The sequence below is a fragment of the Mauremys reevesii genome, linkage group 7, assembly GCF_016161935.1.
Source record: "Mauremys reevesii isolate NIE-2019 linkage group 7, ASM1616193v1, whole genome shotgun sequence".
In the NCBI taxonomy this organism is placed as follows: domain Eukaryota; kingdom Metazoa; phylum Chordata; order Testudines; family Geoemydidae; genus Mauremys; species Mauremys reevesii.
The window spans coordinates 34,325,802-34,902,517 of record NC_052629.1 but is presented as its reverse complement, the minus strand read 5'-3'; the positions used below and the strand labels follow the sequence as shown (position 1 = coordinate 34,902,517).

General features: G+C 42.0%; 6 protein-coding genes, 4 long non-coding RNA genes and 1 pseudogene across 44 annotated transcripts; 8 read left to right on the top strand and 3 right to left on the bottom strand.

Annotated features, from left to right (window-relative positions):
- Positions 1 to 8,901: 8,901 nt before the first annotated feature.
- LOC120369357 (small nuclear ribonucleoprotein F-like) lies at positions 8,902 to 9,201 on the top strand. Its single transcript, XM_039482555.1, has one exon. The coding sequence runs from the start codon at positions 8,944 to 8,946 to the stop codon at positions 9,199 to 9,201; it is 258 nt and encodes an 85-aa protein (XP_039338489.1). The 5' UTR covers positions 8,902 to 8,943.
- A 17,256-nt stretch (positions 9,202 to 26,457) lies between these two features.
- On the top strand, positions 26,458 to 79,049 carry A1CF (APOBEC1 complementation factor). 3 transcript variants are annotated; one of them, XM_039481017.1, is made up of 12 exons: positions 26,458 to 26,534; positions 38,718 to 38,861; positions 42,420 to 42,554; positions 44,425 to 44,555; positions 46,196 to 46,434; positions 54,603 to 54,767; positions 61,864 to 61,961; positions 63,907 to 64,180; positions 67,151 to 67,335; positions 72,355 to 72,491; positions 75,930 to 76,063; positions 78,032 to 79,049. In XM_039481017.1, the coding sequence occupies exons 2-12, from the start codon at positions 38,763 to 38,765 to the stop codon at positions 78,181 to 78,183; spliced, it is 1,749 nt and encodes a 582-aa protein (XP_039336951.1). In that variant the 5' UTR covers positions 26,458 to 26,534; positions 38,718 to 38,762; the 3' UTR covers positions 78,184 to 79,049. The 3 variants fall into 3 exon arrangements, with proteins under 3 accessions (XP_039336951.1, XP_039336950.1, XP_039336952.1); XM_039481016.1 differs by having other exon boundaries at positions 67,127 to 67,335; XM_039481018.1 differs by lacking the exons at positions 26,458 to 26,534; positions 38,718 to 38,861; positions 42,420 to 42,554 and adding an exon at positions 42,985 to 43,060 and having other exon boundaries at positions 67,127 to 67,335.
- A 24,914-nt stretch (positions 79,050 to 103,963) lies between these two features.
- ASAH2 (N-acylsphingosine amidohydrolase 2) lies at positions 103,964 to 162,843 on the bottom strand. 8 transcript variants are annotated; one of them, XM_039481228.1, is made up of 22 exons: positions 162,789 to 162,843; positions 136,676 to 136,779; positions 135,313 to 135,465; positions 131,957 to 132,030; positions 130,985 to 131,134; positions 129,776 to 129,952; positions 128,590 to 128,717; positions 127,273 to 127,350; positions 124,604 to 124,724; positions 122,266 to 122,391; positions 121,513 to 121,599; positions 117,453 to 117,557; positions 117,235 to 117,316; positions 116,529 to 116,644; positions 114,763 to 114,857; positions 114,008 to 114,047; positions 113,121 to 113,216; positions 112,833 to 112,928; positions 111,963 to 112,112; positions 110,658 to 110,717; positions 108,962 to 109,050; positions 103,964 to 104,408 (listed from the first exon to the last, which is right to left on the bottom strand). In XM_039481228.1, the coding sequence occupies exons 3-22, from the start codon at positions 135,449 to 135,451 to the stop codon at positions 104,219 to 104,221; spliced, it is 2,199 nt and encodes a 732-aa protein (XP_039337162.1). In that variant the 5' UTR covers positions 135,452 to 135,465; positions 136,676 to 136,779; positions 162,789 to 162,843; the 3' UTR covers positions 103,964 to 104,218. The 8 variants fall into 8 exon arrangements, with proteins under 8 accessions (XP_039337162.1, XP_039337163.1, XP_039337167.1 ...); XM_039481229.1 differs by lacking the exon at positions 162,789 to 162,843 and adding an exon at positions 146,788 to 146,915; XM_039481233.1 differs by lacking the exon at positions 162,789 to 162,843 and adding an exon at positions 146,646 to 146,736.
- A 3,558-nt stretch (positions 162,844 to 166,401) lies between these two features.
- LOC120369573 lies at positions 166,402 to 166,492 on the top strand (annotated as a pseudogene).
- Positions 166,493 to 172,264: 5,772 nt separating this feature from the next.
- Positions 172,265 to 368,152, bottom strand: SGMS1 (sphingomyelin synthase 1). 15 transcript variants are annotated; one of them, XM_039481248.1, is made up of 11 exons: positions 367,773 to 368,152; positions 281,133 to 281,200; positions 280,174 to 280,218; positions 263,564 to 263,642; positions 254,114 to 254,194; positions 227,934 to 227,990; positions 211,049 to 211,895; positions 188,746 to 188,863; positions 179,498 to 179,651; positions 177,708 to 177,874; positions 172,265 to 173,159 (listed from the first exon to the last, which is right to left on the bottom strand). In XM_039481248.1, the coding sequence occupies exons 7-11, from the start codon at positions 211,687 to 211,689 to the stop codon at positions 172,980 to 172,982; spliced, it is 1,260 nt and encodes a 419-aa protein (XP_039337182.1). In that variant the 5' UTR covers positions 211,690 to 211,895; positions 227,934 to 227,990; positions 254,114 to 254,194; positions 263,564 to 263,642; positions 280,174 to 280,218; positions 281,133 to 281,200; positions 367,773 to 368,152; the 3' UTR covers positions 172,265 to 172,979. The 15 variants fall into 15 exon arrangements, with proteins under 15 accessions (XP_039337182.1, XP_039337181.1, XP_039337193.1 ...); XM_039481247.1 differs by lacking the exons at positions 254,114 to 254,194; positions 367,773 to 368,152 and adding exons at positions 334,777 to 334,925; positions 351,258 to 351,349; XM_039481259.1 differs by lacking the exon at positions 227,934 to 227,990.
- LOC120368757 lies at positions 254,367 to 289,048 on the top strand. Its single transcript, XR_005582767.1, has 3 exons — positions 254,367 to 254,402; positions 257,952 to 258,100; positions 288,975 to 289,048. It is a non-coding gene; the product is annotated as an uncharacterized LOC120368757 (long non-coding RNA).
- LOC120368754 lies at positions 325,724 to 331,560 on the top strand. Of its 8 annotated transcripts, none has more exons than XR_005582758.1 (5): positions 325,724 to 325,880; positions 328,339 to 328,450; positions 329,336 to 329,610; positions 329,782 to 329,890; positions 330,305 to 331,560. It is a non-coding gene; the product is annotated as an uncharacterized LOC120368754 (long non-coding RNA). The 8 variants fall into 8 exon arrangements; XR_005582764.1 differs by lacking the exon at positions 325,724 to 325,880 and adding an exon at positions 327,326 to 327,464 and having other exon boundaries at positions 329,537 to 329,610; XR_005582761.1 differs by lacking the exon at positions 325,724 to 325,880 and adding an exon at positions 327,326 to 327,464 and having other exon boundaries at positions 329,479 to 329,610.
- LOC120368756 lies at positions 344,316 to 345,730 on the top strand. Its single transcript, XR_005582766.1, has 3 exons — positions 344,316 to 344,664; positions 344,989 to 345,132; positions 345,466 to 345,730. It is a non-coding gene; the product is annotated as an uncharacterized LOC120368756 (long non-coding RNA).
- A 53,721-nt stretch (positions 368,153 to 421,873) lies between the features above and the next one.
- LOC120368755 lies at positions 421,874 to 436,582 on the bottom strand. Its single transcript, XR_005582765.1, has 3 exons — positions 436,489 to 436,582; positions 434,262 to 434,366; positions 421,874 to 421,942 (listed from the first exon to the last, which is right to left on the bottom strand). It is a non-coding gene; the product is annotated as an uncharacterized LOC120368755 (long non-coding RNA).
- A 7,942-nt stretch (positions 436,583 to 444,524) lies between these two features.
- Positions 444,525 to 486,609, top strand: MINPP1 (multiple inositol-polyphosphate phosphatase 1). Of its 3 annotated transcripts, none has more exons than XM_039482220.1 (6): positions 444,525 to 445,260; positions 447,128 to 447,325; positions 449,795 to 449,892; positions 453,558 to 453,691; positions 479,720 to 479,800; positions 480,717 to 480,853. In XM_039482220.1, the coding sequence occupies exons 1-5, from the start codon at positions 444,675 to 444,677 to the stop codon at positions 479,790 to 479,792; spliced, it is 1,089 nt and encodes a 362-aa protein (XP_039338154.1). In that variant the 5' UTR covers positions 444,525 to 444,674; the 3' UTR covers positions 479,793 to 479,800; positions 480,717 to 480,853. The 3 variants fall into 3 exon arrangements, 2 of the variants coding, with proteins under 2 accessions (XP_039338154.1, XP_039338153.1); XR_005582997.1 differs by lacking the exon at positions 479,720 to 479,800 and adding an exon at positions 485,968 to 486,609 and having other exon boundaries at positions 444,547 to 445,260; positions 480,717 to 485,583; XM_039482219.1 differs by lacking the exon at positions 479,720 to 479,800 and having other exon boundaries at positions 444,547 to 445,260; positions 480,717 to 486,609.
- A 28,317-nt stretch (positions 486,610 to 514,926) lies between these two features.
- PAPSS2 (3'-phosphoadenosine 5'-phosphosulfate synthase 2) lies at positions 514,927 to 574,983 on the top strand. Of its 3 annotated transcripts, XM_039482015.1 has the most exons (14): positions 514,927 to 515,133; positions 546,461 to 546,575; positions 548,230 to 548,465; positions 549,854 to 549,992; positions 553,090 to 553,208; positions 553,333 to 553,446; positions 554,661 to 554,772; positions 557,736 to 557,765; positions 558,823 to 559,028; positions 565,918 to 566,053; positions 569,634 to 569,902; positions 572,518 to 572,747; positions 573,358 to 573,531; positions 574,807 to 574,843. In XM_039482015.1, exons 1-13 carry the CDS (start codon positions 515,107 to 515,109, stop codon positions 573,527 to 573,529), a joined length of 1,905 nt encoding a protein of 634 aa, XP_039337949.1. In that variant the 5' UTR covers positions 514,927 to 515,106; the 3' UTR covers positions 573,530 to 573,531; positions 574,807 to 574,843. The 3 variants fall into 3 exon arrangements, with proteins under 3 accessions (XP_039337949.1, XP_039337950.1, XP_039337951.1); XM_039482016.1 differs by lacking the exon at positions 573,358 to 573,531 and having other exon boundaries at positions 514,928 to 515,133; positions 574,807 to 574,983; XM_039482017.1 differs by lacking the exon at positions 557,736 to 557,765 and having other exon boundaries at positions 514,930 to 515,133; positions 573,358 to 574,948.
- The last annotated feature ends 1,733 nt before the right edge of the window (positions 574,984 to 576,716 follow it).

The following is a 576,716-nucleotide window of genomic DNA, read 5'->3' as shown; positions in this document are numbered from 1 at the left end:
ATTCATTGTGCCTTTTATTCCTTCAATTGCAGTAAATTGGCTGACATTTCCTCTTACCCACTTGTTCCAACTTACCACTTCCTCCTCTCACCCTTCTGTCCTGTACCTTTAACCCTTCCCTACGCCTCCCAATTCATTTTTCTTTACCATTACCCTCTCCTGCCATGCCTTCATCCTCATATCCCCTTCACCCCAATTTTCACTGGGCCCACCACACTACCAAACCAAAACCCCTAGCCCCAATCACCACCAGAAATCGGCAGAGGTTTCCACGCAACACACAGAGACAGTGCTGTTTAAAAAACAAATAGTTAGTGGCTATTAAAAACACCAGGTGAGATGTTCAGCTAATATAATTCCCTTGGAGTCTAGCAAGCCACCCTGATTTACACCAGCTGAATATCTGGCCATATATTTTTTAAATAATTTGAAACTATTGTATAGTGCACATTGGTTCACATTGGATCAATTTAATCTTATTGCTGATCTCCTAATCTTACCACCCCCGTATGAATTCTCCTATTGTTTCTTGCTCACTTGATATATCTTGTCTTTCAGCTATTCAGGGCAAGGACTATGTAACAGGCTGGAAGCATTTGCTGGCTATGTCCCATCATGTCAGCAGATATTGAACCCTACATTCATTACAGCTGTGATACTTTGTGGCCTCCATGAATTTGAACTATTTGCTTGTGAATCATGAGACCTAACGTCTCACATGCTCTGTCGTATGCTTTGCAAACCCCCTCTGAAATACGGCCACCAAGTTTTCTACCCAACTGTAATCTCTAGTTTACATGCAACAGTTAATTCATTACAGGAAATGAGGGTGAATAAATTTGTATTGTGAAATGGCTTCCAAAATTCTATGTCTGGAAATCATTCCAGCAGAAGCAATAAAGACCGAATTCCTGAAGAATAAATACTTGCAGAGGCTGAATCACTGGTGTTTATAAAAATGGTCAGTACATAAGAAACATGATTTCTCTGGTGCCACGTTTCCTGCTGGCTAGATAGTGGATGGCCTACCAAGATGAAGCCATTTGGTATTGTGACAAAGCTCTGTCCTTGTCTCCATGGGTCCCATGTTTCCTGGTGGATTTCACTAGCCTCAGAGGCTCACTGTCACCCTCCACGTAGCCCTTCTCTCTCTAGAGGCAAGGGTTACAGCTTACTGAGCCATTTTCATCACAAGCCAGCAAGGGAGGAGAGGAGAAGCAACCCTCCCTCACACAGTCTCTGTTGTCTCCCAGTCTCAGTGATTAATCAGTGAGGGGAGGGGAGAGGGGGAGCCCGGGCCCGCCCTCTACTCCAGGGTCCAGCCCAGGGACCCTAATAGTAGCAGCTATGGTAGCTGACTTTTTGGAAATAGGACATGTACAATTCCCGGGCCACTTCCCCATAGCAGCCCCTGCTCAATATCTCCTTCACCGTTACCTCAGGGCCTCCTTCCTTACGCCTGATATGGATTTGTACTGCTTAGTTTCTCCAACAGCACAGCTTCCTCCTACAGCTCCTGACATCCACACCTCACTGAGGTGACTGGGAGGCTTTTAACTAGTTCCAGCCAGCCCTTGATTGGCTTCAGGTGTCCCAGTCAACCTATCTATTTCCATTGCTTTCTAGAAGGATCTTAATTGGCCCCAGATGTCTTGATTAACCTGGAGCAACTGCCATTTGATTACCATGGTACCAGGGATTTGTTTAGCCTGGGGCTAACATACCTGTTCCTCACTACTTTACTATAGCCATCTGGCCTTGCCCCGTCACAGTATATAGTCTATTTAAAAGGGAGCAGGTGAAATCTGAGGACAAAGACAAATGGCCATGTTATTCAACTGTAAATGGACAAGTCTTCATCTTATAACCCTAAACAAATCACTGCTTTGATGTGTTTTAGAAGCAATCTTTAATACCCTGAAAGTAAAATTTTAAAAGGTCCTTATTAATAACAGCAATGATTGACATAAACCAATCGTAAACTGAATGATGCTTTCTACACATCTGCAATAGTTAGATATCACTAGTACAATAGTAAAAATATCTTGTTTAAGGAAAGACAGGAAAAAGAGGGAGAGATTTTACTGGTACCCAAAACACAGACAGAGCATTAGTTAAGAGTCAGATACTGGTCATGCTAAGCCAGTTCAATCGTCGATATCCTTATGTTCCTATTCAGGTCCTATCCTCATTGCAGCCCACAACATGGAACTTGCACAAAAATCATCATCATCCTCAATCATCATCATCCCTGGGCTGGTATACCCTCCAAGTCCACCTTCTTCTTAGCTGCCTTGTTGCCCCTAACAGCATCACAAAACAAAGGTGCACTACCTGGATCTGGGAATAGGCTAGCACCAGCTGCCGCCTCCATCCCCATCTTCTTGGCCAGCTGCCTATCCTTTTACAGGGTCATTGGGAAGTGTAAGATTTATCTGCTGCCAGGATTGGCCCCAGCAGTTGCTCCCACATGGTCTTCTCCCTACACCAGCATACAGATCTCAGAGGAACGATCAGACAGAATGTGATTTTGGGGAATGAAGCCTAAAGAACTATGCTTTGTTTTATGGCATCAAGCAAGAATTCCCAGGGAATGAAAGTAAAGTTACAGGAATGGAATGGGGACAAATTGTCTGTCTATAAAAGTAAGCCAACTTCAGTCCTCTGCCTTTTCAAAATTTTTATAACAAACCATATACCTGAACAATGACTTGGGTGGAAGAAAAAAGTCTAAATTAAAAAGCATGTTATCTTGTAACTGGATGATTTTTTTTAGCTTATGTGCATGTTGATAGAATAAGGCCATTTGGCCTCCCCATTCAGCTATACCCTACTCAGCTCCATTGGCAATAGCATATAAATAAGGATGTACATAGGAAATTGAAGTGCTTTAGGAGAACAGATATAGAAATAAGCAAATTGTAAACTGAATGATGATCTTTGCACATCTGAGATGGTTAGATAGTTACTAATACAAAAATCTCTTGTTTCAAGAAAGATGGGAAGAAATAGCAATACATATTTAGATCTAGGTCTTTGGTTTGGGCCAATCGCTAATTAGATGAAAATTGTCTCAGGTGTAGCCAAGTGAATAACGTTCCCCAGCTTAACTAGTCCACACCTACAGGCTATAAAGATGTGAAATTAAGTCCAGAAGTTCTATCATTGCTCTGTTTTCAATAATTCTGCTACAATGTGTGTTTATTTCTCTGTGAACTTACTAAAGCAATGACATGCATTCCTTATGACACTGAGGGGTAAGAAAACACTAAATTGTGAATTCATTGTAACACTTTTCGTAACAATTCTACATTGATTCCATAACATTTTAGTGATTTTAGAACCTTTTAAAAACATATTTCACAGGAAATTCTGAATTAATTACTTATGGTTTTTAAATCACATTGTAAGTTTTATTCATTCCGCTGTGCTAAGAATAAGAGTGTTACAGTTACACACAGTATGTCAGTAAGATCAAATGTGAGAGTGTGCAATATAGTTTAATACTAAAATACACTGGTACATTTTTCATGCACCTGAGAAGTCTTATTGTTTTATTATAGTATAATAATTCTTTAAATTCTCTAGCACATAGCATAAGAGGGCCACTTACTCAGCCACTGGCAAAGCTGGGAACAAAACCCAGGAATTCTGATTAATATGCATGCCTTGGAATGTGTAAGGGCTGTAACCAAACAAAAGTCATGTATGGGATTTTTTTGGAAGAGAGGAGGGAGGAATTGGGATTTCTGTGTTTGCTTTAATTTTTGTTCTCATTGAGGGAAATTAGATTGCTGGACTTCTTTGGTGCACACCCCACCTATCTAGTGCTGGTTCACTCTACAGTATGTGTTAAGACTTTAATATGAACTAGAATTAGGGCTTGTCTTCATTACTGGGGTAAGTCAACTTAAATTAAACTACTCCAGCTACATGAATAATGTAACTGGAGTCGATGTAGCTTAGATCGACTTATCCCGGTGTCTTCACTGTGCTGTGTCAGTGGGAGACACTCTCCTGTCGACTTCCCTTATTCTCCTCTAAGAGCTGGAGTACCGTGGTCAACCAGAAAGTGCTCTGCCATCGATTTAACAGGTCTTCACTAGACCCACTAAATCAATCTCTGCTTCATCGATTGCAGAAGCGGCAATCTCCCCATAGTGGAAGTTAGATTATACTAACAAACACCATAAAACGAATGTTTGGAGATGTAGGAAATTTAGGAAAACTGCTATGAATTAGTTTTCCTCTTGCCTTCTTTATTTTGTTAGGTTGAACAGATCAAAACAGACCAAGAGACAGAAATATACCAAGGACATTTTAACAGAGGAGTTAAATGAGACTTTCTTGGAGTCAAAACTACAATAATTATCTGAAGAAAATGTCTCCAAAAAAAGTCCCTTTTCCCACCTCCAAAAGGCTATGATACCAAGAAAAAGCCCCAAGTTGTATGACAAATGTGAAATTAAAGAATTAAAGTTAGCTGAAGTTTGGTTAAGGAAATGTGTGTGTTGTAAAGAAGGACCCCGACGAGCAAGTAGAAGGAAGGCCTTGAAAATAAGTTATAAGAAGGAATGAAATATGGAGGATGCCTGGTTCAAAGAATCACTAATGAAATAAGGCAAAGTTTCTAAAAAGGCAGCCTCAGACTGATAAGGGTGATTGCAGATGGTTTTAAATAAGACAAAGAATCTGTTTTACAATGAGCCAACATAGCCCTTTCCAACTCACCAGTGTTCACATACCAGTGTTAAAGCCTGTGTGAACCCAGGTACAATGGAAAAAAAACTATTGGGCAGTCAGAAGGAGGAGAGGAAAGAACCTGGGAATAAAGGAGGCTGTAAATCTTCTCTTATGTGGAGTCATGCTGGAAGTAAGGGTGAGCCCATTTGTAGGTACCTTGATCAAATGCTTAAATATTTTGTTACTGTTTGGATGTTGTAAATTGCTTATTATTTAGGCACGTTTAGAGAAATTGTATAAGTACCATTTGGCCTTCAGCTTAAAAAAAGGAATTAATGGTTAAGTTAGTGTTTGGTGGTTTCCCATATTAATAATTCCAAATATTAATAAATATATAAATCTAAACCAAGTCCTTCACATTTCGGTTAATCTTCTCCCAAGCCTGTTCCCTAGCCTCTTACACCCAGCATTCTCTACTATTTTACCCGAAAGACAAGCTACTGTCCTGCTTCATAATGCCCTTCTCCCTGCACAGCTATGCCTCTCAACTCCCTCTCTCACACAAGATCTTTTTACCCTAAATTACATATCTGCAATTCTGCTCTTTCACACTCACCATTTCCTACCCCCAGAAGGCAAAAGTTGTGCCATTAGGCTGGCCGCTCTCCAACTTCGCACACCAAATATTCCTACTGTCGGATGATCTCCTGCTCATGTATATTTATTCATTATACACTGAAATTTTGGGCTGACGTCAGTGCTGTTGCCTTCCTCAGCTCCATATTGGCTCCTGATGTCTTGGTGATTGTCCCTGGGGCCTGCAAATGTACTAACGTATAGTGTAGGCGTAGCAATGGCATAAAAGGGACAGAACAGCTGACAACTGCAGAATTTATGAGACCGATTTTCTTTTTTCTGCTCCAGAACCAGTGGATTAATCAGCCCAATGATCAGCATGAATTTCAATAAAGTACAGTACATCATTCCAGAACATATCATTGACTATTACTGAAATATAGTTTATTTGCAAAAATAAATTTGTCACCCATTCATGGCCTCAATCTCTAGCTAAGCTCCTGCCAAGATAAGGAAAAACAGAAGCTTATTTGAAATGACTTCTGATACAAGAACAGAATCAAAATATCTGATCTATATCTAGTAAATCTCTCGCATCTGCTAAATGTTATCATGAAGAGGCTGAGCCAAACATGAAAAATTCCACTATTTCAACAAGCATTGTTTCTCTCTTGCCAGTTTTCTGAAACAAGTTTGATTTTGTTGTCTAATTTCATACTATTACAAAAGGACACAACATATTTAAAAATTAGCAATAAGATTGAAAATGAGTTCGCTGGCCACCATATTTTTAAAATATGAGTAGGTCAAAAGTCACTGTCTATACAGCATATACACAATAGACTGCAATGAAAAAAGGAATAAAAAACAAATAAAGCAGTTCCTAAGTCTCTGCATTCTGTTCTTTACTGCTTCATTTTTACTCTACACATTTTATATGACTAACATCTAGAATTGGTCAAACTGTTTGTTACAAACAGACAATGTATTCCTTCTATTCTATTTAAATTTTTATGGCAATGAGGCCACTATATTCAAGTGCATTAAGTGATGCTACATGTTTGGGACGATCAAGTGCATCTTGCACATGGAATGGAACATGGGAATGTTTGAGTTGGTTCTTCGATCCTGAAGGATTTTGTTCCACAGTCAAATTATGGGATTTAGTCTTTGTTTGTAAATTGCCTACAAAGAGATCATGGTATTTATGATTTTTTTAATTATTGGCTCTTGTTTGAATACCTTTTACAAATACCTGCACCTATGTGCTGGGGTCTCCTCCCCTCCACCCCCAACTGAAATGCTCTCTCAAGTATTCAACATCTGGAGTTTGCCATTTGAAGCTGTCACATGACATGGTTTTTGTTTCCTGATTGAATGACCTAACCTTACCAACAGGAGGAGTGCCTGAAGAAATTATTGGGGCACTCTCAGGGAGGGTGACCAGCTGTCCCGATTTTATAGGGACAGTCCTGATATTTGGGGCTTATTCTTATATAGGCTCCTGTTACCCCTCACTCCATCCCAATTTTTCACCCTACTCTCAGGCCATATCTACACTACCGGCTAAATCAGCACAGCTGCGATCAATGTAGTAGTGTCGATTTAGCAGATCTGGTAAAGACACATTAAGTCGATGGGAGAGTGCTCTCCTGTCAATGTCTGTACCCCACCTCCCCGAGAGGCAGAAGCTATGTCAACGGGAGAGCGTCTCCTGTTGACATACAGCAGTGTCCACACTGAGCTAAGTCGACCTAAGTTATGTCGACTTCAGTTACGTAACTGAACTAGGGTAACTTAGATCAACTTACAGCATTAGTGTAGACCAGCCCCTAGACATGCACATTATAGACACTAAAGGAAACTTTCTGCCAGGTGGAGGCAGCAGCAACAAGGCTCTGGGTTCAATATCTAAGGGTACATCTCAACAATACAAAACAGGACTGGCTTGAGCCCCCTACCCAGTGATCTGGGAAAATTAACCACTAACCCAGGCATCTCTAAGAGGCAATATTTCCCCTCTCATAAGCACTGAGTCTATGTATAGCAAAGATGATGCAGGAAAAGGACCCCAGCATTAATTCATGAAAACACCACAAGCATGATTCAAAAGTATATGACTGTGATGTAACACCCACCCCAAAGTACATTGGGCAATGTCCTTTGCTTCAGTTTCTCACCTTGTGGCGTCAAAGTTCAACAAACAAATATTCCTTTAACATGCTCCTGCTCTCTCCCTCCATTACACCCACTTACATTCACTGTCCTTGGTCAGCGAAGACCCAGAGTTTAGAGGTGTGTTCACACGAGTGCATGTGAATGGGGAGTGCAGGAGGGGAAAATATCAATCAACACCTCAGCTGCTGCAGTAGCCTATGCAACTGTCTCACAGTTACTACTGTTCATTCTGCCTTCACTGTGAGCTGCTGCCACCACTCACTCTGCCACAGTGTCATCGTTCACTCTGCCGCCACAGGCCACTGCCACCACCCCTCTGCTGATGTTCTTTGCCACCGCTGGCTGCTGTGTCTCTACTGCAACATCATGTTCTGAGGTTCCACCACTTTCCCCTAGTGCAGGCTCCTTCATTGCAACATTGTCCCACCCCATGTCTAAGGCTCAGCACCTGGTTACCAGTGATTTCAGCTCTAGTGATCACTGAGCAAAACGAGGACTCTCTATAGAGTTTAATCAGCTCGGTCTTTCAGCTCGGAGAAAAGAGGATCAAATTGTGCCTAAGACTTAGGCAGAGCCCACGCCACCGGGTAGGAACACCTGTCCCCTCTCTCTCTCTCTCTCTCCTTCACTGGGATTTGACATCTTTCCCCCTGCTTAGCAACTGAGATTCAGTTTACGGTGACCCCCTCAGTCAAAGCAGGCTAAGTACAGTTCTGCTGCCCTTTACTCATACAGTGAGGGTAACATTTCATTACCCTTGCACTCAATACTAAATTGGTTTGTAACCCAGCACCAGCCCAAATTGGTCATTTTGGCAAAGCAGCTCCACCTGTTGAATACCTAGGCAGAATAGGTGTGTTTATGCAATTACAGTCTGTTCCTGAAGTCTTTTCCCCCCAGCTCATCACTAGATGGCACGGGAGAGCTCATTCAGATCCTGCTTATACATGAGCTCCTTCTCCGCCTCGGTGGGTTCCGCACTTCCTCTTAGCAGCGGGCTGGGGGATTCCTCTCTCCCTAGGAATTTCCCCGCACCCCTGGGTTTATTGCCCCCACATTGTCTGTGGGGGGAGGGGAGCCTCTTAGTCTCTGGTGACTCCTCCGGGTATAGTGGCAGCAGGCCAGGCACCCAGTTCAATCTCTATCCTCTGGCGGGGTCCCTTCTCCCCAAACCTCTGGGGCATGGAAGAGCTGTACACCCTGTTGAACAGAATTTCCCCTGCTCTTCACCTCTGTACCTGTGAGGTCGGTCTCTGGTGTTTGTCAGTGTCTGCACTGTCCAGCTCTCCAGTAGCACGCCTGCTCCCCACAGCTCCTATTGCGTGCACGTATCTGACTGGAGGGGAGGCTTTTAACAGGTTCTGGCAGACCCTTGATTGGCCCCAGATGACCTAATTAACCTGGAGTAACCTGCTTATCCTGGGGCTAATATACCTGCCTGGGCGCACATGCAGTCCAGCAAGTAATTTTTGTTTTTACTGTTGTCTTGTGCCAGGCTGCGTTACCATGAGCTTGCCCCTGAACCTCAACCCCTTCCTGAATGGGCTGACAGGGAAGCCGGTGATGGTGAAGCTGAAGTGGGGAATGGAGTACAAAGGCTACCTGGTGTCTGTCAATGGCTACATGAACATGCACCTTGCAAACACAGAAGAATACATAGATGGTGCATTGTCAGGACACCTTGGTGAAGTTTTGATAAGATGTAATCACGTCCTGTACATCAAAGGAATAGAAGAAGAAGAAGATGGAGAAATGAGAGAATAAGTTTGTATATTTCTGGAAAATAAAGATCAGTTTTTCACAAAAAAGAAAAATCACTCTCCTATAGCTGTCTGGCCTCACCCCATCACACATTAAACTATGCAATTCAGTGATACTTCTAGGATCACATGGCCTTCCTCTCCTGTCAGAAAGGTACTTCAGGAAATAAAAAGCATAGAATCTAAATATCATAAACCTCTACTACAGTATGTTGAATTAATGCAATATTATACATCGAATTCCAGACCCAGAAGAATCAGATGACTCCTTCTCCATGTCCCTGTTCTCACATTTATTATTTAATAATGAAAGACCTCTCTTGGTCAAATTCCTTATTAGCATAATTATGTGGCCTTCAATTTCAGCCATCAGAAAATTTTGCCCAATATTAAAACATCTCTTATCACTACATCAGAACGTCCATAGTGGGTCAGACCAATGGTCCATCTATCACAGAATCTTGTGTTCTGACCGTGGACAATGCCAGATGCTTCAGAGGGAACAAGGAGAACAGGCTATCATTAAGTGGTCCATTCCCAACTTCTGGCAATCAGAGGCTAGGGACACTCAGAGCACAGGGTTGCATCCCTGACCATCTTGGCTAATAGCCATTGATGAACCTATCCTCCAGGAACCTTTCTAGTTCTTTTTGATCCCCATTATAGTTTTGGCCTTTACAACATCCCCTGGCAATGAGTTCCACAGGTGTACTGTGCCTTGAGTAAGTAGTACTTCCTTTTGTTTGTTTTGACCCTACTGCCTATTAATTTCATTGGGTGACCCTTGGTTTTTGTCTTATGTGAAGAAGTAAAGAACACTTCCTTATTCACTTTCTCCGCCTCATTCATGATTTCATAGACTCTATTATATCCCCTCTTAGATATCTCTTTTCTGAGCAGAAAAGTCCCAATCTTTTTAAACCTCCTCATTTGGAAGCTGTTCCAAGCCCTTACTCAATTTTGTCATCCTTCTCTGTACCTTTTCCAATTCTAATACTTTTTTTTAAGATGGGGTGACCAGAATTGGATGCAGTTTTCAAGGTGTGAGCATGCCATGGATTCATACAGTGAAATGATGATCTTTTCTGTATTATCTATCTGTTTTCTAATTGTTCCTAACATTGTTAGCTTTATTGACTCCAAGACCTCTTTCTTGAGTGTAACGGCTCATTTAGTATGTATACTTGGGATTATGTTTTCCAGTTTGCATTACTTTGCATTTCTCAAAAATTGAATTTCATCTGCCATTTTGTTGTCCAGTCACCCAGTTTAGTAAAATATCTTGGGCTGTTGATTGATCACAGTTAACTAACACAATTAATTTTTTTTAGTTAATTGTGATTAATCGCAATTTTAATTGTGCCATTAAACAATAGAATACCAATTGAAATGCATTAAATATTTTTGTTTGTTTTCTAAATTTTCAAATATATTGATTTCAACTACAACACAGAGTCTACAGTGCTCACTTTATATTATTTTTATTACAAATATTTGCACTGTAAAAACAAAAAAAATAGTGCAATCTCTTTATGGTCAAAGTGAAACTTACAAATGTCGATTTTTTTTGTTTGGTTACATAACTGCACTCGAAAACAAAACAAGGTACAATTTTTGGATTTGTAGGCTCTCTCAGTCCTACTTCTTGTTCAGCCAGTTGCTAAGACAAACACATTTGTTTACATTTACGGGAGATAATGCTGCCCGCTTCTTATTTACAATGTCACCTGAAAGTGAGAACAGGTGTTGCATGGCACTTTTGTAGCCAGCATTGCAAGGTATTTACATGCCAGATGTACTAAAGATTCATATGCCCCTTCATGCTTCAGCCACCATTCCAGAGGACATGTTTCCATGCTGATGTTGCTCATTAGAAAATTAATGCATTCAGGGGTGGCTCCAGACCCCAGCACGCCAAGCACGTGCTTGGGGCGGCATGCTGCGGGGGGCGCTCTGCCGGTCGCCGGGAGGGCGGCAGGCGGCTCCGGTGGACCTCCCGCAGGCACACCTGCAGAGGGTCCGCTGGTCCCATGGCTCCGGTGGTCAACCAAAGCCGTAGGACCAATGGACCCTTCGCAGGCACGGCTGCGGGAGGTCCACCGGAGCCGCCTGCCGCCCTCCCTGCGACCGGCAGAGCGCCCCCGCAGCATGCCGCCCTGCTTGGGGCGGCGAAATTTCTAGAGCCGCCCCTGAATGCATTAATTACATTTGTTGCTGAACTCCTTGGGGGAGAATGGTATGTCTCCTACTCTGTTTTACCCACATTCTGCCATATATTTCATGTTATAGCACTCTCAGATGATGACCCAGAACATGTTCATTTTAAGAACACTTTCACTGCAGATTTGACAAAACGCAGAGAAGGTACCAATGTGAGACTTATAAAGATAGCTACAGCACTTGACCCAAGGTTTAAGAATCTGAAGTGCCATCCAAAATCCAAGAGAGATGAGGTGTGTAGCATGCTTTCAGAAGTCTTAAAAGAGAAACATTCTGATGAGGAAACTACAGAACCTAAACCACCAAAAAAGAAAATCAACCTTCTGCTGGTGGCATCTGACTTAGATGATGAAAATGAACATGCATTGGTTTGCACTGCTTTAGGTTGTTATCGAGCAGAACCCGTTATCAGCATGGACACATATCCTCTGGAATAGTGGTTGAAGCAAGAAGAGACATATGAATCTTTAGTGCATCTGGCACATAAATATCTTACGATGCCGGCTACAACAGTGCCATGCGAATGCCTATTCTCACTTTCAGGTGATATTGTAAACAAGAAGCAGGTAGCATTATCTTCTGTAAATGTAAACAAACTTGTTTTCGGAGCAATTGGCTGAACAAGAAGTAGGACTGAGTGTACTTATACGCTCTAAAGTTTTACATTGTTTTATTTTTGAATGCAGTTATTTTTTGTACATAATTCTACATTTCTAAGTTCAACTTTCATGATAAAGAGATTGCACTACAGTATTTGTATTAGGTTAATTGAAAAATATTTCTTTGGTTTTTACAGTGCAAATATTTGTAACTGGACACTTTGTATTCTGTGTTGTAAGTGAAATAAATATATTTGAAAATGTAGCAAATATCCCAAACTATTTAAATAAATGGTATTCTATTATTGTTTAACAGTGCGACTGATCACGCGATAAATCACAATTACTTTCTTTAATCCCTTGACAGCCTTAGTAAAATCTTTTTGTAGCTCTTTGCAGTCTGCTTTCGACTTAACTATTTTGCATAATTTAGTATTGTCTGCAAGTTTTTCCCTTCACTGTTTACCTCTTTTTCCAAGATCATTTATGAATATGTTGCACAGCACTGGTCCCAGTACAGATTACTGGGAGACACCACTACCTACTTGTCTCCCCATTCTGAAAAATGAGCATTTATCCTTACCCTGTCTCTTGTCTTTTCCTGTCAGTTACTCATCCATGAGAGGATCTTTTATCTTATCCCATGATTACTTATTTTGCTTACAGCTTTCTAAAAGTCCAAGTACACTATATTGACTGGATCACCCTTATCCACATGTTTGATGACTAACCCTCAAAGAATTCTAATAGATTGGTGAGGCATGATTTCCCTTTAGAAAAGCCATATTGACTCTTCCCCAACAAATTGTATTTGTCTATGTATCTGAGAATTCTGTTCTTTAATATAGTTTCAATCAGTTTGCCTGATACTAAAGTTAGACTTATGGACCTTTAATTGCTAGAGTCGCCTCATGATCCTTCTTTAAAAATCACCATCATATTAGCTTTCCTCCAGTCATCTGGTACAGAAGCAGAATTAAAATGATAGATTACACACCACAGTTAGTTCTACAGTTTCATATTTGAGTTCCTTCACAACTCTTGGTTGCATACTATCTGGTCCTGGTGACATATTACTGTTTAATTTTTGTCCCCCTATAGCTTGCATTTGCTGTTTGGTAATATTACCATTTGTTTCCCGAGAACTGTGATCAAAGAAAGTCATGAGCCATCCAACTTAATTTTGTATATTTAGTCAGAATGAAGAACTGACATTATACAATATTTTGCTCTGCTACAGAATGAGTATTTTTAGAAGTTTGTGTCAAGAAAAAATTCTAAAATCTATAAAAACATTTTCACATAAAGAGTTCTTAGGTTTTTCCTTCATATTTTCATAAGATATTTTTATATAAACATGTTGCTTTTTAACTCATTGCTTAGTCATGTATTGAAGTTTTAATGCTATTTGTAATAGGATATATAATTATTCTTTTCTAAACCAGAATTTAGTGATATTAGAAATAAAAGCATCCAGACATACAGGATTGAGGAAAGGATGGCCAGGAGGTAAACTGGGAAATTATCTGAGTAACTAGGAAGAATTAGCATATAATTAGTTTCTCAGGAACTTGGTTCTATTGTCATACTCTGGAACATGAGCTGGAAGTTCACTCCCATCAGATACAGAAGAATTCATTTTTAAAATTTCATTATGGAGGCATGGTGGCCTCTCTATAGTAAAGGTTGAAGCCGGCTTCCATCATTAAGCCATATCTTCTTTTTTCCCAATTCAGTTTTGACACGGATTTTAGAAGCGAATATTTCATGAGACATACAAAGTTACAAATTAATGCTTTATACCACTTAGCAGGTGGCATTACCCTGTTTCAGGTGGCAGAAAACATTACCTCCTACTTCAGGCTATTTTCATGACAGTGACCATTAAAATAGTACAAGAATGTAAGTGGGAGAGGGAGGAAGTAAAATGGTAATCCAAATGACATCTTTAAAATCTGTTGTCTCATGATCCATCAGTGTCACTAACAAATGTCACATAGCTCTGGAGAGCTGAAAAATCATAAGTCTCTGATCATATCCAGCATTAGGTCATAAGTATGAAGGCTCATGAAAGATAACAGACTTTATAAAACAACACATCCCTCAGCACTGAACTAGGAACTGAATATAGCAAGTCTTAGTTATTGGAAAAGTAATTGCAATGCTTGTAATTGTATATTAACCACTCATTGCACAAAATATTATATGCTGAATATTTCTGATTAACGTAGCCTTATCTTGTGTGTTTATTCAAATCTTATTTATTCTATTCCCTTTGCCAACAAACAACAACTCTGTGTTTTTCAAGGTAGTATACAGTGCTGTGCTGACAATTACCAATATCCATTACTCAAACTACAGCTGGCCAAAAAAAATCAATTTAATTACTTCCCTTTATCAAAAAAAGGTTATTTTGTCTAAACCAAAACATTTCACAGAAACAGAAAATAAGAGCGGGAATGCCAAGCGATTGGGCCCTCACCAGAGAAATAGAAAACCCAAGTTCTAGTCCTGGCCCTGCCTGATTTGGAGCAGAGATTTAGTGCCCTGGAGTCAGTCTCTCACCCCAGCCCTATGAATAAGTTATACAAAGCAGAACAGTGGCAACAAGAGACTGAAAGAGAGACATTGTGGGCAAGTTTCTGCTCTGAACCAGGCAGCGCAGAAACTTGAACATGGGTCTCTCAAATCCCAGGCAAGTGTTATTCTGGAGTGAGAGTCACTGATGATTCCCTCCCCCATAAAGCTTCTAAAGGTCACATATTGTTCTGCATTGGAATGAAACATTTCAAAATCCCCACACACAAACCAAAAAAAATTAATTTGTTAATCAGAATTTTTGTTTTCTGGTCAGCCTTACTCACCATTACTCTTCTTGTGTCCAAATTATATGTGCCACTAATCTCAGCATCCACTTCCAATGTATATGCCTTTCTAGGTCAGAAATAATCCTCTGCTCTGGCCACTTCTTGGACTTTGAAATGTGAGAACTGCTTCTGAAACCCATTGGACATTTCAGTTTTTATCTTTTGTGATTGTACAATGGAATAATATGCCTGTTTTGTGTCTTGGCATCTTTTGAGTGTGCAAATGTATAATTCATGGGAAAGACAGACAGTAAATAAATTAATAATATATAATTCTTGTTCCTTAAAACCAGGCTGCTTAGCAACACGAGTTACCAGGAACATGAAGACATTTCCCTACCTAGTCTGTACTGGCTTTCCTTTGAATATAAAGTTCAGTTCAAGGCTTCTTCATTGATGTTCAAAGCCCTTTGGGGATTGGCCACCTCTCCCTTCATGCTACAGCAAGACTGTTGAATAGTAGAGAGAGGATTGCGAGTGCAGGGACAGGTTTCACATGAACTGGAGCTAGATTATGGTAATATCACTTTCAGAAATATAGAATTAATTTCCAATATTGCTAACCCCTGAAAGCTCAGAAGTCATGAGTGAGGCCCCCCCAAAAGTTATGAGATGTTTTAAAATCATGGGATAGTTTATTTCTATTGCTTTTTCCCCCCTATTTTTATTTCCCTCTGAATTTTGGCCTAGAGGATGCCTAGAGGATACACTTGGGTTGTATCAGTGTTTTCTTCTCAGACACTCAGCTGCACCAGCAGCTCCCTGAGCCTAAGAATTACACTCAGAGCTGCTTTATCCTACCCTGGCTGTCCACTGACACCCTCAATGGTCCTGCTACCACACTGGCCATGCTCCCTCCTATCTCCCAACAGACCCTCAGCATGGACAGTTGTGGGGGTGGTAGCACAGGAATTGGCTATGCTGGCTCTATGCCCATTGAGAACTCCCCCATGCCAGAGGAATCCCAAACAAGGGAGAGCTAGCTGCTGTCTTCTCCCTTTATGCTGCAAGAGCCTTGAATAGGGAGCAGAGTGAGGCTCAGGAAAGAGCCCATTGTGTCCACCTGAGACATAAGGCTTCCAGAAATTACTGTCAGGGCAGCACCCCTCCATCCTTCTGGCCCCCTCCCCCAATCTGAACAGCAACTTAAAGTTACAGTCTACCCCTTAGCCAATAAAATAAGGCTCTGATGAAAAAAAAGTACAATCTTGTCTACAATTAATATTCCCTATTGGCTATGAGACAAAAATCTCAAATGTTCACATTGCTATTTTGAGAAGATTTTTCTTCATTAGTTAAATAGAATATATAATACACAAGCCTTGACAGACATACAAGGGTTTTCTAGGCGTTTCCCCACTACTGCTCAAAATGACACCACGTACCATTGGTGATTCATTTGCTAGATAAAAAAGCATTAAAGGAATGTCTTTGTCTGTAAGTCTCACTTACATTTCCCAGCCTCATTACTCCCAAACAGGAAGTGGTATTTCTCTTAGTGGAATATGTACTCTTGACATATTCAAGGCTTAATTCCCAAAGCAGACACTAATAGTATGTGCCAAACTTGAAATGCGATGGATTGGATTTTCCGAAGTGTTGAGCACTTACAGTTCCAGCTCACTCAATGAGAGCTATGAATGGCTCAGCACTGCTGAGCAATCAGATCTAATGTTTTAAGCCAGCCCTCCAAAAATCACTTCCTACTTTTGGAAGTGTATTCCTGCAGGCCCATGCTCCTTTAATTCACTCCCCAATATTAATAATTGTAATATGCCTTTTTCTACCCAGTTTGCACGGTTACAGTCATTTTCAAAGTGTGTGTGTGGGGAGGGGGTGACTCAAGTGTGCAATAAGGTATTTTGAGTGCTTAGTTTTTGATGCTTTGGAAATATGGGGCATTTCCAAAAAGGAGATGGACAGTTCTAAAGTTGTGAAGTTTTCAGCTCTGTCTGGGTGTCTGAGCTGCCAGAGTGCTTTGACACTAGCTGTGTCTGTAGTCTATGAGATTTTCAGTGAGGCAGCTGTCATTAACTTCTGGTACCCAGCAACTGCTGTGAACATCAAGTATCAAATATTAAAAACTATTCCTTTACTTTTCTTGGACCCTACCACCCAGAAGTAAGCCTTACTGAATGCAAGCAGTGACTCCCGGATAATCTGAAAAAACAGCAATCCCAGAAAATTTACAAAATCTTGCTGGGACAAGATACTGCAACAGCCCATCTTTCTCCTTCCCCTCATCCCGCGTAGACATAAGCACAGACTGATGAAGTGTCCCTCTCCCTGCAACATCACTGGGCTGTAGGAACAGCTAGTTTTCCGTTCCCTGTCCACTTTATGAACACACGCTAATCTCACAGGATGATTAAAACTTTTTGCTTTGCCCACAGGCACCACAATAGTCTGAAAAAAATATTAGTCACATTTTCATGGGCAACATGAATAATTTCACAACTATTCACTCCGCCTGCTGTCACTGCAAATTTTTTTAGTGATCAGCCTGCCCTAATGGTCCCGGGAATCAGCACAGCTGAATGTTACTTGTAGGACCAGCTCCCCCAGCATTTCATGGATCTTGATCCCCCTTCAGCCCAAACCTCAGCTTCCCTAGATGGTTCCATTAATTCATGTGTATCTGTCGCCTCAGACATATTAACTTAATAATGTACACATTGTAATGTGCCACCAGTCTGTTGCAGACACCTGAATCTTATTTTAGAGAAGTTATTTAGCTTTTCTATTACCATTCTGGTGGAACTGTGGACAGCTATACCTATGCTCTGGCCTTGCGAGGGCTCATCAAGAGGTACCCTCTGCAAGAAGGATAGTACTAAACAATGAATTTTCTAATCAATCACAAGTACTACTGTTTCTCCTGCAACTCTGCATGGTATATATAGTGTTTGCCATTCATTATGCTAGTGCTGATGAAAGGTGGCTCTCATAAAATCCATGTATTATCTCCAGTTGTTTATTTTATCAGTGGGTGAAATTGCATATTGTATTGTTTCACTATGGCCTTAAGGAAATCTTCCATGTACTGGGATGCAGCTGATGCCAGCAGTGTCTGCAGGGATCCTCTGGAATTATGCCAGAAGTGGTGTTGGTCATGACAGGTCCTACATGTGGCCCTCTCCAACTCATGCTTCAGTTCATCATTTAGATGTTTGATGGTCTCTAGGGTTAGTTTCTTCTGCTGGGCTCTCAGTACCTTGGTGAGGTCAAGGAAGAGCCTCCTTTGAGGAGAGCATTGGCACATCCCCAATCTGCAAGCCAGAGCAAGACTTACCTTTCTCTCTCAAGATGAACCACCCTTGCACAGTCATGTGTTGTTCTTCAGCCAGTGGCTAGTGTAGCTCCAACTCAGAATCACAAAACCTAAGATATACCATCCCCCATGCTCATCCTTCTTCCCTCATACTATCCCTAGCTGGACTCCTGCCTTTTCCCTCCCCCACTATGGCTGAGCCCTAGTAGCTAAGTCCCTTATCAATTGCTAGTTCTCTAAGTATTAAAATAGTTTCTCCCCTTCTCACCCCCTCTTTAAGTTATTTAGGAGTGGGGTTCCTGGTGTGCAGAGCAAGCAGTGAGTGGCTGGTGCTCAAATGGTTTAATGTGAATGTCCTGGCTCAGTTGTGTCAATGATATGCCTAAGGCAGGAGTGCCTAGTTGAACAAAAATTGAGCTTCTAAAATTTTGAAAATCACTTAAAATTACTAACTCCTTCACCATCCTCTGGCCCTGATGCTTGGACTACTCAGCCTCTAGACCACACAGGGGACTTGGACACAACAAGCTGATGTGAAAATTCCCTGAGCATCCAAACGTGCTAAAACCCACAAGGTGCACAGAGCAGGCCATTTGTACCAGAGCAAGCTTTTGAAACTTCTGGCAATACCATTTAGAACACAGAATGCAGTTAGTTAACAATGGCTGTGTAAACATCTATTGCTAAACATGTATTTTAATAGAAAAAGGCGTCTAGTGCTGGCAGTTAGAAATCCCAGAAAATGCAAGTAACTGGAAATAGGCCTGAGCTGGAATTATCTCTAGCCTAACATTTTTACACTCTTGTGGTTCTCGTGCTATTTTGAAGAGTGAAATCCTACTCTCCTTTTGAAAGTTTGAAGAAGGAGGCAGAGGTAAGATGCAAGATACCAGCACAGCCAGGACATGGGAGTTACTACTGACTAGCACAATCATAACCACAACCTACTGTGTACTTGGTTTTTGTTTCAGACTCATTAGCCATAACTTCCTGCTCACCCCACCTTCCTCTCTTCAGTCCTACAGAGGGTGGTCACCAAGAAGCACAGCTGTGTGGCATGCAAGGAGATGCTGAGTGCCCCCCCACCCCAGTCTCCTGTAGCCTTTTTGCTTTTCCTCTCATCCTGGTGGCTTCACCTTAGAAAGAACATGAGTTCTTTGCCTCAAGTATTGGAACTTTTATTTCTTGTAGGTCAGTAGAAGTGGTGCCACATGTATACTATACAAACAAATTGGAAAGGACTGCCTAGGAAATAGTACTGCGGAAAGGGATCTGGGAGTTATAGTGGATCATAAGCTAAATGGGTCAACAATGCAATACTATTGCAAAAAAAGCAAACATCATTCTGGGATTTATTTGCAGGAGTGTTGTAAGAAAGACACAAGAAGTAATTCTTTCATTCTACTCTGCGCTGATATGACCTCAGCTGGAGTATTGTGTCCAGTTCCAGGCACCACATTTCAGGAAAGAAATGGACAATTAGGAGAAAGTCCTTGCTCGTCTTAAAAACAAAAAAGCAGCTTACAAGAAGTGGAAGATTGGACAAATAACCAGTGAGGAGTATAAAAATATTGCTCAGGCATGCAGGTGTGAAATTAGGAAGGCCAAATCACACTTGGAGTTGCAGCTAGCCGGAGATGTTAGGAGTAACAAGAAGGGTTTATTTAGGTATGTTAGCAACAGAAAGAAAGTCAAGGAAAGTGTGGGCCCCTTGCTGAATGAGGGAGGGAACCTAGTGACGGAGGATGTGGAGAAAGCTAGTGTACTCAATGCTTTTTTTGCCTCTGTCTTCACAGACAAGGTCAGCTCCCAGACAGCTGCACTCTGCAGCACGGTATGGGGAGGAGGTGACCAGCTCTCTGTGGAGAAAGAAGTAGTTCGGGACTATTTAGGAAAGCTGGACGAGCACAAGTCCATGGGGCCGGATGCGCTGCATCCGAGGGTGCTAAAGGAGTTGGCCGATGAGATTGCAGAGACATTGGCCATTATCTTTGAAAAATCATGGCGATCGGGGGAGGTCCCGGACGACTGGAAAAAAGCTAATGTAGTATCCATCTTTAAAAAAGGGAAGAAGGAAGATCCAGGGAACTACAGGCCAGTCAGTCTCACCTCAGTCCCTGGAAAAATCATGGAACAGGTCCTCAAGGAATCAATCCTGAACCACTTAAAGGAGGGGAAAGTGATCAGGAACAGTCAGCATGGATTCACCAAGGGCAAGTCATGCCTGACTAACCTAATTGCCTTCTATGATGAGATAACTGGCTCTGTGGATGAGGGGAAAGCAGTGGATGTGCTATTTCTGGACTTTCGCAAAGCTTTTGATACAGTCTCCCACAGTATTCTTGCCAGCAAGTTAAAGAAGTATGGGCTGGATGAATGGACGGTAAGGTGGATAGAAAACTGGCTAGATGGTCGGGCTCAACGGGTAGTGATCAATGGTTCCATGTCTAGTTGGCAGCCGGTATCAAGTGGAGTGCCCCAAGGGTCGGTGCTGGGGCCGGTTTTATTCAATATCTTCATTAACGATCTGGAGGATGGTGTGGACTGCACCCTTAGCAAGTTTGCAGATGACACTAAACTGGGAGGAGTGGTTGATACACTGGAGGGTAGGGATAGGATACAGAGGGACCTAGACAAATTAGAGGATTGGGCCAAAAGAAATATGATGAGGTTCAACAAGGATAAGTGCAGAGTCCTGCACTTAGGACGGAAGAATCCCATGCCCTGGTACAGACTAGGGACCGAATGGCTGGGCAGCAGTTCTGCAGAAAAGGACCTAGGGGTTACGGTGGACGAAAAGCTGAATATGAGTCAACAGTGTGCCCTTGTTGCCAAGAAGGCTAATGGCATTTAGGGTTGTATAAGTAGGGGCATTTCCAGCAGATCGAGGGATGTGATCATTCTCCACTGGTGAGGCCTCATTTGGAGTACTGTGTCCAGTTTTGGGCCCCACACTACAAGAAGGATGTGGATAAATTGGAGAGAGTCCAGCGGAGGGCAACAAAAATGATTAGGGGGCTGGAGCACATGACTTATGAGGAGAGGCTGAGGGAACTGGGATTGTTTAGTCTGCAGAAGAGAAGAATGAGGGGGGATTTGATAGCTGCTTTCAACTACCTGAAAGGGGGTTCCAAAGAGGATGGATCTAGACTGTTCTCAGTGGTAGAAGATGACAGAACAAGGAGTAATGGTCTCAAGTTGCAGAGGGGGAGGTTTAGGTTGGACATTAGGAAAAACTTTTTCACTAGTAGGGTGGTGAAGCACTGGAATGGGTTACCTAGGGAGGTAGTGGAATCTCCTTCCTTAGAGGTTTTTAAGGTCAGGCTTGACAAAGCCCTGGCTGGGATGATTTAGTTGGGTTTGGTCCTGCTTTGAGCAGGGGGTTGGACTAGATGACCTCCTGAGGTGCCTTCCAACCCTGAGATTCTATTCTATGAAGAGCAACAAAAATGATTAAAGATCTAGAAAACATGACCTATGAGGGAAGATTGAAAAAAATGGGGTTTGTTTAGTCTGGAAAAGAAAAGAGAGAAGGGACATAAGTCCTCAAGCACATAAAAGGCTGTTATAAAGAAGAGGGTGAAAAATTGTTATCCTTAACCTCTGAAGATCGAACAAGAAGCAATGAGCTTAAATTGAAGCAAAGGCAACTCCTGATGTTTTCCCCTCCATATTGTGGAATCCTCCATGTAAGGGACTTGTAGGGTTTGCCATGGTAGCATGGACTAGTGGCAACACAAAAGCATAGGGCATCTGTGTATCTATCCCCTATTCATCCCAGCTTAAACATATGGAATTCCAGCGTTCTCTTGTCACACAATGAGAAGGAAACTCCTTGAGTGGAAACCTGCAGTTGCCTTTACCCTGTGTGGTTGATTCCCACTTAAATAGCAGTAAAAATTTCAAAGGACTCCAATTGTCTGAAAATTCAAACATTTGTGCCAGAGAAGGGTGTGAAGGGATAGCATAGGCTGCCATTGTCATTAATAGGCCAGATTCTCAACTGGTATATGTTAGTTCCATTGACTTCTCCCAATTTAAACGGACTTCACTAGAGCTACACCACCTGAACAACTGGTCCTATCTCTGTAATACTTTGCTTTTAAGATATATGCTCTCAGTTTACATAATGAGCATATTTTCCTCTAGTGATGAAGTCCCAGCTGTGCACTCCTGGACAATACTCACCTCCAGAGAGGCCCAACTGACTCCTCAGGTCATGACTTTAAACAAGCTAGTCTCCAGTGAAGTGATGTTAGAGAAAAATGCTTCCAACTTGAAGATTCTAAGACTAAGGGGGCTATTTTCAATGGGCAATCACTTCTATTAATGATCGTAACTCATCTGTAACTTGTTAGCATCAATGACAACTAATGTTCACTAAGTGAACGTTTCTAGCAACTTCTCTTTTACAGAATATTTATCCCCTCCCCCCCAGTTTTGGGCAACTTAAATTTATTAATAGAAATACATGAAGATGAATGGAGTTGAAGGCTCTGTGATAGAATCCAGCTTTGTTTTCCTACCACTGCTGTGCTGATGTTACTGTTCCCTCTCAAGAGGGCACCCTTCATTTGAACCCATGCTTAGAAAGCCATTTAGCTTTATGACTGAATTGCATTGCAGTGCTCCAAAACAAAACAGCCTGGATTCAGGACTCTCCGGTGTAAACTCTGTGTAGAATTACATGAGTTAAAAATAGGAATAACTTTTAGGGATACCACGGTGCACTGCTTTGGTAGTCAGAAAATGTGTTTTATCTTATATACAAGTTCTCCCTTCCAATGCACAGGCAATCACCTTCCATAATATGCTCCCACAGGAGTGGTTAGAGGTTGCAAAAAGAATAAAAACAGCATAAAGCATATTACAAGACTGTACGATACCTGCACATGCCTGTGCTGCTAGAAGCGAGGTAGTGTCTACTGATCAGTATGCACCAGAAGATTCAATGGTCATTAAACAAATACTACAACCACCACCTGTACTGTTCTGGTTTCTTGGTCTGTGTACCAAGGATTTTGTCCCTACATTTTACTCTGAACTCTGAATTTCCTGGCTTTTTTCCAGTTATGCTTTTTTTAAAATAATTTTTGTATTGCCAATTTGTGCAACACTATCAAATTGATAAATATAATGCAGTGTCAGTGAGATTTGTTTGGCTTATTAACATGACAGTTTAAAAAATAGATTCTGCTCACTTCGGGTAAGCCCTTCTGTTATCTAACCACATTGCAGAGATTGGCTAGTTCCTTTAAAAAGTAGCCAAACTGTGATATGGTACTTTTCCAATTCTAAAGTATCAGTAAACTGTATAAATATTTGAAATTCCTGAAAACAAACCCTAGAAATTTTAGTTTATTACTAAAAAGCAACACAGAGTCCTGTGGCACCTTATAGACTAACAAATGTATTGGAGCATAAGCTTTCGTGGGTGAATACCCACTTTGTCAGACACATTTATTACTAGTTCAGTTCAATGGCATGATAGAAAACTTCCCAAAGTCCAGAACCCTTATTAGGGCCCAAACCTGCTACCATTTTTACCAGTTGGAATGCTGCTACCCTGAATGGTCTCACTGACGCAAGACAGAATAGTGACAGCAGTAAGCATGTGCAGGACTAGCTCTTTAGCATTATATATTTAAACTTCAATGAACATAGCAACCCACATTAGAGCACACTCTGTCAAGTCATTCAAGTATATTGAATTCCTCTATTAAATTGTGCTAAAAGATTTGAAACAGAAACATTATACAGTAACGTCATTCATAATTTCAGGGACTCTAAGGGAAATTTTCCTTTACTTACTAATTCTTACTTTGAGATCTTTTATGCCAGTCCAGACGCCTGCCATCAGATGGAAACAGTACCTGGAAACTTTTCTGTTGGACTTTATGATCACATCTCTTTGCACTCGCCTCCAACTGTGGCAAATTCATTCAAAAGCAGTGTGATGATTTTCCACTCTCCCAGAAATATTTACAATCTGCTCAACTGATCCAATGTACTACCTGTTCCAGCTGTGTGAAGAACCGATAGGGATGGTTAGGTTTTGTCTATACCAGTGGTTTTCAACCTTTTTTCATTTGTGAATTTTGAATGGATGTGCAGACCCCTTTGGAAATCTTAGACATTGTCTGCTGATCCCCGGGATTCATGGACCACAGGTTAAAATACTTTGGTCTATACCATGAGCAATTTGCTATCCTTGGCTATATTATTGCTGTCACCAGATGGCACTGCTATACATAGTCTTACAGGGTTTTTTTAAGCAGGAGAGCAAGTTTTTAGAAAATTGTAGGTTTTTGCTTTTCTTACTGAGTTTCTTGGGGAAGCATAGGTGCCAAGCAGTAAAGGAAGTTGTTCTCTTCCCTTACTTTAACTAGAGTTAACTTTTAGGGTAGAGTTGCTCTTTTGGAACCAGGTGTTTGGATTTGAGCTGAGACCCCTGAAAGAGGGAATTTCCTGCATGCTGTTTGCAACCATCTCTGGTCCAGGATCTTGTAAATAGGACAAGTTGCATGAAGAATATACCCAGCCTCTGCATTACTAATTTCTCCTCCATTGGGAAGTCACCATGCAAGTCTCCAAAATATTCTATTTCTCTAAGGGGCAATGTTTTTTCTTGTTGGTTTATATATATGATGGTGTTTGCATTGTCTAACTATTCTCACTGATGCATGTAAGCTTTGGGTCATAGTGCAAAAGAATAAGTGACCACTTTCATCAAGAAGTGGTATCAACCACTTCTTGTTTTGGCTATGATTCAGTATTCCTCCCATGGGGAGGATTTCATGGAGGCATGTTGGTGGAGAGGCAAGAAGGGGAGCACTCATGGGAATTTCTAACTAGTCGTCATCTTTCTACTTTTATCAGAGGAAGTGTGGCAGACTGGGATTGAGCTACTCATTTCTAGAAATCCTTGGAGACCATTCAAGAGGAAATCTTAAAAACCACTATTTTAAAAAGCAGGCAATAAAACATTTCAAATCAAATAAAACATTATAATCCCCGAAGAGCCTGCATTCACTGTTCTCTCATCAGTACGTATATCGTCATTGTTCCCCTGGTCCTGCTCATCACTGTGGATTCCATGGAGAGTCCTTATTACCTAAGTACTTCCCATTGTGACAAGAGTAATGCAAGATCTTTTGGGATAGGATAGGCACTCATATGAGGTTATAAGAAAAAGAGGATGAATTTGCTCCTGAAAGCAAAATTTTCTGATGGCATAGCAAATTATAGTTTGGGACTGAAGTGCACCAGAGCTCAGAAGCAGCTGTGGCCAGTTTTTCCTTACATTAAAGGAGCATGTAACTGAAAATTTGTTTTAGTAGTTTAAGATTTGTGCAGGGTTTGGGTCTTTTTTTAAAACCACCAGAACACAATGCATTTCTCACCCTTAACGACCTCCTTATTTCTTGCTGGAACTATAGTTTAAAAGGGTTTAACTGTTGCTTTTTAAAGGTATTTTGGTTCATTTGCAACTGAGATTTATTCTTAGAGGAATGGGGGTGAACAGAAATAATCTGTTCACCTACCAATGAAATTTTTGTATGCAAACTGAACTGTTAGAGAGCACTACTTGGGATCTTTCAATTTTATTTCCATACATATTGGCTATATGTTCATAAGTGTTATTCTGTGAAAGACATAATTAGCCTTGAGATTTCTTTGCAATGAGCAATGTGTTTTTGTCCTACTTCTCACTGTAGCTATTATTCTGTTTATTTGGAGAACAAATAAGGTTGTGACACTCATCAATTTCTAAGTTGTAAGACCCTATTCAGTTTATGGACTGAAAGCTTGTGTTATGTAATATGGACAAAGTTCTTATTCAGATATATACTAGACTTAAATATTATATTTATCACTAAATACCTGAACAAAAGTAGTATGTAAGACAGGGTAGGTACCATACAGATTAGATAGGACACCCCTATGTTCCCTCAAGAGCTACATTAGAACCCTGTTAAGAGAACAAAGTTAAAGAATCTGATCTTTAAAGTGAGGATGAGTTAACCAGGAAATTAGATACAAAAACTAAACAGTAATCAATTTCAGAATGGTATTACATTCCCAGCTTATATACTTTTATTCAAGTAAAATTCTGACTTAGTCTTTTGAATTTTGTAAACAAATGCAGTTTATGTAGACATTGTCTGAGCTGCAGTGACCCAATTATCTGGTCAAAGGGCTGCATGGAACTGAGAGATAGGGTGAGTTAAAATTTAACCTGCAGGGACTGTAAACCAAGCTGAGGCTGCTGAACCTTTGGAGTTTGATATGATGATTAGAGAATAACCAGAGTGACACGTCGCAAATTCCCCATAATCAAGGAGAACTTTTCCGGGTGGTGATCTCTGAAATTGCTCAGGTACAGTCCATGTTGTTTGGTTTTTCCATCTTAAGTTTCTAAAAAGAGGGAATATTGTTATCTAGCTAAAAGCAGCTTTCATCGCTATCTGCTTTACTCGGATTTGTAAGGAGTGTTTTAATTACAGCTTGCTTGCTTTCTACAAAGGAGCCATTGGAAAAATTTAATGCACATGTTAGAGGCATTCACAAGTTTCACATGTTCTGCTTATTTCTTGAGTTATTTTCTCTAACTCAGAAACAAGAGGTTCGTGAGCATTGGGGGGAAGCTTACCACCACTGAACATCACAGGCTGTGCTAGATTGCTCATTGTTGTGTCAGACAGAAAAGTGCTGAAGCCGACATGGTAGTGACAACAACTAGAGACTGCACTTCTTGCTCTTGATCAGATTTCACATCAACTTACAGTCTTTATGCCCCAGGCTTTTCAGCTGGTGCCCTGCAAAGCTTTTGCAAGCCCCAGAAAGCAAGATGGGGCATTGAAAGAACTCCACCTGCCCAATGTTGCCATCATTTCTGTACGGATAGTGAAAAGGTGATCCCTTTTCCAAACAGGAGCAAAATGTGGTTGGTCACTTTCATCTATTAAGAAGTTAGACTGACAGGGACCGAAGGGGGATTTTACCCAAGACAATTCACTTTTGATTTGTTAAATCACAGCTTTCCATTGCTAATCATTAGCGACATTGGACCTTTTCACCAAGAAGCTGGGTATATCTCCCAAGATCTATTTTTACAATATTTCTTCATCCTTTTATAAATGTTACTCTCCATTTTATAGGCAAAATTTTATACTCTCCAAAATACCTGATTTCATATACACAACTTCATCAAAACAGGAAAAAAAGTATAATGTTTAATATATTAAGCTTCTCAAATAGTTTCTCCTTCCCCCCTCTCCCAAGATATATACAAGGCTTCAAAGATCACACATGTGGGTGTGAGGTTGACTTCTTTATTAAATGAAAAGCCTTAGATTTTTTTTTTATGTTTAAAACAAAAGGGGGAGTAGATTCAGTAACAAACTTTACCTTTAGAGGGAGTTTGTTTGGCATGTTTATGGTTTTCTGTAATAGCGTTGTGTTGATTGTTTCTGTCACGTTCAAAAGCCCCAAAGAATCGGTAATGAATAAATATTTAATTATGCGATCTAAGATCTTTTTAAACTATATACATAAGCTATTTTTCAAGAGTAAATAAGATATATAAATGGAATGTGCACAAGCTTTTAGTTTATATTAATATTCATCTTGTAAAGAACCTGTGGACTATAATCACTACCCACCACGTTTGTGGCTCTTTTGAATAGCCTAAATGTAGGACGGCTCTCTCCCCATTTTGCTACCCCTATTGATACTGAGTAGTAATCATTTTCATTATGACCATGTGAAGATAGATACTATATGTAAGGGTGTCAGAATTAAGCTTTGTGGTTGTACTGCTAATACAGGACCCAATTCTGCAAACACAACCAACCAAAGTGCTTAGTACCCTAAGTGTTTTCAGGACAGATATCACAGGGCCTGGGGGGAAATGAAACATTTCTGCTCTCTGGATTAATTAGAAAAAAATAGTTTAAGAAAGAATACTTTGTTAATGAAGAATCATAGCTGAGGCCTTAAAAGGGGGTGAAAGGCATCCTTGAAATTCCAGTTATGAACTGAATGGTTTCTCAAGTAAATATGCATTCTTAGTTAGAGAATTCAATAGCTGTTTTCAAAGAATGCTATTCTTCACAAGCAGTGGTAGTGCTGTGAGTATGACAGCAAAATGGCCTTCATTAGATGTGTCTTTGAATGACTCAATATGTTCAAACAAGACACTATATTGATCTACACAGGATAAACACCATTTTGTTATCTTATTCATGGAAACAGTAACTAGGTTTCTCTAAAGAGCATTGCTAACATTCAAGACCTGAATGCAAAGAGTAGTATATTGGAAATGGAAATTTCCATCTAAGTAAGAAATTATTTCAAGGTATCAGCTGCTTTGTGGTAGTCTGATCTTTGTACAATGCATAATGAAGTGTCATAAGTACATAATTTGGGCATTGAGAACTTCTCTATCCAAAGCACATTCAATATTGTGAATTTATCCTTTCTCCCTGTTCAGTGCCACAGAGAACAGTCACATGACAAACTAATTGATTGATACTGAGCAGTTGCACAGTAGTGAAGCCAGGTTTTGTAACTAAGAGGAGTTGGGGGAGGGGAGGAGGTAGGCTGAATAACTGAAAAATGTGTTTGAAAAAGTACCATGCATACACCTAAAGGGCTCGGGGTGGAGGAATGGAGACCATCCCCTTTGCCCTCCTGTTGGTTCTGCCACTGCAGCAGCTACTCCCACTGACTTGCATATGTTCAGCTCCTCTCAGGACTTGGCTCAATATAATTTAATTTTTGAAATAGCAACAGCCTGAAAGATCACAAAGTACTTTACAAACTCTGCCTTTCTCACTCTCAAGACTCATCACTTCACCTACCAAACTGCACTTATTTCTAAAAACACAAAAAGAGCTACACACCATTTTAGGAAAAGAAGTATAGAGTACTGCACCAATTGAAGTTGCAAGGGGATTTCAGTAGGCAAAACACAACTATTCATTTTGGAATTTGGGGTTAGCAATCCCAGTCTAACAAGAAGATACCTGTGAAGACCAGGAGTGATCAGAACCTCATTGTCACACTTAATCTGAAAAATAGCTCTCATATTTTATATCACCACACCTATTCCCTCCTTTAAAATAAAGCATAATGTTCAGCAGAGCTTCCCCAAACCATCAGCACACAAAAAAATTATACTCAAGGAGCAAGTGTTCCTGAATGCTTATCACCTCAGGAAAACATAGTAGATGAAAGATTCATAGTGTGTACACAGATACTATAGATGACTAGAGTGAAATGACATAAGCAAAATAGTACTATCATAAACTTGGATTTTTCTTATGTTGGGGATTTATTTTGTCTATGTTTACATTTTCTTTTCAAAAGTATTTTAACACAGTAAGGTGAAAGAAAATCATTTAGAAAAGAAAAAATATTAGAGCACTTGCCAAATGGGTGTAGGAGGTGGAATCAATCCAGTATTCCTGGTTCTGAGTCAGTGATAACTAGGCAGTATATTTTCAACAGTGTGATGTCACACATTTAACTTAACTACTTGAGTGATCCCTGTTCATTAAGATGTATTTATAAAAACATACACATTGATTTAAATGCAGTCATTAACAGCTTTTTAATGATGAGTACTGACATTGGTTTTCTCTGTTGCAATGTCCGTTTCTTAACTGATTATTGGCTTCAGCAAGAAACAAGAGGGAAAGTAATAATTATCCCCTCAACTTCTGTGGCAGCAATTCTCCTTGCTGCTGTCATGTTACCCAAGGTATACTAAGTCAGAGTAGGCCAGCAGGCAGGCTACAGTGGTAAGGCTGTATTCCGAGTAGTGTAGAATATGGTAATATTGCACTGTTGTAGCATCAGATACTAATCCTGGGTCATTGTCAATGCTTGTGGGAACATGTTTTTATTTAATTTACAAATGCGTTTAGTGGGAGTCATGGGAGTTCTAGGTTGGAAGATGTCCCTAATATACATGAAACAGCAAGAGCTAGAGCAAGGTTTAGGGGAGGATGATTCACCCCTCACATGGCAGCTTGTAGAAACACAAAGCAGAATATAGGTTGGAAGGGATGAATTAGGGTTGCCAGCTCTTCAAGATTGTCCAGCAGGCTCCAGGAATAAAAGATTAATCTTAGTTAAAGATTATATCATGTGATGAAACTTCAAGGAATATGTCCAACCAAAATTGGCAGTCCTAGGATGAATACTCCCATCCTTGCGTATGATTGGACTCCTGTGATCTTTTTCCCAGTGTTCAAAAGCTGGTATTAGTCTACCAAAAACAGAAGCCTCCATGAAGATATTGCAAATGAAAATCTGGTCCAGCCATGCCAAGGTTTCCCTTCCCTCCTCCCCTGCATTTCCCTCTAAGTAATTGTAATAATTGTGAAAGGGCCCAGATTTCATGTAGCTTAAGTCATAAAACAATCTTCAGATGCTAAAGAACTTGTTACTACTGGCCTGACAGGGCTTTGAACCAGTAACTTCAAAGGTGAAAAAGTTATATGAGGAATTGACCATCTGCTGCTCCTCTTAGTCCCTTCTACTTTCTGAATTTTTAACCCCTCGTTCAGCAGTCAAGTAATGTTTTCTGGTAGATTACAAAACTGAATTACAAATCAATTTTCAAAAAATTGTGTGTGAATTTAATTGGTTAAAAAATCCACTATCGGCATATAGCACGGATAGTTCCTACCTATTGAAAGACACTATTTTTAAAAAAAAAACTTAACAGCAGCAACAAACCAAGTCTCTAGAACAATCAGAGTTTAAGAGGCAATAGCATAACTCAGGGGTACCTACTTCCTACTTTGTTTGTCATCCATTTTGAAGGATTTTTATAGCTGTCAGTGAAAATGTTATGCTGTGTATTAAATTCAGAGATCATTATTTCTGCTTAGCCCTCAGAAAGAATTTTAGGAAATGTTTTGGAACGTGATAGGCAAGGATTTCCCCACAGGCTCCGTTAGAAAATAAATTTAAAATAGTCAACACCAGATTCCACAGTGGTTAATACTTTGTGTTATCCTGAAAGTACCTCACCGGATAGTTTGAACAGCTTGCTGAAAGTAGGTTTTTCACTGGAGTTCATGAACAGGCTACTGACATACTGTGGTCTAAACAAATTGATCCAATCCAAGGATTTAAAAAAATAAAATTAATAAAAATAAGAGTAATCATGATTTCACATATAATGAAAGCCATTTATTTCTTGCTAGTATAGCACCATGCAAAAGCTGCTGCCAGCATTGCAGATACCTCTCAAATCTGAAGCAGGCTTGAGTGTTTTGGATGGTGGTTATATGTTACAGTATATACCTATTATAACTTCTACAGTAGTCTTCAACATATCAGATCAGGATAAATATATATCCATTACATTTTAAGAACAGTCTGAAATTCACTGCTGTGCAGACTGCCAGCATAATGCCCTTGCATTGAATAAATCACCAAAACACACAATAATCTCTAAAGGAGTGTGACAATACCAAACAGTCGTAAATCCATACTATGTGCATTTTTTTTTACCAGGTAACATACAGTCAGAGTAAGGTCTTCCCACCAGACAAATGTTTCCAAAGAGAGGCTGAAATGACTGGACTTTAGTAAATCATTTACTTTCAGCTGCTATAGTCACCAAAAAGCAAGTTACAACACAAGCTGGTTTGCTTCTGCTACCTTAGGAGAAATAGTAAATTTCAGTATTGGGTATCTTTGAGATCACTTAATTTATAATGTTAATTGTAAATATAATATTTAAATTGATAAGGTATAAATTAATGTTCTCAGAGTACAGCACAAAAGATCACAGCCAAGAAGCAAATGTGATGAAAAATGTATCATCTTTTATAGGTAATAAACAAGCTACTTCCAGCTGAGAGATTCCTAGAAGTTTTGAAACTGATCATGTCACATGTATCATGTCTTACAACAATAAATATAGTAACTTGTAGAATATTTAGCAGGGTGCAAAGAAGGAAAGCATGTTTATCAGATACTAATAAATGGTTAGACAAACATGAGAATTGCATAGAGCTGTAAATTTTAAGGGATTATGATGATGATTAATCAGACCTCCTTTCTAACACAGCCCAAAGAATTTCACCCAGAAATTTCTGCCATATTTTGTGCTTGAGCGATAGCACATTTTTGTACACATCACATCTAATCTTGATTTAAAGACTTCAAGTGATGAGTAATCAACTGTATCTCTTGGTAAGTTGTTCCAATGGTTAATTGCCCTCAATGTTAAAAATAAAAGAGTCCTCTACTGTCAGAAATCTCCTCAAAGATGTCATCTCTTCATTCTTTCTTTGAAAAGCCAAATAGATAGAATTTCTTAAGTCCTTCACTGTAAGACAAATTTTCCAGACCTCAAATGATTCTCGTAGCTCTTTTCTGAAACCATTTTGCAGTTATGAGAAAATGGTGAAGAGAGTTCATATAGTAAAGTACTTATAGCATTCTGAATATTGGATTCAATGTATTATTAAATTCATGCCTGAGCAGAAGGCTAATACAGACCTGTGCAGCATTCAAATGGGCAAATGTGAATTCATTCATGGGAACCTACATGGGGTTTCGGAAATGTACAGATCAGGAGCTGGGACTACTTCATACCACATTAACTGAAAAAAAGGCTGTTACAGTAGTTCTCTATCTAGGTCACTGCAGAGGACAGAGACAGCACTAAAGTAACAACCTGAAAAATTCAGCTGCTATGGAAACATACTTGAGCAAGTGACTCATTAGAATGCAACAATTCAGCTTGCCTCACTCACAGATTCCAGTAGGCCTACCAAAGCAAGTAAGGCAAGTGGGGTTTGACCTGTGATCTTTACAGCTACATAAATATATTTCCTAATGTAGTGTATGATACACAGCATAAAAAAATGTGACTCACCCATAGCAGAGGAGCAGTTTGTGTGCACAGTAGCCTTCATTGTCCCTAATATTAATTCTGCTACATTCCATGTCAGTTCCCTGGCATTCATTACACTGGCTGCTTGCTAATGGTCTCAAAAGGACCAATGTCAGATTGGAATCAGTTGGGCATAAGAAATCCCTAGCCATATCCTTTACCCTCTGAGCAAAGAATCCATTATATAACCTCTTTGCCACTTGCTGATTGCCCTACACAATTTTTAAAAAAAATCCTTCATTAGATAGCACTTGATTTATATGCTAAACTTCACAATAGTTTAGGGCAAAAATACTGTGCTATTTACCGCAGTGGACAGTAGAGGCCTGATACTGGGAGGTGTATGAATAGCATTTGATCTTACTGCTAATGGGGTTTTGTTGTGTGATCACAACAGTTTCATACGGATGGGAATATTGCTCAACTGATTTTGGTCATACCCCACTGTGGAATTCTTGGGCTATGTGGTTTCATCTCTGTTCCTCTTCAGTTTTTATATATTCCTTAATGAAAAAATTGGGTGTAGGGCATTGCTGTTATATTAATCATAGAATCATAGAACTGGAAGGGACCTTGAGAGGTCATGTAGTCCAGTCCCCTGCACTCATGGCAGGATTAAGTGTTATCTAATGGTACCTGCCTCCAGTTCTTGAGCAGGACATTAGCTGTTATGGCACCTGCAACATAGCAATCCATGATTTGATGGCTCAATTAGCTGTGTATGAGCACCAACAAGGTCAAAATTAGCTTGGTTGGACTGGGCAAGATCTGTGATGTGAGTACTATTTCCCTGGCCTGCACTGTCTTTGAGAAATTATTTGGGTAGCCTGGGGCCTGGGCATAACTTCTGACCAGTGGCTAATGCAAGGCCATCTGATGTCAGGCATGACTAGGGCTCAGGTACATTTTTTTATACTTTGAAAATCAAACATTGTCACTAGCTAGTGGAATCTAACAAAGTCTTTTAGCTAACATTAGATTTTGTTTTGCAGCTTTGTTTTCTGTACTATGCTAGTAAAATCTGCTTATTGAAACCAGTCACTTATGAGGCACCTCAGACAGGAGCTGAAGTCAGACAAAGCTTATCAGAGGTGATTAAGAGTTTAAGATCAGGTTGAGAGAAAAAGGGAATTATGATTTCCATCGCCAAACCGCACCTGAAATGTGGTTATGGGAAGATCCCTGACTGGGGTGGGAGGTGGGCCAGAGATTGTTATGACAATGCCTAGGTAAGTTTTACTATTTCCCTGAACTGTTAGCAACTATACAATAACTTTTAATGTACACAATATATATAGGATATCCCAGTCCTGTAAGGAGGTGCATATTTTCAACAGGAGTTGAAAGTCCTCAGAGTTTCAGAAGATGAAACCTTTAGCAGCCCATAGGTGTGTGGATGTTTTCTAACAATACCACTTGTTGCCTTGTGAAAAGAAAATGCAGTAGTAAAACCAAAAGAAGTGCCAGGAGTACTCAAGAGCAGTATCTGATTTTTTAAAATTATATTCCTTTAAGTGGTCATTGATTAGCTGTTGACTTTTGAAGCAAGAGAATATTACACACAAAAGTTAGATTCTTCATTTTTAGAACAAAATCATCAGCGCATCTCATTTATTTCTCCTTCTCAACTTTATAAATCAAAAAACTTCTATTCTTGTTACAGGTCTGACCCACATATTGGTAAGTAAGGACAGGAATTCAAAGAGGCTTTGAAAGCTGGACTTCTTGCATTACAAATTATATTTCACATGTGCTATGGATAGGGTGACCAGATGTCTCAATTTTATAGGGACAGTCCCGATTTTTGGGTCTTTTTCTTATATAGGCTCTTATTACCCACACACCCCATCCTGATTTTTCATATTTGCTGTCTGGTCACCCTAGCTATGGAGATGTCCATAGAAGTAACATTTCTGATGAGTTCTAAGAGGGTTTTGCCATTGACTTCAGTAGATACAGGATCAGGGCTTAAAGCAGTATAACAAAGTTGTGAAATCAGGTCATGCATGGGTCATATTGGCAACTAATGAGTAGCCTTTGGGCCTCAGCTTTGAAATATATTACAAATTTCCTTGTCGTTTTCACAAAAATATTTCGTAGCAAGTTAATTGCAATTCAGATAACTATTTTAAAAAAATCAAAGCAATAAATATATACCAGCTTCTGTAACAATAATATGTGCCTATAAAACAAGCAATAATTAGGCGTTAGTTGATTTAAAAGAAGACATTTGCTCTGTAATTAGAGGTGGAAAAGACCTATTATATTGTCTAGTCCATCACCCACCCAGTGCACATTAGTGGTAATTAAGACATTACAAGGAATGAAAGAGAAAAATGCAGGGAACCAGAATAGATATCCCAAGTGGCCCAACCCTATGTGATAAATAGTTCAAGTGTACAGCATTACAGGGACTATCATCATTAAGTTTTATTGTAGATAATGAAATCTGTAAATAAATCTAACAACAGACCAAGAGCTACAAAACAATAAGATCTGAAAACAAAGCTAACTGTACTGAATGTCAGTGAAGATTTTAGAGCCAGGTAGTTTTTATTCTTTTTAACACCTTAAAGAAGAGGAGTCCATTTATTTACACAATGAACACATAACAAAAACTGATCATGAGTTCTTTAGACCTCAGTTCAGTACAATTATGTGAATTTCTACTCAAAAATCCTCCAGGCAAAAATCTGCCTTTCATTCAATTATTCCAATAGGAATGTTATGCATGCATTTGACAGCACAATTTGGCCACTAAACTTAAGAGACACCTCAGAGTGATACAGTCTTCTGTACATTATGCAATTTCGTTTAGCTTCACAGTTAGAGAGTTAAGTAAAACTGAACACTGCTCATTAATGTAACAATGTTCTGAGGTAGCTATCACTGCTTCCACTGTAAATCACAAGGACAATTTTAAACACATTATAATTAAAGCCCACCCTCTAAAATCTTTACAGCTCAACTCAACCTGGCAGGAAAAAGGGAGAGCAGAAATTATAAATACAAAATAGTCAAACTAAAGAGTGAGTGAAGAGAAATGCCACTTTTGGAATAAAAAAGAGTACTTTTAGTCAAATAGCTATATATACACATATAGGGAGCTATAGTGACTACATTTTGCATGGCATTAAGTTTCTCACTGAAGGACACACCCTAGCAAAGGTCGAGTTACAGGACTGAGGCCTAAATGAGTATGTAAGGTCACATGCATGCATTGGACTTTATGCACAAAGAGCTATCCCCTTGATTTCAGATCAAGCACATTCACTTGTCTTTGCATCTCCAGGCTCTCATTCTGTAATGGTGGGACCCTTAGATAGCAGGTTGTGTCCAAGTACAGATATTTGTCAAGCAGCAGCTCAAGGAAGTTCTTTAGACCTCAGTTAACTATAGTCAACTATATAGTCAACTATAACCATTCACATCTCAAGTGGCTTTAAAAAAATTGAGAACTAGCTTAGAAGAAATACAATACTTCATAGTCCTTCACTGTAATGTGTGACACATAAGGCTCGTATGATTAGAGTAACAAACTAGAGAGAACACATGCCACTGCACAGTGACTGGAACAACCTCAGTGACAAAGCACCAAGGCACTAATTCGGTCCTAGCATTACTGAATTTTTAATTCTCCCCTGCTGCTCTCTCTGAGGTCTGCTTTAGCGCCAGTCATCAGCAAGTGGCCTAGCAGCATGCTAGCCACTTCCTAGTTCAAAAATGTGGCCTTTCTCAATGAACCCCAAAACAATACACACTATAGCAAGTGCAAATCAAATAACTTTGGCCTTAGAGAGAAAATTAATGGATGAAGGTTTATTTTTATGTATATAGCACAATTTCTTCTGGTTTATTTGTTTTTAGCCCTACAAAAAGCCCTCCTTTTTCTCTACCCCACTCCCTCTGGGCTAGTTTGGTGCATAAGATGAGTGTAATAAAATGCTTCATACACAAACAGTTCAGGTGTGCTGAGGAGAAGTACAGTAGAATTTTATGGGACGCTCCAAAAATGGCGTATTTGTAGCTTTCATACAACTGTGCCTTTGACAATGTTTTGAGATTACATAAAATTAATTTACAAGGTGTTTTTTGCTTTTTGTTTTCTTCCTTCTTTCTATTGCAGGCAGTATTCTTTTCTTCTCCCTTTTTTAATGCCTGTCTTTCCCCAGCCTGAGTTCTCCTTGTCATTCCCTTCCTCCATATTCTTTCATTCTGTCCCTCCCCACCCCCTATGCTCATCGCTCACATGGCCACTCAGGTGTAATCACTGCACTCACTCACTCTCACAGGTGCCCCAATTTCTCATTCTAACACACTTAAACAGGTTACCCAGTTTCACTCCTTCTGGTGATTCCTATCAGACAAATTTACACACTTTAAAGGTCTCTGCTGCTCTTTCTGGTGTTTCTATTACACATTACATTGATGACAGCAGCAACTTGCAGCGGAATACGGGACTTCTAAGAAAGAGTAAGGGTTGGAGCAATGTGACCCCCAAATACCATACACAGTTTTTTTAAGACTAAAATTTATCTGATAAAATAATTTCCAGTATTACTTTCAATCTAAGTATGCAGGGTCGGGATATTTTACACTCCATGTGCTGTATTAGCTTTGCACTAAACAATCCTGTTAAGTTGTCTTTTTGGACTTTGGTTCTGCGTATATGTACTTAGATACTTTGTTTTCCAAAGCTGTCACAAGGACCCTGATCCTACAAACACGTCAACAAATGCTCAATTTTAAATATGTGATTTAGTGTCATTTAGTTCAATGGGATTATTCACATACATAAATCTAAGTGATTGCAGGATCAGCACCTACGTTTGTCAGAATACACAATGACGTAATAGTTTTGGGCCCTGCACTATTCAGTATTGGACAACTACATTTTTGCAAGTCCTAACACTCAGCATTTCCAGACCTTCTTTGCATGTTCAAATACTATCTATATATATAAATCCAAACTTTTGGGCACACTTAAGCTTTGTCATTAAAAATTGTTCAGCCTGGAATTGTTACCTGAAATTTGGGATGCACAAATTTATAGGTCAGTGAAGCCACTTTTAAAAGTTGGTCCTTTACCAGTATGTGACCCAATTCAAAGTGGTTAAAAACTAAGCTTTACAGATATTTCAACCAAAAAAACCCTTGCTACATTGTAAAATAATTCTTAAAATTTGAGATGGCCCAGAGCTAAAATGCTGAATCCCTGCACTCTAAGCTTGTTCAAAATCTTAACTGGGGTACAGATCTGAAGTCCTCAGATGGTCCAGATCCCATAAACTGCTCTGCATGAGCTCTGTGCAGAGGCTCATTGGCTTTGATGTGGCTTGATGGTGATGTGACGATCCACCGACCCAAAGCAACTTAGAGCGTTGGGGCCCAAAATGCTATGTTTACACTCCTCAGTGATGGGTTGTTCAAAAGCTAGAGCTGGATCTAAAGTCTTGTCCCCTCTCTGCATAAATGTAAAGGGGGAGGTCACTTTCCTTTTTGTCCTGTTGTTTTTCTGACAAAGTTATCTCAACTTACTTATTTAGGGAGAATGAGTCATGTAAATATCCTCAGTAAAATGGACTTTCTCCTCCTAGAAAAATTAATTTACTTAATTTATCTTAAATTTGATTGCAGCGAGCACCCCTAATTAACCTGATTTTTTGCTGATAATCACTCACAATGGAATCAAATCAAAAATCGGGGGACGGATTGACCGGCACACAGAAAGAAGCTGCTCTCCGTGCTTTAATTCAGCGCACAGGATATAGTTTGATCCAGGTAAGAATGTGTAATCACATGCTTGAGTGCTATTTTTTGCATAGTATCTAATTTTAGCTTTAATTAAGTAGTTGTGTCAAGGGCTTGAGTGGTAAATATTTAACAAGGAAACTTTCCTTCTTTGTTGGTTCTCTCCTCTCTGTTGTGTATATCTGAAGGATGCTTTATTTTAATAAGTAGGACTGAATTCTTCCATTGATTTTTTTGTTACACTGTAGCCAGTCACGATAAGCCAACCAAAAACCTAGAGCTGAATGTCTCTGAATCTCAGGGAAGTTTTGGATTGCAATCTGAACTTCACAGCTGCACTTTATCTTTATAAGATACCAAAGCAAACCCACTATCGCAATGCCCACGCTGTGGGGACTAAAGTGGCATAGCTGAGGTGTTGTAGCTATACTGGCTTAACCCTATAGCCTACAGCAATTGAAAAGGTTTTTCCATCATCTTAGGAACACCCTTTCTGAAGCAATTGTAGTGAGGTCAACAGAAGCAGGCTTCCATCAGCCTAGTTGCATTTACACCAGGGGTTAGCTACAGCGCTCGGAAGTGTAGATTTTTCACAACCAAGAGCCTTGTAGCTATGTCAACCTGACTCAGAAACCCTTTGTACTTTAAAAGTGTTTAGATCCAGGTCTGAATTTGACATCCTGGGACCATTTTTAGTCTCTAAAGATTAAGTATTTCATTTATCTGACATAGGAGAGAGATTATTTATCAGCCTTAATAATCAGAGGTTTGTTTAAAGTCTGTTTGAGAAGATCTCAAAATCAGAGACATCTTTGTTTATTTTTACTAAATTTATAGCAGGCAGGGGAGCCCTTCAAAAGTCAAATTATCCATCTGTTTACTGAATTTTGGACTCTTCCTCAAAACAAATGTGGTCTCAACATATTTCATTTTCAAATGGAATAGAAAATTAGCAATACTATGAAATAGTCTGGTAAATTCTAAGGGAATATGAAAATGGTAATGAGAACGAGTTTTATAGAGTTTACTAAGGCTCAGATCCTGTCAGTTGTTAGAGACAGAAGTATGGTAAGCAGCACAGCAGCCCAAAGAGGCAGTTTGGGTCTAAAAGGAACCTGGAACTACCAAAACTACAGGGCAGACAATTAAAATAACAAAAAACAGTGTGTTTATATAGCATATACAGCTGTGTGCACACGCTATAGATAAGCAAGCATTTGGGTTTGCTGCATTTTAACATTGTTATCTACTATACTTTACACAAAGTGAGATAAAAATAACATACATCTGCTGTATTTATATTCTGCGTTAGTTTCTTTATCCCATCTTCTTTTCTCTTTCTTACTGTCATCTGTATTTTTCAACATTTGATTTACCTCCATTTTCAGTTACTTCATCTCTTCTTCCTCTGACACTTTTCTCTTTGCTTCCCAGGTTCTTTGTCCCTTTGTGCCATTTTCAGAGTTTATCCTATTTCTCCTTTCACCCATTCCTTTCCTCACATTCTCTGGGGTTTTATATCAAACTCATCACCACAGTATTCACGTAACTGGTCTCTCGGCTTGCCCCTTATCCCACCCTCACTCTCCCTACTGCCCACTCACTCAACTGCAAAAAAGGGAAGGGGACTTAGGAAAACCATTCTTCCTCCTTCCACCTACTCTGTGGAGAGCTGAGAATTGGCTTGGAATACTTTTTCCCTCTTTCAACACATGAGGTGAAGACCTTGCTGATTGAAATAGGTTTTTTCCCCTCTGCTCATCCCATTGACTTACAAATACATTAACACAATGATCTAATTAAAAGAGAAGGTTTTGTTTTTCCAGTACTTTGTTTTGCAGTGGCATGGTAAGTTTTCTAAAGCCTTTCTCATCTGAATCAACTTTGGGTCAGGGTTTTTTTCAAATTCCTTTTACTTAGCCTCTCTTGAATGGATCCTGCAGAATCCATAGGCATGCACTACATAGTAATCACAATTAAGAATGTGACAAAACTGAACAGATTTATCGCACCTTGGCTATACAAAATGAATCAATAGAAGTTCATACATCACTCAGCAGAATTACACCTTCAGGGACAGGAAATGGTGTTTAACGTTGCCAGCGTCAATGTTTTAAAATCTGATACTGCAGGAATTCACTCCTGAATGAAAGTACTGTTATGACTCTCCCATTATGATGAAAATGTTTACAGTAAGAATGATAATGGATAATTTACTACTACATCTGTCCAAGTGCTAATCCATAGACAATAGGCTGGAAGAGACTTCTTGGTCCCTCATCACTTATATTCCTAATTAGTTTCCCTTCACGCTCCTAATCAGTTTCACTTTGCTGTGCTTTCTCACTATGTAAGGAGCTTGAAACAGTTTCCATCTTTATTAAATAGTTTAGGGTTGGAATGACTTCAGAGGGCAAATGACTAGAGAATTAGGGCTTGTCTACACAGCAAGCCAGGGTGTGAATCTACTCTGCACCAGCTTGTCATGCAGCAACTCGTTGTGTGGACACTGCTGTAGCTTAGTAAAAGTTCCACCCTCTCCTCTTCCAAATACCTCCTGGAAACATAATTCTTCCAAGAGCAGATATGTAAGCTTGTCTCTTTGTTCTGTACAGTAAGAAGCACGCTGTTAACTACCAAAATCCAGTATAAATGTAATAATTACTAAATGTTTCTGAGCCGTAGGCAGATTGTTGAAAACATGTACTTTTGTTGAATGTGTTACTAGGTTAGAACCAAAACTAACATATGTTCTGCTGGGTGCACCTGTCATATCAGATTTAGAAAAGCTGGTGGACATTGATTTTTTAAGCCAACTCAAACATTTGAAAAAATGTTGCCCCAAATAACTGAAGTCAAAACACTCACCTCTCCAGTACTCTAACGTATGTTGTCTGTGACCCTCAGAGAAACTCTGTACAAACTGGTCATCTCTCAAATACATCAGGAAACTGCCATTAGCCACTGTATAAGGCACATAGGAGCTGATCTTGTTCTTACTGAAGTTGATGGGAGATTTTTTTATTGACTTCACTGGAGCTGGATTATGACACCTGGTTGCTTTCTGAAGCTCATAAAACACTAGTAAATTATAAACTTTGACTCTGTAAAGGGAGATTGATGCTAGGCAGGCAATGTTTTAGCCTATGGCAGGCTGGCATCTTGTCCAATACATCATGTTATATTAAACACTATAGCATCAGAAAGGTAGTATTTGACTAGGGTCTATCCACATAGTTCAACTTTAAGTAAACAAAGATAGGTAACATTTTAGCAAATATTGAGTGACTTCATTGGGCATTGGATCACGTCTTAATGAGGGAGAGTTGCACAGAGACATTGTTTCAGATGGCAAGAGCTGAAAAGAAGGATGTTACTGAATCAGGATTTTATGAAGGGACAGAGAAGATGCCAGTGTTAGATGAGCAGAGGCCAAGTGGGATGCAGGAGGTGGAGGCGGGAGGGATAGAAAGAAAGGCACTGTTATGCAGATAAGTCCACGGAGAGTTATAGAAACAAATAAGGCAATTATGAGAGATTTCTATTGATTCCATATATTTTAAAATGTGTTTCTTTTCTTTGATATAGGAAAATGGACAAAGAAAGTATGGAGGTCCACCACCTGGCTGGGATGCCCCACCACCAGAGAGGGGCTGTGAGATTTTCATTGGGAAATTACCCCGAGATCTTTTTGAAGATGAACTTATCCCATTATGTGAAAAAGTAATGTTTTATATTGACGAGAATGTTCTCCTCTTGTACCATATACGTGTTCCTGATAAAACTGTGTTCAGAAAGAAGGCTGCATTTTCAAAGGCCTGGAACATGAAATAACAAATGGAAAATTGAAATGCATATAATTCTAATACACAAACATTAGCAACTCTTATTGCGTGTGTGTATACGTTGCTAGGTGTATAACCCATCGTACTTCTGTGTTTGGGGAGGCTACTGTATAGTTTGCTCCTGTTACCTAAATCTGTTCTGAGTCTCACTTTCTATTACAGGGCTAAGCTGTATGCTTATACTTGTCTGGAGCTACGGAAATGTGGGGGTATAGAGCAGAAGCGCTGAGCAGAGGTGCTCTGACGCATGCTATCTGCACAGGGCTGATACAAGCAGAATGCCTCCGGGAGCACTGGGCAGAGAAAGCGTGCTATAGCATTCCTTCCACCTGATTTTGGGAGGAGCAGCATGCTCCTTCAATGACTCCTTCCAGATCCTAGCAGGTGTGTAGGGCCCTTAATGTGCCCCATCCTGTCTAATGACCCCAATTGGACCATGAAACACTACAGGTTATACCCAGCCTTCACCGATATGTACATGCAGCCACTGTAATTGTATGGTGTCAAGTATCAGAGGGGTAGCCGTGTTAGTCTGGATCTGTAAAAGCAGCAAAGAATCCTGTGGCACCTTATAGACTAACAGACGTTTTGCAGCATGAGCTTTCGTGGGTAAATACCCACTTCGTCGGATGCAAGTACTTGCATCTGACGAAGTGGGTATTCACCCACGAAAGCTCATGCTGCAAAACGTCTGGTAGTCTATAAGGTGCCACAGGATTCTTTGCTGCTTGTAATTGTATGTGTAACAGTCACGCACGTATTTTTTCACACACAAGAAGGGAGCAGTTTAAAAGCATGAAAGTAATACCAGCCACACAATCATTTGATTTACCTAAGTCACCACATAATTACATTATTGTAACACTTCTGCCTCCCCACCCACCGCCCTCATTTTTTTTTATCTCTACTCTTTGCTGCATGAGTTCCAACATTAGATTGTATGCTCCCTGAAGCAGGGACAACATAGGTGAAATCCTGGCTCCAGTGAAGTCAGTGGTAAAACTTGCATTGACTTCAGTGGGGTCAGGATTTCACGCCATGTCTTATTTTTTTGTAAGGTGCTTAGTACACCTTAGGTACTTGATAATAATGGTTATACCAGGGCATGCACATACCACATTCCCAAATATGGAAGCTCCCAAAAGTTTGTCCTCATCCTCCTGCAGCACTGCTGTCTTCACTGCCATCCTTAATTCTATATGGAAAGAGAAAAATCCCACCCAATGGTGGCACAGAAGAAAGTTTGGTCAAGTGAGGTGCACATATTGACTTTGAGAACAGGCTGATGTTGTGTGACTTTGGAGCTTCCAGTCCTTTTCTTTCATAGCACAGACTGAAATTAAATATTTAAAAACAAAGAGCAAATCAGTGCAAGCAATCATTACAGTGACAACTGCACAGTAAGGTTCCTGAGGCACACATTGAAACTCTGATACTGTGCTATCAGATGGTGTGAACAGAGGTCATTTACCTTGCTAAAGAGAGCTGAAGTGCTAACTCAGCCCTAACTGTCACTTAAACATATGTTGCCTTTATTTATTCTGACTTCATTCATGGGTCAGAAAACAGTTCTCAAGTAAAATAGGTTCTGGCTGATGGTCACATTGATGGAGATGTTCAAACAACTCTGAGGTGATATGCACACAAGACACGGTCAGGGAAATAACCAGCTTTGTGTAAATAGCTTCTGTGCTGTTGGTGAAAGTTTCCTTTCAGAATGGGTTATTGATTTTTCTTTTCATTTACAGATTGGTAAAATCTATGAAATGAGAATGATGATGGACTTCAATGGAAACAATAGGGGATATGCCTTTGTAACATTCTCTAATAAACAGGAGGCTAAGAATGCAATCAAGCAACTTAATAATTATGAAATTAGGTAAGCATGAGTGGTATGTTCACATAAAGTGGAAATGGTACATTACTCTGTTTTATTATACACTGTGTGTTTTTCCTGAGACTTACAAAAGGATTGTGTAGTTATCTAAACCTTAAAATCACACCATCCATTGTTCCCTTGTACAGTCAGTCAGTTTCTCATTGATGAAAATACACTTTTAATTAGTTAGCTGGAAATTTCCTGCTGAAGTGTTCAAAAATGGTTCAGACCTATATGTCTTTAGATCATTTCAAAAAATTTTATTTTGCCCTTTTTTGGTTTTTAAAAATTATAGATATCATAGAATGTCAGGGTTGGAAGGGACCTCAGGAAGTCATCTAGTCCAACCCGCTGCTCAAAGCAGGACCAATCTGCAGATCCCTAAATGGCCTCCTCAAGGATTGAATTCACAACCTTGGGTTTAGCAGCCCAATGCTAAAACCACTGCGCTATCCTTAATTAGCTTAAATTTTAAAACTGCCATTTCAAACTAAAAAAATCAAACTTTTCATTGATAAAGTGTGAAAATGAAATGTTGTAAGAATTTCAAAACTTTTTTTTGACATTTTTAGTTGAAACAATCTGTCCAAACCAACCCTCTCCTGCAAAGTTTCCATTTTGATAAATCTGAATTTTCTAACAAAAATGTGTTTTGTCAAAAAATTCTGGATCAGCTTTACTGACAACCCTCTTTTGGCTCCTGGGAAGGCAGGAGGAGCTGCTGACTAGCCCATCCTGAGCTCTGTGGAGAGTTGTGGACTGGGCAGGGAGCCTTCTTAAATTCATAGAGTATGAGTGGGGCATCATGCTAACGCCCAAGAGGGATTGCACTTGCTGATGTATTATTTAAGGCTGGCTAGGGATGGAATTTAGAGGCTGTCTAGGAAATGAAGAGCCTTTTAAGGCTGATGGGGAAGGAAGCTGTAACTCTCCAAAAGCCCTCCAGAGGGGCTGGGGAACAAGAGGAGGTAAAATGGGAATGAATGAAGGAGTCTTCATTCCCTGGGGCTCTGCATGGAGCCCAGAGAGAAGCAGGAAGCACCCAGAGAGAACAGGGATTAGCACTCCCTATGGCCTGGATCATGCAGGCTGGAGAACAGTGAGAGGTAGAGAGATGTTGTTTCCCCAGTTGTGCTGACCCACAGGCTGACTATGATTTCCCAGTTAGCTGACACATTGGTGAACATGATTTGTCCCGATCTACAGTGCCTGTAAATCACAGTCAGCATCATATTAGCTAAACACAATTCTTTACTGTTGTGCTCATCAATGGTACAGTTCTGGGGTAAAGACAAGTCTCACTGGCTGGTTGTGGAAATAAACACCTAGGAAGTTAAAGATTAACATTTATTTCTCCCAAAGTCTCAAATTATTTCCAAGCAATATATTCTCAAAACACTGATACCTGCCTGCAGCTCCAATTTCACCTTCAAATTTGTGCTGTGTGAACATTCAAAATCAATTCTGAATATATTCCTTTTTGTCTGGCAAAATTGCTGACTGAGTGTTGGATGGAGTACACTGCTCAAATGGATTGGTCTGATATGTTTTAAACTGTGTTTTTGGGGAAGATGAGACTTGCGATTTCTCAGAGAACTGAGCCAGATTCATTACAAACTGGAACTGTTGTTTGTATGCAGGAATGGACGACTCCTAGGGGTTTGTGCCAGTGTAGACAACTGCCGTTTGTTTGTAGGAGGAATCCCAAAAAACAAGAAGAGAGAAGAAATTTTAGCAGAGATGAGGAAAGTCACAGACGGGGTCATTGATGTCATTGTGTATCCCAGTGCAGCAGACAAAACAAAAAACCGGGGATTTGCTTTTGTGGAATACGAAAGTCATCGAGCAGCAGCAATGGCAAGAAGAAAACTGCTACCAGGTTTGTCTGCAGTGGTGGTCATGCAGCTTCTTTCACCAACAGCAAACAGTGACATTTTTTCAGCTTTCCTATTGCCTGCCTGCCCAGCTGCTGGAGAGGCATAAAGCCTAGCCACTGAACTTCTTCACTTCTCCCCAGCTCCAGGGCCAGCCAGGCAGAGAGACAGGATACTTAGCCTCTACAGCCCTGGAGTGGGGGAGAGGGGCTGAGTCTCCCTGCTGGCTGATTGTTCAGTCCCGGAACTTGGGGGAACACTGGGAGGCAGAGTCAGGGAGCTCAATCTTGGTAGCCCCCCGGAAAGCTTTGTCAATTGGAAAGAGCCTTCTAAGAGGGCAGCTGGGGAGCCATCATTTTGATCATGAGATTTCAGGGCAACATTTAAATTTTCCCGTGGAAAGTTTTGATTTTGAGAGAAGGGCATTTTCAATCAGAAAAATCATTCCAACAAAAATTTCCCAGCCAGTTCTACTGTAATGAAAAGCATAATGTGATCTTTGCCACCATCACATTGTTAACACTGCTGGTGTGTTACACCATTTCCCCCGTCCTAAGTATATCCCATCTATTTATATTGAAAGCTCTTAGTGGCAGGGACTGTCTACTACTCTGTGTTTTGTACAGTGCCTAGCACAATGGGACCATATTCTTGGATGGTCCCCAGGCACTACCATAACAAACAATCATCATTACAGCAAGCACTTATACAGCAGTTATCACTTCAGGTGTTCCACTGATTGGGACTGACCTCTCCCCAGCCACTGCCATCCTCTTTTGGGGCAGCGCTGGCAGCTTCCAGGCCTCCTGAAAGAGGGGAAGGTCTGTCTGCTGGACTTACAACTGCCAAGGCCCCAACTCAGTGTCTACGCCATCTTCCAATTGCAGAGTCTCCTGGACTGAATTTGTCCCTGTAAATTATTATTACACCTGAGTACTACTACTTTGCACCATTATAGTGCCTTTTATTTGTGCATTAAGTGACTTGCCCAAGACCAGATAAGTTATTTACTGAGCCAGGAATTTAACCCTGTATTCCTGTCTTAACTCCTGTCAAATTTCAGATGCATCAATTTGATGAAATTACCTTTATATAATACAAAGACACCCAACACATACACATGCATGTACTTTATTATATACATCAAAATCAGCTGCAAAAGACAATACTTTTGCAATTAATACAGGCCAAATTAACCTCCATTACACAGCAGATTGTTTAGTGGAATTCAGTGGAATTGGCCTGGCAGGCCATTTTCTTGGTTCAAAGAGATTTGCTAGGCTCCTTTCAGGAAAAATCATTTGCTCAATCTCTGCTGAAATTAGAAATAAATCTCTGATAAATCCATTTATCATTATTTGTACTGGTGCAAGCTAATATATTTGAAATAGTATAGCTGCTACAGATTTTGCAAGGATTTAAAGTTGCATTAAAGAAGAAAAATATTTTCTTCCCAGGATGGTGGAGGAGATGGCAAGTTTGCTGAATGTGGGAATATTTATGGGCCCTAATCCGGGAGGATGGGGACTCCCATTAACTACAGTTGGACTCAGTGGTACTCAGAACCTTGCAGGATTTGGAGAATACAATCTGAGGCCCTTATTCAGGAAAGTAGTTATGAACATAGTTAGGTTTAGAAATGTGCTTAAGCATTTTCCTGAACAGGGATGCTTTCCTAACTGGAGCCTAACGAAGAAATCTCTAATGAGGAATTGCATTTATGCCTAGACTTATATTACGCAGGAAAATCTTTGAATAAGAATTTACTAGCTGCTACATTTGAAGACATGAGCAAAATTTACTAGTATTTAGCCATGCAGTGATTTCCCTACACCCCTGAATTTTCCCAACACCCCCCCCCCCCAGTTTTGTGAGCTAGTTACATACCAATTTAGTGACTGTTTGGAAATCTGAATTTAAACTGAAACATTAATACACACTTTAAAAGCTTATACAGTGTATGATAAAATATGTGTATCTGAAAAAGTATAATAGATTTGAAAAGTATGATCATAGACTAGCTTCCTTGCTTCCTTATACAGCTGTTTTTTATGATGTCAGTGCATTCATTTCGGTGATGTTGGCCAACCTAATAATTTCAAATGATGATTTGTAAGCAAAGTCTAAATGAGCTCTCCCTGACAGCTAGTGATGAGCTGGGGGCTAAGGCTTCAGGGCCAGATTATATTTACATTCACACCTAATCTACCTAGGTATCCAGCAAACAGAGCTGTGTTGTCCAAGTGATAGTTTTTGGCTGGGGTTGGGTTACAAACCACTTGAATGTGGGGGGAAGGAAGGATGAAATGTTGTTCTTTATTGTATGAGTAAAGGGCAGTAGAACTGTACTTAGCCTGTGATGATTTGAAGGCATCAAGAGAGAGGGTGGGGACCTGTCCCTCTCCACTGTTTAAAGACAGAGCTGATTAGGCTCCATAGATAGTCTTTTGTTCTGTTAAGTGACCACTGCAGCTGAAATCACTGATAATCAGGTCTGGGGACAGTGTTCCTGTGGGTACAGTGTTTTTGTGTAAGAGACAGCCCAGACTGCACTAGCAGCGAGGTTCCCGCACTGAGGGCTCATCTGAAATCACTGAGAGCTGGTGGAACCTCAAGAGACCAACTCACAGAGGTCACAGTGGTAGATGACAGCAGAAGGTGACTGTGCAGGGCCATTGGCAACAGAGCGGTGGAGTGAATGGTGGCACAATGAACAGCCATGGCCACAGCAAACTGTGCCTTTTTGTCCCCCACCTGGAAGGTGTACTCACGTGAAAGCCCTTCTGAACTCTGAGTCTCCACTGACCAAGGGCAACACCGGTGAGTGGAGTGCGGTGGAGGGAAAAGTGAGGGGCACGTTAAATAAACATTTGTTTGTTGGACTATATTTTAGTCACTTTGCTCCAGAATGCTAGATTTGTGACTGGGAATGGAAACTTATATAAATATGTTTCCCAGTAGGCCAAGATTTTTAAAATGCAGTATTTGCCAAGGTTGTTATCTCATATTGTTGCTATCTTGGGAGGTCATTATGTTGGGGAGTTTCTGTACTAAACATTTTTATTATAATTAATTTTTACATAAGAATGGTCATACTGGGTCAGACCCATGGTCCATATAGCCCAGTACCCTGTCTTACAACAGTGGTCAAGGCCAGGTGCTTCAGAGGGAATGAATAGAACAGGGAATCATCAAGTGATCCATCCCCTGTTGCCCATTCCCAGCTTCTGGCAAACAGGCTAGGGACACTCAGAGCATGGCGCTGCATCCCTCTCATCCTGGCTAATAGCCACAGATGGACCTGTTCTCCAGGAATTTATCTAGTTCTTTTTAAAATCCTGTTATAGTTTTGGTCTTCACAGCATCCCCTGGCAAAGAGTTCCCTGGGTTGACTTTATATTGTGTGAAGAAATACTTCCTTTTGTTTTTTTTAAATCTGCTGCCTATTAATTTCATTGGGTGACTGCTAGGTCTTGTGTTATGTGAAGGATTAAATAAAATTTCCTTATTCACTTTCTTCGCACCAGTCAAGATTTTGTAGACCTCTATCATATCCCCATTAGTCATCTCTTTTCTAAGCTGAAAATTCCCAGTCACTTTAATCTCTCCTCCTGTTTCATACCCCTCATCATTTAAGTTGCCCATCTCTGTACCTTTTCCAATTCCAATATATATATTTTTAGTATGGGTGACCAGATCTACACACACTATTCAAGGTGTGCATGTACCATGGATTTATATAGAGGCAATATGATATTTTCTGTCTTATTATCTATCCCTTTCTTAATGATTCCCAACATTGTTTGCTTTTGTGACTGTTGCTGCACATGGAGTGGATGTTTTCAGAGAACTATCCACAATTACTCCAAGATCTCTTCCTTGAGTGTTAACAGCTAATTCAGATGCCATCATTTTGTATGTATAGTTGAGATTGCTTTCCAATGTGCATTACTTTGCATTTATCAACATTGAATTTAATTTGCCATTTTGTTGCCCAGTCACCCAGTTTTGTGAGATCCCTTTGTAGCTCTTCGCAGTCTGCCTGGGACTTAACTATCTTGAATAGTTTTGTATCATCTGCAAATTTTACCATCTCACTGTTTACCCATTTTTCCAGATGAATATGTTGAATAGGACTGGTCCCAGTACTGACCCCTCAAGGATACCACTATTTATCTCTCTCCATTCTGAAAAATTAATAATTTATTCCTACCCTTTGTTTCCCATCTTTTAACCAGTTACTGATCCATGAGAGGATCTTCCCTCTTACCCCATGATGGCTTACTTTTCAAAAGTCAATTTAAATTAAATACATTTTTTTAAATTATATATATTTTTAGAAATCTAGATCTTTTATGTGTTTTGGTGTAACTTGCATTTTCCTTATGTTAAATTTGCATTATCCTAACAAAACATTTACTTTATTCACTTTCTTCGCATCAGTCAAGATTTTATAGACCTTTAGCATATCCCCCCTTAGTCGTCTCTTTTCTAAGCTGAAAATTCCCAGTCATTTTAATTTCTTCTCCTGTTTCATACCCCTAATCATTTTAGTTGCCCATCTCTGTACTTTTTGCATTTCCAGTATGTCTTTTTTGGGATGGGGTAACCAGATCTGCACACAGTATTCAAGGTGTACATGTGCCATGGATTTATATAGAGGCAATATGATATTTTCTGTCTTATTATCTATCCCTTTCTTTAAAAAGCAAAGGTTTCAGAGTAGCAGCCATGTTAGTCTGTATTGCAAAAAGAACATAAGCTTTCGTGGGCTACATCCGATGAAGTGGACTGTAGCCCATGAAAGCTTATGCTCAAATAAATTTATTAGTCTCTAAGGTGCCACAAGTGCTTCTGTTCTTTTTAAAAAAGCAAACAGAATGTTGGGAATCACTGACTGCCGCTGCACACTGTGAGTGGAAGTTTTCAGAGAACTATCCACAATGACTGCAAGATCTTTCTTAAGCGTTAACAGCTAATTCAGACTCCTTCATTTTGTATGTATAGTTGAGATTGTTTTCCAATGTACATTACTTTGCATTTATCAACATTAAATTTCATCTGCCATTTTTGTTGCCCCGTCACCCAGTTTTATGAGATCCCTTTGTAATTCTTCGCAGTCTGCCTGGGACTTACCTATCTTGAATAGTTTTGTATCACCTGCAAATTTTGCCACCTCACTGTTTACCCATTTTTCAAGATCATTTATGAATATGTTGAACAGCACTGGTCCCAGTACCGACCCCTCAGGGATACCACTATTTATCTCTCCATTCTGAAAACTGATCATTTATTCCTACCCTTTGTTTCCCATCTTTTAACCAGTTACTGATCCATGAGAGGACTTTCCTCCTACCCCATGATGGCTTACTTTTCAAAAGTCAATTTAAATACTTTTTTTTAAAATGTATATTTTTTTAGAAATCTAGACCTGTTATGTGTTTTGGTGTAACTTGCATTATTCTTATGTTAAATTTGCATAATCGTAACAAAACATTTACTTTATTCATATATTTTTTTATATATCTCATTGGTCCTGACACCCCCCCCCTGTAAATTCGAACACCCCCCCCCAATTTCAATTCCTGGGGAAACCACTGTAGCCATGAGATTTGATTAATTTCTAAGAAGGCTTGTACAGGTTTTACTAAGGGGGTAATATAAATAATTGGCCTACAGAACTCTAGTACTTGTGATAATGATCACGGTGAAAAGAACCCAACTTGACTGTCAGTCCCCAAGATAAGTTTACAGAACTGGCCTTTAGGAGAACAGCTTCCATAACACACATATCATGTGAAAGTCACCATGCATTATTAATAATCAATATTAGATCTTCAAATTGTGTGCAATGAAAGTCAGAAAAGAGAACAAGATCTTGGTACCATCACTATTACAACATATCTAGTGTTACAAAAGTTCCATGTTTATACGGAACTCTACATATGAGCAGAAGTGTGGAATAGTGACAAAAGCATGGAGATGAGGTGAAGAGTTCAAGATTCTCTAAACAGCTCTGACTCTCACTGTGCGACTTTGGCCAAATCCTACTCCTTCAGTTTTTCCATTTGCCAGGTAGGAATAATACTTCACAGAGGTGCTGTGAGTGTCAAATAATTGTAAAATGCTCTCGGATCTTCCTCCGAAGTATGGTGCTAGATAGCCATTTTTGTTTATTCTATATTCACCTTGGCATGTGAGCATAATTTAAGATCATATGCCGCTGGCCAAATTAATATCATTCAAAGCTTTTTAAATAAATTATACTGTGACATCACCACATGATGCAGTGAGCAAAGGCTTAAGATATGTTTTGCTTTAAGGTATATTTAAGTTCTCATTAAAAAGTAAAGCTTCCACTGTTCTGTGAATATACAGAACTCAGGGAGTTGCAGAGCAAGCTACATCATACTATGAGCCTAACCGCTGCTTGAGTGACTATTTCTAGGGTAGTTCAGGGAAAGAGGTGAAGGTGGTCAAAAACAGGAACACAATTTTTGAAAAAAAAAAAAAAAACGTTGTCTCTTCTCTTCCCTCCCTTCACCCCACCCCCCCAATGCAATTTTTTATCGAGTCCTAGTATGAGGGAAATTTGGTGTCCAAGCTTATGCCTTGAAGAGACTACTAGCAAAACCAGCCTGTTATTTCTACTGATGATTTGAATATGATCACTGAGACCTGGACCAAAGCAATACATGTTACATAGCTAGCTGATAGCCTATCAAATGACTACTTTTAGTCATTACCAGTTCAAGCCAAGTTTAGGCTAGCACTGAAAAGATATAGAGCTCAAGTTAGTCAAATTCACTTCAGATTTATTTCAAACAGAGTGAATCTTGTTTTGAAAGGAAACATTTTTGTTTTAGTAAATGTTCCAAGTTTTTCAACAAAAATAAGTTTTCAAATTCCTTCCCTCCTTATTTTCTTCCCCTTTCCTCCCTTTTCCCACTGGAACAAGAGGGAGAGTCCCTAAAATTTGTTTCCATTTTGACAAATGTAGAAAAAAAAAATCATAGAAAGACAAGATAAGGGAAGCACTGCACTGATAACCTCCATTGTTAGGCTGGATAGAAATGCATCATCTGGAGAAAACTTGTTTGCTGAACTCATTAAAATTGCCAATGAAAAAGCACTGAGTCTATCACAACATCTATGATATTATTGGGTGAATCCAGGACAAGGCTGGGCAGGAAATAAGGTCCTGAGATTTTTGTGGCTGAGCTAAGCTTCAATTACTGTTGGACGAGGAGTAATTCCCTACAAGATGTGCAGGAATGGAAGGAAAGCTGGTCGAAGCAGTTACTGTTGCCATCTGTAGGAGACAAGAGGTGCCTCTGCAAAAGGCTGTTTGCCAGTGCTCATTAGCATGATTTGCACAACCTCAAGACCAGCTCTGTGGCTGCATGCAAAGCTATGCCAACATTCGTGATGAATTTAAAAGCAGTGTATTAATTAACCAAATGTAAATTATTACTATGGACATGAGATTCATGATGCTATCATAGGACTGATTTTTATCCATCTAATTTTTTCCCTTTTTTTTCCCCTTTAGAGCTCCCCAAATCAGTTACAATTTCTCCTTGAGGGACTCATTCAATACACTAAGTCAATGAGATTTCTTTCCCCCACATAAGGCCCTTCTTGTAATCATTTATTACCTTTCATTCCCCTATCTTCGCTATTTCCATTGAAGCACTATTCTATAGGGATCAAACTACTGCACACAAATCAAATTTCTGAGAACTTAAGTCTTACTTAAACTCATTAGAATCACAGTGTTTGTCATACTGTAGTCTGTGGAGTCCCTTCCAATCAGCTGCAGAAAGAAACCGTTTGAAACTAAACAGTGGAGGGAAGGGATTTTTGGAAGAGAAGCGGGTTCATTAAGCGATCTTTCTGAGTGGTTCATAGAATGAAAATGTTTGAGGACCATACCATATTTTCTCTCCTTGTTGGATGCTGCATATCTGCAGTGTTAGAAGAATAAAACCTGGACATCTGACTATCTGTTTTTGGATACACATGGTATATGTGCCTCTGTTTGAGCATTAAATTTTAGACCTTCTGTATAATCAGTCCATTCTACTACCACAGCATAATTTTATACAAAATATCAATATGCCTAGAAACCAACTGAACAATGGTACTTTCAATTATTTATTATTTTTTGCAGGAAGAATACAGTTATGGGGACATCCTATTGCTGTAGACTGGGCAGAACCAGAAGTTGAAGTTGATGAAGATACAATGTCATCTGTTAAAATCCTCTATGTGCGAAACCTTATGCTATCAACCACAGAAGAAACAATTGAAAAAGAATTCAACAATATTAAACCAGGTAGGAAATGACATAAAGTAGGTTTTTAGCTGTTGAGGGTTTAAAGCCCATTAAATTGGTAGATATTGTTCAGTTATAGTAAACTAACAGTAGTTGCTCTGTTTCTCTAAAATATTAAATTGGTGGAACACCAACATAAAGGATAACATAGCTGTTCTTTCTCCTGTAAAACATTCAAGTGCTGAAACAATTTTCACCCAGTTTAAGTTCCTAAAACAGCCACTGCTGGAATTAGATCATACAGTAAGCTGCTTGTTTTCTAATTGACAGCACAACTGACATTTTCAGGGCGGTTTGGCAAGTCAGATAGCTCTGAGGCAGTCAAAAATGGTATATGAAAAGTCCTAAGGATTCTACGTTAGTAAAAATTACTTTTGTTGTGACATGTTTTTGTATATATGCTTTCCAGTAACTTGATTTCTACAGAAAGGTTATTTTGATTTTTTTAAACAGCAGCTTTGTTTCGGGGGGTAGGTTTTACCTCCAAGGAGAACAAGACTATGTAAGTGGGATAGACTCTTTTCACTATTCTTCTTCTTATATGGAAAAGGATAATGTTCAAAAGAGAGTGATTCAGGATGGCTGTTTCACTCCTGCCCACAATGATTGGCTGACTTTTGAAAATTCCATACTTTTTTAAGGTGGTTTTATATAATGAACATTGACATGAAACTTGCACATTGAAGAATCACAAAGCACTTGGATTTTTTAAACCATATTTAACTGACCAGGACATGCAGGTGAATGAAGACAGGCACAGGGAGGGATTTAAGTGGCAGACCACAAGGTTATTAACACTGGGGAGGGGGCTGTATGCTCCTCCTTCTCCATCTCTCAATACCAGGCATCTGAGTGGGTTCAGTGTGGGATTACAGGCTCCCACCATATATTCCATAACTCAGGATAGACTCTCCTCAGCCTACGCATAGTACTCATCTCACTCTTCTGAATCCTCTCACCTTCCCCACTCCCAGCAGAGTGGGACAGAGGGTACTAAAAGAATACCTCAGTCTGTGAATACTTCAGTCCCCTCTTGTCCCAAAGGCATAAGGTACAACAGCAAAATCCCAGTGAATTACCTATAACTGCTGGCCCTTTTGGCTTTTTAACCACACTGGATTCCAGTTGCAACATTCCTTCAAATGACTAATAATTTCTACATTCTACTGCTATTTAAACCAAAATGTGCTCCCATGATGCTTCAAGGAAGGCAAAAAACCCTGCAGGCATCTGCCAATTTTGCCCCAAAGGGAAAACTTCCTTCCTGATCCCAAAACAGGCAATTGGTCAGGCCCTCAACACACAAAAAACACTGCTTCTATATTACAACTACAAAGAGGGAGAGTGGGGCAGCTAAGCAGCAGCTTTTTTGAGCTAGATACTCCAAAAAAAACCCAGGCCATTTTTAAAATAATAAAGGTTTACAGGGGTGAGGGGCCACTCAGTTCTCATCTTGCTTTGGCTGGCCAATGGGAGACAGGGGGAAACCCGCCCCTGCATTCCCAGGCATGTATTCCCACCCCACTCCCAGCTGCCTACCACACTACAGATCCATCATGTTTCCCACCAAGTGAGATGGGTGGGTGGCTCTGGATTTAATTCACCTATGTTCTACATTCTAGAACTTGTATCGAATTCAACTCCTGAAAATGTATAAGCTTAATTCCCCATCATAGAAATGAATAACATACAGAAACTTACATAAAAATACAAACCAATATTTATCCTTATGGCTTCTATTACAGCCAACTATGAGTATGTAGGGTGGGATTTTCAAAAGTGTCTACAAGTTGAGCACAAGTTCCATTAATTTTCAATGGGAGTTTTGCTCCTAAATCATTCAGAAGCTTTTGAAAATCCAACTCTATATAATGAAGAGCGTTTTGGCACTCCAAGAAATACAATAATCTCTGCACTACTTTCTTGTGCTCAGCATCAGGAAATCATTCATGATTTAACTCACTTCTATTAACTTTCTCCTTAAAGTTTAAAGATGTATTGCAGAGCATCTTAACTCTTCTGCTTTGTCTCTGGCTCCATAAATTTCTCTTTTTCACATTAAGCTGCAGCTGAAAGATCTATTAGAAATTCCTATATGAGTCATTCCTGTCTTTTTAATCCCTCAGTATAATACTTTTAGCAAACATGAAGTTGATAGATAAATCATTTTACTTTCAGCTTCTTCCCCCTATTATTAATCTCAATTTGCTCCAGAACATTTAACCTATTAGGACTCCCTAAAAAACATGTTTATAGTTACCTCAAGTGTCTATAAAACTCCATCATTTTTCACTTAAACCAAATTTGCTCAAAGGAAATGGATTCCAAAACAGTTTATGGAAGCTTTTAAATTGCATTTGCTTTAATTTCTGCAGTTTTATCATTTTTCTCACCACAGATTTTGATCCTGTGCAGGGATGAAAACTGGAAATTTCTTTCTTTCCCTCTTTTTTATTAATAATATTTATTTTCATTATTTTAAATGGATTACAAATCTGGAACAACTCATTTTTTAGGATGTTGCAATTTTAAAAAACTGTGTATATAGTAGCTAAATATGACCTTTGGGCACAGGGCTGCCCAGAGGATTCAGGGGGCCTGGGGCAAAGCAATTTCAGGGCCCCTTCTATAAAAAAAAGTTGCAATACTATAGAATACTATATTCTTGTGGGGACCTGGGGCAAATTGCCCCACTTCCCCCCCCCCCCCCTCCGGGCAGCCCTGTTTGGGGAAATAAGCACAGCTCTAGGGTTATAATGAAATTATAATCAGAAATGTCAGCAAAAGTCTGAAATTATTTTTCCCTTCCCCTGAGCCTCTTGCACTGGACATAATGCTGTATTGCAACACCTTGTTACTGAAATGTACATTTGACCCAGTGATCCTATACCTGGAAAGCATTTTGACAGTCATACAGCATCCAGTAACAAATTGTTCAGTTTAGAGGAGTTAAAATCTAGAGCTGCCACTATGGATCAGATTCCAAAGAGTATCTCAAACCCACATTTCCCCTTAACTTTGGTGGTAATGTTGTGAACGATCCAAGGGCAAAATAAAGCATGAAGACTATTATATTTTATAAAGCTGCAGTGCCAAATTCAATGTTTGCTTTTGGGTTGTCTTGTGCCATTCGAATAGCACAAAGAGTCTAGAGCACTCTGGACAATTAGGGCAACAGCACCTAGAATGAAAGGCCCATTACTGAATTTAACTTTTCAAATTTGTGCACACAGTCCTAAGCCTGGATAAAAGATTTTTGTTCCCCAGAGTGCACTAATATCTGACATGGAAGCCAAAGAACAGTTTCTCTGTAAATGTGGGCACACAAGACAGGAATGCATATTATGTAGTAGTCCCTTCTGCCTGTCTGCTCCATTCTGGTGAAGGAATTAATGGTAATAAGCCAAAATTCTGCTCAAGAAATCCCAGGCAAGGGGTTAAATTTATGATTCTGGGGAGCAAGACGTCAATTGGCTCCCATTTCTGGCTGGCTGGCAAATGGGCAGCAAAGTGCTCGGATATATTTCCCCTTTCATTCGAAAGCTGTACATCACCTTGCAGATCCCATCAAGTTTCAAGTGATGTTAGAAAAGCTCCAGCTACATACCCAAAAGCAAGCCACTCTGCCTAACCCTTACCCTCCATACAGGTATCATTTTAGAAAAGTCAACCTGAGTGTCATTTTGAAGTAGTGCACCCAGCATTCAGCATTCGAAGCAGGAAAAACCATAAGATTAAGATCTGGTCTACTCTAGGAAATCAAGTCAGCTTAACTGCATCAGGCCGGGTTTGAAAAGTCCACACCTCTGAGCCATATAGTTAATCCAAGCTAAGTCACTGTGTAGACACTGCTAGGCTGCCAGAAGAATCCTTCCCAGGTAGTGTCTACACTGAAGTGGTACAGCAGTACAGTGCAGTGGTGCAGCTGTGCTACTGTAGCATTTTAAGTGTAGACAAGCTCTAACTTAGCATTCGCGTACCACCTTTTTTTTCCAGGATCTGTATCTATGATAGTAGATGTCTCAGTAGTAGTAGAGGATGGACATGTACTTCCACCAAGTGTGTTTTGATACAGCTAAATGCAAATTTATACATCTAGGAACAAAGAATTTAGGCCACACTTATCCACAGGGGCGGCTCTAGAAAATAGGCTGCCCCAGGCAGCGCGGTGTGCTGCGCCGCCCTTCCTCGGTCCCGCGGCGGGTCCCCTCTTCCCGCGGCTCCGGTTGAGCTCCCACGGCAGGTCCACCGGAGCCCCGGGACGAGCGGACCTGCCGCAGGCATGACTGCGGGAGCTCCACCGGAGCCGCGGGAACAGCGGACCTCCCGCGGGCACGGCTGCGGACGGTTCGCGGGTCCGGCGGCTCCGCTTGACCTGCCGCAGTCATGCCTGCGGCAGGTCCGGTCGTCCGCGGCTGAGGTGGACCTCCGGCAGGCATGACTGCGGCAGGTCCACCAGCCCAGCCTGCCGCCCCCTAGATTTGGCCGCCCTAGGCAACAGCTTGGTTTGCTGGTGCCTAGAGCCGCCCCTGCTTATCCAGTGCAGGATTCTATCCTGGGAAGCAATGACTCTGAGAAAGATTTGGGGGTCATCGGTAACATCAGCTGAATGTGAGCTCCCAATATGATGCTGTAGCCAAAAGAGCTAATGTGATCCTGGGATGCATAAACACAGGAACATTGAGTAGAAGCAAAGAGATTATTTTTACCTCTGTATTTTGCTGTAGGAATTATTATGGGGAAGTGGAATCTATGAATTTACAACAGTTGAGAATTCGGCCCAATTTTGACTACAGCACAATGCAGTCCATTCTTTATCTGCCTGACCATACCAGACAGAAAAAGAAAAGTTTATTTTAGAGAGACTTGGACAACTTGAGTTAGATATTTTGGGTGCAAAGCTTTCCAAAGAGTATGAGGAAATTGGCATATAGTCCTGATCTGTCCCATGACCATCTTTCCTTTGGCATACCCATTTTTTGTTCCCATGCCAGCAGGTGCTTATTGTGCATGTTTACTGCCAGCTCTGCTCCTCATGCTAAGTCAGAATCACAATGCAGGTTCTCTCATGGAAGTTCTAGCTCTCATTAAAGTTTTCCTCAGAGGCAGTCCAAATTGCACTTGTTTGCATAAATGTACCTTACAACAGACCCAGCAAGACCTGTTGTATTGATCAAAAAATCCTACATTTTCACTGAAAATCTATCAATGGATGCATATTCAATACACCATCAGTTATAAACTATTGGATTTAGAGTAACACTTCTCTCTCTGACCCTTGTTCCCCCCAGTCCTGCTGTCTGGCTGATGTGTGTATATTCATGTGTTCTGCAAAATTGTTTTGCAATCAGAAGGTAGAACAAATATTCAGAAATCAGGACTGCCTTGCATTCTTCAGGACAGATGACAAACCTGTTTGTTGACTTTATAATGGGTGCTGACACACACATCACCTCTCATGTAGCCAGTGGGGAAACAGGAAAAGGCTCTAATACAAAGTGAGAAAGAGGCAAATTATTGTAAAAGGAAACTAGTGCTTCTAAACTTGCTGGCTGTGCTGAGGCTGCATGGATGTAAAAGTCAGAACAAGCTGCAAGAAATAAACAAAACCAAAGTGAATTTGTATCACACTTGCCTAGAAGAAATCTGAATCCATCATGCAAGCATATGACTCCAAATGACATTTTAAGCAAACAGAATGTGAATGTTATGGAATCTGACATAATTCAAGAATATATTGCATAACCAGCTGACAGTTGCATTCAGCCATTGTAGTGAAGACTATCAGACATAAAAATTCCAGAATTGAAATGCACTTGAATATACTTTCTCACTATAATTTTTCATATATCTGGTTCTAGAATACTCAAGAGCTTCACTTAAAAGCTAAGATCATGATTCTATTGCAAGCTGTAAAGGTTGTTGCTCTATTTCCATTTACTGCACATGGTTTCCTTCTCAGCCTTGATTTTTACCAAGTCTGATCTAGCTGAATTCATACATCTGAAAATAGGCCTGCAAGGGTAGCTTTGACTTGTTAGTTAAAAAAGGGTTGCTCTTACTTTAGTGTGTTAATATCACATATATTTAGGTTTACTTTTTCTGTTAAATTAACTGTACTTTTCAGTACCCATAAATGAAAAAGTATGAGAGGGGTAGCTGTGTTAGTCTGGATCTGTAAAAAGCAACAGAGTCCTGTGGCACCTTATAGACAGGGCCGGCTCCAGACCCCAGCACGCCAAGCGCGCGCTTGGGGCGGCATTTTGCCGGCAGGGCGGCAGACGGCTCCGGCGGACCTTCCGCAGTCACGCCTGCGGAAGCTCCACCGGAGCCGCGGGACCAGCGGACCCTCCGCAGGCACGTCTGCAAGAGGTCCCCCGGAGCCGCGGGACTGGCGACCGGCAGCACGCCCCCTGCGGCATGCCGCCCTGCTTGGGGCGGCCAGATTCCTAGAGCCGCCCCTGCTTATAGACTAACAGACGTTTTGGAGCATAAGTTTTCGTGGGTGAATACCCACTTCGTCAGATGCATGTAGTGGAAATACATATGCAGGCAAGAATCAATCTAGTCTGATTCTTGCCTGCATATTTATATCTGCCTCTGGAAATTTCCACTACATGCATCTGACAGAGTGAGTATTCATGAAAGCTTGCGCTCCAAAACGTCTATTGGTCTATAAGGTGCCACAGGACTCTTTGTCGCTTTTTATAAATGAAAAACTAAATCAATGTAGTTTTTAAAAGTACTTGGCAATACCAGGTCTGTAGAATACTTAGTTAACTTAGTTTGTTCAAACTTTTAAACTCTGAGAAGTGTAACATTCTGTGTTGGGTAATCAGATCAAATTAAAACTATAGCATGACAGGTTCAGTAATTACTCATTTTGATCATGATGCTACAATCATTTATGCACAAGCTTAGCTTTACACACAAGTAATCTTACTGAGTTCAGTGAGATACTCACATGCATAAGTGTCTGCAGATCAGAACTTTGGTTTATAAAACTGAGTGCTAAAAACACAACCCAGAATGTTAATTCAAATCTGTATTCCTTTGAAAAGACAGTTGCAGAACTAATATCCCAACATTTTTGTAGGTGCAGTTGAAAGAATAAAGAAAATCAGAGACTATGCATTTGTACACTTTAATAACAGAGAGGATGCAGTTGAAGCTATGAAAGCCTTAAATGGGAAGGTAATGCTGGACTAGTAGCATCATATATTGGTGTCATACAACTGTATTTGCTTTTTTGTAATTGTTTGCAATTTATGTAATCACGTTTCAGCCTTTTGGGAGTTCACAAACTATTCATTTTGACTATTTACCTACATAATGGGAAACTGGTCACCTAAATCACATAGTCGTGTTCTGTTCTGACTCGATGCAAGAAACAGAATAATGAACAAATGACTAATACTTAATAAAAGGTCACAAAATCTCATGCTTGCACTTTGAATACCTTTTCCTTATGTGTCAACAAAAAACAAGGCAATGTGCAATGGTCAAACCAAAACAGCTGTTCAGAATTCAAACAAAGATCTGTAAAAGCTGTTTTTCCCCAGACTTCAGCCAATTTTAATGCCATATACAATTTTGAAATTATAATGCAATAACCAGGCCTTAAAAGTTATTAACTATTTTATTTTCATATGTTGCAAATATTGTGTATAATATTATATAATAGTATTACATATTTATCATGGGGTGTTATTCATCCCTCTTTTATTCCTGCTTCTACTGAGGAATCACTTCAAATGCGTCAATTCCTTTCCAAACACATAGGAATAGCCCCTGCTCTGATGAGTGTATAGTTTAAAAAAGTGTGTTAACATAACCTCAAATTACATTAATGGGAGCTACACACATATTAAAAATATATTCCTGTGCTGAGAACATGACAGCAAGAGAGGAAATTCAGGATCCATGAATTCAAAGATATGGGATATTTAATCCACACCCTCTTTAGACTCCGCATTGCCACTGAATACATGCTTGCTAAGAAAATAAATCCATTTGCCTCTGGTAAAACAAACAGTCATTGATCAGGTATAATACAGCTCAAAAACTCTCTTCAGAGAGACTATTTTTCTTGTAATTGCAGTGCTTTTCAGTCTAGAAGCTGAAAAAAGCTATATAAAGCCACCTTATGCAGTACAAATATACTCCACATGTTCTGAGGTGTGCAATCAGTATCTTGAACATCTGTCTTGGGAAAATAGGTAATGCAGTCACTTTTCCATTGAAGGGTGCTGCACTACAGTACCTCATTGAAAAATTGCACAAAGCCCATTGACACATATTTTACATCACCTGTTGGAATCAACACTGAAGATGTGGTACTTACAATTAACATCACAAAGAAAACTGACTTCCATTTTCATGTGCTCATTATTGTTTTCAGGTTAATATAAATGGTAATGTTTGGGTTAGGGAAGGGGCAAACAGACCTTGCCTAATTTTGAACCTTCTCAGAAAGTGTAGTTTTAAAATGAGCGGTTGATTGAATTTACACATTACTGTGGGCAGAAGAGGAGGGTCTCTAAGGTTATGTCTACACTTGGAGCTGGGGATGTGATTCAAATAAGCCTACTTGTGCTAGCTCTCAGAGAGCTAAAAACAGTGGTGTAGCCATGGTAGCATAGGCAGCAGTGGCACAGGCCAGCATCTTGAGTACCCACCCACGAGGTCCAGGAAGGTTTGTACCTGAGGCAGCTAGCCCGCACTGCCACTCACCACTGCCTGCGCTACCGCGGCTACCCTACTATTTTTAGTGCACTAGCTCCTTGGGAGCTAGCATGAGTATGTCACTGGGAGCTGGGAATCACACACTCTAGCTCCAAGCACAGACATAGCCCAAGTTCCTCTAACCTCACAGCAGCTGCAGGCAGAAGACGAGCAGACTGCCATGGTTCACACATTTTGCAACAGCAGCCAGGGGCCGTCGTGCCTTTCTGCCCCTGGGAACATGGCCTCACTGCAGAAGATTCTCAAACTCTTTCAGTCACCCCACCTAAGTAGCGGTGGTTAGCAAAATGCAGAACTTAGCTGGGCCTTTACAAAACAGTCATTATGATGTTGGATATTGTACTGCATTTGTGCTTCCCTTGCATTTTTCCATGCATTTCTCCTTGTTTTACAGGTGCTGGATGGTTCCCCTATCGAAGTGACATTAGCAAAACCAGTAGACAAAGACAGTTACGTTAGACACACCAGAGGCACAGGAGGACGAGGTACTGTGCTACAAGGAGAATACACTTACACATTTGGACATGTGTATGATCCCGCCACAGCCTACCTTGGAGCTCCAGTCTTCTATGCACCTCAGGCCTACGCAGCTATTCCTAACCTTCATTTCCCTGCCACCAAGGGTGACCTCAGCAGTAGGGGAATTATCCGACCTCCATCTATTAGAGGTAACTCCAGCGGCTATGGCTATGGCAATCCAGAAATCTATCTTTGAAATAGCTTCATAACTAGAGTAGGAGGTAAATTTGTGAAATCAAATATCCATGCACCACATTAAAGCTGTGCATCCATGCATCACATTAAAGCTGGTTCCACTAAAAAGTTTTTAAAAACTTGAGTCATACTTGAGCAGTTTTAACTAAATGGAGAAATTAGCATAAACCACCTTGGATTATATGAGTTGAAGCATACCCCCATCATTCAGGCATTTCAGAGTCCTTCAGAGAGGACCATAAATTGGGGCTGCTCCTGAGTCTTTAATGATCTGAGGAGTGTCCCAACGTCATTGTTCAATGGTTCCTCACTATGAAGAAACTCCAGCCCACCGTTCTTAGGAGTTCCAATTGCTAGCACTGAAACATTCAATAATCTTCCTGAAACACACAATAGTCTCCCAATGTCCTGCTTTTCTCAGCTACTTCCTTTTTACACCTACCACAATCTCCATTCACTGGGACAGACCTATGCATATAGCCCAGCATTCTATAATTCTGCATAGCCTCAGGTCATGCGTCCTTTTAAGAAAGTGACTGAAAGCCTTCATACACTGGAAAATAGCCACAGTTTTTGAAACCTCTCCTTTAAAAGGGGATGAAAACCTTCAGGCAGGCTAAGCAAACAAAAATATATATATACTCCCTCATCAGCCCAGGAGAAAGCCGAAAGTCTTTTAACAGTCTCTGAATTACTCTTGCTCCAAAATAAACAAACCAAAAATCCTCCATTTTGTCCCAGGAGGGAAAAAAACAAACAAAACAAGAGTTTTCCACTCACAACAGAACTCCTTGCCCACAGCTGGCTGTTGATTCAGTCCCAGAAGCCTAGCAGTTCATTTTCTCCTCTTTTTAATGGCTCAAGGCTGAGTTTCAGGAAAACTAACCAGTCCCAGGAGAGTCAGTGCTCTGTGTTTTGACTCTTATCTCCCCACAACCACGACATTTTCTAGTCAGGCCATTACCCTAGTCATTCTGGGGCTCTAAGCAGCAATATAGCATCGTTACAGGGAATGACAAATGAACCTCCAAAACAGAGATGAAAACAAGAAAGTGCTTCACACTGTGTTCCAAGAAGTGGCCATAAGCACTAGGAGGTTACACATTCGACATTAAGTATCTTTTCAAGTATGTCGACTACAGAGATCAAAACTGGGGGTGGTTTCATTGCACTATCTTGTTGGTTGGGTTTTAATTTTGCAACAATCAAATAGTTGGTAGTTCAGTCTGGGATCCTATTATGTCTCACCGCCACAGATTTGGATATATAGTTCCAATTTTGATCTATCACACTGTAGACAAAACATTAACTATTTAACATGATAAAAGGTCATGCTTCTTAGCAGAGTTTTTGTTTTGTTTTGTGTTTTGTTTCCTGCAACAAAACAAATAATGGATAGTATAAGGGATTGGTAAACTTAATTTTGAAATTACTAGTGCAAATGTGCGGTGACTAGAGAGGAGCCTGAAAGAAACATTAGGTCCAAAACATTTCCAAAACTAAGGTGTGAATGTAACATAGGCCCACTTACTTTATAATGGGCTTAATTAAATTTTGGGGTGTTCAAAATCCAGATCTTCTCACTCATTTCTAGTAGTGACTGACAGCAGATTGATGTCAGTAACAACTGACAGCAGATTGATGTCCTGAGTGAAATCAGATGGTGTTCTCAACACATTTCCAGGTAGAAAGATGTCCTAAAGAACACAGTTCTCAGTTTGAAGTCCTCAGTAGAGTTGATGAGGACTGAATTAACTAACCTAATCTCTAACCCCCTGGAAATGATTCCTTCAGAGAACGATCAAGACACATTGGCTCATTGGTATGGTTTGGGAAATTTGCACTGCTACTGCTCATGCTTTAGCTTTACTGTGCATATATAAATCTAAAACTCACTAAAATTACATTAGGAAAATGTGTCAAAACTCCCAAATCACTCAGTTCACTTTTCCTTAGTATGGTCTCACTTGTTAACCTCCTAAATTCCCAAACAATCCTTCTGAAAGGAACCAGTTCTAATGTGAGAAAATGGTCATTAGTTCAAAGAATGGGGGAAAATCTATGTATTCCAAGTTCATTAAAAATCTTAAATTATACCAATGGGCAGTAATCAATCTAATTTTTAACTGTCCCTTTACTCTTCAACTGTAAATCAGGTTAGAAACATGGCAAAAAATCAAAAGTAATCTGTGCATGAATTCAATGGAAAGTTAAGCCTCGTGTTGACTGAACAGAGCAGAGAAGATGGGAAAGTCAGTCAGAAGCAACTAGGACATTCCTTCTAACTAAAACATCTCAAGGCACTTTAGGAAAACAACTTAAAAGATGATGGGGTAGAGAACTGGTTTATATTGATTAAATTATTGATAATCCCATAGATAAGTGATATCATAGGAATAAGGACAATCTTAGTTATATACTGTAATCGATTAAAAGATATGGTGAACCAGGAAACTAATCTGCAATGAATTTTCTAAGGAAACTATGCTGCTCGTAGCTTGCAGCCTGAAATTACAGGCACTAAACATAAATAAACGCCCCAAGAAGTATTATAAAAGCCAGAATGATACAGTTGTGTAGACACTAGCTCTATATTCATGGTATTATTGTATTTTCCTCCAAAGGTAATAAAGAAACTTCTCCTTGTGAGTTCTACTTCATGGTGACTAGTGTGGCCTGCATTGTGCAGGAGGTCAGACTAGATGACCATAATGGTCCCTTCTGACCTTGAGTCTTGAGTCTATGCATGTGGTATGAATCTGCAGCAATTCTCAGTCAGTCAATGTTCCTACCCATCTTCTTATCAGAAATCAGTGAATGGGGCTAACTTTTCCATTACAGTAAGAATCAGGGTGATTTTCCGGTGATTTGATTCAGTTTAATGCTTCTTACATTCCTAGAAATTTACATGAATGTACCTGTAGGGGCTGCGGGAGTTAGAGGACTAGGAGGACGTGGATACTTGGCTTACACTGGCCTGGGTCGTGGATACCAGGTTAAAGGAGAAAAGAGGGGAGAAGACAAACTCTACGATCTTTTGCCTGGAATGGAACTTACCCCAATGAACCATATCGCTTTAAAACCACATGGAATTAAACTTGCTCCTCAGGTAGGTACAATAAATTAGGAAAAATTGCTCTAGTCAGACATATATTAGTCTTTTTTTTTAATGCTTTCTGAACAATACAATAGATTTAGACCGAGTTTGAATAGTTACTTATTTTGAAAATGCTGATAGGTGATCATGAGTATGTTCACACACTGATCTGCTCACCTTTGAAAGAGACATTACAGAAAATACCTACAAGTTACTATTGTTATGCCTAAAGAAGGGTTCTGCTGTTTTAGGACCTGTTCCAACTATTCTTGAAGACTACACAAGTTGGATTGAAGTTACTTTTACTATTACTTCAGCCCCAGAATATCCTTGGGAGGAGCACTAATAAAGAGAAATCTGCTCAGATATTATTACTGATATGTTTTATTTTTAAAAACCACATTTATTTTAGGAAGCAATGAAAAAGACTCGTTAAAATAGAAAAACATAAAGAATGGGGTCATATTAAAAAAAAGTTTCTGCTTTGCACAGCATAATATATTACAATATTAACACTACATAGCTAGAGTCCTCAAACTATAATAATCATTCCAATATGGTAACAGAATAAAAAATTGTGAATTTAAACATGCCCTCAGTTCTCAGCATGTCAGCTCCCATTGACTTTCATAATTTCCATGAGCGTTACATGCCAGATCCGAGGGCAGAACTTTATGCATATTGTATAATCAAACATGAAAGACTACTGCTGAGACTACTGCAGTGAAGCCTCCTTTTAAAGTTAATGTTCTGATCCAATCATTTAGTCCTTGACAAAGGCAGAACTCCTACGGAAGTCCCAAAGTTATTTATAGGTAAGACATGCAAAACTGGGCTCAACACAGATAACAAACTTGTTGAAATTAGAGAGGGGCTCAAAACAGAATCCCAGATCAGAACAAAATTCCCTGGAATTTTGAGGGTCTGGCCTTCATGATGAGCACTCTCTCTCTTTAATTGGGCAACACAAAATTCGCAATTCAGAGCATCCTGAATTTTGGGGAAGTTCTGGATTGGATATAAACTTATTGTTATTAATACTTAGCATCACAGTAGTACCTACCGCCTAAGGCTGGTCACAAATTTTCTGTCAAAACTATTTTTCAGTGGAGAATTGGATTTTTTACTAAATTTTTTTTGCAAAAAATGTCTGTTCTCCGTAGAAAACTCTGATATTTCATCAAAATATGGAAGACCTAAAAACCTAAACATTTCAATTTAAAAATAGCACCGCAGTGCCTGACAGGAGGTGTAGTTCGGGTACCTCATGCTCTCATTCTCCTTTATAGACTGGGCTCCCTGGTTGGACGATATCTTCCATGATGCACCACTGAATCTCATATGGTGGGATTTATGCTTCTAAATCACTTAGACATTTTTGAAAATGTTGCCCTTGATATTTAAAAGCGACACTGCTCATTATAAAAGAGGTCTGTTAATTAGCCCAGGAAACAAGTAGTATAATGCATATTGCCTCTAAAATACAGTTGAAAACTTCTCTCTCTCCAATCACAAGTATGACTATGTGAGTCTCCTGAGAACAGGGGCGGCTCCAGGCCCCAGCACACCAAGCGCGTGCTTGGGGCGGCATGCCACAGGGGGCGCTCTGCTGGTCGCTGGGAGGGCGGCAGGCGGCTCCGGTGGACCTCCCGCAGGCGTGCCTGCGGTGGGTCCGCTGGTCCGGTGCCTGCAGGAGGTCCACCAAAGCCGCGGGACCAGCGGAACCTCTGCAGGCACACCTGCGGGAGGTCCACCGGAGCCGCCTGCCGCCCTCCCGGCAACTGGCAGAGCGCCCCCCGCGAAATGTCTGGAGCCTCCCCTGCCTGAGAATCCTGTGTCCCTGTGCCCAGAAACTGTTCTTAGATAGTTATAGATGAATTATCTCTGAAGATTTTAAGGCTATACAAGAGACAACCTGAACTATAACTGATACTGACATTCATTTAATATGAAAATCTTCCTGATAAAGCTGTTTCCTTAGGAACATACAAAATGTTGTCACAGGGACAAATTCAGAGGTCGGATTAAGTGAATCTAAGCCTGGGACACTACTCTGGTGTAATTTATACTATCTTCAGTAGGTAAATTATACCAGTTGAGCAGCAGTCTCACTGAGAGCACACCTACGTCTAAACATAGAACTTATATTCCCTTTCACATTACTTCTGCATTTGGCCTACTGAATCTAAAAGAGTCTAGGGTATTGTAGCTGACAGGCTAAGGAGTAAAAAAATTGTTTAGAAGGAAAAACAATTAATATGCAGATATAAATTAAAGTAACACACACACACACATGCACACAATGGTAGGATAGAAGAAGGTATAAATTACAGTAGCTTAGATTCCCCTTTGAATCTGGTCAATATTATTCATTAATCTAGGTCCATTTCAGAGAGGCCCTTCCAAATTCTGTTTCCTCTCCCCAGCTAAATTTTTAAATATATGTACATCTCACATGGGATTTCAATACTGATAGGACATCTTAAAAGGGCCTAGCCAACTATTCATAAAGTAGCTTTGGACTGTGGTGGCTAAATATTTTAAAAGCAGCTTCTAAAATTTTGCCAGCAATTTTTCATATTTAAGATTCTGCATGTGCAATTTTTCATATCTAAGTTCTTGCATACACAAACATTTGCCCTTTCGCACACAAGCTGCATTTATACATGAGAATCAGGTAGCTGCCTAACTACCCAATTTATGAACAACTGCCATTTGCAAACTCAAATCTGAATATTTTATGCAAATAAGAATTTAAAAATTAAATTGAACATATGTAAAATTTTAAATGTGAAAAATCACTAATGCAGTTTTGATGAATGGATTGTGATGCCTTGAAAAACATAAGCTTGAGAGTCCAGAGCAGTACTATAAGTATGAATAGCCTGCACACATTTATAAAACAAAGTTATCACATTAGAAGAGGGATGTTCTTGTGGATAAATCAGATGATAGAATCAGGAGACCTTCCTCTATGACTTTTTGAAGGCTATTTACTGCCCTGTGCCTCGATTTCCCCATTTATAAAGAAGTAGAATTAATACTTTTCCAGCTAAGAGGAGAGCAGGGAGGTAAATTTACTAGTGTTTGTAAAGCACTTTGAGCAAATTTAAGTGCAAATAATTACAACACTGAACAAACAGTTTAGAGGAGGCAGCCTGGATGAAAATTTAACTGGAAAACTCCTGATAGTCTTTTGTGCAGTAGTGTGTTTCCATTTTAAGGTCACTGAACATGGTACATGGTAGAGCTACTTGATCAGGATACACAAGTGAATGAGGACAGACACAGCAATTGTTTTTAGGCAGCAGGTTGCAACTTTGTTAGTGCTCTTCTCCAATGTTAATCTTTCACCAACCTTGTCCTACATCTCCCAATAATTGGCATATATGTGGGTTCAGTGCAGGGTTTACATAGCTCCTATTATATAACCCATAACTCAGAGCAGACTCTCCACTGCCTACCCCAAGAATTCAGCTTGCTTTCCTGAACGTTCTCATCTTCCCCCACTTTCCCTACAAAGGGGACAGAAGGTACCAAAGAGGGTCTGCACAGACTTATGTACCACTGCCATTTTCAAACTCAAATCTAGCCTCCCTCTTGCCCATAGACCTGGGGTCCACCAGCAAAAGGCTTTTAGCTCTTCTGGTCACTGGCCCTTTGGCCTTCTGTCCACACTGGACACCGGCTTCAAGTTGCAATGAACTAATATTCATAACTTTCCTCAAATGAAATTCCTAAATCCTATACCTATTTAACCTGAATGTGCCTTCCCAATATTATGAGGAAGGCAAAAAACTCCACTAGGCCATAGCCAATTTGGCCCCAGTGGGAAAAGTTCCTTCCTGAACTTTTAAACAGGCAATTAGTCAGACCCAAAGCAACATAAAAACACAGTTCCTATATTATATAACTACCAGGAGGGAGGCTGTGTGAGTTTAGCTAAACATGGGGCAAGAGGCCTGTACTGGGGTTTAAGCAAATGATTGCAGGAAGCAAGAACCAATCACCTTGCATCTTCCTCGTTGGCCGTTGAGCAGTGGAGCACCCAAAGGGATATGGGCCTTCCCCTGTATACACTCCCCCTTTAATTCTAAAGCCAACTGGCACCTTGAGGAGCCAGTCAAGATTCCTATCCATAAAATTGGTGGATGACATTGTCTGAACAAACAACTGGCTTGGGCATCATTAATAGATAGCTATGTAGAATAGTGAGCCCCTAGTAAAGCTCTTAATTATCAGTATTAAGACTGATTTGGGACACTCTATATATTCAGTGATTTGGAAGAAGGAATATAAAGTAGGGTGATAACATCTGAGTACAATCAATTATTTTGTGGAATAATATATTGTGGAAGAAACGAACTCCACTCTCATTTAAACCCTCTCTTTCTTCCCCTGCTTCCACACAATGTAAAGGAAGAGGGCAATACCACTCAGAATTTCTATTACAGGTCAGGAGCATCAGCAAGCAAGTGGCCTCTGCAATAAACTGGGAAGAAATGTAACATAACTAGGTTTTAGGCAAATAATTTGGAGAGGGATACACCCCGCTATTCATTCACTACACACCACTAAGCAGGAGAAGAAGCAGAGAAATAGTGAAGGATAATACAGTCACAATTCTTTAACAGACGTTAAAAATGCAGAATTCTGGAGCGCATAAATGGGGTAATGAATAGAAGTCAAAAGAAATTATTCCAATGCTGCATCAAAGTAAAACAGTTAATGGACTAAACTGAAAATACATCAGATTCAGTGGTGTGACAATTATCTTCATGAATTAATTGATTGTTGAACGTTTAAGTTGCTTATATTATTCTTAGATTTTATGACCCTTTCAACCTCCAAAACTTGGAGGGTGTGGGTGGGTGTGTTTATATATATATATAAATATAAACTAATAATTTGGAGCATATAATCTACAGATGAAAACTCATGGAAAGCAATATATTTTTGCAGCAGGTAGGGCCAGAGATGGGCCAGAACCTTAAAATGTGGTTGTATCTGGTATACATTTTTCTCTTATAGGTCTTAGAAGAAATCTGCCAGAAAAATAACTGGGGACAACCTGTTTATCAGCTTCATTCTGCAATTGGCCAGGACCAAAGACAACTATTCCTATATAAAATCACTATTCCTGCCCTTGCCAGCCAGAATCCTACTATGTATGTAACTATTCCATTTCGTATGGTTTTTAATCGGTTTTTAAAATTTTCTGTTTATTTAGCATCATTGCTAGAATCAACTACATAGGCCACTATTTATTTTAATTTTAGATTTGGAGAGGAAGGATAAAGTTCTACATTGAACAAGGAGGATAAAACAAAACATTAGATAGCTACTCATTCAGTATGCACTATCCATCCTGTCTACTAAATGAGGCAAGAGTGCTGTAGAAAAAGTAGTATATGATCAGGTAATTAAAGGCTGTATCAAAGCATATGTATAAAGGAGACAAATTAAAGTTGCACAGGCAACCTTAATTCTGGAATTTCCTAACATTTAAGTAATTGACTTTGCAACCTTAATAATGTTTGTTAAATAGTTTTTGCTGGGTAATTTCTTAGGATTTTTAAAAAGCAAACTGAATAAACAGAAATTCCATCAAGTGGTATCACATTGATACCCGCATGGTTCATCAGCAGATTTGGAACCTTTAGACCCACCTCACAGACTTCTGTCACCTGAGCTAATAGCAGTAGTGGGCTGTTATCCTCTTCATGAACCAGCACTAGAGCAGGATTCATAACACACTCTGCTAGTGGGTTTCACAGATGTTTGCTGACAGCAGAGGAATAGTGACACTCAAGAATGTTGGATTCTATTCCCCGGTCTGTAGAGGCTCAAACTCTTCTGCCCATTCTCCTCAAGCTTGACTCTTTCTGCCTTGTCCCCTCCAACTTATCCCTGTCCAAGGCTCAACTCTTCCCCACCTAGCTACTCATCCCAGTCTCCTTACCTACCCAGTCCCAGTCTTCACTCCTCAGGCCTCTCATACTAGTCCCAGTCCCCTTGCCCAGCTAGCTGTAGTCTCCCCCTGTTCCAGGCTCAATCTCCCCCCGCCCTTCAGTTCCTTGTCCCCAGACATTTGTCCAGCCAGACCCAGTTCCCGCCCTCGTAGCCCCTTAGTTAATCTGCCCCCCACACTCAGCCCCTGGTCTCCAGTCACCACCCTACCCTTATATATCTTGCCTATCCCCACTGTCTCACAGACCCTGAGTTCCTCGTACAAATTCAGTGACCACCCACCACTGGCTGCTTGTCCCAGTCTGTCTAGTCAATGCCAGTGCTCCCCCTGTACCCCAGCTCCTTGTCAGATCTGACCCTCCCTCCCCACAACTCCCAGTATCCCTCTCCCCCTGCTGCCAGCTTCCAGTCCCAGTTTCCCCCACACACACTTCCTTGTGCCAATCTACTCCCTCTGCCCCCCCTGGTCCAGCCCTTGTCCCCGCTGCATTCAAAACCAGCAGTCTCTTCCTCCATGTTGCCTGGGCCCAATGGGGGAGGTGGTGGCATTGAGAATACAGAAGAGACAGGCTCCATGCTCTCAGTTCTGGTACTCAAATAAAGCTTGGCCCTGCCCTGTCCAGCCCTTATAAGAGCAGAACTGCAATTGCAGGGATAGTCATCCTCATCTTCTGACGGAGCATTCCCAATGTGCACTGAATCTTTGGTGAACTTAGCTGCAAAGCTCTAGCAAGACTCTACTGAGCATGTGTGAACTGCAGTTTTTCAAAGGCTTTTAACTTAGCCAAATTTTGGCAGATTTTTCACAGGGATGGCAAAAATCAGATGCCTGATGCAAAGGCCACCATGATCCTCTGCGAAATCTCAAGCCCCTGCTCCAAAGCATTGTGGCATTACAGCTTTTCAAGAAAAGATCTCCAGGATTTTTTAACAGTTAGCAAAAACTATATATTTTTCCATAAACTCAACTTTTGGAAATGGCTGAACCATTTTTTAATTTTCCAAATTAAAACATTAAAATCAGTCTGAGGCAGACAACTAGCTTGGAAAATTTCTGTCCAAACAGTTAACATTTAGCAAAGTATAAACAAAGTATAAGGGTCTTACAATGGGAAGTGTTGGGCAACCTTAATAAGAGGCCATGCCACTAACTCTGTCTATAATTATACCAACTAGAAATCAAATAGTGTATATTTCCACTGCTAATCTATAACAATATTTTGGATACATTTCACTGGGTCACACCACATCATGTAATCAAAAAGAATTGTTGATGAGTCATATTTAGCAAATATCCACTCCATATTTAAAAGTTACACTTCCAGTTCAAGGGAGTGTGCAAAAATAAGCAGAAATATGCAAGTTTTCAAGATACATGGCTTTTTCCCCTGCCTGAACCATGAACTTCAGGCTGCTAACATTTTGTACTAGTGCATACATTAATATTAAGTGTTTTTCTTTTATAGTAGTGTTTTTCTCAAATACATATTCTCTCAGAATATCAATAATGCACCATTTTTCTATTTGAGCAAAATACTTGACAGGAGGTATGAACTGTCAAACTGTCATCCTTAGAATAGGATGCAGTTTTGTTGGTCCCAGGATATCCAAGAGTCAAGGTGGTTGAGGTAATATCTTATATTGGACTATATTCTGTTGGTGAGATAGACAAGCTTTTGAGCTTACTCAGAGCTGTTCTGCAGGGCTGGGAATTGTACTCTGAGAGTTTGTCTACACTGCCATTAAAAACCTCTAGCTGGCCCATGCCAGCTGACTCAGGCTCACCGGGCGCAGGCTAAGGTGCCGTTTAATTGCAATGTAGATGTTCAGGCTCAGACAGGAGCCTGGGCTCTAGAGCCCTGCAAGGTGGGAGGGGCTCAGCGCTCAGACTCCAGCCTGAGCCCAAATGTCTACATCAAAACTAAACAGCCCCCCGAGCTGTGTCAGCTGGCACAGGTAAGCCACAGGTGTCTAATTGCAGTATAGACATACCTAGCGTGTCACAGCTAAATACATGGTAGAACAGACTAGCATTACTGACCCTTAACACCCCTCCAGTCATAGGGGGGAAAGAAAAGGAAAGGGAAAACAAAGACATCTGCGGGGGGAGGGGTGGTAAGGGTAAGCGGGTTATAGCTGGTTGTAATAAGCTATAAATCCAGTGTCTCTGTTCAGTCCATGATTTTTAGTCTTGTAAAGTTATGAATTTAGACTCCCAGACTCATCTTTTGGAGGTGTTGTGCAGGATAAAGACTGAGAGGTAAGATATGTAGTGATTATTTTGTGAAAAGTGTTCACGCACGGGTGATACAATGTTTTTATCTTTTATCATTTGAATTGATTTGAGAGCGTAGTGCTTGTCTGGTTTCATCCACATAGTTGTTTTGGGGGCATTTAATGCATTGGATGAGATACATCACATGTTGTGGTCGGCAGGTGTAGGGCCCATGGAACTTGAAAGGTGCATTGTGGGAGTTTTTGATCACTGTAGCAGAGGAGATATGTCTGCAGGTTTTGCATCTGTTGTTCTGGCAGGGGCTGGTGCCACTCTGAGTCGATGTGTCCTGGTCTGTGAGGAGTTTGTGTCTGATCCTTAGAATAGTAAAAACAGCTAATCTTTTATTTCTGATTCACAGACATCCCTTCACACCTCCTAAGCTTAGTGCATATGTTGAGGAAGCCAAGACATATGCTGCAGAATATACTCTTCAGACATTGGGCATTCCCACAGAGGGAGCAGAGACTCCTGCTACAGCTCCTGCTTTTCCAGGTATGTGAAGGTCTGTACTGAGATGCTCTTCTGAAGATATATTTTTGTTAGCTACTTAATTACATATAGCGGGATTGCAGGCATGTTCAGATTCAAAACTACTGAAAGAAAATATGTGCATTTCCAATCTGTTTACACATCTATGCATCCATTCCTGTCCCCTATTTGTGGAGAACATAATATAATACGCTGGGTTATAATAGTTTGCTGACATAAGAATGCATGCTTTCAAATGATGTACTATGACTTCAGTGTAGGATCAAGTGAGAGAGGATGAGAGGTTAAGTTTTGGAGATGGGTTTGAGCTAAGAAGTTTGGATCTGGATCCGCATCAGAACTTCCTCAAATTTGGGAGTGTTTGGAGCTACAGTTTTGATTTGACCCACTAGAGAAATGAGGGCAGTCACTAAATTTAGGTCCTGATCCAAACTTTCACAAAATTCAAAAGCATTAGGACTCATTGTTCCAGTCTGGTGGCCCATTTCTGATAAATAGCTTTAATAACTAGCCAAAATGGCTAGGAAAATTATGGAAAATGTCAGGCAGAAACACAAATCCAATTTATAGACACTGCATTTACACTGTTCTCCACTGTGAATGTGCTTCTGAGATCCTGGGAATGCCTTGAGCCAAACTGCACACGAAGCATGCATTAATCATACTACTGAATTGTTTGCAGTATCTTGAGGATGGATTCAATAATAATATATATATATATCCAGCTTCCTGCCACAGAAGTCCGCAAAAGCCGCAGAAAAATCAATTTGTCTGGGTTTGTGAAGGCTTCCGCAGCATGTAAGCCAAATGGACTTTTTATTGAATCCAGTCCCCACTTACTGCTTCATTATAATATCTCCCTTTCTTTCACCCACCCTTTTTATTTGTCTTGGAAGCTTGACAAATACACGTACATTAACTTTTCAGCCTGCAACACATTTGACTTTCTGTTATATTTCCATAATTTTCTGCATATTAAGTTAGTCATGTGAGGATAAATCTTGCCTTTAAATGTGCATTCCTTCAGAGGAGCTCATGCTCGTATGGGACTGGCTGGGCACAGCTCTCTGCTCCAGGCTTTTCAACCTGCCCCCTGGTGCATGGGGTTGCAACACTGCTCACATTTGGCCCAGACCTCCTAATAGTCTTGCTGCTCTTGAACTCCATCCCAGGGGCCACATGCAAGTCCTCTCCACAGCCTCCCACCCAACCCCAGGATCAGTACCTGAATCCCTCCCTGGAACCTCCTCTTCCTGGGACCACCCACTTAAGCCCATCCCACTTGAGCCACTTGAAATGTTGGGGACGTGTGCTATATAGCCATATGAAGCGTAATTTCCACATTTTCCCAAGAATACGTATTGGAAATCTCTCTCTTCTCGACATGATGTTACTTATATATACACATACACACACACACACACACACACACACATTGTGTGAGGAGACTGTGGTAGTGATTAAGCGTGACTGAATGGTGGTATACAATTCCATCATTTAAACAGATTTCTCCTCATGAAACCTGACTGGGAACATCCTTGTGTTACAATATATGTCTTGTCCTCCATATGCCAAGTGTGAAGTAGAGAATATAGGCTTATAGTGACATCCTTAGTTTAGAGATAACTAAATACTGGGGGGGGGGGGGAAATCATTCAGTGAATAGCGGGGGGGGAGGCGGAGTTGGGAAATGATATGTTCTACAGATTATATATGAAAACTCTGCTAATTAGCTATATCAAAATTGTCACTGTCCAATATGACTGCCAAGGAGAAGAAAACTATCATTTATAACAGCTGATAAACCCAGATGTCAGAACAAGTAAGTATATTTAATCTAACAAATATACTGTTACCATTGACAATGAAATCTCCACCTGTTTACATAATCGTATAGACAAAAGGCTGGTTATCAGCTATATCAGGTATATTTGCATGAAAATGCATTTTTGTGTCTGTTTTTTACTGCAGGATACACCATTGCTAATCCAGCTGCTACTGTACCAGCTACACAACTAAAACAAGCAGTGACGCTGGGACAAGATTTAGCACCTTACGCAACATATGAAGCCTACCCTGCCTTTGCAGTGGCTACTCGTAGTGATGGCTATGGAACGTTTTGAGAGACTATTTTGTTTTTTTAAAATCAATGTTTTCTTTTAATCAAGTGCAGCAAGAGGCTAGCTCAGTGTGATAATTATTGTGACCTCATGATTTTAAACTAATCTATTGGCCAGAATTAGATTTAGTGATAGTTTTATACGTCTAGATTCATAGTTTTACAATGGAACATATGCTAAAACAAATTTTAAAAATCAGTTAAAAATCAATTTTTCACACTGGAAAAAAAAATTACCTTGGCCCAGGAAAAAGTTCTTAAAGGTTCTCAGGTATATATTACTGTGTGTGTTTACAAACAATAATCCATGCCAAATACAGCAATATTCCCAATTATGTAGCGACTTTAGAGCTTGAAAAGCAGTTAGACTTCTCAGATTAGCTAGCTATGTTTTCATACCCATAATCGTGGTGCATAGCAAGACCTAAAAGCAGAAAGAGGGGCAGTTAGGCACCCAACTCCCACAATTTTTTTAAGTCTCCCCCTAATTCCTCAGGGGCACAAGTGGGCTATACACAGGGGCAAATGGGAGTTAGGGAGAACAGAATCCTCTTTCCCGATGCTGAGTGGTAGTTTTGCTCCACCCCAACCACTACTGCATGACATGAATGGTCGGTGGGATCACTGTCCTTCCCCTTGAGAAACACAGCAAATCTCTCACCCCTATCTATAAAACAATTCACTTCTTCTGCATATCAAAGCTCCCATGCTATCCCCAAACCGAGCCTGTGTGTACTGGCTACCCCCCAAGTCCAGTATCACTGCCTGGCTCTCGCTAAATTAGCTACATTATGTCTCAGTCTCTGTTTTCCTTTCTTCCTCTCAGTGGTGAGCTGGAGCAGGTTCCCACAGGTTCTCAAGAACCGGTTGCTAAAATTAGACCTCCGTGGAGAACCGGTTGTTAAAGGGCCAGGGGGTGGGCAAAGAACTCTGGTCTGTGGGCCGGACCATCCTGTTGCTCCCAGGATTCCCAGCTGGGGAGGCTGAGGGTCCCCCGGCCCTTCCCCCGCTTCCCCCCAGCTGCAGCGTGGCCAGCCGCCGGCACCAGCTGGGCAGCTCAGCTGAGCTCTGGAGTCGTCCTGCTGCCGCTTTTTGAATGGCCCAGGCCCTGCAGGGGCCTCCGGCCCCACGAGGATCTCTCCCTGGCCCCTCCCCCGCTCCTCCCCCTTAAATCAGAACTTTTTATAGGGAACCGGTTGTTAAGATTTTGGCAGCTCATCACTGGCTGTGTGTATGGATAGGAGGGGCTGTTTGTGTTCTTGGATGCCTCTTTTGTACTTGTACCTCATTCACATAAGCCAATGGGGAGTTGATTCTCTGCCTGCTCATCCAGAATAAGCGTAATGAGTTAGATGTACCCTGACCATGCCTAACTTTCATGAGCCATTGTTGGCCCATGTGCACCTCCACCCAGCTAGAAAATCCTACTATACCCTTGGTCAAGCAAACAATGTGTGAAATTTAAGGCAACCCTGGGTGCACAGAGGTCCTGCACACAGATTGGTCTTTGAAAATTATGTATGAGCCTATCTTCCATATAAACACTAGATTAGAGGCATTAAACGCTCATTTAGGTATCTAAAATGTTTTGAAAACTCTGGCCAATATATCAAAGGCCAGGTTTATACTGACTGCAAAGCTAGTTTTCACACATTTAGCAGTAAAATCTGATGTGCTTGTTTATGTGCATTTCAGAGCTGATTTGATGTTTAATGTAGAGGATAGGTTTCAGTCACTGGAGTTTTCTCTATCCCCTTGTAGTGCTTAGGTCTGTATAAAAGAAGGCAAAATCCCAACAAAATAATGTAGCACTTTCAACTCCCATCCCTTTGCCCTAGAGAGTAAATAATTTAGAAAAGCAGCCCGTAACTACTAATGGTAAAATCCAAAAAAGGGCTTGTTTTTTATGGCTGATTTTCAGTTAAACCAGGCCATGAGAATTCAGAAGTGAGATTTAATCATCATGCTTGCTAAACCTCTCTGAAGATCAGTGTGCTTCTAGCACAAGACATCTCAATGGGACAAATTCACTGCGGGTGTAAGCAAGTTCTTGGAATTACATCCTCTTACACTAGCCTATTGTCCCTGAGAGCATTGTCCTCTACCATAAAAATTATACTAAGAGAAATTTAAAGCCATATAAAATGTAAAAAAACGGAACTGTGGAGAAATCTGCCTGTGTTCATCAACAGTTTAGCACGACACTGAAGCCATGTCAAAGTTGCATTATAATTTAAACCAATAGAATATTTTAATGGCCTTTTGGCCAAAAACCAGTGAAGTATCAATTTAATAACTGAAATATCATCTCTTGCAGTCTATAGACAGCCCTTGCAATTGACTAATTAATTGAACAATATGTTTTCCCATTGTATTTATTAGTCTTGTAACAAGTATGGTAAGGGTTTGTGCAGTGCCTGGTCTTATTACAGTTTCTGAGGGTTGCAAGTTGATAGTGATCTTTTGAACCTCCCAAAAGCCATTGTACATATGCCTTTCAAGTTTCTAAAAAACAAAAAAACAAAAAACAAAAAACCCAGCTGTTGAAACGACCTGATATCTCCATTAGCCTGAGGAGCCAAAGCCCGAAGCTGTAAAATGACATTATATCATACAGGCAAGCTATGGTGATATTAAAATTCCCCTTTGATTTACAGTATGGGAGAAACATCCTTTCATTGCAATATCAGTCACCTCAGACCTACCCAGGAAAACCATCTCCTCTCCAACAAGTGAAAAGACTGAGATATAGCATACATCTTTGAATCACACCAAAATATGGAGAGCTTCCAACTGTAAGATACTGCATTCCAATTCCTGAGGGGATAGGATGGTAGACTGGTCTTTCTGAGCATCTCAGAAAGCTTGCAGTCTCCTTTCACATGATATTTCTGCAGGATGTAGAGCCTATAGTTCATACTGTAGCCACACAGACCCTCCTAGTTTGTATCCCACTGTACCCCTATGGTACCCACTTCACTTTAAGCCTAGTGAGTCAACACTAGTTATGAAATTGTGTACTCAGAAAGCTGTGACATTTTTGAGAAGATAAGCCCAAAGAAGTTTGCTGAATGTGAGACTTGATTTTTTTACCACTGTAAATACGCAAACATTATAGAAAACGTAGGGCTCTTTGGTTCCAGACGTATCACACAGAAATGTACCTGAGGCACCAGATCTGGACCCAACTTTCCCAAAATTCAAGGGTGTTCATATATGAGGTTTTGGTTTGGGCCCATTTTTAATTAATAAAACTTGAGCTAAGACTAAACTATACTAAATTACAGAAGTTGCACCTAATTAACATCAATAATTTGCAATGCTTGAAATGAAATGAAATTAAACTATCAGCAAGAAAACACACTGTAGATTGTTCATAGGGTGAGGAAGCAAGAACCAGACACAATACAGTTGTGCAGCTGCAGACAATAGCAATCACACAGTGTAACACAAACTTGCTTTTATAAACACAAAGTACTGCCTTGAAAGGTGCTCTGATGACAACTGACATCACTCTAACAGGATCCTCCTGAGACAATGCTACAGTTTGCACATATAGGAGCAGAATAAGAAAGCTTAACCTATGGTCCTGGATTTCTAGTTTTTCCTTATTTGGTGAACTGTAAATGTTACTCTATGCATATGAAATCAAGAAAAATAAGTCCTGACCAAAATCTCTCTTCCTTTAAAAAATCATATATTTTATTGCACAATTTAGAGCAGGGGTAGGCAACCTATGGCACGTGTGCCGAAGGCGGCATGCGAGCTGATTTTGAGTGAAACTCACACTGCCCGAGTCCTGGCCACCGGTCCGGGGGGCTCTGCATTTTAATTTAATTTTAAATGACGCTTCTTAAATATTTTTAAAACCTTATTTATGTTACAACAACAATAGTATAGTTATATATTATAGACTTATAGAAAGAGACCTTCTAAAAACATTAAAATGTATTACTGGCACGCAAAACCTTAAATCAGAGTGAATAAATGAAGACTCGGCACACCACTTCTGAAAGGTTGCCAACCCCTGATTTAGAGTATGAAGCAATTATAAGTTCAAAACTAGTAGAGTCCAAAATACAGAGACACAGAGAGAGCGCAATAAGTTATCATTCACAATAATTCAGTACTAGTCTCTTTTTTGTGACAAAATGTTGTGCATGTTAATAAATGGTTATTAAGGTCCCCAGAGATAATAGTTTTAGTTCAGAGAGAAAGAAAGCTTACAATAGCTCAGTCTATATCACAATATTATCCATGAACATCTTCCATTATTAACGGGGAGGATTTACAATATCAGATTTTCATATTGTAGTCACTGGTCATTTTTTTAATGCCACCGTTTCAGCTATGCATCTTCTCCATCAAAGAGCAAAACAAGTACTTTCACCCACTAACACACCGGTCACATGAGAGGCACTCAATGCTAAAAAATTACCTGATCCTGCCTGCACCCAGTGTAGTTAAGACTGTTGCCTTGATTTCAGAGAGAAATGGATCAGGCCCCAAATTTGTAAACCAGTATATGTGAAACAACGACACTGTGAAAATTATTTTGCTTTTCTAAGTAGAGTTTTATATATATAAAGCTCTTCAAAGTGCATTGGTATATGAAATAGTGTTTACTAGACTAGTAACAGTTAAGTGTTTGTATTTACCTTTTTCTCGTATTTTTGTGACTTACTTGTAGTAGTAATGGAACAAATGTATAAGCTGTATAGTCTCTAATGCTATTAGTCTACCTATTCCTACAGTGTTTTGCAACTTTGTTATAGAGAGACAGGGATCACTCTTCTAAACCCTAATCACTCTTTTCAATGTATATGCTCTATAGAATTTATATAGGAAACTTAAAGGGACACTGTCAAGATATTTGTAATCGTTTTTAAAACTCTTGGTTTTTCTTTTTAGTTCATTATTCTCTGTAATCCACTGGAGGCTTGAGAGTAAACTGTGGTTTTAGCAAGCAACAAAGAGTCCTGTGGCACCTTCAGGGGTGGCTCTAGGCATTTTGCCGCCCCAAGCATGGCGGGCAGGCTGCTTTCGGCGGCTTGCCTGTGGAGAGTCTGCTGGTCCCGCGGCTTCGGTGGACCTCCCGCAGGCGTGCCTGCAGAGGGTCCGCTGGTCCCGCGGCTTTGGACCTCCTGCCTGCGGGAGGTCCACCAAAGCCGCGGGACCAGCAGAACCTCCGCAGGCAAACCACCGAAGGCAGCCTGTCTGCCACCCTCGCCGCGACCAGCAGAGCGCCCCCAGTGGCTTGCCGCCCCAAGCACGCACTTGGCGTGCTGGGGCCTGGAGCCGCACCTGGGCACCTTAAAGACTAAAAGATGTCTTTAAGGTGCCACAGGACTCTGTTGCTTTTTACAGATCCAGACTAACATGGCTACCCCTCTGATACTATGTTTTTAACATTAGGCCTGCTACAGTGCCATTGAAATCCATTGTCCTTAACTACAATGGGAGAAGAATCAGGCCTATTTTCTCTCCACTCATCACACCCATGCCCTGGTTTGGCATCATAAGATTGCTAATCCATGCTGTTTCCAGCTTCCAGGCTGTTTGTTCATTTTAAGTTTTAAAGCATTAGCTTTGGTAAGAAAAAAACAATAGTTTTATATATCTATATATGGTCTGATTCTGATTGCATTTGATACACACCCATGAAGTTCCCCTGAATTCAATGGCATTATTCCTGATTTAGGCCAGCATGAAAGGAGAATCAAGCACATTGGCTTTGCAAAGTTGTATGAAGAAGGATGGTTGTATCACTTAGAATGAGGAACCCTGCTTTTGGCAAGTCACTTAATGCCTTTGTGCTCACTTCCTTTATCTGTAAAACTTGCCTAATAAAACTGTCCTTTCCCCTTCTTCATAGATTAAATTCATTAATGTCTGTAAAGCATATTAGTATCTTCAGATAGAGAGTGGTATCTCAGTGCAAAGTACTCAGATATAAAAGGGGACTCGTAATTTTACCCACCTTGGCAGTATCCCTTTAAAGGTTTTGGGAAAACAAAAGGGAAATTACATTGTTTGTCAATTCTTTGGTGCCCCCGAGTCTCTAGAGCATCATATTAATTTAGTTCATGTTGTATTGTCAAAAGCTTATTCATACGTCAGAGCCACTGAAATGAAATGCGCCCCAGTCCTGCTCTTCTTAGGTGAGGTAAAACTCTCATTAACTTCAATAGATGTTTTGCCTGAATAAAAAGTGCAAGATCTGGCCACATCTATGAAAGTTCAGGTCTTCTGTAACCGCTGGAGCTAATGGAGCTTATTTCTATTTATACACTTTAGACACTGTCTCATTAAGGTGATTTAAAAAAATCATGGCATACACCTCTACAATTGATACAGAACTGTTTGCTTGCAGAGAATGACCGCACTGCAGGGAAACCATTTAAGCCCAGCCATTGTACTCTGAGGTTTAAATAATTAATACTATTGTTGGTGTTTTAGCTCAATTTTCCCTTATACATATCCATTTTAAATCATTTTTAGCAATGATGCACTAGTGAAAATTGCCAAGAACTAATGTATCCATACATCTACTATTAACGAAAAAGGCTACTATCAGTAAGAAATGTTTCTCACTTTCATTTGTTAAATAACTATATACTTCTTTTTTTCCAGCTATTTATATAAGGTAAGTTATAACAGGTGCCAAAGCAAAGAAACAGGAACAGTATTAAAAAATGTGTGCATAAAGCACTTATTTTTGTACTTTTAGTACAATATTTGTATAGCGTTCTAACACTGTGAAATGTAATAAAAATCATACCATCCATTTACTGGAAAAGCAATCATCTGTTTTCAAAAAATAAAATGAAATTGCCATCTAAGAATCAGGAATTCGAGGGATATTGTAAATTGGATTAAATACTGTGAAGCAATTTTGTAATTATAGGCTCATCAAAGGGCATTAACTGGACTTTGAAATATCATTAAACTTTCTAAACTAACATCAAAGTTTCTTTGGGTTTTTTGTTTGTTTTTGGTCAGTTGGCCGTAGCTTCATCTAAGGGTCATTTTGTGTGAAGTACATAAGAAAACAGTTCAGGTTCTGTTGAGCTCAATATGGAGTGATGTAAACATAGTGATGCCACATACAATACAGATGCAAATAAAAATGTATCATTATTAAACTGCATCTTCAAATCAAAGATTAAAGGTGTTTTCAGAATTATGTCCCCTTTATAATAAATAAGTGATCACTGAAATTAAACTTTAACTGTGCCACCTAGTGGAAAAAATAAACAGTTACATTTGCTTTTTAAAATTGTTACAATAGGAATAGTTACAGTATATACGCTATTTAACAATTCTGTGTCCCAGCAGATCAGTCACACCAGACACATAAAGGAGGACTGACGATCTCTATGGGAGTGGCTCTGCAACAGTAAGCACTGAGCCCTTTGCTGACTCTCACTCAGGACTAGATATGTAATATCTTCAATTTAAAAGAGCCCCTAGGATTTCAGAAGGACATTCCATAAGGGCATAATGTATCTGAAAAGGATATATAATGAAATCAAGATCCCGAGGCCCTGTTATTTTCCTTTTATTTTAAGGAAAACATGCATCTTCTAAACTGAAAACTGGAATAGTTGGAAGTCTAAGAGGTTTGGAATCCAAGGTGGGTTCATGTGTATAAAACAGACAGAAGAGCCTAGATATTATTCTAAAAGCAAGCCAAAATATAGCCTGCAACTTGTAAAAACCTCAATATTAGTTTGAGCAACGAGGAGTCCTTCTGGTACCTTAGAGACTCACAAATTTATTTGGGCATAAGCTTATTTTAGCCCACGAAAGCTTCTGCCGAAATAAATGGACAACTAGTTGTTTTTGCAGATACAGACTAACATGGCTACCCCTCTGAAACCAATATTAATTTGGTTCCTCTCTCCTGCTTTAGGCTGAGCTAGAGCACACACAGCATAAGCAGTTCAGAGTTTACAGAGCTAACGTGTTTTCAAAGCAATCTGTGCCTTCTGTACAACTGCAGTCCATCAGGGTAGACAGTACTAAATTGTTTTGTACAGTCAAGGTCATTCCAATACTTCAGATAACAGCATTTGTTTGAAAGCTGGCCAGCCCTGAACTATTAGAAAAACAACAATTTTTCAAAAGCTCACTGCTTTTTTTCTTCTTCATGGAATGTCTCACAAGTACAAATTCCCAAGCTTCATATAAAAAAAAAAATCTGGTTTGGCACATACATGGAAGCCATTGGTGAATGTAAAAATCATATATAAAATACAAGAAAAGTATTATAAATTCCATTAAATCTAAGAATTTGTGCATGGTATACATAATATCTGAATCAGAGCTACAGAAAGGATGGGTTTGGGACTTCAGTTATATAAGCATTTAAAATTCTGGATTGTTATCTGAATCTTTTCCAACCTACCTGTACTTCTTAGGTCTGTAAAACTGGACAAGGAATCTTGCAAGAAGAAAATTTCTCATGATATTTCCAGTACTTTCAGGATACCAGAATTTTACTCTTGTTCTCAGTTAGATTACTGAACCTAGATTTAATAAAATTCCATGGAATGGATTAAGATAACTCAATCTATTACATAAGTATATTTAAAGGAACATATAGAAATACCACTAAGATATTACTCATAATGAAAGTAACCCCATAATTTATTACCAGTCTCTTGCCCTCCCTTTCACCGTACTTCAGCCAGATTGAATCATTTCTTTAATTAGATTATAAACTCCTCAATGCAAGGATCATGTATTTAATTTATTTAGCAAAGAGCCCAGCACTCTTTGGGCACTGTCTAAAGAAAAGAAGGGAGAGAGAGAAGGAATGCTCAGAAACTGAGAACAGACAGGAGAGAGAAGGGCAAAGGAAAAAAGCAAGACAGACAAGTTATAGCCAGTGTTCACAGTGATACCCTGGAAAAAAAAAACGAGAGAGAGCAATGAGATCTGTAAAAAGGCTTGTACCTGTAAGCTAAGAAACTGCTCCTTTTGTTCATGGTTCCTCCTGCTTTCAGAGAAGCAGGACTTTGTACAGTTCTTGTAAATAAACAAGAGTGCATCAAAGAAAATACCAGATTCCATCAATTTCTTCTCTCACCTGGAACATCCCAGGGCACCAAACGTTGACTAGCCTCTCAAGTAAAAACAAAACAAAACAAAAAAGTGTGGGGGGGATCAAGACAAACCTCTGAGACTGCTACTGCAAATGTCAATTGAAACTGGATTTGTGGCAATAGTTATCAGACCAAATTCCTGATGGTGTAAATGGGTGAGTCCTCACTAAAGTCAGTGGAGCTGCATTGATTTATATCAGCACACGATTTGGCCCATAGAACACAAACGTGTTCACTAACGTCTGAAAAGCTGCTGTTTATTGAAAATATATGTTTACAAAAGTTCAGGTTTTGTGTAATTTTCATTTCTCCTGCTAATGTGGTGGCTATCTTGAGTAAAATGATCCCAAATGTCAGTTACCGTGCTGACAAATGGAAACAGTGTCTAAAGATACCACCATGCTATAAATGCATTTTGATGCAGCATGCTTAACCTTGGCACAGGCTGGGTATAACAACCAACTCTCAATGTGTCTGGCTTGTGCAGTGAATTTCCCCTCAGACTCCCAAGGGAACAGGGAATTTGCTGGGTTGTCTAGTTCCCCCATGATAGACATAGGCATGACTGGTCTCAGCCCATTCACTATTAGCTTAGACCCGGCTTTTTCAGGGAATAAGGCACTGGCAAAAAGTGCTAGCAGAGAAGCAAATGGAATGATCAGCCATTGACAAGAGGCAGCCTTTTGCTGGATAAGAGACTTCTGTAGGTTATACTTGTTGAAGGAGACAAAGAAATATATTGGAATGGTGCATCACATGGATATTTTTTCCTTCTTGTTCTGCGAAGTGCAGTCAGACAGCATTGGTATCAGTACCGACAAGGACAAAAAGAAAGCAAAATGTCAGAAAAATGCCACTATATTGGACAACTGCACAGCAGCATTTTCCCATGCACTAACCTTCTATTGAAGAAACCCCCTAATTGATGTGTTATGTTCAGGTATCATGGGGTGGGAGGGATCGCTCAGTGGTTTGAGCATTGGCCTGCTAAACCCAGGGTTGTGAGTTCAATCCTTGATGGGGCCACTTAGGGATCTGGGGCAAAAATTGGTCCTGCTAGTGAAGGCAGGGGGCTGGACTCGATGACCTTTCGAGGTCCCTTCCAGTTCTAGGAGATTGGTATATCTCCAATTATAATATGGAGGTATGTACAACAAAGAGAGGCCAGTCAGGACACCTGAACAACAAGGAAGTGTAGCTCAGGGCAGATAAGGATATAAGATTATGATCTGTGTCTAAGATATGACCACAGTTTAAATCCCCATTCAACTGCAGAGCCCACAGGCTGACAAAAGGTCAGTTGAGTGTTTAACAGGGGAAATGGATTTGTCCCTGACATACATTCAAACACGGGTCCCTGAAAGGTGCAGGGCTGCATAGAGAAACATGTGAGGTGAGGTAAGAGTATTCAAAGTTACAAGTGGGCGGTCAGCCAGAAGGTGGTGGTACAGGACCTCAGGCAGATGGTGAGGAGTCAGGAGTAAAAGGCCCCATCACCAGTTAGTTTAGATGCTGGGGTATTCGTTGGGCACCACTGCCCTTCAGAAGCCCCAATTCCTTCCAAGAGGAAAAGACATGGTGAAATGAGCACTTTGGAGGAGACCATCTCATAGTTGCGTGGGAGGATATGGCCTATCTTCCTGGGCAAAATTTGACTTGGTTGACTGGAAGGGCAGGGTGAGTGGGTAGCCAATTAACTCTTGCAGTAGATAAATTCAGTTCAATCAAGTTTTCAAAACAAAATTTTGGCCAAAACCTTTAGCCATCATATCATGTCAGTGAGTTCATTTTGGGGCAGTGGAGAAGGGTATACAGAGGAGGTGACAGTCAGCAATGAGGCTATTATTGGTAACCTGCTAGAATTGCAAGCTCTGGGACTTGTGTGAGCAGAAGCGTAGTTTCCATTGAGCTTGTCTCAGAATAGAGACGTGGAAATTATTCCTTAAAATACCTGAATGTGTATATTTACATATGTTTCTGCTTTACATTAATTCTGAATTCTACCTGTTCCACTGAATTGGGTAGTAGTGTCCGGAGCTCCCAGTGCTAGCACAGGCAGCATTACAATTTGCTTTGTTCCTGCATTTTCAGTATCATTATTTATGGAAGTACTGAATCCTAATGATTAGAAAGGTTTCAACATTCTGCTGCTAACTATTTATATTACATAATGTTCACTAGGAAGGTTCCCAAAGCTAGGCAGATACTTAATCAGAAAAAAAAAAACCAGCATCCTAGGAAGAACTGAAGAATAGCCTTAAATACCCAGAAGCAATTTTGGAAGACTTTTAAGGAGGTCAGCTGTATGCTGAGCTTTACTCCATCAAGAAGAATTTGTTCTGCCAGTTCTATTATTCTACCTCATTTACTTTACTAATTTTCTGCTCTACCTCATTTAACTCCACTTATTTCCTGCTTTCATTTTGTTTTAAAATCATGGCAAACACAGAACTCAGGTTTATTTCTTCCTTCAAAAGGTTCCTTAGAGCTCTCAGAAACTGCCATTCACTTTTTCTTACCTGACTAGATGATACATCAAGCAACAGTCAGATTTTCTTTATGAATACCAGTGACTAAAATTCAAAAAAAAAGAAGGCCGGAGAAATAATACTTCCCTAAATTAAAGCAATATGCTCATGTTGGACAGTAAGATGCAGCTGAAAATCATATTAGTGCTCTGAAATAGGACAAACATGGAGAATTGAAACCTTCAGAGAGAAGATTGAAGACCTGGAAAACCTGAAGATGGCCACACATACATCAAGTTCATTGGACAGAAGGTGCCAAAGTTTGGGACTATGTTGGCACTGGCCTCACTCTCTGGCGCTGTCAGAGCTTTCCTGGGAGTATCTGTGACACCTCTGAGGTAGTGAAGCGAAAACAAACCTTGCCTGTGAGATCCCATATTTGGAGTTAGGCAGATGTTAGGAAGGGAATATAAATTTGCTATTTCACTAAGACATTGAAAATAAATCAGATAACCTACTAAAATCTCCTTTTGAAGGTGCTCTTCCTCAACTATAGAATACTATATATTTTATAAGCACTATATATTATATGAGCAGTTTCAGTGGAGTAATTGTGCCTACAAAGCTGGAAGGCAGGGACCAATTTCCTTCCCCTTTCCACGGGGCCACCAGGCCTCACCCCCAGCAGGTCCCAGCAATATAAATTCTGTTCCCCTAACTTCACATTACCAGTATTGTCAGCAAGGAAACCCAGTCAACTTGGTGGTAATTCACCAAACAGCGAAGATATTGCTCAAGGACCTGGTTAATCCCCTCTGTTTTCCCATTACTGTATGGGCGATAAACAGACAAGAGTTGGGATTATGTGCCCAGAAGATTTAGAAACTCCTGCCAGAAATGGGAGATGAAGTGCTAGCCTCTGTCTCACATTATGGCAGTTGGCACTCAGTAGTAATGGAAAATGTTCCCCAGGAAAAGACAGGCAGTCTTTGGAGTGGTAGGATTGTGGGGCATGGGTACCATTTTGGTAAAACGGTCCACCATCAATAAAAGCATTGTATGTTCCTGAGAGAGCGGCAGCTCCACAATAAAGTCCATGGATATGGTAGGCCATGGCTGAGGTGGAGTGGACAAGGGCTGGAGAAGACCAAGAGGCCTTGAGCCTGGGCATTTGGTGAAGGTCACACATTTTATACATTGCTTGACAGAGATATGCAGGCCTGGCCACAAGAAGGTCCTTGAGACCAAGTTACAAGTCTTGAAATAACTGAAGTAGCCAGCAAGAGGGGTATAATGGCAGAGCTTGAGGACCTGAAGCTAGGACTGTCTGTCTGGGACATAGATACAGTCCTTCTAATAGAACGCCATCTTGTAGCCTGAACTCAGCAACAGTACCAACGTCACCTATGGTCTGGCAGGTTCAAGTGGCAAAGGAGACGGGGTAACAGGGGATAGATGGAAGACATCGGGTTGTTTCCTATCATCTCAGAAACAAAGTTGGACAGCTTGTTCATCATGGAGGGAGTTTTCCTACCAGGCTTGTGGTATTCATCTTTTCAGGGCAGGGCATCAGCCTGTCCATTTCTGGCCCCCAGGCAATAGGTGACCACAAAAACCAAACCAGGCAAAGAAGAGGGACCAGTGGCTCTGATGTTGATTAAGATGTCTCTCTGTCCAGAGGTATTCCAGGTTTTTGTGATCTATCAGACTCTGGAAGGAGTATCTGTCAGTAAATGACACCATTCTTCAAATGCTGCTTTGATGGCTAACCGTTCTTGGACCCATATTTCATAGTTTTTCTCTTCCTGAGTTAGTTTACAGGAGTAGAAAGCTCACAGGTACAGCTGATCACAAAGGCCTACTGGTTGGGACAAAACCAGCCCTAGCACGAAGTCGGATGTGTCAGCCTCTACTGTAAATGGTTTTGTGGCATCTAGATAGATCAGGTACCATGGTGAAAGTCTCTTTTAGTTGACTGAAGGCAGCTTGTGCCCCTGGGGACCAGATTAACTGAGTTCTATTGCACAGAAGGGCAATCATAGGGGTAATTAAGCTAGAAAACGCCTTAATAAAATGCCTGTAAAAATTGGTGAACCCTAGAAATTGCTTTACCCCATGGACATCCTTAGGTGCAACCCAGTCAGAGATGGCAGCAACATGTCTATGGTCAGTCATCGGGGGGAGACAACATACCCAAGGAATTAAATAGCATCCTGGTCAAACTTGCACTTTTCTGGCTTTGCATAAAGATGGTGTTGATGGAGCCTCTCTAAAATACTGTGGACATGATGTTCATGAAGGGTCTGATTTTCAGAAAAAATGAAAATCCACTCCAATTGCTTTTTTGCACTCACACTGACTTGCATATATATATATATATATATATATATATATATATATATATTTTCATCCCTACAGTTTGAGACAACAACCTTCAGCGCCACAGCAGGGATTTCTTCCATTTCAGCTGGAGGAAAAACGGGTTCTTTCAGTGGAGGGAGGAGCTTTTAGGGGGAAAATGTGGATGTTGTCCAGATTGATGAAAATCACCACTCCCTTTATTACTGGACTTCACCTCATGGTGCTACAACCGTACTCAGCTCTCTAGATATTTCCTCCTTTTGTACACTGCACTCCAAGAGCTAAAACAGCCCCCATTGTACCAGCCCCTTCACCCATTCCCTCTCTACCACCTCTGCCCCTGGCAGGGACTGCCCTGGGAGAGAAGGCATCTAGCAGAAAGTTGTGGTGGGGGGAGCGGGACAGTTTAAGAAAACAAAAGAGGGAATGTGTTTGGTGGGGCTTCACACCGTTAGTCCCTCATGACTGCAGTAAATGCTTATCTCCACAAATAGGCATGTATACATTTAACTTGCATTAACTCAGATGTAAATTATGCATGTAAACTGCCAGACATGAAATAATAATACATAAATGAATGAGAAGCAGCCACTTGCACAGAGGATCAGAGCACATAGCAGTGGATAACAGACATATCCTTAATTAGGCAGAGCAGCAGTATAGGAATTGGTTGATTAATCACAGTTAATTTATGTGATTAACTCAAAAAAAATGTAATCGCGATTAAAAAAATTAAACGTGATTAATCGCACTGTTAAACAATAGAATACCAATGGAAATTTATTAAATATTTTTGGAAGTTTTTCTACATTTTCAAATATATTGATTTCTATTACCACACACAATACAAAGTGTACAGTGCTCACTTTATTTTATTATTTTTATTACAAATATTTGCACTGTAAAAATGATAAAAGAAATAGCATTTTTCAATTCACCTCATACAAGTACTGTAGTGCAATCTCTTTATCGTGAAAGTGCAACTTAGAAATGTAAATTTTTTTTGTTACATAACTGCACTCAGAACCAAAACAATGTAAAACTTTAGAGACTACAAGTCCACTTGGTTCTACTTCTTGTTCATCCAATCACTAAGGCCTGGTCTACACTGGGGGGGGGGGGGGGTTTCGAACTAAGGTACACAAGTTCAGCTACGCGACTAGCGTAGCTGAACTCGAACTACCTTAGTTCAAACTACTTACCCGTCCTGATGGTGCGGGATCGAAGTCCGTGGCTCCCCCGTCAACTCCGCCACCATCGTTTGCGGTGGTGGAGTTCCGGAGTCAACGGGAGCGCGTTCAGAGTTCGATATATCGTGTCTAGATGAGACGCGATATATCGAACTCCGAGAAGTCGATCACTACCCATCAACCCGGGCGGGTAGTATGGACGTACATTTACGGGAGATACTGCTGCCTGCTTCTTATTTACAATGTCATCTAACAGTGAGAACAGGCAGTCACATGGCACTTTTGTAGCTGGCATTGCAAGGTATTTATGTGCCAGATATGCTAAACATTTGTATGCCCCTTCATGGTTCAGCCACCATTCCAGAGGACATGCTTCCATGCAGATGATGCTTGTTAAAAAAATAATGCATTAATTAAATAAGTGGCTGAACTCCTTGGGGGAGAATTATGTCTCCTGCTCTGTTTTTCCCACATTTTGACATATATTTCATGTTATAGAAGTCTTGGATGATGACCCAGAACATGTTCCTTTTAGGAACACTTTCACTGCAGTTTTGACAAAACACGAAGAAGGTACCAATGCGAGATTTCTAAAAATAGCTACAGCACTGGACAGAAGGTTTAAGAATCTGAAGTGCCATCCAAAATCTGAGAGAGACGAGGTGTGGAGCATGTTTTCAGAAGTCTTAAAAGAGCAACACTCAGATATGAAAACTAAAGAATCTGAACCACCAAAAAAGAAAAATCAACCTTCTGCTGGTGGCATCTGACTCAGATGATGAAAATGAACATGTGTCGGTCTGGTCTGCTTTGGATCGTTATCGAGCAGAACCCGTCATCAGCATGGACGCATGTCCTCTGGAATGGTGGTTGAAGCATGAAGGGTCATATGAATCGTTAGTGCATCAGGCACGTAAATATCTTGCAATGCCGGCTACAACAGTGCCTGTTCTCACTTTCAGGTGACATTGTAAACAAGAAGCAGGCAGCATTCTCTCCTGCAAATTGTAACCAAACTTGACTGGCTGAATTAGGACTGAATGGACTTCTAGGCTCTAAAGCTGTACATTGTTTTATTTTTGAATGCACTATTTTTTGTACATAATTCTACATTTGTAAGTTAAACTTTCATGATGAAGAGATTGCACTACAGTATTTGAATGAGGTGAACTGAAAAACACTATTTTTTTTGGTTTTTTACAATACAAATATTTGTAATAAAAAATCAATATAAAGTGAGCACTGTACACATTGTATTCTGTGTTGCAATTGAAATCAATATATTTGAAAATGTAGAAAACACCCAAAATATTTAAATAAATGGTATTTTATTATTGTTTAACAGTGTGATTAATCCCATGATTAATCACAATTAATTTTTTTAATTGCTTGACAGCCCTAATTATTTCATGTCCTATAACAAAAAGTAGAACTCTAGATGGCTAACACAAATGTGTGTTTTTAAAGGACAGAAATTTTAGATGCAGTGTTCGAGCTGTATTGGTCCCAGGATATTAGAAAGATAAGATGAGTGAGGGAATATCTGTTTCTGGACCAATTTCTGTTGGTGAGGAAGATAAGTTTTCAAGCTTACACAGAGTTCTTCTTCAGGTCAACTTTAGGGAAAAGATAGAAGCATCTATAAACAATTCGTTCTAAATCTGAAGATCTGACCCATTAGCTAACCAGTCTCACTGAATTTTACATACATCAATTTATTTAGTGACAGCCTTGTTTTGTGTAGAACAACACTGTCACCCACTGGCTGGTGAAATTAATGACAGTTCAGTGTTTTGAATAGTTCCCATAATATATCTCAGAGCCAATATTCTATTGAAGTTCCTGTGCTAAACTGGATTTTAGAACCAAGTAAGGTTAAGGCTACACGACAATTTTTTGTTGGCATAGTTATGTCAGTCAGGGGTATAATGAGGTAAGCTTTGTAAACAACAAACCCATGCTGGCAAAAGCTCCTATCCAGATGCAGGTATACCAGTGAAACTGTTGTTTTGCTGGTATAGTTTATTTAGCTCAAGAAGGGCTGGAATAAGCTATACTACCAAAACCACTGGGAGCACTTACATGGTATAGTTATACCAGAAACTCATTTCTGGCATAGGCCAGGCCTGACAGCCCATGCTCTCTTCTCTATTAAAAAATCTTCATTCATTATTGAGACTTAGTAGGGGTTATAATTGATTCGCTATCTGCTATTCACAGAGACATAACTTTTCATGCATAAACTGTCATCCGCAATGCAGTCCTTTTGCCACATGAGAACTGAGATCATAGAATATTAGGGTTGCAAGAGACCTCAAGAGGTCATTTAGTCCAACCCCCTGCTCAAACCAGGAGCAACTCCAACTAAATCATCCCAGCCAGGGCTTTGTCAAGCTAGGCCTTAAAATCCTCTAAGGATGGAGGTTCCATCACCTCCCCAGATAACCTATTCCAGTGCTTCACCACCCTCCTAGTAGCCAACCTAGACATCCCTCGCTGCAACTTAAGACCATTGTTCCTTGTTCTGTCATCTGCCACCACTAAGAACAGCCTAGCTCCATTCTCTTTGGAACCCCCCCTTCAGGTAGTTGAAGGCTGCTATCAAATTCCCCCTCAATCTTCTCTTCTACAGACTAAATAAGCCCAGTTCCCTCAGCCTCTCCTCATAAGTCATGCGCCCCAGCCCCCTAATCATTATCGTTGCCCTCCGCTGGACTCTTTCCAATTTATTCACATCCTTTCTGTAGTGGGGGGCCCAAAACTGGATGCAATACTCCAGATGTGGCCTCACCAGTGCCCAATAGAGAGGAATAATCACTTCCCTCGATCTGCTGGCACTGCTCCTACTAATGCAGCCCAAAATGTCCTTAGCCTTCTTGGCAGCAAGGGCACACTGTTGACTCATGTCCAGCTTCTCATCCACTGTAATTCCCCAGTCCATTTCTGCAGAACTGCCACTTAGCCAGTCCCCAACCTGTAGCAGTGCATGGGATTCTTCAGTCCTAAGTGCAGGACTCTGCACTTCCCCTTGTTGAACCTCATCAGATTTCTTTTGGCCCAATCCTCCAATTTGTCTAGGTCACTCTGGACCCTATCCCTACCTTCCAGCATATCTACCTCTCCCCCAGCTTAGTGTCATCCGCAAACTTGCTGAGGGTACAATCCATCCCATCATCCAGATCATTAACGCAGATGTTGAAAAAAATCGACCCCAGGACCAACCCCCTGGGGAACTCTTCTTGATACTGGCTGCCATAATAATATACCTTGACTTTAGCAAACCTTTTGATACAGTCTCCCACAATATTTTTGCCAGCAAGTTTAAAAAGTATGGATTGGATGAATGGTGGATAGAAAGCTGGCTAGATCATCAGGCTCAATGGATAGTGATCAATGCTCAATGTCTAGTTGGCAGCCGGTATCAAGCTCTCCTAGATTCCTTTCCCCCTCAGGGGATCCTGAAGGATCTAAACAAGAGCTGAGTAAAACAACTTGTAAGCCACCAGGAAATCCCACTCCAAAACCCTCTTCATTGCTTTCAGATGAGCCACATGCAGGCTGTCTCACTTTTCTTTCAGAATGAACCTGAAGTCCACATCCTCCTACAAAAAGCAACTGAGGCAATTTACTTACCTGTAATTCCAATGGCAGCCTTTTGGTTTTGGTACAGTAGATGATCACCTACCTTGACCAGCCGGAATGCTAACTCTAAATGGCTGCCTACTATATCAGCTACTGCTCTAACTAGCTCAACACCACACGATCACTAACTTCTAAAACGCAGTATCGCCAGGCCAGCAAGAGAAGCAGGGAGAGCCTCTGCATCTTGAACACTACATAATCATGGTTGACAAGGGACAAACTAGAAAAAAACACTCAGGAGAATGTGGATAAACACTTTTTAACATGTGCTATTGTAATATATAAAATATCTTTGAAACCTGAGTGAAATTCTATGGCCTGTGTTCAGATGATCAGAAAGGACCCTTTCTGGCCCTACAGTCTATGAAATGAACACTCATGTGTTGCTTTTAGATCCCTTGTGAAAGAAGACTTGGGTTTGAAATAAGAAGGTGTCCTGGGGCTTACTTCATCTTTGAATGTATAGAATTTAAACTCTATCTTTGCTGGATTTATATTTAGCAGGGCCTTTGAGTTATCTATTCCTTGTGTGCTTTACTTGCCTGTTTTCTGGACTATGTTACACCACTTGCTTAGGGTTAAGCCCCATTAGTTTTTCCCTTTTTTTATTTCTGCAGTGTTTATATGGCAGACAACAGAGAAAAAGTGATTTGAATCCCAATATGAGAGTCATCTGCCCAAAGCATTTCAGGTAAGATTCAAATTACTTTCACTCTAAACCAATTACTACTATTACTACTATTAATTACTACTTTGCACTTATTCACAGTAGCACCTTTTGTATAAAGACCCTCAAGATGCTTTATAAAGGTGGCAATAGGCATCCCATTATTTGTAGCATGCACACACACAGTACTGGTACTCTTGATATTTAACATTTATATCAGAGCTGATCAGGAACAAGAACTTCCATTCCATAAGAAATTCCAATATTTAGGGGGAAAATATCAGTCTAAATCCAAAGGAATAGACAAAATTTGCAAAATGAAAATTTGAGAGGTTTTGTTTCAATAGTGTAATTTCAATTCATTTCATTTCAACTTTTATATGGTATTAAAATATTTAATTAAATATATGTATACAATATATTCAAATTATTTTAATATAATATAAAAGCCAAGACAAAATGAATTGAAGCGGTGCTATTGAAACAAAACATTTTAACATTTCCTTTGAAATAATTTCATTGTTTCGCTTTCAACAAAACTGCATTTTTGAAAGAAAACTGTAAACAAGCATTTTTTTGACCAGCTGTAGTTTATATAGAGTAAGAAATATTGAAAACAGAAGGGGCACAGAGACATAGGGAATGAGATTTTTTTTATTATTAAAATGGGAGTCACTAGATGGTGCTATTACACATAGTTTTCCAAGGTTCTTTGCATGAGAGCAGCATTTAGTCCTTAAAAACATGCTAAATTGTTGATGGTTTAGTGAACCAGCTGTAGGGGGAACTGTTGCAAGCAGCAGGAGACCGTGTTCTCTGTCTAACAACAATTATTGAGGCACGGTTGCTCCCTGGGAACTGAGCATTGGTATTTTGGCTCAGATTACTAAAAAGGGGGTTGCCTGTGTCACCCTTTTGTCAGTATGAATTGCAGCATCAAAGGTCAGGTTCTTTAAGCTTTGGGGACCCTTTCTAAAATAAAATATGTGTTCAAGCACCCAAAGGTGTGTTCCATTCTCAGCTGTAGGAAACTAAAATGTAAGCTCCCTGGTCACCTTTACAAAGGTTTCTTCTCCGAGTCACAAGCAGATGGGAGCCCTCTATAACATCAAACCATTAAAATCTTTTTCTTGGAGAAAACACAATCGCCACTATAAAAAACAATTAGAAAAATGCATATAGCATATTTGGGTAAAGCCCACCACAGCCTTAGCTAACTACTCCACTAATTGTGTACCAGGAATTCAATCCCCACTCACCTAAAAACCTTGCTCATGAATCCAGATAGATCTGTAGTGGTCAAGTGTGTGCTGGGAGACAACTCTCTCTATCTCTTTTGGTGTAGTGAGGCAAGCAGCACGGGGTATTGCTCCACTCCATTTTGCTGCCGCCTGTTCATCCCATAGAGTTTACTCTATGCCACTAACACAAGTCTGGTTCAATTAACCTTAAGCGTTCATGCTGACATTACTCCATCCTGCGGAAGCTGCTCCTCACAGGGTTCCAAATCTCCAGGTGGAAAATCCAGAGCACTGCACAACCCCAAACAAAGTCCTACTCCCGGTATTTGAGAAAAAATCCAACATCTCTCTGTCTCCTTGGGTTTGGGGCTGTTTCCACAGTCTCACCTTTAGCCAGGGTGACCCACTTATCACCAGCGCATACCTCCCACAATTCTCCCCTTACAGAAACACATATACATAACCATTTAATATGGTTTCCTAAACAGAACACAACCAAACTCCAAACCATGCAAAATAAAACAAACATGGGGGCAGAAATGCACTGGGTTGACATTATAATATGTCAATGAAGCCTGCCAGAGCTAACCTGTCCTCTTTTTGCCTACAAGAGGAACTAGAGTTCAATCCCTCTTTACCTGCCAACTCTGTAGATCTATAGCTTACACATGAATGCTGTTCATAGAATCATAGATATGTAGGGCTGGAAGGAACCTCAAGAGGTCACCAAATCCAGGCCCCTCTGATTAGCCTGATGTTGTAAGTCATACGTACAAAGCTCCAGTGAAGTGTACAGTGCACTAGAATCCCAAAATAAAATATTAAAAACTACCCTGTTGTGAAAGGCATTACTAGGTCATCCTATTACAGTCTGCCAAGTTCTTTTTCTTAGCAGGTGAGCAATATTTGTATTAATCTTCATTTTGGTTATATAAGATTCTGTGTTTAAAGAGCTGTGTAAGCTGCACGCACTGAAAAGATGGTATTGTCTGCATGACGGCCATGACCGCCTCTGTTCCAGAGCTGGTTATACATTTGTAAATAAATCAAGTTACACTTAGGTCTGGTCTACACTAGTGTGGGGGGTCGAACTAAGGTACGCAACTTCAGCTACGTGAATAGCGTAGCCGAAGTCGAACTACCTTAGTTCGAACTACTTACCCATCCTCACGGCGCGGGATCGATGTCCGCGGCTCCCCCGTCGACTCCGCCACCGCCATTCGCGGTGGTGGAGTTCCGGAGTCGACGGGAGCGCGTTCGGAGTTTGATATATCGCGTCTAGATGAGACGCGATATATCGAATTCCGAGAACTCGATTGCTACCCGCCGATCCGAGCGGGTAGTATGGACGTACCCTTAGAATATACCCAGACTCTGTCTCACTGATTTTCCCTCTAAGGGCAAGCAAACCTGCAAGACCAGGACATCTATCTATCTCTTGGCACTGGGGCAACAATACTCGGTGTTGAAAACAGAAATAATACTGGTGTGTGGGTTCCCTGTTCAGAAAAGCATTTTTCTTGTAATGTTTTCATTTTATAAAAGTCTGTTTGAATTTTCTTAAAGCATAGTGGCATTAGCTCTCAGATTTCTATGAGGAAACATGCAAGGTATTGTTGTTTTTCCAGCACCCTCTATTTCCTAAATCTATATTAAGATTTATTTGTACTCCTCATGTGAAGGTAGAAGTGTCTGACACCTACTTGAAGATGGATTTTAAATGAAGAATTCCTTCTCTTCCACTGATTTTTGAGAAGGGCAGGATTATTTGGAGGCTTTGTAGACTTCCACAGATTGCATATAAAATGCATATGTGTTACTATATATCGTATAAAATATTAAGAATTATTTAGATAATACTCTAAAGTGATCTCTAAATGTCCAACAGGAAAACAGAGCACAGTTAATTTAAATACACAGATGTAATCTCTAATTTGTCTTTTTTTGGTAATTCAGACACCGAAATCCAAATCAGCAAACAAGTATCAGTTTGCTACTAAATGATCTATTCATTCCTCATGCACCTGGACCTCTCAAGGGTCCGTGACACCATTGAGCACTCCCTATTTCTTGAAATACTGACAGCCATTGGCTTTCATAGCTCCAGTCCCTCATGGCTCTCTTCCTACCTCTCTGATTGTCAGGGCTGCCCAGAGGATTCAGGGGGTCTGGGGTCTGCAGCGGAGGGAGGCCCCTGCTTCGGCGGCAATTTGGTGGCGGGGGGGGGTGTCCTTCCACTCTGGGACCCGCCACTGAAGTGCCGCGAAGACCCGCGGCGGGGGCCCCCCCACCGTCAAATTGCCACCAAAGACCCGGCACTTCGGCGGCGGGTCCCACTTCAGCAGTAATTCGGAGGCAGGGGGTCCTTCCACCCCGGAGCAGAAGGACCTCCCACCGCCGAAGACCCGGAGCAGAAGAAGCTCCGGGGGCCCGGGCCCCGTGAGAGTTTTCCAGAGCCTCTGGAGCGAGTGAAGGACCACACTCCAGGGGCCCCAAAAAACTCTCATGGAGCCCCCTGCGGGGCCCGGGGCTAAGTGCCCCACGTGCCCCCCCCCCCGCCCCCGTCTGGATGGCTCTCGTCTCTCTGACATCTCCTTGTGGATGTCCTGTCAGCTGCTTAAAGCAAATGTTCCTAAAGTCCATTCAAATTGCTGTTACCAAATATCTTGTTGATTTACTCACATCTTCCCTCCTACTCTGACATTTCTCCCTTTTTGACCCCATTAAAAAAATATGGTTTTTGTGTGTTTTTTAGGTTCCTACAAAACTTAGCCCCACTCCACCTATTATATCAGTAATCTTATAGTGTCATTGACTATCAGCTTTGCTTCATCAACATTGCCAGCCTTTACTACCTATTAATCCACAAGACTTCAGGGCTTTATCCCACACTGCCCTTAATGTATGTAATAAACTCCCCAAAGAAATTTGTAAAGCTGCCACCTTTTTCAGCTCTCTCTGTAAAGCTCATTTGGGCTTTGATGCCAACAGAACCTTGCCAGTTGATGAAAGCAAGGCAGGTGGTGAGCTACATTGTGAACACGGATACTCTGTGCAAAAATACACTTGTTTTACTGTGGTCTCCCCACACAACACACACACCCGTTTATATGGTACTTATTGTAAGCCCTTTGCGGTAGGGGTGGTCATTCTACTGTGTGTTTGTACAACACCTAACAAATTAAGGCCCTGATCCCTGATGGGGGCCCACGTCTAAGAGCTGCTGCAATACTAAGGAATAGCAATAATAATCTGGTTTCCTTTGATTTCCTCAGAAAGATCATTCAAAACATCTCATTTTGAACTGCACCTTAACTGACAAGTTCAGCCTAATAGGGCAAAACTGCTATTCCTTGCCAAATGAGACCCCCAGTCACCGCAGTGGGAGCCTGGGTGCAGGTGGATGACAGTGCTGAGACTACATGGTACATTCATCTTTTGAGTAGCAACGTTTCTGGAAAATAATGTGATCTTTTAAAAAAATACAATTGTTTTATTGTATATGATAATATTTTATTTAGGTTCATTGACCCTCTTCTTCCTCCTTTAGACCATTGGCTGGCTGCTAAAATAGGATTCTGTAAAAAGCTAGTAAAAAAACCACTCTTCCAAGTTCAGTGTACTGAATATAGAAACCCTAGGTCTGAGTCGCATCTTATTTACACTGGTTTCCCCCCACATTGTAATTTCATTTATTTCAATGAAGTCACTCACGATTTACAGCTGTTTCAACTGTGAGAATTAAGGTGTCTATTTATACATAAAAAATAATCCAACTAGTTTGGTGCAGAATCATTGAGAAGAAAATCGTCGATCTCCTAGACCTCTTTGATGAGGAAGTATATAATAATGTTTCCCCCAGTTTCTCCCTTGAAATTAACTTTTCCAAGCAAAAAAAAAAAGGGGGGGGTGGAGTGCTGCCACCGAAGCAAAAAAAAAAAAATATGGCGTGCTGCCCCTTGAAAAGTGCCGCCCCCCAAAGGGCCAGAATGCCACCCTTGAAAAGTGCCGCTCCAAGCACATGCTTGGAACACTGGTGCCTAGAGCGGGCCCTGCTGGGGGTATTATGACTAGGTGGGTAAGGGGAGTGTAGCACAGTGCAGACTCACCCCTGTGGCGCCTCCTGCTGGTCGTCCTCAGGAATTAGCTCTTCGACCCAGAAGCGCCCTTTGCAGGCCGGTGATCCGCTTGCCATTGGCCCCTGTGTCCCTCCCAGGACCCCGCTGCCTTTCTCTCAGGGTTCTGCCTCCTGCAGTACCCCACAGTTTTACTGGGTTTCCCCACCCCAGGGGAACCTCCATCTCCGATCCCCACGTTGCCTCAGTCATGGCTACTGCCAGTCTCTGTTTAGCCCCCGGGGCAGACTGCAGTGTATCAGCCAATCATCACAGGCAACAAGGGGTTTGGACTGGCTGCCTTTACCCACCCTCCAGCTGCCCCTCTGAAAGCCCACTACCTAGGAGGCCTAGAACTAGGCCCTGCAGCCTGGGGAGTTGCTGGCCTAGGGCTTCCCAGCTCCTACGGCCTTTCCCCAGCCCTGCCTCCCTCTAGGCCCCCTGGGTGAATTCCCCAGCAGCCAGGCCTATCTCCCTCTCAAGTCAGAGAGAGACTGCTCCCTCTGGCTTCCCTGGCCTTCTTATAAGGCCCAGTTGCTTAGTTTGAGGCATGGCCCCAGCTGCAGCCACTTCCCCCAATCAGCCAGGGTTTTACTCCCTTGCCTAGTCCCAGCTCTCTGCAAGGCTTTTCCAACCCCTTCCGGGCTGGAGCGGGTGGTCACCCCGCTACAGGGAGGATGGGAAAACGCATACAAAAGAGAGAGAGAAACAAAAAGCAAGACAGTCAATGCTTACAGCTTGGAGGAAAGGATGTCAGCATGGCCACCCTCCAAATCTGAAAATTTAATTGTCAGTGCTGAGGCTGGGAAAGATTCTGCCCATTCTGTTCAACTGGGGGACTAACTATTGTCATAACAAGGTTTCATCCAGATCATAACAGTATTATATAGACTGAATTGTCTGAAACAGCCCCCATTAGGAAACAACTCTTTCTGAGTGCTACACATTTAATAACGAATGAAAATTCAAGTGCAATCGCTGACTGTAAAAAGAAAGTGAATCATTTATTCAAGTGAGAGTTCACTGCAACGATAACAGGGCTGGACATGAGCAACCAGAATGGAAATACATCAGATCAGCCAAGGAAGACTGAAGATCAAATAGATCAAATCATTCCAAAGAACAAGAACTACATTGAATTATTGGTACTCTAACAACAATTCCAAATTATATATTTGTATAAAATCAATAACATATACACTATTCCTATTAAGCAACGTTTTTTTTCCCCCAATGAAAAAGTGTCTACAATTTTACAACTTCAAATGCTGAAGATGTGCCATTGAATGCATAAAACTGAGCTGGCTTCAGAATTGGTTGAACTTTGTAGTGCCCAAAGTATTGTATTCTGTAGAGCCCTGGTTCAGCAGAACTTGGAATATGCCATTCTACTCTGGACTGGCTGCGACCAAGAAATCCTTTAGTCCAGTAAAATCTAATGGAAAAATAATAAACTACATGTTAAAAAATATAATCCACATTAATGTGTATTGCAATAGTCCAGCCGAGATCTCTAATTGGCTGAATTAAACACATCTGAATGCCAAATCATTATGGAACTTACTACCAGTTAAGTGACATAGATGCTAAATAATCACTCCGGCTCAATTTGTCCCAAGAGGATTTTATTTCTGTGATTTTTAATTCTTTTATTTGTGTTGCTTTGTTAATAACACAATGCACAGCAAATACACCAGGGAACACTAAATGCCAAATAAGTGGTTATTTCTGTAGATAAAAATATTTCTGTCTAGGTAATTATGTGGCCCCTGTAGCGTATTAAATGAGCACCTCACAATACCATTATCATGGTTATTAAATATTAATAAATTTACCCTCACAACTTCTCCATGAGATAAGAAAATATTGTTCCCATTTAACAGAAGAGGAACTGAGGCACAAAGAGAACACGAAAATTGTGAAAGGTCAGGCAAAATCTGTGAAAGAGCTGGAAACTGAACCTAAATAATCTGAGTCCCAGACCTGTGTCAGAATCACACGTCACCTTCCTCATATTTATTGCTAAAAATGGGCTCAGGAAACTGAATTGCCTCAGACTGATATAACTGGGTCCTTACGTTTTTTAACCATAGAGCATGTGCTGTATACCTCAGACAACAGCACAAACTTCCTCCCACTGCCCTCACCAATGTGTCTCAGCAGAGATGCATGTCCTATGGGGAACAGAGCTAGTTCAAAAAAAGCTACAATACTTGTTTCTGTCACAATGTTTTATGTATCTATTTTGACAAAAAAATTGTTGGTAAAGCTTTGTAAGATGGAATTTCTGGTGTGAGAGAGACTCCAGAATAGCCCAGTGGTGAGGGCACTCACTGGGGGTGTGGGAGACCCAGGTTTAAGGCTCTGCTCTAAATCAGGCAGGTTTCCCACATCCGAGGTGAGAGCCTTAACCACCACACTATTAGTTATTTCACACACACACACACACACACACACACACACACACCTCAATGCTTTTTCACAAATTGTATTGAAAGGTCTCATTTTTGTTCTACATCCGAATAAAAACAAATTTCAAAACCTCTAAATTTTTTTGTGAAACAGAATTGTTTTTTTCCAGCTAGCCCCAATGGGAAACACCTCTCAGGGTCATAAAATAGATTCATATTCATTCTCTTCTTGTCCTGTCTATTGAGACTGTTAACATCTGTTGTGTCTTGTTTGGTACTTAGATTGTAATCTCTTTGGGGGTGGGAACCATGTTTTTGTTCAGTTTTGTACAGAACCTAACACAATGGGATCCTGGGATCCTCAGTGCCAGGGCCACCCAGAGTGGGGGGGCAAGTGGGGCAATTTGCCCCAGGCCCTGGGCCCTGCAGGGCCCCCCACGAGAATATAGTATTCTATAGTATTGCAACTTTTTCTTATGGAAGGGGCCCCCAAAATTGCTTTGCCCCAGGCCCCCTGAATCCTCTGGGCGGCCCTGCTCAGTGCTACCAATAAAGAACAATAATAAACATCTACCCAGTGATCTGGTGTTCTAAATCCTAAATGGCGTGGCTTTCAGAGATGTGTGCTCTCTGTCAGCATGTGTGATTAAGTAGGACCATTATTCTGGAATACTGGAACTGGAAAATAGTTTACAGTGTCTTCCCTCTTTACCTATGGTGTTTATCTGTGCACTCACAAAAATAAGGCTGTGATGGTACCCAGTCTTTTCAATATTGTAACAGTGAGTATGTTATTGAAGTTTCTCTCCCAAGTTTGTAGTAATTTTCATAGAAATTTTATTAAATGTTTTAAATTTTGTTACTCAAAAAAAGGAGAAATTCCTTGTTTGTAGCATTACTTGCTTTCTGGAATTATTATTAGGCTGCTAACCATAGACATACTACTCATAATACTTACAAGTAATGAAACACAACACTACCTTTGTCTGAGCAGATTATATTAGGAGGAAAATTTACAGAAATGGGGATCCTAATATACTGTGACAACATAAGAGAGCAACACACACCCCAGCCCCCAAAATACATAGATACACTGGAAAAGGCCAGAATAACCTCTGCTAGAAAAGGGGAATGTCAGTCTGTATTCCACAAACACAGGCATGATTTCCATCTCCTAAAACTCCAAGCTTAGTGCTGTTACGTATGCTACTAAAGTGTGTCAGAAGTTGTCTAAGGAGACATTGGATTTATATCAGTGTCCTTTGGGTACCAGATCAGATTCATAAAGCAATTAGTTGCACTCAGGCAGAGAAAATTATGCACTACCAGGAAGAAGCCATCATAAATTCAGAGAAACAGAATCTACTGATGTAAGTCTGTTATACTGGGAACATTGTGTCTCTCCTTTTGAAGTGTAAGGTGTTTTTATTTAAATATCTCCAACATCACAGGATCCTGAAATGGACCTCTTTGGGATCCATTCTTTTGCCAATATTTAGGATACTGAGGTAAATAAATCATCAGATTAAGCAATAACTTATTTGAACAAGGATCTGACAAACACACTATCTTTTCTTCCTGGTACATGCATTCGCCATAAAGCTGGGAGTCCTACCACACATTTGATTTCTACTCCCCCCCCCTTTTTTTTTAAATGAAACTTCTCCACTTTAGGGACATACATCAGAGCCACTAAATACTTTTCCCAAAAATAACAGTGTTGGTGGAAACCTTTTATTTCCTCCTTTTAATATCCAACTATTATGCAATGTGGACCAGTGAATGGGGCAATGGACTAGGAATTGGGACATGTGGGTTCTAGCCCTAGTTCTGCCACTGACCTCCTAAGTAATCTTGGGCAAGTCGCTTTTCCAGCTGTAAAATGGGTATAATGATATTTACCAGCCTTTGCAAACCACTATGAGCTCTATGGATGAAAAGCTCAAAGTGAGAGCCAGATAGTACTATCTCCATGGAATTTCCAGACATTAAATACAAATTGTTTAGAAAATATAATAAAAATGTTTTAATAAAAATGGGTTTTGTCAAGTTGGTTCACACCATGATTTTCCTTAAGATGAAATAAGATTTAGTTGTACATTCTCAATGCTGTGTTGATGAGAGCTCTGCATAAGGTTTTACAAAACCACAAATTAGTTTCTAGAGGTGGATTCTTTTAAAATGCCATTTTAAATATTTATTTTCAACTCAGCGTGTGCCAAGTGTCACTGACATCATGTACAATAGATGTTGCCATACAGATCATTGTATTAAAAAAAAAAAGAAAATTCTGGCTTAAGCAGAGCTGGCTTTTGTTACATTTCCACTATGGAAATGGACAGAGTAACACCAAAATTGAGTGATCTCCACTGCCTAACTCTGAACAGGGTGTTACTATTCTGTAATGCACAGGGGCTGGAGTCAGAAACTCACAATATCAAAAGCCCTAAAGTTTTGTGTCTAGATCTCAAGATTCCTCGGGCCTAATTGTCAATCATGTTATAGCCTGCTTGCATCACTTCACTGGATACAAAAGATTGCAAAGTGTGTGGATCCCACTGCTGTGAATTCCCATGGCAAAGGATGAATCTCAATGAGTCATAAAGCTGGCATAGCAACACTCTGCAACCCCTCCATTTTGCATCACCAGGTGCAGAGGAGATTGCCAGAGGAGAGGTAATGTGGCCACAGTCTTTGTGATTCAGCTATGCTCAGCTGCTGGAACAGCATCTTCATATAGTTAAAGCAGCCCTGAGGTTGCTCTAATTTATACCATGGGCCAACTGGTATCTAGGCAGGCAGCCCCAGAATATGGGAACTACAAAATCTGCATAAAGTCACCCCTAAACCAAGTCCTGTGCAGAGACCAAAGATTTTTGATTTTCTAGTGAACCAACATCTTGCATCTCAATGACTCTGGGTTTGAGGCAACCTTTTAAGTCAATATAAGTTACTTTACAAGTGCAAAATGCAGTATTTAATTAAAATTATTAAAACAATGAATGTATTCTGCAGAAGGAGGTAGTTCTATCCATTGTTTTTACAGTAATTATTCATTTATCTTACATTCCACAATATTATTGATAGTAATTGTGGGTAATTCATCATGGTTATACAGCTTTTAAATTCTAAAATCTGCCTCCTGTTTATGTACATTAAAGGAAAGTCCCATCCAGAAGGGGAATCACAAGGCAGAATGGTTCCAGCCCTGATTCTGCCCCCCCGCATTCCAACCTAAAAAGAAAGCTGCTCCACAAACCTTCTGCTGATGTTCAAAGGCAGGTCTGGGGGCTGTGATCTGAGCATTTTACCACCACAGCCATAGCTCAAGTATCCACAGAGTGTGCAGGTTACTCTTTTCTACAAGGATAGGCATAAACTACACTGTGGTACTGTGCATGAGACACAGTGGTTAGTCAGAATGTGTGTGTGCAATTAACGCTCCTGCAGTGTTGGTATACACCTGTTTGAGGAAAATGCAAAAGAGTGCCAGAACCTGGTCCCTGGGGTTTTTATAAGCAGCTCACTGAATCCTTGAAATTTGTGAAACAGAGTCAGTCCTGGGAGAGTTACTCACCTGGTATCCCAGGAGGCATCATTATACATTACATGCCAATTTCCTGAAATGTTCTCATACTTCTCGACTGTAAGGAAGGTTTTGAGAGTCTGGAATAAAATTAATATAACTAGTCAGATACTGAATGACCAATCATGTAAGCTTTCTAGTGCTTAACTTAAAATTGAAGAACAGCGTTTTTTATTTGTTTTAACTTTTTATTAACAAAACATAACTAGCCTAAGCTGTACATATAATGTAGGGTATAATAAAGGACACATTCATTGCAAGAAGACTGCAAAATACACCTCTACCCCGATATAACGCTGTCCTCGGGAGCAAAAAAATCTTACCGCGTTATAGGTGAAGCCGCGTCATATCGAACTTGCTTTGATCCACCCGAGTGCGCAGCTCCACCCCCCACCCCCGGAGCGCTGCTTAACCACGTTATATCTGAATTTGTGTTATGTCGGGTCGCGTTATATCAGGGTAGAGGTGTATATGGTATTTAATGAATTTCCAATTAAAATAACCAATATGACATGTCTATTCTCTATTTTTAAAAATGTTTAAAAAAACGTAACAGTATGAACTTTGATTCTGAGAATGAAAGCTTGGACTTGCATTATATTGCACCAGAATGTAGAGAAAAGGTTTCTGCATTGCTCATATGTGCAATTTTGACTCACATGGTGTGAAGAGGTCATGAATTATCTAGGACTGAACTCTTTGTGCAGTTTTCCTGTTCAATGCTCAAAATCCCCTTAACAACTGGACAAACTTCCAAGCTGGAACTTTACAGTCAAAGGGCTTCTGGTAATGTAAGGCCCCAAAGAATATGCTGAAGTCAGTAACTCACGTAAGTACAAACGGGGTGAACGTGGTTTTATATGAACCAATGGGGACCGCCAATGAGCGTTTAGCTACAGGAAGTTTAGAAAATTATATTTAGAAGACTTTACGTATATCATTGGTTGTGATTTATAAACATTCTAAAATGAAGGGTTTATCTGGGATGTATTATTTTAATGTGCAGTATTCATCCTAGTGTAAATGCATAGTTATAGTATGATAGTTTTAGTATAATATGCAAGAATCATTGTTTATAAACTTATAAATTTTAAAAGTGACTCTTCCTTGCAGTTTACAACTAATTCAACTGGTCACTCAAATAAAATAAAATAAAATAAAATAAAAAGAGCTCAAATAATATTTTCTTCTCCGAGAGTTGTGTGTGTGTTTGTTTGTAAAGATATGTTTACACTTAAAACACTACAGCTGCACAGCTGTGCTACTATAGCTGCGCTGCTGTAGCACTTCAGGTAATCCACCTCCCCGAGAGGAAGATGCAAAAATTCTTCTGTCAACCTAACGCTGTCTACACAGGGTCTTAGGCTGGCTTTACGACAACAATGAAAAATGTGGATTTTCCACACCCCTGAGGGACATAGTTATGCTGACCTAATTTTCTGGTGTAGATCAGGCCTAACATCTCTGCTTCTTTTTCCTCTTTCCATGTCTGACCTATTCTATCTCCATGCCATTTGCTCTTTTTCTAATTTCCCTCAATTTCTCCTGTTTTACTCTCTCTCTCTTCTCCTTACCTTTCTTTAGAAAGGTTCATCTCAAAGTCCTCCATGTAAGCAAGCAGAACAATCATTAAACATTAGCCATTGTGAAAGAATAGAAAAATCTAACATCATTTAATTATACTTACAGTGTTCTCAGCAGAATTTCTGGGGTTCGCACCTACAAAAGTTACTTCAGCGACTTCTCCCTGAGGAAATGTTAGAATTTATTTTGAGAGTGGACTATATGTTATATAATAAAATCAATGATTTAAGCAACAAGTGGGTATTCACCCACGAAAGCTCATGCTCCAATACATCTGTTAGTCTATAAGGTGCCACAGGACTCTTTGTTGCTTTTTACAGATCCAGACTAACACGGCTACCCCTCTGATACTTGACATCAATGATTTAAGACATCTTTATTAACATTTCCGTATTATTTTAATAGTTGCTATTGGATTGTAGAGGTTTTTATCATGAATTCCACTATGTACAGTGCCTTAACACTCCACCTCTCCTGTCTGCTGGATTAATTCCATTATGTGACATTAAGTTCCTGTATTTAAAAAAAGAAAGGCAGGATGGTGGGATTTTAAGGTTAAAGTACTACGTTGTAGCTGCTTCCCACCTTATACCTGCTTTTATTGCACCCAAAAGAGTACAGATAAGTTGACACTGCCCTTGTTCTGAATATGTTATAATCTAATTTTGCCAAGTATTTAAAATAATTAATTCTTATGACATTTTTATCTCATTCCGATTCCAAAGCAAGTATATCAAAGGACAACCAAGTTTCTGCTTCAAAACATTATAACACAACAATTGTTACTTCACAATGAATCCTCATTTTATGCATAGAAATAAAAAGATTCTCCTTCATGGAGAGATGTCACAGGCTTTTTTTTTTTTTTTTTTTAATTTCCTGATTTTAACTACATTCAGTATACAAACATTGGTGGATAGGACAAATAACCTTAACATAAAAACACTGAAGTGGTTATACATTTCTCAGAAGCACCTTCTTTACTCAGTAATTCATTCATATGTGAATTTCATATTCAAGGGCCATGTTTGGTTTATTGCTATAAAGCATAAGAAAGAAAAGGAGCGTTTGGAAATTTATGTCAGCTACATAAACATCAGAAAACTATCTAGTTCTCATTTGTTTTATTATAATTTTATTTCAGTTTCACTTTTTCTTGCAATTCATGCAGAGGTAAGCTGAGTTGCTATCACAACTAACCTTCAAAAGATTACTTACTCTAGATATCATGGGTTGGATTCTGCTCTTATATATCCTGATGTAAATGTTGATTAACATCAGTGTAGTTTAAAGCAGAATTTGGCCCTATATCTCTATAGAAACCCCACACTAATTAAGAATATGGTTAAGAATCTGACAAGTATTCAGACTAGTAGTTAATAAATGCTATTTCCCCAGATAGTCTTACCACTCTGTACTGTGGTTGTACATCCTGTAACACGTCCCCAAATGTTTTACTGACTGGTGCAACATCAGCAAGAACACCAGGTAACAAAGTCATGTTGATTACGTTCATGAATGGTGGTTCTGGACCATTTGGCAAATCCTGAACTGTATTCTAGAAAAAAGAACATTTGTTTAATAAGCAGACATATTGTTTGTCAATTCTACTGTGAAACAATTGTGACAAAATATCATATACGGATGCTGTTGTATTTCACAAAATCCAATAAGCCAAATGTGCCTTTTTAATTAACTACAGTGAGTATAATTGGCTGTAATGCCAAGAATAAGAAAGTCACCAAAAAGTACAATGAGAGGGTTCTTGTTTATATGCTACTTTCAGCACCACATCATTCTTCGATCTTATCTCCATATGACTTTACACCAAGTTGCAGCTCCTCGGTTCTTGCTTTAGCTAGCATCCTGTTCAGCCCCAAGCAAAAGCTGCAACAACTTAAGGGCTGATCTAACGTACATGCAGCTGTCCACAGATCACCAGGGTTCTTTTAGCAGCCTGGAATTGTCAGAGTGCATAGACTTTTCCAGCTACACTGACATCACCCTCTTAGCAGGGCCAGTAGTTGGGACACAGAGAGCTACAATCCTGCTTCTGTATCAGCTGGAGATTCTGTTTACTGAAGGGAAATTCCCATGGAGCTGATTAGGCTGGTTTCTGGTGATTTTGCACTGCCAGAGCAATACAGGCAATTAGATCAGAACAGAGAATCAGGACCACGGCATTTAAAATAATAGGATGGAAAAATTATGTAAACCTCACTTCTAGAGTATATATAAATATGAAAGTGTGCACTGGATTCAAATGATCTTTTATTACCGTAGCAATAGCCTTGGCCAGTCCTCTGAACAACTGAATATAAGCAGAGAGAGTGTGTGGCCCATAAATGGTGGATGCTGCCTCATATCGTTGAGCCTACAAGAGAGATTAAAAGATCTCTGTATTTCTTCCACAGATTTTGTTGGGGCTGCTGTTTCATTTCTTTGTGAAAAAGAAAAATTATTCCACAGGCATCTAAACTCCCATGAATTATCACTGAAAAGTAAAAATGAATGGTAAAAATGGCCTGTAAATATCTTTGCCCTATATTAGAGCTATTTTGTTTACCTGGTATTCTTCATAAGTAGTAATGTAATGGGTATAAACATTGCACAAGCCTGCAATTACGACATTCATTCCCTGGGTCCCGTGGGATTCAAATTCCTAAGAAGGATGGGTACAAACACATAATTACTTTAATAAATATTAAATATACAATTATACAATTATATCCATCACATGTTGGTCATTAATAAGATGAATAAAAATAATACATAATATTCAGTATGATGTATGGATAATGTTATGATTGTCACAGTGTTTCTAATCATTCTCATGGTGGAGTTAATGGGTGAAATTTTGGTTCCACTGAAGTGAATTGCAAAATTCCCATTAATTTCAGTGTGGCCAGGATTTCACCCATGTTTGTTTGGGTGGCCTTATTTATTGCCATATTGGGAGGTAGGGTATGCTGATTGATAGATAGGTATCAGATACACAACTAGCTTTAAAAAAAAATACCTTCATAATATGTGAGACCAAGTGTAGTTCTACGCTAGAGCTGGAGATGTAAGCTCCAGCCACAGAAGACACACCTACACTAGTTCAGTGGGATCTAGCATGCTAAAAACAGAAAAGTAGCCACCACCTTGCTAGTGACAGGAGGGGCCAGCCACCCTGAGTACAATTTCATCTGAAACTCTAGGTATGTATTCGGGCAATTAGTCAGTCCTGCCACTCATTCTGCTGCAGCTATATTTCTACTTTTCGAACACTAGCTCAATCATAGCTTGAGAGGGTAGGTCTACTCAAGTAGGAAATTACACCTTCCAGCTACACCCCAAGGAACAATATCAGTAGGAGGCAAGAGAAAGATGACAGACTCAAGAAAATAAAGGTTCCATAAACTCTGCTGTCTAGAAAAGTTCTCTCCAAGTTTTTAGCCAGTAACTTACACTTTTAATAGCTTCCCGTAGTCTCCGTCCAGACATTGTCCTGTGAGGTATTAAGATAGTAATGTTAAACTCCAGTAATGTAGAGAAAGTGTGATATACTGAAGTGCAAGGTGAGTTGGAATTACTGATGGATGAGCAGCCACAGGAAAAGTTTGGATCACACAAGTCTCCCAAAACCTGGATGCTCAGCTGAATATCATCTGAATTATCTGAATATTTAGAGCCAATAAAAAAAACCCTCCCCTTTACAACAGTTTGGAATTTAGAAATCACCCTCACTATATGGAAAAGTGGAAAGGAGACTATATATAATTTATCCACGATATGTGCTCTCATGCAGGCCCTGGCTGAGGTCTAGCATTTTCCTAATTTTGGCCATTGAATTGAAACTGCATTTTCTGATGGAAAATGATACTGTCAAAAAAGTTGCTCAGCTATAAGAATGGGAAGCTAGTTTCAACCTCAACTATAGATCAGTAACTACTAGTCTAAAAATAGGGAAGAGGGAATCCTCATGTATTCAACTAAAGACTGCACATGCACACACACACACACACACACACACCTGCATTAGAACATTAGAATGGACATTGACATACAGTGGCTGCATATCACATTGTACCGGTGATAAGGTAGTTTCTGGCTTTATATCCCTTCCATAAAAAATATGCACACGCAAGTATTGTGAGTACGATAGTTTAGATATAAAAACTGTCTGCTTTGTTAAACAAAATAAGAGTAAAAATAGTACATACGTCAGCTCTCCTGGAAAAGCAACTATTGCAAAGGACCCAATGGTAAAAAGCTGAACATCAACTATTTCAGGGTGCCATGGATAAGGTAATGAAATCTTGGAAGGAAAAAAAAAAGAATATAGTGTTACATTTTTTTAATAGGACCAATGAGATACAATCTGGTTTTGTTCTTTCCATATTCATAAGAATAATGATGCAAACGTATTTTTGTAAGAAATTTACATTGGCTATAAAAAATTAATGCTTTGTCTCACTTTATCTTCTGTACTACCCATGCATTAAATCATTCAGCCAGAACCATATTAATTGGGAATGGAAGAAACCTATGTATTATCTAGTCTGTCTAAATTCCCATGCAACATTGTTCTTTATCCTATGTTCTTACATGCTTTGTTCTGTTCCGTTCTAAATGACTGAAGCAATGGGTTTTCATTCCCTTCTCTTGGGACAGTATTCCACAGTCTCATAGATGTCACCATTAAAATGATTTGATTCCAATTTTTCCTCTGTTTAACTTCATCTCATTATTTCAGATTTACGTACTTGACCTACTTTAAATAATTCCTCTCTCTTTCAGATACTTGTAGGCAGTGATCATATAACTCCTCAGTTGGTATTTGGCTAGTCTATACTGTAGTTAGTTCTTTTACGTTTTGCTCCATGGGTCAATACCTCCATGGGTTTAAACAGTTTGTTAATATCTTTCTAGTAATGAAGTGCCCAGAACTGTATGAAACATTCCTGGTGCAGTCTAACAACACCATAGAGAAAGGAGCAATGAGCACTCTGATGAAAACAACATGATGCCTAGGACCTGGAAGCTCAAAAAGCTATTGTTTAGAAAAAAAATCAAGCTCATGAGTAAAATTTTCAAAAGCCTCCAAGTGATTTAGGAGCCTAAATCCCATTGGCTTTCAGTGAGATGTCTAAGTCTCTTTTGAAAATGGGATTAAAGATTGTACTTCACTCAGGCACATTTGAAATTTTTCCCTCTCTTTAATGTGATTTTCATTCACAATGTTTACATTGTTTTCACTTTTTCCCCCACTCTCTAAGACTACTTCCTTGTCATTACAGTATGGATGGACTCTCTTTAGATTGAATTTTCCAGATTCCAAAATCCCATTTTGTTATTTTCTAACCATTTTTGTAACTGGAGCTACAAATGTATAAATACATTTATATAATGAAGTATTCCAGAACTTTGATATATTAGCCAAGCCACAAGGTTTGAAATTCTAATGTCATTGCTCTTTTAGTCCAAAATTTCTCAGACATTTCCACAAGTCAAAAACTCTTCTACCATGAAATTATATATTTTGGCAGGTAATCAAAGATCTAACTGACCTTCCTAACATCACAGTAGTAATCTTTATATAAGGACAAACATTCTCGGACATTTTCTGCACTGTATTTTATTGCAAAGACTTTTTTCCTTCATTATGAAGCATGCATATCTTTTCCCCCTTTTTTAAGTTCTACAATAAGAATGTATGGGAAAACACGCTTCTTTTGTAATAAGAACCTTGTATCTTTTACTGCTTTTTCAGAGTATTGATAAGCATATATTTATGTTCCTTTTCATGTCTTTTAAAGTAAGATTCCCTTTAAAATATTAGTGTCATACACCCATTCACTGCCTTTACTTCTGCATCATTCGTTTAATTATGGCTGGAATTTAAAAGGATATCCTTTCTCTTGGCAGGAAAATCCAGCATAGTTACGTGCTAGCTGTGCTCATAGTGATATACACCAACACACTCTACCTCTCCAGTATTTAAAAGGATTGGCTTAGGTTTGTGGCACTCTTTTGTTTCACTGGACGGCTCTCCAAACAGCTGGTTAAGAATAGTTTCCCAGAATGGCTGTCCTTCTAGTGAACCTGTAAATAGAAACCTCTTTTAATACAATTTCTTCAGTTTTTCCTCAGTGTATATTTGACAAAGTCTAATTCCTCAACTGCATTTCCTAAAAGTATCAACGTATCTAGGCTGGGATTTTCAGGGGAGTTTGGGGGATTTGAATTCATTCATCTTAAAATGGGATTTGGGACACCTAACTCCCACAGGTTGTTTTTAAAAATTCTAGCTCTAACCAATCAGTATTTCAAACATGGCTGTGACCATAGTATGTGGGTCGTGACTATGAATTATAGAACTAGAGGGAGCAAATAAAGGGAGATTTTAAAAATATCAAATAAAAGCTTAACGATAGGTAGAGAGGCAATTACGGATGGATTTGTAAATAAAGAATGAATAAGGAAGTAAAAAGACATGACCTTCACCATTTTCCTTATACATTGTATCCCTATCACCCATTCTTTGTCTGTATTTTTAAGACTGTAAGCTATTTGAGGCAGGGACTGTGTCTTCCTATGTTTGCACCATTCCATGAACAAGACTGAGGGCATTATTGCCACATAAACAATAAACCTCAGTGAACAAAGTCTGCAGACTCTGTTCTTCTGCTTACCTTGTGTGAAATTTAAGAATCCCACTCCATCAATAGTACCTGCTGCAAAGCTGTAGCCCAAGGCTGGTTTACATGTTTTACCCTTAATAAAAACATTTTAAAATTAGATTATACACCGTTGTAGATTATACAACTCCAGATGTAAAACCACAATTACTGAACCTGGAACATTCTGATGAAGATTCCCTATCTGCAGGCAGGAAATTCCCAGTACTTACTGTATGGGTGGCATTGAGCTGGACAGTGACATCACTCATGTTCACCCACTGGTGAGCTGAATGGAGAGGTCCTGTTACCTCCTGGAAAGCTGAAGTATACAGTTCCTAAAACACAGACACATATTATACTGATTAACACTGGGTGCAAAACCTAAAGAATATATTTTAGTGAAACAGAACCACAAACAACCTGTTAAAAACAGATGCAAGACAAATACGAACTATTCTAATACAATCTCAGCTCCCTTGGGAGCAGGTGGAAGCCATTAGTCCTTCAGGTAGAAGAAATGATGTGCCTAAATCTTTGAGAACATGTCCCTGTGGTGTGGGTCAGTTACAGAGACTAATGCTTTATTAGCCAAATCCTTCCCAAGCTATCAGACATTGCTTAGAGCAGTGATTCTCAAACTTTGGTACTGGTGACCCCTTTCACATAGCAAGTCTCTGAGTGTGACCCCCCTTAAAATTAAAAACACTTTTAAATATATTTTACACCATGATAAATGCTGGAGGCAAAGCAGGCCTTGGGGTGGGGGCTGACAGCTCACAACCCCCCATGTAGTAACCTCATGACCACCTGAGGGGTCCCAGCCCCCAGTTTGAGAACCCCTGACTTAGGGCATGAACAATGCCCCACCATCCCTATCTATCTGGAGGCCACTCTTTGCACACCCTCTCTGTTGTTAAGTTTTACCTCTCTGAGTAGTATTCGAAGGAGCCTTAAGTGGGACCTTTTTGTGTGTTCCTTTCTTTTCAGCTAAATGTTAATTTTATTCTCCTGAGATCACAGCTGTTATTTTCCAGTCTTTTTGCTCCTTTATTGTCTCTCAGCATCATCGGGCTTTCTGTGACCCATGAGCAGAGGATTCCATCAGTGTCTTTGCCTATAAGCAATAGGAAGATGGTCACTCACACCAATCTCACTTTCCTCCTCCATGAACGAGTAACTCAAGAGGGTGTCCGACAGCAACTGGTCCAAAAATAAGTTAACTAGAGCTGTAGTTGTCTAACTTTTCTGCAATGTGGCCATATCTCAATAGAGAGTGTGTCCTCAGGGACCACCTCCCCTTCTTTTTCCCAGTTGCAGAGACCATCTCCTTTCCCATTCCGGAGCACATAACATCTCTGTGGCAACTCAAGCTATTGCTTACAGGCAATAATAATATTGGGAAATTATTGAATATATTTGTATGGAAATAAGGAGAAAAAAACGCAAGTTTTCTGCGGACCTTCAGCAGTCCACCAACCCAGAACCTCTGAATTGCAGTTTCAAAATTAAATTAGGCTTTGAACATCAAATAGGGAGTAGAGAAAGATTATACAAAATGAAACAGGTTGCACAGCTCACTCAAGTACCTGGAAAAGCTCTTGTGAAGATATTCTATAAAGTTAGTAACAAAAAGGGATCACTAAACTTAAGGAACAGCAGTTGCCTCATCAAATTTTATAGTAGAAGTTTTTTTGTTTCTCTCATCTTAACACCAACCCAGTTGACCCTCGCCTTGGGGAAATGTACATGCTTGAAAACATCTTTCCCAAGTCTTCGATTCTAGTTTGATCATTAGATATTCATAATTCAAAGATATAATTTCCTTTATTTAAATTCACAATTCATGTATAATTGTTCATTAAAAGGTATCTTCCACAATGAGTGATTTTCATAATTCATAGAACTAGTACACACAAAGTATTAATAGAAGTTACACAGATTTGGTAACATTGCATGTAACCGTGTGAAGTATCATTTTACCATGGTATGTATATATTGAAATCCAATAGTGCCACCACCCACAATGGTCATATATGGCAAAAAATCATTTCTCTCTAAATTCGATACACATACAAGTCTCTAGTGTACAATTAGACTAGAATATCTGCTAACCTACAAATCACTGTCATTTTAGAGCAATTCTACTGCAAACACTCAAAGTGGCAATTAAAAAGAAAACTGCTATAATCAAGTCTGCTGTTGTCATTAATTTACTGAATCTGTTCCAGCTCCTGCAAGCTGCTGACACTGAAATCTCCAAGCGCAATGGTATTGCACTTCCTCCTCTGCTGCCCTTGAGAAACATTAAAATAGATCCTATGGATAAAGGAGGATCCGTTTCAGGTTAGCTCTTTGAGGGAAGAAAAGCATTTTTAGGCATGTCTAGCTATGAAGTGGAGAAAGCATGTGTTCTGACATATTAGAGTGCACAACATAGTTCTAGTCTACATATTCTATTGTATATTGGTTCTTATACCACTCCCACCATCTAGCATCATGGTGAGGTCTCTATCTTGACTGGGCCATTGAACATTACTGTGATGCTTCCCAGGGGCAGCCAGGGCTGTGAGGCACCTTGTTACCACCTGCCCTTAGCATGAGAAAGCTTTGTTTGTGCCAGCTAGGAGTCAGTGCCCAGACTCCACTGCCTGGAGGCAACCCAAGCACTCCCCTCTAGGCCTACACAGCCCCCACTCACTCACTACAGGTTATGAATAGGCATTCTCTAACCTCTGAGCCCTTGGAGCATCTCCCTGGAACGTCTAGCCCCTGTTCCACTGGGCACTCACAGTATTCACAGATCAGCTGCTCCCAGGAGAAAAGTATGCCCCAGCTTACCAGTTACACCTCAGATCTCTGTTCCACGTAATATACAGCACTTAGATAAGTTTATAGTGAAAACAAGTACAAGTTTATTTAACAAAGTATAGAGATTGAAGTGATAACAAGTGTTGGAAACAAATGGTTACATACAAAATAATACCGTAACATGCATTCTTGATCCTAGGCTTAATTAACAAGTTACTCTCATGTCTAATAAAGTATCGCTCACTAGCGCTTTCCAGCCAAGCAGGCTGTGATTCCTCTTTTATGAGACAAGAAATACTGTCAACTTGTCTCCTAGGTGAAGGATTCTGGGTGTCTCTTGGTACCCTTAGATATAGCAGATCAATCCACTGTCCTTATTCATAAATAAGATGTCCCCTGCTGGTTGTTTTTTCCTGTGGCTTTCTCTCCTGTCACTATTGTAATCTCCTGATTAGCCTCAGGCTCAGTATGCAAATTGGCATGCCTTGTGAGGCGAACAATCCCCGCTGCACAATTATCAGATGGAGATAAGCATGTGTTACCATCTGCCTGAAAAGAACATCCCTGCGGTCTGGTACTCTTGGTTGCCAGCCTCAAGAACATAATTTTCAGTATGGACACATACCTCCTTACATATTATGCATTCATACCTTTTGCAGTGATTGTGATGACTAGTGGGCTACTACCTCTTGCTACTCCTTAGTGAATTATTATGCAGATTTCTGACTCAGGGGATACTTGCAAAACCCTGTGCAACCCTGTGTCCTCTGCATGTTGGCATCAAGAGGTTCCTAGGTCACAGTTACCACAATGCAATCAACAAACAAACAAATAAATAAATAAATAATGCCATTCCTGTAGAAAAAGGTTTGCCTCTACTAGCTGGTGTTACAATAATAATTTATGTAAAGTGTGGGGAAAGGTGAACCTTTTGGTCCTATTCCCTAGCCTGCTGTGGCAGAAGTAAATCCCAGATACTTATGATGACATATGTGCCCAGTTATTAGATTTTGGAAGAGTTTTGCCAGGACTGATATTCCAGATAAGCTGGGGTTCTGGGGAACCCAAGACTCTGAAGGGCTACGTGAAACGGTCATGTGTACTTGTGAGTTTTGGGACCTAGATAGCTTTTTACAAACATTAGCTACTCAACTGTCACACCTTCTCTGTGGGCTAGGTAGGTATCATCCACATTTTACAGAAATGTACAGTGAGGAACACAGAAGCACTTTCAAACGTTGGTGCCTAAAATTAGGCACCTAAATAGAAGTGTGACTGCTCTGAAATTCAGACAACTTTTACTTAGGTACATAAACATGGATCTAAGTGCACAGCTTTAGGCCTACAATCTTGACCCACGTTTTGAGAATATCTCTAGCAAAAATAAATTTCAGAAACTCGCTTGTCAAAAAGAAAATGTTTACTCGCATTTCCAATAATTGCATTTGAATACACAAGTAAAAAGAGTCCAGTGTAACTTACCTTTGCCTTCAAATAGAGATTTTGTCCTATAATTTTTGTACTGTTAATCATATCACTGCCAGGACCTGCAGCCATGCACATTTTAGCCTGTTAAGGATTTTTTAAAGCAAATAATTAAACAAATGTAAATGGATAAGACATCCTTCTAGCAATATAAAGCTTTTATTGTACTGTGAATGAAGGCACAAATCATTGTCATCACTTTCATGAAAAAATCTTTGCCTTTAATACACAAATTAAACCATGCACCAGGTACTATTTTATAAACTAGGACTAAATTCTGTGGCAAGATCTGTGGTTTCTGAGCACACCAGTGCTGAATTTCATGGAAGATTGGAATTTCTGTGGCAACTTGCAGTAAGTTCAAAAATGGAGGATTTTGCCCTCTGTACAGTATCCTTTGCTATTTACTGTATTATTATATTGATTTTATGCTATACCCCAAACTTTCCAGAGATTTTGTATTATAGTCCAGCTGCATATTGAAAGTCATAATCTGCCTCCCAGTTTCCCTGAAATCAGCACTTTACCCATAGCACAGTGTACATCCCCCAGCATACTAGTAACACTGCACAGGAAGAGTAAGTGGCAGCCCTGAGGAGGCTGCCTATATTGGTAACCAGGACAGGAGAATATAGGGATACCTTACATCCTTTTACAGCTGGATGGACCACAATCTGGTCCTATATTTGCAATTCCATACTTAAAATCTACCTTAAAACTTGAAATGTAGATAAAATTATATATACCTACCCCGCCTACTGGACAGTAACTGTTGGGGTTATCGCATGATTCTCCTGTGTTTATACAGTGTGGGCCTTTGATATTGGGTGATACATCTCCCAGGTTGGATGATGCAAAGGCTGCTACAAAGGATCCCTGTCAAAAGAAAATAAAGTGTTATAGCTTTTTCTGTCTCTTGCACTGATTGCCATCAACCTGTGGACATCAGATATATACTGGTGTTTCAATAAAAAAAATCCCATCATGCAATACGAAGATATGAAATAAACATGAACTACCTATATAACAAACTGCTTGTGTAAATTCCCCCCTAGGACTGCAGACAACATGTGCAAAATCATATCATCACTGATATCATATATAGTTGGTAGTGATAGGACATTGGTGAAGTTTTCAAAAGAGACTAGTAGCTCTGGATGACTGATTTTTTGGGTGCTCAACTTGACTTAAATTAAAGGGACCTGATTCTCAGGACATGCTGAGCACCTAGCCCCCTAACTCAGTGCCTCAAGTTGGACATTCAAAATCTTCTGCACCTAAAAACCATTACTTTTGAAAATGTAGGCCCAACGTTTTTTGCAGTAAGGATTTTTTAAATATTTCAAATTTATCTCTCTCTTTTGCCTGAGCATCTCAAAGCATGTTACATTAATCTTTCACACCTCTCAACAATTTAGAGATAATTAAGTATTGATATTCCCATTTTACAGATGGGGAAACTGAGGCATAAGTGATTAAGTAACTTAGCCCAATGTCATGTAGTGAATCTGTGGCAGGGTAAGGAATAAAGACACCCCTCCCATTGCTCTTGTTTTATCTCTTTTCATTACATAAAATAAATTACATCCCTTCCATCCTCTCTCAATTCAGTAACCCTCCTTTCCCCCAGTTTCGAATTCTTATTTATAGATATCAAATTCTAGCAATCCTTGCTGTTATTTTTGCTTGACTTTCCCATTCTACCTCTTGTTTTTCACTATGATTTCTACTGACAGATTTAGCTGATGATTAGCTTAGAACATTCTCTGTTCTGATGATTTGTGAGAGCCACTGATCATAGAAATTGACAGCAGAAGTTAGCATTAAAGGTAGCAAACTGAATGAGTGATCAAGGACAGATTACACACTTACACAATGTAACACTATATCATCACATGCAGTATTCACCTCTTAGTTAGGGAAGTTGAGATGAATTAACTAAAATTGTGATGTGAACATGCATAAGTTAAAGTGCATTAAACTTCGTGTGGACGCTTTCATTCAAGGTCACTTTACTTTAGAATGAGAGCATCCACACAGTTTTTAATGTGCTTTAACTTCACAGCTTTAGTTGATTCATGTTAATTTTTCTGATAAGCCCTTACTGATAGCATATCTCACCATCCATGCTTTGGTCTAGCTAGTTTGAGTAAGAATAGCATTGAAACCTTGGCAGCAAGATTGGGGTCTTGGGTTTAATAAACATTTTTATTAAAATCTAACATCAAAAGAAATGCTTTCATGTAGGTATGAGCAAACTTTTTTTGTCCAATTTCCAACTCATTCAAACATCTTTAGTTTGAAAGTTGGGCTCTATCTAATGGGTATTAGGCTTCCTTTCCAATTGTGAGAGGGGAAAATGTAATAGAATGGAAAAATTCTAAGGGAAAGGAAGTGAACTCATATTCTATGCTGGATAGAAATAGGGCACCACTTCTGTTGGGTTTGCTTTTTAAGATTGTTCACCTACTAGAAAAAACTTTTAAAATAGTTCCAAAGGGCTCTGAACACTTGTACTTCATGAGGTTCACCCACTTCTCTTTTAAATATACATTTACATTTCAATTAAAACCTTGTCTTTTCAAAGAAATAATATGGCCCTACAGTGTTTGAATTCCAAAAATCTATGAAAACCAGAAAGTGGAACTGCACAGAAACTGATGATAAAGTGAAATTGACCGAAGCCCGAATCCTACAAACACTTACCTGTGTGCTCAGTTTTATGTATGTGAGTAGTTCCTACGGAACCAAATGTCATTAGAAAATTGTTTGTTTGTTTTTTTAATCTAGATCAAATTTTGGATCTTAACAGATCAGCAATGTCTCTTGAAATCTAAATAAATGTTGTCAATTGCTACTTTGGGAAGAAATAGTCAGCAGTTGCCTTGTAATTTCTCTTTTCTATAACTGGAAAAAGTAGATGGTAAAAATGTATGATACGTCTTTACTGTGCATCTGCAGTATTTGTCCTGCAGTCTATGCTCACTGTTTGAATGAGACTGCGTCTATCCATAAAAGACATTTCATTAGCCCTTTTTTATTTATGTTTTATCCCCCACTCCTCAGGATAGCCATAACATATTCCAACCTCTCCAGGAAGCAGTCCTTTGTTCTTCTCTTGTTCAAACAGGTAAGATGCATAGCCCACGTTGTCACTGTTTATGAGACGGTTTGTGTTGTTCATACTGACAGGATGAATTGCAAACCAGCTAATAAACAATCAGAAAACAAATATTACAGGAAATGCATTCACTAATATTAGTTATAGCTGACGTACTGGTATCTTTCCTCTGGGGGAAAAGAGCCACCGTTAGTCATTTGGAGCTAGATCAGCAAATGTGGAGTTGCTACCTCCTCTTCCCTCCTCCATCTCTCAATCTCCACTTGAATTCAGACATCTGATCAAAATCTACCTTTAGCTACAGCCAGCTGACATGCTCAAAAGCTTGGAAAAGTCCATTCTTTCCCTACTGCCAAAGAGTCCTCCAAATTCATGAGACCTTGGAGACCACTGCAGCTGGCCCAGCTTGAGGCTGCTGTGAGTTGCTTCTCAGGAACAGATCAGTGCCTGATGGCTTGAGGATCAGGGTGTTGTGTGGCCCCAGTCCTCAAGCTGCAGGCTACTGAGGATATAACCCAATAGCATTTCTTACTAGGTTTGATATACTAGTAACTAAATTAACCTGTGCTCATGTAACCCACACACCTTCTGGGTGTGGTGCTCTGTCCCCTCTAGTGGCACCAAGACCACATGGAAATTAATGAGTCTGCTACAGCCTTGGTTCAGAGCTATGTGGCTTTTAGCTCATGCAGTAGAGGCTCATGTACTAAGCTTCCGAGATCCCAGGTTTGTGGGCTACACTCACACACAGTAATACAACTGTCCTAAAACATACCAACAAGGAGGCAAAATTAAGTTTGTTGCTTCATCCTGAACTTTTGTCTTTCCTGACTTTTGTGAAATTAGAAGTACATCATTAATTTAGTAGGGTTTTTTTGCATTTGATTTCCTTCTCTTTTTTTATGGGAAAAAATAGAGGTGTAAAAAACAAAGGCTCCCTGTTCTATAACAGATGTCAGCACACCAAAGAATAGAATGGCAGGCTAAAGGTCTCATTCAAAGCCCATTGCAACCCGTGGTAGTCTTTCCATTGACCCCAATGGACTTTGGATCAGACCCTAAGTGCACAGCTAACGTGTATATTGCACTATTTTGATTGTACATGAAACAACTTCCATTGTTTTCCCATGGAAGCTTAAAGTACATCAGCTCCATGTGCCATTCATTGACACAAGCTTGTCATCCTTGTTCCCCAGAGCAAATCAGCTTCCCCTTGCTTAAAAGCTAATGCCTCCTTGTGTACTTCACTACCTGTGGTCATATGCTCACTGCATCTTTGAACGTCTGACTGCACACACTTACTTCTGCATTTTCATATATTCATAATTTTGTTAGTTTCAGTTTCCCCCCACAAAGTTAAAAGCACATTCTGGTCATCAGTAAGCTCTGTATACATGCCAACTTTTGGTCACATGGTCCATGGTCACCATGGGAAAGTGCACTTTGTCCCCATTTGTCACTTAAAAGTGGCTGAAGCAATTTTGCTCACACAAAGAATGAAAAAGCAGGGACCAAGCATGGAAATGTTCAACTCAAAAGGTGAAAGGTTTGAAAAGTTAGGAGAATTATAAAAGAGGAGTTTGTGATGCAAATCGTTTTTCAGCTTTAGGCTCGGCAATTGCCACCGGTCTCACATAGTAAAGAGGGATACATGATAAATTAGCAATGTTTATTAATGCATTTGCGGCATGATGGTTAATGCAAGGAGGTGTTTCATGTCACTTTGTGACATGTGATATGAATGCATACAAAATCTTGCAAAATAACAAGGCTTCTTCCATGTTACAAACTGCCTAAGTAACACACCTTTCCTCTCACCTATACAGTGTACAACTGTGTGCAGCAGGGTGAAAAAAGATGTACAAAAATGCACAATAAAGCATCAGGTCCCTTGTGACAGAGCTGGACCCCACTCAGCTATTCATGCCCTGAGCTAAACGGGCAAGTTCAAAAGTTGGGTAAGTATTGCAAGTTTTGTTATTTGTTTGCCTGGCCTTGACTTCTGAACTTTGTACAACCAAACACTCAGCTTCAAATCTCTTAATAGAAAGTGAGTTACCCAATATGTACCATCTTACATGATATCTCAGCGTATGAAGGCAGGCCCTAGTGAGACAACAGCATATTTTACATGACATATGGGGCATTTTATAGAACTAGATACTTGAAGAAAGAGCCTCACCCCCTGCTCCGGCCCCTTTGCATTGGGTAAAAGGGCCAGAGTATCATAAAGGGACCCTAAAAGCCCTGTGCCCAGCTAGGGGAGGAGTCCCTTGGTGCAGCTGCTATGAGGGAAGACAGCTGTAGAGCTGCTTTCCAAGGACTCCCTCGCAAGCCCTGGTGTAGGGAGTGCGCCAGAGGCAGGGCCACAGCACACGGCGCCATGGAGATCCTGGGCAGTGCTGCAGCTCATAAGGCAGCCTGGGTAACTTAAACAGGCCACAGGTAGGATGCAAAGGTGGCTTAAAGCTACCTTAGCCCCCACTGCCCTGGGCCTATGAGAGAGATTTGAATGAATGACCTCAAGGAGAAAGGTTAACGTGGCCATTTTTGATGACTACAGTAGACAGGACATGTTTGGGGGCATAGCCTATATTTTAGTGTTTGGGAGTGAATTTTACTTTCAGATTCAGTACCTGAAGAGGCCTAGCTCCTGTCCATTTACATCTACCATCTTCAGTACTACCATTTCTTTGTCTGTGTTTGATGAATACCTGGACAACAAAACAGAGAAATCACTTTAGTGCCACAGCGAACATCACGATCTGTAAATGACTCTGTTATATGCCAAACAAGAAAACGAATTGAGGTCATCAGTTTCCAACTGCTATATTTACAAGGAGTTATTGTAAAAAGCTGCTGAATTCAGTGACAAAAGTCACATTCTGTATTATATGCTGCTTCCTTGAAGAAAACTGAATTCTCATTTTGCTGTGATATAAAACTATTTACTTTCTACAAAGACTGTAGATATTGCTTTCCATTTTTGTCACTGTCTAACCAAAATTAGAATTCATAGCAGTGACATGTTTTCTAAATGAAACACTGAGGCCAGATTCTCAGTTATTGCTTTTCTGCGCTCAGGGCAGGAATGGACTGGGGAGTGACAAAAATGACTTGTAGGTCCCTTTGGGCATCCCATATTCAGTGGCAATTGTGTGTGTGTGGTGGGGGGGCAGCCCCCTGTGCAACCTTAGAATAGCCCTGAGCCTCTGTAACTTATGCTCTGCATTCTGAGGCTTCCTATGGACCATGGGTAGCAGAGAAAAAAGTGTAGTGTTGTGTGACCCCATGTCCTAGAAACACCATGGGCTATGAGTGGTGCTGGTTTAGAATCCCTTCCCCAGTCAGGAAGGCCCTCCCCTGAGGGTATTCTCAGGGGCTATTTTACCCCATTTAAGGTCTTTTTACACTGACAGGGGGCATAAAGGAGGCTTGTGTGACTGAAACTCAGGCCCAGTAAGTCTGTTTAGTTTCTCAGCTGCCAGTAATTGTGCCCAAATGGTTCTTTTAAACATAGTAGTGTTGCCAGTCGGAAGAGGGTGTATCTGACCACAATGCTAGCCTTGGAATTCTTTATTTAATTTAAAAAATCCAGCACGAGGCCAGTTAGAGTAGAAGATCCCCTGCACAGAAAGATACCGGAGATGCCAGCACGTGTACTCAGGAGCATGGTAAGAAAGTGAAGCATGAGCCATCTGGGTGGGTTGTCTACCATCAGCATAAAGTTGCAGTTTTCTGCACTTTCTTGTTGCTAAAAACTCCCAGACCCCATCATCCCCTGGTAGGGGGAAAGTTGGGATCTAGATTTCCCAGGTCAGGGCAATTTCCACATTTGATTTGCCTTTGATAACATACAGAAATGTAGTTCTTCAACAATGTGTCCCCAGAACATTTTTTGCCAACAGTTCGTGCTTGTTTTTAAGAGCTATAGCTTCCCCATTCTTCTTCACCTGTTTCTTTCAGACTCTGGATTCTGAAGATAAGAGTAAGGACTTCGGTTGATTTGGCTATTTTCTACCAAACCTTTATTGATAAAAAGTCTTCCTTGTTTCATATTGTCGTGTGCTATATCAATGCTCTGAAAAGCAGAAAGGCAAGGAAAATCAGTGCAGTAACAGTGAAGAGGTGCCACATGGAAAGCAAGTTTGAGTCTCCTGTGTCTAAGAACCTTACTAGAAGTCCAGACACGGAAAGATGAATCATTACACCTACAATAAATGATCCATGGCTATTGCTTTTTGCACTTTTTTTTTCTTTTTTTACACTTGATGTAGTGTTATCCTTTAGAAATTAAAACAGTTAATATCAGTCAAACTTAATTAACATTTTAAGTAACATTAAATCATCTCTTCATAAAGAAATAGTGCAGCATTGTGTTTGCTAACCTGACCAAGTTGGTCATGATAAATCTAAAATAGTTCAACAAATAAGATGATAATGTCATGAAACACTACAACTAATCTCCCCATGACAGTTCTCGGCTACTCCTCTACACCTCTACCCCGATATAATGCAGTCATGGGGAGCCAAAAATCCCCACCATGTTATAGGTGAAACCGTTATATCGGGGTAGTGGCGGCAGGGCTGCAGCAGTGATTTAAAGAGCCCGGGGCTCTGGCCACAGGGAGCCCCAGGCCCTTTAAATCACCGGCAGAGCCCCACTACCGCAGCCCTGGGATAGTGGCGGCAGGGCTCCAGCGGTGATTTAAAGCGCCTGGGGCTCCCCACAGCAGTCGGAGCTTGGGCCCTTTAAATCGCTGGCGAGCCCCACTGCCGCAGCCCCAGGGTAGCAGTGGCAGGGCTCCAGTGGGGATTTAAAGGGCCTTGGACTCCCCGCAGCAGCCAGAGCCCCGGACCCTTTAAAGCGTTGCCTGAGCCCCACTACTGGAGCCCCAGGGTAGCGGTGGCAGGGCTCCAGTGGTGATTTAAAGGGCCCTTGGCTCCCCTCAGAAGCCGGAGCCCCAGATCCTTTAAAGCGCCACCGAAGCCCTGCTGCTACCGCGCTATATGCGAACCCGTGCTATATGGGGTCGTGTTATAGCGGGGTAGAGGTGTACCACTAAATAAAAATATAACACAAAGGTTATCCCTGCTATACATACATTTTAGGGAGAAAATTTAACTGAAAACACCTACCTTTACAATCCCATTTACAAGGGCATTAAGGGATGGTTTGATAAGTCCCTTGCTAGTTAGCAAAAATATAGTATATTGGAAATAGCCTGCAGGTCCTGAATGGGTGTGAGTGCCACTCAGTATAACATTGTCTTGTCTGTATAGCTCCCCATATTTACTCTTCAATTGCTTGAGTACCTAAAAGGAAGGAGGCAGTAATTACAGAGTGTTTTTCTATCATGTCGGAAAGGTCAGTCCTTGCATCAAGGCAGTAACAGATATGTATAATCCTGGGTTTCTTTCTCTGTATTTTTGGGGTAATAGCATAGTCCTCCTTTCTCACATCCACCCTCCTAACCCCTACCCCCACTGAGTAATTGGAAGTGTATCTGACCACTCAGTAGAGAACCCTTGAAGTTGTTAAACCATAGCAGCCTTTTATTGGATTTGTTTATAGCCAGTCTTATTTATTACAAGACGTATGAAAATTACTTAGAGGATTCCCATGTCTTCCTACCATTTACTCTTTCTTGACACTCTCACTAGTTTGATCGCCTAAGAATTTAAATCAGAAACATTGAATTGCTGATATTCACCCCACACTATCTCACCAGCTACCAAAGAAGGCACTACAGGCAAGAAAACGATATGTGCCACTGCACTTTGGCCACTACAGACAAGAATGAGCATCATACATTATCCCTAGGACTAGTTCTGGGTGCCTGGGACATAAGAGAGATTAAAATACTTGATTTTAACTTCTGGCTAAAACTAGACTCATCATAATTAAATTACCTGAGATGGCATAATGTGCACTGAAACATCGTCTAGAAGCCACCTATTCTGTTCTCTGAACAGAAAACAATTAGATACATTTTTTATTTACAAATTTTTATTCTAAATACATTTTCAGAATTTCAGTACACCTGTTAGCACCACTAACTAGAACTGGCAAATATTACAGGGGACTGTCCGGCGTGATCCGTTGCTAAGTTTTCTACTAATACAAACATAATAAAACCCCTCTTTTGCCCATCAAAGGATTGTCAGCTCTTTGGGACAAGGAATGCCTCTTCCTACAAGTTTATACATCATCTAAAACAATGAGGCTACAACCCTGATTGGGGTAAGTGTGACAATACTTATTTTATTATTGTTAATAATAATAATAATGATAATAATAATTTTAAAAAGCTAACACAAAAAGGGCAATTGATTTTATTCACATACCTCCAGCCTAAGTCTTTGAGACACCATGCCTATGTCAGAACTAACAAACACCACTCTTTTGGAATTATCAGGCTCTGCCACAATGAAAGCTCGACTATATAGACGAGAGAGAATTCCACCAGCCAGCTGGTCTGGATTGGCATAGCCCATCTGCGGCAGAACACAGCATTAGGCCAACCCCACACTGACCAATTTATTGATACATATTTCCACTTGCATATATTTCTCCAACCAAAATTATCTCATGTCCCAAATTACAGCTTACCATTAAAAACAGAATGATATCGGTTATATATTAAGTAGGGCTGTCAAGCAATTAAAAAAATTAATTTAAATTAAATGCGCTGATAAACAATAATAGAATACCATTTATTTAAATATTTTTGGATGTTTTCTACATTTTCAAATACAATGATTTCAATTACAACAGAATACAAAGTGTACAGTGCTCACTTTATATTTATTTTTATTACAAATATTTGCTCTGTAAGAAACAAAAGATATAGTATTTTTCAATTCATCTAATACAAGTACTGTAGTGTAATCTGTTTATCATGAAAGTTGAACTTACAAATGTAGAATTATGTACCAAAAAAACCTGCACTCAAAAATAAAACAATGTAAAACCTTAGAGCCTACAAATCCAATCAATCTTACTTCTTGTTCAGCAAACATTGATTAATATTAATGTTAATACTTGGTGATTCAGTATTTAAATATCTGGGCAGCAAAAATAAAAATCAACTAAAGCAAATTTTCTGAGAAAAGTTTGTTGAAACATTCATTCTATGCAAATTCACAGACTGAAAACAAAAGGTGATCATGCCCCATGTAATGTAAAGTTCTATTTGTTCATTAAAAAAAGAAAACACCCTGTATAGCAGTGCTATACAAGCCATGGGATTTGGTACATCAAAGAATACTAAGATAATATGTTTCTAAGATACTTTATAATAAAGTTCCTACACATACCAAAGGGACTTCTGCAACTGGTCCAGTGCAGTCAGCTCGACCAACACCGATCAAGTAGTTTTTAGAAACAGCAGCTGAAGGGATTTAATATGAGTGAAAACACTAACACAATGAACATATCGGAAATGAACAGACATTTTTCTCACAAAACTGAGCAAGGAGGAACTGGATTATCAGGTAAAATTTCTGCTATTTATAACTGCTGTGTATGATGAGCAATTTATATTATGGTTGCCAAATGGCTGTGGGATTTACCATCTCTGAACCTGATATCTAAACTAGCTACCTGTGGCATATTTGGGATTTCAGATCCCTGCATTCAGCGCAGGCAACCCATGGTCCTACTTATAGGCTAAAGAAAATTCACAATCATTGTATGCCAACCTTTGAAACAAGTCCTATATATCCATCAATATTCTGTTCATGTTAGCATAGTTCACTATTACATGCACATAGAGCTTCTGCCAGCTTTTGCTGAAAAATATGTTCCATGCCTATGTATATAGTCCAGCTCACTAACCTTAATGGGATAGTTTCTTTTTCAGTGATGCTTCAATATGCTAACCTTATAGCTTTCTCCCTGACAACTTCTATGATGCAGTTCTGCATTGTCAGGGCAAAACACTTTTGAATATCAAAACTGAAAATGTGGGGAAAGTGAAAACTAAATTGAATTTAACATCAAAATAAATAACTCAGAGGTTATTCTGCTGATTACATTATTCAGTTTCATATTCATCCTCCCAAGAAGGGGATGGGAACCCAGGTAGTTTCGTAACGAACCATAGATAGGTAGTGGAACTCAGTGTTTCACACCTACTGACAGTTGTTTGAATCAGAAAAACAAATCACCAAACTCATAATAAAGAAAGATGAAAAAAACAGACCATTAAACCCTGGGCCTATTCAAAACTTAACATTTAATACTTGGAGTCAGATCCTCACCCCACTCCAGCTCCTCTACACCAGGTAAAAGGGCTGGAGCAGCATAAAGGGGCCCTACACACGCCAGAACTGTGGAGAAAGGAGTTCTTGATGCAGATACTGAGGGTAACAGCCATGAGGCCGCCCTCCAAGGCGCCCTTTGAAAGACCTGCAGAAAGGGGTGTGCTGAGGGTGTGAGGTAGGTTGTCCGGGTATGGTACTGTTTACAGTACTGCAAAGATTTCAGGCACACGGTGCCCCCCAGGGCAGCTCAAGAAGGATGCTGTAACTTATGCCCCCAGTACTATTTAAATTATGCTGGAGCCCTTTGTAGCCTCGGTAGCAATCAAGGATGAGGAGGCTGCAAAGGCTTCTTAAAACCACTGTAGAACATCTTCCCTCTAGACTCTGAGTGTGCTGCTTTGAGGTGCAGGACACAGTCTCACCCTCTGTGTTGTTATCCTTCTACATACAAGGGAGCCTCATACAAAGACGTAGTTAGAACAGGTTGGACACAACAGGGGTGTAACAGGGTGGAAGGTTCTAAGACCTTGGACAGACAGGCAGTTCCTTCTGTGGACTCATGTTACCAAGTGGGTCCTCATAGCTACAAACCAGAGTACAAAAGTGATTGGAGTGGCTCTCAGAAGTGGAAGAAACTAGAGGCCCAGGGACAAACCCTCAGAATCACCAAGGTTGGGAGAAAGTGTACATGGAGGTTTATGTTGCATTGTTAAAGGAAAGGGTTTGACTTCCACACACTTGAAATTTCAGCCAACATGAGCAACTGTGTGGATGGGTTGGAGAAAGGACTGTGAATTTGAGCATAATAAATGAAAATCCATGACAGCTGTATCATAATTCTCTTTGGTCCACTAATTGGAATAAGCATTCAGCGGAAGAGAATCAATGACATCATCATGTGTGCTACTAAGGAAATGCAGAAAATTAGGAACAGCCTGGAAGGTGGGAGCTCCACTCATGTCCCATTTTCTGGATGGGTATCCTGCTGGGGGAGGTCATCCTCACGTTACTTTTCTTCTAATATGTATTTTTACTTTCTTGAAAGAACAAATTGTCTACGAAGAAAAAATACCGATGTCTATGTACGCAGACTATACAAACAAATGTGTATGTGCATAACTGGATGACATATTCAAATAATTCAAAGATTGATCTTACCATGAAAAAAATGCAGTTGTAGGGGCCTAAGTTCCCAGTGACCTATGGGCAAGACCCTTTTCATTTTATGATTATTATGACTAGATTGTTAAGCAATATATGGCAGTCAGCATGGTCTAGGCCAGTGGTTTTCAAACTTTTTTCCTGGCGATCCAGTTGAAGAAAATTATTGATGCCCACGACCCAATGGAGCTTGAGTTTGGGGTGTGGGATGGGCTCAGGGCTGGGGCAGATGGTTGGGGTGCAGGGGTGAGGGCTGCAGGGTGGGGACGGGAATGAGGGATTCGGGGGGGGGGAAGCTCTGGGCTGGGGCAGGGGGTTGGGGTGTGGGAGGGTGGCAGGGCTTTAGGCTGGGGCCAGGGATGAGATGTTTGGGGTGCAGGAAGGGGATCTAGGTTTGGGGGGGCTCAGGGCTGGGGCATGGGCTTGCCTCAAGCAGTTCCCGGTCAGTGGTGCAGCAGGGGTGCTAAGGCAGGCTTCCTGCCAGTACTGGCACCACAGACCGTGCTGTGCCTTGGCAGCAGCAGGTCCAGATCCTAGGCGGAGGCACGCAAGCAGCTCCGTGCGGCTCTCGCCCACAAGCACCGCCCCACCTCCCACCCCAGCTTCCCGGCCAATGGGAGTGTGGAGCCGGTGCTCAAGGCGGGGGAAGAGCATGGAGTCCCTTGGCCCACCCTCGCCTAGGAGGTGACCTTCTGCTGGCCGCTTCCGGGGCACAACGCAGTGTCAGAACAGGTAGGGACTAGCCTGCATTAGCCAGGCAGCACCACCGACGGGACTTTTAACAGCCCGGTCGGCAGTGCTGACCAGAGCCGCCGTGACCTTACATTCTGCAACCCAGTACTGGGTCACAACCCACAGTTTGAAACGACTGGTCTAGTGGGGAAGGCACTGGACAGAAAGTTTTGTTTCTGCTGTGTAACTCTGGGCAAGTCACTTCACTTCTCTGTTTCCTCTTCCATGTTAGTCTATCATATCTGTTTACACGGTAATCCTGAGGGCAGGGAATCTCGCTCACTATGTGTTTGTATAGTACACTGCACAATGGGACCAAATCCTAGCTGATGCCTCTAACTAAACATCAACATAATAGAAATAAGTATAATAAATTCACATACTTCCAGTTAGTTTGTAACAAATTCATTTTCAGCCTTTGCTCATGAAGCTTCACCAAGGCCCAGTAAACCCTCTAGATCAAAACAGTTGCACGGCATCTGATAATGGTATGAAAATACCTTAAAGGAACTTACCATTTTTCTGTGTAGTCTTGGTTGTTTTAGGGGCAAAGAGAAGAACTAGAAGAATCAAAGCAATTATTGTCATCAGCGTGAAGAGGACAATGAGTACCACTTCCAGGCACGAGAAACGGGATTTGCACTTTTCACCCATTCCAGGAACAAAAACTACAAAGAAGAAGAAGAAGAAGCTATAAGAAATTCAAATGGAAGTCAGCACATTGATTCCAGTTCAGTGTATCCAAAGCAAGTTTAGGCCATGTCACAGCTAACTTCAGATCATACCAAACTCCTTCCCTTTAGGGACCTCCTTGCATCCTATCTAGGGCATATTTGGATAGGGAGAACAGCAGATGCAGGATGATCTCTTTTACCACGTCCTGAGTTTCCCACAATACGGGCTTGACTTTTAAATAAGCCCTAACTGATTGGAAGCCCTTCAGTGGATGAAACATTCTCCATTCACAGAGTATCTGAGGTTAATATAGCAGCTTATACCCTGACAGCATTTCCTCCAGTGCATGTCAGAGCACCTCTGAACACGTACAGAATTCATTATACAAAACACTTTTTTTTTTAAACCTACAAACACAAACTATTCAGGTTTCATGATTACAAATGTTATTACATTTTATGCTAAATACAGAGGTTGTTCTGTACAAAAGAAGTCTATAACCTCAGTTTATGCCACTTTTCTAATCTACAGAGATGATATATACACACTAGAAACAACTGATTGAAAGGAGATAAACTCTTTGGGAAAGGTGCCACATGTTTTTAAAAGATGTCAATTATAAATAACATATCAAAAAAGTCTGTGTGTCGCACCAATTTGCTAATTAAATAGTTTTGTTTGTTTCATCCTCCATTTGTATGATAAACCAGTCATATTTCATCCCATGATTCACAAAGGGTTTTTCTGGTTTTGCTTTTTTGCATTTACAACCTGGTTTACAAACTCAAACTTAAAATTTGGCATCCAATTCCATGGTATTACAAACCAAGCAAACTATATTGAATCAGTGCTTCACAGCCTAACTGTATTAGAGGAGGGCTAGCTCAGTGATTTGAGCATTAGCCTGCTAAAGACAGGGTTGTGAGTTCAATCCTTAAAGGGGCCACTTAGAGATCTGGGGGAAAAATCAGTACTTGGTCCTGCTAGTGAAGGCAGGGGGCTGGATTTGATGACCTTTCAAGGTCTCTTCCAGTTCTAGGAGATAGGATATCTTCTTTAATTTAATTTATTTATTAAATGGGGAGGAGGGGGTTAATCACACATTTTTCAAGGTGACTAGAAGCAAAGTGCTAAAACAAAAACAACACCAACAAAAGTATTTGCTTTATAGTAACTACTAAATCTCAAAACAGAAAATCTTACCTTACAGTATATAATGTATTAAAGATTTCAGAATTCTGGAAACTCAATAATCCCTTGGTAAAATGCACAGCTTTTGTATCCCCCTTCTCTTTGTTCATGAACTTCTACGGTCCGAAGAAAAGTCAGGTTAATTCTTATAGCAACATGAAAGCTTTCTAGATTTATTGCAATTATTATTATTACCCCTATGAGTCAGTGACAGTACAAGATAAGAAGCTCATACATCAAAATTTTAGGAGCTATAAAATATATTTACCATGAGGCAAGTTTAAGCAACATCTATCAAAATCATCATCTTAGGAAAGCTCAGTTTAGAAGTTACTCTATATTGAGCATGACATGATGGCCAAGCACAACCTCAGTACGTCCATGGTTTGTCAAAACATTGGTCTTTTAATCTTTGCACTATTATTGGGCCTAGGCTGTCAAGTTCAGTTCTAAGAGTGAATATCTCTGTACAATATAAAGAGCAATATCAAGGGCTCATTCCTCCAGGGCACTATAAAAGCTTATTTTGAAATAACACATCTTATCATGTTAACAGCTGTTATTAACAATGAACTAATAGATTCTAAAAGTACTATAAACCTTACCTTGTAATCCAACCTTAGTACTTTATTAAATGGCAACAAACTTCATAGTCAGCAAACTTAACTCTGTGGCAAATAGCTTGTGCGCTTCCAGAACATCAAGATCAGCAAAACTCAAACAGTAGAAAATTAGGCTGGTTTAAGTGTGTCAGCTAGGGAATGAAAAATCCAGCACCCCTGAGCAGTATAGTTAAAATGACCTAAATCCTCATGTAGATAGCGCTAAGTCAACAGAATAATTCTTTTGTCAACCTAGCTACTGCCTTTTGGGAAGGTGAATCATAGAATAACAGGGTTGGAAGAGACCTCAGGAGGTCATCTAGTCCAACCCCCTGCTCAAAGCAGGACCAATCCCCAACTAAATCATCCCAGCCAGGGCTTTGTCAAGCCTGACCGTGAAAACCTTTAAGGAAGGAGATTCCACCACCTCCCTAGGTAACCCATTCCAGTGCTTCACCACCCTACTAGTGAAAACGTTTTTCCTAATATCCAACCTAAACTTCCCCCATTGCAACTTGAGACCATTACTGCTTGCTCTGTCATCTGCTACCACTGAGAACAGTCTAGATCCATCCTCTTTGGAACCCCCTTTTCAGGTAATTGAAAGCAGCTATCAAATCCCCCCTCATTCTTCTCTTCTGCAGACTAAACAATCCCAGTTCCCTCAGCCTTTCCTCATTAGTCATGTTTTCCAGCCCCCTAAATCATTTTTGTTGCCCTCCTCTGGACTCTTTCCAATTTTTCCACATCCTTCTTGTAGTATGGGGCCCAAAACTGGACACAGTACTTCAGATGAGGCCTCACCAATGTCAAATAGAGGGGAGTGATCACGTCCCTCAATCTGCTGGCAATGCCTCTACTTATACAGCCCAAAATGTCATTAGCCTTCTTGGCAACAAAGGCACACTGTCAACTCATATCCAGCTTCTAGGTCCTTTTCTGCAGAACTGCTGCCTAGCCATTCGGTCCCTAGTCTGTAGCAGTGCATGGGATTCTTCTGTCTTAAGTGCAGGACTCTGCACTTGTCCTTGTTGAACCTCATCAGGTTTCTTTTGGCCCAATTTTCTAATTTGTCTAGGTCCCTCTGTAGCCTATCCCTACCCTCCAGCGTATCTACCACTCCTCCCAATTTAGTGTCATCTGCAAACTTGCTGAGGGTGCAGTCCATGCCATCCTCCAGATCATTAATGAAGATATTGAACAAAACCAGCCCCAGAACCAACCACTGGGGTAATCTGCTTGATACTGACTGCCAACTAGACATGGAGCCACTGATCACTGCCTGTTGAGCACGATGATCCAGCCAGCTTTCTATCCACCTTGTAGTCCTTTCATCCAGTCCATACTACTTTAACTTGCTGGCAGGAATACTGTGGGATACCGTATCAAAAGCTTTGCTAAAGTCAAAGAATAACACATCCACTGCTTTCCCCTCATCCACAGACCCAGTTATCTCCTCATAGAAGGCAATTAGGTTAGTCAGGCATGATTTGCCCTTGGTGAATCCATGTTGACTGTTCCTGATCACTTTCCTCTCTCACCTACACTGACAGAAGAACACTCCCATCAGCATAGGTAGAGTCTACACTGAAGCAATATAGTGGCACAGCTGTGCCACTGTAACATTTTAAACGTAGATGAGCCCATACAGTTAAGGCCAGAGCAGAGCTGGTGTTCCATAATATTTTATGAAATTAGAAGGAGAATGGAAGGAAATTGGCTCTCCACATCCATCATCAGCATAGCAGGCTCAGAGAGGTATGAATTGGCCCAGTCAATGAATACCTGCTGCAGATTAATACTGCCTGAAACAATAGCTAGGAGATGTGTGAACTGCTTTGTTCAGGTCAGTGGGTGTTCCCTTCCCCCCACCCTCCCCATCCACCATGCTGGAGAATTTCTGATACACGTCAAACGCCCACTCTTAGCTCTTCACCCCAGTGTCAGCAGTGTGTTCTTGGTGTGTACTTTGAGCATGCCAGTTCTATGCTCCTATCCCCACCCAGAGGTGCTCCCCAGATCCTGGCTCACATGGGGAGACGGAGACAGGCTCAGACCCCCTCCCCCACAGAAAAGCAAGCCCATGAGAACCGGGCTCATGTGAAGGGGGCAGGCAGGGGGTTCACACCCCTATGCATGCACTGGGTACCCGTCGATTATGGCACACATATTGGAGGGGAACATAGACTAATGTACCCTTGCCCCTATTCTCCCACAGTCCCTATCACCCAGTCCCATGTTTCCTTTCCCAGTGTCCCACCTGACTAAACTCCTCCCTTCTCACTCCCCCAGTCCTCATCCCCTCCCCATCATCTGATCCCCCAACCAGTCTCCCACATTCCCATCCACTCTTTCACCCTAATTACCCTTGGCTCCCAGTGAGCATTTGCTTGTGTAGTTTATCATCTGTTCAGAAAATAGTTTCAGTACCTCCTGAATATTCTGCTGTATTTAGATTACATTTCTTCAAAATTAAAAAAAAGACTTTTATAAAGACAGATTAGACCAATGTGACTGCCTCTTTCACGTGAGATTTCTGCCCTGGATTGGATTAGAACTCAGAGTTCTAAGCTAGTGCTTAGATCTGATGGCCACAACATACCCTCAGATCTACCCAGCTCCTGCAATGTTGAGGTAGCTTTCCAGAAAGTTAGCTTATGTGCACAGTGTAATCCATTAGGCATCTAAGTAGGCCTATGAGCCTGTATGCACCTAGCTGGACAAACAAAATCTTGCTCAAATAACATTTTAATTTGATTATCCCCAAAGGGCTAGTGAGGGCTATACTATGTGCAGGTTCCAACCTGTGTCTGAAGCCAGTTTGTTGCCCAAGCTTGTAACAAAAAAAAATAAAAATAAAAGTAGTATACAGTAGGAATTTTGCCCTTCACTTCTTGAAACACCCAAAACTCCCATTGAATACCCTGAATTCATGCTGAAATCAAGGAATGCAGGTATAAATCTCATTTTTTCTTAAATACTCAGTTTGTGTACAGTCTGAAAACCAGGAGATTCTGACAACTGCCACTTGAAATTGATACATACTTTTGTCTAACAGGATTCAAATAGTTAATATCCCAGTTGCCCCTGGGAATAACAAATCAAATTCAACATGCTAAGGTCAGATAAATAACTGTTTGACTCTGCAATTTTCAGAATAATCTTTTTCATTTGTAACATTTTCTGATATATTATCTCTTTCCAATGATACAGATAAAGAATTTATTGCATCTGCCATCAGCAAAAATTGGCCTGTTTTGACATACAAGGTTACAACTGTACAAAACAAATATATTTATAGCTATCACTGTATCAGTGACATTATATAAAGTTAATGTGTGCTAATAGCAACTTTCAAAGAAGAATACTTCTCCCTTCTTTCTCTAAACCTCAGCAAGTACTCTTTGATAGCTACTGTATGCTTTAGGTAATTAAAATCAAATCTTAGGAAATCTAATATTTTTTACTACGATCTAAAACCTACATTTAGTGCAAAACTGTTAATCTGAAAATTTATTTTTACATAAGCAAATATATACTGTGACAAAGTTCCTCCTCTACCTTGGTGGGTCCTGCGCTTATTGGCGGATTTGCTCGCCTCAGTGATCTTCCCCTCTGGTGGAACCCGCAGTCTGGGGCAACTCCTCCTGTGTCTGATCAGGAGTTGGGAGGATTGGGGGGAACCTGGGCCCACCTTCTACTCTGGGTTCCAGCCCAGGGCCCTGTGGACTGCCGCTGTCTATAGTGTTTTTTGTAACAGCTGCACGACAGCTACAACTCCCTGGGCTACTTCCCCATGGCCTTCTCCAAACACCTTCTTTATCCTCACCACAGGACCTTCCTCCTGGTGTCTGATAACGCTTGTACTCCTCAATCCTCCAGCAGTACACACACACACACATATATACACACACACATACACACACACATACACACACACATACACCCTCACCTCTTGCTCCCAGCTCCTCACACACGCATCTCACTGACTAACTGGGAGGCTTTTAACTAGTTCCAGCCAGCCCTTGATTGGCTTCAGGTGACCCAATCAATGTAGCTATCTCCACTGCCTTCTAGAAAGATCTTAATTGGCCCGAGGTGTCTTGATTAACCTGGAGCAACTGCCATTTGGTTACCATGGTACCAGAGATTTGGTTAGCCTGGGGCTAACATACCTGTTCCTCACTACTTTACTGTAGCCATCTGGCCTTGCCCCATCACAGTACGTATACAGTATAATTCCAGTTATTTGAATTCCCTTTCTCTAAAAAGCCTAATTATCTGAATCCACAGTGTTACCCCCCCCACACCCACACACACCTGTACATTAATCGCCTACTAATAACGTGCCAAATAGCAGTTAGAGCTAATCAGTAAAAAGAACAGGAGTACTTGTGGCACCTTAGAGACTAACAAATTTATTTCAGCATTATCGTTCATGGGCTACAGCCCACTTCATCAGATGCATGGAATGGAACATACATTAAGAAGATATATATACATACAGAGAAAATGAAAAGGTGGAAGTTGCCATACCAACTCTAAGAGGCTAATTAATTAAGATGAGCTATTATCAGCAGGAGAAAAAAAAACTTTTGTAGTGATAATCAAGATGGCCCATTTCAGACAGCTGACAAAAAAGGAGCAAGGATACTTAACAAGGGAAAAGAGATTCAATTTGTGTAATGACCCAGCCACTCCCAGTCTCTGTTCAAGCCAAAGTTAATGACATCTAGTTTGTATATTAATTGAAGTTCAGCAGTTTCTTGCTGGAGTCTGTTTTTGAAGCTTTTCTGTTGCAAAATTGCCACCTTTAAGTCTGTTACTGAGTGACCAGAGAGGTTGAAGTGTTCTCCTACCGGTTTTTGAATGTTATGACTCCTGATGTCAGATTTGTGTCCATTTATTCTTTTGCGTAGAGACTGTCCAGTTTGGCCAATGTACATGGCAGAGGGGCATTGCTGGCACAATCACTAATCAGTGGCTCCGTATGATGCATCCGACGAAGTGGGTATTCACCCATGAAAGCTCATGCTCCAATATGTCTGATAGTCTATAAGGTGCCACAGGACTCTTTGCTGCTTTTACAGATCCAGACTAACACTGCTACCCCTCTGATACTTGGTCCATATGAGCAGTTACCTGCAGTAACTGAGGCCCATTCTGTGCTAGAAATTTACATCCGTATAGTTATGTTTCTCAAGAGTGTGAAAACTCCACACACACACACCCCTGAGAGGATACTGACCTAACCCCTGCTGTAGACAGCACTAGATCGACGGAAGAATTCTGCCATGGGCAGTGGTGTTTGGGCAGAAAAGACAGTGGCCTCTTCTGACTAGTGCTGTGACCCAGGCTTCAAAAAGAACAAGGAGAGCCTGACTATATTAGCTTGTAGTAATGTCACAGGAGAACATGAGCTACCTCTCCTACTCATTGGGAAGTCTGCCAAGCCCTGGTGTTTTAAGCACATCAACCTTGCCCCTCCTCCCATGATTTACAGAGCCCAAAGGAGTGCATGGATGAACACTGAGCTCTTCTCTGACTCGTTGTTGATAACTTCATTCCTGCTGCATGATCCTTTCTTCGTTCAAAAGGACTATGCACCGACAGAGCTTAAGAACTGCTGATGGTCCATAGAATGTGAATTTTTGCTGGCTAACAGCCCAGCAAAAATTCAGCCAATGGACTAAGAGGTGATGGGAATACTAAAGAATGTACAGAGGCAAATTGCTCCACTATGTCCTTAATGATGAAAGCAACAAGCTAACTGTGACTTACATTATTAAGTGAATGTCCATTAAGGATGCCATCCATATGGTGGCCAAATCATGGAAGGATATCTGAACATCACCAAAAAAACATGCTGGGCTATCTATACACTGCTGAAGCTTCCCAAAAATGCCTCTGAATTGGATACCCCCAGTCAAGAGCAAGCAGCAGTCAGCAACTGCTATTCTTTTGCTGAACACTTTTCTTTTAATGTCCAAGAGGTGGAAAACTGGTTCCAGACTGAGGGAGCTGATCAGAGATACAGTGACTTGTCTGACTGTGATGTTCTGCAATCTATTTTAGAGCAGGAGCAGACCAAAGTTTGTGAAATCAGTAATGAACAAATTCAAGTGGATCCAGATGATGTGAGAATCCCAAGTGACAGTGAGGCCACTAACTACCTGGAGAAAGTTATCATCTGGCTAAGAAACTGGATGAATACAGAAACTTACAGAATCTGCTGTTGCATCAGCTATGTCAAAAGAAAGAAATCCTCCCAAATGGCAGGCAGATTTTTTAAAAAGATTAATTGAGAGTGAAACTATGTCCACTGTGATTTTAATGCAGTGTTGACGGTTCAATATAGTCAATGTTTTTTATTTTTTAATAAGGTAGAAAGTATTAAGCATTACTTCTTTCATTCCCCAAATTTCTATTTCAGTGAAACTGCAGTTCAAAATAGCACTTCCATTTATCCAAACATCCAGTTATCTGAAATTTTCAGATGTTCCCCAGGACATTTGGATAAACAGGAGTGTACTGCACACATGCAAACCCTAACCCCTCCCCCGCAACATACATGTTCATATGTAGAATGCAACAAGCTTCTAAAAACTATACATCATAACCAGGAGAGTTAATCCTCCTTTCAACTGCTTTCCAAATGATAACAAATCACAGCATAGGAGTTCACTGTGCAAAGTCTATTCATTTTAGAAGATATGGTTTTACACTAGGAGAGAAACAACAGAGAATTACAGCTTTCCTAGGCTTTAGTAAGTAGGAAGCACTGAAATATCACTTTGTTTGCAGACCACCACAGACTTTCTCAATTGGTTATTTCACCCCAAATAAGATAAAGAAGTCAATAATTTGACCGATATTTTCTACTCAACTAAAGTGGACATTGTATCCTTCATAGGTATTAAGTGGTAACAACAAAGATGATGTTAAAGAAATTATGTTAACTAACCAATTTCAACAATACACAAAAACTTAGAGCAGCTTTTGGGCAGGGAAGACTAATAATATTCCACAGCTGAAAGCTATAGAAAAAAATGGAATTCTAGTGCTGCAAGAAACCATACTGTATTATTGTATGTCATCAGATGGCACTGGTATAGTCTTACAAATTCTGCTTAATTGACTGTGTAGGCAATTAGATCTTGGAGAAATGAGTGCCACTGGTTGTGAAACAGTTGTTTAACAGAAACTAAACAGATCACAGTATCATCTCACTTTCCTGAGTCTCTTTGAGTAGAATCATTATTAGGTGCCTACGTGATACATGACATACCAGATAAAGTGTCTGAAAATGTATATGTTTCTTCACACTTCACACTTCAGAGTAGTTTCAAATACATTATACTATACATCAGTTTGTATTTATGCTGGTACTATATTAAATCTCATATTAGGACTTCCTTTCTTCTATTGCAGCATCATTAATAAGCCACATTAATATAATTAATAACACAAAATTTTACTAGGATCTAGGTCACCAAACTAGGTCATGAGGGGAGTGTTCCACTCAGTTTGTATACACAGTAGATGGCAGCAAAAACCGAGCTATTAATAAGAGAAGAACTAACTTGATTTTTCGCAGTGGAAGGATGGCATTCTGGTGGCATTAGGACAGCACTTATTTTAGCAAAAGTTAGCTGGTGTTACAAAGATTAGGGAGTGGAATTTAAATCTTAGCAAAATATTAGCTTAATTGCAAATCTGCAGGACAAAGGAAGTATTTTTAGTTGTAAAGCAATCGGACTTAGAAGGTTCTTTCAGCTCAATAGATAAGACAGATAGTGAAGCCTTCAGTTCCGAGATAAATGGACTATAGCTGAGACTATTTTTCCTGCATTGGAAATATGCAATATATTTAAAGAAGTTCGTTCTCTTAGTTCAAAGGCTTCTATCGATGCCCTCTTGATTACAGATAACAAACCTCTGAAGCTCTTTGATTCTAGCATTCCACTAAAGAAATCAACAAAGATGAGAGTAAAAGTAAATATATATATATAAAAATATACTTTATAAATATATATTTCCTTGAGCAGTAAGACTGTACTTCTAAATCATCAGGAATGTGACAATCAAATGACCTGCATATATTAGCAATCTGAAAGATTTAAAGTTCATATGCAGATGTAAGCAAATATAAGATGAGTGGAAGGAATCTTTACATCCCTCACTCTTAACTCTTCATCATGGCAGGACCATGAACATCTGGTCACATTAAATGTCCTTTGGATATTGTTTGCAAATATGAACAATCATTGCATTGTTCTCCCAGGAGAAAACAGGACACTATCCAGGCAGTTGTTACACACCAGTACCTGCTGTATCAACTGCTTCAAAATTCCTTAATCATCACTGCAAGGGTATCACTGTTGACTACTAGTAATACTTTGAACTTAAGTAGCACCAAGGATCTCAAAGTGCTTCACAAAATGACTTAAGCCTCATAATGTGAGATATTACCAGGAGCGGTGCCAGGGTTTCTGGCACCCTAGGCAGAATTCGGGGGGCGGCATTTTGTGCACTCCCCACGGGGCGCACAGAAGCTTCCGGTTCCACTCCCATTGCGCCGCCGAAGAAGGACCCTCCACCGAAATGCCACAGGCGACAGCAGCAGTCATCAAGCTGCTCAATTACCTGCAGCTGTTTCCCATGGCACGTCGGCAGAAGGTCCTTCTTCGGCGGCGCAACGGGATCGGAACCGGACCTCCCGTGTGCCCTGTGGGGAGTGCACAAAATGCCACCCCCCGAATCCTGGCACCCTAGACGACCACCTAAGGTCACCTAATGGAAGCGCCAGCCCTGGGTATTACACCCATTGCATAAACTGACAAACAGAGGGAAAGTAATTTTCCCTAGGTCACCCAGCACATCTGCGGCTGAGTTGGTTAATGACCCTGATTGCCAGCGCTATTCACTAATCATTAGAAAACACCATTTACTATGCTTCTGCTCTTCAAAGAAAACAGGTTATGTTTGAGTCTGGGTAACCAATAAGGTAAGTAACTGGTAACTAAGGAAAAAAACATTGACAACGCTATAGACAAACTGTCTTCTCAGGAAGATGATGAATGGGGAGTGTTATATTTCCATTTCCTCATTGCACATTTCATGAATTAACCTAATCAGATAAAATGCCTGTCTGTATGTTTTTAAAAAAAACCAAACAATTCACAAAGTTAAGCATTTAATCACTAGACTACATTGCCCCTTTTTTTCAATATGCAAATGTTTGCTTCCAGACTTGAGACATGCTGTTTTCCTGAATCTTAGTCTCTCTTAACTTGGGTGTTATGCAGCATTTCAGCAAACTTAATCAAGAATTAGCTAGTTTGGCAACTAGGTTCTGTCCTAATACATTCATACAATACCTGTATCTTCTCTATGCATCTCATGAAGGTGAGTTGTCCTCCTAGGTCAGCATGCAGGTTTGGTTATAGGAAAAAACCTGTATACATTCAGCGTGTAAAACAACTGCACAACATTGATTAGCTATCACATTATTTAATTTACCTGTCAAATTGATCAGTGGCTTTACCTAAATGTATCATTTTCTCTTTGTTCCAATGAAATGTAGAAGGAGAAAGAAAAAAAGGTTCCTAGCTTTAACGGAGGCAAATTTATATTGAATTCATTCTTGTTTCACCAACTGTGTCAAAGATCTTAAAGATTAACCTTGTCCAAACAATGTAATGAAGCCAATCTAACTGTTCTTTATCTTTATGCTACACCTTTTCATTTGCCTTTAGGCATTTGGTTATTGACACATTAATACTTGATTGATTTATTTTAATCAATGTGGCACTAATGAGATGAACTAGGCTAGAAGCCCTTAAGAGTGAATTCCTCTGTTAATCCACAGTATTTGGGCACTTATCTATGACAGCTAGTAAGGATATCAATTATGCAGGTATTTGCTTCTCCCTCTAGGAACTGGACTAAAACCACTGCATTTCACACTGGCCAAAGAACAATCATTGCAGGGTAATGGCTTTTGATCATTAATGATCTGAGCTGGATTCTACCTAAAAAATATTTAATTGTATTGTTTTTTGGGTGTGGAAGGAGGAGTGGGGATGCTTTTCTTCGTGCTACGTAGAATAACATTTTTCTTTTGTAAAGCAGTTGCCGTTCTGATATTTTATTACTGTACAGACACCAGTTAGAACAATAATGTGAAAGTAAAACTCTAAACATGTCTTGCCAAATAAATCGATAACCCCCAACTTACCTCTGATCTCAGCCAAAAGCATTTCAGAGTGATTAGTGTGTGGAGTAAATGTTAATGAACATTGTTCACATTTTAGCTTGTCTTTTAATAACTTGTATGGCCACAGGATGACAGGGCCTCAAGCTCCTATGCACCGCTTACACCCTCAACTGGTGTACATGTGCAACACTCAATGCATTATATGCACTGAGCGCATGATTTCAGGTGCATGCATGCTTTTGAAAGCATGGGCCTTGTTCTATAATTAATTGCCAAAGGTGTTTTGTTTTTTGCCATGTTTATTTCAATAGCTGAAGACTTCCTTATTAGTGTATTTGTAGATTCATAGGCCATGAATGATTGTAAGTTAATGAAATAATAGCCAGTTTGGGGAATTGGTATCTGCAAGAAACCAAGCTGGCACAATCTTCCATGTTCATGATGTTCTGAAGTGATCTTTCACCTACCCAGGGTATAATTGAAATTTATTTATTTTTGTTTGCTTAACACTGAATGAATGTTAATGGTATGCAGGGATTATGTGTGATGAATAATACACTGACATTTCTTTTCCTGAAGAAACACTGAATTTTTAAATCAATTTTTTTTTAAGATCGGAACATTTTGTACATTCTGCTGTGGAACTAGAACTTCTGGCTTCCTTCCCACAGCTGCTACCACCTGCTTATTAATGCTCTATGTGTTACATTCTCATTCTTTGGTTAAATGTAAGGGAGTGTTGTCCCCTTACTAAAACTCAGTGGGGGTGTTTTGGTTGACTAGCTCCCAGTACCAAAAAGAAAGGGGAAGGGTCGATGGGAAATCAGGACCCTGAGATTGACAGTCCCCAGGAACAATGGGGAGAGGCCAGTGTTCCAGGTCAACCTGATTGACAGGGTGGGCAGACTAATCGGGGAGTCAGGAGGCTGGGGGCCTATCTTCCCTGTGAGCTGGAAGTGCCTGGGTCAGACAGAGTGGGGCCGAGCTAAGGAGAAAGCAGGGGCTCAAGCTGAGCTGGGGAGCAGAGCCGTGCCAGATCCAGAGGGGCCAGAAAAGCAGCCCAGGAAGCAGATCAGTGCTGGGAGCAGATTTTCTAAAAATCAACTTCTATAAAATTGACCTAATTTCGTAGTGTAGACATACCCTGGGATGTTGCCTTGTTATATTTGCTTCTGGTGCCAGTTCTACCCTGAACAGGCAGTTAGCTGGGTTGCTTCCCCTACAGGGATGAGAGCAGCCTTCCACCCAGGAGAATCCTTTTCCTCTCACTGCTACTAGCCTGCTGCAGCTTGTCTCTCATCCCTGCTCCCTCTCTCCCTCTCTCTCATCAGCCCTTAATTGGACTCAAGTGTGCCTAGCTGACCTGAGGTTACCTGTTTTCAGCTCATGGAGAAAAGGGCCTTTACATTCTAGGGCCTTCTTCCACTCTCTTACAGCTGTCCAGTCTGACTTTGTCACACGACACAAGTCTTGTCATGACATTTCAAGACCACCAACAGCAATTCTGGGCCCCAAAGCAGAACAGTCAATGGGCCCCCAGCCCACGCAGAAACAATCTGCCTGACATTTTGGCAGTGCTGCACCTGCGCTGGCTGGTGCCCAGCGAGCCGCCGGCTGCGCTGCTGGGCTTACTCTTCCAGCATGGCCAGGGCTTCCACATGCCCACCCAGCTGCCTTCACTGCCACCGGTACCGCCCTGCACACGTCTAGGGGCCCTGCTGCCCTGCGGCCCACTTGGGCGATTTAAAAGGGCCTGGGGCTCCCAGCTACAGCAGCGATCAGACAGAAAATTGTGGAATTGGAATGATTGAATGGAGCTGTGGTTTCTAGATAGGTATTTGTTTCTCTTAGGTACTTATATATGCCACCGCCCATTACCATAGTATCTGAGCACCTCACAATTTTATTTATCCTCACAACTCCCTGATGAGAAAAAGTAGTATTATCCCATTCTGCAGATCCATAGATTCCAAGGCCAGAAGGGACCATTGCGATCATCTAGTCTGATCTTCAAATAATTCCTAGTGCATCTCTTTCAGAAAACAACCTATCTTGATTTAAAATTTGCCAGTATTGAAGAATCCACCACAACCCTGGTAAACTGGTGCAGTGGCCTATTAATCTCATTGTTAAAAATAAAAAAATAAAAAAAGGTTTATTTCTAGTTTGAATTTGTCTAGCTTCAACTTCCAGTTATTAGATCATGTTATACCTTTCTCTGCTAGATAGAAGAGCCTGTTATCAAATATTTGTTTCCTGCATAATTTTCATAAACTGCGATCAAGTCATCCCTTTAAACTTCTCTTTGTTAAGCCAAATTGAGCTCCTTGAGTCTATCATGATAAGGCAGGTTTTTTAATCCTTTAATCATTCTTGTAGCGCTTCTCTGAAACCTCTCCAGTTTATCAACGTCCTTTTTGAATTGTGGGCACCAGAACTGGACACAGTATTCAAGCAGTGATCTCACTATGCCAAAAACAGAGGTAAAATAACCTCTCTACTCATACTAGAGATTCCCCTGTTTCGGCATCCAAAGGTAGCATTAGCTCTTTTGGCCACAGCATCACACTGGGAGCCCATGTTCAGCTGATTATCCAGCACCTCTCAAATCATTTTCAGAGTTGTTGAGTCCCAGGATAGACACCCTCATTGCATAAGTATGTTATACATTCTTAGCTTCTAGATATTTACAATAACATGTAGCCATATTAAAATGCATATTGTTTGCTTGCACTCAGTTTACCAAGCAATTCAGCTCACTCCCTATCAGTGGCCTATCCTCTTCATTGTTTACCTCTCCCCAGTTTTTGTGTTGTCTGCAAATGTTATCCGTGATGATTTTATGTTTTCTTCCAAGTTATTGATAAAAATGTTAAATAGCAGGGGGCAAAGAATCCATCCCTGCAGAACCCTCAAGCAGAGCTAGCATGAATACGTCAACAGGAATTGGGAATCACACTTCCCAGCTCAAATGTATACATACCCTATGAGATGGAGCAGGGAACCATCTCCTGAGTCCCAGACTAGTGCTCTAATCATTGGACCATCCTTCCATATCCTGCCTTTTAGCAGGCAGTGAAATTCCTGCTAGAGAACATAGCTAATAGAATGCATGAAAGGACCAAGAGGTTCTGGATGGGATGGCAGGAGGGGTGAAAAAAGCAGAATTTTGATAATGTTTCTGAAGGCCAAATGTGTGAGAGAACCATTGCTAGTTCAGACAATCAGTCTGTTGGCCTATACAGAGGCATTAATGATTTAAAAGCATTTAAATCATTTAAATATTGGTAAAGTGCTCCAAGAGCATTCCATTATGAAAGCTGTTACAAAAACCAAATACTCTTCTCTACTCTGCTGTTATCAGATCTATACCAAAATGTGACTTTTATAGAAAAGTAGAGAATTTAAATTATTTGACTACATTCTGGACTGCCATATCCTGATAATTTTTACACACATTCAATATTTGATTGATCATAGCATTAAAAAGTGTCATCCCTGTGAATATACCCACTATTTTCAGGTAGAGAGTAAGCATATAAAAATCAGACAGAAGAGCTTTAGTAGTTATGGAACAAATATAGAATACACATGCAAAATATGTGGTCACTTTTTAAAAAATATATACAATTTTGTAACTAAAATACTATAGTCTAACTCTTGGCTACAATTATCAACTAAAAAATGGCATGTAATGGATAGTTTAAAGATACTGTCTCAAATAAGGTAACATCCTGTTAATAAAGAGAGATGATTATATTACTATATGCTTCTCTGGACAAAAGCTCACTGTTGTAATGATTATTGTTTTGTCTGTAATGTTTACATGGCAAGGATTTGTCAACCTGTTAATATTCCCTTAATAAATAAATAGCATAAATAAAAACAAAAAACAAAAAAGAGTATTGTGTGTTTCACAATTTTGACAGCTCACTGCTCTGCATGTCTAAACCTGGCTGAGAATGTCTGACAACCAAACTTCAGGACACACCCCCATTTTTACAAGTGTATCATTATGCATGACACCTCATCTATTTACACATGCTGATATAATGGAAATTAGGTGGTCAGGTTGTGTCAATGTGAAGAATTGGTTGCTTTGTACTGAACATTAGTGACATTAACTTAGTCACAACCAGCTTTATCATGGCAAATATTAAAACTTTGGAAGTTAAAAGTAAGATTGACTGAAATTAATAGTGTTCTGTATGCAAGACAATCTGATGGACTAAAAAAAATGCTATACAGTGTGTGTGTACATATATATCCCATCAAATATCAGATATTTAAATGAATTTTTGTATAAAAATGTGCAATGTTTATTGCTTATCAAAGAACACATTGACTAAAATGGTGTTAAAAAGAGAGAGAGAGAGAATTAGGTTAAGTGAGAAACTCCTTCTGGATATTAAAAGAAACAAAAAACAAAGTTATCACATGTCAAGGACACTGCCTGAAATCAGCCACCAGGAAGTGCTCTAGATTGGTTCTAATGCTATTTGTCTTGAATTGCATAGGGCGGCTTGTGGGTTTTGCAGATGAAATAAATATATCTCAGATAATTAACATTAGCAACTCTTCAAGCAATAAGAGTGATGGCTCAAATCTCCTACTTCTCAGAATTGAGTAGGACTGCATGAAAAGAATGAAAATGCACATACACAGTCCACTGTAGGGTCTCTCTTAAAGGTGGTGACCCTTCAGATTACTTGAAGACAGACTGCAAGCACCTATTTGCTAAAACTGAAATCCTCCTGGGATGCTTGAGTGATAGTGAAGTGTCTGGAAAGAGTACATACAGAAACTACGTTGACACTTTGCAAATGTCCCAAGTGATACCTTGCTCAAGAGGGTTGATGAAGCGGAATGAGCCCTAGTGGAATAAACTCATATTCTCAGGCCTGGTCTACACTAGGACTTTAATTCAACCGTCCACACCCAGGAGCATTTATTTCGAACTAGGGGCTCTTTGTGTGGATGCTAATCGAACTTAGCAGCTCCGGAGCTATCCACAGTGCACCACTCTGTTGGCGCTCTGGACAGCAGTCCGAGCTTGGATTCTCTGGCCAGCCACACAGGAAATGAATTTGAATTCATTTTCCTGTCTTGCAGAGCTCTCCAGCAGAGGAGTCCGGCAATCCCAGACTAGAAAGAGGTCCCCAGCATGGACTGACCGGAAGTCCAGGATCTGATCGCTGTGTGGGGCGAGGAGTCTGTGCGGCTGCGCTGAAGGTCTCTAAAGCCATGAAAGACAAAGGATACAGCCGCGTGAAAGTGAAGGACCTAAGACAAGGGTATCAAAAGTCAGCCCAGACATGCCGCTTCTACGAGGCACTGCATGCCATTCTAGGTGGGTCTGCCACCAGTGCCCCACCAGTGACAGTGGACTGGAAGATGAGGAAGGGTCTTTAGAGGACGGCGCAGGCGACATCGAACCCACTCCCCGCTTCCTGACAGCCAGGATCTCTTCATCACCCTCACAGAGATCCCCTACCAACCGTCCCGCCGTTTAACCAGGACTCGATCAAGGGGAAGGATCAGGGAAACATTTATTTTTTTAAGAAACAGGGATTTATATAAAAAATAGAAATACTATATAAACATTTTTAAATATGAAACTAAACAAACAGCAGGTCTACACAAACAGCAATGGAGCAATAGTCCTCTGGGGATATTTCAAAAAAGCTCTCAGAGAGCAGCTGGAAAAGCCTCAGCAAGAGGTTTCTTGGGAGAGGTGCTTTATTGGGTGCTCTTGAAGCACACTCTTCCGCGCCATGCCATCCTCAGGTAGAGCATGGCAGCGTAGGGTCCTGGTCTGTGCAGGGCTTCTATTAACATCCGCTCTCTCTGTGTGCGCCTGACACGCCTCAGGGTGATGTCGTTGTGGAAGTGCTGCATCTAATTAGTGGAATTAGTGTACTGTTACTATTGTGCATGGTAGACTTTTACTTTGCATAAGAATGACCCTCGCTTAACAGAGTTTTACTTTGCATAAGAATGACCCTCGCTTAACAGAGTTTTACTTTGCATAAGAATGACCCTCGCTTAACAGAGTTTTACTTTGCATAAGAATGACCCTCGCTTAACAGCCACTTGTGGCAGGCCTCAGAGGAAAAGCATACAGGGTCTTTCCCGTCACTGGGCGGGGAGATGCCATAACCTCATCTTTTCTGCTTTGCACAGTGCCTCCAGCAGGAGAGCACAGCTAAGCACTAACTGATAAGCACTCTGTACTGTAAGGCTTACCAGGACTTTGTGCAAGAGGATGCAGCTGTCTCTCCTCGCTCCAGTGCAATGGCGCCGCAAATGAGCGTATTCGAAATCTCGGACTAGTTCTGAGATCTCCTGAGACTTGGTTCTCTTTGGTCTTGTTCACTGAAACTGACTAGACTGTGTTTACTGTTGGCAAACATGTATGTGTTCAAGGAAATCACCTACTTTTTCACATCACACAGCCATGTTCCAGGAACTGATGGCCAGCTCCAGAGCGGAGGCGGCAGAGCAGAGACAGTCGAGGAGAGCCTGTGTCAGCAGCATCGCACACACCTGGAACGGGAGGATAGGTGGCGGCAGGAAGACCAGCAGGCGACTCAAATGCTGAGTCCTGTCCCCTCACCCAAAGTGACAAGACGGAGGCGGTAGGGGCGTGAGAACTGTCCCTGCACACAGCACACCGATAATTAGAGAGACAACTGTCGCTGTGTAAAAATACAAGCTCTTTCTTTACAGCATCAACCAGTCCCAACTCCAAGTTCAAACCCCCACGTGTATTACATTATTGTGTCAGAAGACTTTCTGTTGTTCTATGTCACTGCATAGCCCACAGTGCCATGCTACAGACTTGGCTGCAGGGTCAACTGCAGGGCACACACAGACTGCAGTCACTAGGCACCAGGGACAGTCTGTGTGGTGTATGCTGCCCCGGTCTTTCCTTTGAGGTATGCTTCAGGGTCCTGGTGCCTGACATTCACATGCATTTGGACCGTAGTCACGATCCTCCCGGTGCCCCGAGCCCCAAAATAGACCTCATCCAGGGCAGATACTCACCCTTCCCCACACCCACCCCTCTTCCAACGCCAAACCCACACAGCCGCATGTGTAACCCTATCCAAGGGCTTCCTGCAAACCCACCCATCAGTGCACACCTTAACCAGCACAGAATGCTTCCATGTTTCAACGAATAAACAGAAATGAAAAGTCAACGAAAGATTTATTATTAATTACTAAAACCGTCCTTAGTTTTAAAACGTCCTTGGGAAGTGGGGAAAACTTGGTTTATGATCAGGCTCTCTTAAAATCAAGTGGACAGTCACAGGTTACCCTGCTCTGCTTTCAAAGCCTCCTGATGCATATCGCTCTCGCTGGGATATTCTCTCAGCACGGGTGTCTGGCTGATCGTAAACAGCAGCCAGGCGATTTGCCTCAACCTCCCAAGCGGCCAAAAGGTCTCGCCTTTGCTCACAGAGATTGTGGAGCACACAGCAAGCAGCAATAACTACGGGATATTCTTTTCGCTGATGTCCGAGCGAGTCAGTAAGGTCCGCCATCCCACCATTCTGCACTTGCTCAGCCGGTAGTTGAAGAGTTCCTTTTCAGTGTCCAAGGCGCCTGTATAGGGCTTCATGAGCCAGGGGCATTAGCGGGTAGGCCGGGTCCCCGGATCACTGTAGGCATCTGCACATCCCCAACCGTTATTTTGTGGTCCGGGAAGAAAGTGCCTGCCTGGGCGTCTAAACAGACCAGAGTTCCTGAACACACGCTGCCATGAACCTTGCCCGCCCACCCGACGTTGATGTTGGTCCTATGGTCCACCACAGCTTGCAGCACCATTGAAAAGTAGCCCTTTCGGTTAATGTACTCTGGCCTGGTGGGCTGGTGCCAGGATAGGGATGTGAGTCCCATCTATAGCCCCACCGCAGTTTGGGAATCCCATATGGCCTGGACATTTCCGACAGTCACTACCTTTGAGAGCAGTTGCTCAACGATTGCGGCTACTTGAATGACAGCAATCCCCACGGTAGATTGCCACGCCAAAGTGGTTGTAGCTGTCTGGCGTGGCAAGTTTCCAGAGGGCTATGGCCACTGCTTCTGCACAGTCAGGGCTGCTCGCATCCTTGTGTCCTGGCGCTTCAGGGCAGGGGACAGCAAGTCACACAGTTCAAGGAAAGTGTCCCGCATCCTGAAGCTGTGTCATCCCAGACCTGCAGCACTATGCGGTCCCACCAGTCTGTGCTTGTTTCCCAGGCCCAGAATCACCATGAACTTGACCCATTGCCACCATGATCTCCACTGCCCTGCTTTGTGAGAGGTCTGCGCCACTCTCTCACCGTGCTGCGCCCTCCTCTCCCCGGTTCTCAGCATCTGACTGTGGAAGAGGTGGCCATAAGTGCAGCGATGATACTGGCTCCATGCTCGCAGTGCTGTGGCGTCCGCGCTGTAACCCCCAGAGAGAAGGCGAACAGATTTCATTTTTCCCAGCATGCATTAGAATGTGGACTCAGAATTTGTGTATTTAGTATGGATACCTCAGAGAAAGAGAAACCTTTGGTAGATTACAGCAGAGCTTGATACAGTCAGAAATCCAGTGTGGCATATTCTGGGCTGTAATCAGCTGCCCTTTAATCCTTTCAGCAAAGGCTACAAAAAGGCTAGGAGACAACCTGAAGACTGCATATTCCAGGTGAATGGATAATGCCCTCCAAATATCCAAACTACGCTGCTTCTCTTCAGCTTTTTAAGAATGTAGTTTCAGAAAGAATACCAGAAGATGAATAGTTTGACCGAAGTGGAATACAGACAGGTACAACCTTCAACATGAATTTAGGGTGCAGTCTCAGGGAGACCTTGTCTTTGTGAAACTCTGTGAAAGGAGGTCAGTTAGTAGTGCCTGGAGCTTCAGCACCTTTCTCATAGAAGTAACTGCTACCAAAATGCTGTTTTCATTGACAACAATGACAAGGAAGTTGGTGCTAACGGTTCAAAGGGAGAATCCATCAGACGGGACAAAACCAAATTCAAGTTCTATGAAGGTACTAGATAAGAGACAGGATACGTGTGAGTGAAGCTCTTTAAGAAAGCCTAGATACAAAAGACAGAAAAGTGGAGGATGTATCGTGGAGATGGATGCTAAATTGATCCTCACAGAACTCATGAAGAGGTCAGAGGATTTCATCAACAGCATGCGCCGTCTGATGTATATCTAATTTCTGTGCTACTAGGTGATAGGTGGTAAAAGTTAGCCCAGGTTGACAACCTTTTCCATTTTCTTGCATAAGGGAGCCATTCTTCTGCACACCAAAATGGCTTAGATATCTGGGGAGCAAACTCTTTCCTCACTGCTCTCTCCGAGTTGGTCCATGCCATGAGGTAAAGTGATTGTAAGCTGGAGCGCAGTAAAATGCCTTGGTTCTGAGACAGAAGGTCCTTGACCAGAGGTCCACTCCTATGGGAGGTCAAACTGAGCTGATGTAGGTCTCTGTACCAGTAGTGCCTGGGCCAGACTGGTGCTATGAGAATTATAATTGCTGAGTCTCTTTTTAGCTTCCTGATCAACCTCAGAATTAGAGGAATGGGAGGAAACACACATATCAGAAGGCTCAACCAAGGAAGCAGGAAAGCATCTGTTACAGAACCCAGGCTGCAACCTGCTCTGGAGCAGAATTTCTTGCATTTTTGGTCCAGGCTGGTCACAAAAGTGGTCTATTACTGGGTTACTCCAGTGATGAAGGTTCTGGTACAGAACATCTTTGTTTATGGATCACTCATGATGGTCTATGACGCTCCTGTTGGGACAATCTGCAATAGTATTCCTCACTCCTGGAAGGTGAAAGGCCTTTAGTGAGATTGTTCTTTATGCCAAAATTCCACAGGTGAATCACTTCTTGGTATAACTGATTGGACTTCACACACCACTGCTTGTTTAGATAAAACAAAACAGTGGTGCTGTTGATGAGTGCTTGGAACCCCCTGGTTCTTGTTGGTGGAAACGAACATCTTGCATGCTCTCTGAATGGCTGGAAACGCCAATATATTTATATGGATCAAAACTTCCAGAGATTTACAAAGTGCCTGAGCCTAACCAGAGATAGGTTGGGCTCCCCAACCTTTGGTAGATGCATCTGATACCAGGGTCACAGTTGTTTCTGGTGGCAGGAGGGGAACACCTCTGCATACTTTTGGCATATTCAGCCACCAATTCAGGGACAGAGGGTTCAAGAGGGAATAGAGTAAGACTGGAGGAGGCTAATGGGATAAGGCAAAAGCAGTGGGGGGATGGGGATGGGAAGGAGTGCGGAACATTCAGAAGTAGGAGCAGAATGTTGGCTGGTCCAGGCCCCCTGATTCAAGACGCAACTCCAGACCCCTTACCTTTCCCCTTAGCTGACTTAGGTTCTCTCATTCCTTCCTTCCAAACAAGCCCCATGCTCCCTCCCTCCCTCTCAAATTGTATCATATTCCTTCAAATACCCGGGTCCCCATTAGTTTCCCATCATCTTCCTGCTTCTTGTGCAGGGTGCAAAAAGATAGATTTCTGCCTCTCACCACACCTGTCCCACTGTTCTGGACCTCCTGAGGGGGAAATCTGTGACTTTCTCAGTGGGAAGGAATGGCTTATGGAACTCCACAAAAACAAACATGTTGGCAAACAATAATGCTTCTGGGTGCCATTATTTGGCTGAAGTATTGAACTAAAGTCAGAGGATAACTTTTTTCCTTTAATCTTTTGTGTTTGCTATAATGGCATGGCTACATCTTTTTTCATGCACTACTCAGGAAATCTAGGGGGACAGGAAGAGGAGTTAGTAATAATGGAGAAGCTCATGTTTAGTGTGTGGTTGGTTGCTGATATATCTTCATCTGAGAGACATAACAGTCTCTTTTGCCATCCCAGTACTTCCATAAAAAGCAGGATCTTAGTGAAATGAGTTGTTGCTTTGTTGGAAGATCCTGTCTAAAACTAAAGAAACTAAATTCAGAAATGACAACACTACATTCTGTTTCTGTTCAGATTGTTGCATACATAATACATCTGACATAAAGCCTCAAAAGCAAAGAAATGCAAATGCTAAATCATGTAACAATATATAACTTCTATTCCCTCCACTCAGAGAGAGACCTTCCCACTAACGCAACCATGCACCACAGAATTTCACTCGGTCGGGATGCCAGCGCTCTAGCAATCCCTTCCCAATAATCAGAGTTGTGTTTTCTCATAACTCTCAATGCCTTCCTGAGAGTTGTTCTTTTGTGTGTGCTATCCCGTCTAGTTGACGCTTTCCACAAAAAACTTCACCACCTTTCCTGAACAACTGAAACAGTTTCCACCTACAAACCTTGCTGTCTTTTCCTTGCTAGGTTTCAACTGACTTTCTGAAATATTTTGTCGTATAATTTGATTTTTATGAAGGGCCTACATCTAATTAGAATGCATTGCCATGTCTTAAAAAACATCTTCCCTTCGGAAGGATTCCAAAGTGTAACATCTCTGCCCTTATAGATTACTTCACCCTGTACTGCCATGCAGAGAGTCTGTTGTGGATGCGGAGGAATCATTCTGAATCAGAAAAGTACATCACAGCTCTATATAATTGTATTCAATATGTGATTTTAAAAAATAAAAGTTGGGTAAGATCAGATCATGGATGAAGAACAGCCAGCTGAATCTGAACCTGAGCAAAAAGAGGCAATGCAGCTAGGCAGAAGAAAGTATTCTGAATTTGCAGTCACAGTGCGGTGATTGAAGGTTCACATCCATAATTGGTCAATTCAGTCAGTAGTTTAGCAGTAGTCTTGGATTCTGCACTGACACAGAGCTTTCACATTGCAACAGAAGCAAGTAATGCTTTCTACTATCTCTGGTTAGCTAGGAAACTTTGTCCCATCCTGCTGAATGCAGACCTAGCCTCAGTCATTTATGCCTTTGTCACCTCTCAGCTGGACTACAGAAATGCAGTATACCTGGGCATGAAACCTTCAACACTTAAACTCCACTAGTACAAAATACTGCATCACATCTTGTCAGCAACACAGGCTACTGTGAGCACATCACACCTGTCCTCTGTTCTTGACACAGTTTCCCACAGAATTTTGAATAAAGTTCAAGGTCTCTGTCTTTATCTTTAAAGCACTCTATGGTTGGGGTCCAGGATACCTAAAAGACTCTTTAAAGTTCCAGGATGAAGACTGTGGTCAACAACAATAAGAGTAAAGCTTGTCTATGTGGGATGGTATGAGACAGTGCAATGAACTCCCCTAGGAACTAAGGACTTTACCAAATCTCACCACTTTCCACTTTCAATGAAAGGTCCATTTAGTTGAACTCGCCTTCTCTAGTATAAACACAAACACGTATGTAAAAAAGGTCCTGAAAAACAACCTAAGAATCAAACAAACTAACCAAAACAAGACACTGCACTTCACATGCTTCTCTCTCAAGGGGGAGGGTGAGAGAACAAACAGGTGACTGAAGTATAGTCACGTTGCACTACAAGAAGGTGCTCAGATGCCACAGTGATTAACAACCTACATCTAGCATAGAATATGTGACATCCAAGCAGGCGTGCAGGGGTGTGACAGAACTGATGAAAGTGTGTCATTCCCACAACAATATGTGGCAGCCTGAATCTGACCAAACCCATGGGAGAGTATAAACAATCACCAGTGCTATAAGAAATTAATAGGCCAATTCTGATTAACATACAGAGCCAAGACAAGCAGCCTCCTAAAAGAAAATTCCTTTATTCTGAATGCTGCCATACCAAAATACCATCAACTATGGGACCATCACAAAGACCATCCCTTCACCCACACATTGGGCTACTGATCACCAGGTGAGGCTGAGCTGCATTTGGCAAAGGACCCAATGGGTCTTTGCATTCCTCTGATCGGAGGGATGGGCAGGGAACAGTTCAGTCCCCTCTGTAAGTTAGAAAACTCAATATTAACTGATCTCTTGTTGGAGGCAAACGTAAAGTAACACAGTAACTAAAACTACGTCTACACTAGCCCTTTTGTCAGTATAACCTATGTCACTCAGGGGTGTGAAAAAAAACACCCCGAGCAACATAACTTACACCGACAGAAGCACCAGTGTGGAGAGTACTGTGTCAGTGGGAGAGCTTCTCCTGCCGAAATGGCTACCACCGCTCATTGCAGGTGGTTTACATATATTGACGGGAGAGCTCTCTCCTGTCAGCATAGAGCGGCTACTCGGGAGATCGTACAACAACACAGCTGCGCCAGTAAAGCTCTGCCACTGCAAGGTCTCTAGTGTAGACATGGCCATAGTGAAAGGCATATTAGATCAAATCAGTGGCTCGTCTAGACCAGTAACCCGTCTGACAGTAGCCGGTAACAGATGCTTCAGATAGAATGTACATGGATTCCAGCAGGGAACAAAGACAAAGGCTACGTCTACACTACAGCTTATATTGGCTTAACTTATGTTGCTGCAGGGTGTGTGTGAATAAATCACATACACCCCCCACCCCACAGTGACATAAGTAACACCAGCACGAGCACCGGTGTAGACAGTGCTGTCAATGGGAGAAACTTGCAGGGGCTGGAGTAGTTAAGAGCTCTGCCATCGACTTAGCTGCATTGGTGCAGCTATGCCACTGTAAACTCTCTAGTGTAGCTGTGCCCAAGGTGAATGTCTCTGGCTGCTCTTGGGGGAGCACTAGATCAACCATTGTTACATGCTGTATCAACAGTAACAAACTGCACCACCATGTCTCTCCCTACCCCGCCCCCGCAGTGAGTTTGAACAGGAAAGTGTGCAAGTTCCCAAAGCAGTGCCTGAGAAGAGTTTAATTTTTCTTGGAAGGCATCAGATACCATGGTAATGAAAATGATTTAAAAACTTGATCAATGTAAGAAAAACAGGTCTATGAGGTAGAGGAGAAGGGAAATAGCAACATTCTCAATTTCATGCCCCTTTTCAATATGAGACAGCTCAATTCAGGATAATGGCTGCCACTTTCTGAAGAATACAAGAAAGGAAATAGATCAATGTACTCTATTGCCTCATACAGCTTGTACATCTGCAATAGTGCAAGCTAGCATCTGGCCCTAAAGCATACACATCTATACACAACTTGCACAGATAGTTATATGGAAAGAAGAAAAACCCTGTGATCAAAAATGATGGGTCCCCTAACAATCACTAATGTTTAACTTTATACTTTTTTTAGTTATTAACTTACAGTTAGCTGCTTTTCTGATTTGTTTTTATACATCTATGGGGCTTCTAGTGAGTAATCAGAATATTCATTTAATCCTTTTCCTATAGTCTAATGCCTTTAAAAACTCATTAGATTGAAAGGATTTAATGGCTAAGAAGGATTTATATCTGATATGTATCTTTCATGTCTCACTTTCAGGCCAATCTTTTATTGAAAAACACTATGAGAAATTGGCCTCTGCCTTGCTGTAACAATCCTAGCACATCCAAGTTGTTGGCCATTTCCATACTCATATCATTATTTTCCAGACTTTTTAGGTACAGTTTCAAGAAAGCAATTACACCTTCCTTTTGCTCCTGTGGCAATTGGGGCAATAAAAGCAGATTTTATTGGCATAGTACAGAAAACATTGCAAAATAAAAGATAATTGGAAATAAATACATTAATAAAATTCAAAGCAAAGTGCTGCTAGCCAGTCACAATATGTACTTTACAAATGTATGAAAATACTAGCTGACCTCTAGACCATCCCAGCACTTTGAAGACTTTCTCAATCAAATATTCAGCTGCTCATATTTCTCAACTTTTCAACAAGCATAATTTTGATCATGTTTAGGTTCATTCTAACACGATAACAGTAAAAGGTTGTTATAAAGAGGAGGGTGATAAATTGTTTTTCTGAGCCACTGAGGACAGGACAAGAAGTAACTGGTTAAATTGCAGCAAGGGGGAGTTAGATTAGTCATTACAAAAACATCCTTATTGTAAGGATAGTTAATATCTGGAATAAATTGCTAGGGAGGTTGTGGAATCTCTATCATTGGAGGTTTTTAAGAACAGGGTACACAAACACCTGTCAGGGATGGTCTAGATAATACTTAATCCTGCCATGAGTGCAGGGGACTGGACTAGATGACCTATCAGGGTCCCTTCCAGTCCTACACTTCCATGATTCCCAGGCAGCTTCAAAATAACTAATACAGAACTTAACAGTTTTCAGCTGCTGCTCTGGAATTATTGCCTATATAATCAGCAACTTATTTTGCTTGTCTTTAAAGATTGCAGTTTATATTCCAAAACAAAATTTTAAAAGATTTTTAATTAATTTAAAAGATACTCACTGACTGGAACTTCCACTGAAGTCCGAACTCCTCAGTACTCACTCTGTCAATTACCTTTCATGTAGAGAAGCACATTTATTAGCTATCTCTGTATTTATATCAAACTAGTACAGCACACAAGGACTTTGAACCGCCCACCAACTAACTCAATCAGACGGCCTGGCCTATGACTCACTCACTTCTAACACTCAGACCTCAAAGAGACTGGTTTGGAATGTAGGTCTTGTTAAAACCCAGCTCCTATAGCAGTTACACTCCTAACCACTAGTTAGTATTTTTTTTTACTTATCCATTGCTGAACATAACCTTATAACTCCTCCCCACGTTGTATAAATTTTTAAAGAAAAAAATTGTCCTTACTGGAGCTCCTGCGTCTGCACAGTCAATTGCCTCTCAGATTGAATAGATTTCAGAGTGGTACCCAAACAACCAGGAGTCCTTGTGGCACCTTAGAGACTAACAAATTTATTTGGGCGTAAGCTTTCGTGGGCTAAAACCCATTTCACCAGATGCATGGAATGGAAAATACAGTAGCAGGTATATATACACACAGTGGCGTAGCCAGGTTCTAACATCAGGGGGAGCGAACACATAAAAAAAGGCGCCACCCGACATCAAATTACACCTCTACCTCGATATAACACGACCCGATCTAACACAAATTTGAATATAACGGGACAAAGCAGTGCTCCGGGGGGCTGCGCACGCGCCTGATGGGACAGCCCCGCTCATCTCTCCTGAGGGGGCTGCTCAGCAATCTGTGGCCCCTGGAAGCAGGCAGCACACAGGAGCGGGGGATGCAGGGCACAGTCCCCCGCATAAGAGAGACAATCGGACAGAGGTGGGGAGGGTCTGTTGGGGGTTGGCATGGGGGAGAGGGGGGGGGGGCTGCACTGGGAGACTCTCCAATGCAGTACTTAGCCACACTGGCTCTGTGCATCATGAGGCCACTCAGGAAAAGGAGGCAGCAAGAGAGAGAGACCGAGGAGGAGGTGCCCTTCCCCTCCCAGCTGGCTCTGTGAGTCCCTGATCTCACAGAGTCTCAGCGCTGCAGGCACCCAGCCCTCAGGTACTGGGCTGCAGTGCAAGCTAGACGGGCTGATACAGAGAAGTCAGGACCAGTCAGAGCACTTCCCATGTCATCATGAAAACTCACTCCTAGAAAGCTGAGTGAGGTAATATGGGGGAGGGGGGGTAATATATATCAAGGTGCGTGAGGTAATATATTTTATTGGACCAGCTTCTGTTGGGGAGAGACACAAGCTTTTGAGCTTTCACAGAACCTTACTGCATAGAGGGGTTGTACCTTGCTATGTAGAAGGGTTGCACCTCAATACGTCAGGAGTGATGTGTAATTTGTTTGTAACTGTGTATAAGAATGCACCCCTGAGTGGACGTCTTTGTTTGGTCTAGGGGGCAGTGGAAAGTCCAGCCACTGACTGAGCCACTCCGTTTCCAGGGAGCACATATGTACTAGCTAGCAGCACCTTGGATATCTAACCCAGGGAGCTAGAGACTGTGTTTCTCTTCAACAATAAACCTGGCCCAGGTGCCTTCGTACCTTACAAGAGTCTGTGGTCATTGCGGGTTCTCTCAGGGTCTGCTGTGTCAGCTCTCTGTGCAGAGCCGCGGCAGCACACAGAGGGAACACACACACGCAGCTGACTGATATCAACATTGAATAGAGCACAGCACCACACTGGTAAGGGAGTTGCCTTACCAAGTAGGGGGGCAGTGCTAACGAGACAATTCAATTAAGGTGGAAGTCAGATATTCTCAACAGTAGAACACCAAGGGAGGAAAAATCACTTTTGTAATGGTAATGAGGGTGGCCCATTTCAAACAGTTGACATGAAGGTATAATACTACTCAGATTGACTAGTATTATGTTTGTATTTACAATTTACTATTACTATTTCCAGCTGGTTTTGCATCTAGAGATTGACTATAAGTCATGCTCTTTGAAGACACCCAGTTAATTTCCATTAATAATATATTTGAATTTGTATGTAATGTTTATTTCTGCAGATTGATCTTTTATCCTAATTAAATACATTGTGTCTTTCAGAGACATTTTGCAATACCCATAGCGTTATTAACATTCTCTCAGACCATTGAGGAGCATTCATTGAGTTTCAACTTTTAATTAACTGAATGTGTATTTTTTAATTTCTCAATTAATTCTATCCACTGGAATTTTTCTTTCTTTACGGCCTAAGTTAAGATTATTTAGTACTCAAGTATTCTCTCTAGAACAAAAACAATGTTTTTCAGTTTATTCAAAAAGAAGTGTTTCATAAACGCTCAGGCTATGAGCCCAGTCCTAAAAACACTTCTGGTAGCAAGCAATATGATTTGCTGTAAGAGCTTGGACTGGTTCTTGTTTCTCTCACCTTATTCACATTGTGTAGTGACTTCCTCTGTGAGTAGTCCAGTCAATGCCAATAGCAGCACCTGTGAACCACAGATACTATGCAACGTAAGGGAGATAGAACTGAGCCCTAGAATTTAATCACAGTTTAACTACTCAAAAGGATCTTGATTTGGTGTCTAGTATTTGCAGGACAGAGGTTCTATGAGAGTTCAAAGATCTTTCAGATTGTGAACAGGTATTGCACATTCTGTATGTATTTTAATAATACTTTAACCCTATTTATGTGTTTTGAAAGCATTTATATCCCAGCCCAGGGCCAGATTTTCAAAAATGCTCAGCTTCCAATTTTTTGCCTAAATGAAGTTACTGGATTTGAAAACTCTCAAGCACCTAAGCAGCCCCCACTGTTCTAAATTTTTCTTTTTAGATACCATGCACACAGGATTTCTACTTGCCTACACAGGGCTCTGAGATAGGAGGACAATGTCCCAGGGGATTTGGCCTCAAAGTGTTACGGCTTATATAGGCCAGGAGTGATTCAGAGGCACCTGGCTTTACACACCCTGTCAGTGTGCCAAAATAAGGATGCAATGTATTTATGCACTTGTGCCAGATCCCTCCACCCGGGCATGATGTGCTAAGCTGCTTGATCCCATAAGATCAATATCCGTTCCATCAAAAACCTGCCTTCATTTTAAGGGCTGCCTTTTTATCTTGCTGCCACACTTCATGCTTGGTGCTGCCATAAGGAGGCAGAGATGCTAAGGTGCTGAAGCACCTCTCCTCTGCAAGTGTCTATGATTCCAGCAATGCACTCAAACAGACACATTGGACTGTCTCTTTGGTTAGGTATGAGATCAGAGACACTGTACCAAACAGCTTCTACTGCCCAGAGCAAGTGTGCACCAGTGCACATCTCCCTATGGCATCTACCTCACTGCACTTCTAGATCCCTGCTCCTCTTGTCTCAAACACTTTTCTGACTCTGACCTCAAAGTCTTTTCCTGGCAGGCAGGAAATATAGCATTCAGCCTTTAGAGCCTCCCATTACTGAGGGGAACATGCCTCAACAAAACTAGAGAAAATAATTTATATTATTCAATAGCTGCAGGCCAGAGGTCCTCTAAAACACCACAGGAATGATGTGACTTACTAAGAAAAAGAGAAACAAGAGAAATATTAATTGCATCTACACAATCCTGCCTGGAACAAGTCATCCAGAGACAGAGCAACTGCTCTTAGCTCTGGTTTCTCTTCAGATCGTATAAATCTTTCGCCTTTTACTAAAGATTTCCGTGGAGAGCAAGCAAACAACCCAGCTTCAAGAGAGACTGGGGGGACAATCTGTATCTGAAGCCAGTTGAGAAACAGCCTAATTGGAATGATTGATGAGAGACCACTAAAGGATCCAGCAGAACTGTCAAAAGTAAATACAGTCTCCAAGCAAAGAGATGGAGCAGCATCAGACAAAGCTTCTGCGGGGAAGCAACTATGCGAACTGGTTATAAAGGGTCCGAGGAGATCTAAAGGAGACTGAGGGCATGGCAGTTCCAATGGAACATAGGAGATGGGCTCATGCCCAGCTGCCAGTGTCTAAAAGGGACGAAAATTTTAAGAGCTAGGAGAGTTCCAACCTCCCCCCACCCTTGGAATACGAGACCCCAGACTGAAACAGACTCCTGTGCATGTTTTTTCTAAATGATCATGAGCACCTCTTTGTAACTTCTTTAGAAATAGGATGGCAGAACCAAAGAAAATATACCATATCTGAACAATTTCAGAGACACATGGACAAGTTCTCCTTGATTATGGGGACCGTGTTATGTATTATGGTGGTTATTCTCTAACTATTGTATCAAATGCCAAATGTTCAGCTGCTGCACCTTGGTTTATGATCCCTGCAGGTTAAATTTTAACTTGCCCTATCTCTCAGAACTCATATACCATCGGGTCCTAGTGTCATGTTGCTAGTTAATTTATCAATTTGTTACAGTATTTCCTCTTTTGAAGCATTAGTTTCTGATAGTTTCCCTCTTTACTTCCCAGTAACTAAATAGGTATCTTTCCAACAGTCTGTGTGGTGGATATTGATGTAAAGAAATCTCATAGCTTCTCCTTTGTCCTTCTTAAATGCCCCCTTTACTTGTGGGTAGTCCAGTTTTGTCTCATCTTGAATTTTATTTTCCATGTTCCCAAATCCTCTCCATCCCATTTTCACATGGTAGCCACTGGACAAGAGTAATTCCAGTTACCCAACAGTTATTTGCTGCCAACTACAGAAAGTATTAATCAAGACAGGTTTCTTTGATTTAATGAAAACTCACTGTGCATATCAAAACATCTTTAGCAAAATTCATGCAGTAAATCAGATACTATAATACAGAATGGAGGAGATTCAATTTAATGTAATGCTCATATATGCATAGAAATGCCAATGATCTTTCATGTGTGATCATGAAAAATCTAGACAATCTAGTCACTTACCCCTGAGAATCTTTCCCAAGCATTATCAACATCTAAGTTTTGTTAATTTTTAGATCAACTTTTTAGCCCTGTAGTTGCAAATGTTATGATCTGGGCTATATTTTATTGAAACCCATTAGGTGTGCACACACTCCATTTAAAATAGCTGAAAGAGACTGGGGCCCCACCGAAAACAAGGCATGATGGAGACTGTCCAGAAACTGGCACCATATGAGAACTTTTAAGAAGTGATAGCTCACCATCTCGTAACTGCTGTTTAAGATGAGTTGCGTATGTCCATTACACTGTAGGTGTATGTGTATCTCATGCACTGATGCCAGAGAGTATCCCCTAGTGGTACCCATAGGTGTGGCCCCATTTACTCTCTGGCTTCCTCATGCTACAAATGAAGGGTGTAAAGAGCAGATCCACACTGATCCTCCTTCAGTTCCTTTACACTGGGATACCAATGATAGACTCCAAGGGTAGGTCCATACTTACCCGCCGGGTCGACGTGGAGAGTTCGACTTCTCGGAGTTCGAACTATCGCGTCTAATCTAGACGCGATAGTTCGAACTCCGAACGCGCTCCCGTCGACTCCGGAACTCCACCACCGCGAACGGCGGTGGCGGAGTCGACGGGGGAGCCGCGGAGTTCGATCCCGCAGCATCTGGACAGGTAGGAAATTCGAACTAAGGTAGTTCGACTTCAGCTACGCTATTCGCGTAGCTGAAGTCGCGTACCTTAGTTCGACCACCCCCCCAATAGTGTAGACCAGGCCCAAGGTGTTGAGGAAGGAGGATGGGCCATGTAATGCACACATGTAACAAATCTCAAAGAACAAACTGTTACGAGAAGCAGAATAACCATTTCTTCTTCTTCTGGTGCTTGCATATCCCATTACACTGTATACGACTACCAGGACAATCCAGGGCCAGGCAGAGGAGAACAAGGGTGCGAAACGCACTCCCCCTTCCCCCAACCAAAACAAGCAAGTGAATCAACTGGTTGTATACAATGTTATTGGGTATATATGTGTCAGATAAGGTCTTTTATAAAAGCTAGTAATGTTGTGAACTTGATTGTCATTCGAAGGTGAATTATGCATGCATGTACACTTAGAAAACTGTAATTGTAACTAGGGTGTGCAACTATAGCATCACCTCACAGGAGTGTGGGGAAGCAATCAGGCAGGGAGGGGCACCTCTCAGGCTAGGTGCTTACATTAAACTAACTCCAAACATCTAACACTGTACAACACAGGGAAAGAGAATGGTGGACCATTTAAGTAATGAAAAGACAGAGAAACTGAAACGAAGGGTTTGCTTTTCCAAAACTGTGGTTATGTCTAAAATAGCATTTATGTCAGCAAAACTTTTGTCATACAGTTGAAACACACCCCTGAGCAAGATAAGTTTTGCCAGCATAAGCCCGTGTGCAAAGTGCAATGTCAGCAGGAGATGCTCTCCTGCTGACATAGCTACTGCCGCTCACTGAACAGGTTTTATTATGTCAACAGGAGAGCTGCTCTCCCATTGGCATAACATGACATGAGTGCTCTTGCAGCTGCACAGTTGGATCGGTACACCTGTGCCTCTGTAAACTTATAAGGGCTTGGCTACACTGGAGAGTTGCAGCACTGGTGGTGGGTTTACAGCGCTGCAACTTAGTCACCGTCCACCTTGCAAGGCACATACAGCGCTGCATCTCCCTGGCTGCAGCACTGGCTGTACTCCTGCTCTGCCTCAGGTATAAGGATTGCAGCGCTGGTGATGCAGCGCTGCTCCGCAAGTGTGGCCACCAAAAACGCTGTAATTGGCCTCCGAGGTATTCGGAGGTATCCCAGAATGCCTGTTCAGCCACTCTGCTGTTTTGTTGTGAACTCCGGGCTCCCGGAGCTGCTTATCTAAAAAACAAACACAGCTACTGTTTGCTCCAGCAGAGGCAGGCAGGGGGATTCTTTTGGAATGTTCACAGCTAGTGTTTGCTTGAGGAGAGAAGCAAAACGGCGGGGAGGGGAGGGGGGAGTCCGTTTTGGAGCAGCTGCTTATCTGGTCTGAAGGCTATTTGCATTTAGTGAATAAGAGAGGGGTGGGGGAAGGGGTCCAAACTTTTAAAATGATTGACGGTTGGTGCTGTGTATCTTCCAGTCCTTAGAACTTGCAAGGCAGGGAGCTCACACAGTGTCAGCTCCAAAAATCCACTCACTCTGTCTCCCCCACGCTCCCTGTCACACTCCACCCCACCCCGCTCTTTTGAAAAGCACGTTGCAGCCACTTGAACGCTGGGATAGCTGCCCATAATGCACCACTCCCAACAGCGCTGCAAATGCTGCAAATGTGGCCACACTGCAGCACTGGTAGCTGTCAGTGTGGCCACACTCCAGCGCTTTCCCTACACAGCTGTACGAAGACAGCTGTAACTCCCAGCGCTGCACATCTGCAAGTGTAGCCAAGCCCTAAGTATAGACATGGCTTAAGGAAGGAAGGAGTTTCCCCCACTTGTGTAACCGTGAATTACTACAGTCTGAGAAAAAGAAAACAAAACACTGCAAACCCTGTTAATAGGGAAGGGGAGACTTGGGACCAGAAGGGCTATTGGGGTCACCCTGCAAGGAGTAAATAGGTGGGTGGAAGCCAGAGTGAGACCTTTATGCTTGTAGGCTGGTTACTAGTGTCAGGGCTTTGAACCATGGCAGCATAGAGGCACCGAATGTCACAAGGTAGGAGGTGACAGAACTGCTTACTGGTGTGGGTGATCCCCAAAATGTCACAATTACTAAGCCATTATGAATAGATATGGGGCTAGGCATCTGATCAGAAGATGGACTCATTTTTTTCTTACATTTGTCTCTTCTCTTGATGCAGCTGTAATTGCATACTGTCTAACAAATCTGTGGACTGAGGCCCTAGTCACCACTGTACAGATGGCAACAATAGGAACATTTCTCACAAAAGGAAACGAGGATGGATAAGTGCACTCTTGTTGAATGCAAATAACTTCTCAGGAAATGTGATATCTTTGGTAGCATAGATGTGACAATGCAGCTTGCAATCCATTTAGTCTCGTCCTGCTGCAATAGGATGATGTCTCATTTGCTCTGCATACGATATGAAGAGCTGGTAAGAAACCCAAAAGGATTTTGTTCTGTCCAGATAAAAGGCTCATCCTTGTAAGCATGTGACTTTGGAAGAGACTGACAAGTATATAGACTGATTTAGGTGGAAATCAGATACCACCTTGGAAAGGTGCACTTTTTTCTCATAGATTATAGCATCTGGGGCATCTGTTACCAGCATGTGCAGTTCCTCACTACTCTAGCAGAGGTGATGGCCTCTAGCAGCCACTTTTGCTGAGAGGTGTAATAATGCAGCAGGAGGCTAAGGGTACAAATGAGGGACCCATAAGAGATGACAACAATAAATAAAGGAGGAGTTGGATTCCTGATAAGGGGAAGTCCTACACATGTTGTCCCGGCATATGCACCAATTCAGAGATCACAATACTCTGTCTGAGATGCATGCACCAATTCAGAGATGACGATATTCTGTCTGAGATGCATACTAACTTGTCCAGATGGTGAACCTCAGAGTGGTAGATTGACTTGAGCCATGCCTCAATCCCCCAGATGTGCAGCCCGGAAAGAGGGGTCCTGTGTGTACAAGCAGTCATGTCACCTAGGAGCTTGAAGCAATTTCTCATTGTGTATCATGGTTGATCCTTGTACAACACATGGAGGTCTGTCAGACCTCCTATCAGACCTTTAAATACTACTACTATTCCTTAGCATTAATGCACTGACTTGTAAAATGTGAACACTGGCTAAAAATGAATGCTGTTTCCATAAAGTCCAATTCTGAGTCCATTCAATAAAACACAGAAAAGTAAAGACAAGGCTCTTGAGTGTAAACCTACCATTAAATTTAAGACATATTGAAAAGATAAAAGAAAATACATTTTTTAAAAGTCTCTTTATTTTCCTTCACCATTATTGTTTTACAATACAAATATCACCTTGTGAATACACAATAACCCTATAGAAGATAACTCTGCTTCACATAAAATACAGAATGGATATCTTCTTCATTCTTAAAAATCTATTTTGTTCTGCACATTGGCAAGGATATCATAGAATACTTCCTCAAACATACAGTATGTATGGTAGGAGTGAAACTTAGAGGTACATGCAGCTTCTGCACAAATATATTTTAAAGAAATTATTTTTGTTGTTTTTCAACAACATTTTCATTAAAGGATGGAGAAACTATTCAATTTGAAGTCAGTGATCATCTGTAAAACTCCTGAAAAAGTGAATCCATGGCTGTTGTCTTGACAGTTAAAATCCAGTTACGGAATAGATAATAAAATCAATTTAAATCTTGCATTTTACTATGATCTGCCCACAATGTGTGAACAAGATCTGAGCCTTTGATTTGTTTTTTCCCTACTAATAGCAATTTCAACACTTTAAGTAAATTTCCAGTTTAATTTAGTTATAAATGTAAAATTTATTAATGTATACAGTACATATACTTGTGTTTTCATGGAATATTTTATTTTAAATAAGAACATCTAAGACTGCCTACTGACCATACAATCAAGACAAGAAAGGCACTAGAAACATAGACAAATCTCTCTCTTCCAAGAAGCATTTTTTATTTTAACTCTCTTTTCTCTGACATGTAAAAATCTTTTTAAATTTAGTTTTCATACATATTTTGAAAAATAAAGTTAGGAAATACTTAGAAAATCACTTTACAACAGAATATTTTTTTTTTGCACTTTTTGACACTGTCACTGCAGATTTTACAAAATCAAACGTTACTAAACCTTTCTGTGTCTTATCATTTTATTTGTAACATTGGTGTAACAGGTAGAAAGAGTTTTAATTTTTCCCCAGTCAGGTATTTAGAAACCTTCATATAGACATTTGCTAGAAAATGGCTTACAGCCCAATCTTTGGGGCAAGAGATATGAAAAGTATGTTTTCCCAAGAAAATAATACGTTTTATTCCCAGATGTGACTGGAAAGACCGGAACATATGATATAAAAGTTTTCATTTATGCTGTCGCATCATATACAAAGGAACATGGTGATGGGTAATGTAAATACCAAATCTATTAACAAGAAATGTATACAGTGCATGATAAGTTAAATTTTCTTTATTGTTGTCCAACGCAGATCCTTTGGAGAGAAAAAAAGATCACAGTGCTTTCCAGGTAACTGAATTGGTTAAGTCAAGGAAATGGTTAAAAGATAAAGGATTAGGGAGCAGTTCACTTTTTTATGGCATCTTCTCTCATGGAGTTCTGAGCACTTTGGACAGTTCCTTTCCCCCTACTTTTAACAGCTGTTATGTGTCATTCACCAATCTGCTGTATTTAGCTTGTCTACCGAGATGCAGCATCGGCCAGGGGAAGGGCCAATGGTAAGAGCGAGGTACAATTCCTTGAACATTCTTTTCAAAGTACTGGAAGGGCCTGTACCACCACACCCGTGCAAGGAGGTTAGTTTGGGAAGCTTCTTTTAGCACCTGCACAAAGATAATTAGGAAAAAATAATTATAAACAAGCATAGCAATTTCTCTCGTTACTTTAATGCGTACTGTTTGCCACCATCTTCTGCAATTCTCCACAAATTTACTGTTTCAATTTACATAGTACCTGCCTTCTATCTCTACGCACATTTACATTAACAATATGAACACATACCAAAACCAGCCTACCTTGACAAAACTTCAGCTGGATAAAAATAATTATTTTTCATGTGCATCCTATCCACTGCCCCCGAAAAACTCGCCTTCCTTCCTCCCATGAAAGTCTGAACAAACAGACTTTGTCCTAACAGTCAAACTGCAGCTCCATTGGCCGAGTAAGCAAGTTATGGATTTGGGAGCCCTATGAGAACTCTCTGTCCTCTAGGGGTTGTTGGTTACTCAGGAACAGCAAGTCACAACTGTCAAGGAGTTGTCCTAGGTGAGAGAATTTTTATAGATAGCTGGAAGATCCAAACTATAAAGAACTTTCCAGATTAAAAGAAACATCTGTAACAGTACCATGTATAACGCAAGCAAGTTTTATGGAGCACAGGCGTGCTTCTTGTGTGAAACACAGTAAATAATTTGGTGTTCAAGCAATGCGTGGTTAACCCTTAGCTTTTCAGCCACCCAGTCTGGAGGTTATTGAAGCATGAATGACTCTGGAGAGATTCATACCTGAAGGGGAAAAAAGTTACAAACTGGCAAAAAACACACTTGGCTTCTGGAATCATCTGGGAATCAACACAATCTAGGGTTGACAACTTCAGGGCATGTCTACACTGCCCCACAGTTTGGACTAATGGGTGGTGTCAGTGGTAGTGCTCCCCTGGTAGAAGCTGTGGGAGCAAAATTAAAGGTCCTGAGATCATGCTAATGTTGCATCAGTGAGAACTCGGGACCTTTACATTTGTGACTACAGCATTCACATGGGGGAGTTAACAGTGCAGTACTTTGGTGTGTGCTGCTAATCACATCACTCCTCAGGCTGAGCTGTGGGGCAGTGTAGACATGTCTTCAGTAACAAAAGAAAGACATACCCCAATACAGTTAAAGGGGCTAACAAACGCTGCCATAACCTCTTTTTGCTTTCCCTAATCCTCAAACACCTCTTGACTCTTGTCTTGGGTCAACTTAAGCCAGCTATAGTTCAACCAGGTCAACTTTTGGACAGACACTGAGGCAGCACAGCAACCATGCTGTATGGGCAAGCACCATATTAGCCCAAGTAGGAAACATAAGCAAGTGGCCCATATAACAATATTTCATTTTCATTCCATCTCTAAGCTCATAGGCAAGATAGACCCATTCCAGTGAATCCAGGTTAGAAATGGGAGACCTTTATCTACAGCAGATGCAGTCAGCACAGCTGTGCTAATTTCCAAATTGCATATGGGCTAATGCTGAATCACATACCAGACAGGAGAAAATAATGATGATGTACTGTAATAAAAATAAATAAATAAATACACTGCTACCTTGATATAACATGAATTTGGATATAATGCAGTAAAGCAGTGCTCGGGGGGACTGGGCTGCACACTCCAGTGGATCAAAGCAAGTTCAATACAACACAGTTTCACCTATAACGTGGTAAGATTTTTTGGCCCCCCAAGGACAGTGTTATATTGAGGTAGAGGTGTATATGGAGATATACCTATCTCATAGAAATAGACGGGACCCTGAAAGGTCATCAAATCCAGCCCCCTGCCTTCACTAGCAGGACCAAGTACTGATTTTGCCTCAGATCCCTAGGTGACTCCCTGAGGGACTGAACTCACAATCCTGGGTTTAGCAGCCCAATGCTCAAACCATTGAACTATCCCTCCCCGCAGGTCTCAGTAATACAGTAAAAATAGAGGTATAATCCATGATTATGGATGATGATAATCATATTACCAATTTGCCTGGTGTTATACAGAATTAACTGTAGCGTAGACCCCTTGTATTGTGCCTCTGGGATAAGATTCCTGACCAGGGCTGGCTCCAGGCACCAGCATTCCAAGCAGGTACTTGGGGCGGCAATCCGCAAAGGGGGGTCAGTCCGTGTGTTTTTGCCACCAAGCAGTGCGCCAAATTGCCGCCATGGACGGCGGGGGCAGTCCGTATGCCGTTAGGGTGGCACGTGCGTTTCCGTGGTGGCAGCAATTTGGCAGCAGCTTCTGTGTTCAGCTGTCCGGGGCAGCGCAGTTTCTGTCTTCCGGCTGAAGACAGAAGCTGCTGCCGAATTGCCGCCGCTGCAGAAACATGCGTGCCGCCCTAACGGCACATGGACTGCCCCCGCCGTCCGCGGCGGCAATTCGGCACGCTGCTTGGGGCGGCAAAAACAGTTCCTGACAAGACTACAGAACTAATATCACACACCTGGTCTACACCATAGAGATTATCTCTTTCTATCTAGTGTTCTACTACTCTTCATGAAAAGGACTGAAGGAGCCAAGTCCTCTGAAGTCAATCCTGGGCCTCCATATTCCCAAACTGTACAGCACTGCTATTCAATCAACCTGAAATGGCTAATGAAGTATCATAGTTGCTCCAGCTGGATGCCGAGTAAGGACACTCAAGACAAAGTGAAAAGGACATTTAGAGAATGATATATTCCTCAGCTGAATGTAAACTCAATAGTCCACAACCATCGCTACTATATAAGTCTTCCATCACAAAAGAACCACCCTGTCAGGGCCATGCCAGTTGGTATCGTCACACACAAGATTTAATGGATTACCTTTAGTCTCTATTCCCAAGCACACTTAATGATTCCCAGAACCAATATATGCAGATATATCATCACTGTGAAAACTGGATGACAGGATAACCAATGTTTTTCTGTGAAACAAAGTAGAGCATTTCCCATAACAAGACTTTTGGGGTGTAATTTCCACCATTGTGATTTAAGTTAGGTTTCACTTCACTAGTTTACAGTTGCAAAATGCACTAATTCATTTTTCTGGGAGCAGTAAACCTATCAGTACCAGATTTGTACTACAATCTAAAAAGTATTGTAATGCCTTAAGCTTGCATTACTTTTTATATTATCAACTTAAAACAATTTTGCTGCTGGCATTAATTGTCAAGACCATATACTGCCATCTTTTCACGTCATAAACCAAGATCTAGCAGCTTTCTTTTCAAACTATATATATATTTCCCCCTAGTTAGAAGCTTTGGGTATATACTAGAAATGATGGAACATTGATGATTCACAGAACTTTCATACTTCAACACTGCGTGTAGGCCCTGAATAAGCATGCGCTCAAGTGCTATTGTGAACTGGAGCCATAGCAGGCATGTAAGGAGAGAATGTGTTAAAAGGATACATAATCAGGATCTCAATTTTCCACATATAATACTTTTACACTGACCTATTCTCTTAGATCAAAAGAGACTCCATTCCTATCTTAGATTTTATGAGGATCAGCAAATAGTTTTGAGTAAAAATAGGCACTAAATTTTTGACCAAGTCTGAAGTCAGTAAATGGATTTTCCATTTAAACCAGCACTCTACATTACTGAGCCTTGGCAGACTAAATTTAAAATAAGTCAGTCAGTATTGTTATCGGTTTAACTCTACAAGACCCTCAAACACATGACAGTAGCATTAAAATAATGAGATTTTAAAACAAAAATAAATCATTTAGGTCTGTCTCCTGATTTTTGAGCATTAGAGTTGTAAAAATCAAATTTCTCTACCCACTCCATATCCCTCTCTGCTTCGTCCCACATTTCTTTCTTTCTTTCTTTCTTTCTGTGTTTCATATTTCTGTCTCCCTCCTGCCAGCCCTCTTTTATTCTTCAGATCACTACACCCTCACGTAAATTCCACTATCTCCTGCCTGGACCACACATGAAGAATGAGGGCAGCCTGGCTTCTGTCCCATTATTTTCAATGGGAAAAGGGCAGCCATCTTTACTAGGTGTAACTTCACTTCCACTTGCAGACGCTTTAAGACAAAGGCTCTTTTTACTCAGAGCAGCCTGGCTTCAGTCCCATCACAAGTAATGGTGGCAGACGTTTTTAAAATGGCTAAAAGTGCACAAGCAGGCTACAGAACATCTGGAGATTAAGAGAAGCGTTGCCCCTCTACAACCCCCATTAAATTATGAGTTGTGCTAATACCATAAGAGTGAACAATTTTGCTTTCTTCACATTGTCCAAAATTCAAAACCACACATCCTTCAAAAGTGAAAATTAAATAAAAAATGAAGGCAGACTGCTTGTTTGGGGGCAGGCTTTCCTACATTTTTGGTGATCAAGATAAGAGTGATGGAGCCCCACTGGCAGGGAAGAATAAACCTGTCATGTGTTTCTGCCATCACTGGAAGTTCTGTAGTTTTTTATTTTAAGTGTTCTGTACAAGTTTGGATTTTAGGAATTCTTGGGGTTTGTCTTCTGTTCTCTCCCGTAAGGCACAATGTGAGGGAAGAACAATCCATTCATATTTCCTGGTTAAAAGTCTCAAAACAACATATCATAATTCATCCATTGACGTTCTAAAGAAGGAGATGAAGAGCCAAGGAGAACAAAATATTTGGGGGAAAACTCACTTGCTGATTGGCCATTGTGTGATACCACCAGAAAAGTCTTGTAGTGATGTAGTAAGCCACCACTACATCCACAGTGTAGTGGTCATGCGCCAAGAGAATACAGAACATCCCAACTATGCTAAGAGCCCAACAAATCCAATGGTACCACCAAAGTCGCCGAGGTGAATCTGAAAGCAAGAAAAATAATCACTATTTAATCACATAAAAGAGTGTTGATAAATTAGTGTTTTAAGTAATGTTATTACTCTGGAAGCCAGTAATTTATAATTAGAAACAGGAGCTTGATAGACAACAACTGGGCACATGAATTGCACAATAAGACTTACTGTAATGGCTGTCATTACATTACCCTAAGGTTTGGGACAGGAATGATCAGATTGCAAAATAACAAAATAATTAATGTTTACTTCTCAATTTGAAAAGTAATCAGAATATTTTTTTAAATGTATTCATAGGTGTGTGGGGGGGGAGGAGACGAGAGAGAGAGACTGGTGTAAGATCTGATGCCTGAACAACAGTCATCAAAGTTAAGGCATGACATGAACCAAAGTCAAGCCATGTATTACAGCAGATGCTATAAGTTTACTGTCTGATACATGACCTTAGCAAAAGAATTGCTAGTGTTGCTAAAACAGGTTCCTAAGAAGCAACAGACACTGAGTATGTGTGTAGACACACACTAAAAAATTAGCTCAGGTACATCCTGACACCAGATAAGAGGGTTTGACAAAAGTAATAAATAGGGATGTTTTGCCGAGATGCCTGGAATAAGATACAAGGGGAGGTAACAAGCAGATGTCATGAAACACATAAGGTGGTACACAAGTTGTTAGTCTACAAATGTCAGGGTACTTCGCCTTAACTCTTTATGTGGCCTAGGGGACAACAGACTCTGGCTGCTGACTGCCACTCCTTCCCACTGGGCACTCGTGTTTGCGTACTTGTAACCACAGAGCCAAGGCACTAGTACTGTGCCTTGAGAGCAATAAAGCTGGCCGAGTACCTTTATCACTGAACAGTGCATGTGGTCTTTCTTTCTGGGTAGTACTATCAACGTCTGCTGAACCAACTCTCTTTGCAGGGCTGGAATAGCATATGGAGAGAGCAACATGCATGCCAACTGACAACAGTCAGATACTAAAAAAAGGAAAGGCTAACTGAATCCTCAAAAAATTACATCTGTGACTATTTGGCTAGTTTATCTCAGTCTATAAAAACACAAGCATTTATAAAGTACTGTGAGATTGTAATTATACATACTATATGGCTACTGTAATTCCTTTTTTCCTATATCCTCTTCCCTGCCATTTTGTGTGTGTGTACACGTACCCTTTTGGGCCTGATCATCCCTTCAGTTGTATGCACACAACTTCCAGTATCTTTGGGAAAGTCACTTAGGGTTTTTTTGTGCCACATTTCCCATTCTGCAAAACATGTATGCTGATATTTACCTACTAAATTGATGTATTGTGAGACTTGTGTTTTAAAACTATTGAAATACTTGGATCAAAAGCATTATATTCAGTGAGTGAGAAGTATGTTTTATATCATGTTCTAGTCAAAATATACTTTAATAAGAATGAATAATCCAAATATAAATCATACAGTAGTGTTTTATTCCATTTTCACCTGTTTTCATATTCAATAAAACACATATTATTGGCTTACATTACTGAATAGACTTGAACAAGCTGGGTTTTTCACTCTAATTATTTAATGGGTCGAGACAGTGAACATTCTTTGATCATTATATATAAAATTAAATTCCATAAACATTGTAATGAACTTACACTCTTTGATAAATAAATATGTAAGTGTTAACATGACTGTGTGGCCGCTGTAGAGATAGTCACCACACATGTTGTGGGATCCTGTGATAGATAACCCCCCTCCAGCAAGCAATTTCATTATCCTCCTCAGGTGAGACTCCCAATCTCCAAAGAGCTGGTGGAAGAAGAGAAGAACATATTTAACCAAGGTTATTTCATACTGCATTAAAGATATGAAAGGTTAACACAGATTATGAGAGAGAGCATTATCCTACAAGGTGTCAAGAATCTCTAATACAATGCTGAACAGGCCTGACTCCCATTGATGCTAATAGGACTTGAGGATGCTTACTAATTTATGTGATCAAACCCTTTATTATCTTGGTAACTTTACACAAGATATTTAATTAGAACAAAAAAAACAATTGGTTCCAAAGACTACTGCCAAATATCTTTGGGGCCTAACAATGAGACTTTAAGACAAAAATACATAAAAATGGTGAAAAAATAAAGGAATTGTTTTGGGATTACAACATACAGAAAACACTACTGGGATGAAAACGTATGCCATGTTACTCTAATTAAATAGATTTATATTTTCTAAGACAGGAAACCAAAAATTATGGAGACTTCCCCTGTCTCTGCAAATAGCTAATGGTTTGGAGAGAAAAGGAAACTAACAAATAGTCAGACCTTAACTCATTCACTTTCAATTAAAATAATCAACATGACATATCTTTTAGGTGTTATACTGGATCAAAGCAATAACTCCATAGGTACTGTCATCTAGCAATTAATACACCATGATTTTAGAGTGCTATCAGTTATAGTAACACTAAAATAAGTAAGATGAAATCATTTTCTCTGGTATTCATAAATATTTATAAGTGCTGCCATTTAAGACATTCTTCTGCAGATGTTTTGCTAGTCACGTTCAATATTGTTCACTACTGTAAGGAAAAATTATTCTAGTGGGAGCTTTAAATTCAGGTAATTGTTTAGTTTTCTCAATGGGAGCTACACAGCTATAGCTGAGAATGCTTTGTAAGCCCCGTAAATATATTGTGGAATCCTGGGAAAGCAGGAAATCTCCTCTTAGCAAAACAGCTTTTCTATCTCCTTTACAGCTACATCTCCAGAAAATAGTGAAGTGGTCACTCTTTCTCACAGATGAATGGCAAAGGAATTAAGTCAACCAGGCAAATAATTTGTACAGCAATAGTAAAATATATTCCAAACTTAGCTTTTTTTCTAAGAATGAGACAAAACCCTGAAGCTAAGGTCAGGCAGTCAAAATAAAGAACTGCAACTGACAGATTAATCAAATGTATATAGTCTTGCCTAAATCCAGTTCCTAGAATACAGGTTTTTTTGGAGCTACACTGGTTTCTACTGGCAAACAGACGTGTTTGTGAAGAAAAAAACCCACAGGTTACGTTACTATATGAGCTATCATGCAACTTACTTACTTCTTCCAATGAATAATGGACCAATGCAAAGCAGAACTCACAATAAAAATTCGAACACCTAACAGCAATGGAATATAAACACAATAGCTATAAAAACATGGAACTGTTTCCTGTAGCACCATAAAAGCCTATACACTGAATGCCACAGATTGCAAAAATGTACTTTACATACCAATGTCTCTTCTCTTTGAAAAATCTCATCTAACAAATATTCTGAAGCCCAACACCTCCACAAAAAATAAGTATGTTAAAACAGAAATCAAATTATTCCAGCTACAGACTGCAATTTTTAGGTGTTTTCATTACATCTGGTAACCCCCTATTTTCCTTTAACTTCATAATGATAAATTGTAAACAATTAAGATGAATTAGTAACGATGCTATTCCTACAGAAATTAATCCAATAGTAAATTGGATGAATTGTCCAATTTAATGAACTTGATCAAACAGTAAATTCAATGTGGTCTGATAACATCTGAAATTTGACACAATGGTTTCTGCATAAAGAAGAGCTGTAAAGCTTTATAGTTCTGGTTAACCATATTCCCCTATTATTACCCACCCCTCATATGGCTACCACCCAGTGGATTCAATGTTGGAAATGCCTCCATAAATTATAAATGCCTCCATTTCCAGCTCTGTTGTATCATTTCCACAGGTTGTCTCAAACATCAGCAAGGAACACAGGACATTGGTCGTATGTTCACTTAGTGCTAGACAACTGTGCATTCGCTCACTGTGTGGGCTGGCCATTTCCTTCTGGCTGTGGAGCCAGGCTACCTAGGCACAGATTTAATACAATTCAGTGCCTCCCTTACCAGGCTGCTGAGTGTTTAAGAAGGTAGAGCAGATCTCACACAGAAGACCAGGAAACAACATCACTTATTGGCTGCTGTTCACTATTCCCACCAATGCAGAAAAAACGGAAGGCTGGTGCCTTAGCTGTCTCCTGGGGAAAGTCAATCTGTGAACTACCTATACCTTCCCATCTCCCCAAAAAAGGAAGAAAAAACCTGTGTTCATTATACTCCTCTGAAGAATGACTGAAAACCCCACTTTTTTCCAGTAACCCCCTCTGCAGCAAAGACGGGGAAAGAGGTATTTACCCAGTGGTCTAAGGCTGGAGCAAAATTCTCCTATCACAAGTGTTCAGATGCATTGGGATGAATAGGATGCGTAAAGTGACTATGTGGAGAGGCTGGGGAGACTGATTAGAGAAAAGAAGAAAGAGGGTGATTGGGAAGAAGTGAAATTACTGGAGAGAAGCGGAGTAAGAAATGGAAAGATAACTGAAGGAACAGAGGAGACTACATCGAATGCAAGGAAGGAGAAATAGGTGCAGAGGGAGAAAGTGTTAGCAAGGGACAAACAAGTAATGAGAACTGAACAATGGTATAAGCCAAACATTAATAACTACAATATGAAGGAAAAGTGTGATGTGAAAGACAGGAAAGAAGCTTAAAAAGAAAGTCAGAGTGGCAGAGTGTTGTTTTCAAAACCATTTTAATAATAGAAAGATGATTGTGAAGTACTACCACAAACTAGACACATTCAGACTGTTTCCACAAACAAAAGCTTATTAAAAACCAGCTAAAACTGCTATGGGTAAAACATATCCACACAAATGCATAAAACAAAAGAACTTTCAAGTTCTGGAAAACTTGTTTATAACTTTAACATCCAGTCACAACATTAAACATACTCCACACCTCTCCGAAGGATACAGACACACAAGAGACTCACCAAATTCATCCAACTAACACTGTAATTAAACACTTAACCCTTTTCAGCAACACTATAATTTATATGTATAGCAGACATAAATGGGAAAGTGTATGATGTGTTGTTCTTTCATGTGGGAAGTATAAGTTTAGAGTTAAGGTTCAGCATTGCAGTGCCTCCCTGCCCCTCAGTCTGAAGCAAGAAACAGTGTACAGGCTCCTCTGACCTCTGGTGAAGCTCTGGTTCTTCAGAGGCTTACCATCTCCCTCAAGCTTCAGCTAGCTCACTGGAGTGGAATCCCTGTCTTCCACCCCAAGCACAAGGGATTATCAATGAGAAGGACAGGGATGACCCATGGCCATCTTTTACAGTTAGCCCCTTCTTCTCCGCATGATTCCTACTGTTGACCTCCATCCACCTATGCTCCCTGGAACACATGTATGCATTGGAGTATCCATATCTCATATCTGTCCTGGGACTTTGCTTCCCTTTCACTGCCAGCAAACCACAAGCAGTTTGACTGTAAAATCTAAGAGGCCTCAGAACATTAGTTTCCACTTTTCATTTTGAACGAAATGAAACCAGTGTAGCCCACAACACACACACACGTTAATTTACTTCAATTCAAACAGTAGGTGGAAGGGCCAGGTGGATTTCCACATATCTGACTGCATTTATATCTCTTCCTCTTGATGTTTAAACTATCTATGCAATGGATGATTTAGGCTCAAAGATACTTCTGGAGAATTTTTTTTTATTTTGCCTTCGGAACACACCAGATGGCAAATACATTTAAAAAAAAAAATCTATTTGTGAAGATTCTACTCCCCCTCCAAACAAAAGTTTTTGCTTCTTCCAGAAGATCATTAACTATTTTATGGAGTGTTCATAAGATATTGCCTGGGCTGCTCACACCTGCTAGAGTGACTCTGATCAGATATTTGCATCCATTCAAAAGAGGCCACTAATGGCAGTAATGGAATTTTTTACACTCTGTTGCAAGCATAACAGGGGCACATTAGTCACTCAAAGAAAAGATTGTATTGCATGTCTACAAACTACTTGGAAGCACAGGATCCAACATCTTAGTATATTAACCAGCTAGGATCTAATGGATTAGTGTAGTAACCAGATAATTCTTCATGCTGTATCTTAATCTAATTTTAAAGAGTTTCACAGCCTAAAGTAACCAAGGTAACCATTTAATAATTAGAGCAAAACGTGTACTACTTAAATCAGTAACTACTGAATACATTTGTCTTCTGAAGACTAATATTCCTTTATTTTAGAGCTTATTCTTGTCTTAAAAACTGAACTGAAATCATGAATTATACTTTTCAGACAGTTCTAATGTTAAGGATCTGTTTAGTATCTTTCATGGTGATTATAAACACTTCCTGCATTACCCATAAAAGCCTAGAATGCTCCCAAACACTGAATTGTTTCTTTCAAATTATGTCTGACTCAGATAAGGAGATGACAAGAGATTTTCGGGATTGAAAATGTTCTATATTTTACAAGGAAGTCCTGTAGAAAGATCAAAGAACATATCAAAACTCTGCAGTAATGGACTACAAAGCTTGTTAGTCCTTGTTATAAAGGTCACTTAACACATTGGCAAACCTGCCTAATTTCTGTTTAAATAAAGAACGTTCCTTTTTAGAAATGGCAGATTTACTCAGTGTGGAATTATAGTATCTGATTTCTTTTTGTATTTATAGTGGCTCACTGTTTAACTGACTGATCACACATGTTGCTGATTTCCCCTTCTCATGTCCCTGCCCATTCCTCCATTTACAAAGACTTATGTCTCCAAGCAGCCACACACGATTTAGCAAAGACTACACTGTCATCATATAAGCAGTGCTAATTTCCAACACTGGTCAGCACACCCACTGGAACATTTTCTCTTGGAAACCAAACATTTTGGGTTTCTCTACTTTAAGAACATGTCGGCATTCTTCTGCACCAGTGCAGTTCCACCCATAAAAGAACAGTGGTAATACTAGTGTAAACTAGGTTAAGGGGTGTTGGATTTTTAAGATGCCCTGCCAACTAATTCTGCTCTGTAAGTGGAGTTTCACCAATACAGAAAAACGTGGACGAAGCTGTAGAGAGATTCTACAGGGGAGGTTTCAAATATTTCTCTCAAGCTTAATAATTACCATAATTAACATCTAGGTTGACTAGGGATAGGAATGCTGTAGAGAGAGTGAGCGAGCAGTACAGCTTGTCTACAGTTTTTGTATCACTTAAATTACATTGGTTTCAAACTGGTACAGTATAACCCCCCCAGTGCAGATCCAATTATACACATATAAAGGTGCTTATACTAGGATAGCTAAGTGTTGTAAATTTAGGGAAGTAAGTAGAGCTTGGTGGGAATTTGCCAAAAGAAAACCATTAAAATGGAAAATTTATTGTCCACAAAATCAATTTTTTTTTACTGGAAAATTTGTTTTTCCAAGACCCTTCGATTTTCTATTAGAAAAATGGAAACAAGATAGTTCTTTGTGTCAGTTCGATACAAATTGGAAAATTTCACTTTGTTTAACTAATCTGAAATGCTTTGTTTCAAATCAATTCAACAAAATATTAAACTGCCTTCCCCACTAGTGCATTCCCTCATGGGACCTACAGGTCAGGCTTTCTGGAGGACTACAAATCCCACAATGCCTTCTGGACTCCCCTTTGATGAAACTGTAGGGGAATCGTGTGACACTGCATGAATCGCAAATATAGTCCAGGTGTGAAGCCTGGTCCACAGAGAAAATAGAGTCCAACAGGCTCTCAAAATACAACTTCCATGTTTCAGTGGTGAAAGAACAGGTTAAGGACCATTTAGAAAATCTGGACATGAAAAGTCCATAGAGGCGGATCTAATGCACCCAAGAGTGCTGAGGGAGCTGGCTGATGTGATTGCAGAGCCACTGGCCATTATCTTTGAAAACTCGTGGTGATCGGGGGAGGTCCTAGATGATTGGAAAAAGGCAAATATAGTGCCCATTTTTAAAAAAGGGAAAAAGGAGAATCCAGGGAACACAATGGTCAGTCTCACCTCAGACCCTGGAAAAATCATGGAGCAGATCCTCAAGGAATCCATTTTGAAGCACTTTGAGGAGAGGAAGATGATCAGGAACAGTCAACATGGATTCACCAAGGGCAAGCCATGCCTGATCAACCTGACTGCCTTCTATGTTGAGTTAACTGGCTCTGTGGATATGGGGAAAGCGGTGGACGTGATATATCTTGACTTTAGCAAAGCTTTTGATACAGTCTCCCACAGTAAATAAAAATATATAAAATATGGAGATATACCTATTTCCTAGAACTGGAAGGGTTCCTAAAAGGTCATTGAGTCCAGCCCCCTGCCTTCACTAGCAGGACCAAGTACTGATTTTGCCCCAGATCCCTAATTGGTCCCCTCAAGGATTGAACTCATAACCCTGGGTTTAGCAGGCTAATGCTCAAACCACTGAGCTATCCCTCCCCCCATAATACTTATGTACATAGTACTCTTGCAAGCAAGTTAAAAAAGTATGGATTGGATGAATTGACTACAAGGTAGATAGAAAGCTGGCTAGATCATCAGGCTGAACGGGTTGTGATCAATGACTCAGGATATGGCTACACTGGCGATTTGCAGCGCTGGAAAGCCTCCACCAGCGCTGCAATTAGTAAATGGCCACACCTGCAGGGCACTTCCAGCGCTGCAACTCCCTGGCTGCAGCGCTGGCCGTACACCTCACTCAGCATGGGGAATAAGGATTCCAGCGCTGGTGCTGCAGCGCTGGTCATCAAGTGTGGCCACACACCAGCGCTGTGATTGGCCTCCAGGGTATAAGGTGTATCCCAGAATGCTTTTATAAATTACTCTCTCTGTTTTGTTATGCAGCCTCTCTTTGTTTTGTTGTGAACGAGCTCCGTGCGGAGCTCCGTTGCCGTTGCAGTTGCCGCTTATCTAAAAAACAAACAGATCTCCTGTTTGCTGTGATCATCTGTACCTGGCTGTAAACAATCAAATGAGATTGCAGGCAGGGAGGGAATGAAACAGCGGGGAGTCGTGTTGGCTGCAGGCTGTTTGCAATTAAGAGTTAAGACTAAGGGGTTGGAAACATGTTCTGATTTTTCAAGTCAGGAAGCTAAACACACAGTGTTGGCTCCAAAAATCCACTCTGTCTCCCCCCCCCGCTCCCTGTCACACTAGACCCCACTCCACCCCCCTCTTTTGAAAAGCACGTTGCGGCCACTTGAATGCTGGGATAGCTGCCCATAATGCATCACTCCCAGCAGCGCTGCTAATGCTGCAAATGTGGCCACACACCAGCGCTGGTAGCTGTGAGTATGGCCACACACCAGCGCTGCTCCTACACAGCTGGATGACCAGCGCTGCAAACTACCAGCGCTGCAAACCCTAAGTGTAGCCATACCCTCAATGTCTAGTTGGCAGCCGGTATCAAGCAGAGTTCCCCAGGGGTCGGTCCTGGAGCCAGTTTTGTTCAACATCTTCAATAATGACCTGGATGATAGGATGGGTTGCACTCTCAGCAAGTTCGTAGATGACACTAAGCTGGGGGGAGACATAGATACACTGGAGAGTAAGGATAGGGTCCAGAGTGACCTAGACAAATTGGGCCAAAAGAAATCTGATGAGGTTCAACAAGGACAAGTGCAGAGTCCTGCACTTAGGACGGAAGAATCCCATGCACTGCTACAGACTGGGGACCAACTGGCTAAGCAGCAGTTCTGTAGAAAAGGGCCTGGGGATTACAGTGGATGAGAAGCTGGATATGAGTATGCCCTTGTTGCCAAGAAGGGTAAGGGCATACTGGGCTGCATTAGTAGAAGCACTGCCAGCAGATTGAGAAAAGTGATTATTCTCCTCTATTCAGCATGGTGAGGCCACATCTGGAGTACTGCGTCCAGTTTTGGGCCCCCCACTACAGAAAGGATGTGGACAAATTGGAGAGTCCAGCAGAGGGCAATGAAAATGATTAGGGGGCTGGGGCACATGACTTACAAGGAAAGGCTGAGGGAACTTGGCATATTTAGTCTGCAGAAGAGAAGAGTGAAGAGGATTTGATAGCTGCCTTCAACTACTTGAAGGGGAGGTTCCAAAGAGGATGGAGCTAGGCTGTTCTCAGTGGTGGCAGATGACAGAACAAGAAGCAATGGTCTCAAGTTGCAGCGGGGGAGGTCTAGGCTGGATATTAGGAAACACTATTTCACTAGGTGGGTGGTGAAGCACTGGAATGGGTTACTTTGGGAGGTGGTGGAATCTCCATCCTTAGAGGTTTTTAAGGCTCAGCTTGACAGAGACCTAGCTGGGATGATTTAGTTGGGATTGGTCCTGCTTTGAGCAGGGAGTTGGACTAGATAACCTCCTGAGGTCTCTTCCAACCCTAATCTTCTATGATTATATGTGGCAATGTACCACAATGGGGAAACACAATTTAATGTCAAACTAACTTGCAATGAAGCGTCCTACCTGAGTTCAACCAACAGAAATGGAACATTGTGATTTCAGGAATGATGAAAGAGTTTGTTTCAATCGAAAAAGCAGAAAACATTTTAATATTTCTGAAAATAAGTTTTTTGGAATATTTGATTCCATGAAAAATTTTCAAATGATAACTTTTCAGTTCAGGATGAAAACATAAATGCTGAAAAACTGGAATTTCCCATGAGATGGAAATTTCAAATTTTGGTCAGCTCTAGAAATAAGCTACAGTGGTATATGGCATCAGTAACTGCATCTCATTATAGGATGTATATATTCCACTAATCTCAGTAAAAAACAAAAAAACAAAAAAGTCACCCCCCAATCAAAATAGTTAAAAATCGATACAAACACTAAAAATTAGGCCTGAGAAGGGAGTGCTTTGCATTGTTCAACAGCTAGCACTCGAATTGACAGATTTGCAGCATTGACGATCTGTGAAAAAAAGTCCCTGCCATTCCAGCTTATATGAGAGTTACAATCAAGAAGCTGTTCACAGTTATTAAGGATCCCTGGCGTGTGGAAAAAGGAAAAAAACCCAGAAGCTACAAAATGGAATTGCAGTGAGAAAAACTTACCTTTGGAGAGCAGTTGAAATGCATACCGGGTACTGGCAGTGTAGTTACATACATCGTAATACACCGATATAGGTATAGTGTGCCAACTATACAGAAAAATCTTCTGCTAATAATAGACCTGGAGACAGGGAAAAAAGTGTCATTCTAAGGAAACAAATTCTACCAAGATTTGTCTAAAAACCATGAAAGGCATCAGTCTAGAATATCATGTTGACAATTCAAGCTCAAGCTTAATAATGCTTTATGCATCTACATCAGCTTTCATCTAAGAATATTAAAAAAACGTTGATCTCTCATTTTACAGGTGCAAAACAGGCACAGAATGCAATTAAGATTACACAGCAACTCAGTGGCGGAATTAAGAATAAACCCCAAATTTCTGCCTTTTAGTCGTGAGTTCTAAACACTAACCTATGATCCCTTCCTACCACCATTCCTTATAAATACAAATAACTTATAGTTTAAAGGTAGCAAACAAAGCCAGTCCAAAACTAACATAGGTTTCAAGCCAGAGGCTGAATTCCTTTAATCTCTGCAAAGTATCTCTGCATCTACAAACAGGGAATTATCTTCCAAACGGAGCAATCGTATTTGATTTATTCATATACATTAAAAATGCTACTCATGAAAGAGAATCAGCAATCTAAAATACAGAAATACAATTATTACAAAGCTGAATTAGACCAACCAATGACAAATGGAAGTTATTTACTAATATTGGAAGTTCTCTGAGATATGTGGTCCATATCTGTATTCAACACATGGATATGCATGAGCATGCATCCAAGTCTGGACATTTTAAAGAGCTGTGTCCACTGGTCCTCATATGTGAAGTAGGTCTCCTTGTGCTTCTGAGTGAGGATATAAAAGGTAGTGCTGGTTGAGGTCCCCTCAGTTTCTCTTCTCACAGTGAATCCAACCAGACCAGAAGCAGAGGGGATGGAAGGCAGGTAGCGGAATACAGATAGGGAGTGGAGGGTAGACCTCAAGTCTTTTAATGAATGAAGAGTCATTCATTTTCTCATTAAACAGGCTTGACTCATCAAAGGGAAGGGCCTGCATAGTATTCTTCACTTCCCTGGGAAAGCCTAAGGATTGTAACCAAGAATCTCCCTCCTCATAAATCAGAGGGGTAGCCGTGTTAGTCTGGTTCTGTAGAAGCAGCAAAGAATCCTGTGGCACCTTATAGACTAACAGATGTTTTGCAGCATGAGCTTTCGTGGGTGAATACCCACTTCTTCGGATGCTTGCATCCGAAGAAGTGGGTATTCACCCACGAAAGCTCATGCTGCAAAACATCTGTTAGTCTATAAGGTGCCACAGGATTCTTTGCTGCTTCCTCCTCATAAAAACACCAGTGGTCAAGCTTCTGGATGCTGTATCTGCTGCATCAGCTTCAACCTGAAGAGCTCTTTTTGCCACCAACTTTTCTTCCTTTAGAAGGCTCACCCAGTCTCGATGGGCTCAGGGAACGAGTGCATTTCTTATGGACAGTCCTTGACAGGGATCTGTCCTTGTGCCTGTAAGAATGCCCTTCATTCTCATGGGAAGCCCTGAAGGAAGTCTTTGGAATTTGAAACTGAAGGCTTTGCGAACAGGGGCTGCTAACAGGGAGTTTGGCAAGGGAGTTCTCCAGGTGAAGGAGGAGCAAATACAGCATTTGTGGGGTAAGTGACTGTCTGTAGTGTGTGTTTGTTTGTGTTTGGGGGTTACCTGCTGTGTGCTGAGCTTGTGTTTGTCAGTCTGTTTGTTTGTTTGTTTGAAGGACCGTGTGCTCTGGCTGGCAGTTGGCGGCAGGTTTGAAAGCTCGAAGCCTCTGGTAATTGGCTGAGCCTTAATCAGTGGGCGGGGCATTCACTCAGGCCAGGGCTTTATAAAGCCGCACACAAGCAACCAGGGGCTGCTAACAGGGAGTTTCGCAAGGGAGTTTGGAAGGGGAGTGGGAAGGGAGTGGGAGTCCCTCGCCAGCCCTAAACTCTTCCCTGTAGTCCCCCGAAACCTATAAACCGAACCACATTTCAAAACCCCTTTCTGTAAACCACCCTTCCATTAACTAGGAGACAATGCAGGCAGAAGCTCAGCAGCGGAGTGGGGGCTATCCAGTTTATTGCGCTGAGTGTTGCATGTATGATTACCTGCCCTGTGGGCGGGTGGCGTATGTGTGCAGTTGGTGCAAGGAGCTCCTGGCCCTCAGAGACCATGTACGGACTTTGGAGGCCAGGGTGGCGGAACTGGAGGAGCTAAGAGAGGCAGAGAGGTATGTTGATGAGGCTTTCCGGGACACTGTAGAATTGTCCCACCTCCGCTCAGACAGCCCCTGCGCTGTTGAGGAGGAAGAACGGCCAAGGGAAGCAAAACAGTCAATGGGAGCAGAGGGAAACCTTCCCGTAGTTGGGACCCTCCTTCCAGATGGTGCTGGGGTTGCCTCTCGCACTGAGGTTGCCTCTCCGGGGGAGGGAACTCCAGTTTCTAGGAAAAGGCAGGCGTTAGTAATGGGAGATTCGATTATTAGAAACATAGATAGCTGGGTGTGTGATGACCAGGAGAACCGTATGGTGACTTGCCTGCCTGGGGCGAAGGTTGCGGATCTCTCGAGGCATGTAGACAGACTTATGTGTAGTGCTGGGGAGGAGCCACTGGTCGTGGTACATGTAGGTACCAATGACATAGGGAAGGGTAGGAGAGATGTCCTGGAAGCCAAATTTAGGCTGCTAGGGAAGAGACTGAAATCCAGGACCTCTATATGGTGGCATTCTCAGAAATGCTCCCAGTTCCACGCACAGGGCCAGGTAGGCAGGCAGAGCTTCAGAGTCTCAATGCGTGGATGAGACGATGGTGTAGAGAGGAGGGATTCACGTTCATTAGGAACTGGGGAAACTTCTGGGATGGGAGGAGCCTATACAGGAGAGATGGGCTCCACCTAAACCAAAGGTGAACCAGACCGCTGACACTAAACATTAGAGGTTGTAGAGAAGTTTTTAAACTAGGAGATGGGGGAAAGCCGACTGTTGCAGAGGAGCGTGTGGATCGGACACAGACTTTTCTTAGGGGAGAGTCTGATGATAGAGAATCTCCAGGTTATAGTCAGGAGCAGAGGATTGAAGAGTATAATGTAAGGGCCGGATCAGATGATAAACAGTCACATAAAAAAGAATCTGGCACATCAGAAAAAGGCAGGCTAATAAACAGGGACAAGTTTTTAAAGTGCTTGTACACAAATGCCAGAAGTCTAAATAATAAGATGGGTGAACTAGAGTGCCTTGTGATAAAGGAGGATATTGATATAATAGGCATCACAGAAACCTGGTGGACTGAGAGCAATCAATGGGACACAATCATTCCGGGGTACAAAATATATCGGAAGGACAGAACAGGTTGTGCAGGGGGAGGAGTGGCACTATATGTGAAAGAAAGTGTAGATTCAAATGAAGTAAAAAATCTTAAGCGAATCCACATGTTCCATAGAATCTCTATGGATAGAAATTTCATGCTCTAGTAAAAATATAACATTAGGGATCTATTATCGACCACCTGACCAGGACAATAATAGTGACGATGAAATGCTAAGGGAAATTAGAGAGGCTATCAAAATTAAGAACCCAATAATAGTGGGGGATTTCAATTATCCCCATATTGACTGGGAACATTTCACTTCAGGACGAAATGCAGAGATAAAATTTCTCGATACTTTAAATGACTGCTTCATGGAGCAGCTGGTACGGGAACCCACAAGGGGAAAGGCAACTCTAGATTTAATCCTGAGTGGAGCGCAGGAGCTGGCCCAAGAGGTAACTATAGCAGGACCGCTTGGAAATAGTGACCATAATACAATAGCATTCAACATCCCTGTGGTGGGAAGAACACCTCAACTGCCCAACACTGTGGCATTTAATTTCAAAAGGGGGAACTATACAAAAATGAGGGGGTTAGTTAGACAAAAGTTAAAAGGTACAGTGACTAAAGTGAAATCCCTGCAAGTTGCATGGGCCCTTTTTAAAGACACCATAATAGAGGCCCAACTTCAATGTATACCCCAAATTAAGAAAAACAGTAAAAGAACTAAAAAAGAGCCACCGTGGCTTAACAACCATGTAAAAGAAGCAGTGAGAGATAAAAAGACTTCCTTTAAAAAGTGGAAGTCAAATCCTAGTGAGGCAAATAGAAAGGAGCACAAACACTGCCAACTTAAGTGCAAGAGTGTAATAAGAAAAGCCAAAGAGGAGTTTGAAGAACGGCTAGCCAAAAACTCCAAAGGTAATAACAAAATGTTTTTTAAGTACATCAGAAGCAGGAAGCCTGCTAAACAACCAGTGGGGCCCCTTGACGATCAAAATACAAAAGGAGAGCTTAAAGACGATAAAGTCAATGCGGAGAAACTAAATGGATTCTTGGCTTCAGTCTTCACGGCTGAGGATGTTAGGGAGATTCCCCAACCTGAGCTGGCTTTTGTAGGTGACAAATCTGAGGAACTGTCACAGATTGAAGTGTCACTAGAGGAGGTTTTGGAATTAATTGATAAACTCAACATTAACAAGTCACCGGGACCAGATGGCATTCACCCAAGAGTTCTGAAAGAACTCAAATGTGAAGTTGCAGAACTATTAACTAAGGTCTGTAACCTGTCCTTTAAATCGGCCTCGGTACCCAATGACTGGAAGTTAGCTAATGTAACGCCAATATTTAAAAAGGGCTCTAGAGGTGATCCCGGCAATTACAGACCGGTAAGTCTAATGTCGGTACCGGGCAAATTAGTCGAAACAATAGTTAAGAATAAAATTGTCAGACACATAGAAAAACATAAACTGTTGAGCGATAGTCAACATGGTTTCTGTAAAGGGAAATTGTGTCTTACTAATCTATTAGAGTTCTTTGAAGGGGTCAACAAACATGTGGACAAGGGGGATCCGGTGGACATAGTGTACTTAGATTTCCAGAAAGCCTTTGACAAGGTCCCTCACCAAAGGCTCTTATGTAAATTAAGCTGTCATGGGATAAAAGGGAAGGTCCTTTCATGGATTGAGAACTGGTTAAAGGACAGGGAACAAAGGGTAGGAATAAATGGTAAATTCTCAGAATGGAGAGGGGTAACTAGTGGTGTTCCCCAAGGGTCAGTCCTAGGACCAATCCTATTCAATTTATTCATAAATGATCTGGAGAAAGGGGTAAACAGTGAGGTGGCAAAGTTTGCAGATGATACTAAACTACTCAAGATAGTTAAGACCAAAGCAGATTGTGAAGAACTTCAAAAAGATCTCACAAAACTAAGTGATTGGGCAACAAAATGGCAAATGAAATTTAATGTGGATAAATGTAAAGTAATGCACATTGGAAAAAATAACCTCAACTATACATACAACATGATGGGGGCTAATTTAGCTACAACGAGTCAGGAAAAAGATCTTGGCGTCATCGTGGATAGTTCTCTGAAGATGTCCATGCAGTGTGCAGAGGCGGTCAAAAAAGCAAACAGGATGTTAGGAATCCTTAAGAAGGGGATAGAGAATAAGACTGAGAATATATTATTGCCCTTATATAAATCCATGGTACGCCCACATCCCGAATACTGTGTACAGATGTGGTTACCTCACCTCAAAAAAGATATTCTAGCACTAGAAAAGGTTCAGAAAAGGGCAACTAAAATGATTAGAGGTTTGGAGAGGGTCCCATACGAGGAAAGATTAAAGAGGCTAGGATTCTGCAGCTTGGAAAAGAGAAGACTAAGGGGGGATATGATAGAGGTATATAAAATCATGAGTGATGTGGAGAAAGTGGATAAGGAAAAGTTATTTACTTATTCCTATAATACAAGAACTAGGGGTCACCAAATGAAATTAATAGGCAGCAGGTTTAAAACAAATAAAAGGAAGTTCTTCTTCACGCAGCGCACAGTCAACTTGTGGAACTCCTTACCTGAGGAGGTTGTGAAGGCTAGGACTATAACAATGTTTATAAGGGGACTGGATAAATTCATGGTGGCTAAGTCCATAAATGGCTATTAGCTAGGATGGGTAAGAATGGTGTCCCTCGTCTCTGTTCGTCAGAGGATGGAGATGGATGGCAGGAGAGAGATCACTTGATCATTGCCTCTTAGGTTCACTCCCTCTGGGGCACCTGGCATTGGCCACTGTCGGTAGACAGATATTGGGCTAGATGGACCTTTGGTCTGACCTGGTACGGCCGTTCTTATGTTAAGACTCTGCTCCTAGGCATGTGCTCATTTATTGAGGCTGTTGTACAGGAGGGTCTCCCTGGCCCAGATCAGAGGGGTCTCAGGGCCTTCTCCATTAAGGGTTTCCTAAGGTGAAGCTCACAGGGTTTGCAATTTATTGGTAGAAATGATCGACGAACACAGAAGAAATGTGTGTCTCACCCAGACAGTAGAGACAGCATTGGTGTTCATCACTGACAGAGAAGGATCTAGTGCAGGAGATGCAGTTTTTGAAGTCTGGGACTTTGGGCATAAACCCAGACCGCAGAGAAGTAGTCCCCGGTCCTGGGAAGCAAAGTACACAAACTACACTAAAATTATAGCTGTACTAATCTATAAAGAATAACTATATACTATTTTATCTGCAGGATCTCTGAAAGCTGAAGAAAGAGAGGACATTGAATTCTGATTCTGGACCATGCAGCAGTAAGGAACTGAGGGGGCATCAACCTGTACTGCCTCTTCTACTCTTGCTCAGAAGCATGAAGAGACCAACTGCGCATATGTGGACCAACAGACACTGCTTGTTAAAATCTCTCAACTCAGGTGCATGCTGCACATGTGTACCCACATGAGGAATACATATAGGAACCAGCATTTGAAAAACTGGAGATTTAAATACCATGGATCCACAGTGGCCTCATGAAAACACAATCAGTCACATGTTTTAAAATTTACTTCTATAATTACACCTGCAAGTTTGAGTGTGAAAACCTGATCATTAGCTGCCACCCTAATTTGAATGCGCAAGTGCAAATTCATGTTAAACATGAAATGCAGGCTTTGCAAATACCAACTGCACACAAAATACAAGCATAATTTTAGATTACAGGTTGAGGCCAGCCCAAAATTTGGCCCACTTAGGCTTCTGCTGCCAACTTTCAATGTAATTATAGTAGTATTAACTATAACAACAATAGCACTAATATTAAATATTGGCAAGCATATATATGATCCATCAGGATTAAAGCCCCACTGTGTGAGTAAGAGAATCACTCAGATATTCTCAAAAACAACTGATAAAGTGTAGAGGAAAGAAATTTAAGATAGAAGGAATCTGTGAAGAACTGATACAACCTTGTTACTTACGTTATGTTGCTTTTGCTTTTGTAAAATAATCAGCATTTAAAACTGAGGAAATGATGGCAAGCTAAGCTTGCAGTTTCTTATCCAGCTAAAAGTAGAATGCCTGGGTAAGATCAAACATTATCTTTTTCCCCATACTGTCTCTACTTGCCATACAAGGCCCCAGGTACGTTACTCTATAATTATCTCACTTCCCATAGAATACTTTAAGAGAAGCTGTCTGCAAGAAGGATCTATAGTAAACATATTGAAAAATTATCCCTTCCCACTCTTGCTGCTCTCCTTCCCTAAAACTGTCTGTTAAAGTAAAAACTATGTACTTAAGTAAGGATTCCTAAAGTATTTACTTGTGACTGCTTTCAAATTTCATTGTTTAAAAGCACTTAATCCAGACAGAAACACATCTAATACTTTTTAAATAAGTAAAGTTTCAAAACAACCAGTAGCAAGCTGAGCTCTCCTGAAACGCACAAATGGCTGACAATTTGATTTTTAATGGCTTTTGGCAGAGTCAATTAGTTGCAGTATTATTGATCTGACTACAGCATGACTTAACAATGCTAGATCAATATTATGAAAGAGTTTTACTGCTTTGAGGGAAAGATTTCAAACAATATATTGTGTGTACATATATGTTTCAGACAAAGAACGATTACTTCCTCTTGAAACAGTAAATATTTTTGCAAACAGGCAGGAATACGCTAAGAAGGCTTAAGGTTATACTATCAGACTATATCTCCATGGATGTAACTATTGCAAGCTAGGATAATGGCATTATTCCATTAGAGAGATCAATTTCACTAAGAAGCAAAGATGTTCTACTCAAGGCTGAACATCCCTTTTATTAAACTATATATGGCTCTCTGATTTCAGTTCTATTTAAACTAACTGGTTTAGCAGACTCTGGGGTAAAGACAGAATAAATGGTAAAAGGCAAATGTGAAGTAAAAATTGAATACCACTGTTTTTCTAATGCTGCAAATGCTGACAACGTTGCTGCAACTATTTATAACATTATAGCACACCAAAAGGAGAAAGACTCAGACAATACTTTTAAGATCACTAATTAACAAACGGCTACTAACTTGTAATATACTTCTGAGACCCAACTATGAAGAGTTGCACTAGAGCAAGGGTCGGCAACCTCTCGCACACGGCTTGCCAGGGTAAGCACCCTGGCGGGCCAGGCCAGTTTGTTTACCTGCCACATTGGCAGGTTCGGCCGACCGCGGCTCCACTGGCCACAGTTCTCCATCCCAGGCCAATGGGGGTGATGAGAAGCTGCAGCCAGCAGATCCCTTGGCCACGCCGCTTTCCGCCGCCCCCATTGGCATGGGACGGTGAACCGTGGCCAGTGGGAGCCGCAGTCAGCCGAACCTGCCGACACGGCAGGTAAACAAACTGGCCCGGCCCGCCAGGGTGCTTACCCTGGCGAGCTGTATGCCAGAGGTTGCCGACCCCTACACTAGAGTGTAATGGTTTCTATGCATTGTATGCAGATAGTTTAAATTACTGGTGGATTCTGCAACCTTCTTCATACTGAGTAGAGCTGTGCCAATTCATTTTTTGGTTTGCTAATAGTTCTGGAAAAAAAATAAATGTGGCTCTGGTTGAATAGAAGCCTTTTTTTTTAAAGCATTTTCAATGAATTGAAGAAGTCTGAAAACTTTAATTTAGGGTTGAACAAAATGTTTAATTTGGAGTATTTTTAATAAAAGCAAAAGAAATGAAGACTAGATTCACAAAACCATTGATATGTTGTAGTTCAGTGATTAGGGCATTCACCTGGGATGTGAAAGAAAGAGATTCCAATCGCCACTCTGGAGCTGGGACTTGAACCTAGGTCTCCCCACTCCCCCAGATACGCTAAGCACCAGGCTATTGGCTATTCCGAGGAGGGTCTCTCTCCTGTTGAAACTGTCGCACTTTATACAAAATACTTACATATTTATTGGGATAGAGAGAATGACTCCATAGCTCCAATGGTTAGGGCACTGGGCTATTGGGCATAAGGGGGGCAGCACCACCACTGTTTTTGTAAATGGTACTGTGAATGGTACTGTAAATCTCACTGGAAATCTAGCCTGAAAAGTCAACATATTTTATGCATATATGAAAAAAAAATACTCCACTGCACACACATTTCTCCTTGGGAAGAGCATAAGAGAACAAACACATTACAGACATTAGTTACAATGCTTAAAGCACTACTGGCAGGCACACAAATACTATGGCGATGAAGTCAGTACACAAATCTACACACAATAGAACAGAATCCACTCATATAATGCTATCGACGCATGTATCACTAGTGGGCACAATTTGCTCTTTAAAAACAAAAAACCCCAAGCTAACTTAATTTACATTTCTTGGATTTATGAACAGAAATGTCAATATTAAATTCAGGATGGTTCAGGTTTGTAGCTCTAATGAGCAACATTTTCAGAGACTTACTTACCAGTTAATGAGTTAATGATAGTATAGAGTGACTAAATACTATTAATGTTGGCCAAAAATATCCTCAAAGTTCTATATTAATTTTCCATTTTTATATCATTATATATTACATAAAAGCTAAGAATTAAGCCCCTTGGCTAAGTAGCTTATTCATATGCCACCGCAGTATTGTTGAGAAAACAAAAACTAGTCAAATTAGATTATCTCAGATAAATCTTCTTGTTAAACATATTTAGGATTAAATCTATTTATTATGGTTTACTAAAGTTAAAGGAATAACTTATTCATGGGGAAGCATGATTTTCTAGTTGTTAGAGAAATCATCAGGAAACTTGGAACCCCAACACATTTTCTGGCACCAACTCTCTACATAGCTTTGAGTAAGGCTCTGATTCAGCAAAGCATTTAAACACATGCTTAACTTCCCTAAAAAGGGATGCTTTCCTGAGCTGGACCCTGAACTTCAGTGCCTCACCTTGCCCGTAAAAAAATGGAGATAACGTTTAAGGAACTAGTCAAAATGTCATTTGATATATTAACATACAACCTATAGTATATCAGTGACTTCCCAGTTATCTTCACTATCCAGTGGAATAATTATGCCTATGAATGCTTTTTTCGTTGTCTCCATGGTTACTCTGTCATCTCAGAAGATCAGGGATTACCTCTGATAGTTTACTGAGAATAATACAAACTCTCTTTTAATTATTAACAGCTATAAAGGTAAAAGGCAATGAAGGAAGTTGTATTATAAATATCCTACTTATGATGTCAAAGATTTCTGGTCTCCTTGTTAAAAGCCCAATCACTTGATTGAGCATATAATGGTTTGGAATATTTACCCAAATGCCTGGTTTTTAAACTTATAACATAGCTCTCAGAATCTTCTCTCTCTCTAAAATGCTCAATTAGTTATGTTTCTATAGGGAGAAAAATTTAGCCACAAATCTAGGAGGCAGCCAACTCAAAGAACTGTGGGGTTCATCAAGATGTTGCAGTCAATGTGCAGCCCACACTATAGGTGCACATGAGCCTCATGCACACAAAATCAGATTTTGTGCCTCCTTGTGCTCCTCTTTGAGGTCAAAAGGGCAAAGAGGGAACCCTGCCTCAGTTCCCTCACCATTCAAAAGTTGTGATAGCTAAAGACTCCGAAAGTGGAGATGTAAGGTAGGTTGTGGGATCCACACTGAACAAAAAGTTTGAAGAACCACAGTTACTATTGCGAATGTAACTTTTCTCTTGAGTACATGTCTGTGGATCCACTGTTCGTGACAGGTAAACAGTATCTGCTTAGGATAATGAGTATGAGTAGTGCCAGCTAGATGCAGTATTGTAGCCATGTCGGCACAAGGATATTACAAAGTGGGTGAGGTAATATCTTTTATTGGACCAACTTCTGCTGGTGAGAGAAACAAGCGTTAGAGCTACACAGAGCTCTTCCTTGAAAGTTTCTCTCTCTTACCAACAGAAGTTGGTCCAATAAAAAAATATTACCTCATCCACCTTGTCTCTCTAAGCTGACACTCTCTAGAGTTAGGTCTAAGAGTTGAACAGTGATTGTAGTACTGCTCTCCTGAATTTGGCATCTGATCTAGCCATTAGATTCAATGCATAATGCTTGATAAAGGTCAGTGGGTTACTCCACATTGCTGCCTGGCAGATCTCAGAAGCAGGCAGAGGATGTTGTTTGAGCTGGGGTGGAGTTGGCCTTGATGTTCAGTGGGATACAGTGAGATATCTTGTGTTGTCCTCAAACAAAACAAAATAGTAAAATGTGAACTACAGCCTATACTTAACAATAGTTACCTTTCCTATCTAATTAAGTAGGTCCTTCCCACCTCACCCCAAGATCAGTTTGTTGCAGAGCTGATGGCTTTATAGGAATCAGGAACCAAACTTTCAGGAAAACACCTCCATGCCACAAGATGTTTTCTCTGTGAATGGATTCAGAGTGCATCGCCGCATTCTGTGCTATAGTGAAACAGTCTATTATCTTTATTTATAGACAGGGCGAACCCCAGTCTGTTGTAATGTTTCTTTTTGTACTTCCAAGTGGTTTTATCTGTTTGCAATTGTCTCTGATAGTTTTCCTTTGGTAGTCTTGGGATGGAGCAACTCTAGTCAACAGAGCCTTGAATTACATCATCAGCTATCCAGGGAGAGGTGACAACTACCTCCTCCTTGAATGGGCCACCCCTGAGATATATTACTCAGTGGTGACTAATTTTTACTCTAAGACCACAATGCATACTTTCAATATAGGTACATTATTCCTTAAAATATTACCTATACATACATCTCAATAATTATGAATCTTGACAAGTTATGTACTTCATGTAGATATCTTACATGTTACCCCTTATGGATAAATATCCTGCAAGTTGGGTTTGGCAAAGAATTATTGGTAAAGAACAAAAGACCCTTTGTCAACTGGCCTCTGTCTCACACACCTCTTATTCTTATGGAACCACATACAGTTCTGGTGTGAACCCACTGAGGAGCATGATCTCCTTTGGAGAGGGTGATATGCTTCGTGACATGTGGGAAGATGGTCCTCTGCAAGGCCAGTGTGGCCACATTGGCATATTGTACAGGTACTGGTCAGGTTGGGGTGAGCTGCTCCAGTGCCACTCCTGCTCCAGCTGGGGTGGCACTCTGACTGGGGGTTCCCAATACACTCCTTGGTGGTCATTCTACAACACCCAAGGAATGGAATCTCTGTTCTAAGCCAGTAAGAAGGAATATGTCAGCAATGGCGAGGTAGAATATATTTCCTCATCAAAGGGCAGCACCAAGGGATGGTATCGGCCCTATATTTGGCACTGCTATTTCAAAAAAACCCTAATCTTGTGCACATGCATATGCACAGTAAGCTCGACACTGACACATATTCAAAGAAAATAAATTATAGTGTGTGGGGGGGGAGGGGGTTGTCTTCATTTATGGGACAAAGTGATTCAGAAATCAGTACTACTATGCTTGCTAGATTTTCATTTAAAGTTCTGTGACAATACATGGAATTATTTTGAACCAGTGTTAACTGTACTGTGCTATCAGAAGCTAATACTGTGACAGAATACACCCCTGTATTCACACCCTACACCCTACTGTAATAATCTTTGTACAAGATGTGCCTTGTGAGGTATCATTAGAAAACTCATAATTTGTTGGACAGTACTGTCCTGATAAAATATGCATGGCAACATCATATGTTGTTATATGATTTCCCATAATGATGTTATTAACACATTCCAAACCCAACAGCCTTACCCTGGCAGAAGTCAGCAAACAGGTCTGTCCTAAACAAAGGAATATATGTGTGCCTTAATTTGCATTTAAGCAGTAAACAGAGTCATCAAGCAGAAAGGGGAAATAAAGGAAGCTCAAACAGGACTTTTTTGGTTTTCAGGTCCCCATTTGAAAAACATTTTCAGCTGAGAACCAGTAACTATAAGGGAAGCACAAACACTCCCAGGCACCCCCAACCTCCCTGCCCGTCACATTCTATGCACCTAAGACAACAAAGGAAATAGCCATTGGACTCTCAGGGAGGTGAGAGGGGGCTTCCTGACCTGAAAGGGTTTGGTCAGTAATCTTGCTGGAAGCATGTGGTGAGAAATTTTGCTTGAATCTAATATGGTTTGTTAAGTCAGGAACTAGAAATTGTTTTATCTTTGTTTTTCTTGTAACCATTTCTGAATGTTAAGCCGCATTACTTCTACTCCTCAACTTAAAATCTCTCTCTTCGTAGTTAATAAACTTGTTTTGTTGTTTTATATAACCCAATGTGTTTAAGCTGAAGTGTCTGGGTAACTATTTAAGATAAGAGGCTAATGTATATTATAGTGTATACCCTGCAGTATAACCAAGATGTGAGTGGCAGGCTGAAGTTATACAAACACATCTGACAGTGGCCTGCATGCTGGTGGCTGGTTGTGAGCAGTCCAGTTTGGAAGTTACAACTACTAGGCACTGCAAGGCACCCCAGGTTACATGGCAGGGGTGACAGTCCCCTGCTGGTCTGGATCATACCCTGGTATGTTACAAATACCCACAAACAAAGCTGAAGAACAAGACTGTGTTAAATCTCTCCCCCCCACCTTCCTTTGTACATATGCAGAAATGATTTGGTAATTTACTAGTTTCAGAAACAATTGTAAGAATAAATGGGGCTCAAGGCAATTTACAACATAAAATGGGGCACTATATGCTGTTCTTTTAGGAACACAGCACTCACTGGAAATGTAATGGAGTTTCAAGTATAAAATAGTATATTAAATGGATAAAGTGTCAAAAGGAAAGATTGCTCAATCAAATCATTATGGGGGGCATAAATGTATTTTTTTTGTTACCAGCAATAGAGCAGAAAACTTAATAATATGCCCAATACCACACAGAGTGATGGAAGTATACTAGAGTTTGAAACACCATAATGTTTCAAAAGTTTCCTAGGAAAACAGCATAACTAAAAAGAAGACTTGTACCAAAATCACAAGTTTTTTATTGTAGCCTAAAAACATAGGAAAACCCCACTTCTTTTAAACTCTATTTTTCCATTCTGATCTTCAAGAAAGAAGTCCATCCATCCAATATAATACATTTCCATCAGGGCCAAAGATTTGTCCTTATTTTCCTTCACAGACATATCCATTAATAATCATCAAATTATAGCATCTATACACATAGGCGGCAGGTTTGTATAATTTTTGGTGGGGCCCAAAATGGTGGTGCCGCCCCGCTCCCGCCCTGTAAGCCGATATAAAATGAAGCTACGACGCATCAGTGCCACAAGATTACAAGGGTCAATTAAAAGTGGAAAGTCAGAAGCAGCACTTGCCTACTTCAATATACAGTATTATATTTTGTTGCACCTGTTGTGATGAAGTGGGAATGTTCTTAATATTTTCTCTGAATACTGTGTGGGTGCCTCAGTTTCCCCTGCAAGATGCCAACTGAAGGTGTTGGGGACAAAGAGATCAGGTGGCCTCCTTGTCCGGAAGAGACACAGAGGCCAGAGAAGGGAGTGTCAGTTTGGAGCTGGCTGGGGAAATGGGGAGAGACTCAGAACTTGGTTCTGGGCTCCCCACCCCGCAAGATGGACCTGACAGAGGGGTTCTGTTTTCTGTACCAACAAGCTCTGTTTAAACTGTGTTCCCATCATTTAATAGCCAGACTGTAAAACAGAAGGTTTGAGAGTCACATCTGACTGTGGAGTTGGGGTGCAGGGACCTCTGGCTGCCCCAGGACCCCGCCTGGGCGGACTCACTGCGGAAAGTGCATGGTGTGGAAGGGCATGCTGAATGCTCTGAGGTCAGACCCAGGAAGGTGTAAGCTTCTTGCCCTGGAGACAGTCTGCTCAGAGAGGAGGCTCCCCCAGAGTCCTGACTGGCTTTGAAGGAGTGGTTCCAGAGCATCCCAGCATCCCCTTCCACCCCATGCACTTCCCAGAAGTCCGCAAAGGCACTAACACTCCCTCCTCTGGCCTTTGTCAAGAAGGCTAACAGCATTTTGGGCTGTATAAGTAGGGGCATTGCCAGCAGATCGAGGGACATGATCATTCTCCTCTATTCAACATTGGTGAGGCCTCATCTAGAGTACTACGTGCAGTTTTGGGCCCCACATTGCAAGAAGGATGTGGAAAAATTGGAAAATCCAGTGGAGGGCAACAAAAATGATTAGGGGGCTGGAGCACATGACTTCTGAGGAGAGGCTGAGGGAACTGGGATGGTTTAGTCTGCAGAAGAGAAGAATGAGGGAGGATTTGATAGCTGCTTTCAACTACCTGATAGGGGGTTACAAAGAGGATGGATCTAGACTGTTCTCAGTGGTAGCAGAGGACAGAACAAGGAGTAATGGTCTCAAGTTGCAGTGGGGGAGGTTTAGGTTGGATATTAAGAAAAACGTTTTCACTAGGAGGGTGGTGAAACACTGGAATGGGTTACCTAGGGAGGTGGTGGAATCTCCTTCCTTAGAGGTTTTTAAGGCCCGGCTTGACAAAGCCCTGGCTGGGATGATTTAGTTGGGAATTGGTCCTGCTTTGAGCATGAGGTTGGACTAGATGACCTCCTGAGGCCCCTTCCAACCCTGATATTCTATGATACTCTAAACTGACCACCAAATTTAAGTTGTGTGTTTTTCCCGTCAGGTGAGGACTCTGGGGCAGGGCTGGGGATAAGGAACTTGGGGTGCAGACAGGCTGCCCCATGGCTAGGGCCAAAGAGGACTCCCCTCCACCCTCCCTGGCAGCAGCAAGCTCCAGGGGAAGGACCCCTCCTCTCCCCCGCAGTTCACTGCACATGCTCCTAGGTCCCTCTCAGGTCCAGAAAGCCCACTCTCCTCCCCTATGGTGGGTACCGAGGGGGGAGGTTGCCATCATGTGTGGCCTCCCCTGCTGCCACCCCTCACCATAGCCTCACTGGGGATGGGGCTGCCCCTTGCCCAGCATGGTGCAGGAGTGGGGACTGCAGGATGGTAGCTGGGGAGGGGCACAGTATCACAAAATTCACCTAAGCCCCAGCTGCACAGGTCTAGGAAGCTCCCCTCCCCAGTGGTGTAGCCAGGTTCTAACATCAGGGGGAGCGAACATGTAAAAAAAGATGCCAGCCAACATATCCAATTACTAATCAAGTAGTTCTATAACAGGCTATAACAGGCTGCCCTGGACCCCATCACCCCCTGAAGCACAAGGTAGGGGTAGGCACAACCATGTTGTGCAACAAACACTTGACAAAATTACTGGACTTAGTGATGGACAATGTGGGCAGGTGGGTATTATGTCATTCAATCATTCAACCCATAAAATTGCACACATTTTGCCTCAGTGAAATTAAATATCCAGAGAATTACTGGGCCTGTAATGATGACCAGGGCTTGCTCACCTGTGGCTCCCCCTCCCTGTGCTGTGGAGGCACAGCCAGGCAGGTCTGCATCTGCAAGCAGGCACCCTGCCTCAGGTGCAGCTCCCATGGGCCCTGCTAGCCACTAGACTGGGAGCCTCCCGGCCCATGGAATGGGCTGGGCTGGGGGGCGGAAGGCAAAGGGGGAGATTGTGGGGAGCTTTGGAGGAGGGGAGGCAGTGGGGGAGGGGAGTGGGCTGGCACAAAGGGGAGGGCTCTCTGGAGAGGAGTGACAGGGGCACAGGGGTCATTGGGAGTCTCTCAAGGGGGCAGAGGGTTATGTGGGTCTCTGTGGGGCAGGGGGCTGTGATGGGCAGAGCCAGCTGCAACCTGGGTCTGCTCTGCGGGGGGTGTTGCTATAGTCCCCTCAGGAAGCTCCCCCTATCCTGTGTATTTTATACCAGCACCGGGGTGCCCATTGCTGCTCCTTTCCCCGCCCACGGCTCCATCTGTCTGTCCCCACAACCTCCCAGCTGTGTCCATCTGTCTGTCCTCACAACCCCCCCTGGATGTGTCCTGGTGTGTGTCTGTCCCACAACCCCCCGGCTGTGTCTGGCTGGCTGCCCCCACCACACCTGGCTGTGTCTGTCTGTCCCCACCCACCCCCGCTGTGTGTGTCTGTCCCACAACCCCCCTGGCTGTGTCTGTCTGGCTGCCCCCACCACTTCCGGCTGTGTCCGTCTGTCCCACAACCCCCTGGCTGTGTCCTTATGTCTGTCTGTCCCACAACCCCTGGCTGTGTCTGTCTGGCTGCCCCCACCACCCCCGGCTGTGTCTGTCTGTCCCCCGCTGTGTGTGTCTGTCCCACAACCCCTGGCTGTGTCTGTTTGTCCCCACCAACCCCCCCTCCCCAGCTGTGTCCATGTGTCTGGCTGCCCCCACAGCTCACCGGCTGAGTCTGTCAGACAGGGACAGATGCTGCTGCTGCTCTGCCCAGGGCTCAGACGCTGCTGGTGGCTCGCTCCCCTCCCTGCTGTGGAGGCGTGGCCAGGCAGCTCCGGCACCGCCCCCGGCAGCTCCCATTGGCTGGGGTTCCCGGCCAATGGGCTGTAAGCCCAGTTGCTGCTGGGGCCTCTCCTGGGAGCTGCCGCAAGAGCGCCCGGCATTGCAACGCGGGGACCCCCCCAAAGCACAGGGCCTGGGGCCCAAACATTGGTGGAGCTGGGCCCACCTTCTGGATTATTGGTGGGGCCTGGGCTCCACGGGCCCATAGAACTCGCCGCCCATGTCTATACACCTCTCATCACCCACATTTTCAACTTTTTGTCATGTCCATGCTGGGCATGGTAGCTGTTCAGCAAGAGCAGGTTTAAACTGCAGACAACTTGGCAACAGATCAAGTGTAATTACTTGACACATTACCATCCCAGGCAATGACTGGGGGTAGCAAGGCACTGGTTGATTTGTGAGTCATCACAAATATGCATGGAAAGAAAGTAACATTTAGGGAGGCAATACAAGGAAAATTCATCCTTTCATTTTCTGGAAGTGTAGAAACTTTTGATCTGTAAGGCCACAGGAGACAACCAGAAAATGGGAATTGTTCCTGGACCCCAGGCAGGATGTGGGAGGTCTCAAGTATAGAGTTCTCTCTCCTCCTTAGGCTAGCTAGCTGATAGGGGCTTTGGGGCAGCTGATACTCATACTGATCTGTACCCACATTTTGTACCATAGCTCCTTCTCCCCCACCCTTTCAAAAAAAGGAAATATGAATGAGACTGGCACAATCACTTTAAGACCTATAAAATGAACAGAGACACTCCATGGAGCCACTCAAAAGCAGAATTGAGAGCTATACTTGACTATGTCTTTTGTAAATGTATAAACAAGCTATAAAACAGTCCATAGCTCACTTCTCTCACTAGAAGGGCAACTCCTGATCATATTTTATTCTGTTCAACATATAGTGTACAGAAATGTAATCGGCATATATGAAGCAGGTACTTGTGCACAGCCTGCATGAGCATCTTGGAAATTCGGCATTAGATGAAGGGATTCATAGTATTTTGGAGAATATTTTTTAAAATAGCAGATCCTCCTGAAAAGAAGTTGAAGTCTATCCTGCTAGTTAACAGCTCTAATTCATTTTCTTGAAGAAGATAGCAAAAGAGCCTTTTGAATGATACTGTAGTACTCTTTAAAATGGTGCATTGCTTCAAGAGCTGGAAGTCTGAATATAGTTTTGTTTCTAAGGGAAACAATTAACTATTCATACAAATGCCACCACCGACACCAAAGAGCAGAATAGCAAAACAGAGGAATGGGTGGAGAAAATTCCTCCCATGCTAGCGGCTGAGTAAAATTTTATTGCACTGAATTTTCCAAGCACCCATATTTTGTTCAGTGTAATGCTTAAGAACATCTGGAAGTCATTCTCATGCCTGCCCACCCTCTAGTGTTGGAAAGACCTTCATATATGTCGGCAGAAAAGCTGGAAAATTACACCATTTAAAGGGTACTCTGTCAAAAGTCTGATTTTTTTTTTTTTTTAAAAAAAAGAGTATTAAAATTCAAATTTGTCAGTGTTTCTTTAAATTGGAGTTGCTCAGATTAATCCGTGTAAACTTTCCTGGAACTGTACTCCTACTAGGAACACAAGAAATACCCTAGCAAATCAGTTATTGCCATGTCTGTTTTCCTGTCTCTGTCAGTGGTCAAGTACCCAGACATTTCAGAGGAAGCTTCAAGAAACTCTGCAATGGACAACTATGGAATAATCTGCCCACAGATAAAGCTTCTTTTTCACCACGTTAGTGGTTCATATCTATCATTTTTTAGTGTTAGTGGTTCATATCTGTTATTTTTTAACCTATCTGGCATAACTGCAGATGTTCTCATTTTATATAGAAATGTATAATGCTTTTTTGAATTTTGCAGAGATCTTGGTTTCAATCATATCTTGGGGCAATGAGTTCCACATGCAAATATTCACTATGTATTAAAATATTTATTTTAATCAGTTTTAAATTGATTGCCTTTCAATTTAATTGCAAGTTTTCCTTGTTCATGTCCCTCTCCATTCACTTGCCCATCTTCTCTTAACTGAACAGTCCTAATTTTCAACTTGCCTCACATGTATGTCTTTGCAGTGTAGGCATACACTGCAATAAAAACTGGCAGCACTGAGTCTCAGAGCCTGGGTCATTTGACATGGGCTCGTGAGGCTCAGGCTTTGGGATTTTTACTGCAGTGTATCAAGTATCAGGGGGTAGCCATGTTAGTCTGTATCCACAAAAATAACAAGGAGTTGGGTGGCATCTGAAGAAGTGAGGTTTTTTACTCACGAAAGCTTATGCCCAAATAAATCGGTTAGTCTTTAAGGTGCCACCCGACTCTTTGCTGTTACTGCAGTGTAGTCATTTGGGCTCAAGCTAGAGCCTGAGCTCTGAAACCCTGAACCTCTATACTGCAATTTTATTGTTTTGCAGCAGAGCCCTGCGAGCCCATGCCATGGGTCTTTCATTGCAGTGTAGACACGCTCAGTGTCTCTAATAATCATTGCCTATTTCTGAACCCTTATATTTCTTTTCTCTCTTTTTTGTGATGTAGTGACCAGAACGTCACACATTATTCTAGCAAATGTATATAAATATTATACATACATTCTAACTTTTTGTTTGATTGCATATATGTACATACTGCAGGCCTATAGAACAAGCAGTGCCTGGCCCTCCTGCCAGCTACTCTGCCTCCCAGAGATGCATGGATATTTCATGCCACTCAGAGCTATTGTTCCAGGCTGTCTGCAGACCCAAGCAAATATTATGGCTTTAGTTATACTTGTCATATTTTCAAGGTTTTCTTTGCAACAAGCTCTAGAAACTTGCTTGGTTGTTTTTTTTTTATTAAATGAAATTTGAGATTCCAAACTCATCACACTACTCCAGGAGCTAGAGGTCCTACCACAAACCAATAATGCCTATGGCCAATCCTGTCTTGTCCTAACTGTGCCCTCAGCTCCCAGTCTTCCTCCTATGAGACACACAAAGGGAGCTTGGAGAGAGGGAGATAAGAGTACTAAGCAGCTGGCTGGGGAAGAGAGAGTTTCAATCACTGGCCCATTTCCCTCAGCCCTATACTGCTAAGTTTGCCTGAAGGAAGAAACAGGAACGGCCAACAGGGAATTACTGCTGAGAAAATAAGCCAGGCATCAGACTCTAGGAGAAAAGATGAAGGGGTAGAGGGAACATGTGGACTGTGGAGGTGGGAAAGGCAGAGACTACTGATGGACTGTAGGGAATGAGGAGAATAATTATGGTGGCTCAGATATCATGGAGTTGGGCAGAATATGAAACCTTTTCAGAACAGAATGCAGATGGATAAAGGAGAATTACTTCACTGTATGAAAAGAGGAAAGTGAAGAAATGTGCAGGCAGCAGGGTGGATGAGAAAAATGATTAACTGATGGTAGGATGCATGGAATGCCAGGGGTTTAACTGATACAGTGATAGGGCAATTTATGGATTTTTTTTTTGAAGGGGAAATTGTGCAAACCCACTTTGATGTATTAAGCAAATTATATGAAAGTATCATGCAATTTTCACCCCTCAGGCTTTTCTGCCAAGCCCATGTAGACAATTCTGACATACTCTGTAGTCAAGGGCCATGCAGGTTTATGTAGCATTCCATTCCTTTCAATGACACGCTTTAACATGCCACTTTACTAGTGTCCATACTCTGTGAGCACCCACTGATGTCATGTTCAATTCTGTCCAATGCGGATTATCAAGACTGCTTTTTTGGATGTTTAATAGTTGGTTTCTGGATCTCAAATATGCTTATTCTTGCTCTTTTCTTTTCAAAGTGACAAGCTATGAAAATCCTGATACTGGTAAAAGTCAATGCTTTGAATACTTTATTGACAGAGCTTAACAGGAGATAAATCTGATGTTAATCAGTTACCAAACTGGTTTATCTACTGGTAGTTTAAGGTGGACATTATCTCCCCCATCTCAAGGAAGACAAAACCCATACATCTTAAAATGGCTAGCTAAGATGCAGAAATCCCGGAACTATTCATGTGGTTTTATTCACGATACGGTTTGTGTCTTATGTGTGTTTTTCATTATATTTATCTTCTTTTGCACTTTTAAAAATGTGATATAATCATTTTAGCATATGTCTTCACTATGGAGTTAATCCAGCTCTCAAGACTTGAGCTGGCCTAACTCAAGTGAGTGGGCACACTCAAACTGGACACTTGAGGTATGCAGAATGATTGCAAGAGCAGCTGAGGAGCTGTGCTATTGAGCTGTGTTAATTCAAGCTGTGACCAAGCTTGAATTAAAAACACCCCCACATTGAAAAGTTAATGGTTTTTTTGTGTGTGGCCCGGACTTGAATTTGGAGCAATACTCTGAAGTAAAGACAAGCCTGCATATTTATACTAACCACAGTATTTAGGATTAGCTTCCTTCTGTACTTAATGAACAAAAAATATATACACTCCAAAAAATTTATATAGACTATGTGATACAGACTTAGATTTTTCTCTGAGTCTGCCAAGAGTACACTGACTTAAAAAAAAAAATCACCCCAAGAAAATGGAACACTTAAAAACACTACAAAGATTTCAGTTTTATACCTTAAACCCCTGCTTCTCCCAAAAGCGATTAGTATATCAAACACCATGATTGCAAAAAATTGTACTTACTTGTATTTTAAGAGCAGCCACTGAATTAACCAGAGTCCTACCAGAATCATGCCATTAATTTCACAAATAGAAAAGGCCCATTGCACACGGTTAAAACGGTCAAAAAATGCATCTGGTAGGGGAGGCTGCACCTCCTTGGGAGGCACTCGTTCATGGACGACTGAAATCGTCACTGTGGTAAAGATGAAACAGAAAAGTGCATAAAGAAAAGCCAGGAGAGTCTTCCCCCACTCCATAGGATACTGGGAACGCTCTGGCTCTGGCATGGGGATCTTTATCATCTCCTTCCTATATCCATTTGGCATCCCATTCAGTTTGATTTTAGTGCTGAAATCATTTTCACTTGTGGTGACAGCTGTACTGATGCTGAGGTGACCATTGGCATGTCCATTTTTGTGCGCCTCAATGTGGTGCTCCATTTTTAAAGTTTCTATCATGTACAACAACCTCTGTCCATTGTCAGAAGACACACGTGACAAAGGTGGCTTCTTAAAATCCTCCTTAGTTAGATTGATCAAATCCTGCCCAGTGTAAAATTCCAACGGTTCACAGTATTCTGGAACAGCATTCTCCATCAGCCAATTTGCCACCTCTTTGGGTGACCAGAATGCCACTTCTTTCATTTCGTCAGACAAATTCATGCAGTCTTAAGTTTACTTTAAACCAGGCAGCAGTCACTATTGTTCCAATACAACAAAAAGCCTCTCTTTGGCTTGTTCATCCTGTCAGATGTGCAGCAAAAACCAGTTTGGCAAGTTGACAAGTTTCTAAACACTTTGTACAAATACCAATATGTTGTAGCCAGTCCAGGAAATGGTTCACCTCTTTTGCATTTATATTCTTCTTTCTAGTGAGAGAGAGAAAAAAAGGCATTAAGATGGTGTTTAACAATAAGTTTGCATTTTATGTTCATAAGAAAAAATAAACCCAAAGAAGCAATATCTAGATAGGAGATGAAGAAGTAGCTTTTTAAATTCAGACAAATGCATATGACTTTTCTTTTTAAGTTTGTTTCTGAATACTCAAGATAGTTACTAGTTTGATCTTCTGTATGTGTCATTTTAACAGTTAATATAAGTTGACTGGGGCAGGGAACCTCTTTTTGTTCTCTGTTTCTACAGCGCTTGGCACAATGGGGTCCTGGTCCATGTCTAGGGCTCCCCAAGTTAGGTAATACAAATAGTAAAATCATTACATGGTCATCCATCAACTGTGTGATCTTACTAATGTAGCTCCTGTCCTCTCACACCCCTTCCATACTACCGTACGGTATGCTCACTCTTTGTATCGTACCTAGATATTGGACAGTAAATGCTTCAGGGCAGGGACCCTGCCTTTGTTCTGTCAAGCACCCAAGACAACTTTGAGCAATAAACTAATAATTATAAGTATTGTTTAAAGTTAGCAAACACCTGAAAAGCTGCAAATGTGTTTTTTCTAGGTATGAGTTTTTTCCCTTAAAGTCATAATTTATAAAAAGAAAAGCTTGGTAAATATCACCTGTTTTTATCAGTTTTGCAGTTTTATAGTGAGAATTATGGCAGCTTCTTTAAAAGAGTGAATTTAGCATTCTAGCTAGAGAAGCACCAAAGAGACAACATACAAGTCTGATACAAATCATGCTCATCTCAAGATGTTTTCACAAGATTTTAGCTGAAAGTATAGGTAGTCGACTATGATATAAGATTTCAGCCATCTTGAAGATTGAAAATCACAAGATTTTGGTCAGACTGAAATCTGAACTGGAAAAATAGACCCTTCCAGTTTTAGATGCAACATGAAATCTAACCAGAGGGAGTAGTTTCAGATCCACGATGTAGATATTAACTGTACAAACTTTGCAATAGTTCAGATTTAAAGTTATGGTTTATTATAATCTGTAATTTTAACAGCTCCATACGGACTTAACTTTAAATAATCAACAAAATAAAATGTACAATACAAAGCAAATTGCAAGCAATAAATCACAGAAATGTGGGGCTGCAAGGGCTCTCAAGGGGTTATTGAGTCCACTCTCCCAGAGCTGAAGCAGAACCAAGTATACTTAGACAACCCCTGACAAGTTTTTGCCCAACTTGTTCTTAAAAACTTCCAGTGATAGGGACTCTATGCCCTCCCTTGGCATCCTATTCCAGTACTTAACTATCCTTACAATTAGAAAATTATTCCTAATATCTAACCTGAATTTCTCTTGCTGCGAACTTAGGCAATTACTTTTTGTCCCACCTTCAGTGAATATGGAAAACAATTGACAACCATTCTGTTTATAACAACCTTTTACCTATTTGAAATCTGTTACGTCGCCCCTTAGCCTTTTCTTCTCTAGACCAAGTATGCCCAGTTCTTTCAACCTCTCCTCATAAGGTTAGGTTTTCTAATCTCATATTTTTGTTCCTCTCCTCTAGGCTCTCTCTCCAATTTGTCCACATCTTTCATAAAGTGTGATGCCCAAAAGGAAACAAAATACTCCAGCTGAGATGCGACATGCCAATGCCAAGGTGATTTGAGTAGAACAATTATCTCTCATGTCTTACATATGACACACCTGTTAGATATCCCAGAATATTTGCCTTTTTTTGCAATTGCACCATACTGTTGGCTCATATTCAGTTTATGATCCTCTATAATCCCCACATTCTGGCCAGTTATTACCCATTTTGTAGTTGCACATTTGATTTTTCCTTCCTAAATGAATACTTTGCACTTGTCCTTACTGAATTTCATCTCGCTGCTTTCAGCCCAATTCTCCAATATATCTAAATCCTTCTGATTTCTATTCCTGTCCTCCAAAGTGCTTGCAACCTCTCCTGGGTTCATGTTGTCCACAAATTTTATAAGTTCTTCAAAATTCTTAAAATAATACAAATGATTAGAATAGTCTATAGACTATGAAAACTGGTACAACAAGATTTTACTAGGGTACTCAGGCCTGTGAGTCACCATGTTCCACTCCCTCCAGTGCCAGGAAGTCTTTCTTGTGTTTAGCTGGGTGTTAGTTCCCTGAGGTTAAGCACTCTCTTCTGGACTACGCCAGCCCTTACTGTGCATTGCAGTTTAACAGTAGGTTCACCCCTGTCCCCAAGACCCTTCGAAGCATTTCCCTATGATATCCAGCCTGACACTGGCTACTTACAGAACTACCAGGTCTGCTGTTCTCAAAGGAAAAGAGCACACCAGCTTGTAAGATTCAACTCAGGATCAATACTGTTGGTGCCTATGCTTAACATCTCAGCTTTTATATATGTTTACAGTAAAAACAAGAATAGATTTATTATCAAAGAGTGAAGATTAAACAGACAGTAAGTAAGAATACTGGAAACAAATGGTTACATATAAAACAAAATCATAATACACTTTCTAGAGACTAAATTTAACTAACAGGTTAACCTCCTGTCCAAAGAAGTTTATCTCACTCAAAGTCTCACCTCTGCAGAGTTTTCAACCAAGTTTGGTTAAGGTCCTGTTTTCATCATTGTAAATGTGATGTCAGTTTACTTCCTAAGTACAGGATAAGGGGGTGTCTAGTTTGCCCCTTACATATAACCCCAAAGTTCATTGTCTTTACTCTTAGCCAGGATAACCTCCTGTGGTTTGTTTTTTTCTATGTCCTGCTGATTTCACATCTTTTGGTTAGCATTTGACTCTGTATGTAGAAGGGCATCCATTGTGTTAGTATATAAACTAATCATTGTAAGCTAATGGAGACAGGTGAATTAACATCTGTCTGACAGGAAACATGTTTTTTTACCTCTGCTGGTGACTGACACCTTGATACAGACTGGAAGCATATATTTTCAGTATATATACGCAAAAGTATCTGTATATATATTTCATGATGATATTAATAGCCAGTGTGACTCCGGCTTTTATTTGAGACCTCACATGATATTATTTGGTGAACCAGAATGTATACACCAGAATCAGGAGATACCTGTCCCCCTCTATATTCCCTTGCCAGGTGGCATTAAGAGGTAATTGGGTCACAGAAGCTATTGCAACTAGATGTAACCACTCTTAAAAACAAAGACATATGAATAGGCTAAACCCATGTGATAGATCAGTGTAACAGCAATTTAGAGAAGTGGGTGTTGCCAAACATCCTGCTAGAATATATGTTGGAGATCAAATTTCTCCAAAAGAGTAGGAGAAGAGTTGCATAATCCATTACAATCTGCTGAGTAAACAGTACGCTTGTAAAAGTTATCTAAAGACATACTAGATTAACAGTTTATGGAAAAAAAAATATTTACATAATTTTCATGGGGCCTCTTTTCTCAATGCCAACAGTAAACCCACAAATACTCCATGCTGCTAGTAAAGTAGATAGGCATTGGGCGAGTCTGAGTTGAGGCAAAAAATGCACCCGAAATTCATGGCATTCTGCCTGGGTATTGACACTCATATTTTATGAGAAATCTCAAACATCTTGTCCAAATGCAGAATAAGAAAGCACTCCATTGTGCCATCCCCCCAATATTTATTGTCTATGTTTGCCACACAGCAAGGCCCAGTTTGGTCATTTCAGCTTCTTGATACCCACAGTAGCAGACTAAAGTCTTTCATTGCATGACATAAAAGCTTCACAAAGGTTAAGGGAAGAAACATGGGAAAAGCAGGAGGCAGGGATAGGCTTTGAAAGCTCTGGGGGGCAGGGAATGGCACCAGCACATTCAGGAAACCATTTGAGTTAATTAACTAATCTGACGCAGAGAAAACTAATGCACATTCACTATTTGTCTACAGATATGAAAATTAACTAGATAAAGCCAGATGTAGAGTTACAGGGTGACTGGCTCCTTTAAGGGGAATCAGGGCCCAGTGTTCATTCTGACGGTCCACCTGAGAGTAACTGGCTGTCTCAGATGGCTACCTAAAGGCTAATTGGAGAAGAAAAGGGGATAGGGAAATGTGGAAGAAGTGAGAGCAGGCCCATCGAACCCTCACCCGGACAAGTCCTACCTCCCTACACCTGGACCTTCCTCTGAGCACCCCACACTCAGATCCCCATCTCACTGAGCCCAACCAGCTGCTCCTGGACCCTCCACCCCATCAAGCCCAAGCACTTCTCCAGCACCCAGATCCCCTCCGTTGAGCCCCATCTCCCCACACCCCTCTGCTGAGCCCCAACCACCTTCATCTGGATCTTCTGCAGAATCCCATTGCCTCTGCACCCGGACTCCCTCAATAAGCCCCTGTGCATCCAGATCTCCCACTGAGCCACCCACACCCAGATTGCCTCGCACAGAAACCTCTCCCCACATCTGTATCCCCCCACACTAAGCCCCTCCACACTTGGATCCTGCTGGGCTGAGCCTGCCCACCTACACCTGGTGTGCCTGGCACAGAGGGGCAGGGCCCCAGGGTATTTCTGGGGCAGGCCCAGCCCTTGCACCATGTCAGGGGCAGATGCAGCCTCACTGCCTGAGTCCCCGTTGGTGCTTCAGAGTGATCTCCCACCTCAATGCAGCCAGTGGCCTGTGCTCCCCACTGCCATGCTGGAGCCACCTTTATTTATTGACAAATAAAATTTGCATAATTTTAAAATACTGTGCGCAGAATTTGTAATTTTTTGGTGCAGAATTCCCTCAGGAGTATATCCTGCATTAGTAATGCCCTGAGTTATCCTATCCCCATTAGAGTTAATGTTAGCCTAATTCTCAAAGGTGTTTCTGGAAAGGTCAGTTTATTAAATCAAGTTCTCATACCTTTGGAACTTACACAGGTTGCATCTTTCACTCTCTGGAAAAATGCTAATCTCCCAGGCTTTGGTCTCAGTGTCAAACACACTTTCAATCTGCCATACCCTAGTCTTAAAGGAACAACTCTCATTAAGCAAGTGCAAATAATAAATGCAGCTGTAAAGCCAGTGTTAGCACAAAATCCACATCACTTTAAATGCAATGTTTAGCAAGATAAAATTACAGCAAGAACTCCTAGGTCCTCATACTAACTGTCATACATACACGTTTTTTCCCACTCCCCACAAATCATCAGAAAGCTTTGAACTCACAAACTTCAGAACATAGCACAGATTTCTTCTACTTCAGAAATAAGAGTAATTTGTACAGAAAAAACCCAGCCCATACAGGTGAGCCAACACACACAGTGGGTTACACTTGTGAGGTGGCACTGAAACTCTAGGTATTAGGATTTTTGGTTCATTTCCTGGTCTGGGAGCAAATTTTACAGGCAGCATAGCCAATTGTATCACCCTCCCTCCCCCCACACACACACATTTGCGTCATCTGCAGGGGCTGAATCTGGAATCTCTCGATGGAAATGCATAAACTTCTTCCACTTAAGCTAGAGGGGCAGATTTCTTTGCATGAAAGCAGCAGTGGAGTCAAACATCTGTATGCAGTTTAGGGTGACCAGATGTCCTAATTTTATAGAGACAGTCCCGATTTTTGGAGCTTTTTCTTACATAGGCACCTATTACCCCCACCCCCCATCCCAATTTTTCCACACTTACTGTCTGATCACCCTAATGCAGTTTAGCTGCTAAAGTGTGACAGAACCACACTTATCTAAACATCAGATCTGTTATGTTCCTTCTGAACTATTGTGCGGCAAAAGCGATGAGACTTGGCTCAGTTATATCAGAAACTCTGATTCTATTCTCAGCTCTGCCCAAAGTGGGTGAATGAGGTGACCTTCTACAAGCTCCCAGTTATCCTATTTGGGAAGTAGGTGAATAATAGCTTTCCCCCAAGACAGCAGAACCTTGGCTTATAGGAAGAGTTGTGGTGTGCAGCAGTCAGTTGAAGAGCTTGGACTAGCAATCTAGTACACTTTTCCGTAGATTACAGACATTGTGGGGGAGTCAATTTTTCTTATTTTGCTTCCTCAAAATTATGCAATGGCCCGAACTTGTCACATCAGCAAGTCTGCTTGCAGCAGGGGCCAAATCTTATGACTCAGGATAAATATGAAAGAGTTGGCAACACTGACCAAGGTTGCCAAGAAATAGAGTGAAATATCTAAAAACAGAAACCAGATTGCCTAACTCCAAATCCCATGCCTGGAGTACAAGATCATCCGTTCCTCATTCTTGTTTTGTGTTTTATTCTCTAAGTGAAGCCCTGTCTTATCAAGGCAACAATCACTACAGAAATTAGTGTTTTATTCAAAGCTGTGAGTAACTATTCACCAACAGTCATGCAGCTTTGAGCTTTCACTTTTATTTTTAAAAAGCTTAATATCAGCACAGGCAGTAACAAAGTATTTCTTAAAACAAAGATCTGTACGTCAGTCACCACCTACATTATATACATTCTAAAACTGCAGATTGGCTTGTGGTTTTAGTGACATTACTTTTATTGTTAAGATCCAACAGTAAGCAATCAAAAACAAACAAAACGGCTTCCAGAAACTGAGTTTATCTTCCTTTAGCAAACACTGTTTTTGAAGCCTAGTCAACGGTGTCTATATAATAAATATTAAACAAAAAGAGGTCAAACAAGTTACTGTAACAGTCTGAATATTAATTAGTGATAGATTTTTGTGCAAAAATATATAGAACCAAAACTATCACCAATACTGGCATGAAAACATAGTATTCTATAGTATTGAAACTTTTTTTATGGAAGGGCCCCCCGAAATTGCTTTGCCCCAGGCCCCCTGAATCCTCTGGGTGGCCCTGGGCCTACAAACCAATATAAGCTAAAAAGGAAACTAAGTTTAAAGCCAGAGCATATAGCTCTAGTGTGTGCGTTTCCTATCAGTATGAGAACTCTATATCTACAGGGCATATTTCAAAATTACTATGACCCCTCCCAGGCAGCCTTGCCTCCTGTCATCTTGAGACTGTACCCTGGATGATTAGCAGCTGATTTCTAGAGGGATGTGGGATGGCCTCTCAGCAGACTGATCACATAACATAAGGCTTTAAAACATTACAGTAAAAGTTTAAGTTGGCTTACAGGACTGCAGGCATCACCAAATCTTGAGCAGGAGACTCTTCAGCAATTGTGCTGTTGTATTTTGAGACAGTTGCAACCTCTGAGTAGATTCAAAGCGGGGGTGCTGGAACTAGGGGTGCAGCAGCATGCCCTAGCTTCAAGTGGTTTCCATCATATACAGGGCTTGGAGTTTTATTCTCTGGCTTTTAGCACCCCCACTATAAAAATTGTTCCAACGCCATTGATTCAAAGGGTAGCCCACAGGTGGAACACATTGTAATTATCAGATTAGAGGTAATAAATACCTGAATTACAGTGACAAAGTTCACATTCAGAATGGAAGACTGCAATGAAGATAAAAAGATACTCTCAACACAGCTGAAACAACTTACATGTTCACCTTTGGAAAGAAAAATTATCACCTTAACTGATCAGCACATTTTTAATATTCCAGGGAGAAACAAAAATCTTTTCTAAATTACAAATATAAATCCACCCACAGCTAAAGAACCTATGCAGTTAAAACCTATGCAGTTAAAAGGTAACACAAACAGAATCACACAGAGATAAATGACACAGGTGAGAAGAACTGAGTTACAGTTACACTGATACCTTAATTACATCAGATTGACCATAGCTAAAACAATTATCTTCAGGGGACATTTGGGATATATGATAATAAATAGTTATCTAATAAATGCCTTTATAAATAACATTCATTCTTTGTATTATTTATGACAAACCCAAAGATGAAGATGTCTTTCCTTCAAACCTCATTTGTCTCATTTCCTTCCATTCAGTTCTTCTATTAATACCCATAAAACTAGTTTATCTATGTAACTTTTTCTCCTCTTCTGCCTGCTTCTCTGAAGTAGTTATGGAGACACTAACAAACATTATTGTGCTAGGCTTTCACCTGACCCACAATTTTATTAACCAAATAGTTGCTAAGCAGGCCTTTGTTATGTTACTATGGAAATACCACTTTAACTTGACTAATATATGCTGGGCTAACAAAAAAATATATCGTACATTGCCAATACACATTATCAGCACAATACATATATCAGTATGTATTAATTACATGATCACACACTTCCCACAACCCCACATACAAACCTTGGCTCCTACATTCAACCTTTCCCCTGTAATAATGTCTTGCCAATTCTTGCATATTTGTCACAAGTCACAACATTCTGTGAGATAAATGAATTGCTGATTTTGATTTTCTCTTGCTCAGGATTTCCATCACCTCTCATTACTATCAATGAGACTGAAGCCACAGACTGCCCTCAATAAAATGGCTGCCATGTCTCTTTAATCTTCGCAGGTGCAAGTGAGGCTCCCCTTCGCAAAGATGGTCACCTCCCATTGTTTCCAGTGGGGCTGAAACCTGGCTACTGTCAGGGAAGATGGTGGTCCTTTAGGTACCATGTGAGGGGACAGGAGAATGTGGAGGTGCTGAGAATGAAACTGTGACGGCAACAGTTAGCATAAATGTGTTGGGAAACCGAACAGGTCACTGACGAGTTGGACATAAAAGGAGCAATGGACATAAAAGGAGCAAACTAAAGAAGGCACATGGGAATGGAGTATGGAAGAGAGAGTAGGAGATGAAAGGAAAAGGGAGGGAAACATGGAGGGCAAACACATGTAGGAGCAGGTGGGGGACAAGAGATTGTGGGGAAAAGTAAGTGACTAGAGTTTGATCTGCTGGCCTCTTGCCTCCACTTCCTAGTGCAGGGGTTCTCAAACTGGGGGTCATGACCCCTCAGGGGGTCACGAGGTTATTACATGGGGAGAGGGGGTCACAAGCTGTCAGCCTCTACTCAAGCACCGCTTTGCATCTAGCATTTATAATGGTGTTAAATATATAAAAATATTTTTTTAATTTATGGGGGGTGGGGGCCGCACTCAGAGGCTTTCAGTGTGAAAGGGGTCACCAGTACAAAAGTTTGAGAACCACTGTCCTAGTGAACACTACCAACCTGCAAAACAAACAGGCGCTTACTGGGTTTGCTACTGTACAATCTTTTCAGCTACTTATGGTGTTGGCCCCTCCTCTCTTGGGAACAATGGGATAGCTTGTTTCTGCTCCCATCATCCCTGCAACCACAGGCCTGGGAAGGGGCAGAAGAGAAGCCTGCTACAGCTGTCCCTTAAGGTTCCCCTACCCCCCTCCCACGAGCTGCAGGAGGAGCAGAACTGATGTGGGGACTGCGGAAGAACAGATGTAGGAGCTGGGAGGCAGAATTAATTGCTGGCCTGGAGGGATGGCGGGGTAGGGGGCACAATTAATTAGAATGTTGGGGAGAAGCTGGAAGCTCTGCACTATCAGGCAGTCAGTGAGAGCTCCAACAGCAGGGGCCAAAGTTACTTTACTGAATACATTTACAAGAGTTGGCAACACTTACTGTCACACACATTGGAGATGGGCAGAGGGAATTTAAAAAAAAAAAAAAATCAAGAGACAGACCAAAACTATGTATGTGCCTTCTTAAAGCACAGGATCCTCTACAGCAGTTCTTTTGTAGAGATTACAATAAACTGTGGCAAAAATAAGCCAGTTTTCATTTTCAGTGTCAGGTGGGATATGCTAGTCAGTCAGTGCAAACAAGGTTTTTAATTATAGGTCAAATCAGATCAGCAGCCCTTAAGAGACAGACAACATACATAGAACTCAATTTTAACTAACTCTGCAAGCACCAGGGGCTGGGGGCTCAACCCTCGGACGCAGCATGCGGAGTAAAAGGGGGGGGGAGAAGAGGCGGGTTAAGAGTGGGGGCTTGGGGGAAAGGGTGGCATGGGCGGGCCGAGGGTTGAGCCCCCAGCTCCTGGTGCTTGCAGAGTAGGGGAAGCTGCTGCTGTACAACGTGTTTCTCCTAGCCTACAGCACCTTCAGCCTCCTTGCCTGTCTCATTGTCTGCAGTGCCAGTGGGCTGTACCTGTGTGGGGTAAGGCAGGGGCACCTCCCAACTATAGTACTGTACTGTATGGCAAAAACAAATTTTCCTGGAACCTAACCCCTCCCCCCCATTTACATTCTTTCTTATCAGAAAATTAGATTTGCTTAACATCGTTTCACTTAAAGTCGCATTTTTCAGGAACATAACTACAACCTTAAGTGAGGAGTTACTGTATGTAGACCTAGACATCCCTGTATGTATCTGATTGCTTTACCATTTAACAACTCTCTTCTTGTTCTCTTTTTTTTTTTATAATAAACCTTTAGTTTTAGACAGGAAAGAATTGGCTGGCAGCATGGTATTTTGGGTAAGATCCAAGCTAATATTGACCTGGCAACGTGGCTGGCCCTTTGGGGTTCAGAAGAATATTTTGTAGTGAGCAGAGTTTTTTAAATAACTTCCCACTGTACTGGACATAGGTGCCGATTGGGAGCCAGAGAACTGAAATGCAATAATGGGGGCTATGTGATTTCTTTTTTTAGATTCTTGATAACCAGTGTAGGGGATCAGGAACACAATTTGTGACTGATTGGTGAGTCTGACTTCAGTATTATCCACCAGTTTTGGTAGAATCTGCTCTCCTTTTTGCCCTGCCCTGCCCTTGGCATTTTCAGTGAGGGCAGCCCAGGCACGTGTCACATGAGGATTATTTAAAATATGATTTTATTGTATTATTTGGGAAACAGCATGACTATATAATAAAACACTCATATGCATTATGAAAATGAAATCAAACTACCAGGTTTCTCTGTGCTTTATTTGCTTGTTGAAAATTTGGCTAATAATTATCTGCACTTATGTAAGCGTTGTATCTAATTAACATGGAAGGTAAAACTCAGTGCCAAACACACTACTGATGCCAGCTATCTGATAGTTCAGAAGGGTGAGGCGCATATCACACCATCAATAAACTCATGTGTAAATTGAAAATAAAGGGTTTTTCCTTAGTTGCTTGAGAATGATTGCTGTCTTACTGACACTGAAAATGGATTGTCTAAGTATTTATACAGAAAATGGTTGGATGCATGTATAGTTTCTCAAACCAGAGGTGAGATCATTGTCCAAATCTATAACTGTCTGCAACTTTGCAATCTCTTTTCTTTCTCCCTTGGAGAGTATTATTCTGTCAATTACATATGAAAAAAAATCTGAACAGCAGGACAGCGTACAGTGAAAGCAGCCAAGCTAGGCTGCAGACCCAGTATTTTTATTACAATAATTTCCTAATGTAAGGGAACTAGCTAGTGCCTGAGGAGGATCTGTGCTTATTTTGTAAATTAGGCAGAATCTTAAAAGTAAAGATGGACTGCAATGCTGTGGAGTCTGTTCAAGAAATTCTCAGGAAGCCAGGACTATTACACAGACAGGTCATTGGTTGCCTACAAAACTGAAAACTGTATGGTGAATGACTGGATACATGAACACATCTAAAAAGCTTTCATTTTTACAGCTTAAAAATATAAAGTAAAAAGTACACACTGGAAACCTGACCACTCCTTCAGCTTTATCTAATTAAAGATGCTAAATGTACCTAAACATAAATTCTTTGAGTTCCTGCATATATATATATATATATATATATATATATATATATATATATATATATGTATATATATATATATATATATATACACGCACACACACACACACACACACACTGTTTAAACAAGCCCTGGGAGTCACATGTAGTATATCACCATGTGTGCCACTGGCAGAATATCAAAAGTTGTGAAAAAAAATTCTGACCTGTACCTAGCCCAGTGACAATGCACTAAAAATACTTCTGCCAAGGTATCCTGTGCTGTAACACACACATATAAAAACTGAAACATCTGTCAATCTTCTGCTAATCATCCAGAGGCACTGTAGCTCACGAAAGCTCATGCTTAAATAAATTTGTTAGTCTTTAAGGTGCCACAAGTACTCCTGTTTTTTTTGTGTTTTTGGTGTTTATTTGTCCACGTAGATAGTGAGGTAGGGACCATATCTTCTTCTGTGTTCCACATAGGGGATTGCGTACACTCTCCACGCCCAGCAAATATATAATAAATAATAATAATGATAATAATAATAAATACTACTACTAATAATGTAGCAGCAGTATCTGGGAAAAGGTACAACCACTGGCTTCAAGCCTCCTCCTTCCGTCTACATCACAGACTCCCTTCCTGCAAGCCATGCCTCCCTTTGAACCCAGTAAGTGGGAAGAGTGGGAAGATGTGATCAAGGCACTGTTGTAACATTGCTGGGAGTCACCAAATTGGAGATTCTCCTGCTAGTTTTGCTTAGTTAATTGTTCAAGCAGTTAGCCATTTAAGAAATACTTGGGCAGCTGAGAGTTACTTCTTTTCAGACACTGAGCATATCTCCAATAATCTAATTTTCTTAGTTGTAAACTGCTGACTATATCCACACAAACAAATAAAACATCGTAACTGGGCCTTTGATTTTCCCTGTGAAGTTAGAAGGAGCTCAAACCAGTAACTTAGGATATTTAAGAATTAAAAAATATATATATATATATATGTAGAGAAATCACTCAGACTATGACTATGGTGATTTAAAAATAAACCAAGACAATATTTAAGATGCAGCATTTCTTGTTACTTAGCTACAAATTATGTACAGTACTGTAAATCTTAAACTATCTTAGATAAAACCAAAACACATGTAATTCAATGGCTACCCACAGAAACTCACTGTCTGGCCACCAGGAAACAAAACAAAATGGCAAATTATGGTCAAGTCTAAGATTGTTATGGATATTTTTAGCAAAAGTCATAGATAATTCATGGGCAATAAAAATATCCATGATAAAATGAGAAGGTGCTAGGCAGATGCCGGGTGGCTGGGAGTTCCACCCCTCCACCCCACACACACACACACACCACCACTTGAGGCGGGGAGCTGCAGGGTTCCCCCATGCCGCCAGAGCTGCGGGGTACCCAATTATGTAGGTGTACCTATTACAACACTGTTGTCCCCTGTTATGGTTTAAAAACATAATTCAGTGATACAATGTACATGGGACTTAACCATGTGTTTATAAATTAAATTTAGTTTAAATAGTATCTAGCCAGCACATAAATATATGAACAAAAAATTTTCATTGCAAGTCTTAAATTACTTCTACTTCTATGTCTCTATTTTCATGTCTCTTTACAGAACAAGGAAACTGTTACTGGTATTTAATTTTGAATATGTGATTAATGAAATTGCTTATGCAAAAGTACTTAAATACCTAAAAACCCTGTTTTCTTACTTGGGGTGGATGAAACACTTGGGGTGGGTGAAAATTAGACCACTAATGATATATCTTAGTTATATATTCTTTAACATATTTAGTCTGCTCATGTCAATATTTACATCTTGATATTTAAAATGCAATAAAATTAAACACACACTGCCAATCCTGACAATGATAAAACTCCTACTAACTTCAATGGAAGCAGGTTCAGATCCAACATTTTCTACAGCTGAGTACAATACTCATGAGAATTTGAAGACCTACAAGATTCATTACTTATTTTGTTTCCCCATGTAAAGACCAATACAGATAAAGGTAGTCTAGATTTTAATGTCACATTTTCTATCCAAATTCACTTAAGTTTCTTCTGGCCTAAGGCTGAGTAACATTTCTGTGAAGTTTCACAGCTCCCAATTTACCTTTGATTATGCAAAAATCACTGCAGTCTTACTTTTATGCCAGCTCAGCATTTAACATATGCACACATCCTTTGCCTCAAAACTGTGCAATATTTACAGAAGAAATTAGTGTTTTCAATGTGCTTAATTTTTCTACATGTCATGTGTTAAACAAGGTTTTTTTTAAATTTGGAAGAAATTTTAGACAATCACACTTCCATGAAGCAAATAAATTACCATTACGTCTTCCCCATGAGAGCAGTTAAATGATTTTCAAGGCCATAATCTAAGTTGCTTAAAGGAAATAGAGCTTGTTCACTGAGCAGTCACAAAATCTGGGAAGCATTTCTTGTTTAAAGTATTAGTATCGACATATTTTAAAAGTTACTGAGCCAGTATACATGTATGAGATTTATACAAAAGATACAGAAAACAGGATTTCAGACGTTACTCATATCAGCTATAGCACTGTTCTAGAAATTCTGAATCTTTTAATGAAACCATATAGAGATTAGCGTTTCAAAATGAAGTTCTTCTCACCATCCCTCACACAACTTTATTTATTAACATCTGGTTGCCTACTTTTTCTTTTATCTTCTGTTTTACATGAAGGTATTGGAGTTGTCACAGAGGAAAGTGAAAGAAATATTAAATTTCTTCCTACAATATTTATAAAAGTATACATTAGCAACCTGCCAATTCCAGTTACTGATTCCATGGCATATGTTGTGTAGGGTTCTTCTCAGTCATCATCCCTCTTTCAAATAATTACTTCATTATCTGCCAAACAAAGAACTAAAGACTTTTCTTTTTTCTGCAGCAGTAGTTTTTAGTCAGTGATGCATGGCATCAAACTGGTGTATTTTGAATACTTCACATTAAAGTAATCCAAAAGCCCTAGTGCCAGCTAAACGAGAGATTTGCAGTGTACAGTTTCAGACTACAGTTTAAAGTACAGTATAAAATACTACTAGATCTCACTCACTTCTCTCCCTACTGGCCTAGAAAGTAGGTTACATTCAAACAATTCCAGACTTAAAAAATGAAAAATACTCCTGGGGCATAAAAAGAGAATGACACTTATCCTATTTCCATAAAATTGTTATAAACATACTCAAAACAGAGCATTTAATTAGATGTCAATCAGCAGGTGGCTCAAATATTCTACAACTCTCAGTAATGAAAAATGGCTAGTTTCCCTTATGTGCCTTTTTAAGTTTAAATACAATGCGTCTGAAGATATATAAACGCTGTACCCTATAAACTGACACAGAATCCACTGCTCTGTCCATAATCTTTACTGATTTAATATTTTAACCTGATAGACTCTAGTTACCATATACCTGACTCCAGGCCTGTTTAAAAACACAACGTACAATTAGGGATCACTGGTACAGTAACTCCTCACTTAACACTGTAGTTGTGTTCCTGAAAAATGCAACTTTAAGCGAGATGACGTTAAGCGAATCCAATTTCCCCATTAAGAATTAATGTTAATGGGAGGGTTAGGTTCCAGGGAAATTTGTTTTTGCCCTACAAAAGGCATTATATACATTTTAAACAATTTTAAATAAGCAATTTAATACAGGTATTAAACAGGCTGGCAGCCCCCCTATCAGCTCCATTATGCCCACCCCCAGCGCCTCCCGCCCACCGGTGGACCCTGCAGATCAGCACCTTTCCCCTACTCCCCCTGCCTCCTGCCCACGACAATCAGCTGTCTTGTGGCCTTCTGGAGGCTGGGAGGAGGAGCGAGGTCGCGGTACACAGCCTCCCCGCTCCCTGCCCTGCCTCCTGCCCTCGGCAATCAGCTGGTTTGCGTCGTTCAGGAGGCGCCGCATCCTCACTCCTCCCTCCAGCCTCCTGAACACCACAAATCAGCTGATTGCCGCGGGCAGGAGGTGGGGGGAGCAGGGGGAAAGCACTGATCCATGGGGTTTGCCAGCAGGCGTGAGGCACTGTGGGGTGGAGGGGGAGACATAAGAGGGCTGCCAGCCGTGGACAAAGCAGGCAGCCAAACAATGTTACAGGGGAGCATTGCACAATTTTAAATCAGCATGTTCTGTAATGGAGCTGGGACGTAAGATCGAAACAAGAGGACATGAAGCGAGAGGACTTTAAGTGGGGAGTTACTGTACATAAGTAGTCTGATTTTCTCTTCACTGATGAGGCAGCAGTAACTACACTGAAGCTTAGGATTCTCACCCTCCAGGATTGGCCTGGAGTCTCCAAGAATTAAAGATTAATCTTTAGTTAAAAATGTTATGTGAAGAAATCTCCAGGAATATAGCCAACCAAAATTGGCAACCCTACTGAAGCTAATTCAGAGATAGTACAAAATTCAGACATTGTTCATGAAATCTGCATACTTACAGTAACTGGGCTTGCTTTTTCCTTTCCTATATTTTAAAATTTGGAAGTTTACACCATCTGTAAAAGAAAATTAACAGAAGGTTTTATCTGAACAGTTCAGTGGTAATTTTCCCAACATTTGTTTGCAATCCGTGCCTTCCAAAGACCTCCATGACTTCAGCCCTGGTGACGGAGCTGCAGGGTCCTGCTGCCTCCTGCAGAAGCAAGGAGCTGTAAGGTACACCCGACTGGGAGGCAGTGGGCCTCCAATCTTCCAGCCGCTCTGGGCAGTGAGTGTACCCCGGTAGCTCCCAGCTGCAGGGGGGTACCCCAGCAGCTCCCTGACCACCGCCATGGGGCAGGAGGGTACAGGTGGCAACAGGGGGATTCCCACAGCTCCCAACTGCATGGAAGGGGGCAGAGGAACCTTGCAGCTCCCCTCCGCCGCTGGGGGCAGGGGACCCTGGAGCTCTGAGTCCCCACGGGTGGTGGGGGCTCCAGAGCTCCCAGCTACCCCACAGCTGCCCAGTCCCTTGCACCAAAATAGTTTGGATGAACTAAGACTATCTCTGGGTATTACATTAGGTGATGTTTGCACTGATTATGGGGAATTCAACTGTCAACTATATTTGCAACCCTTTGTAACTCACTAATTGTAACTCACTATTAACCACCTTTTTCATAGTACATCACCCTTGTATATTTTGCATCAGCATGGGGACTTAGGTCAGCTTAACTATGCTGCTCACAGGTGTGGATTTTTCACACCCCCGACCCTTGTAACTATTAAAACTTGCCATATAAATAATATCGACATTTTAAAATACTAAGAGAATCACTGCTCTGGCTTTTGGAACTTGTACAACATTGTTAAAAAGTGTTATATTCATAGTATTCTGTCCATTCTGTACAGCACAAATACTTAAGAAATGATTTTTTAAAAGCAAGTGCAGTATTAGCTGACCTAAAATGACATGGCAGTTCAATTTTCAATTTAGTTTTACAAATACCTACATTCACAAGTTCTTACTATGGGAATACTCAATAGCCCATCAGAAATCCCGATTAAACATGGATGTTATTTTAAGTGGTACAATAAGAGCACAAAAATGTGCCTTGAGATGGGGATTTATTTTATAGCATCAAGGGCAAAAATAAAGCAACTTCAAACATGTTTTTTTTAAAAAAAGTGCTCCCAGCTGAATTATTCTTCAGAAACCAAGTTATAAACCCATATGAGGTCTAAGATAGATATGCTGACTGACCAATATATACAGAGAAACAGATAATTCTGTACATACAGTAGAACACCAGAGTTATGAACACCTTGGGAATGGAGGTTGTTTGTAACTTTAAAATGTTGGTAACTCTCAACAAAACGTTATGATTGTTCTTTTAAAAGTTTACAGAATAACATTAGCTTAATACAGCTTTGAAACTTTACTGTGGAGAAGAAAAATGCTGCTTTTAACCATCTTAATTTAAATGAAACAAGCACAGAAAGTTTCCTTACCTTGTCAAAAAAATTTTTTAAACTTTCCCTTTATTTTCTTTAGTAGTTTGCACTTAACACAGTACTGTACTGTATAGGCTTTTTCTTTTTTCCCTGCTGCTGCCTGATTGCATATGAGGTGTTTGGTTGACCTAACTCTGAGGTTCTACTATACTTTAGTTGCAAGAGAAAAGCATTTCTGAGACATAACTATTAAACTTAAAAATAATCACATGCATAAAGAATTAGCACTTTTACTGTTACAAGCTAAAAAAAATTACTACACCTTCAGTTTCTTTTTTTGGTTCAGGATGAGTCAAGTGTAAATGAATAAAAAGGGATGATTACAATGTGTGAACTATACTAGACCAGTCACTGCATTTATAGATCTAATGAAATGTATGCTGTCAAGCTTACATACAAGATTGCTAAAAGTGACATAACATAAGAACAGCCGTATCGGGTCAGACCAAAGGTCCATCTAGCCCAGTATCTGTCTACCGACATTGGCCAATGCCAGGTGCCCCAGAGGGAGTGAACCTAACAGGCAATGATCAAGTGATCTCTCTCCTGCCATCTATCTCCATCCTCTGACAAACAGAGGCTAGGGACACCATTCTTTACCCATCCTGGCTAATAGCCATTTATGGACTTAACCATCATGAATTTATCCAGTTCCCTTTTAAACATTGTTATAGTCCTAGCCTTCACAACCTCCTCAGGTAAGGAGTTCCACAAGTTGACTGTGCGCTGCATGAAGAAGAACTTCCTTTTATTTGTTTTAAACCTGCTGCCTATTAATTTCATTTGGTGACCCCTAGTTCTTGTATTATGGGAATAAGTAAATAACTTTTCCTTATCCACTTTCTCAACATCACTCATGATTTTATATACCTCTATCATATCCCTCCTTAGTCTCCTCTTTTCCAAGCTGAAAAGTCCTAACCTCTTTAATCTTTCCTCGTATGGGACCCTCTCCAAACCTCTAATCATTTTAGTTGCCCTTTTCTGAACCTTTTCTAGTGCTAGAATATCTTTTTTGAGGTGAGGAGACCACATCTGTACACAGTATTCAAGATGTGGGCGTACCATGGATTTATATAAGGGCAATAGTATATTCTCAGTCTTATTCTCTACCCCCTTTTTAATGATTCCTAAAATCCTGTTTGCTTGTTTGACCGCATCTGCACACTGTGTGGACATCTCCAGAGACCTATCCACGATGACTCCAAGATCTTTTTCCTGACTCTTTGTAGCTAAATTAGCCCCCATCATATTGTATGTATAGTTGGGGTTATTTTTTCCAATGTGCATTACTTTACATTTATCCACATTAAATTTCATTTCCCATTTTGTTGCCCAATCACTTAGTTTTGTGAGATCTTTTTGAAGTTCTTCACAATCTGCTTTGGTCTTAACTATCTTGAGTAGTTTAGTATCATCTGCAAACTTTGCCACCTCACTGTTTACCCCTTTCTCCAGATCATTTATGAATAAATTGAATAGGATTGGTCCTAGAACTGACCCTTGGGGAACACCACTAGTTACCCCTCTCCATTATGAGAATTCCTACCCTTTGTTCCCTGTCTTTTAACCAGTTCTCAATCCATGAAAGGACCTTCCCTTTTATCCCATGACAGCTTAATTTACACAAGAGCCTTTGGTGAGGGACCTTGTCAAAGGCTTTCTGGAAATCTAAGTATACTATGTCCACTGGATCCCCCTTGTCCACATGTTTTTTGACCCCTTCAAAGAACTCTAATAGATTAGTAAGACACGAAAACCATGTTGACTATTGCTCAACAGTTTATGTTTTCCTATGTGTCTGATAATTTTATTCTTAACTATTGTTTTGACTAATTTGCCCGGTACCGACGTTAGACTTACCGGTCTGTAATTGCCGGGATTACCTCTAGAGCCCTTTTTAAATATTGGCGTTACATTAGCTAACTTCCAGTCACTGGGTACCGAAGCCGATTTAAAGGACAGGTTACAAACCTTAGTTAATAGTTCTGAAACTTCACATTTGAGTTCTTTCAGAACTCTTGGGTGAATGCCATCTGGTCCCGGTGACTTGTTAATGTTGAGTTTATCAATTAATTCCAAAACCTCCTCTAGTGACACTTCAATCTGTGACAGTTCCTCAGATTTGTCACCTACAAAAGCCAGCTCAGGTTGGGGAATCTCCCTAACATCCTCAGCCGTGAAGACTGAAGCCAAGAATCCATTTAGTTTCTCCGCATTGACTTTATCGTCTTTAAGCTCTCCTTTTGTATTTTGATCGTCAAGGGGCCCCACTGGTTGTTTAGCAGGCTTTCTGCTTCTGATGTACTTAAACATTTTGTTATTATCTTTGGAGTTTTTGGCTAGCCGTTCTTCAAACTCCTCTTTGGCTTTTCTTATTACACTCTTGCACTTAAGTTGGCAGTTTGTGCTCCTTTCTATTTGCCTCACTAGGATTTGACTTCCACTTTTTAAAGGAAGTCTTTATCTCTCACTGCTTCTTTTACATGGTTGTTAAGCCACGGTGTCTCTTTTTTAGTTCTTTTACTGTGCTTCTTAATTTGTGGTATACATTGAAGTTGGGCTTCTATTATGGTGTCTTTAAAAAGCGCCCACACAGCTTGCAGGGATTTCACTTTAGTCACTGTACCTTTTACCTTTTGTTTAACTAACCCCCTCATTTTTGTATAGTTCCTCCTTTTGAAATTAAATGCCACAGTGTTGGGCTGTTGAGGTGTTCTTCCCACCACAGAGATGTTGAATGCTATTGTATTATGGTCACTATTTCCAAGCGGTCCTGCTATAGTTACCTCTTGGGCCAGCTCCTGCGCTCCACTCAGGATTAAATCTAGAGTTGCCTCTCCCCTTGTGGGTTCCCGTACCAGCTGCTCCATGAAGCAGTCATTTAAAGTATCGAGAAATTTTATCTCTGCATTTCGTCCTGAAGTGAAATGTTCCCAGTCAATATGGGGATAATTGAAATCCCCCACTATTATTGGGCTCTTAATTTTGATAGCCTCTCTAATTTCCCTTAGCATTTCATCATCACTATTACTGTCCTGGTCAGGTGGTCGATAATAGATCCCTAATGTTATATTTTTATTAGAGCATGAAATTTCTATCCATAGAGATTCTATAGAACATGCGGATTCGCTTAAGATTTTTACTTCATCTGAATCTACATTTTCTTTCACATATAGTGCCACTCCTCCCCATGCACGACCTGTTCTGTTCTTCTGATATATTTTGTACCCCGGGATGATTGTGTCCCATTGATTGCTCTCAGTCCACCAGGTTTCTGTGATGCCTATTATATCAATATCCTCCTTTATCACAAGGCACTCTAGTTCACCCATCTTATTATTTAGACCTCTGGCATTTGTGTACAAACACTTTAAAAACTTGTCCCTGTTTATTTGTCTGCCCTTTTCTGATGTGCCAGATTCTTTTTTATGTGACTGTTTATCATCTGATCTGGCCCTTACATTATCCTCTTCCGTCCTCTGCTCCTGACTATAACCTGGAGATTCTCTATCATCAGACTCTTCCCTAAGATAAGTCTGTGTCTGATCCACATGCTCCTCTGCAGCAGTTGGCTTTCCCTCATCTCCTAGTTTAAAAACTGCTCTACAACCTTTTCAATGCTTAGTGCCAGCAGTCTGGTTCCACTTTGGTTTAGGTGGAGCCCATCTCTCCTGTATAGATATGGTATGAGTTAAGCCTTGATGGACACTACCAACCCAGCAGCATCACTACCAAACTATCAGTGGCTGCAACAGAACAGACAGCATCTCTCACTGTCCTCTGCCTATGATGTGTAGGATCATGCAGCATTCTTACTTTCTTAAATGTCATGAAGGAATTTATAAGAGCTGCAGTGTGAGCAGTAATGATACCCAGCTTTCCCTACCATTCAAATTAGTAAAATGGGGGAGTAACTGTTTGGAGTCATTACAAGATTCTGGGAAAGGGGACCACTGTCAGACCAATCCACCCTTCTCTCTCAGCCTATTGGGTGATTAAATCTGTGGCCTTAGTGGTCCAAAATGACAATTGCTGTGTGATTAAAATCTTGACATCCTAGTGAGGTGACAGAGCTTGTAAGTTTTGGAAAATCAAGTAAATGACTCTTAATTTGTACATTAGGATATCCTACATTTGGCATCAAAAACAAAGCAGGCAAGGTAGGGGTCATGGTGCAACAGGCAAACACTCAAACCAGGTCACCTCTGTTAAGCCTAATTTTAGGTTTACCAGTCTTGATAAATCTCACTATTTTTCTTTCTTTTTATCCTTTCCAGTACCGCCCTTACTCTATAACACAGTAATATCAATAAAAATGTCATTTCTGCCAGGAGTACACAGGAATATTGCTCAACTGTTTTTTTTTTTAATTGTAGTTTTCAGCTTGTTTCATCCTATGAAATACAACTGCTGTTACGAACTAGCAGCTTCTATCTTTTCCAGCCTACTAAATTCAAAACGTTAAGAAGATCATCATATTGGTTACTTGCCTTATTAAAATATACATTCCAGATAAAAGTGCAAAATATTAAGTATAGACACACATATAACCAACAAACTGGTACTGCGGGCTCACAACTAAATAATTTACTTCAATGGGAGTTGTGAGTCCCAAGGTGAGGGCTCATAAGCCTCAAGGTCAATTAACTGGCAAGAGAGTTTATCTAAAAGCAATGTTGTAAATGCAGTATTTGTTTTTAAATAATGTAGATTTAAAAAATATACTTGTTTCATGTAACCCGATATAGCAAAAATTTCTCCCTCCTATGTATTATTCAAGAAAGCCAAAGTGGTAAAGGACTGTTGAACATTAATTGTTGTTTGCTGTGTACAAGACAAGCTCTGTGCAGCTCAAAAGCTCTCTCTTTCACCAACAGAAGTTGGTCCAATGAAAGATATTACCTCACACACCCTCTCTCTCTGCTGAACATTAAGTCACTTCTCAGATGATTCTCCATGTCTCCTTACCAATTATTAAACCTCTTACAGGGCAGAAAGAACACCCATTAGTTTAATAAATCAATCTGAGTGGCTGAGAGAAATGTTTCTCTAGAAATCTCCCAATAAGTTGTTGGAAAGACAAAAGCATTTTCAGCAGCCATTTTAAAACTGATTGTTTGAAAATGGGTGGAATACTTAGGCGTGTGCATAGACCCGTTAAATCGACCTCCGATGCATCGACCACCAACTCTTGTATGTGGTGGTCAATTGGCGAGCAGTACAAATTACCAAAGAGGGAAGGATCAGAGCTGGTGAAAAAGCTTAGCAAACAGAGAAATAAAAAGGAAGAACTACAAAGTTTTTATTTCCTACAGACTTTTTCGTTCAGAATGTATGCAAGCATCTTATATTTGAAACTATTGCAAAGGTAATGATTTTATATTGGCCAATGAAACATTCCATAGGGTCACACAAAATTTTATTTTCCTAAAAGCCAGAAGTATCAACTCATTTATTTAGCAATGAAAAATCATCTTTGCCTCTTATGGATTTTGCAAGTCTTCTACAAAAGCCTTATATATTCTGAATGCCAATTGTAGTTTGAAGTTTACAGCATCATCAAATTTATTATAAGAATTCTGAGTAGTTAACTGCTATTATATTCCATTTCTACTTCAACTCATTCTAATACTGGGACACCTATTTAAAACCCGTATAAAATGACTGTCAACCCCATATGTAATAGGTCTAAAAGTTATAAAATATATATGTATATATAAGAAAACCATCACACTTGTTTTCTATTTCCTGAAGACAACGGTCTTACCATGATGCTACCAAGCATTCTGGGCTAAATTTGATTATGTAGGTCAAAAAAAAAAAAAAGATACTGGCTTCTTCCATAGCTTTCCTATGATGCTATGGTTTAGGTGCTATTTTAAATCCTTCTATCATCTCCTGTCGCTGCATCATGAGCAGCCCATCGCCACATTGTCTGCTTCAGGCTACAGAATGTCCTTCAACTAGGCCCGGTGGTTTTACTTGGTCTTGTGACATCAAACAAAAAAAATGTTTTTTGCTTCACTGTTGAGCTTTCACGCTCTGCTTTATTTTAAGGATGAATGTCTGTATGTCATACTTGGTAGAACAAGCTATGTCAAGTCCTTAAAAAAGAAAAAAAAATACTGAAAGGGAGATTACTTCTTATGGTGGTAACTTAGCTTTTCAAAGGCTCTACTCCAGTCTAGATTCTTCTCTTTACCTTATCACATGGAACAGTCTACCTCACTTGGATTGAGTAGAAAAGTTGTTGAGCAGCTTCTAATTTTTTTTCTCCTCCTTAAATGTTTAAGGAATCTTTATCTTCAGCAAACAACCTTAAAATTTACATTCCTAACACCGTGTTCAGTTTTCTGATAATTGTTTTAAGGTCTCCATGGGATTGATGTTATCTGCATCTCTGAAGTGACTCAGGTACTTTCTACTGCAAAAACCTTGAATGGAATGAAAAAAATTTCAGTTCCACCTACCTATTTGTTCTAAAAAAAAGGCTTCAGGGTAGCAGTTTCTTAAACATATTGCTGATGGTGTTAAAGCCAGATTCATCGGTATATAGTTAAGATTCTCTGAGGAATGAATCATTAAACTGTTCATGCTTTGGTTCATTTCTCATTGAGCCTTACATAAACTACCTAACAGACCTAAGCAGAAAAGGAACTGTGCTGTAAAAATTAGCTAGCATTCAAAACAACGTTAGCTATTTCAGAACTTGTTTTTCCAGCTTATCTGCATCATTTTTTGGTTTTGACTTCAGATCTATCTTAAAACTTATGTCAGACTTTCCCCCCTTGACTTAGGCCCACAAGCTGAAACATTTTAAGCTAAAAGGTCAATTGACATTTAAGAAACACCTTATGCTGAAAGACTACTAAAACCAAGATGGATCAAAGCAGTGCAAAATTATCATGCAAAAGAAGCAACAGAATATTTTAGACAGCTTTCTGACAGAACAACAGTCTCAACAGTCTAGTACTGAAATTCTCTAGGAACCATACAAGCCTTTTTTCTTCTTTTCAAATAACGTTTTTAAGAATGACTGGAACTGTTCATCTGAAATAAGTTTTATCATTATAAATAAATCATGGCATCATTCACCAATTAGCTCAGACTGCATTCAAATGAATGCTGCAGTAAGCTTTAAAATCACTCAAACCAAACTAAACTGACTGGATCACTAATGTGCTGATGTTCAATTATTTCTGTTAAGAATGCTACAGAACATTAAACACTAACAACAGTCTAAGCCCCAAAATAAATTTAATTCAATACTGTATGCTTCTAGTTTAAATAATCTTGAATTACCGGATCATTTCCCCTCCACTTACCTTCTTCTCTAATGACTGAAATGGAGCTAAGCTATGACATATTTTGGCACAATATACTATTAACTTGACTCAATAAAATAACTGTGCTGAAATTCTATTTTCTTTGATATAATGTTAAACCTTTAATGAACTTCTTTAAAGTGTGATCACTTTAAAATCCCATACAGGACACTGGCAGCACAGAGTGTTTACTAAGAAGTTTGTGTTTTACACTTAAAGGATTCTGATTTGTTGTTCAAGAACTGCCAGAAGAATGCTTATCCTACTAGTTCCTTTTCTCCTACAGTGGACCACCTGAAACAGACTCCCTCCTAACCATGAATCCAGATCCTCTCCAGTAATTTTACTGTTTAATTACTGGAAGCCCTTAGGATAATATGGAGATAAAAATAAACTTGCTTTATTGTAATGTGTATGCTTATTTTCTCTTCTGGCATGTAAGATTTAATCGGACAAAAATCTCTTCACCGCCTGCAGCAACCCCAACTTCTCTAATCACTTTGAGTCACTTTGCTACGTCCTCCAATTCAAGTTTGACTGTGATTTATTTATATTAGAAAGTGTATACAGAGCTGTGTAAGGTGCTAAAAGATGCTTGCGTTTAAATAGTCAAAAAGCCTCTGAAAACTTTGACTGAGGCTACAAAAAGCAGGATGTTTCACCACTAAAAAATTCCACAAACCGCAACTACTGTACTTTGAAAAGACAAACATAGACAAGGAATATTAAAGTGGTATTAGCCTCAACTTAATGAAGCTTGGTCTACACTACAAAGATAATTAGATCGATATTAGCTGCCTTATGTCAACCTATGTCAGTTGCTACTCTACAGCCTTGCTCCCACCAATTTAAGTGCCCTACTAGGCAGACATAATAACTCCACCTCCATGAGAGCTTATGTTGGTGTAGACACTGAGTCACTTACACTGGCTGCTGGCTAAAATTCTTGTCAATATCACAGAGTGCTGGAGTCCTGAAATTGACAAGAAAGGCTGGTACATTGCCTTCTGTGATCCCCACACCTGGCTCACAGCTCAGGCCGTCACCCTGGGATGGGTGGGGGGCTCCAGCTAGAACCCAGCTGCCTCCTAGGCTCTGGCCTACCTGCTCCAAGCGGGCTGCTGCCCAGGATCCTCTCCCCCCGTGGGAGCCCTGCTACCTCCCCGACTCCCAGCTGGGCTGCTGCCTGGGCTTCCCTCTCCCCACAGAGCTCCTAGAGCTGTCAGAGTGCAGCTGCTCTGAGCAGACACAATAGATACCATAAAGTTGACAAGAACATCAATTTCACAGCTGGTAGACTCTGTGCTGTGAAATTGAGCAGAAGGGGTGGGGGGGTGGCTGTCAGTGCTCCACAATACCCCACTGCAGGGGTGAAAGCTCTCCTGGTAAGGACGTGTTCCACTGGCAGGAGTAGGGTAATGTGGACACCAACAACCTATTGAATTACTTCAATGGCTGTACTCAACCTAAATTAAATCAACCTAAATTTTGTAGTGTAGACCAGCAGTTCTCAACCAGGGGTCCAGACCCCTTGGGGGGGCTGCAAGCAGGTTTCAGGAGGTCCACCAAGCAGGGACAATGTTAGACTTGCTCGAGCCCAGGGCAGAAAGTTGAATCACCGCTATGCAGGCCTTAAGCCCAGGGCCCTGAGCCCTACCACCTGGGGCTGAAGTTGAAGCCTGAGCAATATAGCTTTGCCGGCCTGCCTGTGGTTTGGGGCCCCAGGCAGCTATCCTGCTTGCTACCCTCTGACGTTGGCTCTGGCTTTTATATGGTATTGGTGGGCCATGGAATTTTTATAGCATGTTGTGGGGGCCTCAGAAAGAAAAAGGTTGAGAACCCCTGGTGTAGACAAGCCCTGAGTTGAACTTCTTGCTAGAAATTTATCTAACAGCTACAGACCCAAGATCTAGATCGAGGTGGGCAAACTACAGCCTGGGCTGCATCCAGCTCTCCAGCTTACGCCGTGGGGTGGGATCCGGCGCTTGCCCCACTCAAGCGCTCCAGGCAGGGAGTGGGGTTGGGGGCTTGCCCTGCTCCGTGCGGCTCCTGGAAGCAGCAGCATGTGCCCCCTTCAGCTCCTATGCGTAGGAGCAGCCAGGATGCTCCGCATGCTGCCCCTGCCTCAAGTGCCACCCCCGCAGCACCCATTGGCCGGAAACCGCAGCCAATGGGAACTAGAGGGGCGGCACCTGCGGACGGGGCAATGCGCAGAGCTGCCTGGCCATGGCTCTGATCTGGGTCCATTTAGAACTGGCCGCCTTCTTTGCTCAAGAAAGACGTCCTGCATTTAATGGCTCCATATCCTTCCTCCTAGATAATTCTTGTCAATCACCCTGGTAAAGAAAAAAAAACTATCCTTTATCCATCATGCCTTTTAAAGGGAGGTGGGGGGGGGGAGGAGAGAAAACCCAGCTCCCCACTGGCCATCATTTCCTGTAAAGTTGGCCAACAGCCTGTTCTCTTGTCTGTCAGAGGTCTCCTAGCCAAAACAGATGTGCACTCCTGAGCAGCCAAATCCTTATATTAATTATCCAGACAGCCCAGAATGGTATGTTACTTTGTTTAGGAACACAGAATTTAGCAGCTATGACATAAGGTTCTATAGCTTTAATTTACGTAGCTGACAACATGACAGTAGCTAAAGCTTTCATGGTATGTTCCCTGTCTCATCCCAAATCTCATTCAGCTGCCTTTATTTTGTAGTTTAATTTAGCTATCTTGGATCGTGCAGAGTCTCAAAACACTACAGTCAAGCAAAGGAAAACTGGATCCTTATTGGTATAAAGATTTATATTGGTGTTAATTAAATACACTGATAGTACCACCAGTTATAGCTGACTGAACAAACAAGTGCTGATTTTGAACTTAATTGATTAAATTTTTTAAAGTCTTGTTTTCTGATGCAAAGACAGTAAGAATGATGATTTCTTATCGGTCCAAAGAATCTATTACAACATACAAGGTCTTTCAGGTCAAAAAGATCCTTTTTTCCAAGGGATAAAAGCTTTTATGCAAGCTGTAAATTGGCTGCCTTACGTTGATTTTCTCAGTTGAATTTACTGAGAAATTTTATTATATGAGAAATAGAACTACAGATGCAGTCTGATATCAATAAACACACCCAAAACCTCTTACTAAAATACTTATTGTAACTTGAAGTTATGTTCAGTAATTACGTTTATTCACCAAAATCTTTTTTGCAACAACACTTCCATTGGAGATGAGAATACATTTCCCATTATCTGATCCTTCCCATCTTTGATCATAACTCATGAGAACAGCCTACCAAATCAGAATAAGATTCTTGAAGTGTTTTTGTTTGAACAGGACATCTGCTACAGAGTTGTCATAACTGCAAAACCCCAAATTCATCCATGTAATATACGAGTATCACAGAAGTCATTGTTTCTTAAACTTCATAGGCAAAATAAATACTTTGAATAAAGAACACAGCATTAGAAAGTTAAGTACAGTAACTACAATTTTTAAAAAGCATGAACAGATCCTTAAAGCTAATCTCATTAAGCCAAAACTAAAGCCCAAATGAATTTTAAGTTAAACTGTTGAGAACCAAACTGAAGTTCACCATACACAATATATTTAAAATGAAACTTCACTGATAAGTTCCAGTAACTACTGATAGCCATTGCACAAGGTTTTGTATACTATATTACTGTTGTTGCCCCCAGGGCATTTTGCATGGCTACTTTAGGCAGCTGGATTTAAAAATCAGGCCCAGAATAAATATCTCCTGCACACACAAAGTCAATAACCTAGAGCAGCATTTATATTACTCCTTTCTCTTAATAATGGCAAGTTTAGAGCTATCCAGGAACCTGAATAATTCTTAAGTGTGTGTGATTGTTAGTGTTTTTCATGCGCTTTTTACCTTGGGGACCATTTATGGGGATGAAATAAAACAAGATGCAGGCTTCTCATGATATTTCACTATACAGGAACTGAAATACTGTGGGAAAATCACAACAATTACAGACACAAATGTTTCCCTATGCATAAATAACTATGCATCCATCCCTATTCAGGACTACAGAAATGTATGAAACTCTCAGACTCATAGAAAAGTATGGTACTTCTCTAAAGTTGCATTTGCACTGTTTTCCCTTTTAAATTTAAGGTGTTTTCCTCTGTTAAGATGTTTTATTGGTAATTTTTACCAACCAATTTCATTTTAAATTTTAGAATTTATCTGTACATTTTGGATGTGAAGCCCACATTTCCTGGATGCCTAAATCACTTTTAAAAAATGGAACTTAGGAGCCAAAGTCACTTGGACATTTGAAATATTTTCTTAATACTTAGATTTATTTTTAAACTATTTTTTTTTTTAGATACGAGGCTCTATGAAGCAGGGACTCTCTTCCTATGTATTTGTTCAGTGCCTGACAAAATGGAGGCCCCAATCAGGGTGCTAACAAAATATAAAATTTTAAGATTACTTATTCTTTTTAGATATGCTGAGCAGCAATGACACTAATTATTACTACTACTACTATTTTGCTATTCTACTAGCAAATGAGTAATTTAAAAGAACAGTTGTTAATTAAGTCAAAAGACCTCTGGTGGGTAGTGACTTTCTCAAGGTCACACAAGGCAGAAGCCATATAACCCAGGAAACCCACCTTCCAGTCCCATAATCTGAATTATGAAAACCGTATTTGCAAATTAGATGCAGGATTTCAAATAATTTCATTATTTATTTTGCAGTGACAATGTTCAACTCTAATACTTCCTTCTGAGAAAATCTGCAGACATTCACAGTGCTAGCAAATAAAATCATTATGACAGCTCATTAAATTGATAGCACTATAAACGTACAGTTTACAAAAAGTAGAACATACGTAAAAGTAACTGTCCTTCCTTTTTGTCCTTTAGTCAAATCAACACACAGATGACTTGACTAAATTTTAGAACCCCAATTTCTAGAACCCCAAATTCTAGGAACTAATTGTGGATGGTGGACTTCTTAAAATCGAACATCTCAGAGCTGCAGCACAGTGCATCACATCACTTTTTTTCTTGTCCTTTAAAGCCCCTATAGAGCAATTTCCAATACACTAAAGCAGAGGTGGGCAAACTATGGCCCAGGGACCGCATCCGGCCCTTCAGACATTTTAATACGGCCCTCGAGCTCCAGCCAGGGAGTGGTGTCAGGGGCTTGCCCCACTCCACACATGCAGGGCTCTGGTCGGCTCCCAGAAGCAGCAGCATGTCCCCTCTCTGCCACCTACACGTAGGGGCAGCCAGGGGGGCTCTGCATACTGCCCCCGCAGCTCCAATTAGTCAACAACCACAAACAATGAGAGCTGCTGCAACGCCTGCAGCCGGGGCAGTGCACAGAGCCGCGTGGCCACATCTCCGCATAGAAGCTGGAGGGAGGACATGCTGCTGCTTCTGGGAGCTGCTTGAGGTAAGCGCCACCCGAAGCCTGCACCCCTGACGCAGTCCTGCGCTCCTGTCCAAGACCTGATCCCCCTCCTGCCCTCCGAACCCCTCGGTCCCTGCCTGGAGCACCCTCGTACACCCCCAGTCAAAGCCCTCACCTCCTCCCGCACCTCAACCCCCAATTTTGTGAGCATTCATGGCCCGCCATGCAATTTCCACATCCAGATGTGGCCCTTGGGCCAAAAAGTTTGCCCACCCCTGTACTAAAGGCATTGGACTATGAAGAGGGGTGGTTGATTTCTTCATCAACATAATGTTCATTATGTGATTTTCTTTCCCCACGAGGAAAAATGGTTCATGTAACTGGTCATCAGTAAAAATGAGGTTCTACTGTACTGTCTACTAGATGCTAGAAGGTGTATTAAGTTAGAGCAGTTTCAAAGCTGCTGTAAATTGTTCTACCTGATCAACCCCCTCTGGGCTCTGCTGCCACTATCCAAGGATAGGCAGAGCACAGCATACTCCTGTTGTGCCCTGGCAAGCTCACTATGCTGGTGGGCCATGAATGAGTGGGGTAAAGCCAGCATTTTGTGGAAGTATCTTGGTCAGTTTAGCTAATCTGCTATACTACTAAGCCACTCAAGGGTTCTATTTCTCATGGTGAACATGTTCCCAGTAGGCTTGCAAAATGATATGTATTCTGGCTAGATCTGGGGTTTTTCCTCCTATTCACTACAAGACTTGGTAAATCAAACAAAGCTGTATCTCCTGCATGTCTTCGGTGGCCTGGTTCCAAGAGCACATCTAAATATACCAGTAGTGCAAATGGGAAATTGTACAAAGATACATATAGAGAGAGCTGGAAAATCCTGGATGGTAAATTGGCAGAGCATGCCACAGAATGAGAATCAATGTCCATTCCTACCACAAGATGTATTTCAATCACAGCAACCGCCTTCCTTTAAGAGTTAAAATTGACCCATCTCCCACCCTGTCCCTATAATAACCACAGCAGCCATTTTAAAACTAGGACGTTTCCTCACCTAGACAACTCCTAGCTTGGCAGCTTAGCTGTACAAACAAATCTCACACCACCGGTTCAATATTTCTCAAGGTAAAAAAGCTGAGGCAATTATTTACATGGTGAGAGAAAATCTTTTTTTTAAAGCTGATTAAATACTGCTATGTTTTTTAAAAAGCTGTTTAAAAATGTATTTACACATATCACTTGACACTCTTATAAAGAGCAGCCTTAGGGCATGTCTACACGTGCTATTTAAAGCGGAAAAAGTCCTTTTGAGCAAAAACCATGGAAGCATCTACACTTGCCAATGACCTTTTGCAGTGAAACTTGTTTCACCACAAAAAGAAAACCAACTCCACGAGAGGCATACAGCTCTTACTGATGATGCTTTCGCAGTGATGTGCAAATGAAGACAGTGTCTTCCTGTTTACACTGTTTAGTCTCCGGGGGATATCCCATAGTGCCTGGGTGATCACTCTAGCTCCGCTGCTCTGTTGCCAGGTAAACAGACATCTGCCCCTCCCCCTGTAAAGCCCCAGGAACTTTGAAACTCCCCTTCCTGTTTTCTTGGCAAGTGGTCACTTATTTGGCCAGATGACAGTGCCTGCTCCACAGAGCAAACGATCCCCTGCTTGCAGGGCCAACGCTAGACACTATGGTGCCCTACACAGCCTTCCCCGCCCCCGTGGGGGCTCCCCCGAGGCATCCACGGGGGAAGAGGGGACACCCAAGGTGGGGGGGGGAGGGAGACAGGAGCAGGTTTGGAGGGAAACTGCCCCAACACGAGCCAGCGGAGCGGGTTGGGGCCAAGTTGCTCCACTTCCTGCCGCCCAGTGATTGCAGGGCAGGCCCGACCCCACACTCGCGGAGCAGTGGGAAGTGGAGTGACCTGACCCCAGCCCGCTCCGCTCTGCTCCCCTGGTTCCCAGCTTTGGGACTTGGGGGGAGGGCAGAACTGCCCCCCAGCACTCACCGGCTGAGTGGAGTGGGCTGGGGCCGGGTCTCTCCACTGCCCGCCACCCAGTGAGTGTACAGTGCGTGCGCCCGACCTCTGCTGCAGTCCCCCAGGCCAATAGCTATGGGGAAGGAGTGGAGTGGGGCGGGGCTTTGGGAAAGGGGTGGAGTGAGGGCTTTGTGGAAGAGGCGGGGCGGGGGCAGAGCAGGGGCAGTTTTCCTGGCCAGTTCAGCCAGCTGGGGGATTGGGCTGGCCGCTGGGGCAGCACGCAGCTGTGTAGGGCACCAGGAAACTTGGGGCAATTTGGTGTCAGCCCTGCCTGCTTGGAGCAATGCTGAGCTACTGGAGCTTATCAGTGTTTGGGGAGAGGAGGCTGTGCAGGGATCCAGGATCACCCTCTGCCCCCACAAGACCTATCATCAAACTGGAGAAAGCTGCAGTGTGGGATAGCTGCCTTAGAGCGCTGCTCTCGTTGGGGATGGAAGTGATGCTAATGTAAACACTCTCTGACGCCTGAGGAATTAAGTGAGAACACAAACCAGCGCTTTACTTTCACTGGTTCCCTATCACTGGTGAAACGTACAGCACAAAAACTCTGCAAGTGTAGACACAGCCTTAGACTCTGTGCAGTGTCGTCTTCACTTGCAGCTATTAAGAGTAGGGGCAGGGCTGAGCACTGGAATATTCTACAACAAGCTGGTAATTATGCAAGCAAATCCACAACCACTAACTAATAGCTAGGGATTGTGTCCCAAGGGGGAGATTTTCAAAAGTTCCTAAAGGATTTAGAAGTAAAAAATCTCATCACAGAGCTTTTGTTTATAAATAAATACCAGAACAGTCATTCTCAAGCTTTCTTCTTCAGTGGGAGTACCTTGGAAAGCAGAAAACCCTATAAAATTGTTATATGGATTTCCTTTCCTTTTCCAATATTTCTTTTGAAAACTAAATCCTGGTCTACACTACAAAATTATGTTGGTATAATTAAGCTACCCTGGGGTGTGGAAAATCCATACCCCCTGAGTGGTGTAGTTATACTGACCTAACTCCTGGCGTAGACAGAGCTATGTCAGCGGGAGGGCTTCTGCTGTTAACATAGCTACTGCCTCTCAGGGAGATGGAGTACCTAGGTCCATGGAAGCTCTCCCATCAGCATAGATAGCATCTTCACTAAGCACTACAATGGCACAGCCGCAGTGGGGCAACTGCCCCACTGCAGCACTGTAAGTGTAGATAAGCCCATACTTGCAGTGCAAACCTAACCCAATGTTTCCCTCTTGAAGCTTTAGGAAAGAATTATGGCCTTGATAATAAATGTAAGATCCCAACTGAAAAATATTTCCATGATATAGAACACTCTTTGAAGCAAGGATCTTATCCAAAGCTCATGCATCATCGTATATCTAGAGAACTATGTTGTTGTGCTTCTATGGTGATGTGCATCTGCCATTTGAGAGTGAAGTTTGCCCTAGCTATGAATTATAACCTTTGCTAAAAATTCATTTTTCTCTTCCAAACCACATGGAAAATCTCTTGATTTCTGTCATGATCTTCCTAATTTCATGGAATCCCTACTATTTCAATGGGGGAAACTCAAATTTTAAAAGGAACAGTTTGATAGTTCTCTTTCTAATCCATCTGACAGACAGTGGTACAAAATGTTGCCCACTAGCCAGATTAATTAGCATGGCTTGGATCAATCCACTTGCCAATAATGATTGGGAAGATTTACTTTGCAAGGAGGAGGTCATCAATCTCTGAAGAATGTAAGGTTTGATTACAAAACATTTCTATTCTTGTTATGAGAGTTCCACGTAAAAGTAGTATGTGTTGTGTTTTGTTGTGTATGTATAATTAAGAGCACTGTCTATAGAATAACTCCAGACAAGACAACCAGCACCTAAAGAAAGACACACACATCCTAAGAGCAGTGCCAAACTCAGACACTGCAGTGCAAAGACAACTCTACCACCTCAACCATTGTTTCTTAAGAATTACCAAATAACAATGTCCTCGTGAAGACCTGAATTAGTATCACTGTATGTCTTCAGTTATAAGTGCTGCAGTGATGAATGTGACCACAATTTGAGGACTTGAATAACTCAGACATAGGTTAGAGGTTTGTTATTGAAGTGGATGGGTGAGATTCTGTGGCCTGCATTGCGCAGGAGGTCAGACTAAGGTCAGAAGGGACCATTATGATCATCTAAAGTCTATGAAACAGGTTCATTTACTAGTGACTCTCAAATTAACCAAAGCAGTGCCAAGAATTTATCAGCACAGAAAACAGCAGAAGGTTCAATCAACAGAAGGGACACAAAATAAAAGCATCCAAAAGGCAAATCTAGTAAAGCTGCCCAGTAACTTCAAAGATGTTAACTGAAATTATTCATTTCCACTACAGGAAGAGGTTTTACAGAAATTCTGTATAAAAGTAGTGTATGTATATGTTGTGTGTATGTACATTAGTATATATGCATATGTGACATTGTTGAAAACTCTAGAGTAAAAATGCTACTCTGCAAAAGGCTTCTTGACTGCTGTTAACAACTATTGGAAAAGTAATGTTTCTGATGCGAACTGAACATAAAATTGCCAAGCGGCAGCAGCAAGCAGACACATTAACAAGACTGTAGTCACAGTCTGACTGTTGCTATTCACAACTTTGTGAACAGCAGTGAAACTGGCAACTATCATTGTCACTTTCTCACAGAGGGTACGTCTACACTACGGGACTATTCCGAATTTGCATAAACCGGTTTTGTAAAACAGATTTTATAAAATCGAGTGCGCGCGGCCACACTAAACACATTAAATCGGTGGCGTGCGTCCATGGTCCGAGGCTAGCGTCGATTTCTGGAGCGTTGCACTGTGGGTAGCTATCCCGTAGCTATCCCATAGTTCCCGCAGCCTCCCCCGCCCCTTGGCATTTCCGGGTTGAGATCCCAGTGCCTGATGGGGCAAAAATCATTGTCGCGGGTGGTTCTGGGTAAATGTCGTCAGTCACTCCTTCCTCTGGGAAAGCAACGGCAGACAAGCATTTTGCGCCTTTTTTCCCTGGATTGCCCTGGCAGATGCCATAGCATGGCAATCATGGAGCCTGTTTTGCCTTTTGTGACTGTCACCGTATGTGTACTAGATGCCGCTGACAGAGGCGATTCAGCAGCGCTACACAGCAGCATGCTTTTGCTTTTGCATGACAGCAGAGATGGTTATCAGCCATACTGCACCATCTACCAATCCATAAATTGGTAATAAGATGATCATGGCTACCAGTCCTTTTGCACTGTTCCATTTGCTGCTGTCATAAGTGCCCCTGGCTGCTCTTAGCCAGGGCGCAAAGTTAAAATTGGGAATGACTCCCTGAGTCAATCCCTCCTTTTTGGTATCTAAAAATAGAATCAGTCCTGCCTAGAATATGGGCAAGTGTACTAGAGAACCACTGTATCAGAGAACCAGAGAGCACAGCTGCTCTGTGTCAGATCCTGCAGAAATTATGAGCTGTATGCTATTCACAGGGGGTGCTCCTGCAACAACCCCACCTGTTCATTTCATTCTTCCCCCAGCCTTCATGGGCTACCGTAGCATTGTCCCCCCACTTGTGTGATGAAGTAATAAAGAATGCAGGAATAAGACACAGTGACTTGTTAGTGAAGGCAGCCTCCAGCTGCTATGATAGTCCAGACAGGACAGTAAGGAGTGCATCCCTCTGCTAGTTCAGGGGCACTTGAATCTTTTCTTTACACGTGAAGGGTGGGGGCTGATGGAGCTCAGCCCCCTGTTGCTATGACAATGATGGATATCAGCCATACTGCACCATCTACCAGGAAAAATTAGGACCAGGCGGCCTTGACCGACCTGTCCCAAGCAAGTTGGTATGGTTACCAGTCCTTTTGCATTGCCCCATGTGCCAATAGGCTGATGATGAGGACGGGTAGCAGTCCTATTGTACCATCAGCCACCCATGGCGGGGTGGGAGGAAGGATGTTGTTGTTGAGTGCTGCACCATCCCGTCTATCTGCAGCATTCAGTAAAGATAGGGTGACATGTAAAAGAGTCAAGACAGGATTGTTTTCCCTTTCACTTCTGGGGGTGGGTGGGGGGGATGCGTAAATTGCCACCGCGGACACTGTTTTTGACCCTAGAAGCATTTGGAGCTCAGCCAAGAATGCAAATGCTTTTTAGAGACTGCAGGAACTGTGGGATAGCTTGAGTCCTCCAGTCCATGAGCGTCCATTTGATTCTTTGGCTTTCCGTTACGCTTGCCACGCAGCAGTGTGCTGAGTCCCTGCTATGGCGTCTGTCTGGAGATACTTAAAAAATGATTTTGAATTTCGTCTTCTGTAACGGAGCGCTGATAGAACAGTTTTGCCTGCCCTTACAGCGATCACGTCCACATCGTCCATGCTGGAGCTCTTTCTTTATTTTGATTTTTAACTGCATCACCACCTGTGCTGATCGGAGCTCCACGCTGGGCAAACAGGAAATATTCAAAAGTTCGCGGGGCTTTTCCTGTCTACCTGGCCACTGCATCCGAGTTCAGATTGCTGTCCAGAGCGGTCAGTGGTGCACTGTGGGATACCGCCCGGAGGCCAATACCGTCGATCAGCGGCCACACTAACCCTAATCCGATATGGTAATACTGATACTAGCGCTACTCCTCTCGTTAGGGAGGAGTACAGAAACCGGTTTAAAGAGCCATTAAAATCGATATAAGGTGCCTCCTAGTGTGGACGGTTGTGGCGTTAAATCGGTTTTACGCTCCTAAAACCGGTTTAAACGCGTAGTGTAGACCAGGCCAGAGGCTTGGGAAAGCTGGGCAAGCAACAGAAGCAAGCACCAGAGTTATCCATAGGGGAGGAAAAGAGATGTTGGGGAGAAAAAGGTGCCGGGGAGAAACAGGTGACTGAAGGCCTCTTCCCTTCCCACTTCTGATGACAGGCAAAATGTTAGATTCAGTGGTAGGAGTAATGGTAAAAGGTGGGAGTGAGGTGTAATGGAGAAAAACAATCTTATCACTTCCAGAAGCTTGAGAAGTGAGAGCTACAAATATATCAGCTACCTAGCCTAAGGCCATAGGCGCCGACTTATATGGGGCTCTGGGGCTTTAGCCCCATGAATAAATCCCAGGCAGGGGCTCTGCCCCACCAATATTTTTTCTCCCCTGCTTCGCCGCGCCACGCCCCGCCGGGGCTGCCCAGCCCTTTAAATCCCAGCCGCGGCGGGGAATCAGAGGGCTCTGGGCTGCCTGCTGCAGCGGGAAGCCCAGAGCCCTCTGATTCCCGGCGGCGGCTGGGATTTAAAAGGCTCTGGGCTGCCTGCTGCAGCGGGAAGCCCAGAGCCCTCTGATTCCCGGCTGCGGCTGGGATTTAAAAGGCTCTGGGCTGCCTGCTGCAGCTGGAAGCCCAGAGCCCTTTAAATCCCAGCCGCGGCCGGGAATCAGAGGGCTCTGGGCTGCCTGCTGCAGCGGGAAGCCCAGAGCCCTCTGATTCCCGGCGGCGGCTGGGATTTAAAGGCTCTGGGCTCCTCCCGTTGCAGGCAGCCCAGAGCCTTTAAATCCCAGCCGCGCCGGGAATCAGAGGGCTCTGGGCTGCCTGCAGCAGACAGCCCAGAGCCCTCTGATTCCCGGCCGGCTGGGATTTAAAAGGCTCTGGGCTCCCGCGTTGTGCAGGCAGCCCAGAGCCCTTGCAAAGCCATCGCCGGGCTCTGGGCTGCCCGCCGCAGCAGACAGCCCAGAGCCCTCTGATTCCCGGCCGCGGCTGGGATTTAAAGGGCTCTGGGCTCCCCGCCGCAGCGGGAAGCCCAGAGCCCTCTGATTCCCGGCCGCGGCTGGGATTTAAAAGGCTCTGGGCTCCCCGCGGTTGCAGGCAGCCCAGAGCCCTTTAAATCCCAGCCGTGGCGGGAATCAGAGGGCTCTGGGCTGCCTGCTGCGGGAGCCCAGAGCCCTCTGATTCCCGGCTGCGGCTGGGATTTTAAAAGCTCTGTGCTCCCCGCGGGTGCAGGCAGCCCAGAGCCCTTTAAATCCCAGCCGCGGCGGAGATTTAAAGGGCTCTGGGCTCCCCGCCGCCGTGGGCAGCCCAGGGCCCTCTGATTCCTGGCCCGGCTGGGATTTAAAGGCTCTGGGCTCCCTGCGGTTGCAGGCAGCCCAGAGTCCTCTGACTCCCAGCCGGGCTGGGATTTAAAGGGCTCTGGGATCCCGGCTGCCAGCAGCCCAGAGCCCTTTGAATCCCAGCCTCTGTCCGCTGATTGCCCCCTCCCCAGACCACTGCCCCAACTGCCCCCCAGAACCTCCACCCCCTATCTAAGCCCCACTGGTCCTTGTTCCCCAATTACCCCTCCCGAGACCCCTGCCCCTAACTGCCCCTTGGGACCTCAGCCCCTATCTAAGCCTCCCTTCTCCTTGTCCCCAACTGCCCCCTCTTGAGACCCCACCCAACTTCCCCCCCAGGACCGCACCTCCTACCTGTCCCCTGATAAACCTCTTAGACTCCCATGCCTATCCAATTGCTGCCTGTCCCCTGACTGCCCCTTCGAACCTCTGCCCCATCCAACTCCCCCTGCTCCTTGTCCCTTGACTGCCCCCCGGACCTCCCAACCTCTTCTCCAACCCCCCAACGGCGTACTGGGCCACTCAGACCAGCGTATCTGGCTCCATGCAGCTCCAGACAGTTGCTGCCATGCTCCCCCATGGAGCCCACAGCCCTCTCCCACCCCCAGCACCTGCCTTCCAGATTTGAACACCTCAAAATTCAGGAGTGCTCAAGCTCGGTTTGGGCAGATTTATCTTCATTTCTCCCAAATCAGTTTCCCCTGCAAGGTGCCAACTGAAGGTGTTGGAGAACAGAGAGATCAGGTGGCCTCCTAATGCCTGGAAAAGAGACAAAGGCCGGAGGAGGGAGTGTCAGTGCCTGTGCGGACTTCTGGGAAGTGCACGGTGTGGAAGGGGATGCTGTGATGCTTTGGAACATCTCCATACAAAGCCAGTCAGGACTCTGGGGGAGCCTCCTCTCTCGGAGCATACTGTCTCCAGGGCAAGAAGCTTACACCTTCCTGGGTCTGACCTCGGAGCATTCAGCATGCCCTTCCACGTCATGCACTTTCCAAAGTGAGTCTGCCCAGGCTGGTCCTGGGGCAACCAGAGGTCGCTGCACCCCAACTCTGCAGTCAGATGTGACTCTCAGCCAGACAGTAAAACAGAAGGTTTATTAGATGACGGGAACACAGTTTAAACAGAGCTTGTTGGTACAGAAAACAGAACCCCTCTGTCAGGTCCATCTTGGGGGGGTGGGGAGCCCAGAACCAAGTTCTAGGTCTCTCCCAATTTCCCCAGCCAGCTCCAAACTGACACTCCCTCCTCTGGCCTCTGTGTCTCTTCTGGACAAGGAGGCCACCTGATCTCTTTGTCCCTAACACCTTCAGTTGGCATCTTGCAGGGGAAACTGAGGCACCCACACAGTATTCAGAGAAAATATTAAGAACATTCCCACTTCATCACAACAGATGCAACAAAATATAATACTGTATATTGAAGTAGGCAAGTGCTGCTTCTGACTTTCCACTTTTAATTGACCCTTGTAATCTTGTGGCACTGACGCGTTGTAGCTTCATTTTATATCGGCTTACAGGGCGGGAGCGGGGGGGCACCACCATTTTGGGCCCCACCAAAAATTATACAAACCTGCCGCCTATGCCTAAGGCTAATATTAAAGATCAAGCCTGAGGATTCAAGAAGATCAACCAGATAGGAATTCCCTCCTCCCTCCCAGCAGATTAAGGGTGGAGGGAGGTGTGAGGGGAAGCTGCATTCTCACTAGAATATTGCTGTTTGACCTCAACCCTAGGGTCTCCACTTCACCAGCACTTGTGTCTGAGACCTACTTCTGATTATTAGACATATGTTTCTATTTTAAAGCCCTGCTTACTGACACCTACTAACTCTATAGTCACACAACTCACTTCCTCCACAGTGACAGAATCAGCAGCTTCATTTTAATGAGATCCAGAAGAGGGGCTGAAAATGCAGGTGAGACTTTACTTGCTCCTTCTGCAACCAGCCAGAGCAAGGTCACTCTACAATAAACATTTGCAGAGTGGCTGTCTGCTCTCCTGAGGAAAGAGCACAGCACTCAAACCAGTTAGACCATTCATCCAAGTTTTACTTAAAAATATCTTGAAAAACAATTTCTTAATTCAACTTGGTTCCATTCTTTTCACAAATCAAGTACTAAAATATAGCACCTATAAGAAATAAACTGGTGTGCGTTTTACTTTTTGTAAATTCTCCTACAGTAGTTTATCTTTAAATGCAACTTGCTCTCCTCCTGGTAAAAGAGTAACCATTATAAAACTTGCATTTTATTCTTCACTCAAAATATACGTACTTGCCTACAGTATTTTAAGTTATATTTAAATTTCATCAAGAAATATAAACCTATAAGAAATCCCATATAGATGTTTTAATTAATATTTCAATAAGGGGAGGAGTTTGGGGGGAAATGTATTTGTCAAAAAATGGACAAACAGTATCACATATTATTCGGAAAATTTGTAAAAACCAAACCAAAAAGTCTAGAGCTAGGGTTATACTATCCTTGAAACTTGTTCAGCTCAGCAACAGGTTTTCCCTGGCTCCAATGAGGGAAGAATAGCCCCATAAGTCACCAGGTTTTCTATAATACCTGTGTCACTAGGACACAGCTGGGGTCCAAATACCACTAATGGTCTATAACAGTAATTCTCAAACTTTTGCACTGGTGACCCCTTTCACATAGCAAGCCTCTGAGTGCAACCCCCCACCCCCCAATAAATAAAAAATACTGTTTTATATATTTAGCACCTTTATAAATGCTTGAGGCAAAGCAGTGTTTGGGGTGGAGGCTGACAGCTCGTGACCCCCCCCCATGTAATAACCTCATGACACCCAAGGGTTCCCGACCCCCAGTTTGAGAACCCCTGGTCTATGGAGACCTGCCTATTATTTTTCCACATAAGCAACTGCCACAGGGATGTTATGCAACTATTAATTGGATGGGAGAAGGTCCACATATGTAGCTGTGAGAAGGAAGGGAAGCTGTCCATAAAAGATTCTTAACATGATATCCGGGCTACGAAAATGAGACCCCCTGCTCTAGAATACCTTATAGAAAGATACCTACCAAATTATTTAAAAATTAAAAACCACAATCCATAACCAAACACTCAGTATTTTCACCACCTTCAGCCTGAACTGAAATCAAATATTCACTAAGGAATCTTGGTAACAAACTAAAAAAAATACATAAAACTGAAAGTGCATGTAAAAACTCCCTCCCCTTTTGGAGATATTTACTCTTCAGGTAATGATATGAAGGGCACTTAACATTCTAGCTGGCCATTACTGGACCAAAAACGGTCTTAATGCAGTTCTAATACTGTGCCATTTTTTCAAAAAATCATGTACTCTTAACATTTTAGATTGCAATAGTATTTTCTTCTCTACCCTTACTCCATTGTGCAGTCTCAGGCCTTCTGCTATGCTTTGGACACATCTTATGATTAAAACAGGATCATTCAGAATTTAAGATCTACTGACTTACTGACATTTTGCCATCTAATTCACATGACAATTTTTCTCCCTTTGGCTTTTTTGCTAATGGTCTGGGAGTTGCCCTTTTTTCTTATTTTAAGTGTAAACTCAGGTAGAGTTTGTCCATTCAGCAAGGACACGTATCAAACTTCAGAATTCCAATTGAGTGTTTCAGTATGCTTTTTACATACTAAGCTCTCTCCCCTCCAAACTACAAAGTTCACATTACACTTCCTCTCTACTGAATGCTCACAGTTCACATAGTTTTCGAACTGTTTCCTCTTGTACTTCACTTTTAAACGAAAAAGAAATCATAGCAAAATCCTCCCTAAAAGCAGCTACAAACAACACACACCAGTTTAATTCCACATGTACAGAGAAAGCATTTAAATAAAGCACATTCTCACCAAACACACGCCGGGCTCAAAGATTGCTTCTTCTCCATCTGTATTTTCTCCGTGTACTGTGTACAAACGACGTCAGCAGCACTTAAGAGAGGCGGAGAAAAAAAAGCATACTGGGAAATCCAGTCCAGCTGGAGAAAGCCTGTGACTTATGTGGGTGGGTGGAACTCATTCCCGTTATAGACAGCTTAAAGCATATAGCTGCTCAGCTGATAGAGCTGATCCATTTCACTACAATTTGCAGAGCTTAGAGGAATGGAGATGGACGTGTCTATAGAAAGCAGCTTTCATGGTATGCTGGGTGTGGTACTGCTTAGCTGGTTTAACCATTAAAGCTTTAAAAGAATGAGTCAACCTACTGGGCTTTTAAAACCAAACATTTTCATTGTCTGCTAAAAAATGCATTCTTCCTAGGATTTTTTTTTCAGATGAGTTAACACAATCTAGAGTTTTAAATTGCTTCTGAAGTTTACCAGTTTCATGTGGCAGTTTACATTTCACTTTAAATGTGTTCCAACTCTTACCAGCAAAACAATCACTTATATGTATTTTTACTAATCAGTTTACAAACTTTAGTACAGTACTCTCAAATCCAGTAATTGTATTGAAATTTCTAAATTAATTTGATCAAAGCTAAAATTCAGCATGGCATTGTACATGGAAAATAAACTAATCCAAAAACAGAAAGCAAAGATAAAGTATTATATCTCAAACCTCTGAACCAGGACAGAGACAAATGTTCATTCTTCAACACATAAAGGTCTGAGTCTAAAGCTGGTGATCTGACTCAGAAAGCAAAAACTCTAATTTAATTCTCTGACTTCCTTCCAGACTATATAATATTAGATGCCACACATGTCAAACTGCTAGAAACTTGCTGCTGGTTTTCATAAGGCAGACAATATTGTTATTCTGTGAAGCAGTATTTCCTAACTCTCCTCCCCACCCAACACCAGAGAATAGTTTGAGGGGGGAGGGACAGGAAAAAGAAGTGGCTGGGTTGGCCTGGGTGGATGGACACATACAGAGTACAAATAAATGTGCTGTTGCATGTGGTGGCTCCTTGTCAACAAGGAAAATCAGAATCAGAGAAGTGAATGGATGAAAAGGAGGTGACAGCAACTGCATCATGGCATAGTGCAAAGGAACATGGCAGGATATCCATCTGCCAGCTCAAGCTGGGGTAAGATCAACAAAGAGTTGAAAGAATGAGGAGTAATTGTGGCACCTTGGAGACTAAAATTTATTTGGGCATAAGCTTTGGTGGGCTAAAACCCACTTCATCAGACGCATGCAGTGGAAAATACAGTAGGAAGACACACACACACACACGCAAAATGGGGGTCCTTATTTTTTCGTGTTCTCTGTGTATATATATCTTCCTACTATGCTATGCTGTAATTTGAACTCACTGCCTCTTGTCCTGCCCTCTGTGGCAAAAGAGTTTTTTCTATCTTTTTTATGACAGTATTTTAAGTATTTGAAGACTGCTATCATGTCTCCCTTAATCTGCTCTTTTCTAAACTAAATATACCCAGGTCCTTCAACTTTTCCTCATATGGCTGCATTCCATCCCTTTGATCGTCCTTATCACTTGCCTCTAGATCCTTTCCAGTTTCTCTACATCCTGGAGGAGAAAGTTCGGCTGAAAACCAGTGGAAATGTGCTTGGGCCATTTATTGGAGCTGATTATAAATATACCTTAATTTGATTTTTTATATAAGTTTTGATAGATAATATTTATTTTTAAGATTTTTTCTATATTTATCAATTTCAATGTTCACAGTTGTGGGAAATTATGGGGGTCAGACACTGAGATGCAAAAAGTTAAAGCTCTGAACCATTAAAACACAAATTCCCGTCATATGTCAAAACATACTAAATAAATAGCCTTAAATCGAACACTCTCAAGCAGCATTTTTCTTACTTGGCCTATCTGTAAATTTCGATTATCACTGATGGAAATATTTTTTCATGCCATGTGCACAGGGAAATCAATGTTTATCAACATTTACCAATAAAAAATATAACCCTTCCAAGCCTGATTAAGGCAAAGAGGACAAAGTGAAAATCAAATTGGGGAACTGAATTTATGCCTTTTTGTTTGTTTAGGTTCCCCCCGCCCCTCCCTCACTTTACAGATAAGAAAGGCAACCTTAAGGGTTTTTTTAATTTATTTTACTTTTTACGTATTTTTTTTCCTGCTTGTTTTTTTCCCTTGAACCGTCAGGAATGTCAAGTCTAGTATTTCCTAATTTTGAGGAAGTAGTCTGAGGTCCCAGAGGTGTTCTCTCAGGCTTTAGTTAAAAGGAGTGGAGTGTTTAAGTTTTAATGAAGGCACATTTGCTGCTAATCATTTCCCAGGCATTTGAATTTAATTAGTTAAAGAAAAGAGTTTTACACAATACAAACAAAATCACTTTCCTTTCTCAGTTAATCAGGTCTGACTTGCATGGCATTTAAGAAAAACAGGGCAGACTATCTTATTTGCTAATATACAACAAAAGAATACAAATACTATTTTTAACACACAAATAGAATAAACCTATTCTGGCAATATCCATGTTTCTTTTATATATAAGCTGCCTTTAACTCTCCTGTCCAGGACACACTGATAGATGGATTTACTCAAGCTTGTCCCTCCCTTCTCTGAAAGATGTCAGGGTAATACTGGGCAGTTGTTCATCTGCCTCAAGAGCTCACTTATTCAGGGTTCCAGAAGGTTCAGGCATGGATAAAGTCCCTATTAGACTGCAGTTTTAGTAAGAACACCCAGTTGCTTCCAGAGAACCAGATAACAGCGTTTGCCAAAAATGCTTTTTCTTTTTTTGCAGTAATGGACAAGAATGTTGTGATTTTTTTTATTTCAAAGGCAGATCTTATCACAGTTCTTTATCCATGTCTTTGTCACCTCTACACAGATAATGTGACCTTAAAATATACTTTAAAATAGAAAAGCTTAGACCTTACAGCCATTCAGAAACTCATAGCTAGGACAGATCACGTCTGGTCACTTTCTAAGTGGTATTTTCTGAAGGGACTGCTTTGCATTAGTGCTCAATAATCTATACTATCTACCAAATTATTTCCAGGTCAGACTTAAGGTTCTGGTTGTTGCCTCAGCACTGGGGATGATCTGAAGCACACAAGAGCTTTTAAAAAATCCCTAATTTGAACAGTAGTACATTCTCATCCTGTGGTTCTAGGCTTTGCAACTCACTTTCACCATGATCCACCATAACCTCAGGGCATAATGCAAGACTTTCCTGGTTACCCAATTTTTTCCTCCAGGAATAAGAGGTGGTCTGAGTTTGGCTGGTATTATGGGGTAGATAAAAGGCAGTGTGATTTTGGACCTGAAGTGGTCTTTTTGAGAATGCCTTTTAATATGTTTGACTATTGTGTGCAGTTTATGTATTGTAAGTGCCCAGCGAGCTGCCAATAGATATTTATTTAGCTCTAAACAAATAAATAAGATAGTAAACTTGGTTATGACTTCTCAAAGTATTTGTAAGCTCTACTCCATAGCTCCAACTTCCTGGAGGATAAAAACAAGTGGGTGGCCAAAGAATTATTACCTTGTGTGTGGTCTCCTAGATTTCAGAAGCAAGATTTGCAGGCACTGGTGCCAGGGACAGAGGTCGAGTGAGAGTCGACAATGTAGCTAACTTGGCAGGACGTGGTATGGCGCATGTCTCAAGGCTTTGTGAAACAGTGAAATGTGGAAGAAGACTACCCTCTAATGACACCCATGTGTTGTGTTTACTGTTCATTGTGATGTGACTCTATAGTGCTTTGCACTATGAGACAATGCATGTTTGTGTGGTTTCTGTTGGAACAGGGGAGAACACCTGTCAAGTACTGCCTTCCGTCATACTGTCGTCACTCTGCTTCATCCCCTCCTTCCCGCGAGATGCTCACATACCACAATGATGAATGCATAAAGAGGGGAGGACTGACTCCAAAAGCTGGCCCATTTTCCCTGTGCTGGTAAGAATTTTATATTAGACACACGAGAGGCTTCCGCTCCAGTCACTGACAGCATAAACTTAATATTAAATTAATATTGCAGTAGCTCAAACTATAGGGAAAGAAAAAGCACAAACAACTCTTTGCTACTTTGCTAACATGACCCGAACATCCCATAACAATTTGCTACATAGTATCAGTTTGAAATCTGATAATTTATCTTACTGAGAGAGACAGTATTAAAGAAAAGGGTTCAAGACATTGAAACTTAAGTCTCCAAATGGCAGACTACAGAAACTAGAGAGAGGGCTTAGTAGTTCATCTTTTTCTTCTGCCCTCCAGTACGGAAGTTGCATAGTGGCAGATGAATACAAGTAATGCACAATGCAAGGAATAATCTGAACTACTCATTCTCAATGCTAAACTAACTGTAAACATTGAGGAAATATCTGGGTGTCATTGTGAAGGTCACTGAAAACACGTACTCAGCATGCAGCAGCTGTCAAAATGCTAGCAAAATTTGAGGATGTGCTAGCAGTGGGACAGAAAATACTACTGGAAATATGATAACTTCAGTACACACTCACCTGGAGTATTGTGTTCAGTTCTGGCTACCCTATCCAATCAATCAATGTAGGAACAGAAGGATTGAGAGAGAGAGAGCTGTGAAAGTTAGAGGCATGGAAAGGCTTTCATATGAAGAGACTGAAAAGATTGGGACTGCTTTAGTTTAGGGCTAGTCTACACTTACCAGCCGGGTCGACGCGGTGAGTTAGACTTCTCGGAGTTCAAACTATCGCGTCTAATCTGGACGCGATAGTTCGAACTCCGGAAGCGCCGCGGTCGACTCTGGTACTCCACCACTGCAAACGGCGGTGGCGGAGTCGACCTTGGAGCCGCGGACTTCGATTCCGCGGCGTCTGGACAGGTGAGTAGTTCGAACTAGGGTACTTCGAATTCAGCTACGCTATTCACGTAGCTGAATTTGCGTACCCTAGTTCGACCCCGCTTCTTAGTGTGGACCAGCCCTTAGAGAAGAGGGGGAAAAGAGGGGACATGACGGAGGGAAATAAAATCCTGAATGGTATACAGATGGTATATTGGGAATTCCTATTTACCTTCTCTGACATGAATAAGAAGACACTCAATGAAACTGAAAGACAACAAATTTAAAACTGATAAATAAACCTTATTTACAGACAGCACAATCTATAGAACACATGTCACATGATGTCATTGAGGCTTAGTCTGGAAGATCTTTGGGGAAGGCACTACTGTCTTTTCAGTACAGTGCTTAGCACAAGGAGGCCTGATCTTTGACTAGGCCCTTTAGCTACTGCCACCAAACAAATAATAAATAGTAAAACTAAGAGCTCAGTTAGTAGTATTCAAAAACAAACTAGTACTTTTTATATGGATAATACGGACATCCTCAGTTACCTTAGGCTTCATGACATAAGGCAGCCACTGGCAGGCATTAGAAAGAAACTTATCCTATGGAAAAGTTACTATGAGTTTTTTATCATTTTTCTTGGATCTAATGGTATCCACTCTGAGACAGGATACCAGACAAGATGGACCATTAGTCTGATCTAGTATGGCAACTCTTATATTCCCATGTTCACTTCTTATATTTTAAAGTGCTTTTCCCAATGCACCATGATAACTATTTTTAAAGTTTATCAAAAATGCATAGTAGGGTCTCTTGTACACAGGGAAATTATTGGATCATAAGTCTGCAAATGTGTGCATCTGTTCATTTCAATTGTAAGTATTAATAGCTGTATTAGTTCGACGTTTTACTCCCTTCAATACATTTTCAAAGCAATCTTAGGTAATATTTGAAATTAGAACAATGCTGGGCACAATACAGGTCACTTTAAAACATATGATACTGAAAAGCAATTTAAACGACACTTTCACTACAACAAGCAATCAAGTCTCTTTCTATGAATATACATCAGTCAACTACCAGAAACCACTTGTTTCCTCAACCATTAACAAATTAAACCAGGGGTCGGCAACCTGCGGCATGCGTGCCAAACATGGCACGCGTGCCGATTTTGAGCAGCACGCAGCCGCCTGCCACAGTCCTGGCCCTCAGTGGCCCCCGCCCACCACTCTCCCCTGCGGGGGCAGGAGGCAGAAGCTTGGTTCTGCGGCAACAAAGCTTCCCTTTCTCCCGCTTCTTCCCCCAGAGTGGTTCTTTCCTGCCCCACCCTCTCTCCTTCCCTGCGCCAATCAGCTGATGGCCCTAGCGAGGGGGAGGGGGGAAGAGCGGCAGCATGCAGGCAGTCCCCTAGAGGAGACAGAGAGAGGTAGGGACGGAGCCTTGGGAAAAGAGGTGGAACAGGCATATCCCTTCCAGCCCCCTGCCCTGAGCCGCTCAGTCAGGGGGCTGGAAGCACCCCTACGAGCCAAGCACTCCAGCCCTCTGCCCTGACCCCTCCCCACACACTCGGTCTTCTGTCCTACACCCCCCACATACCCCCAGCCTTCTGCCCTGACCCTCCCGCCCCAACACACACAGCCTTCTGCCTTGCACCCCCACACCCTCCAGCCCTCTGCCCTGAACGCCCCCACATCCAGCCCTCTGCCCTGAGCCCCCCCACACCCAGCCTTCTGCCCTGCACCCCCCCACACACACCCAGCCCTCTGCCCTGACCCTTGACCTGCCCCACACCCAGCCTTCTGCCCTACACCCCCCACACACCCCAGCCCTCATCCCTGAACCCCCCCACCCCAGCCCTCTGCCCTGACCCCTGAAATCCCCCCACCCAGGTCTGGGGGCCTGGCTGCAGGCCCTGCTCAGCCCGCTGCCGGTCTAGGTGAACAGAACCCCAGGCTGGCAGCGAGCTGAGCAGGCCGGCGGCGTAAGATCAGCATTTTAATTTAATTTTAAATGACGCTTCTTAAACATTTTGAAAACTTTGTTTACTTTACATACAATAGTTTAGTTATATAATATAGACTTATAGAAAGAGACCTTCTAAAAACGTTAAAATGTATTACTGGCACGCAAAACATTAAATTAGAGTGAATAAATGAAGACGCGGCACACCACTTCTCAAAGGTTGCTGACCCCTGAATTAAGCTAAGAAAGACAGAGTTTCTCATTATTAAAATGTTACTATATATGCTGCATTCTGCCTTGTAAAGCAGGGTTTTAATCCACACTGCATCAAATGCCATCTAGTGTTATTTCAAGAAAAATCACAATCTTTCATTCAGAACGTCTCTCTCTCTCTCTGGTTAAGATAAGGGGACCCAAGCTGTGTAAGAAATCCAATTAAATAAATGATTTCTCAATAGACTTAGGCAGGCAAAAATACAGCTTGCAGGATTGCACCGATTCATGTCAATTAGTGCAAATGGATTGGGTGAGAGTATGTTATGCGTGTACTTGGCATCAGACTAGGCGTGGCTTTATGCTTGCTTGATTCCTCTAAACTTCAGCATCTTTCCTTCCATGTTAGTATTCGTTTGACTTTTAATTCAAACTAATTTTAAATGTTAAGTTTGCAGAAAGCCAGAAAGGGGAGAGAAAAAGAAAAAACAAAAGAAAACAAAACAGGTACCAAGCTTTATAAATATATAGACTACACACATATAAAACACATCAAGCAAAAAATATATATATAAATCTTAGGACTTTTCACTATTGACTTCAAAGGAAGGAGAATTAGGCCAGCATTGAGCACATCTGAGAATGCACATATTCTCCTCATCATCTACATGCATCCGACGAAGTGGGTATTCACCCACAAACGCTCATGCTCCAATATGTTTGTTAGTCTATAAGGTGCCACAGAACTCTTTGACACTTTTGCAGTTCCAGACTAACATGGCTACCCCTCTGACATTTGACACATATTCTCCTACGCTTCAACAAACATGGTCAAATTATACACTGATAAAACTCTAAAATAAAGTCACGCTCCATAGATTTTTCTACAAGAGTTAAATACAATATTTTGGGAATTTTTTTCGAGATCTTTCTTAAATTGACAAACCATTAATTATTTAGAAGGAATGTGGTTCAACTGCAATTTTTTTGGACCACCATCAAATTAAATAATTATTTTGAATATTTCCCAACACAGATATTTTAAAAGATTTAAGTGGGAATTACGAAGGCCTTTTTAAATCATCCATTTTTTCCAGGACAAAGTATTGCTAAAGATCCTGTGAAATGTATGACAAACATAGACATTGTAACAAATCTAGCATCCTCAATTTACTGGGTCACCCGGCTCACAAGCCGCAGTATTTAAATAGGCTGAAATTACTGCTGAAACTAAGACATGGGAAACTGGGGACAGGGATAAATGTTGCACATCATTCTAGACAGTGTCCTTTTACCATATGCCTTCAATATTGTGTGTAGATGTGTTGGCTGGGTTACCAAATACTTGCTCAAAGCCACTCACTTGTTTTATGAACCAAAACACAGTTAAATAGCACTAGAAAGGGATCTCAGGCTTCAGAATACTCTTCATAGACAGTAGTGGTATGAAATTCTAACCCACTTGTATCATTCACTGATAACAGCTAACACATTGCAAAATCTTTTGAAACAAGGAACTGGTTTTATGGACAGTAATGGAAATTCAGTAAATAGTACGGTTTCCAAGCATGCATCACTCTCAATTTTAGCTCTTAGTGAACACTGGACAAATCTATGACACTGAACAACAAATACTCTTTGAAAGGAATTACACCTCTACCCCACTATAATGCGACCCGATATAACATGGGGCCAGACTCCCCACAGCGGGCAGAGCCTGGAGCTCTTTAAATCAGCGCCAGAGCCCTGTCGCTGCTACCCCAGGGCTGCAGCAGCGGGGCTTGCCAGCACTTTAAAGGGCTCGGGGCTTCAGCTGCTGCTGGGAGCCAAGGGCCCTTTAAATCACTGCTGGAGCCCCGCCGCTGCTACCCCGGGGCTGCAGCAGCAGGGCTTGCCAGAGATTTAAAGGGCCTGGGGCTCCAGCTGCTGCAAGGAGCCCTGGGCCCTTCAAATCACCGCTGGAGCCTTGGCACTGCTACCCCGGGGCTGAGGCAGCGGGGCTCCACCAGCAATTTAAAGGGCCTGGGGCCCCCCACAGCGGCTGAAGCCCGGAGCTCTTTAAATCACCGCCAGAGCCCTGCCGCCCCCACCCCGATATAACAGGGTTTCAGCTACAACGTGGTAGGGATTTTTGGCTCCCCCGACTGTGTTATAATGGTATAGCGGTGTATTTAAAATAAAATACTTTTGACCTACCCAATGAACAGCCAAATCCTAATTACATACTTACAATCTAACAAACAGATAAATATGAAAGAATGAATTTAAATAACCACTACTTTTAACCTGTATGTAAATTTATTGCACTTTTCCTTGATGTAGTCTAAATGATTTTGTCCAACTGCTTTTTTTTTTTAAATGAGGTATGACATATCCAAGCTCAGTTATACCACCTACAGAAAAATAACACTGCTTACCTGTAATCTTCTTTGTTGTACACATCACATCTTCCCTCCATCCTCTCAATTTGTTAGTGTTCTGCTATTGTATTTCCACCTGCCAAAAAGCAAAGAGACAGTTCAGTTCTCACAACCATTTTTGTCATGGATGTAATAACGAATTCTGCTAACACTTCCTTATTTATATTCAATAAAAACATGTCTGAATGTGCCACAAACTTGTGTAGCTTATATAAGAGCTTTCCTTGATTTTACCAATTTATTGCACCAGCATAATTATCCAGCATATATTTAAGTTCGTTTTGCTTTAATTACTCCCTATCACAACCAATAACATGGTGTTATAAAAGTCACAGGAAGGAAGGAAAACAGAAAATTCTCTCTTTAAAATATTCTGGTGGTTTTGCGCAAGTTGTTTGATTGTTTCTATTGCTGATGTTTACAAGTCAAACAAATACATTCTCTGATCCACCAAGAGATGGGGGCTGCAAAGAACACAACAAGACCTTAAAGCTTTGACCAGAAGTTCTTGTATAAGAGGAATAAGACTAGCATCCAAAGAATGAAAAATACTGTTTTGAGGGAAAATGGAAGAAACACAAAATCCCACACACATTTTTCTGTAATTCTATAAACCTTCAAGTACCAGGTAAAAATAAATTGGGGACTAACTACTAATGACCTGCTTTGCAGAGGTGCTGAGCCCTTGTAGCTTCCTTTGGCTTAAAGGGAGCTACAGGAGCTGAGAACCTCTGAAAAGCAGGTCACTACCTACCCAAGAAAGCTTAGGCTCCAATACATTTGTTAGTCTATAAGGTGCCACAGGACTCTTTGTTGCTTTTCACTAACTACTGTAATCCTACCCAAAGGTACACAAAAATCAGTGGAAAAAGCCATTCAAACTCCCCTATCCCACTAGATGACATGAAAAAACTTGTCTAGACACTTGTCTTTAGTGTCAATAACATTCAGAGACTTAGGAAACACATGAAAGTCCCAAAATAGAGTCAGTACTCTTGCACCAAAGCACAGACTTGACTCCAATGTTTTAAGTCTGAGGTCTCCAGTTCCCATAGTGGATTCAGGTTATTGGGGCGGGGGAGGGAGGGGAAACAAAATTCAATGGCTTCACCAAAGGATCATCTACACTGTGTCATTTGATAACAACAAGAATTGCTTCTGGAAGTGATAGGCACCATTCCTGCATCTTTATGAACAGTAACATGGTATTGGAAGGAGGAGCAGACGATCAAACAGGAACTACAGGGAGAAACAGCATGGAAAGAAAGGGGAAAGCAGTGCATAAGGAAAGCACTGTTTATGTGATGAGCAGTGTGGAAGGAGTATTTGAAGCACTGGGGCTTGTCACAGAATGGTCTCTCACTGAGAGGGTTAATTGATTCTGGCTGGGAGCTTGGTTAAATGCTTGCTCAGAGACTCCAGCTCTGAAAGACTTTGTGAAGCTTGGGAGTTGAACTTTGGCAAAGGCCTGCTCCAACTTTAGAAGACTTAACCTCGAATTTAAGTTAGCTTTTAGGAACCTGGCCTAGGGGGAGGCCTTCTTCCAACCTTGAAAGGCTCCATTTAGTCTGGAGACATGGCAGAGAGCTAAGGAGGTGATCAGAAATCCACACTGCATAGTAGGTCCAAAACTTTGGATATCAAAATTAGAGGAATCATGTCACGAAGCTCACATCTGGATTCCAGCTTTCCCAGAGCTCAGGAGTATTCAGATTCCTGTATTCTGATGTAAGCCTATCTCCAGTCACAATGTTAGCTGTGGTAAATGTTGCTGTATCCAGATGAATATTTGAAGGGAGGTGGGGAAGAAATAGTGGGGCAGAGATCCAGCTTCAGATTGCAACCAATTCTGAGCCAAACACATATCCCCCTTCCGGCAACATCAGTTCACCTAATGGGAAAGAGAAACTGAGAGGAGTAGGAAGGAAGCTAGATTTAAAAAAATACAACATAAAACAGGAAAGCCCTTTAATTTCTTTAATACTGCAGCTGATTTAAAATTCCAATAGAATATAGCCTTTATTAGAAATTGCCACCAAAAATTTGATTTAATTTTCAGACCATTTACACAAGAAAGGTGTTCCCAGCATACTATAGAACATATCTCACGCTTTGGCGACTAAAGTTCTAAAAAAGAATGCTGTGTCATACTCCACATGAGTCACTATCTCACTATCTTAAAGTGCAAAGGAAACAGAGTTTATGTTCCCCTTCCTAGACTCTGATTAACTTGGTGTAATTCAAAACCAAAAAGGTCAATTTATTTCAAGAAACTTCTTTCATGTCAAGTTTTTTCCCCAAAACAAAAGCGGACTTAAAAGTGCCCTTTAGATATATAAATATGTATTTGTTTTGTTAGTGTGTGTGTGTATATATATATATATATATATATGCCTCCCTTCAAGTCTCCAAACAAGATTTTGATAATTCTGCCTACCAACAATCCAAACCCTTCTGGAAACTCAGATGAATCACACTACCAATTTTTTTCTCTTTCTTCAAATGGATCAAGAAATATTTGACATTACGAGTGTTCAGATACTACACAACCTTTGACTTCCGTTTGCATTTTGGTTTCCTCTTCATAAACGTCTAAAATCATGTCTCAAGTAAGGACTGAGCAAGAAGCAAATCTTATGTACTTCAGTCTTCAAACAGTTTCAGTCTTTCCCCATCTTTACTTTACGCCACTACGTAAGAAGGCCATCTTTGCTGTTTGTAATAATCCACTCTGAGATGTTCCAAACAATCCTAGTAATCACTTTTACTCTCAGATTAATAAACTGGTCTTCCTCTGAAGTTCAGTTGCCTTCTTAAAGAAAGATATTTAACTTAATCTAAGCTTTTTGAAAGTGCTTATTACATTTAGTCTCTCCACTAGAGTACCCAGAAAGCTAAAAGCAGAGATTTCAATGGGCTGCTTTTCTGGAATGATATTGCATCTTCAGGAAAACAGTGCAGTTCATCAATGGTTCCTTAAGAAATAAGTCCTCTTCCTTCTTAAGAAAAAGTTTAAAGTCAAAAGGTTTAAAGGTGGTGGCCTGTTAGCTACGCATCTGTACACTAACTTTATGCCTTTTGTACTACCTTTTTTATACATCCCTTTTAGGGCATATCTACAGTGGCAATTAACAGCACTGCAACTTTCTTGCTCAGGGGTGTGAAAAAACACTCTCCCCGAGCGCAGCAGGTTGCAGCGCTGTAAAGTGCCAGTGTAAACAGTGCCCCAGTGCTGGGAGCTACACCCCTTGTGGGGGTGGGGTTTTTTTTTTTAGAGTGCTAGGAGAGCTCTCTCCCAGCGCTGCGCCGCAACCACACAAGGCACGTTAAAGCGCGGTCGTGGCAGTGCTTTAGCGTTGCCATTGTAGACTAGCCCTTACACTCAATGGTGCAGTCTAGCTTAGTTATGGGTAATTTTCCATTACTTTGGTTGGAGAGATCTCTTCAGGGCTGTTTCATGCAGAGAGAGTCTGATCAGATGTGTTAACAACCCTCTATTTTATCTCTGAATGACAGAATTCATTTGCATCGCAGACACCTAGTTCGCAGCTCACTCCAGTTAAAATTGGACGGCCAGATGCACAGAGCCAGTTTCCGCTCCCTGATTCTGTGTGTGGCCCTCCTTGAAAGTTAGAGCAGCCTGGGGGTTAACTCTAAAGTGCACCAGCTGTCAATGGTCCCCAAGGGACCATGCACTCTTTATCCTCATCTGGTGCTGTGTGTGCCACTCACTCCTCTCTAGAGCTGCAGAGTGGATGACATAAGAGCTGTCTACATGGTCTCTACATGCACTGCAGTGCCCTCTCAAATACTCATCTAGGAGGAGAAGGTTAGTTTCCGTTCATGTGAGTGAAGAAAATAATTTGCCCCAAAATCTCTAATTAAGTTTAATAGTCAGGAATTTTTTTGGATAATACTGATCTAAGATTGTCCTTCTGCTGAATATACACACAGACCAGCAGCCTTTCGCTATGTATGTTCTTCTTCTGTTGCTAGTTAGGCATGGCTTTTTCTCTTTGGAATATCCTTCATAACTTCAAGATTTCCCCCTGTGGTGGCTGAACTGTGACAAGCCTGATTACGAACGCCACAATTTACATTATGGAACTTTAAGAACAACATCCATAGATTCTTTACCAGAGATAATTAATAAAGTCATACTGGATAACATACTATACAGTTATAGTTTCACTTTCATTCAGTTGAAAAATTTTCATAACAGACAAGGTATTACGCAGTTCAAATAAAACAGGTATTTAACATTACTATGGTACATTTCAGATGTGTTTTAATCAAGAATAATGACGGTTACAATAAGTTTACTATATGAAAAATCTCCATTTAGGTTTCACATAATAGGGACTTTGTATGGTCACCTGTGGGACACAAATCTTCATTCTAGACTGGAAGATGGTATTCTCAGCATGGGAAAGAAAGGAGTGGTTGCACTTAGTACAGTTACTTCCTCTTGAAAGCAAAGGCAGAGGAATCATAGTCCACAAGATACAGAGGTTACAATGTACAAGGTCTATTCTGTTACAATTCTTCCTCACAGAGAATAAATCCCAGCACAAAGAGAATCTCCCTTTTATAGAGAGAACACATGCTTCCTGAAACTTCCTTACTAAGTGCCACAAGAGGCATACAGTGTGGTAACTAATCTCTATTTGATGTTCTCTTAATACCTTTGTTTTTTCCACAAAATTATGGTTTTTATTTTTTCCTTTAGAATCACTATCTTGTAGTTTGCTTTTGTATACTGATGACTCATCATAAATCTGGTGAATAAAGTTGTCTTAAAGTTTTTCCTTCTTTCAAATTTTTGATGAAATGAGCATTTTAACGTATATTAAAAACTAAAAATATTAAAAATGTAATGCTTTAGGCCAGATTCTGCAACTATTACTCAGACTGCACAAGAAGCACCTTACTAGGCAAGTAATTCCTCTGATTTAAAATTGGACTGTGTCTATACTAAGATACTAGTTAATATGCATAAATTTAAGCATCAAGTATCAGAGGGGTAGCCGTGTTAGTCTGGATCTGTAAAAGCAGCAAAGAGTCTTGTGGCACCTTATAGACTAACAGACGTTTTGGAGCATGAGCTTTCGTGGGTGAATCCGACAAAGTGGGTATTCACCCATGAAAGCTCATGCTCCAAAATGTCTGTTAGGGCTTGGCTACACTTACAAATTTGCAGCGCTGCAGCAGGGTGTGAAAACACACCCTCTGCAGCACTGCAAATTGCGGCGCTACAAAGCGCCAGTGTAGTCAAAGCCCCAGCGCTGGGAGCCGCGCTCCCAGCGCTGTCCGTTATTCCCCACAGGGAGGTGGAGTACTGACAGCGCTGGGAGAGTTTTCTCCCAGTGCTGGCGCTTTGACTACACTTAGCGCTTCAAAGCGCTGCCGCGGCAGCGCTTTGAAATGCAAGTGTAGCCACAGCCTCTGTCTATAAGGTGCCACAAGACTCTTTGCTGCCTTTAAATTTAAGCATGTTTATGTAGTGCCATTGAAGTCAAATGTTTGCAAGATTGGGACCTTGATCTTTTGCTCCTGTGATGACTTTTTATTTTTTTATTTTTAGAGGGGATTTTATAATTTACTTTTATAGGAAAATTATCTGACACTCTATCTGTTATATACACAAGCACATTTTTCGTTTCCATTATACATCAAGAACCAGGGCCGGCTCCAGGCACCAGCAGAACAAGCAAGTGCTTGGGGCGGCATTCTGGCACCAGCCATCATAGGTGCCGACTCCGGGACATGGGGAAAAAGTGCCCCCGCCACCCCAGCTCGCCTCCACCTGCTCCCCTGCACAACCACTGCCGCTCCACTTCTCCCCCCTCCCTCCCAGGCTTGCTGCGCGCAAAACAGCTGTTTCGCACAGCAAGGCCAGGAGGAAGGAGAAGCCGAGCGGCGGGGCACTCGGGGGAGGCGGCGGTGGTGGAGCGGAGGTGAGCTGGAGCAGGGAGTGGTTCCTCTACCCCCCATTACTTCCTGCCCCCCCCACCCTAGCTCACCTCCGCTCCGCCTGCTCCCCCGAACGCACTACCGCTCCGCTTCTCCCCCCTCTCTCGCAGGCTTGCCATGCGCAAAATAGCTGTTTCGTGCAGCAAGGCTGGGAGGGAGGGAGAAGAAGCCGAGCGGTGGGCGCTCAGGGGAGGTGGTGGTGGTGGTGGAGCGGAAGTGAGCTGGAGAGCGGTTCCTCTACTCCCCGTTACTTCCTGCACCCCACCACTCTAGCTCACCTCTGCTCCGCCTGCTCCCCGAATGTGCCGCTTCTCTGCCCTCCCTCGCCTGAGAGGGACGGTGGAGAAGCGGAGCGCCGACGCACCCAGGGGAGCAGGCGGAGCAGAGGTGAGCTAGGGCGGGAGGTCACGGGGTGCCCCCAAGGAAGCAATGGGGGGGAAATGTGGCATGCCCAGGGGAGGAGGTGGGGCTGGGGATTTGGGGAAGGGGTTCTGAAGGGATGGAGTTGGGGTGGGGCCGGGGGTAGGGAGGGCACGAAGAAAAAGGGGGGGGGCGGCCAAAAAATTTTTTGCTGGGGGCGGCAAAAATCCTAGAGCCAGCCCTGTCAAGAACATATGCACTTTTTCCTCAGGTTCAGAAGAAAGTGGGAGGCAGACCAATTGAGAGTCTATGGGCAAAGAAAAAAGGGGTAAAAAATAGGGGCAACATCATGGAGAGATCTACCATAGACCAACAAACCATGATAGGGGACGTAGATGATGCATTTCTAGAACAAACAACAAAATAGCCAAAAGACAAGAGATGTTAGTTATTGGGGACTTTAACTACCCAGACATCTGTTGGAAAAGTAATATGGCAAAACAGAAAATTTCCAATAAGTTCTTGGAATGTGTTGGGGACAACTCTCTGCTCCAGAAAGTGGAGAAAGGAACCAGGAACAGCCACTGGAGACTTGACTCTGACCAACGGACAGGAAAAAAGTTCTATAGTCATATAAATAAGAAGAAAACAAAGAAAGAAGTGGGACTGCTAAATACTGAGGATGGAGTGGAGGTTAAGGATAATCTAGGCATGGACCAATATCTAAACAAATACTTTGCCTCAGTCTTTAATGAGGTAATGAGGAGTTTAGAGATAATGGTAGGATGACAAATGGGAATGAGGATATGGAGGTAGATATTACCACATCTGAGGTAGAAGACAAACTCAAACAGCTTAATGGGAAGAAATCAGGGGGCCCAGATAATCTTCATCCAAGAATATTAAAGGAACTGGCACATGAAATTGCAAGACCATTAGCAAGAATTTTTAATGAATCTGTAAACTCAGGGGTTGTACCGTACGACTGAAGAATTGCTAACATAGTTCTTGTCTTTAAGAAAGGGGGAAAAAGTGATCCGGGCAACTACAGGCCTGTCAGTTTGACATCTGTAGTATCCAAGGTCTTGGAAAAAATTTTGAAGGAAAAAGTAGTCAAGCACATTGAGGTCAATGGTAATTGGGACAAAATACAACATGGTTTTACAAAAGGTAGATTGTGCCAAACCAACCTGATCTCCTTCTTTGAGAAGTTAACAGATTTTTTAGACAAAGGAAATGCAGTGGATCTAATTTACCTCGATTTCAGTAAGGCATTTGATACGGTTCCACATGGGGAATTATTAGCTAAATTGGAAAAGATGGGGATAAATATGAAAATTGAAAGGTGGATAAGGAACTGGTTAAAGAGGAGACTACAACGGGTTGTACTGAAAGGTGAATTGTCAGGCTGGAGGGAGGTTACTAGTGGAGTTCCTCAGGGATCGGTTTTGGGACCAATCTTATTTAACCTTTTTATTATTGACCTTGGCACAAAAAGTGGGAATGTGCTAATAAAGTTTGCAGATGACACAAAGCTGGGAGGTATTGCCAATACAAAGAAGGACCGGGATATCATACAGGAAGATCTGGATGACCTTGTAAACTAGAGTAACAGTAATAAGATGAAATGTAATAGTGAAAAGTGCAAGGTCATGCATTTAGGGATTAATAACAAGAACTATTGTTATAAGCTGGGGAGGCATCAGTTGGAAGTAACAGAGGAGGAGGAGGAGGAGGAGGAGGAGGAGAAGGATCTCGGAGTATTGGTTGATCACAGGATGACTATGAGCCACCAATGTGATATGGCTGTGAAAAAAGCTAATGCGGTCTTAAGATGCATCAGGCGAGGTATTTCCAGTAGAGATAAAGAGGTGTTAGTACCGTTATACAAGGCACTGGTGAGACCTCATCTGGAATATTGTGTGCAGTTCTGGTCTCCCATGTTTAAGAAGGATGAATTCAAACTGGAACAGGTTCAGAGAAGGGCTACTAGGATGATCCAAGGAATGGAAAACCTGTCATATGAAAGGAGACTCAAAGAGCTTGGCTTGTTTAGCCTAACCAAAAGAAGGCTGAGGAGAAAGATGATTGCGCTCTATAAATATATCAGAGGAATAAATACCAGGGAGGAAGAGGAATTATTTAAGCTCAGTACCAATGTGGACACAAGAACAAATGAATATAACCTGGCTATCAGGAAGTTTAGATTTGAAATTAGACCAAGATTTATAACCATCAGAGGAGTGAAGTTCTGGAACAGCCTTCCAAGGGGAGTACTGGGGGCAAAAGACACATCCAGCTTAGTCTTGAAGCCAGATAAGTTTATGGAGGGGATGGTATAATGGGATAGCCTAATTTTGGCAATTAATTCATCTTTGACTACTAGCGGTAAATATGCCCAATGGCTTGTGATGGGATGTTAGATGGGGTGGGATCTGAGTTACTACAGAGAATTCTTTCCTGGGTGCTGGCTGGTGAGTCTTGCCCACATGCTCAGGGTTTAGCTGACTGCCATATTTGAGGTCAGGAAGGAATTTTCTTCCAGGGCAGATTGGCAGAAGCCTTGGGGGTTCTTTTGCCTTCCTCTGCAGCGTGGGGCATGGGTCACTTGCTGGAAGGTTCTCTGCACCTTGAAGTCTTTAAACCATGATTTGAGGACTTCAGTGGCTCAGACACAGGTTTGATACAGGAGTGGGTGGGTGAGATACTGTGGCCTGCATTGTGCAGGAGGTCAGACTAGATGATCATAATAGTCCCTTCTGACCTTAAAGTCTATGATTCTAACTGGTAGGAAACCTGAAGGTGGAAGGCAATTTGGCTGAAAGTGATGATGAAATGATAGATTTCACAATTCTAAAGAAAGAAAGGAATGAGAATAGCAGAATCAGGACAGTGAACTTCAAAAAAGTAGATTTTAACAAACTCCCAGACCTGGTAGGTAAGGTGCCATGGGAAAAAAATCTAAGGGAAAAAGAGTTCAGGAGAGCTGGCAGTTTCTCAAGGAGGCAACATTAAAGTAGGATGACCACATGTCCCATGTTGGCCAGGACAGTCTCTTTTTTAAGCCCTGTCCTGGTCGTTCCAACTTTTTGGGCAAAACTGTGCCTTTGTCCAGTTTGTTCTTGCCAGCTGATCATCAGTTGGCAACAGCAAACTGGACAAATGCACAGTTTTGCCAAAAAAAGTGGGATGTGACTAGGGGGAGGGCTCAGTTGGCCTCGGGCTGACCCTGCGCGGGGTGGGGAGAGGAGGGCTTTAGGCCAGCCCTGGCACAGGGGCTCAGGCTCATCCTGTGTGCAGGGGGGAGAGGGGAACCGTGGACTGGCCCTGGGCAGGTGTCGGGGAGCGGGGGGGTTCAGGCTGGCCCCGTGTGGTGTCACATTTTCCCTTTTGGAAAATATAGTTAGCCTATATTAAAGGCACAACAGCTAACTAACCTGATGCAAAGGAATGAAAGGAGAATAATAAGATGCTAATATATGGCTCTATCAGGAGCTCTTTAATGACATGATAATAAAAAAAAAGAATCCTACAAAAAGTGGAAACATGGACAAATTGCTAAGCAAGAGTACAAAAGAACCACAGAAGCTATAGGAACAAAATCAGAAAGGCTACGGCACAAAATTAGTTACACTAGCAAGGGACATAAAAGGCAGTAAGAAAAGTTTCTTTAAATATATTAGGAAGAAGAGAAAGATGAAGAAAAGGGTAGGTCCTCTTAGCAGGGAAGGAGAGTTAATAACTAATGACATCAAGAAAGCTGAGATGTTTAATACCTATTTTGTTTCACTCTTCACTAATATGGTTAATGGTGACCAGATATTCAACATTAGTAATATTAACAAGCGGGAAGCAATGCGAGCCAAAACAGGGAAAGATCCAGGTATTATAGAATATTAAAGAATATTTACATAAGTTAGATGTACTTAAGTCAGCAGGGCCTGATGAAATTCATCCTACAGTACTCAAGGAACTAGGTAAAGCAATCTCTGACCCATTAACAATTATCTTTCAGAACTCATGGAGGATGGGTGAGGTCCCAGAAAAGTAAAAAGGGGAATAAAGAGGACCTGGGGAATTATCAACCAGTCAGCCTAATTTGGATACCTAAAAATGATTCAACAATCAGTTTGCATGCACCTGCAGGATAAAAGATTATAAGTAATAGCCAGCATGGATTTGTCAAGAACAAATCAACCCAATTGCCTTCTTTGACAGGGTTACCTGCCTAGTTGATAAGGGGCAAGTGGTAAACATTTAGTCTTGAATTTTTCACATCCTTGAATGACAGAGTAGGGTCAATCCTTTGTGTCTAGTGGAGACGAGCCCCTAGTGTTTAGCTAACCATTGATCTTTCAAGTTGCTGAATACCTTATAATTTCATTCAAGAGAATATCAGTGCAAGCAGAGTGTGCTCAGCTCCTCCAAGCAGGCAACATACAGAACGCAAGTCATGTCTTGCATTTACATAACGTGTGAACGTTTTTCAAAAAGTCACTACAGATGTTCTATACTAGGTTAACGGAGCCAAGATGTACTGTATTTGTGCTTATGTGAGCCACTGCAAACCAAAAATTGAAAAACCACTGCACAGACATCTGCATTTCACAAGCTACAAACCGTCCCCCACACCAAACCCAACAAGAAATAGACCAAATTATTACAGATTTCAAGAGACCAAACTATTGTGTGCCACAGGCAGAGAACAGGAAGGATTGATGCCCTAGACCCCTGCAATGACTGGGAATTGATTTAAGTAAAATATACCCAGATGATCCTACCAAATGATCCATGTCCCAGGCTGCAGAGGAAAATACTCAGTAGAATTTCCCCAAGTCATTATTTAAAAAGTATTTCTACTACTTTGATTACAGAAACCATGCAATGATAGTCCACAAAAAATGCAGTGTCAAAATTATTCAAACACCTGAAAAGATTAAAGACAGACAAATATGGAGCACAATTTAGATTTCCCACAAACAAATACTTGCTTTTGTTCTCTCATTCACTTATTTTCTCTTAGGCCTGGTCTACACTAGGACTTTAATTCGAATTTATCAGCGTTAATTCGAACTAACCGCTCAACCGTCCACACCAGGAAGCCATTTAATTCAAACTAGAGGGCTCTTTAGTTTGAATTTGGTACTCCACCCCGGCAGGTGGAGTAATGCTAAATTCGACACGGCTAGCTCGAATTAGGCTTGGTGTGGATGCTAATCGAATTTAGTAGCTCCGGGAGCTATCCCACACTGCAGCACTCTGTTGACGCTCTGGACAGCAGTCCAAGCTTGGATTCTCTGCCCAGCCACACAGGAAATGACCCGTGAAAATTTGAATTCATTTTCCTGTCTGGGCGGTTTGAATCTGACGTTCTGGTTGCACATCGGGGCGAGCTCCGCAGCACCTGCAACGATGCAGAGCTCTCCAGCAGAGGAGTCCGGGCAATCCCAGAATAGAAAGAGGTCCCCAGCATGGACTGACAGGGAAGTCATGGATCTGATCGCTGTGTGGGGCGAGGAGTCTGTGCTCTCGGAGCTGCGCTCCAGCAAGCGGAACGCGAAGACCTTCGAGAAGGTCTCGAAAGCCATGAAAGAGAAAGGATACAGCCGGGATGCGATGCAGTGCCGCGTGAAAGTGAAGGACCTAAGACAAGGGTATCAAAAAGTCAGAGCGGCAAACGGACGCTCCGGAGCCCAGCCCCAGACATGCCGCTTCTACGAGGCACTGCATGCCATTCTAGGTGGGTCTGCCACAACTGCCCCACCAGTGACGGTGGACTCCGAGGATGGAATAGTGTACCGGGACAGTTCCTCCTCGATGTTCGCCGATGGGGAAGATGAGGAAGGGTCTTTTGAGGACGGCGCAGGCGACAGCGAACCCACTCCCGCTTTCCCTGACAGCCAGGATCTCTTCATCACCCTCACAGAGATCCCCTACCAACCGTCCCCGCCCGTTAACCCGGACTCGGAATCAGGGGAAGGATCAGGCGGTAAGTGCAACACACGTATAAACATTTATTTTTTATAACATTGTTATAGAAAAAATAGAAACAGTATTTACAAAATTCTAAATATTAAACTATAATATATATTAAACTATATGAAGAGAAGGTCCACACAAATGGGGATAGAAAAATAATCCTCTAGCGACATTTCCACGAAGGTGTCATTCAGTTCCTCGCAAAGCCTCCGCATGAGGTTCGTCGGAAAAGGTGCCTTGTTGGGCGCTCCGTGGAAGCAGACTCTTCCACGCCAGGACATCCGAATATACATTGGAACCATTGCCTGGACTAGCATTGCTGCATATGGTCCTGGTCTGTGCAGTGCGTCCCGTAACATCCTGTCTTTCTGGGCACGAGTGACCCGCCTCAGGGTGATCTCGTTCTGCAAATACTGCATCTAAGTAGGGCAATTAGTGTAGTGTTACTATTGTTAATGGTTTACAATTAGGTTGCATAACAATGACCCTCGCCTAACAGCCACGTGCGAGAGGCCACAGAGAACAAGCATCCATTGATCGTTCCCGTGCACTGGCGGGAGGGGCTGCAAAAGGCTCATCCTTTCTGCTTTGCACATTGCCTTTAGCAGGAGAGCACAGCTAACCACTAACTGATAAGCAGTATATACTGTAAGGCTTACCAGGACTTTGTGCAAGAGGGATGCAGCTGTCTTTCCTCGCTTGTGCGCTCTCCAGTGCAATGGTGCCGCCAATGAGAGCGTATTCCGAAATATCGGACTAGTTCTGAGATCTCCTGATACTTGGTGCCCTGTTTGGTCTTGTTAACTGAAACTGACTAGACTGTGTTCACTGTTGGCAAACATGTATGTGTTCAAGGAAATCACCTACTTTTTCGCATCACACAGCTTGGCTCTTTCCCGGACTGCCCGGCATCCCCTCGCAGAGGCTGGCTCAGATTAGACGCCGAAAGAAAAAGACTAGGGACGACATGTTCCAGGAACTGATGGCCTGCTCCAGAGCGGAGGCGGCAGAGCAGAGACAGTGGAGGGAGACCCTGTGTCAGCATCATCGCACACACATGGAGGATAGGTGGCGGCAGGAAGACCAGCAGGCGACTCAAACGCTGCTTGGTCTAATGAGGGAGCAAACGGACACGCTCCGGCGCCTTGTAGATGTTCTGCAAGACCGCAGGCAGGAGGAGAGAGCCCCCCTGCAGTGCATCTGCAACCGCCCTCCAACGCCAAGAAGTCCTGTCCCCCCCTCACCCAAAGTTACAAGAAGGAGGGGCGGTAGGGGCCGTGAGAACTGTCCCTGCACCGCAGCAGACCGCTAATGTTCGAGACAACTCTCGCGCTGTAAATTTGTACAAGTTCTTTCCTTACAGCATCAACCAGTCCCAACTCCAAGTTTAAACCCCCCACTGTGTACTACATTATTAAAAGCGGTTTGGTGTTACTCACTGTTTCCGTCACGTTTCTCGTGTCAGAAGACTTTCTGTGGGTGTGGGGGGGGGGGGAAGAATTGTAATTGCAGTGCATAGCCCACAGTACCATGGTACAGACTTGGGTGCAGGGTCAACTGCAGGGCACACACAGACTGCAGTCACTAGGCACCAGGGACAGTCTGTGTGGTGTATGCTGCCCCGGGTCTTTCCTTAATGTGTATGCTTGTCCAGGGTCCTGGTGCCTGCCATCCCCGAATGTAAAGGCAGGCTTCCCTTCACATGCACTTCGACCGTAGCCACGATCCTCCCGGTGCCCTGAGCCCCAAAGAGCCCTCATCCAGGGGCAGATACTCACCCTTCCCCCACACCCCTCACCCCTTCCAACGCCCAAACCCACAGCCCACAGCCGTCATGTAAACCCCTATCCAAAGACGACATCCCTCGCCCCTTCCTGCAAACCCACCCATTCCTGCAACCCTCCCCCTACATGCACAACCACCGTAAACCGTCCCCCACCCCACAGACCTATGTAGGAGCAGGAGGCTGTCCGTCCTGTTTTGGACAAGCGGTCTGTACATCAGTGCACACCTTACCCAGCACAGAATGCTTCCATGTTTCAACCAAGAAACAGAAATGCAAAGTCAACGAAAGATTTATTATTAATTACTGAAACATTTCCTTAGTTTTAAAACGTCCTTTGGAAGTGGGGGAAACTTGGTTTGTGATCAGGCTCTCTTAAAATCAAGTGGACAGTCACAGGTTACTCTGCTCTGCGAGGAAACTCGCTTTCAAAGCCTCCCTGATGCACATCGCTTCCCGCTGGGATATTCTCTCGGCACGGGTGTCTGGCTGATCGTAAACAGCAGCCAGGCGATTTGCCTCAACCTCCCAAGCGGCCAAAAAGGTCTCGCCCTTGCTCTCACATAGATTGTGGAGCACACAGCAAGCAGCAATAACTACGGGGATATTCTTTTCGCTGATGTCCGAGCGAGTCAGTAAGCTCCGCCATCTCCCCTTGAGACGTCCGAAAGCACACTCCACCACCATTCTGCACTTGCTCAGCCGGTAGTTGAAGAGTTCCTTCTCACTGTCCAAGGCGCCTGTATAGGGCTTCATGAGCCAGGGCATTAGCGGGTAGGCCGGGTCCCCGAGGATCACTGTAGGCATCTGCACATCCCCAACCATTATTTTGTGGTCCGGGAAGAAAGTACCTGCCTGGAGGTGTCTAAACAGACCAGAGTTCCTGAATACACGCGCGTCATGAACCTTGCCCGCCCACCCGACTTTGATGTTGGTAAAACATCCCCTATGGTCCACCACAGCTTGCAGCACCATTGAAAAGTAGCCCTTTCGGTTAATGTACTCGCTGGCCTGGTGGGCTGGTGCCAGGATAGGGATGTGAGTCCCATCTATAGCCCCACCGCAGTTTGGGAATCCCATCGCGGCGAAGCCATCTATGATGACCTGGACATTTCCGAGAGTCACTACCTTTGAGAGCAGTTGCTCAACGATTGCGTGGGCTACTTGAATGACAGCAATCCCCACAGTAGATTTGCCCACGCCAAAGTGGTTCGCTACTGACCGGTAGCTGTCTGGCGTGGCAAGTTTCCAGAGGGCTATGGCCACTCGCTTCTGCACACTCAGGGCTGCTCGCATCCGTGTGTCCTGGCGCTTCAGGGCAGGGGACAGCAAGTCACACAGTTCAAGGAAAGTGCCCTTACGCATCCTGAAGTTTCGCAGCCACTCTGTGTCATCCCAGACCTGCAGCACTATGCGGTCCCATCAGTCTGTGCTTGTTTCCCGGGCCCAGAATCGCCGTTCCACACCATGAACATGACCCATTGCCACCATGATCTCCACTGCCCGGCGTACCCTGGTTTCTGAGAGGTCTGTGCCACTCTCCTCACCGCGCTGCCGGAGCCTCCTCGCCCGGTTTCTCAGCAGCTGACTGTGGAAGAGGTGGACGATAAGGTGCGAGGAGTTGACAACGGCCATAAGTGCAGCGATGATCGCAGCGGGCTCCATGCTCGCAGTGCTGTGGCGTCCGCGCTGTAACCGACCAGACAAGGGCGCGAACAGATTTCCCGCCGGCGCTTTCAGGGAGGGAGGGAGGGCGTGATTGACGGTTCAATGACGACACTAACCCAAAACCACCCTCGACACATTTTTTCCCCCAGCAGGCATTGCGAGCTCTACCCAGCATTCCAATGGGCAGCGGGGACTGCGGGAACTGTGGGATAGCTTCCCACAGTGCACCGCTTCCAAAGTCGATGCTGGCCCCGTGAATGTGGACTCAGAAGTTCGAATTTGTGTATTTAGTATGGATACACAAATTCGACTTCATAAGGTCGAATCCACAAATTCGACTTAAGTATTCGAAATAGTCCTGTAGTGTAGACAAGGCCTTAGTAACCTCAGGCAAGTTTGGGAGGCAAATGAGAGATGCGAGCTGGTAACTTTTGAAAACAAGGCCAATCATTTTAGTGCCTAAACACGGACTTAGAATTTTAAAATTTAAACACTGTTTGGCAAATCTTGGCCTTAGAATCTATTTAATGTTACTATCTCTTATACAGATCACCTTTTACAAGCTTTCAAGCAGTGAAATGAACTTCCCTACTACTGTATTCTTCGTTTTGAGCCATTCAAAAAAACAAACCTAATTTTGACTCAAAATCCATTATCCCCTTTTCAACACAATCATAATTACACATTGAAGTGTATAAAATGGTGAGAAGCAAGCTCTCTACTTTTGCAGTCAGAGAAAAGACTAAGCAGTTAGGAAAAACAAATTTCCAGTTCACATTTTAGATGCAAATGTGAGATAGTATCTTCTGACAGACTAGAAATGTATCCTTTGACTACTTATTACCTAGCACAATGGGATCCTGCTCCATGACTAGGGCTCCTCAGCATTCTGGTAAAATAAATAAATAAATAAATAATTTAGTGATCCATATCCTGCAATCCCTTCAGTTTTTACTGTGGGGAAAAGCCAATCAACACTTAACAGAGTAAGATCTGAATAGGGACTGCAAGTCTGCCTCTATGCACCTGAACCTATAAGGAAGGCTGTGTGTCTGTCATGTAGGTCACAGATTCTGTGACTTTCCGTGACTTCTGCAGCTGGTGCAGCCCCTGACCCAGCAGCAGTAGCAGTTTGGACATGGAAAGGAGCTCAGGACTGGGGCAGGGTGTTGGGATGTGGGGTAGAATTTACCTTGGGTGGGGGAAGCTCCCCGGCTCCCACCAGCATATCCCTGCAGCTACTAGGCAGAGGAGCCAGGGGGTTCTGCATGCTGCCCGCATCTGCAAGTGTTGCCCCCGCAACTCCCATTGGCTGCAGTTCCTGGCCAATGAGAACAGTGGAATCTGTGCTTGTGGCAGGGGCAGCATGCGGAGCTTCTCCCCCTAGAAGCTTCAGGGACATGCCATTATATAATTGTATTACTTTCACACACAAGTGTGTATTAAACCCAAATTGCCAAATTAAATTGATTTCATCTCAACTAAGTCAAGACAAAAAACAAGTGTTCACTAAAGGCAGACTCTCTAGACTTTAAATCAACAGCACTTCTCATAATGGGATTCAACACTGTATAGCAATGTGTCTAAGTTCTCAGGTCCCTAGTCTTTGGCGTAACTAGCTTCTCACGTCTAAAAACTCAATTTTAATTGAGCTACCCCATAATACTACGTTTTTTTAATTCACTTGATTAAAAGTATTTTGTCAACATTTGTTAAATGCTCTAATCACAATTTTCATACAAGTATATTCTTTGTTGAGCAGCACACTTGAAGCAAAAAATGGAAAAGAGAAAGGTTATTTACCTTTAGCATCATTCATCTTCCCAGATTAATCTATCATTCTTCAGACCTCTCTCTCTCTTGCTCACTCTCTAAGAGAAAACATAAAACAAAAGATAAAATTATCTTTCATTTTCTCCTTTAACAATTTGACTGATTAAGACAGATTTCTTCCAGAGCAAGTACCTTTTAAAAAGGTCACTTTATATATATGAAGAAATATAATGAAGAAATAAAGCACTTCTGTAAATATGTCTGAAAGTACCTGAAGAGAGAGAGAAAGACCAGGAGATGGGAATAAGAACTTCCATTTTATATTCCTGCATTTACCACAGGTTGTAAGCAGTAAACTGGTTCAAGCAGTTAAATTCAGGTACACACTAGCTTCCGCCCTCCAAGATAGCATTCTGAGAACATTCCTAGGTACACCTATGGCTTTTTGCACAGCAAACTAATTACCTCTACTAGTAATTGACTGAAAAGCTCTTGTTATTTATGACTAACAATGTTTTGCATTTCCAATTTACTGAGAAGTTGTATAAATAACCAGTGTTAGCTGATCTTTAACTAGGCCAACAACTTACAACACTTTTGTATTAAAGTGTCAACATACAGGTATTTTTCCCATTCAGTGCAATGTTTAAGAAGTATCCAAGAAAGGTTTTCATAATACAAAAATAAAACAGCATCGGGGAAATGTGTTAGTTCTCATTGCACAAATTACCATAGTTTATAGATATACACTGATATTTGTTGCATGACATCACTGTAGAGGTAGGTCAAACCCAGACTTGGCAAGATAGAATGAAGTAAGCGGCACCTGTTTTATGAACTGTCATTCAATTTTATTAGTACTTGCTGCCTCTGCTTGGCCATAGCTTGGAGAAAAATGCCACACACTGTAAATGCCACTTTGTTGGTATGCCCTTTCTCCTTGTACTCGCCAATGAAATCTAAATCCTGCTGTTACCGAGGCCAGAAGCAGTGATTATTATTATTAATGGGCTGCTGAGAAGAGATTTGCAGAGGCTATATGGGTCTTATTTCCTAAATCTGCTTATATGGCCACAATCCTGCCCCCAATTGGATACCCAAATACTTACATTTACAAGTTATATCTTAATATTCTCCTCAAAATCAAGATATAGCTATTTAATTTTAGAAATCTTTTCAATTTATAAAAGGTGAGAAGAAACTCACTTATGGCTCCTACAACCAACGCATATTATAGCCACCTTTAACCTCATTTTGTTAATCTCATTTCTTTGAGGAATATTTTCCAAATAAAAACTTTTAATTTTCAACATAGAAATGTCTTAACTCAGCTCTTCTCCTCCTAATCTGACAGTCCAAATTAATTTTGGCTTTTTAGTCCGTTCTCTTTGACCTACTCTTCAGAACCTACTGGGACTGTATTTCCTTAATCACGTTTGTTCTCTTTTTATACAGTGCTTCTCTTTTTGTACAATAGTAGGCAGAAATTCAGCTCCATCTGATCTTCAGATTGTTTTCCCTGAGTTTCTTTTCTCAGTGCAAAAGTGGAGGATCTTTTTACTTTCTTCACTGAGAATAACACTTTATTGTAGAAGGTCAAATCCTTATGTCTCTTTCTAAACTCTTTACTGATTTATTCACTCAGATCCTGCTTTAGCCATAATGCCAGAGAACATAGGTCCTAATAAATTTGTGGCCTTATATTTATCCTTTTATTTCTTTTCTTTCCTCATCACTGCATCTTTATGTTTTGTAATTAGTGTAATCTGGCAATAATATCCCTAGGAGGCTGCCAACACTAGCTGAGGAAAATAGGAAGTGTGCCTTATTACTGAGACCTCATTCTTGAAATGCAGATTCGACAGATCTTTTCCTACACTCTACACAGTGAACTCCTTCTCTTGAGGTTTCCTGACCCACCCTTTTATCATTGCATCTTTCATGAGTCTCAATTTTCTTACCATACGTTCTCTCCCCTCCCTTTATTTCATACTTGGTTTTATTTGCCAAATACAGTTATCAGCGTCTGTGTCCAAAGGACTCGCTTTTTCTTTCTTTGGTACATTTTTCATCAGTTAACTTAGTGAGTATGTCTGTTCGTTGGCCCTTAAGCCCCATTAGCAACTGTGAATTTTTGTTCATGACACAATTTTCCTTTTCAGCATTAGCAGCCTTTTGTGCCATATACTTCACTAGTCCTTCAGATAAAGGCCATCCTCCTCCTATTACAGGCTCCACTTTTCTTGCCTAAATATTGATTCATGCTTTTAGGGAAGGTAATTGAATATCTGTAGAGCTGGATTTTAATGGAGTGCATAAGCATGGGATGGGAGCCTGATGGAAGTGGGATTTACATCTGCCCTCTTGAAGCCACTTTTCTCGGCTTCTGCACTTAGGTGATCTTGCTTTCCCCAAAATGGGCTCTTGTTTACTGACAAGAGTACACTAAATTAAGTTTTATCTTTAGAAACATTGCCTATCATCAGAAAAACTGGTTTATTTGTGAAAGGGACTGTGTCCTCCACAACAAATTCAATTTCTGTTGCTTGCTATAAAAGCCAACAAAAAGGCTATGGCTACACTTGCACTTCAAAGCGCTACCGCGGCAGCGCTTTGAAGCGCTAAGTGTAGTCAAAGCGCCAGCGCTGGGAGAGAGCTCTCCCAGCGCTGTCCGTACTCCACCTCCCTGTGGGGAATAACGTACAGCGCTGGGAGCCGCGCTCCCAGCGCTGGGGCTTTGACCACACTGGCACTTTGCAGCACCGCAATTTGCAGCGCTGGAGAGGGTGTGTTTTCACACCCTGCTGCAGCGCTGCAAATTTGCAAGTGTAGCCAAGGCCATAGTAACAGCCCAAAAACTCGCATAAAAATGCCAACTATTCCCTAATGCTGGGAGCTGTCAATGTGAAACCATTACAGTAAACCCTTTCGGAGTCTTGGAAAATGTCAAGAGGATGAATGATACAACTGGAACTTCAGGATTTTGAATTCCTCCCACTTCTAACCCACACAACACCCAACAGCAAGCCCATTTTCTCTTGGCAGCAATAAAGTATAAAATACTATATCATACCAAAATTAAAACAAAAAGTAGAACCAACTGAATACAAAAAATAGCAACAGCACACACTTGCTTCCTGGACTTGAAATGGAAATCAAGTTCACTACCATAATTATAGTCAACTGTGGCAGTTTATTCAGAAATGCCACAGAGAACATCAGTACCAAAGTGCTTCTTTATATAATGCATTAACATTGGCGTTTTGTTAAAAAGGTAATTTTAGTGCTCATGAATGGTGTCAGACTGAAAGGATTTGACAATGAAATAGACTGTTTGGTTCTTGTACCAGAACAGCATAGACAGCAACAGTGTGAGCTCCTCCTTTGGTAGCCATCCACTGAATCCAATTCTGACCTAGAGAAATGAGGGTAGTTCCATTTCCACGGCCACTCAATTCTCAGTTCCGCCATTCCGTCAGCCAGCCATTTAATGCCAAATGTGCTGTTAAGTTTGTATAACACAGACATTATCCCACTAGGAAATTGATGGACCAGATAACATTGTTTGAAACATGAGCCTAAGTGCAAAACTGAAGACTTAAAAAAAAAAAAGTCACTGAACTGTACATTGTAACAAATGCCATTAATTTATTTTTACTGGGCAAATATTGAAAGCCACTAACCTTAGTTATACTACAACTGTAAGGGATATGTAGGCTTGCAACACTAATCTTGAAACTCCATATTTACTTTGCATCATGTACACGCTGGGGGTTATTAAAAGCAAATGGTTTATCCTGAGAAAGAATCTTTTATGCATAATGATAAGATTTTAAAAACTGATTCTTAAAGAAGGAACCAAACATTGAAGTTTGGATCTCATACCATACTTCCCCAACATTAGATAGTGTTTGAAACATGGTTTTGAAATGAGCAGATCCCTTTTAAAATGTCTTGGACTATAAATCTCTCCTTATAGATAAAAGCCAATGCATAAATGAGATTTTCCCAACATTTCATAAACTAACTCTGATAAAACCCAGAGGAAAGCTGAAGTCTAAAGCTGCATAAGAAAATATGGTGCCCCTCTCTTCACAGACTTTCCAAAGCTCATGCCACTTGCACAAATTTATTAGGAAACAGAAGACCTAGAAGGTTTAACTCAATATTAAATTCTGCGTCAAAACAGTGTCAAAACAGAGAGTGCAAAGACCCCCTACATAGCTACCCCATCAGTCCACTTCACTTCCTCAAAGGGATTCAGTGGTGCATAGAGATTTCCACATGGGTGAATTTCACCTTTATTTTTGTATAATCACAGATCATACTCCAGTAACTCAGCAACAATTATCCTTGACCTGGCACTTTCAGTTCCATTTCCAGCAACACAAAGTGCCGGATTGCAGGAGCAACCTTGAGAACAAATAGAATATATTTATTCACTTCAGATCTTAATTCTCCTTGAGGCATAGCCAAAGAAAGCATACATATGTACATTTTAAAACCTTATTACCATATTCTGTAACATCACCTCTGTAGAATTAAAAAAACAACTATATTCTTAGTCTTTAATTCTTTGAGGTACAGCTGAAAATGCTCTATAAGGCCTTTCCTGTCCAGATCTCTCCAGAGCTAGCCATATCCAGTGCAGCAGTCTTAAGACTGAGTTTTCAAACAATTTTATATCAATTGCAGGAGCTAAGCACTATTGTGACATACAGAACATCCTTTTTTCCCCCCCCATACTAGAGCTAATTGAAAAAATGAGGGATGAGGGAAAGAGATTGACAAAATATTTCCCATTTTTCATTGAAATTTCAGGTCCATGAAGTGTGACATCACTTTCCAAAATCAACAAACTCCTTGTACTACTCAGGGATACACAATTTAAAAATACAGAAACCACACTCCTATATCAGCTTACTAGCATTGCTCTGAACTACCATGAAGAATAACCAAGCTTTATTTCCATTCCATGCTACACTCTTGCACCTTGAACCTATATGTCTAAGAGTTGTGCCTGGGCAGCACTGGGGAAGCAACCTGAATAGACAACAGGAAAAGAAACAGTTCAACTATAATTCCAAATTTTTTATGTACATGAGGCCTAGAGATACAACATTATAACTGCTAAAACATGGGAAATGGTTAGAAGCAACATTCTAGGGCTGTCAAAATGTTGACACACTGAGGGTCATATTACCAAGAGAGAAGATGGCTGCCTGACTCCTGGTCTCCTCCACCCCCATGTGGCTCCCACATATCTAAGCCATAATTTTGTCAGGAATTTACAAATTAGAGGAGGGAGATCCTCTATTGTAGTGTTGTTATGGATCCTGCTGGGAAAACAGAAATGCCCAACGACCCAAGCCTGAGTATCCAAAGAAAGGTACGGCCAAGGAAATCCAACAGTCTCTCACATAGGACTTTGCACCTATGAAGGACTTTCTAACTACCAAATTTTTATCTTTTATCTCAAGATATATATGAGCTCTCTAAAAATGTGGGAGAAGTCAAAGCTCCATTGACCTATTTAGATAACAAACTACAAAAACCTGCCACACAACTGAAGGAGGTTAAAATAGAATGCTTCCTTAAGGCAAAGACTAACCAGTCTTGAAAAGAAACAGGAAGATCTTGAAAACAGATGACGCAGGAATAAATTGCAGTTCCTGGGGGCATCCTGGAAGGGGTGGAAGGAAAAAACATGATTAACTTTCCCCAGAATACATTATTTGAGGTACTGGATTTGGATCCCGGTTTGCCTTCCCTGGAAACTGAAAGGGCTCAAGGGACAGGGGCCAAGAGGAAAGAACAACAACCACCCCAGACCTATCATCTGTAAATTGCTAAAATTTAATGAGAAAGTTAAACTGATGTGTTAGACAAAAGGGAATTCTTAAGTATCAGGATTTAAAATTTTCTTTGTATCCAGACTTCTCTGCAAGTTTAAGCAAGAAGACAGCAACATTTAATGGCATCAAACAGGCTCCCAGGGGATTATTAAATACAGCCACAAATATTCTGCGATTTTCATAATGAAGATGACAGACTCAGTGAAATACTTAAATAGCAAATCAGATGCTTGGCAAGCACTATAGAAATTGAGACCAGATCCCACTCTGGTAACAGCATGATCCTCTCATAAGGGAAAAGAAATTGCCAAGTATAAGTCCTGAAAAAAGGAAAATCAGGCAGCCCATGCACCCTTCCAGAGAGACAAGGTGGGTGAGACAGTATCTTTTATTGGACCAACTTCTGTTGATGAGAGAAACTGTCAAGCTTACATAGAGCTGACCTGAAGAACAAAAACTTGCCTCTCTCACCAACAGAGGTTGGTCCAATAAAAGGTATTACCTCACTACCTTGTGTCTCTAATATCCTGGCACTCACACGCCTACAACAACACTGCATATAACATATGGCATTATTTCTGACAGAGCTGATGTCTCAGTGGTACTAGGAGGACATTGGAACATGGTCATGGATGAGATCATAGACAAATCTCAGTGTTATAGGGGAAAAGCTCAGCCCTTTGCAAACCACTCATTATCCCAACTGAAGGACATCCTACAAAGCATGACTACACATATTCTCCATGGTTCATGCTTCCTATTCCAGATTAAATTTTTCATGATATCTACAGTTCTATCTCCTGCATGCCTTGAGGCAGAAGTTGGTAGACTCATAGACTTTAAGGTCAGAAGGGACCATCGTGATCATCCAGGTAGTATCATTATCTCTGATCATGGTCCAGTTTTTCTTCATATAGACACTGGTCATAGTACTACAAAAGCCTCAAGATGGAAGTTAAACACACTTCTACTCAGAGACCCTAAATTTCTTCAGATGATTGAAACATCCATTACCAACTTATTGCAGGAAATACAAATGCCATCTCCTCTACTATAATTTTATTGGGAACACTGAAGGCTACCTTAATATTTGCATCTGGAAGGACAGAAGGAAGGAAAGAAAGCAGAGAATACTTAGATGTTGCACTCGCTCATTACCTCAAAATACAAATAAAATGGATGTATAGTCCACCCAGACTCATTTCATGCTTAATAGAATTAAACAGAAGCATTATGAATTAGGGCAAACTCCTAGTAAGGAAAATTAAAATGGCTCCCTGTAATAACACTATATCCCCTTTGCTACAGAACAGTCTTTCTGTACTAGAACCTTATAAAATAAATATACAATTTGAAGACTTATGAATCCCTTGACATATCTCACAGTGAATTAAATTCCAACCTATTTGACAATTTATAAATACATTGTCGCTATCTATCCACTACAGGTGAAGCAAGCAATTGATTTGCTCAACGTGAGCCAAGAGCCTGGATGTGATGGCTTTCCAGCAGCATTTTATAAGACATTTGTCAACCAGTTAGTACTGATACTGTCAGAAGTCTAATGAAATATTTACAAAAGAACTAAAATCATAGGATATGAGGAAAGTGATGATTACCCTAATTTAAAAAATACAAGGTCAGTCTTCATTGTGGCAATTGCGCCCAATTTCTCTGTTGAACACAGATTATAAAATTCTGACAAAGATTCTCATTTCACACTTAAACAACATTGTTCCACCAATCATTCATGCAGACCAGGAGGGTTTTATTTGCCTCATATTAGGATCAGACAATACTCGGAACACTTAATTTGTGACTTGCAAACAACTGGGGCTCCAGCTGCTTTCCTAAAGTTAGATACTGAAAAGATCTTTGATCAAATGGAAGGGCCATACCTCTAAGCAAACCTGAGAAAATTAGGATTTGGACCTAAATATCTGACCTAGATAGATATTATTTACAAATCACCCGTGCCTTTGTTTTGACTACTGGTATTTTCTTCTCCACTTTTCAGTTACATCAAGGGTGCCCTCCATTGCCTCTACTATTAGATATAGCCATGGAACCACAAGCAGCATAAATCAGACAGAAAGAATTACCATCGCAATAAAGACTACAAGATTAGTCTACAGACAGATGATATTCTTCTCACTCTCAAAAATCCTTCCTCTTCGATTCCACCACTATCAACTGCAGTAAACTATTTTGGTAAGATATTACAAAATCCTAAAGCAACCAGGGTATGGCCCCCCGCTATGTCAAGCCTCTGTGTTTCAGACATTCTAGAAGGTCCACCTTGTTTGAGTAATGCCAGAAAATAGATTGTTGCAGCATTTATAGTGGCCAAAAGGGTCATTTTCCAAAAATGGAAGTCTGCTACTTCCCCCACACCCTTTGACTGACTGAGCTAACCAACACTAACCTCATGGAAAAACTGACAAGATATAGGGGCACAAAATCCAACTATGAAGACACTTGACCTGGTCCTTCATTACAGCATTACAAACTGACTTCAGATAGATTGGACTTCAGATGCTTCATGGCGGGGGGGGGGGGGGGGGGAACAGGGGTTACTTATCGTATAATCTTCAGTAATATTTATCTATGAATATTTTGTACTGTGGTATTGTTAAATACATATTCCTGTTCTGCTTTCTTTGTTGCTGTATTTGAATGTCTGCATGGATAAATTAAAACTTCTGAAAAATAAAACTGAAAAATGTTAACACACTGGGCAGTTGCCTACAGCTTTACTTTCTTCAGAACCATCTTTGCAGTGTAATTTTCTTCATCCTTTTTATAAAATTTCTACTGCCACCTGCAGCTTTTCACTGGCTTTATAACTAACAATTGAATCATAAAACATGGTTTTATGTACTTGCTAAAGATACCGGGTTCTCTCATTTGAGCCAGCCACATTCACTGTTACAACAGCCAACACATGCAGGTTTTTTTCACTTGTGGCTTAAACAGGTTTTTGCTTGGAACACATTGATGGCAAGAAATAAAGTTGTCTGGAGTTGTGGGGTGTTTGTTTGTTTTAAACTAACATGTCACTTTCTCAGCACAATAGCTGCCACCTGCTTAAAAGCTCAGAAATGTCAGTTGTTAATAAAATATACTTTCAGATATCTATTTACACTTTTATTTATGGTAAAAAATGTCTTCACTTCTGGACTGAGCGAAGTGAAGAGAAGAGTTTTTATTTGTTTGTTTGTTTTTTAAGCACAGCAACTAATAAAATGAAACCCAACACCCTCAATTTCTCCTGGAAAGGTTACAGGCAAATAGGCTACTTTGACAAATTTTATGGGACTGGCCTCAGATCCAAAACTTCGTTAAGCTACAGGCAAAAAATCTTCAACACAGTAAAAATTCAACATAGTATAATTGTGATGTTGCACTCCATATGCTTTATAGACCTGCCTTTTTCCTGGACCAATATAAAGGAACCTTTTCATCACCTTCCATTATCACAATGTAGTCTATTATTTCTGTTTAACCATGTAGTACTTCTGATGTAAACACAAGAACACTAAGCTCATATTATCATGCCAGACAGTGTATAAATAAAAATCAAAGAGAAAGTAATTTTGTTCTATTATATTAATGACAGTGCTTTGGATTAAATGCTTGTTCCTAGTATAAAGAAAAACAAAAGGTAATTTTCTACTTTCTGTGCATCTACAAAAATAATATAGATACCATCACACAGAAATGTTGTAACATTTTCCAATATATTAGTGTATGTCCGTTTGTTCTATATCAGACTTATAAATACAGTTACCACCCCGCTCTGACTCCCAAAATCCAGAAAACCAAAAGGTATACCATAAAATTACATAATCACCCTCACACGTAATCATGTCAAATCACTCAAACACAATGTCCCTATCCAACGTAAATAAAAAATTATCAGTCACAGTAACCAAGAAGAGTCAATACTGTGCAAGGCTTATACCTAAACCTTAGAAGGCAGGCAAGTATTTCCTCTATTTTACAAATGAGGTAACTGAGAAGTTGCACAAGGTCATTTCTGGCTAAGAATAGAACCCACATATCTATAATGGCAGACCCAAGTCTAATCCACTTAACCACCCTGCACTACGGAATCAATGTGCCATATCTAAGGGTACGTCTACACTATGGGATTATTCCAATTTTACATAAACCGGTTTTGTAAAACAGATTGTATAAAGTCGAGTGCACGCGGCCACACTAAGCACATTAATTCGGTGGTGTACGTCCATGGTCAGAGGCTAGCATCGATTTCTGGAGCATTGCACTGTGGGTAGCTATTCCATAGCTATCTCATAGTTCCCGCAGTCCCCCCCCCCTTGGAATTCTGGGTTGAGATCCCAGTGCCTGATGGGGCAAAAATCATTGTCACGGGTGGTTCTGGGTAAATGTCGTCAGTCATTCCTTCCTCCGGGAAAGCAACAGCAGACAATCATTTTGCGCCCTTTTTCCCTGGATTGCCCTGGCAGATGCCATAGCAAGGCAACCATAGAGCCTGTTTTGCCTTTTGTCACTGTCACCGTATGTGTACTGGATGCCGCTGACAGAGGCGATACAGCAGCGCTACACAGCAGCATTCATTTGCTTTTGCATGATAGCAGAGACGGTTATCAGTTGTTCTGTACCATCTGCTGCCATCGTAAATTGGCAATGAGATAACGGTTATCTGTCGTTCTGTACTGTCTGCTGCTGTCATGGGTGCCCCTGGCTGAGGTCGACCAGGGGCACAAAGTCAAAAATGGGAATGACTCCCCAAGTCAATCCCTCCTTTATGGTATCTAAAAATAGAATCAGTCCTGCCTAGAATATGGGGCTAGTGTACTAGAGAACCAGTGTATCAGAGAACCAGAGAGCACAGCTGCTCCGTGTCAGACCCCGCAGAAATGATGAGCTGCATGCCATTCACGGGAGGTGCCCCTGCAACAACCCCACCCATTGCTTCCCTCCTTCCCCAACCTTCCTGGGCTTCCGTGGCAGTGTCCCCCCCATTTGTGTCACGAAGTAATAAAGAATGCAGGAATAAGAAACAGTGACTTGTTAGTGAGATAAAACGAGGGGAAGGCAGCCTCCAGCTGCTATGATAGTCCAGGCAGGACATCAAGCGGTGTGCGGGAGAGGAGCTCAGCATCCCACTGCTATGATAGTCCAGGCAGTACAGAAGCTTTTCTTTACACATGAAAGGGAGGGGTCTGATGAAGCTCAGCCCCCAGTTGCTATGATGAGGACGGTTACCAGCCGTTCTGTACCATCTACTGGGAATGACCAGGAATCATTCCTATTTTTACCCAGGCGCCCCCGCCCAGCTTCACCTGAGGCCAGCCAGGAGCACTCACAGGCTGATGACGAGAACGGATACCAGTCCTACTGTACTGTACCGTCTGCCACCGGGGAGAGGATGCTGCTGTTTAGCTCTCCAGCACCCCGTCTACCAGCAGCATGCAGTAGACATAGAGTGACATTGAAAAAAGGCGAGAAACGATTTTTTTCCCTTTTCTTTCCGGGGGGGGGGGTTTGAAGGGTGTAAATTGACGACATACACCCTGAAACACCCGGGAAAATGTTTTTGACCCTTCAGGCACTTGGAGCCCAGCCAAGAATGCAAATGCTTTTCGGAGACTGCGGGGACTGTGGGATAGCTGGAGTCCTCAGTACCCCCTCCCTCCCTCCATGAACGTCTATTTGATTCTTTGGCTTTCCGTTACGCTTGTCATGCAGCACTGTGCTGAGTCCCTGCTGTGGCCTCTGGAGATTTTTTCAAGTGCTTTGTCATTTCGTCTTCTGTAACGGAGCTCAGATAGAACAGATTTGCCTCCCCATACAGCGATCAGATCCAGTATCTCCCGTACGGTCCATGCTGGAGCTTTTTTTGGATTTGGGACTGCATAGCCACCTGTGCTGATCAGAGCTCCACGCTGGGCAAACAGGAAATGAAATTCAAAAGTTCGCGGGGCTTTTCCTGTCTACCTGGCCAGTGCATCCGAGTTCAGATTGCTGTCCAGAGCAGTCACAATGGTGCACTGTGGGATACCGCCTGGAGGCCAATACCGCCGATTTGCGGCCACATTAACCCTAATCCGATATGGTAATACCGATTTCAGCGCTACTCCTCTCATCGGGGAGGAGTACAGAAACCGGTTTAAAGAGCCCTTTATATCGATATAAAGGGCCTCATTGTGTGGACGGGTGCAGCGTTAAATCGGTTTAACATTGCTAAAATCAGTTTGAACGCGTAGTGTAGACCAGGCCTAAGAGCAACCACACTAAGGGTAGGTCCATACTTACCCGCCGGGTTGACGCGGAGAGTTCGACTTCTCGGAGTTCGAACTATCGCGTCTAACCTAGACGTGATAGTTTGAACTCCGAACGCGCTCCCGTCGACTCCGGAACTCCACCACCGCGAACGGCAGTGGCAGAGTCGACGGGGGAGCCGCGGAGTTCAATCCCGCGGCGTCTGGACAGGTAGGAAATTCGAACTAAGGTAGTTCGACTTCAGCTACGCTATTCGCGTAGCTGAAGTCGCGTACCTTAGTTCGACCCCCCGCCCCCCGTAGTGTAGACCAGGCCTAAGGAACAGAACCCAGGTATCCTGATTCCCAATAGTCCATTTTTTGTATAGCAAGTAGTTGTCACAGCCATTGCCAATTTTAATGAAAGCTACAGCATGAAAGATGTGCAGACACTCTGTGAATCACATTTTAAGATGGCATCTTGACAAGGAGAGGGGCATGAAATAGCCAAAAAATCCACATTTATACAATTTCAATTGCACCTGCTACTAAAGCCTGCAGAGACTGCTTTCTAGATAATCAGAAATAGAGGAGAAACTGTTTGATATTCTGTTTCAAAATTTATTCTCTTCTTTCAGTTCATCCAAAATCTTATTTGAAGGGCAGGTGCCCGTTTGTTTGCTGAATTAATGAGACTGGTGTCATTACATCAGGATTTGTACTATATATAATATTTAAAAAGAGAGGTGACTGAAAAAAAGTACAGAAGAATTTGGCATTAATCAGTGTCCAAAAAAAATAATGCTTTTGTTTTTACCATGCTACAAAGCTTTCATGATGTGCAACTCATTTGTAGTCTATGAGCTTTTAGGTCAATCAAACACCTACACTGCAGTTAATTAACGTAGTATATTTATAACTTCACTTTTAAATGAGATTTTTAGGCATAGAATGGAAAAATATATAATCTATTAAAAATAGCAGTTTATATTAATATTTCTAAACACAGAAAAACAATTAACTTCTCCAGAGAGATTTTAGCAGGCTACATATATTTCTAATTATAAGTTGTTCAGTAGCTACATACATAAATTAATAGACTGAACATAGCTGATGGAACAAGTGTCATGTAACAAGATCCCAAGAGCAAGCTCTTTCAACACCAGGCACTTCATTTAAGAAATTCTCTCTCATGTTGACTCCCATATTCACTAAATACCATTAATGTAAACAACCAACATGATTATATGATATCTTTAATAATACACTGAAATTTAATTTGAATGTATAATCTTTTGATAAAAAGAACAGCATACTTGTGGCACCTTAGAGACTAACAAATTTATTTGAGCATAAGCTTTCGTGGGCTACAGCCCACTTCATCGGATGCACAGAATGGAACATATAAGAAGAGTATACAGAGAAGATACCATACCAGCTCTAAGAGGCTAATTAATTAAGATGACCTGTTCTCAGCAGGAAAAAAACTTTTGTAGTGATAATCAAGATGGTCAATTACAGACAGTTGACAAGAGGTGTAAGGATAGTTATCATAAGGAAATAGATTCAAGTAGTATAGTGACTCAGCCATTCCCAGTCTCTATTCAAGCCAGAGTTAAGACGAAAGCTTATGCGCAAATAAATTTGTTAGTCTCTAAGGTGCCACAAGCACTCCTGTTCTTTTTACGGATACTTTTTACGGTTGCTACTTTGAAATCTTTTGATAGAGCATCTGCCAAAAAGTAATTTTCTTTTCACAAGCACCCAACATTTGACAACGCATAAAACCTTGGTATTATGCACTTTCCAACTGAGATTAAAAGACTTCAGAACCATTAATTAATTTAATTTTACAACAATCCTCTAAGGTAGGTGATATTATCCCCGTGCAACCCACCAGGCATAGGAAAATAGGGATCAATCCTAGGAATAGCCCAACTGAACTAAATAGGATTACTCACATAAGTAAGGGCTGTATGATTGGGCTCAAAATGACTGATTTAAGATCACACAGAATGTCTGGTACACAGCATGTATAAACAACATGTGAGATCCTGGACCCATTACAGTCAATGGGGTTTTGTCACTTGTGACAGGATTTCAGTCCAAGTCTCCTGTCATTGAATCTTGACCCTCAGTCACAAGACCATCTTCCTAAAATGGCCATTTTATTCCAACCAAAAGATAATACATTCTCAAAGGTAAAGCCTAGTTTGCGAATCCTACAATTCCAACACTGAAGCCTAATGTTTTAAGACATTTACTATTGTGCGGCAGTGGTGGTTGTTTCAATTCCTCAAACAGCTACAGTCGCAAAATGAGGGGAAGAAAACTTCCAAAGGAACTAGTTGAGCAAGGTTTTAAATTCAAAATCAATACTTAAACAGGCTTGTTCATTTTTGTCTGTAGTGCCGCAACAACTGACATAACCTATGATGTCAAAATGTAGCCCTGCACCTTCATAGCTTGAAGGCTACATGTGGTACTGCTAAGGTACCACTACAAGACTGGTTAGGGTCCAAATCCCATTAAAATAGGTGAATGAAGTAAAATAAGAACTCACAATATGCTTATCAATTTCAAAGATGAACAATTTTCAATAAAGTAAAATAATTCATAACAGGCATCAGTTCCTATGAAGTTAAACAAATCCTCTTAAAATTCATGTATTTCTTTTCCTAGGAAGAAGAACATGAGAAAAGGAGATTGATTTTATGTTAACTCTGTAAGCAAAGTAGCTTAAATCACAATTATCTACAGCTTTTGAAATTTAGAAATGTTTCCACTGTTGGTCATAATTTTGCAGCCAAATTGTCATCAAATAAGTGAATTGTAAAAGATGTCTAAATTTTGTTTTGCCGAAGAAAAGCCTAGCTGTTACATTTTGCAGGTTCACAGGGCGTGCAGCCGACTAATGGAGTTGAAGAGCTGTCATGAAAGCAATACAACTTCTAAAACTTCTATTACTTTGGCAAAATAGAACGGTTAGTCCATTATACTCACAGCTTTTAAGTCTAGGACACTTAAAAGAAGCATTCCACTTAAAAAAACATGTATCTTTGCTTTCTGTGTAGGCTATACTATAGCAAATATCTAGAAACTTTTATTAAATAAATTAGCATATGTAAACACAGTGACAGTAGATCTGACCAAGTTTTTCAGAACATTCATAATTGTATCAGGGGACAGGTAGCCTGGCAATGAAGTCACCTAGTGGGGGGATTGTGGTTACCTGAAAAAGGGTGCTGGAGGTTATAAAAGAGAAGGTAATCTGAGAAGTGGGGGAGAGGGAAGAATCAGAGAGTCCATGTTCTGGATCAGAACCACATGCAGGAGGGTGGGGGGAGAAGAAGGACCTCTGCTCAATCCCAAAGAACTCTCCAGAGTGGTGAGAAAACTGAGGCAAGGAAAATGGGTATAGTTGTGTTTATTATTTTGTCTAGATCTGTGCTAAGCAAGGAGTAAATTGTGTTTAGAATCCTGTGCAAAGTCTACATGTTTGTTTGCTTTCACTGTTGTGTGCCTCTGAAGAGTTAAACTGTAAACCAGGAAAATCATACATCAAGTGGGATTCTGGGTACATGCAAGAGTTGCTGAGGAGGTTTGGGGGAGTCAGCACTACTTTCAGGACTTAGGCAATTCCTACTGCCAAAAGGGGATGTCAGACATTAGATCTGCTCCTGGCGTGCCTCTCCAGAGCTCTACAATCAGGTACAGTTCCTAAATTCTGCCCGGCCCCGACAAGCCAAAAGCATGTGCAGTTCAGCATTTCGATCCCCCTGGCAGCAGTCTGGCAAGTGTCCAGCCAGGGATGTTCAACCAGATCTGTGATAATACAGTGCCTAGACACAAAGGGGTGGGGGGGGGGAGAAGGGATTCTATGGTGGCCTCAAGCACCATCATAATACAAATAATTAGTATGAGAAACTCAATTAGCAAGAGACCAATAAAACTTTTAAAAAATACATGAAAGAAAAGTGTGTGAATAACATTTAAAAATTTTCACTAATGAGAAGTCATACTTTAAGCCACTTTGCAAAAGGTTTAAAAATAATGCAGATCTGGCTTGCCAAGTTCCAATGCACATAAAAAGGAGAAACTGACAACACAAATCCCTGGAGAAGAGCATTTATGCCAGAAACAGTAACAAATCTGCAGTGTTACAAATGCAATACCACATTGATAAAAAGCCTTGTAAACATTTCCATTTTGAAAAAAATAAATTTTAATAACTAATACATTTTCTACTAGGAATCAGAACACACACACACACACACACTGAATACTGAAGAATCTCAACAAGAGATCTAAATATAAAAGAGTCAGCATTAAAGTTAAAGCAGAAATTCTTAATCAGAGTACCAACGCTAGTAGATCCTCTGGTACTTGAAGGAAACTTTGGGGAAGGGCAGAAGTGGACCTTTAGATAGGACAACTCTATGAAGTAAGTCCTGTTTTTATATGTCATCCAGAACATGTTAACATGGCTTATGAAATTATGCATTTAGACAGTTAATTAAAGTCTTAGGGAAACCAACATCTGGTACTGCCAGCCACAAAAGTAAGGATGACAACAAAGAAGCGTCTAAGCACAAAGGGGAAAAAAAGGAAAGCAGGAAAAGCTTCTCTCTTTCATTTTAAGGAAAGGGAAATTTATTTTTGAACTGTTTGTTAAATCCTGAATTCTCTCTCCTCCATCCATTTGAAGACAGGTAGCATATCATTTGAAACCTCTTAGAAACTACAACTTTCCTAAAAGACTGCCTTCTCCACCCTCTTAACTTTAGTGACATTGTGGTAGATTTCTATACATTAACAAAAACACCCCCTCCCATTTTCACCCAAATTTAGGGTAGGTCAAATCTGAAATAAATAAAATATTTAGCTTTTTTATCTTTAACCATATTATATTCCACATTTGCAATACCAGCAAATGTAGTAATGAGAAAATATTTAACATAGTAAGTCAAAGTGATCATATAAATACTACTAGTCAATTTTGACTATCTATCCTGGTCAGTTAAGTTCCAGTTTGCAAACTTCATACCTGCAATAAGTTACCAATTCATAGGGCAGGTCAGCACTTACAGTGGCATCTAGAGTACATCCACAGCACTCCCAGCAGTATAAACAGCAGTTTAGACAGCGAGGCACTGCTTAGGTGAGTAGAGTACATACACACCAGAATTCTAGGGCAGGGGGTCTCAATCTTCTTCTTTCTGGGCCTCCGCCCACCTCCCCCCACCAACATGCAGGGGTGGCATGTTTGTAGAAATTTTGGTGGTGCCCAGAACCCGCCCCTGCCCAAACTCTCCCCCTCCCCCCATCTGCCCAAGGCTCTGGGAGGTAGTTTGGGTGAAGGAGGTGGTCTAGGGTGCAGGGCCCAGGTTGGGGCAGGGGATTGGGGTGCAGGCTCTGGGAGGGAGTTTGGGGATGGGAGGGGTGCAGAGGGAGGGGGTTCAGGGGTGAGGGCTGTGGGTGTGGCTGCAAATGAGGGGTTTGGAGTATGGGAGGGGCTTAGGGCGAGAGTAGAGGTGTAGGGGGTGTGGGCTCTGTCTGGGGGGGGTTGGGGTGTGGGAAGGGCTCAGGGAAAGAGTAGGAGTGGGGGGGGTGAGGGCTCTGGCTAGGACTGGGGATAAGGTGTTTGGGGTGCAGGCAGGCTGCTCCGGGACAGGGGCCAGAGAGGAGGACTCCCCCCAGCCCTTTCCATGCCAGCAGCAGCAAGCTCTGGGGGAGAAGCCCCCTTTCCTGCCCCCCCATCTGCACACTCACCCCCACCACTGTCACTGCATGTGCTCCTAGGGCTCCTCTCAGGTCCAGGAATCAACCTCGCCTCCCCCGTGGTGGGTGCTGAGGGGTGCTGCATGCGCCTCCTCCCCTGCTGTTGCCCCTGACTGTAGCCTCCCTGGGGTTGAGGGACGGGGCTGCCTCCTTGCCCAGCATGGGACAGGAGCACTGACTGTGGGCGGGGAGGGAGGGGGGCCTGTGCTGCTGGAGGGTCCTGCTGGAAAAGGGAAGGGTCTGAGGGGGAAGGGCAGGCTCAGCGTCAGTCTGCCCTGGCAGTGGAGAAAGGGGGGCACTAGGACCCTGCTGCAGCAGTTGCTGCAGGGAAGCAGCATGGAGGAGACAAAGACAGAGATGCTCTTCTTCGGGGCCCGGGAAAGGCGAATGGGGCGGGGGTGGGGGGCAGGGGCAGCAAGTCAGGGCCACAGGACACTCGAGGGAGCCCACAGGTGGGGCCAGGGAGGGGCATGCCCCAGCCCCAAATTTTGGTGGAGCTAGGCCCCTAGCTCTGAATATTGCTGGTGCCCAAGCACCACGTGGGTATGGAACTCGCCGCCTATGCCAACGTGCTGTAAAAACTCCACGGCTCATCTGTGCCACAACTGTTTTTCTGCACAGAAAAGCCAGGGCCAGCACTAGGGGGTAGCAAGCAGGGCAACTGACCAGGGCCCCACACCACAGGGGGCCCTGCAAAGCTAAGTTGCTTGGGCTTCAGCTTCAGCCCTGGGCAGTGGGGCACAGAGCCTGTAATCTGAGCTCCACTGCCCAGACCCCAGCAAGTTTAAATGGGGTTACAACCCACTTTGAGCACTGCTGTGTTAGGCTAATGTAAACCTGTGGGAAGTATTTCATTTGCTGTTGTGGAGAACATATTCCATACCTGTCTCTTCAGGTATGATCAGATATTAGCCCAAAGAGTTCTAAGAGTGTATGAAAACATAATAGGCACTACCAGCAAACAGGAAAATAAATTAACTTCTTATCTGTCACAATGTAAAGTGGCAAACTAACAAGCTAAGCTTTGCTAAGAGCTACCGGAATAGCTTTGCATAAGATTGTAACCCATTTCCAAACTAAGTCTTCATTAATATCTAATATCACAAACCTAATTTTTTCCTCATATCTCCCGATGGGTATATGCCAGATACTTTTTAATTTCCTTATTTAAAAATAAAAGGAGCTGTTGAAACAATCCATTTGTGTTAAGTGACTGGTAACCACAACACAAGCAAGGAGATGGGTTTTGTTCTAACAGATGCATCACTGGTGTGCATATTTCTTAGTTTTCTATGCTTCAAACAGGAAATTCCTTTCAATGAAGGACTATAATACAATTTGTTTTTAAAATGTCCATTTTACCATGTGTAAGTTTGAGAGTACACAACTGAGGAATATTTACCTATTCATTCTTGTTTCTCAGTGACCTTTTGGAGTTTTCATGTTGACAAAATGCTCAGTTGCAGAAACATATTTTAAAAACCTATGTGCTATAGAATAAAAAATTCCATATATTGCACAAGTAGTTCTGCAGTGGCAGAGCATGTTCTGCAAGCATTGAAGAAAATAATAAGCCAGAACATTAATCAAAATTATTTAGTTTCTTTCGTTTTATTATTCATTTCATTGGTCTTGCCAGGACTTTCTGCAGGTTGAAAATAAATATTCATGAAACCTCCTACATAGAATTCCTTCCTAACTTTGTGCAGTGGTTAAAGTTGAAGAAAAGACCCAGAAGAGGTCAAACAGATTTTGGTTGTGGTATTGATGAGTCTCCAAGTCATGTGATGATGCAAAAGCATCTTGTTGAGACAGAATCAGAATTTGAATTGGACTAGTTCAGTGACCCTCTCTCCCACACCCTTTTTGGGATGCATCTTGTGCTCAGGAATCTTAGGTTTCATTTACAAAAGGAAGGCTCAAGCTATGGTTCCCAAGTATGGGATCAGCTAACTGAAGCAGTGATATTTGCCTGAGAGCCTGAAGCAATTTCTCAGGGATTAGAAGCAGCAAAGGCCTGGAAACGGGGGGAGGCATTCATACCCTCCCCTTTAAACAGGGGCCACAGACCTCCCCACTTTTAAAAATCTGAACAGGTTCACAGCTGGGAGAGAACATACCGTGGGCCAGCTGGCATCTGAGTCACTCTGCGTTGTGCTGCATGCTGGGCCCTCACCTGCCAGCTACTGAAACTGCAGCAGCAGCTCCTCTCATTGCCAGGGACCAGCCAGGTCCGGGAAGTAGGATGGGCCTGTCACCCAAAAGCAAGGGGATATCCAGCAGAGAGTATAAAGTAAACAGTGGGGGTGAAGGGATGGCTCTGAACAGTTCAGGCTGGTGGGTGACCTCCCTTGAGTGTTCCAGGAAGGTCAGGCTGGTGGGGCAGGCACCTGGGAGGCGAAGAGAAAGGTTTGTTTGCCTCACAGTATTACTGGCCCAATTTCCCCATGGAAACAACACAACTAAAGATTTCTTTCATTTGGCAGATCAGTATCTGGAAGGTTATTCCTCACTGTTCCCGGGGGGACCAGGAAGTTACTTTCTACCACTGGGTGGAGATGTGAATGGATGTAGTTTCCAGGTCATTTCTGTGCTTCTCCCTCTACCCACCAACCTAATAACAAAAGCACTCAGGAAAGAGAGTGCAATTTGGTTTATATCCTAGAGCAACATGCAAACTACAGCCAAAGTTCCTTCCTGTCTCATCTTCTATCGCCTTTCCTCAGAGAGACCCTTGGTCTTCTTTTATACTCCTGAAGTTAAAATCTCATCTGATATGGCTGCCCACAGTAAGGTCAGTAAAATGGCTCTGCACTTTCACGCAGGATCTGATGTCTGAGCCAGAGGCAAAGGAAGGTATGTGATTCTGAGCATGGTAAGAGCTATCACTGAACAGAACACGCACAGGGCTGACTTGTAAGTTTCCCTCTTGGGATGGGAAGCTACACCTCTGGTTATTCTATTCACATGGAAGCCAAATTTGAGTGGCACTGCAAACCTGTGCACCAGGTCACAATTCCATTCAAATGTACACCCCCTCTACCCACCACACACAATGTTGCAGTCTTTCCAGCACCACTGATGAGCAATCGTTAATCTCATTCAATTTATATCTCACACATCCTTTTAAATCACTACTTTTTCCCTATTTCCCCATCTAGTTTTAAAATTGTCTTTAGGATTATCTTTCCCCTTCTCTCTCAGATACCTCTTCCACTCTCTGTCACCATCCGTTTTCCTCCTACCTGCCTTCCCAACTCATTTATTTGGCCCCACCTTTTCTTCATTTCTCCTAAATTCAATTGTCTGCCCATCCACTTCACTACAGAGAATCACAAGGGGAGAAGGTGGTGACAGAATCAATTATTTCACCTGGGATCTTTTTCCTGCAGCAGTTGGGAAATTAATGAAAGACTGTCTCTCTTTCTATCCTGCTCTCCTGTGGAACTGGTGGGGAGGGTTCCTTTTTCCCCCTCTCCCCTAGGAGAGAAGGAAAACTAAAAGAGGAAAATCTTGTACAGAATAGGCAGACATTTCTCCATTCAGGTGCCAATGCTGCTCCACAGACTAGGGGGAAAGCTGAGAACCGCCAGAAACTTCAAAACTGACACCAGCTCCTCCTGACACAGCTGTTTCAGACTTTTGCCAGAAATAGTGCAGCTGAGCTCTATACACAGCATCTTGGAAAGATTCTCTTTAAAAATAACATGGCTCAGACAGACTGTATGGTTCCTTGAGTATGCTGTGAAGCATCAAAGATGAAGCACAAATGCAGTGCAATTTTAGAACAAGTGTATCCTATGACAGTACCTTAACATACAACCACACAAATCACAACTGCTGTAAAACAAGACCACAGTACACACAGTGAACAGCACAGGTTTTTTGGTATAGGAATTTACAACTCATTTTCTGAGGAGGAAACTGTAAGCCTGAGAGGTAGAATAATTTTGGAGCAAGGACTGTTGCTGAGCTCTGAACTAAGGATTCCAGAATCATTTTATCTTTACAAGCCTACTAATTAATCCCAGGGCAATAAATTTACTAGCTCCAATGGCTGAACTCATGAAGCTTGTATCTTGGCAAGTGAATTCCTCAGAATTTTTCCTTTTATTCTAAAAATGGCCCAGGAAATTAAATGCAAGAATCTAGAGTGGTTTCAATCCAAAACTCCCGATTCAAATATTCCTGAGTTTATAAATTGTTGGAGGTGAAAGTTGTTTTCAGGGTAGTATCAGAATCTAGTCAGATCCAACTCTCATAACTGAGCTGTATCTCCATAATGGACTGATACAACACAATGAACACAACACTCCCATACACCACATGCTCTTCCTCTCTCCTCCCCCCTGCCCAAAGTTACCCTATCTCTTATTAGTGTAGGTGGGAACAGAGAGAGGGTTCTTTTCAAAATTCAGAGCTGAATTTTGCATCTTGGATCCATCTTTCCAAAAAGGTGACTATTAGTGCAACATTAAGTTTGCAAAGCCAAGCTCTCAAAATAATAAAATTGTATTTTTTCTCCCACAATTTAACTATGCCAAATTGCACACATGTAGTATTTTCTACTTCATCTCTTGAAAAATGTAAATGTCCAGGTATTGTTCATTACTAGTGCCTACTATAAAACACAAAGGACATGTAGTTAAGCCAACTTGTCATCACAATAGAAGCCTTAACTTAACACATTCCCTGACTTGAGTATTTCATTTCAAGACCTTAATGTGGCATTAATAGTACGGAGGCTCTAATTTAATTATAATTAAGGTGATTCTCTATTATTACAAATAGACTTTTGCTGTCCAGCCCTTCAAATTACTTCCCAAGTGTGTATTCTAGCAGTTTGTTTTATAAATGTTAGACTTGTGCTACCAAAATAATCAGAGTTATGACTCATCAAACTCAACTTCCTACTGTTAAGTGCAATTGACCTGTTGTGTGTTAAGTCTATATTTGTTTGAAAATACAAGAGTAAATGGCTACAACTTAAGCATCTGACTCTACAGCTTACTCACATTATTGATACCATTCACTTCAACAGAACTGCCACTAAAAAAAGACGGTTACTCACCTTTGTAACTGTTGTTCTTCGAGATGTGTTGCTCATATCCATTCCAATTAGGTGTGCACATGCCGCGTGCACGATCATTGGGAGATTTTTACCCTATCAACACTCGGTGGGTCGGCTGAGGCGCCCCCTGGAGTGGCGCCTTTATGGCGCCAGATATATGCCCTGGCTGACCCAGTGCCCCCTCAGTTACTTCTTGCCGGCTACTCCGACGGAGGGGAAGGAGGGCGGGTTTGGAATGGATATGAGCAACACATCTCGAAGAACAACAGTTACAAAGGTGAGTAACCATCTTTTCTTCTTCAAGAGCTTGCTCATATCGATTCCAATTAGGTGACTCCCAAGCCTTACCTAGACGGTGGGGTTGGAGTGAGATGTTGTGGAGTGAAGGACCGCTGAAGCAAATGCAGCATCACCCCTGGACTGCTGCACGTAGTGGGCGGTGAAGGTGTGCACCAATGATGAAGTCGCTGCCTTACATATCTCCTGTATAGGCACATGTGCCAGGAAAGCAGAGGATGAAGCCTGAGCCCACGCGGAGAGGGCGGTAAGGTGCATAGATGGGACACCAGCCAAGTCATAGCACACACGGATGCATGAAGTGATCCAGGATGAGATGCGCTGGGAGGAGACCAGAAGGCACTTCAACCAGTCTGCCACAGCAACAAACAGCTGTGATGTTTTCCTGAAGGGTTTCATTCACTCGATGTAAAAGGCCAGGGCCCTGTAAACGTCTAGGGAGTGCAGCTGTTGCTCCCGTCGAGAGGCGTGCGGCCTCGGGTAGAAGACAGGGAGGAATATGTCCTGGTTGCCATGTAAGGCAGACACCACTTTAGCAGCTATACCTTGTCCTTGTGGAACAGTGCCTGAGTGCCCTGAGCTCAGACATGCGCCTCGCCAAGGTGATAGCTACGAGGAAGACTGTCTTCCAGGAAAGTACAGGAGCAAGCAGGTGGCCATCTGTGAGTCTGGATAGGACCAGGTTAAGATCCCATGTAGGGACCAGTTGTCAAATTCGTGGGAACAGGCACTCCAACCCTTTGAGAAATCTGCTGACCATGGGATTGGAGAAGACCATGCGCCCGCTTTCACCCGGGTGGAAAGCCAAAATAACTGTCAGATGCACCCTGATGGAAGATACTGCCATGCCCTGCTGCTTTAAGGACAAGAGGTAGTCCAAGATGAGAGGTACTGATGCCTGTAGGGGGGTCGTACGATTCCTAGCACATCAACAGGAAAAATGCTTTCATTTGGCTAAGTATGTGGACCTGGTAGAGGGCTTCTTGCTACCCAAAAGGATCTGCTGAACTGAGTGAGAACAGCAAAGCTCAGACTGATCTAGACATGCAGCATCCACACTGTGAGGTGCAGAGATTGCAGGTCGGGATGACAGAGTTGACCATGATCCTGAGTGATCAGGTCTGGCCACAGCAGGACTGCAGTCGGGGTGTCTACCAACAGCTCTAGGAGAGTGGCATACCAGGGCCGTCTGGGCCACACCAGGGCGACCAGAATCAGACGGGCTCTGTCCCTGCGCAGCTTGATTAGGGCCCTGTGGACTAGTGGGAATGGAGGAAAGGCGTAGCACAGGTGATCCTTCCACTGAATTAGGAAGGAGTCCAATAGGGAACCTGGAGAGCGCCCTTGGAGAGAGCAGAACACCTGGCATTTCCAATTCTCACAAGAGATGAATAGGTCTAACCGGGGAAAACCCCACATCAGGAAGACAGAGTGGATGACGTCTGGGCGAAACGACCACTCGTGAGCCTGGAATGATCTGCTGAGGTGGTCCACTAAGGTGTTCTGGACCCCTGGGAGAAACGACGCTACCAGATAGATCGAGTGGGCTTTGCAGAATTCCCACAGATGAGTGGCCTCCCAACAGAGGGGCGAAGACCACGCTCTCCCTTGCTTTTTGATGGAAAACATGGCCATAGTGTTGTCTGTGAGGACTGCAACACAATGGCTTTGAATGCGCTCTCAGAATGCTTGACACGCCAGGCACACTGCTTGAGTTCCCGTACGTTGATGTGCAGGGATAACTCTCCTGCCGACCATAGCCCCTGTGTACGGAGGCTCCCGAGGTGGGCTCCCCATCCCAGAGATGACACATCCGTGACTAGGGACACGGAGGGCTGCGGGGCATGAAATGGCACCCCTTCGCACACTGATTTTGGGTCCAGCCACCAGACTAGAGAGGCTATTATCCCTGCCAGGATGGTAACCACCGTGCTCAAGCTGTCCCAACATAGGCGGCATACTATTGATAGCCAGGCTTGGAGTGGACATAGTCGCAGCCTGGCGTGCCTGGTCACAAACGTGCAAGAGGCCATGTGTCCCAGGATGCATAGGCATGTTTTCACGGTCGAGGTCGGGAAGCTTTGCAGGCTGTGAACGATGTTTACCAGGGATTGGAAGCATGATTCCAGCAGAATTGCCCGGGCTAGGCCAGAGTCTAATACTGCTCCTATGAATTCCATCCTCTGGATTGGTATCAGAGTGGATTTTGTGACATTGAGCAGGAGGCCCAGCTGATTGAACATGTTCATGGTGAACTGAACATGAGACTGCATCTGATCCCTGGAGTGACCCAGAATAGGCCAGTCGTCGAGATATGGGAACACTTGGACCCATTGTCGACGAAGGGAGGCAGCCACCACAGCCATGCATTTGGTAAATACTCTGGGGGCTGTGGATAGGCCAAAAGGAAAGACGGTGAATTGAAAGTGCTGTTAATTGACCACAAAGTGAAGGAAGCATCTGTGCGCTGGGTAGATCGCAAAGTGGAAGAATGCATCCTTCATGTCGAGGGCGGCGTACCAGTCTCCAGGATCTAGGGAAAGTATAATGGACCCTAGTGAGACCATGCGGAACTTCAACTTTACCATAAATCTGTTGAGTCCGCGAAGGTCCAGGATAGGCCGAGGCCCACCCTTGGCCTTGGGGATTAGGAAGTAGCAGGAATAAAAACCCTTGCCCCTTGACTCTCCCAGAACCTCCTCTATTGCTCCCAAAGCCAGGACTGATTGGACCTCCTGTAGAAGGAGGTGCTTGTGAGAAGGATCCCTGAAGAGGGACAAGGACGGAGGGTGGGAAAGCAAATTGGAGGGAGCATCCCCTTTCCACCGTGCTTAGGACCCAACGGTCTGATGTTATGTAGGACCATGCATGGAGGAAATGGGAGAGATGATTCTGGAAAGACGGGAAAGGATCATGAATGGAGACTGGTGCTCCATCCTCAGGCGCACCTTCAAAAGTTCTGCTTAGGCCTTGCCAATGGCTTGGGAGGGCCCTGGCTTTGGCTGGCTTGGTGTCCAGTTTGTTTCCTTTTACCACCTCAGCCACGTCTTCTAAAGGAGTCCTGTCTCGGCTGAGGGGGAGGGTCTGACCTCTAAGGCTGTGGTCTGAAGGGCCTTCTCTGCATTATTGGGGTATGCATTCCCAGAGAGCGCATGATCATTCTTGAGTCCTTCAGACTCTGCAGCCTTGAGTCTGTCTTCTCGGAGAATAGGCCCTGGCCATCAAAGGGCAGGTCCTGGAGGGTCTGCTGTAACCCTGGTGGACCTAGCTGCCGAGTCTGCCGTGTCCAGAGAGCCTTGTAGGGAGGTTCTGGCCACCTTCTTGCCCTCCTCTACTAGAGCCCCAAATTCCTCTCTGAACTCCTGTAGAACCAACTCCTTGAATTTCTCCATAGTCATATCGGCTCAGGAGTGCCTGCTGGTTGGCCACACTGAGCTGCAAGCCTCCGGCCGAGTACAACTTGCGCCCAAATAAGTCTAGGTGTCTAGTGTCCTTTGATTTAGGTGCCGGGGCCTTCTGACCATGTTGCTCCTTTTCGTTGACCGAAGCCATGACAAGGGAGCATGGTTGGGGATGTGTATAGAGGTACTTGTAGTCCTTTGAAGGGACAAAGTACTTCCTTTCCACCCCCGTGGCCCCATAGAGGCTGAGGAAATCCAGGACTTCCTTCCTGAACCAGTGAGCAACAAATGTTTGCTGGAGGGTTCCCCTGCACCTTCACATGAGACCATACTGGTAAGCATACAGGAAGGGAAGCATTTCCAAAACATGCTGGGGATTTTAAGGGAAAGAGGGCACATGAGCTTCGGGACATTGTGAACCAGGGTAGCAGAGTTTAAACATTTAACCAGAACCGTCACTGCCACAAGGACAGTGGAATTGCGGGATTGCTGCTGGTAGTGCAGGTAATGCACTATCCACACAGGCACTGTACCAGTGGAAGAGCACCAAGAGCAGAGGTAGTTTAAATTGACCGACAGAAGTTCACGGTTTGGTAGCTGATTGTCAGGAGCAAGGTGAAAGGGCAGGCATGAAAAAGAACTCAAAATTGAGTATGGACTCACACAAGGCTATGCCAACAGAAGGCAAGTTTTATTCGTAAAACTTGGTAATGTAGACCAAGACTACATCTATAACAACAGCTCTACACTAGTGGAACAATAGAATTGCAATCTGCAGAATCACTGACTGTTAACGACCCTCTGTGACATTGCACTCCATGTGCTTTATGAAAATATGCTTGGAATGTGAATATAATGTAACTGGAATGCTTTCTGCAAAAGGTCTCTTGTAAGGTGTAATTACAAAGCTTATACAGTATCTCCTCTCTTAAAGTCATTCCAGTTAATGTTGTTTTGTTAAGTCAAGTCACTGGTCAATTAGGGAACATGCTTGTTTAAAGTTGTCCAATGCTCCCTTATAACGTCATTTGGCAGCTGCCTGCTTTGTCTACTGCTTGCAGGATTCTCTGGAAGAGCAGCCCCTCATTGCTGCGTACAATATTAAACTGTTTGTTTAAAATTGTTTAAAACTTATACTGTATGTGTATTGTGACAAAGTTCCTCCTGTACCTTGGTGGGTCCTGCGCTTATTGGCGGATTTTGCTAGCCTCAGAGATCTTTCTGTGTTGGATCAGGAGTTGGGAGGTTTCGGGGGAACCCGGGCCTGCCCTCTACCCCGGGTTCCAGCCCAGGGCCCTGTGGACTACAGCTTCCTAGAGTTCCTTCTGGAACAGCTACACAGCTACAATTCCCTGGGCTACTTCCCCATGGCCTCCTCCAAACACATTCTGTATCCTCACCACAGGACCTTCCTCCTGATGTCTGTTAACGCTTGTACTCCTCAGTCCTCCAGCAGCACACCCTCTCATTCTCAGCTCCTTGCGCCTCTTGCTCCCAGCTCCTCACACGCGCACCAGAAACTGAAGTAAGCTCCTTTTTAAACCCAGGTGCCCTGATTAGCCTGCCTTAATTGATTCTAGCAGCTTCTTGATTGGCTGCAAGTGTTCTAATCAGCCTGTCTGCTTTAATTGTTTCCAGAAAGTTCCTGATTGTTCTGGAACCTTCCCCGTTACCTTACCCAGGGAAAGGGGACCTACTTAACCTGGGGCTAATATATCTGCCTTCTATCACTATCCTGTAGCCATCTGGCCTGACCCTGTCACAGTATATAATGTCTTTTGTCTGGCAAAAAAAATTTCCCTAGAACCTAACCCACCCACCCCCCACCCCACCCCCCCGCTGCCCCATTTGCATTCATTCTCATGGGGAAATTGGATTTGTTTAACATCGTTTCGCATAAAGTCACATTTTTCAGGAACATAACTACAACGTTAAGTGAGGAGTTACTGTAATCTAGTGTGTGTGTTCATCCTATTTGTCTAAATGTATCATTCTTGTACCTGAAGCTAGAAATATGAAGTATTACTTTGAAGTCCTATTGTAACTATGCAAAGTGTGGGCCATTAATGGTGGCTTGGAATCTTGATGGCTCCCATCAACTTGGACAATTGGCTGTAAATGGCTGTTTACTTGTAAGCCTTCCTGTATACAAGTGGGTGCCAGCCAGTGAGTAACGAAGTCTCACAGGACATGTGAACATGTCACATGATACTGGAATCCATCTTAAACCTGGTGCTTTTCCATTTAGAAGGAAGGGTGGGAACCCAGAGAGACACAAAGAGATATCTTGTGCCAAAGATATAAAAGAGGGTGAAACAGAACAAAGGGGGCTGCCAGTCATGAGAAATCCCTTACTTACCAGCTGAGCTGGAACTACGAAGAACTATACCAGGGGAAAGGATTGGGCCCAGAATAAGAAGGAGTCTAGTCTGTGAAAGAAGCTTATTGGAACATCTGTGAGGGTGAGATTTACCTGTATTCAGTTTCTGAAATGTATTAGGCTTAGACTTGAATGTTTTGTTTTATTTTGCTTCGTAACTTACTTTGTTCTGTTACTACTTGAAACCACTTAAATCCTACTTTTTATACTTAATATATTTAATAAAATCACTTTTGTTTATTAGTAAACCCAGAGTAAGTGATTAATACCTGGGGGAGCAAACAGCTGTGCATCTCTCTCTATCAGTGTTATAGAGGACAGACAATTTATGACTTTACCCTGTATACGCTTTATACAGAGTAAAACAGATTTATTTGGGGTTTGGATCCCATTAGGAACTGGGTGCTGGAGATAGGTAACTTGCTGAGCAGTTTTTGGTGGAAAAAAAAAGGGCTCAGAGGTAATTCCAGCACATCAGGTGACAGCCTCAAGGGGGTATCTGTGACCAAACCCATCACACCCTCTGCCAGCAACTCAATATGGTACTGCAGCATGGAAAATCCAAGAAGAGAAGGAGCAACAGTCAAGGTGTTACAGACTGCTTTTTAAAACAGACATGCTCTCTTAGCAAGGGGAGCCATTTCATCACCAGAAACAGAAGGACAAAGCTAGAGGAGCAGCAGGGCAAGAGAGGCTTTTCCCTTTCCCCAAGGACGCTGACCAGAACCTGAGGACTCTGGGTCATGGTGGAGATTTGCATTCAGGCATTTGTTTTGTTGGATCTGTATTCTGAGACAACACAGAATTGAAGTGTGTATGTTTAAGCAGTTCCTGTGCAAAGCCTGTTCCTTACCTACCTTGTGTCCTTTGAAGAGTTCAACTGTAAACCAGAGCACCCACAAGGGTAGAGTTCTGGGGGAAGCTTGGGAGGTTCAGCACTGGTTTTGGAGCCTAGGGCAATTGGACAGTGGAGTCTTATATCCCAAGGAAGGGCTTCACACAGAGAATCTTCCCCTGGGAGCATGCCTATAGTCAGAGACCATGCCTGGACTCTGCCCAGACCCAGCTGGCTTGGATGCTCATGGGATCTAAAGGTTGGATCCAATTATAAAACAGCCTGGTGACCATCCACTAGGTGGACTCAACCAGAGTTTTTTTTTACATACACACATTTTTTACACAAACTTATCTCATACTCCTGCCTTAGGACAGGCATATTACTATAAGGCTACCTTTAAGGGGACTTCTCTTTGCATTTTTCAAAGGGTGTAACAGAGAAACCATGAAGTTGAGATATCATGCAAATCTCCTAACATGCTGGTCACATCCCTCACACCTGAAGTATTTATTAGACGTGGGAAAACTTGTTAGTGCATCTTATAAATAATTAAGTATGACTAGATGTATACCAGTGGCTATGTAAACACAGAAATAGAAAGAGTTTAATTATTTAACAAGCCAATAGAAAGGAAAAAAATTCTTGTGTGAGAGCTAACCTAATGAAGCTGACTATGTAACAGTTAAGACTGCACTGCTGTGCATTAATTAAAAAACAACTAAGTCATGTGCTACAACATATTTAATGATCTGTAAACACTTCATCTCCACATCTATAGAGAAAGGGCTATATCTATAGTGTCTAAACTGACACAGGAAGAGAATCTGCTGGAGACAGACAAGACACTTTATGACTAAGAGCAAAGGGAAGACAATCACTATTACTACTGAAAGCAGTCACACAAAAAGGTGACACAGGACACTAAACAGGCAAGTCTAAACTCAGGACAAATCTGAGAACACAATAAAAAAAGATTCACCACATTTTTGAGCAATTTCAAAACTGTAACGAAATGGAAGACATGAAAAGTCAAGTGGACTGCTTGCAAACTAGTAATTCTATGGAAAGCAGAGCATATGGATTCAGGCCAACAATAAATTATCAGAAGATACAGACATTTAGTTATATCAGTAATAAATGAACTACAGAGGTAATGAGTATTTGCTGACACAACAGGAATATGACACTGACGCTAGCAGACCAGGTACCAGTGCATGCCAAAGCCAGGCCAATTCACTTGTGTATTAGTATAGATCAAAATGATTGTTAAATGTATAAGGGTGTATTTTGTGTTTAAAACTTCCTGAAAACTAATAGGATGCTACTTGCATTGTTTTCACTTATCTGTAGAAGCAAACATTTACATTGTGTATACCTCTGTAACTAAATAACCCATCAAAGGAGAAAGAAGCCTTATAGAATGCAAATGAAGAACTGAAAGAGAAAAGAGCTAATTTCAAACAAGTGGTCATTGTGTGGGATGTTCAGAGGTCAAAGACTCAAAACGCATTCCTCACTCTCCATCTTCAAAGGAAAAGACCACACAGTAGTCACCCTGTGAGCTTGTTTTCTGTGACAAGAAGCTATAAGTATGGATTACGGGGGAAATCCTTCTATTTGGACTCTTACAGGAAAGTGTACCAGATGCAAAGCAAAGATCCACAGAGACAAACTGGTACCCTGAAAAGACTTTTGGGAAACTGGCAGTTTATTACATCACTGACACCATTCTGAATTACAAACTGTGACTCACCTTTGTATGTATACATTTTACCTGCTTTCACCTCTCAATAACTCTCAATTCCTTTCCTTAGCTAATAAACCTTTCGTTAGTTTTTACTATATAATTGGCTACTAGAGTGGTCCTTGGTATAAGATCTAGAGTATCAATTGATCTCTGATAAGTGACAGTCTTTTGGGACTAGGAGCAACCTGAATTGGTTTTTTTTTTATTATTATTATTTAAGAGACCTATTATCAAAAAGTTTCTCTGGGTGGCAAGATAGAGTGGAGAGTCTAAGGGGATTGTTTGTGACATCCAGGAGTTCACATCTGTTACTGGCTTGGTGAAATCTAATGATAGAACACAACACCAGCTTGGAGTGTCTGCCCTGCTTTCTGACCATCTACCCTGAAGTAGGCATTTACAGTTGTGAGCCACTCCAGATAGTGCAACAGACATTAGATACTGAAAATGGATTATTCTTCATTTGTATTGCAATACCCCAAACACCCCAATCAGAATTGTTGTTAGATGCTATATAAAAGCATGAGGGGCCTCAAAGAGTTACCAATTTAAGATTTAACAAGTGTGCATAATGCAAAACAAGAGTGAAAATGAGTGGCAGAATGACAGGACATTTGTTCATCTTTTCCTAAAGAAAATGATGTAAAAAGTTATGAAATTAAACCAAGTCCAGTACTAACAAATGCAATTCAAGACATTCTAAGGACTGAATCCTGTTACACCACTACTCTAAATCCTTGGATTTAATTTCCACAACAAACAAAGATAAATATTGCCCATATGTTTTTCAGCTACCATTATTTTTTAAAATGTACTGGTACATATTGGGGAAAAGTATGCAATCATTAGCTGGTAGTCTTCAAGTTGAGTACAATCATTTAACAACAAGAATTCAAAACAGAATCCATTGCCAGATATACAGCTGTATCTAGTATCAAACCTTTCTATTTACCGGGGAAGGAAATGTCTCTCTTTTACAGGATCTCAGCTTATACGTTCAGCCTGCTGAACTTACATTCATCTTTAATTAGCAGATGACTAAATTATTCATAGCATCTGTCTACGAAAGGGGAACAGAGAAGTTGAATTAACAGGGTGCTACTGGCTGCTGTTGCCTGGAGAAAAGAATGTGTTCCATCGTTAATATTTATGTAACTGAAAAAGTTGGCAAGGATTTTTAATGAGTCTTTGATGAAGACAAGATCAAAGTTTTACGGAGGTTTGTCCAGAAGAGTCTCATTGCTACTACTCTTCAGAAAACAGTAACTTAAAATAATTAGCCCCTAATTATTACTACTTAATCTACTTAAATGTGAGGGATGCAAAGAAAACCATCAAAAATCCTTCAATGTTAGCAACATGTTGAGCAAGCAAATCTAAGTGTTTTTCTATTTATATGTTTTGTATCTTTGCAATCAATATTGCTGTACATTGACCATATTCACTGTAATATTAACTGAGTCACTAATAGATACAGGTACTGAACAGCAATCATGAACAATGCTTCCTGCTCATCATTGTAAAGTGCTTGGAATCTAGAGATGCAAAGTGCTATTTCCTTATATATGGTAAAGCATCATCTGCTTTTTAAGGATGGGGAAAATCAATTAGACAGAGAGGTTAAATGTGACCTACAAACGATTTTTTAAAGCTAGGTTTGTGCATCTTTATACTAGATGAAGGGCTGAATGTTATTTTTCTATCCTAAAAAAAACCAAAACAAACACAACACACACACACACCTTAGAAATATCAGGAGTGTCCAGTTTAGTTTTTACTGATCTTCTGGAAGGCTTCTAGGACATGAAAGGGATGTAAATCTTCAAATGAAGAGTCAGGGTGCTGAACCTTTAATAAACGGGCTTCCTTATTTGAAATCTTAGTCGCTGCAGTAAAATATTTGTTAACAAACATCAGAGTTTTAACCATTCTCTCTCAAAATCCCTGGTCTTAGCAGCTCTACTTTCAGTCCGTTGGCTCATGATGTCACTCTATCTCTAGTACCCTACTAAGAGTCAAAGTGCCTTCATGACTCAGTAAGATTTAAAATCCTAATGGAAAAACAACAAGACACACCTTGCAAGAATTTTTTTATACACAACTTAAAGGATCATAAAGAAACAAAAACATGTATACCATAAAGCATCAGAAAAGGTCAAAAGCCCAATTTCTTTTCCTTTTGTAGATCATCTCACCTGCCAAAAATCACACTGCAAGAAAGGCAGAGCTGGTAACAGAAGCCAGGTAGTGTGTCGCTCACAGTTTGGTACCCTTTCCAATGGACTACACTGATTCCAGCAGCAAGGACAGCAAAGGCTTGCTTATAAAGAGTCCCATTTGAACAATTACACTTTATTTACATCTGGTTTTTTGGTCTTATATTTCATCAAAATGTTTAATATTAAAAATATTTTCATATCTAACCTGCCTTAGAACAAAGAATTTGCTGCATTAAATGCTGTAGTTTCTCCTTAGAAGCAAAAAGTGTGCGTAATGCAAAAAGCAAGATGGCACAGGAAATATCTAAGCTTATTGCCTTGATTTTCTATCATATTCTCTATTAAGCCAATACTTTTGAATCAAAGCTTTACCTGAAGAAACGATCCAGTACAGATTCTAGAACAAATAGTGATACTGAATTAATTAGTACCATACTTCTATATATGGGTATAAGTAGAGACAAGGCTCAAACTGCTTCTAGACATGTATTGTACAAACTGCAGCATCAAAAAGCTGAATGAATGCCAATTAACTAAAAATTCAAAGAAAGTAGTCCTCCAAACTTCAGGTAATTTTAGTTCTGATTTACAGTAGGAGATAAAATATCACCCAAAGTGATGGCAATGATGCAACTAAATTCACAAAATATCTCTTGAAAGGCAAAATGAGATCAAAATTACAGGTAAGACATCTGTAATGGGGTGGAACTCAGCTCACTCAAGTGCTCCCTTGTGTGGGTGTGTGCCTGCACCTCTCTCAGTCGGTGGTGATTCCTGTCAGTGGTTTCTCAGGTGATCTCAGTGACTTGGCCTTCTGGCCAAGTCAATACACAGAGTGTAGGCTTTCAACAAAGCAAAACCATTTCCGGGATAAACAATTCAATGATAAAGTCTCAAACTGCAGTCTTTAAACAGTCTCAGCCCTGGTATTGAGCTGTACCCTCAAGGCTTCCTCCTTGGAGACAATGGTTTTCCCTTTCTGGGCCCTTTTGGCTCCAGCTCTCCATCTGGGCCACTAAATACCTCAGAACCCCTTCTGGGGGTGTATTAAAGCCCAATACAGTTCAATGTTTAGTATATTGCTGACCCTCTTCAGGGCCTTCAGTCCCCTCTCTGAAATTAGGTTCAACTCCCGCCTCAGGGAGTATGCCACTCCACCTGTGACTGATGAAGTGGGGACCTAGGCCCACCCACTACTCCAGATTCCAGCCCAGGAATCTATGAATAGCAGCCACATGCTGCTGTGTCTCCTTTCAACTTCTCACAATGCTGCTATGATTCCTTGGGCTACTTCCCCATGGCCCCTTCACCTTCACGAATGCTTCACCCTTACTGTAGGATTGAAGTCTTGTACTCAGTCCCAGCAGACAGCCAGAAGCTCTCCTACTCCCCTAGTCCCTGCCAGCTCTCAGCTGTCCATGGTACTACAGCTCCCTTGGGTGAGCCAGGAGCACCATCTGCATTCCTCTGGCTCCAGCATGGAACTACTCTGCTCTGAACTGCAGTTCCCTTTATATGGGTCTGCAGCCTTTCCCTGATTGGCTGCCTCCTGTGCAGTCTCTCTAGGCCACTTGGAGGATTTAGCTCCACTGCTTCTTTCTGGGACAGGGTTTGGTAAGATCCGGAGGCCTCCAGCAGGGGGCCTCTGAGCCTGATACACTCCATCACAACGTCTACCTAGAACACTGGATCCAACTAAGGAGAAATCAAATTTACAGCTAAGAAAACTAATTTTGCCTTTTTCTTGCGTTATATTTGAGTGAATCTAATTCCCACTAAAGTAACACATCAAATTTCCTTGTAAACAACTCATACTAAAAGATAGAAAAATCAATGCCAATTCCACTCTCAACTAATTTATTAAATGGCATTTAATATTCTACCCAAACTTTTTATTCTAAAACTCTAAATAAATGTATTGTTCCTTTTTTCTACTGCAGCATTAGAGGTACTTGGCAAAAATAGTCACATATTATATAAAGTCTCTTTGCCATTTCTCTTAATTATGTCATTGAAGCCTCCCCAACTTCTACCCCAAGGCCAACAAAAAACACTATACCTTTTCTCCCTCGTAACAATTATTAAACATTTAGGATTTAGAAAGTCTTAGGCCAATATTTCAAATCTGGATGCCTAAACTTATATTCCTAGATCCATATTTAGACACTAAGATAAATGTGGCCTGATTTTTCAGAAGTGTGTCATAAGTCATAATGACATCCGTGGGTGCAGTGTGCACACAGCATGTCTGAAGATTAAGCAACTTCTATTTTAACGCCTTTAAGATTTAGTAGTCTATCCTTAGGCACCAATGGTTTTCAAACATTGGCTTTAATGTTCACAAAATAGGGTTGTACAAGTTTCAGAGATGTAATATTGATGGTAGCTCATAAAGATTATGGATTCTGTAGTTACTTGACAAGCTGGTTCCTTAAATCACAGGACAGTTAAACTTTGTATTTGCAACCATTCTTAATACTCAACTAATGGCTTTATCCCTTATGTACAATCTAAGTGACCTTAGAAAGAACCTCTACAGCTTACTTGCAACTTCTTCTTTCGTATGGGTGGTATAGAGCAGAAACGACAATTTCGCCTGAAATTGATCAAGCCAGATGGCTGTATCAGGAGTGGAAAAATTTATAGCAGTGATGCCTCTTTCATATTTATAAATTGGCAATAGACCATCAAACATATCACCACCTGTCATGGAGAGCTACACGCGCACACCAGGGAGTCCTTGGTTTTCTGTTTGTGCATTAGATGTCTGCTTCTACCGTAGTTGGTTCAGATTTGGTTCAGAGTTGACCAAGATGTCCATGGAAGGTCGAACCCAGGAACCTTCTGAGTAGGATCCAGCACAAGATGCTTATTTTTTAAGACTTGTTTAGCCCATTCTGCTTTCCAAGCACCCTTCTGATCATAGCCTGATTGCATGAGGCTAAGTGAATGTTCCCAGAAAGGCTTGTGGGACTTAAGATGCTGAGGGGGGAAAGGGAGGCACTGTCAAGGTCTTGGTGGATAGGAAGACATCTGTTTTCCTGGATTCTCTGAGCTTCACCAAGTGTTGTAGAAGTTTGGCATATCAACAGGGGAGCAATGTTAGACAAAACAGGTAGCCATGGTGTTGGAGTCAATTTAAAGGTTCCAATGATGCACCTCATTATGCACCACTGTATTCAGCTGGCTGTCAACAAGTCACGTGTGGCTACATCTGCTCCATACCAGTGCACGATATTCAGCTATCGAATATACAAGTGTCATTGCAGATGTTCACAACATTCATGCTGATGCACCCTATGTTGTACCTGCTAGTTTCTTAATTATGTTGGCTCTCGTTTTTATCTTTCAGCTACCTTCTCAAGGTGATCATGGAAAGTGAGGGTGTGGTCAAGTTTCACTCCGAGGTATTTTGGGGTGTAATCATGTCGCATATTTTTACTAGAAAAAGCTACTTTTGATGTGTTTTTGGCACTCCTATTATCGAGATGAAATGTGCTTGCCGCTTACTATTATTTTTCCAGGTTTTGGTTTGAGTCTAATTTCCAGAAGTATTGTTCTATAATTCGGAGGTCTTCATTTACCACCTTTTCAAAGAATCATAGAAGATTAGGGTTGGAAGAGACCTCAGGAGGTCATCTAGTCCAACCCCCTGCTCAAAGCAGGACCATCCCCAACTAAATCATCATAGTCAAGGCTTTGTCAAGCCAGGCCTTAAAAACATTTAAGGATGGAGGTTCCACCACCTCCCTAGTTAACCCATTCCAGTGCTTCACCACCCTTCTAATGTCATGGAGGTTTGGTGCTTGGATTGTCATAGCAAGATCCTCTGCACATCCAAATTTTTGTGATTTAGTTGGAGGCATGTCACTTATGTAAATATTAAAAAGGGTTGGCCTGAGTACAGAACCTTGTGGTAGTCCATTGTTTATGGTATAGGTTGAGCTGGTCTTATAACCCAAGTAAGCCCATAGGCGTCTGTTACTCAGCATGGTCCACAGCAGGTGAACTGTTTGGTAGTAAGTTATAATTTTTGCAAGTTTCAGCATCAGGGCCTTAGTCCATACAGTATCATACGCAGATGACAGGTAGACAAATACTACACCAGTCTTGTTTTTTCTGATAGCCAGCCTCAGTGTGAGTTGTGAGTGCCAGAACTTGGTCGCAATAACTACGTTTTGGTCGGAAGCCTGCCTGTTTGACAGGGATAACTGACACAGTAAAAGGGCATTCTCATTCTTTTAAGGATGATACATTCAAGAAGTTTATAGGTCGTGCATAGTAGAGAAATCAGCCTATAGCTTCCCACTTCATCAGTGGGCTTCCCAGGCTTTGGTATGGCAATTACCATTGCCTCATGCCATATTTCAGGGATCTGTACTGTCCTTAAGGTAGCAGAACACAATGTTGCTAGCCATTGGATTCCTTTGGGGCCGAGATGGTGGAAGAATTCTGACAGAATACCGTCAGGGCCTGCAGACGTCCATATTCATTCCTAAAACCATGCACGGATACACAATTAAAATCCATCGATAGGAGTCACACACTTCTGCGTGGACAAGACTCTGGTCCGGGAGCATGCACGTGGCTTGCACATATCAGCGTGACCAGAAACAGCTGCCAGTGAGCCTGGTGCCCACACCAGTGAGTAGGGCTGGGGGCAGCACAATCACACCAGAGGAGTTGCCTGGGCTGGGCGCTGGCTCCTGAGAGCGGCAGCCCAACATGGGCTTTTGCGGTGTGAGAGCTCCTGGTCTGGTTGTTTTGCCAGAGGAACTCCTGTGTCTCTTTTGTTCAGCCAGGAGTATGCTTTTTCTGAAAGCCTCAGGGAATGGTCTTCTTTCCTACTACTTTCAGGTGCCCTGCAAACTGTTGATAGCATTCTGGTCTCACCAGACCCTTGCAACAGTTTTCTCAAGAATCTGTAGGCATCCCAATCAGCTTTAGCAAAATTCCATCATGCTACCTGTTTCAGAAAAAACACAAGAATTTCGATGCCTGTGTTGGCTATTCAGAAATGGTGGTAGTACTTCACGTGATGCAATGAGAGTGTTTCATGTCTAAAGACAAAAGCGGAATGTTAGGTCTGGATTGTACGCACATTACCAGTGGCTTGAATAGAATATTGATCATAGTTTTAGTTTGTAGATTAATTGTAAGTCTTGTGCAGCTATCTAGTCCATGAGATCATAGAATATCAAGGTTGGAAGGGACCTCAGGACATCATCTAGTCCAACCCCCTGCTCAAAATAGGACCAATTCCCAACTAAATCATCCCAGCCAGGGCTTTGTCAAGCCTGACCTTAAAAACCTTTAAGGAAGGAGATTCCAACACCTCCCTAGGTAACCCATTCCAGTGCTTCACCACTCTCCTACTGAAAAAGTTTTTTCCTAATATCCAACCTAAACCTCCCCCACTGCAAATTGAGACCATCACTCCTTGTTCTTTGCCATCAGTTTCATTTATCGCTCCACATAGTGTGGTGACTATTAAAATCACCTGCATAGATGCATGGAATAGGAGTGCTGGGTAGCCCTGGTTTTGGCCATCTTATGCTAGGGGCTTTATAGATGTTGGTAATTTGGCGCTCCCCTACTTTGATGATTGTGGTAAACTCTTCAGTTGGTGGAATAGCATTAAAATCACAGGTGTCCTTGATGTATATTGCCAAGCCATATTTCAGATGATAATGGTTAGTCATTAGGTTGTATCCGTAGGTAAGGAAGTGCCTAGCCTGTTGGTCACTGCTAACATGGGTCTCTTGCAACATGAGGATGTCAATATTGTGAGTCTTCAGCAGGCTTTCAAGGAACTCACATTTTGCCCACGAGACTCCTTCGACATTAAGTTGCAGGATCTATTTGACACATTGTCTGGCCCTAAGGAAGAACTTTAGGATTTGTTGAGTTGTGATGACCAGGAGATCATTGAGCCATTGTTTGGTTGCTGAGTTGATGGCATTTGTTGTGAAAACAAAGGACTTAAAAAAAATTAAAAATAAAACAGAAGGGGATCTTCATAGACCTTAAGTTTCAACTCAAAAATATGAAGACTCAAAACAGCTTTTGAAGGTCATCTTAAAAACAGAAATTTTTAAAGATATACTGGCATTTGCTCATTAACAAGTCAACTGAACAGTAGATTTAAGTATTTTTAATTGAATGATGTGTTTATAAATGAACAATTTTTACCTTTTACCTGGCAGGACATTGTCTGAAGGACTGAGTAACATAGGTACTCCTCTACTGGTTAGTGGCCCATCTAGTCTGGCATTCTTTCTCAGGCAGTGGCTTGTACCAGATGTTTCAGAAGAAGGTTCAAGACATTTGTGGCCGACAGCTATGGAATAACCTGCCCAAAAAGCTTCTTCATAATCCCAGTAACTTTTAGTATGGAAACTTATGAATCTCCATCTTTTGCTATATACTCCAACTTTTTTGTTTTCTGAGGCCTGGTCTACAGTTTTTGAGCTAGTATAGCTGTTTTGGTTAGAGTTGAGTGTGATTTTTTTTTTTAAACTTAGTTGTACCAGTACAATCCCTACTGTGGAGACAGTTATGCCTTGTAACAGACAGTATTGGCTCATTCTCCTTCCCATATGGGAGTAAGCTATACTGCTTGTAACTGCATCCACACTAGGGGCTGTACCAGTTTAACTTTACTGACGTAGTTTAAAATATACCATTTATGTGTTTAAACAAGCCCTTAGCCAGTTTCTAATCCATGATATTACCTTTCACACAATAGCTACTTAATTTCCTTGTTGGCAGCTGAGGTATTTTAACAAAAGCTTTCGAAAATGCTAGTAAATGTCATCTCGTTCTTTAGCCACTATTTTGTGGATATGCTCAAAAAATTCTAATCAGTAAGTGACATGATTTTCTTTTGCAGAAGCTGTGTTGGTTTACCCCATCATCATGTTTAATCAAGGAGTTTTACCATTCAATTTTTTAATGTCAGCCACTTTTCCTGGTGCACAGACTCACTAATTTGCCATTCCCTATTACCTTTGGAGAGAGATAAAAAGCACTTGCTACCATACAGTCCTGTAGTACAGTCGACAGTTTTAATGACATTGCATATTACCGGCTGCTCGGACACTTCATTCCTAAATCCCTTCAAAACTCTGATATATATCATCCAATCCTAGTTATTTTGTACTATTTTTTGATTTGTTCAAGTACCTCCTCTTTTGACAACAACATCTGTTATTATCTGAAGAGGATAGCTTATTACCATAATCTCTATGGTGACGACTAATACAAAGAAATCATTTAGCTTTTCTGCAATGTCCTTATCCTCCTCAGTTGCTCCCCTACATCCCCTACAGTCAAGCAGATCCACTAATTCGAGGCTTCCTGCTTTCGATTAATTTAAAATTACTGTTATTTGTTTATGTCTTTAGCTATTTGCTATTTAAATTCCATCTTAACCTTCCTAATTTCCATTTTACATTAGGCTTCTCAAAAGGGTTTGGTTAGGTCTCATTTCTATCATAGGAAGACTGTAGTGGTAGTCTACATTTTCTGATTTCTTCTTCACCTTATTTTAAATTAATACTCAATACAGCAGGCAGCACAGGAAATGCATATGACAAGGGCTAGTTGTCTCCATCTTTCTAATAGGAAAAACAGTTCTCAAAGCACCTCATATGCTGCTGTGGCAAGACTCTGAGCACTGAAAAGTTAGTCATAACATTCTGAAGCCCTCAGAAAGCTGCACTATTATTATGAATTATTGCAATATAATAAGGTGACTCAAACAAGCTTTAACCACTAAAATATCTTAGTTTGACTTTTAATGGTGTCATGTTTCATGATCAATGAACTACATGTGAAACTGCCTGAGAGAAAATGAGTTTGAGCTCAAAAGATGCCATTCTACACACACAATTAAAATACTGAATTCTCAATAAAGAAATCATGCTGGTTAAAATGTATTGCCTACTTACAATTGAGACTATTGCCCATCTGACTATTTTCAGTTAGGAGAGTCACAAGACAATGAGCACACTAAAATATACTCACCTCACTAAGCCACTTACATAGGCCAGTCAAATATTGTTGGGTTTTTTTATAACACAGAACAGCTCCAACTGAATAATTAATGAACTTGTAAGTCTTGCCTCACAGATCATGCTATATAAGGAAACATTTTAAAAGGTGAAAACTGCAAATGACTCCATGAACTGAAAAACTAGTTCAACATTCACAACTTTGAAACACTCAATTTGATCCTCAGAGCAAAAGAGCACCCTTAATAGTAAGAGGGGATGTAAGTTTCAGAGGTCCATGGAGGCACAAGCCTATACATTTGGTTTTAAAAGACTTGATGAAATCAGACCTTGAATGTAGCCAGTATTTCACTATTATCTGACGTAATATTTTTGCTATACACCATTTCAAAATATTGTAGTATATTTCCAAATTACTACTGAATTTTTCACCAAATAACTTTTCATTTACAATATGAGGTCCACTTTTACCACAGCAACTACATGACAAGAAAGCACACCTACAGAATTCCAAAGAAATAGTGGGTATTTAACCACTCCAAGTTTGGGTTTAGGAATCTTATTATTTGTATTGCTTTATCTCTTCATTTTCAGTTGAACCATATCTACCTTATGCCCCATCACATGGAGAGAAGTGGGAGGCTGTTTGGGACTGTGAAATAAGCACATAGTTATAGCAGAAACACCAGCTTATTAGCAGTGAAATGGTTAACAATGTTGCTATGTAAACTGTCATTGTTATGGTTCAGATTTAATACTCCATTTATATGACTGGAGCAGTTCACACATCAGCTTTTTTCCCCAAGCTGTCTAGAAACTCATGATCATATCACATCAGTTTAAATTGGGCTCTCTCATTTTCAAGGTGTGTTGTGACTATAAGGACTAGAAACGTATAGAAACTCTACCCTAACAAGTTGAGGCTTGTAAAAATAATTCGTATTTTAACATAAAAGCTGGAGTAAAAAAAAAACAAAAACAAAAAAAACAGTAATTTCTCTGAATAACAGAGAAACTGAAAATTTCTACTTTACTTCTACTTAACTTCGCTGAAACACTTAACATTTACTAATCTGTAGCAAATTGTAACTAGTTAGAAAATTTGTCCCGAATTACTGTATCTTCCTAATCCACCTCTTTCCAGTACAGATTTTGGTAGGTACTATCTTGTATATAGGTATATAACTAAAAGTACACTTTCTATGTCGTACATGAAGACCTCCAGTCTTAAGGCCACTGTAGACAAGCAGTGCTGAATTAGTTCTCTGATTTGTCTAATATACAGATGAAAGGTCTAAGCATCTTTTTAAAAAACTGATGCAGCAGTTATACAATTTCTTCTCTGCTTACAAGAGGGTGTCCCTATGAGGAACAGTGACAGAAAGTGTCATTTCATGTGGCTTTCCTTGAAAGATCTGGAAAGTAGGCTGCTGCCAAAGTTCTCTGATAGGCGAATTAATGTTTTCTATTTCATCAAAAACAGCTGAAGATGACACTCAACTCCAGTGAACATGACAGGACTTTGACAGCTGCAGGAAGGGCCTCTAGTGGGATGTCAGAGAAGTGACTCTTTAGACAGGTTAGAGACAGGAAGTCATTTAAATCTGGAAATTGACAACCAGTCATGAAGGCTCAAAGTTTAAATCCAGTTCATACTACAATGACTTCGAGACATATGCTTTCTTTTGGGCACTGACAGCCTGAGATTCCCCCTGAGGAAGAGGGAATTAAGATATAAGGAATTGAGCTTAGATACACGAGAAATCTCCAACTTACATGGGAATGGTCTGCCCCTACACACAAGCCCACATAAAAAAAATTCAGTTTCCTTTATACTGAAATTCAGCTTTTAAAATATGATTAAATACTTTGTGTTTTAGGCATATGCCTTAATAAGAACCTCACCGTCTCTTTTGCTAATGACATAGCACTAGTTATCAAATCGATGAACAACCCAGTTGCTGTACTTAAAGCCCTGGAAAGCTCAGCATCAAAAGTCAGCCTAAAAATTAATTGGGGTAAAACCAAAACTCTTCCAGTCAGTGATTTCAAACACACGGAGGGCTCTAGCATCTTAGCAGGCAACCACCCAGCCAAGATTGGTGGTGAATTCACCTGCTGCGGATCTGTTGTCGATAACAACAACAGCGTCAAGAAAGAACTTGAAGCCCATAGTGCAAAAGCATGCTCAGTAATGGGGCACCTCATCAAGAATGTCTTTTGCAAACTGAACTGTCTGATAAGTAGAGACTCAAACTACAGATATACAGTGGTGGTCAGTATTCTGATCTATGGAACATGGCCTCTCACTGTCAAGATTGAAAAGATGTTGGACATCATCCCGATGAAGCATCACCAAATGAACAAAAACATCAAACCAGTATGAATTCAAGTACAGATCTATTTTCTAACTTAACAGGTCCTGTGCTTTCAAATGGTTGCCCTATGCTCTCCAAGGTGGCATCGTCATATACCTACCAACTTCCCTGCAAAAATCACTTTTGACTTTGACCCAATAAAAGCAGGATGGGGAAAAAAATCCGGAAGACCTAAAGCACAAAGGTTGGATGGAGCTAGACACCAGTCCCTCACAGGTCTCTAATCCCGGAATATACCAGATTTGGCTAGGGACACAATATCATAGAAGCACATCATGCATTTAGTGGCCTCCATGCTGTCCAAAAGCATGAGAACAAACCTAATCTAACCTTTGCCCAATAGGCCTCTTCTATCTGGGGGAAATTTACAAAAAAACACGGTGATGATGTCAGAACAATGGCAGCCATTGTGTACACAAAGTTCTAGCAGCCAGACCCATTTTTACCTCCATTTGAATTGAAGTTGCTCATAAGGCAGAGTAATAGAAAAGGTAATAAAAATTGATCCAAGTCAACAGAGTTGTCAAGTGAACCAATGAGAATTTTTGGTAAGTTTTTCCTGTGCAGGCAGCCGCTTCACAGTGCTTTCCATTTGAGGATCTCCTAGGTTAATATAAACATTAGTTAACTTAGCCTTTCCATTGATTTCTGTGAGCACTGGATCGGGCCTTATATGAGGTTAACACTTTTTCTATCTTAGGTACTTATATGGCCCCTACTACTATGTATCTGGGAGTTTCATACACTCTTTAATGTATTTGTCTGCACAACAACCCTGTGAGATGTGTAAGAGCTATTATTCCCATTTCACAGATGGGGAACAGAAAGACAGAGAATAAAGTGGCTTGCTCAGGGTCATACAGGAAGTCTGTGGTGAAATAGGATGTGACCCTGGGTCTCCCAAATCCCAGGCTACAACTCTAATTTCTCTCTCTCAGATTTCAGGGGAAATGGTCCACTGTTATGGTCAGAAAGAATTTTTAATCAAGAAGCCCACTGTGTATATTGTGTAATATCTGCTTCCATTACTGGCCTAAAAAACCCTAACATTTTGTATGATAACACTGCAGAATCAATACAGCTATGGGAGAGTGAGCAGGACTTTTCTGGCTAGCAAATCACCAACATTATTAAACTCCGATGACTAGAACAAATACAGCTTGACTTTCAAATCCCAGGTTGAGTTCACAAGAGTAGCAGTTAAAAGCCATTTTGTTTGTAAGAAAGTAAAATATGCACAAACGTTTCCCCGCAATGCCAATTTAGCATCACTTTCAGAGTAGAATCACTCTTTAATCTAGCTGTTCATACTGTTTTGTGCCCATTCCGAACACAGAATGATTTATATCTTCAGTTACCTCATCCCCCCCTTTTAGTAACAACTAAATTAACTATTCCTAGAAATATAAAAGCAGCAGATATTTGCAACTGGGAAAGGATTTCTACTAACCAGACCAAAATGGTTGCTCTCAACCTCTGCTCCTAGGTGGCCAGAATCTAGGTGGTGCCTCCTCCCATTTACCAATACAGGAGGGGCAGAGTGGCCATGACTCAAACAGTGATTCGCAGCCCATGGTTGAAAACTCATTTTAGAGCAATTATTTTAGGCTGCAGATTTTGGCAGGCATCATAATGGTTTGTGTGATTTTCGTATTTTTTAAGTTCTCTCCATAACCATAAAGGTTAGAAACTTTAGAAAGTCCACACTGTCTCACAGGTGTGATGTGTAATTTGTAAAGTTGTGTGTAAAAAAGCCAAAAATGGGGGCTCTTGGTTCCATGTGCTGTGCTGTAGTGAGCAATATTGCTGTTTATACATATTCCCTTAAATTTGTGCACACAGCTATCCCCCAGCTGGAGGTATAACCACCTCTTTATTACGCCTTATAGCTGTTACTCCCACCTTCTCTGATTAACTGTCACATTCCAACTGCCACAGAACCTTTGGACTCCAACATTCCATCTGGTTCTCAGTGGCCCACTGATGACTGAACCGGGTGATAATCTAAACAAAAAGAACTCTCAGCCATCCTTGTAGCTGTTTCTATCTCTTCGTATTGACTCAGACATTCTAAGCTTCATAGTGACACAAACAGAGTGACAATCCTGTAAGATCTGTGCTCCTTACAGCTGGTAGGGATTGTGAGGTGTAAGCTGTGGTGAAGGACTGTGTGTGTGTTAGGGGTAAATTGTGTGTTCTGGTTGTATTGCTGTGTGGGTGGTTCTGAAGAACTAAGGAAGCTGGGCCAAGTAATACACGATCTGTGAACGCTCCTTCATACAACCAATGAAACTGTCACATACAAATTAGCTGCAGAGCAAGGGTAATAATAATATATGGAGATATTTCTATCTCATAAAACTGGAAGGGACCCTGAAAGGCCATCGAGTCCAGCCTCCTGCCTTCACTAGCAGGACCAAGTACTGATTTTGCCCCAGATCCCTAAGTGGCCCCCTCAAGGATTGAACTCATAACCCTGAGTTTAGCAGGCCAATGCTCAAACCACTGAGCTATCCCTCCCCTAAAGGAGTGGTGCTTGCTTAAGCTACCTCTTTATCACAATAGTCTAGGACTCTTGGCACAACAATAGATATATGCCCCACTGCCACTGTACACAGCACTGGTGTAATCTGTAAAGTCAAAATGGCTAAGAAGTTAAAAACTGGACAGTAACAGACCATGAAAGCCAGTGATGATTCAGCCTGGTGCTATTCTGTACAACGAGAATTCTCAATCACACTTGTAGCTGCTTCTGTAGCTTCACACTGATTCTACAGATATAAAAGGTTTCAGAATGACACACACAAGGACTTTCCTGGAATTATGTTACACAGATGAGTAAAAAAAGGGGAGGAAAAAGGAGGGTGCTTACAACCTACAGGCTGAAAAACCTTAAACTACTGGCTTTCTTCCCCTATGTAGGAGAAGGGAACATCTTATTTCTTCAAATCTTATAAATGCCAATATGGAACATCAAATGAAAATTAAACTTTATTTTCCCTGCAGACCAGCCATTACAGGGCTACCAATTCAGATGAAGACTCTTCTCCTTGATTTGTGTCCTATGTGGATTAGATTTAAACATGCTTTGATTTAAACAACTTTGACCTTTACTACTGTAAGTTATTTATCTGTATGATGGGGGGGGGTTGTTTTGGTTTGGTTTTCTGTTTGTTTTTTGGCTATTTAAAGTGTGAAAAAAAGAGAACAGGTTTAGGAAAAAAATAACTCAATTATCCCAAAGCATCACAAAGGGCTATTTAACATAGCACCATTGTTGCTAGCAGAGCTCAACAAGTGTCCAAAAACACGACAGACATTACATTTCCTTTTGACTGTAACAAACAGTCTTTCCTATAGAAAAAAACAACAGGGCAGCAAAATTCCCAGCTGGAGAACAACAAACTAAGGATCCGTTCACAGCATTGTCTGAACTGATAAATGATAATGCTACTGTCTAATAAGATGGAAACGCACAGCTGCTATCTCATAAAATGCCCTCTCTCAAACATTCTGCCCATCTGTGTTACCCGAACATTTTCAACTTGATACAGCATTCTGTTTCAGTTCTTGTCCTAAACTGATGTGCTATGGTATATAACACCCTGTTCACATTACAACCTAGCAATGGCCACATTCCAAAGGGCCACTATAATCAGTTTATATAGTATGCTATGCATTTTATTCATTCAAGAAGATCCCAAGTGCTATGCAAGGGTTTAAGACAGAGAACGGATATTTCAGCAATGTGTGTAATAAAGAATTAAAATTTGATCATCAGACACAAATTAATCTAGTGAAGAATTGGCAGAGCTTTGTTACAGGTTTTGTAATTGAGGATAGAGAGAGAGGAAGGGAGCAGGAAGAGGAAAGAAGGGGAAGAGGAATAAGTCACCTGTCTAGCCACAATGAATAGTTTGGGGGTTGTAGGGATCATGGTAAGGTGAGTTTTAAGGATGGATGTGGAGGAGGTTAAAGTAATAGGTATCTTAATTTTATCTAGGATTTTTCCCATGCATGAGGGCCAGACTAGGAGAAAGCCTGACGGTGTTTAGGAGGGAAGCTGAATGGTGGACAGTAGAGGCTGGGAATACCGGCAGAGCAAAGGCAGGGATCAACCTCACAATAGGTTACTACCTCATCTAGGGCTGGACTAAGTTATGAAGCATTTTAAAGCTGAAGCAAGAGCTTGTATCTGATGCAGGTGAAAGGAGAGCCGATGTAGGAAGAGTGGGATGGATTACCACAGCTCCTCCAGGATGTAAAAAATAGTGGATGGTGAGTAAGGCAACACAACCAGGTTATAAGCCCCCGAGAGAAATATCACCGCCAGGGGAGGCTTGCATATTCTGGTTCAAACTGGATTCTCTAGTGGCCAACAGACCAAAGAAGGATTTTTGGATAAATAGCCTGAGTTTCAACTGATTCAGGGCCTTCTTTCTGATCCAGCATTCAGACAGGATTTCTGTCCAAGGGTGGGGAGGAGCCTACAATCTTTGCGGAAAGGTTGGAAGAACGTGACCTACTAGAGCCCCACAGTATTTATAGGTGACCTATGGTAAGCTTTTAACATGTGTATAAGAACTTGTATTTTTTTGTTTTCACTGTAATGCTTTTACCTTAAGAAAAAATGTGCTTGTTCAGAAGAATCTGTGTAATAACTTATAGCTGTGGGCAATATAGTTATTATAGCCTTTGGAGAGAAAGCAAAGTACAGGCACTGGCCTATTTAGGTAGTGTGTAAATCCAGGGAGCTGTGCAGTCTTAAAACTCCTGGTCAGGACAGAGTAAGATGCAAGTCTCTGCCCAGGAGAGGTGATGGCTGGGAGCAGGAAACCTTTAAATGGTGTCCTCAAGGGACCAAGGAAAGGGAATACAGGTGCAGCTACCCTCTGACAGCCTATTTTATTATTTTTAAAGATATGTTGTCTCTGAAATGCTTTGGCTCTAAATAAATAATGCTTTGCTTTAGGAGGCTGTTTGATTATTGATTACATGATCATTGCCCCAAAGAGACAGAATAGCAGGGTCTGGACATAAGTCAAACTTGCTGAGGTGATCACAGTTGATACACAGAACACTACAACCTGCCACTTCATCTGAGCGTGGGAGAATTGGATGATTCCATCCCAAGAGAAAGGCGACAGTCTGAGGGCTGAGACCTAGAGGGCTTGCACATGGAAAACACCAGGAGGAGTCAGAGGTACAGTCTGCCTGGGAATTAACAGCATGTTCAATAAATCTGAAGATGAATGGAAGGAAAAGGGATTTGGTGATTATTTGAAAGAAAGGATCAAGAGTGGGTTGTTTTAAACTAGAGAAGACCAAAGCATGTCTGTACTGGGAGGGAAAGGAACCAGGTGAGAGCGAGAGGCTGACAAGAAGAAAGAGAGGCGGTTAGAGCTCAGCAGGAGAAAGAGAAATTAGCAAACAAGAAGGATGGGTCACTTGGTCTCTTCTATTCAGTTTGTCTTTTCTGTCGTCTCCCAACAAAGGCTGAAATGTTCCAGGGCTGCTCAGAGATCCTGACAGAAAGACTAGTATGAAACTGTTTGTGTCACTCTGGTGTTATAGAGGAAGGATAGTGTGCTGCAGCAGTACAGGCACAATCCTTCTATGTGAGAGTTTACCAAGAAGTGGTTTCTGTACTCATATGGAGCAAGAAACTTTCCCACACTCCTGAACTTAATTTAACTCTGAGTAATGAAATTTAATCTTCGTATACCCAAACACACATCTTAAACATTCATATCCATCCCAAAAGCAACAAAGTAACACACACATCATGTGAAACTATTACAGAAAAAATTTTCTCTGAAGACCAGAGTTTTAAACACTAAAACCATCGTCAGTGACAAGGAGCTTAGTATTCTGCACTGGACATTTTCCAACATAAGACCTATAATTTGGTACAACTTAAATTAGCCATCCTGGTCCTATGAAGTCAGACGACAGAAATATCAAGGATGTTACAGTTCCAGGAGCATAAAGAGGGGCCCTGTTTCTAGAGTTCAAAGCTTTCCCATTTAGTGGTGTCTCCTTCCCTGACCCATTCTACCACCGACTACAGTTTGTATAGAGCACAATCCCTTAAACCCCAATCAAGGTATTTGCTCTGATTCAAGTGAAATTGCAGAGGCACGAAACAGAGAAACCAGGAATGAGGAGGAGTGAGGGAAGCAACATGGGGGCACTTTCTTACCAAATACCAGGGCACTCATTTATACAAAACCAACACCCTTGAGTCTCTCCTCTGAATACGCTGCTCCTGCAGTATGATAATTAAACACATTTTTCTGTAAGATTGAGTGGCCCCTCAGTTATTCAGATCTTCTTCAGTTTGGTAAGATGCAAAGGAGAAACGCTCTTTTTCTGTCTACAGTCCTTCTTGGGGCTTAATTTCCTGCAACTCTGCCAATGAATTTAAGCAATGCCCAACCACAGCTAGACCCACCAGTCACACTCTTCCATGAGCAGTCAAATTAGCCACTACCCTCCATCCCCAACACTATCATTTTAAAACATATTAGCAAAATAAACAAGGAGACAAAAAGCTTGTCCTCTTCTAAAGTAGTGATGTGGAAATAATTTTCTGCTACTGCAGTAGCTCTACCATATATATTTGCAGCAAAATACTACTAAATAATACACTTTTGAAATTAAAGAAAAATGCCAGAAAAATTTCACTGGATGGCCAGCACTGGAACAATGAAATACCTTTCACCATATTTCTTTCACTACTGTAAAAGCTTGCTAAGACATGATACAAGCTATTTCTCTGTAGAACATTCAGATCTATACAATGAAGCTTTAGTTTGTGCTGTCTCCAAAATTTGCCTACTTCTGACTTCAACTGGAGTAGACCTGGGGCAGTTAAGAAGACTTAATAAGCAGACACTGCAACAGAAGCCCCTCCCCCCCCCATTTTTTTTTTTTGCCTGTTACAAAAAGTAGTTGAAGGAATCTTTACTATGAAACAGATTCTTTAAGAAGTGCTTAGCCTTCCTAGGAGGAAAGCAAACTAATTCCAAAGAGAAACACCCTGACAAACTATACAAGAACCTAAAGCTACTTACAGTACTTGTACCATGTAGCTGAGGTACGTTTAACAGAAAAAAAAACAAGGCTCTCAAGGATTTGAACCCCACAGTTTACAAACTTTTTAAACATCAGTTTACTTCTGATACTGGCAAACAGTCATGTATACCTTTCCTATGAAAAGGCAGGTTCTGGATCAGACTGCTTATACAGTATTTACAGTTTCACTTTTTCTTTAAAAAGATCAATTGCTTTATACAGCATACAAAAAAGGAAATATATTCCATTGGAATAGTACTGAAACGCTAAGCAATCAAAAATCCATCACATGACACTAAAAACTACATTTTAGCTTTCCATTTTTCTTTACACAAGGGAAAAAATGGTTACACAAAACAGAATAGGCATTCCAGTGTAATACAGAGACTGCAGAAAACCAACACATCAAAATACCTGCAGTGTTTCCTGAAGCATTTCCAGTGAAAAGCCTAATGATGTATTTTAAGTTGTGGGCTTCAGCGTGCAATGAAAAAAAAGAGAGTGAACACAATTAAGTCTTCTGAACTCCAGGGAGGTTTGGTCTATTTTAAAAGGCCACATTCCCATCTCCACCCTCTGCAAACACTCCTGAAATAAAATAGCCCACACCTGAAAAGCAATCTCACCTCCTTCATATATCAAAAAAGGGTTTGCAAATAGGTCAGCACATAATGTACAAAACTGAAACAGAAAATTAATCACATCTATGAAATCTATTTAAATTTTAGTGAGTTTCGGCCTCAAAGTGTGCCAAACTGACCACAATACAGACTGTAGTCCTATCTGAAAATCAGTACAGCATGAACAGCAGGACAAATTTCCCTACACCATTCCCAACCTTGAGCGGGATACTCCACCTCAGGAAATTGAAGAGTAGCTTAATCTCCATGGCCACTCAGTTCCTTCTGCTGAGAATTCAAAGAGTAGCTGTGACACGAATACCGTCTCGTTTGACAGAGATCCCCAGCTCAGTTCACACAGACCAAAAGCCATTGTAATTAACTACTTTATCATCACCAAACTTGTCTTGTCTCAAGCTCCCAATTTAGGAGGTGTACTATATTACAGTGTATTACCACTCCCTTAATCTAGTCATTCACTAGATGTTTTTTACACCATATTTACTTCCATAATATCTATTCTGCTCAGTTCCATTTGTAACCTCTAAGGACCACACTAAATAAAGATATATATAACATCCTCAGAAAAGTTATAGCAACCTCTCCTCCCCTAAACATAAATATAGAAGCTTTGCATGAAAAAAAACTACACACCAGTATAAACTAGTTACTGTTCTGAGCATGGATGAGTGTAGATCAGGAGTCGGCAACCTCTGGCACGCAGCTCGCCAGGGTAAGCACCCTGGCGGGCCAGACCAGTTTGTTTACCTGCCGCATTGGCAGGTTTGGCTGGCCGCGGTTCTCCGTCCCAAGCCAATGGGGACGGTGGGAAGCGGCGCGGGCGAGGGATGTGCTGGCCGCGGCTTCCCACCACCCCCATTGGCCTGGGATGGCAAACCAAGGCAAATGGGAGCCGCGGTCGGCTGAACCTGCCGACGCGGCAGGTAAACAAACTGGCCCAGCCCGCCAGGGTACTTACCTGCGCATGCCAGAGGTTGCTGACCCTTAGATCCTAGCAAAAAAGAACAAATACATTCAAGATCAAGTTTTGTGGATACAGGAGTTTCCAGTTAGCTCTATTTCTAGAGCTGTGCAAGTAACTTCTCACAATATGACCTGGCTAAAAGAGGAAAACACAATTTCCAGTTACTGAAACAAACTTATCCCTCACAGTGGAAGTGCTGCTGGTCAAAGTTTCTATTTAGTTTGTCAAGTCATTTGGTCTCCGTTTGCTTATGAATAATGTGTATATATGAGATATACAAAGTTATAATTAGAACTGTCAAGCGATTAAAAAAATTCATCACAATTAATCGCAGTTTTAATCACACTGCTAAACAATAATAGAATACCTTTTATTTAAATATTTTGGATATTTTCTACATTTTCAAATATATTGATTTCAATTACGACACAGAATATAAAGTGTACCATGCTCACTTTGTATTATTTTTTATTACAAATATTTGCACTATAAAAAAAAAGAAACAAATAGCATTTCAGTTCACCTCATACAAATATTGTAGTGTAATCTCTTTATCATGAAAGTTGAACTTACATAAAAAAAAATCTACTTTTGTAAGTGAACTCAAAAATAAAACAATGTAATATTTTAGAATCTACAAATCCACTCAGTCCTACTTCTAGTTCCTCCTTTAGAGGAATCTTGGGGCACAGCACAGGGAGGAGAGGTCAGCTCCCAGAGTGAGGGGCTGACTGGAGGCAATGGTGGGTTCAAGATCCCTACCTCTCCACCGGTGCCGGGATGGGAGCCACTTCCTCTTCTCTCCTCTCCTTCTTCTCTTCCCACCCTCTAGAGGCAGATTGGGTTACTGCATCTGACCAGACACTGTCAGGTTCCTCCGCAGCCCATGCCTCCCTCCGACCAGATGTATGCTATTAACGCAGTTAAAAAAAAATTATCGCATTAATTTTTTCAGTTAATTGCATTCATTAACTGCAATTAATTGATAGCCCTAGATATAACAAATATTTCAATGGGAAAAGGGCAAAGAAAGAGGGATAGGAATGGAATAAAAGAGAGAGACAGAGAGAGAGACTCATACCTACCAATTTCCATCCCAAATTCTCTCCCAAAGTGACTGAAGTTTGATCACAAATTAAATAGTGAAATTTAAGCTATATTGGCAATACTTTAAAGCTCACTTTTAGCTTCTGTACTCACACTAGCAGAATTTATGCTGCCACAATGATGTCAGTTTTACACATTGCTCTTCCTCAGAGTCACAAGCTGTTTATAAAATGTCCCTGTTATGCCAGTGTTTAGTGTGAAAGTAGTGTGATTAAACAAGCTGTGAAGGGGAGAGGAGAGAAGAATAAGATAGCTTGATCAGGTAAATAAAAATCTCCAGTCTGAAGTACTGTGACTTGGGGGTGCTTGAGAAGCTGGGAAACTATAGGGCTTGAAAGCTGAGAGAAGAAAATGAAATAAAACTCTTGTAGCTATGAGTATGGAGGCCTAAAACAGGGGTGCCCAACCCATGGCCCACAAGACCATTTAATAAGCCCTGTGTCCTGCTTCAACACAATATATTAACAGCCAATTCATTAGCATTTGTAATCATGTTTACATCACTTTAGTTTACACAATACTGTACACAGAAACAACCTATCTACTTATGAAACAAGATCAACTTAAAACATAAATCAGTACAGGTGACTTTAAATCTTATTAAAATGTGTAGAATCTGTTTGACCCACACAAGGTTGTGCTTAGGTTTACGTGGCCCTCCTGTAATAAGGTGGGGCATCACTGACCTAAGACATTCATGAAAGAACTTGAGGGAACTCTGGGGAGGAGCTATGAGTCCGAGACTTACGAGGAATGATTGCAATACTAAGAAAGACTTTGTTTTGTTATAAATTTCTGGACCTGAAACTTATGCAACATTTTAACTTAAGGCTCGTGTAAAGTTAGCTTGCAACATTAACTTTTGGGACATCCTCAGTATCTTCCTTTTATCTTTATAGAGTCACTATCTATTTGGAAAAAAACTCACATTTGTCTGAAAGGTTTGTACCTTCTGTACTTGACCTATGATTACTATAACTCAGAAATTAACAAAAAGATTTTTTTCCATCTTGTTTGTTCTGCATATTTAACAATACTTTATCAAACCTGAAGAGCTCTGGGTAAGCTCTAAAGCTGGTCTCCCTCACGAATAAAAGTTGGTCCAATAAACGATATTACCTCAACCACCTTGTCTCTCTAGGTATGCCTAAACTACAATTAAAAACCCATGGCTGACCCATGGGTCACTTGGGCTCATGGGGCTCACTTGGGTGAAGGGACTATTTAATTGCAAAGTTGACATTCAGACTTGGGATGCAGCCCAAGCTCTAGGACCCTGAGAAATGGGAAGATCCCAGGGCTTGGGCTGCAGTCCGAGCCTGAATATCTTCACTGCAATTCAACAGACCCAGTCCCACAAGTCAAGTCAGCTGGCACAGGTCAGCTGAGGGTGTCTAATTGCAGTGTAGACATTACCCTCCAACACTTTGTGTACAGTTTCAATGTTTCCTCTGCATAGGTAAACAGTTCCTCCACTGCTAATAAACATGAACCAAGAATTAAAAAAACCTTACATACTTTTAAATAACTGCTTACAAATACATTCAGAGCATATTATTTAAAAGGGTACTCTGACAGAAACTGGGTTGTTTTAAAAAAAATTAGTCAATTTTAAAAAAATTAAATTGAGTGTCCCTTTAATTTCTTTCTTCCATGTAAATGACTTCAGAAATATATACACACACACACACACACTAAGTATTGCATTTAAGCACAGTGTGTTTTTAGCCAATTTAATACCGATGCCAACAAAGCCCGGCAATTTAATAATTTACACTTCAGAATCCACTTTCCTGTTCTGCTGGGGTGATGGAGAAACAACAGCTATTCAACTACAGCTGCACTTGGACCCCACTGACATACTCAAGAGGACTCATTCTGATGTAATGAAGAAAAATAAGAATGTTGGCTTAAACTTGACCATCCCGTCAATGATAAACCATGTCAGTCACATCTTGAAAGTCTCTTCAGTTGCATATGCAGAGTTATTTAATCTGTAATAAATTAGCAAAACATGTCCTCGTGACCAGGAGGCTTGATTATTGCAGTTGTATGCTGAGCAAGCTGCCAATGACAGAGAAGAGATTCAACAGCTGGTTTGAGCAATCATATTACATTGACACTGCCTCTAAAGAGCAAGTTGATTCTAAGTTGGCATAAATAGTTTTTAAAGCCCAAATTGTGTAAGCCTTACCTTTATTAGAGACTAGCTAGGTGACACGTATCCTGCATTTTAGGAATCTCAGCATCACATCCCTGATTAAAGAACAGGAGTGCTTGTGGCACCTTAGAGACTAACAAATTTATTTCAGCATGAGCTTTCGTGAGCTACAGCTCACTTCTTCGGATGCATAGAATGGAACACACAGACAGGAAATATTTATACATACAGAGAACATGAAAAGGTTGAGCGCTAAAGATTGAAACTCTCTCCCCACTTCTCTAATCATTCTTCTAACTTAAATATTAAGGGTTTTTTTTAAGTTGACCTCATTTGTTATTCCCCACTTCCCTATTTTTTGTATTTCACAACCTCAATTGTGTCTGTTATTAAGGGAATACTTTTAATGTGTTTTTAAAATAATTAATGAATAAGTGTGATACCCCTCTTTCCCCTTGGTGGGAAAGGCAGTTGGATTTCTCTCCCTCTCCCGCCATCTTTTCTCTATTTTGATGATTAGATGAGGTTTGCACAGCAGATATGGGTGGTTGAACTTTGCTATACTTATTTACCTATTATGTTGATTTAAGCTTAATGTTCCACTTCCTTAAGCATAGATGTGCTCTTTCATACAATCCAAATAAAATGAGGACTCTATCATGGCAAAAGAGATGAGATTTTAACGTTTTTGTTTGGTATCTCCAGTAGTTTGTCATCCGCTTTGGTACGGTGCTTAAATACAGGAATATGATTTTAGAAAGACAAGCAATATCCTTGCAGAAGACGCAGTGATTTTAAAAAATTTCTCAATTCCTGTTTGTGTCAGCCATGTCTTGCAGCATACCTATTTACTTTGCTCTCTTGTGGATACCAGCATCTTGTAGTCAGAAAGCTAACATATAGACAGATGGTGGTGGGCTGGTTAATAATCATTCCCCTAATACAGCATTTATAATATGTTGCTGCAGCTTTCCTCTTTTTTCACTTTTTGCAAGGTTGACCTCTGTAATACTTCTACATATCTGTTAACTTCATGGACATCAACTCTCTAGAGAGATATCAGCTGAACAGGGCACATTTTCTTCCATGTTAATAGGTAACTATTAATATGATAACACAGAAAGCCCAAAATTGGCTGTACAAACACAGATGCCCAAACGCACACAAGAACTAACATTTAAGGATGTCTACCTTCCTGTACACTGTAACAAGTGACAGAACAAAGAGCTGTAGCAGACTTAAATAATTATAAAACATACAACTGGGTAAGTAATTTTCTGAATTATTTTCATTTGCATGAGATTGTATTTATGTTCCCCAAGCACATATGTACTTAACAGCAAAGTATCCAGCAAGAAACTACTCAATTAACCAGTGTCACTAACAAAGGAATCCTGCTTTCACAATATCAATACTATTGGTTTCCAGGCAGAATTTCAGATGTTTGTTTTGACCTATAAAGCCCTAACATTTTTAGCACCTGCCTACTTGAGAAACTGCCGCTCCCCATGCAAAGCTGCACACCCAAGATCAGCTTAAGCAATGAGCAAGAGCCCCTTCACTTAAAAATAAGAGGAAAGATGCTGGTACCGCTTTCTTCATTAGCGGCCTTCAGATTTGGAACTTACTCCTCATTGAAGTAACCCAGATTTGAACATTCAAGACATGATGCAAGATTTTTCTATTTATTCAGGCATTTGGAGTTGGAGGACTTGAAAGGGACTGTTTATTATGAGGGAGAGGTACTGTTGGAGATGTAAAAGCAGCAGAGAGTCTTGTGGTACCTTATAGACTAACAGACGTTTGGGAGCATGAGCTTTCGTGGGTGAATACCCACTTTATCGGATGCATGTTGGAGATGGTTATTGGTGACTGCCAGTAGGTTTCCTAATACAGTAATTTTAGATTGTTTCTTTAACTGGAAAGATGACATCTAGAGTACCACATATACAAAAATGTACCTATTTTATTAGAGAAATGGTAATCTATTAAAGCATATTTTTGTTTTATTTTTAAAAACAGAAAGTGTGCATAAACACTGTGTAAAATAGGTTCCAAAACAATTAAAATAATCCTAATCTATTCTGGGTAAAAAAAAAAAAAACACACACACAGTTTCCAAGCTCTCAATTTCATCAGGTCTAACACTCCTGCTCTGCTTCAAACCCTAGACTAAATGTAATCCAATCAGATGATGGCCATCTCATCTCACCTGTGACTATTCTTTATCACTCAACTGCTAATTATTTTCAGAAATTAAACAATCCAATTTTCAATCCCCTACCTCTCAACTCCCACTACAATTATGAAACGGAGGAAAAAATTAATACACAGTCTAGTAAAACCACAAACAAATGCCTTTAGAACAACATATAATACAACATACTTCATTTTTAAAGTCAGGGTTTTTTACAGTACATCTCATTATACTCAGTTGACACAAACTTCAGACTCTGGACACACATAATCTTGAGAGAATCTCATGTATTGCTTATACAGCATTGAGAAAAACAGAACCACTCACTTGCTCAAATGGCACACTGCTATCTGTTCAGTCACTAAGAATAAGCAGTCCAACTGCACTTTTGAACTTTAGACTCACAAAGACAGAGCACAATCACCTTGCTTTCCTTCTGCTAGTAAAGCACATGGTTTAGTCTTTATAATGAGCTGAATTACATAATCATGAAAAATACAGACCACAACAACTTGCTTTCTATAACAGAACACATACACAAGCTATCTATACCAACTAAGTGAAGAAAAGATAACATTTGAAAAGCTGAAGAACATCATCAGTGCTGCTCAAAAACTTTTCTCTTTTACAGAAGTTTGCTCCTGGGAGAATTCTGTGCCCAAAAAATTAAAAATTCTGTGCCAATAAGATAAAAATTCTGAACACAATATTTTAAAATTCTGCAGGCTCCAGCATGACAGTGGAGAGCACAGGGCCCTGGCTGCATGGAGGTGGAAGATCACCCTGCAGCTCCCCTCTGCCACACGGACTTGGAAGTGAGACTACACCTGACTCTGACACAGGTCAAAGGCTGGGCCTGGCCCCAGAAACACCCTGGGGTGCTGCCCCTCCATGCCAGGAAAACCAAGTATGGGCAGACAGGCTCAGCCCAGCAGGATCCAAGTGTGGATGGGCTTAGTGTGGGGGGATCCAGGTGTGGGTTGAGAGGGTTCTGTGTGAGGCAATCTCAGTGCAAGCAGCTCGGTAGGGTGTCTGGGTGCAGGGCTGAATCTGGATGCATGGGGGCTCATTTGGGGGTTCCGAGTGTAGGTGGGTCCAGGTGCAGGTGATTGAATCTCAGCAGGGAAGGTCTGGGTGTGTGGGGCTCAGCAGGGTGGTCCAGACACTGGGGGAGTGAGGCTTAGTAGGGTGGGGGTCCAGGTGCAGCTGGTTAGTGCTGAGTCGGGTGGGGGGGTCCAAATGCGGGGGGGCTTGTTGGGGTGGTCCAGGTGCAGAAGGGCTAGGGCTCATTGGGGTGGGGGTTTGATTGCAGGAGACTCAGTGGGAAAGGCTCGGTGGGGGGTCCAGATGCAAAGGAAGGGGCTCAGCGGGGGGGGTATGGGTACAGGGTATAAGGCTCAGCGGGGTTTGGGTTTGGATAAGGGGGGGGTGAGACTCGGCATGGGGGGGTTGAATATGGGAGTCTGGATGCAAGGGAGTTGGGTGGACACGGGATCAGTTCCCCATACAGTGACCCCTCCCCTGTGGCTGAGAAGCAATGAGGGCAAGAAGTGGGGGAAAGGGGTGCTGGAGTTTCCTGCAGCCGGGGGTAATTTCTGGGGGTGGCTCTGACCCGGCTCCAGCCACTCCTTGCAGGGGAAGAAGTAGTCCGTCTTCCCCGCCCCCAACCCAGCCAGGACTAGCAGATGAACCCAGCACAAGGTAGGAGCCACCAGCTGGGGTGTCCCTAGTCCCGCCCCTGACCCATGGTAATTTTTCTCTCCATCAGCTGCTCTGGGTGCCCAAAACAATGCACCCATGCTACAGTGGAAGGGTGCGTGACCCTTCTTGTGGCTTCCCTTTGCTTTCCTATCAGAAGGCATTTTTTTCTGCAGGAAAGCAAAGAAATCTGCAGGGGACATGAACTCTGCACATGTGCAGTAGCACAGAATTCCTGCAGGAGTAGAAGTTGGGTCCAATAAAAGATATTACCTCAGCCACCTTGTTGAATGATTTCATTGTCTTAGAGGGACATGTTCCTAAGTCTGAGGCTCTTTGTTTGTAACTAAGAGCCCTGCACCGCTTCCCACAGCTCCCATTGGCCAGGACCATCGAACCACGGCCACTGGGAGCTGCGGGCAGCCATGCAAATGTAAACAAACTGTCCCCCACTAAGCGCATTAAGTTGGCGGTGGCGGTGTGCGTCCACAGTACCAAGGCTAGCGTTGACAGTACGATATGACTGCTAGCCGGCGGCCCGGGGGTGCTCCTGGCCGACCTCAATTAGGTTGGTCGGGAGCACCTGGGCAGACATGGGTGTTCCTGGCCGGCCTCCATGAGGTCAGTTGGGGGCACCTGGACAAAAATAGGAATGACTCCAGGGCATTCTCTTTTTTTAAGCTTCGTCTAATGGAGATTCAGTCCTGCCTGGAATATCATGCCAGCTGGAGGCTTCTGTCTCAGGCTGCTCTCCCAGTCGGCAGCACCGCGCGGTCACACCTACCCCAGCCTACCCCTTGCTCGCATGGCTCATGAAGCCTGGACAGCAGTAAGAAGCAGTTCAACTATAGGCTGAGCAAGTGCAGAATGGTGGTAGAATGTGCCTTTGGACGTTTAAAAGCTCGCTGGCACAGTTTACTGACTCGGTTAGACCTCAGCGAAACCAGTATTCCCATTGGTATTACTGCTTGCTGTGTGCTCCACAATATCTGTGAGAGTAAGGGGGAGATGTAAGGTGGGAGGTTGAGGCAAATCGCCTGGCTGCTGATTACATGCAACCAGACACCAGGGTGATTAGAAGAGCACAGCAGGGCGTGCTGTGCATCAGAGAAGCTTTGAAAGCCAGTTTCATGACTGGCCAGGCTACAGTGTGAAAGTTCTGTTTGTTTCTCCTTGATGAAAACCCGCCCCCTTGGTTCACTCTACTTCCCTGTAAGCCAACCGCCCTCCTCTCCCCCCTTTGATCTCCGCTTGCAGAGGCAAAAAAGTCATTGTTGTTTCAAATTTGTGCATTCTTTATTAAATCATCACACAAATGTGGGGGGATAACTGCCAAGGTAGACCGGGAGGGGTGGGAGAGGAGGAAGCATAGTGGTGGGGTAGTTGTATGGGCACCCTCTAGAATGGCATCATAGAAGCGGCATGTCTGGGGCTCTGACCCGGAGCGGCCATTTGCCTCCCTGGTTCTTTGGTAGGCTTCTCGCGGCACTGCTTCGGGTCCCTGTTATAGCATCTGCCCTTCATGCCCTTGGAGATTTTTTTCAAATATTCCGGCATTTCATCTTTTGGAACAGAGTTGGGATAGCACAGATTCATCTCCCCATACAGCGATCAGATCCAGTACCTCCCATTCGGTCCATGCTGGGCTCTTTTGAGATTCTGGCACTCCATGGTCACCTGTGCTGATCAGCTCGCTACACTAGCCAAACAGGAAATGAAATTCAAAAGTTTGTGGGGCTTTTCCTGTCTACCTGGCCAGTGCATCTGAGTTATCTACATGCCTCCAGCTTCCATCCAGGACACACCACACGATCCATTGTCTACAGCCACGCTCTAAGATACAACCGCATTTGCTTCAATCCCTCAGACAGAGATAAACACCTACAAGATCTCTATCAAGCGTTTTTAAAACTACAATATCCACCTGCTGAAGTGAAGAAACAGATTGACAGAGCCAGAAGAGTACCCAGAAGCCACCTACTACAAGACAGGCACAACAAAGAAAATAACAGAACGCCACTAGCCGTCACCTACAGCCCCCAACTAAAACCTCTCCAGCGCACTATCAAAGATCTACAACCTATCCTGAAAGGTGATCCCTCACTCTCACAGATCTTGGGAGACAGGCCAGACCTCACTTACAGACAGCCTCCCAACCTGAAGCAAATACTCACCAGCAACCGCACACCATACAACATAAACACTAAGCCAGGAATCTATCCTTACAACAAAGACCGATGCCAGCTCTGTCAACATATCTATTCAAGTGACACCATCATAGGACCTAACCACATCAGCCATGCCATCAGGGGCTCGTTCACCTGCACATCTACCAACGTGATATATGCCATCATGTGACAGCAATTTCCCTCTGCCATGTACATTGGCCAAACCGGACAGTCTCTACACAAAAGAATAAATGGACACAAATCTGACATCAGGAATCATAACATTCAAAAACCAGTGGCACCACTCAGTGACAGACTTGAAGGTGGCAATTTTGCAACAAAAAAACTTCAAAAACAGACTCCAAAGAGAGACTGCTGAACTCGAATTAATATGCAAATTAGATACAATTAACTTAGGTTTAAACAGAGACTGGGAATGGTTGGGTCATTACACTAATTGAACCTATTTCCCCATGTTAAGTTCTCCTCACACCTTCTATGGGTCATCTCGATTATCACTTCAAAGGTTTTTCTTCTCCTGCTGATGATAGCTCACCTCAATTGATTGGCCTCTTACAGTTGGCATGGCTACTTCCACCTTTTCATGTTCTCTGTATGTATAAATATCTTCTGTGTGTTCCATTCTATGCATCCAAAGAAGTGAGCTGTAGCCCACGAAAGCTTATGCTGAAATAAATCTGTTAGTCTCTAAGGTGCCACAAGTACTCCTGTTCTTTTTGCAGACACAGACTAACACGACTGCTACTCTGAAACCTGAGTTGAGAGTTTTGTCCAGAGCTGTCACAATGGAGCACTCTGGGATAGCTCCTGGAGGCCAATACCATCGAATTGTGTCCACACTACCCCAATTTCGACCCAGCAGGGTGCTAATCCCCTTGTCGGGGAGGAGTACAGAAATCGATTTTAAGAGCCCTTGAAGTCGACAAAAATGGCTTCGTCGTGTGGACGGGTGCAGGGTTAAATCGATCTAACTCTGCTAAATTCGACCTAAACTCGTGGTGTAGACCAAGGCTAAGAAGCAGAGAGCCCAATACAGCTGATGGCAGCACCCTCTTCTACCCTATGCCGGGAAGAGCCACCTGGCAAGGCCTACTGAAAGGAAGAGAACAAAGTAGGCAGGCACTGCAACTTATAGCAGTGAAGAGGACCCTATTATTACATGGTATGGGAAGGAAAGAGGGGGTGGCTGAACAAGAATTTTTCACTCAGACTAGTAGGATTAGTTCTGAAGCCAGTAGCTGTCTGAGAAATATTTCAACTCCTACACTGAGAAGATTCTACTCTACACTGATGTGGAGGTGAGTCAACTTATGAACTAACTACCTGTAACCAATTAACCCTGTAACCAATTGAGGCAAGTAGAACTAGGCTCTGGAAAGACTAAAACTGGTTCTGAACAAAGTAACTTGGTAACTTAGTAATTTTTCCCATCCCCTTATGTACACAATTGTACTAGTCCCCACTATTTTTAACATTTTTCCAAGATAGAACAGTCTTTTGACTTACTGATACAAACATCTGAAACAACTGAACCAATCCTTTTTGGGATTTTTATTGTATAACTTCGGTATATATTAACAACGCTGTTTTAATAACATTAAAATGTTTACTTCTGGCTTCAGATCATATACACAGAATTATTAATAGTTCAGTTACTAAATAAACCCCATGGAACAGCAATCTGTTGTACAGATGACACTGGTGCCATAACTGCAAACAATATGATAATCCTAACTACAGATTGTAAGCACAAATAAAAACATTTGGTAAGTAAGCATTCATCAGTTGTATTTAGTTTACAGATCATTATACCTCTCAGAAATTGTGAAGATACTGATTTTGATTTTTCCATCATCAGAATACACCATTTCTTCAAAGTTCTACTGCAACTGTAACCGCCTATTACATTTCAATTGAAAGTGATTTAATGTCTAAGGAAGTGGATAGTGAGACTAGCAAAAATGTTAATAGAAAGCCTGATTCTGCAATCCCTGCTCAAGTTGACTAATTTACCAAAATAGTCTCAGTGTAAGAAATGCAGAATTGAACAAATAGTTTGCCTACTGATGACTAAGACAAAGATGTTTCCTCCTCTGTAGTAACCTGCACTGAAACTTTAACACAGAGAAGCTGACTGACCGCCTTTTCATTTGGAGAATCTTTGCAGCAGAAAACAGACCACCAAAAGTTAACTTCAGAAATTAAATTAAATGACAATGTTCACAGTACATCAAAGAACATATGATACAAATATATTCAAACATATACAGAAATAGCTGTATACATTTATTACTGCATGTGCTTATTCTTATCCTTTTCCAACCCAGTAAACTAATCTAAACTGCTGAAATGTAATTTTGTGACTGATGCTTTTTTATAAAAATACAAATATTTACAACCATCTCTGTGTTACTGTGATAGTATAGATCACGCACTTTTAAAGAGATGAGCAAGGCAACTTTGCAAACGGCACAAATATGTTTTCACCAAGTAGAAGTCTTCTATACCCACAGCACTTGGCTCCCCATTCAGCAAAGGTAAGTATGTGCTTAAAGCACAATTTAAGATGTCAAGCACCATGCAAAAGCATGAAGAAAAAAAGAAACATACATATTTTAAAAAGAGGCTAAGTATCAACTATCTTCATTTACTTCCCCATTAGCTGGTAATTGTTTTTTGAAAGTGGCCTCTATGAATGTGCCCATAAGCTGTAAGAACGGAGATGAACAGCAGACTCCAGATGATTTGGAACTTAATTGCAAAATAAATGACTTCACTAAAGTCACTGTGCAATAAAGTTTGTTTTATAACAACAACAATAAAAATATGAAACATCCCACCAGCAATAAGGACAACATTTAAGGCAACCCTTATCCCTAAAAGAGATATTACACATTGAAGTACAATGTTCACATTATCAGTAAGAAAGAACAATCCTGATTTTGAGACATCCCATTAAAGTACTTCTAGATGGAACTACAACCATTTCTTATCTGTACACAAAAATAAATGTGTTTTCAAGATTACATACCTTTTTTTCCAGTACTTAAAACATATTCATAAGTTCCCTTTCTACCTTCTTATTAATTCCACAAAGAGTTCTCCCATTGTGTGAGCACAATCAAGAATTACAAACTGTTCCTAAACAACCCAAAGGAGCACTTTAAGCCCAGAAACTAATAATAGGGAGCTCTACTATACAAAGATTGCCATTAAAAAGTCAGCATTTGCCGTAAGTCACCACACAGATATCCCTATAGCTAGACTGGGTGATAACTGATGATTGTTGACAAATACTAACTGGCAACCAGTGTGTAGGTAATACATATACACTTTCCCTCTTATATGAAGATTATCAGAATATTGCTCTGAAAGATAGTTGTAAAATTTAGCACAACTCAAACTTAGCATTTGCAGCATCTTGCCTGAGAAGGTAACTAAGATCATAGGCTTATCATTTATGAATTTTGTGATTCTTTGCAGAGTATGAAGCCTTCAGTGTACTGGACCCAACACTTTCACAATGAATTCAATGTCAAATCTTCACTCACTTGAATTAGAGCAGAATCTGACTCCTGTATAACATGGGGACATTTGCAACACCACATTATGAAAGCATTTATATTTACTGCCCTATTTAAAACCTGGTCATTGATATGCAATACATACACAACATAATCATTAGTCACATTCAAGCTTAGAAGGAAGGCAAGAATTATCCGAGATTCTTGAATAGTTCTGCTCCTTTCCCTTATTGAAAAATTAACACTGAGAGGTGTACAAAGAGATCTTACTTCAACAGACAGCCATCCAAAAGGAACAGTGCTGCCCTCACCCTGCCAACATAAATCATAGTAATCAGAACAGCTGTTTTAAAAATGCTGCTTTAGCAATAAAATGTTCAGTATATAAAATATTCCACCTTGTGGAAACCTTACTTGGCATCTGATGATTTCTTGTTTAAAGGAGAAAAAAGCTAGGAGGAATACATGTCAAAATACCCCTTCTTAAAACTTCACCAGAAGGCATGCCAGTAACTGTCATGCCAAGACATGTTGGCTCATTTTTATCGTACCATTCAATTTTATCATAAGAACAAATCTAATAATTTTTGGTGGGGGGGAGTTTGGAGGGGTTAATAAAAGCTACATGAAGAATCCATACAAACAAAAGCAAGTAAGATTGCTGTGGTAAAGCAAGAATCAACATTTTATTGGTGGTTATGTGTCTACCAATAAAAATGCACATACACCTACCAAACCCTACATTTGCATTCACAAATCCAGTAATTGCATTCCTAGGTTCAGATCCTGCAACTAGAACTGTACTGACTCTTATGCCCACACAGAGTCCCAAGAGAGTCAATAGGAAAATCCCCTAGAGGTCTGCTTGAGCCTAATTTTAAACCCAACCCAGACCCAAAACCGAACTGAGGACAGCTGACCCTAACCAAGACTGCCAAGTCATTTTCAGACCTGACCTTGAACCTGACACTTGTAGTTGGGTCCTGACAGATTTGGGTTGGCTTGCAAGGCTCTACCCTGTCCACTCAATCAGTGACTGTAGTATCAGGTCCCTAAGGTGAAAATACTGGGGCAGTAGTTCATTCTTGTCCGTATACGTATTTTTAAGATTTGTATTTCACAGTAAAAATAAAGCTCAATTAGAGACATTTTAAACACGTTACCCAGTTCTCTCTGTACTCAATTTTAAATGAACAGTCATTTAGAAGTTCTGTGCTTTAATGAAAAGTTTTAATAAATAAAGAAAAATCTTTAGAAAGTTTATAAAAAAGCCTTCAAAAGCAGCAATTATTATTTCATGTCCCTCAAAAAATAAACAACTGAGAATAAATATTCATCACAGGGAGACAATTCAAAAAACACTAGCCCTGGCCTTACTTGAAAACCTCAATCCCTTTTTAGAAGTGTCAGGGACTCTAACCCCGACAGCGAAGTTCGTTGTCTGACCAGAGAGAGACAGGCAACACCAGCAAGGTCCGATCAAAAGCTCTTTATTGACAAATGCACGCATCAATAGAGAGCAGCCCATCTCCAGAGAGAACCAGCCCCACTTTACAGCTTAGTGTTAGCCTATATAGACAGTTTTATTACGTCATACATCATTCACTTGAGCAACCCACCCCCCTTTGTCTAACAACTGGAAACTAGACACTTTTAATATACACGAATACCTAGTCTCTATGTCTATAGCATTAGATTAATAATATCTTAAACACCAAAAGTTAGGAATGCAGGGGAGTTTTAAACAAGCCTATCACTCAACCTGGGAGTTAGAATCTGAACTGTGGGACGTTAGGGTCCTTATCAGTTCTTCAGACACTATTCTTAACACAGCACAGCTAGTACTATGCCAGGAATGCAACCCCTGGCTTATCTCACTTTTTTGTCAGGGCTTTGTGAGACAATGCTGCTTCTCAGTATTTTCCCCTCTGGGATTACCCAGAAACCTCTGTTAGCCTGACTTCAGTCAGGTTGGCATACCTGTTTTGTCTGCTATCTCTTTATTCAGGCCTAACAGAAGGATAAACTAAACTAATATATGTTTATAAAAAAAATCCATGTTTTCACTTATGGCATTCATTGGCTTTCCCCTACCTTTTCTTAGGCAGTTATTGTTACCGGAGGCAACCTGTATTGAAACTGGTAATAAATAATAAAAGAGGGCTATGACAAACTGACTCAAGCCATGCATATAAAATCCTGCCCCCAGTTAAGTCCATAAATACTGGAACAATTCTACGGAAGACAATGGAGGTGTTCTAGACTCACACTAAAGTAAATGGGAGCAGAATGTGATCCATCATATAAACAAACAAAAATTATGTTTAGTGACAGTTAAGGTTGCATCAGGACCTAACCCCTTCTATTCAACTCCTTCAAGGCATGCAAACAAATTAAGGGACAAGGCGCAGCATTCCTTGCAACTTTCACATTGCCTACAATGCTGCTGCTAACACATGATGCTCCAGAAAGTATTCACTTCCATCTCCAAAAATACAGAAAGCAATCCATAATCCATCTTAATCCTACTCACTCTCTCATGTAAAACCTCAGCAGTGACCTCATATTCTGATTGTCACAGTCCATCCATTCAGTTGCAAAGCTATTCCAATTTAACACTGCTGAGATCACCATTAAGGTTTTATGTCACAATGAGTTAGATAAACTCACGGAACTTACAGCTTTTTGGAAAGTGAAAGCCTAGCAACCCTACATATTGAGGCCCTAGTCCAGGGGTTGGCAACCTTTCAGAAGTGCTGTGCCGAGTCTTCATTTATTCACTTTAATTTAAGGTTTCACGTGCCAGTAATACATTTTAACGTTTTTAGAAGGTCTCTTTCCGTAAGTCTATAATATATAACTAAACTATTGTTGTATGTAAAGTAAATAAGGTTTTTCAAATGTTTAAAACGCTTCATTTAAAATTAAATTAAACTGCAGAGCCCCCCGGACCAGTGGCCAGGACCCAGGCAGTGTGAGTGCCACTGAAAATCAGCTCGCGAGATTACTTTGGCACGCGTGCCATAGGTTGCCTACCCCTGCCCTAGTCCTTCAGTTCATGTAATGGAAACACATGCTGTTAAAGCCAGAAACCCAGAGATTATTCCCCTACAAATGACCCAGCTACGGATATTGTCTCATGTGGTACGTGTGTCACACTGGAGGGCAGACAGAGACGCATTATGCTAGTATAAGTTACAAAATGCCCACCAGGGAAGTTTATCCCTGAAGAACCAGAGGTTGGCTACCATTCAAATCCCCATATACATCTACAGAGACTGAACCTGCCATCACTGGATACAAAAGCATGGACCTAGTGCTAATACTGAAGGACCACATCCAATAGCTCTTCTGACCTAGCCCCTAGAAGGGAATAAAGAGCCAAACTGGTATGGTGGGTTTCAACTGCATCTTCTGAAGTCCTAGAGTGTTGTAGTAAGCACTACTTCTGGTACATTGTGTGATCCAGAACCCTCTACCATTGTGTCTACATCACTATGTCAACATTCAAAACACAAACCTAATACATACAAAACATAGCTAGAACCAACAACCTCAACTGGGGAGTTTTCCCTTCAAATGTCATAGAAAATCTGAGCAGTTTCTAAACTACAAGAAGCTTTTGGAATTAATTCTCTGACTCAAACCAGGTTTTATAAAAGTTTAAAATAAAAATCTGGGAGCAAATTTAACTATCGTGGTGCTACTGCAAGGAACACTTTATTAGCATACTAAGGCCACACTCCTACACTCACTTATGCGTGTGCTTAAATTCAAGGGACTTGAAACCCAGAGAAGGTACATTCTTGAAATTAAATATGAGTGTAAAGGTTTGTAGGGCTGAATTGTATGCCCATGACTGTATATTGTATCTAAGACAAGGAGATGGGAGAGGTTATAATTTTCTGATGTCCACAACAGGTCAGTTGCACTAATTTGGTTCTGAACAGGGTATACTGATTTAAATCAAGGCAGTTTAAATCACCACTTTAAATCATGATTTCAACCACCAAGTGGAAAGCCTCAATTTAAATGAAGTTTTCCTTTTGTACTTCAGTTATTTTTTAAACAAAGGTGCAGCCTCACTAGTTGATATAACCATTAAAACATGTTGATTTACAACTAAATAGAGCCTTGACACTGGATTTGCTACAGCTTTTTGCCACCTAGAAGGGTACACTGTAACTATTTACATTTATTTAAGCAATTATATAGCTTAATATTTTCAGATTCTTATTAATTGTACTTTTTAGTATGTTAGAAAATGGTGAATGATATGTTGCTTATTTATGACAAGCTGCATTAAGATGGTAACTTAATACCAAGATTGGATCCTAACAGCAATATCTGATAAATTGGTTACCAACCGTTCAGTAGGTTATCTGGAAGACAACATCTTTAACAAATAACTGGATCTACATAAACTAGTGGTGTACCACACAGCAATGCAAACCTCAAGCGCACTGCACAAAGCTTGTTAAGCAAGGGATGGTTTTGACACCACAACTCCAGCATGTGGTCACAATGGTTCACACCAATACAATGAGGCACAGAAGCTAGCTGCTCCTGCCTACTAAAACTTACCAAACAGCAACAATCATCAGCAAAGTAACCTATAAGATTAGGCAGTACTATGTAGAAATATTATATGGAAGCCTTGCTTGTAATGCCATTACTCCAAATTTCTGTTTTATCCCCATTTATGTAGCACTGTGGGACACACTATAATAATGCCTATCCCAGTTTTTCAAACCAACTCTATTACCCACAGAGCTCCAATATAGAATGAAATTGAAACTTATCTCCAAGTTTTTAATGTACATATTAACCCACTTACATTAAATTTAAAAACACTACTAAACAGAAAAAAGACACACATGGTTCAAATCAGCAATAACATGCACAAAGCAGAACAAACCTGGAATAACCTTATTCATGAGGGGATCTTGAAATACTCACTGGATAGAGGTGATATTGAAAGTGTTGCTTGTGTTACAAGGGGTATTAGTTTTACCTGTATTGATTATGCTTTGTTGCTTATGCAGTTTGTTAAAATGCTTTAAATCATACAGAAAGGCCCTCACCACTGCTTCATATATCAATCTGGCAAAAGTGTCACCTTGAATGATCACCAAGGCGACAAGTGGGCACCTGTTGACTAACATACAAATATATCATGCTGATAATACTACTCACAATTTATATTCCAAGCCTTTAAGTAAGTATTAATATGGCATTTATATAACTCAAATTGGCTTGTACCTTTGTTATAATCCTGTTCACTTAAGCTAAGTATCCCATAATGCCTTGCATTAGCTGAAGTAAATTTGATTTAAGTAAATAGGAAAACTGTTAGTATCAGGGCATATAACTGTTTCCTGATAGCAACAGAAACAGAGTTACCCTCAAAAATCTGTTTATCCTGATATATGCATAAGAGGTATCTTCATGCCCCATAATACCCAGAATGCATGTGCTCAGAACAAAGTTAAAGGTGCTTCATGACCTAGAATGGATGGGTTCAAAACAAACAAACAAGGGGCGGGGGGCGGACACCAGGGTACCAGAAACAAAGTCAAAAGCAAATTAATTAAATCCAGTTGTAGGTGGCATATATAATACTGGTAAACATGTTGAATATAAAAAGATGGCTTTAAAGATATGATTATGGAAAGCACACACCTCTATAAGGTGAACATTACATTGCTGCATGGAACTGGTCTTCGGAGACTGGGGTATCATATAGAATTTTTTCCTGTACCATATTACTAAAATGGACTGATGTTATTTATTTGGTCTTTTGAGTATATTTCATAACAAACCGAAGTGTGGTCAAGCAATTGACTATACATTTTATATTGCTGACAAATTGTATTTTTTTAAAAGAAAAAACAACCTTACATGTTTTGATAAGAGATGTTTATGTATCCAAAACATGTTTCACATTCACAACTAAATTATTTATTAAACAGAGAAATTAACTGCAGTCAGTGAATTGAACTAATTATTCAGGGCAGCTTGGGAAATTTTTCAAATATGCCTCAGTGAAAGTGACTGGAGCTTAAATTCCTTGCCTGACCTTTATCTCTTGAAAATGAGACAGTCTCCTAAATTACTTAGGCTGACCTATTGTGCCACATTTACAAAGCTTGACCTCAAAAGTTAGATGTCTTTCCTGGTCCCTTCTGTATTTGGAAAAGCAGCATTTAACTCAACTTCTTTGATAAATGCTCATGAATTCAGTGTATATTTTTATTTAAATATTTTAAGAGATTACAATAAGTTTAGACATTACCACATTTTGTATAAAATTCAGATTTCATTTTAAACAGATTTTTTTAAAAATAATTTAAATAATAAAATCTAATTTAAAAAAATGGTATCCATCCTGTTTTTGAAGCACTTTCTTTATACAATCCTGTAAGCTTCGTATGCCATTAAACATAAGTCACTATACTCAAGACAGTTGAACCATTTTCAAGTGTGTACAGATAGAAAATGCAAGACCCTCTGTTTTACATATAATAGGATGACAAATGCACCAAACGGTTTCAGCTGAACGCAGATGCCAAATAAACCTAAGCCTTCATTTCAGCATACTGTACACTATTTTGAAGTGAACCAGACTAAGGTAGTTTCTATAATTTCATTTGTGCTTTAGGTTATTTAGGTAGCAAACTGAAACTCAGCTGCTATCTTTTATGCTATACCCTCAGCAAACCCAAGCTACTGAATTAATTTATTATGATGTTAGTAAAAAACACCCATAAGTACTAGTTGTAATCTATATGAATTATAACTAAATTTTGTTTTTAATTTGTGATACCATCATGTCTGACAGATCCAAAAATATGACCTATTGCTATAGCTGCTGGAACTAGGGGTGCTGCCACACCCCCTGGCTTCAAGTGGTTTCCATTATATATGAGGTTTACAGTTTGGTTCAATGGCTCTCAGCACCGCCACTATACAAATAGTTCCAGCACCCCGGCCTACTTGTGTGTTAAAAGTTGTTGTTTTTTCTTGTTTTTGAAGTCTCTGTAATTCTTTTTTTCCCCCTTCAACACTGATTCTTTCAGCTATTTTTTCAATACACTCTTATTTTGTCAAAAAGGCATGAAAGTCCAAGTACATATAAGCAACCCTATGATAAACTAGTGCGCTTTTGTGATGGGGAAAACAAAACATATGGATGATGTAGCTGGATGGTACTTCTCATTCAGAATGTTCCTGAAGTACTTTATAAAACAGAATTACAGTTCACAGCCATGCTGTACAACAATTTAGGACAGAAAGCAAATAAGCTATGAGGAGAATCTTTAGGCAGGCAAACTTAATTACTCAAATTAGACATTTTCCAGAAGTTAGGGTAGAAACCTGGTCCTAGATTTTGAATACTGCCTAATCTGAAAACATCCAGCAGTATGGTGTCCTTGTTGTAGTGCAGTAGCTTGTTACATCAAGGTTCACCTTTCCACATTTGTAATGGAAACCAAACAGAAGTCATCCTTTGCAAAGCATGCCGCTTCATGGTCACAGGAGCACACCCGGATTTTGATTAATCTCTGGTGCGAGATCAGTACAACAGTGGATTTTAGTAAGAGTACCAGGAATGACCATGCATACCAGCAAAGAATAAAGAAGCGGGTAACTTTTTACCAGACCAGTATAGAGAACAAATTAAGACCAAGACCAAGTACTGGAAAACAAGGGACCATAACCACACCTTGGTCAACTCAATGACATCATGCCCATTTTATGAGGAGTTTGACCAGGTGCTGTGTCAATTTCATGTTTTCAGATATTTTCAATAATAGATTTCATGGGGGAGGTCTGATTTAACAGTCCGTGACATGTTTGTCACAGCCTTGAATTTTGGTAGCACCCTACCCACTGGGCTGTGAAAAACACATCACAGACCATTAAATCAGACTTCCCTCATGAAATCTAGCTATTGGAGGGTCAGGGAAGGGGCAGGGCTGGGGGCGCTTCTAGCTGCTGTGGCGGGGAGATCAGACCCACTTCTGGGTACCTCCCCTGGCTGTTGGAAGCTCTGCGGCTGTGCTGCCTTCAGAGTCCAGCTCTGAAGACAGCAGCGGCGGGGCTTCCTGCAGCCGGGGGAGATTCCCGGAGGTGGAGGCGAGTCTAACCTCCCCCATGCTGCTGGGAGTGGCCCCGCCAGAGGCTCCTAGCTACTAGTCCTGAATAGGCTGGGACGGGACAGGACTTCCTCTTCCCCTGCATGGCTGCTCTCAGGGGGAGATCAGACCCCCCTCCAGGTACCTCCCCCAGCTGTAGGAAGCTCCACAGCTGCTGCCAGCTCTGAAAGCTCCCAGCAGCGTGAGGGAGATCAGGCCCACCTTCACCTGTGGGAATCTCCCCAGGCTGCAGGAAGTTCCGCGGCTGCACAGAAGTGAGGGTAGCAATCTTGTGGACCCCTCCCACATCAGCTTTGTACCTCCCCCCTGAACCCTGTTTTGGGTCTGGATCCCAAGGTTACAACACTGCAAAATTTCAGTGAAAACATCTGAAAACATGAAAACATGAAACTGACCCATTTAAAAACCTTCTGGCCATGAAATTGATCAAAATGGACTGCAAATTTAGTAAGGCCCTACCAGTGGGCCAACTAGCTCAAGCTTAAAGCATCACTTAACTTGAGCTAGAGATTTTTGTGTATGGACAGAGTTATAACTAACAGTGCTGAGAAGGCACCTCCTGAGATACGTCTACACGGGTTTGATTAGCAGCCGAGTGACAGGATTAGCAGTTATGACTTATACACTGAGTGGCTGCATCCCTCACTGTATTACTAGCTCCAGGTCAGCAGCACTCAAGCTGCAACCCACCCCCACTGGCTAGCTAGCAAAAGCCTAAAGCACCACTCAACTCAAGTGAGAGATTTCTGGGTGCAGTGAAGGGGCAAACTCAAGTTATAACTTGAGCTAATAATACAGTGAAGAGAAGCCCTAAGAAGCCTCAGGAACAAAAAGTTCTAGAAATGCTCCATCCAAAGAAGTACAGATATACATCAGCTTTTCTAGCTGACACTGCTTCAGGTAATTCTCCCTCAGCTACTTTCAACTCAGGTAAGCTAGGGATGAAACATTTATGATTCCCACCTTTTGTTAATAATGCCTCCTTAGTAGTAATAAAGGCCCAAAGAGGTTGATGACTGCAACAAGAACAAGGTCTTGCCCAGATTTCCAGCTCTTGGTCTAGTCTCACCAGAAATGGAATCACTGCAGTCATTACCTCTTTCTTTAAGTAGTGTAAAATCCCTCTAGCAATAGCTCTTGGTGTTTCCAGAGACAAATGAAAAGGAACAGGCAGAGGACAGGAAGAAATGAACAGATTTAACCAAAATGGACAGTCTCATCTTAATGTACTGGTCTTTGCGCAAAGAGTTCTCTGACAAAGGATAATGCTTTGTGTATGCTAATGTTATGTGTTCAGATGAGCATTAGTTGTGATAGCCACAAAATTTAGGCCAACTCCATTGTGAGACCTCAAAAACATGACTACATAATATGGCTCGTATGGAGCCAAACAATCCTTTTCAACCAAACAAGTATCATGCTAAGAGTTATTAGAAGAGAACCAATATTCACCATATCAAGCAACTTATCTAGCATTTTTAAATGGGCTTATCAAGATTTTACAACCCAGAATGATTTACCCTAATAAGTATAATCTGAAGGGAAAAATCCCCTGGATTGTTTTAATAGGTATTTTACAAGATATACAGTGATTCCCATAAAAAAAGTCTTTATTCACCAATTGCTACCACATAGATGTCTCCAAGATTCCTTAGGACCAGACTCCATAGGCAGTCCCTGTTAAATCACATGGCCAGTTGTTTGACCACACATTGGTTCATTCTGAAATATATTTAAGAGACCAAATAACCAATATCAGTGAGGCTTATTGCTAAAAATGAATAATAATAATATAGCACATCGAAAAGGTTCAATATAATACCTTGTGCAGCATTTTCACCTTCACCTTACAGGAAAGGTGTGCTCCCAAAGTTACACTGCTAAAGCCATCTTTTTATATCCTACCTGTCTACAAGCAAAGGGGGACTGTGTACAACATCTGAAGTTACATTTAACCAATCAACTTTCTAACTTGTTATTTTGGTACCATGGTGCACCCTTAATCTCTTTGTTCTGAACACACACATTCCAGGTACCAGGGAACATGAAGGCACCTTTTTGGTTTGTACCAGCATAGAACAGTCATATCTTGTCCTTTGGGACATACCAGGACTAGCTTCTGAGCATTTAACTCCCTATCAGTTGCTATAGGATCGCAACGTGTAAGTGTTTACTAACAGTTTTCCTATCTACCTAAGCCAAAACTTACTTCAGCTAAGGCAATGTGGTATGGCATACTTAGCAGATTAGAAAAAGACATAGGCCAATTTAGGCTATGTAACTCCTAATATTATATTAATACTGTTTTACTCAATGCATATTAGCATATATAGTATAGATACCACATACTGATAATGTGATATATACATTAGCCCAACATATGTTGGTGAAAGGTCCCAATGAAGTCATATTTAGAATGTGAAATAGCTGTCATACTTCATACCGGTACTAATTGTTAAGTGAAGGCTGATCACTAACAGTTGCATGTTTGTTTTCAACACATTCACAAAGAAAATCTCAGTGTACGTGTGTCTGTGTATGTGCAAATAATGAAGAGGGCAATTATAAAGTTTGAAAATAAAGTGTAAATCTCAGTCATGCTAAATTTTTAATTTACAGTTAAACTTCTAAATTAAATATTTAACTTCTACAATACAGTTTTTAATTTAATTTATATATTCCATTTCCTTATATGCAATAGGTATTGATTAAAAATTAAAACTAATGAAAACATATACAGTTCCACACTGCTTCTAGGGCACTAAGGGGAAAAACAACAAAGCACACAATACAAGCAGCCTGGAACCATAATTTGTTGTATACATTATAAATCCAGTTTGAAAAAGTTCTGGGCCAAGTTTCATTCTGTTACACACACAAACCTCCAGTAAACTCTTAGGATACGTCTATACTTACCGTCCGGGTCGGCGGCTAGCGTTCGACTTCTCGGAGTTCGATATATAGCATCTAATCTAGATCTAGACGTGATATATCGAACTCCGAACGCACTCCCGTCGACTCCGGAACTCCACCACCGTGAACGGCGGTGGCGAAGTCGACGGGGGAGCCGCAGACTTCGATCCCGCGGCGTCTGGACAGGTGAGTACTTCGAACTAAGGTAGTTAGAGTTCAGCTACGCTATTCGTGTACCTTAGTTCGACCTCCCCCCTTAGTGTAGACCAGGCCTTAGACCTCAATGGAGTCACTTCAGATATAGTCTTTTGAATACAAAACTTAAGTCTTTATCTTGTACTTTCAACCAAATAAGATTTTTGTATGTTCTCTCCAATTTCTAATTACAACTCTACCCCAACATAAAGTGGGTTCGCATACAACACAGTAAAGCTCTGAAATGTTGCTCTGAGCAGCGTGTTATGGGTGCCGGGCCATGCCGGTGCCAAGGGGTTGGATAAGGGGCAGAGGGTCTCGGGGGCAGTCAGGAGCTCCCCCACCCCAGGGTCTGGGAGGCAGGAGGTGGGGGGGCACTTTGGAGGAACCTGCAGCCCCAGAGTGGCCCGGGAGATTAGCGGGGGGCCGGGAGCAGCCAGCTCTGATTCTCTCGCTCCAGCCCCAGCCATGTCGCTCGGAGGAGGGGGCTTGAGGGAAGTGATCCCCCCCCACACTCACAGGCAGCAGCGGAAGTATGCTTCCCGCCACAGGTGAGTATGGGGGCCATCCTTTCCCAAACCTCCCCGCACTCACCAGTGGTGGGAAGCGGAGCAGCCCGGCCCCAGCCAGCTCCATTCTGCCGGCTCCCAGCCGTGGCGCTCCGCTTCCCGCCGCAGGTGAGTGCAGGACCTTCTCCCCCGCCCCCCAGCAACATGGCTGGGGCCAAGGCAAGGAAAGCGGAGCAGGCTGGGGCCGTGTCGCTCCACTTCCCGCCGCAGGTGAGTGAGGGGGGCGTCCTTTCCCCAACCTCCCCGCACTCACCGGCAGCGGGAAGCGGAGCACTGCGGCTGGGAGGTGATGGAGTGGACTGGGCTGGGGCCGGGCTGCTCCGCTTCCCGCCGCTGCTGGTGAGTGCCTGTCAGGGGGTGGAGGGGTGTGGATAGGGGTCAGAGCAGTCAGGGGACAGGGAGCAGGGGGGTTGGGTAGGGGGTGGGGTCCTGGGGGTGATTAGGGACAGGAGTCTCTGGAGGGGGCGGTCAGGGAACACGGAACAGGGAGGGCCAAAGCAAGTTCAATATAACGCAGTCTCACCTATAACGCGGTGAGATTTTTTTGTCTTCAGAGGACCGTGTTATATCGGGGTAGAGGTGTACTAAATCCACAGGGCCGCCCAGAGGATTCCGGGGGCCCGGGGTCTTCGGCGGCGGGGGGCCCTTCCGTTCCGGGACCCGCCGCCGAAGTGCCCAAAGACCCGCGGCGGGGGCCCCCCCGCCGCCGAATTACCGCCGGAGCGGGACCCGCCGCCGAAGCACAGCCCGGTCTTCGGCGGCAGGGGGGCCCCCACCGCGGGTCTTTGGGGCACTTCGGCGGCGGGTCCCGGAACGGAAGGGCCCCCCTCCGCCGAATTACCGCCGAAGACCGAGCTGAACTTCGGTCCCGCTCCGTCTTCGGCGGTAATTCACCGGTGGGGGGGGTCCTTCCGCTCCGGGGCGGAAAGACACCCCCCCCCGCCGGCGAAAACCGGGAGCGAAGAAGCTCCTGCGCCCGGCCCCGCAAGAGTTTTCCGGGCCCCCCGGAGCGAGTGAGGGACCCCGAAAAACTCTTGTGGGGGCCCCTGTGGAGCTCGGGGCCTGGGGCAAATTGCCCCTCTTGCCCCCCCCCTCTGGGCGGCCCTGTAAATCCATAGAGATATAATATGCATGAAAAGCATACATAATTTCAATCCAGAAGACAAAAATCAAGGTCACTCTAAGACAGATAGGGCTGCCAGGTGTCCAGTTTTAAGGGGGCCTACACAGTCTCCGGTCAGAAGTACTGACTGGACACCAAAAGTCTAGTTATCACAATTCCATTGTTGCCTCAGCCCAAGGCCTCTTTAACCCAAAAGTACTGGGCCCAGAGCTAGGGAGGGGCAGAGCTAGAGGTGCCTCAGGTGCTAGTCCCAGCTGGCCTGGGGAGAGACACTTCCTCTTCCTCTGCACGGGCTGCTCTCAGGGACGGGTCAGACCCACCTCTGGGAACCTCCCCAGCTGCAGGAAGCTCCTCCCTCTCCCCCTGCTTCCTGCCCCCATCACTCCCTTCAAACTCTTTGCCTTAGAGCCACTGATGGACGGAGCAGGAGAGACATAGTCCCCTTCAATCTCCCTCTTCTCTTTATAGTGAGGTGAGCCTTTGATTGGGGGCAGGGTCCGTTTTGTAGGGTCCAGTTTTGAGAAACTGGAAAACTGGCAACCCTAAACACAGGATCCAGTCTACGGAGATCAATGGCAAAACTCTCACTGACTTCAATTGTGAAGGATCAGTTCCTTTTTTTGTAATTTTCAAATTATTATAAAGAAAACTAACAATCATCATTTTCACCTACTCAGGACTCAAAGGCCTCAACAGATTTGAGGCAACTTCTAGGAACTCTGTTGATGCAGGCCGATATATTGATGCCAGTCAATCTGAGAGAAAGGATGGTCTTGAGGTTAAGGCACTGCACTGGGACTCAGAATATGTAGGTCCAATTTCCAGATCTGGCAAGTGATTCCATGCAAGTCACAATCCCTATGTAACTCATCATCATGGCAGTTCTCCATCAAACAAAACAGTGACAGTACCACCTCTTTTCTCCCATTCTTTACTTGTCTTGTTCATTTAGATTGTAAACTCCTTGAGGCAGGGACTGTCTATTACAACACCTGCATTCAGCCAGCAAATTGGACTGAAAATCAACCGCAATAAGACAGATATCATGACCTTTAATATTGCCTCACCATCACGGATAGAGGATTATGTTCTCACCAATGTAGAAACATTCACATACTTGGGCAGCACCATCAGCCAGGACGGTGGAACGAGCCAGGACATCCTCAACAAAAATCAATAAAGCCAGGAACACCTTCAGGAGCTTACATTCAATCTGGAAATCATCAAATACAACACAAAAAACAACCTCAAGATCTATCAGAGCTGCATACTTTCAACCAGGGTGGACAATAATCAATTTTTTTTTAACAAATTTAGAAATTGAATTTTTTTTAATATAAATCGGATGTTTCTGATAAAACGCTTTTTTAGAAAAACACCTATCTATAGTTTTAATTAAGATACATTATCGCTCAAAGATATCTCATCATGGAATAGGGATTATAAATTTTAACTCTATAGTATAAGACAATATAGTCATGTAATGTTTAAGAAAAATTTTGTATATGAGTTTCAATAGTTCATGGTTTGGGGACCCAATCTTACGGGGTTCCAGGGGCTTCTGTATAGATTATTTAGGTTAAACTTTCTACCCTCCCAATGGGACGCAGTGCTCAGTCTAGAAGATACCATCAGAGATGCTTAGTTTTGCAGTTCTCAAACTGTAGATTTGTCTCCAGAGATAACATGCTTGTTAACAGCAAAAATGTTTTAAATAAATAAATAAATAGAGGTGAAAAATAACAGACCTCAACTCTATTGTGCCTCTGCAAATTTGTGTACACAGTCAGTCAATCTCTTACCTCTCACTAAAAGTGCAAAGTTTCAAAAAGTTCAATTAATAGAAGATTGTTGGGGGTGAAATAGATCTGGACAAGGAGAAGCAGTCTTGAGATAAATGTGAGAAGGGAGGGGCAGCCAGTAGAAACAAAAGTGAAACTATTTGAGCAGCATATTCCAGACGTCTTGAAGTCTTTCTGAGTGTAACCTTCATTGATTTGAGATCTACCATACCATTCTCTCACTAGAAGGAAAAACAATAATGGCAGCAGGCTGTAAAAGAGACCCTGTTTGGGAATATTTTACTGAAGTTCCTCTACCTGTGGGTAAGACAGGCATGCATGCAAAATGCAAACAATGCAACAAAAAAATGCAAAGCCTGGTTGCCAGAATGAAACACCATCATGAGAAGTGTTCCTTCACAGGAGGCAGATACATTGAAGAGGATGAAAGGAACACGTCTGAACATGCAGGATCTTCAGGTTGGTAATCTTTTTTATTTCGTACTTCTTTCTTAAGGACTGCCTGTCTTCCTCTGGACTATTCTTGAATTCTCATGTTTGAGAAAAAAATATAGTTGTTACTCTATGGTAACAATTTTAGATGCAGTTGTGATAAAAAAATAGCTGAAATAGGCAGATCTTTCTTTTACAATGTCACCTTTAAGGTAGTACTGAGTGTCAGTGAATGCAATGAGTAATACTAAATGAGCAGTTTGGTAATAATTAAATAACTGCATTGACTTATTTTGTTTAGGAGACTCTGTCCTCAACATACAGGATTCTGAAGACTAGCCACCTTCAAGACCATCATCTTCTATAGTTTCAGAGTTATCTGCCAATGATAGTGTTTCAGTCACATCGTGTATGTAATATAGCCATAATATCTGTGGGAAAAAGAAAAAAAATCTCCCATCATCCAGAAACAACCATAGATAAGTTTGTGATAAGAACCAGCAGATTACAAAAAGTGGTAATTAATTAAAAAATTGCCTGGTTTGTTTATACAAAGAACTCTCCTTTCTGTATGATTGAGAACCCACACTTCATTAACATGGTTCAGTCATTAAGACCAGGATACAGTCCACACAACAGAGCAGATGTCGCAGGCAAATTGCTGGATAAAGTGTATGAAAGAGAAATCGAGCAGTGTGCAAAAGGTCTAGAGGGTAAAATTGTTAACCTGAGTCTTGATGAGTGGAGCAATGTCCACAATGATCCTGTTATATGCGCTTGTGTGACCACAGAAGAAGGGAAAGTCTTCCTTACAGAAACAATTGATACATCAGGAAATGCACACACAGCAGAATACTTGCTTACAAGGAGTAGCAGTAAAAGCTATAACAAACTATGAAAAAAAATTCAAATGTCTAGTACGCAGCTTGGTCACAAACAATGCTGCAAATGTACCCAAGATGAGAAGAAATTATTTAGAAGAGAATCCAAGCTAATAACATACGGTTGCGTGCTCATTTCATGTACCTCCTAGCCAAAGACTTCAGTATTCCAGAAATAAAGCCTAACGTTCTTGAAATTGCAAAATACTTCCATAACAACCACTTTGCAGCAGCTACTCTGAAAAAAGTGGGAGGAACCAAGCTAACTCACCCACAAGACATGCGATCGAACTCAGTAGTGGACTGTTTTGAGCACTATATCAAGAACTGGCCTAATCTGATGATAGTTTGTGAACAAAATCGTGAAAAAATAGATGGCACCATCACAGCCCAAGTTCTCAACATTGGGCTTAAGAGAAATGTTGAACACATGCCGAGTACCTTGAAGCCTATTTCTATAGCCTTGAACAAAATGCAGGAAAATAGCTGTTTTATTGCTGACACTTTTGAAATTTGGAAGGAACTGAGTGAGATCTTAAAAAGAGAAATATGCAATGACAGAGTTAAATTACAAGCATTAAAAAAAACAAACGAGACAAGCACTATTGCCAGCTCATTTTCTTGCAAATATTCTCAATACTCAGTACCAGGGTCAAACTTTAACTGCTGAAGAAGAGGAGTTGTCTATGACATGGACATCCAGCAATCATCCCTCCATAATGCCAGCTATAATAAACTTCAGAGCTAAGGGTGAACCATTCAAGAAATATATGTTTGCTGATGATATTTTAAAGAAAGTCAGACTAAAGTGAGATTACCACTTCAGCAGTCTCTGAATCCAAGTGCTTAAGTGACTTCCAGAACTGGTGGAAGTCACTTAAGCACTTGGATTCAGAGACTGCTGAAGTGATAATCTCACTTTTAGCAGCAGTACTTTCTTCTGCCGCCGTAGAAAGACTATTTTCTTCCTTTGGACTAATTCATTCCAAATTGAGAAATCGTTTGGAACCTGAAAAAGCAGGAAAGCTTCTTTTTCTTTTCCAGATTATGAACAAACAGGAAAATGAAGGTGAAGATGACTAAATTAGCTGCAGAAGCCAATATTTTAAGTTTCTCATGTTGACCTGGCTGACATAGTCGATTTAATTTTTGTTTCTTAAAAAAAATAATATTTAACTATTTTAGTTAAAAACAATTTTAACAAAAACAAACCTGATTTCAAAAGACTTGAATGTTTAACTACATTCAAATATTAATATGCTTGTTTTGTTAAAATATAATATATTTGCTATTGAAGAAAAAAATCCAGAATATATAACGTTATTTTAGTTAAATAAAACAATTTAAATGTCTGTCTGGTGATGTTCTCCTCCTAATACAGCATGGCAAGAAAATCCTCCAAATATTAATGATTAACCTGTTGAATGGGAGACAGTTCACCTCCAAATTACTTCATAAATATCTGCTTCAATTACCTTTGGTAAATGAAATAACCAATCATTCATTTTCTGATATAGCTGTAAAACTAATCTGAAAAGTTTTCAAAATAAATCACTTTAAAAATGTATAGTGTGTATCTTCTAAAAATGAAACCTATACCTATCTCTGAGTTGTGAAGAATATGTATTAAGGTTATAACAACCAACAAGAATGCACTTTTATGTAGAAATCCATGATTAAATAGAATCTTCCTGACTAGTGATTTAAATCAAATCCACCCTGCTTTCAACACTATTTTATAGTGCAGAATGCTGGGGAATGAGAAAGTATAATATGTCCAAACTGTCTTCATTCCATTCAACCTGCCTCAGAAAAATCCTCCATATCTTTTGGCCCAGAACAAACTCAAACCAAGTTCTATTGACACAGTGCAACCATGAGGATCTGAGCACCATCACTGCCAGGAGGCGTTGGAGATGGATCATGGTCATGTGCTTCGGATGGAAACCGATTCTATCACCAGAGCAGCAATAAGATGGACACCTGAAGGCAAGCTGAAATGAGGCCACCTGAAAACAACATGGCGAAGTGCTGTGGAACTCGAGCTGAAAAACCTTGGGCACGGCTGGGGAACCATTGAAAGACTTGTCAGAAACAGACAGTAGTGGAGTAGCTTCATCACTGTCCTAAACGCCAGAAGTGTAATAGGAACATGATGATGATGGTGATGACAACACCTAGCAAACAGCAGACTTCCATCTTGGTTGGTTCCTCTACAAGCTACTATAATATAAATACATCATAAAGACACTACCTACAAAAATAAGCAAAATTTGGCCCTTCATTCAGCAAGCAAAGTTTTATGGGCTAACTGGGAGATGTATACAGGTCCCAGTGATAAATTTGAAAGGCTAGTTCTGTGTTTCTGAGTGGTATTTCTTCTCTTAGATCACTAGTTTTATAAGCAACACCCAAAAACTTTAAGGAGCATAATGTCAGTTTCATACTATTTTTAATTGTCTTTATTTGTTACAATACCACCTTCGAATTACAAGATTTTTGTAGACTTTTTGAATATCTTTCTGCCCAGATATATAAACGGGTCAGTTTCACGTTCAGCTTCTAATACAACTGGGTCTGATTCTGCAAGGTGCTGAGAGCTACCAACGTCTACTATAGTCAATGCAGGATCCAGGCTTTGTTCTACGCTGGGATTATGAACCCTACAACGCAGTGCTTATTTGTTTGAAAAAAATCTATTTTTCAATCTAGATTCCAGGAAGACATGACAAAAGCTCCAAGAGCAATAGAGAAGTATTGTTTTACAAAACTCACATCTGAAGCCAAATTTGAGATGAGACTATCCCTTTCCACACAAAAAAAGAAAGTATACACCTGTCATTCTTTACAATGGTTATACAGTTGTTCTCCTTATTTATAAACTGTGCACACCAGAAAGCCCTGTAATTTCAGGGCCATACTTCCATTTATAATTTTAAAATGCAATAAGGTAGAATATTTAAGTCAATGTTAAAACTTTTTGGGGGTTGGGGTGTCTGTGTCTCCATATACTTCTCCTAACAACAGAAACTGGAAACCTGAAGTTTCCAGCATACTAACCCATATCTGTGGTCCAGTAACGCACCCCTAGCACTAACCATCACCTGCCCTAGCTCACTAAGCCCCGCCCACCCCAGCACGATACCACAAAGCACATTAACCATCCGCAGCCCTGTAACACCCCCACACACAAATCCATGAGTCTTCAGCTAGGACTGCTGGCTCAGTGGAAGCAACACCAGGGCTCTTCAGTACAGGCCTCCCCAGTCACATAGGAAACAAAAATTAGCCTTTTTGTATAAAAGATGGGAATTCAGATGAGGTCTTTATAATTTGACTCCAGTCTAGTCCTTAGAAGGGCTATTGTAAACAGATCACCCTTTCTGGGGAGTTCTTGGCTGGTTGGGCTACAATCCATGAGTCTTTGAGCTAGGACTGCTGAGTCAGAGGAAGCAACACCAGGATTCTTCAGTCCAGGCCTCCCTCACACAAATAGGCAGCCTCCCTGCAACTGTGCCTCAAATAACCACCTAGAAACAAAATCAATCTACCTAAGCGCCAGGGAGGAATCTGTTCATTACTGCTGCCTCCTTCATTTCTCATAGCTCTGGGGTTGTAGGGAGGAGAAAATCTGGAAGCATTCACAAAAGAGAATTTCGTACCTATTGCTTAATTTCCAACTCAGCCTGGAATTTCATACCACAAACGTCTAGGTTAACTATACCCATTTCACTGCTCCCCGGTGAAAGCAGAGATGTAACCAACAGCTCTGGCCTAAAGAGATGCCATTCTCCATCACTCACTCACTCACACCCTCCCTCCCTCAAGAATTCAGAACTTGTGACTGCAGCTGCTTGTCAGCCCCAGGTTGTAACTCAAAACACATCACTGGGCCACTTCCATCACTGAAAATAATGTCCATAAAATCCTAAAACTACCTTTTGACAGTAGAAAGGATAGTGACAAGATCATTCCCCCTTGTTGCAATGAGGGGTTCCAGACATTACAACATTTAAAACCAACAGGGCCACATTCATTACCCTATTTCTCTAAACACACCAATTCCAGCAGCAACCCTCACCTGGGCACTCTAAGCCCCTTCATCCATCACCTGGGTGCCCCCATCCAACTTGGCACACTAACCCTCTCCCTCAGCAGCTGCCTCTCCACTGTGGCACTATGCCCCAATCCCAATGGCAAACTAGCTCTTCCCTAGCTCACTAACCTCTGCCAGCACCAGTATATCCTTCACTAGATCACAACTCCCTCATCAGCTACCTTGTGATCTGGCACACTAAACCTCCAGCCTCCCAGACACCGCCACATTACAACACTTAATCCAGTCAGCAACCCCATTCCTTCCCCGCACACACACTCCCTGACTGTCCCCACCCTGTCCTGGAACACTGACACCCTCCCCACCCTAAAAAGCCATTAGCCTCCCTGGCCCCAAAACCACCCAACACCCTACCTTTACCTCCCGCCCTGGCCACTAACCCCTCACCCACCCCAGCGCGATAATGCCCCAGCACCACAACCATCCCCACACAGTCCCGGCTCGCTAACTACCTGCCCCCCAACTCAGCTCGCTAACCACCAGCCCCGGCTCGCTGCCCGCCCCCGTCTCCCCCGACCGAGTCCCGGCTCGCTGCCCGCCCCAGCCCCAGCCCGCTGCCCGCCCCTCTGCCCCCGGCTCGCCCCGCGCCGCTCGCTGGGCTCTCGAGGGCGCAGCCGGGTTCCAGGGACGGGGGCTGCCTCCGGGCACGGCGCCCTGGGCAGGATCAGGCCGGCTGGCTCCTGGCACTCACCGGGCTGCGGGCCGGGCCGGGCCGCCTCCTGCAGCGGAAGCCCAGCGCTGATGGGCGTCGGGGTGCTGGGCACGGGTCGCTGAGGCTCCGTGCGGTTGCAGGACCCTCTGAGCTGTGGCTCACGGCACGGCCGCTGGCGGAGTCCCCTGGGCGGCGGCGGCAGCGGCCCGTGGGTCCCGTACGGCGAGGGGCGGGGAGGGCTCACCCACGTGATGGGCCCGTGTCATCCTGCGCAGCTGCCATTAGCCGCCGGTCCGGCGGGCTCCGCGGCCCCCGGGGGGACCCGGCAGCGGCCCGCACGCAGGAGGGGGAGCCCCACGGCCCCTTGAGATCTGCCCACGCCGCCGGCAGCCCGGCCCCGCACACACGGGCCCTGGACGGGGCGGGGACTGCAGAACAAGCGAGCTGGGGAGGATGTCTGCGCCTTCATGCCTCTGTGGGCCTGAGAAACATGACGTGTAAACTCCAGAAGGAAGCATATAAAACATATACAAAGTGTTATTTGATATCATGTATTGCAGTGTAAACGCAGCATCTGTAACTAAAGATAAACACAGCCCAGGCGTCACCCCCGTCAAGTTCACCCAATACACTGCGAACGCACCGATGAACCACAAGGCGGCCAGGCTACAAGTTATAAAAGGTGTAGGCCGGGGGACAGGCAGTGCACAGAACAGCACCAACGCATCACACCCGGCTGCCCCTGCCGTCAAAAAGGCCAGTTTGGCCTGACCCAGTAAAAAAATTGCCCAGGCAGGAAACAGGCCACATGCGAGTGCTGTATCTCACTCTCAGAATTAACAGGGACTTGCAAAAACCCAGACTAAAACCGTTGGGAAGCTGCTGTAAAAAATCAAAGAGGAATCAAACACGGACAATGGAGGAGAAAATGAAAGGCCATAGCAGAGGCCAAACAGAAGGCGTGGGGCCTACACTCCCCCTCAGGTGATGTGGCTCACAAAGCAATTGCTAAGAAGCAAGACTCACCACTGCCAAGTCACCCAAGTGCTTAGGGACATGGAGTCACTCAGGGACTAATGTATCCAGGAAGTGTGGGGAGATCAGATTGGGCAGCATAATGCCGCATCTTGATACAGAACCCATAGAGCTGCTTCTTGTTCTTAAGTAGGGCCCTACCAACTTCAAGGTCCATTTCGGTCAATTTCACAGCCAGGGTTTTTTTAAAATAGTCAATTTCACCTTTTTAGATGTTTACATCTGACACTTCACAGTAGTGTTGTAACCATGGGGAGGGGGAGTCCCAAGCCTATTGTAAGGGGGTCATGGGATTGCCACCCTTACTTCTGCCTTGCTGCTAGCAGAGGTGCTGCCTTCTGAGCTGGCCAGCTGCCTCTCTAAAGCCAAGTATCAGGGGGCAGCGTGTTAGTCTGTATCCACAAAAACAACAAGGAGTCCGGTGGCACCTTAAAGACTAACAGATTTATTTGGGCATAGCTTTCGTGGGTAAAAAACCTCACTTCTTCAGATGCAACTTCTTCTTGTATCTAACGAAGTGGGGTTTTTTACCCACGAGAGCTTATGCCCAAATAAATCTGTTAGTCTTTAAGGTGTCACCGGACTCCTTGTTGTTTCTCTAAAGCCAGTGCCACAGCCAGCAGCACTGCAGAAGTGAGGATCACAGGATATGGGGGGGGTTACCATATGTCCAGTTTTCCCAGCAGCATGGAGGACTGATAGCTGGAGCCACGGCCTTTCCACGCGGGTGGGGGGGTGTATGTGTCAGCTCGAGCCACAGCCTCTCTGTGTGGGGTTTGTGTGTGTGTGGCTGTTTGTGACAGGCTGAACTGTAGCCTCTCCATCAGGGGCGGCTCTACAGTTTTGGCCGCCCCAAGCAGTCATGCGCGGGAGGCGCCCCGGAGCCACGGGAGCAGCGGACCTCCCGCGGGCATGACTGCAGAGGGTCCGCGGATCCCGCGGCTCCGCTTGAGCTGCCGCAGTCATGCCTGCGGGAGGTCCAGCCGAGCCGTGGGACGAGCGCTCCCTCCGCAGTCATGCCTGCGGCAGGTCTGGTCGTCCCGGGGCTCCGGTGGACCTCCCGCAGGCATGACTGCGGCAGGTCCGCCGTTGCAGCCTGCCGCCCCCTAGATTTGGCCGCCCTAGGCACCAGCTTGTTTTGCTGGTGCCTAGAGCCGCCCCTGCTCTCCATGTGGGGAAGTGACAGCTTGAGCTGTGCAGCTTCCTGCAGAGAGGGAAGGTTCCCAGAGGTGTGTCTGACCCATCCTGAGTGCGGCCCCTGTACAGGAAGAGGAAGACTTGTCCCTCCACATTCCCTGCTGGGACTAGCAGCTAGAATCTTGCATAGGGTAGGAGCCCCCAGCTGGGCACCAGATTTCACAGGGAAGATCGGATTTCATGTTGCGTGAGGCATTTTTCATGGCTGTGAATTTGGAAGGGCGGGCCCTATTCATAAGTGGAAAAGAAGCATCTGTCAGATACTTTGAGGATAAGAGCCTGCCCAGCTGTAATGAAATCTTGGGTCACAGAAGGGAAGATAGCTTGTGAAGGGAATGCAGGAGTGCCCTCTGCAAGAACAGTCACTCAAAAACCCTCTGCAGACACTGAGCAGCTTGTTGAGACTGTAAATCAGAGAGGCTCTTACCCCAAAACCACACAGATCAGATTCCAATCTGAATAGTGATGGTTGCCGCCAACTCCAACTCAACCAACCCAGAGCAATCAGGCAGGATAAGCTTGGTCAACCCAGCCTGGGTAAAAGCAGAAGGCGGCTCCTGGAGGAGACAGCCTTGGAGGGGAAAAGAGGGTTACAAAAATGTGTGTTGTCCAAGAGCCATGAACTGTAAAATGCCTTGTCTGGCTGAGCACTTTGTAGGAGTCACCAGGAGTTGAAAAGGCCATTGTAGAATGTAGATAAATCCAGGCTAAGTAACCATGTCCTAGCAGAACAAATAAGAGTCAAAGCCCATCTCCCCAGCAAGAGAAAGAAAGCCACTGAACAGACCAAACGCAAAAAGCTGACACCCTACTCACCAGGTCAATGACCACGTCTCACTAATCTAACAGCAAGAACAGCAAATCAGAGGGAAACCAGATGTAACAGTTCCAAAAAATGGTTGATGTGACTCTGAATCCAGTCCAGGAGTTCTGATATAGAGTCCAGAGACAGCGGTAGGTGCTACAGCATTGAGCTCATGAAGTTGTTGGCTACCAAAGCCCATCCCCAAAAAGGAAGTCCAGTACAGAACCAGCACCATTTCTGCAGGAGGCCTTGCACCCTCCACAGCCGTCTCCCACATCTATATTGTTCAGATAAGAAATAAAAAACCAACACTTTCATCCCAGAGGTGCCCCCAATATTGCAATTGTGAGGGCAGCAATTGGGAACCACTACACTGCCAAGATCCCAGTAAGATCAAATTGTTCTTTGCTCAATTGATTCGAGCAGAGGATGCCTGTTCATATATTGGACAGGTGCAAAGTGCCTGCACATCACCTTCAGACATAATAAAAACTGAGATGTCATCAATATAGGCTGACAGACAAACCAGGAAAGCATCTGGCCCCTTGGGCGAAGGCAGGACAGTCAGTGGGCTTCTTTTGAGGTGCAAGAATGGCTCCAGGCTCAGGGCAGATAACATCCCAAACAGAAGGCACCCCTGAAGAGCATGTCTATATACTGGTAAGCAGCAACTAAGACCCTCCTTTAATCTTTAAAACACTAAAACATTATGGTACAATAAATAAATATATATGTCTATATAGATATATAGATATAAAGTAACTGGCCCAATCCAAAATGTTTCCAATATTTTAAAAAGATAGACATGGTCAAGTCTGTCAAAAGTTTTCTCCTGGTCCACTGAAATAAATCCCACATCCAGATTTAAAAGTTTGTGAAAATAAAAACATAGAATCACAGAAATGTAGGGCTGGAAGAGGCCTCAAGAAGTCATCAAGTCCAGCCCCTTGTCCTGAGGCAGGAACAAGTAAATCTAAACCATCCCTGACAGTCCAACCTGTTCTTAACCTCCAATTATGGGGATTCCACAACCTTCCTTGTTAGCCTATCCAGAGCTTAACTACCCTTACAGTTAGAAAGTTTTTCCTAATATCTAACCTAATTCTCCCTTGCTGTAGATTAAGCCCATTACTTTTTGTCTTACTTTCAGTGGAGATGCAGAATAAATAATCATCATCCATGTTCTAACAGCCCTTAGCATATTTGAAGCCTATCATCTTTTCTCAAGACTAAATATGCCCAGTTTTTTTAACCTTTTCTCAAAGGGGTCAGGTTTTCTAAAACTTTTATCATTTTTGTTGCTGTCCTCTGGACTCTCTCCAGTTTGTCCATGTCTTTCCTAAAGTGTGGTACACAAAATTGGACACAGTACATAGTATATCATGAATTAAAAACAAGTGATCAAAAATACAGAGGTTAGGGAAAAAAATATGTTTGATCAAGGCATATCAAAGAGCCAGATAGTTTTACAGATGATTCTCAAAGGCTGTGATTAGGCTCTTATAATCAGAATAGTGAAAGGGAAAATAGATCTCCAGTTCAGTAAGTCACAGAGGGCCCCTTTCTTGGGCTGCAGGGTGATTACTGCCCTGCAGTAGATGAGGAGTGTGATGGATCGTTCCCCCCCCCACCTCGGGGTACCACCTGGAACTGAGATACAGCTGAGCCCTCTGTCTCACCAATCTGGGTTCCCTCTTGCACTGTGAAGCTGCAAAGCCCTCCAAACTTGCATTCACACCAACATCCACAGGCAGGGACCACCCCCATCTGTGTTCATGAATGCTCTGGCCAGCCACTCATGAATCCACAATAGAGAGGCTGCAGCCAAAATACACCTCCAGCTCCCTAGCCTAGGATCCCAGAGCTGTACCGTCCTGCCCTGGTCAAAAGCCTGACTAGTATGAATTTATTATGCAGTCCACCACTTCTACAAAGGAAAGTGGACACGCACCAACTTTTGTTCCTGAGCTGAGATTTTTCCCTTTGTACTTCAAACAACACACAGTGTTTTAGGTAAAATATAAAAAAGGTTTATTATCTACAGAAAGATAGGTTTTAGGTGATTATAAGTGAGAGCAAACAAATCAAAGCAGATTACTTAGCAAATAAACAAAAATGAAAACTAAGCCTAAAATACTAGATCAATAGGGTCTGAATTAGCAATATTCCACCCTGGCTAATGATACAAGGAGTCCACCAAGTTTCCATACACATGCTAGAAATTCCTTTAGCCTGAGACCAGCACTTCCTCCAGTTCAGTCTTTGTTCCTCAGGTGTTTTTAGGTGTTCTCTAGTGTGAGGAGTGAGGTCCAGTCATGATGTCACTTCCCCCTTTTATATCTTCTTCCAATTTGCTGGAAAGCTCTTTTTCTGTGACCTGGGTCAAACAGTTCCCATTGTGCAGTGCTATCTCGAAGAATTATCTATTGTACACAGTTCCTGGAGTAATCCTTGTGCTTGTGTGTATTTCTTCAATAAGCCATTAACATTGTTTGGCCTTTTTATTGCTGTTCCCGAAAGGCTGCTTGTGGGTGTTCTCAACCTCACAACACGTTTCAGTAGCATATACATAGTCAAACTTCATAACTTTACATACAATGATAGCACATACAATCCAACGAGATATTAATGTCTAGCAAATCAAGACTTTTAGAATGATACTTCACAAGGCATACTTTGTACAAAACATATCATAATTATATGACAGTGGTGAATATGGGGGTGCCAGGATATCACAAGAAGCAGCTCCTTCTCTTGGACATATTCCATCAGGAAGAAAATCTGAACCAATAAGATGCCAGAAACATTCAAAAATTCAGAGGACAGCCTGTCAGTACCTGAGGCCTTGTCTGTATAGAACTGCTGAACCATAACAGAGAGTTCCTGTAACGATAGAGAGGCATCCAGACACTACTGTTTCTCACCAGTCAGACAGGGTTAACCCTGGTACGGCTTCTCCATCACCAGCACATTGCAGCTTCAGGCAAATATAGCACACTGTAAAAGAAAACAGTTGCTTTCTGGATCTCTGCATAGGCAGCCATCAGATGATTATCAGGAAGCCAGAGACAATGAGTCTGTTGGCAGTCCACGGTCTCTCTCTCCAAACCAAAATAAAAAACCATGTGGAAGCACTGATATTATGCAGGTGTGTGAAACAGGCCCAAACCAGGGCTCCCTACTTCTCCTCCTCCAGCAAGCACCTCAGAAGCTGGCAGCTTCTCAGTAAGAGTCTGGTGTATCTGCACCAGGTTCCCCACATAGAGTTCCATGATGATACAATCCAAGGCACTCATAGCATGATGAAAGGATTGAATAGCAGCCTGGATGTACTCATGGCAGAATAGCTGGATTTCGACCTTCCCGACATCCTAGCAATTGTCTTTGGGACTCAAACAAAGGCTTCTGCTACTGCCAGTGCTCCCAGAACACAGCAAACATCTGGATAAAATTTAGGTCCTACAAAGATTTGGCATTAAAGTGCCAGGAGGAAGCACAAGCCGGAAGAGGGAAAGATTCACTAACAGAAACTAAATGATGTTCAGACAAGTGGGTGGGAGACCTGGAGGACTGAACAGACATATTCACAGTTGACTTCATGCTATAAAAGTGATCCAATGTAGCCCCTGAGACACAGCTGGGAATAGCCTTCAGCCAGGAGTACTGCCTAACTACAGGGTGAGAGCACCTCCAGACATCCATTAATCCAAAAGGCTGAAGGACACAATGGAGTCAAGCAAGGCCTGAGCAAGCATCCACAGAAAGGAGACAAGTTTGGTGGAGGATGTACTATTTTATTGGTTATAAAGACAGATGTCCACAGCAGAAATAGCAGTACTCCCAACTAGCTCATGGTGTATGCTGAATGAGCACCTGTATAGGGTCTTGTGCTTTTTGCAGTCCCAGAATGGTGCACAAACTAACACAGGTGAATGAAACAGCTTGCCAGAAAAAAAGGATCATTTGGTCAAGGAGTACATCCTCGGAAAGTGGGCTGAACAGATTGCCATGCGAAGGGGTTCTATGCTGATTCCCATCATGAAGGTAGCTAGGTGCTAAGATAGTCATTCAGAGGTGTAAGGGAAGCCAGATACTGAAGGAATGAGGTGGAGCTAGGAAACAGACAAGTGGCAAGAGGAGAAACTTGCCAGGGGCCAACTGTCTAGAATGAGCATAGTGGTGAACTGGAGGCCTAAAAGAAAGGCTGGAAATCTGGCTACTGGTTGATTAGGGGAAGATTAATGGATTATAAAGCCAGAACAGGCCAATTGTGATCTTCTAGTTTGACCTGTATAACACAGTCTATAGGACTTCCCTGAACTAATTCCTGTTCAAACTATAGCATGACTTTTAGAAAAAATGCAGTCTTGATAAAAAAATTTTCAGTGATGGAGACTCCACCACAACCCTTAGTAAATTGTTGTAATTTAAAAAATGTATGCCTTATTTCTAATATGCATTTGTCTGGCTTCAACTTCCAGCCATTGGATCTTGTTATATCCTTTCTGCTAGACTGAAGAGACCATTATCAAATTTTTGTTCCCCATATAGCTACTTACAGACTGTGATCAAATCATCCCTTAATCTTCTCTTTGTTCATGTAAACAGATTGAGCTCCTTGAGTCTATCAGTATAACACATGTTTTCCAATCCGTTAATGATTCTTGGGGCTCTTTTCTGAATCCTCTCTAATTTAAGAACATCCTTCTTAAATTGTGACACCAGAACTGGACACAGTATTCCAGTAGTTGTTACACTAGTGCCAAATACAAGGTAATATACATACAAAAATCACGTCAGTCCTTTTGCCAAAGCTTCACCTTGGGTTGTCATGTTTAGCTAATTATTCACCATGGCCCCAAATTCTTTTCAGAGTCATTTCTTCTTGTAAATATGGCCTACATTCTTTGTTCCTAAAAATAAGACATTACTCTTGGCCATATTAAAATGTATATTGTTTGCTTGCAGTTAGTTACCCAAGCAATCCATATCACACTGTTATGAGTTACCCATCCTCATGATTATTTACCACTCCCCCAATTTTTGTATTATCTGAAAAAATTTTTTGTGTGTTTTTGTTCCAGGTCATTGATAAAAATGTTAACTAGTATAAAACCAACAACCTGCTTGAGCATAGTTCCCCACTCAAAATTACATGTTGACACCTGTCACGTGGCCAGTATTTAATCCATTTAATGTGTACCATGTTGATTTTGTATTGATCTAGTTTCTTAATCAAAAGTTCATGTGGTATCAAGTCAAATATTTGCGAGAGAGAGATTTTATATATATATTAATTTTTGATAGCTGCCTTCACTTTCCCTCTAAGTAAGGATGGCTTTTTAACCACTGTGGCTTTTGGGGCATTTAGTAAAAAAAAAAATTAAGCAATTACCATTCACATTTTCCCCTAATTTTTGTCTCCCAATGGATTTGGCTCATAATTGTTTTCAACTTTGTGAAATTGGCCCCTTTTAAAGAACCAAGTGTATATATATTACTGGTTTAGACTTTAGGCTGGCCTAAATAGATGGAGTCCATCAAGCAGACATCTGCGACAAGTGACTGTGTCTCCCAACACAACTCAGCCAAGTGCCAAAGCCTATTGGAACCTCCAACATAAAGTTATCTTACTCACCTAATCCTACCAGATGAAGAATCCTTCCTGAAGCCTCTGACCTGACTTTTCGTCCCCTCCCTCCACACATGTGAAGTGGGAGCTCTTACATAATTTTTTAGGAAGAAAGCAAATGTGAAGGCAGTTGTCTTGTATGCTTGTATGATTGTACAACATTCACTAATACATTGGCAGGCATATGAAAATTGGTCTGTCCTGATATCATTTGTACAATGTCCGGAGCTTTGGCCATAGAAAAGTTTCTCATTTTTGGCCAATATAAGTGTCTGACTGAATCACTATTCATCTATTCAAACATTTTTTCAATATCCTATTTGAACTTCCAAAGCACAGATTCCTATAATTTAAAGTGTAGCTCCGTCCAACCTGGTTTTAGTTATCAGGGCTATCAAAGAATTTTGTTGCTTCAAATGATGAAACAGTCTTGTCACTGAGGAATAATTTTTTCTAAGTACTTTTAAATTCAGTTTGGTCCTTTTGGTAATTTTCCAAATTGACTGAATTATGGTCTGATTTTACTGAGACTTGGCACAGTTAGTTTGCAAAACTAAGTGTGATAGTTGCAGGGAATGGTTTCCATGACATCTGTCAGAGACATCACTAGATCATTTTCTGGGCTGGTTGCCGTGTCTCCTGTTGTAATTCAAGCAGTGGTGCAAAGATGAATTCTGAAAATTCTCTGTTAGATTTTAGCCCTCATTCACTATACCTTTTCCCATCAGTTCTGGAGTTTTCCACCTGACATCATGATAGAAGAAAATTTAATTTCCAATACTGCATTAGCACTTGTCACATTGATCCATTTTTCTTTATGTCTTTTTCCCCCAAGATTTTCTTAAAAGACATAGGCTGCTTTACATGGACCCATTTGAGAGGGTAATCCAAGACCATTGCTTGGACCATTGCTCCTTGTTCTGTTACCTGCCACCACTGAGAACAGCCTAGCTCCATCCATCCAATTTGTCTAGGTCATGCTGGACCCTATCCCTACCTTCCAGCATATCTACCTTTCCCCGCAGCTTACAGTCATTCACGAGCTTGCTGAGGGTGCATGCAATCCATCCCATCATCCAGATCATTAATGAAGATGTTGAACAAATCTCTGCAAAAAGCAAGGTTTATTATTGCTTCCTCAGTACATATTCTTCATCTTGAATATATATGAAACAAGTGATTAGGTGGATTTCAAAGATAAAAGACTTTTCCTTCTCAGTTGTTTCCCAATCTTTCTGATAGAACCCTAATTCATACTGGCCACTGACATATCCACCACTCTGTCACCCATCACAGGTAGCACTAGCTGAATTGCACCAGTGCTTGAGCAACAGTGGAGCATTTTTCAGAAAAGTCTCAGTGGTGACACAATCTTTGGGGAAAGACTTGTTGAGAATATTGATGGCTGCTCTATTGTGACCAGTGGAATATATTTCAAACCTTTATAATTCATGTGGGGGTATATCCTTTTATTTCATTTGTTCATGCCATGGCTATAGCATTAACACTGATGCACTGTTGTCCGGGGTTTCAGCATGTGGGTCAAGAGGTAACATACTGTTTTACAGATTATTGTGACTTCCTGTCCCAAATAGCGAAACTCCTACTAACATTGTGACGGTGCTGCTACAATAACAGTGGCATAGCCTTCATGAAAAAGAAAGTCCTCAAAAAATAATAATTTAACAAAATCCTAATAATTATTCTCCTCTGTAAAGTATTGTTTGCAGCGAGCGATGCTGTTTGGGATTGGCCACTGCTGATGGAAAAGCTAACAGGTTGCAGACAAAATATTAACCTTGAGGATAGGCAGCCAGGGTTTCCTAGGTGCCTGAGCTAGTTGACATGCACAGTAAGAGTGCTATCATAGTTCCCAACTCCGTAGGTGCTCCAGGGCTGGAGCATCCACAGAGAAAAATTAGTGGGTCCTCTGCACCCACCAGCAGCCAAGCTCCCCCCCCCCTCCAGGGGTGTGCCGCGTCCCTGCTCCTCCGCCTGTCTCGCAGCACTTCCCACCTGTCCACCACCAAACAGCTGTTTGGCAGCATTAGCACGCTCCAGGAGGGAGGGGAGGAGCAGGAATGTGGTGCGCTCAGAGGAAGAGGTGGGGCCGGGGCAGGGATTTTGGGGAAGGGGTTGGAATGGGGGTGGGGAAGGGGTGGGGCAGGGGCGGGCCCTCATGGAAAGGGTGGAGTGGGGGTGGGCCTGGGGGCAGAGTGGGGGTCGAGCACCCACAGGAAAGTGGGGAAGTCGGCGCCTATGCGTGCTATTCAAAACATTAGGAAACTACTAGTGTGGGAAGACCCCTAGCTTTAACTCCTGCTAAGCCACTTCCTTGGGTTACAATGAAGACCATGTTATCATGCACCCTCACCTCCTGGGCACCCCCTCACGCAGGGGCAGCAGGTTTGTAGAATTTTCGGTGGTGCCCAGAACGGGTCCAAGTTCGCCCCCCACCCCACCCCACCCCCACCCCCCCCACACACTTGCCTTATAAGCTGATATATATTTTTTTAAATAATGTAAAAATAGACTGGACACAGTAAGCATTTAACAGTTTCCCTATATTGCACAATATCACTAGCATAAGAAAAATGTATTTAACTAAGAATATCAACTTTATTAATACTCTTGAATATGGAAACAACCAAGGACTCTTGGATCAATAACCTTCAAAAGCAAATATTTTCTAAAATTAAAACAAAAGTAACCCCTTCTTTTGCGATATTCTTCAGGAGACAGCAAACATTTTTCGTCATTGTTCGGTGGGGGATGGGGCTGCCCCTTGCCCAGCCTGGGGCAGGAGTGGTGACTGCAGGCAGTGGGGGGGCAGGGTGTCACACGTCCCACATTCACCCAAGCCCCAGCTGCCCAGGTCCAGACTCCAGGAAGCCCAGTCGGAGTTGTCTGTCTCCTGGTGGGTGCCAGGGGGCGGGGGGCAGGGGGGCTGCCATTACATGTGTGCCTCTTCCCCTTCTCCCTCCACAGGTGCAGCACCCACCTCAGCCTGCTGCCAGCACCGCTCCCTTTGTTGTAGCCAGCAGCGGCCAATGAGGGAGCGCAGTAGGGAGCAGCAGGGCAGCTGCCCACTGCCCAAGGCACAGGCAGGGAAGGGGGAGGCACATGGGGCCAGGAGGTGGGGCCAGGGCATGCTGCAAGGGAGGCACATGGAGGCAGCAGGCGGGGCCAGGGAAGAGACCCGTCCCCGAACATTGGTGGAGCCTGGCCCTCCGGCCCTGAATATTGCTGGAGCTTGGGCACCACAGGCCCATATAACTCTCCGCCCCTGCCCTCACATCTGGTCATGGTGTTGCAGGGGGTCCTCATCTCTAACACTCCTGCATGACCACTTTAGAGGCCACACAACAGCCTGTCTCCATCTTAGTCTTCTGTGGCCTGGCCCTCTGGCCAGGTCCCTTTGAAGTTCAACCCCTTCCACAGTAACAAAAAGGTCCAACTGTAAGTCCAAATAAATCTCTAAATAAGTAATTTATTTTGTCAATCTCAGGCCATTCTCAGGTCCTCCTAGATTGTTTCTTCCCCAGCAGGATTCCCCACACTGCCTCCCTTCCTCAGAGACACAGCAGTTCACCTCAGGGATCTTCCTGCCACTTACAAGCCCCTGTCTCAGGCTTTCCCCCCAGCAGCCTAACCTGCTCCCTTTGGGTACATCTGCACAGGGATAAAAAACCTGCAGTACACCCGTGGCTGGCCCAGGGCAGCTGGCTTGGGGTAGTGGGACTAAAAATCACTATGTACACATTCAGGCTCACGATGGAGCCTGGGCTGTGGCTGGGCCATCCTTGGGATTTATGGGGCCCTATGCAGTATTATTAAACTTGTGCCCCTATGCCCCACGACAGCCCGGGCTCGCGTGTGTATTTTAGATAAGGGTGGTCTTTTGAAGGATTTATTTAAAAAATTATATGTCTGAAAATCCCAAGCATTTAAAGCTAAAGATGAATAGTGCATCTAAATATCTATGCAAGGATTTTTTAGAGATGTGCTTTTATAATCTTCAGCAACACACTAATTTTTGTCTGTCTGTTGTGGTTCTCCAGGAAAGAGCAGGACAAGGCTGGAGTTATTCTATGAGACGCTTTAAGCCAGGTATATGATCATACCTAGAACTATGTATTTGGAATCCCCAGGTGTGTAAGTAAATCAGGGAATGTCTAAAAATACGTGATTAGGGTTGTTTCTTATTGGCTTGTGGACTCCCCTGTGCAAATGCTTTTTGTTTTGGTTGTAACCTTTAAGCTGGACCTCAAGAAGGTTATTATTGATGTTTAAATTTTGTAAGTGGGTTTTTTATATCTAGCAAATTTACCATTTTTTAAGAACAGGATTGGATTTTTGATGTCCTAGTTGGTTTGTGCATATGTTGTCTAATTAGCTTGGGGCAACAGCTAATTTCCTTTGTTTTCTTTCTCAGCTTTTCCCCGGAGGGAGGGAGAAAGGGCTTGAGGGTACCCCACAGGGAGGAATTCCCCAGTGAGCCTTCCTGAGTTACAGGGGGTTTTGCACTTGGGTGGTGGCAGCATCTACTCCTCCAAGGTCAGAGAGAAACTGTGACCTTGGGAGTTTAATACCAGCCTGGAGTGGCCAGTATTAATTTTTAGAATCCTTGCGGGCCTTCGCCTTCTGCACTCTAAAAGCCAGAGTGGGGAATCATCCTTTACACATGGTGATCCTTGCATTTGTGAGTGCCATGGTTGATTACAGTAATACAATATAGCTAGGAATGAAAGTATCCAACGAAGTGGGTATTCACCCACAAAAGCTCATGCTCCAATACATCTGTTAGTCTGTAAGGTGCCACAGGACTCTTTGCTGCTTTTACGGATCCAGACTAACACGGGTACCCCTCTGATAGCTTTAAGAAAGTTCCTTTTGATTCAGAATACAGCAATCTGCTCATCAACAACACATCACCTCACTGTTTTCCTCTCTTCACTGTCTCTCTTCAGTATTAGGTCAGAGTCCTCCCGGGCATTAACTGAAGTTACCTGGGGACATTTTCATCCTGGCTGAACAATTTTTTTTTTTATGGCAGCTACGTTCTACTGGTCCATCAAGCTGGCAACGTCAAGAGTGAGACTCATGCATACGAGCAACAGCTTTGTTGGCAACTGGCTTATGAATCTGGAACTCACTCCCAGAAGAGATCTGGATGAGAATAAATTTCAGAGCATTCAGATCAAAATGTGAAATGTTCTTCTACAACCTACCCTTCCCACATCATCAAATAGAAAGAAAAACCAAACCAAATGTGACATGCAAAACAAACATCCACTGTACAGAAGAAAAAAAATTTAATGTTTCAACTTTACAATATTGAGATTTGCTTACATGCCACACTCCTGGAGAACATGTAGGATCCTAGATTGGTAATATTTTGACTCAGTCTTGAAAGTGCACACATCTATTACATGACAAGTAAGAACATGTTTTACACCAGAACTGGAAGGCCACAACTCAGTTTGGGATGCCTAATGGAAAACATTGAAAAATATTCTGCACTGATGTATACCTTGTGCAATCCCATTGCAGTCAATGGAATTGCACAGGGTACAGTCCAGCATGGAATTTGTCTTTTATTTAGGAAAAAATTGGCATATAACACATTCTATTTATTTTCTGTATTTCTTGATATTTCATATTGTGGCAAAGTACCTTCTTCTCCTCGGCAGGCTCAGTCCTTTTTAGCCTTGGAGACACAGGCTTGGGCAAAGCAAACCCTTCTAGGTAGCACAGGGTCTGGCTAATCCTTCCCTCAGTCAATCCCTTGTGCTTGTTTACTCCCCTTCTGGGGACAGAGCGCAGCCTTCCTTGCTGCAAAGGTTCAGAGCCTTGCTGCACTTAACTTGCTGGCAGCTTCCCTGCTTCTCTCACTCTCCCCTCTGCTTCCATGCCAGGGAGAGTTTAAAAAGGTCTCCAGCAGTTGGAGCCAGCTGAACCTAATTAATTCCCTGGTAACCCCTGTTCCAGCTGAACCTTATTTCCCCCTGGTTATCTCTCCTCAGTGGATTGGGAGAGGCCTTTTAACCCCCTGGGACTAATTACTACCCTTCTCTTTGTAGCCACTTGTCCTGGGTTTGCCACATATCCCGCCCCCCTGCTCAACAGTACGGGGTTGGGCTACTTGGGTCGGAAAGCAGTGCATCTTGACAGGCCATCTGCATTGCCATGTTGGGTTCCAGACCTATGTCGGACTTTGAAGTGGAAGGGCTGAAGCGACAGGAACCTCTCGCGTTTTTGTCCTTGTTTTGGTGCATCCACTGCAAAGAGGCATGGTCCATGACAAGGGTAAACCTCCGTCCAAGTAGATAGTAGCGGAGGCTTTCTATGGCCCATTTTACCGCCAGGCATTCCTTCTCCACTACGGCGTATTTCTGTTCCCTAGGTACGAGCTTCCTACTGAGGAAGAGGACGGGGTGTTTGTCATCTGCAACCATTTATGAAAGCACCGCCCCCAGCCCTACTTCAGAGGCGTCGGTTTGTAGGATAAACTCCTTCCCCCAGTCTGGGGCGACTAGTACGGGGTCTGTACAGAGGACCGTCCTCAGATCCACAAAAGCACCTTCGGCTGCAGCAGACCATTTTACTATGTCTGGGCCCCGAGCTTTTGTTAGGTCCATTAATGGGCATGCCCTGGTGGCGAAGTGGGGAATGAACCGCCTATAGTACCCCACTAGTCCCAGGAATGCTCTGACCTGTTTCTTCTGGAGTGGTCGGGGCCACTTCTGTATAGCTTCTAACTTGTTAAGCTAGGGCTTCACTACGCCCCTCCCCACTATATACCCAAGGTACTTGGCCTCAGCTAACCCAGTCGAACATTTGGAGGGATTTGCAGTCAGTCCTGCCTTCCTCAGGGTGTCCAGGACTGCTTCTACTTTCTCCACGTGCGTCTCCCTGTCGAGGCTATATATGATGATGTCATCGAGATAGGCTGCCGCATACTTTCCACGGGGCCGCAACAGTTTGTCCATTAGCCGTTGGAAAGTAGCGGGGGCCCCAGGCAACCCAAAGGGGAGAACAGTGTATTGATATAGTCCTTCTGGAGTTGCAAAGGCTGTCTTCTCCTTGGCGGCCTTGGCCAGGGGGATCTGCCAATAGCCCTCGGTAAGGTCAAGGGTAGACATAAACCGTGCCTTTCCCAATCTGTCAGTCAGCTCATCTTTACTGGGTATAGGGTACACGTCAAATTGGGACACCTCATTCAGCTTGCGGAAGTCATTGCAGAACCTCATACTGCCGTCCGGCTTAGGCACTAAAACCACAGGACTGGACCATTGACTATGAGATTCTTCAATGACTCCTAATGCCAGCATCTTCCTGATCTCTTTCCTAATCTCTTCTCTCTTGGCCTCCGTGATCTGGTATGGCTTGACGTTCATCTTCACTCCGGGTTCTGTGAAGATGTGATGATGAACCTCAGTAGTCCTGCTTGGCTTTTCCGAGGCACATCCTGGCTGCGTTTGATCAGGCTGATCTCTTCTGATCGTTGTTCCGGAGCCAACTCCGAGGATATTCCCACCAGGTCAGGCTGGTTGCCTTTAGGGGATGGTGCCCCCAGCGCCACCACTGGAACTTCTCTATCCTGCCAAGGTTTCCGCAGATTTATATGGTAGATCTACTCCAGCTTCCGGTGACCCGGCTGTCGGACCTTATAGTCGACTTCTCTTATAGCTTCTATTACCTTGTATGGCCCCTGCCACCTGGCCAGGTGCTTGCTCTCCGCTGTGGGTATGAGCACCATCACCTGGTCCCCCACCTGGAACTTCCGGGTCATTGCTTGGCGATTGTAGTACATCCGTTGTGCCCCTTGGGCCTTCTCCATGTGTTCACGCACAAGGGGGGCAACTCGGACTATTCTGTCTTTCATCTGTAGCACATGTTCAACAATGTTTCTCCCAGGGTTCGGCTGTTCTTCCCAGTCTTCTTTAGCCAGGTCCAGTATGCCTCTGGGGTGGCGACCATTTAACAGCTCGAAGGGAGAGAATCCAGTGGAAGCCTGAGGAACCTCCTGTATGGCAAACAGCACGTAAGGTAGCAGGGCGTCCCAGTTTTTCCCGTCCCGACTAATCATTTTCTGTAACATGTTTTTCAATGTCCTGTTAAAACTTTCAACAAGGCCATCAGTCTGGGGATGGTAGACCAATGTTCTAAGGGTCCATATGTGGAGCATTGCACATAGGTCCTTCATCAGCTTAGACACAAAGGGGGTTCTTTGGTCCATCAGGATTTCCTTTGGTATTCCTACTCTGGAAAAAATCTGGACTAATTCTTTGGCTATGGTCTTGGACAGGGTATTCCATAGGGGTACGGCCTCGGGGTATCGGGTGGCATAATCTAGGACTACCAGAATGTACTGATGGCCCCGGGCTGACTTCTCCAATGGCCCTACTATGTCCATAGCTATTCGCTCAAATGGGACATCGATAATTGGCAGAGATACCGGGGGGCCCTTAAGCGTGGTCGGGGCCCATGTATCAGGCATTCCGGACAGGATGTACAATATCGTCGGACCACCGCATAAATGCCAGGCCAAAAAAACCTCTGTAAAATCCGATCAAGGGTCTTATCTACCCCTAGATGGCCCCCGAACAGGTGGCTGTGGGCCAGATCCATTACAGCCCTCTGATGCTTCCGGGGGACCAAGAGTTGTTCTATGACTTGCTCTTGGACTCGGACTACTCTGTATAGCAGATCATTCTTAATCATATAATATGGCCCTGGGCCCTTAACTCTCCCCTCCACGGGGACCCCATTTACCTCGACTACTTCTTTACGAATATTGTGGTATATGGGATCGTTGGCCTGATCCTGACCAAAACTCCCGAGTGCAGTCCCCATTTGTCCAAATTCTGGGGGGTCTCTCTCTGTCTCCCCCTCAGGGAAAGCCCCTGGGGAACTAGGTCCAACGACAGGGTTGTTAACGGCCGACCCTGTCCCACTGTCGGTTGAGCCCCTTCTTTCCCCTACAAGCGTAGACTTCTGGAACTGGATCAGGATCCTTGTCCCCCTCCTTTTATACACCCTCCGTTCCCTCCGAGTCTTCCTGGATTTCCCCGGTGGGGAGAACAAATTCTGGCTAAACCCATGGAAGGCCGGGGGAGGGTCACCTATCTGGGCTACACCCTGGGTCCCAGAATCATCATTTTCTTCTACTTCCTCCCCGGGGAGTAGGCTATCAAACCCCAGGAAGTCTCATCCAATAAGGACAGGGTAGGGGAGTTTCGGAACTACTCCCACCCTCAACTTAGTGGGGTTTCCGAGAACTTCTATTTTTACACGGATGGTTGGATAATAGTTGACATCCCCATGCACACAGGATATTCCCAAGCGTTTGGCCTGGGATAGTTGGTCCTGCCTGACCAGCTTCCCCGAGACTAACGTGATTGCACTTCCCGAGTCAATTAATGCTGTGGTTTCTATACCATTCATCTTAACGGGCCTAGTGTATCTATGAGGGACCATCACAACCCCAACTAGACTTATTAGATCACATGGTCCCCCCATATCTCCCAGTTCACATTTCATAGGCTCTCCTAGATTTAGGCATTGGGCAGCGATATGCTCCAATTTGCCACAGGCATAACAACGGTATCCCGCTTGGGGCAGCCACCTATTTTTCGGGCTGCTGGGCTTTATTCCCCGAGTCTTTCTCACCCAGTCCTCAAGTCTCTCCAGGACTGCTGGCTGCTCTTCCGCCTCCTTCCTCACCTCCATTGTCCGGCCTGGCGCTAGGGCAAACCGGGGCCCTTGGTGCAAAGGCTGGTCTCCGATTCTGGCACCTTCCCTCCCCGGTGGTCCGAGAAAGTTCTTGGGCTGCTAAGTGTCTCTCTATGAGGGCAACTAGTTCATCATAAGAGGAGGGATCATTTTGGCGGACCCATCCTTGTATGTCCGGCAGCAACCCCCTCATGTACCTGTCCAACACCAGGATTTCCACTACCTTCTCTGGCGCATGGGTCTCAGGGCGGAGCCACTCCCGGGCAAGGTGGATCAAGTCAAATAGCTGGGACCTCGGTGCTTTGTCATCCCGGTACTTCCACTTGTGGAAGCGCTGGGCCCGTACGGCCGGCGTCACACCTGACCTCGCCAGGATTTCTGCCTTCAGCTGGGGGTAATCCATAGCTTCTTCCGTGGTCATGTTGAAGTAGGCCTTCTGGGCAGCAGCAGCAGAAGCAGACAAATTTTTAAGAAACTACTATCTTGTTTTCCTGCAAATATGTCCCAAGTAAAAAATGGCAGAAAACACAAAATATAAAAATACAGGGCAATTTGTCTCTAAATAGACTGTTTTGCATAAGTTAGCAGTTGCTCTTTAGGTTGGGCCTTAAGGTTCTTAATTAAATGCAGTATTTGTGTTGTTACAAATATTTTTTCAAAATATATTTACAAAATTTGCCCAGAAGTTGATGACACGTAAGCAGTATTGTGGGATAGAATGTGGTAATTTTAAATTGTGCTGGACGCCAAAGTAATTTTACCCCCAAAATTACTAGTCTAGAAAAACAAGAAGTGGTAAGCCATTATTTATTTATCTTACTGACAATTGAGAAATGTGTGACTCTCACTGTTTTAGTCACAGAAGTTCTTTTACATACCTTAAGGGACATCATGATTAAAACCAAGCAAAATAATCACAGTTAAAAACCAGGGCTATTTTATTATTAAAGAAAACATTAAACAAACCAATACAAATAACAAAACACAAATGATAAACCTGTTACTTCTGTTACAATCTCTTCTCTCTCTCTCTCTGTGGGCAGGGCTGGCTCTGGCTTTTTTGCCGCCCCAAGCAAAAGAAAAAAAAGTGAGGGAGGGGGTGCGGAGCGGCAAAGCAGGGGGGAAAAAAAAAACCCGAGGCATGGCCGGAGCGGCAAAGCTGGTGGGGGGGGAAGCGCGGCTGGAGCGGAAAAGCGGGGAGGAGGGGGGAAATGGCGCGGACAGCAAAGCAGGGGAAAAAAACAAAACAAAAAAACCCTACAGGGCGGCCGGAGCCAGAGTGCAGGGAGACTCCCTGTGCTGCAGAGTACGTGCCCAGGCTAATGGGGGGGAGAGGGAGGGAGCGGGGGGGGGGAAGAGAGAGAAGGGGGGCAGCCAGGGCTTCAGCAGGGCGCTCACCCCACGGCCCTGACTGCCGCGCCATCTGCCGGGAGGGCTCTGCGCCGCTCCGGTCAGCTGGGAGGGAAGGATGTGGGCTGCCCTACCGAGTTTGCTGCAGGGTGCTCCCCTCCTCCGCCCCCTACAGGGCGGCCAGATCGAGGAACCAAAAAAAAACCAAAAAACCAAAAACCTGTCATGCCGCCCTAGGATTGGATGGAATGCCGCCTCGTAGAATCTGCCTGGTGCCTGGAGCCAGCCGTGTCTGGGGGAGCTATTACCAGAGACTACACCTTTAAGAGTAGACACACCTTGGGTGGGGGGATTTCTCTTTGTAAATTGAGACCAAAATTAATTTCTCTTAATTTCTCAAAATTATTAAGAGAGAGTTTTCAATCTTAGTGTATCAAAAGAAAACAGACTGTTTATAAATGAGCAAAAGAAGTTTAAGGGCAGCTAGATCCTATTGGTTATTGTTAATAACCAATTTGTAGAGAGCAAGGTAAATAATTTTATTAAATCCTATGAAATCATAGAAAATATTTAATCCGTCACTTAGAAGAATCCATTTGAGGCGCTGTCTTGAGACAGGCACATTAATAAATGGTAAGAATCTTAAATCCAGTTGAATCACACTGTTTTCTCTGGTTAGTTCTTGTCTCCTATCCAGGAATATATGGTCTATTGGTTTGGTGATTAACAGGAGAAACTTAATATTTTTATTTATAACAGCATGTCCATATACTGTACCACTAAAATCATCAGAACAGTTTAAAAAAAAATCTAATCCCTTGGTAGTGTCTTTAGTTAATGTCTTTTCATCAATGCTTGTTGAAGTCTTCAGAAGGCTCTCCTTGGATTGGTTGTCTTGAGGTTTCCCAGATATTAGCTTCCTTTAGCTGTCTATGGAGACTTGTTTGTAGGGATGGTCAGGATAAGCTGATGAGTGTTGATGTGTTTAAGCAGAGTAGCAGAGGGTGTGTAAGATAGTGCTCATTTCAGTTTGTATACTCATCTCCTTTCTATTTTCATGAAATTATAGGAAAATAAACCCGTTTTCAGGCTTGTTTAGATTTAAAATTAGTTGCTGTCATCCTTTCATCAGTACCATTATGGGTTGTTGTTAGGAACCTCTTAGTCTTATGAGCATTTAGTTTGTTAATACATATATGCATTAATGTTGTAATTCTTCCTTGACAGTTGCATTTCCTTTATCGTCTTTGTGGCAGGAAATTCCCAGAACATCTTTAAATTTAGAATTTTAATTCCTTATATTCAGCCCATTTTCTGGGGTATTCTTTCAGTTTTATTAGCATTCAACAGGCAATGAAATTGTTTTCAAGAAGTCCAAATACTCCTGTTTTTATATAAAGTTTTTAGGTCTCAGAATAGCCTTTTTAAAATTCAATAATTCTTAAAAGAGCACTTAGGCTGAATAGTTATTAAAGAAGTTGTTGATTCTTGATAACAAGTTTTGGAGAGATTATTATTTTTGTCTTCCTGACTTGGGTGGGGGAATTGCTTGAGTTTTCCAGATAGCTAATTAATCAATTCCCCATTAATATAAATATTCTATACTCAAATGGCTTCTTACAGCATTTCTTAAAGGTTTTTGCCATTTCAACATTTAAGGAATAGACAAAAGGTTTAAAACATTTCTAACAATGTTTTTCTGAGGCTTTTCTGAATGACTTTTTAGAGTGATTATAAAAAATTCATTTCAACAAGCAAATTTTTGGAATTTTTTGTGTGGGCTCACTTACAGATATTTCTTGGGAGCATGGAAAAGCCCACTTTATAAGCTAGATTTATTGCTCTGGCAAAGCATGCTTACATTTTTTTTTAATACACAATCAGGTCTTTTCTTAAGACACAAATATTTTACATAGTTTGTTTTCTTGAGACAAGGATTACATTTGTAGCAACAAATATTTTTTACAAAGGGAAGTGTCCCGGTCTTGATAAGACATTGTGGTTTAGTTACCTTTTATACTAAATGGTATTTATCAGTTACAATATACAATTTGCACTTAAAACTCTTAAATATTCTGCGCGGTCCACCCCGGTACTGACAAGACCATTGGCACCAAGACTGACAATAACCCCTGCTGCAGACACGCCACCACCAGAGGGCACCTATATGTGTCCGCCAGCACCCTACAAGGCTAAACAGAAATCGCTGTGGACATCAGCTCACACCCCAACCCCCTCAGCCCATGGAGCAGCAACAATTCTTCAACCATGCTGACAGTTTCATGGCCCCAGAGCCTGACTCTCCTCTCCTCGGCACCGAGCGCACACTCTTTGATCAGCCACTCTCACCACCTGACCTGGCCACACTCACTGACAGTGAGAATGACATACCACAGCAGGCAGAGTTTTCCCCGCCTGACTCTCCTCCACCACCAGAGCCACACCTATTTCAAGGCACAGTACCCCACAAGAACCAGCCTCAATGTCCCTGCTTTGTCCCCCCATGGGCTGGGCCCCACATATCATACCCTATGCAGTGGCCACAGTAGTACCCATGGTCTGCCTATGATGCCAGTCATTCCTGCAAACCCACCACCAGACCCGGTCTGTCTCTCTATCTCCAGCTCCATCTACATCCAGAGCTCCTGAGACCCCTCTCGAAGAAGTGGGCTATGAACTTTTCCCTGAATCATCCGATCATAATTTTGTCAACTGCAGATGAAGCTCTCATGCCACCACCACCACAGAACGTGGATGATTTTAAGCAATTCCAGGAACTTTTTAAGAGGGTGGCAATCAGCCAGGACATTCCATTAGAGGAAGTGCAGAAGACAACACAGACTCCTGAAAATCCTCCAACCCTCTGTGCCATCAAAGTTCGCACTATCCATAAATGATGCCCTCCTGGATCCCACTGACATTATATGGCAGACCCCTCCCTCCATCCCACCAATATGTAAAAGGGCTGAATGTAAATATTATGTACCAGCTAAGGACATAGACTTCTTATTTTCCCACCCACAGACCAACTCTCTCGTGGTTGAGGCAGTGACCCACAGAACAAAGCAACCACAATACCGGCCCATACCGCAAGATAAGGACCTCAAACGACTTGACAGCCTGGGCCATAAGGTTTACACCTCCTCCACTCTGAAATTGAGAATTGCAAATTACTCTGCCTTCCTCACAAGCTATGACTTTGACAATCACAACAAGTTATTTGAATTTACCTCCCATATCCCAGAGGACAGAAGATCAGATTTTTAAATCAGTCCTCGAAGGTTAGCTGGTGTCTACGATGGCACTACATCCCTGGACATGGCAGACACAGCAGCCCATACTATTGCCACCATGGTAGTGATGAGCAGGTCTTCCTGGCTGTCTTCATCTGGCATCCCTAAAGACCTGCAAACCAAGTGGAGGACTTTCCCTTTGAGAAGGATAAACTTTTTTCCAAGAAAACCAGCGAAGTCCTTCACACCATGAAAGACTCCAGGGCCGATATGTGCACACTGGGGATATACCCTTCCTTCCCCAGGAGGCAATGGTATCAACCTTATCAGAGGACCTGCGCACAACAATATCACCGGCCCTAGTCAAGACCATATGATAATGGGAGGAACCACAACAGACCTCCCAGGTGCAGACAAAACCAAGTGCAACTAACTACATCCCACACATTGGGAAAGAACCAACTATTTTGAAGCCTTGGTCAGGGGTCTACACGACCATCCCTTGGCACCACCGCTTATTTGCCCATTTGGCCACCGCCTTCAGTTTTTCCACCGTGTCTGGCACTGGTCACACAGGACCGCTGGGTCCTGGAAATAGTACAATCAGGCGACTCCATCCCTTTCATTTCATGCCCACCCACCCTTCCCCATCCCTCTTCAGGGATCCCTCTCACAAGCATCTACTTCAAGCAGCAGTGACTCATCTTCTACAGCTAGGTGCAGTGGAACCTGTACCTGGCACAACATCGGGGAAAAGGGTTTTACTGACCCAGAAGAAAGGCAGAGGATGGTGACCTATACTAGGCCTATGCCAACTGAACAAATTTGTATGCATACAAAAATTCAAGATGGTCAGATTGGGCACAATAATACCCACGTTGGAATAAGGGGACTGGTTCCTAGCCCTTGACCTACAGGATGTCTGTTTTCATATATGTATTCACCCAGCACACAGACGCTTTCTGCAATTCACAATAGGGCACGACCACTTCCAATACAGAGTGCTACTGTTCGGACTCTCCACAGCACTGAGAGTGTTCTCCAAGACTCTCGCAGTAATGGTGGCCCACCTATGCAAAACACGGAATTATACTTTTCCCCTACCTGGACAACTGCCTTATCAAAGGCCGATCATACGAAGAGACATTAAAAGCCACTTGTTTTACCATCTCCCTCTTCCACAGTCTAGGCCTGCAAATAAACTTCCAAAAATCCACCTTGATACCCACACAGCAAATTAAGTTGATCGGGGCTCATCTGGACTCAATTTTGACCAGAGCCTCACTTCCACACACGAGATTCCTCACCATCACACACATTATCTGTTTGCCCCAGAGTAGAGATAAGAACATGCCTGCAGCTTCTTGGTCACGTGGCAGCCACCACCCTCGTGGTCAAATATGCCAGACTACATATGAGGTGGCTTCAGGGTTGGCTTAGCTCCATATACAAACCCAGCAGGCATAGCCTCCACATGATGCTAACTCCTCCAGCAAAGGTATTAGTCTCCCTACAATGGTGGGCAAAAATGGGAAACATATACATGGGCGTCCCCTTCCATCAAAATTCCCCTGTGCTCATGCTCATGACAGACGTTTCCCTAATAGGCTGGGGAGCACACCTGGGAGACCACACAATACAAGGCAGATAGTCAGAGATGCGTCTGCACATAAATCTTCTAGATATGCCTGCCTCCACTTTCTCCCAATCATAAGGAACAAATCTATTTGGATCTTGACAGACAATATAGCATGCACGTTCTACATCAACAGATGGGGGTGTAGAGGCGATCGCGATCGCTATGCACGGAAGTCATCCAACTATGGAATTGGTGCATACAACATCTCACAGAGATCACTGCTTCCTACCTGCCTGGGTGTCAGAACACTGCTGCTGACACACTCAGGAGACACTTCTCACAAGAACATGAATAGGAATTACACCCCATGATACTGCAACAGCTCTTCTCCCACTGAGGCACCCCATCTTTAGATCTGTTTGCTGCAACACAAAACCGCAAATGCCATCTATTCTGCTCCAGAGCGGGACTCAGGACCACGTTCCTCCGAGACACATTCCTCATTCCGTAGAACAAGGTACTCATGTATGCTTTTCCACCGGTCCCACTAACACACGGAGTCTTGCGCAAGATCAAAGAGGACAAGGCCAGGACCATACTTATTGTCCCGGCCTGGCCCAGACAGACATGGTATCCTTACCAGCTGTGCATGTCCATTCACCCTGCAAGACATCTTCCCAACAGACCGAATCTGCTCTTCCAGGGCAACAGTCGGATTCTCCATCCGCAACTGCAGAAGTTCCATCTGATGGCATTGTTCCTTCAGGGTTCCAAACACACAAACTAGCTTGTTCAGAGCAGGTCCAACACATCCTCCTGCATGGTAAACGAGACTCCACTTGTAAAACTTACCTGCAAAAGTGGAAACGGTTCTCCATATGGTGCTCCAATAGAAACTTTTGCCACCCTACACCGCTCCTCTCCCTGATATCTTGGACTACCTCTTCCTCAACTAAAAAAAGAGATTATTGCTCAGCTCTATCAGAGTACACCTTGCAGCAGTCATTACCTTCCTTGACACACTGGACGGGTTTTCAGTTTTCACCCACCGCACCATAAAACGCTTCCTCATAGGCCTTCAAAACCTTTACCCTGAGATTCACCTACCCACAAATACCTGGAATCTGAACCTAGTTCTCTAGGGTCTCATGAAACCTCCCTTTGAACCACTGGCTACCTCCTCCATACTACTCATGTCCATGAAACTAGCTATAATGTCAGCAAAAAGGGTTGTGGAAATAAGCACACTAATGGCCTACCCTCCCTACACCATTTTCTTTAAAGACAAGATTACAATGCGACCCCACCCCAAATTTCTTCCCAAGGTGGCATCCACCTTCCATCTCAATCAGCCAATACACCTACCTGCATTCTACCCCAAACCTCCTAAGAGCCCACAGGAAGCAGCATTACATACTCTTGATATCAGATATGCAGTTGCCTTTTATTTGGACAGAACTAAGGCATTCCGTAAATCCCCTAGACTATTTGTGTCCACTACCGAACAATCGAAGGGTGCTGCTATTTCCAAGCAACGACTCTCCAAGTGGATATCTGAATGTATTAGGTCCTGCTACCAGACCCAGAATGCTCAACTGCCGGAGGCAGGGCCGTCCCTATCTATGGTGATGCCCTACGCAGCCCGAGCACCTGCACCCACCCCTGCGGGAGGAGTGACCGTTCTGCTGGAAGGCCAGTCCCTCCGTGGAGGGGCAGGGGGACTGCACCCAAGGGCCATTGGGCCAGGAGCTGTGGGGGGCAGCAGCAGGGGGGAGGAGGTCTGGCACCAGCAGCAGGAGGAGGGTGGGCCCACCCTCCCGCACTCACCGGTGGCAGCAGGAAGCAAAGCAACCTGGCCCCAGCCTGCTCTGCTCCCCCACCTCCCAGCCCTGTCGCTTGGGGGAGGGGGCTTGGAGGAAGGGGTCAGGCCTGCCCCCACACTCGCCAGGGGCAGCGGCAGGAAGCAACGTGACTGGGAGCTGGCAGAGCGGAGTGGGCTGGGGCCGGGTTGCTTTGCTTCCCGCCGCTGCGGGTGAGTGTGGGGATGGGCCCAACCTCTTCTGCCAGCTCCAGTACCCCTGCTAATCCCGCGGGCTGCGTCCCTCGGGGGAGGGGACTTGGGGGCAAGGGTGCAATGGGGGCAGGATGGGGGAGGAGCAATGGAAAGAAGAAGAGGCAAGGCAGAGGCAGGGGCTTGGGGGAAGGGATCAAATGGGGACAGTGCAGGGGCGGAGCAGGGGACTGGCTAGGGGATAGGACTGGCCAGCCCTGCATACACAGCATGCAGCTGCCTAGGGAACCACAAAATTTGGTGCCCCAAATTATGTGGTGCCCTACGCAGCTGTGTATTCTCTGTGTGCCTAAGGACAGCCCTGTCCGGAGGGCATCAGCACACACTCTACTAGAGCAATGTCAACATCTGTTACATTCCTGCAAAACATACTTATTACCAACATATGCAAGGCGGCCACATGGACATCACACAGGACACTATGGCAGACACCATAGTAGGCCACACATTACTGTCTACCGTTATCAATGACGCAACTCCAATGTCCTACCAACCATAGTGGGTACTGCTTCACATTCATCTGGAGTGGAGCACCCACAGGGACAGCACTCAAAAAAGAGAAGGTTACTCACCTTGCAGGTTCTTCAAGATGTGTCCCTCTGTGGGTGCTCCACTACCCACCCTCCTCCCCTCTACTTTGGAGTACGAATCAGATGACTGTACGATAGAGAAGGAACTGAGCGGGTGCAGGATGCACATGAACAGACAGCAGGGGCAGCTCTAGACATTTTGCCGCCCCAAGCATGGAGGGTCTGCTGGTCCCACGGCTTCGGCGGACCTCCTGCGGCTTCGGCACGCCTGCGGGAGGTCCGCTAAAGCCATGGGACCAGCGGACCCTCCGCAGGCACACCTGCGGGAGGCCCACCAAAGCCGCAGGACCAGCGGACCCGCCATAGGCAAGCCGCCGAAGGGAGCCTGCCTGCCACTCTCGCAGCGACCGGCAGAGCGTCCCCCACAGCTTGCCACCCCAGGCACGCGCTTGGAGCGCTGGTGCCTGGAGACGCCCCTGACAGACAGACCCTAACGATGATGCGAGATGACAGCTGGGTGCGTGTATCCCAACCAGGCACTGCTAATGAAGATCTCCGATCAACGGCACCAGAACGCATCATCACCTGGAGTGGAGCACCCACAGGGACATACATCTCGAAGAACCTCAGTTACTGCAAGGTGAATAACCTTCTCTTATAATTTTATTAATATTGTTTTTGCTTCAAGAGGTCTCTCCACTACAGCATATTCTTCTATCAACTGAAAGACACAAGCCTATTTTGCAGGAGATGACACTGATCCCAAAGTAGTAGTAGAGTCTGTGCATGTCCTTTCTTTGGGTACGATCCAAAGCCCATTGCAATCAATGTAGAGACTCCTATTGGCTTCAATGGGCTTTAAATCAGGTTGTCTGGGAAAAGAGTGACTGCTGATCTGCTTTTAGTGTTTGTGCTATAATCTACTTTCCTATTCACACAACTTCCCATAAGGCTGGCTGAGTGCCCTTTATGGTGACTAGACAGCAAATGTGAAAAATCGGGACAGGGGTGTGTGTGGGGGGGGGGGTAATAGGAGCCTATATAAGAAAAAGACCCAAAATCGGGGGTGTCCCTATAAAAATCAGGATATCTGGTCACCCTAGTGCCATCCCATCCAGAATGAAGGTGTTGCCTGCTGAAGAGGGAAGGAATAAAGGCAGCAAAAACAGCACTGGGGATAGAGTCCATGGTTTTTAAAAAATGAAGATATGACTGTATGCTCCATGTAGTATCAGATTAGCATAAACTTGGTTTGTGTTTATTCTAGGCATTCTCTCTCCAAGTTTCTTCCTATAATATAATATATACACCAAAGGAAACGCTCATTAATTGGCAGTTGGCTTTTGCTTGCTAAGTTAAAAGCTAAGCTTAACGCTTCACAGGAATTTTCACAATTGAGGCTGTACATTTTCCAGTATTTCCAGAATACTTCACCTAATTTTCCCACAGTCATTGTCTAGGCGTAGGTCTGTAGTCTAAACCTCAAGTTAGATAGACCAGCACTGCACTGTCGCAATTTTCAAAGCCTTAAATAATGAAGGAGCAGGGATTCCTTTTTTGTTCTCGGTACAGCACCTAGCACAATGGAGTCCTGATCCATGATTAGGGCTTCCAGGTGCTATGGTAATACAAATAATACTACAGAGGACAGCACGTATGAAACTGTTCTCAGAACAAATGAGAACTAAACATACGATAAATGAGCCTGTCACATGACACACTGTCATTGAGATGTCATGATTAAAAGAGAATGCCAGTGGAATAAAATGTTGATCTAGGATAACAGTCTCCTACTGCTAGGTGAATACTGAGGCACAGCAAAAAATGTGAATTTTCAACAGGTGCCATTTGTTTCCAGCTCAATTACTTTGCTGCTATTATATTGAGTGATTAATGTTGTAGGTGCTGTCATTTTCGCTGATCAGTGACAATGCTCACTGAATCTCTTTTGAAAAATTGCATTCTGATTATCACAGATTAGACACATTTCCTCCATACTTCGGCCAATTAGAAAAAAATATAAACTGTATTTCTGTAAATAAGATTTTTTTACAATTTGTTGGAATATGCTCTTTAAAATATTGGCCAAAAAAGAGATTTTCTTGGGGAAACTCTTCTAAATTTGAAATATAATAAGAATCACTTATTCCAGACCGGACAGTGGCAATACAATAATGCATCACCATGTAAAACATAAAAGAAGGAGAAAGAAAATAGACAAAAAAAGGAAATGGAATTAGAGAAGGAAGTGAAGAAATTCAAAGCAGAACGCAAGAAGTGACATGACATGAAAAGCTTTAAAGTGATCAGATATAAATGTATTTAATATTATTTGTATTCTAGTAACATCTCCAAAGGTTCTAGCACAGGCAATGTGTATTTTACATGTATAATAGGAAGAAACAGCAACTGCCCAAAAATGCTTGTAATTGTGCATCAACTGGAATGTGGGTCATTTCCACAGAAAATTAGAGGAACTCACACTGTTGTGGCCATCTAGACTTGGACTCGTTCTGAGCATTTTCAGTGCCAAAAACAAACAAACTCAAAATGAAGCTTTTTAACCTTCTAAAGCAAAACCTTTCATGTGGAGCTTAGCCCTGTTCAGTGGCTGATGATAAAATAAAGACTGGCTTCACCTGTCGAGAAGGCACAGCACTTACTATGTTTTTAATATTTGTGTGTCCGTTCCTTCATGAACCATGGTGGTTGGATAGGAATGTTTGGGTGGAATATCACTGGAGAGACAAGAGTTCAGTTGTGGCTCACTGCTGATTTGTTAGACTCAGGTGCCCCCTAGAGGAGCAGACAGCAGCAGCGCTCAAGGCTGAGCAAATACTTTTCATCTCTCACCCGTTTAGCCTTCTGTACAATGCCAAGAGTGTAGGGAGGAGTTTCTCAAGGTATATATGAGAGGGAATGTGAAATTCTAGGCCAAAGGGGACTGTTTGGCTTAAGATTTATTACAAGAAAAATAATATGCATATGAGAAAGAAAGTATACAGAGTGTCAATGAAGCCTTCAACATCTCTTCCTTTAACTTTATTCTGAAAACACACTCGTTCCCAGAACATTATGCCCCACTATTTCCCTCCGAGACAAGCTAATAAACCAAATGACAGAAAAAACAAAACAAAAATGTGGCACTAGAAGTTGTGGCTCTAACCCCAAGGTGTGCTTACTATCACTACTGTGTCACTTCCTTTTGTTCTGACCCAGCCCATTTTCTTCATCTCTATGTTCAGTCTAGAGCTTAGATTTCTGGGCTGGGATATAATGTTCACATTTTCTGATTTGCCCACCCCAAGCTTTCAAAAGGAAAACAGGAAGGATTTTTTCACCCCATGAACAACATTGTACAAGTGGCTAGGCACAGTAGAAGTGAGGATTGCCATCTTTTGAAGAATCAGGTATTAGGTGTGGAGGCAAGTTATGAGACTTGATGGATTAATTAACCACATGGAACATGAACTAATCCAGTGTGGTAAATCTTGAGTCAAATTTGCCAGAAGTACATCCTCCAAAGCATGTATGTCCAGTGCACTCAGCACAGAAAGCAATGGTGCGCATATGTATGCTATGCCCGAGCCAATCCCCCATTTTCACATGCACAGGAGTAGTCACATTTTGGAGAACTATAAAAGCCACCTAGGGCCTTACAATCTGTACCATTCACACAAAGAAAGGCTTGTAGAAACTGCTTCTACATTGACATTTGGGTGTAGAAATGCATACCTGATTTAATTAGGCCACTCTATTTTGCCAACACCCTCTTGTGAAACATATCCCTTGTGTCTTCATCACATGATGAGTAGCCAAAGGAGTAGGAATGTGAGCTAACTGGCTAATGTATTGCTTACCTCTGTGCATGAATCTTTCCCTGATGCCTCTCCAGTTTTCTGTGACTCAGTACGTGTTTGTTAGCATTATAATAGGCCTAGGTGGAACCTTGGTCAGTATTCTTCAGTACAAGGGAAAGAAGAACAGACTGAAGTGAAAGGACATTATTCTCTCTTCTCAGGTTATTTTTCCTATTATTGCACACCAAGATTGTGGCAAATTAACTGCTCTTGCTAGGAAAAGAACCAATAATTACAGGATTTTAGGTCAACTGCTGGGGCAGCACAGGTTCTCTATTACATGTCCAAAACATCCTACTTCCTTCAGGCTAAAATTCCACAAGACAAAAGGAAGGATTTTTTCAGCCTACACTCTTGTTTTTGAGAAAAGGCTTTCCTCCTAGTCCTTTAGACTGCGAGGCCTCCTGGCTCCTGCCTTCCATATTCCTCTTCTTGTGAGCTTTTCAGCTGTCAGTTTACATCCTGGATCCTCTGAAAACCAGATCTGTGCTCCTAGTTAGGCTTGTTAAGGTTCCCCTCGAGGATCTCTTACCTTTCATTTTGGCTAGCTGCCACTTAGGCCCTGAAAGAATCCTACTGCTCTTCCCCTTTGCAGTTCCAATAGTGGCACAGTGCTCTGAAGGTAGGAAGCATAGGGGCAACTGCATGTGCGCAGCAGGATGATGGCGTGGAGGGGAGAGCACTGACACCCTTACTTTTATAGCTCTGTATTGAACTACAGTTGGGCACAGTTTTTTGTCCAAAACTATTTTTAGACCTGAAACATTTTCCCCACCTCCAGAACTGCCAGCAAAGAAAAAAGTGGGTTATTTACAGAGCTCTATACAAAACTGCCGCTCGGCTGATTTAGGAACTGTTGGTTTGCATGTGTTTATGGGGACCCACCAAGGGCTGGAGACTGTTGCATCTAGTACTTAGAGCTAGAGCTTGTCAAGAGATAAAATCATTTAGAACCACTACTGAAAGTATTACTAATTTTTGCCCTACATTTTTGCCTGATATTAGTACATAAAAAAATGCAATATCCATTTGATAAAAGTTTTCACTGAAAACAGAACATCTGAAAAAAAATCAGCAGTTTTCACAAAATGTCAGTTTTTTTAAAAAGCCGACGTTTCAAGAAAAACAACCTAAAAAAATTTTACTTTAAAAATTTCACCCAGCTCTACCTGGAACACCAACAACAACACTTGCCTCTACGTTCATGGAGTGCAGAGTATGCTACCAAACACCTAGGACAGGGGTAGGCAAACCTATGGCTCATGTGCCAGGTGGCACATGAGCTGATTTTCAGTGGCACTCACACTGCCCAGGTCCTGGTCGCCGGTCTTGGGGGCTCTGCATTTTAATTTAATTTTAAATGAAGCTTCTTAAACATTTTAAAAACCTTAATTACTTTACATACAACAATAGTTTAGCTATATATTATTATAGAAAAAGACCTTCTAAAAACGTTAAAATGTATTACTGGCACGTGAAACCTTAAATTAGAATGAATAAATGAAGACTCGGCACACCACTTCTGAAAGGTTGCCAACCCCTGACCTAGGATGTCTTCACTGCAGAGTTAACCTGGGCTATTACCTGATTTTAGCTTGAACTCCCCTGCCATCCAGAAAAAAAACGTTTATCTGGGTTTGGAGGTGCTTTTAGCCCCGGAGTAGTTTATCTAGCTGGGGGTATAGGCTCCACCTTAACTTTAACTCCATTCTAAGGGCTTGGCTACACTGGAGAGTTGCAGCACTGGTGGTGGGTTTACAGCGCTGCAACTTAGTCACCGTCCACACTTGCAAGGCACATACAGCGCTGCATCTCCCTGGCTGCAGCGCTGGCTGTACTCCTGCTCTGCCTCGGATATAAGGATTGCAGCGCTGGTGATGCAGCGCTGCTCCTCAAGTGTGGCCACCAAAAGCGCTGTAATTGGCCTCCGAGGTATTCGGAGGTATCCCAGAATGCCTGTTCAGCCACTCTGCTGTTTTGTTGTGAACTCCGGGCTCCCGGAGCTGCTTATCTAAAAAACAAACACAGCTACTGTTTGCTCCAGCAGAGGCAGGCAGGGGGATTCTTTTGGAATGTTCACAGCTAGTGTTTGCTTGAGGAGAGAAGCAACAAGGCAGGGGGGAGACAACTAATCACGAGGTGGTGAAGATGTACATAAGGAATATTTCCTTTTGATCAGTTATCAGCTGTCAGCAGAAAAGGACTACACATTCAGGACATTTATAGTAGTAACTTTCCCAAAAGATTTATTCTGAAAATGGTATGCAAGAGTGAGTTCAATGTGCATACTTATAGAAAAGGAAGCAACTATAGAAACGGCTATGCAAATAGCTGATACTGCATCTGAACCGTGGTAGTTCACAAACAGTGACAGAAAAAAGGAAGTAATAAAGAAACCTTGAAAAAAAATGAAGACATAGGTGACTGTTGCTTTAACTGATTGAAAAGAGCAAAATAATTGTGGTTGGCATTTGGCTTATGCACGTGCACATCTGTTATGTCAGATATGCAGAGCTGATGAAAACATGTCTGCTTTGCCTTAGATCACACAAGTCCATAATTTACTTTTTATGCCCTCTAGCTCCACCTACTGGGACTGACTCACTGTTCTAAAAAAACCCACCACAATTCCTCACCTTCCCCTCTAACCTAAACCATATAAAATTACAGCTCCAAATTTATCGCTGATGTAACTAACTCCACTGAATTACACCAAGTATGAATTTGGCCCAAGAAATTTTAAGGACAGTCAAAAGGCACATAGACCAATGTGTCCATCCTTTTCACATTTTATCCTAAAAGTTTCCCTGTGACAGCTTGTGCCATTCCAGGACATTTTGTTCAGCAAAACTCAAATTTAAAAAAAAATAAATCAGGAAATACAGAGGTAATGTATACACATCCATGTAACCTTAACTGTTCCCCCATGGAGCTGGTAACAGCCAATGGCAGTGAGAATTATCTACATGCACTCCAGCTGTATGCACTGTGTTAGCTTTAACTGTATTGCATGTTTTGAATGGTTGAGCAGCAGGGGGCAGATTAATTGAGATGTATTTGTGAGTTGAGGAGATGGTGATTGGTTTGGGGAACATTTCAGAGCTGGGATTCTGTAGTGGGGGGGACCAAAACTGGACGCAATATTCCAGGTCTGGCCTCAGCCGTGGCCTAATCCCTTTGGATGCAGGTCATGTAAACTGTATATAATTCTATGGTTTGGTGCTCGCAATGCCTAGTTGGGAGTTAAGAGAAAATGCTTTCTTGGGTATCAGGATTTCTGATATGAGGATTTCCCCGCCTGACATTCTCTGGAGTTTTGGATAGAATATGGAGTGAAGAAAACAACCCAACCCAGGGAAAGAGAAGTTTGACATATGTTCTAAATTTCAAGATCACAGGTAATCCTAGTCCTAAAATAAACATCCAGTGATTTAACATATCTTGTTACATGGACTGAAAACATCAGCCACTAGAAAGTCATGGTGGAGCTTATTTGCTTTGTAAATAATATTGCAGTCATTGCAATCATATTCAGTTTGGAGTAAATTTGAATTGACAGTCCATCGCACAGCTGTAAAATTTATATTAAGTTTACAGGCTCTTTACCATCAGATTTCATGACACTCATTTCATCGTTCTGTTGCCTCAGTCACTGCAGTGACAATGCTGTCACATTACAAGTTATTTTGAGTCAGGGGTATCATAATTACTTTGCAATAATAATTCAGATCCACAGTCACAAGTGGTATACCAATCATATTGCTTTTGCATCAGTGATATAATAATTCATTAATACCATTATAAAATTGTACTTCTACAGTCAAGGCACAAAATAAAAAAAAGAAAAAATAGCAAACTAAGTTTTAAGGAGGACTGTTTCTAGAGACTGATAAACATTAGTGTGATGGCCTGAAACTTCAGTCTGTAAACAAAATGAGAAATCCTTCTTTTTCTGTGGGGGCCCTTATCAAACTAAGATTCATTGGGTCCCAACAAGTTTTTTCATCTCAGCATACAAATCATCTCAGTTCCCCTCCCCCCAGACAAATCATCTCAGGTTTTTCCATTTCAGCATACGAATGACAGCCACCAAGCAAGGTACTCAAGTGGGAATTCCATCTTTTGTTCTACCACTGATTCTGAACTACTGGGCAGGAAGGAAGGACTGAAGCTTATTTCAACCTTGTGTGTTTGTAAGAAATAACAGGCCAAATTACAGAAGACAGGGATAGTTCAGTGGTTTGAGCATTGGTATGCTAAACCTAGGGTTGTAAGTTCAATCCTTGAGGGGGCCACTTCAGGATCTGGGGCAAAAATCAGTACAAAGTTCCTTCTAGTTCTAGGAGATAGGTATATCACCAATTTTTATTTATTTAAGGAAGATTTTTTGAATGAGGTGTGACACTAGGCAGTCTCTAAACTGAGCCAACTCAGTACTGATGGAATCACTGAAAAAGATATATAACCAAGTTTATAGAATTTGACTAAGATGTGCATTTCAATTAAGATTCTTCTTTAGCATGTCTCAAACTAGACCTTTCATTTTCAATAAATCATTTCCCTTTCTATTGGATGTCTGGGGATGTAGCCTCCAAACATTGCTCAAATCCAAAACTAGTCTAACTTACTTTATTCAAGATAAAATACACTAGCAGAGCTGACAGAATGGTAAAAAAAGCCTGATTCAACAATTTTATTTGTGAATCTGAGCCCAGTCTGAGTTCAATCCCCTGCTATTTGTTTTTTTATTCAGAATGGGCATTCATGAAAAACTGTTCACAAATCCTGAAGTTCTGAGAAGCTTGCACAAATGATTGTTTGTCCAATACTTTGTACCAGTAGTCCATTACTCATTAGCAGTTATTTGTTTTTCTCTGGTTTAAAAGAGTTCAGTCATTTCATCAGGGACCAGATCCAATATCATGTGACTTGGATGATAACATCAATAACAAAATTGTGAATAGTCATTGAGATCAGTTTGTGAACAGTAAAGGAAAAAGGATTAATCAGGGTGAAATCTAGCCCATACAAAGCCTTTGGGCAGCACAGCTATCAAAACTGCTTATGTGGGACTTCAGAAGTGTATAGGCCTTGTTGAATTTCATACCCAAATTATTTGGTGGATACTTATGCACACAACAAATGCATTTGGAGAAATGAGGATCAGTTTGTGAACAATTAGATTAAGATCAGGCTAAATTCATAATTATTATTATTCACACTGAATAATATTGATCCACTTTTCTAGGGGCTATAAACATCCACTGTCCAAGTTTTAAAAACTTTTTGGAGCAGGGTCCTTGCTCTTGTACATCCAAAAAGATCTGGGAAACCCATGGTGGCTATGTAAATAGTGACATAGTTAACTTAAAAGTAAAAGTATGACATAGCTATACAACTATGGAGTATGGCCCAGTACCTCTCCTTCTTTATCATCTTCCCACACCCTAAAATGCATAGGGCATCCACCAGTGACCACTATTTATTTCAGTCTTGGGCTGGTCTATTCAGGCTTCTGAGTGTCATATTAATGGATTTGGCTTCTTTCTGTATTCTTCTGCATAATGCTCCTTTAAGTTACCCTCTTTCCAGGTGGTATTCATATTATCACAATGTGGAAGTCATGTTGCTGGCATCCTCAGAACATATCCTAAATATGTCTTTTTACCCGTTTGATGCTTCAGATTGGGTTGCTCTACTTAGAGTTTCTGATGTTGCGGGAAACTCATTCCAATGAACTAATTTTATCAAATTCCATTGTAGATTTCCATTACGCTGCTCCATGAAGGAGGACAGACATGAGGTTCAGCGTTCATAATTCAGATTTGTGTGTCAGCTAACCATGCTACTTTTCCAAATCTTTTCAAGTTTATGAAAGTTGTTTGCTACTTTTGCTATTTGTTGCTGGACATCTAGCATGTTGCCACCATTTTCCACTTGCTGAAAACAAACCAACTTGTTTTGCTGTGTCTGCCAAAAGCTGGGTCTTTTCTTCCACTAAGCAATATGATGAACTAAGCAGGCCAATGTCATCAGCAAAAACAAGGTCCTCTAACTGGGCTTTACCATTTGTCCATAAAATTTCTTGATTGCATTCTGTGGTTACTTTCCTCGTGACAGTCAATGACCAGTTCAAAACAAACAATAGTGGGGCTATAATACACCCTTTTCTTACTCCAGTTGTCACTGAAAATCATTGACTCATGTTGTCCACATCTCTGACTTCATATTTGGCATTATCATTTGGATCCTTGATGATTCTCGTTATTTTTGCTGGTGTTCCATAGCATGCCATAATTTTCCAAAGATTGTCTTTGTGTATGCTGTCAAAAGCCTTCTGGAAATTATGAAATTTATCTCAGGAGGTTCTTGCCTTTTCATGCTTTCACGTTTTATAATATGTCTGACAAAACAATATGGTGTGTACATGATCTCAGCAGTCTAAATCCTGTGTGTTCCTCTCTGAGCAAGAGATCTGTTTCTTGATATGGTCCAGGCTGAAATTGCACACAATTATCCCAGGCATTGAGATAAATGTGATTCCTCTCCAGTTATTAGTTAGCAAGGCCTCCCTTTCACTGGGTTGGGTTGTTTTCTTCACTCCATAGTCTATCCAAAACTCCAAGGAATGTCAGGCGGGGGGGGGGGGGGAGGAGAGAGGCCGTTTTGTCACTTGTTTTAATCATCTCTCCACTAATGTTATCCTCTCCAGTTGCTTTCCGATTTAAGTTTACTGATGGCTTTTCTAACTTCTTCCATTTAATGTCTCCTAAGTCAATATCAAGCTCTGGTGATTGGTCTTCATCATGTATTTCTAATAGTTCACTTGGACTTGGTTTATTTAAAAAAGCCTGAAAATGTTCTGCCCATCTTCTCTTAGTTATTCTTCTGTACTAAGGAGACGTTCCATACGCATCTTCCAAAGGGCTTCCAATAGTACTAGTCTCCTATTAGCCATTTAATTGTCTTATACAAGGTTGTAAGTAGCTCTGACCTATCCTTATTATAAATGGATTTGTTTAAAAGATAGGGGTAAAAAAAACAACCCTTTCTGTGGATCTAATTTTCATAAGGATAATGGAATCATGCATATTCAATGTGTACATAATTAAAGACCTAAATGATAGGACGTACAAAGCACTTAGGAATGCAAGTCTCATATTGAGTGATTCAGCATCACTAGAGGTAAACTAGGTGTGGTTTTTAAATCAGTAAGGCTGTATTAGCATAAGAGTTTTAATTACAAAAAGTCAGAAACACTAATGAAAAGCATTTTTCCATTCAAGACCTCCTAATTACTTTATGTTAGATGCATAAGGGCTCAGTTCTGTGAGTTGAGTTCTCTCAATTCCCACTGAACTCAATAAGAGAAAGAGGATTGGGCCCAGATCCTCAGAAAGTATTCAGGCATCTAATTGCCACTGAAATTAAAGGGAATTAAACACCCTTGAGGATCTGGGTCCTAGCTCTTTGCAGAATTGGGCCTATAATTTACAAACTATGTCCTGATCCTGCATGGAGACACACACAGCCTAACCACTGCACTTGTATAGATCCCCACTGATGTCAATGAGGTGCAAGTGTTTATCCATACAGATCAGTATGCAGGACAGGGCTCTAGCTGACCATGAAACAGCACAGGGAAGCAGCAAAGAATCCTGTGGCACCTTATAGACTAACAGACGTTTTGCAGCATGAGCTTTCGTGGGTGAATACTTCGTCGGATGCAAGAGTACAGGGAAGAGAATTTGTAATTATAGTAAAGGTTTAAGAAAAAATCAAAACCACTACCATACTACTAAGCTCAGAGGTAAAGCTTTCTTTTTGTAATATTTTTTTCAAAGTTTATTTATTACAATCAAGTTCATTCTGTAGTGAAAATACAAATGCAAGTTATTTTCATGTTTGTTTTTAAAAATGCAAGTATACCACTATATATGAACATTCAACATATTTTATATACTCTTACAGGGTGGAAGACTTTTACGCGCCCCCCCCCTAAGAATGCAAGGCTTTTCTGTTGAGTTATCCCAAGTTAATGTGAATCAAAATTCAGGCCAAGTATGCTGAGTTACATTGGTAGGTAGATGTGATTACCTCTTAACAGGATATAAAGATGTGAAGAAACTTGTTTTTGCACAGAACGAGCTAGTACACAGCAGGTTGTGAAGGGAAAACTTAGGCAGGGGCAAGCTCATGTGGTTTATGCTGTGTTGTACCTCAAAATGAACAAAGGAAAACCAAACCCCAGGAAGGACAAACTTGGGGTCTGTGCACTCTGTTCAAAATGAGTAGGGATTCTGTCCATTTCTTTAATATGCTGGCCAGCCATGACCAGCCAAGGAGATAGCAGACATGCTTCTATTCCAGAATGGCTCTGATGTATTCTTGAGAGAATTTGTTCTTGGTATTATGATTCTATTGCCTTTACATACGATGCTATTTTGAACACTCAGTTCCTCTCTATTGTTCCAGGATTCCCTGGAAAGCAGGTGGGGTTTCTCCCCTGGTGTCTGGCCATCCTGACCAAAAAAATTGATGCAAGCACTTCTAAATCTTTGTCTTATATAGCTTGTTCACAGACTCTTTCTAGCTTCTGCCTTGAAACTGGCATGTCATAGGAGGCACTACTCACTACTGGTCCGGCACCTCCTTCTGGTCATTCTGGGAATTAGCTTGAGGTCAATGCCCCCTTCCATGCCATCGTTCTGTCTCTTTCACAGGTCTGTAGCTCTTCTGTCATCCCTGGAACCACAGCATCCACTTCGTGACTCAGCCCTGCAGGTGAGTCACTAAGCGTTTCCCTCTTCCACAGTAACAAATTCTCTTCTCCCTAGCAGTTATAGGCAGTTTTCCCTTCCACTACCTCAGTGCCACTCCTTCAATGGCTGGTAGGGGAACCTGGGCCCACTCTCTACTCTGGGTTCCAGTCCAGGGACCCTCAGCTCAGCAGTTCTGGGCTTTCCTCACTTAGCCCTCACTGCTCCTTCCCTCCACTGCTTCCTACCACACCTGGTTCTCCTTCTCTCTTTGGGAGTACCAGCATCAAAAAACCCTTCCCAGAAAGTAACTGCTACCTGCTTTCCTACAGCCATCCCGAGAAGCCCCCTTGCCGCTCACACTCCTAGGCTTTATACTGGCCCCACTTGTTCCTGCCCAGCTGAGCCTACTTCTAATTAGTAGAATGCACCCAGTGGAGTTAATTGGCTTACCTGGTCACTTTCACCCCATCCAGGACTGAAAGGGGTTGTCATCCCCAGCACATAGCTGGCTGGGTTAATGCTTTGTCTTTCTGTTTTCTATATTTCCGCCAGGTTGAGGATCTCATTCTTGTTTAGTTGCCCAATTTTCATGCCACAAGGCCTTTCTGGATTAGAAGTCAGGTACGTACATCTAAGCTGTAGCATTGCAGTTTCCGTAGTATGCTCTGAAGGCATTTTGGCGTCACTGACAGTAGCTTTTTTAAAATGGTCTAGAGGATAATCACTTTCTACTCTAGTTGTTTCCCATCCTTGAAATTACTGGCTGAATTTTTCACATGCAAACACTATTCCAAGACATTCCTTTTCAATTTAGGAATGTCCTTGGTTGGTTGGCAACAGTGACCTTGATGCAAAAGCTATCTGTTGTCCCTTTTGTAGGGTTGCTGCCCTAAGCCCCATCACACTGGCACCACATCATATGGTTGCCTCTTTATTCACATCATATGTTTCAGGATAGGATGTTGGTCACCATCTCTGCAATTCCTGAACTGATCTTTAGGTGTGGGCATCTGCTCTATTCTGAGTTTTGAGGTCAGGTCATAGCCTTTGGTAGGTCAGTAACTGCCTCACATATGGTATTGCAGTCAATTGAAACTTCAGCTTGTTTTCATTTAATTTTAGATTGACTTCAAGTCTTTTCTAGCAGACAGATTAAGTTAGGGTTGTGATCTGTCACAGCTTCCCCTATGCTATCTCCATGTCCAGATACTGGACAGTCATCAGATATGATGATGATTCTTGCACCTCCTATTAGTTCATCTTGCTGGTGGCACTGATATTCTTCTGATCCCAAACAGTATTCTCAACCATCTGTATCTACCTTGCACAACTTTGGGTTGTTTAATGTTTTTGCTGTGCTACCTGTGACATTACCTGTGTCTGATCCACTTATGATCTGAATTTGGATGGGAGCTTGTTCATTAGCTTAGTATATATTTAAAGCTCTTGGTAGAGATAATGCACAGAGTTCACACACTCATCCAAGTTTCTGTATTTCTCATCTCTATTACTAATCTATCATACATTTTAAGATTTGATAATTGCATAAGTCATCCATTTGTGACTGGCAAGATCTTGATCTATTATTTCTCTAGATTCTTGATTTCAGTGGTTGAAAAGATAGCGTATGACACATTTAGTGGAATTTTACATGGATTCTCCCCCTGTGCTGCTGACATACCCGGGTGCTAATAGATCATGTGGCAGCTTTCACCCCTTAGAGCTTTTAGTGTGGCTGCTTGTGAACTGCTGACCTGTCTCTTCCAGCCAAGGAAGGATTCATACCAGACGACCCAGGTTCTTCCTTCCAGGCATAGTTCCAGTTTATGTTCCACACATAAAGTGAGGCTTTTCCTCTGAACCAAGGTCTTCTGTGGAGGCCTTTCCCCTTGCCCCTCCTCTGCCTCCACTCCAGCACCTGCCATAGAAGCCACAGTGCTTCCTACAGCTCATCACCTGACACCTTCCCTGAGTACATCTCATAATCCTATCTTGTTCGAAATAAGGCTAGAAGGGATAGACTATCCCATTACACTGCTCTTTTCTTTTTATCCAGACCCTTTGCATTTGTGAAATTTTCCCATTCTGATCTAAGGAACGTGCAATGGCTAAAACACATTCCAGATTCTGCGCAGATGGCCATGAGGATCTTTTATTCTGGCATGATTTTCTCTGTTTTTTCTTTTGTTCTGGGATTTTCCCTCCCCTCCCCAACAATATTCTTAATTTGATTCCATGTACATGCAGGAGTCAGCTCACTTCTGCCAGCTGTTCAGTGCTCATGCATTAGAGGAGAGAAAGCCAAGACACTTCAATATTCCAGCTTTATTCCCTCCTCCACATATACTGTGTTCTCTCAAACATTTCTACACACATACTCCTCAAAAGTAGATTTTTCTAAGTTCCATTGTCATACTGTAGTGCTCCTAGAAAGAAGCTATTTATTAATAATAGATGTGACTAGAACTTTATGTTCCAGCTATTCCACACAGCTGCAGTGACTCATAAGTCTCCAGGGCTGTGGTGTTCCGTGTTCAAAACCCCCAGTGCTAAAGGTGCTTTCAAGAGATCTGGTTTATTTGGTGTCTGGTTCCAACTGCCTGTGCATATTGTAACAGATTGCAACTACATGCCATACAGGGTATCATACTGTATTAGGTTTATAAATGATTTATGAATCATGGTGGGCCTGGGATCGTATGCAACCCCAGGGTGGGAGGGTTACCAGAGCTCCTTCAGTAACTAAAACCAGGGTATGATTAAGGTGAATCACCCAGGATATAACCCCCCCCGCAGAGAAGTACAAGTCCCTAGGGAGGTTGCCCTTTATTAGTTCAAACTGGGCTTAACAGAGACCAACAGCCAACACAAGGACTTTTGGCATAAAAGGGCTGAATTCAGCAGACAGAGCATTTCCTCTGATCCAGCAAACTGACAGGGCCAACTGTTCATGGCAGGAAACACTGTGGCCTACTATGACCCCCATAAGACTAGTGGTTGACCTCTTAATTTTTTAGCACGTGTATAGGTTATTTTTTATTGTTTTTAATGTGTTTTCTCTGTAGAGCTTTTACCCTCAGAAAAAATGCATCCTGTTTCATGAAGGGTGGCTGGGAACTTGTACAGTGATGCTGGAACAGTTTTTATAGTGGGGGTACCGACGATAGAAACCATATATTGGTTGTTCTTACTACTTCAAGCCAGGGGGTATAGGACTTCCCTCAGTTCCAGCACCTATGCTGCTGTATTCTGTTATAGCCCCTTGAGAAAGATTAATCACCGCTGCTGGACTCTGATCAGATCTCCTGTGGAAGTCACAGTGAGATGCAGAGGGACTGCAAGCCTAAAGCCCCAGGGTGGAGGGAGAGACCAATAGCAGCCTGATACCTCAAGTGATTGAATTCAAAGAAGAGTTGCCAGGAGTGGGGAGGTCAAAGGTACAGTTTACCCTAAAACTGTGACACATAACACGAGTTTTACAGTGTCCTGTCCAGACTCTTCTGGGAAACTCGGCCCTTAACAGCATAGCCTCTAATGTCACAGGGGTGAGCACCTATAAGTAAGAGCACCCCGTAAGCCAGTGGTGGGCAACCTGCAGTCCACATGCAGCGGGGCAATCCGATTGTGGGCCGCGAGACATTTTGCTGATGTTGACTGTCTGCAGGCACTGCTCCCCCACACTTTCCCGTGGCAGTGGTTCACAGTTCCTGGCCAATGGGAGCTGCAGCCAGATTATCCTGATGGGCCGTATGCAGGCCACAGCTTGCCCACAACTCCAGTAAGCTCTCGCTTATGGGGGAAGGGAGAGGGCGGAGAATATCTCCAGAAATTAGGAGTCTGCAAAGGGCATATAAAGCCATCTTGCTCCCTTCCCAGAGCTTGGCTGCAGCCTCCAATCAGGGCTGTAATCGCTAATAATAATTTATGGCCAGGGTGGTGGTTTGCCTTTATGTGAAAGACAGGCCTAAGCATGATACTCAGGCATTGACTCAATACTAACAATTTACACCTGGGGCAGGGTAAGAGGCGTGCAAAGCATAAAATTAAAATTAGCAGACAGGCTATTAAATTCTCCCGTGTCTTGCAGCTCCAAGGCAATGATCAGAGGAAATTAATAGTATGTCAGTATATTCAGTTAAGGTACCGTGAATCCACGGCTTGCTTTCCATCTAAAACTTAGGCCCATCTACCTCATCTCTCAGGGCTGTTCAGAATGTCACACCCTGTCCCAGGTAGTTAGGTTGACCCTCTCTGTAAAACACAATGAAGTCAACAGAAGAATTCTTCCAGAACTTAACTACTGTCTCCTGAGGGAGTGAATCTACAATAGTGACGGGAAAAAACCTTTAGTGTTGACGTATCCTAATATAATAGTTTCCCAGATGCAGTCCATGGGCTGCTGGCTGGTGCCATGATTCTGCCACTTATTTCCATCTGGAAGGAGCAGAACAGAGAGGTGGAGCTCGGAGATGAAAAGAGCAAAGGAAGAAAGTGTAATTAACTTTTCCAAGAAGGCCACACTAAAGAGAAAAAATTATTCTGGGAAACTCATTTTTAACTGTAAAAAATTGTTGTAGTCATCACAGAGATGTTATAGGATCACAAATGATAAAAGTTGGCCTGTGTGATGGTCCTCATGACCACGAATAGAAGAGGACGTATTCGTGAGACATTGAAACGTGTAAGGCCTGTTAAAAGAAGAGCCATATAGCAGATAGCTCTAGAACTTGAGGTTTCTTGTTATGCGTAAAATGAATAACAAAAATCCATTGTCTGCTGAGCACCTCATACTCAGTCTGCCAGAAGCAGTTCCACATAAAAAATGGAAGACACAAAGAAACTGACATAGTAAGGCTGCCTGTCTTCTACTTTTAAAATTATTATCCATCTTCCACTTTTTGAAGTATTAAAAGGGGAAATCTAATAACAGTTGTCACACTGCTGCATGTGGGGCCAATAAACAGTTTATATTTACAATTGAAAATGTATCTATTTTTTTCCCCACTTGGAAACATTTTTAGCATACATAATTACACTTCAGTAATGTGCAATTCAAGGACACCTCATTCCCACTAAAAATTGCACAGTGCTGGGTTAAAAACTGAGCCAAATGCCACACAGGAGCTGTTTCAAGAAGAGAGACCTCACGATTCTCATGCTTCAGACAGTTGGGATTAGGACAAGTTATGGTAATGTCATCAGCTTCATGCCTCAAACTTCAAATGAGTAGCTTTTAGTTTCTCAAACGATGCCAGTAGTTTGATAATATAACAGGGGAAATATCAATTTGTATACTTCTCAAAATGTTTTATGATCCTATATAATGTTGTTAAAACCAATATATTATTCAACATTTTAATAGTAGCCATATAGGATCAGCTTTATTGAGGTCTTATTGTAGGGTATTCAGTCTGTATAGCTATTAAAGGAAGAGGAACAAGTTTGCCCTCCTCTTCTCATTAACATACCCTTTCATACCAAAAAACATCAGTTATAAACTTGCAACATGTTAGGAAAATTGTTGCATTAGGATTTTCCTTTTTTTTTTTTTTTTAAATTGACTCTAGGATGTGCAAAAAGTCTATGATCAATCTCTCCTAGGTTCTCTGAGGCAGAAATCCACTGGGCTCAGATTAATTATTCACATCCATATTGATTTTATACAAGAGCCAAGAAAGTTTAGCTTGTTGTAAGATTCTGGTTAAATTTAAATTTGAATCCTGTATATAAGGCTGAGTCTTTCAGGAAATCTTAAGGCAAAGGTCAATCCCTTGTCTCAGTCATTCTAATGGAATAAACTGCATCCTTCTCCTCCAAGTGGCCACCTAGATGGCAAGCAAGAACCTTACTTTTCTCCCTGTAAATTAGGTCACTTCTTTATTTAATTTTAAACCACCTCCTCATCTTGAAATTTCAGTCATTTTATCATTACTCATGGTGGCTCATCACCTAGGGGCTATGGTACAGGTGAACTGTAATTCAACCATTCTCAGCATTTGCTGCTACAAATAGTTGCCTTTAAAACCCTTTTATAAACACAAACACTGCCTAACGGCATGCCTGATCTGTAGTGCCCCCTTCTCACCAAGTGTGACTCTGCTGAGGCCTGCCTCAGTCTTGCCTTCACAGTTCAGATATTTCAAAACGTTTCCATTCTGGGGTCCAATTTATGAAGTCCTGCACTAAGCCTTTCAAAAGAAAAAGCCTTATGGGATCTTCACTCCAGTTGCAAGCTGGGTACAGCCTGTCCTCCCTTAGGGGAGGTTTATCTTCCTGCTTTCCCATTACCTCTTACCTGGAGTTTGGCCTTTTCCCAAAGACCTGCCTCACTGGTGCTTCATCCCCTCTAGCTCAGAGCTTTGCAGGAACCTGGCTTTGTCTGCAGCTATTTCCCTTGTATAAGGCCCAGGTGCCTTCCCTTAAGCCAGTGGTGGACAACCTGCAGGCCGCATGCGGCCCATCAGAGTTATCTGACTGCCAGCCGCAAGACATTTTGCTGATGTTGACTGTCCATAGACATGGCCTCCCGCAGCTCCCATTGACTGGGAGCTGCGGGAATCAGCAGCCAGCACATCCCTGCAGCTTACCGCAGCTCCCATTGTCCAGGAACAGTGAACCACGGCCACTGAGGACTGTCCGCAGGCACGGCAAACATCACCAAAATGTCTCACGGCCCGCAATCAGATTACCCTGATGGACCGCAGGTTTCCCACCACTGCCTTAAGCCCTACTGGGCGCAGGTAATCAGCCCTGATACACTGGACCCCACTCGCTAAGAGGGGAAGTCATCCTGTTACAAACATCTTCCTTCCAGGAAGATCTTCTAGCCTCACATTTCATCTTCTTGCTCTGTTCCAGATTTTCCAGTTTTCTCAGGCTCATTTTTGCCAACTTAAGCCTGATGTGTAGCTTCTCTGTCCTTATTGGTCCCTGATCTAGCACTCTGCCTCAGTCTCTTGGAAGTCCTCTGGGCCAGTTTAATTTTATGCACAGAAGTCAACTACTCTGCAAGAATGCTTGTACCCTTTTGTATTTTCTGCGGAGTTTTCTGCATTGTAGCTTTTGGGTTTCCCCAGGCTAGCCTCTGCTCTCTGACTGGGTCCTGGGCAGGTTATGAAGAGCCAGTTCTGTATTGGAGGAGTCTGGGAAATCTTGATTTAAACAGGCAAGGGTGAAGAGTCAACAATTTTACCATTTTCCCTCCTACAAGCCTGGTTCTAAGAGGCTGCCAGGTTGTTGATTTGGGAAGAATAGCAAGGTTTAAAGCTATCCTGGTGAAAACTTCTGGTCTAGGTCAGGAGCATACATTTCACCTGCCACCACTCTGGGTTATGTGAACCTCCACACAGTTTTTTTTTCCCCAGTAGGACTTTGGGTTGTTTTATATTTTGAATTAAATGAAAGAGTATGTATTTATTTTGGGTCAGAGTTAAGGTTGTATTATCTATACCTAAAAAGAACAAAAAGTGTTTACTATATGCTCAGTGTTATACTTTCTTGCTTTTAGAGTGCTTGGGGTTTGTAAAATAATCCATTGGTCATTTGGCAACATTCAGTTTTTTAAATGAGGTTTTTGGTTTTGGAATTTTCCTTATTTTAAGCACATTTTGTATTTTGTCTTGTGTAGATAAGTGAAGAAATAGGTTTTAGTGGGTTCCCCCCCTTTTCCTTTTAGATAAATGTATTGGAAGAGTCTCCAATGTAATGAGCAGGGCTAGTCAATAGCATCTTCTACAGAGCCCTGCCTCATTCATTGCACACCGGACATGGCTCATTACATAGGTAATGAGCCATGCTTAAAAGCACAGCCTACCATTAGCCCAAGAACTGGAAAAATTGCTGACAAAGTACCAGTAATCAGGTCTAATGCTTCTACAGTCAATTCCTAACCTAGTAGCTAACAAATCCTAACAGCTGAGTCACTGAATTTCTTGGTGCCATAGCTCCTCTGAAAAATGTGGCTCAATGTTTCATCTGTCACTCTCCAACCACTCTGAAGTTGGTTAAGCAGATTAGCCCATTATATAGTTGCCTTAGCCATTACAGAGACCTGAAATTTTTTATAAGCCATAGTAGTCTAGTGCACAGGATGTCATACTAATGTTTCAAGCTCAACCACAAACACCTGTATCTTTGGCAAATCAGTTAATACAAGTTCATTTTCCAGATGGCGCAACGAGGAACAGTTTAATTCACCCCTGCTCATGAAGAATGTATGAAAAGGAGTAGTAGTTTTAGTACAACCTAGAGTTCTCTCTCTTCTGGAAGAGCCTCACTTAGTTTGGAAGATGACAATTAAGACATTCCATCACGGTGATTTTTGTCCTCAACTGACTTTGACAAGGCAATTTCTGAAATATATTACCATTCCTGCCTTTGAAAACTGACTGTTGTGCTGTAAAGCATGTAAGCGCTAACAGTATATCTCACCAAACCTGGAAGTAGTGCTGACTAGCTTTAAGAAAGCACTTGTGGGTGATTCAGGCATGCCATCATTGTGGGCATCTTGCTTCTGCCCGCATTGCAACACACCACAGCTTGCATGAACCAATGTCAATATCTAGAGTGTTTCAAATGTGATGAAGTAGAGAAAGAACTGACAGGGATTTGAAGGGGATTTCAATGCGTGACAGTGTCTGTTAGCAAGAGTCAGGCTAGCTGTAACCCTAATAATGTGACATTTGTAGAAGCAAGGATTGTGTGAGGTGAGTGGAAAAGAACTGTGTGAGAAGTTGTTGCAACCTTGTGTAGATAAATATGGAATGTAGACTAGAGTCTAAATAAGTGAGAAAAATAAGTTCAGGATGACCTATGTATAAACAAAAGGCAGCTGTTGCTTATTATTGTCTGTTCAGTGTTGCTTATTATTGTTTGTAATAAAGGTATAAATGCTTGCTGTAATTGTTTACCTGTAGAGAGACCTGCCCAGGAGGGGGGAACCCTGTGTCCTAGTGCACCCTCTCCCTCTATGCAATTGCTTGAGAATAAAGTATCTGACTTTGCTGCACCCAACCAGAGAGCGAGAACTGTGTTTTTCTCCGACAAATGTATTAGGGAAAATAGAGGGACAGAAAACAGTGACAACATCACAACATTTTCAAAGGGGAGATTAATTTAAAATCCTACTCAATGTATTCAAAGCTTTCAGAGCACATTTAAAGAAAAAAAAAGTATTTATTTTTCATTTTTAGAACCACAAGGTGGATCACAGTCCACCTTATAACGATACCATAAGGAAATAAACAGTTGTAGAGGGAAGCTTGGTGATTAGTCCCTGGTAGATTTCTGATAGTTGTCAGATACAGAAAGACCTTTATATTATTGCTAAACTGCAGCCAGCCAATCCAAGGTAACTTGCTCACATGAATTGAATCCTTAATTCCGCTTCAACTTAAAAATCTATGTCAAAAATCCTCCATTGACATCAAAGGGAATATTATTGGCTTCAAAACAAGAGAACCAATATCTTTGCTTCAATACAGTCAATTTACTTTGAAATAATCCATGCATGATCTTTCAATGAGATTTAATGATATGAAAAATTTGAAGGTCATTTTTGAGTTAGAGGGTGATGAATGTTAGACATGTGTCAAAATGCCAAGTTAGTGACTTGTAACTCAGTGTTTGACAATTTATCTTCATATTTTGCATAAACTTTCTCCCTTGCCTTCAGAGTATATCTGGGAAGGCTCAGGCCAAAGTTATAGGGAAGCTAAAAATAGAACTTTATAATTAGAGCTAACTGCACCTGTAGCAATGGAGAGGCAATATTTTATAGTTATACCATAGGTTTTCTGTCTCATCTTTTATTTCAATCTCATTCTAACCTCATTTTTTTAAAGTGTCTATTATGGGGAAATCAAGTTTCATAAGGAAGTGTCACACTTATTAGCTGAATCAGGCTATTTTTGCTATTTTTTGAATCAGGCTATTTCAGCTAGCAAGAGGGGACAATTAATCCTAACATTCCAAGTGATCATAAAAAGTCTTTGCTGTGTGACTAGACATTTTCTGTGCTAAAAAGGATGCAATTGGCATGTTAATACTACTGAACAGCCATTGGAATAAGCTGTACTTTCCAAAAAGATTTACTGCTTTTGATATGTTAAGTAGCAAGACGACATTTAAACTAAGCCATTTTACAAAACAAGTTCATTTATGGCCAGACTGCAATTTCTGCAAAAGTGTGTGGCAAATTAAAATCTAGTTCCACAAATAGATGAAGATGACCCGTGTATGTGCTAGCAATGAGGGGCTACTGGAATCTGGCCGTTAATAAATATTAGTATATAGTGCCCTACATAACTATCATTAAGGGCCAGATTCTGACAGATTTCAGTAAGGGGGCTTAGGGGAGCACCAGCCTCTGAGTTCATTTCTGTACTTTTTGCCTCACTTTTCACCATACCTTCTTTTACCCTCCTCTGGCTGTTGGCATGAACTTGACCAAAGCCAGACCATCAGCCCAGCTAGGACTGACTGGCCACCTCTTCCTCACAGGTGCACCTCAACTGCTAGAGTCTTTCCTCCATGCCTCATCCCAGACTCTTGTACCTCCGACAACCCCCACAGTCCTGGGGATGGCAGGCTCCTCCCCTCACTCACAGGCTTAGCTGCTCCCCGTCTCCAGTCAGTCTTCCACCTCTGCCAGGGAGCTGGCCATCTACTCTTCTCAGCTTTCTCACAGGCCGCTTCCCAGAGAAGGGACTTCCGATTCTCCTCTCCTCTAGCTCTCTCCTCCCAACTGTACTCACCCAGCTCCTCATGGAAAGAAGCTCTGCTCTTCCCCAGAAAGACTTGAGCTGTATTGTCATCTAAGATTGCCATAACATGAAATACATGGCAGAATGCGGGTAAAACCACAGAGCAGAAGACATACTAGGCTTCCCCCAAGGAGTTCAGTCAAATTTAATTAACACTTTTTTAAAAAACAAGCATCAGCATGGAATCATGTCCTCTGTAATGGTGGCTGAAGCATGAAGGGGCATATGAATGTTTAGCATACCTACCATGTAAATGCCTTGCAACACCAACTACAAACCTGCCATTTGAATGCCTATTCTCACTTTCAGGTGACATTGTGAAGAAATAGGCAGCATTCTCTCCCATAAGTGTAAACAAACTCTACAGGGGAATGAAAACCGGATAACTACCTCGTCTCAGATACACGTGTCCTGTTAACTTGGAGGTGGACAGGACGCCATGTTCACATTTATCATCTGAAGGGATAATGTGCACACATGCTGGTTCCTTCCCTGGATTGGGCTTGTCCATACTCAGCTGGTGGGAGTGGCTAGACTGCAGAGCAGCCCCCAAAAGTCCCTTCCCCACAGCATAGCTGGACTTCCCCAGCCAATCACCACCACATGTCCCTTCTCCTTGCTCCTCACAGCAGTGATCTCTGTCTCAGGCTCCATTGAAGTATCCACAGTGGTCTGTGGGGTGCTGGTTGGATCTCTGCCAAGTTTGGCATGCAACTTGGAAGAGCAGCAGGTCTGTGGTTCAGTGCACCAGATCTGTTGTTGGCCTCCCTGGGCTTGTGGTATGCCTGCTACAGTTCCTTTGTGTTCACAGTGCATTTCTGCTGATCCTTGTCATACTCCTTTGGCTGCATCCCCCGTGCAATATGCTCGTTGATGTTCATGTTTCTATGATTGCTCCAGAGCTGTGCCTGCACAGCCTCTTCTCCCCACAGGCCCAAGAGATCCAATACTACCTGATTAGTCCAGGCAGGAGCACATCTACAGCATGTAGCCTGCACAGTCAAATGGGAAGTGCTGCTAAATTAGGGTTGCCAACCCTCCAAGATTGGCCTGGAGTCTCCAGGAATTAAAGATTATGTCATATGATTGAATCTCCAGGCATATGTTCAACCAAAATTGGCAACTCTATGTTAAGTGTGCTCACCAAACTGGGCAATCAGGAGAAGGCATTTCAGAAATACTCACGGCTTTTAAGGGGTGGGAATGGGGACACAGCTTCCAGTCTGTGAGACCCCAGGCAATAGTGATGTTCATAGTTGTGATCAAAGTGATCACTTTGGGGTATTGTGGAACAACTGATGGAGAACTGTTAGTGTCGACATAAGTCATGCAATGTCTACACTTGCATCGAATCAGCCACAGTACATGGCTCAATGCAGTTTGGGATGGTGGTATCACTGCCTCACTGGAGACAAAATTTGAATGTAGACGCATGCACAGGTAGACGCAAGGCGATTGATATCAACCTAACCTTGTAGTGCAGGCAAGCCTATGTCACACACGGCATTAAATTTTTCACAGCCCTGAGGGATGTAGCTACGCACATTTAATTTGTAAGCATAGAACAGGCTTGAGTAGCGGGTTATACTGAACCTAAGGAGTTACAAAGATTATCAGATGTTGAAGTCAGTCAACTTTAATGGTTCTATTAACCTTATCTCTGGACTATCAATCACTGGAAATAAAGAACAGAATGCAAAGAAATATTTCATCTTCTAATAGGCCCTAAATGTCCATTAAGCTTCATTAAATCCAGGCATGTCACCCATTGGACGAATGCCAGCAAGGGACAGAAATATCCTTGAGAACAAAGTGTGAATTGAATTAGTTTAAAAAAAAAAATTACAGGAACCGCCAAAAGTGATAAAAATAAAGCTCTAGCTAGAGAGTTTGTTGTCAAATGCATGTATCAGTACAGATAACCGAAAGGCTGATTAACTTAATATGTAGAAGAAAGTTTGGTAAACCAGCCAAAATATTATGGAGTAAGTTTTAAAGTGGTACAGAGATTTAATCAGTGGGAGTCACATAACTAAATTTCTGCCCACTACTTGGAAAATTAATCCTATTTTAGCTAATTCTGGGTAGATTATGGCTCCTGAAAGCAAAGCAATGGGAGAGCGCAAGCCAGTTTCCTAATGGGGAGACAAGCATAGTTGGGGAGGGATTAGTTGGGTCAGGGCTACAACTGAGATGGGAGGCACTGTGTTTGGGTCCTGAGGACTACCCTAAATTGCAGTTAGGAATAGCCCAGGCCTAAGAACAGTTCAGCCAGGGCCTGTACCAAAGGCTCCTGCAAGGCGAGGTATGGTTGTCTAAGACAACCCTACACCTGCCAAGGAGACCCTTATGCTGCGAGTATTCCCCCATGGAGACGTTATGCTGATTTGAAGCTGCTATACTGGCACAACAGGGGTGAGTTTCCCGCAGAGCTTGCTGTGGGGAGCATGCTTGCTAATGGTCCTTACAAAACCTTTAGAGAAGATGTGTCGTACTCTCAGTGTCTCTCTGAACACCCCATCTGGTGCAGAGGAGGTAGCACTGCAACATACTCCAGCTCCATTCTTCCATGTCCATTCTGGAGCATTCAGCAATGCTAAAGGTAACCCCAATGCTTCGAGTGCACAGAGCTACATTATGGCAGATTGCTGTCTGAGAGCTCCCTCTTCCCTCCAGTAGCCCCAGCACACCTATACTATTGTAGCCCCATCTCCTGTTCACTGGCCCAGTAGGAGGTTGTTCAAGATAGGGGAAGCCTGCCTTGCAACTTTTTACACAACTCTGGGAAACCGGCCTGAGGCTCTTTTGTGTGCTCTGCGTTGTGTGTGTTCACCTCAGACCAGACCCACTCAGATAAACCACCAGGGTCAAGGCTTTATTCCATAGAACAAGATTACAGTCCAGCAGCCTCCTCCTTCACTTGTCTGCTACCTGCTCCCAGCTCAGTCAGTGCTGAGACCTCCTGCTGGAAGGGCAGAGAGTACATCTTGGCAAGAACCAGGAAGTTCTCCCAACATGCCACAGTTTGTAGTCCACAACTGTAGTTCCCGGGCTGCTGTTGAAGCACACCGGACCTTGGACTACACTATTGGTGCTTTAGTTGGGTCTGTGGTGAATATTATTTGGTGATCTTTTTCTAGCAGTTTCACTTGGAGTTTACTTTAGGCCTACTTTTTTCTTTCAAGTCTAATGTGAGAGGTGCTGAAAACCCTCTCTGCCCCCAACGCTGCCTGAAGTCATGTAGTGACTAAAAGATACCAGCCTGCTACTAATGGAAAATGTATTCCTAATTATCCACATGTCAAAACACAGACACAGGCAGTGACCTTACAAGTTTTGTGCACTACCTTACCCAGTGTGCTTCAAACAATTTCTGATGTGATCATGTCTAGGGGTGAGAAGTTAACTCAGTTGCCTGGCCCATTTAGTTCTTAGCCTTTCCCCTGGGACAGCTAAAAGATTTACCTACCAGATGTGTCAACTGCCTTGGACACTGTGGCACTGAGTGAGGGTTGTCATTGCCGCTTACTAATTGGGATAGAAAGAAATGCACCCACCTGGTTCCATGGTCCCTGAGAAGAAGAGGGTTGTGCTGGACAATTGCTCTTTCTCCACTTGTCTGAAGTGCTGCAGGGTTCTATTCTATCCCACCTCCTGTACATTGAATATGGGAGGCTGCTGTTAGAGAAATGTAGTGTTGTGTTAACCGCTTTCTGCATCATCTGATTTATGTAGGGCAGTCTCCGCTTTCCTAATGTCCAATCTTGTCTGGGATCTGGATAAAAACTAAGCTGTCTAGAACTTAGCCCACTCTGAGCAAGATGCTGATTAGGAAAGCTCTGGGCTTTCTGGTAAGACAATCAGACAAAGCTCAATGCCAACTGGCAAGGGCATTACAAGAATATCCTGATACTGATATGTACAATAGATATAAAAGACTATGAAGTCTTATTTAAAGTCTGGTCACTAATATCATTGTGAAATGTACAAACACTATGTAAGGAATTATCTTTAGTATACATATCTTCCTAAAGTCTGTATCAAGGCAGAATTGACTATTTTCTGCCAGAAAAAAGGATGTATAGTCACCTGTCTATCTGCATGCAAGTTAAGCAATGTAAGTTAACAAAACCAGTGGAGGGATGGGGGCTCATTCACATACAAAGTCAATGGGAGGATGCTCACCAGAGGATAACTATGGAAGGGTGAGGCAGAGGAAGAGGGCCATCTTGACTCAGATACAGAGAATGGATTTGGGGCTGAAGGCAAAGATGAGACCCCCTTCATCCTGCACCTAAGTAGTAAATCACACTACCTGATTACATTAGTGAAAATGGGATCTCAACCATGCTCAAAACACTGCAAAGCACATTTGGGGTGAGAAACTTTAACAGAAGGTTAACCTGCTAAGTTTAGGCTCTAGAAATTATGTTATGATTTTGTTTCATGTAACCTTGGGTTTCCATTACCCTTTCTCACTGTCTTTTGACTCTTGACCCTTTGATAATAAACCTAATGTTTCCACTAAAAATCATCTCAGTGCAGGGGTATTATACAAGATGCTGACCCTGAGCTGAATCATTCAAGCTGGTGCATACACTATTTCCCTGGGGACAGCACATCTGGGGTTAATGTGAGTGTTCAGTGGTTAAGGGGCTGGACACCACAGGAACACACTTCAAAAGGGGCTCCGGGATGGAGTATGGATATTGTTAACCTGCAAGGCAAAGGAAGGGCTGGCATAGCCCAGAGGAAATTGCTTGTGCGGTTAATACACTGGTGGAGGCAAAGAGCTGACACCAAGTTAATCACAAGCAATTCCCCCTCTGACTGGAGGGGCAGGAGAGTAACAAGGTTTATCCGAGTCCTGATGATCTCAAGGACCCTCACATCTTGAAAAGCCCACACCATGAAAAACAGGGAGGGCTGACATGAGATAAGGTTAACTAGACCAGAAACAGGATCCCATCTTTGTAGATGGAATTTGGACCATTGCCCAACAGACACTTTGATGTGCTCTGTGTAACACACCCTGCCTTCTCCCTCTTGGTAGGGAAATTTAATGGGGAACACCTAGCCTTGAGGAGACTCAAGATCACCAATGCTTCTTTCAGAGGAGGCCAACTAATAGATGGCCAAAAAAAAATGCAGTAATCACATCAATCTTCAAGCAGCCTGAAAAAAAAACAACAACGTATTGTAGGCACATTAGAATTTTAGGACTAGAGCAGAAGCATGTTGTCCAATATAACTATTTAATTTGCTGGACTACTGCCAAATAGGTGGTTTGAGCATGAAGAAAGTCGGTCTTATTATACAGATCGAATTTTAGAAAGTTGAGCGCCAACCCAGACTGCATGTCTACCAAGTAAATTGACAAGTTATACCCATCTCCAATACTTCCTCCTGTATAATTTTAATGAGATCTGACTTTTAATGCAGTGCAGGACAGTTAGAGTCACTTTAGCTTTTTAATAGTGCTTCTTGATGCTCCTCTTTCCATGTCACTCAAAACTGCTTCTCTTACCCTTTTTGAAGAAAAGGGTCTGCCTGACAACATTTTCATTGTGTAACCCCAATTGTCATGGGCCTATAACTAGTCTACAAAATTGTACTGTGGGCTGGGACGTAACATAAAAGACCTCCAGCATAAGTTCGAGAAAAACATTAGACAACTTGGTTTGGCCATAGAAAAGGTACAGGAAGAGAAAGATTAAAAAACTTATGCTCCAGCAACTTTTCAGATTGTTTTCTGGAAGAACCCTCCAAGTTGCAAACTAAGTGTTTTTGCTGTTTTAAAAGGAAAATAGTGTTGCATTTATATAGTGTCCACTGCTCAGCATTCTAGACATTCATGAAGTTAGCCCCAAAATGCTGCAGAGAGGCAGTTATATTATCTCCATTTTACAAATAAAGCAACTGAGGCGTAGATGTATTAAGGGACACGCCTGACTTGAAGTAATTGGGCTGTGTGAAGACAAAATATACAGGGCAGCAAGGGGGAAAAATGATCTTCTCCCCCAGGCAGTAGAACTGCTCCACACTTGCTACCAAATCTCAGGAGCTCATCCGCAAGGAAGGTTTCCATCAAGAAATTGGCATAGTCACTCAATCATTGGCCCACTCTTCCCCATAGGGCATCGTATACACATGTAATAACCATTGACCATGAGAAGGCAGGTGAGTCTAATCGGGGACCACAAACACTTTTTTTTTTTTTTTTTTTGAAAAGGCTGGACTAGTATTGCCTCATGGCATCACTGCAGTGTAGAGCATCACAAAGCCTCCAAGTGAGTGATGAAGAAGGAACAGGCATCAGATAAAGGGAAGCAAAATGGAAGTGAGGCCTCTGTTTTTCCCACAAAGACAATGCAAGTAACATCTCTGGTTTAAAAAGGACGGGGAAAAAAGAAGGAAGGAAAATGAAATACACCAAAGTCAATTCAACTTTTAAACATTCTCCAGGCATTGACAACATCACATCAAGTCAATACTGTACATTGAATTAAGTTACCAGATTAGCAGGATGAGCAAGAAATTTTAAGAGCAACCAGTAGTTTATGCCCAAATGGGGCTATTTGAGAATGTTTTTCATCGGCACATTAGCTGTTAAAGAAATATGTTGCCACCCAGTGAACGCACCAACAAAGCAAGCAAAGTTGCAGTGGAAACAAGAGGCATTTCAAGAAATAGCAGCTGGATGTTTTGAAAAGAACATAATGCATTAATTTACTAAATTGCATTCTAAACATAACTTCTCTATTGAAAATTGATGTGCATTTAAGAAGAAACACCAAGCAAAAATGAATAAATCATGCTGATCAGTTCCTTGAAACTAATTTGGGTTTGCTACAACAGAAAAGCGTGCCTGAAGAATAGACTTTAGATGCTTCTGGTCAATCACTAAAATGAATGGTTTTTTGAAGTGGAAATAATAAAAAACAAGCAATTCAATATTACTATAGAGGCACTGGAGTCAAACAGGATTGTGGTTTTCTACAGTCTTCTTCTGCTACAATATTATATTACTGGCATGAGCGGCAGGTTTGTATCATTTTTGGTGGTGCCCAGAACGGGTCCAAGCAGAGCCATCCTGTCCATAGGATGGACCGGGGCAACTACTCCAGGCCCTGCGCTTTGGGGGGCCCTCACACTTCAGGGGGATGCAGGGTCCAGGCAAAACCGTCCCATCCATAGGACGGTCTGGGGCAATTGCCCCGGCCCCGCAACTTGGGGGGGCCCCCGGGACTTGGGGGGCTCCCATGCTTCAGGGCAGCCTGGGGGGCTAGCAGGGGGCCTGGCACTGGCAGCAGCGAGTGATCCGGCCCCAGCCCACCCCATTGGCTCCCAGCATCACTCAGGAGACAGGGCAGAAGCTGGAAGGAGGCAGGGGGGGCAGAGGTGGAATGAGGGCAGGGAGTGGTTGGAGCAGGAGCAGGCTGGGTAACTCGCTACTGCTGGCGCCAGTCCCCACCACTATACCCCTGGACCCAGAGCCGTGACGTCCATAGGAATGGACCAGGACAACTGCCCCAGGCCCCACACTTCAGGGGGGACATGGGGTCCAGGGCAGCCTTGGGGGTGAGAGGAGGGCCTGGTGCTGGTATTTTCAAAATGGAGACTTGCTTCACTACAGGAAAGCTATAAAAAAAATCAGCTCTTACTGTGTCTTATACGTATATGTATACACATTCTTAATAAGCAGTTAGAACTAATTACAGGTTTATAGCTGTTAAACACTAAGCTATAAGTGGTTTAAGAGATATCAAATTTACATTTAGTCTGTCATTTTATAAGATATCCACAGCTAGTTGTCTCAAGCTAAACTGAACAAGGAAAACACAACCATTTCTTCAACTCCATTCATCTCAAATCTGCTTTCTTACAGAGGATAAAATTGATTGAACTTCTGAGTAACTTGTTAGTTTGTGCAGTTTGCATAACACATTATATGAGGAATCTGAAAAGACCACATAGCTTTTTCTTCTGTACACACCTCTAGACATCTCCCCCCCAACACACACACACACACACACTCGATACCCATATTACCTCATTGCAATATTTGTACACCTGCCCCAGTCCCTTTAAATTGGGAAAATACAGGAAACCATTTTGGAGGGTCTATAATTTTGTCAAGATAAGGATTACACTGCACCAGTGACTGAAATGTCTCTGTCAGAGCTACTCACCAATCAGCACACACACACCCCTGATGATAGCACAGCAAGCACTCTTCATATGTCCCCTGCCAAGTCACTCCAGCCCTGTGGTGGTCAGCATCTTCTCATGACTCAGCCCTCCAGCCAGGAGGCTTCAGAGTCTCACCCCTTCAAGGTGAAGAGCAAGTCCCACAAACAAAAGTCCAGCAGCCTCACAGCCAACCCTTGAGCCAAGTCCACACTCACTAGTCATTCTACTTCTGTTCTCCAGGGTTTTTGCACCACTGTTATCAGGGCTCCTTGTAGTGTCTGGATTTCCCTATCTTTCCTCTAGGTTTTAATCCACATACAGGTATCCTGCAGTAAGCAGATAAGTTCTATATATCCTTTGTGGACTTCCATCTTCTTCAGTCTACCTGCAGGCCTCTCCTTCTCTCCCTTCCTGATGCAAGTATGTAACTGTATTTATCTCAAGCCTCCAACCCTTTTTATCTTCTTATCCTGTTAAGTGTTACCCTTTTCTCAGGGCAGGGAGTCCCAGGGATCTCCATCAAAGTCCCCTAATAAGTCTTCAACAAAAACAAATTTAAGCCACTTCTATCCTTTTCAGGCACAATTTTTCATCCCTCTCTGCTCTGGTCTTCAGTGAGCACCTACCTGGAAGTCAGGATTCTAACCTTTCATCCTGGCTCATCACTAGAGCTTTCATTATGCCAGTGACTTCTCCAGATCTTTCCTAACCTTTTGCCAGGATTCTTTACCCCAGAGAGAATTCTAAAGCTACTATTTCCCTGTGCTTCCTCCACAATCCTACCAGCCTCACTACTATCAACAGCTAGACTATAGTATTATTCTTCCTTTACCACCACACAGTGGGGGTACTCTAACCTTCCTTTCTCTAGAGTAACCACTTAGTTGCTTCTTTACCTGGAACTCATCTTTAATTGGGCATTGGACCACCTTACAGGTGCAACCAGGTTCCCTAATTGAGCATGCCAGCTCCAGTGAACCCTTTCAGTGTCAGTATGCACTCCATCACAATCTGTCGGTCATGTCTGTTAGTTTGTTTTGCTGATTTTTATATCCCTTTGTGTTGTGTGGAGAAAGTGTGTTTGTTAAGGTACAAGTATTTTTACTTCCCTTCTGCTTCCCAGCCAGTATTTGTATTTCCATATTTGATCTGAAACTCTGCAGCACACATGTGTCATGAAACACTTGTGCAACAATGAAAGGTTTTGTTCATGTCTGGTTAGCATACCCTTAAAAAGCCTTTAAATGAAGCAGCTTGCTAATTTTCACAAACAATGTTGTACATTATTAGGAGCAGCTTTTCTGCATCAGCAACTGTCTGATCACTTTTCCTTCAGTTCTTTTACTTTGCTGCTGGAATGCTTTCAGATGCTCTTTGTTAGGTATTCATCAAGGTAACAGAACCCAGGTGAACCCAAGGAAAATCATTTGGGGCATGGAAATGTTCCTAAAATATATTTTGAGTGTGAAATAGAAATAAAGCAATTAATCGAACACCTTTCCCAGATTTTGACAAAGATTACCAGAATGTACAACTTTGGTGTCAAACTCTTTATCATCTGTAATCCAGAAGAGACTCCGATTTAGCTGATAACTATTACAATCATTATTTGGATTATTTCTAGCTTCTAAAGAGGAGACTGAAATGTAGCAGAGATCACAAATATAATGAGTTTGCCTATCTGTCAGCTTAGTCTTTAAGTGACAGTTGTCCACAATTAACCATTCAAGACAGACCCTAGACTGGGAATAGCAGAGTGCAAATCAGGACTGAGGTGCATAGGTAGAGCTAGGGTGCGGGCAGGAATGGAACAGGAGTGCAAGTTAGGACTCAAGTGCAAATGATGGAGGTGTATGGGGAGATGACCAGGGTGGGTTTTATTTATCAAGCGAGGTTCATTAATCGAGCTGTATGGAGAGGGATTGCAGAGTATGCTGCTTACACTTTCCCTGCTGCACTCTAGCTAGTCCTCTCCATTTCATACATCCATGAACTCTAATATTCATATCCATTTTTCAAAAACTTTTTTTTGTCCAAGGCGTTTTTATCTATCACTTTGACTTATGTGTCACATCTGATTTGCCAGAAATGGCACAAGATGTATTAGTTCTTCCCCTCTAGCTTGGTGTCAACATCGGCCGTGACAGGTTAGGAGAAGGTATTTCCAAAGCCTTACAGTTTTAGATGTCCGAATGAGCAGCTCTCTATTATCACTTGTCAATCCCTTTGATTTTAAAATCACTTTAGCTGCCTCAGAGACCTGATCTCCTAGGAGGTAGATCGCTAATAAAAACCCTGAGCAAAACCCTTAAGGCAATGTCATTATAGACATAAGAACATAAGAAAGGCCGTACCGGGTCAGACCAAAGGTCCATCTAGCCCAGTATCTGTCTACCGACAGTGGCCAATGCCAGGTGCCCCTGAGGGAGTGAACCTAACAGGCAATGATCAAGTGATCTCTCTCCTGCCATCCATCTCCATCCTCTGACGAACAGAGGCTAGGGACACCATTCTTACCCATCCTGGCTAATAGCCATTTATGGACTTAGCCACCATGAATTTATCCAGTCCCCTTTTAAACATTGTTATAGTCCTAGCCTTCACAAACTCCTCAGGTAAGGAGTTCCACAAGTTGACTGTGCGCTGCGTGAAGAAGAACTTCCTTTTATTTGTTTTAAACCTGCTGCCTATTAATTTCATTTGGTGACCCCTAGTTCTTGTATTATGGGAATAAGTAAATAACTTTTCCTTATCCACTTTCTCAACATCACTCATGATTTTATATACCTCTATCATGTCCCCCCCTTAGTCTTCTCTTTTCCAAGCTGAAGAGTCCTAGACTCTTTAATCTTTCCTCATATGGGACCCTCTCTAAACCCCTAATCATTTTAGTTGCTCTTTTCTGAACCTTTTCTAGTGCTAGAATATCTTTTTTGAGGTGAGGAGACCACATCTGTACACAGTATTCGAGATGTGGGCGTACCATAGATTTATATAAGGGCAATAATATATTCTTAGTCTTATTCTCTATCCCCTTTTTAATGATTCCTAACATCCTGTTTGCTTTTTTGACCGCCTCTGCACACTGCGTGGACATCTTCAGAGAACTATCCACGATAACTCCAAGATCTTTCTCCTGACTCGTTGTAGCTAAATTAGCCCCCATCATGTTGTATGTATAGTTGGGGTTATTTTTTCCAATGTGCATTACTTTACATTTATCCACATTAAATTTCATTTGCCATTTTGTTGCCCAATCACTTAGTTTTGTGAGATCTTTTTGAAGTTCTTCACAATCTGCTTTGGTCTTAACTATCTTGAGTAGTTTAGTATCATCTGCAAACTTTGCCACCTCACTGTTTACCCCTTTCTCCAGATCATTTATGAATAAATTGAATAGGATTGGTCCTAGGACTGACCCTTGGGGAACACCACTAGTTACCCCTCTCCATTCTAGACAATAATCCTTATTATGTATGTTAAATATCCCCATCCTGGTTGGTGGGGAGACATACTTTGCTACATGTCTCATCCTCTCCAGGAAGGGGAAACAGTGGAAACAAAGTTCTGGTCTAGCCAAATTCTTCTGTGGGATAATTATACTTTGCAGTACTATATTATTTCCTCTTTGGGGCTCTGACACATTTTACAAACATTAATTAAGACCAAACAACACTACTGTGAGCACTTCCTTGCCCTTATGTCCCACCCTGACATGAAGTGGTGAGGCCTGCTGCCACCTGTAGAAGACAGGAAGCCCTGGTGGGCCAGTCTGCATTCCACTCTGTTCCATGCCCTGTCCAGGATATTACTTGGTGACTCCTCCATAGAGCCTTGAGCATGGGCATGTACATGGCATACTGGCACCTGTCCCTTCTGCAGCAAGTGGGAGACCGTGGCACATGGGTACATAGAGTGCATCAGGCTGTAGCCCCTCTTCTGGCTCCTCCAGAGCCTCTTACTGAGGTTCTGGCTGCACTCTTCCCCTCACTTTATTTATCTTGTCCATGATCACAAAAAGTTGCAAGATCTCCCTGTTAACCTCCTTTTGGTGCTGGCCAAGATGGCTGTTCACCACACCAGAAGGAAAAAACTAGACAGGGGCATTCTGTGACCATTGGGCCTATTTCCAGTCCCTTGCCAAATTGTGACTCTGGGCGGAGTTCCTCTGGGTAGCATACATGCTGACTTCATCCATGCTCCAGGGCTGGAGCACCCATAGAAAAAAATTAGTGGATGCTCAGCAGCCAGCTCCCCTCTCCCCTCCAGCACCTCCTGTCCACCGGTGGCCCCCACCGATCAATTCCTTTCCCTCCCTCCCAGCAGCGTTGACTAACATCTTGTAGAAGGACTGGGGGACATGCTCCCCCCCAAAATTTTGGTTACCCTTTTTTATATTGGTAACAAGTAGTTCACTTTAGAGATGATGTTTTATAACAAGGACCTCATGCTCATATTGTACAACTTTGTGCCACACACACACCCTGCTCAAGGAAAACCCACTCAGGCTGGGCTACCCATAAGACTTAGTCCCCAGAGGCCTAGAAGGGTCAGGAGAACACTGGCCAACTGAAAGCCAGTAGGCCAGTTAAGAAAACTTCCCTGCAGTCTCTCAGAGGGCAGGCAAATTGAGATTGGGAATGAGGAATGAACAAAGCCGGGTCAAGGCCTTCCTTCAATGTTTCTCTGAAGGCACAGAGAGCCAAATTCTGAGTTAATTATTTAACTGTTTAAAGACTGAGGCTAAACGTATGGCACCAGCCATCCTGTTCTGAACAGACTGCTCCAAGCAAACCAAGGTAGAGAGTGCCTGCAGAGCCAGATTTAGCTCAGCAGGGGTGCTATAGAGCAGCCCCACCTGTGTCACAGACCATTAAAAAACCGTATCTCATTCAGTTCCAGAGAAAGTGCGAGAGATTGAGGCAGAAGACAGAAATAGAAAGAAGCAACAATTTAAAGGATTGGGGGAGCATCACTTGGAGACAAGAAAATATAGAAGGAGTGATTGTCCAAAATCCTTTTTCCAACATTGGGGGTCGGGAAATCAAAATTTAAAGTAAAATTCCTAGACAAAGAAACTTAAGATAATTAAGGTTGTAAATATTATTTTAAAAATTACTAGCTGCAGTTTATAAAATAAAACAAAAAGAGAAAGTAATCTATTTTTTTTTAAATAATTGGAGATATACCAATCTCCTAGAACTGGAAGAGACCTTGAAAAGTCATAAAGTCCAGCCCCCTCCTGCCTTCACTAGCAGGACTAAGTACTGATTTTTGCCCCAGATCCCTAATGTCAACTTCAAGGATTGGACTTACAACCCTGAGTTTAGCAAGCCAATGCTCAAACCACTGAGCTATCCCTCTCCCCCAAGCAAGCAACTGTAAACTCTGGGATACATGAGGAGTTAGTGTTAGAGTGGCAATTTCAACCAATTCTATACATAGGAGAGTAGTGAGATCCCCTGGGTCCTTTGGCTTGTAGTGGAAAAGTGGAGATGATCACGTGTTTTTTTCTAGTGGTGTTCATAGTAAGAATAAGAGATAAAGTGCAAGATCATTATGCACATGCAAATCCAGGTCTTCATGGGGAGTACTTGTGTGATTAAAATTAATCAAGTGCTTAAGTGGCTGGATGGATTGGGGCCTTAAATGTAGAAATGATTTTATTAAATTGACCATACCTCTGATTTGTTTTTCTTGCATTGACATAATGGGTAACAGATCAGCTGTGTGCTGGGGCTCTGTTCAGCAATGAGAGGATTGCCCCAATTCATCTTAGCTCATCAGCGTTCAGATTTTTGTTGTAGTTGTCTTTTTTTGCAGCCAGCTTTATTTCTGCTTTGTAATCAATGAGCAGCATTAGTTCCGTAAACAGGGCTTTCCATGGGCTAGCTCCCTTTATTCTTCCATTTCTAGAGTTGCCTGTCCAGCAGTACTGCTTTCTGTAATATGGCTTCGTGCCACGTTAGCTTGGATGTGTCATGGGGGACCTGTATGCCTCTCCTAACCAGAGACTTTCATTACTCTGTGAGAAGATGATTGTGATCATCAAACATGTAGCCTATAGAGCTAGCTTTCGCAATTCTTTTCTTTAGAAGTAACACAAGGAACCTAAGGCCTGTACCCTGGAAGACATTGGCTTCAGCAGTTAGCATAAGACTTGAGGCCTATGAACTTTGACACAGATAAATGGCCTAACATTCCCTAAATTTTGGGGAACTTGGAAGGGAGTGTTTAAGGGGGAAGTTTGTCCTTAATGACACCAGCCAACCACAGGAACATGAACTAACACCAGCTTTTGGATATTTTAGGATGGGAACAGCTGCAGATTTCTGACCACAAGAGTACCATGGCTACAAATTGACATATATGATAATAAGTTGAGATCATTAATATACTCATCTATAGGAGAAGTGTACCCCAACATTAGTAGGGTGAGGAACTACAAATAAGGAAGAGGGGAGACACCCCTACTGAAAAGGCATTAGACAGAGTGGCATCAGCGTAACATATTTTAAAAGTTGTATCCCAGTCTGTGGACAGAAGGAGAGAGAGATGTAGTCCAGAATGATAATCAAGCCACAGGTGATGAAGATGATAATGGCTCACATTTCAGGTTGTTCTGCAAGGGCTGGTGAGAGTATATGGATGTTCAGATGTGAATTTTGTATCATCTCTCTTCACCTTGCTGGGTTTGAGTGTTTGTAACTTTGCTAAATGGATTAATAAATTATTACAAATACACAAGTCCTCCTAAAGTGTGTGTGTTACTTTACATCGGGGTTCACAACTAAACAGTAATTTTAATAATACTGGGCCTTATATTAAGACAAGAACCTGTCAAACCTCAGAGTGATAACTGGGAATTCTTAAATAATCAAGATATGATTTATTAATCAGGCTACACACATTGCAAAGTAACTCCATTTAAATTTTTCAGGATTTCTACTTTCAGTGTTGCTTTTCCATGCAATATTCATTATTCCAATTGCTATTACCTAGCTGGGGTTCTCAAACTGGGGGTCGGGACCCCTCAGGGGGTCATGAGGTTATTACATGGGGGATCATGAGCTGTCAGCATCCACCCCCAAACCCCGCTTTGCCTCCAGCATTTATAATGGTGTTAAATATATGAAAAGTGTTTTTAATATATGGGGGGGAGAGTCACAGTCAGAAGCTTGCTGTGTGAAAGGGGTCACCAGTTCAAAAAGTCTGAGAACCCCTGATCCAGGCTAAATCTCATTTTTTGTTATTTTCTTGTCCATGTTACTTATCCCTTTAGGTCTCCTATTTTCTCTATCCTCACTGGTGTGTGTGCCACCCACCTAAAACATAAGAAGTTGCTTTTATTCACTACTCCCAAATCTGTTCAAAGACAAGATGTTGGGTGGCTGATAGGACAGGAGGCATAAATTTTTATAAGGAGTCAATGGAATTTATGCATGCATATGAATGCGGAATTATACCCCAATTTTTTTTTTGTGGACGCCCATTTAAAGGAATTGCCAAACAAAACATATTTTCCCTTTAAAATACATGATATAAATATGGGTTTTTAAATTGTTTTAAATAATTATCAGACCCTCAAAACCCTCTCTTTGGCAGATCTGAAAGATCAGAATAATGATGCCATGCAAGGCTGTAGTCTGAGCTGAAGCTCTGCCTCCCCACAACTGGACGAAGGGGATATTGACTTTTAGAAATATTGCCCTGCTTGTGCAACTGAAGTCAGTGGAGCTCTATGGGTATGCCCTTCCCGATTAGAGTGTAGCACTGGTACCTTAGGTTGCTGCTCAGGTTGAAGTCTTGTTGAGCATCACTATTCAAGTTATCCAAAGATATTCAGGGTCCATTACCAAAGAGAGGGAACTGACACCTAGAATTTCTAAACCAGTGAAGAGTAAAAAAAAAAAAGTTATTTGCAATTTACAATTAATATAGCTGTAGAATAAATATGAAATTAAAGCATTAGGGTTAGTTTAAGGTTGATTAAGGAAATATATGTGTTCTAAACAAAGTCGCTGTTTAGCAAGTAGAAGGAAGGCCTTGACAGTAATAAGTTATAAGTCAAAAAAGAATAAAATAGGGATCAAAGAATAACTAATGAGATAAAAGCAGCAAAGAATCCTGTGGCACCTTATAGACTAACAGACGTTTTGCAGCATGAGCTTTCGTGGGTGAATACCCACTTCGTCGGATGTACTTGCATCCGACGAAGTGGGTATTCACCCACGAAAGCTCATGCTGCAAAACGTCTGTTAGTCTATAAGGTGCCACAGGATTCTTTGCTGCTTATACAGATCCAGACTAACACGGCTACCCCTCTGACTAATGAGATAAGTATCAGAGGGGTAGCTGTGTTAGTCTGAATCTGTAAAAATCAACGAGGAGTCCTGTGTCACCTTATAGACTAACAGATGTATTGGAGCATAAGCTAAGTATTCACCCACGAAAGCTTATGCTCCAATACATCTGTTAGTCTATAAGGTGCCACAAGACTCCTTGTTGCTTAATGAGATAAGGGGAAGCTTTTAAAAAGCCCTCTCACTGACAGAAGTGACTGCAGGAAGTTATAAATAAAACAGAGAATCTGTCTTAGAAAGAGCCAACATCAACCTTCCCACCCACATAACAGTCTTAATTTAAAGAGTAAGGCCTATATAAAACCAGCTGCAACGAAAAAGCTATTGATCAGCTGGAAAAAGGAGAGGCTTTGGGGAAAAAGAGCATTGTAAATCTTATCTGAACTAAGACTGCAAAGAAGGGTGAACAGTTTCAGGTTGGTTGTGAAGTAGCAATTGGCTATGCAATTTGTTTGTTGAAGGGTATAAAAAGAGTTCTGAATTTAACGATTTTGTCAGACCCTAGGCTTCCCCTATTTGTGTGTACACTGATCACATGCTTATGAATTCTTTCTTACTGAATTGGGTGTAATGACTGCTTATTCTTTAGGCTTTTAGGCATGGTTAGAGCAATTGTATGACATACTATTTGGTTTTTTAATTTAATAAAGGAATTTATGGTTATGGTAGTTTTGTGGTAATATCCCTGTATTTCTGATCATTCCAAAATATTCTTAATTCCAACAGCTCTTCAATATTTTGGCTTTGCTCTTGCAAAGAAAGCCAAACAACTGCAATCAGAAGCTCAGGCTAAACAAACTCTGCTCCTGGTGCTGTACTAAGAATGCCAATTATACTTTTGACAGTTGAGTCCATATAACCAAATCTCTGTGATTGTTCACACAAAAATACTGTAGGTGAAATCATTGGTTGTGAAACAGAGGACATGGCAGAACATTCCCATATTCCATAATGCAGGGCCGGCTTTAGGCTGATCCCCCCGATTCCCTGGAATCGGGCCCTGAGCCTTTAGGTGCCTTTTTTTTTTTTTTTTTTTACGCACCTGGTGGTGGTCCAGGTCTTCGGCAGCATTTCGGTGGCGGCGGGGTCTGCAGAAGACCCTGAGCGAGGGAAGGACCCCCCCCCCGCCGCCAAAGTGCCATCGAAGACCTGGACCGCTGCCGGGTATTCGAATCGTGCCCTGCAGTTTCTAAAGCCAGCCCTGCCATAATGCTTCAGACATTCTGGAACATTTCCACACTCCATGCATTCCATAACATCCCTTCTGGATTATTCCCATTCCCCAAAATGTGCTGGGACATTCTTGGGCTCCACCCCTCACACCTTCTTTTCTGGAATGTTCCCATGCCTATTTATTTGGCATATGCAATCAGATCAAGCCAAGCCACAGAGTTATTATCAACCATGTTCAAGGCACAAAGACCTCCAGGAAGTTAAGTAATTTTGCAGTTCTCAACAATGTGGGTCAAGGTTTGTGGCTGTCCACATTGACATAATGGACTGTCTCTAAAATGCCACCGAAATTCTACTGAAGCACGTGCAAATTCCATGTCTGGTGCAAAACTGGTTCAAAAGGCTCCATTGCCTTCACAGTAAACCAAGCCTAACTTATAAACTATATTAGAGTCAAGAAAAGTTTCTCACCACATGCTTTCAGCAGTCTTACTGACTAAACTGTGTAGGTCAAGACCCTTCCCTCACAGTCCAACAACTGTTTCCCTTTTCTCTTCAGGTGTAGTGAATGCAATGAGGAAGGAAGGGAAGGGATGTTTGCCCCTCCTTTTTATAGTTTCAGTCCCCCTCCTGGAAAACACTTCCACCTGGTGGTATTCCCTGCTGGCTTTTTCTCACCTGTTTGAGCTTTCTTTGTTGCCTCTGTTTACTGCTTAAATTCCTTTGTCTAGGACAGACCTGTTTGCCAGCTTCCATTTGGGCAGGGCTGTGGGGTTTGGAATGTGTTAATAACACCATACACAGGACTCTTATAACTTCACATAAAATATGTCAGCATTGAATCAGGATAATAATGACTGGCAAATTATGAGTTTTCAAATGATACCTTACAAGGCATATTTTGAACAAAGATTAGTACAATAGGGTGTAGGGTGCCAATACAAGGGTATAGTCTGTCACACATGCATTCTGGGCAATTTCTTTAACTTTGAAGCATTTTGGACTGTGGCCTCTAAACAGGAGAATATGAGGGTAGTAGGGATACCAAGGGGCAGGGAAATGTGAAGAACAGGAAGTGACTAAAGAAGGCAGGTGGGTGACTGAGCTGATGCACCAGAATAGGGGGTGATTAAAAAAACAGAATGGGTAGGGTAGAAGACTGAGTAGAAAAGGAGAGGGAAATGGAGGCAGAAAGAAGGTACCTATTATGGTATCTGGGAAATGGTGGGCCAGACCCACCCAAGGCTAAATGCCCACTCCCTCAGCCCTGGGGGATGAACCACTGAGCCCAAATGACTTCTTGGGACAACAAATGAGAAAACAGGGATAGGAGTGTGGGTCAAAGATTAAAAATAGGGATCTAGAAGGAGACATTGAGCAGAAAACACTGACTGCTCCTTAAAGGTGTCTAAAGAGTCAGTGGACACTGCCCAGAGAAACTCTGCCCGGAGACATGATTGGACAAGGGACCAGAACTGGGACCCACAGTCACAGAGCCTTTTCCCCCACACCATTCAGCTTCCTCTTCCTGGTTTAGTGGATGGCCATCATTTAGAGGTTCTGGAGGAGCTGGAAGAGGGGCTGTAGCCTGATGCACTCTACACCAGGGTCTCCCTCTTGCCACAGAAGGGATTGGTGTCGGGATTCCTTGAACAGCACCAGGTACACATGACTCCATGAAGGCACTGTTAGTTAATATCTCCAGTGACCATAGAACCAGAGTGTAGTAAAGACTACCCCACTGGAGCTCCCTGCACTCTACAGATGCAGCAAGTCCCATCACTTGACATCATCTCGGGACATGAGGGCGAGGAAGTTGATGGCATGCAGCATGAGTGTGTACAGATGTTGTCTAGGTGCAGTTTGTAGATGGACTGGCTAGATGGTGTTGGGCTGACTCAGGTGGTGTGTTGGGCCTAGCCAGGAAGGCTCATGGGTCAGGGGGCCAACAATGAGCTCCAAAGTGAGAGGTGGAAGCAGGGGGGAGCACTTTCCCGCAGGGCCTGCTTGAGAAAAGGGAGAGAGGCAGGGATACGGCTGCCCTCATTTCCTGGAACATGCTAAAGGGAAAGCGCAAGTGCCATGGAGTCCACCCAGTCTGTCAGACCATAGTCCAGGAAGACTCTGAGTCTGGTAACACAAGCCAGGGCCAACCTCTGGTGCACCAAGGTGGGACTCCACCACCTGCACATGAAGGTGTGGTCTGTATAGCAGGAGTTCTATAAGGAGAGCCTCCCCATCAGTGGCCGCTATGGATCTGGCCGATGAAAGTAGCTTCCGGTCCAGACAGAAGCCAGGCAGCTCAGAGAAGTCTTGGGGAGACCTTTCAGGTGTAGATAAAAGAGCTGTGATCATACAGAATGAAGGTAAGGAACATGGAAGGAGAATGGAGAGTAGCACAAGCTGGGGGGGAAGGGTAAGTGGCACCCTTTTCCAAGCAGTCAGTGAGGACTCCAGCTTTTTGGCTGGTTGAATTTTGAACCTGACAGGATTAAGCACAAGTGGGGGGATGAGTGGCTTTCCTCCTAAATTCTCAAAAAACAGAAGGTGGAATAAGTTACCCTCCTGGCTGGTTGGCTGGTTTGTTTATAATGTCTTGATTTTTCAGTTAGTCTCATGACTGGGCCTGGGAGTGGGGTTTGACTGATGGGTTATCAAGAGCAGGGGCAGACAGTTTCCTCCTTTCCCCACCACACATTCCCCACTACCCAGCAAACCGAGGATGTGGGTATGGCCCTGGAGGTAGCCTGGCTTCGGTGCTCTAGGCCAGCGTTTTTCAAAGTGCAGGTCGCGACCCAGTGTAAGGCACTGGGTCGCTCTAGTCAGCACCGCCAACCAGGATGTTAAAAGTCCCATCGGCGGTGCTGCCCAGCTACCTATTCCAACACCGCTCTGTGCTCTGGAAGCAGCCAGCAGCGGGTCTGGCTTCTAGGCAGGGGGGCCACAGGGCTCCAGGTGCTGCCCCCATCCCAAGCACTGGCTCTGCATTCCCATTGGCCAGCTTGCGCGCCTCCGCCTAAGAGTTGGACCTGCTGCTGGCTGCTTCAGGCGCAGCGTGGTCCACGATGCCAGGACAGGCAGGAAGCCCGCCTCTGCACCCCAGCAGCAACCCTGAATGGGAGCCGATGGAGGTAACCCCGTGCCCCAATTCCCTACCCCAGCAATGAGCACCCCCAAACCTAGAGCCCCTCCTACACCCCAAACCTCTGCCCCAGCCCAGAGCCCCCTCCCCACACCCCAATCTGCTGCCCAGCCCTGAACCCCTCCTACACGCCAAACACCTCATCCCCAGCTCCGTTGGGTCGCAGGCATCAGCAATTTTCTTCAACTGGGTCTCCAGAAATAAAAGTTTGAAAACTACTGCTCTCGGCAGCAGCAGGGGGTGGGGAGCCATTTTTACAAGCAGACCATCGCTCCCAGCAGCAAAGGTTATTGAAGGATACTGATCTGCTAGAAATGTGCTACTTACGTATACTGGGCATGCTCAGTTCAGCTGCTGAAGCCACTGCCCTTATGCTATAGGATTCTGCTAGCTGCTTTTGACAGGTGTTAAAAAGTGACAAAGGGGGCGAATCGGAGGAGGAGGGTGGCCAGGGTCTGAGCAGGGGGTGGAAATTTACTGGTCTGGGGGGCAAGGCCAGCTCCAGCTTTTTTGCCTCCCCAAGCGGTGAAGAAGAAAAAAAAGAAAAGCCCGATTGAGTGCCGCCAAAGAGGAAGCGAGGCACTGAAGGCCCCACTGCCGAAATGCTGCTGCAGACCTGGACATGCCATCCCAATAACGGACGGACTGCCGCCCCAGGCACCTGCTTCCTTCACTGCTGCCTGGAGCTGGCCCTGCTGAGGGGTCAAGCAGCTGGAGGCAGCAGCAGTAGGAGAGGGGCTAAAGGGGAAATCAGGAATGGGGGGGGGGGGGGGGGGAAACGGAGTTAAGCCCAGGAGTGAGGCACAGGCAGAGGGTTTCAGAGGGCTAAACCCAGCACAGGCAGGGGCACAGACAGTAAGAGTTACCCCAGTGGCACTGAGACACCATTCCTTTGCAAAATAGTTTGTTGGGTGGGCAAGAGGCTTTTTTATTTGAGCAAAGTGGCTTTTTTGTATGGGCACAAGAACTGAGCATGCTCAGTAACATCTGCTGAAGCCACTGCCCTTCACTCTGCCCTTATTAGCCATAAAAATCCGCTGACCGCTATTTACAGGGGTTAAAAAGTGGCAAGGGGGGGTGAATCGGAACAGGAGGGTGCCCAGGGCCAGAGCAGGGGGCAGAAATTGACTGGTCAGGGGGGTCAAGCAGCTGGAGGCAGGATTAGGAGAGGGGCTAAAGGGCAAAATCAGGGCTGGGGGGGAAGAGGAGGAGTTAAGCTTGTGGTGAGGCGCTGGCCGAGGGCAAAACCCAGCACAGTCAGGGGTACAGGGGGTAACAGTTACCCCAGTGTGACTGAGACACCATTGTTTGCAAAAATGGTGGGGGGCAGAGGGGCTTTTTTTATTTCCCCTCTCACCAGGGCCAGCTCTGGCTTTTTTGCCTCCCCAAGCAAAAAACCAAACCAACCAACCAAACAAAAAAACAACCCTGTGGGGTGGCCGGAGTGGCAAAGCAGAAAAAAATAAAATTAAATTAAAAAAAAAACCTGCAGGGCGGCTGGCGCCATGGTGCAGGGGGACTCCCTGTGCTGCAGACGTGCAGCGGAGTGCGCGCCCGGTCTAGCGGGGAGAGAGGCAGGGGGTAGGAGTGTGGGGGGAAGAGAGAGAAGGAGGACAGCCAGGGCTTCAACGGAGCGCTCGCTACACGGCCCCTCCCACCATGCCGCCTGCCGGGAGGACTCTGCGCCGCTCCGGTTGGGTGGGAGGGAAGGACACGGCTGCCCTGCCGAGTTTGCCGCAGGGCTCTCCCCTCCTCCACGCCACTGCCCTCTACACTGCATCTCCTCTTTTTCTGATCTAACCTACTGAGGCTATGTCTACACTACAAATTTCAGAGTGCTGTCGCGGGTGCCAGTGCTCTTGATGAGGGGATTAGCTCCGAGCACTGGGATCCGAGCACGTCTACACTAGCGCTTTAAAGCACTCAAACTTGCTGCACTGGGGGGGGTGATTTTTCACACCCCTGAGCCAGCAAGTTAGAGTGCTTTAACTTGCCAGTGTAGATAATCCCTGAGACTTAATTCAGTGAAACATTTTACATATATCCCCTCAGAAACAAAGAATCCCTTATTGCTGTATCTGACTGCGTAGAGTCTCTGAGCAGTTTCCCAAGCTGTCTTATCTGCTGCTGGGAGTCCCTGATTTTTTTCTTCTTTCTTCTCATTTTTAGAGCAGATGTTTATTCTGTTGGATCATCTGACTTCCACTCTGACTGAATTTCTGGCCTATTGTCAAACTTTGTTTTGAGTCAATCCACCAATGGTGTAAATACTGGTGGTCAGACCAATAGTCCACCTAATCTAATATCCTGTCTTGTGACAGTGGCCAATGCCAGGTGCTTCTAAGGGAATGATCAGACCAGTCAGTGACTCATTGAACCATCCCATTGTCCACTCCCAGCATCCGGCCGTCAAAGAACATTTTAGGGACATGCAGAGCATAGGCCTACATCCCTGATTATCTTGGATAATAGCCAATCTACTTATCCTGAGGGACTGATCTAATTCTTTGTTCAACCCATTCATAGTTTTTCCTTTCAAAATATAATGAACACACATCTCCAACCCCAAGATACCTTTACAACCACAAGAATTCTAAAATCATGAGTTATACACCCTCGAGTGAAGAAATTTTAATAAATAAATATCTTTTTTTTATGTGCCTCTTTGTTCCTGAGCCTGTAGGGTGCAGTAAGGCCAGTTCCAATGCCTTGGGTCTAAACATCTGAATGAATCTTAGTCTACCCTCATACACTCAAACATTTAACATACCTAAGGGCATATCTACAGTTTAAGTGTGGGTTAACTCAAGTTATGTCACCATAGAGTCACCATGGTTACTGTGTCATCTGTGTACATGCTTCCTGGACTCCTTGCCTCAGGAGTCAGGGTACTCACCAGAAGCACTTGTATAGATTCAGAGTGAGGTGCACCATAAATAGATATCCCACTGTCCACCCACTGTATTTTGGGAAGCTTTGGTTTGGCAGTGTATGCTGGGTACCAAACAGGTCAGACGGGGTGGTGGTGGCCATGGGATCAAACTTCTTATAATGCATTGTTAACCATCCACTAATTTTATATGTATCCCATACATAAACGTATACATAATGTTTACACCTTTTTTTCTAAACCCACTAACCTGCCTGGCCCTCCTGTCTGCCATTTCACACGGAATCATGGAGCTTGCATGGCTCTGCACTATTGTCATGAGCGTTTGCACCCAAAGGTGCATGCTTGTTTAGTATTTGCAGATCAGCAAACATACAAGTAGGGTGTGACATTATACTTACATTCTTTATGAAAATATGCTTATGATATGGATATGACATAGCTAATATATACTTTATGCAAGATGGCTGATGTGGGGTATCATTGCAAAACTTAAGACCTATTGACTGTGTTTATCCAACCTGTATGCATGTAACGTTTGTATCTGAGGCTAGAAATATTGACCATGTCTCTGTATTTAAAATGTGCTCTGTTGGATGAGGCCAGGCAATGTTAGTGGCTTATTCAAGGAATGCACAAACACATAAAGATTATCCCAGGAACTGTGCCTCTGAACGATAGTGCTATACAATGGGGACTACTTGACCAAGATACGATACCTCTACATCAGGGGTAGGCGACCTGTGGCACGCGTGCTGAAGGCAGCACATGAGCTGATTTTCAGTGACACTCACACTGCCCAGGTCCTGGTCACCGGTCCAGGGGGCTCTGCATTTTAATTTAATTTTAAATTAAGCTCTTAAACATTTTAAAAACCTTATTTATTTTACATACAACAATAGTTTAGTTATATATTATAGACTTATAGAAAGAGACCTTCTAAAATGTTAAAATGTATTACTGGCACGTGAAGCCTTAAATTAGAGTGAATAAATGAAGACTCGGCACAGCACTTCTGAAAGTGGACTGTTCTGTCCAGCCCACCTGAGCTCCCGGCAGGGGAGGCTCCCCCGGCCCCCCCACTTCATCCCCCTCCCACAGAGCCTCAGCATGCCATGACACCGGCACCAGCACTCTGGACCGTTCCTGGGCAGCTCTGATAAAGGGGTGGGGTTGCAAGCTCCAGCAGCCATGCAGCATCCATACACACTGCCCTGAGCAGCATGGTAAGGGGTCTGGGCCAGGGCTGGGGGTACGTCTATACTTACCATCCGGGTCGGCAGCTAGCGTTCGACTTCTTGGAGTTCGATATATCGCATCTAATCTAGACGCGATATATTGAACTCCGAACACGCTCCCGTCGACTCCGGAACTCCACCACCGCAAACGGCGGTGGCGGAGTCGACGGGGGAGCCGCGGACTTCGATCCCACGGCATCTGGACGGGTGAGTACTTCAAACTAAGGTAGTTCAAGTTCAGCTACGGAACTTGCGTATCTTAGTTCGCCCCCCCCCCCTTAGTGTAGACCAGGCCTGGGAGGAGGGGTTGGATAAGGGGCAGGGAGCAGTTGGAGGGGGCGGAGGTTCTGGGGGGGCAGTCAGGGGACAGGGAACGGGGCAGGGTTGGATAGGCATGGGAGTTCCAGGGGTCTGTCAGGGTGATGGTGGATGGGGTCAGGGGACAGGGAGCAGGGCAAGTTGGGTAGGCAGTGGGGTCCTGGGGGGCAGTTAGGGTGGGGGGGGGTCTCAGGAGGGGGTGGTCAGGGGACAAGGAGTAGGGGGGTTGATGGGTTGCAGGTTCTGAGGGGGACAGTCGGGGGCAGGACATGGGTGGGGGTCAGATGGAGGGGCAGCTGTTTTGGGAGGCACATGGGGCTTGTACTCACCAGATGGTTCCCTAACGGGTCTTCGGCAGCACTTTGACGGCGGGTCCTTCACTTGCTCCGCGTCTTCGGCGGCACTGAAAGACCCACCGCTGACGTGCTGCCGAAGACCCGGAACGAGTAAAGGACCTGCCGCCGAAGTGCTGCCACAGGGAACTGGTTCTTAAGATTTTGACAACTCATCACTGAGTACACTTATAAAGTTTGTGAAAATTTAAGGTCTAGAAAACATGACCCATGAAGGAAGATTGACATATGATAACATATGACGGAAGATTGAAATATGATAACAGTTTTCAAGTATGTACAAATAAAGTAGCATCTTTTTACAAAAGCTTTTTCTTACAGTCTATAGGTATCACTAACTGCTACAGTTAGCACGTTTCTACACGTAGCAATTTCACAGAGCCTGCTATCTGTAGGCATTTGCTACAGCAGGTAGCAGTGTAATACCATAGCAGTTTCTTACAATCTATACGTATCGATAAGTGCTACCGGTAGCACATTCCTACGCGGAGCAGTAACCTACACACAGCTCCCAGCTCGGCCCGGCTGAACCCCGGAAGGCAGCGGCCAAGGGGCCGGGCCAGGGCGGAGCATAATACCGGCTGCTTCCCGGCCCGCTCTCTGTCACGGTGCAAGCCCCGCCCCGCAGCAGAGCAGGGGCCGGAGTCCCGTCCTAAGGGAAGGCTCCGTTTCCCCTGCCCGGGTGTCTGTGCAGAGCCCCTGACGCCGGCCTCCCCATGGCGAGCTGCTTCCGCGGCCCCCTCCCGGGGCGCCGCTCGCTGCCGCTGTTCCTGCTGCTGCTCCGCGTCTCCCTCGCGCAGGAGAGGGCGGTGGCCACGTCCCTGCTGAGCGGCTATTTCGGGACCAAGTCCCGGTACGAGGAGGTGAATCAGCACCTGCTGCAGGACCCGCTCTCCCTGGGGCCCCCGGAGCCGGGGTACCTGCTCCCCTCCGCCGCCTGCGCCCCGCTGCAGCTCCGCGCCCTCATCCGCCACGGCACACGCTTCCCCACCGAGAAGCAGATCCGCAAGCTGGGCCAGCTGCACCGCCTGCTCCGCAGCCAGGAGCGGCCCTGCGCCGCCGCGCAGCAGTTCGCCCGCTGGGACATGTGGTACCAGCCAGACATGGACGGGAAGCTGGCGCCCAAGGGCCGCCTCGACATGGAGCAGCTGGCCCAGCGTCTGGCCGCCCGCTTCCCGGGCCTCTTCTCCCCGCAGCGCCGCTTCGCCTTCGCCAGCAGCTCCAAGCACCGGTGCGTGGAGAGCAGCGCCGCCTTCCGCAAGGGGCTGCAGCTGGCCCTGCACCGGCCGCCCCCGGCCAGAGGTAACGGAGCGGGAAGGGCTGGCCTGGGTGCCCCAGCACACACACAAGGGGTGGTGGGGGGCAGGGCCGGCTTTAGGCCTATTCCACCAATTGCCTCGAATCGGCCCCGCGCCCCGTGAGAATCCCTTCCCTGGCTAGAGGCGCCTTTTTAATTTTTACTCACCCAGCGGCAATCTGGGTCTCCAACGGCACTTCGGCAGCAGGTCCTTCACTCGCTCAGGGTGTTCGGCGGCACTTCAGTGGCGGGTCCTTCAGTGCCACCAAAGACATGGAGCGAATGAAGGACGTGCCACTGAAGACTCGGAGCACTGCCCAATGAGTACAAGCCCCACGTGTTTTTTTACGTGTGTTTTTTTTTTTAAAGTCATCCCGGCCGGGGCCCCATCAAAACTGTTTGAATTGGGCCCTGCACTTCCTAAAGCCGGCCCTGGTGGGGGGAATAAAATGGGGCCCTGCCTGGGACTGGCCTGGGGGCCTTTGGGCACGAGCACACACCACTGGCGCAGGTGAGGTGGAGCCCTTCCCGGGAATGGCCTACGTGCCTCCAGCACACATAAGAGGGAGGGCTAAGGTGTGGTCCTGCCTGTCCCTGCCCCCAGCACACGGGGAGTGGGGTGGGAGCCCCGCCCGGGACTGGCCTTGGGCCCCCAGCACCCATGGGCGGGGCTGAGTTGGGGGCTGGGGCCCTGCGTGGGACTGTCCTGGAGGCCCCCAGCATACACCACTGGCGCAGGTAAGGTAGGGCCCTGCCCAGGGCTGGCGGTAAGGTGACACCCTGCCTGGGACTCACCTTGGTGCCGCAAGACACAAATGGAGTGTGGGATGCAGAAACAGAACTTCCCCCTCCCCACACACAAGGGGAGGAGGCTGTGATGAGCTGCCAAAATCTTAACAACCGGTTCCCTATAAAAAGTTCTGATTTAAGCGGGGGGAGACATACTCGTGGGGCCGGGGGCCCCTGCAGGGCCTAGTCCAATTGCCCCACTTGCCCCCCTCCCCTCTGGCTAGCCCTGGAGCTTGCAGCAGCCCCACCACCACCACCTTGCCGGGCCACTCAAAAAGCAGCAGCAGCAGGACAACTCCCAAGCTCAGCTGAGCTGCCCAGTTGGTGCCGGCGGCTGGCCACGCTGCAGCTGGGGGGAAGCAGGGGAGGGGCCCGGGGAGCCTCAGCCTCCCCAGCTGGGAATCCTGGGACCAACAGGATGATCCGGCCTGTGGACTGGAGTTCTTTGCCCACCTCCTGGCCCTTTAACAACCGGTTCTCCACAGAGGTCTAATTTTAGCAACCGGTTCTTGAGAACCTGTGGGAACCGGCTCCAGCTCACCACTGGGAGGAGATGTAAAACCCACCGCTGCATAAAGGAAGCCACCAGTCCTTGAAACAATCTAGGATCGCTGCCATCTGCCGTTCTCTCTCCAGTGCCTTCTACAGCCCTAAAGACCTGTGATTAAATTGGTTTTAAAATGTTGTTGTTGTTGTAGTAAGTATAGAGGAAAATGTTTCCATTATAGGGTAGACATAATCTTAAGAATAGTTTGGTTAGCATGGTTCTCAATAGAATCTCTATGCATATTAGGGAAAGCAGCATTAGAGCCCTGCTTGAAATGCATAGAATTGAAGCTAATGTAGTTTTCAGTTAATCTTATCGTGGACAGGGTTTAAGTCTAATAGAACGATTATAATTAACCTCTTAATTCTGACATAACATTTTGTTTTTTTGTTATAAATTAGGGTATCTGACAGGTTGCCTCCCCATTCAGTCCTCAGACCAACTTTTGTAAACTCTGGCAGGGAATTCTTCAAATTGTCTGTCTGTTTTTGTGTGTATTGTAGGGGTTTTCCATTAAGAATTGGTTTTCCTTTCAGATATCGAGAATGAGGAGCCTGAGATTAATGACAAATTAATGAGGTTCTTTGATCATTGTGAGAAGTTTGTAACCTGTGTAGAAGAGAATGCTACAGCTATGTACGAAGTGGATGCCTTCAAACAGGGTCCTGAGATGAAAAGGGTTTTGGAAAAAATTGCGGCTACCTTGTGTGTTCCAGTGCGTGATTTAAATGCAGGTAGCGTACTTATTCTGTTTTTTGATTATTTAACTTGCATAAATGTTGTTTTCTAGGATCTTCAGATAGTTATGAAAAACAAATAGTTTAAAATGCTCTTTTATAGGCCTTTGGAAAGATTAGTGAAGACAGCATGTCATATCACTATTTGAAAAGAACAGCTTTTAAAAATTACTTCATCTACCGAAGATATCCTGACATAAATGTTGTAATACAAAGTTATAAAGAACCAGTTTTAAGAGTTTAATTGAGGAACCCTTCTGGGAGAAGGACCAAAGATACAAAGGAACCCAAAATTCTGGATTACTTTTAAGGAAAAAAGTATAGTTTAAAAAAATTTGGTGAGATTTTAGTTTTACCAAATCACATACAAATTCTAGTTTTATTCCACTTTACTTGTGTTAACTTAAATTTCTTAAATACAGTATTGTGACAATGAATATTCATTGTTAGTGAACAGTCAGAGAACCTACTGTAGAAAAACCCTTCCCATTTAGCCCACAGATCATATTAACATGATACAGGTTGAATGTCTATACTTCTCAAAATGTTCTCTTGAAGAAAAGGCACAGCTCATAGTCTAAACTAAAACTAGTATAATGTGGTAAATGTTTTTGTTTTTCCACATTGAAACTCTCCGGTATTAAATTCCGTGTCCTACACAAATTTTTATAGAAACTCTCTTATATTAGAATGTCATAGCAAAATGCACAAGTTGCCTTTGCTGCTATTGAAATAACTGATGCCTTCATAATCCTCATACCTTCAGCTAAATTGTAAGTGGACAAGTAAAATAAGAATGATTAGAGTGCTGACAATGTGTTGTGCCTAATAGGGAATTTTGTCTAAGCCTATGGGGTCATTGATAGAGAATGTAAGAGATCACTATACTTTTGTAAGTTGTAGATTTTTGTTCTATGTGAAACTTGCAAGGAATTGAGTTGGATTTGCTATCTTAAATCAGAAAAGTAGTGCATTTGTTCTTGCCATCTAGTAGCACAAATAACAAGGGAGTAAACATAGCCTTATTTCTATATCTTGTAACTATTGTCTACTGCATAATAATAATACACACCAGTAGATGTAAATTACTAAACAGGTGATGGTTACACTTGCACGTCCCTGCTCTGTGAAAGGCTTACGATCTAAGGCCCATATCATATAAACCAGGGGTCGGCAACCTACGGTATGCGTGCCAAAGGTGACACACAAGCCGATTTTTTTGATGGCACGTGGCGGCAGACTGAGCGGCTCAGCCCACCCCTGCTCTGGGGTTCCTGCTGCTGGCCCCTTGCCAGCCAGGGTCCCGCCACCGGCCCCACTCAGCGCCTGCTGCTGACCTGGATGAAGGAACCCCAGGCTGGCAGCAGGCTGAGACCCCGGTTGGCAGAAGCCGGCGGCCAAAACCCCAGAGTGGGGGCGGGCTGAGACTCTCAGTTGCTGCTCTGGGGTTCCAGCTCCTGGCCTCTTGCCAGCCGGGGTCCCTGCCACAGCCCCACTCACCTTGCTTCCAGTTGGAGTTCCAGTGCAGGCCCCCTGCCAGACAGGGTCCAGGCCTCCGGCCCTGCTCAGCCCTACCAGCCGCCAGCTCCACTCACCTCAGTTGCTGATCTGGGGTTCTAGCCACTGATCTCCTGCCAGCCGGTTAACAACTGATCACTCAGAAGCCTGTGTGCAGCTTAAAGTATCCAAATACTCAGCAAGGAAAAGCAAGGGCAAGAATCACATTAAACTGATAAGATCTGCATTTTAATTTAATTTTAAATAAAGCTTCTGAAACATTTTGAAAACCTTGTTTACTTTACATATAACAGTAGTTTGGTTATATAATATATAGAGCAGGGGTTGGCAACCTTTCAGAAGTGCTGTGCCGAGTCTTCATTTATTCACTGTAATTTAAGGTTTTGCGTGCCAGTAATACATTTTAACGTTTTTAGAAGGCCTCTTTCTATAAGTCTATAATATATAACTAAACTATTGTTGTATGTAAAGTAAATAAGGCTTTTAAAATGTTGAAGAAGCTTCATTTAAAATTAAATTAAAATGCAGAGCCCCCCCAGACTGGTGGCCAGGACCTGGGCAGTGTGAGTGCCACTGGAAATCAGCTTGTGTGCCGCCTTCAGCACCCGTGCCATAGGTTGTCTACCCCTGATAAAGACTTATAGAGAGACCGTCTAAAAAATGCTAAAATGTATTACTAGCATGCAAAGCCTTAAATTAGTGTGTATAAATGAAGACTCGGCACACCACTTCTGAAAGGTTGCCGACCCCGATATAAACATTTGAGTAGGCCTATAATGCAAAATTGGAGCCTTAGCATACATCATGTGTTTTGGGCTCTGGATTGGATGTTATTTTATATTCTTGTTTATATCCTTCCTCATAATAGGAGGGTAATGCTGGGAATTGTGCTAGAGAGCAAATAAACTTAATTGTCATCTATCACTTATTTATTTGGATTTATTACAGATTTGGTCCAAGTTGCTTTTTTTACCTGTTCATTCGAGTTAGCTATTAAAAATGTGAATTCTCCCTGGTGCTCACTCTTCAATGAAGAGGATGCTCAGGTAGGTGTTGCTTGTATGTAGTATTGTGGCATTAACTTTGAGTAAAGTTGTTCTGTTCAGTTTTGCATATTTATGTAAACAGTTTGTTATACAGATATTCTTAGAAAAAAGAGGTTTTAGTTTAATGTTTCATTCAGATGTAATGTCTTTAATATTGCAGATTACATGATTTACTACATTTATGAAAAGCAAATCTGAGCATCAGTTAGAACATAATGTAACAGAAATACCCATTTTTGTGTGTTAAGTGACAAATCATTTAGACTTCTAAAAGAGAAATGTTTCTCCTCTCTCCTTTGCCTATCAGGCTTCACTGTGCCTGACAAAAACACTCAGATGTTTGTCTTTTCATCCCTCTCCCCCCATAAAAAAAGACAAGGTGAAAACTGAACTTGAATATGTATCATTTATTCTTGAAATTGTGAAACAGTACCCCAGAAAATCAGTGAAAGCAACTTAGAGCAGCCCTCTTAATAAAAAAAAAAAAAAAAGTCCTGTGCACTTGATGAGGCAGGGGTCCTTCGGAAAAACATATGTCATGATGCAGGTAAAGACTCTTACCGAGACTAAACACAAGAGGGCAGAATTACCGGTAAGTCTGCATGGGCAACTGTAATTTTGGCATTTGCCTACTTTTGCATGGTTGACTTTAACCTTAAAATTTGTTTAACTTCATTCATGTTAAAAAAGCAAATTAGGAAAAAATCCAACAAATTCCATCACGTTGAACCATATTGACTCCCATGTGACTGATCGGTGTTAGAACCTCTAGATCCACGGTACAGATGTCCGTTACTCGAGCTAATTGATAGCAGTAGTAGGTTGTTGTCTACATGGGCCACCTGTTAGAGGGAGATGAGACATGTTTTACCAGTGGGTTTCCCAGCTGCTTGCTGAAAGAAGAACGGTGAGACTCCAGAATCATGAATTCTATCCCAGGTTCTGAGGGGAGGATTCTCTAGTGGTTAGACCCTTGTGTGCAGTCCCCTCCAGCTTGTCCCAGTCTCTCTACCTCTATTTTTTAGAGCACGATAGAATTAGTGTTCAGATCTGCAAGCCCTGAAGGAACAAAAAGTAAAAAGCAAACAAATAAGCAATAAAAACCAACCGAGTAAGTACTTGTAAGCTTGTGGCTAAGGCACAGGATTTGAAGTCAGGAGATTGGAGTGCCACTCTTGATCCAGCTACATACCTTTTGTGACTTTTAGCTTGTCTTTCTCCTCCTGAGTTTCCTTATTGGTAAATTAGGATTAACATTCTTGCCTAGCTCACAAGATTGTTGAGAATAACTAGTATTTGTAATGCATATGTAGATCTTTTGATGGAAAGTGGTAAAGAACATTATTCGGGGTAACGGAAGAGGGAAGGAGCCTAGGAGTGAACCTGAAGCATGTTGGGTGTGGATGGGAGGTGTTTTTTGGGGTGGGTGGGATTATTAGGGTGTTGGGAAGCCTCCTCATGTAGATCCTGGCTGACCCCCAAGCCTCTCCCATTCAGTTAGCCCGTCCCCACAGCCCTCATCCCCATGGGTCTCTGCAGCCTCCCCATCCCCAGCTCAATGCTGTTACCCCACTAGCTCCTGAGCCCATGCTCCAGTCTGTAGCCCTCCTAGCCATTCTGAACCACAGTCTGTGACACCTTCCCCTCCCCACCAGCAGCTCTGTGTGCTCCACTCTGTCTTCATCTGGCTCCGTGGGCAGGGTGTTGTGATGAACTTCTACACCTGGGGCAGTTCTGCAGCACTGGGCATAGAGTTTTGTATTTTCCCGCATTTTGGCTAAGAAGTGTTGCAGTTCTGCCTTTTGCCCACCACGGGGGCTGTGGCACTAGAACAGCTGGCAGGAATGCAGCCAGCTGTTCTGGCACCACAGTGGCCTCTGATGGACAAAAGGCAGAACTGCAGCACTTCTTACGCAAAATGTTTTTTGTGCGGGGAAAATACAAAATTCTATGCCCAGTGCTGCAGAATTCCCCCAAGAGTAATTTATTTGTTTTAGAAATGTCTCATCCATCCCCTGTTCCTGATTTAGTGGTCTGTAGTAGACCTGTATCATGATGTGCCCTATTTTTGCCCCTTTTATCTTTACCCAGGAAACTCACAACTGGTCTGTCTCTCACCTCTTTTTCTGAATAAGTATATATATTGTTGATGTATAATGCAACACCATGTTTCTTTTTACCCTGCCTGTCCTTCATGAACAAGCTGTACCCCTGTATACCAGTCATGAGGCTTATCTCACCAAGTCTCTGTGATGCCAGTTATCATAATTTAGCTTTTGTACTGATTGTTGCCCATACTCCTTGCATTATGTGTAGACTTCTAAGATGTTGATCAGAGTCCCTCTTGTTGCTCCTATGACCGTATAGTAATTTTCCATACCCCCCAAAAATCTAATCCTCTTTTAATGTCACTTTTCTTTATACTTATTTCTGGGCTTTTGTCACTAGCTCCCTTTAAACCTAGTTTAAAGTTCTCCTCACCAGGTTGGTGGTGATTTTGGTCAAATGATCTTTTTAAAAATTATGTTTGCCTCCAAACTAGTATCTTTAAAGGGCTGTCTCTGAGAATGGAGCTGAGGTCTGAGTGTGTAGTAGAGAACTAGGAATGGTGGGACCTGGCATGCAAATGGGGAAGGGGGCCAGAGGAAGATCCCTGGCATGATAGGGCTAGGGCAGGCCAGCCAGCCAGGTTAGCAACATGAGATCAGGTACAGTAAACCACATGGTAATCAAATCAATTGGTGGTTCAAGTCAGTTTGGTGGAGTATTGCAGTCTCTACCTCAGAAGAGCTGACGTATTCATTTGTAATTACATGTTGCTCCGGCTTTGAGGAATGCTAGGATCTTCAGAAGTCTGCCTCAGGAAGCTGGTGTAGGGGAGACAAGTTGGGGTCTTCTGATGGTGCACTGGGTTTTGGTGTCCTGTGCAGCTGCCCATAGCAGGGGAAGCTGGGCGGGCTCTGCACTCCTCATGTTGTCTGATGGGATTCACTTCAGCAAGACAGGTCTTGGCACTAGGCTCTTTAAGTTGATCATTTAATGATGCATTGTACATAAAAACAAGGTGATGACAGCCATAGAAGTTCAGGAAATTGCGTTGCTCTTCTGCTTGAAGCTTTCCCATAATAAAAAGCTAATACAAATAGACATAGACTCATAGGTCAGAAGGGACCATTATGATCATCTAGTCTGACCTCCTGCACAACACAGGCCACAGAATCTCACCTATCCATTTCTATAACAAACCCCTAACCTATGTCTGAGTTATCGAAGTCCTCAAATTGCAGTCCTCAAGGTGCAGAGAATCCTCCAGCAAATGACCCGTGCCCCGTGCTGCAGAGGAAGGCGAAAAACCTCCAGGGCCTCTGCCAATCTGCCCTGGAGGAAAATTCCTTCCCCACCCCAAATATGGTGATCAATTAAACCCATTAGGAGGAGTTGTAGTCTCATGCTGGAAGATCAGAAATCAGTAGCCATTTTTGTTTGTTTGTGTTTTTTAACTCAAGACGCAACAGTAGGCATGTACTTTTTTTTTTTAAAGCTGACTGATCAGACTTGCCCATTTTCCTAAGAAAGTTGTCAGTGCCATGCTATTTGTAGTAATGTCTTCATCTAGACGAAATAAATGTTCCATTTTTGTTACACATTTTAAAATCTTATTCTAGGTACTGGAATACCTGAATGACCTAAAGCAGTACTGGAAGAGAGGATATGGGTACGATATCAACAGTCGTTCCAGCTGTATTTTATTTCAAGATATCTTCAAACACTTGGACAAAGCCATTGCAGAGAGTAAAAGGTAAAAAAAGCTTTTTTTATTTTTCAAACTTTCAACTTTCTGCACTTTGGTCATAACTTGTACGTGGCTCTAAAGGGTTAGACCTGAAGGAGATAATGCTAAGAACTTGGATAATGGATCAAGAATGAAATAATGTTTGGGCTTGGTTAGCATCCTTTAAGGGACTGATTCTCTCATAAGTAATAAGGCAGTATTAATTCATCATGTGCATTCTGTTTAGCCATATCAATATCTATGAATGGAGTGTCATCCAAAAATATTCATAAGATATGGAGGAGTTTTCACCTTGTTTATGACCTGATCTCTCCTCCTACACACACATAGTTCAATGGCTTTAACTCAAACTTTTAAAATTATTTATTTTCTTATCTGAGAGAGAGCTTTGCAAGTTATGGCCCACAGGGAAAACTTTTGAAGAAGTTAAGGTGTTTAGCACACTATTTTTTGTGTTGTAATAATTTCATTGAAAAGGAGAAAAGTACTTCTTCACATAATCCCTACGAGCCCGAATCATGGACCAAGACCCATTTTGATAGATGCTGTACAAATGCAGGCCAAAAAAATCTGTCCTTGCCCCAAGGAGCTTAGTCTAAAGACGATCCCTGTTTGTTGGATTAACAAAAGCCTGTGCTCTAATTTTTTTAAATGTTGTTGAATCATTTAAGACTTAAGTGATTAGCCAGCAGCCAAATCTGAAAGAAATTAATCATTTTGATTTAGATAGTGTTGATGATGTGTTCCAGCTCATTAAGAACAGCATAATTTTAAGAGAGGTCAGGTTAAAATCATTAACAACAAGGATATTTGAGTTTTTTTGTTTTTTTTAAGTTAAACTGAAAATGTAGAATTTAACTTACTTCTTACCAGTAATATATCAGATTGGATACTAAAGGTAGGTTTGTTCAGATATACGTGTATTTTCCTAGTTGTGTTTACTCTGATTCTCCTGCTACTGGAGGAAGATGACTCTCTTTTTTTTTTTTTTTTTTTAATTATTCTAAACCAGAGGTTTTCAACCTGTGGTCCATAGACCCCTGAGGATCCACAGAGTATGTCTAAGATTTCCAAAGGTGTCCACGCCTCTATTTGAAATATTTTAGGGATTGCCAAAAAAAACCACTGTTCTAGACCAATTCAGATGCTTGAGTATAGTTCCTCCCTCTCTGGAGTAAGAGCACTGGCACTTTTGAGATTTAATTTAGCTGTTTTATATAAAGAGTGTATCATCTTAGACTTGTCACCAGTAGTTAGAATACAGACAAAGATACCTGGCTACAAAAGCAATTTTAGAGCCAAGCCAAACTAGATGCTTTGAATCATCTCTTACAAACCACAGCTGTCATCCCAGTCCCACAGGATCTGGAGAGGGCAAGCCATTTACTTAGCATATTCAAAAGGCTGGCTTTCATCCAGGATTTGATGTGTAAATTTCTCTCTGAGCATCAAACTTTTGCATAAGCAGCAAAGAATCCTGTGGCACCTTATAGACTAACAGAAGTTTTGGGAGTGTCCTGAGTAGATGGTGCAGTTTCTTAGTGTATTCCTACACAAATCAACGTACCCTTAGAACCCCGACCAGGGTTATTCTATCTACTACCCAAGATCCACAAACCCGGAAATCCTGGACGCCCCATCATCTCTGGCATTGGAACTCTCACTGAAGGACTGTCTGGATATGTGGACTCTCTACTCAGACCCTATGTTACCAGCACTCCCAGCTATCTCCGTGACACCACTGATTTCCTGAGGAAACTACAATGCATTGGTGACCTTCCAGAAAACACCATCCTAGCCACCATGGATGTAGAGGCTCTCTACACAAACATCCCACACACTGATGGAATACAAGCTGTCAGGAACAGTATCCCTGATGATGCCACAGCACAACTGGTTGCTGAGCTCTGTGCCTTTATCCTCACACACAACTATTTCAAATTTAATGACAATATATATCGCCAGATCAGTGGCACTGCTATGGGCACCCGCATGGCCCCACAATATGCCAATATTTTTATGGCCGACCTGGAACAACGCTTCCTCAGCTCCCGTCCACTCACGCCCCTTCTCTACCTACGCTACATTGATGACATCTTCATCATCTGGACCCATGGGAAGGAGACTCTGGAAAAATTCCACCATGATTTCAACAGCTTCCACCCCTCCATCAACCTCAGCCTGGACCTATCTACACGGGAGGTCCACTTCCTAGACACCACGGTGCAAATAAGTGGTGGTCACATTAACACCACCCTATACCGAAAACCTACCGACCGCTATGCCTACCTTCATGCCTCCAGCTTCCATCCCGGGCACACCACAAGATCCATTGTCTACAGCCAAGCACTGAGGTACAACCGTATCTGTTCTAACCCTGCAGACAGAGACCAACACCTAGAAAATCTCCACCAAGCATTCTCAAGACTACAGTACCCACACGAGGAAATAAGGAAACAGATCAACAGAGCCAGATGTGTACCCAGAAACCTCCTTCTGCAAGACAAACCCAAGAAAGAAACCAACAGGACTCCACTGGCCATCACATACAGTCCCCAGCTCAAACCCCTCCAACGCATCATCAGGGATCTACAACCCATCCTGGACAATGATCCCACACTTTCACAGGCCTTGGGTGGCAGGCCAGTCCTCGCCCACAGACAACCTGCCAACCTGAAGCATATTCTCACCAACAACTGCACACCGCACCATAGTAACTCTAGCTCAGGAACCAACCCATGCAACAAACCTCGATGCCAACTCTGCCCACATATCTACACCAGCAACACCATCACAGGACCTAACCAGATCAGCCACACCATCACCGGTTCATTCACCTGCACGTCCACCAATGTAATATATGCCAGCAATGCCCCTCTGCTATGTACATCGGCCAAACTGGACAGTCTCTAAGGAAAAGGATAAATGGACACAAATCAGACATTAGGAATGGCAATATACAAAAACCTGTAGGAGAACACTTCAACCTCCCTGGCCACACAATAGCAGATGTTAAGGTGGCCATCCTACAACAAAAAAACTTTAGGACCAGACTTCAAAGAGAAACTGCTGAGCTCCAGTTCATCTGCAAATTTAACACCATCAGCTTAGGACTAAACAAAGACTGTGAATGGCTTGCCAATTACAGAACCAGTTTCTCCTCCCTTGGCTTTCACACCTCAGCTGCTGGAACAGGGCCCCATCCTCCCTGATTGATCTAACCTCGTTATCTCTAGCTTGCTTCTTGCTTGCTTATATATACACACCTGTCCCTGGAAATTTCCACTGCTTGCATCCGAAGAAGTGGGTATTCACCCACGAAAGCTCATGCTGCAAAACTTCTGTTAGTCTATAAGGTGCCACAGGATTCTTTGCTGCTTCTACAGAACCAGACTAACACGGCTACCCCTCTGATACTTGAAACTTTTGCATGAATCCCAAGTCAGTGGTTCATATAGCAATATAGGAAAATGTCTCTGTCCTATGGACCTTCAGGATGCCTATCTGCAGATCCTTACTCTTCTACCACTTATTTCTATTGCTTCACCAACCTGGAACAAAAATGTTAATACCAGGCCTTACAACTTGGTTTACCCTGAAATCCCAAACCTTTATTCAGGTTATGATACTCAGGAAAGGCCATTTCATAAACTTTTCAAGCCTTATCTTGACTGGCCAGGTACATATTATTGTGAGCATACCGTATACACACTCTGAACCAGGTTCTGCAGCTTGTGCATCTTCTGTGATCCCATGTGGTGTTACTGCAGACCCTTGGGTCTCCAATCACAAGTCTGGATGTTGATTTTTCTAGTCACATTGGGCCTCTTTAACACCTGGTCTATTGGAAAATGCAGTCAAAGAACTGAGTTCCTAAGGATACCACCACAAATGGGAATCTCCTTCAAGAAGTTGCTCAAAGGGATGTCCTTTCATCCCCTTGACTGCCCATAATCATGGATGTTAGCCTATACAAGTAGGGAGCTTTTGTGGGAAAGGCTGTGGGCAGTGGTCATTCATGGGGGAAGTTGTCCATCAACCATCTGGAAGAGGGAGTGGTAACGTTAGCTCTTGTAGCTGAGGTTTTAGAATGAAGCATGTAGTTCAGTAGAACAAGACCACAGTTATACCTCCTCCAGCCAGGGGTTATGAACTAAGATGTCGATTTCAGTGGCTAGCTGCAACGTGTTGCATCAGAAATTCAAAAAAGCACTCGTGCTCGGTGGGGAGGAAGGCGGCCTCCAAGGACAAGGTACATCTTGTTATCTCTTTCTGAATAGACCTCTGTGGATAACTACTTTATTTAGTGGTGGAAAAAGAAATTTTCGAATTCCTTCAAAGGCTATTAGGACAGTGCTTAGTTTTGTCATAAGTAGAGAGTGCCCTTGTTAAAGATCTGCAAGGCAGCTGCTTTGGGTTGAATGCACATTATTGTAGAATGCAGTGGATGGGATGCTATAGTTGAGCAGAAGGCTGCTTCAGGAGCCTGTAAGGCGGTAAACCCAGCATCATCCAGAGGTGTCGCCACCAAATTTCATTTCGGTGGATGCTTGACCACCGGCCAGGATGCGGGCGCATTTAGATGCCCCCACGGGTGCCATGGCTCCCGCAGGCACCACGTTGGGGACCCCTGCTCTAGAGATGTCCTGGGAAACTCACTTAGCTTTAAAAGGTTCACAAAAGTTCAAATAGTCCTTTGAAGCTCATAACTCTTTTCTGGATTTACATTAGTCAGGTCTTGTATGTAGCATCTCTATGGACAATAATACATAAACATTTCCATTTTTAATACAGTGAACTTCTAAAATACTTAAACTTCAGTAAGGTATAACTGAATTCAGTAAGGTTTATCCAGGATATTGTAGGAAATTTCTAAATATGTCATGTATGCAGGGCCGCCCAGAGGATTCCGGGGGCCCGGGGTCTTCGGCGGCGGGAGGCCCTTCTGTTCCGGGACCCGCCGACGAAGTGCCCCGAAGACCCGCGGCGGGGGCCCCCCTCCGCCAAATTACCGCCGAAGCGGGACCCGCCGCCGAAGCGCAGCCTGGTCTTCAGCGGTAATTCTGCGGCGGGAGGGGCCCCACCGCAGGTCTTCGGGGCACTTCGGCAGCGGGTCCCAGAACGGAAGGGCCCTCCGCCGCCAAATTACCGCCGAAGACCGGGCTGCACTTCGGCGGCGGGTCCGTCTTCGGAGGTAATTCGCCAGCGGGGGGTCGTTCCGCCCCGGAGCGGAAGGACCCCCCGCCGGTGAAGACCGCGAGCGAAGAAGCTCCTGCGCCCGGCCCCGCAAGAGTTTTCCGGGGCCCCCCGGAGCGAGTGAGGGACCCCGCTCCGGGGCCCCGAAAAACTCTCGTGGGGGCCCCTGTGGGGCTCGGGGCCTGGGGCAAATTGCCCCTCTTGCCCCCCCCCCCTCTGGGCGGCCCTGCATGTATGTAGTGTAGGGTCCTATGAAATCTGTGTTAACAAGAATATGGACAGAATCACTGAATCAAAAGATTTAATGTGGAACCCTTTTCTCCCTGGCACTAGGACTGCAGTGTCAAGCAGGGTGGGCTGCACAGCTGAGCTGGAGTCAAGCTGCTCCATATTGAGAGCCTCCTGATCTGCTGTGCTATGCAGAGCTGAGATGGAGGGCTGGGGACTGATGTTGGAGTGTTTCCCCCCCCCACCCCACTGGTGTACCTGGTTTCCACTGAGCTGGGATTGGAGGGGGTGGGGGTAGGGAGGCACCTCTCTGTGCACCAGATTCTGCCTCAGTAGCAGTTGCTGCCAGCTGCTGTCTGAACAAGTGTTCAGGCTGGTGAGATTTGTGCTTAAAGAGACACTCTCTCTCTCTCTCCTGCTCAACACACTTTCTGTCTGTCTCTGTCTCACACACACTTCTATGTTACTTTTACTGTATATCTGCAGAATGATTTGTTTAAATTGTTGGATTTTTTTGTAAAATCCGTTTTTCCCATTGCAATGCAATTCTGATTATTTGTATGCATTTAAGGTAAGGCTACTTATTGTCAACATATCAAACAATTTTGATTAAAAAAGCCCCCGTAAAGATGGAAATTTTTTGTTAATGGAAAAAACACAATCTGAAAATAATAAATCTGAAAAGTCACAATAATAAAACCAATTCCATGGGGCCCTAGAAGTGGAAAGGAGAAGGGGGCAGAAGCAACAAAGATGTGAGGAAAAATAACAAAACCAATGGGAGTGTTTACAGATATTTTGTCAGAGGCCCCAGGGTGCTGCACTTTCACTGTAGTGTGCCAATAATCTAGTCTGTTGAGGGCTTTTTTAGACCTAAATCCTGAGTATTGTTATGGAGTATAGTCTAATTCTTAAACAAATACTCCCCTTATATGAGCAGAGGAATAATAGGGTAAAGATGAATAATCAATCAAGTGAACTTACAAGTCATATCTGAGGAGATGTGGAAAAATACCTATATTAAAAAAGTACCAAATGCATGTTTTTAATTAAAAGTGATCCCGTTGGCTTTTAATTCGAGATCACTAAAATGTTCATGTAGGTTTGTCTTACTGACTTTAAAATTGAATCCACTAGCTTGACTTGCGCAGCAATTGAACAAAATGGATATTCATTCATTCCCAACAGCTTTGGGGCTTCATGTGTTATAGAAACTAAAAATAAAGTGGAGTTTAGGTCTAATACATGTGGGTGACATTAAAACTGCTTGAGTTTGTAGACAAAAAGGGCATAAATTTCAGTAAGTTGAGACTCAAATGTGCTTCTCTGCCTTCTCATGCACTTCCACCTTTTCCAGTGAGGTGGGAAGTAAATATTTGTTTGACCAGCAAAGAATCCTGTGGCACCTTATAGACTAACAGATGTTTTGCAGCATGAGCTTTCGTGGATGAATACCCACTTCTTCGGATGCAAGCCATTTGTTTGACTTTCATCTGAATTCATCACCTGTCATTCATGTTCAGCAAACAGAGTAACACATCCTCATGGACTTGTGTGTTAACTACTCACCACAGCAAAATATTAAGAATCCTTAGTATTTTGGTTCTGAGACCCTGATCTTGCAAACAAATTTGTACATTCTTAACTTTACTAGCAGGAGCAGTTGCAGTTTCAGTGTGCCAACTCAGCTGAACAAAATCACTTAATACTTTCCATCTGGCTTTTGAAAGCAAGCAAGGATGCTTGCTGCTTATCACTCTTGAAGCCCCTTGCTTGACAACTAGTATTAGGAGATGAGTTTTCATTGAGTGTGCTAGCTATGACGTGGTCTCCTTTTTAATCTATAGCTGAGGTGCCAGCACTAACACCTTGTGTTTAATACTAGATTGTCTTTGAATTCCTGTCCTTTAGGATTCATCTAAAGAGAATTAAAAAGAAACTGTCAGTCTGATTTGGTTGTCAGCTATTTGGTAAGCAAGAAGTTAGATACACTTAACGTTAAAAGTTTGCCTCTCAAAATAAAAGCTGTGTAATTTACTCTTCTTACAATTTGGAACAGATAAGTATTCTGAATTGATTTGTCAGTATTTATAGAACTCTAATATAGATTAGTATTATTTAGTTAAATGTACTGGGTAAGAGAAACATGAAGCAAAGCGTCGATATAATCTAAACGTTCAATTTTGTGTGTGTATTTAATATACCAAATTGACTGCAGTATCATACATGAGCCTGTGCTAAGGAGCTGACTTCCTCTCATGCCCGTACCACCATGCATGTGTTAAAATCTAGCAGCTGCAAGGGGAAGCCTTGTTTCGGGAAGGAGTTGGTGTGAGTGTGAAGTTTTTTATAATAATAATAATAAATAAAGCCACAACAACATATGAATCCATGTATTAGATAAAGAGGTGGGTGGACCCTGAAGTAATGTTGTGTTTTTGATTCTGGGTCCCAGTGGCTATGCAAACAATGTGAGCTTCAGTCTGTTTGTCACCAGAGCTCTTAGGTGGAGTTTTAGCTTTATAATTGAAAATGAAGAGTTGAGTGTTCTGAGAAATTACCTCTGCCTGCCTGGGGCTGGGACAGGGGAGAGAGGTGCCCTGCATGCCTCGATCTCCCCCAACCTTCCATCACCTCATCCCACTGCCCCCACCCTCCACATTCACCTGTGAGCGCAGCTGGTGCATAGCCCTTGATGGCCTTATGTGCGGCTGCACAGGCGCACACCTTAGAGGGAACACAGGCCAGGATACTTCTCACCTGGTATCGCTGGCACTAGACATGCTGAAACAACTAAGCCACATTTAAAGGAAGCATACTTTTTTTTTGTGGGATTAAAGTCACCTTGCTTTTGTTGGGGAGCCATTTTCCTAATGTCTGAAAGATTTTTGCAGTCCACTGGTACCCACTTTTATTGATTTTTGTAATGCAATTTATACTTCCTTTTATTTCTAGAAACAGCTCTGACCAGAAAGTGTTTTCATTCTTGCCATTTTATTTGTCAGGTTAAATAAGTTCCCAAACACTACATACTTTGGTTTTGTCTCATAGCCTGCCAGTCCCCTCCTTCTGACAGAAGTGGAGTGAAAGCTTTAAATTTTTGATGGAATTCTGGTTTGACTTTTAAATACCCTCAGATCATATGCCTTTTACTGTGTCCATTTTCCTTCTAGGAAGGTTAAATAAAATCAGCTTTTTAGCTAGTAAAGACTTCTGGGTTTTTGTGTGTGTGTTTGTGTTTTGTTTTTGTTTTAATAGCTTTGCAGGTACTGATAAATTTGGGATTTTAATCTAGTTTTTATTTCATCAGATTGCTATCACTGACTGTACTCAGTAAGTATTTACTACTAGTCGTATAAAAAGAATTCAGAGAAAACAATAAAATGGTAAATGGAGGTGACAGGAGGAGGAGGAAAAATAGGTGAGAAATAGTCAAGCAGTGTATTTAAAAATGGCCTAAAACATGCTCATTCATTCTGAAATTTACAAAAATTCTTCACTTGTTAATATGCTTTAGGTTATTCAGGTTTGTAATTTGAATAATGTTCATCTAATGTATATCCTTTTTTACACTTTACTCACTTTGGACAGACTTTCTGGTTTCACTTTGGGTCTCATGCACTAGCAAAAACACAGTTGTATTTGGGTTTCAAACACAGCAGGGAACTCTTAAACACTGAGAATTTTGTGAACTATTTGACACTGGTTTTTATCTGTACTTTTGTCTATGGATAGGAGATGAACAGTGTGCCAGCTGTACAGCAAATAGGTCAGAATGCATATGCCCAAGTCATGGACATTTTCTGTTTAGGTAATTATAAAACATTACAATGGGTTTTAAGTTTTGAATAAAAACAGCATGTAGTTCCATCACAGAGCAGAAGATGGCAGAATTAAAACAGTGAAGACTTGAATATAAAACTGTGAATTAGCTAATCTGTTCACTAAGTAATGCTTAAAAGTACATAGATATCTATCTCTAACCACTATTGCATCTGAGCATTTCATAAATATTAACTGATCATCCTCACCCCTGTGTGTCAGGGAAGTATTCATGATGCCCATTTATACATCAGCTCTTCATCTGTAAAAGAAGTGTCTTCCCCAAGGTTCCACAAGAAGTGGAGGGAGGTTAGAACCATATCTTCTGAGCCCCAGTCCAGAATTGTAACCACCAGACCAATTTTCCACTATAATTCTAGTAAAACACTGTTGTGTTATAAGCATTCATTGCTCTCCACTCTTGGTAGAGCAGCTTCAAAACAGCAAGCAAATGTCATCTTTCATATTGGGCAATAGTTATTCATTCATAAACAAATTGTAAAGATTCCCCTTTTGTGGGATGATACCTCACTTCACCAAATTGAAAGCTGTCTTGTAATTGATTTCTGAAAATTCTCAAAGCAGAGGATGAATAATTCATTTATAAGGTGACATAACTTTTATTTCATTAAGTGCTCCTTTATTTTGAGAGTGGGTAAATAGATCTGTCCAAAAGTAGAAGGCTCTAATGAACAGGTTGGCAGGGGCACACTTGTGCTCCAACTATAGAGAAAAATCTGTTGCTGAATTACATTTAATTTGACAGAATGCTTTACACTTATATTGTTACATTTGCCTGTATTGTCTTAGATTTTGTAGTTTTTGCTTTTTTCTGTGGACCAGTTACAACTGAATGTGGGTGAAGGACCTTTTCTTTTGTGTAACCATAATAATGGTTTGTGCCACTACATTTTTATTGAGTTTGCAAATATTGTTGCATAACTGACTTTCATATGTTTGACTAAAATATGTAGTTGCTTCATCAAGACTGTTTAGTTATTACCTTTTCTGATAATGTTTGACTTGAGGAAATATTTTTTGCACTTAGTCAAGTTTCTTTGAGAGGACAAAAATACTTCAACAGTCTACAATATCTTACTGGAAAGTTAAGACCCTTGGCCTTCCTCACATTCATCATGCGATCAAAGGTTTTAAACACAGTTTTTTAATCTGCTAGCACTAAGTCATGATGGGGTCTCTATTTTAAGCTAGTGACATTCTTCAGAACCACAATTTACTCTACAGTAAAGTGTAAGGAAACCTAATTTTTGTAATTTGGGAAATTACAAAATTTGAGGGGAGGGATAACTCAGTGGTTTGAGCACTGGCTTGCTAAACCCGGGATTGTGAGTTCAGTCCTTGAGGGGGCCATTTAGGGAACTGGGGTAAAAATCTGTCTGGGGATTGGTCCTGCTTTGAGCAGAGGGTTGGACTAGATGACCTCCTGTGGTCCCTTCCAACCCTGATATTCTGTGAAATGATTTACTTATCTCAAAACAAGATACACGTATCTGCTGCAAGCTTTCTGGTATGCTGTAACAGCTTAACAAACTTCTAGATAGCTTTCTAACAGTAATAAAAAAAAAAAAGCTTTGTTTGCAGAATTGAGAGTACATACAGTTCACTTTTGGAAGGTTTTTTCCCACAATCATAAGAGTTACAATTTGTTAATGAAAACATGATTTCTGCAGAATCTGAATCTGTTATGGGAGCCAGATAATTACTTAAGCAGACTAGATGTTTCAAACTTAGTGGTGTCACACCACTGCAATAGTTTGTGTATATGCAGAAAAAACTGTGGTTTATAAGAAGACCTCTCTCGTCATACTTTCTCATCTCTTCATTCAGAAACTTTTAAATAGAAAAAGCTTATTTTTAAAATATCTGATAAATGTGACCCTTAAGCGCGTCCATCTCATTTTATTTAAGGTTCTTATTGACATAGGACAGCATGTGCATCTCATGCAAGAGTTAGTAAATTATTTTTAATTTTTTACTTTACTTTTTTTTTTTTAAAGTAAGCATGGGGTAACACACTGTCACTCTCTCAACTAGTAGTTATTTGTTTGGGTTTTTTAATTATAAATTCAGACATGACACTTGCTCTGCTTTCAAGACTTCATATACATTTAACTAGAGCACTACTACCGTGTGTAATAAGGTGGCAGATTCTAGGATGCATCATACAGGTATACAGGTCTCTCTTCTCTTGCATAGGTATGCAGAAGAATTTTTCCTGAATGCATCGTTTGTTCGAACCAGAATATCACAAGTTGGAATGTCCCATTAAGGCAAAGGAAACTAGGGAATGGGACAGAGGAGGTCCTAGAGAAGCTTAAGAAGAAATCTTAGTTTTAATGTGTGGGTGTAATGTGTTAAGTAATGGCATGAGAAAGAGAGCAAGTTTGGACTATATTCTGTCCTCATATTCCTTGTTAAGAACAGGGTGAAAACTCTGACTTTAACCAGAATGTTACATTATCAGGAACAGATGCATTTGAGGATGTATCTGCATATATTAGCTGTGGATTTTTTTTAAGTAGATTGGATTTTTGGAATATGCATTTGTGTTCTAGGAACATTCCCCTCGGTGTCATACTGAGCTGCCCTGGGTGATTACACAAGAGGAAAAATCTGGAAGGTTTGTGAAGGCTAGCTGCATCACAGTTTGATCTTTGGGATTATAAAAGAAAAATAACTTGCGCAACATGAAATAATGTGAAATTTGAAACTGGGGCTGAAAACACCATGCTGTGTACTTTAGTTTAGTAGAATCAGCTCTTTTTGTTTGGTTTACGTAGGGTGAGACATGAGTGACTGGGTCTTTGCATCTGAGTGGACACCGTTGGTCACTGGGTGGAGTGATTTCAAGTGCTGTCAATCCAAAAGGCCTTGGTGTATTTACACTACTATTTAATGGTGGCAGTTGCCCCTTGTTACTGGAAGGACAGCAGTGACTTTCTGTTCTGGCTTCTATAAACTGTAGACAAAGGAACAAATTCTTCATTTCAGGTTTGTGGTTTACCCAATATGAGGATACAGTACTTTAGCCAAAATAATTAGGCTTCAGTAGTCTGAGGATATTCCAATATTTCTACATGGTATTCCCCAAGAAAATTAGAATAGTCACTCCAAGAGTATTTCTATTAGACTGTCAGATTGCATGGCAGACTTCTTAAACTGAAAGCGCACTTGCCCTACTATATAAAAAGTAGAACAGATTATGAAAACATGTAGAGGGATGAAATCAACATGCAGTGATTCCTGCCTTACTAGGTCCCAGGCACTCAGCTGGGGAAAGTCGTAGATAAGCCACTGTCTGTGTAAATGGAGCTTTACTTATCTCCAAACCTTGCACATCCATTGCAACCACCCTTCTCAGGTAAAACCCAATGCTTTTGAAAAAACAAGACTTACCAAATGGTCTTTCTGATCTCGCTATATTGAACTCTCATTTTCCTGGTGACATGACATCCAGCCTGGATAGGGCCTAGGAGCTACAATTGATCAGATATTGGTTTTAAGTATGAAGACTGTTTTATGGGTTTTTTAATCTCTCTATCTCAAACAAAAACTAGCAAAACTGCCTTAAATACTCTTACCTCAGGAGCCTTGCCTCATTCCTTGCTCACATAACAAAATTTATACTGATTAAAGCAGTGCTTTTGGTAAGCTGTCTCATTCCGTGTACACCTTCACTAAATTCTTCAGTACTGAACTAAGTTTGGCATGTAATACCAGCCTTTCTTGGTTGCACATTTTAAGAACTTGGTAGTAAAGAGCTAAATCTCCGCTGGTGATTTACCTCCTCGTAGGCTGCTCCGGGTGCCTGAAACGATGTACAAGCACAGCTAGGGAGTTGTGTGTGACTTCTATTGCAGTTTACCCTTTGTTTCCCTATCAGAAAGTAATTTTTCTCTAGGGAAACAAAGAAATCTACAGGGGACATGAATTATGTGCAGTGGCGCAGAATTCTCCCCAGAGTACCATATCTATGGCATCCACCACCGCCCCTGGAGCTGCTGGCTGGGACTTTCTGCCCTGATGACCTCATCAAAATGGGTTCGCGCCCCACACTTTGAGAAACACTGACTTAGTAGAACCAGTTTTCTTAAACTGTAAATGACTAAATAGGATTAGAATGGACGCAACCTTAACCATAATGGGTGCTGCTGTTCCCATTTTGAAATAGTGTGAGCAAAAAAGTCTAGTTTAAAAATTCTTTCCCTTTCTTAAATCTCAGCACAACTTAAAAGTGAAGTATTTTCATGGGCTTCTTTTTAATATGAGATGTAACAGATCCCTTGAAAATTCTTCCTGATAAAACTGGTGTTCTCTAGTCAATACATACGTAACATTTTTAAACATGGCATCAAAATTCTACATAATTTTCATTGTTGTGCTTCCTTATTTTTAACTGCTATGTACATAAATCAGAATTCCAGTTAGTATATTTAGTTTTCTCTGAACAGCTTGATTTTAATCTAGTGGCTTCAAAAGACTTGCGCAAGCTGAAGTAACAGAAGTTAGCATGTATTCCTGTTCCAAAAGCTGCAGAGAACTTTGTTCCGTGAGTTCAGAAAAGATCTAGAATAAGAGGTGTGTGTTTCCAGGTCAGCGTTTCTATTTAGTTTTGGTGACACAAGTGCTCTAATAATCTTGATGAACTGGTTCGTAGTATGTCTGAAAGTCCCGTGATTGTGTCATTTGCTAGTTGGGATAATGTGGCTTTTTCTCTTCGCCAATGATATGGGGAGACTTATGGCCTGATACAAAGCCTGTTAAAGTCGATAGGAAAGAGGCCCTTATTCTTAGGTAAATTGCACTTTTAAAGCAGATACTGTATAAGGTGTACCCTGTTTAGAGCCACAGCTCTCCATTATTGAGTCACTGCTGCTCATTAGAGGCTTTCAGACTTTGTCAAGGCTATCAGGCAGTTCTGGTTAAACCTCAGTCATTTTTCTACTTTTGCGTTTGCTTTTTGTGATACCCAAATTAAAAATGACTTGTCCTCCTGCTTTGTTAAATGTTAATTTCACCCAAATTTGAAATCTCTTGTGGAATTCCACTGCTTTAATGATGGAAGCCACAGCTCTTGCGTCTGTTTTAGAAAAAAACATTCCTTATAGTATTTTTAATTAACTTGCATATTTTAGTCTGAGGTGGAATCTGGTTTCAGATGTTCATCCACATGTCAGGTCTAGATTTAATAAAATATTTTGAGACTAAATGTCTGAAGTGTTTTCTTCTTCAGTAGTGTATTGGTATTTGGTCCTGGGCCACTGTACACAATTAACCCCTGCTCAGAGATACACCAGTTTCAAATCTCTTTGCTTGTGTAACTCCCATATCCATTGTGCCAAAGTTGAAAGTAAATCAGGAAGACTGTCATGGGACAAATGGCATTTCAGGAGCATTGAGGCTAACTAGCCCATGATGACTCTGTGGGCTACACTTGGGATTAATCAGGTGCTCTAGGTGGTGGCCCTTCAGTTTATGAAGCAGCTGAGCTAGAACAAGGCTGCTAGAACTCTGTAAAGGAAAAGATGCTTAAAAGGAAGGGGGAGGGGGAAAGGGAGCTCTCCAGAGAAGCTCTGCAACATGTTGGAAGGAGTCCACAGGCGGTAGAGTAGGTTTCTGTCGGAGTGAATGAAAAACCCAAGAGAATGGTCAAGGTCCCTTGGGAAGGGAGACATTGACAGAGTTCCTCTCATGAGGCTCTGAGAAGAAAGCTGGTGTAGGCCTCCAGACCAGAGTCGTATCGGTGGACTCTGGCTCCTGGGAAGAGGGTAAGAAAGAGAGATCTGGTAGAAGAAACCCACAGATAGCAGAGTAGACTCTCATCTGGGAAACCCTGAGTTAAAGCCAACAGTGGATAGTGGAAACCCACAAGCAACAGGTTACACTCCCATGGGAGAAGTCCTGGGATAGGATTTCTAACTGGAAAGAAGGAGATCTCCACAGCAAACTGCCAGTGTCCCTGAGTGAGGCAGGGAGTGTAGGGAATCCTGCTGGAGAAGTAGTAACTAGTTTGGCTTGAAAGGGACTAAAGAAGAATTATTACTTTGGATTTGTTAGGGCTTTCATTTGAACCTTTTTGTTCCCCCAGAATGGGGGTTGTTGGATTTTGTGACTTTGCCAGGGAGCTGAGCCCTGGAAGACCTCGTGAGAGGCAGACAGCTAAAAGGAGGCACTGGAGATGTGGACCCCTTACAGTATCACATCTTGACACATGGGGGGTGCTATAGGTGGTGAGTACACCACTTTACAAGGCCTTTTTATTGAAAAAGCTAGCTGCTCCCATTTCTCTTGGGAGCTTTAAGGCACCCTAGAGAATGTTTGTTTGTTTTAACTTACTGAGTAATGAGTGAGTAGCAAATGGTTGGGATAACTTACCTAACACAAAATAGCTTGAAGTCTTGTCAGAAAGCCTTTTAGCACTACATAAAAGATTAAAAATGTAGTACTGGAAAATCCTCAAACACTGGTCCGGGGGGGGCAACAACAAGTCCTGTGGCACCTTATAGACTAAAAGATGTATTGAAGCATAAGCTTTCGTGGGTGAATACCCACTTCGTCAGACCCATGAAAGCTTATGCTCCAGTACATCTGTTAGTCTATAAGGTGCCATAGGACTCTTAGTCTGGATCTGTAAAAAGCAACAAACACGGCTACCCCTCTGATACTTAAAAAATAAATAAATAAATAAAAGACATGTATCCAGGTCTCTGAGAGGCTGCTGGTTAAAATTGTAGGCATGTTTAGATAAAAACTAGTGATTTGTATTAGGTAAATAAATTAGCTTTGAAATAGTATTTTTTTTCCTGCATACGATACACATTTCCTTTACTTGAAATATGTATGAATTAACTCTTTTTCTATCATTCATTTTATGGCCTAAGGATGTTTTAAAGTGGGTTAGATTTAGGAATAAAATTGTTTTGTAATTTTCCTTCACCGTATGTCTGCTGTTTAATTCAAGGACAGTAATTATTTCAATCTCTCCTTAATCTGTTATGATTCCCCTGGGCCCAGGACAACTTAGTCTTGAGCAGTAAGTTGTATTTAACTTGGAACTGCAGAATTTTTCCTTTAGGTATGACACTCCAGAATTTCTTGTCTTGGTCTACTTTTGGGTCTTCAGGAACTGACTGTAACATCGAACTCCTTGATATGCAGCTACTGTACTTTGGTAGTTACCATAAGGCCATTCTATTCACCTTTTAAAACTAGCCTTCCCATAATATTCTATGGACGTGGATTCCAAAGACTGGTTTTGAGAACTGGTTGGAGTATGTTTTCAATTAATAGGGTTATTTTTCCATCTGTTATGAAGTGAGGACAACTGAAGATGCAAGTGTAGAATATCTAGATTTAACGTTATGTTGGTTCTTCAGAGGAAACACAGAACAATGTTTAGACCCCCTACCCTGTTGTGCAAGTGCATAGTTAGAAGGTTGACTATAAAAAATGAGCGATCTCCTTTGCACAATAATCTCTTAATTGCGTCAATATTTTTGACTAAACTTGTGTGCCAGTAATTAAATATGGATTCATAACTAAGTTGAAATACTTCTTTGCATCACTGTATTTAGACAGTAAAACCCTGCAGATTTTATGCTTTAATTGTAAGATAGCTTGGTTGAGTTTAAAACTTACTCCAAGAACAAGATACATAATTTTTGTGTGCTTCTGTGCTTTGCAGAAATGGCCATACTGTTAATCTATTGTTTGCTTTTTTCCCCTTTCTGTATGAATTAAATGGCATGCATCTTTTGGATGCCATGATAAATGAACACAAGGGGTAGCAGTCTGGTACTCTGTTTTGTGAGCAGGGCCAAAATTGAATATAATTAGATGTGCAATATGTAACCGCTTCAGTTGATCTGTGGCTTCCTATCCCATGTCACCTATTTCCTTAAGAATTATGGAGATACAGATGCTCTCCGACTTATACAAGCCATTCCATTCCGGAACGCCTTGCATAAGTGAAATTTTGCGTAAGTCAAGGACGTATACCCTACAATTACACACCAAAAAAAGCTTACAGAACTTTTTCCATAAGTGCGGGTTTGCATAAGTTGGGTTTGCGTAACCCGGGGAGCGTCTGTAACTCTTTTATTGGTTGTCAGTACACTTTAAAGAAAAGGCACTATTTCTTTGTCATGGAAGCAGTTGATAATTGGATTTAACAAGCTTGCAAAAATTAGGGGACAACTGATCAGTGTGTTATATAACATTAAGAGCTTTATTTAAGGAAATAGTCACATGATCATTCTCATACAAAGGCTTATGTTTTCATAAGTAGAGGATTTTCATTTGATCCATTATATATAAACAATGAATATGGTTTATAAGGAAAGATCTATTTTTGAGTTAAGTTATTGATGTTTTCAGGGAAGAAAACAGCAACAGGTGTCTCAAAGGTAAATTGATCTATCCAATAAGATGATGTTTAAACATTCATAGAGCATAAAATATCAGCTTTAGTAAGAGAAGACAATGAGCAGGTGTTAGGTTAGTTCTGTGCTGAGTAGTTTTTAATTCTGATTGCTCACACTTTTGTGTTAACTTGCAATTCTAAAGAAGCATATTTCTCAATGGCAGTTGATTAAGTGAAAGTCACTGTTAAGGAGGCCTCGTGACAGTGTGACTCCTGGTCCATAAGAGAACAATAGTTTGCTTATATAGAAAATAACTAAGGATTTTAAGATTTAAAATCTAAGCGCTCTGCAATGAACAATTGGTGTACTGTGGCCGACACTATAAGCCTCTTATGCTTTCTGCTTTCTAAAATGTCATTTGGAGGTTTCATATGCAATTAGGGAGAAATGCTAGTTGAAGTTGAGGATAAGTCGCATTTGTTTCCTTCCCTATGTCACCCATACAACTTTGCCAAAAATATACTGGTATGCCTGAAATTTTGCTTGTGATTTTTATATCATAAAAGAATTTTTCTGGAAATTTCAAGGCAAATTAGACAACGAAAAGATTTTCACTACTGGAAGTTTTTTCTTAACTCTTGTGTCATAACTTTGAGTGCTTATCTTTGTGTATTCCACTGTGGAGATACACATCGACGCACCAAGAGTTGAAGAATTTTTTAAGCAGTGTGCATTGACCCACGCCTGTGTCCTTGCCTTCCTCGTGCCTCCAACTGAACAGATAGAGTGGAGTGGGCCAATTGCCTCTCAAGTCCTGTCTGTACCGTGAATCCAACTATGGCCTAAAGCAGATGAGGAAGAGGGTGGATAACAGAATACAGAGAGAGACCACACATCTTGAAGAACCCCCAGTCACTATAATGTAAGTAACCTCTTCTTTGAGTGCTGGTCCCTATATGTATTCTACTGTGGATAACTGACAAGTTGTACTCAAGAAGGAGGATGGCGCGAGGATCCAGGGAGCAGAGCTGTTTGAAGGACCACCGTCCCAAAGGATGTATCAGCAGCAGAGGTGGTAAAGATGGTAGGGTCTAGTAGCCTGAGCATGGGACTGTTTAGTAGCATTTTAACAGGAAACATATTTTTTAAATGTACAACCTTATAAGAATGATTTTAAAAATAGGTGAGGGAATGCTTGGAAAACTTAAACACATGAGCCAGTCCTGGTGATGAGTGTTCTTGAATACTAAGTACATTGTCCAGTGAAGCCTCTGAGGATAAGATTATTGCTTGCCATTATGTGACCACACAGAGTAAAAGATTGAGCCCCACTCCCTGACGGGCCTGCTTGGTTTATGATTTTGGGTGTGACACAAAGTTCCTCCTCTACCTTGGTGGGTCCTGCGCTTATTGGCAGATTTGCCCACCTCAGTGATCTTCCCGTCTGGTGGAACCCACAGTCTGGGTCAACTCCTCCTGTGTCTGATCAGGAGTTGGGAGGTTTGGGGGGAACCTGGGCCCGCCCTCTACTCTGGGTTCCAACCCAGGGCCCTGTGGACTGCCGCTGTCTATGGTGCCTCCTCTAACAGCTGTGTCACAGCTACAACTCCCTGGGCTACTTCCCCATGGCCTCCTCCAAACACCTTCTTTATTCTCACCACAGGACCTTCCTCGTGGTGTCTGATAACGCTTGTACTCCTTAGTCCTCCAGCAGCACACCCTCTCACTCTCAGCTTCTTGCTCCCAGCTCCTCACAAGCCACCCACCTGACTGGATTGAGCTCCTTTTTAAACCCAGGTGCCCTGATTAGCCTGCCTTGATTGGCGGCAGGTGTTCTAATCAGCCTGTCTGCCTTAATTGGTTCTAGCAGCTTCCTGATTACTCTAGTGCAGCCCCTGCTCTGGTCACTCAGGGAACAGAAAACTACTCATCCAGTGACCAGTATATTTGCCCTCTACCAGACTCCTGTACCCCACTGGCCTGGATCTGTCACAGGGTGAGGTCACGTGGGGAGGCATAGGCTCTGGGATGATGCTGCATGAACTTGGGGGAAGGGGAGTGGCAGATGCATAGTGACCCTTCCCCCTTTCTCCCACAACACACTGGCCAGCTAAGCCAAGTTGGCGTGAGGAGGGAGCAGCCCATGTGGGACTTCAGTAACTTATATCTTCCAGCAAAAAGTAAGAACCAGGGTTCTTCCTAGGATGATACAATTATGTACTGCCCCTTCCACGGAGGTAAGGGGCACGTCACAATCCAATCCCAGATCATGGGGAGTCAAAAAGAGCTAGTAAAGTACCAGAAAATGGAGGGAAACAAATTTTGTGATCTTGAAAAAGGAAAGTTGTCATCCTGACCTCTATTGTCGTGTGTGTGTGTGTGTGTGTGTACATATGTATGTGTGTATATATATAGAACTTCAGCCTCTTTATAATAATGGAATGAATATTCAGAGACAGACCTAGTCATCTGCAGGATAAAATCCTGAGCAATAAGCAATGTGGTTTTATAAAGAACAAATTTGGCTAGAGAAGCTTGATTTGGGGGCATGCTGTATTACTGGGGAATGGAATTACAAAATGTTTCCATGGTTAAAAGGGACACAGGAGATGTTGCCTGCCTGGAATTCAGTTGAATTTAGACTTACAAGTACTCTATGCTCCAAGATAAATTTTAAATACATTTGTCTGTCAGAACTGTCCGGTGAATTATAGGACGGTTAATGTAGACTATTTTGGAGAATGGAGTATTCCCTTCAGGTTTTGTTTAGGTATTGTATGTGTCCTGCTTTCTGTACTAGGAGAGAGAACCTGATATGTTGTATTATTTTCTGGGCACCTCAGTACCAGAAAGATATTGACAAACTGAATCAGAAAGATCAATGGAAATAAATAGAAGGTAATGTTGCTGTGGGATGGAAAAAAGAAGCAAAATCCATGTAGTTGAATGGGAAGGTAGAAGTGAGATGCTAAAAACTCAGTATTTAAAAGGTTAAACACAAAGAAGGAAGAATTGTTCGGGGTAATACAGAGAATATTAAAATAATTAAAACGGGACAGCTAAACTGAATATCTGAACAAACTTCTGGTAGTAGAAGCCCATTTTTTTTGGCACATCTAAAACTCAGCTAGATAGAGCATTAGGGAATGATCCTGTGTCGGATGGGGATGGTTTAGATGATCTAATAGGCCTTTTCAATCTCTCTTGTCTAAGATTTTGTTATCCATATTTAATCAGCTTCAGTACTTCAGTTAAGTCCCTCCTAAATCTTTTTGGGGTTGAAAAAACTTCATGATGGTGCTTCACTATTTTTAGCCTTGTTTCTGGGCACTTTCATTTTAGTTCTGCAGTAAATCTGTGTAGCTCAAACCTTGCAATGGGGCTTTGTGCTTGTGGACTTATGCCAGTATAGTGCCCCATTAAAGTCATTGGGGCTGTGTAGAGGTACAGGGGCTCACCCACACGAAGCAGTTTGCAGCATCATGATCTTAGCTGCTACAACCAAAAAAGCGTGTATTTATAATTTACTGGACTTCATCTACACATGATCAGAGGCAAGTCATTGGATTTGTGAGGATGAAGAATACCCTCCTGGTGCTTTATTTTCAGTTCAGGAGTACATAGGCATTTTATTGGCATTTTGCATGGGGGTGAATTTCCCATCCCTATGATGATTTTAAATGCAATTATCTGTGTAGGTGCACACCATTATCTAACAACTATATAAATCGCACTCGGAAGAAGGGTTGTGATGGTCAGAGATTCCCTTCTGAGGGAGATGAAGGCATCCATCTGCCAACCTGATATCCCAGAATATGTGGCTTCTGCCTTGAGCCAAAATCCTAGGCTACATGGAAAGGTTGCTGAGGCTTGCCTGGCCTTCTGACCACTACTCCATGTTACTCATCCCATGTGGGCACCAATGATACTGTCCGGTCTAACTGATCAGAGCAGTAGTGACTGCAAGGAATCGGGTACGCAGGTGGTGGTCTCATCAGTCCTTCCAATTGAGGGTAAAGGCCCAGGTAAGGTTGGACACACCCTGGAGGTCAATGGAAAACTCTGCAGATGGTGTCAATAGGACTTTGTCTTTCTTGAAAATAAGGAGCTGATCTGTGGAGGAGGACTGCTGCACCTGACAAAGGGGGAGAGCTTACCCATGATTTCTAGGGAACAAAGTTTCAATCTGTGTGATAGAAGACAGCATTTCTCCTGAGCTGCTGTCTATCTGTGTAGCTGGAAGTGATTTTTGGCACTTAGGACATAATTTTCCCATTCAGCATGTGTACACCTTATTGCTTATTAAAGGTAGTATATAGAGTAGGAATTATTACCATTTTACAGGTGGAGAAACTTCTGCAGAGGTTAAACTCATGACCCCAGAAGTCAGCCAAGATTCCAGTTGGCTCATGAACTGAATTCTGTGCTCATGCTGCTAGACAGTGCATAGAAAGAATTGTTAATAACATTTTTGGTTCTAGCTTTATTAAACTATTGATCATAAGATATATAGATACCATTTTGTATAGTTCTGAACCATGGTTAGATTTGCTTAAACAGGGTTAATTTACATTTATAGTACATATATTTATACAGCGTTGTATAAATAACTCCTTTAAGGAAATCAGCAGTGTCTTGTCATTATGGTGGCAGTCTTCACAGTGGGGAAATTGACTCCCTAATGATCTACTTTCAAGTATGTATGTAGGTGCACATCGCTGTGAATTCTTCGTTCCATTTTTTTGGGAGGACTTGAATTAACTCACTGGTGCTGGACATTATCCAGTTTCATATCAGTGTGGACATCTTCCACCTACATTCATGGCCCTTGGAAAAAGCTATAGTACCTTCTCTCACTTCTTGGGTTCACTTTTTTGTTTTTGTCTTTTACAGAGTCTTTTCTAGCATCCTCCTCTAGCTGCTGGTCCTGTAAGTCTGTGAGAGACTGGCAGATACAATTGTAAAGTGGACATTGCCAATCTTCCTTCCATCTAGATTTTTTTTTTTAGCTCCTTTTATGGTTGGTTCTTATTTTCCTACTCTTGAGATGGTGTGTTCTTTTTGGCTATCTAGTGTCCTCAGGAGTTTTATCACAGAGCAGAACCTATGCTGCTCATTATGACTGTGCCTGAGCCCTTTGCAGATGTGCTAAGAATCTTTACAGATGTGCTAAGGTGGAAAAGTTCCATGCATCCTGGTCACAATCCAGCCTTCAGTTAGAAAATGTGCATGATGTCTCTGCATAATGAAAGTAGAGAGAGAATAAGGCAGTAGCATGTGCAAGAAAACCAAATGTTTCCTTGGTGGTGGTAGTAGTTGTGAATGGCTGCAGTGAGCTAAACATAATTCCCCTTTTTGTAGCATGATACATGATCACAGAATCTGATATTATGGATATATGTTGTTTTTTTTCCAGTGTGTAAAGTAGATAATCCTGTGGTGGTTATACTGCACCAAGGAAGAAATATACCTTTTTTAAGACTATGAATTTGTTTGCTGCAATGTGATTTGAAGTTCACACTTAAGTCATAACGTCAAAAGACACGCTTGAATTTTATTGCCGTTTGATGTGGTTTATTCACGTGAAGTGCTAATAAATTTGTGCAATTAACATAATTTATACCTTAGCACTAATTTGCCCTTTATTCCTATATATTTGTCATAGCATTTAGAAGTTCTGAATGGCTTACTGTACCAGAATTGCTGTTTTGAAACCTTAAAGCTTGCCAGCTTCAAGATGATTGCAACTTGCAGGCTTTATTACGTAGTCCTGGGTGCTATCCCTTGGATTAACTCTAAAACATGAGGTGATTTAAAATGCGCAGTCATTTAAAATGCTGAGCTGTCTTAAGTATTTATCTAGGGTATTTGAAGAAGAACAGTATCTTAAATACAAGTTGTATTACTTTGCTAAACAATCTTTGCTTTTTTCCCTAAAATAAGCAAATGGCCAAAACCAAGAGACCCTAGTCACAGCTCCCCCAGATTACTTTAATTACACATTGTAATGAAGAACCAAGCATTGTCATTTTAATAATCCACATTCATCATAACAAAATATAGTGACAGCTATATTGGCCATCCAGAAACATTGTGTCTTATTTCTTCTGTGCATCATGTTTTCGATTGTTTAGGGTTAATAACAATGTGTTAAAGTTTTGGCAGAAATTTGAGTGCATTTTTCAACACACGAGTCTCATGATGGAGAGCAATTTTGATGTTCTATTTTGCAACAGATAGAGATAGGTGCCTTCTCTGTGTCTCCATCCCATAATCTCCCAAACTCAGTCATTGTAAGGGAACTCCACTTACATAAGACTCCATAAAGCTTACATTACAGCAGTTTCCTGCTTGTCTGCTTCTTCCCAGGGTTTCTGCTGGGGGAGGAAGGAATACGATCCCAAAATTTGTCTTACAGTTCATATCCAAGTTCTTAGCTTGCGATTAGACACTTTAGCTAACTTTGAGAAGGAAGAGGTTGAACCTGACAATTTGCATGGAAGATCTGAGGGAAATCTTCATATATCATATGGATGCATACAGTTCAATTCTTCTTGACCTGTTTCTGCATATTTATATTGCATTGCGATAAATCATAGATATGTAGGGCTGCAAGGGACCTCAAGAAGTGATATGGTGATCTATCAATGCTGAGGCAGGATTAAGTATACCTAAACCATTGCTGATAGGTGTTTGTTTAACCTGGTCTTAAAAGCCTCCAGTGATGGAGATTCTACAACCTGCCTAAGTAAAGTTTTCCAGTGTTTCTCTACCCTTGTAATTAAAAGTTTTTCCTAATATCTAACCTGATTTTCCCTTTCTGAAAACTAAGTCAATTACTAGTTGTCCATTTGATGTGGTTTATTCACGTGAAGTGCTAATTTGTGCAATTAACATAATTTATACCTTAGCACTAATTTGCCCTTTATTCCTATATATTTGTCATAGCATTTAGAAGTTCTGAATGGCTTACTGTACCAGAATTGCTCCGTCTCCAGGGACACGGAGAACAATTGATCATCATCCTCTTTATAATAACCTTTTACATATTTGAAGACCGGTATATCCCCCCCCTCATACTCAATTTGTGATCCACTATAACCCCAGATCCTTTTCTGTAGTACAGTTGCCTGGCCAGGTCTTCCCTGTTTTTGTATATTGTGCATTGTGTTTTTCCTTCCTAAGTATAGTACTTTGCACTTGTCTTTATTGAATTTCATTTTGTTGATTTTAGACCAATTTTCCAATTTGTGAAGGTCATTTTTAATTCTAATTGTGTCTTCCAAAGTGCTTGCATCCCCTCCTAGCTAGGTGTTATCTGCAGATTTTATAAGCATACTCTCTACTCTTTCATCTGAGTCATTAATGAAAATATTGAATACTACTGGGCCCACCCTCTGAGGCCCCCTAGTAATGTCGTCCTAGTGTGTCATCGAACCACTGATAACTACTCTTTAAGAACTGTCTTTCAACCAGTTATGCACCCACTTGATAGTAATTTAATCTAGACTGTGTATTTCCCTAGTTTGCTTCTGCAAATGTCATGTGGGATTGTGTCAAAAGCGTTACTAAAATCAAGATTTATCATGTTTACTGCTTCCTCCTCAGCCACTAGGCTGGTTACCCTATCAAAGAAGGAAACTAGGTTGCTTTGACATGGTTTGTTCTTGACATACCCATATTGGCTATTACTTATCACCGTATCCACTAGGTTTGAACACATTGATTGTTTAATAATTTGTACCAGTATCTTTCTGGGTATCAAAGTTAGACCAACTGGCCTATAATCCCCTGGGTCCTCTCTGTTCCCCCTTTGTAAAGATGGGTACTGTTTTCCCCTAACTAGTACTCTAAGACCTCAGTCATACTCCATGAGTTTTCAAACATAATCGCTAAAGATTCAGCGATTACTTTAGCTAGTTCCTTTAAGTACTGTAGGGTGTACTTTGTCTGTCCCTGCCAGCCTGAATACATCTAATTTATCCAAGTACTCTTTAACCTGTTTTGACCCAAGATTGTTCCCCTTTGTCAATATTAATTGTGTTTCACATGTGGTCATAATTAACCTTTTTAGTGAAGAATAAAGTGAAATAGGCATTAAACGCTTCAGTTTCTCTGTCATCTGTTGTTTGCTTTCCTTTCCCGATAGGTAATGGACTTTCATTTTATCTTTTATGTTCCTGGCTAGTTGTAACTCAGTTACAGTTTTGCCCCTACATGTTTTGTGCTATTATTTTGTACTTTCCCTTGTATGTTCTTGTCCTTGTTTCCAGTTTGTACAATTGCTTTGACTTTCAAGTTATTAAAAAGCACCCGATATAGTCATTGTTCTTACTGTTGTTTTTATCTTTCCTCCACCTTGGGACAATTTGCTGTTGTGTATTTATTGTTGTGTCTCTCTTAGAAACTGGCATCTCTCCTGGACTCCTTTTTCCATAGATTTCTGGCCCATGCGACCATGCCTACCAGTTCCCTGATTTTCATGGTCAGATATTTTTATTCTGCTCCTCTCACTCTTTCCTCAGAATCACAAACTCTTGTGGTTTTTTGTGTGTTCACTTTAACACAAGTTGCTTTTGACCTTCAGATTCTCAACCAGTCCCCCCTATTTGTCAGAATAAAATCTAAAATAACCAGCCCCTATTTACTTCCTCTACCTCTGAAACAAAATTGCTGTCTGCAGTACATTCTAAAAACTTGCTGGGAAATCTGTGTCCTGCCATATATTTTTTTCAACAAATATTTGGGCAGCCAATGTCCTTCAGTATCACTAGGTCCTGTGCTTTGGATACTTCTATTGTTTATTCTAAAAATGCTTGATCCACTTCTTCCTCCTGATTTGGTGGCCTTATAGTAGATCCCTACCATGACATTGTCCCTGTCTTTTTCCCCCCCCACCCCCTTTTTATCTTCACCAAGAGCTTTTCAACAGGTTTGCTTTTCACCAGACATCAGAGCAAGTGTAATGCAACCCTCCTCTCTTTTTTCCGTGCCTGTCCTTTCTGAACAGGCTATGCCCATCTATACTAATATTTCAGTCATCTGAATATTTCCATAATGCCAAATATGTTGTAATTTTGTTTGTGTACTAAGACTTCAGGTTACTACTTAGCAATTAATTGATAGTAATAGTACTATAACAGGTAACATACAGCTAATAATTTTTTTAAAAGCACAATTACAGTTTTGTTACAAAATACATTTTAAATTTTTTTTAAAATAAGTGTGTCTCAGATAGTTGGACACCTTTGTTTCCAAACGTGTTTTTAGTAAACGCCAGTGTAAAACAAATGTTTAAAGTAATCTATTCTTTGCTAACAACTGTACGGTACACTAGTGTTTGCTTTTAAACACAGATGACTACTGGTATCTTGCTTATTCTTCACTTTTATGTTTTCTAGTTCCATGCCCATTTCTTCACCTGTAATCCTGCAATTTGGACATGCAGAGACCCTTCAGCCACTGCTTGCTCTAATGGGTTTCTTCAAGGATGAGGAGCCCCTTACTGCTAACAATTACAAAAAACAAATGCATCGGAAGTTTCGTAGTGGTCGCATTGTGCCTTATGCCTCAAACCTGATATTTGTGCTCTATCACTGTGACCAAGCTAAGACCCCTGAGGAGGAGTACCAAGTACAGATACTGTTGAATGAAAAGCTGCTGCCATTTCCTCACTCGGAGGAAACTGTCTCTCTGTACACAGATCTGAAGAACTATTATAAGGACATCCTTCAAAACTGCCACTTCAGTGAAGAATGTGAATTATCAAAAACTAATAATACTTCCACTGATGAACTTTGAGGGAGAAGAATAGAGCAAATATCATGGAAATTGATTTCTGGTATGCAGTTTGGTATGTTTGGTGAACAAGTGTTTCTCATCAGTGTTGTTTTTTTATTTCCTGCTCATATATTCACATTCTTATCTTACATCTCCAAACTAATAATAAATGCTTATTCCTATGTCTTAATTCAGGGATTTCTTAAAAGTCTAAGTATATATTGTCTCTATTGCATGAGCACAATTTTGAAAATAATTTCTTTAATTAACCTGGTTGTTGGGATAAGCATTTGTTACAAATATGAAGATGCAAGGTAAAGTATATTTATACATTTATATGCATTAATATATAATTATTTATATTATTCCTGGTGTTTGAGCTTGCATAGTAGATAGGTTTAGAGGACCAGGGCACTTTAGCTTACCAGAATGGCACTTAGTGGAACTGATGGCATTTCCCTCTGATCTGTCTCCCTCACTCTATCCTTCCTTCTGTTTCTTAGTGTTCCTCTGATGTCACAGGCATAAATTGACCCTCTCCTATTTGCTTACTTTTACAGCTAGATGTTGGCTGCCATTCCAGGGTTCAAGAAGGAAAGGGCACAAAGTGCTTTCTCCCCAACCAGTGTCTAGGCAGGAGTCAGCCATGATTCTAATTCCTGCACTCTTCTGAGCATAGCAGCTTCCTTGGATAGTGCCCCCATGGGTATTATCCACCCAAAAAGATGCAGGGGGTTGAATTTCCATGGTATAAAGCCGCCTTCAGCCTACCTGCCAGAGATAATTGGTCACTGAGGGAAACGTGTCCTGAATTTTCTGAAGCCGTGTAGTGGCCATTGCTCTGGAAGATGTACCAGTCCTCTGCCAGCCTTATAGATCTCCTTCAACTTCATACTGTTTTTGTTTAACTGTTCAGGTTAAGGCATACAAATATTGCATGTTTGGCCCCATTCAGACTGGATTTCCTCATCCTCTGACAAGTGGTGGTGATATTATAGTCTTATAACTATCAGGCAGAGATTTTTACTGTTGTTCTGGAACCAAATGCTATCAGTGCTAGCCAAAAGCTTGGGCTTTTTTGGGTATGTCTACTATGCAACTGGGAGTGTCCTTCCCTGCTTGAGTCGACAGACGTACGGTAGTTCCACTTGAGCTAGCGTGCTAAACAGCAGTGTAGCCAAGAATAGCTTGGGTGGCAGCTCGGGCCAACCACCTGAGTTCTAACCCACTGGACATCCTGGGTTCATACACGTTTGGCTAGCCCAAGCTACCACCTGTGCTGCCTCCAGCTACACTGCTGTTTTTTTCCGTGCAGCTTGAGGAGAGCTGACATGGTCTGTCTACCTGAGCTAGGAAGCACACTCCCAAGTGCAGTGGAGATGTACCCCCTACCTATGTGCCAGCCAATCCTTCAAACAGGATTTTTATTCTAAAAGAATGGACTACTTGTTCCCTGAGTGCAGTATTGCTAATTTTTAAAGAAGATTGTACCTGTATTACAGTAGGATTATTTGCCTATGAAAAATGTGAGATACTGTAAAGAAAATTTTAATGTAATATAAAAAATGCAGCTAATTACAAAGAATAAGTCTCTGAAATAGAATACAGATAATGAAAACAGTCAAATAGAAACCATTATCATGGTTGTCTCATTAGGCAGATCAGATTGAGAAATGTCAAGATCCATTAGAAACCAATGAAACTCAAATAGTTGCGAATTTCTAAGGAGTAAAATTCAAAGTGAAACCGCCATGTTTCACTTAGGTGCTCTTGAAAATTTTGCTCATGTAGTCACAAGTCATATTGGTTAATTGAATGAGTAAGGTCAAATCAGATGATAAAATAACTTTTTGGAATATAAAATTTGAACTCAAAATAATGTTGAAATCCATTTGATTTTAATACTTTTTAATGGAACCATACCTATATGTTTATAGTTTTGATCTGTTTTACAAGGCTTAGCATTATACTGGGCAGTACAGTGGTGTATTATAAATATGACAATATCAATTAAGGGATAATGGTTTGTCCCTAAATGGAATTACTAAAATGGTGGGTATTTCTAAACATTTGGAAAAGTATTCAATACATTCTTAGTGAAATATTAGTACCTTAGTAATGCTAAATCACTGCAGTTATTTTTTAAGTGAATCAAGTACTGATAGGATGGATAAGGAACGGCATTCATACTAAAGCAAATGTGGCAAAGAAATGAACTCTGTCAATATTTATATGACCTTTTCTGTTTTATGTCCATCTTCATCTCAGCTTTTTCTCTTGCTTGGTCCTATATTGAAGCTATAGTAGTATATGACTTCAGTTTACTGTCATAATCATTTTCATAATAGTCATTCTTATGGGCTTTACTGTAGGAGCAAGTGGGGAGAAAAGCTATGAAGAATTAAACTTTTTCTAAACACACCTAGTTTAAATACAAAGTAAACAGAAGGAGTCATGAAAAGCCACCCTGAAACAAATAATCTTCTATTTCCAGGAATGAGTCACCTTGTTTTAATGAGAATATGTTCTGGTTTTGAACCTTATGGGGTGAAATGTTGGCCCCACTGAAGTCGATGGAAGTTTTTTCCACTTCTAGGAGCCAAGATTTCACCCATGAAGTTTATTAAATGGGCTAAGATGACAAAACTAGAGTCTATACACAAACCCATTGGACATAAGCCTCCTATAACTAAAGCAGCTACCTTTCTCATTCACTTAAATTTGCTCCAAGATGGAGGTACTATTGAGTAGTCCCATCCACTGTAGTGCATGGGGGTGTTTTTTGGCATGCGTAAGGGAAAGCAGAGAGAGGTTCTCTTTTTCAGCGGAGGACAATTCAGTAGTGTCTGCCAGTGAGTCAATGTGCTGGGCAGAAAATCAGTTTGAATAATTGAAATTGTGCAAGTTTGGTTCTGTTGTATTACGTGTAAGGTGTTTTGGGAAACTGTAGCTTGAGTTATTTGTTTGGCATAATCAAATGTATGTTTTTGGAGCTGATTATTTCAGACAGAGGATATAATTTTGCAAATTCTAGTAAAAGGTTACAGATGCAAATGCATATTTTGAAAATGTACTACATGAACATTGTAACTGCTCCTTAAGATTTTAACTTGGTTTGGGTTATTTTAGTGTAACCTAGTAAATTTAAAATAAACTTGCTGTATATTAAATGAAAAAGGAAACTAAAAAAGATGGTAAGCGTGCTCCATTACAGAGTTGGGCACTAGTCCTGCTATCAGCAATGCACAGATAGACTGCTTTGCCTTGTGGTCAGCTGCATGATTGGAACCTTAATCCCACAGTATTCACTATAACTTGAGTAATCTTTTTCCTTTGGCAAGCTTTCTAAGTTCTGCATTTGAGACCTTAACTGTGCTGATGCAAGGTACTCCTTGTTTCTGGACAGATATGAGCAAAACTAATTTACTTTGCCAAGATTTTACTATTAAAAAAAAGTAACACTGTAGGTATGTTTTACTTATCAGATGAAGCTTTAATTTGCAATCATTCTGCAATCAAAAATACTCTGAGTACAACATTGGATCTGTTATATTTAATGCTACTATTAAATATTTGAAACAGTCTTTACTAAGAATAGTTTGAAGCTAGAGCAATCTTTCAGGCATCTTTTAGCTGACCACCTCTTAATTTTTCATGATAAACAGTGAATCTCAATGCTGTAATTCTGACTAACATAAAGATGTCCAATATTTTTTGCTCTACATGGTATATATTTGCCATGGTACTGTAGATGCTTGGATGAAAATAATTGGCTCTGGCTAAACCTTTTAGTACTATGAAGTATGAAAAGTCTCACCCTATTTGGTAAATAGAGATCTATCTCAGAAGCTCTGTCAGCAACAGTAACTACACGAGGGTCTCTGGCAAGTTCTGCAATCTCCTGCAAATACAGTTAGTAACTTCTTTATTTGAAATTTGATATTTGCATAATAACATTGATTTCTTTCTCTGGTTAATGTAAGCCTTGAAGTGGGGGTTGATGTACATGACCTAAATATTAACCAATAACTTTATTTTTCAATTTCTATTTTAGAGTGCATTGTATTAACTGATCTTTATGAGGTCTTATTTGAAAGGATAATAGTATTCCAAATTAAATGTCTAACAGACTATATTAATATTTCTGATACACAACTTAAAGGAGTGAAATGCAAATTAAAGAATTAGAATAAATAACTATCATGACTAGGGCCCTTCCAAATTCACAGTCCATTCTGGTCAATTTCAAAGCCATAGGATTTGAAAATTAGTCAATTCCATGTTTTCACAGGTTTACATTTGAAATTTCATGGTGTTGTAACGGGGTGGGGGCCCTGATCCAAAGGAGAGATTGTGGAGAGGTTGCAAAGCTGTTGTAAGGGGGTCATGGGATTGCCACCCTCACTTCTGGGCTCTGAAGGCAGCACCCCCAGAGCTTCCTGCAGCTGCAGGAGGTTCCTAGAGGTGGAGATGGGTCTGATCTTCCCGGTGCTGCTGGCAGTGCCCCAGCCAGGGGCTCCTAGTTGCTAGTTGTGGCCAGGTTGGGGAGGGGCAGGACTTGCTCTTCCTCAGCACAGCCACACTCGGGGCAGATCAGATCTGCTTCTAGGTATCTCCTGCGGCTGCAGGAAGCTCCAGGACTGGGCAGCAGCCCCGGAGCTTCCTGTAGCCACAGGAGGTTGCTGGAAATTGAGGCGGGTACCATCCCTGGCTGCAGGGTGCTCCCAGCAGCACCGGGAAGATCAGTGCTCCCAGCATCACAGGGTAGGTACCTGGAGGTGGGTCTGATTTCCCCCACCCCTGCCCTTGAGTGTGGCCCTGCAGGGGAAGAGCAAGTCTTGCCTCCCCAACCTGGCCAGAACTAGCAGCTAGGAGCCCCTGGCTGGAGTGCTCTCAGCAGCACAGGGGAGATCAGCCCCACCTCCATCAACTTTCTACAGCTGCCCAGTCCTGGAGCTTCCTGCAGCTGGGGTAGGTACCCAGAGGTGGGTCTCATTTCCCCGCCCCCCGCCTTCCCCAAGCGGCTGTGCAGGGGAAGAGCAAGTCCTGTTCCTGTTTTATGCTGGAGCCGGAGGCCTGGCAGGAGCCCCGGGCTTGGGAACTCCCAGCTGTTCTTCCCCCCCCCGCCCCTTGCCTCCAATAGCTAGATTTCACAGGAGAGGTCTGATTGCGTGGTCCGTGACATGTTTTTCACAGCTGTGAATTTGGTATGGCCCTAATCATGACAGAAGCCAGTCTCTTAAAATAATTACAATAATGTCTTAAGGAAAAATGAGTAGTTTTCTTGCTCTTGTCATTTGTATTCCCAGAAATTTGACACTTAACATCTGTGTTTGTATAGCACTTAACACAGTGGAGTCTTGCTCCATGACTAAGGCTCCTAGGCACTATGGAAATATAAATATTGTGAGAAATATTTTTCTTCAGTAGACTTAAACCCTGAACATGTGTATCGTCTCACTGTAAATAAACATGCTATTTCTATTCCATTAAAGTTTAATTTCCTTTTGTTTTCATCAGTGTAGCAGCTCTTGTGCATCAACTCAACGATGATTACATAGCAACATTCAATAAGTTCATTTTTATTTTCTGTTTAAAGAGCTATTTTTGCCGCCTTATGATTTTTAGTCTGTATTAAACCACAATTGCTGAGAATTTTACTTCAGTTTACTTTACATTTCCTGCATGATGAACAACTCTTCAAGGAGCATTATTGATTTTGCAGTTACGGAAGGAAAAATCTGGCTCCCAAAGCTGGGGGGGATTTCACAAACATCCATCTGCATAAAACACTGTAACTTGTAAATCCCCAGATGGAAAATGCTGATTCTGTGCATCTTAAACTACATTTAAAGCTTTTTTGGTCCAATCCAGTACTTATCGAGCTGAGAAATATTTTTACTTAAATTACCGAATGACCATCAAGGGGGGAAATGGGTGACTAAGACAATTATTATACACTTTGCCAGCTGTAAGGGCAAGTGATGGGGGGGAAGGGGTGGAGAGGAGCAAGCACGGGGGCAGGACCTTGGGTGAAAGGACAGTGTGAGGGCAGGGCCTGGGGGGAATGGACAGCACGATGGTGGAGGCGTAGAGAAGGTGGTGGAGGCGAGAGCTTGGGAACAAGGGGCAGCAAGGGGACACAGCCACAGTTTGGTGGCCCTCACAATTTTAGGGAGCTTCTGCCCCTCCTGCCCTTGGTACTGTCTAGAGGGACCTGTTCCTGCCTGCCTTGACGCAGGTCTTCCCATGGCACTGTTCCCCAGACTGACAGGTACTGCCCCTCCATGGTCTCCAGAGGAAGGCTCGTTGTCAGCCAGTTCTGCCCTGGGCAGCCCTGCCAGTTGAAGGATCCAGACACAGGTACGGCCGAGTACTTGGCACAGTGGGCACTGGCGTATGCAGATGCAATGGCCATTTTGGAACCCATGGGGGTTTCCCCATATTCAAGGGCCCTCTTCCAGATACTCATACTCCACAGTCTCGGACAGAAGAATGCTTTCATCCCTACAACCGCACCTGACATGGACTCCAGTACCAAGCCCGGTACCGAGCCTCAGGACCTAGATCTACAGGACCCGGTTGCTGTAGAAGGAGAAGAGGAGGACCCCCTGCTGATGCTGGTCTCTCCTTCCTCCTCAGATGAGGCAGTGTCTGGGACATGTATCCCTTCCCCGACCCCACCCCCAATGACTTCTCAGCTCACCAGGAGCTGTTGAAAAGTGTGGCCTCGAACCTTGGGCTGGAGGAGGTAATCAAAGAATCGTCCCACTACTTGGTTGATACCTTGTCTGCTGCGGGCCCATCGAAAGTGGCCCTCCTTCTCAATTAGGCCCTTATAGAACTGGTTAAGGCCTTGTAGCAAACCCTGTACTCCCATGGCCAAAAAGAAGTACTTTGTCCTTGCCCAGGGCTAGGAGTACCTGTACTCCCACCTCCATTATTCCCTCCCTGGACCAGGGGACTTGTACGCTGCCCTTGACTTAAGATGTCTATTTTCACATCTCTGTATTTTGGGGTCAAAAGATTTCTCAGATTTTGTAATGAACCAGACCCATTTCCAGTTCACCATCCTCCTTTTCGGCCTGGCGGCAGCCCCTCACATATCCACAAAATGCATGGCAGTAGTGGCAGCGTTCTTCAGAGGGCAAGGGGTGCCAGTCTACCCTTATCTTGACGACTGGCTGATCAAGGGCTGGTCCGAGGCCTAGCTAAGGGCCGGCATACACCTGATCCAAGCTACCTTCCAAGCACTGGGCCTGCTGATAAATTAGAAGTCAATGCTCATCCCCATTTAGAGGATAGTTTATTGGTGCGGTGCTCTATTCCACCTCGGCCAGAGCCTTCCTCCCAGAGGCTTGCTATCAGACAGCGTCATCCCTGATATTGCCGGTCAAGGTCTGCCCCATCAGGACAGCCCATTTCTGCCTCAGACTATTGGGTCATATGGCTGTGTGCACATACATGGTAAGCAGGCAAGACTGCGCATCAGACCCTTTCAAGTGTGGATGGCCTTAGCATACTTGCCAAACCATCGTCATTTGGACTCAGTGCTTGCAGTTCCTGCCCGGGTCCTCACCTCTCTAGATTGGTGGAGGGACCCCCGGTTGGTTGGCTTGGGCATTCCCCTTATCAGTCCTCAACCCTAAGTATCCCTAAGCTCGGATGCATCAGAGCTAAATTGGGGGGCGGGGGGCTCAGGTCAAGCACCTCAGAACTCTGAGTCCTTATGGACAACACGGCATGTTTTATATCAACAGACAGGTGGGGGCATGCTCTTTCTCCCCTGTGTCAAGAGGTCATTCACTTGTGGGAATTCTGCATGAAGAACTCGATCCACCTCAAAGCTTCTCACCTGGGTGCCTGGAACAATCTGGCAGATCACCTCAGCAGGTCCCTTTGCCCCCATTATAGCCAGGACCATCTTCCAGCCGTGGGGGAAGAGGGGCTCCTCTCATAGACCTATTTGCAACCAAACAAAACAAGAAGTCTCAGCAGTTTTGCTCTCTACGTGAGCACAGCCTGGGCTCATTCACAGATGCCTTCCTGCTCCCTTGGACAAAGCACCTGTTTTATGAATTTCCTCCCATTCCTCTTGTGCACTAAGTCTTATTCAAATTCAAGCAGGACAGAGTGAAGGTTATTCTTATAGCTCCAGCATGACCATGCCAGCACTGGTTTGGCACGTTATTTGATCTGTCAGTAGCGACCCCGATGCTGCTCCCTCCCCTCCCAGACCTGATCTCACAAGATCACAACCGATTGCTCCACCCGAACCATGAGGCCCTCCACCTGACCACGTGGAAGCTCCATGGTTAAACCAAGCAGAGCAAGTCCACAAGGTATTACTAGGTAGTAGGAAACCATCTACTAGAGCAACTGACCTTGCCAAGTAGAAGTGTTTTTCTGTGTGGTCATCCCAACAAGGCCTCTGACCTCTGTCTACGCTACGAAATTAGGTTGATTTTATAGAAGTTGGGTTTTTTTAGAATTCAATTTTATACAGTCTATTGCGTATGTCCACACTAAGCGCAGTGCGTCCTCACTACCACGGGTAGCATCGACTTACAGAGCGGTGCACTGTGGGTAGCTATCCCACAGTTCCTGCAGTTTCTGCTGCCCATTGGAATTCTGGGTTAAGCTCCCAGTGCCTGATGGGGCAAAAACTTTGTCACAGGTGGTTTTGTGTACATGTCCTCAGCCCTCCCCCCCCCCTCTTCCGTGAAAGCAAAGGCAGACAATCGTTTCATGTCTTTTTTCCGGCGTCCCGTCTGCCGGATCCACTCAGCCCACTGCCTGCTTGGATGATCGGAACCCTAGGCAGGCAGCGGGCTGAGTGGGGCCGGCAGATGGAGCCCCAGACCAGCAGCGGGCTGAGCAGCTCAGCCCACTGCCGGTCTGGGGCTCCGTCTGCCGGTTCCCGTCAGCTGGGGTCCCGCTCAGCTGGCAGACCTTGGTGAGGTTGATCATGGGGGCCTGGACAGACATGGCTATCCTCTTAGAGCACTGAATTGGAGTGTCTCCAAATCATTCTCTTCTTTAAGTTTCATCTCATGGAGATTCAGTCCTGCCTGGAATAATGAGGAGGAGCAGCATCTTCACATATTGGACTTTAGGTGTGCCCTAGCTTTCTATACAGAATGGACTAAACCATTCCATAATTCCACACAGCTCTTTATGGCAATAGCAGACAGGATGAAAGGCCTGCTCATTTCAGCCCAAAGAATTTGCTCCTGGATCACTTTCTGCATTCACAAGTGCTATGAGCTGGTGGGTGCCCCACCTCCTGCCATCTTGACTGCCCACTCAACGAGAGTTCATGCTTCCTCAGCAGCATTTCAGGACCAGATCTCAATCCAGGATATTTGTAGAGTAGAGACTTGGTCATCGGTACATACTTTTTTTTATCCCACTAGGCCATCACCCAACAGGCTAGAGATGATACTGGGTTTGGTAGAGCAGTGTTGTAATCCACATGTCTATGAACCTCCGAGCTCATCTCCTAAAATACCACTTGGGAGTCACCTAACATGGAATGGACATGAGCAAGCACTCGAAAAAGAAAAAATGATTACTAACCTTTCTGTAACGGTTACTCAAGATATATTGCTCATGTCCATCCCACAACCCACTGACCTGCCCCCTGGTCAGTTAGCTGGCAAGAGGGAACTGTGAGGGTGGGGAGCCAGACAGGCCCTTTATACCAGTGCATGAGCATGCAGCACCAGAGGGCATTAGAGCTGGCCCAAGGGATACCACTGAGCGAAAAATATCCGGTGACTGTGCTTGCAGCGTACGCACTACTAACGTGGAATTGACCTGAGCAACACATCTCGAAGAACAATAGCTACAGAAAGGTAGTAACTTGTTTTTAAAGGTAATTATGTAGTACTTTTGTGTCTTTCTGCAGCAATTATTTGTATTAACCAGCTCTCTGCTGTCCTCCATTTTATGACTTGTTCCCGGATCGCTGACCCTTCAGTGTTCTGTATTAGTTAACCCACCAGGCAGGACAGATTATTAATAATGTTAAATAAAATACTTATCCAAAGTAGAAGAAGCTATAAACTTCAGGGGCTTAATTTAGAGTTTGAGAAACGTGGGGGGGGGGGATTTAAATGAACCCTTTAAACCCATCTTGTGTAATTTTAATATGTAAACGATACTTTTCCCTGGTGGTGGGTGTCTTGTGTAGTTGAACATTACCAGAGCACTGCCAGTTGCTGTGCAAGGAAAAGGTAGTTGTGGAGACAGTCAATAGTTTTTCCATGTTTACTGTTCTCTCCTATTGATGTATTTATCAGTGCATCCTTTCCTCCCCCTTAAAGCTCTCTCCTAATGAAGCTTTAGCCATTGTCTGAGTCTTGAAATTATATAGTGTATTTTAGGAAACTAGCAGTTAATTCAAATGAAGTCCTAATTAATCTCCATTTTACAGTATTGTTAGTACTGTAAGTTAGTTAGTAATAAGACCTAAAAGTTGTAACTTTATCCATAAATATGTGTTGAAAATGCTGGATAAAATAACAAATTGAGCTGTAAATGAAAAACTCATACTCCAGCCACTGATTTAAATAAATATCCTGTATTCCATCATGAATACAGATGAGAATCTGCAAACTAAACTTTCAAAAGTGACCAACTTGAGATGCTTTTACGGAAAAGTTTTGCATGAATTAACTTTTAAAGTACCATGGAGAGAGAATGCCACCTCATAGTTCAAAACGAATCTCAACTTTCTTCATGATGAAAAATTATTTTAAAGGTCCCTGATATTTCAGAAAGTTATGGGTATCTGCTCTGTCTCCTACTTACCTGCAGTGTGGGAAGGTTTCATTAGTTTGGAGGGGACTAGCGCACTTGTTATGGGCTGGCAGAGGGCACATAACTTGCCTGTTCAAAACACCCTACAAATACTCATTTTGCTGTATTCCTGCTAGATACATTTTAAAGATGGGGAAATTAAGACATAAGCTTAGTGACTTGCCCAGAGCAGAATATGCTTTAGTCTTGCCTTTGTCATTGACAATAAGTCAATGACAAAACTGAGATTAGAACTCAGGAATCTAGACTGTTGCTCAGTCCACTAGCCCATTCTACCTTTCTAATTGTGAAAAAGCAGAAAAATTCCCAAGTGTCTAGTGGCCCTTGCACTTGGCGTTAAGCTCTGTTTATTTTATTTTTGCTTTATGGTTTGAGATTTTTCAAGAATTGCTTGAAGCTTTGAGAATAAAGCTTTTGCTGCTGTTTTCCCCTCTGTATGTTTTCTGTATTTGACATACGTAGTTCACTTTGAAAAAAGTCAATATTAGCTGTTCATGTGGGAGTTCTGCAAACAATGCAGATGTCTTGCAGCGATGCCATAAGTGTATACCTTCAGAGGGCAGAAGATCCAATCAGAAACAGAGTTCTTATTTCATATTGTGTCAAAACGAGACCTCCCTTTGTAAACTTCCTTTGTTTCATCACTTCATACTATATAGCATGCTATATAAGCTATAGTGTGCAAAATGTATTTGATCAAAAGCAATGAGCTAATTAGCTTGCAATACTGTCCTTTTAGAATTAACTCTGTAAATATAATACGTAGTTCTTTGGGATGAATTTGTACTACAAACTTGTTTATCTCCATTCAATTACTCTGTTAATGTAAATTTAAAGGATAAGAGAAATTTAATCTCTGATTATTTTTTATAAAACTGAAATTATGCTAAAATAGCAAAGCATCAAATGAAATAAAAATAATAAATTTCATATATTATAGTAAGGGACTGATAATTTTTCTAAAAGTACTACAAGAAAAATTCCCTGGGAAGAGAGATACTTTGAAAATATGTCCCTGTTCTTAAATAATTTGACTTTATGTAGCTGTGAATTTGTAGTAATTGGAGAAAACATTTACTGATGAAAGTGGCAGTTCAGTGCTTTGCAACCTTTTTCATACTTGGACTTCATATTATGAACAGAAAAATGTTTCAGGATCCCTACCTCCAATCTATCCATAAAGAGGAGGAGAGTGATTTTGTCACTTCGTTTCACCCTCGAAACCTGCTTGTGATCCTTGGGTTGAGAAGCTGCGTGTTAGTCAATCCAGGGAGGACGGGTTTAAAAAGCCAGCTCGAAAGTGACCAGAGACACTAGCAAACAGAGGAATTTTACAAGGGAATTCTCCAGGTATAAGAAGAGTGACTATGTGACTCTTGGGGTAAGTTTTGTTTTTGTTAATTTTTATGTACTTGCTTGAAGTTCAGAGTGTGGTCTGTTGGTGGGCTGTATGCTGAGCTTAGCGGCCTGCTAGGCAAGGCTGAAAGCTTCCTAATGAGGCTCTAGCCTGTCATTTTTTGTATCTCTATTTCCTTTAGGCTCCCTTGGTGAGGGGGTGGGGCTAACTCAGGGAGAACAGGAGTTTAAAAAGCCAGCCCCTAAGCAAATAGAGGAGCTAGCAAACAGGAGCACCACACGGGACTTTTGTGAGGGAATTGAGAGGGAGCGTGAGAGCAAGATACTGGCTTAAGTTTAGAGACTGTATATTAGATGTAACAGCCCTCCCCCAAGAAAAAAATGCGACACACAGAGAACCAACAACCCTACACCACCGCCGCAAGAGTAAAAGTCCTGCAGGCGGAAGTCCAGCAGCAGAGTAGGGGCTGTCCACTGAACGCAGCATGTATGATTAGCTGCCTGGTGGGCAGGTGGCAAGTGTGTACATTCGGTGCAAGCCGTTCAGGGACATCAGAGACAGAGTATGGGCTTTTGAGACCAGAGTGGCTGAACTGGAGGAGCCAAGCAAGACAGAGAGGTACATAGACAAGACTTTCAGGGTCACAATAGAGCAGTCCCACCCCAAATCTGACAGCCTCTGTGTTGTTGAAGAGGATGAAAGTCTCTGGGAAGGAAAAGATCAAGGTGGAGCAGAGGGAAACAGTCCTATAATTGGGATCCTCCTTCCATGTGATGTAATGGTATCCTTTTGCCTGAGGATACCACTCCAGGAGAGGGGACCTCAGTTATTAGGGAGAGACTGATAATAGTAATGGGGAATTCGATTATTAGAAATATAGATAGCTGGCTTTGGGATGACCAGGAGGCCCACTTGGTGAATTGCCTACTGGGTGCAAGGATGCAGACCTCTACACAGACTTATGCGCAGTGATGGCTAAACAGCAGCGTAAAAAAGGTAGTTGAAGACAAAGACATCCTTTAAATACTGGAACTCAAATCCAAATGAGGAAAATAGGAGCATAAACTGTGGCAAGTCAAGTATAAATAGGCAGGCCAAACAAGAATCTGAAGAGCAACTAGCTAAGGATACAAAAACTGACAGCAATTATTTTTTTTAAGTACATCAGAAATGGGAAGACTGCCAAACAATCACTGGAGAATCAGGGTGCTAATCGAGCACTCAAGCAAGAGAGAAGGCCAATAGGGAGAAACTAAATGAATCCTTGCATTGGTTGTCTTCACTGCAGCGGATGTGTGTGAGATTCTTACTTCTGAGCCATTCCCAGCCCTGGTGTAGAACTGTATCAGAAACAGAAACTACCTCTTCTCTACACCTGCTATGCCCTGTGGATGTCATGCACAGCAGAGAACTCTGCACAGGATCTCCGATCATCTGGATCATCCCTGCCTTCAGTTATCTTATTCATAATAATTTTTTTCCTACTGACAAAATTTATTGTAGCGGCAGAAGCACATCTTTAATTAAAAAAAAATTGAAAGGGATGGTCAGTGGTAGTGCTGGGTTGTGAGGTTCTTTATATCTCTCTTGGACTTTGTAGTTTAAGGGAATCTATTATTTTTAGAGATACAAATACTTGATTTTCTGGGGATTGTTTGAGATCTTTTCCAGCCACTGAGAAACCCATCAAGAATAACTTTTGAGGTCCAGTTACACTGAAATAAGATTAATTTTAAAGTTACTAGACACACTCCCTGTATACTTGTAAAACTCGATCCTTATGTCATATTAGAAATGAAAGGGCCAGAACTTTGTTTTGGAAATAATTTTGAAACATTTACTTTTCATATTGTCTCATGAATTTCACTTTATATATGTTTTGTTTGAAAACATCAAGTCTGACCCATGGTATATATTTTTTTTTTGTTTTTTTTTTTTTAACAGCAAACCACTCTAACATAGACAGTGGACTAGGAAAAGAAGTAGAATTAACAAATTTTTATCCAAATCTGAAATTGAAAATATCTCTCTAGTCTTGTCATAACCATTCTCGTTAAATCTGTGTGTTTAATGAGAATTTTTAGGACGTTTAAACAGTTAAATTTCCCCTGGTGCTTGTTAAACAAATGTACATCCTGGGGCAGGAGGTTGGGGTGTGGGAGGGGGCAAGGGCTCCAGCTGAGGGTGCGGACTCTGGGCTGGGGCTGAGGATAAGAGGTTTGGGGTGTAGGAGGGGGCTCTGGGCTGGAGCTGAGGGGTTTTAGAGTGAGGGAGGGGGCTGGGGGGGGGGGGGGTGGGAGGGGGTACAGGCTCTGGGCTGGCGGTTCAGGGTGGGGCCAGAAATGAGGGGTTGAGGGTGCGGGAGAGGGCTTCAGGCAGGGGGTGGAGAGTGGGAAGGCATGAGGGCTCCAGCTGGGGGTGCAGGCTCTGGGGTGGGGCTGGGGAGGTGGGGTTTGGGGTGCAGGAGGGGGCTCTGGGCTGGGATGCAGGCTCTGGGCAGCGCTTACCTCAGGTGGCTCCCGGGAAGTGGCATCACCTCTCTCCAACTCCTAGGTGGAGGCACGGCCAGGGGGCTCTGTGCACTACCCCTGCTCCCATTGGCCATGGTTCCCAGTCAGTGGGAACAGCAGAGCTGGCACTTGGGGCAGAGGGCAGCGTGCGGCGCCCCTGTGGCTGCCCCCAAGCTGGAGGGACATATCGGCTGCTTCCCGGGAGCCGTACGGAGCCGGGCAGGGAGCCTGCCAGCCTGGTTGTGCCACCAACTGGACTTTTAATGGCCCGGTCAGTGGTGCTGACTGGAGCTGCCATGGTTTCTTTTTTCGACCAGGTGTTCCGGTTGAAAATCAGACACCTGGCAACTCTTATGTATAAAAAGCAGAATCTTGAGTAGGAGTAGGGAGGTTATATTATTGCCTCTCCATTTGGCACTGGTATTACTGCTACTAGAATACTCTGTCCAATTTTGGTGTCCACAATTCAAGGAGGATGAAATAGAAAGGAAGAACTAACACATACAAGTTGCACCTTTATGTTTATTCTTTATGTAACTTCAGGCTTTGCACTTCTATATTAGATAAATTCTCCTTACTAATGCAAGTCTCCTATCACCTTTGAACAGTTTCTCAGTGTTCCCTCTAGCCCCACGGGGGATCCACTGTTCAGACAACCTCCTGCCTTCGAAACTGTCCCTCAGGTTCTAGATGAAGACTTAAGTTTCAAGCCTTCTTTTAAAGGAAGGGCTCTTGTGTTTTCTTTCCTGGATCATGGTTACATAGGGTGGGGAAATTCTAGTCAGGATGTCTCAGTGTTTTCCCTTTAAATTTAATGGTCCATCATTTGTTTTTTCCTGGATTGTATAATGCTCAGTGCTTGGAGTTAGTCTCGTTTGGTTGGGGAGATGGATGTAAAGCTTTATGAATCCAGTTCTCTATATACATAAATTCATAACCACAGTCTGTAAATATGTGATAATGACCACCAAGTGCAGAACATTACAAGCTTTCATGAAAGGCCTTACTCGACATATTCTAATACACAATAACACCATATACAACCAGTTGATTCAATTGCTTAGTCTTTGAGGCTTAGACCCCCCCCCCCCCTCCAGTTCTTCCCTTGGGGTGGTTGGACCTGATTGATCTGCCTATTTGATCTGACTTTCCTGCTGAAGAAGTCTGCTTCCTCATACCAATGTGCTAGGAATTACACCAGGGAGAAGATGGCAACAAGAATGGAAATAGTGGAAGCAGAATGACAACTTAAGTGAGGAAGCTGAGCATATAGGTAAGTGGCAAGGGTTTCTCGAGTGTTTTTGAGATGTGGAATGTGGTTTTGATGGGGGACTTATCTTTGATGGCATCAAGAACATTTCAATTGTGGTGAAGGTCATGACTGGTGGAAGGTGCTGTGGCTACTGGAGCACCCAGAAAAGCATGTCGGAGGAATTGAGTGTGCAAATAGTGCTGAGGAAGGACAGTAGCTGCACAGGAATGTATTGATATTGAGAGAATTTGTTGAACTAATAAAGTATTCGGGCATCTGCCCCAAACTAGCAAGGCTGGCACTCCTACCCCCCCCCACCCTTTTTTTCCCCCGAAGTCAAAATCTTCACAGCATAAGGAGGTATACATTAGTGAGTCAAAGGCAGCAATTTTTCTCCCAATGCTATTTTTAAAATTAATAAACTTTTCTTCAAGTAGTTCAGTTATTTAAAAAGTGGGAGTAGCTTTTTATTATCATTGTTTAAATGATCATAATTACTCATCCTGGTCAGAATCTGTCTTTATTACAAATATGACCCACTGTGACGGATGGATTGGACCCTTGTTGGAGGGAGCAAACTTTTAGCAACTAGCTACATTTTCTCTGCAAACTTGATTGCATTCTCATACACATATATTACAGACACTTTGAGGAAAGAAAAGGAGAATGACTTAATCCTCCCCCAATCATTTTTCCTGTTTCTTTAATGCTCAAAATGGGTGCATTGTCTCTTTTAAATCTGCATGAGATGCATCATTGTTTATATTATGCTGAAGCTGGTCATATGCTGTCACCCATTCCGGGGGACAGTGCACCAGTCCAATCTCACCTTGCCCTATGCAGGTGAGGAAAAATTGTGATATTGTATGCACGTTGTATGTTAGCTCCTATCTGCAGCTGGTTAATCAAAGAGAGTGCTTTGTTTATGGTAAAGTATTTGCTAAACCTTGAGCTATTGTGAATGGATGGGGGGTTTGCTTCTGTATCTCTGCTCTTGTGTAACAATATCATCACCACATTTTCTTAATAGATGCTGTGAATATTTGCACCCTATATTGGACTACACAGTCTTACAGCCCTGAATGAGTTCCCCTAGTGGAAGATCAGCAGTCTGCTTTATTAGACCCAACATTTGGATCCCACATGCTTTCAAGCCAACTGGGTCTGAGCAGCATCCAGACACTGTCTGGTTCTGGCATCTCAGGCAAACTCTGGGGCACAGACTCCTTCTCTGGCACCCCTCCTTAGGATGTTTGGCCCCATGGCTCAGCTGCCATCAGCCCCAAGACGGGTGTTGAACCCTCCTCTCAAGCTCTCCACTTACTTATGCATGCCCTCCCCAGAGCTCTACCTTTGTGGGTACTCCACTTTACAGTACAGTTCAACTCTTCAGGGACTGGAAGGCCCTGACAACTAGGAACACACAGGCTTGGCAAAGGAACTTCTTGAACACACTTTACTCTTAAAATGCACAAGATACAGATGTGGGGAAAAACAAACATCTGAACATCCTTTCGTGCCCGCCCTCCCCCCACCCGCCCCCGATTGATCTCAACCCTCAGATTGAGGTCCCAGCTCTGTCCTTATTCTGGCTATGTAAAGACTCCCTTGCCTCTATGCAGCAAGTCCTGCTTGCTGCTTTTGGCCCCTTTTGCATACACAATCCCTCTTATAAAGCCAGCCTTGGTCAGGATGCCCAATATAAGACCCATACACCAGCCATGTTGAGTTCACATGCCCATACACCTTAGTTGAGCAGAGGGTGCTAAAGCAAGTCAACTGTCCTTGGCAGCCAGCCAGTTGACTCGTCCTTTGTGTTCTCCAGAAGGTGAGAAACTCTTCCTCTAGCCTTGTTTATCTACCACGTCAGGCTATACCACGCCAGTTCAAACTCGATCTTGGCACAGGACACAGCATCATACACAGGTTGAGGGTTCTAATTCTTAGTGGAAGTTCACAATCAAATGATACACACAAAACAAAATGAAATTCATAAGTTGATGCAGATCTTTCCCTCAAACTGCCTAACACAGCTTGTGGGTGGGAACCCTAAATATAAAGCTTTCTGTAAGAAAGAGAGTTTTCCTGTTTCCAGGCTCTGAAATGGTGCAGATGGGTAATTGTTCCTTTCCCTGTAGAACAAGTAGTTTCAGATTGTTTTCTTTAACTGTTTTATAATATAATGGGGCTAATAGTTTGCTGCAGCATGAATGTAAATATTGTAAAAGCTGAGTTAGAGAATTCTCGGTACAGCAATGATACAACTGAGGCTTAGGGGGCTCTGGTTAAAAAGGTTTTTTTCTGAAAATGGCTAAATCCTGCAGTCCTTAAGAAAATTTCTCAATGACAGACTGCGTTACCTATCTGGGTCCCAGGAGCCACCGAGGCTCACAATTAGTTTTCCCTGACACGTGTGTGGAGGTATAAAAGCAGTCGCTTGGGAGCAGCTACAGATGGACTGCAGGGCTCAGCTGACATCTAAAAAAGACAGAAAGTTTGGTAAGCATGTGTGTCGTCTGAACTCAAGCCAGGGAAAGGGAATGATTTCGTTTGAGCCTGGCATGTAGTGTGGAAAGTTGGGGGCTTTTTGGCTGGGCCCTTGTTATGAACCAGAAAGAGAAGGAAAGCCATGTATTTTTTTTAATTTTGTGGGGAGGGAGGAAAGAGGGGCTATTCTGGCTCTAGTAAAGAGAACTTGTGATGCTCCTATTGCCTTTGATGGGAACTTTGCTTAAGTAAGGAGTTCAGGATTTTATCCCATACAAATAACTTCAGCATCTTACCAGAAACCAAGAAAAAGTATCCAATTAAATATTTTAGACAGTATTTTAGATTGATTAAATGTAACAACAAAATGGTGGAGTGAAACTTAACAAAGCTCCCCTTTTAAAAAAACTATAGTTCTTTCCCTTCTCACCCATCCCTTTATGCTGACTATATAATCCAAATAATTACTTTAATAATACATTCCTCCTGACAGTACCAAGACTTTCCACTTAATTATGTTAAAAAGCAATAAAACTACAATTTAAAAAAGTCTAGCCTTTTTTAGATGCTTCCCAGTGGACAGAATGGGCATCGCATTTGTTGTTTGAATTCCAATTCATTTTCATTTTTACTAGGGAAACTTTCTTACAAATAGACTGAAAATACATTATAGCAATAGAGAGAACTAAGGCAGGTCTTTTTAGGACAAAATGCAATCTTTATTTGAAGTATCTCATGAACAGCCACTTTAAGCAAGACTTCTAAATGCAGCAATATCCTGCCATTCTGATACTCTTGTAAAATACCTTCAGCTCAGTGAATTTAACTCAAGTGAAATGTAACCAAATTAGCTGCCTGTGCTATTCTGATCAGAGTCCTAGCAGTACACAGGGGTGAGCAAATCAATAATTACATGGCTAGGATATACTGCACTTTGATCAGGCTGTGACCTTTCTTCATGTAATGTGGGATAAAGAGGAGTGGCAACGACAAAGAAGTATCATATGCCGCCTCGGTCACAGGAACTTTGATACAGTGCTTTGTTCTTGGCCGCAACTGCTTAAAAAAAATAAATGTGAAAGCCTAGTCGGCTGCATTCAGGAGCAGTCTTCTTTTGGAGATGCACTTTCTCTTCTTCTTTATTCCCTCCTGTTCATTTCTCTGTTCATTTGATGTTTTAGTTTTAGATTAAATGGACCAAATGCTGTCACCCCTTTGCTAAGTGGAAGCAGAATTTGACACCTTGAAGGTCAGTTTCCCATTTGTAGCAGAAAGCCATGACACCGAGTCAGTTTTTTGGTGTAACTTATTTACATCTGAACACAAGTCCTGTTTCCTTGAACAGACTGCACTCAATCTACTCTGTTTTGCAGAAACCTCAGGTGAGACACCGCTGCCTTGTCCAAAGCAGCTGCGTTGGGCCTCTGTCTCTCTCCAGGAGTCATACAAATCTCAAACACAACCAACTGCTTAAGCATACTTTGTGCATTTATTCCTCTTTCTGCCCCCACACTTTTCATCTGGGAAAGTCCCAGTCTAAGGCTCCCCTGGTACTGCATGTTCTGGAAAAGATGATCTGGCTACTGTCCTTTCTTTTGCACAGCTGCTATGTAGCACCAAGGAACCTGAGAAATGTCTAACAGCCCTCAAAAGCATCATTTGGCCCATTTGTTATCCCTAATTACTCTTTGGGTGCAGTTACTACAGGGCATCCCTAACCCATTCTATGGATTGTTTCATCTTGGGTGCTTAAACATCAGTGATCCCTAATGCGCAAGCCATGAGCATCATATGTCATACAAATACATCTAAAAGCCACATGTAGTGCAGATATATAAAGGTCAAACTAAATAACAGCTACTTAATGTCCTCAATTCATCAGAATGGCCATAGTGGGTCAGACCAATGGTCAAATAGTAACATGAATAATGTAATAGATTCTACCTCTACATTGAATTCTGAGTAACCAAATATTTAAAGAAGAAAGAGGCACAACCACAGAATGAACAAAGATAAAACTGAAAAGAATCTACTGATGTATGTAAGGAAAGATTAGAAATAGGCATTTTCAGAAACCCCACTCTTCCATCTACTGTACACCTGATAATCAATAGTTTTCCTAACAATTTGATAGATAAAATTGTTGAAGAGTTAAAAGAACACAATGTACACTAACTTTTCAAATTTAAAAATAAAAACCAGTTTTCAATGAAACACCCTAAACTGTGTGTCCAGGTATGCCAGAAGGAAGACAGGGGATGTTGGATGTAGTTTAATTCTGGTAACTTTTATTCCTAAGTGTCTGAGAGTACCCGGCAGATCAAATTATACCATGCAGGTAATTCCATATTCATTTACATATACCCATGGAACTGCTGGCAACCCTTTCCTTTTCCCTTCCCTGCCGCTAGGACCTTACCCCCCCCCCCCCCCGTCCTCAAATGAGGGTTAAGGAGGAGTATGAGGGAGGGGGATTTGACTCCCTGTAGTACCATAGTAAGAGTGTAGAACAACCCCGTTTCCACTCCTTAAAAGAAGTATTCTTTAATCCTTTACCAAACCATCTTCTTAGATTATTGTATCCATTCCCTATGGAGTACCTGCCTTGGACATCCGCCCCAAGCTTACATAACGAGTTGCAACATCATAGCCTAATTCCCCCTTTCATTTTTGACACTAACTCTTTCCCAAAGAGTGTATCTGCAGCCTCTTTAAAGAAGTGAGTCTTGGGGAGGGAAGTGACTGAGGACACAGCAGAGGCCTTGCACACAGACTTGAGAGGTTGTTCCCTGCGTAGGAAGCATCATTGAAATGGGAACAAAGATAGGCCTGAGAAAAAGGAATAAAGAGGTTAGTGAGGGAAAGCAAAGGAGGGGAGAAAGGACTCTGCCAGGAACAGCATCAGAGATCTGAGCTTTGCTGCAGGGCCTTGAAGGCAAGGCAAGAAGCTTAAACTTAATTCTTGTTTAAGAAGAAAAAGGATGGGGGAGGCAGTGATGGGATTCTATGTGAATCATTATCAGTGCACTTTTTCATTAACTCTTTTGTGGGGGGAAGGCTCCTGCATGTGGGTGGGAGTGTGGCTGCAATAGCAATAGTTAAATAAGTGTAACTGAGAACCTTGTGAGTTGTCAAGTTAAAACCTTAACTGCATGAGAGGGTAACATGCATTAGAATGTGTGATAATCAGAGATAGTTGTTTTAACACAAGAGAGCAGCAAGTCATGACTTCTGTGATTTCTGGGGGAGGGGCCGTTGTTTTTGAAAAACTGTGCTTCTGAATCACTCTTAGAAGCAGGAAGATGGGACAGTATGTGCCCATCTATGGAAATTGCAAAGAATAAAAATAAAGGCCTGAAAACATTATGATTAGAGTAATTCATAAGTGAATGGCATAGACCTTCCTTCCACAAACAGACAGGAGACCATTGCTTTTAAAGGGTAACTTGTTTTACTGCATGCGCACGGCACCGTGGTCTAATGGAATGAACAAAAATGTAAAAGCTAATGAATTCTAATCTTGCCTTGGACTTATCCTTGCTCTTTGACCCTGGGAAAGACATTGCTCACATGGTATTTGTTTCCCCATTTGTAAAGTGAGAATAATTCTTTGAGACAGTAAGCACATAGATTAGATGATTATACAATGCTTTGAAAATGCAAAGAACTATATAAGTGCTAATTATTATTATTATTTATTATTTCATGGCTCTGTTTTATCTTTTAATCTGTACTGTGGAGCCTTGGCAAACTATTTTTGAGTATCTAAAGTGTTTGTTTGTTCTTTTCATAGCAATCACTGGTAGCAACAGGTACTGTTAAGGTTGCAAAATTCCTTTCATTATTACTTTTTCATGAGCTTTTAACTTTCCAAAGAACTGACCTTTTGGGATCAAAGTTTCCATGGGTGGTTTGTACCTCAAAAATTTTGGGCTTTTTTGCTTCTTTTTGAAATTTGTCCACAATCCTTTTAAGGTATTGTTGAGTTACAGGATATCGGGGAGAATTTTTTCCCCCTATTGTCATTCAAAAACTCTAATTGCACTGTTCTTGAAAGGGGTTAGAACCAGACCAGCAGAAATTTGAAGTCTGACATAGTCAACATCTCTGATAAGATATGCGTGCTTTGCTTAGTTTCTGTTAATTTTTTAAAATTATACTTCATTTAAAAATCTCTTCTGAGCATGTAATTCTGGAAATCTTGTATTTCTGCAGAAGTGTGAATGAAGTTTTCACACACAATTTCAGATATGACTTTTAAAGTATATTTTTTTAAAACAGTGGATGGAAGGTAGGGTTGGTAAGCAGGAAATGCAAGCTGGAGCAGTTAATTATCAGAACTATTGGCATGAGAAGGCATAACGCTGCTGCCAAAGTTATTACATGCATTCAGTTCTGGCATAATTATAGGAACACATTTCATGTATACAGTATTTGAACTATAGACAGTGCCATCCTCTGTGACTGGAGGAGCAGGGAGCTACTATAACCAGCATTCCTTGGGACCCCCTCTAGGTCCTTTCTGCCAGCAGGAGCTTGTGAAACCTGGGAGAACATCAACTTTACCCACTTCACACAAACAGTATTTCTCTCTGGTGACTCCTTCTCCATTTCCTTTGCCGCCTCCTGATAGCCCTTTATATACTGTTTGTCTCCTGCATGATCTTTCCCCCTCCTAAAACCCCAATCAGCAATGACTTCTGTGCCCTCTTACCACCAGGAGTGCCTCTCTCAGACCTGTCCTCCCTCCCCACTCACCCTTTACTTTGATCTAAAATTAACTCCCATCCCCTGCCTGCACATCTCAAAACTGCTGCAGATAGATTGATTCATGAGTGTCCTTTTATGAATGGCATGGTGATGTTTTCCCTGGGGGACCACAGAATGTGGCTCTCTGTGGCGGGTGTTTGACTAAGTACAAAATTAAAGAAACTCAATAGAGATGAGCCATTTAGTAGCAGTTTGAGTGTTGCCAGATAACCCCTTCCTCACTTCAAAATGACAGACTATACAAGTCACTTAAATAGTGAAGCCTTTGATCAATGGAAGACCTGATGCTAGATAAACAAGTAAAAACAAGAGTAGAGGGAGAATCACAGCTGTCATTGTTGTGGTAGTGTCAAAGTAATAGAGAGCATTCCCTCATGGTATTAGCTTGCCTGCTACTTGCAGTGGTGGACTTCTGCAGTGTAGCAGTTTCAGGCTGCTGCCTCTATTTGTTTTCTCCACTTCACCCACCTGCAGAAAACATCACCTTTGCTTTCACAAAACAGAGCAAGCAAAAATAGCATAGGAGATGTAGTCAGTAATAATACTGCAACTGCTCTTCGGCTTTGTGCATTCCCAAGCTGAGATGATTATTAAGGCAAAACTCTTTCCCTGTGGATGTGATCAGGGTGAGGTTTCATAACCCTCAGAAATGAGGAGATAAGCTTGGTCATAGAGGATCACTGTGGAAATAGAAATGCTTAATGCCTGTCATGTGGGGAGAACAGGATACAAGCCAAAGAGGGCAATTTGTGTCGTATGTACTTTTCAAGACCATCTTATGGAAACTGTCCTCTAAACCACCAGGGCTTTCATCAAAATGGTGTGTAGTATTCTTTTTAGTCGACGTACTCTGTTTCTGTAGGTGGAAAGAAAATGAGCAGGTAAGATCCACCTGTTGCAGTGCTAGTGGTGGGGAGCCCTGCCAGAGATTAAACTGTTTTGTTTTTCCCCAGGGCGCTCTGTGTGTTCAGCACATCTCTGCAGGATGCTATTCTTTGCAAACCTTAGCAATAGTGACTGTTGCAATGGACTTGCCAAGACCAAACAAGTGTGCATGTGAGTAATAACACTGCTCTACAGGCAAAATGCTTCTGAAATAAATGTAGTCAAACTTTACTAACTCTGGGTCACTGAGAACGAAAATGATGCTTAAAATTGTTGATTGGCTCTAGTTTTCAAGGTATGCTATTGGGTCAGTATATACGACCCTTGACTTGGGAATAGCGGAGGATAAGTGAGTTATAAAGGGAAGGGATCTCAATTTAAACCAGAAATGACTAAAATACATCTTTGACTGGATCTATGAATAAATCTATGACTGGGTTTGGACAGTACTTGCTTTTTAGGCAAAACAATGAATGATGCAATCTGAAGCTGGTATTGCGTCAGACATGATATGAATTGCATCATGTTATTCCTAGAAGTCATGGATGATGCAATCATAACGAAGCTTATATCGCTCTGCTGAAGAAATTGCCCTATATCAGCTCTAGAAATCATACAGTGTCGTGCTCTCTTATTTGTCAGTGTTTGATTTTGCAAAGGGACACATTTCTGTTTAGCCAAAGTGAGCAGAGATGCCTCGTACTTGTGTGAACAGTCCAGATAACTTCTGCTATGTTTGTGGTGAAGTGACTTTTGCATCACAAAAGCGCAGTATAACCACTATGGTTAAGAAAGCCTATCACCTTTATTTTGGCTGCAAAATTGGAGATCAGGACAAGAGGTGGCCCCCACACATATGCTGCAACACTTGTGCAACAAATCTTCGCCAGTGGTTGAACAGGAAAAGGAAATCTATGCCTTTTGCAGTGCCAATGATTTGGAGAGAGCCAACAGATCATACCAGCAATTGTTACTTCTGCATGGTGCCTCCAGTTGGGAAAGGTGTGTCAAAGAAGAAAAAGTGGACTGTGCATTATCCAAACATTCCATCAGCTATACGCCCAGTACCCCACAGAGAAGGACTGCCGGTTCCTGATGCACCAGAATCATTCTCACTTGAGTCAGACGAGGAAGAGGATGAAACTTCTGGTCCTGAACCATCAATATCACAGGACCCACATTTTCTCCCATCCTCCTCCTCTGAACCACACCTCATAACACAAGGTGAACTGAATGACCTTGTCAGAGATTTGGAACTACCCAAGAGTAAGGCAGAGCTGTTGGGCTCCAGACTACAGCAGTGGAATCTCCTGGCAGGTGATGTTAGGGTTTCCATGTTCCGTGACCGTCAAAAGGATCTTGCCCCATTCTTCTTCATGGAAGGTGATCTTGTAGCCTGCAACAACATCGATGGTGTGATGGCAGCCCTCAACATCGTTCACGATCCAGATGAGTGGAGACTGTTCATTGATTCATCGAAGACGAGTCTTAAAGCTGTTTTACTGCATAATGGCAATGTTTTGCCATCAATTCCAGTTGGTCATGCAGTCCATATGAAGGAAACCTATGACAACACGAAACAACTTTTGAGGTGCATAAACTATGACCAACATCAGTGGCAGCTTTGTGGCGATTTGAAGGTTGTTGCTCGCTTGCTTGGTCTGCAGACTGGATACACAAAGTACTGCTGTTTTCTCTGCGAATGGGATAGTCGTGCAAGAGATTCCCACTACATCAAGAAAGATTGGCCACTCCGACAGTCATTGGAGCCTGGGAGGAAAAGTGTTCAGCATCCACCACTTGTTGAATCAAGGAAGATTTTGTTACCACCCTTACACATCAAGCTGGGTCTGATGAAGAACTTTGTCAAGGCCATTGACAAAACACAAGCAGCTTTCAAGTACCTCCATGGAAAATTTCCAAGGTTAAGTGAAGCTAAGATAAAGGAAGGTGTCTTTGTTGGTCCTCAGATTCGTGAACTTCTTCGAGATGATGCATTTGACCATGCACTGCGTGGCAAGGAAAAGACGGCATGGAAAGCCTTCCAGTTAGTGGCAATAAATTTTCTCGGAAACAACAAGGCAGACAACTACAGGTTGTTGGTGGAAAACCTCCTCAAGTCATACAAAAGCCTTGGTTGCAACATGTCACTAAAGATACATTTTTTGCACACTCATCTAGATTTTTTTTCCACCGAACTGCGGAGCAGTGAGCGACGAGCACGGCGAGCGATTTCACCAGGACATTACAACAATGGAGAAACGCTATCAGGGCAAATGGAGCCCATCAATGCTTGCAGACTATTGCTGGACAGTGACAAGAGATGCTCCATTTAATGAATACAAGAGACAAGCCAAGAAGCGCCGAGTAGACACTGAATAGGACTAAATTATGTACATAATAGTTTTTTGCCTTTTGTTTCATAATAAATTTTAGTTATATAACCCTTTTGCTGATTTTTAAAGTGTTACATAAACAGGACAGGTGAAATATTATCATGTAAAGCAACTATAAACACATGAAAAGACCTAGGTTTACAATTTATGATTAAAACTCTACTATCTACACAATATACATAGACATAAAATGTAAAAACTTAATTAACTTAGAAACAGTAGCCAATCAGTTGTTTTGTCATATTTGAATTCAGCACATCAAAATACATAATAAATAGCACATTTTATCTCTGAAGCACACGACTTCTCAAAAATTGTAGACCAGTGTAATGGCAAAGAACTTGCCACTTTCTGTGTAGCATTTAGAGAAATGGAGGACAATACTTTGTTTGAGAAAGATAACACTTATGTCCTCACACAAACTTTCAGGCAGGTTGCTACAGGTTAGTCTAATTCCTGGCCTATTACCACTGAAGGGGTAATTTAAGGAGTAATTAAGGAGTAATTTAAATGATCCTAGGTGAAGTATACATGAGTCAACTGAAGTGAAGAATGATGCAATGAATGCAAACGATGTTAACTTCATAAGCAATCCCTCCCTCCAGCTGCATCTCTGAGGGGACCTCGAGGTAATAGAGAGTAGCTATATGTTGAGGAACAAATAAGCTGTCAGTATTTCATATAGATGTCATTGGTAAGCCATCTGAGGAAAGAGCAATAGAAGATATTTTTATAACAGCAATGCCCGTATTTTTCTGTTAAGATATGAGTGACTCTGTAAAGCAAGCATTACACAGGTGTGAACCCAGTAGACTATCAACATCTATAATTTCTATATGTACAATCAAGCCACCTCTTAGGGCACTTAGTCCTGTTAGCAGAATCCCACAGGCATCAGTAGAAATCCCATGATTTCAAGATTGGACCTACTAGCTAATAACTCAAGCAACAGTTTAACACTCTGTTCAGTGACATGCACATCCATCCACCATCCATACTGAATGTCATGCATTTGGCTGTGAGGGAGGAATGAATGGCTTGCAGTTGCAATCTCACAGCCTACTGAGCTGCAGTCCAGTGGCCTCTTTCTCATTACTTCATTTGTTAGATTTGAGCTGCAAAAAAGCAGCACCACAAATGGTGGCAGGGACAGAAGATAGTGGAGGATGTCTACTGGCCTCAGGCTCCCTCACTCAGCACTAAGCTGTCCCCCACAGATATTCCCATTTATCTAGCCCTTACACACCCTCCAGCTCCTACAACACTTCCCTACTCACTTTCTCCATGACATTCATGATTTCATAGACCTCTATCATAATCCCTTCTTAGTCGTCTCTTCTCCAAGCTGTGATGCTTCTGAGGGAAATCTTTGTAAAGCTCAGAATTTTGTTGAGCACTACCAAATATATTGTGAAATCACTGACAGTGGCCTTCTGCCAACTTCTAACACAGGGAGAGGAGGCCCAGACTCAAACCTCCCTCAGGCCAACAACTGTTGAAGAAGGAATTATTTAAAATCTTTATTACATCATGACACTTTTTCCCATAGAGTTTTTTATATTATGTTTTTACTTCAAGAACAGAATTTACAATCAGACAATTAATATAAAAATTAATCAAAGGAAAATGTATGATATATTAGTGGGTGCTGATTCCTGAAAAACTTATGATCAAATTCATCCTGACAGCATGGACTTCACTGGAATTATATCTGGGGTGAATTTAGCCCATAGTCAGTAATACATACTAAAGGGTTGCACATTTTGTTGCTTCTATAAGCTGAGCACATTACACACAGCAGGACTCCTTTCATTTCTCCTTTTTCCTCACAAGCTCCTTTTTCCTCACAAGCTCCCTGTGTGCTATCCTCCCATCTTATTCTGTTTCAGAGACTCCCTGTAAGCCCCCACCCATTCTCTCCCTGTGTCCTCCTCTCCTAGGGTGACCAGACAGCAATTGTGAAAAATTGGGATGGGGGTTGGGAGTAATTGGAGCCTATATAAGAAAAAGATCCAAAAATCGAAACTGTCCCTATAAAATCGGGATAGCTGATCACCCTATCCTCTCCCCATGCCAGGTTCACCCCTTCTTTCCCAGTCATACCGAGTGGGACACAGAGCCCCTATCTATCCCTTTCTGCTTCCCTCCCATAACCTCACATTCTACCCCTGCCAGGGGCTGTGCACTGTGCGCCCACTTCCCACTATGTCAGGGTCTTCCATTCTCCCTCATTTCCAAGGGCTGTGTGGCACCCCATTCCTTCTACTCCCCTGTCCCCATCATTCTTATTTCTTCCCTTTCTGATTGGGAGAAAAATCATTCACCCTTTAAACTCTATTGGGAGGATGGGCAGAGCTGAAATGGGGTGGTAAGTTGTTTAATGGTTGCCATCAACTGGTCCTTAGATCTATAGACAGTTACAGACCTGTTTGAAGTTGCTGGGTGTACTAACTAGATGCTAGAGGGTCTGCACTTTCTCCATTTCCCCTTCCAGTTTTCTGACTTTCACCAGAATCAATAGGGTTCTACTCATTGACACCTAGAACATTCCCTGAAATGTTGAAATTGAATAGATGTGGCATTCAAAATCTACCCCATTACATCCAACCAGCCAGAGAAATGTCATCAAGTTGAGTATAGGTCCTTGGTTTGCTCAGCCAACAATGGGCCAAATTAAATTATGACTTTGAGAAAGGTTGTGATTGGGTCAGAAAATGGGTGGAAATAGTAACAATACAAACATAATTTAGAATTTGCTATACTGGATCAGGTAGTGGCCAGTTTAGTCCAGTGCCTTGTCTCTGACAGTGGCCAGTACCAGACACTTCCGCAGATGTCCTGACCAGGCATTCACGGAATTAGCTGCTGTTTGGGAAAATTTCTTTCTAATCAGTTAGAGGTTGCCTTTTATCATAAAGTGTTAAGATTAATAGCCCACATTCGCTAACTATAAATGTTCTCCTCATCTATTCAAACATCCAGTCCATTTTTGTATCCAGCTCAGCTCTTGGCCTCACTGTTTTCTAATGGAAGAGAGTTGCATAGGCTAACTGTGCATTGTGGAAAAGTTAGAACTCATCAAACATGAACTGGTCATCCACATTCCTTTGTACTAATCAGGTCAATGTTCTCCATTGGTAGCCATTGCATACTGCTATCTGATTTCAATTTTGAGGGCATGTCACAGCCCTATGTTATTAGTTCATTTGGTGTATGATCAATGAGTGAATCGCCATTTTTTTCCCTCCCAGGTGAAGGGTGAGAGTGGGAGAATGAAAGAAGCAGAGAACTTGCTCCTTTGGTTTAACACTTTGTTAGAAGGAATGGTTTCAGCCAACACAGGACCACAAACCTGCCAAATACCATGGAAACCTCTAGATAGGATCTCTGTGCAGTTGGGACTCTGTGGTTTTGGACAGGTGAGCAAGGAGCCAGGCAAGGGGACTGCTGCTCTCTGTAGTATCATTCCCTTTCAAATCTGTAGTAATTTCCCTGTAAAAGACAACTCTGACAGTCTGTATTATCTTACTTTACACAGATTTCTACTCGCAGGAGGTGGCTTGAGCCTGTAATACCTGTGCCAGTGTCTTTCATTCCTGAGGCTTAATTGAAAACACTATTGTGGATATGTAACTTTTCTTCTCCAACATAGGCAAATGGCAGGGCACAAAGGGAGTGCTAGGAATGTGTGTGAAAAGAAGCCTCTTTCCCTGGTTTCTCCAAAGAAGCACCTGGCTGTACACATGTAGAACGAGAGAAAGCCATAGATTATAGGTAAAGGCTCATTTTCCCAGTGCTTTTACAAACCTGCCAACTTTCTGGGGTGCAGAGATGAATGAGGCAATGTGGTTTAGGAGCTAGGGCAGGGCCCGGGAACAGAGAAGCTGGGAGCTATGCCTAGCTGGCCACTGAATGTGGGGTCCTGTGTCTTACTCATTTGTCCACTTCAGGCGCGGGGGAGAGGGGGGAGGCAAAGGGCGTGATTCTGCAACCCGCATTGGGGTGAGTAAAGAGGCTCACAGGATTGGGCCCTTAATGGGGGGGGAGCTGCAGCGAAGTGCGGTACCAAGCGCAACGCTGGGTAGCCGGGCTGGCCGGTTTCCAGCGTGAGCTGGGCGCATGGGGGGCGGGGGGTCTGTTTGCCTCTGGGACCCGGGGGCCCCTCCTGCTGCCTTTGCCTGTCAGGGACTTTTCACCGTGTTTCAATGAGCCCTGGAACCAGTGATTTCCCTACTGTACACCCTCCCTGAATTTTCCCAACACCCCCCCCCCCCCAGTTTTGTGAGCTAGTTACATAACAATTTAGTGATTGTTTGGAAATCTGAATTTAAACTGAAACATTAATACATACTTTAAAAACTTACACATATTTTAATCATACACTGTATATCTGAAAAAGTATAATAGATTTGAAAAGTATGAACATAGACTAGCTTCCTTGCTTCCTTATACAGCTGTTTTTTATGTTGTCAGTGCATTCATTTAGTTGATGTTGGCCAACCTAATAATTTCAAATGCTGATTTGTAAGCAAAGTCTAAATGAGTTCTCCCTGACAGCTAGTGATGAGCTGGGGGCTAAGGCTTCAGGGCCAAATTATATTTACATTCACACCTAATCTACCTAGGTATCCAGCAAACAGAGCTGTGTTGTCCAAGAGATAGATTTTGGCTGGAGTTGGGTTACAAACCACTTGAATGTGGGGGAAGGGGGGGATGAAATGTTGTTCTTATTGTATGAGTAAAGGGCAGTAGAACTGTACTTAGTCTGTGATGATTTGAAGGCATCAAGAGAGAGGGTGGGGACCTGTCCCTCTCCACTGTTTAAAGACAGAGCTGATTAGGCTCCATAGATAGTCTTTTGTTCTGTTAAGTGACCACTGCAGCTGAAATCACTGACAATCAGGTCTAAGTGCTTAGTCCTGTTGTGGGGACAGTGTTCTTGTGGGTACAGTGTTTTTGTGTAAGAGACAGCCCAGACTGCACTAGCACCGAGGTTCCTGCACTGAGAGCTCAGCTGAAATCACTGAGGCTTTGGCTACACTTGCACTTCAAAGCGCTAAGTGTAGTCAAAGAGCCAGCGCTGGGAGAGAGCTCTCCAGCGCTGTCCGTACTCCACCTCCCTGTGGGGAATAACGTACAGCGCTGGGAGCCGCGCTCCCAGCGCTGGGGCTTTGACCACACTGGCGCTTTGCAGCGCCGCAATTTGCAGCGCTGGAGAGGGTGTGTTTTCACACCCTGCTGCAGCGCTGCAAATTTGCAAGTGTAGCCAAGGCCAAAGAGCTGGTGGAACCTCAAGAGACCAACTCGCAGAGGTCACAGTGGTAGGTGACAGCAGAAGGTGACTGTGCAGGGCCATTGGCAACAGAGCGGTGGAGTGAACGGTGGCACAACGAACAGCCGTGGCCAGAGCGAACTGTGCCTTTTTGTCCCCCACCTGGAAGGTGTACTCACGTGAAAGCACCTCTGAACTCCGAGTCTCCACTGACTAAGGACAACACCAGTGAGTGGAGTGCGGTGGAGGGAAAAGTGAGGGGCATGTTAAATAAACATTTGTTTGTTGGACTATATTTTAGTCACTTTGCTCCAGAATGCTAGATTTGTGACTGGGAATGGAAACTTATATAAATATGTTTCCCAGTAGGCCAAGATTTTTAAAATGCAGTATTTGCCAAGGTTATCATCTCACATTGTTGCTATCTTGGGAGGTCATTATGTTGGGGAGTTTCTGTACTAAACATTTTTATTATAATTAATTTTTACATAAGAATGGTCATACTGGGTCAGACCCATGGTCCATATAGCCCAGTGCCCTGTCTTACAACAGTGATCAAAGCCAGGTGCTTCAGAGGGAATGAATAGAACAGGGAATCATCAAGTGATCCATCCCCTGTTGCCCATTCCCAGCTTCTGGCAAACAGGCTAGGGACACTCAGAGCATGGCGTTGCATCCCTCTCATCCTGGCTAATAGCCACAGATGGACCTGTTCTCCAGGAATTTATCTAGTTCTTTTTAAAATCCTGTTATAGTTTTGGTCTTCACAGCATCCCCTGGCAAAGAGTTCCCTGGGTTGACTTTATATTGTGTGAAGAAATACTTCCTTTTGTTTTTTTAAAATCTGCTGCCTATTAATTTCATTGGGTGACTGCTAGTTCTTGTGTTATGTGAAGGATTAAATAAAATTTCCTTATTCACTTTCTTCGCACCAGTCAAGATTTTGTAGACCTCTATCATATCCCCATTAGTCATCTCTTTTCTAAGCTGAAAATTCCCAGTTACTTTAATCTCTCTTCCTGTTTCATACCCCTCATCATTTTAGTTGCCTATCTCTGTACCTTTTCCAATTCCAATATATATATATTTAGGATGGGTGACCAGATCTACACACACTATTCAAGATGTGCACGTACCATGGATTTATGTAGAGGCAATATGATATTTTCTGTCTTATTATCTATCCCTTTCTTAATGATTCCCAACATTGTTTGCTTTTGTGACTGTTGCTGCACATGGAGTGGATGTTTTCAGAGAACTATCCACAATGACTCCAAGATCTCTTCCTTGAGTGTTAACAGCTAATTCAGATGCCATCATTTTGTATGTATAGTTGAGATTGCTTTCTAATGTGCATTACTTTGCATTTATCAGCATTGAATTTAATTTGCCATTTTGTTGCCCAGTCACCCAGATTTGTGAGATCCCTTTGTAGATCTTCGCAGTCTGCCTGGGACTTAACTATCTTGAATAGTTTTGTATCATCTGCAAATTTTGCCGCCTCACTGTTTACCCATTTTTCCAGATGAATATGTTGAATAGGACTGGTCCCAGTACTGACCCCTCAAGGATACCACTATTTATCTCTCTCCATTCTGAAAACTGATAATTTATTCCTATCCTTTGTTTCCCATCTTTTAATCAGTTACTGATCCATGAGAGGATCTTCCCTCTTACCCCATGATGGCTTACTTTTCAAAAGTCAATTTAGATTAAATACTTTTTTAAATGTATGTTTTTTTAGAAATCTAGACCTGTTATGTGTTTTGGTGTAACTTGCATTATTCTTATGTTAAATTTGCATAATCCTAACAAAACGTGTACTTTATTCATATCTCTTTTTATATATCTCATTGGTCCTGACCCCCCCCCCCCATTTCAATTCCTGGGGAGACCACGGCCTGTAACAGCTCTCCGCTGTCCTGACTCCTGGCCGGTCCCGCCGCTGGGAGCAGCTCCGGGCGGGGCGGGTTGTTCCTTTCGCTGCCGCGCGGCGGGGGCCGCTCCCTCCCTACGGCCCCGTGGGGCGGGCGGGGGAGCCGGACCGAGCCCCCCGCTCGGAGCCCCGCTCGCCTGCTGCTGCCGGGGGGCGGAGGGCAGCGGGCGGGAGGTGGAGACGGAGGAGGGGTGAGACTTGAGGGGCCGGTCCCGGGAAGTGCTACGTGTCTCCCAAGTCTTTATACCGCCTTGCCCGCAGCGCCAGTCCTTGGAGCGCCGCCTGCCTCGTCCCCGCCGCCAGCGCCAGCGCCAGCAGCACCATGTCCGGGAGCAAGAAGCCCGCGACGGTAGGACGCTCGCTTAGCGCCCGCCCCCTCCCCGCTCTCGGAGCCAGTGCGCGCTGCGCCCTCGGGGACCCGCAGCCTTTGCTGCCGCCCTCCCTGCGCCGCTGCCAGGCACCGGGCTTGGCGTTCCCGGCTGCGCCCTGGGAGCCCGACCCCAGACAGCGGGGCTGGCTGCAGGGACCCTGCCCGCCGCCCACAGGGATGCCTGGCCCCGGGTCACCGGGCGTCTGGTTGGGCCGAGGCGGCTTGTTAGGCGCGTGGGGGATTGTGAAATTCCTGCCGTTCGCAGAGGAGAGGAGGGGGCAGGACGCGTGTCTACACTGAAGCGTTTGAAGGGAGCAGCTAGGAGGAGTTGGGGGGGTTAAGAGCTGTGGGATTCCTCTCTGCCCCGTCTCTGTGGTTCATGTGGGGCTGGCTCCTAACTTGAGTGCCACAGGCAGCCGTCCGGCAATTTACTGCCCAACTATCTGCCCCGTTGGACACCTGACCCCGGGGGCGGTGGGGGCAGGGACGCTGGAACAATTTGTATAGTGGGGGTCCTGAGAGCCATTTCACCAAACTGTAAACCCTGTGTATGATGGAAACCACTTCAAGCCAGAGGGTGCTGCAGCACCTGGAGTTCCAGCACTTGTGCTGAAGACCAGTGTGCCATGGCAGAACTGAAGGTGTGCTTTGCCTCCTCTGGCCAAAGACACCTGTTAGGATTTAGACCACAGATTTTATGGTTGTTAAAGTCAGTAGAAACACATAATATGATTTTGTGTTTTATTTTCACTATATCCTCACATGATTTTCTTTCTTTAAAATGTGAATCATGTCTCTCTTAGACCAGTGTTGCAAACTTTCTACTTTTAATTTTAGCATTTGACCCTCGCTTTTTTTTTTTGCATGCAGGAGATGGCTAGAGGATAAACCAATTACTAAGCTTTATTCTCTTGTATGCCTTGGATATTTACCACTGTAATTTAAAAGGTAGCCTCTCTTGATAGGTGAGAATATTTGAGGATCCGTTCATGAAGAAATTAAAGCTACAGTGGAATCTGTTAATACCAATAAAAGAACAGCAAAGAGTCCTGTGGCACCTTATAAACTAACAGAAGTATTGGAGCATGAGCTTTCGTGGGTGAATACCCACATCGTCAGCAGGACCGGCTCCAGGCCCCAGCACACCAAGCGCGTGCTTGGGGCGGCATGCCGCGGGGGGCGCTCCGCCGGTCGCCGGGAGGGCGGCAGGCGGCTCCAGTAGACCTCCCACAGGCGTGCTATGGACAGAACAGCTATTTTTCTAGCTATTGTAACAATTTGATTTGCAATTAATAGGAAGAAAATCCCTGTTGGGAGTGCCAGTTTATTGGCCATTAGGAAAAGTGGCCAATGTTAGTGGTTGATGATTAGCACAGTTTCCACTATATTGGTTTTTAAAACTATACCACTTTAATTATGAGTGATTCCATAAAATATATCTTAACCTTTCTTAATTATTCTCCATGTTGTTTTGGACAAATTCCACCTAGCTCATTATATACATTTCTCATGTAGTCAAACCCCTTAAGTTTCCCAGCCCATCTCAAAGCACAAACTATCTTTTATAATACATTCACTAATTAATTCTCAGAAGACCTTTATATTCTGCAGAAGGAGTAGAGCAATCCGGATGACCTGCATCGTGGCTGTTATTCCCCAGGCTAGAAGGGAGTACTTTGGGTGTAGCATACTTTACTCTTGCAGAGTTGAGGTGCTTTAAAAATGTCATGTGAGATGCAACTTAAGTTATCACTTTCAGTCCTGCTTAGCTTGAAAAATAGTAGCTGCTCATAGAACTTTGAAGCTGTGAGAATGTATGGAAAAACTGGAGGGATAATAATATAAGCACTTTTAACCTTCAGCGCTCCATATGAATATTAACCAGTCTTCACAACACTTGTATGGTAGGTAATCAAGTATTATCCACATTTTACAGACTAGGGAAAATGGAACAAAGTTAAATGACTTGCCTGATATTACACAGTGAGTCAATAGCAGAGATGGGATTAGAACCCAGGAGTCTGGGATTATATTAATTGGTTATCATACTGTCTCTCTGCAAATCTTCAGCGCTTTTACAAGGTCACCGACACAAAACTTCTCCCTTTCTACATTCTTCCAGAATTGTAGAAAGGAAAAACAAATGTAAACAAGCTATAAACCAATAAATTATGCTACAGTACAGTACATTGGGGCAGAGGCCGGTTCTGTGAAATGATTGTCCAACTGCAGTTCTGCATTGATATTTGATACCTTGGTTACAATACAGCCAAGAGGGTAAGGATTTGAAAGAAATGATCTTTCTTAAAATTGATCATCAAAGAAAACCTTTGTATCTTATTGACTTCCATTGTAACATCAATGATGACTACAGCCTTATTAGAAAAGGTTAAGGCAGTCTGACAACTCTTGGGGTTGTTGGCATTGGAGTCAATAAAGCTACACTGATTTATACTAGCCAAGGATCTGGCCCTGTGCATGCAATACATTGTAATAATTTGTGTGCTAGCATTGGACACAACAGTAAGGAAAAGTGAGGATCAAGGACAGCAGTTTAAAAGTAGAAAGGAAAACAAAAGAATGTTCCCTGCTTTTAATCTATGGGCTCTTTAAATTATTATAAACCTGATTCTGAGAAGTGTTGGCAGCCACAGCTCCTACTAAAATCACTTGGGAGTTGCATTTCTCTTTGCCAGGTCACAGTAGTAGAGGGAAGGAAGAGAAACTTGGTTGGAAAGAACCTAAAAGCAAGGCAATTCTGTATATTTTATATATTGAAATAATAGTGTGTGTGTGTGTCTATATCTTTAGAGATAGATAGATATATGTATATGGAAAGAAGTTAGAGTAGTGTATAGCTATCTATAATCTAGTCAGTTATTTTTAACACACATTGAGAATGCAACAGTGGTTGAGCAGAGGGAGTTTAGAATGATTGATTAAATAATCCCAAGACGTTCACATACACAAACTAGATGTACACTGTCAAATAGGTGCTCTCAGTAGTTCCAAGTTCATTGATAAGGAATGATATTGACATCATTTATGGCCCTGTTGTGTAAGCATTCCAGGCACAGAACTCACTAAATGTAAATGTAGAAATTTAGGCACATAGAATGCAGACCATACTTACAGGATGGAGAACTCTATCCTTGAAAGCAGTGACTCTGAAAAAGATTTGGGGGGCTATGATGGATAATCAACTGAACATGAACTCCGAATGTGACAGAGGCCAAAAGAGCTAATGGATTCCTGGCATGCATAAGTAGGAGTAGAGAGGTTATTTTACCTCTGTAGTTGGAACTGATGTGACTGCTGCTAGAATATTGTGTCCAGTTCTGGTATCCACAATTCAGGAAGGATGTTGATGAAGTAGAGAAGAGCCATGAGAATGATTAAAGGATTAGAAAATATGCCTTATAGTGATAGACTCCAGGAGCTCAGGTTAAGGGGTGACTTAATCACAATCTATAAGTATCTACAGGGGGAACAAATATTTCGGTCCAAGATATAACACAATCCAGTGGTTGGAATTGAAGCTAGACAAATGCAGATGTGAAATAAGGTGTACATTTTTGATGTTGAGGGTAATTAATCACTGAGACAGTTTACCAAGGATTGTGGTGGATTCTGCATCACTGACAATTTTTAAATCTAATTGATATGTTTTTTGTAAAAGATCTGCTCCATGAATTAGTTTGGGAAAATTCTGTGGCCTGTGCTATATAAGTGGTCAAACTGGTTGATCACAGTGGTCCCTTCTGGCCTTGGAATCTATGAATCACAGATGCAGGATCAGACCTTCAGATTTATGTTCTGGAACAGGGACCTTGCCGTTCATTCATCTGTAGAATGCTAAGAGCATAAATAGCAAAATACAAATAAATAAGTCAGTGTGTTTTGACTACATGAAATGTGCTGATAATCTCAGTCTACAGTGGATAACTGTCCAGGTTACAAGACCCACGACCATACCTAGCAATAATTGACAGCTTTGTTGGCAACCTCTGAGGAAAGGCCAAGGATTGAATTATCAAGGAGACTGAACTGCTGTCTCAAACTTGAGGTAGCCTTTTCAGAATAGAATTGAGCTATATTGACAAGGTAAATTGTCAAGTATCAGAGGGGTAGCCGTGTTAGTCTGGTTCTGTAGAAGCAGCAAAGAATCCTGTGGCACCTTATAGACTAACAGACGTTTTCCAGCATGAGCTTTCGTGGGTGAATACCCACTTCTTCGGATGCAATACCCACTTCTTCGGCTTGCATCCGAAGAAGTGGGTATTCACCCACGAAAGCTCATGCTGCAAAACGTCTGTTAGTCTGGGTAAATTGGTGAAGCATTCACTGACATCTGGCAATTTTCAACATGATAATAAAACCATATTTTAAAAAACAAAACAAAACTGTGAACTAAATAAATAATGGATGAAATTCACAGTAAAACTGTAAGGTGCCAATACTTATGCATAAGTGAAAACAACCTTTCAATTGCCAACTATTTTCCATTATTTCTTGGAATTTGAGGGTTGATTACAAACTGAATTTCCATATTTTTCCTGGTTTAAATCAGAACTGTACAAGTCTTTAAACTAAACTCCTATTAATTTCACTGGATGATTTCCAGGTATCTTCTCATTATTTGTCACTTTATAAATGGATTCACCATATTTTAAATGTGATGCAAGTGCATTCAGACCTTATTAAATCAAACCCATGCACATCAAGTGCAACTATATAGTAATTAGCCTTCTGTTCATATTATAATAAAACTGGTGATGCTCTGTTTTAAAACTCTTCCATGTGAGGTAATCCATTGCTTTGCTATTTGCAAGCAGATAGTCTCAGGGGAACTCCTTTGAGTGGAAATAAATCTTTGGAGAGGGGTCCACATGGGAGTTGTGTAATTCTAGACATCATAAAATCTGGTTAGTTTATGCAATGTATATACTGGGGTAGGCAATCTATGGCACGCGTGCTGAAGGCGGCACACCAGCTGATTTTCAGTGGCACTGACACTGCCCGGGTCCTGGCCACATGGCCAGGGGGCTTTGCATTTTAATTTAATTTTAAATGAAGCTCTTAAACATTTTAAAAACCTTATTTACTTTACATACAACAATAATTTAGTTATATATTACAGACTTATAGAAAGAGACCTTCTAAAAACGTTAAAATGTATTACTGTCATGCGAAGCCTTAAATTAGAGTGAATAAATGAAGACTCGGCACACCACTTCTGAAAGGTTGCCAACCCCTGGAATATACAATTGTTTGTTTCTCAGTGTTGAGATGGCCATTAAAGAAACCTAACATAACAACAAGGACGGCAGGTATAATAGGCCAAGGAAGGCTAAGCCTTCCCTGGCGCAGCTGCCACTGACCCGCCACTGGACACCTGGGCCACGGTGGTCCTGTCCCTTCCCCAAAGCCCCCACTGCCTGCTGTTGCCTGCCAGTAAATCCTTTACTCCAGCACCACCCCTCTCTGGAAGTCTCCTCTACTCACTGCGTCCCTCCTCCTCCTCTGGGGAGGGGAAGTGAGGAGGGATGCGGCAAGGCAGAGGCAAGCAGGAGCTAATGGCGGGGGAGTGAGGTGGCTTGGCCGGGCGCTGTGGGGCCAGCCTGGTACTGGGGAGGGGCGGGGCGGTGGCTCAGACGGGGGGGCCTTCAGGGATGAGGGAGGCTGGCGACTTGGCCTGGGGCTGGCAAAGCGTTCGGGGGGCCATCAGCTTGGCCTGACGCTGGAGCCAGCCTGGCTTGGCTGGAGCGGGCCTTCAGGGGCAGAGGTGCTGTTGTCTTGGCCCAGTGCTTGGGAGGGGTGGCAGCTTGGCTGGGGAGGGTGACTTCGGGGCTCGGGGGTGTCAGCAGCTTGGCCGATGCTTAGGGCAGGGGGTCTTTTGTGGCAGGCAGGCTGGGGCTCCTTCGGTTGAGGTGAGAGCTCTCAGAAGATTACATATCCTAACAAAGTCCTGTTTAGTGTAGTAGTTGAGACTTTCCCCCCTTCTTTTACTCCTCACTTGATCTCTTTCTCTACTTTTCTAGGAGTGTGAATTCAAATTTGTCTGTTTTTTGGGCATTAATGAAATCCTGATTTCTTCCTGCTCTTCCATAAAAAAGAAGATCCTTATTGGCAAAAATGATGCATTAACTTTTCTCCAACAGACTATATCCTGTGCGGCAATGTGAAGGCATACTCATGTAGCAGAATAGATGTTACCATGAATATTGACAGTTTGAGAATGTCAGAAAAAGAAATGTATACATGATCTTTAGTAATTACGAATTTTAAATCTTTTGAAATGCAGTGAGTATTAACTACATTTTGGTCAGTGAAACAAATTATTTGGTTATGTGACCCTGTTTATGATAACTGGGTAGAGAGTTATATAATCCAAATATTTAAGAAAACCAAGATGTTGCTTTTGTGTTCATAAAATTCTAGTTCGGTAGTACTTTCACTTTATAGCCATTTAACTGTTTAGGCAACAATAAGGCAATTAGAAGAAAATCACTTCGACTTCTAGACTGTTAGCACGGTATGAACTATGTCCTTCTTAATAAATAATCTGTTTTAATTCAGATTAAGAACAAAATATTTTACATACAGCAATCTGACTTTTGCTAGTTAGCATGAAAATTTTTTCTAATTCTGTATATGATACTTGAGGAGGTGTGGAATTCTAATAGTAATTATGCAGAAAAATGTCTCATTCAGCACATTTTCTGTTTTACTGAATCTGAAAATACATCATTGATTTCCAGAGTTCTTTTCTAAAAGCAATAAATATTAACTTTGAGGTGCTAAACTAGTTTTTTAGAATAGTGGTGTTTAGTAATAGCTTAACATTTAATCTTACTTAAATAAAACTTCTGTGTCCTTACGAGTGAACTCATACTTTTGAGAATAAATATACTTGAAAATAATGGCAGTGAATAATGTGTAACTGTAGACCTAACTTTGTTTATTATGTCCGTTTTTGCATAGTGCAGCATTCATGACTAAGTATACCTAACAACACCCACAAGCTTCAGACTTGTTCTCTGTGAACCTGAGGTTTCATTGGCATTTCCTTAATTCAGTACCAAAGTTATATTTCATAATCAATTGGCCTTTTCATAACATGCAAAAGAATACATAAAGTACAATATTTTATTGAGAGAGAGCTTTTGGTAATACAGAAATATATAGATATGGAGGATCTTCAGATGGATTCCTCATTGACATGACTGTTTATAATGATCATTGGATACTCTCATCCACAGAGATTGAAATGTCATCTCAATGGAACTAAATGACTTCATTAACACTATCTTATTCTCTTTCAGTTTCATTGAAGATACTGCATTTTTCCCTTTATTTACTGATGGATTAAAAAAAACCTCTCCGTGTTTATAAATTATTGAAAGTAGTTGACTAACATCTAAAGAGGCTCAGTTTCCTTGTTTAAACTACACTGATACATGAAAGAACATTATAAGGTTAACTCATATATAATTAGCCTATACAACTTCAACGTATTCTGATGTTGGAATAGCCATCCAACTGTAAGACCAGAGCTCACATCGATAGTGATATCACTCAGTACCTTGCAGTGTGTATCAATAGTCTTAAAGGTTTTTTTATTAACTGAAGGACAACATAAAGTTAAAAATTTATAAAAATCTTATATAATGCATATGACTAAATCTTTTGCGTGTTCATTTTTGATAATCTTACACACACAAAGCTTTTTTCTTATTGTAATATATTATTTCAAGACAACTACTGATAGTTCACTGCATTGGAATTTTGACATTGGGATAAACTGATTGTAGTATATTGGCATATTGCAGTCCCATTAGCCGAATTGCTCAAACATTTTTCTGACGTTTTATCACACCGTTAAAATAGTCATAGTTTACAGCTATGATTACTTCACAGTTATGAAATAGATTGGTCCTCTTATTGCCTCATAATGGTGAAATATGACTGTTTTTGCTATCTAGGAGTTGGACTTTTGCTCTTTCAAATAAAGAAATGCAGAAATTTACATCTGCATAATTCCACAGACAGTAATATTGTTACATCTCTTCTTCCAGTAAATATATCCAAATACGGGTACTGGAACATGGTAGGCATTTTTGCAAGAAGGATCTTTATGGGGAATATCATATTGCTTTCTAACGATTTCTTTAGAAGAGCAGTTAGTTTGTCAAGAATAACTCTTGTAAAGATGTACTTCACATTGAAATTATACTTGGTAACTGTCAACTAGGTAGTTGTTCAGTTTCATTTTTTTTCCATGTGCCCCACCCAAAATCCCTGCTATTTACCTTTAGTAATAGCCTCGGTTTCTACACTGTCAGTGCCTCAACTTTCACAAGCACTAAAGTCAGACAAAAGACAGTCTTCAAGTTTCCTGGCATTATTAAGAATGTTTCGTTGTCAATAAGAAATCTATATCAACACATTAATTTCAGTTATAGATTTCTGCCTCTAATTGTTCTTGAGGTGGCAGCCCCTGAAGTCAGATGTTAGGGAAGGCATGATGGTAATTAGAAGGCTATAATTGTAAGGTCTAATGTTGCATGTTGTGGCATAAAGGGAACATGGCATGCATATGTTGCTCATCAGTGATTTCTGGTTTCATGGGTGCATCATAATGTGGGCCTGGCCCCAATCTTTGATTTGCTATGTCTTGTTCGGTACTTACCAGGCCATACAGCATCCAGCACTGCTGATAGCAGTAATGTTGTCTGCCAGTGTCAGATGGCATAGTGACACCCCTGCTCCTGATAGCATGGTCCTTGTGGAATGGGAGTTAGGGAGCAATGCCACAATCACTCCAGGCAGTTGATGTGAGTGACTGTTCTGCAATGCACTGGAAGTGTAGGGGAGCAATTCCTAAATTGTCTTCTGTGCTAACTCAAAAGTATGACCAGCCACTATTGCATCTACAGCAGACAACAGGGCCGCCCAGAGGATTCAGGGGGCCTGGGGTCTTCCTGGGGCAGAAGGACCCCCCGCCACCGAATTGCCGCCGAAGACCCGGAGTGGAAGAAGCTCCGGGGGCCTGGGCCCCGAGAGAGTTTTCTGGGCCCCCCGGAGCGAGTGAAGGACCTCACTCCAGGGGCCCTGAAAAACTCTCAAGGGGGCCCCTGCGGGGCCTGGGGCAAATTGCCCCATTTGCCCCTCTCCCCGAGCAGCCCTGGCAGACAAATGTGTAGAGAAGGGTCATGGTTTGAAGACTACCCTCCTCGCTTGACTATGCTGACATGCACACAGCAGCAATGATGAGTGTTGTGAATTCACAATCTAGCCCTCAGTGATTGTTTTTGAGAAACTGGAGTGAAGGCATATTTACTTTTATCATGGGGCTGATTTTGACTGTTGAAATATCTGTTTAAGTGGAAACAATGTTTATATCTAAAATACAAACTTATCTAGAACATTGTATCTATACATCTGACCAGAAGATAATGTCACATAACTGTCTGTGTCATGAGCATGTTATTGGGTAGGATGACGTTGTTTACCTTGAGCCAGTACTTCGATAACAGTCAAGAGTACTGACAGTACATTGACAGAGGCAGTGTGTATGACCGTGGGTTGATTTCAGGATATTATCTGTTAATGTATTACTCCCAAGTACATGATGGGCCAAATTTATCCCTGGGATAACGCCAAGTCATAGTTGCAGAAAGTGAAAGACTAGTTCACTACAGCCCACGTAATTCAATATTTTGTCTTTTAAAACTTTCTCAGAGTATAATATTAACAAAAGGAGAGCTGTATATGTTCAAAGTTCAGTGGTAGCGTGCATTGTTAGGCAAGATAACAGAAAAGTAGAAAAGTTTGTAGGTTATACCAAGCTGGGCGGGGTTGCAAGTGCTTTGGAGGCCAGGATTAGAATTCAAAATGACCTTAACAAACTGGAGAAATGGTCTGAAATAAATAGGATGAAATCCAATAAGGATAAATGGAAAGTGCTACACTTAGGAAGGACTAATGAATTGCACAAATACAAAATGGGAAATGACTGCCTAACAAGGAATACTGCAGAGATGGATCCAGGTATTATAATGGGTCAGAAACTGAATATGAGTCAGTGTAATATTGTTGCAAAAAAATGAACATGATTCTCGGTTGTATTAACTGGAGTGTTGTAAGCAAGACACAAGAAGTAATTCTTCCACTCATGAATGATAAGGCCTCAGCTGGAGTATTGTGTCATGTTCTGGGAATATAACTTCAGGAAAGATGTTTACAAATTGTACAAAAATGATTAAAGGCATAGAAAACATGACTTAGGAGGAAAGATTTAAAAAACTGGATTTATTTAGTCTGGAGAAGAGAAGACTGAGTGGGGACATAAGTCTACAAGTACATAAAAGATTGTTATAAAGACATGGGTGATGAATTGTTGCCCTTAACTACTGAGGACAGGAAAAGAAGTAATGGGCTTAAATTTAAGCAAGGGAGATTTAGGTTCCTAACTGTCAGGGTGGTTAAGCACTGGAACAAATTATCTAGAGAGGTTGTGGATTCTCCATCACTGGCGGTTTTTAATAACAGGTTAGACATATACCTGTGAGGGACAGTCTAGATAATACTTATTCCTGCCTTAGTGCAGGGGACTAGATGACCTATCAAAATCCCTTCCAGTTCTACATTTCTGTGATTCTGTAATATTATAAGCAGGGCTGGTAGCACCACCTATTATTAAGGTTGCCTGACAGTTCCCATCATAAGACTGTGTTTTCACTTGCTTCTACTTTGCCAGACTTTAAGCATGTGGGCTGAAATGTGTCATGTGGATGGGAGCCTCAGACTGAGTTATTTTGGAAGATCTCAGCCAGAATGGTTAAGCTGTTTCCAAGAATGAGGCTAGGGAAAATACATGGTTTTGTCCAGGTTTAAAAAAAATAATTCTGGTGACTTTTTCTTTGACTAGATGTGTATTAACTGAGCATCATCCATCATCCATCCTGTGCACTGAGTGAGGCAGGGATTCTGGGGGGTGGGTGGGGGGACTAGTATATGATCTCAGATCTTTCCTGTCACATGAGCAAAGGAAGACAGAAGGCAGAAGATTCTGGAAGTGAATCACTGGCAAGGTTGAGTGTAGGGTGAATCACTGGCAAGGTTTAGTGTAGGGTGAAGGGTTTTGATTTTGTGGAACATTGGTCCACCTTCTACAGGGAAAGGGGACCATACAGTTTGGATGGTCTCCATCTCAGAAGAAGAGGGGTCAATCTCCTCGGGGATAGGCTAGTTAGAGTAGTCAGGAGGGGGTTAAACTAATAGCAAAAGGGGAGGGTAAAAAGAGGGAAGATATGAGCACCCAAGGCAAAATCAAGATACTGAAAACAAAATTAATAAAGAAACTGAAGGAAATGAAGAGAAGAAATTCCTGAATTGCCTATACACGAATGCTAGGAACTTGGGTAACAATTGAGGAATAAGAATTGCTCGTTATGAGCATAACTTTGATCTAGTTGATGCTACTGAAACCTGGTTGGATGATTCATACCATTGGAATGTTACAATCGGTGGCTATAACCTATTTAGGAAGGATTGAGTGGTACTCTATGCCAAATTGGCATTACCTGATTTGGAGTCACTGATAACTCAGAAGAAAGTGGTCTTGAGCACTTATGCATCAATGTCCTAACAGATAAAGCACAAGATGAGGAATTTGTTGGTGTCTGCTACAGAGCACCAAATCACACTAATGATGACTACCTCTTTACTCATCTATCTATACTGTATAGGAAAAAAACCTGTGAGATCATGGGGGACTTCAGTTTGAGTGACAGAAGCTGGAAGTCTCATGCTGTTAGTATTAAAACATCCTTGAAATTTTTAAATGTTGTAGATGACAAACCTATGAACATATTCTAAGCTGGAAGTCTCATGCTGTTAGTATTAAAACATCCTTGAAATTTTTTAATGTTGTAGATGACAAACCTATGGACAATTATCTCCCTAACCCCCTTTCTGCCTCCTCCCCAAACAACAAACCAGAAGTAAACAAAAAAAGAGAGCCCTCTGCAAAAATTAAAAGAAGAAAAATGCAGGAAGAAGTCTAGCAGCAGAGTTGAAGCTATCCAGTTAATTGTACTGAATGCAGCACATATGATTACCTTCCCTGTGGGCAAGTGGCACCACAGACTGCACTGCACCCCAGAAGCGGCCAGCAGTGGGTCCTGCTCCTAGGTGGAGGCGCACAAGCAGGTTTGCGTGACTATCACCTGCAGGCACCGCCCCCTCAGCTCCCATTGGCAGGTTTCCGGCCAACGGGAGTGCGGAGCTGGTGCTCGGGGTGGGGGCAGCATGCCTAGAAGCCGGACCTGCTGCTGGCCGCTTCTGGGGTACAGTGCAGTGTTGGAAAAGGTAGGCACTAGTCTGTCTTAGCTGGACAGCACCGCCAATGGGACTTTTAACATCCCAGTCAGTGGTGTTGATCAGAGCAAGGCGATCCACTGCCTTACATGCCGCAACCCAATACTGGGTCGCGACCCACGGTTTGAAAAACATTGATCTAAAGCATGCCACCAAGATATGCTTATTTTTGGGCAGTTCCATAAGATGTTTAAGAATGTACTCCTTCCCCATGGAGTCCCTCCAGTAAGCATCAGAGCTATTTGGGGACTATTTTGTTAAAACAGTTATTTAATCATCTTCATTATTCTCTTGCTCATCTTCATCCGCTAAGCCAGTGTTTCTCAGACAGGGAGTCCTGACCCACAAGGGGATTGCAAGGCTATTATAAGGCGGTTGTGAGATCACAAAAAATATTGCCGAGGACAGGGCCGGCTCCAGGTTTTTTGCCGCCCTAAGCAAAAAAAAAAAACCAAACTGGAGTGCCGCCACTGAAGCAAAAAATAAAAAAGCCTGAGTGCCTCCACTGAAGCAAAACAAACAAACAAGCAAACAAAACAGAGTGCCGCCCCTTGAAAAGTGCTGCCCCCAAAGGGCCAAAATGCCACCTCTTGGAAAATGCCACCCCAAGCACATGCTTGGAATGCTGGTGCCTAGAGCTGGCCCTGGCTGAGGAGAAGAGGATCTGGAGGGGTAGCTACAACAGTTGCCATTCTCCAGCTGACCAGCTCTATAGGCAGCGCGGTGGCCAGCAGCAGCACAGAAGTAAGGGTGTCAATACCATGAGTATGTTCCTATGAGTATGTATAGTAATTTGATATCACTTTTTTTATGGGGAGGGGAGCAGGGGTTGTCACAGACTGAAATTTTTTCAAGGGGACCCAGCAAAAAAAAGTTTGCATCTGCTCTAAGCTATGAATTGGAACAGCAAATATGCGATCTGGGATGTTTTTCAGATTCATCTTTGAAACAGTGAAGCACTGGAATTGGCTGATAAAGATTCTATATGTAACAATGATGCAGTCAGAAAGAAAGCTTTTAAAATTTCAAACATGGTTGCAGGGCTGCTCCTGTATTAATATCTTAATCAGACAAAATAAAATAAAATCTAAAATAACATTCCTCATGGCAAAGTATTTACTGCAAGAACTGTCCAAAAAGAGTTGTCCAAAAAGATGCAAAAAATTAACACACATCTTTAAATTTGTCTACTGAAATGCCATCATAATAAGAATCCTCTTTGATCAAGTTTCTTTTTAACCATCTACCTTGAGGAAAATAACAAGTTTCATTTACTTATTTCAGCAGATCCAAATCCTGTATTGGATGAATTTTTTTTTAAACAATCTTCTCTACCAAGAGTTTAAGCTAGTCAGACTCAGAATCTAACTTGCGTCCTCAACCAGTATGTTTACTGTCCTGGAGATGGGAAGGGAACTCTCTCTTGGAGCTCCCAGAATGAGGCCGTTAGAGCTTCTACCTGAATTATGGGTAAGGCTCAGGAAGCCCACAGGTATACCCAGTTTTCCTACATTGATCCACTCCAATTAGACGTAACAGAATCACCTTTCCTCCAAGTAAATCAAGATGAGTGTAGCTGGAGGGAAATACTTTTATTCATGCTCTGTACATCTGAAATATATCCCAAGTTAGGGGTCTGTTTTTTGTTTGCTCTTCTTGACCTGAAGCATCTTAGTGGTTTGCAATAAGTATTTTCCTTGCTCATCTATTAGCTGACCTCTGCAGTTTTGCTTTATGTTTTGAGGAACAAAATAACATAATACAATGATGATATTGGGTCAGATGCTGGTTTCATTGGAGTCAACGGCAAAACTGTCATCCATTTCAGTAGAAGGATTTGACTCCTTTTGAATACAGATTTTCCCCTCATTTGCACTTGAGTTTTGAGAATTTCCATTGACTTCATTAGGAATTCTACCTGTGAAATAAGGGTTGGATATGGCACAAAGATGGGGCTTCAGCTGTGCTTGGTGCACAATTCTGAGTTTTAAACACAAAGGGCTAATTCTTCTCCCAATTATGATAGTGTAGTCTAATTGAGGTTAATTCCATTGAATTAAATTATTCTCTTTTAAATTATTGTTCCTACTCCAGAGAGCGAAGTTCAATCCTAAAGCCAGATATAGGAGAATAACCCTATATAGGGCCAGATTTTGTAACCTGACTCATGCTGCGTTGGTATCTTATTCCATAAATAGCCTCCATTGAAATTTGTGGTTCTTAATGTAAGCAAGAGTTGTGCACTCTGGCCACCTTCTGAGTAGAATCCAAACTGTTCAGGGTACCAATACTGTAATGGTTATTTACAATATATTATTATAGTGTAGTAAAATCAAAGAGATAAAAATACAACATGGAAACAAATGTAATAATCTTAGCAATGCAACAGGCTTAGCTTGTACTTTTAAAAGTAATTGTTTTAATTGAGATAAAGCATATGTATTCTTCTTTCATACTGAAATAGCAACTTTTACAAGTTAATAGAAAGGATGAAATCCATTCCAGGGCTTCAAGAGGCACAGAGTGCACCTTTTGCTATACCTACTGAAAATGAAAAGATGGGGCATATGTGGTGTGAAATGCAGATGAATGCTCAGACCATATGCTGAAAATTACCAGGACAATTTCACACCTCACAAAAGGAGTAAAATATGCCTGTATTTCAAACTGAATTATGATTTGAGGAAACAAATGGTAGATTGACAGAAATCTGCTCTATGCAGTGTAGTTGTAGCCATGTTGGCCCCAGGATACTGGTCCAATAAAAGATATTACCTCACCAATCGTGTCTCTCTAGAAATCTGCACTGTCACTCTGCCTAGCAAAATCCCATACTAATAGTTTGATTAACCACTATATCACATTTTTTCTGATATCTCTAGTAGTTTTGATTTGATTGCTTACCTGAATGTTGTCATAAAAAAGTTAATCAGCTAACTACAAACATGCTGCCAAATGGATATAACCTTGGAATAATAGTTTGTTTAATCATGGCCCTAGGTATTATTTTCAAAGATGGATCAATCTATTGGCATGCTGAACTTCCCTCACTCAGCACTGAAATCAACAGGAGTAGAGGCAGGGGCGGCCGCGGCTCTACATATTCCGCTGCCCCAAGCAGTCATGCGCGGGAGGCGCCCCGGGAGCAGCGGACCTCCCGCGGGCTTGACTGGTGAGGGTCCGCTAGTCGCGCGGCTCGGCTGGACCAGCGAACCGTCCGCAGTGACGCCTGCGGGAGGTCCACTGGAGCTGCGGGAGGAGCGCCCCCTCCGCAGTCATGCCTGTGGCAGGTCCGGTCGTCCCGGGGCTCCGGTGGACCTCCTGCAGGCGTGACTGCGGCAGGTCCGCCGGCCCAATCTGCCGCCCCTGCCGGCAAGTGCCGCCCCACGCGCGTGCTTGTCGCGCTGGGGTCTGGAGCCGGCCCTGAGTAGAGGGCAGTTAGCAGGATCAGGCCTTGCCTCTTTCTATTGAAGTACATAGGCTTCATTTAACTGCTTCTGTTTTTTTACAGAAAAAAGAACCTTGTATAACAACTTGATACAACTGCTGCAAATAATAAAAAGAAAACTAAACATTGTAACTGCTCTGATAATAGTTGATCTATTCAGATTGCTCATCTCTCAACTCTATTCCCAGATATGATGATATGAAGGTCAAAAGAGAATCTCCCTCTTGTCCATAAACCTAAAATACCAAAGAGCAAGTATATAAACTCCAAGCATTTTAAACATAAATTACATTTAAAATAATTATAAAATCACCCTAGAACATTAAGGTTGCAAAGTCAAGCAGTTGGAATTTAGGAAATGCTACATTTAAGACTGCATGAGCAACTTAATTCTGTCTCATTATGCATCCATTCTGACCACTGAATGAGGCAGGAGTCTGTGGAAAAACACAGAGCGTGATTATGTAGTTACACTGTCATGATGCATATACTCCAGGGAGCTTAATTAAGCTCACCCAGGCAACCATAATTTGAGTGCTTGACTTGCCAACCTAAAAAATGTTCTTTTAACTCTTTTTGTATCTAATTTCTTAAGGTTTTTTTTATATGTGCTGAGTCTAATGGGTTTTTTTCATGGATCCTGCCCCCATGTTGCACTTCCAGAGATGGGAAGTGGGCCACTGGGACCATGTGTCAGATCCTGGATGGGTGGAAAATGCTGGGTACGTATGGAGGAAGAACCCAGCCCTGCTCTCCCCCACCCAACTGCTGCTGCAGCAGCTGTTCTCTGGGTTTCTAGGATTCCCAAGGCAGTGTCTGCTGCTGCTGTCCGGGTGGCAGTATGAGCTTGGCTCATTAGAATGTTCATGTTCAGCTCTTTTGGCAGGCTGTCAGCGTTTACCTGAGGAATGCATGTGAGAGAAGGGAAATAGTTATTTTTTAAAGTTTTTAACTTGCCCAAAACTGGACAAATCTAGACACTTGTCCTTGGGGCAAGTGATAGGTACATCTTTAGCCCCATAGCTTTTTCCCTGCCAAATTTCAAAGACCTGCTGCAAACAATGAAAATGTTAGAACTTGAAAACAAGTTGCAGGAATCTTTTTATAATGGAAAGTGTTAGGCAACCTAAATACAGGAATAGCTATTGGCTTCCCCTGTAATGACATTCCTCCCCTTTTCTGCTTTTTTAACCTTTTTTCTGGTTCTCTCCCCATCCCCGCTCCAGCCATCCTTTACTAGTGCAGAATCTAACTGCCAGACAGAGTGGATCCAGAACCAGTGACAAGGCTACTTTTATGTATTAACTAACAAGGCGGTGCATCTGCTTCCAGAAGAGTCTGAATTCAGCCTTTGAAAAAGATTCAGACTTGCTATTTAGCACAATGCGGAGTTTGTACCTCGCCTGCACAGTTAGGTTTTTAAACTAGGGGCCAGCTTGCTTTGCTGTAAAACCACTAAGGTTAATGGAGTCACCTTGAAGCTGAATTTGGCCCTTTGTTTTTTTTTTGTCTTGGCAATATTGTCAAGGCAATTCTTTTTAAATAAATTAAATGACAATAGTGAACAGTTTAAAACTTAGCATATTCAGCTGTGCCTGCTCCTGCTGCTTTCTGAATTTCCTAACATTTGAACTCTGTTTTATGTTTCTGGTCTCATTGCTCTTCATGGGGTTCATTTGTAATTCTCCTTTTTGTAAATAAATAAATAAAAGACGATAGTGGACCATGTTAATATGGAGGGCATACTGCTCACTCCTTAAATCAACTAATGCCAGGACAGACAGGTCAGTGTGTACCAGTATAACTACACTGAGCTCTGCAGCAGGTACCTATGGAGATAATATAGCCCACCCTACCAGAACAGGAGCACCAGGTTTTGTGGTAAGAACAAGTGAACAATCCTAACAATATAGCTTGCTACCGTGTCATAGTAATCAAAATCCTTTAGTGTATTTCTTCATAGTTCAAGCTTTTGAAGACTTCAGATTTCTGTCAGATTTGGGTGGGTAACTTTATAGTAAGGGATATAGGTGTTAGGCATAGAAAATAATGTGAAACCACAAAAACTAGAAGCTGTAATTCAAATCTTTGGATGGATATAAAGGTTCAAATTTGAAATTCCAGTTTAAGTATGCATGTAAATTCAGCTTCCCCTTTCCTCCACTTAGTGTGTAAGGTAACTGTGAAGTTAAAGCTTAGAAAGGAGAATAGCAAACAGTAAACTTACTACATCTTGTAATTAAACAAGGTGTAACCTTGTTTAGCAGCAAGGCATTTATCTCAATCTCACAGTGTACTATAAATTAAATGATCTTTAAGTGACATTTGATGCAGGGCCAAATTCTATGCTGTTTGTTCTAAACAAAGCAGTGCGTGCATAGCTATGATAAGAGATATCAGTGCTTTGTTTACAGTGGGATTGTGTAAGTCAATAGTTATAACTTTATATTAAGGGAAAGGTCTATTCACATAAATCAACTTCATTGTCTTAAAATCCTTAAGGTACCAGAATCACTTCTTTTTCTGTCTGATCCCTGACCCAAGACTACCCTTATTGGAGCTGTAATGCAGACCTTCCAAGTGCAGAGGACAGATTTTTTTATTTTATTTTTTAAGTTCTCACTTGAAATTTTTTTAAACCAAAAATTAACAAATAGCTCAAGTTAAAGTTAAAATTTGTACCTTTATCTTATTTATTTTTCCTACTAAATTGTGAAAGACTGATGTACAGTTTGCCGCTTTCTTAACGAGATGTTTTTCTTTTAGAGAAACTATAGCAGCTCAGTGACAAAGTTAGTTTAATCACTCTTAAATTTTAAATTTGTTGCCTTTCATTTTGATTGGAAAGCCTCTTACTGCTGTATTATGTGAAATGTTAAATAGAAGTGCTTGACTGACCTTCTCTATTCTATTCTCTATAGGTTTTTATGCCAAGCTCATCACCATACAATCTGAGCACTTTTCACTAGTGTATTAAGCAACTTGACTAACATGTCCCCTCTTACTATGTGGTCACCAACTTTAACGTTGTCATTTGTCTCTCTGGACCACCAGGGACTTATTGAAACTGATCCAGAATATAACAGGTTCCAGACCTTAGACCACAGCTGGTTTCAATTCCTGAGGTAAAACCTGTTATTTATGTGAAGGACATGGCGTATGTGTCAAAGCAGGATTATTTGCAGAGCTAATTTTAAAGTGTTGCTTTTAATGAATAAGAAAAAAAGTGGCCCCATCAGAATTTACTATGGAATTTGTCAAACACTTACACGGTTCTGTGTTTGGCAAAATATTCACTGGACACATCTTTCTATAATCTTCTTTCACACAGCCGCCTGTCATATTTTTGGGAAGAGAACAGAGTGTATTTATTAAATGTCCTCTGTCCATTTAATCCAGTCTTGTAAAATATCCTGAAAATGAGAGTCCAAGTACAAAAGTTACTCCCAATTTTACCACATTAATGAAAAAAGTAGTGTTATTACTGTCTCATAAGTAAAAGTTATGTGACTTGGGAGGGTGAGATTTAGCAAGGCTGATTTTAATCTCCTTTATTAGACTGATTTCAAGAAAACACCACAATATGCTTTTGATTTGCAAGGTGACTAGAACATGAGGTACTTTTTTCTTTCTTTTTATAGAAATTATTTGTGGATGCATGAACAAGATATAAGAATTCTTGTTACATTCAAAATTTGTGCCACGCTACAGGGTCAGAAATTCTTGAAGACTAAAATATTGGAGAACACTGATATGAAAAACCCATGTGTTAGTACAGTAATGTTTGCATTTCAAACTGTCTGTCTCTAAGCTGAAAGACTTCTTATTTCAGGTAACCAGGATGTCTTTGTTGGTCTCTTTAAAAGCCTTAGTGTTACGTTCTTGGTAGAGGAAAAAGATTGGTGTAGTAGAGCCAAAATTAACAAGCATAAAAAGTTAAATTGTGCCAAAGAACAAGTGTGGGTCCACTCAGTTCAGAGCACTGAATAAAAAAATGGGATCCCAGTTCAGCAGTTTACCTTGCTGTTGATGAGTGATGCTAAATGAGCCCCTAGAATCAATTAGTCCTTATGCAGGGTGTGCTGTGGCAGATCACTGTGTGGCTCAGCTAGCTGTGAGGCAGCCTTTTAGCACAGAAGGGATTGATTGACAAGTAGTATGTCCAAATTATCCCCTCCTCATTTAGGAGTGGAGGGAATGAGAGGTGCACATATAGTAGCCGAAAATTATCTATTAAATGTGTAAGAGAAGCGGAGGTTAGAAGAATCTGTGCTACTAGGGAGGAGAGAGAAGGCCCTGGTAGGAACAAGGAAAAGCTTGTGCTCTTCAGGGCTTCCTCCTCCTTTGTAAATGTCCTGAGGTAAGTGGGATTTCCCCACAAATATTGGAACAACTGTGTGTTTGGAGGATCATGCCCTCTGGACCTGCAGCTCCTGTCCCACTGATAATGATGGAGCTCTGTGAACTGAAATTTGCAAAATTTTTGGTATAATTTCATCCCTTCCCAAGGTTGTTTCCATGGGAGAGAATAAGTTTGATCTTGAAACTCTTACTCACTTGTGTAGTGCTTACATATTCAAATAGTCCCATTGATGCTAGTGTTTTGGAAAACAAACTTTTGGGTTGTGTCATAAATAAACAGATCAGGGTTAAGGTCTCTTTTTCCTGGAAAGGGTTAACAAGCTCAGTAACCTGAAAAACACCTGACCAGAGGACCAATCAAGGGACAGGATAATTTCAAATCTCTGTGGAGGGAAGCCTTTGTCTGTGTTTTTTGTTGGTTTGTTCGCTCTCTCTTTTTGGATCTAAGAGAGGCCAGTCATGTCTCCAAGTTCTCCTGGAGTAGTTCCTACTATCCAATAGTGAGTATTAATTAGAAAGGCGGATTAGTCTTATAATTTGATTTCTACATTTGCAATTGTGTGTTTGCTGAAGGAAATTCTTTATTTCTGTTTGCTTTTACTGAGAAAGAAAGGAGGGGGGATTCTCTCCAGAGATTGATAAGTTTAGACCCTGTATTTTTGCATCCTGGTAATACAGAGATAGTGTACTTTCTTTTTATTCTTTAATAAATCTTTTCTGTTAAGGACTTGGTTGATCTGTCCTTGGGTAAATTCTCAGGGAAAGGGGAGGAGGGAGGCATCCCTCTGTAGCTGGATCCCGGTATCTCTCCTAGGAAAGGGAGGGGGGAGAGAAGAAGGGGGGAATGGTTTATTTCTCCTAGGTGTAAGAACTCCATGGATTTGGGGCTCTTGGGATCCCCAAGGATTTTGGGGGAAGGACTGTGTCCCAATACACGTACATTATTGGGTGGTGGCAGCTTTTACCAGATCTAAACTAGGATTTAAGTTTAGAAGGATCCATGCAGGTCCCAATCTTGTGAACCCAACAGCTCCAAGTGGGGGTGAGACCTATGACAGGTTGTCAGAACCATAGTGAGTCTCCAGGGTCTGACGTTTGGCCATAATGACTGATTACTAGCGAAAGATTCAGCCTACAGTTGCAACAAGCAGAATTTACCCTTTGAATTTGTTACATGTGTTAAATGTATTCTTACAAGTTTGATTATTTTCTTCCCTGAGAGAGATGCACAACTAATGTGGTGTTAATTTTATGCTGCAAAGAATATTTCTCTGCTGGCCTAGTTCTGGGACAGCTGTGTAATATATTTTCATGTGGGAGAGCCTATTTGGAATAGATTTTTTTTTTAGACTGCCACTATTGTGGTACTTACTGTCTGGCTCCTTTCCAGGCCCTGCACATGAGCCAGATATAATATGCTGAGATATGTGGGGGGGCAGGAATGAGGGAAATTATAGAACTGTTAGGTTTTGTTTTTTTTTAAATGTACTATCTCTCTCTAAACTAATGAAAAAAAACTGTATTCTAATTCCAAATATTTTCCTCCTAAAATGAAAAGGATTTTTTCCACGGAAACACTTGTGTTTTTTAGGTAAATAAACAGTATTGGATCTAGGATTTTGCGATGGGGATGGCGGACAGAGAGAGGTGGGCTCACTGTGAGCCCAGTTATTTCTGACACTCCGACTCACATCAAGCAGTATCTTTCTTTGAGATGAGACTTCTCATGAAGTAAGGTACTATTCAATGTGATTAAGGAAGGCAGAAGTAGGCCCTGTGCAGATTAGTTTATGAAAGACCAATTGTGCATCTAATGCTTCAGACCAGTGATCAGGTTCCAGGTCCAGGCTGCCTTGCAAAGCAGCTAGTGCATTTTCTTAGTTGTTCATGCATTAGGTCAGCTCTCAATAAATATCAGAAGACTTGTTCAAAGGTTCTCAGATATTGTAGGTGTATTAATTGTCAGTTAAGAGTAGAAAATTATTCCATTTGCCCATCTCATATGCCAAGTAGAAGTTATCCTTAGCAGTATGTGGATATTTGAACATTCATGGGGGTGGTTTTTTTGGCTCTTTTAACTATTTAGTTAAGAAGAGGTGCCAGTTTATTTTGGGGACGTGAGTTAAGAAAAAAGACTCAAAATAATCAGTCTGAAACCAGTCAATTCTCAACTGGCAAACTAACAAGTTTACTTTTAAAATCTAAGCCCACAGACATTTGAAATTTCGACATACAGTTTCCGCCAGTGGCTTCATGTAAATGTTAAATAGAATGAGGGGAGAAAACGGAGCCTTATGGGTCTCCCCAAGTAAGTAGTTTGGTAGCAAAAGAGAATTTGCCTATTGGCACTCTGCAAACAAACACACCATGAAACCATGATATACCTGAGATACATCAATGATATTTTCATCCTCTGGACAAACGACTTATACTTTCTCATAGATTTCCACCACAACTTCAACAACCACCAACCATTCATTAAACTCTGTCTGGAACACTCCCACACCAGCATCAACTTCCTGGACACCATGATCAGGTTCAGCAATGGGACCCTGCACAAAATTATATTCAAGGAATCCACAGATCATCACACCTACTTTCATAGATCCAGTAACCAACCCAAATATACCAAGAAATCTGTTATCTACAACCAGGCAGTCAAGTACCATAGAATATACTCTGAGGAAAAAGTCCAGGATATACACCATAACACACTCAAAACCGCCTTCGTCAAACAAGGACACTCCACCAGAGAAGTAGATCGCATCATGGAACGGGCTACCCTGTGAGAGAACCCGCTTCAAAAACAGAAATAAAATCTTTTCTGACCGCACACCCTTAGTTGTCACCTACCACCCCACACTGGAACCTATACAGGGTATCGTCAAACAACTACAGCCCATACTTGATGGGGACCCCATCCTAGAAGAAATCTTTCCTCAGCCCTCTCTTTTGGCCTTCAACACCCCCAACCTCTCCAAACTCATTATCAGAAGCAAGGTCCCCACACACCAGGACACACCAACTCAAAGCGACACTAGATCCTGCCAGAATAACAGATCCAAAGCAGCAGACATCTCTCCACTGCTGCAATGATGAACACCCCACACAACACACCTTTCAAGATCCGTGGGTCCTACATATGCCTATCACAACATGTGATGTACTTCATCCACTGCACTAAATTCCCCAATGACAACTATGTGAGTGAAACCAGACAACCACTTTACTCTTGCATGAACTCACACAAGAAAATGATAAAAGACAAAAATACCACATCACTGTAGGTGAACACTTTTCACAAAATGATCCCTCTATATTTGACCTCTCAGTCCTCATCCTCAAAGAAACCTGCACAACGCTTTCAGAAGACAAGCCTGGGAGCTTACATTTATAACTTTGCTAGACATTACAAATCATGGACTGAATAGAGACTGGATTTATGGCTTATTACAATAATTTATAACCCACTAACAACCCCCTCCAGCTACTTCCCCCCGCCCCCACTTTTTCTGCCTATGACTGGCAAGGTGTTAACAGACCACTTCGCCTTGAATGGTCGCTTGAAGTATGTGTTAACTACTTACACTAAATGATCTTTTCCACCTTGTATTTAGCTGTGATGGCTCTAGTTTCCCTGACCTGAAGAAGAGCTCTGTGCAAACTCAAAAGCTTGTCTCTTTCACCAACAGGAGTTGATCCAGTAAAAGGCATTGTCTCACCCATCTTGTCTCTCTTAAAAAGATTGGAACCATCTGTTCTTTTCCATTAATCCCTGTTGCATCTTTGAGATTAGATTATGATCAATAGCATCATGGACAGATCTAGTTGTATGAGAATTGATATCCATGATCAGGAGGATCTAATTCATCAGAGTGAGCATTGTTGTTTCCATTCCATGTTCTGCCTGCAAAGGTGTTATCCAGAGATGTGAAGTTGGAGGTAGCACTTGCCAGCTTTTTTATTGCCGCCTTCAAATGTATTCAAGTTAGTCCATGTCTGCACAAGAAAGTTTTGACATGTTTGGATGTTACTGGAACAGGATGAATTAGAGATAACTGACCCCGTGTTGAACACAGTTTGTCCTGATCTACACTGACTACTCAGTCACAGGCAGCATTGTGTTATCTAACTAAGTTGTTTGCAACATTATGCAAACGTAAAATTGTTTAATTCAAGCAAAGGCCTAAATAGGCTGTGTGTGTCTTCAGGTCCCAAAATTGGCTCCTTGAGCACAGGCCTCCTGGGATTTGAAGTGAGAGGCTCAGGTCCTAAATCCTGCCTCCACTATCTAGATGGTGAAATAAATATTTTACAACACTGACATTAAATTGTCCTCCTGCAGTAGTTAGAGTTCAGAGTTAACACTGCTTTGAGATGATGGTTGGAAGTTCATGCCTCTCCTACAGTTATTGTTTTGGACTCTCTATCTCAGACTCAGCCTGCACTGCATAGGTTACATCCAAGTCACATTTAAAAGGTTTACTTGGCCATTTTAAGAGCTAGAAATGAAAGTGTTTTTAAAATATCTTATATTCTCATTAAACTATCTCTCCCAGTCCCATCCCCCTACCCCAAGCTGCACCACTGACTGAAACATAAGTGTGAAGAAACATTCTTTTGTCATAATGTCCACTTTTTGTGGCTAAAAATTTGGGTTTAGAATCTTTTCAAAGATCTGTTCTCAAGATGTCAATGTTTGACTTCTGGAGATGACATTCTTGGTTTCACTCTGGTTGTTAATGTTTCAGATCTGACTTCCCAAACCAGTTTTAAGATGATGAATCATTCTGGATTAAATCAGTATTTCATGGTGAACAGTCTGTCTTGTCATGTCCTCTCAATCTACCCAACCAGAAAAAGTTTTGTATTGCTTTAATGTACTTCTGCTGTATTTATCTTCCGTTATGTTTGACAGCAAGAATTTTAACCTGTGTGTGTTGAAACTCCAGAGGGAGGGATTACCATGGGGGACATCAGGGGGAGGTTTTGAATTCTCTCAACTCATAATATAGTTTCTAAACGTTTTTTTTTCTCTTTAAGAATGAGTCAGCTAAAAATGAACAAAAAATATGCAAGACAAAGTCAAACAGGATTTTGGTCTCAGGCTGGAATTTCCTGCAGGCTATAGAACTGTAAATGGACTGCAGGATTTTCCAAGTACATTTTGTGGTGCTTTGGGTACACAGTTCTCAGAGAATCTTGTGGAGTGAAAAAATGATGTTTGATGAGTATGCAGTAGAGATTAATAGCTGACCAATGAGAAATTTTCCCTATTTTTTGTTGTTACTTCTATAAGATGTCCAGGAACCTACTTTAATTCTTGAGCCTCTGTGAAGTATGGTCACAACAAGGTTTGTCTCGAGCAAGATAGTTCCACCAGATTAACATGTTGAAAAACTATTTTATAAAACTATTTTATAAAATAGTTTTTCAACAGACAAGCTGCTACTAAAGAGAGTGGTACGAAATTCTGAAGAACATATTCTATTTTACAAAGATATTCAACACATTTTTCTCTCACTTAACTTTCCCATGAAAACCATCTGTCGTGTGTCCTTCAGTCTGCAAACAATCCCTCACAATATTGGCACTCTGGTTTTGGTGTAGGAGTGTTTGAAATCTAGGTGTGTAACAAGTTGGCAGAGTAGGGCTATGTCTGTGTGTGATTCCCTGCTCATGCACATGCATGTGATAGCTCTCATCTGAGAATGTTAAAAATAGGGTAAAAGCAACAAAGAATCCTGTGGCACCTTATAGACTAACAGACGTTTTGCAGCATGAGCTTTCGTGGGTGAATACCCACTTCTTCAGATGCAAAAAAAATAGGGTAGTAGCAGTAGCATGAGCAGTGGCACCAGAGGCTAGCTGCCACAGAGTTTTTGCGGGGGTTGTACTTGAGGTGGCTAACCTGTGCCACTGCCTGGGCTGATATGGCTACACTACTATTTTTAGGATGCTGGCATAAATCTGTCTATGCGAGCTGGGAATCGCAGCCAGCTCCAAGTGTAGGTGTAGCCTATAAGAGACTGTATAGGAGTGCAGGGTTTTTCCATTGAATCACCCTAGGCTTTGTTGCGAAGTACAGTTAGCTGCAGAGAGAATGTGCAGGTTGTGGGAAAATTTCTTTTTGAGTAAGAGAAAACCAGGGTTCTAGAATGGAGGAGGTCCTGAAAGGAAACCATACTAACAGCCTAGCTTGAGGAGGAAGCATCAGCAGAGGTTTATGTTCTGGAGTTTTATTGTTTGTTTGTTTTTCGTGTTACCAGTAAAGCCAAACCTTGGAAAGGTGGTGACTTTGGACACTGACTGAGGATCTCTGTGCTCTGTAGGGATAGTCATTAGCAGTTTGATTCTGTATTTTTAAATTATGCTAAATCATAGTACATCATACTACTGCTTTTCATCTTTGGTAACAGTTGTTAATTCTGACAGACTTCTCTCTTGGATACCTTGATGCCATGTCCATTTAGCACTTGCTCAAATGCTGCAGCCTGAAACTAAGGGATGACCAAAGTTGCACTGCTATGAAACATTCTCAGTACTACCAAATGTTTGTTTGTGTGTGTATATATATATATATATATATATTCACAAGTAAGGCCCCCAAAAAATCTTGAGATTGGATTTAAAACCAGGATTTTAAAAAATACATTGTGACTTCTTATATTTTCCTTCTCGTTGTTGAGCCTTAATTACACTCAGGTCACGTTTTCAAGCTTTTCTCCTCGAACATGAGGGCTAAGAATGGGTTTAGAAAAATGAAAACCTGAGATTCTCATGCATTCACATGACTCCAGCAGCTGGATCTCTAAAGAAAAAACTAACTTTTATGAGACTTGTGCTAAAATCATGAGACAATTGCCAATCTTTGCCAATCCCAGGTGTTTAAAAATCATAAGTCAGGATGACAAAAATCACAAGGTTGGCTTAGAAATCACAAGATCTTTTAAAATAAAGATTATAATTTTTTTTTTACTTCTGGTTTCTGGGCTTTTTGGGTACACTCGGATCAGTCACATCTTTATGCTTTCCTCCTCAACTCTGAGGGCTAGAAATTAACTTTCTTTTTAAATGAAAGCTGAGTTTCTCACATAATTGCATGATAATAGGAGTTTGGGCTTTAAGAAAAACACATCGTATTATGAGACTCATGATAAAATTGCAAGAGTTGGCAACACTGTCTGTTTCAAATGCTGCCTCACCTGCCGAGCTAAAAAGCTCAGAATAGACTCATCCATAACTGAATGATTTTCTTCACTGGCACCTCTGTACCCACAGCTATGCTGAACTGTTACCTGTGTTCCAGGAGATGATGCTAGGTGAGGGCCTTATTTTGGAGCAACTAATGTGTGTCAATGTAGTGGGAACCAGCACATTTAATTGGCCAGAAATTGGTTCTTGTCAGATGGTGGTGCTTGCTCGTTTGTCCCTACCATGGGGACATAGTAGCAGCAAAGAACTGCTTTAAAAAATGGCAAATGTATTTAGCCTGGGTAGTAGCAACAAAGAGAAAAAACTGAAAAAGAACCGATCCTAACCAATGAAATGATTGCTGAGTCAGTCCCTGAGAACCACTCTGCCAGCAGCAGCAGTTAAAATGGGAAGTGGGAGTTGAGGCAGTAGAGACTGTGGATTCCCAGAAGGGATAGAATGTATCACCTGCTGTGGTTGAGACAGGAGCCCTCAAAACTTTTTAGCTTTGGGATTTCCCATCAAGACATGAAATGGTGACATGGATGCAAGAATGGGAATTTATTACTTCTTGTAAATCAGGACAATTATTTTTTTTTATAATTGGGCCTGATTTTCAGTTCTGCTTACCTTGGGCCACCCTATGTGAGGCTGCAAATAAACTTGGGGCATTTTTAGATTCACAATTGCATATACACTCAAAAGTGCATTATTGTCACTTGGATACTTAGGTACCTAATAGTACATGAAAATCAGGTACCTGGAGATCTAGGTTTCCATAAGTAACTGAGAGTGCAAACTTGCAGCCACGGTTTTTAGACACAGAAATAGAGCCCAGTTTTTGAAAATTTAGATCAATACTTTTAAAATTAGCATGAAACTTGGAATACAGTAAATAAGTGTTTCTCCGTGAGGGTGATCTCTCTGGAAAGACTGACCTCTTCAGTGGAAGGCAATAGCAAGAACAGGGTAGCGTGCATAATTTTTCAATTAAAATTCTACAGAAGCCAAAACCTCTGGAGTTTAGTAAATATTGATTTTTTTTCAATAGATGCTTATTTGTTTGCTGAGTGCTAAGAATGTTAATGACCTAACAAGCAGGAACAATATACAGGCTGCCTTGCCAATATGTTTAAAATACTCTTCCCATTTTATTCTCTCTCCCATTCCTTGTTCTTTTGTCTTCTCTTACAACTTTTCTGGGGCAAGTGAAATATTATTACTTCCTTCTCTAACATCAGGAGAAGAGTAAATATTTTTATAGCATGGGGTGGAATGTCATTGCAAAGTTTAAGAACCCATGATAGTTCATATACCATCTGTGTATATCTCGTAAACCCAGCTATTGTGCAGAATTTGTTTGGGCAGAAAATATTTGTACTTTTTTTCCTATCAGGCTCTTGAAGCCATTTCTTCAGCTGGATCAGTAGGAAACCAACCCTTGTGAGAAGGCAAAGCTCAGTGGTATCCAGACAGTTGTCTCAAATCTGTTAGTTTACAGATTTTATTAATTGTGAGCCAATTAATAGAACAGCAACAAATCAAGTTTATACGGGGGATAAACAAAGGCTTAGTTTCTATAATGGCTGCAACATAGCCTCTGGTTTTTGGTTGAAAGATAGTATATGGATAGAAAGTACTGCACTGTTAAATTAGGAGAGAGGTCCTGGAATCCAGAGCCCTATTTAGTGGGAGAGACATATATTACACACACACATATATTACACACACAAACTATGTCAAAAGACTATTATTAAGGTTGCAAAGTCAAGCACTCAAATGTTAGAAAATGCCAGAAAGAAGGATGCCGATACGACTTTAATTTCCCCTCTCCTCCGCTGGTACCTATGCATTGTGATACAGTCTATGAGTACATGAACAGATACTATTTTTTCTCCTCAGGGCTCTCATCCTAGTCCCAGTGCTTGCCCAACAAGTCCTAGTCTCCCCACTCTGGATTCCCCATCCAAATCTGTCTCCCTCCCTTAGTCCCAGTTCCCATTTCATTACCACTCTTCCTTCCCCCTGCCACTTTGTCCCCAGTCTTGTTACCTTCTAGTTCTAGTTCCAGTATCCCTCTCCCTTCCTCCTGGCTCCTCTCCAATCTGACCCTGACCCCCTCCTGAGCTCCAGTCTCTCTCACTCACACTCACACGTCATCCCCACTTGCTTGCAATCCCAGTTTCCATCCCCAAGCTCTTTGTCCAATCTTCACCCCTCCTCCCCAGCTTCGCCTTGTCTCCTTATCCAGCTACTCCAGGTTCTTCCCCCATACCTGTTCCTCATCAGAGCTGGCTACCCTCCCTCTAACCTTCTTCCCCTCCACTCCACTGGTTCCTATGCATGGAAAATGTGAGCCTAAATGGTTAGTTTGGCAAAGTTATAAGTAACCAAAAACAGGTTCTTATAATAGGAAATATCAAGCAACTTTAATAACAGGCAGTGGTACCAGCCTATAATCACTGCCAGGAAAAGGCAGGTGTGTGTGTGAGAGAGAGAGAGAGAGAGAGAGAGAGAATGGGTGATGTGAAGTGAAATGCTTCTGCACTTTAGCCACAATTTGAATGTATGAATATTTCCAAATCACAATTTAAGTATAAATGTGATTTACGCAAAAATGAACATTGCTGTTCAAAGTAAAACCCACCCCATCCTACCCTCTGAGCACAGAAGATCCTAAATGCAACACAGCCACTGATATTCCATGGTAAAGTGAGTGCAGTATGGAGAGGCTGAGCAGGAGAACTCTGACTCTTGACAGTGGGAAAAGGGGGTTAAAGCATGGCCAGTGGTTTCAGAATTATGCAGAGACACTGGCCAAAGCAGCAGCTCCCCTAGTGCTCTAGGGACAGAACGAGGAGGATTCTATCCTTTGACCTTAGCACAATAAAGTATTATTTTAATTGTTTACATAATGTAAACCTTTGAAGCAGTCAATTTACTGGAGATAAGTGTTAGCAGTTTAAGCTATCAATTTAAGTTTAACACTCATCTCCAGTAAATTGACAGCTTTAAATGTTCACATGAGGGGTTCTCAAACTTCATTGCACCGCTACCCCCTTCTGACAACAAAAAATTGCCCTGCCACTCTGAGGGGGGGAAGGGGGGAAGTCAGGGTCAAAGCCAGAGACCCTCTGCTCTTGGCAGGGGAGCCAAATCCAAATCCCAAGGGCTTCAGCCCCAGGTGGGGGGCCTGTAACCTGAGCCCCCACACACTCTTGGGGCTGAAGCCCTTGGGCTTTGGCCCCAGGCACTGGGGCTTGGGCTTTGGCCCTGGGCCCAAGCAAGGCTAATGGCAGTCCTTGGCGACCCCATTAAAACGGGGTCACGACCCACTGTTTTGAGACTCGCTGGTTTACACTATGTAAACAATTACAATTGTGCTTTACACATGCACAGAATTTGAGAAATAAGACAGAAAACATGGTGAGTGTGAGGGCAAGTCAGCCACTTCAGAGCACCCTATCTACAACAATCCGTATGCAGATTAAATTTCAGATCAGCTTTAACAGGAAATTCCTGCTGCACTCATAGTCAGTGGCAACATATAACAATGCACTAGTATGACAGGCTCAAAATGAGATAAAGATAAAAAGCAACTTAAAGAAAAATTGAATTAGGGATCTTAGAAAAACAAGTGAAATGAATTAAGTCCATCTGAAACCGAAGACGCATCTTATTCAGTTATTTGTCCCCCATTTTGAACAGTTCCCTGAGTTCCATGTAAAGCTGTCCACTATTTATTCAGAAACAGGCAGCGCTGCAAACATACTTCCTTTGTGCTTTACTGTAAATAACCTCCTTTTTCATCTTGAATATTCTGCATTTGAATTTTCTCCTCTTGCCAATTCCCTTTGGATTTTTCTATTCTTTAGTATGAAACAATAAACTTTTGTTTTTGTTTTTGTTTGGGTGTAGAATATCCAAAGAGCCACTAATGTTGTATATCAAGCTCATCATGTCAGCAGGAGCAAAAGAGGCCAAGTTGTGGGTACAAGAGGTGGATTTCGAGGCTGCACAGTGTGGCTAACAGGTATTTTAAGCCTTATTGAGACTGCAAATGGATGTGTGAAATGTGTTGCTCACTGGTGCTGAATGAGTATAATTTAAAATTCATTTATGTATGTCAGTAATCCAAGTAGAGTTTAGTGCAAGGTGTAATGAGGTCTATTTTAACTTGACCTGCATAAACTGATACTAATGGGACCTAGGAAACTCTTCTGACCTGGATACACAGATTAAATAAAAAGAGTTTCCTGGGATTTAAAATATCCTGCTATATGATATAACAGAATGGGCTTTGTATGTAGAGAGAATAAATAATGCTTACAACATGAGTCACATTGTATTTGTTTCATGAAACTTTGGGGAAGGGATTACTTTTCCCCCTTTCTTCCAGTTTTTTCCTCTCCAGGGGAAACTTCCCTCCCAGGTTAGGGTAAGTCACAACTGTACTCTATGCTGTTCCAGTTTTATGTTTACACAATTCTCTTACTACTTTTAATAGTTTATCATGTTTGTTTGCTTGGTAACTCTTCGTATATTTTGTTTGGCAGCTGGAATATGGGAAAACACACATTCTATAATGTTTGGAGAACCGCTTTATCGTATGTTCATATCAGCTTGTGTACTGACCATTCTATTAAAAAGAGTTTAGTTTTTAAAAAGTTACTGAATACCAATCATTTACATGAAAGACTAAATCAATTTAAGGTTATTCCTGAAGCTGAAAGTCATCCAGTGCTGTTTATTCCCTTTCATATATAATGTATATGTACTGTATGTGAAGCGTTTTAATTTCATTTGGTGATGTTTCTTCTTTGAAATATACAGGGATCTTACCAAAACTTTCTATTATTTTAATTTTTAAAGGGTTAGGCAATAATGGAAGTACATTTGAGGGTTTCTAGATAACTTTCCTAGATTATCAGTTAGTGACTGACTCTGTTGTCTTACGTAAATTGAAGTGCTCCTATCCCTAGCTAGCCCTCCTGTCCTGACTCTGTTCTCAGAGCAGTCTCCAGTGCATGGATATGAACCCTCCTGCAAAGAAAAGGAGGTTGGATGCCTCCACAGAATTGTCTTTCCTCCAACGTAGACCTCATGGACTGCTCTTTGTGCAGTCTAAGGTCCATGCAGGGGGACTGGGACACGAGGTATTGCCAGTAATGGGGGTATGATCTCGGTACTTTGATTTTTCAGAAGACAATAGGCTCCCAGGCCCTGTATATCACCAACTATCACAGCCCAGCGAGGGTACAGGGGTCTCCACGTGACGGCCTGGCCTCCTACATATCCCCTGGGATTTGCCAGGTTTGAGTGCATCTGTTTCACGGGAGAAAAGAGGGGCCCAAACCCTGTGTTCTCCCCTGAGAGAGATGTGAGAGAGTTTCCATGAGGATTTCCTCATGGAATTAGTCTGCTTGCAAAAAATCCCATTCTTTGGCTTCAATACAAAAGATTATCAGGGCCTAGGTATGCAACTGCTCTGCTATGGCTATTGTTGTCTGTCTCATGCCTCTAATCTACCTCAGATATGTAATCTGTTTTCTATAGTCTAGATTTTCATCTAGGAGCTAATGTTTAATTACTTGTAACCAATAATTAATTAGGATTACTGTTTAGTTTTCTGTTTTTTTTAATACTCCGGATGAACCTTGGTATGCCTTACTTGTCCTCACTAACAGGTCTTTCTGGTGCTGGTAAAACAACTATTGGCTTTGCTCTGGAAGAATATCTGCTGTCTCGTGGCATGCCTTGCTACTCTCTGGATGGGGATAACATTCGGCATGGTCTGAACAAAAACCTAGGTTTCTCAACTGATGACCGAGAAGAAAACATCCGCCGTGTTGCTGAGGTTGCCAAACTGTTTGCCGATGCTGGTCTTGTTTGCATAACTAGTTTCATTTCTCCTTTTGCAAAGGTAAACCTATTTAAGTATATTCTGACATTTACTCGACAAAATGGGGTCTCTGCAGAGAGTCCATTGGCTCTCTCACTACTAGAATTCATTACTAGAATTTTCAGGAAAAGAGGCGCTTTTAAAGAGTGTAATTTATATCTTGTATTTCAGACACAACGATTATGTAGTGTACTCGCCACAACCCGTATTTCAGGGTCTGATGCCACCGGGATGTTTCTCTCTGGTGTTCCCTGCAGGCCATCTGTCTCTGCACACCACATAGCCCTCCAGCTGAGAACCCTTTCTGGGAGAACAGGTGTCACAGTGTAAAGTCCCCAAGAATCAACCTGTCTCCTGGGTCTGGTGCTCACCCTCTTTCCCTGGGGTTCCACTGCCTTGCCTCAGCTCTGGTATCAAACACTCTTGATCCCATCAAAGTCTTACTGAGGCCTCCAGTCCACAGTAGTCTCTGGCACTTCAGCTCTTCACAGGAACTTGCCTTCCTATCTGCTCCCTCTAGTTTCCTCCTTCAGATTAAACTCTTCTCCCTTTTATGCGGCCTAAATGTCCATTAAGTTATCACCTGATGCCTCCCAATCCTGCCCCCTGTGGCTGAGAAGCGGCTAACTCTGTACATATATTGTATCTGTCCCATACTTAATTATTAACCCCTTTCCAGCCTCTGATGGTTTCACCCCATCACACATTCACTTTATTTATTTATTTATTTTTTTAAATCACAAGTATATAAAATAAGTTCCCTTGGTCTCTATTGCTTGGATGCAAACTGGCATGACACACTGATGTTCAAAAATATGTAGAAAACTAGGTTTCAGTTAATAAGTGTAAAAAGTTAAAAGTAAAAATTTCACTCAAAAGATTCATAATCACTAGTTCCCTGAAAAACAGAAAACTGGAGGACGCGTACAGGGCTTTATAGTGGTATAATTACGCTGATATACGCTGTTCTAAGAAGTTTTGATATGCTGTTATACTTGTGATTTAGTTTGCTTCATAATGACAGTAATCTGCTCATGTCAGGTCAATACAGTTGGTTATCAGTAAAAAAAAATTTAATAGCAAGGATTAGTTAAGAAATAGTCATTCAAAATAAAAGATTCTGCCATCCTGCTAAGTGAAGATAGATGTTCTAAACTGCTGTTAAAAAGCTGAATCTAGATCAAAATAGTATTTTTTATTAAACATTATGTGAAAAGGAACTTCTTACTCTTAGTAAGAATATATTTAAAATACATAACATTTTACAATGGATGAATATGGCTTGTACCCCTTCTGTTAGAAAAATCCAACTCTAGGTAGGTGTTGGTGGCTAGATAAAATATTTAGCAACACCCCAGTGAGAATTCAATTGTGGAATTGCTTATGATTTCTCCCCTTGCTTCTTACAGGATCGTCAAAACGCAAGGGAAATTCATGAAATGGCTGGTCTTCCTTTCTTTGAAATCTTTGTAGATGCTCCTCTAAATATTTGTGAAAGCAGAGATGTGAAAGGCCTTTACAAAAAAGCAAGAGCTGGAGAAATCAAAGGTGTGGTAAACAGTTTATGTTTAATGATATCTCAGTATCTTCTTTTTATCTGCCTCCCTTTTCTCTTCTCATCAACAGTAAATAATAATAATAATAATTAATAATTAACAACAGTGAACAGTGCTGAGAGCCAGTGTTGCTACCTCTTTAAATAAAAGGAAAAAAACCAGCCATCTGTTGGAAGGTGGTGGAAACAAGGGGCATAGAAACAGACTAATTTCTGCACTCTTAAGTGGTGCAAATCCCTTGTGTACGTTTACATTATTAATGCTAGCAGTATTCACTTACACAGAAACTTATTCTTATAAGTAACAATTTCAAAACTGTTAAAGTGACTTAGGGGCTAGATCCACAAAAGGAACTTAGACTCAGCATTGCAGTACCTAAGGTTTAGCCATCCTGCTGCCTAGGAGCACCCAGAGTCCTGAGTTAATCACCGAGGCTCCCTATACAATGCATGGGGAGAGTTAGCCGCCTAAGAATGGGATCCACAAAAGCCGGCACAATGAGCTGCCTAAGTTAGCTAGGAGGAAATGCCAAGGAGAGAGGTGAGGCCTAAGCTCTACACTTCAAAGGGACTTAGGCCTGGTCTACACTTAAAATTTAGATCAACATAGTTGTGTCACTCCACAGTGAGAAGAATTCACACCCCTGAGCACCACAGCTATGCTGACCTGATCCCCAATGTAGATGCAGCCAGGTCAACTGAAGAATGCTTCCGTTAACCTAGCTACCACCACTCTGAGTGGTGGGTTGTCTACAGCAATGGAAAAATATCCTTCTGTTGTTGTAGAAAGCATCTACACTATGGTGCTACAGCAGCACAGCTACAGCACCATAACTATGCCATTGTAGCACTAGCAGTGTAGACATGGCCACAGACACCTAAGTCCAGGCTGTAGGGAACACCTCCCAGCAGTTTTGGATTCACAGCTGTGGAAATGATGTTGGTGCTACCTGTTCTGCTCTACTATACCAAATAGCCCAATGGTTAAGGCACTCATCTAGGATGTGGGAAACCTGGATTCAAATCCCCCCTCTGCTTGATGTGGAGTAGGGATCTGAACCAAGCCTCTCTGTCTCCCCTGTTGAAGCTATTCTGCTTTGTTTAAACAATTATTGGATCAGGGACTTGGAGATGGGTCTCCCACATCCCAGCTGAGTGCATTCACCACTGGGCCATTGAGTCATTCTCATTCATTCTCTGGCCAATGACTAATTATTTATACATAGTGGAACAGCTTCAATAGGAAAGACTGAGGGAAACCCAAATCAGAATATCTTATAGCCCAGTGGTTAGAGTACTCACCTGGGAGGTGGGAGATTTGAGTTCATATCGCTGCTCCACATCAAGCACAGGGAGGATATGAATCTGGGTCTTCCACGTCCTGAATGAGTGCTCTAACAACTGTACTATTGAATACAACAGGACAATAGTACCACCACCACATTGTGTGAGAACTGATCAGGTGACAGAGATGGGGAAACACCTAGTCTGAGGATCTCTTTGAGGTTTAGGTATAAGCTAGCCACCTGAGTGTCCGGATGTAGGTGGCTGTGTGCATGCCCAATGGCAGATGCTTACGCTCCATGGGCACTTCACTAGCGGAAATGCAGGTGCTCACAGGGTTGGCAGCAGCAGAGCACGGGGTTAGGGGGATCTAAATTTGGACTTGGGCACTTCAAGTGGCAGTTAAGCACATAAATCCCTTTGTGGATCTAGCCTTTACTAACCTAAGTCCCATTTGCAGAAGTTACCCAGACACTTACACATGTATGTCTCTTTAAACTGAATGGGACTTAGTCTTCTAAGTGCCCAACTCACTTTTGAAAATGGGACCTAGGTTCCTGAGTCACTTAGGTGCTTTTGTAAATTTAAAAATTGGAAAATTTAAATCCATTCAAGCCTGCCTGCTAGATTTGATAATGACACTTTGGAAGAAAAATATGAACACATCCTTTAACTATTGAAATCTATTGAGCTAGGAGAGGTGCTTTTTTATTTTTAATGAAGAAAGTGGTAAATATTTCACTGAAATATGTGTTCCAGAGAGTTCCTTAAATTCTTTACTTACCAATGTACTTATTCTTATGTTGTTTAAAGCTGGGTGAAGTCACACAAGATACATTATAGCTAGTATGATTGGGAATCTGCAATATTCTGATAAACTAATCTGGAACAGTTTTAAAGTCTCAAAGTTCTAACTTTATTTTTTAACTCAATCCTTCTGTGCAGGGTAAGGGAGAAGCTCCAAACTTAACCTCTTCCTGGCGTTGGATTTTAATGCTATTTTTCTCAAATAACAACTGAATGTAAACCTCAGCCTTAGCTTTCTCCCTAAATTTCGTTGTTACTACAGTTTTCCCTTTAGGAAATTTCTGTCCAAAGAAAGATACTCCAATATCTCTTCTTTCTTGATTTGAACTATAAGATCCACCTGCTAGTATGACTCAGTTACACTTACACTGCCCTATCATTCAGGTATATGACATGAAGATTATTCAACACAGGAGTTGTGCATCTCTATGCAGCTTGCTAGTCTTCCACCCAGTTACAACTATGTATCACAAGACAGCTGAATCTTTTCTGCAACAACACTGCTTTAAGGCCTGAAAAGTAAAGCTAATGTTGACAAGCTTCTGTATAAAAGTTGGCATAATAATTTTCCCTTTTTTGAAATGGCAAATACATTCCCTTCCTCCATTAACCAATTGCTCATGGACCCTTATTTGGAGACTACCTCCTTCCTTGTTAGGCTTCTTTACCCCTCGCTTTCTGATAACAAACACATCCCTTTTTTCTCTCTCAGGCATTAAGGGCTGTATATCTGGTATTTGCAGTGTTGCCAGCAACACATCTCCATAGGTGGGCAAATAAAGATTGTTCCTGTAACATAGAGCATCATATTGCTATAACCTTATTGTCAAGTCCATTATTGATAGACCAAACAGGAAGTCTCAGTGCCATTTCCGAGCATGGGTTCTCTGAATGAAAGAATGTTTTCTTGCCATTTGTGCAGTAGCTAACTATTTTATTGATCCCTAGGCTGCTCACTATTACATTCACTAAATTTGGCTTGGGTTTCATTGTGTGTAGGATTCACTGGGATTGATTCAGAGTATGAGAAACCAGAATCTCCTGAACTAGTGTTGAAGACGAACATTGCTACAGTGAGTGAATGTATCCAGCAGGTTGTGGAGCTGCTACAAGCACAAGTAGGTAGTTTTGTACCAAAAAACACCTGCAGTTTGTAAAGTATATTTTCTAATGTTGGCCTTTTGGTATATTTTGTTTAAAAATTAGTGTGGTAACTAGGATCTTTATTTCTTTTCTTTTTAGAACATTGTTCCCAAAACTGTGATTGAGGATGTTCTTGAACTGTTTGTACCTGAAAATAAGATTGACCAGACCCGAGCTGATGCTAACATGCTGCCTACTCTAGAGATTACCAAGGTGGGAGAATAAAGAAAATGGCATTGTGTAGTACCTTGATAAGCCCTTTTATCAAAGTACTACACAAGTTACAATACAGACATCTCCAAAGTGTGTGGAACCCTGTTGCTTTCTGATTACTGCAAGTCCTATGATTAATGCAAGCCCTAATACTACACAAACGTGAATGGTTCAAGGGTTACTACCAGTTAAAAACAAATGAAAAAGCAACACAACAGCAACATGTAAATTATACAGTGCTATCTACACAACATTTTTCCATTTGTTATGTTTTCTTTTTGACATTAATAAATCCTGTACCACTAAAGTTGCATCATTAGTGTTTAGATGCCTTGCTCCTGACTGTAGGACTCCTTGTCAGATGAAATTGAAGACTTTGAAATCCAGATTTAGGCTGTTTATTCTGATGAGCGTTATAGAAATGATTCTTATGGTAACTGTACTCCAGTCTTAATTGTATCTTCTAAAGATTGTAAAATGTCCTGGGAGGCATGTATTATACGTAAAAATATAATTTTATATTGTCACATAATTGCAGTAAAACACAGTTAATTAGACTTACAAAATAAGACTTTCAAAGACCAGCATATATTTCATCCTCTAAAAGTTTAAAAATCACAATTAGTATTATTTATAGCCAATACTCTTTTATAGTCTTTCAAATAAAATTGAAAAATTGGTTGTCTGTAATAGCCCTCTCTATTAAGACTTATTTTTATATTGAACTATAACTGAGAGATTATCTTAAAGAATTTACCAGTGGACAAATATTTGTGAATAGTCTTTATCAGACCGTACAATTTGCTGTGTTTGTGCTATGGCCTATGTTCAACATAAAACTTCAGTAAGCACTGTGGCCAAAATTTTCATCTGGGCTCAGCCTGGTGTCTTATATTGGCTGCGTTTTGTCTCTGCAAAATGGCACCCATTCCCTTTGTGACTTCAAGTGGAGTACGGGTGCAAATGTTAGCAACATCATTGAAGCAAATTAAGGTGCAGGGATGTAAGGGAGGTGAAGATTTCTGCTTAACAATCTTAAAAAGAAAAAAAACACTTTGGGAATCCTTCTGAATGAAAGTTGTGTTTATAAATGTACTATATTAAAGAAACTGGTAGCACTTATGCACAAGATTGTTCTTAGATTTCTTTAGCCATCAGTTCTATCTTTGAAGCATTATCTGGTAATACAAGTAATATCTGATTATTTTTTTCAGTTGGATCTACAGTGGGTCCAAGTCCTGAGTGAAGGCTGGGCCACGCCACTGAAAGGATTTATGCGTGAGACAGAATATTTGCAAGTTATCCATTTTGGCACCCTCATGGATGGTATGATTTCCTGCTTTCAACATTTTTTGTTTTAAAACTTCCAAACAGCCTTAAAAATTGTTTGAAAAGTTTAAATGAAATATGATAGTTGTCAATTATATACCAAAGATTTGTCTACACTTAATGTTTGTTTAATTCCTCTCTCTTGATGAATGTGGCACCTGAGCAAATAGCTTTATAAAAAACCTTGAGAATGGCAAGTGGATTCATTTAACTAAGTGGAAGAATTTGAAAACTGACATAGTCTATTTTATTATGGAAGGGCTCCCAATGCCACATACACTGATTCCATTAACTGGCAGTTCAAATATTTGAATATTGAATGTAAACTTTTCCAGCTCAATTGTACTGAATTAAATACAAATGCAATATCAAGGCCACTGCCTAAGGAGATTTCGAGACTGAGTTTGTTGTCCCTGTAGAAAAGAAGACCTGTACATTGGAAACAGAAGCCTGTATATGTTTTCCAATGATATATTTTTGTCTTCTTTCTTAAGGCTTAGAAGCATAACCATGGACCTGAAATTTCATCTCTCATTAGCAATATACTGAAAGGCTAACCTTCCTTGGTTTTGGAGAAGGTAATCAAAGAGATGGTGGTGAAGGAACTAGAGTTGCATCTTGGCCTGAGAACAAGTAGATGGTCCTGTCCCTGATTTTAGATACGGGTTTAGTAGAGTCACTTCCTAACCGTGCATGCAGTTAGGATGTCCATGTTGATTTTGTTAGATCTTTTAGCAGCTGTTGATATAATTGACCAGAAGGTTTTGTTGACTTGCTTTTGGAAGCTTGAAAGAATGGCTGTAAATAGTGAATTTGATCTTTCCTCTCTGAAGCCCCAAACCCTCATGTAAAGTAATAACTCACTTTAACTGACTGAGGCTACTCACAGAGTAAGGTACTGCTCAAAGTAAATAAGGAATGAAAAATCAGACCCTAACAGACTAAAAAAGGGGCTAATTAATATTGACTCTTCCATTGTAAAAGCTTCCCTCTGGAGTTCTGCATTGTCACCACTACTGTTCCATGTATACGTACCACCAACATTTTGACTTGCAGCATTGCTAATATGCAGGTGACACTCAAAACCACGTCTCCTGGTCATCAAATCCACAACTGTGGTCTTTTTGCTGATCCCAGTGCCTGATAAGCTAATTTGGTCTCATCAATATTTATGTTCAACCTCATGAGACAAAAGTGATGAAGCTGGGAACAGGGCAAGTGTAGCTTTTTCAATACAGTTTGCAGTCTAAAGATCATGCGCCGTAATCCCTGCTTTTGGATTTCAAGGTGGCTCTGGTGGCCCCAAGTGCCTCTCATGCAGACCTCACCACAATAATCCACACTTCTGTAACTTCCAGGTTAAACTACTGTTTTGTTGCTACACTTGAATATCACCATGAAGCACCATTTGGACAGATTGCAGTGGCTCATCACTTGAGTGGGTTGCCCCATGATGAGTTCACAGCGCCAGTGCTCTGTTGCTTGTACTGAATGTCTATTTTCTTTTGTTTTGTTTTTCATAGTGTTGGTTACTATGTGTAGAGCCCTAACTGGCCTGGGACTCACTTATCACAGAACTTGCTTTTTGCATTGTGTGTGTTATCTTTGCTGCCTGTTAAGTTATTTTCAGTTACAGTCCCATGCCACTGGCATCTGCTGTCCCTGGTGGTCTGAGTTTGGTGGTCACTGTGCATCTGTTGGACTGGCTTTGACTAACATTTCAAGAGCAGGAAGTGAGGTTCTCTGATTTTCTTTCAGTGCAAAGCCCTTATTTCTTTATTGGTGATTGTATTTAGTGATGTAAAGTGGTTGGGCGCAGAGGCAGTGGACACCATTATATGTTCCTAAATAAACGTTTGGGACTAGACTTTCAAAAAAAGGTGGGCAAGTCATCCTGCCTGATTAGCTTAGAGTTTGAACCCTCAGCCTAAGACTGACTAAAAAGTAGTTATGTCTTGAAATGATGCAATCAGAATAAAGTGAGCAGTAGAAGCATTGGCACCTGCCTGTCCAAGTTGTGTGTTACCAGTTTTTACTACTAATACATTTTGAGTTCCATAACCTCTCAGTAATAAGTCACACTTACATTTTAGTAATTTGGCTATGTACAAAAATGCCTGCCTTAAATATGTTTCACTGTATCTGCAGGGTATACTGAGGTGCCTTGTAAAGTATTTAACCTCTCCTGTGAAACAAGAAGTCACATGTGTGGTAGCATAAGAGATACAGTCCAAACATGTATAAATATGTAATTTCATTTTATTTACTTTCAAATGGCTCATAAGGTATATTAATAAGATATATTAATTAAATTAGTGCCACGCAGATTTATTGAGTGGTGCTGTTCTCCCCTTTAGAGATGAGAAGTAGTGTGCTCCAAAATTATTAGGACAGAGTCAGAAATAACATGACTAATACGGCTGGTTGAATACTTTCTGTCAAAAGTTCTTCAACAGAAAATTGGGTTTTCAACTAAATGAATTTGTTTGTGACAAGGGTTGTCTGCTTTCTGTGGAAAACAGAGCTTTTGCTGAAAAAGCAAGTTGTTTATTTTTATGCAGGAATAACCCCTACACTTTTCAATCAGCTCTACTAATGAATGCTTTTGAATGCACGCAGCTGGCACACAGCACTTGGATTGTCTTACCTGTTATGTATATATTTTCTGAAGATTTCATTATGGAGAAACTGTACACATTTAACATTTTGGGGGTGAAATACGTGTTATGAAAACAGGTAGCAAATTAAATAAATAGCACTGAACCATACAGAATAACATTTATGTTGACAGCAAAATAGGAAAAAATATAGTCTTGACAGCGCAAGGAAGTATCCAAACTAAAAATTATGCAATAGCTGTTTGAAGTTTCAGATTGATTTGGTTCTTGAATCTATTATTGTAAAAGTTATTTTGGGGGAAGATAAAAACTTAGGTGTTAATTATGTTTTTATTCCCCTAGGAAAGGGTAGAGTTGGTATAGCTCTAGTTGGTATGTATTTAATTGTTTTCCAGGTACTATGGAAATAATTACAACTAGAGATTTTAACATAAATTATATAAAATGCCATAGAAAAATAAAATCTAAATTAGATCTGGAACTGGCACCAAGTTGTTTATGATCCAACCAGTTATACATAATAACAGACCTACCATACACCATTAACTGTGTTCATGAGAATATTAATCATATAACTTTGCAAGTTGTATTTGCATATATCATAAGTGACTGTTGTTCTGTGTATTGTAATTAAAGCTGGAATACATAACCCAAAATGATTTATTTAAGAAATTATTCCGTGTTTTGTTGCCACTTTGGCTTTACTAATTGATAACTTTGAGTATTGGTTGGTATTATTTAAATAAAAAGACCTGATGTGAGGTTGCACTTTTGACTTTTTAAACACACTTCTGAATAATTTGTGAAAGCATGTTTCAGTCAGGAAGACTGAAACGAAGGGAAATTTACCTGGTTGGATCACACATGACTACATTTTAAGTACCTGATTGTGCATGAAGCTAATTTAAAACTGCTACACATAGATGAATGATAAACATTTTATAAAAAATGAAATAAAGAATGGCAAAATCTACATAGTATTAAAATCATAACATGAAAAATCTCCAGGATGCTAAATCAGCAGAATCCCTGAGATCTTTTCAATATTCTGTGTGGCATGAGTATTACCTACATGTCAAACCAGAACAAAATAATTTGTCTTAGATGGCCAAGTAATCACTGTCACAGTTACAACTGCTAAATTGTTTAATGATTCTTTCTTATGAATTTTAATTCTTATAAGGAAACAATAGGTATATTTCCAAGCAAAAACATGGAGAAAAACCTAACCCCAGAGTAAAATCAGTATGGTCATGTGGTTAATTGAATGAGGTCATTAGACCAATTGATCCAGTGTCTATGATCATTCAATCAGTCCTGGGTTAGGACTTCCTCTTTTGGAACATTTTCATCAGAGCCATTTGTGTGTGGGAGAGAGATGCTCTAGCCTTTTTAAGTTTATTAAAATATGGTGGTGTTCTCATCGCAGATGGCGTTATTAACCTGAGCATTCCCATTGTGCTCCCTGTTGCTACGGAAGATAAGAAACGGCTGGATGACTGCACTGCATTTGCACTTGAGTATAATGGCCAAAGGGTAGCAATCCTCAGAAACATAGAGTTCTATGAACATAGGAAGGAGGAGCGCTGTGCGCGTGTGTGGGGGACAACATGCGTGAAGCACCCACATGTCAAAGTAAGTGTATTAGTAATTTCCCTGTTTGCAATAATAAGTCTTCAGGAATTAAAAACTAAGGCAACCTGTAAAGTAGAGAGCATGCAATAGTAAATTTCCTATTGGGAATATACATGGCGTTTTCTGTACTCTCTCAAAGTAAAATACAAGGAACCATTCACTGGAAAAGATCGCATTAGGATTGCAAAGGAGAATTGATTTCTTGACATGTAAACAGTCCCTGAACAACATCATGTTTATTGGTTAACGAGAGAGCAATTTATTCCATCAAGCTCATGGAACTCAAAATCAAATACGTGGGGTGGGAGTGGGTATAGAACACCACAAAAGAAGTGGAGAGTTTTCTACAAAAGCTCATTACATACATAAACATGTTCACATTTATCTAATACTTTCATTCCTTAAATTTCCATGAATCAGTGGTTTGGTTTTCTCTGTGATGCTATTCAACGTTCTAACACTGCAAATCATTGCAAGAGCTGGAATTGAGGCATGAAACAACACATAATTAAAATGAATTTTGAATGGTGCTTTTTACTTCTTTCTACTAATCATAGAAGAATGTTGGGATTTTTTAAATTTTCTGCATCTAATTTTTATCCACCTACTCTGAACAAAAATACAAATAATAATTTTCATTAGTATGTGGTACCATATTAGTTTTCAGTGTGTCTTTGCTTAAAATGAGTAGTCAACTTTGTCTACTTTCTAAAACAGCAGCCATCTGAATTCTGCTTATGCATAATGAAAACAATAAGGTGTTTGATGATCTGCAATTGCTATGTTTTATATTTGTGGGAATTTGTGTAATAATGCCAGTGACTGTGGGGACCACTGTGAAATCGCCGAGAAGAAAAGAACCCCTGGAATACTGGGTATTTAATGCAGAAAAGAGAAAGAAAACATGCAGTGTGAAGGCCAACATCCAGAACCTCGGCTGACGTAAATCAGTATAGGTGTATTGACTCTGGTGGAGCTATGTCTGCTTATACCAGTTGAGTGGCATTTGTTAAAACAACAAGATACCAGATAAATACACGCTAGATGAAAGACTACAATGCAGCACAATTCCTAGGTGTTTTAAGGCTGGTTCAGTGGCACGTATAGGAGTTGACTGATACTGTTATTTACCTTTGGGGTTAACTTCGGAGTTCCAGAATACTATAGGTCACATTTTGAGCTCTAAAGTCTAGCAGGAACTCCATAGTAATCCCACGGGCAGGAGTTATGTGAAAAGACCCATTGAATGGAAGCATTTTGGGTCGCCCTTACAACAGCCCCTCAGCTAGTGCTGTGTGCTACTTGAACTGTGCCGGAGCACTACAGTTCCCCACCCAGAAGAAGGAAGACTGTTTCTGCTTTTTATTGCTGTTTCTTTCCTCTCCTGGCAGACTTTCTACCATCAGGTTGCATGGAGCCTGAGGTGCATTTAACCTTATCTGTTGCATTTATGTAGTGTTTTCCACCCTGACTCTTCCAAAAGAAAATGTATCCAGTAATTAAAAAACAAAAACAAAGAAGATTAAGTATCAGAGGGGTAGCCATGTTAGTCTGGATCTGTAAAAGCAGCAAAGAGTCCTGTGGCACCTTATAGACTAACAGACATATTGGAGCATGAGCTTTCCGTGGGTGAATACCCACTTTGTCGGGTGCATGAGAGAGGGAGGTGGGAAGTGGGCTGCTTCCCTGTGTGTAGTGATTCAAGGAGTTTGAATCAAGGTATCTCTCTCCAGGACTAGGGAAGGGGAGGGGGAGGTGAGTCCCTCTTTGTGTTGAGTCAAGGATTTGACTCGGTGTGTAATCTCTCCGGAGCAGGCTGGAGAGAGGGAAGGTGGGGAGGGGAACTGGCTGTTTCTCTCTCTCTGGTGAGATTCAAGGGGTTTGAATCTGGGTTCCCCAGGGGAAGTTTGGGGGACAGGCAGTGTGTCAGACACTTAAAAACTGACTGGTGGCAGCGAGAACCGGATCTAAACTAGAATTTTAGTTTAGAGGAGTACATGCAGGTCCCCATCTAGTGAACCCAAAAGCTCCAAGTGGGGGAGAAACCTATGACGAGTTGGGTTCCAAAATGGGGACCTGCATGGACTCCTCTAAACTAAAATCCTAGTTTAGATCTGGTAAAAGCTGCCACCACCCAATAATGTACGTGTATTGGGACACAGTCCTTCCCCAAAATCCTTGGGGATCCAAAGAACCCCAAATCCATGGAGTTCTTACACCCAGGAGAAATAAACCATTCCCCCCTGCTTCCTCCCCCCATCCCTTTTCCTAGGAGAGATACCGGGATCCAACTACAGAGGGATGCCGTCCTCCTCCCTCCTCCCCTTTCCCTGAGAATTCACCCAAGGAAAGATCAACCAAGTCCTTAACAGAAAAGATTTATTAAAGAATTAAAAAAAGTAACTGTCTCTGTAATACCAAGATGGAACAATACACAGGGTCTAAACTTATCAATCTCTGACGAGAATCCCCCCTCCTTTCTTTCTCAGTAAAAGCAATAACAGTACAGAATTAAAAAAATTCTATAGCAAAACACAGAATTGCAAATACAGAAATAAAAGTATAAGAATACTAGTTCCTTGCTAATACTCACTAGCTTGAATAGAAGAATTTATTGCAGAAACCTGGGAGGACTTGATTAAGATGTCTGGACTCCCTTAACTCCCAAGAGAGACTCTCTAACACAAAGAACAGAAAAAAAAACTTCCCTCCACAGAGATTTGAAAATCTCTTGTCCCTGATTGGTCCTCTGGTCAGGTGTTCACAGGTACTGCTTGTTAACCCTTTACAGGTAGAAAAAACCTTAACCCTTAACTAACTGTTTATGACAATGACAATTAAAGATTAATATATAAGCAGATTAAATATATAAGCAGAATCATGCCTAAATAAAATGTTTTTGAAAGTTTTCATCCAGGATTTGGGTGAAAGTGATGAGGAAATGATAGATTTCATGATTCAAAGGAAAGGAAGGAGTAAGAACAGCAGAATAAAGTCAATGGAATTCAAAATGCAGACTTGAACTGAACTGGTTGGTATGTTTCCATGTGAAGAAAATCGAAGGGAAAAAGGAATTCAGAATTGCTGACAGTGTCTCAAAGAGGCAATATTAAAGGCACAGCAGCTAACTATCCCAATGCAAAGGAGAGAGAGGAAGAATAATAAGAGGCCAATACAGCTCCATCAGGAGCTGTTTAATGATCAGAAAATCAAAAAGCAATCCTACAAAAAGTGGAGACATGGACAGATTGCCAAGGAGGAGTACAAAAGAATAGCACAAGCATGTAGGGATAAAATCAGAAAGGCTAAGACACAAAATGAGTTACACCAAGCAAAGGACATAAAAGGCGATAAGAAGAGGATCTATAACTACAATTATTAGAGGGGTAGCTGTGTTAGTCTGGATCTGTAATAGGTGACAAAGAGAGTCCTGTGGCACCTTATAGACTAACAGAAGTATTGGAGCATGAGCTTTTGTGGGTGAATATGAAAGTGGGTATTCACAAGACGAACTGGGTATTCACCCACGAAAGCTCATGCTCCAATACTTCTATTAGCCTATAAGGTGCCACAGGACTCTTTGTTGCTTTTTATAAATACAATGTAAGCAGGGAATGGTCCCGGTATTGTGGGGAACTTTCCTGGCTTCTGCACTACCCCTGTGAAGTGGGCTAGGGAAAGGATCTGAGTCCTCGCTCCCATTTCCTTTACCCAGAGGCCTCCCTACCCTTGAGGACTCCCCTTCAACTCTCCTGTCTGGCAGAGTCCTCGTAACCCCAACAAGGCTGGGCCCAGGATTCCTGGGGGGCTCGACTCTCAGCCCTGCTGTGGTCCCCTAGGACAAAGGCTAGGGTGTCCTCACTCCGGGGTGCTCTTTCTGCAGTGGGCACGTCCCTGACCCACTGATCATTTCATACAATTTAAAGCAAATACAAGTTGTTTAATTAACAATTAATTTAAAAGAAGAATAAGGAAAAATGGGAAAGGTTAAAAGAAAACACATCACCCCACTCTGTGGCAGGGAACATTACAAACAGTGTCTCTGGACATCGGGGCACTTCACAGTCTGTTTCTTGTAGGTCCCAGGCCTCCTTCTCAAGCCCTGGCTGTGCTGCAGGGATGCTGCGGGTTGAACACTTGCAGTGGTGGTGTCCGGACACTTGTAATGGTGGTGGCCACACACCTCTGGGTTTTGGGTTGTGGGACCCTTCTTCCCAGCGTCAGCCCCCCGTCGGGTAAGATCCCCCTCCCAGTCCGGCCTGCAAGGACCCTTGGCTTGGGGTGTCTTTCTGCACTGGGCCCTTTGCCCAGGGTCCCCCCTTGGCTGGCCCCAGTTGCTCACCACACCTGGCTCTGTGGCTGCAGCTCTGCTCCCAGCACAGGATCTGCTCTCTCCCTGGGCTGTCTCTGGCTCTGCTCCCAACTCTGACCTGCTTCCTGAGCTGCTTTTCTGGCCCCTCTGGATCTGGCACAGCTCTGCTCTCCAGCTCAGCTTGGGCCCCTGCTCTCTCCTTAGGTTGGCCCCACTCTGTCTGACCCAGGCAATTCCAGCTCACACGGAGGACGGGACCCCCCTGGCCTCCTGACTCCCTGATTAGCCTGCCTGCCTTGTCAATCAGGCTCAGAGGCTGACCTGGAGCATTGGCCTCTCCCCAGTCTTTTAATGCTGGGAGCTAGCCAACCAAAACACTCCCATTGAATGTTAGTAAGGGGGCAAGAGTCCCCTTACACAATATGAGCAAGAGAAAAATGAAGGGAAGTGTAGGTCCACTACTTAGCAGGGAAGGAGAGCTGATAACAAATGACATCAAGAAGGCTGAATTGTTTAATGCCTGTTTTGTCATTACAAAAATTAATTGTGACCAGATACTCAACACAGTTAATATTAACAAGGGGGAAAGAACATTATCCAGAATAAGGAAATAACAGGTTTAAGGATATTTAGATAACGTTAGATGTATTCAGATCAGCAGAGCATGATGTAATGCTCCTAGGGTACTTAAAGAACTAGCTGAATCAATACTGGAACTATTAAATATTATCTTTGCACGGTCATGGAGGATGGTGCAGGACCCAGACAACTGGAGAAGAACAAACATTGTACCTATAGTTAAAAAGGAGAACAAAGAGATCCCGAGAATTATAAACCAGGCAGCCTAACTTCAATATCCGGAAAGACACTGAAACAAATTATTAATCAATTTGTAAGCACCTGGAGGATAATACGGTTGTAAGGAAGAGCCAGCATGGATTTGTCAAGAACAAATCATGCCAAACCAACCTAATTTCCGTCTTTGACAAGGGTTACTGGTCCATGGATTGGGGAAGCTGTAGACATGATATATTTTGATTTTAGGAAGGCTTTTGACACAGTCCCACATAACATTCTCAGAAGCAAACTAGGGAAATGTGGTCTAGTTGAAATTATTATCAGGTGAGCGCATAACTGGTTGAAAGACCATAAGTAAAAAGCAGTTATCAATGATTTGCTGTAAACTGGGGGGACCTATCCAGTGGGGTTCCCAAGGGGCCTGCCTTGGGTCTGGTACTATTCTATATTTCCATTAATGGCTTAGATAATGAAGTGAAGAGTATGTTATGAAATCCACAGATTACACCAAACTGGGAGGGGTTGCAAGCACTTTGGAGGACAGGATTAGAATTCAAAACAACTTTGACAAATTGGAAAATTGGTCTAAATCAACAAGATGAAATTTAGGGCTTATCTATACTTAAAACACTGCAGCGACACACCTGTACCACTGCACCTGCACCACTGTAGAGCTTCAGTGAAGATGCTGCCTACTCTGACAGGAGGGGTTCTCCCGTCGGTATAGGTAATCTACTTCCCCAAGAGGTGGTAGCTAGTATGATGGGAGAATTCTCCCGTCAACCTAGCACTGTCTAAACTGGGGATTAGGCTGGTTTAACTGGATTTTTCACACCCCTGAGCAACGTTATACCGACCTAATTTCCTAGTGTAGACTAGGCCTTGGGAAAGACAAGTGCAAAGTACTTCATTTAGGAAAGAAAAATCAAATGCACAACTACAAAATAGTAAACAACGGGCTAGGCAGTAGTACTGCTGAAAAAGATCTGGGGGTTGAAGAGAATTACAAATTGAATATGAGCCAACAATGTGATGCAATTGTAAAAAAGGCTAATATTCTGACATCTGTTAACAAGAGTGTTGTATGTAAGGCACAGGAAGTAATTGTCCTGCTTTACTCAGCCCTGGTGAGGCCTCACCTGCACTACTGTGTCCAGCCTGGGCACCCCACTTTAAGAAAGATGTGGACAAATTGGAGAGAGTCCAGAGGAGAGCAACAAAAATGATAAAAGGTTTAGAAAACCTGACCTCTGAAGAAAGGTTTAAAAAACTGGGCATGTTTAGTTTTGAGAAAAGAAGACTTGGTTTAGGGGCAGAGAAGAGAGGGGACCTGGTAACAGCCTTTAAATATGTTTAGAGTTGTTATAAAGAGGACATAGTCAATTGTTGTCCTACCTTCAGTGGAGATGGAAAAGATATAATGGACTTACTCTGCAGCAAGGGAGATTTAGGTTAGATATTAGGAAAAACTTTCTAACTATATGGATAGTTAAGCACTGAACTAAACTTCAAGGGAGGTGGTGGAGGTTTTTAAGAACTGGTTAGACAATCACTTGTCAATATACTTAGTCTTACCTCAGCCTAGATGACCTGGCAAAGTCCCCGCTAGCCCTGCATTTCAAGGAGAGAAACACTTAGGTTAGATGCAGCCACTCAGTAAGTCACTGATAGTTGTACTGTGGAGGCATTTAATGAAAGATAAAATGAACACAAATGTTTTAGTATTTAGCAGATATTCCATGACTAATATGTATATATATATATATATATGATTTGTAGATGGTGATGGAAAGTGGGGATTGGTTGGCTGGTGGTGATCTTCTTGTGTTAGAGAAAATAAAATGGAACGATGGACTGGACCAGTACCGCTTGACACCACTGGAGCTCAAACAGAAGTTTAAAGAAATGAATGCTGGTGAGCATATGACTTTGTGGTATTACACCCTCTTCACAATCTCAGCTGGGCTAGTGCCTAATTATCCTTTGTCTCCCTACTAAAAGATCCTTACGTTGAGACAACTATCACAAGACTAATTACGATAAAGTGGAGCTGAAGCTAGATAATTGCATGTGGAAAATTACCTAGCTACTCTGAAACCTAACAGGAAAACTACCTTAAAACATTCTAATAGATCCGTTCCTGTTGCACATGTGTGATGTGAAAATTAGACATTTCACAGACTTCTTGCATTGAATTATTTTGCTGAGGTTGATCAAAAACTATGTGAATAATTAACAGTTCTCTTTATTATCAGCTCAAAAATGAAATCATATCGTAGATCTAAATGTAAGGCTTGGTTTAGTCTTCTCTTCTAAAATTCTGCATCTAATAATAAACAACTTCAAGGGCTTTGCAGTTTTCTCATCATAGTGTTGATAGAAAATATTCTTATTAATACGAATAATAATTTGAGTAGATTAGTACTATTTAGTTGAGATTCACTAGAAATCACAGGCTTGTCATGTAGCGGCATGCTATTTGTGCCAAATTCAGTCTGATTTTTCCCCTGCACATGCCCCCTTGGTTAAACAGGGAGCACCATAACAGCAGACCCCACTTTCTTCCTGCCACTGGGATCTGTTGTCACCGCAAATAAGAAGGGTGAGAGGATGGAACCAGTTGCACCCACAAGACAGAACTTTCTTGGCAGATGAAGAGTGTTGCTATATTGAAACTCCATTGTGTTAGTGCCTGGAAAGCTTCACCAACATTAGAGAGACTAGATGGTGACTAGACTTCTGTTGGTGACAGAGACAAGCTTTTGACCTGCACAGAGCTCTTCATCAGGTCTGGGAAAGGTTCTCAGAGGATATGTCTGCACTGCAGTTACACACCCATGGTTGATCTGGGCCTGCTGAATTGGGCTCACAGGGCTGTTTAATTGCAGCCCCTCTTTCTTGCCCTCTGCAGCAGCACACTCACCCCCACCACTGTCACTGCATGTGCTCCTAGGGCCCCTCTCAGGTCCAGGAATCTCCCTCGCCTCCCCCGTGGTGGGTGCTGAGGGGTGCTGCATGCGCCTGCTCCCCTGCTGTTCCCCCTGACTGTAGCCTCCCTGGGGGTGAGGGATGGGGCTGCCTCCTTGCCCAGCATGGGGCAGGAGTGGTGACTGTGGGTGGGGGGCCCCCTGTGCTGCTGGAGGGTCCTGCCGGAAAAGGGAAGGGTCTGAGGTGGAAGGGCAGGCTCAGTCAGTCTGCCCTGGCAGTCGAGATGGGGGCACTAGCACCTTGCAGCAGCAGTTGCTGCAGGGAGGCAGCATGGAGCTGCATGAAAGAGACAGAGACTCTCTGTTCCAGGGCCCCGGGAAGGCAAGAGGGGGCCGAGGCACACTCAGGGGGTGGGGGCAGCAGGTGGGGCCGGGGGGTGGAACCCGGCCCCAAATATTGGTGGAGCTGGGCTCTGAATATTGCTGATGCCCGGGCACCACATATATATAATATAACTCGCCACCTATGCCCGCAAGCTGGAGTTAACTGGCATGGGCCAGCTGCAAGTTTTTAATTGCAGTGTAGACATACCCAGGCTATGGCTACACTTAAAACGCTGCGCTTGAGCGCTTTTGAAAGGCGCAGTGCAGCGCAAGCGCTCCCAGCAAAAAACTCCCACCACCTCCCTGTGGGGAATAACGGACAGCGCTGGAGCCTGGACTACACTGGCGCTTTGTAGCGCCGCAATTTGCAGCGCTGCAGAGGGTGTGTTTTCACACCCTGCTGCAGCGCTGCAAATTTGTAAGTGTAGCCAAGCCCCCAGAGTATCGCAGCTAAATACAAGGTGGAACAGATTATTTAGCCTAAGTAGTTAACACATATCCTAAGGGACCATTCAAGATGAAGTGGTCCATTAACACCTCTGCAATCATAGGACAAAAAACAGGGATTAGTAGGTTACAGATGGTTGTAATAAACCATAAATCTGCAGTCCCTCTTCAGTCTGCGATTTTTCGTGTTTACCAAAGTTATTTAGGCTCCCATGCTCATCGTTTGAAAGTGTTGGGCAGATTTCCTTTGAGAACGAGGTCTGAGAGGGCAGATATGGAGTGATCATTTTAGGAAATGTTTTTCTTTTAACATTTTTCTGTGTGAGTTCATTTGAGAGCATAGTGTTTGTCTCATTTTACCCACGTAGTTATTATTGGGGCATTTAATGCAATGGATGAGGCACATCACATGCTGTGATAGGCATGTGTAGGACACCCAGAATTTGAAAGGTGTGGGGGGGTTTTGGAGGGCGGGGATTGATCATCATAGCAGTGAAGATATGTCTGCAGGTTTTGCATCTGTTGTTCTGGCAAAGTGTGGTGCTGCTTTGGGTTGTCTCCTGGTTGGTGGGGAACTTGCATCTTACAAAATGCTTGATGAGGTTGGGGGGTTGTTTGAAGGCCAAAAGAGGAGGTTCAGGAAACATTTCTTTCAGTCCCCATCAAGTGAGAGTTGTAATTGTTTAATAATACCCGATGGGTTCCAGTGCTCCAGGACACCAAGTGACAAGTCGGGGGGTGTGGTTGGAGGAGCTTTTTTTTTTTTTCCCCTCTTTATTGAAGCAGGTTCTCTTGGGGTATTTGGGTGGCCTGTTTCATGATGCGATCTACTTCTCTGGTGTGTATTTGGTGAAGGCAGGTTTAAGTTTCTTAAGGTGCATATCCTGGGCTTTTATCCTGGGCAGGGCTGCCCAGAGGATTCAGGGGGCCTGGGGCAAAGCAATTTCAGGGGCCCCTTCCATAAAAAAAAGTTGCAATACTATAGAATACTATATTCTTGTGGGGGCCCCTGCAGGACCCGGGGCCTCGGGCAAATTGCACCACTTGCCCCCCTCCCCCTCTGGGCAGCCCTGATCCTGGAACCAGCACAGCTACAACACTGCAATCACCAAAACATGTCATACTGGGGTAAGAAGTTCCACAAGTCACCTACAACTCTGCATAACAAATTTGGCCTTGTTTTAGAAGGCAGAGGGTGCTTTTATTGTAGATTTTCCAAACTCCCTAAGCATTTCATTGAACTTTGAAAACAAACAAATACATATTTTCAGAAGTGAAGTTTAGAGGATGTGATGTAGATTGGAAATGCACTTTTTAATGAGAAGTGAAAAATACGTTGGCCACAGTGGGATGATATAACCAAGATCAACCTCATGGAAAATGTGCACAATGAAAAAATTTCACAGAGCACTTAAGAGGAATAATACATATGTAATTTAAATATTGTAGGAACCATTCCATGGGAAGATAAGGTTGCTTATTTTGTTTTCTTGTTCTGTGTTTGTGCAGCACCTAGCACAATGGGATCCTGGTCCATAACTAGGGCTCCCAGGCACTATGGTAATACAGATCATTCATACAAATAATATCAGGGAACATAAACAGTAGAGGTTGTCATAATTTGATGCTCATGACTTACATAGTCTATAAATGTACTTCCTGTTAGGTGTTCGGGTTAGTGCAGTTGTTAATCATCTTATTGGGCTTATGACACTGTTCTGAATCTTTCTTTCTTAGATGCTGTATTTGCATTTCAACTGCGCAACCCTGTCCACAATGGTCATGCTCTGCTCATGCAGGACACCAAAAGCCATCTGCTGGAAAGAGGTTACAAACATCCGGTGCTTCTGCTGCACCCTCTAGGAGGCTGGACCAAAGAGGATGATGTGCCACTAGAGTGGCGAATGAAGCAGCATGCAGCTGTGCTTGAGGAACATGTCCTAGACCCAAAGTCAACTATTGTTGCAATCTTCCCTTCTCCCATGTTGTATGCTGGTCCAACAGAGGTAATGTATTTCTTAAATAACAACCAACACCTTGAAGTATTCACAGAATTTTAAATCCATAAATATGGCTTTATTCAGAGAAGTGACATAGTAAGTGACATCTGAGGTTCCCTATTCATTCTGCAAAGGAAGCTTCCATATCAACTCTGCTAACAGTACAAGTTCGATAAGATTTGCTAATTGACAGAATTAAAAGATCAGACCAATATCTGAAAAAGTCCAGCTGTAAATTTTGCTTCATAAATCATCAGATTAGATTTTTGCCATACTGGGTCTGCAACCTGGTAATCTTGGTTCTGGACATAACCTAAACACACATGACTGAAAAACAGGGAGTACATAAGAGCCATTTTTATTGAGCTACATTTGAGGCAATCATTTTTATTTAGTTACTTACATTTTTCACTGCTTGTGCTGCATTTGATACAAATATAAATACTTTTTACCAACATAATCTAAAAGCAGACTTCCTAAATGATAAAACTGTCCCACTCCTCTTTGAGTACCTGTGCTATCCCCCAAAGCATCAGTGAATGGGGGACTTCTTAATAGTCATCTAATATGTTTACATATTTCCTTCAGTGTTCACTACATGAATTCACCTTTGTTGTATCATCACATTAGCCAGGGGTTCAAATTTTCAAAAGGCCTAGACCTCACAGAAATACCCACGTCTGCCATCTCGGCCTCCATGAGCACTGGCAACTTGTTACGTCTCCCATGAGTTTTCCCTCCTTCTACCCTGAGCCATCTGAATTTCCCCGGTAGGTCTCTTCTCATCCCTACCTAGGGTGACCAGACAGCAAATGTGAAAAATCAGGACAGGGGGTGGGGGTAATAGGAGTATATATAAGAAAAATACCCCAAAATTGGGACTGTCCCTGTGAAATCGGGACATCTGGTCACCCTATCCCTACTTGCTTGCAGGGTACTTTGTACTGCCCACCACTCAGTCTATCTGCCTTCCCTTACTGCTTCTCCATCTACTCATTTTGTGCTGGACACTTTATTTGGAGGCAGTGGAGCTGCTATAGCTAAACCTGTGGCATTATCTCCTGAGAGGTCTGCGTTGGCAGTGACTGCTTGGAGAACAGGCCTGTGCTGAAGGTGAAGGCTACACGGGGCAGTGGAGATGTGATGGGTAACTGGGCTTTTGACTCCTATTAATTTCCACTCCTTTGGGCATTTCTGGTCATGGACACTCATTGCTTCAATTTCCCCCAGTAATTCTTTCCCTAAAGCTAGCGTGACCAGATGTCCCGATTTTATAGGGACAATCCCGATTTTGGGATCTTTTTTTTATATAGGCTCCTATTATCCCCCCTCTCCTGTCCCAATTTTTCACACTTGCTATCTGGTCACCCTATCTAAAGCTAAGGAATAAATATCCCGAGATAGGCAAGTGTGGAGGTTAGGATAAAAGCATTAAGGAATCAGAACTTTCCTCACAGTTTCATCTGCTTATGCAGCACATAGCTGTCTCAGCTGGGCAGTCACTTGGCTACAGTGTAGGAACCTTCAGCCTCTACCCTTCACAAGAGCTTTTACAAAAGTTTGTGCCTCATGGCTATTAAATAACTAGTAAATAGAACTACAATATTATATAAATCCTGAGAGAAAGGAATAGTAATTTATTCCTGGGGGAATTACTTAGCCTTTTTAACTAGTAATTTCAGTGACACTAGCATTATTTACACAGCCCCCCAGGGGTGCAGGACATTTGGTGGTTATACATTTTTTTACTGGAGATGGACTGTCTCAATTTCTATTTAAATATTGAGTGGGTGACAAAGGGGAAGGGAATACAGCTGATCAGAGACATTGTACAGGTTGTGAGGCACAGAGAGTACATATATCCAGCCACATTCTGTGCTGCCCCTTGCAGGAGAGACAAACCAAGAGAGGACTGAGGTACGAAGGTGGCTTTACCTCTGAGATTCTTTCCAGGCCTGGCTGGGGTGGTCTGTCTGGCCTCCTGGAGAGACTGGGGCAACTCTCACATGTAATCAAGATTATGGCAGTCAGTTCTTGGTGGCCCCAATAGAGAGAGGAATTAATATTAAAGTAATTAAGGATGCCCTATTCTTTCCCATTTCACAAAAGGCCCCAATTATCCAGCCAGCCACACGTAAGTTATGGCATATATTCAACTATTAGTAAATAAAGAGACTTGTAAAGTGTTCACTCTTCAGCTTTCTTCAGTTATGGCCTCTCAGTTTTCAGGCACCATTTCACTTAAGCAGTTCTGTGATCAGACAGAGAGAAAGCAAATGATCTCATGTACTCTTACAGCTGTAAAAAACAGAACAAAAATCAGTTTCTCTCTGTCTACAACTTCCACTAGATGCATCCTTTGCAGAAATTTAATTTTGGACCAGTTTCATTTTATTTAAGCAGAGGAAGTGAAAGCAGCGGTAGATGAAAGTGAAGTGGGTAACTCTATAATCAGAAACAACAAATAGCCTGCTGAAGAGTGTCATTCTTTTCATGCGTGTCCAGATAAAGACATTGCCTAGCTTTGAAACATTTTTATTAAAGCAAGACAAAAATATTGACATGCTATGTCCAGTGTCGGCCTGCATTTAAATAATGGTATTTGTGTTGAACTTTCCCAGGTTCAGTGGCACTGTAGGGCTCGAATGATTGCTGGAGCCAATTTCTACATTGTGGGCCGAGACCCTGCAGGCATGCCCCATCCAGAGACCAAGAAAGACTTGTATGAGCCCACACAAGGAGGGAAGGTCTTGAGCATGGCACCAGGCCTGGCCTCTGTGGAAATCATTCCCTTCAGAGTTGCAGCATACAATAAAGTAAAAAAGGCCATGATTTTCTACGATCCAGAAAGGTAACACAGTGAATGACAACCTGCTTTAAAGTAGCCCATATTGTATTTAAATATTATTTAATATTTTAAAGGATTTCTTAAGGGTCGCAGTTTAGCAGAAGAAAGGAAAAGTTTTGTAGTATTTTAGATAACTTGGTTGTAAATGAAATAAAAGAACTAAGGGATGAAAAGACCTATATGAGGAGCCTGCCTGCCTGCCAGCACAGGATACAACACCCAGACAAAGGAGTTAGCGCATATGAAACTAACGCTATGCTTGATCTTTACCAAAAAGGTTAAGAAACATCATCATTTAGGAAACAACAGTAGAAATACTTCTCCTTATTTATAGAAAAGTATTTTATATTTAATAATATAATGTAATAGTGAAAATAGAGGTCCTTTTAATAGAGGCCCTGTTGCGTCTTATTGCTGCTGGTAAATTTGCACATGAAGATAAAGATTTGTGCCATTAGTGCTTACAGAGTTAGTGAAGACCTCGTACCAGCAATTTTCAGATTAAATTCTGAGGACAGCCCCCCCCCAAAAAAAACATTTGAAAAGATTTGGCTTTGATGCACTTAAGGAGATTAAATTTACTGATTTCATCCATATGTCTGTTCTGTGGTAGGCACGATGAATTTGACTTCATCTCTGGAACACGCATGAGAAAGCTTGCTCGGGAAGGCGAAAATCCACCTGATGGGTTCATGGCCCCAAAAGCCTGGAAAGTCTTAACTGAATACTACAAATCACTGGAAAAAAATATTAATTCTATTTTTCCTCAAAAATATGGCTATTAAGAGTGAGCTCTGATTGATTGTATTGTATTACAGATCACTTAGTTTGCATTTTCAATACCCTAATGCTAGGATAGAACATTTTCTAATAGGGTCAAACTGTTTTTGAATGTATGTATTTTGGGCCTGGCCCTTCTCCCACTAAATTATTGGGAATTTTCCTTTCAACCTCAAAGGGAGCAGCAGCAGGTCTGTTATTTATAGTAGAATGTGGCTCTATATGATGATTGTCCAAAGCCATATTAGGACTGGCCAGTTGGACATCTTTAGTGGTGTCATAGTGGTACACCAACCCCCAAAGGTGCACAGTTTGACCTTATAGCCATGATGTAGTTACATATCCCTTATGCTCTTTAAATCAGTTACAAACTGAAAATGAGAAATAAATGATTTACTATATTCCCTTTTATTCCTTAAGAAGCCCATCTTCTGCAATGGGGAGAAGGATTTTCTTTAGCACGTACATGGGTTTCTGTTGTCCACCACATACCCCTCTCTTTCTAATGCCTCCTACTTAAACTTGGACTTTTCAGTCAAGAAACTGAACTAAGCTTTATTGCAGCTCCAAGTTTAGCTTTCTACATAAGAGACAATTTGAAGCAGCCCAGCTTGAGTGCCACGGTGAGGCTGGGAGAAGTGGTGCGTGCTTTAACTTTTGAGTCCTGCATTGAGGGCTCCCAGTGGCACTTTCCCTCCCCACCCAGAACTGAAGGGGAGCTGGCCTGCTTTGACTGCAGGAAGCTGTACTAGGAGATGCCTGAGACCCTTAGACTGCTCTCACTTCATCTGTTTTATAGCAGTGTAATTCCACTGACCAGAGTGGAGTTATTTCTGATTTACACTGGTGCATGTGATTTGAGAATCAGGATCCCAGTTCAGCTGATTGAATAAAGAGGCCAAGTTTAGGTGGGGACAGTTTAAAATAGTGTGTTCACACTCTAGACTGTCAAGCTAGCCCCTTTCTAGCCTCTTTTCTATTACAAAAGCTAATGTAGTCAAATATAACGCTTCCACTTGCCAATAGAAAAAGGAAACAAACTGGCCACAACCTGTTCCTGAAAGGCCATTTTGGCTCCAGGAGGTTGGGAAAGGTGTCCCTGAGAAAGCTAGAAAAATTACTTTGCTATGCAGTACAAATTTTAGAGAGAGTGTTTAACACCCATTCCCTGGCTTATGCTTTCCATACAGGAAGGCTAGTCCCTGGTGCCCCCCCCCCCCCCCATCACCCTTCAGAAAGGTTAGCTTTAAACATGTTGTTTTTTTTTCTTTTTCAAATTAAGCATATTTACTGTAACTGCAGTAAGCCCATCCAGGACGTGCATTAACCGAGTATGGAAGAAGACACTCTCCCATCAGTTTCATGCCCATAATGTACACGTCATGGACCAACAGCCTATTAAGGTCTATCATGTTGCAGCTTACTGATATTCTAAAGAGGAAAAAAAAATAAGGCACGTTTGTTTTATCACTGTCTGCCAGAGATTGGGGCGAGGGTGAGGAACAGCTGGCTGCAGCTCTATCTAGAAAAAGCAGTAATGAAAATGGCAGATGGGAAAATATGGTGAATTGTACGTGCCTCTTTAATGGAGAGTGTGTGTGTTGCCTGTTGTTGCTTCATGTGATAATGTGGGAGAGGGGCTAGGATCTCCAGGTGCTATTTGACTGGGGGGATGTTGGGGTTTTTTCCCATCCGGCCAGGAGGTTGCAACAGTTTCTTTTGGACATGGGTCTGGCTACTGTGATCAATTCTTGTTTGCCACCTTGTGATTACTAAAGTGAACTCTTCTGAGAGTATATATTTGTACCATAAATCCATCTGGAAATGTAAGCTGGTGCAGGATGTGGCGGATCACTGGGGAAGCAGGCTCACTGTGCACACACTATATTAGTCTTCCAATCTGCATTAGTGGCCATTGTGTTTCTGGGTGATGTTGAGGTTGTTAGCTTTGATCTAGAAAGCCCTGATTGGCTTGGAATCTCCCTTTGTGAGAAGTCACCTCTCTTCCCTGCACCGTATTGCCATATTTGTAGTCAGCAGAGGCATTGTGTACACTGGAGACTCCTCAGTCTAGAAGAGAAGGAAGGGTTAACAGGTTGTCCCTGTGGAGAGACCCAGGCCTAGACTTTGTAACTCACTACTTCCCTCAGATAAGCCCAAATCTTTGACTTAGAACATGCTCCAAAGCCCATCTACTTTCATGGGCTTCTGGGAAAAAGAAAATGTATGAGAGCTGCTGAAGTAATGGTTGGTATTTACTGGAGACTTGTAGGAGCTTATTACCTCCATGAAGATGATATTGTGGTGTTCATTTTCTAGGGAAAATGTACACAGTTATTGTAGGAATTAATATAAGTGATTTCAGTCTCTGATCTTGCGGATATATATATATATTATATATATAAATCAGAATACTTTAATGGGTGTCCAAAAACTGGTTAAAAGGTGTTGAAAATTAAATGAATAGCATTCTTCTCATTTTGCAGTTTAATTATAAAAAAATCTATACATAGTAAAACAATAATGCTTCTGCTTGTAATTTAGTTTAGTAAAATATATATTAAGTGAAATTGTTTTGCTGTGCCCATTGTGCATGCACATAATTACAGAAGCAATTCAAAATGTTATTTTAAAGCATTTTAGTTTTCAAATGTTTCCAGCTTCTTATTGCTTTTAAAAATCTAGAGTAAGGAACCAAAAGTTGTATTATACCTCAAAAAATTAAATACTACAAATGTAACACTAGAAGCTAAAAATATATTACACCATAGTGCCTTTTATATTCAGGCCCTCTGGCAGGGACCTGAAAGACAAAAGTAATACTGTGACTTATAATTAATATTTGATATTTTAAATAGTGGTGTCACATTTTTAACCTTAAAACAAAGAAATGGTCTGTGAAAAAACAGTAAAACCAAATGGTTACAGCAAAACAAAAATTATTCCTTTACGATAGTGAAGTACACTGAGTCCATTCGCTAGTATTTTTATAGTATATTTATTAAAGACTGGAATTTGTGCCTTGACTGATGCATCGCATGATTTATAATATATTCTGAACTTGATACTCTGTTATTAAACATTTACTTTTAGTACAAATATATATTTCTCTGTCTAAATATTTGCTTGTCATTTTGTGAAATTTTTTTTAAACTAGTAAGCTCAGAGGGGTAAGGAGGCCCCAAAGGCTTT

Coding starts and splice junctions, on each gene's coding strand:
- LOC120369357 (XM_039482555.1), top strand. CDS start 8,944: ATGAGCTTGCCCCTGAACCTCAACCCCTTCCTGAATGGGCTGACAGGG.
- A1CF (XM_039481016.1), top strand. CDS start 38,763: ATGGAATCAAATCAAAAATCGGGGGACGGATTGACCGGCACACAGAAA. Junction 44,556..46,195: donor CTTAATAATTATGAAATTAG/GTAAGCATGAGT, acceptor GTTTGTATGCAG/GAATGGACGACTCCTAGGGG. Junction 76,064..78,031: donor TACAGCTCCTGCTTTTCCAG/GTATGTGAAGGT, acceptor TTTTTACTGCAG/GATACACCATTGCTAATCCA.
- ASAH2 (XM_039481228.1), bottom strand. CDS start 135,451: ATGGGTGAAAAGTGCAAATCCCGTTTCTCGTGCCTGGAAGTGGTACTC. Junction 132,031..135,312: donor CAAGACTACACAGAAAAATG/GTAAGTTCCTTT, acceptor AAATCCCTTCAG/CTGCTGTTTCTAAAAACTAC. Junction 110,718..111,962: donor TACAACCACAGTACAGAGTG/GTAAGACTATCT, acceptor ACATTTCCTCAG/GGAGAAGTCGCTGAAGTAAC.
- SGMS1 (XM_039481248.1), bottom strand. CDS start 211,689: ATGAATTTGTCTGACGAAATGAAAGAAGTGGCATTCTGGTCACCCAAA. Junction 179,652..188,745: donor ATTTCAACTGCTCTCCAAAG/GTAAGTTTTTCT, acceptor TTCTTCCACCAG/CTCTTTGGAGATTGGGAGTC. Junction 173,160..177,707: donor ACACAATGGCCAATCAGCAA/GTGAGTTTTCCC, acceptor ATCTTTGTGCAG/GTGCTAAAAGAAGCTTCCCA.
- MINPP1 (XM_039482219.1), top strand. CDS start 444,675: ATGGCGAGCTGCTTCCGCGGCCCCCTCCCGGGGCGCCGCTCGCTGCCG. Junction 449,893..453,557: donor TCAATGAAGAGGATGCTCAG/GTAGGTGTTGCT, acceptor ATCTTATTCTAG/GTACTGGAATACCTGAATGA. Junction 453,692..480,716: donor GCCATTGCAGAGAGTAAAAG/GTAAAAAAAGCT, acceptor TATGTTTTCTAG/TTCCATGCCCATTTCTTCAC.
- PAPSS2 (XM_039482015.1), top strand. CDS start 515,107: ATGTCCGGGAGCAAGAAGCCCGCGACG. Junction 515,134..546,460: donor GGAGCAAGAAGCCCGCGACG/GTAGGACGCTCG, acceptor GTTTGGGTGTAG/AATATCCAAAGAGCCACTAA. Junction 554,773..557,735: donor TTTTGGCACCCTCATGGATG/GTATGATTTCCT, acceptor TTATTCCCCTAG/GAAAGGGTAGAGTTGGTATA.